The 442,124-nt window shown below is 42.0% G+C and overlaps 2 protein-coding genes and 1 long non-coding RNA gene across 4 annotated transcripts; 1 reads left to right on the forward strand and 2 right to left on the reverse strand.

Moving 5' to 3' along the window:
• Positions 1-16,930: 16,930 nt before the first annotated feature.
• On the reverse strand, positions 16,931-369,485 carry prex2 (phosphatidylinositol-3,4,5-trisphosphate dependent Rac exchange factor 2). 2 transcript variants are annotated; one of them, XM_033019359.1, is made up of 40 exons: positions 368,942-369,485; positions 316,782-316,853; positions 316,119-316,241; positions 305,644-305,748; positions 302,339-302,440; positions 301,238-301,399; positions 288,609-288,742; positions 279,895-280,007; positions 274,194-274,343; positions 268,783-268,927; positions 264,575-264,675; positions 259,315-259,418; positions 258,295-258,344; positions 255,890-255,965; positions 250,107-250,179; positions 248,979-249,121; positions 242,206-242,298; positions 241,313-241,461; positions 221,863-221,948; positions 213,892-214,028; positions 210,737-210,860; positions 207,123-207,307; positions 205,714-205,875; positions 200,251-200,473; positions 197,347-197,554; positions 189,459-189,638; positions 185,967-186,061; positions 172,778-172,860; positions 164,779-164,869; positions 135,947-136,075; positions 119,857-119,898; positions 117,215-117,432; positions 95,400-95,502; positions 91,494-91,637; positions 91,275-91,389; positions 75,391-75,454; positions 74,668-74,858; positions 41,117-41,219; positions 35,691-35,758; positions 16,931-18,883 (listed from the first exon to the last, which is right to left on the reverse strand). In XM_033019359.1, exons 1-40 carry the CDS (start codon positions 369,083-369,085, stop codon positions 18,841-18,843), a joined length of 4,833 nt encoding a protein of 1,610 aa, XP_032875250.1. In that variant the 5' UTR covers positions 369,086-369,485; the 3' UTR covers positions 16,931-18,840. The 2 variants fall into 2 exon arrangements, with proteins under 2 accessions (XP_032875250.1, XP_032875251.1); XM_033019360.1 differs by lacking the exon at positions 316,119-316,241.
• On the reverse strand, positions 331,921-337,224 carry LOC116972061. The gene is made up of 3 exons (XR_004411711.1): positions 337,187-337,224; positions 335,456-335,458; positions 331,921-331,930 (listed from the first exon to the last, which is right to left on the reverse strand). It is a non-coding gene; the product is annotated as an uncharacterized LOC116972061 (long non-coding RNA).
• A 19,885-nt stretch (positions 369,486-389,370) lies between the features above and the next one.
• cpa6 (carboxypeptidase A6) lies at positions 389,371-437,319 on the forward strand. The gene is made up of 11 exons (XM_033020384.1): positions 389,371-389,709; positions 392,013-392,068; positions 392,334-392,343; positions 396,032-396,041; positions 400,430-400,554; positions 405,623-405,766; positions 420,923-421,061; positions 421,393-421,483; positions 424,093-424,295; positions 434,497-434,581; positions 436,549-437,319. Exons 1-11 carry the CDS (start codon positions 389,561-389,563, stop codon positions 436,740-436,742), a joined length of 1,206 nt encoding a protein of 401 aa, XP_032876275.1. The 5' UTR covers positions 389,371-389,560; the 3' UTR covers positions 436,743-437,319.
• Positions 437,320-442,124: the final 4,805 nt, after the last annotated feature.

The following is a 442,124-nucleotide window of genomic DNA, read 5'->3' on the forward strand; positions in this document are numbered from 1 at the left end:
CCTTGAAGTTCTGACCTTACAAAGCTCCCCAGGATTGGGAGCACGGGAATGCCTTTCTGTGCGTAATTTGTTTAAGGCATTGATGTTACCAGAACAGCTGGCCATTATTAAATGTACTGCACACACTGGTGCTGGGGACCCTATAGCAAAGGACAATGAGTTGCTGATAATGTATCCAAACAGGCAGCCTGTACATCCAAATGCGTAGTGACAGCACGTAAACAGATGCTAGCAAATAGAACGGTCCTGCCAAACATGAAGGAGGTATGTACATTACAGAGGGACGCCTCTTATATATAAAAATAACTATGGAAACAAGAGGGCTGTGCCATTGATTCAGCACACCCCGCTTGGACAAGTTGGTGTATACGATACATTTTTACTCGTCTTACCCATGCTGGTAAGGAGGGAATGATAGGATAACAAAGGAAATGTGGTGGCAGGCCTCAGAATGTAAAATTTGCCAACAAAGTAATCCAGGCAAATTTTAAGATACCCTCAGGGGTGACGCCAATGCCATCATGACCGTTTGAATGCATACAGATTGATTTTATTGAAATGCCAAGGGCCCAGTGTAATAAATATTGCTTAGTGATTTTAGATTTATTTAGCAGGTGGAGTGAAGCTCTACCAACCACTAATAATACTGCTGAAACTATGGTAACATTGTTGTTAAGAGAAGTTATTCCCAGGTTTGGCCTACCTACTGTCATAAGTTCAGACAATGGTCCTCATTTTAACCACTATTAATAAGGAAAAATGTGCACATTGTAATATTCGACTGCAATTTCACTGTATACACCACCCACAGGCATCTGGGATGGTGGAAAGAATCAATGGGGATTGCAAAACAAAATTACCCCGGAGGTAAATCCTTTTTCTGACAGGCAACTATGTTATAAAAAATTTGGGGATGAAGGAAAATTTGATGGAGAAATTAGGATATGGTAGGGAGACTGAAAAGTCACGGGGAGTCTGAATAATCATGATCTGGATCAATGTCCAATTAGGGTTAGGTAACCAGGATTTTGGTAAACAGAAATCTTGTCAGAAAAAGGGAAAGTAAATTACAAAGAGACGTCTTTGAAGATGAAATATTATATACTGCTGGTAAAACAATGTTTTTGTATATGTACTGATTGTAAAGCAATGTTTTTTGTATGTGGAATGTGTGAAATTCAAAGCAATGAGCAAAGTTGTGTGTCACTTTAAGAAGTTTGTCCTTTAAAATGCAAATGGGACAGACAGTTTATGTTGTGCTCCGTGAAGAAACAGGCATGAATGGGGGGCGGAGCTATACTCGAATGATAAAATGTGTTGGTTGATTATAAATCTTTTGAACCAAGTTTAAAAAAGACTCATCCCGATTAAAGTGTTAAATGAGATTGGAAATGTCAAAATTACAGAGAAAAAGAAAATGTATTATTGATTACTGATTCTGAGTGAGTTCTTTTAGGAAAGATTGTTTTGATATGATAACAGAGGTTGTCTTTTAAAATGCAAATGCAGCAAGATTACTGTTTTCAAGCAAACAAAAATATGTTGAAGCATGGGCTGTTTGAGGAAAATGAAGGTAGATGAAAAATTGTATTATGACTTACAAAAGGGGGTTTGAGGGAACTCACAATGAGGGATGAAAGGCGAGAAGATAAAGTAGATTGGGGAAGAGAACATATTTGGAGAATTGAATATTTAGGTGGGGAGAGCCTCTTCGGATATAATCGGATTAAAGAATAAATTCACAGGGAAGTGTTAAGAAGGAACTGGAGATTCTGGAGGATCAAATGTAGACAAAAGTGCTGGAGAAACTCAGCTGGGAACAAGATTCACAACTTTTTATTGATACAGGAAAAGCTGCTGTGTCCACCCCCTGGAGAGTGGGGGGAAGCCACCTACAGGCCCTGGGCAATTAACTAATTATGTATGGTCAGCAATTAACCCATGTCTTGCCAGATCTACATTCCCAGGTTGGAGGAGTTTTTGCTGGAAACCAGTGACCAAGGCCATAAAAGCTATACGATGATGGTGCTGGGACAAGAAGAAATTGAGACTGTATTGAAAAGAACAACCAAGTGTTGCTAACAACATGAACTGCTGTAAAGATTGAAGATCATCGTCGCTGGATACATTTGATTGACTGTGAACAGTTTGTGGAAACAAGGACGATGGGCTATTGATGCTCCCTGTATTCTGGGGTGGCCCAGCCCACATGGACTGAACTTTCTTCAGAATGGCAAATTTGCGGACTAACCCACATTCAAAGGATGGTACACACCTCCTTTTAAACAAGATTGAAGTCAAACATGACAAGCGCAGCAAAGATAACCTGACTACAGACAGTAAGAGGTCTGCAAAGGCCAGTTAAATCTACCTGTTTTTGCCACAACCAAGGCACTGGTGTATTTTTAGGAAACAGTATATTTGTGACAGGGCATCGTTATGTTGCAAATGCAGTGCCACACAAGAGAAGCATGAACCAGTTACACCAGCACACGGGGAATTCCAAGCGAAGCCGAATAAAGGCTGAGCAATTTTTATGATCCTTTTCCTGTCCTATGGTAGTATCTTAGTGTCACGTCCGGGGGAGGTTGGTGGCCATTTAAAATGTTTGGAGGGACTTGTGGAACGATTGTCCACTATGAAATGATTGTGTTACTAGTGTACTATTAATTTGTCTGATGAGATGCTTATGGTCTTTCGTATGTACTCAGCAAGGACTGTAGTTGTTATCAAAAATTTGATAAAAGGATGGAATGATGAAGCTGAATTTTAGTTAAAATATAAGAAGATATTAAAATAGGTTCCTGGGCTAGCTTACAGCTTATATTTATTGTCAAATTAGGCTTGCCTTAGGTTGCGGTGTGTGAGATAATAAATACCATAACATTGTCTCCCAAGTTACAAGCAGAGAAGAGCTAGATCTCTTTGAAGTAAGATGCCGTAAACAAAGTGGCCAATGTTATGGGGGAGGAGGCGAGAAAGGAAGATAGAAACAGCTAGTCATATCTGTGAAGTAAGATGCCATAAACCAAATGGCCAATGTTTATGAGGGACCAAGTGACAGCGAGGAAGCAGCAAAAGAGCTAGGGTGATCTCTGTGAAGATAAAATGTCGTAAACCAAATGGCCAATGTTATCTTGTACTATGTAAACAAAAGGCCTTTGATGTGATGCATTCTGTGGAAACCTTTTCCAGTACCTCTGACCATGACTAATGTCTGTGAAATATGCTAAGGGGACAAAAAAACCCTATTTAAGGCAATGTAATTCTGTTGTTCAGTGAGGTGAACGGAGGACGGTCAAGTGTCTGTAATGGTCACTTGACTGGAGTTCTCCCTCCCTTCCATCGGCCGATGTTAAGTAAAGTTTTGAACTGGTCTACCAAACAGTTTGTGTGGTGTCTGTTTATTAAGAAGCGAACCTGGTTTAGTAGTTAAGAAAGTAGCTTTTTCACCATTCTACTGCTTTTTTTTAAAAAGTGCTGTTTTTTTCCCTTTTTCCTTTAGCCCATGATATTTAATATGTAAAATAATATGTGATTCTGTTCCATTCTGTTTGTAGGTACACAAAAATGCTGGAGAAACTCAGCGGGTGCAGCAGCATCTATGGAGCGAAGGAAATAAGCAACGTTTCGGGCCGAAACCCTTCTTCAGACTGATGGGGGGTGGCGGGGAGAAGAAAGGAAAAAGGAGGAGGAGGAGCCCGAGGGCTGAGGGATGGGAGGAGACAGCCCGAGGGCTGAGGAAGGGGAGGAGACAGCAAGGGCTAACAAAATTGGGAGAATTCAATGTTCATGCCCGCAGGATGCAGACTCCCCAAGAGTGAGGTGCTGTTCCTCCAACCTCCGGTGTTGCTCACTCTGGCCATGGAGGAGACCCAGGACAGAGAGGTCAGACGTGGAATGGGAGGGGGAGTTGAAGTGCTGAGCCACCGGGAGTTCAGGTAGGTTCTTGCGGACCGAGCGGAGGTGTTCGGCGAAACGATCGCCCAGCCACCGCTTAGTCTCACCGATGTAGATCAGCTGACATCTAGAGCAGCGGATGCAATAGATGAGGTTGGAGGAGATACAGGTGAACCTCTGTCGCACCTGGAACGACTGCTTGGGTCCTTGAATGGAGTCGAGGGGGGAGGTAAAGGGACAGGTGTTGCATCTCTTGCGGTTGCAAGGGAAAGTGCCAAGGGAGGGGGTGGTACGGGAGGGAAGGGAAGAATTGACAAGGGAGTTACGGAGGGAGTGGTCTTTGCAGAAAGCAGACATGGGGGGAGATGGGAAGATGTGGCGTGTGGTAGGGTCACGTTGGAGGTGGTGAAAATGACGGAGGATTATTTGTTGTATGTGACGGCTGATGGGGTGAAAGGTGAGGACTAGGGGGACTCTGCCCTTGTTGCGAGTGGGGGGATGGGGAGAGAGAGCAGTGTTGCGGGGTATGGAAGAGACCCTGGTGCGAGCCTCGTCTATGGTGGAGGAGGGGAACCCCCGTTCCCTGAAGAATGAGGACATTTCAGATGCCCTGGTGTGGAACGCATCATCCGGGGAGCAGATGCGGCGTAGACGGAGGAATTGGGAGTAGGGGATGGAGTCCTTACAGGAAGCAGGGTGGGAAGAAGTGTAGTCCAGATAGCCATGGGAGTCAGTGGGTTTATAGTGGATAAGTGTATGAAGTCTGAAGAAGAGTTTCGGCCCGAAACGTTGCCTATTTCCTTCGCTCCATAGATGCTGCTGCACCCGCTGAGTTTCTCCACCATTTTTGTGTACCTTCGATTTTCCAGCATCTGCAGTTCCTTCTTAAACACCATTCTGTTTGTAGTTTGTTTGTTTGTTTGTCTTTTTGCACAAAGTCCGCGAGCATTGCCACTTTTCATTTCACTGCACATCTCGTATGTGTATGTGACGAATAAACTTGACTTGACTTGACTTGAGGAGAGGACCAACTCTATTCCTGTTCTGTATGAGGGAGGAAGAGCAAAAGCAGACATGCAGGAAATGTAGGAGACATAAGTGAAGGCTCCATCTGCAACTGCAGGGAGGTGAGGATTGGGGGGGGGAGAGATAACATTTGCAACTTATTGTGACGATTAAGTGCAGGTTGGTTTAGATCAGCAGTAGCTATACCAGGAAAATAGCATTAACAATCTGAAGACAAATATACAGCAGAATGAGAACAAATCACACTACACTTTCATCGATAATTGTCAGAGGAAAAATGGAAGCTGTGATTGCTGAAATCAATATTATAGCCAGATAGCTGTGAAATACCTCAAAGGAAATTGCTTTTGTATAATATCTTTCATGACCCAAGTGCACTTTACAACTAATTAATAACTTTTTAACATGGTGGTCATTGTTATCTTGAAGGAGGCAGTTAATGTATGCACAGCAAGTTCATACAAACTGCAGAATAGTAATGAGGATATTGAGATTTACTAATGTTAGCTGAGAGAGGAATACTGGCCATAATGGTTGGGATAATTTTGTATTTCAAAAGATGAGGTGGAATTTCATCAGCTTGTATTGAGTCTCGTTTAAATTGTGATGAAAATCTTGGAAAGAAATATCAGGGAAGGAAAAAATAAACTGAAGATTGTACTTGTACATAACATGAAGGCAGTTAGGTAATAACTGACCTTGATATTTCATCTGCTTAAGAAGCCAACCACATTATGAGCAGTAAATGCAGTATATCAGAATAAATGAAGTATTGGTCAATCATTTGAAAGTTGTCAGGGTATTATGGTGTGCAAAGTGGTGAATAAACAGATGTTATATTTACTATGATTGAATCAGAAGCTACAAGGGGAAAGACTGTTGGTGGTAGGTGAATGAGATGGGTGCCTTTGAGGAAATGGCCTCCTCAGAATTCTGAAAGGAAAACAGAGGAGATGAAGTAAGAAGAGCTGTGTAGGAAGGACCTGCAGATGCTGGTTTAAACCAAAGATGGACACAATAAGCTGGAGCAACTCAGCGTGACAGGCAGCATCTCTGGAGAGAAGGAATGGGCGATGTTTCGGGTCGAGACCCTTCTTCAGACTAGTCAGGAGAAAGGGAAACGAGAGATATCAACGATTATGTAGAGAGATAAAGAACAATTAATTAAAGATATGCAAAAAAAGTTACTATTACACACAGAAATTTGGCAGGTCTTATTCTGCAAAGGTGTGAGAGAGTTACTATTAAAAAGTAAGATTGATCTTTGAAATGCATATTGGCTTTAACAGGTTATTGGCTTTAACAGGTGTATATCCAGAAGATGTTACGAGTAAATTATCGTGCAAAATTTATTTTTAAAGGGAAGAAAATTAAAGTATGAGTAGTTTCCAACCTTCTACTCCCAGAATCAAGAGCAGTGGTGAGTAAAGACAAAAGACTGGGTCCCAAAGCACCTTAAATAATCCCACATCCCAGTTTAGCAATGAACACTGCATTTGCAATTCAATACATTGCGAGCCCCCACAGTGCACTGTGAACCCTTGAGGGGTCACTAAATTGGAGGAATGCAATTGGTCAGATTACTCTGCAGTGAGTGTGCATGGATTTAATGTGGTTAAAGCCATGTGGCTTCTCCTGTGCCATAATGACTGGACAAATAATATCATTGTATCCATTAAAACGGATCATTACTAACTTCTTCTGCCATGTTTAGTAAGTTCTGCAGCTTTATGACGTTACATTGACTCAAGATTAAAATCAATCCGTGAGTTACTATTGTTGCAAAGTGTGTGGGGGAGCAATATAACTTGGCAACCAGTTGCAATGTTTTAGTTGTATTTTCTATTTACTGCTCAATAATAATTGTGAAACAGTTGTATCACTGCAAAAAACATGCCACAGTTATTGATATCTTAAACTTAAAAGTAACACTTTCTAAATGCTAGAGTACCATAAATTCTGGAATTCTCAACAATAATAGATCATTCAGATCAGGCAGCTATCTGTGGAGATACAAAGGCAAGCTTAATGTTTCTGGTTGATAACCTTGTGTATTAAAATAACCCTATCTAAAGTTACTGTCCACCAGCTGAATCCTTCTAACATATTCTGTTTTTAATTTTGTGAGATTACATACATTATTTATATACAATATAAAAATATTCAAAAACCATTGGATGGAAACTAGTACATATTAAACTAGTAAAAGAGCAAGAAGGTATATAAATACAAAGGAGAAATTGATAAGAAACATCAAATTGAAAGTGAAGGAAAAAATTAAATGGAATGAGTAAGTGGAATGGTAATGAATACATACCATTGTTTATATTTAACTCATTTGTCTCACCGAATTGTACTATTCAACTGCTGTCAACTGTTATTGTGCTAGCTAGGGGCATGTATGTCACTCCGCCAAAACTGACGTAACAGGAGGCTACTTTGACATTATGATTTCATTTAAATTATAAACTTGCGCTGTTGTCTATTAATGATCAACTGTGGCAAGGAGGACAGCCATTCAATCACGTAAAATATATTATCAGTAAAGTGAGACAAGGGTACAAGGAAGGAAGTGTAAGTGACGGAGTCAGCCAGAAGCAGACAGTGTAATAATAACTACGTCATGCATTGTCACACAGTTCAGGAAAGTTTTGTCCAATCATGTCTGTTCTAACAAATTATGAACAGCCAGACATAGCATCAGAGGACACATTGAGCTAAGCTAGTCTGCAAATTTCAATGATTTCCTCCCACATTTTATATGTGCTTGAATCACTTACATTTTGATGCCCTGTAGGTGCTTTGATGCTCTTTTACTGCCCAGTCCTCCAGCTGTATGTGCTATTTTTTAATTCTGCCTGATATCCACAAATATTTTCAAAAATAATGCAATTATAATGACAATATCCAATTTTGGTTGCACATTGCCACCTTGAAATATTTTTATCAATCCATGCTTACAGAGTCAAACATTTGGGAGAGCTGATGGATCCTCAATCACATATTGTGGGGGGAGATGAATGATATGGTGAAGTGTGGGTGGCTACATTAGGGAAGGTAGGCATCTGGATCCTTTTTTTTCTTTTTTAACAATAAAATGCAATATTTGGAAATAAGATCCAGGTAATTTGGATTCCTGCCTCTCAGGGTCATCCAGCAAGTAGGTCCAGTATCTTTTACAAGCCAGTCCCTCATCTCATGAGTAGCCAGTCTGAACCAGGTGGCTGATATGACGTGGTCCTCAAGAGTTCTGCCCAGCAGCCAGATATCCAGTAAGCACGTGGGAGCTTCAGAAATGCAAAAAAGTCAACAGCATTGATAAATTGCCTTACAATGCCAAAACGAGTAGTATCACAGCTCCTACATATATTCATGTAACATTTAGACCTATCTGTAACATTTGGTGCCTGTCAGGTGTTCCTGTGCAGAGTGTCAACTCTGTTGGCTTTTGCAATGTCTACAGCGAGGAATACACAGTATGGTAGCTGGATTATATACAATTTGAGACTCGGTCAATTCAACTGCCTTCAAAACAGCATTAAAGTCCGTGGTGTTTCTTTGGACCACCATTGTAGGGCTCTCAAGTGCCGATTTCTCTGTATTTTATATACCTTGGCAAAAGTATGTTCTTGAGAGCCACCCAATATGTTCACTGGGAGGAAGGAGGAAGGAGAGGACTTGGTCTGGAACTGAAGCAGAGCAGGTAAATAGAGAGTTTGGCCAAAGGGCTAAAGTTACTGGGTGTAATGGAAGCTTTTACCTTATTCAATAGGATTCATTAAAAGTAATCAATAATCAATGTCGCAGAAACAGCCAGGTGATAGGTTGTTATTACAACTTTTTGACTACTGTTTAAGTTATTGATCTGAAGTGCTCCAGTGATGGTGGGTTGGGTTTACTCTGGTAGGGGATGGGACCATTACATAATTTCAGTAAGAGCATCAAAATTGGAATTAGAAGGCTGCAAATTAATGAGTTCAAGGGACAAAAGCTAAAAAATTAACAATATTTGTTTTAAAGTGCTTTATTTGAATTCTAATCAATACGAACAATGAGCTGTGGGTACAGGTCGATAGTAGGAGCAGAAAAGATGTTTGAACATTCAGGGTAATGCACAGTACATATGAGCCAGGCACAGCTAAGGTATTCTATTCAGTTCTGGGCACCGTATTACAGGTGGAATTACACCAGAGAAGGCAAAGTACAAATTACAAAGATGTTGTCTGTGATGCAAACTGTAACTGCAAAGATTGAATTTTAGGGGATTGATTTCTTACTTCTGAGGCAAGGTTTAATAGAGAGGTATAAAATTATGAGAAATCTTGATAAGAGTGGATCATAAAAACATGAGGAATTGTACTACAGTAAACACGAATGAACAGGTTTATAATTCATAAAAACGACATTGATATTATGTTAAGAATTTGTAGTTTATGAGGAGGCCAGTACACATTTGCCCACTGTTGGCCAGCCATTTTGCTATGTCAGCACAACTTCAGAAATGCATATTTTTTACATGTTATTAGTGGATCAGGGACATTGATCAGAAAAAGACCTATGTAAAGGTTGTAACATTTTGATGAATGGCTGGGAATGGCACTGTCCAGATCGTTTCTATAAATCCCCTTCAACATTAATCAAGGCTAGTGGGATTATTACTTGTTTTAGGAAGGAAGTGAAGATGCTGATTTAAACCAAAGATAGACACAAAATGCTGGAGTAACTCAGTGGGACAAGCAGCATCTCTGGAGAGAAGGAATGGGTGATGTTTCGGGTCGAGACCCTTCATCAGATTGATAGTCTCGACCCGAAATGTCACCCATTCCTTCTCACCAGAGATGCTGCCTGTCCTATTGAGTTACTCCAGCATTTTATGTCTATCTTGGAATTAGTTCTTGACAGTAGGCATGGACGTGAATTGGACGTGATCAGCCAAAGGGACTGTTTCCATGCTGGTTACACAGTCTGCAGTTTCCTGCTTTCTCTTTCCTTTTTAGAATTAGTCAGTTGTCTAAACCAGAAATGTCCTTGGGCGAGTTCTTGGGATAAGAGAATTCCTCTTATTATCTGTCGTCTTACAATTATTGAGTGTGCTTTGAGAGTTGTATCCAAGTCAGTATCCAATTGAGGAATCTTCCTTAACTCTACAATCAAGCAGGTGAGAGCAGATTTTAGGAACATGGCTACCAGATTTCTTAAAATGGGAATTAGTGCACCCTTGTCTAAACAGTTTATTAATCCAAGAATTTGACCAAAGAAAAACACTGCTGTTCTCTTCCCAAAAGCTTGCGGCCAGAACTGAACCACATAATATGCTGCTGTTTGCTTCCCTGACCAATTGTGCCAAAATCATAACAACATTATGTTCATTTTGTATGACTTGTGCAAGTAGGTGATCTTCTTTTTCCCCCCCCCCCCCCCCCCCCCCCGACATCAGTCTGAAGAAGGGTCTCGACCCGAAACGTTGCCTATTCCTTTGCTCCATAGATGCTGCCTCACCCGCTGAGTTTCAGCTCACTTTGCATGATCTATATTAAGACAGTCAAAATCTCTGCAAATATGTCAACGACCAGGGGCATTGATTTAAGATTATTTGTAGAAAGACCAGAGCAGCTTTAGGTGATTTTTTTCTTCACCTCAAGGATAACGGATGTCTGAAACTCACTAACTGAAATGGTGGCAGACATAACTCCATGTGGCATTTAAAAACAATGCCTACTGATATGTCTCATCCATAGATTAAAAGTTGGGAAACCGGTTTTAGGCTGGATTGCTCTTTGGCAGCTCGAACAGACATGATGGGTCATATACCTGTCTTCTATTGTGTAGATTGTTGTGCTTCAGTGTGCCGTATGTACAATTAATGGATTTCTCAAATTTCCTTGCCATTGGTAGGACATTGCACCGCAAAATCCTGGCAACTACAGCGAATGGCATTGAGCTGGTGCGGTATTTTCCAAAACAACCTGCATGAAATGTGCAAATGCTGTTCAATATTTTGTTCCATAAAATAGTCATTGAGATATTGAAAAAGAAATCTTATCCATGCCCTTGTCACCGAATAAATGCAAATGGCAGTACCCTGAAGACTCTTGATGTACTGAGTGATCTTTAGGTGCAAGTCCATAGCTCCCTGGTAGTGGCTTGCCTTCGTACATCAGGACCTTAAGTGTAAAAGTAGGCAAGTCATGTTACAGCTATATAAACTCTTTGTTAGGCGACCATGGGTATAGATTGTGTAGAGATTCTGGTTGCTACACCTTTAGGAAGGTTCAGTCAATGTTCACCAGGCTATTGCCCGAATTAGAGTGTTTTAGCTATAAGGAAAGTTTGGATGAACTTTTTATACTTTTTCAATATTTTTCAAAGTACTATATCACGCCAGGTAGATCAGGGATGAATGAAAGCACTTAATTATCCAAATACACTAGATGATCTTCCAATCATATGCATTTCTCATAGAATGAATTTAATAAACTGATTTTGAACAATAATTATGTTTATGACTACATTTAGTGCTTTAATTTATTATTTTAGTAATTATGGAGAAGGGCCTGCAGGTTAGTGTGGACTCTTCAAGTAGAATGTTCTGTGTGCCTCGGGAAGAAATAAACATTATCCTTTAAAATGAGTTGCTTCAAGCATGACTTTCAGAGACAAAGTATAATTTTAGTGCACTCCATCAGAGCAGTTTTTGTATAACAGCTGTCTGAATGTTCATTAGTTGCCTATTGATAATGATCAATAGAAAGATCTAAAGTGATTACTGATCTTTTGCATTATGAAAATGTTAATTTGTGATTTATAAATTCAAATTATATACTTTCCAATTATGCACAGGAAATACTGTGTGCTCCAGTTTCAAGTCTTCATGAAATGAATTGAGAACTGCATATATCAGAATAAGCTTAAGAAAATGGTTTTAGCCAAAAACCTTGCATGTGAAATCTTTAACTCTTAACATTTTCTGTAGGAAGTGAGCTCCTATATGTACAGTTATCTTACTGTGAAAATTCTGACCAGGCAGTTTCACTGTATTTTATATGCACCAAAAATTGGATTGTTCCTAAATAGTTAACATGCACTACTCCAAGGACAATCAGACTAAATGTCCATACATGGTTTGAATTATCAAACTGTCCTTTAGCTGTGAATGACTGAGTCATAATCACCTATGGCTCAATTCCATGCATCATTCTTGGGCTGATCATCACTTATTTTCTCCATAACACTGCTGGAAATTTATTCCAAGTGCTTATATGCAGCAGAGGATCTGGAGCGTTGAAGTTACCAGCTGTTTTGTGGAAAAAATCTCAACTAACAGTTACAACACATTTAATCAAATGCATGGCAAACATCGCTACATTTAGTATACTGCATGGGCTCAATTGTCTAGACATAATCAAAAAATAGCATATGCAACAACCATTTGTGTCTGCACATGTAGAATTAAATGAGGAAATCATGAAGGTTCTGGTAGCGATGACTTAAGGTTCCATAGAGGCAGCTTCACAGATAGAAACAAATAGAAAATGTCCATTTGACAAGAACATAAAAAGACAAATGTTTTTTTATAAATATCATTCAAATCTCATTGTAAATTTCGTTGAATGATCTGCATTAAACCAAAATTAACACTAAGCAGTCTTACTGATATTCAAAAAAAATCTACGGATGTATTTTTGTTCCCTGAATTTCAATTTACAAATATTATGCTTTGATCATAATTAATTCAGTTTGATAAATTATCATGATATTTTGACTTTGCCTTAATCTTATCAGTATTGTTTGTAAAATGTTTATACCTTAGCTCTTCCTGTTCAGGCTGCTTGATGATACCTGGAGTATTGCGGCAGGTCGCAGCCAGACCCATCAGCAGGCCCGGAGAGATGACCCCGCCCGGTAGGTCCAGCTCGCCCACCGTGGACAGAGGAAGATGGTTCCAACCAGAAAGCCCAGAGACCGCCGTGGATAGAGGACCCGTACCGTAGACCAGAGCTCGCCCAGAAGGCCTGGCCTGCCCGCCTAAAGTAGAAGGATTCGGACAGAGTGCCAGTAAACAGACTGTTTGTGGGAGGGAGTGCAGTGCATTGATGGTGGAGTGAGCCACTGGAGGCCATGCAACAGTCTGGGGGTCGGCTGGACCAGGCGCCGTTACAAGAAGCTGAGCATACGGACCAGACGCGGCCTTCAGCGGTGGGATAGCAGTGGAGGACACCACGGCTAAGCTTTGCCAAGCCAACCCTGTAATTCCACCAGGACAACGGGCCTTCATGGTTAGGCCAAGAACCGTGCACTTGCATCAACTGGGACTTGAAAATTGACCCAAACGTGCGACTATATCAGTATACTTCTGCTATACTCTTGTATTGTATCTGAGATGCTTAATAAGTGATACTTTTTCTGAACTGTATACTAAAATGAGTTTCACTGTGCCTCGGTACATGTGACCAATAAAGTACCATACCATCTCTGTAGGAAGTCCCTGTAGCTGCAATGTGAATTAAATTGATGTAAGGAAGATTACATACACACCACATAGATCAAGAACTTTCTGGACCTCTTCCTTCAAGATCAATGATGAGCATTGTTATATTGTTGACATCTGAAACCCAGTGCTATATTTTTGTAAATTCGCATTTGTTTAAACCATAATTGTCTTTATTTATTTAAAATTCATATGATTATTGTATCTTGCACATTTCATTTTCAGTTGAATTTATTTGCATTTCTACAACAATATATTTAAAATGTAAAGAAAATGTAACAGTTTTGCTTTAAATACAATGTTCCAATTTCTGCAACATGTTTAATATATAAGTATGATTAAATAGTCAGTATAATTTAACAATATATCACACTATACTGCAATTATGTATTTACAGGGAAAGGTTTTTTTTTAAAGGTATACAGGCATCAGTTTAAAAGTTTCTCAGAGAAAAGGAAACATGTGATGTACATTGAACTAAAATGCATTGTGGTACATATGCAGTGCCAAGACAGTAAGGAATTCAAAGCCTTAATTTTAACCATCAAGCTCATAACATTCAGAAACAATCATTATTTTCAGAACAAGCTTTCTCCGTGGCTTTATCCAAACAAAACATCATTGCATCAATAGAAGTTAAGCCGCACAAGATACATAAAGCCTAATGGAATTTTTTAACATCTTAATACTCTACTAAACAGCAAGGCATTCAATGGACTTGGAAGGAAATTGTATTTTATGTTTAACCTTCCATTCTCAACAATTTTCTATTTAGCAACAAGAATGCAGATATCAGAAAACAAATAAACTTATAATTTACTTAATAATAATGCAAGAAAAATAATCTGCTCTTTAGTTAATTATTTTTGCATTACTTGTCTGACAGTTGAAGATCACAATATTTCATTATAAATTTGCAGCGAATGCACTCACCCTACATTTTGATTTCCTATTTTCATTGTAATAATCTCTCAGCACCTTCGCCACAGAAAATACAGAGGAAATGTCAGAAAAGGCAACTTGGACATTTCTGGCAAATCTAACTATACTGGTTAACAATAATTGTACTTTGTGATGCATCTCAAAACCACATGGACTTGGACTGACCCAGGTTGAATTAATGGTTAATTGAATTTTAGTGAAAATGTGACCTCATTTGCTTATTTTATCTTTTGCCAGCTTGATTACAATAGACTTCAGAATGTAGGTAAGCAAAGTGATGATTCAGGTGGATTCCACATCAAGAACTAATACAATCAAATGTTACTATATTTCTTCCCTAATGCCATATCCCAGTTCGAATTCTATGAGTTAGTGCAAAATTAAAATACTTGAAATATGAACCACAAATCTCAATACAAGTTAACAGAACATTTAGATAAAATCATGTATTTGTTTATTATAATTTTAACACGTATATTTAAAAAAATGTAAATCTAACATACTATTGGCCAAGAGTAATGTTATTGAAAATATTTAGAAAGAAATATTCCTATGAACTAATGGAAGTAATTATCTTCTAACTCATTCAGTGGGAAACTGACAAGAAACCAACTGCATCCCACCTGCCAGAAGGCAAAAATCAGAGTGTGCTTAAAATGGGTAGTAGATCAATGCCATCTGTTTTCTGACAGATATGTTAAGCTAAAATTAGATTAAATAATTTCACATATTCTAAAAATTAAAAACAATGCTTTATTATACAAATGTTTCAGAGCCATCAAGCAACTCTAAAATGGGAAGCAACATACTGCAGGTTTGCCTGCTTTTGTGAAATTATGCAGTGGTCAGTCCCTAGTCCTATAGGAAACTAGGTCAGGGGGAAAAAAACACAGGATTTTACATGAATGTTTCAGATTTTGACATTTCAGATATCAATCTGAGTCTGATTTTAACATTCATAGGCAATGAATTGACTTGATTTTTAATGTTTAAATAGGTGTGCTACACACCCAATAAAATATACATTTGTCGGTAGCAGCAGTTTCTAGAACCAGCTTATCATATACTTGCCTATAATGATAATTCTTAAAGCAAATTATTTACTTATTAATCAGGAATAGAGCATGCTACAGGGAAAGTAATATAAATACAACACTTTGAAAAGTGAGTTTCATCCTCAGAATCTTTCCAGCAATAGGATTTCACAAATTTTTGATGCACTACATGTTTGTTTTGTTTTGCCCAAGTGAATGTCACAAAAAATTTAAATGTACTATATTATTGCCTTAAAGAAAAACTATTGTAATTTTCCACCTTTCAGAACTATTACAACCTAACACCATTTGATTAAGTGGGTAGCTTAATCAGACCAAGACATAGTCGCCTTGACAGTCACAGGGGATCACAGGAAGACAAAGGATGGGCTAACAATAAAATGATCAACAAGAAGAACACCAATTTTTAGCTTGATTAAAAGCTTAATGAAATATAAAGGTTGGTTTGTTGTTTGCTTAGCAAAAAGGGATATTCTTATTAAATACAAGTCACAGAATTGTATATTTTTTGCAATAGAGAACAAAATCATTTAGGTCACTGCATTCATGCTTGAATGGGACACAACCAATTGGCCCTTATGGAAAGATATCACTGACCCTGACTTAATCAGTTAAGTTACATGATTATCGTCCATAAACCTGCAATGGCCATCAGAATACAAGAGCATTTGACTATGCATCTGTGAAGCATCTGTGACTATGCCGCCAAATATTTGAAGGCAATCGTTTTTCAAGTAGCAAATTATAACCACTTCTTATTCAAAATGACAGCCATCCCTCTCTGTGTACCTTCCACATGATTGTACATTTTAACACAATCTAGAGCTACATAAAATTTTTTTTCCATGTTTGACACCATAATCCCATCTAAACTCTTCTCCAAACTCCTGGGCCTTGTAGGAGTCAGTACCCCCACCTGCCTCTGGAACCTCAACTTTCTGACCACAATCTAAGAGGATAGGTGACAAAACATCCTCTACAATAATTCTCAACACTGCACACATTCTCAATCCCTCACTTTACTTCCTGCACAATCATGACTGTGCAGCCAGTCAGCTCTATCTCCATCTGCAAGTTTGCAGATGACACCATTGTAGTTGGCTGGATCTCAAACACTGACAAGATGGAGTACGGAAAGGAAATGGAGAGTGTAAACAACAACCTCTCGCTCAATGTCAGCATGACAAAGGAGTCAGTTATTGACTTTAGGAAGTGTGGTGGAATACATGTCCCAAATAGCGTCAATGATGCCGAAGTGGAAATGGTCAAGACCTTGAAATATCCTTGGCCTTAATATCATGGGCGGTCATGGTGGCGCAACGGTAGAGTTGCTGCCTTACAGCAAATGCAGCGCCGGTGGCCCGGGTTCGATCCTGACTACGGATGCTGTCTGTATGGAGTTTGTATGTTCTCCCCGTGACCTGCGTGGGTTTTCTCCGAGATCTTCGGTTCCCTCCCACACTCAAAAGACGTACAGGTTTGTTGGTTAATTGGCTTGGTAAATGTAAAAATTGTCCCTAGTGGGTGTAGGATAGTGTTAATGTGTGGGGATCGCTGGTCGGCGTGGGCCCAGTGGGCCGAAAGGTCTGTTTCTGCGCTATATCTCTAAACTAAACAAAAATCACCAACAATCTGCCCTGAACCAACTACAATGACACAACACTACCAAGGCCAATAAAGTGCACTAACACCATTACTTCCTCAGGGGTCTATAGAGGTTTGATATGTCTCCAACAACTCTTCTCAACTTCTACAGATGCACCATTGAAAGCATGCTATCGGGTTGCATCACAACTTGGTTTAGGAACAATGCCAGGATAGCAAGAAATTGCAGAGAAATGTGGATGTTGCCTGGTCCATACACAAAGCAGACTCCCATCATCAACGCTTCACACTGCCTTGGGAAAGCAGCCAACATAATCAAGGATTTTTTTCAATTTGGCCATTCCCTCCTCCCCTCTCCCATTAGGCAGAATCTACAAAAGCTTGTAACACCAGTCTCAGGAATAGCTTCTTCCCCTCTGTTACCAGACTATAGGGTGGTCCTCCCATAAATTAGTTGGTAATCCTTATCTTCCAACCTACCTTCAATATGAACATCGGACCTTTTCTCTGTAACTGTAACACTACAATGCTGTAAAACTATATTTTGTATTCTGGTATATTTCTCCTTCCACAACCTTTGTGCTTGTGAATGGCCTGGTTGTACTTGTATATAATATGATCTGACTTACTTCGATAGTGCACAAACAAAAGTTTTCACTGTATCTCAGTACACTTGACAATAATAAAGAAACACTAATAATTTGTTACATTGAAGTAGGTAGATAAAATAGTGTAAGGCAAAAAGACCCACAAGCGAGGACCATAAAGTTATTTTTGGACCGTAAAGTTATTGTTGCGCCTTAATAAGTAAAAATCTTTGTCCTGAGAGAATGTTACCTGATATTACTGTCCATTATACAAATTAAAGTTTTCTAAATCAGTTCCTATCTAATGAGAAGCACGTCCAGATCTTTATATATGCATTTACATATTGCATGCATTAAAGGAATGAATGCATGTTCAAGTGTTTACAATATATGCAAGATGGTAAGTCTTCTGCAAAAGAAAACTGCATCACATTTCCTTCTTGACAATATGAACAAATACTACTGGTTTATGTCCTCTGCTTTCCAATCTCAAAGTACAAATACTGCCACAGAGGATTCCACACAAAAGAAGAAACTGGGACAGTGATTTCTTTACAACATTAAAAAACAACTACTGCATGTTTTATCACATAGAAACAACATATTGGGTCCTGGGTCTAAGTTTGTAACATAATCTCAGTTTTGATGAGATAAGATGAAACTGTACTTGTGGTATTTAAAACATCTGAATCCCTTGGTAACGTTGCAGTCTTTTCACAAGCTCTCAGCTATCTGCAAAGAGCTTAGGACAAACATCTGACTATAATGCACTTTTGTTAATGTTCATAGGCTGAAAATAGACAGTTACAATATCATTTTAAATAGTGAAATTGTTCAAATATACAAAACTGTATCAACAAATTATTGTTTACTATTTTAAAAGGTAAAGACGAAAGGAATGTATAAGTTCAAGCTCACGATACATTTTGAAATTGATAGTTAATGAAAGAAAATTATGCTTAATAATATGACATTAAGCAATAATTAACTTTAAGATTAAACAACAACCCTAGTTTGAGTCTGTTCAGTGTGGCAAAGAAAGGCATTTATGCCAGTTTGAGAGTCTTAGAAAAGGTTTATCTTAGAAAATGTTATAAAATCAGCACATTTTACCGGAACTTCCCAGCAATATCTTGTTTGCAAGCCAGGATTATACTATCTACAATGAAAATTCTTGAATTGTTGTTGAAGAATGTATGTTCAGATATCTCCAAGTTAAAAGTTGAAGCAAGAATCTTCAAGCATCACCATCAGGAGGAGGCTGACACAGCTTGTATAATCTAGAAGAAACAAATGCCGTTAATTATATATGGAAAGGGTGAAAGTGTCAATAATTGTAGTTTATTAAGCAATCGAAAGAGAGCGCTGGACCCAACTGAATAATCTCATCACACCACATTGAGGCCTGCCATTAATAAGTAATGTGTACTGCAGTTCATTGGATTTTTACTGGATTTGTAACCAAAGCACATTGCTACAGTGGATGGACTAAACATAAAAATGGAAGCACACTACCAGGCCCCTCAACCCTGCCATGCTATTCAATACAACCATGGCTAATATATGCAGGCCTTAACTTTTCCTTTGTTCCATATTCACATAACCCTCCAACAACTCCAACATATTTCAAATACTTATCTCTCTATTTTAAGTATATTTAATGATCTGACCTCCACCTTTTAGGAGGCAGAGAATTCCAGAGATTTCATACTCTGAGTGTAAAAGATGTGTGCACCAGAATCTTAAATTGACATTTGGTTATTTTGTAGTGTGTTACATTGTCCATGACTCTCCCACAAGTTAAAACAGCTCGATATATAACCTGTCAAGTCCCTTTAGGGTCTCATATCTTTGAATAAGGTCACCTTCTTGTTCTTCTAAACCCCAAATACAGACTCAAACTGCCTAGTGTCTCTTGATAGGGTCAAACTGCCCTGCCAAGACTAGTCTGACAAATCCTCATGTGGAGTGCCCCAATGCAATTATGTATTTTTGTTTAAACAAAGGACTAACATTGCACAATGTTCCAGGTGTAACTTCACCAACATCCTTTACAAAACTTGCTATTCTGAAATTTGAACCCCTTTGCAATGAAATGCTAACATGCCCTTCTTAAATATTTGTTGGACCTGCTACCTATTTTCCATCTATGTACTGGAACACTATGTAGATCACCCAGAATTTCTCACCCTTGCAGTTTCTCTCCATTTAGGAATAATCTGCCTTTTGAATCCTCTTACCGAAATGGATGACTCACAATTCTGCACATTCAATTCTATTTTTGCCCATCATTCAATCTACCTTTATCTTGTTTCTGAATCACAATGTTCTCATCATTGTATCTGCAGCCACTTAATAGTCCCAGAGCCTCACAGCACAGAAACAGGTCATTTGCCTCACCTTACCCAGGCAACCAAGTTGACATACTGATGAGTCCTCCCAATCAGAAGTGATTGGTGCTTTTCTTTACATTCAGAAAGCTCTTTGCAAATGTGAGAAAATACAAGGTAAATTAAGATATAAGGGTTGTGTATTTAAAGACAGTAATTATGTATTTGGCCATGAGTTTTCGTTGATAATAAAAGTTCTATTTTAAATTCAATAGGCTGCCAATATGCAAAGTGATATACTCAAACATATTTCCATAAAACTCATTGAGTGGATGCTTTGGACACTATTTTACTAGAACATTCATAACAGTTTTAGTCACCAACTATAAGAGTCCAATTATATTTAAATTAAATGCATCCTAAAGTGCTCTAAGATATTAAATGAATATAATTGAATCCATTGTGGCAGAATTAGGAATAGTGGCTTGAAGGCTGCTCAAAAAGACAGATTTCACAAAACATTTAAGGATGGCAAGGGAAATAAAGGCAAATTGGTTCTTGGAGGAAACTATAAGAGTAGATTCCAAGAGTCTTCATTAGTAATAGGATGAGTGGAAGGATTGGTGGAGGGTCTAGAGATAAGATGGGGAAAAGGACTGAAAGAGAAAAATTAGACATTTGAATTAAAATTTTAAGATGCAGGTATGTGCCTGACACTAGCAGTTGCTGCCCTCATACATATAAAAACAGAAAATGCTGAAAATACTCAGCAGGTCAGGCAGCATCTGTGAAAAGAGAAAAGAGAAACATTTCAGGTCTAGACCCTTTGATACACCTCAAGATGTGCAGTCAATTTCACTGGCCTAAACCCTCCCAGATTCCAATGACAAGTAGTGAAGGATTGTACGACCTCAGAACAGAAGACCAACTACCCCCACACCACCCCACCCTGTGCACCCAAACATCCTCTGAAAGCCTTTGAAACCTCTTAGTGCCCATTTCATTGCTTCGTTGGCTGTGATAACAAGGATTTTTAGATCCTTCTGAGCATCTTTGATAGTCAGAAATGCTTAAAATAATTTAAAATGAAACAAATAGAGTCAGCAAAGAGACTAAAGAAAAGTATAAATAATTTTGCAAGGAGAAATGTGCCTTCTGTTCTAATTTCCTCAATGTATCACAATAAATTCCATTGAAATCCATGGGATCCTGGATCTAATGTGGTGCAGTATCAGACAGCTGTATTCCCAGTATAAATACTGGGCAACCTGACCTCCATGGCATAGCTCCATCAGGAGTCCCCAATAAAGCAAAACATACATCTGCCAGTATTATTCCTTACGTTTGGAACGTCCATGTGTGAAAGTCCCAGAGTAGGCAGATCCAATTACCAACAAAGATCAGGCTAAAATGTATGTGAAGCCAGCTTAGATTAATAATCAGATATGGGTCACATATCTAGTGAGGAGGAGGAGGAGCCATCTTGGTGAACGGCTGCTAGCCAGCAGCCGTCCGTTTTAAATCCGGTTTTTTTATAGTTTTTAGTGAGTCCTGTTTTTGTTTGTAGGGGATATGGTCTTTTTAATGTGGGGGGTAGGTGTAAACTTAATTTCTAGGTCCCTACCGGGTCGGTGAGGCAGCTTCTTCTCCGGGCTGCCCGTCGATCCGTCCTCGTGGCCTACCTGCGGGCTTGGAGCGCCGTTTCCTGGCGGGAACCGCCCAGCACCTCGGCCTCGGCGGCGGCACAGCATTGGAGCGCTGGAGCGGAGCGGAGTGGAGCGGGCGATCCCTTGCCTGGGTCGCCGCGCTGGAGCTCTGGCGAGCTGGACCGCCGAGAGCAACAACTCCGGGCTGCGGGTCTGCGGAGCGTAGAGGCGGCAGTGTGGAGAGGCGGCGCCAACTTTATCAACGGGAGCCTGGGTGCTCCAAACCGGCGCGGCCTTGTCGGCTTCGGCAGCCGCGGGCTCCAACCAAGAAGCGGCCATTCCAAGTGGCCCAGCCGCCGAAAGGACTCTCCCGACGCCGGGGCAAGACCACCCGGTGAGAACGGCCAGGGACATCGGGCCTCCGTAGAGGCAATTGCGGTGGCCTCAATAGGCCTGACTTTGGGGTGAACATGGGGTGGGGACTGGACATTGTGCCTTCCCCCACAGTGCTATCCATTGTGGGGGGATGATTTTTTTTGTCTATTTGTAGTCTTGTAGGTCTGTGTCCAAGATGGCTGCCGTGAAGAGAGAGTGGACGCTGGCACGATTTGGTTGCCGCTGCTCTCTCTTCACACTGTGTTTTTGATTTTCTGTTTTTGGATTGAATCCTGTTTTTAATTTGTGTCTCTGTGATGTCCTTATTGTTATATTCCGATTATATGTTATTCCGATATACTATGTAAGGTGTCCTTGAGATGTTTGAAAGGCGCCCATTAAATAAAATTTATTATTATTATTATTATATGAGTGGGTCTTAGTGAGAACATTGTAGATAACATGATAAGATGCTGACAAGGATATTGAGAGTTTTACACCACAGGAGGAGGCTACCGAATTATAATGATGATTTTTTGCAGTTTTATATTTTTATCTCTAAAACATCTATATTTCTTTTCAAAGTCTTTATAAAGTCTGCTTCTAACATGTGTTCTGGTAGGTCATTCCAAGTCCTAACAATATCTCAGAGTAAACTCATTGTACCAATTCATCTTCGAAGATGGCCGGATTTTAGTCATAAAGTTGTACTGCACTGAAAGCCCCCTTCAGTGCAATGTTGACACCGATGCCTATCGACACTAATCCCATTTACCTCCATTAGGCCCATATGCGGATACTCCTGCGAAAGGAGGAACGGCAAAAACTGTGTGAGATATGCAAATTTGGCGTGTCTTTCAAGAAGCATCCAAAATAGCTGTAAGACAGAGAAGCAACTGCTCTATCTGTTTGCCAGGAGTCCCAAGCAATTTTAATGGCTGAATTATGTTTAAATTCTGCCTAAGATCAGTCAGCAGTGTTAAGTTCACCAGTTCTTTGAACACAAGCAAAATGTCAGCCAAGTGCTAAAATATAGGCAATTTCAGTTCGAAACAGGGTTGAGTGGAAGTTGGAGTGCGTTAAGTGGGGCAATCACAGGCCACCACCATGGCAAAGCATTCATTATACCTGACAATACGTAAAGCCTTGGTAATAGATAAAGCCATAGGTATAGAATAGGATAAAGCCTTGAACTACATACTTGTTAAGATTAATAGCTGCTTTCAGGCACTTAGGTTTGTTGCCCATTTATAAAGTCATAAAAAATTTGCACCACATAGATCTCAAGCTTCTCCAATTATTGTTTAATTGATGGCTTACCAAAATCAATATATTTATTGCTGGCTGTCAGTTTCCAGTAATACCAACCCGTGGGTGTTTTCACCGTGCTCTGTGCGATCTGATGAGAAACACTGGGCTTTGCATGTACAATAGCCGTTGCCTACACAATAAAGGCTAATATTTCATTTGCATACCTAATTATTTGCTACACTTGCATGGTAATTTTGTGTTTCATTTTCAATTACACCCAAATCTGCATGGTCTTCGGGATTCTGTGGTGGTTCTCCAGTCAACCAATAACCTATATTTCCATAGAAACAAAGACTGGCAGATGCTGGTTTACAAAAAAAGACACAAGTGCTGAAGTAAGTACAAAGATGTGCTGAATTAATCCAGCAGTTTGTATCTCTTTTTCTACACCCACATACTTTGTTCTTATGTTCAACCTATCTATGCTGCTTTGCAGATACATTGTATGCTCCTCACAACTCGCTTTCCCACGTATCTTTGTATCATCAGAAAATCTGACTACAATACACTCAACTCCTTCATCTAGCCTCCTCTTGAATATCAAAAAAACTAAGGAGCTGATCGTGGACTTTAGGAGGGCACATCATCCGAGGCCGTACACACCATTGAAGATAAATGGGGATACTGTGGATAGGTGAGCTGTTTTTAAATACCTGGGAGTCCACATCTCTGAGGATATGACATGGACATCACTCGCTGCAGCACAAGTGAGTAAGGCAAGGCAGCGCCTTTACCACCTCAGGCAATTGAGGAAATTCAGAGTGTCTCTGAGGATCCTCCAGTGCTTCTACTCAGCGGCTGTGGAAACCATCTTGTCCGGAAATATCACGATTTGGTTTGGGAACTGTTCTGCCCAGGCCAAGAAGGCTCTGCAGAGAGTAGTGTGTTCGGCCGAACGCACTATGGGAACTTCACTTGCCCCTCTGCAGGAACTATACATCAGAAGGTGCAACTCCAGAGCAAACAAGATCATGGGAGACCCCTTCCACCCCTGCAAAGGACTGTTCCAGCTACTACGGTCAGGGAAACACCTCTGTTGCCATGCTGTGAGAACGGAGAGGATGAGAAGGAGTTTCTTCCCAGAAGCCATTAGGACTGTAAACTCCTATCTCACCAGGGACTAACTTTACTGTACCAATTTACTGTTTTGTTAAATTGCTGTTTTCTTCCTTTTTCTTTCCTCCCACAAATATGTAATATGTGAATATGTGATTCTGTTCCATTCTGTTTGTAGTTTGTTTGTTTGTTTTTTTGCACAATCCGCGAGCATTGCCACTTTTCATTTCACTGCACATCTCGTATGTGTATGTGATGAATAAACTTGACTAGATTGTGAGGACCTAGTTCTGATCTCGTGCAGCTTGCCACCAAGGGAATTACACATTTATCCTTACTCTTTGTTTTTTCTTAGCTAATCCTATATTCAGGGAAAATATACTGCATTCCATGCCATGAGCTCTTCCCTTGTGTGTTAACCTTTTAACTAATCAAACATCTTCTGGAAATCCAAGTGCACTAAATCTTCGCAATATCCACTCGGGTCATTACATTCTCAATAAACTTTAATAAATATGCCAAACATTATTTCCTTTTTCATAAAACCATGTTGACTCTATTTAACTGCACTATCATTTCTGAGTGTCAAACTTCCACCTCCATAAATGCAACATTCAAGCATTATCTCCACAACAGATGTTAGGTTAAGAGAACAATGGTTATCTCCTTAGGTAGACAAAAATGCTGGTGAAACTCAGCGGGTGAGGCAGCATCTATGGAGCGAATGAAATAGGCAACGTTTTGGGCCGGAACCCTTCTTCAAACAAGTCTGAAGAAGGGCTTCGGCCCAAAATGTTGCCTATTTCCTTCGCTCCATAGATGCTGCTTCACCCACTGAGTTTCTCCAGCACTTTTGTCTACCTTCGATTTTCCAGCATCTGCAGTTTGTTCTTAAACAATGGTTATCTCCTTTCTATCTTCTGCCCTACTGCTATGGAGTATGGAAGGCATGGGTTACACTTTTGATTTTCCACCTCATTGGGACTGTAACAGAACCTGGGGAATTTGAAAAATCTCACAGTGCAATTTGTCTTTCTTCAGCCACTTAATTTTACACCAGGATGCAGGTCACTAGGTCCAGGGAAATGTTGTCATTAGTTTGTCCGGCTCCTTTTCCTAGTAATAGTAATAGTTTGAAGTTCGTTCCTTCCTTTTATCCCCAAATCTTCTGCTATTATGGAGTTGATTTTAGCGCCATCTACTATGAAGACAAGTACAAAGCCTCTGCCCATTATTCATTATTGATCTTCCTGTCTTATTCTTTTGATATACAGCTGCACAACCTTTTATCCGAAAGCCTTGGGACCAGACACTTTTCGTAATTCGGAATTTTTCGGCTTTCGGAATGGAAGATTTTTAGCGTAGATTTTAACGGCTGGCTCAGTGGTAGAGTGCTCGGCTCATATCCGCAAGGTCGCGAGTTTGCGCCTCGATCCCGGCAGTTACTCGATCGCGAGTTTGAGTCTTCAATGTAGTTTTTTCTTGCAGAATACGAGAGAATAGGGAGGGTTAGGCTGGGATCATTCTCTGTGAGATGATCTTAGTGCGGGAGACAAGTGTAGGAGAGGTGTACTGACTGCGTGGGCAGAACTTTGGAAGTGATTGCCCGCCATTCTCAAAAGCCGCTGTGTCTCCCTGTCCCTGGGATAGCAGGGGGCGATCAAACAGCACAATACCCCCCCCCTCCAATTCCAGAGGAACCCGCTCCCCGATGGGCCGCTACGGCGACAAGTGACAGTTCGCCCACAGCCCGAGCTGCGCCACCCCAAGAACAAGACGTACCTTGCACACCATCAGCTTCTGCCCCTACGGGGAGCGTGTTCCTCTGGAGTTGGAGCGGGGCTGGGCTGGAGTTGCTGATCTGGGATCTGTGTGCTTGCAGTGGGCCTGGGGGTCGGTGTCCCGATGAGGGGGCGCAGCTCGGGCTGTGGGCGAACTGCCACTTGTCGCCGTAGTGGCTCATCGGGGAGCGGCTTCTGGTGGTCCTGACGTCTCCGGCCAGTTTGCAGTTTTCCTCTGGAGTTGGAACGGGGTTGGGCTGCTGCTGGCTGTGGGTCTCTGGGATCTCCGTGCTTGCAGTGGGCCTGGGGGTCGGTGTCCCGTTGGTCCTGTGGTCTCCGGTGACTGGCACTGACCTGCTGGCATTGCTGACATGAAGACAGTGCAAAGCCCCCACGCCGGTGCAATGGGCGGGGAGCTGGAGAGGGGAGGGAAGGGGTCACACACATGGCCGGGAAGCAGAGGGGTGTAGGTGGGGTGAAACCTGAAGGGAGCGACAATCTGCTGCTGCCTGCCCGCTGAGTTAAAAAGTTCCCACGCAAGACTCACGATACACTGTGTATCGTGAGTCTACCGTGGGAACTTTTTAACTCAGCGGGCAGGCAGCAGCAGATTGGCAATTATTAACCCTCCCGCGCAATATACCCTCACCTTCTCTTTTATGAATGGGGATTTAGTTCCCCTTTCTTCGAGGACCTGACCAGAGGTTCCGCTGTCACCTCTGCGGGCCGCCCTCAGTGAACGTCTTCAAGGACCTTTCTTCAAGGACCGAAAAAATGTCCGCTATTCGGAGCTTTTAGTTATTTGGAATTTCGGATAAAAGGTTGTGCACCTGTACTTACAGAAGCCTCAGCGTTGTTTTTAATATTACTCTCCTATTTTCCCTCTTTTTTGCTGGTTTCTAAAATGCTCCCTCTCTTCTGGATAAGCACTGATATTCCACAGTTACCTAAAGAGGATTCATTCTTCTGTTGCGATCTTCTCAGCACAGTACATCTATTAACTCATGATGTTAAAAGCTATAACTCACATGTTGGCTACTCCTTATCTGAGTGAGTTGATACTACTATTTCATGCCAAAGTTCGAGTTGTCCTACAAATTTAGGCTGTGCACGCCATACGCAAGAAGAAGAAGACGAAGATGCCAAAGTTCATAGCATCCATCCAAGGTGTAGCATAAGTATATCAGCAGTATATCTTGCATGGAGATAGCAATTGGGCAGCATCATTGCGTTATCTTTCAGTGAGGATTGGCGAAACAGGTGTGGCCATTAAGAATGAATGAAATTTAGTTCAAGGTGAAAATGAGTTTTAATACAATCTTTTTCAAACAGGTTATTGGTTAAGAAGGGAAATCAAATTATTGTGAAGGAGGCAGGGCATGCGAAAAGGACAAGAAAGAATACTTTATTCAATCTGAATCAGGATGTGTTTGTTTGTCCATGCCTTTGTATCGGTCTTCTGATATTTTATGTGCATTGGTCAAAATAACAAAGATCACTGTCAGTCAGATATACAGACTAAAGATAGAGTAAATTAAATTGCAAACAATATTGACAATTCTTTTAAAAATTGGTAATGGGGAACCACTACTAAATCCTGCCTGTCCATAAAGTGAGGTACCATAAAATGGCAAAATCAATGGCTTTCAATCTAGCCTCAAAATTAATATCCAAGCATGACTGAGCCATGAGGAAAATAATATGGTGACATGCAGCAGAATTCCAATCCTTGATTAAGAACTTTTTTTATTAATGCTGAGAGTTCCAACAAGATTTCTTACTGTATATAGAATATAGAACAGTACAGCACAGGAACAGTCCCTTTGGCCCACAATGTTCATGCGGACATGATGCCAAATTAAACCAATCTCCTCTGCCTGCACATGATCTATATCCCTCCATCCCCTGCATAAGATTTTTAGTGAGAATCTCTACCTTAAAAAACAAAATGTTTTACAATCAAAACAGTTTTACTATTAATTTGCAATACACTTTTTTAAATTATATAATAGTCTTTTAAGCTTGCAATGAAAGAGCTGCATACTGCCATTAGCAATCAACAGACGCACAACCCCGAGGCAGCCTTCATTGTTGCGGGTGACTTCAATCACTCTAACCTGAAGACTGTACTCCCCAAATTCCACCAACATGTCTCCTTCCCCACTAGAGTAGACAAGACACTGGACAAAGTCTACACCAACATGGCTGAAGCTTACAAAGCCACCCCCCTCCCCCACCTTGGTCAGTCTCATCACGTCTCATTGTTCCTGCTCCCTAAGTACTCCCCACTCATCAGACGGGTTAAACCAACTGTGAGGACAGTTAAAGTCTGGTCAGAGGAAGCGGACTTCACACTTCAGCAGTGTTTTGGAAACACTGACTGGAAGGCGTTTGCAGCCCAGGCCACCCTTGACTCCCACACGGACATTTATTCCTACACATCCTCTGTTCTGGACTTTATAAACTCCACCATCAATAGTGTCACCTCCCTCAAACAGGTGACCATATTCCCGAATCAGAAGCCATGGATGAACAGCGAGGTCAGGCTACTGCTGAAAGCACGGGACACCGCTTTCAGGTCAGGCGATGCTCGAGCCTACAGTTCAGCCAGGGCTAACCTGAAGAGGGGCATCAAGAAGGCCAAGCACTGCCATAAGCTCAGGATTGAGGAGCACTTCAACAACAACTCCGACCCCCGACGCATGTGGCAAGGCATCCAGGCCATCACGGACTACAGACCCTCCAACACCACCCCCACATCCAGCGATGCCTCCTTCCTTGAGGAGCTTAATCATTTCTATGGCCGCTTCGACAGGGACAATCTAGAGACAGCCATCAAGGCTGTGCTACCTGCCGATCACCAACCCCTCACACTCACCCCCTACAACGTATATGTGGCACTGAGTAGGACTAATGCACGTAAAGCTGCTAGCCCTGACGGCATCCCCGGGCGCGTGCTCAGGGCCTGTGCTGCGCAGCTGACAGACGTCTGGACTGACATCTTCAACCTGTCACTTGCCCAAGCAGTTGGCCCCACGTGCCTTAAAACCACCTCCATCGTGCCAGTGCCAAAACACTCCACTGCGGCAAGCCTCAACGACTTCCGCCCAGTTGCACTTACCCCCATCATCACCAAGTGCTTCGAGAGGCTGGTCCTGGCACACCTCAAAAGCTGCCTACCCCCCACACTGGATCCCTATCAGTTTGCCTACCACAAGAACAGGAGTACGGAGGATGCCATCTCAACGGCACTTCACTCCGCCCTCTCCCACCTCGACAACAGAGACACTTACGTAAGAATGCTGTTCATCGATTACAGCTCAGCATTCAACACCATTATACCATCAAAACTGATCACCAAACTCGGTAACCTGGGCATCGACCCCTCCCTCTGCAACTGGATACTGGACTTTCTAACCAACAGACCCCAGTCTGTTAGGTTAGACAAGCACACCTCTTCAACCCTCACCCTGAACACCGGCGTTCCACAGGGCTGTGTGCTGAGCCCCCTCCTCTACTCCCTCTTCACCTATGACTGCACACCTGTACATGGTACTAACACCATCATCAAGTATGCAGAGGATACAACGGTGATTGGCCTCATCAGCAACAACGATGAGTCGGCCTACAGGGAGGAGGTCCATCACTTAGCAGCATGGTGCGCTGACAACAACCTGGCCCTTAACTCCAAGAAGACCAAGGAGCTCATTGTAGACTTCAAGAAGTCCAGGGGCGGCACGCACACTCCCATCCACACTAACGGGACGGAGGTGGAACGTGTTTCTAGCTTCAGGTTCCTGGGAGTCAACACCTCCGATGACCTCTCTTGGACCCACAATACCTCAACTCTGATCAAGAAGGCTCACCAGCGTCTCTTCTTCCTGAGGAGACTGAAGAAGGTCCATCTGTCTCCTCAGATCCTGGTGAACTTCTACCGCTGCACCATCGAGAGCATCCTTACCAACTGCATCACAGTATGGTATGGCAACTGCTCTGTCTCCGACCGGAAGGCATTGCAGAGGGTGGTGAAAATTGCCCAACGCATCACCGGTTCCTCGCTCCCCTCCATTGAGTCTGTCCAAAGCAAGCGTTGTCTGCGGAGGGCGCTCAGCATCGCCAAGGACTGCTCTCACCCCAACCATGGACTGTTTACCCTCCTACCATCCGGGAGGCGCTACAGGTCTCTCCGTTGCCGAACCAGCAGGTCCAGGAACAACTTCTTCCCGGCGGCTGTCACTCTACTCAACAACGTACCACGGTGACTGCCAATCACCCCCCCCCCGGACACTTATTATTATTTATTCAAATCATTTGCTATGTCGCTCTTCCAGGGAGATGCTAAATGCATTTTGTTGTCTCTGTACTGTACACTGACAATGACAATTAAAATTGAATCTGAATCTGAATCTGATTTCAGAACTGATTCAATATCTGCATAATTCAAATACAATAATTTTCTGTTTAATTACAAAAATTATTTTAAAATAACATTGGAAGAAGTTCACTAAATTGGTAAATTTTACACAATTGTGATCATAAGTTATAAGAGCAGAATTTGGCCATTCGGCCCATCAGGTCTACTCTGCCATTTAATCATGGCTGATCTATCTCTCCTTCCTAACCCCATTCTCCTGCCTCCTCCCCATAACAATTGACACCCATCTTGTTTTGGGACTTTTTATACTATGAGCAGCTGGAAATAGAAACTATTCTCATAATTTTTCCTTGATTAATATAAGCAGATGCACTTTAATGGGGAGGTAATCTTTTGTGTTTAGTGTATCATACTGTAAAATTATTTCAGATCTACATTGAATAAGGCTCAATGTTGCACAGGGCTGATAGGCTGATGGCGCGAGAGTATCAGATATCAAGATTCAGAAAGTAAACTCAAAGGCTAAGAAACCAAAGTAAATGCTACAATACCCTTTAAAGACATGCTATACGATGAGCCTACACCTGTTTCGTGCAAGGGACAAGGCTCCAATGTACATGAAGCCCAAAGCATTGTAAATAGCAAAAGGGGCTTTACGCCTTTATACATACATTCTGATACAAAGACCTTCTCTCCTTAATCTCGTCATTCCACCAATTGCCCAGATCAAAATTTGTGAGTACTCAAAGGTCTTGCCTCACTTAGTGAGTATGCCTTTAAAATAATTCAGCAGCATGGTGTATTGGAAAGCTGCACTATCTGATAGAAGTTCTCAACCAGACACGCAAGGCTCATCATATTCAGGGATGCATTAGATCCGAGTTTTATTTAAATTATTTACCCATTCCATAATGCGAGTGGAATATTAAACAATCTCAACTCACTTAGGAACACTCTGATGAGATCTCCATTGACATAGAGTATATAAAAAAATCATACCCATTCTTCCTGGCCTGGCATCAATGATCCATTTTCAGAGATACAGCAGGATACCAATGAATTATTTTGACATCACTGCATCCAGTAAAGATGCAAGGAGCACCTGCAAGCATTGTTATTGATGTGGCAATGTGCCATACTGGTATTGCACAGAGTCATGCAGCAAAGAAACAGGCCTTTCAACCCAATTTGTCCATGCCAACTAAGATGCCCCATTTACAGTAGTCCCAACTGTCCACATTTGCCCTATATCCCTCTTAACATTTCCTATCCATGCACCTGTCAAACTGTTGTTTAAATGTTATCATAGCACCTGCCTCAACCACCATTCTCATTCCATACACCCATCACTCTCTGTGTGAAAAGTTTGCCCCTCAGGCTCCTATTAAATCTTTCCTCTCTCACCTTAAACCTACGTCCTGTGGATCTAGATTCCCCTATTCTGGGTTAATGATTCTGTGCCTCCACTGCACGTATTCCCTTCATGCATTTATACATGTCTATAAGACCATCCCTCAGCCTCCTGCAATCGAAGAAATAAAGTCCCAGACTGTCAAACCTCGCCCTATAGTTCAGACCTTGAGTCCTGGCAGCATTTTCGTAAACCTTCTCTATACTCTTTCCAGCTTAACAACATCCTTCCTATAGCAACACAATACCACAAATGTAACTTCACCAATATCTTGTATAACGGTAAAATAACATCCCAACCGCTACACTCAATATCTTGACTGATGAAGGCCAATGAAGCAAAAGCCTTCTTGACCTACTTGTGATGCCACTTTCAAGGAAATATGTAGCTGCAGTCCTAGATCCTTCTGCTCCACAAGCCTCCCCAGGTCCCTACCATTGACTGTGAAGGTCTTGCCCCAAAGTGCAACACCTCACACTTGCGAGCATTGAACACCATTAGCCATTCCTCAGCCTATTTCCCCAGATGATCAAGATCTTGCTGTTGTTTTTGTTGATAAGCCTTCTATCTCAAAGGGTTTAGACATGGCTTGCATTAATATTTTATTGAAATATTATTGGTGCCAAATCCACAGGAAATCTTTGTGAACAGAAATAGGTCATTGTAGTGACAAAGTGTAAAAAAAAAAAAACTAGAAATACTTGGTAGATCAGGTGGCATCCACAGAGTGTCAATATCTAAGGTCTTCAATCTGAAACAATTTATTTTTTATCTTTCCATGACTTGTGAGTATTTTCTTCAAATTATATTTTTACTTCAGAATTCTAGCATTTATATATTTTTTACTTTTTAAAAGAAATAAAACCATTATTCCAAAATAATAGTTTTAATTTCTTTGCAAATCTCTTCACACATTTTCTGCTTCTTTTTTTTCTATCATATAACAACGATAAAGCAATTCAAGATGGCCAACAATTAGTGCATGCATGAGTGGGTGAGAGTGTGTTTCTGTGCAAAGGGGAGATGATGCTGAAGTCACTTGACAGATTATTTTACCAAGCGTTGGCAAACACCCAAAGGCAGCCAGCAGCATCAGAGACCCACACCACCCTGGCCACAAACTTATTTCACTCCTGCCATCGGGAGGAAGATATAGGAGCCTGAAAACTGTAACGTGTAGGTTCAGGAACAGATTCTTCCCTACAACCATTAGGCTATTAAACACAACAACCTCCAAATTAGCTCTGAAGAGCTATCGAGCTGTGGGAGTCAATAGGTTTGTGTAGATGTCAATCGATAGTCGGTATCCTGTGATGGAGACGGCGATGTTCGATGTACCCTACAAAGAGGCAGGCATAGCTATCCAAACTGCCCACTGGTTCTCAATCTTGATTTTACAAATATCTTTACGCATTATTGCACTAACTTCATCTTTTAAGGACAATGCCACCCATTCTCCTGTTCCATTTTACTTCTCATTTTTAAATATCAAATCCATTTGACTATTTATTTCTCAGCTTTGGCTACACTACAGTGTTGCCCCTATAATGACAATCCTATTGTCTCTGTTTATATCTATTTGTACTGCCATTTTCTCCTCTGTGTTACTAATGCTTCATGGATTAAGAACACAATATATTTAGATTTTTCTTGTTAATTTATTAGGTCTATTAACATTTTGATTTTAAATTGTCCCCATTTTCTCTTGTCTGGATCTATTTGCACAATAGTTTTCCTTGGGCTTTACCTTCACTGATTATAACAGATAAATGACTGAATCAATTGAATGGCTTCCTGCAACATCAATACATTTTCTGCTGAGTAGCATCTTGTTCAAAGAATTCTGCCTTTTCTCAGAGGATTTCAACTATGCAGGAGTAAATAGTGATTGAGAGCTTGAATATTCTGGACTGATCATTTGCGGTTGTTATCTACCATTTTAGTCAATGCGGATAGATTATTTTGGTATGCATTAGGTAGATAGATGCTTCAGGGGTTAAACTAGACTACACATTAACTGATGAGGAAACATTCATGAAACTCCCAAGTAAGGATCATTTTAAGGCACAACATATCATAACATTTTCAGTTATGGGGAAGAATGTATGAAGCTTCATTGTTAAAAGCAACATGCCTCCATAATGACATAATGAAGAGACACTCACAATGTGTATCAATCAATTATTATGGGTGTGATTATTTTGTATTATGAAAGGGTGGTTTCAAGGACAATTCTTAGCAATAAGAATGTGCAGATTGATCCTATCACGCTTTTCAGATGGGGGTCAAGTTATCTTTGTTTAATTTGTGGGATAAATTGATATCGAGAATCAGAGTTGGGGATAATTATACACTGGAATTTACTGTTGCAAGGAATTATATGTGTACAAGATGACTTAAACACAATGGTGCATGGCAAGCATTTATTATAGTTTGCTGTACATCCAATGTGATGTAATTATTTTGTAGTTTCTTGTAATATGTCACATTATTGGTGGTGTTGTACTCTATTTAGGATTAATATTACTTATTTTCAGTAAAGTTTTGAAAAGATTTGTTGAGCTGTGCTTGAATTTTGTCTAACTTTACCCTACCAGGATGGGTTCATTATTCTCAACTTAATAATGTAATAGGATTGCTCAAGTTATTGTGGTCAGAAAGGAAATAGAAAAGGAGGAAGAACGGAAAGATGATGAGAGAGCACTTCAAAGGTTCAACATTTGGCTCCCCAAAGAGTACGAGTATGAGGAATGTTGATAAGAACCTTGAGTCCATGAGTTCGGGCAGACACAAACCCAGTAAACCCAGTTGTCTTGGCATGATGTTCCTGTTCTGGCCTCATCACACAGTTTATAGCTCACAAAACCAGAGTGGAAGCAAGTCATTCTCCATCCCAAGGGACTGCCTCATAAGAAGAATTGAAAAAAAATAAACTGCATCCAATGATAAAAGAGTTGAATAGGAAGGAACTGCAGGTGCTGATTTAAACCGAAGATAAATACAAAATGCTGGAGTAACTCAGTGGGACAGGCAGCTTCTCTGGAGGAAAGGAATGGATGACAAGCCTTCTTCAGACGTCTGAAGAAGGTCGCGATCCGAACCGTCACCCATTCCTGCCCTCCAGAGATGCTGCTGCCTGTCTCACTGAGTTACTCCTGCATTTTGTGTTTATAAAAGAGTAACCAGTTAGCACAGATTTATGCCGGTTACAAATAAATTAGCTGTGACACAAGGAAACATTTTTACATCATGTTATTAGAACTTGAAATGCAACAGAAAAAATATTTTAATACTAGAAATGATTTTAAATGCTGGGAAAAATAATCTTACACAACCTACCTTTGGTTTATTGGTGCATCAGCTGTGGTACAATAACCACTATTTCTCCATAAATAAATGTACGATTGTTTGCATTAAATGTATTATTACCGTTCAGTTGCTTGTTTAGTTTAGTTTAGGGATACAGCGCAGAAACAGGCCCTTCAGCCCACCGGGTCCGTGCCGACCAGCGATCCCCACACATTAACACTATCATACACACTCTAAGGACAATTTTTACATTTACCAAGCCAATTAACCTACATACTTGTACGTCTTTGGTGTGTGAGAGGAAACCGAAGATCTTGGAGAAAACCCACGCAGATCACGGGGAGAATGTACAAACTCTGTACTGACAACACCCGTAGTCGGGATCGAACCGGGCCTCTGGCGCTGCAAGGCAGCATCTCTACCACTATGCCACCACGGTGGAGTATTAGGTTGTTGGGAGCATTTAATTGTTTAAATTGTACAGAGCAGTTACCTTGGAGCAGATTGTGGAGTTCGGTCCCTCACTCCGAGATTCTTAGCAGAGTTCTGCACTCTTGCTCCCTGAAATAAAACAAGCACTTCTTATTTATGCATAGATTGTTAAATGCACGTCTTGGAAGAGACCACAGTGATAAAAATACACAATCAAATTATCTTTACTCATTCATAATGAATAAAAGCTGGAGTGCAGAGTTTCATGGATGGTGGCAGATTAATTGATTCCTTCTGGGAATTGGTAATTTAATTTCTTGGACGATACATCAACAAATAGTGCACTAAAAGTTAGAAAACTTAATTTGTATACCATTTTACCATAAATTACACAAACAATTCAAGTAATTTAATATACAACCATTTAATTTGAAATACAGTGAAAACATGACAGCCACTTTATGCACCACAAGAACAATAAATAAAATGTGTAGGAAAGAACTGCAGATGTTGGTTTAAATCGAGGGTAGACACAAAATACTGAACTAACTCGGGGGACAGGCGGCATCTCTGGCGAAAAGGAATGGGTGACGTTTTGGGTCGAGACCCTTCTTCAGATGGCAGGGGAGCGGGCGGGACAGAGATAGAATGTAGTCGGAGACAGTAAGACTGGTGGGAGAACTGGGGAGGGGGAATAGGCTGGAGAGAGAGGGAAAGCAAGTGCTATTTGATGTTAGAGAAGTTAATGTTCATACCGCTGGGGTGCAAGCTACCCGCAAAAGATGAGGTGCTGTTCCTCCAATTTGCGCTGGGCCTCTGACAATGGAGGAGGCACAGGACAGAAAGGTCAGATTGGGAATGGGAGGGGGAGTTAAAGTGCTGAGCAACCGGGAGATCAGGTAGGTTGAGGCAGACTGAGCGGAGGTGTTCAGCTAAATGATCGCCGAGCCTGCGCTTGGTCTCACCAATGTACAGGAGTTGACACCTGAAACAGCAGATACAGTAAATGAAGTTGGAGGATGTACAACTGAACCTCTGCCTCACCTGGAAAGACTGTTGGGGTCCTTGGATTGAGTCGAGGGGGGAGGTAAAGGGACAGGTGTTGCATCTCCTGCAGTTGCTGGGGAAAGTACCTGGGGAGGGGGTGGTTTGGGTGGGAAGGGATGAGTTGACCAGGGAGTTGCGGAGGGAACGGTCTCTGCGGAAAGGGGTGGAGATGGGAAGATGTTGCCAGTAGTGGGATCCCTTTGGAGGTGGCGAAAATGTTGTAGGATGCTATATGCTGTATGCGATGGCTGATGGTGTGGAAGGAGAGGACAAGGGGGACTCTGTCCTTGTTGTGAATGGGGGGAGGGGGAGCAAGAGTGGAGCTGAGGGATATCAAGGAGACCCTCGTGAGAGCCTCATATATAATGGAAGAGGGGAACCCCCCCCCCCCCCCCCGTTTCCTAAAGAATGAGGACATATCTGATGTCCTGGTATGGAAAACCTCATCCAGGGTGCAGATGCGGCGTAGACGAAGGAATTGGGAGTAGGGGATAGAGTCCTTACAGGAAGCAGGGTGGGAAGAAGTGAAGTCTAGATAGCTATGGGAGTCAGAGCTAAATTAAAATAACATGATTGATCATTTAATTTGTTGCTGTGGCAATTGAGTGAAGGAGAGGACATAGGAGACCTGTTATTGTTTGTCATTAAGCATTGTTAAAAGATCTTTAATTTTCCACAAGATGATTGGGACATAGCCAGCAGAACTTTGGCCTACATCTCATCTGAAAATTGGCCTACATCTCATCTGAAAATTGGCATCTACATCAAAGCAGCATTGTGCGCCAGAGGGCAAACTTAAATTCTCCATTTGGCCTTGTGCCTCGGAAACAACGATGAACAAGTTAACTTTTGGTATCAATTTGGTCACAGAATGTTTACACCGATGCAACTTTGCACAAAGGAAACAGTTCTGACTGGAAAGTGCAATGGTAATAGAAGTGAATGACGGTTAGTTGTGATAAGTTTGCAAAGTTTCAAAATAAAATTTTGAAATATTTGAATTTCCAAAATTGAATTGGACATTAAAACTGATTTTTAAAATATTTTTCCTTTTGGTTCTGCAAATGGGATCTGATTCAGTTCTGTTCTTCACAAGCAGATTGGAAAGTTGCTGATTTATATTAACACGTAGTTCAATAGAATTCAATAGCCTTAGTATAAATATACCTGTCACACTGAAATAACCTGAAATATCACCCTTACAAATTAAATGTACTATTTAAGGAGATATATTCTATGTATGGTCACGAGGGCAATAATTAAATACTCATGACTTCCATTACTTTTTCATGAACACTTCCCATTTCTTTCATTTTCTTGTCATTGAAAAGTAATTTAATTAATAACATTTTTTGAACTATACTTATTTCACAAATTGATTCTATTTTGTACTCCAAAATAAGTTAAAGTATTGCAGCCTGTACTTAATAACATGCTATATTCTGGTATTAATGTCTTAAGTAATGAAGTAGGATTTTTAATTAGCTGCAATGTACTGTGCCTAAATGCATTTTTCAGAGTGTTGGGGAAATGTAATCAATAAATTTAACAACATGATTAACATCTGAAGTAATAGCTCCAAACAGCTCTTCTTCAACAGAATATGGTGACTAAATTGAAATGCTAATAAACTTATTTTTCTGCCTGTACAACATCATTGTTTTCATATCTGTTTTGGAAAAAATATACCAGATTGACAATTCTTGGACTCCTTGGCCCCATTGTGAGTGCCCAATCAGGCAGATTAGAGCACAAAGAAATCTACGAAACAATTTTACAACAAGTGTTGCCTTAGGCAATATTAAACTGATAATTACAATTCACAAAATGTCAAAACTGTCAATAATATGGTTCAAACTGCCACTTGTCTTGAAAAATGAAAGAGATTTGAAATCATATTGTTCAAATTGGAGATACTATAAAGTAGTCTGACTAGCATCACCAACTATACACTTTTTTAATTCTGTGTCTCACCAATATCTTATTCACAGCTGCTTTGTAACATGAGTTTCATTAGACACCGTTCATGAATATGTCAATTCATTGATGATTGCTAAAAAATCTGACTGGTCACCAAGGGCAATTCTAAGCAATACAATCGACATTGCCACATTGTGTTCAGCTCATAGTTTTGGTTCATATCTACACCAAAATGAAAGTAACTATGACCCACTTAATCTGTTAGACATCTGCTATGACAACTATTTCATATATGATGAATTAAATTCCATTCACCATTCCCTTGGTCCACTTTCCCAGGTGATTGAGATCCTGTTGCAATCATACACCTATATCCTGTCATAATCTACCCCTGACATATGCAGAATAACAACAGAAATACATTTCTGTCAAGGACAGAAAAATCATAATGGGGAATAGAGAATGATTGAGAAGCCAAACAATATTTTGTATTGGTCTGCACTGCAACAGACAGATTCTAGAGACATAACTGAAAGCTCTAATGACAAGAAATATAGAGTCATTAATATCACGCAAAAAAAAGTGTTAGGGAAATTAATTAGACCATAACTGGACAAACCCCCTGAGCTTGACAGTCTGCATCCAGATTTCTAAAGGAGATGATCACAGAGACCGCTGATGTCTTTTGCTTACCTTTTAATACACTCTCAATTCTGGAACTACACAAGCGGACAGGATATTAACAAATGTAACTACGCCTTTTAAAAACGGTGAAAGAGAAAACAGAGGGAGCTATAAAGCAGGCAGCATGAGATATAATGTTGCAAAATGGTGGAATTTCATCAGTTAAGGACCCAGTAACAGGATATTAGAAAATCATAATATAATTATGCAGTTGATATGATTTTATAAAGGCAAATATATATATTAGACAAATCTAATGGAGTTTTGGAGAATGTACCTGGCAAGGTAATTAAGGGAGAAAAATCAATGGGTATAAAATATCTGGATATTAAAAAAAGGCATTACAAAAGGTACCAGACCAAATGCTGTTACTCAAGGACTTCCAGCTGCCCCTGTCGGTGTTGTGGTTATTAAATCTTCTACTTCTGTTGCACGAATGACCAGTTTAGTTTAGTTTATTATCACTTGTACTGAGGTACAGTGAAAAGCTTTTGTTTCATGCTAACCAGTAAGTGGAAAGACAATAATTACATCATTATAATCGAGCCATCCACAGAGTAAAGATACATGATAAAGGGAATAACGTGAAACACGTTTAGTGCAAGATAAAGCCAGTAAAGTCCAATCAAAGAGAATCCAAGGGTCTCCAATGAGGTAGATAGTAGTACAGGATTACTCTCTAGTTGTGGTAGGTTGGTTCAGTTGACTGATCACAGCTGGGAAGAAACTGTCCCTGAATATGGAGGTGTGCGTTTTTACACTTCTTTACCTTTTGCCCAATGGGAGAGCGGAGAAGAGGGAGTGGCCGGGATGTGACTCATCCTTGATTATGCTGCTGGCCTTGCCAAGGCAGCATGAGGTATAAATGAAGTTAATGGAAGGGAGGTTGTTTTCTGTGATGGTCTGGGCTGCATTCACATTTATACTCATTATACATTTATACATTTATTTAAGAATAAGGAGTAAGCCATTTAGAACGGAGGCGAGGAAACACTTTTTCTCACAGAGAGTGGTGAGTCTGTGGAATTCTCTGCCTCAGAGGGAGGTGGAGGCAGGTTCTCTGTATGCTTTCAAGAGAGAGCTAGATAGGGCTCTTAAAAATACCGGAGTCAGGCGATATGGGGAGAAGGCAGGAACGGGGTACTGATTGGGGATGATCAGCCATGATCACATTGAATGGCGGTGCTGGCTTGAAGGGCCAAATGGCCTACTCCTGCACCTATTATCTATTGTCTATTGTCTACTCAGTATGAACTGAGGCACAGCAAAAGGATAATGATGGAACAACGCTATTTCCTTAAAACAGATTTCTATTAGTACAGCAATCTAGATGATTATAACATTAGGTTTTTAAAGCCCCATCTCTTTTGATTCTAACATTGAGGATATCTGCAGGATCAACCAATTTATTTAACATATACCTGATATGTTTGTGCCAGGCCATTGAGGCCCTGTGATGGTCACATATATTCAGTTAACGAACCATGGCCGAATAATAATAACCAAAAGATTCACTCCTCCAAGTAGTACCAAAAAAAGCTTTAAAAAATTCAAGCCCTGGATATGTACAATTTAATGAAAGCTGCAAGATTAAATCTTGCATTTGATGCTGGCCGTGCATTATGATAAATGGTTCCTTTGGCCCAAAGAACTGAATCAAATGTCGCGAGTACCGCATTTGATTAGTTCTTCAGCTTAAACTGCAACTGAGTCAATGGGAAGCAAATTGGAATCTTCAGATCTACTATCACAAACCAAGGAGCTTTGACCCATGATCTAAGGATTCAGTTAACATTATGTGCATTTTTTTAAATATGTAGATTTTAGTTTGTGTACCTGTTTCCTCATCATATCAGTAGCCTGCATCAGATAACGTGGAGGTAACCCATGACATCTTGCAAGGATTATTGCCTGTTCCAAAGTGACACTCAATGTACATCTGGAAGAAATGAGAAACATTAATTCACAAATTATCCTGCGGGCTGGACACATTGTCAGACAAGCAGACATTTTCCTTGGTTGCTAGCACTCTATGCAGAGTATGGTCGTGTCCTTCCATTATGGCATGCTTCAGAATTCAGAAGCAGAGCAGAAAACACAACTTTTACCATGTTCAGCATTTAGCACAAGCGATCGAGAAGGAGTTCCTGTTTATGCTCTCAACAAAATGCAAATCTTTACAGAAACTATTTTGAACTTTTAAAAATAAGTAAAACTGTAATTTTGAAAAATACCCATTTTTAAAAACTTCATTTCATTTGTTCCGGTTCTGACCTGAAATAATGTAATTGCAATTTGTGTCTCTGACAACAAAATAATTTTGACAAGGAGGCAAGTGGGATGGTGTCCAGCTGCCAACATTAATTCCCATTGCAGAAAGTTTTAGCATTTGACCAGATATGCCTGGAAGTAAATATGTAAAGCCAAGCAATGGACCTCTCTCCTGCTGATACTTTATCTCTTACATTCATCTCCACCATAACCTGCAACTGTATTATGCCATTTACCATACAGAGGTATCCACCATCTGCAAACAGCGGTCAAGCATTCAACTGAAACAAATTACAAAGTTTACTGATATCCTTTATTCTTTGTATTCTCCATTTAAGCAAAGGTTTACAGGAACACGAATAAGGAAAGTGTCCCACAAATAGGGGGTGATGATACTGAGTGTGATGGGCAGAGGATCCAAGCTTTGACCCACCCACACTTTTCTTTTTCACCTCTAACCCTCTACTCTCAGTCTGAAGAAGGGTCCCCCCCCCCCCCCCCACCAAAATCATTGTATGCACTTTGCTCCATAAATGTTGCCTGACACGCTGCGTTCCTCCAGCACTTTGGGTTTTGCTCAAGTTTCCCAACATCTGCAGTTTTTTCTGTCCCTGGGTCACATGTTCTTGTTATGATTACCTTTGAAAACCTGGCGTGACATAGGAACAATTTTATAGAGAGGATGTTGTGTCTCTGAAGATTCTTTGGGAATAAAGTCATATTTGACAAGCATGTATACACCTCCAGGAATGAGGAACGTATTACACCCTGCATAATCAATCATCGCAGTATTGGTTCTTCCAATAATAGAGATGAAACTGAATCAGGACGCTAACAGTTTTCACACTCCTACACCTTCTTCACGATGGTAAGAGTACAATGAGAGCGTGGCCAGGCTGGTGTGTGTTCTTGATGATGCTTGCTGCCTCTTTGAGACAGTTCCTCTTTGAGACAGTTCCTCTTATGGATCCCTTCAATGGTAGGGAAGTCAGTACCCGTGATGGACCGGACATTGTTCACCACTTTTTGTAAATGAATGCAACTGCTAGGACCCCTGCATGTGTATTTGTGATGTCAAATGCAAGAACGATCACTGAATTTCAGCAGTCTCTGGGTTATGGAAAGTGTTTAAGCTGCCGAAAGTGACCTCTGATGTCCTGTGTTCCAATCAGATGATTTTAAATCAAGCTGCAAGGTAGCGTTTCGAGCTTTGCTTCGACAAACAAAAATAATCACATTTGCTTAAGGTCAAGCCTCTAGTGACTATAATCTACAATATTAAGTTCAGTAACCTAAGACTCCACCAGGATTGCCAGATTGGCTTTTTTAGTGCCAAATTCCAGAAATCTGGCTTTTTAAAATTTGGTTGGCATCAGAAAATTAATTTGGCTTTTGGGCTTTTTCCTGGCTTTTTTACATGCTAAAATTATCTGCATGAAAATGACATACCATCCTTTTTCTAAAACATTTTCCTTTAATAGAAATCTTTTATGGTCAGCTACATTTGGCAATATTTCTGCCACCAACTAAGAGGGTGGGAGCACTAGGACCCACCCAGCAGTCAGGCCACGTGCTGTGCACTGTGCATTCAATATGCAGCATCCAAGCTACCATCAAATATTGGATATTTACTGTCAGAAGTACCCAATTGGTTTTGCCGTAGTGAATTAAGACGAGAAACATATAAAGAATTGTTTAGAGTGATGAACCCAGCTACAGAATTTGAACCAACTCGAACTGCCCCCCCTCCCTTTTGAAAAACCTTCATTTACGTAGAAACATAGAAAATAGGTGCAGGAGGAAGCCATTCGGCCCTTCAAACCAGCGCCGCCATTCATTGTGATCCTGGCTGATCGTCCCCTATCAATAACCCGTGCCTGCCTTCTCCCCATATCCCTTGACTCCACTAGCCCCTAGAGCTCTATCTAACTCTCTCTTAAATCCATCCAGTGACTTGGCCTCTACTGCCCTCTGTGGCAGGGAATTCCATAAATTCACAACTCTCTGGGTGAAAAAGTTTTTTCTCACCTCAGTCTTAAATGACCTCCCCTTTATCCTAAGACTGTGGCCCCTGGTTCTGGACTCACCCAACATTGGGAACATTTTTCCTGCATCTAGCTTGTCCAGTCCTTTTATAATTGTATATGTTTCTAAAAGATTCCCCCTCCTCCTTCTAAACTCCAGTGAATACAAGCCTAGTCTTTTCAATCTTTCCTCATATGTCAGTCCCGCTATCCCAGGGATCAATCTCGTGAACCTATGCTGCACTGCCTCAATCACAAGGATGTCCTTCCTCAAATTAGGAGACGAAAACGGTACACAATACTCCAGATGTGGTCTCACCAGAGCCTTATACAACTGCAGAAGAACCTCTTTACTCCTATACTGAAATCCTCTTGTTATTAAGGCCAACATTCCATTAGCTTTCTTCACTGCCTGCTGTACCTGTAAGCCAACTTTCAGTGACCGGTGTACAAGGACGCCCAGGTCTCGCTGCACCTCCCCCTTACCTAACCTAACCCCATTGAGATAATAATCTGCCCTTGTGTTTTTGCTGCCAAAGTGGATAACCTCACATTTATCTATATTATACTGCATCTGCCACACATCTGCCCACTCACTCAACCTGTCCAGGTCACCCTGCAACCTCCTAACATCCTCTTCACAGTTCACACTGCCACCCAGCTTTGTGTCATTCGCAAACTTGCTAGTGTTGCCCCTAATTCCCTCTTCCAATTCATTAATATATATGGTAAACAGTTGCGGCCCCAACACCGAGCCTTGCGGCACTCCTCTCGCCACTGCCTGCCATTCTGAAAAGGACCCGCTCACTCCTACTCTTTGCTTCCTGTCTGTCAACCAATTTTCTATCCACGGCAACACCCTACCCCCAATACCATGTGCTCTAATTTACGCGGTGGCTTGTGGGTGGAAAGATATTTTGATGAACTGGAAAAACCTAAAGGTTTATTTTGCTTCTGCTGAACTAGCCCAATCAAAGTTAGATACAAAATTCAAAGCAAGACTCCTAAAGGAAATGGTGTCAGACTACAAAAACTAATTGTTCTTTGTGTTTGCAACACCTGTTGTGCAGGAATTTGAAAGACTGAACAGCCTTTTTCAGCAAACCAAAGCTGATCCTCATGAATTGTACCAAAAACTATTCTTACACCAGAAGAGTCTTCAGAACAGACTGTATGATGCCAAAGGACAGAAAAAAAATGATTTTGGTATCAAATTCTTAACAGCATGTAATAAGTTCCGACAGCAGAACAACTGTGCTGAAGCTCATCTGGAAATAAAAAAATGTCAAAGAAAGATGTATGTCTATCCTAGAAGAAGCTCTCTGTCAGGTTACATGTAAACTTACGTTGGCAAGAGATACATTTGAAAGTTTATCAAAATTGAGCCCTGTGATAATTATGAATCAAATTTCGATGCCTAGGTTTCCCGGGTTACCCTTTATACACCATGCAGGTAACAAGGTCAACACAATTGAAGAACAATACAGACAAATGCCTTTTGTTGATTGGCAAGAAGAAGCTCTATTTAAGAAAAATGGCCCCCTTTTGACACTGAACAGTTTTGGATTGGTGTACTTCAGCATCAGGCATTTATAGAGCTCGCCACTTTTGCCCTTACTTACCTAATAACCCCTGCCAGGAATGCTGTGGTTGAGAGGATATTCTCTCTTGTATCCTCCGTTAAAACGAAGGCAAGAAACAGAATGCAGCTGAATCTTCTTGATGCAATTGTGAGAATCAGGGCAGAACTGTTGCTTTCAAGCAAATATTGCAAAGACCACTGCATCTCCAGAAATGCTGAAAAACTTCACATCGGACAAGATTTATGCCATATGTTCCATTCATTCCAGTGGGGAGGATAGTAGTGACCTGGATCTGGAGCTTTTCATGTGATGCGTGTATGAAAAATATATCAAAGATTTTTGGGCTTTTTTCTGGGTTTTTCTAGTATTGTTTTTTTTTTTTAGGCTTTTCCGAGTGTCGTTTGATTATAAATTAAATTTTCAATCTGGCAACCCTGGACTCAACTTGTGTTCAATCTTCAGCCTTCTTTATCACAGACCCTATAATGTATTCCCCAACTCACTAGATGCCACACAAAAAAGACACACAGTGCTGCAGCAGGCCAAGCAGCTTCTCTGGAAGACTGGATAGGTGACTTTTCAGGCCGTGACCCTTCTTTAGACTAATTGTAGTAAGAGAGAGAAAGTAGGACAAAACTTGGCAAGTGATATGTAGATCCATGCGGAGAGGTGGATTGGCAGATGGTTGGATGAAGGCCAGGGGTGAAAAGAAGACAAAAGGCTGTGAGATGCAGAGAGGAATGAAGTGTGCAGTGAGAGAAAGAGGATGGGAGGAAGGGAAAAGGGGGTAAAATGGGTTCACATCTGGGTGGGGCATCGGGGGGGGGTGGGTGGGAGGGAGAGATGGTTCAGCACCTGCTGTTCCAGGTGTCTCCAGAGATGCCACTACCTCTTGACAACTTCAAATGCAGCCTGAAATCTCCCTTTAATGTTGCATTCAGACAATTCCCAAATTCCTTTTCCAGCAATGCTCAAAATGTGTTTCCGCCCCTACCGACAGGAGCATTGGAGCTGCTTGGAGTTGTCTCTCATGTTATACAAATGATACATTTGTGGATGAAAATAAAGCTTATTTGTACTGTATGTTTGAACTAAACCAGTTCTGGCAGCAAGCTTTCAAATGTCTTCTATTAAGTAATAGAGGCTGTGTTTTTCTTCAGTTCTATTTCACTGAATCCGATACCGCGAATCAAATTACTTCTCAATAGCACAGTATCAAGTCCGAGACATTTAATCACAGCCACAGTGCAAAAATCTGATTTTCTATTTGACTCCAAATTATATCATCTTCATAATAATCAAATTAACTTTCTTCTTTTTGGTGTAAATATAGTTCTAATTAACTGGGAATTAACAAGCTATCCCTGAAGGGCTCAGTGCAAGAAAGAGTGGGGGGTGGATGTTTGTTTTCCTTCCAAGCAGTGGAATAATATTGGCAATTCTCAACAAAAAAGTAAGGGTACCACAATATGACTTGATAGTTCTTTAGCAAAAAATACTTGCTGGTGCTGATGAACATAGAAAAGTACAGCACGAGAACATGCCCTTGGGCCCACAATATCTGCCTGCACATATTCCATATCCCTCCGTTCCCTGCATATCAATATGCATATCCGAAAGGCTCTTAAATGCCACTATCATTTCTGCAACGATCACCAACCCTGGCAGTGCGTTCTAGACGCTTACCACCATCTGTGTAAATAAAGCGTGCCCCGCACATCTCAATTAAACTTTACCCCTCTCTCCTTAAAGCCATGCCCTCCAATGTTTGATTTTTTCATCCTGGGGAAAAGGTGACTGACTGTCTCATCTTTGGCTCTCAAACTATTTGGAGTTAAAGCAAGCCATTCAAAGATCTTTTGAATTCTATTTCTTCACAGGGAAAATACAAACGGACAATCAAATGAAACTGTATCCATACTAATTTATTGTCTAAAAGTGGGACCAAAAATGAAGGCCTGGTAAGTTTAAAAGGAACGCATGAAGCAAAGTTCCAATGAATGAGAGGAATACAGTAAACAGTCATGGTGGGTTTAAACAACCACCTGACTTAAACAATGAGCCAGAGCTAGGGAATCAACTAGAAAAAAAACTCAAGATAAGTAAAACAGTAAGTGATCTCTTCTTAATAATATGTACATCCTTTTATTCTGAAGCTACGCCCTCTGCTTCTAGACTCTCCCATTACAGGAACATCCTTTCCATGTCCACTCTATCTATGGCCTTTCATTATCTGGTAGGTTTCAATGAAATTCCCCCTCATTCTTCTAAACTCCAGCGAATACAGGCCCAGAGCACTCAAACGCTCCTCATAAACTAAAGTAAATTATCCCCGAGATCATTCTTGTAAACCTCCTGCGGACCCTCTCCAACACCAGCACATCTAAACATTACTCCCTATGTCAAGGACTAGTGTGCAGAAAAAAAATAGTAAATAGGCATAGATAATTTTATGTTTTGTTTTTGGAAGGCTTTCATAGTGGAGATGTTTCAGCCACATTTCAAGTACTTTCCTACAAGGGAGAAAGATAGGAACATTGAAGACAGATGATCATCAATAGTTTAACTAAAGCAGAAAAAAAACAGGATATAACTGTGACCACAAGAGAGAACCAGGCTGACTACAGAAAATACTGAAGGAAAATATTTACTTATCAAGGTGCAAACTTGGTAGAAAAACTAAGTGAATAATTTATACTGTTCATCAATAGGATTTGATTTAGTTTAGTTTAGAGATGCAGCGCGGAAACAGGCCCTTCAGCCCATCAGGTCCACACCGATTAGCAATCCCCGCACATTAACACAACCCTACACACACACTAGGGGCAATTTACACTTATACCAAGCCAATTAAGCACCAAACCTGCACGTCTTTGGAGTGTGGAAGGAAACCGAAGATCTCAGAGAAAACCCAAGGTTGAAGAAGGGTTTCGGCCCGAAACTTTACCTATCTCCTTCGCTCCATAGATGCTGCTGCACCCGCTGAGTTTCTCCAGTATTTTTGTGTACCTTCGATTTTACAGCATCTGCAGTTCCTTCTTGAACAGAGAAAACCCAAGCAGGTCACGGGAAGAACGTACAAACTCTGTACAGACAGCACCCGTAGTTGGGATCAAACATGGGTCTCTGGCGCTGCAAGCACTGTAAGGCAGCAACCCTACCACTGCACCACTGTGTCGCCCGATTTGCTGATTGTCAGCAAAAGAAGATCAATTTAAGATTCTGGATTGTTTAAAAAGAGTAGTTATCGGGAATGTTTGTTGTACATAAAATGGATCAATAACCAGATCCAGATACGGTGCATCTACTTTGCTGAGAGAAGTAAGAGATGAAACTCCAGAGGCTAATGGCCATAATCTCCAAATATCTCTAAACATAGAACTGTAAAGCTGTAAATGGTAGAAACGTTTTCAAAATGCTGTGTAAGGATAAACTTTGTCATAAATACAGAGAAGTCAGTTTCATCTTGGTGATGAGGTGTTTTCAGAGACAATAGCCAAGGATAAGATTAGCAGTCACTTGGACAAATGTGGATTGATTAAAGAAAGCCACCATTTATTTGTCAAAGGCAAAGCATGGCTTATTAATTTGATAAATGTCTTTGAAGATTAACAGAAAAGGTCAAAGAGAGAAATGCAAGTATGAAATTCCAAAAGCAATTTGATAAAGTGCCAGATAATAGGCTTGTCATCAAGAGACAATGGTGGAGAATAGTAATGAAAATTGTAGTTCAGATTGGAGGGCGGTGTACAGTGAAACATGTCAGTAGAGTACTTGAACTACTACCTTTCTTTATAGTAATAATGGAGACTTGGGTGCACAGGTCATAACTTCCAAATCTGCAGATGACATAAAATTCAGAGATGCAGTGAATTGTGATAAGTAATGGTAACTGACTTCAAGGAGATACAGATGGAATGGTTGACAGGAGCGGAAACTCATTGCTAAAAAATGTGGTGTTATATTTTGGTAGGAGAAAGTAGAAGTTGTTTTGGGTGGCACAGTGGTGCAATGGTCGAGTTGCTGCCTTTTAGCACCAGAGACCCAGGTTCGATCCTGACTATGGGTGCTGTCTGTATATATGTTTATATGTTCTCCCTGTGATTGCATGGGTTTTCTCTGGGTCCTTCGGTTTCCACCCACATTCCAAAGACGTGCAGGTTCGTAGGTTAATTGGCTACTGTAAATTTTTTCTAATGTGGGGCTAGACCTAGTGTACCAATGATTGTTGGCCGGCATGGACACGAAGGACCTGCTTCCAAGCTGTATCTCTAAACTAAACTGATATAAACAAAACACCATAATTCTAAATGATGACAAGGAACAGACAGATCTGGTGCTAACTAATGAAGTGGCAGGGCAGATTGAGAAAATGACTAAAAACAAACAGGAATTTAAGCTTTCTGAATATATAGAGTACAAGAACAAGGAAAACATGATGAACCTTTATAAACACAGGAGGGTACACAAAAATGCTGGAGAAACTCAGCGGGTGCAGCAGCATCTATGGAGCGAAGGAAATAGGCGACGTTTCGGGCCAAAGCCCTTCTTCAGACTTCAGACTTTATAAACACAGGAGTAGTTTATCCAGTTTGGACACTTTGAGAAAGATATGAAAGCCTGAGAAAGTGTACGTAAGATACTTATTAAATGGTTCCAATAACAAAACATAATTTTGTCCCACTAGAGAGGCTGGAATTATTCATATTGGAACAGAGAAATATGAGGAGATCTGACAAAGGTACTTAAAATCAGGAAGGATAGAGTAGGGCAGACAAAGAGAAGATGTCGACACTGGTTATTAGTTATGTAGAATGAAGGTGATCTGCAAAATAATAAAATATGAAGTAAGCCAATGCACTACCAAGTGTAGTAATGGAGTTCACTGCAGCATTGAAAAGGGAGTTGGACAAACAATAGAAAGTGAAGAATTTGTCATTCATCGGGGAGAGGCAAGGTGTTGAATTAGTAAGGACTTAACAGCCATATGGCTTCATCTCACACCATACCACTATGTTATTCTGAATTGCATAGTTTATCATGAAAACTGTCACCAACATAATTTTTAAATTCTCATCTACAGAGAAAAAGCTTCTTGTTTACAAAGTACCAGTCCACCTAATCTCTGCCTGACTAGGTTTTATTTGGCAGCTAATATCTACTTCAAGGATTAGATAGTTAATTCCCATCTAATTTATTTAGGAAAGGAATTTCAATGGAAAAACATTTACAATATGTAATGGAAGTCAAAATACAGAATCAAACCAAACAATTTTCTGATTAGGGTATTATAAGAGAGATTGGCATTTTCATGATGAGCATGCTATTGTACTCTCACTGAATTACTTCCAGCATGTTCACAGTAATAATATTCATTTTGTTTGCATTTTTGTCATTGGAATGTAGGTCTTAATCATGCCTTGGGACTTTAAGATATAGTGCTCCATTCTTTTTGCAATTTCAAGAGTTTAATTCCTTGTACTTGATGCATAATTTTCCCATTCTTATTTCATTCAAGCCTATGTAGGTGAATCTGTTGATGATTTTTGACGTGTTGGTATAAATTGCTTATTTTCCAGCAAAAAAACAAAATCAGCTACTTTTTCAACAAAAGGATCTTAAATATTACACATGCAAGATAATGTTCATCCCTTACTGATATTTTCCTTCTATTTCTTACATTTCAAATTTGAATTTTATAAACATTGGAACTACTTTAGATACCCTGAATTAGTGGAAATGTTAACACCCAAGATTCTTTCCATAATCAGCCATTTGTCCATAAGCCTATTAAAAAGATTACTGCCTTGCAATCCCAACAGAGGAATTTTCTGTGATAATGATAATGCTATTTTACTGATAGAATGGAAGTTACTGAATTATGCCTCTGGCAATCAAACCTTAATACTGCAGTGCTGTAAATCATTGATATTGATTTGGTGCACATTGTGTCTCTCTAATCACCATCCATTGAATTTTTCTGGAGAAATTACCATGCTGTTTCCTGCACTCTTCAGTAAATTGGGTTTGCTTTACAACAAACAGTTTGCAGTGGCCCCAGTTTGCAGCTGCCTCAAACTCCTGATTGCTAATGTTCTCGTTCGATTCTTAAAATGAATTGTAGACACTCTGACCCAACAGGCTTGGATCACATCTGGCATGCATTCTATCAGATCGGCTAAGGTGCTATACTTTCTCATTTTCAAGCCTGATTGCTTTAATACACATGTCCAAAGCTTGCAGCCACTAACTATTTTCAAAAACATGGACCTTGAAACTGGATTACGTAGCACATCCATCTTAAAATCAATTTAACCAACAGAAAATGGGGTTTATTACTAGGAAGCAATGCTGAGGCTTTATTGGGAAAAGGTTAGGCCACATTTGGAGTACTCTGAGCAGTTTTGGGCCCCATACCTGAGGAGGGATGTGTTGAAGTTGGCAAGAGTCCAGAGGTGGTTCACAAGAATGATTCCGGGGAATATTTGAGTTAACGTACGAGAGCGTTTGATGGCTCTGGGCCTGAGCTGAGCTTTGAAATGAAGTGGGAATCTCATTGATACCTACCGTATAATGAAAGGCCAAGATAGAGTGGACATGGAAAGGTTGTTTCAGTAATGGGAGAGCCTAGAATGAGATAGCACAGCCTCAGATTAAAAGAACGTACTTTTAGAATGGAGAAGATGAGGAATTCCTATAGCCAAAGGGTGGTGAATCTGAGGAATTCATTGCCACAGATGGCTGTTGAGCCCAAGGCATTGGGTATTTTTAAAGTGGAGATTGATAGGTTCTTGATTAATAAGCATCAAACGTTATGAGAAGGCGGCAGGAGAATTGGGTCGAGAGGGCAAAATAGATCAACCATTGGTCTAATTCTGCTCCTATGTCTTATGGTCTTACAAATTGGCAACATCCAGGTTGGTTTTGGTGGACAGGTACCTGATGCAATGGGTTCAGCCAGGACGCCAAATCCAGCTCGTTGATCCAGTTTCCCACTTTGTATTAGTGAAAAGAAAGTAAGAGCAACGTGCAATAAACATTGAGTTGTCGAGGACTTTCCATGTAAGGAATTCAGGAACGAATATCAATGTGGCTTACAGAAAATGCTGGAGTAACTCAGCAGGACAGGCAGCAGAATCTCTGGAGAGAAGGAATGGGTGACGTTTCGGGTCGAGACCCTTCTTCAGACTGATGTCAGGGGAGTGGGCGGTACAGAGATAAAATGTAGTCTGAAACAGTAAGACTGGGAGGAGAACTGGGGAGGGGGAGGGAATGGGGAGAGAGGGAAAGCAAGGGCTACTTGAAGTAAACCATTTAAATCAGCATCTGCACTTCTTTCCTACACAGCAATGTGGTTTATCTCTCAGTTCTATTTTAAAGGGCATTGTAATGTCTTGACAATGATTAATTTACATGATGAACTGTTCCAGCCCAAATGTTCCAGATTATCTGTGAAATAGGTACATTGTACAAATCAGCTACACTGCATTACTCACTTGTCTAATGGGATCACTGCATCAACATACACTCAGATAGTGAGATTGGAATGCACTTTCTTAAATGTGCACAACATTTGTGCTACAAATCAGACATAATTATCCAAAGTCCAATTTTCTGACATTTATAATCCTGTTGTTCACAGACTGTGAGAAATATTTGATCATGAAATATATTTTCTGAAATATATCAGTCTATTACCTGCCTGGCTTTGTCCTGCCCCTCCTTTCTTCCAGCTTTCTCCGCCCCCCCCCCCCCCCCCCACTCCATAAATATATATATATATTGTTATACATTTACCACCTAAGCTCCTTTACAAATATCCTCCAGAAATTGCTCACATGACAAACAAACGAATAAAATTTATGATTTATCACAGAGGAATGGTACACCTTAACAAATTTTGTATGCTGTAATAATATGTGACACTATTAATATGTGACATATTAATAGTGAAAGAATGATTTAAAACAAAATACGATTCACAGCATTCAAATTGATGCTGCAAATACTTCACTTCATCTTGCTCACATAAACAATTTAATTATTCATGACATTACTTTTGCAGTCCAACCTCTACAACGTTAGTAGATTACAGCCTCGACTGCTTATAAATCATTGCTGCTAGAATCGTAAGTTGTTTATAGTCCATTGGGATGCTGTGAAACTTTTCATGTTGCGAGTACATCTAATTAATATCCTCTGCAAAAAATGAAATCAGGCCAGAAAACGAGAAATTGCCATCGAGCTGGGAAGGAGGAGTAATTCTCCAGGAACCAGTGGCTATCCCAAATAATTTCAAACTAACTAAGCTACCATTAAGCATAGCAGCAGATTTGGAATTGCAGTTTTGTTAAATAACATAAATTGATGGCATTTTATTCTATATCAGTATAAAAGATACCTAGAACTAAAATTTGCTTGGCATCTGCAAAAATGCATTAAAGAGTCCCCATGCAGTGGGCCAATAAAACGTCTTGTTCAATGGTTTCTTTATTGTCACGTGCACCAGGTACAGTGAAAAACATTTTTTGCATACAGCTCAGCAAGACTATCCCACTACATACGTAAGCACAATTCCCCGGTCAGTGCACAATATGCACAAAACAGCCCACTGAGTCCAGCTGCAAGAAGCAACTGGCCACAAAGCCCGTTGCAGCCGTTGCCTCTATTCCGGTCGTCCCTCTCCATGCCTGGCCCTCTTCAGCCCTTGTTCCCTGCGGGGGGGCGGTGATACCTTCCCCACTCCACAAGCACTGCAGCAGTTCAAGAGGTATTTTCATCACCATCTTCTCAAGGCCAATAAGACATGCAATCAAATATTGGCTCAAGCATGGAACGAAACAACCATCTGCTGGAGGAACTCAGTGGTTCAGGCAGCATCTGTGGAGGGAAATGGACAGTCCAGGGGAAGCAGCCCAATCTTAAATGTTGACTGTCCATTTCTCTTCACACGATCTCCCGTGTACAAAGCCACGCTGACCATCCCAAATCGCCACCTGCCTTTTCAAATGCATGCATATCTTATTCCTCTGAATCCCATCCAGTAACTTAACTACCACAGGTGTACTGGTCTGTAGTTCCTAACATTTTATTTACATATCTTGTTAAATAAATGCACAACAATAACCACAGTTAATGATGATGAATTTATAACAACCAGGGTTCCTGCAATCTCCTCTAGCTTCTCACAGTGTTCTTGAACACACCGGATAAGTATCTGTTGACTTATCCATCTTCAGATGTTTTTAAGACTTCAAGCACTTCCTCATCTGCAGTGCAGACTATACCCAAGACAACCCCATTAACTTCCCTGAGTTCCCTGGCATTCAAATCTTTCTGCACAGTAAAAACAGAAGAGAGTTCCATTGAAGACTTCCATTTAGCTATGCTCCAAACATAGCCATCCACTTTGGTTGTTGATGGCCCTATTCTAGCCCTAACTATTCCTTTTCCCCTTTTATATTTATATACTCTTTGGATACTCCTTAATCTTCTCTGCACATTTCCCATGGTGTTACCCATCGTCCATGACTCCACATAGATGTCCACTTTGATCACCAAGACGGCCCATTTTCTCCCGTGTTAAGCTTTTGCTCTTAACATACTTACAGTACCTCTCAAGATTCCCCTTTACCTTGTCTGACAAAGCTACCTAATGCTCCCTTTGGCCCTCCTGGTTTCCTTCTTAAATACAGACTCCTCGACTTACGAAAGGGTTGCATTCCACAATCCCCTACATAAATCTGATTTTACACAAGACAGATCACCTTGAAACTAGTTAGAAACGAAGAACTGCAGATACGAGTCGAAACACAAAGTGGCACAAAGTGCTGGAGTAACTTACTAGGTCAGGCAGCTTCTCGGGAGAACAGTTGACCTGACATTTCAGGTCGAGTCGATCCTTCTTCAGACTGATTCAATCTGCTGAGTTACTCCAGCTCTTTGTGTTGTTTCACCTTAAAACTAGGCGCTGATGCCACTGGCAGCACCAGCGAGCCTTTCTTCACCAGCTGCCAACCCAATCAGCTGCTACAGCTGTTGTTGTGGCTCACTGTGGACAGCACTTTCTTCAGGTCGCTAGAAATGCTCGCTCACTGTGGGTCTCGCTCCCCTCTCACCAGCTGCCATTTCTTCCTGTGGGCCAGCACTTTGCCTGCTCCGCTGCTCCGCTGCTCCGCTGCTCCGCTGCTCCCACCTCCACCCCCCCCCTCCCCCCCATCCTTCTCCCGTCACTTCGTCCCCTCCACAGCTCCCCCTCCCCCCCCCCCCATCACTACCTCCTCCTCCTTCGCCCCAGATGTCCTAGTTTGAAGATGTCGGAGACTCTGGGGAGGAGGAGGAGGCGGCGGTGGCGGGAGCCTCACGGTGACTGAGCGGGTCCCGTCAGTGGCGGTAGCCTGGAGAAAGCGTGTCGGCCAAGGGCGACGACGTGAGCCGGTACAACAGGCACGTCGACCCGACAGTGCGACAGCTGGGGAAGAAGGGCTCGCTGGTGCACCTTGTGGCAGTGACTCAGTTGTAGCCAAATCGGGAAGAGCACAAGCCACCACAATGTTTTTATATGAAATGGACGGAACGCCCTCACTATCCTCCTGTTGCAATAACACAGGACATTCAGCAAATGGGACCACCTATTGCGAATTGTTTACACAAGTGTACGTCTATGCAACTTGCCCATTAAACAAGAAGGGGACTGCCTGACCACTTTTAAAAGTGGCACTTGTATGTTTGGAGACGTACAAGTCCACAGTTGCTGGAATCCTGAGCAAAAAACAAAATCTGGAGGAACTGAGCCTGTGGAGGGAAATGGACAGCTGGCTGATGAGTCTGCTCTGACCCAAAAAGTCATGCTGAGTTCCTCAAACAGTTTGTTTTTTACTCACTTCTCACTTAATCTGCTTTCCCAGCATCTGTCCAGGAAATAATTTGTCGTTATATTTATACATTTGTAGAGGAATTTTGATAAATATCAAGTGTTTTTATAACATGTAAACAATCACAGCTTGTGAAAATGCACATTCATCATGATCTTATTTGCTTTTCTTTTTAATTCCATCACTCAATGTCAAGAGATTTCTGTAATATTAAAGCAAAAACATCATGATAACTGTGAAGATTTCGACAAGATACTCTCATGATAACTGCAAACTGTCACCAAATGAATTCAGTTAATTCAACAGATTTCCGTGACAAGGTATAAATAAAACAATGCTCTGCTAATCAGCAATTTTCTGTTGCTATGTCTCATAGAAACATAGAAAATAGGTGCAGGAGTAGGCCATTCGGCCCTTCGAGCCTGCACCGCCATTCAATATGATCATGGCTGATCATCCAACTCAGTATCCTGTACCTGCCTTCTCTCCATACCCCCTGATCCCTTTAGCCACAAGGGCCACATCTAACTCCCTCTTAAATATAGTAAATGAACTGGCCTCAACTGCCTTCTGTGGCAGAGAATTCCACAGTCTCGTTAGGAAGGTAGTTAATATGATAAAATATTATCATACAGCTGAAAATTTCCCTCAAAACCTTGTTACAAATATAATTATGTATAATTGGTTGCATTCAGAAATCATTTCTGACGTGCTGTGCTAGTTGATATTACCCATGACACAAGTGGATGTGTTAAAATAGAATTAAACATACAATGATGCAGATGACTTAAAAGTTCTACATTTTTTTGTTTGCCTCGCTGACCGATTTGAGCATTTTTAGCAAAAGAGTGTGGGTCTGTGCAAAGCATGCGCTGCACATTGTACGTCACAGAAACAAAAATGGGTATGCGTGGGAAACCTGGATAGGAGCTCATGAAAGTCCCTTTATGAATGAAAGAAAACATACTAATCTCATCCCTGGACCCATGATTGCAGATCCACCTCCCCCACCTGGGATTTTCAGAAACATTTCAGAAAGAAAACCACTTGTTTTAGGGCGGCCACAGTGTGCAGCGGTAGAGTTGCTGCCTTACAGCGCTTGCAGCACTGGAGACCCGGGTTCGATCCCGACTACGGATGCTGACTGTACGGAGTTTGTACATTCTTCCCATGACCGCGTGGGTTTTGTTTGGTTTCTTCCCACACTCCAAAGACGTTCAGGAATGCAGGTTAATTAGCTTGGTGTAAGTGTAAAATTGTTCCGAGTGTGTGTAGGATAGTGTCAATGTGCGGTGATCACTGGTCGGTGTGGACTCGGTGGGCCGAAGGGCCTGTTTCCGCGTTGTATCTCTAAGCTAAACTGAACCCCATCGCCCCACTTTAAACTGCCCAGCTGTCAACCTTGACAACAAGGATGGCTTTACTCATTGGATGTTAAATGGCACACCATGTTAAGCTTCAAATAAAACAAATCCTTCTAATCAAATGGGAATATATGGGCCACTTTAATATCTGTGGGTCCAACAACACACAAGATGTTGTGCCCATCAAAAACCTCATCACCTGCCCCAATATCACTTGGACACGATTCAGATTTACAAGGATGTTGCCAGAACAGGAAAATTGTAGCCATAAGGAAAGACTGGAAGATTGATATGCTGGACTTGATTAGTTGGATTACAGAAGACCAAGGAGACTTAATTGAGGGATTAAAATTATGAAAGGCCCGGATAAAATAATAAAGAATAATATAAAATAACAATTACAGCATGGAAACAGGCCATCTCGGCCAAATAGGAAGCATCCATTTCCATTAGTAGTGGGGAGGGGGATTTAAAGTAATGGAAATCCTTATGTTTATTTGTGAACTGGTCAGGATCAAGAAGTCATTGGCTGACAGAGTGGGTAGAGACAGAAACCCTTATTGCATTTAAACATGGATATATATTTGAAGAGCCACGGCCAGTACAGCTATAGACCAAATGCTGTAAAATAGGATTAGGTTTTCACATGATGGGCTGAATACAAAGTAGATCCCTTTTTTCATCCCTGCTGCAGTCCGTAACTACGCAGTATGCATCTAGCTTTGTTCAGCCCCTGTTGCTCGTACAGCCACGAGCAACAGGGGCTGCCGACAGTGGGAACCAAGGCCCCAAGGCTGTCTCAGGTCCTTCAACTGTACCTAAATCTCACCAATAATCAGAAACATGAAAACAAAAATAAGTATTGAAAATAATTTTGTAAAAATAAAAATGAATGAATTAAAACCATTAAAAAGTACAATTTAAAAAAAATATTAAACAAACCTTTTAAATGGATGTCATTGACCTATTTTATTGAACATGCCGAATTATATGCCACAGAGCTGTGGGCCAAATATGAAGTGCATTCAGCCACATACTTCCAGACTCAATGGTGTCCAGGAATGGGCTTGGAGATCAAATGCATGCTGGCTATGCATTAGGCAGGTTGGACTATGTTCCAGCTTTATCCCCTTGATGAGATCTCCATGTCAAGCATGTTGCTTTCTTGAGGCTGCACTTTGAATGGAAAACATCAAGTTTAATCGTTGGTCCAAAAGAGCTTTCGTCCTGAGACCGACCCATGGCTTTGATTCACTCTGAAGGTCCTGCATTTATTTTATTCAGAGCCTACATGCAGACAGGAACAAGGAGGTATTTACTCCTTTGTCTATACTATCTGCTGCAGCATGGTCTCCTGTCAAACCTGTTACTGAAGTTATCTATTATTTATTTCTATGTAATCCGTTAACATTGAAATAAATAACAAAATAATTACCTAAATATGTAAACATAAAACTAAAAAATTAATTTTTAGCAAACATTGTTGAACCCATTTCTAAACAAGATTATTCTGCTCAGTCCGCCTAGGCCGATGCGAACTCCCGGTTGCTAAAGACTAACTCCCCCTCCCATTCCCATACTGACCTCTCTGTCTTGGGCCTCCTCCACTGTCAGAGTGGGGTCCAATGTAAATTGGAGGAACAGCACCTCATATTTAGTTTGGGCAGCTTACAGCTCAGCAGATAGACCCAGAAGGCTGGAGTAACTCAGCGGGACAGGCAGCAACTCTGGAGAGAGCGAATGGGTGACGTTTTGGGTCAAGACCCTTCTTCAACCCAGCAGTATGAATATGGATTTCTCTAGCTTCCAGTAACCATTGCATTCCCTCTCTCTCAGTCGCTCCCCCACCATAGTTTTCTGACTAGTTTCATTGCCCTCCAAATTAATTTTACTGATTGTATGCCTCGTTGTCACCTACTCAGTTGACAAGAAACCATTCTACATTTCCTTGTGCATCATCTGCTTTGATCTGTTGTTTTCACACCTTACCCTTTCATTGCTCCAGTCTCCCTCTCCCCTCGATCTCGATCCCGATCCAAAACGTCACCCATCCCTTCTGTCCAGAGATGCTGCCTGTCCCGCTGAGTTACTCCAGCATTTTATGAGTATCTTTGGTGTAAACCAAATCTGCATTTCATTCCTGCACAGATTATTGTGAACATCATTTTCCATCTCTGGTGAAATTGACTCCAATAAAAAATTATTGACTCATGCAAGTTACAAGATCATTCACATTCTTGTAATGTTCCAATAAATATTGCAGAGCCATATATATATATATAGATATAGATATATATATATATATATATATATACTAGACGAAGTGGGAACGGGTCCCATGTTCACATGGTAGGGTTGGTCCCCCAATGCAATATTCCACCTCTCCACCAATTCCAATATTGGTGGCCAGTGGGGGGGCGCTTTCTGGAGCACTAGTATGGGTATTGTGGGCTGAAGGGACTGGTTTCCAGGGGGTAGTATGGACATTGTGGGCCAAATGGATTCTTGGGGTGACAGCTCAGTCACTCAAGCCTGATGTGCTGGCAGCTCACTCACGGCTATTCCTTGAAATTCCATTTCAAGCAGGGTGCAAGGCCACCAAATTCAAATGCAGTTTCCTACCATTTCAAGCAGGATGCAAGGCCACCAAATTCAAGTGCAGTTTCTTCCCACTTCAAGCAGGGTGCAAGGCCACCAAATTCAATTGCAGTTTCATACCACCAAGCAGGGTGCAAGGCCAACAAATTCAGGTGCAGTTTCCTACCATTTCAAGCAGGGTGCAAGGCCACCGAATTCAAGTGCAGTTTCCTACCACTTCAAGCAGGGTACCAAAGTTATAACCTCACATTTATCCGCTTTAAACTTCATCTGCCATGCATCTGCCCACTCCCCCAACCTGTCCAAGTCGCCTACATTCTCATAGCATCCTCCTCACAGTTCAAACTGCCACCCAGCATTGTGTCATTTGCAAATTTGCTAATGTTACTTTGAATCTTCATCCAAATCATTGATGTATATTGTAAATATTGCGGTCCCAGCACCGAGTCACTGCCTGCCATTCTGAAAGGGACCCGTTAATCCCTACTCTATAATTCCTGTCTGCCAACCACTTCTCTATCCATGTCAGCACTCTACCCCCAATTCCATGTGCCCTAATTTTGCCCACTAATCTCCGATGTGGGACCTTATCAAATGCTTTCTGAAAGTCCAGGTACACTACATCCACTGGCTCTCCCGTGTCCATTTTCCAAGTTACACCTTCAAAAAATTCCAGAAGATTAGTCAAGCATGATTTCCCTTTCGTAAATCCATGCTGACGCGGACCGATCCTGTTACTGCTATCCAAATGTTCGGCTATCTCATCTGTTATAATTGACTCCAGCATCTTCCCCACCACCGATGTAAGGCTAACTGGCCTATAATTCCCAGTTTTCTCTCTCCCGCCTTTCTTAACAATCCTACAATCCACAGGAACTGATCCTGAGTCTATAGAACATTGGAAAATTATCACCAATGCATCCACGATTTCTAGAGCCACTTCCTTAAGTACCCTGGAATGCAAATCATCAAGCCCTAGGGATTTATCAGCCTTCAGTCCCATCAGTCTATCCAACACCATTTCCTGCCTAATGTGGATTTCCTTCAGTTCCTCCGTCACCCCAGATCTTCTGGCCACTACTATATCAGGAAGATTGTTTGTGTCCTCCTTACTGAAGACAGATCCAAAGTACCTGTTCAACTCATCTGCCATTTACTTGTACCCATAATAATTTCACCTTTTTCGGTCTTCCAGGGTCCAACTTTGGTCTTAACTAATTTTTTCCTCTTCACATAACTAAAGAAGCTTTTACTATCCTGCTTCATATTCTTGGCTAGCTTACCTTCGCACCTCATCTTTTCTTCCTGTATTGTCTATTTGTTTATTTTCTGTTGTTCTTTAAACATTACCCAATCCTTTTGTTGCCCGCTCATCTTTGCTACGTTTTACTTCTTCGCTTTAATTTTTATACTGTCCCTGATGTCCCTTGTCAGCCACGGTCGTACCTTTCGCCCCTTGGAATCTTTCTTCCTCCTAGGAATGAACTGATCCTGCACCTTCTGTATTATTCCTAGAAATACCTGCCATTTTTGTTCCACTGTCATCCCAGCTAGTGTATCTTTCCAGTCAACTTTGGCCAGCACCTCCCTCATGGCCCCATAGTCCCCTTTATTCAACTGCAACACTGACACCTCCGGTCTACCCTTCGCCCTCTCCAATTGTAGATTAAACCTGACCATGTTATGGTCACTGCCTCCTAATGGCTCATTAACCTCAAGGTCCTTTATCAAATCCAGTTCATTACATAACACTAAATCCAGAATTGCCTTCTCTCTGGTAGGCTCCAATAAAAGCTGTTCTAAGCTTGGTCAAGGTCTTACTCTTAGTAATATAGATTAGTCTTAAAAATGCTGGACTGCATTTCAGGTCATCTTTAAACACACACAAGCAACACAATTCCCAAAATGAGGGGGGGTAGAAGGGGGGGGCGGGAGAAGGGGGGGAGAAGGGGGGGAGAGAAGGGGGGAGCGAAGGGGGGAGAGAAGGGGGGGGAGTAGAGGGGGAGAAGGAGTGTAGACACTTTGAAGAAGTCAGACAACTTTTAATAAAGTTTAGCGGGCATTTTACATTACCGGTCTTGTTTTCCTTGGTCCTGAAAACTCCAATGAGCCAATTAAAATGCCTGGTCAGCAAAGGAGATTAAAATGGCCAGTCAGCGAAGGCCCTCAACTGCCTATAACTACATAGCGACCCCACTCCACTGCACTACAAGTTCAAAAGAACCATGCCGACCAGTTTCTACTTGCGGAAAATTTTTCAACATGCTAAAAAAATTTCCTCAACCAAACTGAGGCCACGAGTTGGCGGGAACTTCCCTCGAGCCTGAAGGAGAGTTCCAGTGACCTCTTGGGACCACATGTTGACCATGCTGCGAGTTTGAGTCGAGGGGAAACTTCTAAACTCGCAGATTAGGTCGCCGCAGTGGGACCGCCCCGTCTCACTGCGGCAACCTAATCCGTGAATTCAGAAGAGTGTCTTCGACCTTCAAGCTGGAGGGCACTTGCCTGAAAAACCTCGAACTGGATCGACCGTCCGCACACACACACACACACACACACACACACACACACACACACACACACACACACACGCACGCACACACACACACACAAACACATCGCAAAGTCGGGGGCCAGGGAAAGTGGGGTAGCGCTGTGATGAAGAGGAAGGTAAAAGACAGCTGCACAGTGTACGCTAAGTCCTTTAGAGAGCGCGGGGGGGGGGCGGCGAAGAGGGAGAGTGGGGGAGAGGTGTGGAGCTACCTTTAAGAAGTCAGACAATCTATATTATTAAATCTCTTATCTTGACCGCTTTTGGCCGACTGTGCTGCGATTTCCAAGAGAACGCCGCCACGCTCAGAGCCCCCCTCCGCCATATGAGTGCGGAGGATTCTTTCCGTTGATGAAAAATGAGAGAGATATTAATGTTTTTACAAAATTCACCATTCTCTCTGCTGCCCCCGCTGGCGGCAGGGGGAGGGACTATAAAACCAGGAAGTGTCGTGCCTCACTCACTCTCTGCCAGACCACGAAGTGAGAGGGTCATGGCTCTCTGAGCTGTGAATAACACTGAACGCACGTCTACTCCACGGTGAGTCCCCTCGAGGTGGCTGTAAAGTGGCTGCAGCCCTTTTTAAAAAGTTTGTGTTCACAAAATGAATTTTGTTTGTCAGGTGTCTGCAGCCCAATTGTTTGCCTCTCCTTTTTTTTAACAAGTTTGTGTTCTGAAAATGAATTTTGGTTGTCGGGTGTCTGCAGCCCAATTGTTTGCCTCTCCTTTTTTAACAAGTTTGTGTTCACAAGATCAATTTTGGTTGCCGGGTGTCTGCAGCCCAATTGTCTGCCTCGCCTTTTTGACAGGTTTGTGTTCACAAGATGTATTTCGATTGCCGGGTGTCTGCAGCCCAATTGTTTGCCTCGCCTTTTTAACATGTTTGTGTTCACAAAATGAATTTTGGTTGCCGGGTGGCTGCAGCCCAATTGTTTGCCCCGCCTTTTTAACATGTTTGTGTTCACAAAATGAATTTTGGTTGTCGGGTGGCTGCAGCCCAATTGTTTGCCTTGGCTTGGCTTTTAAAATCGTTGCAACAGTTGGATGCCTGCCCAAGCATCCATACGTCCCACAATGTCTATACTAGCCCTCTGGAAACCAGTACCTTCGGCCCACAACACCCATACTAGCGCAACAGATAGCCCCAGCCCCCCCCCCCCCCCCTCACTGGCGAGCAGTATTGGAATTGGTGGAGAGTTGGAATATTGCGTTGGTGACCAGCCCTCCCGTGTGATGCTGGGACCCAACGGGTCCCACTTACTCTAGTGTTTAATAAAGTTTAGTGGGCATTTAACCTACCGGTCGGTTTTCCTTGGTCCTGAAAACTCCAGTGAGCCAATTAAAATGCCCGGTCAGCGAAGGAGATTGCATACGGCTGCCCTCGGCTGCCTGTAACTACATAGCGATCCCACTCCACTGCACTATGAGTTAAAAGGAACCATGTCGACCAATTTTTACTCGCGGAAAAATTTTTCAACATGCTGAAAAATTTTCCGCAACCTAGCTGAGGCCGCGAGTATTCAGGAACTTCCCTCGAGCATGAAGGAGAGTTCCAGTGTCCTCATAGGACCTCCTAGGACCACGTGTCAACCATGCTGCGAGTTTGAGTATAGGGCAAACTCTTCTAAACTCGCAGATTAGGTTGCCGCAGTGGGACAGCCCCTTTAATATAAAGACTAACATTTAGAATGGTGTGCATTATATGTTCAAGTTTGCAAACCTGAATTTAAGGTGTCATATTTTTTTAAATAATTGTTGGTATGATAAGTTATTTTAGCTACATTTGTAAAAAAATGTCCATGTGAGCATTCAACACCCTGATATGTTATTAAAATATGGTGGTGGTGTAGCAATGTTGGACACAGGTTTAGAGAAAATTTCCTTTCACCCATCATTTCCTGAGGAAAATGGCAGCAGGCCCTGGTAATGATCCTGCTATGCCTTCATGAAAAGGCAGGAGCTCAAGCAGACCCTTTCTACCACACTTTTATTACTATTTATGCACCAAATGTTTGGGTCTTAGGGGTAATTCTGAACATTCAATGGTACCTCTGGTTTCGCTGCTGCTGCAAGTTTGTTAAGCAAGGACATTACTGCAGAATGAGAGGTGCATCTGGATCACCCACCACTTCCCCAATCCCCTTCCGCACGCGATCACGTACTTATAGTGTGTAAAAGCATTAAGGTCTGATCCCTGCCTGGCTATTTTGCCAAATGAGTCAGTGAATACAATGGAACTGTAAAATGACTGTATCCTCTATTGGTGTGCAAAGCATGAGCTAATGTAACCAGATCCCCAATAGAACTAAAAAAAATCAGAAAGCCAGCAAAGATGATTTGCACACTGAGTTATGCATTAAAACATGACCCATGTGTTCCAAATGGGAACTATTCTGACAAACAATAAAATCTCGTGCTGTCTTTGGAAAATAACCTTTTACAATCAGGAGCATGTTTGTCTCCATTTTTAAAAATTGTTTTCTCTGTTTCCCCTATATTGCCCCATTCCTACAGGGATAATACCAAAGTAATACTCCATTACTAGTTTTTCAACCTTGTGCCGGGATCAAACTACAAAGATAATGAATGTTTACTTGCCAACCAGTTAATAGGGGGGGGAGAGAACGAAAGAGATAGTTTCAAATGTTATTGCATATTAGTAGTTTTCAGTGACTGAGCTTCCCACGCTGTTTAATTACATCTTTACTTCCTTACTTGCTTGAAAATATGCCCTGAGGCTACTACAGTTCATGCATATATGATTGATTTTCCCATCATCTATTGCAAGAATGGTTAAAGACTAACACCCACAGCCTCAAGTAGAATTAACACATTTTGCAGCTTTTGATAGGATCAGTCTAGTTCCAAAGCATTTCACTACTGATAAGTTTATCGCATTATTGATACAGCACATGGCATAAATAGCATTTTATTGAAGTAAAATATTGGCTTATCATAAGTGGATTTCAAGTAGTTTAAAGGAATTCAATATGCCACCAAATACTCCAACAAATTTTGACAGACGCACTTTGGAAATATCTTGAATGGTGGCGTCATGGTCTATAACATCAATTCCAATGCACAGGAATGTAAGATCGATGTGGTGCAGATGTGGTGAACTTGGCCAAGTCCTCTGTGGCCACAGTCCTCTCAACCATCAAAAGCATCAACATGAGGTGCTGCCTCAAGAAGGCAGCATCCATCATCGGTGATCTCCACCATCTGGGTCATGCGTCTTCTTGCTGCAACAGTTGTGCAGGAGGTACAGAAGCCTGGAGTCCCACATCACAAGGTTCAGAAAGGCTACTTTCCTACAACCATGAGGTTCTGAAAACAAACGACGCAAACCTAATTGTACCTCACGACTGACCACCTATTCAATTGTGATGGACGTTATCTAATTGTGTATTAATCTACTAATGTCTGGTTTCTTTTTGCATTATCTTTATCTTTTCACCATTTTGAAACATTTATGTTCCTCACACTTCATATTCTTGGTGTCCAAATTTGATCTCAGCCCTGAATACACTCACATTCTGAGCACAGCACTTATCCATAGTACATTCCCCTGGCTCTAGACTATGCAGCCAAATAAAACATGCTTTCAGCTTCCATCTACCAATTCTTCTAAGAATGTGCAGGATTCATTCTTCTAATTACCAGTGAGCAGAGGACAATCCTGATCAATTTCTGCACACATCCACTCATCAAACTAATCAACCTTCTGAATTAAACTCCACTCCATATAAGACAAGTACATCCTTTCACATATGTGATTTATTTGTAAATGGACAATATCTGGACAGTAACAAATATCTTAACTTGAAAAAAAACCTTTAAAATGTTAGCAAGGTTCTCCTGATCTTTCCAAATCAGATCAATTGTGTTGTTTCTACACAATATCAACATCAGGAGAAGATGAATCTTATTTATAAATTGTTGGGGTAACTAAATAATCCAACCAGGTAAAACCATCTCTTAAAAACTATGTCCTATATCAAATTGAGTTATAAAAATGAGGATGTAATGCAGCAATACTGAATTGTTATGAGTCATCAATGAACAGTATTGGTATAATGCTTGAATCATTCTGGTGTAGGAAATGTTTTAATCCATTTGAAGTTTACATTCAGAGTCCAAGTTTCGTCAAAATGTTAGTCAGATAATAAGTCCAGTTATGGAACTTTCAGGAGAGGATACAAATAGTGCAATATTAATCTGTGGTCAATGCTGCCCCACTTTTGTTGCTAAATATTGAAACATAGAAAATAGGTGCAGGGGTGGGCCATTCGGCCCTTCGAGCCAGCACCGCCATTCAATATGATCACGGCTGATCATCCAAAATCAGTACCCCGTTCCTGCTTTCTCCTCATATTCCTTGATTCAGTTAGCCCGAAAAGCTATATCTAACTCTCTCTTGAAAACATCCAGTGAATTGGTCTCCACTGCCTTCTGTGGCAGAGAATTCCACAGATTCACAACTCTCTGGGTGAAAACGTTTATCCTAATCTCAGTCATAAATGGCCTACCCCTTATTCTTAATCTGTGACTGCTGGTTCTGGCAACTATGCTTAATAGTTTGCTGGTAAATATAGGAGACCAGGTTTAGAGTAGTAGTTTACGGAGATTCCCCAGCAATGACATTGGCAGATTGCACTCGGTTCTTGCATCAGGTTAGAGCTGGTGCAGGCTCTACAAGACTTTTCATTTCATTGAGCATTCTGAGGAAGGAATTGAAGTACTACTTTTTCTTCAATTATTTGTATTTAATGTCTTTTTTATTCATTTAAAAATGTTTTAGGTGCTTTAGTTGGTTTTATTTTCTAAAAAATATATACATTTTATAACAAACCCGTTGAAAAATCTTGATAACTGACAGACAGTAGAGCTGAGGTCACATATTGTCTATCAATATTTTCCAATCGAGTTTCACAGGTAAGCCTGATCTGGCTGCAATTTGTGCCTCATCACTTGGCTTCAGGACTTGGTGAGACAGGTCTGTGATACTGTTATCGGGCAGGTAAATTTGAGATTGTTGGGATTTTAAGCAATGATTCTCCAGTAACTGTAATCCAAGGATAATCAATAATAATCCAAGTAACTGTGCTTTATAGAATAACTATAGGATAGGAAAAATTACAATGAGCAAATATAAGTGAATCACATGAAACCAATAGTCAAACGTCAAGCCTCTTTGTCTAATCATATTCTGACTCTGCTCTCAAAAAGAAAGATAAACCACAAGAACATAAGATATAGAGAAGAATTAGGCCATTCAGCCCATCGAATCTGTTTGACCATTTAATCGTGGCTGATCTATTTTTTCCTTTGCAACCCCATTCTCCTGCCTGGATTGTGCTAATCTATAAGACCAGAGGACGTAGGTTCAGAATTAGGACATTCGGACAATTGGTTGAACTATTTTTCCCTCTAAATCTACTGACACAGAGTCGGTTAATATGTCAAACAGAGAATTTGAGAGATTGAGTGACAGAGAGAGAGGGAGTAATGTAGAGAAGGGGAGGGATAGGGGTAGAGTAGCAGAGAGAAAGAAGGAGAGGGAGGGAGAGGGAGCGGTAGAGAGAGTTGTTGTTGTAAGTGAGAGTAAGTTAGAGGAAGTTGTGGAAAGTCTTGGGAGAGGAGGGAGGGATGGGGAAAAGGAAGAGGGGCAGAGAGAGGGGAAGAGAGAGAACGATTGTGGGAGATGGATTGGGAAAGTGTTGGGAAGTGTTGAGCAAGTTTTGGTAAGTTTTGGAAAGCTTAGAGATTGAGTTGGAAATTTTTGGAAAGGTTGAGAGAGGCAGAGGGAGGGAGATAGTGAGGGAGAGAGAGAGAGAGTGTACTTTGTCTATGTAAACGTCATTTGTAATCAACAAGTTGCCATAAGTTCACTGACTTTTGAGTCGGTTTAATATGTCAACACAATACTATTAGAAAGTTATGTAATAGGTACCATATATCAGTCTAATTATCCAATATTTAACTACTTAATTAGAGTACAATAAGATACTTAACCTCTTGGGAATGCTGATACCTTGACGGATTTATATATTGTTTTTTGTGGTCTGTTCTGTTTAGTGTTTATTAACTCATTAAGCAGGATTACTTATTATTAACATAATCTACGGAAGTTATCATGAACCACACCACCGTTGGGTGGTATTCACCAATAGCATTTCTCTATGCTGCAATTTCCATTGTTTTTCTTTTTCACTTTCTACCTTTTCTACTAAACATCTTAACTATCTTGGGACAGGGCTCACCCACCCAGCAATTAAAGGAATAATTTCAAATATTGTGTAGGACCATTTGAATCAAAGGAAACCATGTAAGCTTTAAAATGCAAGACGACGTTGCTAGGAAAATTGGAGGAATTATATTTTGTAGTTGGAACGTTAGGGGCGTTAACGAGTCAATTAAAAGTTGCAAAGTACTAGCCCATCTAAATTCTGTTAATACTGATATAATATGTCTACAGGAGATGCATCTCAAAAATGGAGCTCATAACAGGCTGAAGGGTGGCTGGATTGGTCAATTATATAATTCTACTTTTTCTTCCAAAGCAAGAGGAACTGCAATCCTAATTTGCAAAGGTATACCATTCAAACACAAATCCACTATAGCCAATAAGGAAGGCAGGTACATTAAAATATCCGGGGAACTACACTCAATCCCATTGACTATGGTGAACATTTATGCACCTAATTTCGATAATCCACAATTCTTTAATAAAATATAATAAGATACTCCTGGTATCTCTGCAATATCATTGTGAGAATCTTTCAAGGCCTTTATCAGAGGCTGCATTATCTCTTACCAAGCTTTTCAAAACAAGAAAAACAGGACGGAACAATTGGAACTAGAAAAACAGATTAAACAGATTGACTTAGAAAATGTGATTGACCCAACCACTGCAAAACATAATAAGATAGCTGCATTAAAATTTAAATTAAATCAGATCTTTTCTGCAAAAATATTAGGATATTTCAATATACTAAGAAAAAAAACCTTGAATTTGGTGACAAACCACACAAACTTCTGGCACGCCAACTCCGCAAATCAGAGAAAGACCATACTATTCAAAAAATTAGATCAGAAAAAGGAGAGTTGCTCACACTGCCTAAAGATATTAATGAAAGATTTTAAAAATTCTATCAAACTCAATACTCATCACAAACAACATCCCTGCAAAGATGAAAAGTTTTCTTGAAAATTGCAACCTCCCATCCCTTAATGAGGAGGAACAGGATGAATTAGGTGCTGAGATAACAACAAAAGACATTGTAGTGACTATTAAATCACTGACAAGTGGAAAAACACCAGGTAGTAATGAATTTTACAAAAAATTCAATCATTCAATTTCCCCACGGTTACGAGCCCTTTATATTCAAGCTTTTAAAGAACAGACTTTACCACAAACCCTTGCTGAATCAACCATTACACTGATCCCCAAAAAAGATAAAAACCTTTAAGAGCCTGGATCATATAGGGCAATAACTTTTTAAAATACAGACCAGAAGATATTAGCCAAGACTTTGGCACGCAGTTTAAGCCTGTTTATTAGTAAATTAATACATCCAGATTAAACTGGGTTTATACCTAATCGACATTCGTTTTATAATTTGAGACGTTTGTTTAATATCATATACTCGCACAGAACGACAAATGAAGATTTAACAATTATCTCTCTAGACGCAGAAAAAGCTTTTGACCAAGTGGAATGGGCTTATCTTTTCACAGTGTTGGAAAAATTCCAATTAGGAGAAAACTTCATTTCATGGGTGAAGCTGTTATATAATAATCCGACAGCCAGAATACTGACAAATCAAATTATTTCACCTAAATTTCACTTATCCAGGGGTAACAGACAAGGATGCGCCCTTTCACCAATGTTATTTGCTTTAGAGAGTATTAGAGTACATAAGGGTATTCATGGATATAACACTAAATATACCAGCAACAAGATTTTGTTATATGCAGACGATGTATTTTTATACATTACTAATTCCCAAGTTAGTATCCCAAATGTATTAAACGTTATAGAACAATTTGGTGCCTTTTCAGGTTATAGAATAAATTGGAATAAAAGTGAGATTATGCCAATAAAAGCTCAAGATCCCTCTCAACTCCAAAAATTTCCCTTCAGGATTGTTACTGAAAAAGTTAGATATCTCGGAGTTTACGTGACTAGAAAATACACCTCTCTATTTAAAACAAATTTCCCACCACTAATTACAAAACTAAATGCCTACATTCAATTCTGGAAAACACTCCCTATTTCCCTTATAGGTAGAGTAAACGCCATAAAGATGATCTTCCTTCCACAACTCCTATATTTATTTCAATCAATATCGATATATATCTCCCTAAAAGTTTTTCAAAAAAATTGACTCTATTATTACAAACTTCATTTGGGACTACAAAACCCACAGAATACACAAAAGACATCTGTGTGAATCCAAAGAAAATGGAAGATTAGCTCTTCCTAACTTTCTTTTCAACTACTGGACGACTAACATCAAAAATATAATTTTCTGGTTGGACGATACATGTCAACAGGTAAATTGGTTGAAAATGGAGAGGGAAGATTGTTTGCCTTTTAACATAGGCTCGATTCTTCTATCTCCAATACATCTGAATAAATCAACGTATGAGCAAAATCCGATAATACACAGTACCCTACGTGTCTAGAAACAGTTGAAATTAAGTCTTAAACTGAGAAATTTGTCTCTCCTTCTGCCTATTGCTAACAATCCCTCGTTTAAACCGTCTACTTTAGATAAGGTGTTTGCTCAATGGAAAAACCTAGGAATTAAAACGTGGGAGACCTCTATAAGAAGGGGACTTTCCTCTCTTTTCAAGAACTACAGGAGAAATATCATTTGAAAGCAAGCAATCTTTTTAGATATCTTCAAATCTGCAATTATGTGAAAACATACACACAAGACTGCCCTTTTATGGGTCCAGATATATTGTTTGAATAGACATGCCAACACAAGTAAGTTGATATCTTACATTTATAACACTCTTTTAAATGTGGATACCCCACCTTCTGAGATATATAGGCGAGCATGGGAAGACGAGTTGGGTTTATAAATTTCAAAAGATATATGGGAGGAAAGCCTACTATACATACATTACTGCTCTCTCAATGTCAGGCATTCACTGATACAATTCAAAATACTGCATAGGCTATACTATTCAAAGACTAAATTGAATAAGATCTTCCCAACTGTCTCCCCTATCTGTGATAAATGTCACCTCCAAGAAGCTACCTTAACCCATTCCTTTGCATCCTGTATAAAGATACAAAACTTCTGGATGGGATTATTCGATATCTTCTCTAAAACACTTAAAATTAAACTGGAATCAGATACAAAACTAATAACTTTAGGAATGTCAGAGGCCTGTTCTAAGTTAACGATATTTCAAAGACGCTTCCTGGACTATGGCCTAATAACTGTGAAAAAACTCATACTAAAATTCTGGAAAAAGATAACAGATCCCACAGTGAAGATGTGGATCACTGACATGTCCGAGACTACATTTAGAAAACATTAGGCTTGTTTTGGCTGATAAACTAGACCAATTCTCCAAAACATGGTCTCCTTTCACTGAATTTCTTCAACAACTGAATGGTTGAACACAAATTTAAACCGATGCTTGGGATGGGTGAGGGGGGGGGGGGGGGGTTGGGGGAGGACAGCGGGGCATATCTCCGGGGTTTTTTCTCTCCTTTCTCTTTTTTCTTATCACACTTCTTTGGTAGTTCAGGGGTCTTTTCTTCTCTCTCTTTTGCATCTTTCTTCTTTTTCTTCATTCTTTCCATTTCTTTCTTTTTTTTTGATTTATGTATCAATTTATAAAAAGTTAAAAATGAAGCTGTACGAAAATTTTATAACTCTCATGCCGATTGCTTTATTCTTGTACAATTTCTTCTAATAAAATTAATTTTAAAAAATAAATAAATAAATAAGCTGGTTTTCCCTCTCAAACCCATTCTCCTGCCTTCTCCCCATGACCTTTAATGCCATTACTAATCAAGAACCAATCAGTCTCTGCTTTAAAAATACCCAATCACTTGGTCTTCACAGCCATCCGTGGTAATGAATTCCACAGATTCACCAACCTTGTGTGAAATAAATTCCTTCTCATCTCTATTCGAAAGGCATGACCTTTTATTCTGAGTGTCCTATATTCTCCCACTACCGGAAACATCCTCTTCACAATTCTCTATCTAAACCTTTCATTGCTGGGTAGGTTTCAATGCAATCACACCTCATCATTCTAAACTCCAGTGAGTACAGACCATGAGCCATCAAACGCTCATCGTATGTTAACCTAATCATCCCTGGGATTGTTCTTGTAAACCTCCTCTGGACCCTCTCCAACGGCAGCACATCCTTCCTCAGATATGGGGTCCAAAGTTGCTCATAATACTCCGTGTGGCCTGACCAGCACCTTTTAAAGCTTCAACATTACATGCATGCTTTTATATTTCAATTCTTACAAAATGAAAGCCGAATTGAATTTGCCTTCCTTATTACCGACTCAAACAGCTTGCAAATTAACCTTTTGGGAATCCTGCACCAGCAATTAACCTTTCAAGAATCCTGCAACTGCAGAAAGCATTGAACATGGAAGTGGAACTTTATTCTCAGCCATGTATGCTAAATGCACTATACAATGGCAGCATTGCATTGCACTCCATGATTGTAATTCAGGAATACAGAATGCAGTCGCAAATATATTGTATATTCTATCCCATGACATAAATTAAGGAAAATTCCTCTTTGCTACTAGGTTCCCTCTTCCCATTATACTGCCATTTTTGAATCAGGTTTTTCACTGGGTTGCTAAGGTAACTTCCAGAATCATGCTAGAGCCTCACTAATCTCTGCAAATTGATGTCAGATGATCTGAATGTGACCTTGGTATAATTTCAACTATTTACTCACTGGATAATTCATCCGCCATTGTAAGCTCAATTAAACCTGGCAGAGCAGCTAAAGAAGTTCAAAAAAGTAGGTGTTGAAGTTACCTTCATGAGGCAAAGATGAAGTGGCTCTCCCATTCTCTATGGGGCTCAATATAATAACCTCAGAAGATCTGATTGATTTGCTGACAATACAGTACATGCAGAAGATCAAAACTGCAGCAGAATAGATATTTGAGGTCCACCCATCTGTAAATATGGGGAGTCACTCAGTAAAGACATAGTTCATTTTGCTCTAGTTGAACTGCTGGGCAGTTTGCCCCATAGTTAAAATCCAAATAAGATCCTATTTCTCATTAGGCTTACTGACCCATCAAGGCTTGTCTTATTTACCAATGTTAATTTCATATTAGTTAATTTTATATTCTCCATGTATAAAACTCTCATATGCATTTTGAATAATAACTCTGTTACATCTTCCAGCTCCATAGGCATCTTATCCATCCACCCACACCCAGCAAACTCTATTCCTGTTACTCTGATTTCTTGTGAATCTATGATATGGGCTGCTGTCCTTTCAATCTCTTAGACGCGATGCTCTAATTTATTTTCAAAAACCTGATGTCACCATGAAAAATTCTCATGTGCATTAACCAAACATACAAACAATAGAGTTTATGTGTGGACATCAATCTAAGAAACAGACATTTTAGATAAAATACCGAGCACAATTGTGACAGAGTAATTGTAATTGTCATATTTGTTTTGTCACTCAATATTTGTTACTTGTGTTTCCAGAGAACCATCTCCCAATGCAATGGTAAAATAAATCTGATTTGGTTGCCTGGATTCCAATAAAAGGTGTTCGAAAGTGGTTTAAGTTAAAGCCAAGGAAGTGCCTGGTAAGATGTTCTCCCACTGAAAATATGTAATTTTATGGACCCTCTGCTTACCCTCAAATATACTGAAGTAAATTATGCAATTGTAACTATTGAGACACTATTTAATCACCTGCATGACTAGCATAAAATTTCAAAGTACCTGGAGTTTAGAGATATTCTCCTGAGACTCTACTGAGAGAATCTTTCACCAGGTCCATTAGCTGTGCGGAATAAAGATTTATACATCTACAACTCTGGACTCCATTCAAAGTCACAACAACATGAAATCAAAACATGTCTCAAACCTGTGGACTCCACTATTGCACATTATGATGTGGCAAGCTCCCAAACGATTGCAGAGTTCAAAAGAAACTGACAACAATCCCACGCCAGAGGCTCTACAAGCAGTATAAGTGCAGGCTGCCGTACGTTTTGACCCAATAAATGATTCCATCAGTCGATGAAGTTCATCCAGTGCATTGAGGGGCCGCATAAGCTGGAGGCAGAGAGCAAATGATACTGAATTTAATACTTGCAAATAGCTCAGAGGGAAAAAATTAACAAGGCTAATTAATAAATATTAAAATTTGAACAGTGCTTCTACTCTCTGCAATTTCCTGCTCGATGAAAATAATTTAAACCCATCAATGTTCTGAGGAAAAATTATCAATATTAAGTTTTACATAAAAAGACTTTGAGAAATTAAAGCAATCCTACCCATAAGTTCTAGGTGCAGAATAAGGCCAATCGGCCTATCAAGTCTACTCCGTAATTCAATCATGGTTGATCTATCTTTCCCTCTCAACCCCAACCTCCTGCCTTCATCCCATAACCTGACACCCTTACTAATCAAGAATCTGTCAATCTACGCCTTAAAAATATCCAATGAATTGGCCTTTACAGCAGTCTGTGGCAATGAATTCCACAGATTCACCACCCTTTAATTTAATTACATTTTAATATAACTAAAGACATGTATGAAATAAACATAGATTTAGTTGTAAAAATGTTCAAGTTATCTACATTACCTTATCAATTGCAGCAGCTTTTGATGAATTCGGAGGCAAATTTGATTTCTCCAGATAAAAAGCCCTGTTGAGGGAATAAAGCTATTAGTTAGCATTACATGAAGAAGTTAAGCACGTACAAATTGATAATGGAGCAGTAATTCCAGGAATCGTGCTTTTCCATTCAAAAATGCGTGTAAGTCCTCGCTGCCCATAAAGGGCACTATTCCCAAAAGTGTTGGAATAAAGCAAAAAGCAATTATCTAAATGAGAACGCCACGCTTTTGAATGAGAATCAGACGCAATGGTCTCAACAAACGTTATGAGGAATGTAGTCACCCACATCCCCTCCATTAGAATCTCCGACAAACCCTTCCCCGTCCAAAGAAAAATAATAAATTTTTCTTCAGGCAAAAGGGAACTATCAATCATTTACATTCTACTACAGGTGCACAACCTTTTATCCGAAAGCCTTGGGACCAGACACTTTTCGTAATTCAGAATTTGTCGGTCTTCGGAATGGAAATTTTTTAGCGTAGATATTAATGGCTGGCTCAGTGGTAGAGTGCTCGGCTCATATCCGCAAGGTCGCGAGTTTGCGCCTTGATCCTGGCAGTTACTCGATCGCGAGTTTGAGTCTTCAATGTCGTTTTTTCTTGCAGAATAAATGTTTGTATGAAATACAGTGTAGGAGAAGTGTACTGACTGTGTGGGCAGAACTTTGGAAGTGATTGCCCACCAGTCTAAAAAGCCACTGTGTCTCCCTGTCCCTGGGATAGCAGGGGGCGATCCAACAGCACAATGCCCCCCTCCCCCTCCAACTCCAGAGGAATCCGCTCCCCGATGGGCCGCTACCAAAGATCATAGAGGAGCTCCTCTATGATCTTTGGCCGCTACAGCGACAAGTGGCAGTTTGCCCACAGCCCGAGCTGCGCCCCCTCATCCGCCACCCCAAGAACAAGACATACCTTGCACACCATCAGCTTCTGCCCCTACGTGTTCCTCTGGAGTTGGAGCGGGGCTGGGCTGGAGTTGCTGCTGGCTGTGGGTCTCTGGGATCTCCGTGCTTGCAGTGGGCCTGGGGGTCGGTGGGTGGCGGTGGGAGCTGTGGACCTACGGACCTACCTCCGTGGAGCTCGCCAGCTTCGGAGCGTGGAGAGCTGCGGTGGCGCGCTGCTGCGACCCGACTCAGGTGGATGGTGACACCGGGAGCTCGCGGGTCTCCGGTGGGAGACTGCTTTGCGGGGCACCGGCAGCGGCGACTTCTCCCGCCCGAATTACGGGGTTGAGAGCAAACATCATAGAGGTTGAGAGTGACCTGGAGGGGGGCCTTACAACGCCCGGCGCGGCTGTAAATTGCCGCGGACTTGCTAGCGCCCGCCGGGGGCTCCAACATCAAGACCCGGGGCAGGGCCCTACATCTCCCGGCGTGGCTTTGAGTGGCCGCTCCCCGATGGGCCCCTACGACGCCCCGAGCTGCGCCCCGTCATCCGCAACCCATGTTCCTCTGTAGTTGGAGTGGGGCTGGGCTGGGCTGCTGTTGGCTGTGGGTCTCTGGGATCTCCGTGCTTGCGGTGGGCCTGGTGGTCGGTGTCCAATTGGTCCTGACACGGTCCTGCTGCAATCGCCGACGTGAAGACAGTGCAAAGCCCCCACGCCGGTGCAATGGGCGGGGAGCTGGAGAGGGGAGGGAAGGGGTCACACACATGGCCGGGAAGCAGAGGGGTGTAGGTGGGGTGATACTGAAGCGAGCGACAATCTGCTGCTGCCTGCCCCGCTGAGTTAAAAAGTTCCCACGCAAGACTCACGAAACACTGTATATCGTGAGTCTACCGTGGGAACTTTTTAATTCAGCGGGCAGGCAGCAGCATATTGTCAATTATTAACCCTCCCGCGCAATATACCCTCATCTTCTCTTTTATGAATGGGGATTTAGTTCCCCTTTCTTCGAGGACCGACCGGAGGTTCCGCTGTCACCTCTGCGGGTCGCCCTCGGTGAACGTTTTCAAGGACCTTTCTTCAAGGACCGAAAAAATGGCCGCTATTCGGAGGTTTTCGTTATTTGGATCTTCGGATAAAAGGTTGTGCACCTGTACTTCTAAATATGTGATTCAATGTTATTTTTGGCAACTACTTGTGTTTTATAAGTGTTCCAGTAAAACTCATATTGATATCATGATATAGGTGATATGTTACTCTTTTGACAAATGTTGGTTATTATCCATGGAAACTAAAAACAAATTCTGGCCAAGTTAGTGATCCTTGGATTGAATTAATAAATATCCAATGAATTGGCCTTTACAGCAGTCTGTGGCAATGAATTCCACAGATTCACCACCCTTTAATTTAATTACATTTTAATTTACATAACCTTGTTCCATCTTAAATTTATGGCCCTGCTATTTAAAGAAACCATCTTCAGACATACGAACGTAAAATGCAGCAGCAGAGAAAAAGCTCAAGTTTCAAGTACCATATTATCATAACATTAATAGACCCAGAAAACTTGCATAATAAATAATCAACAATTTATCAATTTTATTTAATGGTAAATTATATCAGCTTTTTTTTTATTATTACTGGGCACTCCCGTTTTACTCCAGGAATAAAAAATGTGGAGATGGAGTTTCAGTAACCCCTATCATCAAATGGAAGATCAGATCATGAAATGGAAACCATTGTAAAGACCTTGATAACCTCCTGAATTATTGATCACCAGTTACGTATGTGGATGTTCGCAGTAAATGTTTCAATTCTAATTCAATCACATATCTGTATATTGACTGTTAAAATGTCACTTTATGAAATGAGCTTTGGCACGGCTTTTCAGGATGACAGATTAACAACAGTATTGGTATAGATACCGATTTATCATTGTCACACGTATTGATATACAGTGAAAAGGTTTGATTTCATTGCCATCTGGGCAGATCATACCATACACAAGTACAAGCATACCATTCATGAAAATAAAAAGAGCGCAGAATATCAATGTTATAGCTGTGAAATAAGGTACAGAGAGATATACTTGCTTCCAGAGAAGCAGGAAAGAGTGTTTTGTTTTGCAGAGGATGCTTTTAATCAGGGCTGACATATCTTAGCTACACCATCTGTGTTCAGGGCATGTTTAAGTTTGAACCACTTGGTCATGAGGGCACAAAGCCTAGAGCCTTATTGGGGAGAGTGATTGAGATGAGGAAAATGTGAATGGTTATGAACTAATTCTTTTTCCTGTATCAGGCACAAGACCAGAAATGATCAACTTGGAGAGCACACAATACTTTATTATATGTCATGAAGGCTGCACGGAATTGAAGATTTTCATCTAAACTACGACAGATATTAATCTGTATGAAGCTCACAGAAGATTGGAAGTTCCAATTAATAGATCACAATGAAACTGTATTCAGGGCTGCCAACATTGGGCGAGAGTGAGAAATTGCGAGGGAGCGTAGTAACCGAGGGGGGGAGGGTGTGGGAGGGGGTGTTCCCCCTCCCATAGTAGGCTCTGGAGGCGGCACTCACCCGGTCCGCTCCTGGCTCCGGGCCGGGGTTAAAACTCCATGGGGTGTGGATAGAGCGGACGATGGACATCGAGCCGCCGGAGGTGAGGGTGGGAGGCGTGTGCCGTGCCTCAGGGAGGAAGGGGGAGGGGGGTTGGTGCTGGTAGTTTGATAGCCCTGCTTTAAACCAATTCCATCTAGTGCTTGAATCACATATCCTGGGAAAAAGACTATGCATTCACCTGATATTCCCCTCATGGTTTTTCTCACCTCTAAAACAATTTTTGCTTTATTTTGAACTTTCAGCACCCGCAGATATTTGAGCGTGAGAAATTTTGTGATCAGCGTGGGAGCATGAGAATTTTGTGAAATGCGTGAGTCTCACACTCAATGCGTGAGTTTCACACTCAATGCGTGAGTGTTGGCAGTCCTGCAAACATTTTATGCAAGTTCCAATCGTTTGGACAAAAATCACTTATTACTGCTTTATAACAGTTAAGTTACTTTAAGACCATTTCAGAAATGATGGCACTCAACAAACAATCAACTAACAAATTAAAGCAAACTAAAATGAAATAACATGTTCCCTTTCCTGACTCGACCTCATAAGTACTTTAACGCTGTTAACAGAGCAAAGGGATATTAATCTCAAGAATCAAAATGGGGAAAGTGGGGGCAATTTTGCTTAAATGGTAATTCTAAGCCCATTCAGATCTTCATAGAGTCAGAGTTATACAACATGTACGTGGCTGGCCCAATTTGTCCATAATGATCAAGTTGGCATTCTGCGTGCCCAGGGACTGGCTGCCGTTCCCAGATCAGCTCGCGTCCCAGGGACTGGCTGCAGTTCTCAGGTCGGCTCGCCTTCCCCTGACCCTGCGAAAACGAATTGAAAAAAAACGTGGTTTTTCGGGTTACGGGCCGGATTCAGCCCGTGTGCCGTAGGTTGCCGAACCCTGTCCTAGATGTTTGGCCTCATTGTGGTCCTCCCCATGTTTTACAACCGATTCACCTGGTTAGTTCATGTTGTCGGCGGCTGCACATCCAACCAAGAAAGAAAAGAGAAGAGATGCAACGTCACTCACAGCCGCCAAATGACGTGCTTCCCCAGACTGCACAGATCGTTGTGATATGGCGCAAAAAGACAAACTGTGCAGGGACTAAAGACAGCGTGAGAATTCTGTCATCAGCGTGAGAATTGGCTGAAATGTGTGACTCTCACGCTCAAAGCGTGAGAGTTGGCAGCCCTGTCTAAGGCCAGGATGTGACAACAGACGCACAGGGAGACATACACAAAGGAAGACACACACACACACAGGGAGACAGACACACACACACACACACAGGGAGACAGACACACACACACACACACAGGGAGACAGACACACACACACACACACACAGGGAGACAGACACACACACACAGGGAGACAGACACACACACACACACAGGGAGACAGACACACATACACACACACACGGGAGACAGACAGACACACACACGGGGAGACACACACACACAGGGATACATACACACACACACACACACACACAGGGAGACACAGACACACACACACAGGGAGACACAGACACACACACACAGGGAGACACAGACACACACACACACACAGGGAGACACACACACACAGGGAGACACACACACACACACACACAGGGAGACACACAGAGACACGCACACACACACAGCCAGGGAGACACACACAGGGAGGCACACACACACACACACACACAAGGAGACACACACAGGGAAACAGACACACTCACACACCTTTCCTCCCCCCCCCCTCCATCCTCCCCCTCTCTCCCGCTTTCCTCCCCTCCCCTCCCTCTCTTTCCTCACCCTCCCTCTTTTTCCTCACGCTTCCTCTTTCTCCCCTTTCTCCTCCCCTTCCTTCAATCCCTCACTACATTCCCTCCCCTGTCTCTCTTTGCCTCCATCCCTCCCTTTTTTTCTTTCTCTCTCTCTCTTTCTCCCCTCCCTCTCTTTCCCCAGCCGCCCAATGGGGAGTCTGGCAGGCACGGTGTAGCGTGGATTGGCGGCGCTGGCGCTGCCATGTGTTGAAGGGCAGGAGGGAGGGAGGGAGTGAGGTTGCCGCGGCAGCCGGAAGCGCAGCGCTCAAAAGCGCTGACACCCGCTGCCCGGGACCGACGTGCTTCCCCAATCCGTGCAGATCGCTGTCATGCGGCACAAAGAGACAAACTGTGCAGCAACGATCCTTTAGCTCCGCTATAGGATCTTTGCTGTGCAGGGACTGAAGACAGCCTGTCAGCGTGAGAATTCTGTCTTCAGCGTGAGGGCGTGAGAATTGGCTGAAATGCGTGAGTGTCACGCTCAAACGTGAGAGTTGGCAGCCCTGCTGTATTCAGCATGTGAAAGTAAACGACAGGAGGACATTTGCTTCAGATTTATGACTTGAGAACAGATGCATTGCCTCGTGAACCTCAATGAACAATTTATAAAGGTTGCATATTCCACGTCATATCCAGAATATTACAATTGCAATCCTGCCTCAGAGTTTCCCTCTGCTGCTGCTGTTGGCTTATATACAAAAATGCATCTAACAGGTTGAGCAAGGCTAATTTAGCCGTTCTAACTTTCCTACGGGAACTGATGTATTATAATTAACACTACTGACAGAAATGTCAGCCCAGTCAGAAATCACAACAATGAGTAATAGTGAAAGGCAAATCATTGTGGTTTAAAACAAGAGATTATTTTGAGAAAAACGTTAACTGAGATAATGACAGGGACCAAAAGCAGATATGCCAATGGATATTTTTAAGGCAGAGAAAGATAGATTCTTGATTAGTATGTGTGTCATGGGTTATGGGGAGAAGGCAGGAGAATGGGGTTAAGGTGGAAAAATAGATCAGCCATGATTGAAACGCAGAGTAGACGTGATGGAACGAGTGGCCTAATTCTGCTCCTATAACTTATGAAGAGAGTATTAAGGAATAGAGGGCTTGGGGTGAGTGCCTAAAAATATCTTAAGGTGGCAATACAAGCAAATAAGGTGGCCGAGAAGGCATGCAGGATGCCGATCTTCATTGGGGCATAGAATATAAAGGAAGAGCTTATGGTACAACTTCATAAAACATTGATTCAGCTACATTTGGAATATTATGTGCGATAGAATGGATGGGATTAGGCTGGAGAATTATGCGGATAAACGTAGACAATGGACAGGGTGGACGGAAGGACCTGTTTTTGTGCTCAATAACGCTATAACTTTTTGTCAATCATCTTTTATCTGAGCACTCCATTTACCGAACCTTGTGCAACTGAAAACATTGTGGAAAGATGAATCGACCAAACGTTATAATTTTAATGACTTCACAAACTTCTTGTCAAATTTAGTGACAGGGCATATGCAAATACTGCCTTTAAATTCTACAATCTATATTTTGGTTATGTCATACATATATCATTTTGCAATTCAGGTATTGTCAATGTAGTGTATTATCAAGGGATTTCCAATACAGGTGCACAACCTTTTATCCGAAGATCCAAATAACGAAAACCTCTGAATAGTGGACATTTTTTCGGTCCTTGAAGAAAGGTCCTTGAAAACGTTCACCGAGGGCGGCCCGCAGAGGTGACAGCGGAACCTCCGGTCGGTCCTCGAAGAAAGGGGAACTAAATCCCCATTCATAAAAGAGAAGGTGAGGGTATATTGCGCGGGAGGGTTAATAATTGACAATATGCTGCTGCCTGCCCGCTGAGTTAAAAAGTTCCCACGGTAGACTCACGATACACAGTGTATCGTGAGTCTTGCGTGGGAACTTTTTAACTCAGCGGGCAGGCAGCAGCAGATTGTCGCTCCCTTCAGTTTCACCCCACCTACACACCCCTCTGCTTCCCGGCCATGTGTGTGACCCCTTCCCTCCCCTCTCCAGCTCCCCACCCATTGCACCGGCGCGGGGGCTTTGCACTGTCTTCACGTCGGCAATGCCAGCAGGTCAGTGCCAGTCACCGGAGACGTCAGGACCACAGCCCGAGCTGTGCCCCCTCATCGGACACCGACCCCCAGGCCCACTGCAAGCACGGAGATCCCAGATCAGCAACTCCAGCCCAGCCCCGCTCCAGCTCCAGAGGAACACGCTCCCCGTAGGGGCAGAAGCTGACGGTGTGCAAGGTACGTCTTGTTCTTGGGGTCGCGCAGCTCGGGCTGTGGGCGAACTGCCACTTGTTGCCGTAGCGGCCCATCGGGGAGCGGATTCCTCTGGAGTTGGAGGGGGAGGGGGGTATTGTGCTGTTTGATCGCCCCCTACTATCCCAGGGACAGGGAGACAGGACGTTCACCGAGGGCGGCCCGCAGAGGTGACAGCGGAACCTCCGGTCGGTCCTGGAAGAAAGGGGAACTAAATCCCCTTCATAAAAGAGAAGTGGAGGGTATATTGCCCGGGAGGGTATATCGCCTTCCTGGAAGAAACCGGACATTTTTTCCAGGATGTCGTCTGCACACCAAAGCTCACCAAAGCTCACGTTTGGCGCTAAACATGGCACGCCAAAGCTCACGTTTGGCGCTAAACATGGCACGCCAAAGCTCACGTTTGGCGCCAAACGCACGTCGCCTCTACTGCACACGGATATAAGAGTGTGAAAATGTCGCCTTAGGCCGCCTAAGGGCATGTAGCCCCGCTAGGGTGACATGAGTGCGAGAGGTGATTGAATGCTGCGGTCACATTTACAAATTCAGGAATTCATTCAACACACTGCATTTCATACAGACATTTATTCTGCAAGAAAAAACTACATTGAAGACTCAAACTCGCGACCGAGGAACTGCCGGGATCAAGGCGCAAACTCGCGACCTTGCGGATATGAGCCGAGCACTCTACCACTGAGCCAGCCATTAAAATCTACGCTAAAAAATTTCCATTACGAATTACGAAAAGTGTCTGGTCCCAAGGCTTTCGGATAAATGGTTGTGCACCTGTAGCTGGTTTTTATTTTTCCCTTTTGTCTGCATTTCACATGTTATTTTTCACACACACCTGTCATTTACATGGACTGGGTTTGCTTTTTGATTTGATGACTGTCATTTGCTATCCCTCTCTCTTCTTCCCTCCCCTTTCCCAGTCTGTGTCCCCCTGATTACATTTTATCTGTTTGCTTTGTTGTCACCTCCGAGCCAGCAGTGCTCTATTTTACAATTTCCTTGAGCTTCAACTCTTTTGATCTCTTACTCTTCCATATCTATTTAATCCCTCTGCCCCGATGCTCAGTCTGAAGAAGGGTCTCGACCCAAAATGTCACCCAATTCTTCCATCCAGAGATGCTGCCTGGCCCGTTGAGTTACTCTAGCATTTTGTGTCTATCTTCGGTGTCATTTACATGATATATTTCAGCAAATAAAGCAAAGATTAATAAAGCTGAATACATGCATATGATTGGTTGGGGAAGTTATAGGTTCTTACTTAGTTTCTACTTTGTTTCAGTGTCCCCCGTGGGTACCTGTGATTGGCCCAAATAGTGGTCTGCACCTGGCATGTTTCTTCATGACCTAGAGATGTAACTACTTTGTTTCTGTGCATTGAGAATGAGATGTATATCGATCTGTGATTGGGCAAAATAGTTGTCCCCCAAAGTAATTTTGCATCGGTATTGATTATTGGCCTGTAAGGTTTGCCTCACCTAGTAATTTCGTGCCCTTAGTTTATCGGGGCATAAAAGGGTGAGCTTTCAGTTGGGTGTGCCGGTTGTCTCTGTCTTCTGTACTGTTTACACGAGGCTAGAAACATAGAAACATAGAAATAGGTGCAGGAGGAGGCCATTCGGCCCTTCTAGCCAGCACCACCAGTCAAAGGTCAAAGGTCAAAGGTATTTTATTGGTCACATTCACATACACCTAGGTGTAGTGAAGTGAAATACTTCTTGCCATTTTGCAGCACATAAAAAAAGAATACAGACATGAAATTAATAAGAGTTTTAAAACATAAAGAACATCCCCCCACAATGGTTCCCATTATGAGGGAAGGCACAAAGTCCAGTCCCCAACCCCAGTTCACCCATAGTCGGGCCTATTGAGGCCTCCACAGTTGCCTCTATGGAGGCCCGATGTTCCAGGCCGTTCTCGCCGGGTGATATTGCTCCGGCGTCGGGAGAGTCCTCTCAGCGGCTTGGGAACCCTGGAACGGCCGCTTCCGTACTGGAGGCCGCGGCTTCCGAAGCCAACAAGGCCGCGCCGGTTGGAGCTCCACAACTGGCGATCTCATCTAGAGATCCCAGGCTCCCGGTGTAAAGTTCAGTGCCGCCGCCCGCAGCTGGTCGCTCCACAGTCCCGCAGCTCCGCGATGTTTCATTCATTGCGATCATGGCTGATCGTCCCCAATTAATAACCCGTGCCTGCCTTCTCCCCATATCCCTTGACTCCACTAGCCCCTGGAGCTCTATCTAACTCTCTCTTAAATCCATCCACTGATTTGGCCTCCACTGCCCTCTGTGGCAGGGAATTCCATAAATTCACAACTCTCTGGGTGAAAAAGTTTTTTCTCACCTCAGTCTTAAATGGCCTCCCCTTTATTCTAAGACTGTGGCCCCTGGTCCTGGACTCGCCCAACATTGGGAACATTTTTCCTGCCTCTAGCCTGTCCAGTCCTTTTATAAGTTTCTATAAGATCCTCCCTCATCCTTCTAAACTCCAGTGAATACAATCCTAGTCTTTTCAATCTTTCCTCATATGACAGTCCCGCCATCCCAGGGATCAATCTCATGAACCTACGCTGCACTGCCTCAATTACAAGGATGCCCTTCCTCAAATTAGGAGACCAAAACTGTACACAATACTCCAGATGTGGTCTTACCAGAACCCTATACAACTGCAGAAGAACCTCTCTACTCCTATACTGAAATCCTCTTGTTATGAAATCCTCTTGCTAGTGTGGGCTCGAGATCTGCGGTACCGTTTACAAATAAAGAAGAGTTTGGATCACAGTGTTTGAATAAGTGCTTGACTGAACCAGACAAGGGAAGGAGTTTTAGAACCAGAATCTACAGGGACATTATGTTACAGTTGTACATGACATCGATAAGACCACGTTTGGAGTATTATGTTCCGTTTTGGTCATCCCGCTATAGAAAGGCTAGGATGTTAATCCTTGGAATGCAAAAGGCAGAAGGGTGATCTTATTATTTGTACAAAATCATGATGGGAAAAGGGTGAATGCACAGAGCCTTTTACCCAGGAGAGGGAAATCAAGAACCAGAGGACATAGGTTTAAGTTGAGAGGGGAGAGCTTTATTAGGAAACTGAGGGGCAATTTTCTTTTTCACTCAGAAGGTGGTGGGTATATGGATTGAGCTTACAGACAAGGTAATTGAGGCAGGTATTATAAAAGTATTTAAAAGACACTTGGGTTAAGTACATGGATAGGATAGGCTTGGAGGAATACGGGCCAAATGCAGGCAAATGGAACCATCTTAGAGCCACCTTATCTTGGTCGGCATAGATGAGTTGGGCTGAAAAGTCTGTTTCCATAATGTATGACTCTGTCAAAGTAGACGGGTTGGTTAGCAAGTTTGCACATGACACCGAAATTGGTGGAGTTGTGGTCAGTGAATAAGGTTTAGTTTAGTTTAGTTTAGAGATACAGCGCGGAAACAGGCCCTTTGGCCCACCGGGTCCACACTGACCAGCGATCCCTGCACATTAACACCATCCTACACCCACTAGTAGGGGGCGCTGCTCTGGCAGCAGCCGTGTCTGCAGTGCGTCAGTTTTTTCAATTTTTTTTTTTTTTTTAGTGTGTTTTAAAGTATGTGTTTAATGTTCCTTTGTGTGTTTTGTGTGGGGGGTGGTGTGGGGGGAAACCGCTTCGGTCGCCTCCTCCATGGAGAGGCGACTTTTTCCAGGTCGCCTCCCCCGTGGCCTAACAACAAGGATCAGCGCGGCCTTTCCCGGAGACGCGCTCGGGGCTTCAGCGGCGGGCGCAGCGTGGACTCTCGTTGTGGAGCGGGTGAGCCCTCGCTGGGGCTCGCTGGAGGGGAGCGCTCCGTTTCGCTGGCCCAGAGCAGCCGGCAGCCTGAAGTCGCGGTCTGCAGAGCTCCAGCTGGTGCGGCGTCTACAGCCCGGGATCCCTCGTGGGGGACCCGGGGGAAGAAGAAGCCACCACTGCCGGCCCGCAGCCAACTTCTACCGCGGGTCCGGCATGGACTTACCATCACCCCTGGAGGGGAGCTTCGACCGCCGGCCCTGCAGTCTACGGTGCTTCTGGCTGCGGCGGAGACTTTAAATCTCGACCGCCGGCCTGTGGCCTACAACAACTTAAAGCCGCGGTCTCCGGTGAGAAAGAGCCGATCCTGGACTGACTCTGGACTCTCGTCCTGTCCACGGGGGGGAAATGGAGGAGGACTGGCCAAATTTTGTGCCTTCCACCACAGTGATGAATGCTGTGGTGGATGTTTGTGTTACATTTGTATTGTGGTTGTGTGTTCCTTATTATTGTATCGCTGCTGACAACCCAAATTCCACCGACCCTGGTTGTGTGGTAATAAATCCTATCTAATTCTATCTAATTCTATCTAGAGACAATTTTGTTTTTTACATTTACCAAGCCAATTAACCTACAAACCTGTATGTCTTTGGAGTGTGGGAGGAAAACGAAGATCTCAGAGAAAACCCACGCAGGTCACGGGGAGAACGTAAAACTCCGTACAGCCATTGCCTGTAGTCGGGATCGACCCCAGGTCTCCGGTGCTGCATTCGCTGTAAGGCAACAACTCTACCACTGCGCCACCGTGACCACCCAAGGACACAGTGGGATAACGATTAGTTACACATATGGGTGGAAAAATAGCAGATGGAGTTTAATTTGACCAATTGTGACATGTGGGATGGTGTATATCAGGGAAAGGTATACAGTTAATGGGAAGACCCTTGACGGGATTGATGTACAGGGGAGGGGGGGAGGGGGGGATCATGGGGTCCAAGTCCATAGTTTCCTGAACATGGTAGCACAAGTAATATGCTTGCCTTCATCGGTAGGCTCTTGAAGATAAAAGTCAGGAAGGCATTTTGCAGCTTTATAAAACTTTGGTGTGGCCATTTTTGGAGAACTGTGTACAGTTCTGGTCTCCTCATTACAGGATGTGGAAGTGTTGGAGAGAAGAGGTTTACCAGAATGCTGACTGGATTAGAGACTATCCAGTCTAGTAAAAAGAGGTTGGACAAACTTGGGTTGTTTTCTCTGGCGCATTGAAGATTGAGGGGACACCTGAGAGCATCATATATAATTCAGAGAGCCATTGATTGAGTAGACAGTCACAACCTTTTTCCCAGGAAGGATATGGCAAAAAACAGAGAGGGTGGCTTTGAGGACAGAGGAGGTGTGTGGGGCATGTTTTTTTACATAGAAAAAACAGAGGTGGGTGCCTGGATTGCGCTGTCATCGGCAGTCGTGGAACCAAATACACGTTTTTGAGTAGGTGCATGGATATACAGGGAATGGAAGGATATGGAATACATGCAGGCAGAGGAGATTAGTTTAACTTGGCATCATTGCTGACACAGATATTTTATAACAAAGGTCCTGTCCCTGTGCTGTACTATTCTATGTATAGGAAGGAAATGCAGATGCTGGTTTAAATCGAAGATAGACACAAAATGCTGGAGTAACTCAGCAGCACAGGCAGCATCTCTGGAATGGGTGATGTTTTGGGTCGAGACCCTTTTTTGAGATACTCCAGCATTTTGTGGCTTATGAAATGCAAAAAGTCCTAGTTTTTATTCTGATCCCCCCCCCCGTCCCAGAAGGGAGGGGGGGGAGGGAGGGGGGGGAGGGAGGGGGGGCTCCACCCTCTACCCATCCCCCTTTCACTCCATCCTGTGCCTCCCCACCCTGCTGTGCATCCATTGCGCGGTTTAAGATTTTTTTAAAGCCGACTGACTGCCTACCCTGAGTAATTACTCACAGCACGTGCCTGCCACCAATGTACCACAGGTAAATATCGCCTGAATCAAGAACTAGAGGCTTGGATTAAGGTTCAGAATAGGATGATGTTGGGATTAAGGTCAGATGCTGCATTTGGTGATCATTTGTGAGTGGCAGTTTGGGTAGGATAGGTGTCAAGGAGATAGAGGGAGAATCTAAGAACCGGTGATTAAAGTTTTGTTTGAATTACTGACCTCTTGTTGTCAGGATGGGACAGGCAATACCGTTAGTAATAGTCTAGGATATCCACTGGAAACAAGGACATGTTGGAGGACTTGATGGACACCAGGTAAGTAAATAAACTAAAGGGGTTTTACCTAAATCAAATTCCAAAGCCGAGTCGTGACAAAAGGGCTCCTTTAAATTGCCCTCTTGCAGCTTAACAAGGCAAGCTTCAGAACTCCTTCAGATGACCTTCTGAACAAGGTGAAGTTATTTCTCCTGCTAACACTCTGAACAAGGATAGAATGGAGGATGTCATTATAATGTATGAGCTCACTGAGGAAACTGTGCAAATGCAATTTATGCCAAAAAGTGTCTGATCAAATTTGTGAAATGGTGTGAACTGGCCCAGGGAGGCTCTGGCAATCATGAAGTCTTGCGTTTAGAAATAAAAGAGCATAATGCAATCAAAAGGACACAAAGTGCTGGAGTCACTCAGCGGGTTAGGCAGCATCTCTGGAGAACATGAATAGGTGACATTTTGTGTCAGGACTCGTCTTCAGGCTCAGACAATGATGCAATCAGATTTGTAGGCCCACATCATTGTCCAGAAATTGATCAATACTCGGTAATATTTCAGACTAAATTGATGAAATCAAAAGCTCTGGAGGTACCTAAGAGACAAATAATGGACACTGGACAGAAACTTTGTTGGGAAGGTAAGCAGGGAGGGTTAGGTGCTATCATCATCCATATGTTCCATTGGTGAGCGCTTCTTTGGAAACTGGGATGCCACACTGAACAATTAGAAAGATCAAAACAGCAATTAGATTTATGAAAGGTGGTCCAGATTTTATATCAGAATGAGTACAGGTGCTATTTTTTAAATACAACCTCAACTCCCAACTACCAGGGTGACACAGTGGCAGAATTGTTGCCTTACAGCGCCAGAGCCCTGGATTTGATCCTGACCATGGGTGCTATCTGTACAGGGTTAGTTTGGCCTCCCTGTGACATGTGGGTTTTCTCCGGGTGCTCCAGTTTCCTCCCACATTCCAAAGACGTGCAGGTTTGTAGGTTAGTTGGTTTCTGTAAATTGTCCCCAGTGTGTAGGTTCAAACTAGTGTGCAGGTGATCGCTGGTCAATCACTGTTTCCACACTCTATCTCTAAACTACTGGCAGGACAGTGAGACCCCAGAGGCCAGAAGAAGTGCACAAGGACAACATAAGGATCGTCAAAAAGCACCATTACAGCCCCATTAACTGAGAGGACTTGCCACAGGATGGAGTAATATGGAGAATCACTGTTCACAAAGGAGTCACACTCCTTGAAAAAGTCCTCCGACATGCCGTAAAATTCAAGTGCCAGCAATGAAAGGAGAGACTCACCACCAAGAAGGCACAACCATGTCCCACCATTAATACCACTCATCCATGCCCACACTTAAATAATGCCTGTGGCTCCAGGATCAGCCCTTTTAGCCATCTCGAGATATAGAAACAGAAACATAGAAAATGGGTGCAGGAGTAGGCCATTCAGCCATTTGAGCCAACACAACCATTCAATACGATCATGGCTGATCATCCAAAATCAGTACCCCGTCCCTGCTCTCTCCCCATATTCCTTGATTCCATTAGCCCTTAGAGCTATATTTAACTCTCTCTTGAATACATCTATGTATTTGGGTCCACAAGACCCACAGAAACAGACCATCAGGAGGACAAACATACTCGACTTTGAATGATAACTGATAATGAGTTAAATATAATTACAGGAGTGATTTCAGAGGGTCTATTAGAAGACAGCCATGTCGAGATTTTGTATTTCTGATGCCCAAATAAACCACATGCCTAAATGCCAGCGCTGTTGACCTCATCAATTTGACCATAGTTCAGTGGGAAGAGAAGGACAGCAGCATTCTGGAGTTTATATGCTGAAATCAGCCACTGCCATATCAGACAGATATTATGAGGTAGTCCAGGGCGAGAAATGGATTATTAGTTCCACTTGGCAATTTGCCCGATTGAAGATTTTTCTGGCAGATTCACGGAAACTAACACAAAAGCTGCAGCCGAGCTTTGAAAAGCGAGATGCTTTTCGATGAATTATTTCACACTGTCATAATGAAGTTATGTTACCAATTCAAATTACATTGCTATTGTTTGTTTGCTAACTCATGAAGAGCATTGTAAGGCGATTTACAAGAGTCTTTTGTCTGATTTATAACATTCAAAACATTGTTAGTCGGCACAATAATCATGAAATATACAAGCAGAGCACATACCTGAGCTTTTGACAGTATTGCTTGACATTTTCCAGGGAGGATGCATTGATCTGAGCTTGAAATTCTTCCACAGATGTATTTTCTGTGTAGTAATAACCTTCCAAGCTTTCCATTGCTAGAGGAGAAAGACGTTTCATTCATCACTTTGTGAATTTGAAACAAATAGCAGGATCACAAACTCCAGTTACATCATCTAGGAATAAGGATATTATTTCATACCTTGTGTAAACAGCACTGGGTGGACTTTAATACCACCTCCATTCTTTAATCTCTGAGGAAGTTGCTCAAAATTATAATTCTCCAGGTAGAAAAATACTTTTAAGGCCTGTCGATTCCCTTCTACCTTGTACGTGATGGGATTATCTGCGTGAAATGAAAAGTAAGTGAACATTTTACCCAGTCCAAAGATGGGTGTGATTTTAATAAGCCTTCTGAAGTTCAAGAGTGTTGAGGGAGTGTCAAGAGTGTTTACTTGTCATAAGCACTGGGACCGCAGCAATGACATTCTTACTAGCTGCAACCTTACATTAGTGCAACAAGACAACAAATAAATATACAGGAAACAGTAATACAATAAATTATCAACAATGCTTGGTAACCAGCCCATAACAGTGCAAGCCAAATTATATAGTGCAACCATATACAATGCCCATAGTAATTTGATGCTGAAGTAGGGTTGTGGTTACAGTTGCACAAGGTGGTTCAAGAATCTAATTGTTTATGGGAAGAAGCGGCTCAATAATCTTGGGACAATGGCCCTCTTGCTCATGTATCTTCTTCCCTATGGCAGGAGCAAGATGAAAGCAGGGCCAGGGTGGTGACAATAATAATCATGTGATCAGAAGGAAAAAAAAAGTTTGAGGGAGTGTTTCCTGTAGATCCCTTCAATGGTGGGGAGGTCAACACCCATGATGAACCGGTCAATATTCACCAATTTCTCCAACCTCCTTCATTCTTGTGTTCGAGTTACCGAAAGAAGCTGTGATGTAACCAGTCTGTACGCTATCCACTGTACACCCACGGAAGTTTGATAAGAGCATCCAGTGACATGCCGAATTCCTCAAACCTCTGAGGAAATAGAGTCAATTTTGCAGTCAATTTTCATTGTTCAATTTCATTGTAATTTGAGGTTTTTGTTTTTAAGTTGAACACAATGTGACTTGCATCAGGGTAAATTGTTTCATAAAAGTAATATTCCTCCAAGAAGGTTTATTTTTCTGATTTCCTTTTTGGTTGCTTCAATTAAATTAGAATCTATTCAATTATTCAGAGGGTTGCGTAGGCAGACAATTCAGAAATATGTGTGCTTGTCACTGTCCTTTACTAAGACACATCTGTGAAACATCTTCTCAATTTTTAAAATAGACTTGTAAGTTTCTTCGGATGATGTCACCATAAAATATCTTGGGATCTTTCTCTATGCTTAAAATTCCATGTGAATGGGAGTGCACGGTATCTCATATGGGGTTGGGTGAGGAATTCCAAGCAACATATATTTGAAGTAATGACAATATATATCATGCTGAGAATGTCAAATGATTTATAGTGGATATTATTCCCATAACTTCTTTCTCCAAACAAACTGATGGAGGGCTTAGAATTAAAACTATTGGGGTTGTTCTCGTCCTCTGGGCCTAAATTCCTTTCGATATCACTGACAGATAAGGAAGTTTCAGAGATTGATCCATACAATGTCAGGGTGTACTATTGTCATTTATGTGAATTATGCTTGTCCACTATATTAGTAACTGATGAGCATTGGCTGCATCACCACAGGTTAGGAGTCATTTTTGCTTATGTTTCACGTTTCTATTTTTTAGTTTTGTTTAGTTTAGTTTAGAGATACAGTGCGGAAACAAGCCCTTCGGCCCAACGAACCCTCACTGACCAGCGATCCTCGCACATTAACACCATCCTACACACACACGAGGGACAATTTATAGCAATGTTACAAAATTTTGAGATTTTAAAAATCAAGTCTGTAATTTATCCCATCAGATAAAGCATAAAAATAAGTTTAATTTGACACCTAATTCACTTTCATATCTCAAGTATTTAAAAAGTTATGGCCATTTTCATACTGGGAAATTAGCATCTTGTTCCCTATTGATTTTCTATGGACATAACACAAAAGCTGTGATCGTGAACAGTCAAAAGCCCATAACTTTCTTAAAAATTAAGAGAACTGAATGAAATTTTCAGTTATCATAGATTGAAGCATTCTGAAACAAATATAAAATAATCTTACTTGGATGACCTGAAATTAAAGCATATAATTAGTTAGTTACCTAATTGTAGCTAATTTCAGACTTCAATTACTAGATCTAAACATCTATCCATTTCTTAATAAATGATTAACATTTTTAAATAGCCTAAATGTCCAAATAATATTCACAAATAATTCACAATAAAACATGAATTTTAAATCTCATTTACATTAATTTATAGGCCAAATGGAAGGAATTTAGTGTTTAATTGCTGTAAATAAATGTCCATTTAAATCAGCTTTCTAGTGGGTCCCCGTGGAACGCGCTGGTTTAGAACGTTCACATTGCGCTAGATTTGTGCCCTCAAATGCCCAGAAAAATACTGCGGGATATAATGGGCCCAAAATGAGCTACTCGCAATATTAAACTTTGTATAAAGGGATCTTTAGAAGCCCTTTTTAATGTAAAAATATACAGCCTACCTTCTGTGGTTTGCTTTATGAGACCCTGCGGTTGCTGGCGGTCGCGGGTTTAGAGATTGATTTTTAAACTACTATAACTATTATTCAAGGCCTTTAAACCTAATAATAGCTTTTGCGACGGGGTCTTTCAGCGATTTTTCGTTAATAATTAACTAGGCTGAACATTTTCGATTGGAACAGCTTAGAGAAAATCGCGTTTTAAACCCGCCCCCTCTAAACGGCGCCAAAATCGCGCACACCCGCAGCACAGATTTTCAGCGACGCTTCAGGTAGGCTTTGCAACATACCTACAATTTACACTTATACCAAGCCAATTAACCTAAAAAACTGTATGTCTTTGGAGTGTGAGAGGAAATCGAAGATCTTGGAGAAATTCAGGAGTCTGTTTTCATTGTGAGTCAGTAATGCTCTTTGGGATTCAGTACAGGTCATTTCCCTGGCAGATAGTCACACTGGATAAAATTATAGTGTAACTCGAGTACAATGCAATGGAGTCCCTGGGCACTCTGTAACCGTAGCAAAACAATTGCTGGAGGAACAGGTTGAGCAGCATCAGTAGGGGTAAAGGGATTGTCTATGTTTCGAGTTGAACCCGTGTACTTCCCCTGTCGCCCCCCTCGTGTCTCTGTAACATCTCAATGGTTTCCATTTACACAAAAAATGGATGCAGTCACTAGCTTGTTCAAAGCATTAAAAATTAATCACCATTGAGTGGCGCTTTGTGGATACAGCAAAGGATCCACCCCGAGTACTCACTCATAACAAGCTTTAGTGTAAAGCCCAATTATTGATGTATTGTCTGCTATGACAATGACAGTCATAGGTTGCACCATGTAACCCCAAACTTACAAATGCACAAACAACAGAACACTTGCCACCATGTAATTTTTTCCAATGAAAACAGAGTAATGTTTCCCAAAAAATGCATTGAGAGGACGATAGCTATTAAATACCAATGATGTGCATTCTCTGCCAGTCAATCCAAGCTTGACTGGCAGTGAATTATTCATCTACATTCTGGCCAGAGGCAGTGATTACACTACATCCAGAACACAATTATACGCAAACAATATTAGAACCTGATTGTTATTTTGTTAACTGCACATTGCAGGTGAAGCACTGAGTCTTGTACAGTAGGTGCAGTATCATTGAAACTAAAGAGATCGGATACTCTGCTCAGTATAGATATTAATGCAATGCCCTTTGCAAGTTGAGAAAATACAGATAACATCTGATATTATCTGATAATTTCAGTATAGTATGGAACAATATATAAACTCTTATAAACAATTCATAATTTAACCAAAAATCAATGTTTTGTTCTCCACTCCAGCAGAGCAATCTGTTAAAACAGATACTATGTTTATAATCCTCTGCTGACACCGGAGCAGAGCCCTAAGTTATTATTTTGGACATACAATGGGGAAACATCTTACTTGCTACAAGTGGTTCTTCTTCAGACTGTCGAAAATAGAAAGTTACTTTTTCCAAGTCAGACATGGCAACCAAGGTGTCTTCCAACATAGCCTGTTCATCCATCTAGAAAAGCATGCAAACAAAAGAAACTTTAATAAAGTATTAGATGGAATTACCAGTGCCCTCCAATATCTCTTAAAAGTGATATTATTAATAATAATAATAATAATAATAATAATAAACTTTATTTATGGGCGCCTTTCAAGAGTCTCAAGGACATCTTACAAAAATTGAGCAGGTAGAGGAGAAACATGTAAGGGGAATGAAATAAATAGTAGAGACATGACTAGTACACAAAGTAAAGACAGAATTCAATACAAAACACAGTATGAGGCAATTAATGCACAGATGAAAAGGGACGGGGACGTGGGGCTAAGGATAGGCAGAGGTGAAGAGATGTGTCTTGAGGCGGGACTGGAAGATGGTGAGGGACACAGAATTGCGGATCAGTTGGGGGAGGGAGTTCCAGAGCCTGGGAGCTGCCCTGGAGAAGGCTCTGCCCCCAAAACTGCGGAGGTTGGACTTGTGGATGGAGAGGAGACCGGCTGATGTGGATCTGAGGGACCGTGAGGGTTGGTAGGGGGAGAGGAGGTCAATGAGATATGGGGGGGCCAGATGGTGGAGGGCTTTGTAGGTGAGGATCAGGATTTTGTAGGTGATCCGGTGGGAGATGGGAAGCCAGTGAAGTTGTTTGAGGACTGGAGTGATGTGATGCCAGGATTTGGTATGGGTGATGAGTCGGGCGGCTGCGTTCTGGACCAGTTGGAGTCGGTTGATGTAGGTGGAGCTGATGCCAAGGAGAAGTGAGTTGCAATAGTCCAGTCGGGAGGAGATGAAGGCATGGATGAGTCTTTCAGCAGCGGGCGGTGTGAGAGAGGGTCTGAGTTTGGCGATGTTGCGGAGATGAAAGAAGGAGGTTTTAATGACATGGCGGATGTGAGGCTCAAGGGAGAGGGTGGAATCAAAGATCACGCCAAGGTTGCGGGCCTGGGGAGATGGGGAGACAGTGGTGCCGTCGATGGTGAGAGTGGGGTTATTGATTTTGCTGAGTGTGGCTTTGGAGCCTATGAGGAGGAATTCTGTCTTATCGCTGTTGAGTTTGAGGAAATTATGTTGCATCCAGGTTTTTATAGCTGACAAACAGGAGTTGATATGGGAGAGGGGGGGGTTGTGGGGGGATTTGGTGCCAAGGTAGATCTGGGTGTCATCAGCGTAACAGTGGAATTCCAGATTGAAGTGGCGGAGTATCTGACCAAGGGGGAGGATGTAGATGATGAAGAGGAGGGGGCCGAGTACGGAGCCTTGGGGAACGCCTTGAGTGCATTGTGGCTGTAGCAGAGGTGTGGTTGTGGAGAGAGATGAAGTGGGATCTGTTGGAAAGGTAGGGACGGAGCCAGCTGAGTGCAGAGCCTTCAATGCCGAGGTCTTTGAGTCTGGTGAAGCAGGATGTTATGGTTCACTGTATCGAAGGCTGCGCTCAGGTTGAGGAGGATGAGGATGTTGAGGGAACCAGTGTCAGCAGAGGTGAGGAGGTCGTTGAGGACTTTGAGGAGAGCAGTTTCCGTGCTATGGAGGGGGCGAAAAGCAGATCGGAGGGGTTCAAGTAGGTTATACGCAAGGAGGTGGGAATGAAGTTGCGACGCAACGATACACTCCAGGGTTTTTGAAAGAAAGGGGAGGTTTGAGATTGGGCGGTAGTTAATGAGAGAGGAGGGATCAAGACCAGGTTTTTTTAAGATTGGTGTAACGACAGCAGTTTTGAAAGCGGAGGGGACAATTCCTTGGGACAATGAGGAGTTGAAGAGATTAGTGAGGTAGGGGCAGAGAACGGGGAGGCAGGACTTCAACAGGGGAGTGGGGAGAGGGTCGAGGGAGCAGGTAGTGGGTTTGGAAGAGCTGATGAGTTTGGAGATTTCAATAGGGGTGACCAGGTCAAACTGGGAGAGGAAGCAGTGTGGAGGAGGGGTAAGGAGGTCAGTGGAGATGTTGAAAGGAGGGGCCTTGGTAGGTGGTGGAGTAGATGCTGGGGAGTCGGGTACAGGGGATAAAGATTGATAGATGGTGCTGATTTTATCAGCGAAAAAGTGGAGGAAAGAGTTGCAGAGATCCGGAGTAGAGGTAGGGAGAGTGTTGGCTCGAGGCTTGAGGAGGTTGCCCACTGTGGAGAAGAGGGTTCTGTGGTTTAGGCAGGGATCGGTGAATATGGAGGAGAGGTAGGCAGATTTTGCAGCAATGAGAGCATCTTTGTAGTCAGTGAGGTGGAGTTTGTAAGCTTCAAGGTTGACTGTGAGAGATGATTTCTTTGTAAGTCGTTCGAGTTGGCGACCAGTCTGTTTCAGTTTACGAAGTGCAGGTGTGTACCAGGGTGAAGATGTGTTGAAAGTTACGGTTCTTGTTTTGAGGGGGGCCAGAGTGTTGAGGGAGGTAGACAAGGTGGAGTTGAGATGGTTTGTGAGATCATCAGGTTATATTATAAATATATATATAGATATATTACTCCTAATTTATCTATCTTCAAAATGTATTTGCATGTATTAATTTTAATGTGACATCATAGCCTAAAATGATGCTGATGTTTTGATTAAATAAACTGGGATGTTAGTTAAGGTAGTGATATTAAGATACAATACAATACAATACAATTTATTTGTTGTCATTTGAACCCAGAGGTTCAAACGAAATTTGGTTTCTGCAGTCATACAAACAAGAAGAAGAACCAAGACACAACACAATTTACACAAACATCCATCACAGTGAATCTCCTCCTCACTGTGATGGAAGGCAAAGTCTTATCTCTCCCCTGCACTCCTCGTTCTCCTCCTGATGTCAGAGTCAAAGCCCCCGGCGAGCGATGGTAAATAAGTCCCGCGGCAATTATAAAGCCGCGCCGGGTGATGCAAGGCCGCGCTCCGGGTCTTGGTGTTGGAGCCCCCGGCATGCGCTAACAAGTCCCGCGGCCATTTAAAGCCGCGCCGGGCGATGTAAGGCCCCACTCCAGGTCATCCTCAACCCCGCAACTCGGGAGAAGTCGCCGTTGCGGAAGCCCCGAAAAGCGGTCTCCCAGCAGGGACCCGCGGGCTCCCGGTGTCACCGTCCACCGGGCCAGCAGCTGGAGCCCCAGAATCTCCTGGGTCGGGCCGCAGCAACGCGCCACCACCGCTCCTCCCGCTCCGAACTCGGCCAGCTCCACGATGGTGGGTAAGTCCGCAGCTCCGCGACTGGAGCCCCAGGTCGTTCCGGTTGGAGGCCGCTCCACGGTGCTCAGCCCCAACGACAACGGAGACCCGACAGAGAAAAGGTCGGGTTCTCCGTGCAGGGGAAAGATTTAAAACAGTTTCCCCACCCCCCGCCCCCCACACACATACCCAGTTTAAAAAAAAATAAAAACTACATACAAACGAGACAAAAAATAAAAGATGCAGTCCATAAGAGATTCACTAGTCTAATTCCTGGGATGAGTGGATTGTTCTATCATAGCAGCTAAACAGGCTGGATCTATATTCTTTTGAAGTTCAGCAGAATGTGAAATGATCTTATTGAAATATCCCAAGGAGGCAAGGCTTTGGGATGTTTTCATTTGGTGAGTGTCTCGAATGAGGGGGTTATCATTTCAAGTTAAAAAGCTGATCACTTGGAACTGAGAGTTGTGGAGGCTAGATCACTATGTATGAAGTGAAGGTAGATAATATTTTGAAATTGATTTTTGATCAGTCTGAAGAAGGGTCCCAACCTGAAACATCACCTATGCATGTTCTCTAGAGATGCTGCCTGACGCGTTGAGTTACTCCACCATTTTGTGCAATTTTTTTGAAAGATTGGGGAATAGAAGGCTACGGGTATCTGTCACAGAGGAGGATTTGAGGCTTGAGGGTAGATCAGCCATAATCACGCTGATTGCAGGACAGGCTTAAGGGACCAAGATGCCGAGGCAAATATTTTCTTGTGTTCTTGTGTAGTTTTCATTATTTCTGTTAAGCAGTACTTCTGATCCCATGCAATAATGGAAGGTAACTGGTAACTGTTTCTTTTTAATTTATTCTTTCATGGATGTGCGTGCCACTGCCATTGCCAGCATTTATTATTCATTCAAAAATGCCCCTGAATTAAGAAATCATTTAATGGTCAGCTTTGGTGGTTCTGCAATTGGATATAGGCATGAGTGGGTAAGGATGGTAAACCTATTTCCTGGAAGAACGATAGTGAGCAATACGAATTTTACAACAATCCGGAGGTTACTGTTACTGAGGTCATCTTTCCATCAAATTTAAGTTTTATTTAAATTACATGAATTTAAATTCCCCGGCTGCCTTGGTGGTATTCAAACTCATGTCGTGAGATCAATGGTCTGGAACTGTCAGTGGGCCCAATAACTTAGTCATAATGCCACAGCTCCCAGTAATAAATCCCTAATAAAAGGAAAATTACAAAGAGGGACAGAGCCTTACATCTTCCGTGAGTTGAGTCGAGTTTATTATTGTCACGTGTGAAAAGTGAAAAGCTTTTGTGGCATGCTAACCAGTCAGCAGAAAGACAATACATGATTACAATCAATCCATCCCCAGTGTGCAGATACATGAGAAAGGAAATAATGTGAATAATGTTTAGTGCACGATAAAGGCAGTAAATTCGATCAAAGATAGTCCGATGGTCTCCAATGATAGTAGCTCAGGACTGCTCTCTTGCTACTCTATAAATGGTTTAAAAGTGTAAGCTAGACAGGACTGGTACCCTTGCTGACACGCTGATGTAAACAGCATGCTTTGTATTTAATAGATGCTGAAATTGTATAAATAATCCATGTGTAAGAAAGAACTGCAGAAACTGGTTTACACCAAAGATACACAAAATGCAGAATTAACTCAGCGGGACAGGCAGCATCTCTGGAGAGAAGGAATGGGTGATGTTTCAGGTCGAGACCCTTCAATACAATTGCTTTCCTGCCTCCTCAGATATAATGGGCACTTGTTAATCATCTTTCTGGTGTTATCGAATTGACCCCCTCAAAAGACCATGTTTGATCAGTTCAAAAGATCAACGGACTCTGCAACAAAGATCTAATTAAACATTTAAGCTGGGTTTGGAAGATAAATTGTTGACTCCCATTACTCTCATCAAACCTAAGCTTTTCCAGCCTCAGGGACATTAGTTTAGATACTGCTCAGACCGACAGGTCAAATTCTTCTCTGCCTGCTGTGTATCATCTTACAATGAGATACTGAAATAAAAAAATAGTTTCAGTGGGCATTTGGGGGGGGGGGGGCGATAAATTAATACATTCCCATTCACATGCTCACCTTTGTCATCCTCCTCCATTGCCCACCCATTCAGTGTGCATATATTTCTCCTATCACTCTTGTCACCTTTTTCTTTTCCTCTCCTTTCGCTCATAGCCCACCCCTCCCCTCCCCTCTCCATTTCATTCCCTTCTTTCCCCACCCCTCTGTCCCCTTCCACCTTCAACCTCCCCCACACCCCCCCCCCCCCCCGCCTCCTTGCATTTCATTCCTCCACTTTTTTCCTTAACTGACATCCTTTTGTCTCCTTTTCACATCCACCCATCTGCCAATAATCCCTCCTCATCTGCATCCTCCTATCATTTGCCAGATTTTGCCCCATCCCTCCCATATGTTTGCAGCTTCCTCCCCCACAATTTGTCAGTCCGAGGAAGCCAGCCGGATTCATTGTCTGTTCATTCCCCTTCACAGATGCTGCCTGACCCACCGAGTTCGTCCAGCACTTTGTTTTTTGTTAAGGATGCTATGCTGTGATAAGCATTCAATGATAACCAATGTTTGGTCAGAGGAGATGCAGATTTACCCGACCAAAGTAATTTTTCATGAAATGATTGATGCTGTTCATGTGTTACCAAATGAAGAAATATTTTATACCCAAGACCACTAACACCTAACATGATGAGATCAAATTTTAAAAACTTGCTTGATACCATAAAATATATACTTCTTCAGAATAACTTAATTAAGTCTAGAATCAAAGACGGTTGTCATAAATATACTGGATTCACGCAGCAGCACAGGCAGCAACTATGGAAAGAGAAACGGAGTTAACATATCACGTCATGACTCTGTCAGAACTGGAACAGAGAGAATGGAGGAAGGAATTAAAAGGATAAAGTGAATCTTTTTGACAAGGTGAAAATAGAACTGGCAACATGATCCCGTAGTTTAGAAACATAAATCTAAGAGCAGGAGGTGACCATTCAGCCCTGCCTATCCGCTCAATCAGGGACGATCATTCATGTAAGTATAGAGCTGGAGTAACTCAGCGGGACAGGCAGCATCTCTGGAAAGAAAGAATGGGCGATGTTTCGGGTCAAGACCCTTCTTCAGATTCATTTCAGTATCATGTTTCTGCTTTCTCCCCGTAATCTCAGATCCCTTTAGCATTATGAATAAAATCTACTTCTTCCCTGAATATATTTAATGATGTCCTCTGCTACCCTCTGTGATAGAGAATTTGACATGTTTATCACCCTCCAGGTGAAGAAAGTTCTCCAGATCTTTGCTCTCAATGGTGTTCCTCATATCCCAAGGTTGTGACCCTTGGCCTGGACTCGACTACCATCGGGAACATCCTTCCCATTTCTTATCTGTTTCCCTCCCTCAGAATTTCATAGGTTTCGACAAGAACCCCCCTTATCTTCCATACACTCCAGTGAATACACTTTTCCCATAGTTTGCTGCTGTCTTCACAAGAATGGAACTGTCAGTTTTATATTCACAAGAAAAAAGAAAGCAAATGAAGGGATATACTGAAGCTGTAAAATGCAAATCAGAGCTGCTGCTGAGACCCAATACCAAAAGAAGAAAGCTGGAACTGCATAACAGATCAGGCACCGTCTGAGCAAAGAGTAAAACTGAATTAATATAGAGAGGGTTAACCTTACATCAGAACTTACTAGGGCTGATACAGTTTAGTTTAGTTTATTGTCACGTGTACCGAGGTACAGTGAAGATCTTTTGTTGCTTGCGAACCAGTTAGCAGAAAGACAATTACAATCGAGCCATTTACGGTGTACGAACACATGGCAAAGGAATAGCGTTTAGTGCAAGATAAAGCCAGTAAAGTCCAATCCAAGGATAGTCCGAGGATCTCCACTGAGGTAGATAGTAGTTTAGGACTTCTCTCGAGTTGTGTTAGGGTGGTTCAGTTGCCCAGTAACAGCTTGGAAGACACTGTCCCTGAAACTGGAGGTGTGCGTTTTCACCCTTCTATACCTTTTACCCGATGGGAGAAGGGAGGAGGAGTGGCCAGGGTCCGACTCATCCTTGATTATACTGGTGGCCTTGCCGAGGCAGCATGAGGTATAAATAGAGTCAATGAAGGGAAGTTGGTTGTGCGGAGGTCTGGGCTGCGTCCACAATTCTCGACAAACAGGAAAAGCAAGTTATCGGAAATAATTAAATTCCACATTAGTTCAATTGAGTGCAATGTTCCTAGAGGGAAGACGAGGTGTTGATCCTCAAAGTTAGGATTAGGCTTGTTGGAAATGTGCATGAGGTCACAGAGAGGTCAGAGTGGGGGTGGGATAGAGAATTAAAATGGCAGGCAAATGGAAGTTCATGTCCCTTCAGGCAGAACAGAGGTGTTTTGCAAAATGGCCACCAAACCTATGTTTAGTTTTCCAATCTATTGTGATGACTAAATCTAACACATCGCCTTGGCTTCCTTCTTCATTAGTGAGGACGACTGGGTTCCTTGAATAGGATAATTTGAAAGAGCAGGTTTGCATCTCCAATCATTGAATGGTGATGTGTGAGGGGAAAAGAGGAGTGGTTGGTGGAGACGGAAGAGCCAATTAGTGAGTCTCAAAATGATCACTCCCATAAGAATGCTGAAAGTGGAGAAGATGTGGTTGGTGGTAGAATCCCATTGAAGGATGCAGAAATTGTCAAGGATGATTCATTGAAGGAGGAGACCGATGATGGAGAACATAAGACCCAGGAGATTAAAATGCATCTTGATCTTTCTCTGACACACACATATATACAAACACAATTATAAATTCCACACTGCTGCAGAATACACTCTGGGGGGCTTTCTGTTAATTAAAAGTAACCCTAGAGTTTTTTTTTACTGATACATTTCTTTGATTTCCTCATTTGCACTGGCTCTCGATTTAAAAAAATATATCTCAAAGGTTCAAAGGTCAGTTTATTGTCACGTGTACCAATTAAGGTACAGTGAAATTCGATTTACCACACAGCCATACTAAAAGACAGCAACAAGCCACACAACTACATAAAAGTTAACATAAACATCCACCACAGCGGATTCCCCACATTCCTCACTGTGATGGAAGGCAATAAAGTCTAATCTTCTTCCTCAATTATTCTCCCGTGGTCGGGGCAGTCGATCCATCCACAGTCGGAGCCATTGAAGCTTCTGCGACTTGGAGCTCCTGAAGTCGGTCTCTAACCACGATGTTAAAGTCCGCAGGCTCCCGCGGTTGGAGCTCCAAAGTCGATCCCCGACAGGGATTGCAAGCTCCACGATCGTAATTCCACAGGTTCCCACGGTTGTAGCAACCGAAGTCGGTCTCCAGCAAAGGCTGCCAGCTCCCCGATGTTAGGCCACAGTGCAAATGGAGTTATGATACAGAAAAAAAATTGCATCTCCGTCGAGGTAAGATATTAAGAAAAATCCCCCCCCCCCCCCCTCCTCCCACATAAAACAAGCTAAAGAACACTAAAAACATACATTTTATTCTGTTTGTTTTATGTGGGGATCGGGGGGTCGGGTGAAACTTTTTTTTTCAGGTTCTTACCTTTCCGGAGATGTGATCAAGTTTTGGATCACATTCTCCAGGCTCTGCGGCCTACCATCGCTGGAGCTGGAAGCCGCCTCGGACTGTCGTCAGCCCCACCGCGGAGTGGGGACTTAACATCGGAGCGGATCCCTTGCCTGGGATCGCTCCCACCGTGGCCTGCGGACTTACCATCAAGGGTTCGCAGTCTCGGGACAGGCAAGTCGGGAGCTCCAATGCCGCAGAAGGTTCGTCCAACCCCGACACGAGGTTTGATCACCCGGCGCGGGGGAGCTGACATCCCCCCGATGCGGGAGCTGAACGCCTCGAAGCGGAGGGCCCGAACGCCGCCACTTCGGGACTCAAGGCCCCCCCCCCCCGACCAAGGAAGAACAACAAGGGAAGGACTTGAACTTTATTTACGCCTTCCATCACAGTGAGGAATATGTAGGAGTCACTGTGATGGATGTTTATGTTAAAATGTGTTTTTGAGTTGTTCCGTTTTTAAACTGTATGACTAACCTGACCAGTGAATTTCACTACACGAATTGGTGTATGTGACAATAAATGAACTTTTGAACATGAACTTAACACATACTAAAAAACACCAAAGAAGGAATGGACAGACACTGTTGGCGAGGCAGCCATTGCTGGCGCCACCCGGTGGAATGGTGTCATGTATCTTCTTCCATGAAAACACAATTCCTCATCCATTTTCTTATTCCTCACTATACGTTTTGACATCTCTGCCATGTTGCTGAACTATGTTACAAGAAGATATGAATCTTGAACATAGGAGCAGGACTTAACAGGAGATCATCTTCAAGTAGAATTTGTTACCGAAGTGGCCACTGGGACATTCACCAGCGGGCTGTGGAACTTTCATTCTTGGCACCATGTCCTGATGTTTTAAATCAAACCTTTTTCTTTCTTTAGAAGATGAGAGAGGATCTCAAATCTTCCCTCGCTTCTCCCAAGTGTGCAATGCCACTGTTGCAATGTCTGTTTGTCAGTGGTATGGTGGACCTTTCTTATTGCTATTTCACTGCTTCTTCACTTAATCCAATTCAGCATTGATACTTGAAGCACCAATTCTCACAGCACAATTAAGAGATCCCGCCAAGGTAGAGCTTCATGCACGTAGTGAGTACTACTCACACTTCTTTTCAATTTGTACACGGTCATTATACACAAAGCATCGAAGGTCCAGGATCCATGATGCTTATATTCATGCCTTCTTGAACATACAACTCCACTGGTTGGCGCCATACGATGGCAGCTTTGACAACAGTCTGTTTCGCCCTTTTCTTCTTTTGTTGTTTTAAGTCTCTTGTTAAATGTATGTTTTGGTGTATATTTAGTTTTGTATTATGTGGGCGGTGGGGGAAAACGTTTTTAAATCTCTTTCCTCGACAGAGATGCAACTTTTTCCATATCGTATCTCCGTCCGCGCTGCGGCCTAACATCGTGGAGCTGGCAGTCCCTTTGCTAGGGATCGACTTCAGGAGCTCCAACCACGGGAGCCTGTGGACAACATCGTGGAGCTCGCAGTCCCTTGGTTAGGGATCGACTTCGCGAGCTCCAACTGCAGGAGCTTCCACCGACCCAATCGCAGATCCTTCGATCGCCTGGGAATAGGTTATTACTGTCTACCATGTTTATGCCTCTTATTATTTTATAAACTTCCATAAGATCACCCCTCAACCTCTGACACTGTTGAGAAAACAATTGTCCAGTCTCTCCTGAAAGATAATACACTTTACTTCAGGCAGCATCCTGAAAAATCTCTTGAATGAATGAATAAGTTTATTGGCCAAGTATTCACATACAAGGAATTTGCCTTGGTGCTCCGTCCGCAAGTGATAACATGACGTACAGTGACAGTTAGGAATGACACACAGAACATTAAACATTAATAATACAACATTATTGATTAAACATGTGAATTAAATAAAATACCAGAGCAAAAGGAAGCTACCGATTTTTGGTTATTGAGTAGCGTTACTACTCATGGAAAAAAGCTGTTTTTATGTCTGGCTGTGGCAGCTTTGACAGTCCGGAGTCGCCTTCCAGAGTGATTCAAAGAGTTTGTGGCCAAGGTGAGAGGGATCAGAGATGATCTTACCCGCTCGCTTCCTGGCCCTTGCAGTGTACAGTTCGACAATGGAGGGCAGGTTGCAGCCAATAACCTTCTCAGCCGGTCGGACGATTCGCTGCAGCCTCCGGATGTCGTGCTTGGGGGCTGAGCCAAATCAGACCATGATGGAGAAGGTGAGGCCAGACTCTACGGTGGCCATATAGAATTGTACCATCATTGCCTGTGGCAGATTATGCTTCCTCAGCTGCCGCAGGAAGTACATCCTCTGCGGTGCTTTTTTGACTGTGGAGTCGATGGTAGCCCCCTATTTAAGGTCTTTGGAGATGATGGTCCCCAGGAACTTAAAAGACTCCACAGATGTGACTGTGCTGTTGTTGATGGTGAGTGGGGTGAGGGGAGGGGGAGCTCTCCTAAAGTCTACTATCAATTCCACTATCTTAAGAGCATTGAGCTCCAGGTTGTTGTGATGGCACCAGGACGCCAGCTGTGTCACTTCCTGTCTGTAGGCCGATTCTTCCCCATCCTGGATCAGTCCAATCAGGGTTGTGTCATCCGCAAACTTGAGAAGCTTGACAGAGGAGTCAGTGGAGGTGCAGTCATTGGTGTAGAGAGAATAGAGGAGAGGGGAGAGTACGCAGCCTTGCGGTGCTCCTATGCTGAGGGTTTGTCTGGCAGGAAGCTGGTGATCCACCGACAGAGGGGTTCAGGCACAGTCCACTCGGAAAGTTTGGAGTGTAGTAGCTCTGGTACAATGATGTTGAATGCAGAGCTAAAATCAACAAATAAAATCCTCGCATAGGAGTGCAGGTCCAGGTTGACTGCATCATCCACAGATCTATTGGTCAGATATGCAAACTGCAGAGGGTCCAGCAGGGGGTTTGTGATATTTTTCAGCTTCACCAGCACAAGCCTTTCAAGGGTCTTCATGACTACAGAGGTCAATGCGACAGGCCTGTAGTCATTAAGACCAGTAATTCTTGCCTTTTTTGGGTAAAGGGACAATAATGGAGACTTTGAAGCAGGCAGGATCAGTACAGGTTTGCAGGGACTGGTTGAAAATGTCTGTGTAGACCGGTGCCAGTTGTTCGGCTCAGTGCTTGAGAGTAGAGGGGGAAACATTGTCCAGTACTGGAGATTTCTGGCTTTTCCGTCTTCCGTCTTCGAACAGCCTCTCCACCTCCTTTATTTTATTGTTGATGATGGAGAAGTGATGTTGTGCAACACGGAGGAGATGGGTAATTGGGTGTGAAGTGGTGATTGGAGAGGGATGGGTGGGAAAGAGTCCAGTCTTTTCAGACTCTCTTTTCAAAAATCTCTTCTGTACCCTCTTCAAACTTTTCTTGTAATGGGACAACTAGAACTGCACACAATACTCCAAATGTGTAAATCAAAGTTTTATAAAACTGCAACATGGCTTTCTAACCTTTATAATCAATGAAGGTAAGCATACCGGATGCTTCTTTACCACTCTCTCTCTGTGCATTGCTTCATTCAGGGAGTTCTGGGCTTGCATGCCAAGATCCCTCTCATGTCCTGCTATTAACTATATATGTTCCCCTAATATTTGACCTTTCCAAAGTGCAACACCTCATTCCAGCATTTTGTTTCTATCTTCGGTGTAAACAAGCATCTGCAGTTCCTTCTTACCCACCTCACCCCTGCCTGGATTAAACTCAATTCACCAATATCTATATCCTGCTGCATCTTTTGCCAGCCTTCTTCACTGTCTGCAACTCCACCAATTTTCATGTCATCAGTAAACTTAGTAACCAACCCATCTACATTTTTGTCCAAGTCATTTCTATGTATCACAAACAACAGAGGTTCTTGCAGAACATCACTGGTCACAGACCTCCAGACCATCCTTCCTCCACTACCCTCTGTCCTCCATGCATAAGGCAGTTCTGAATCCAAACTAACAATTCACCACAGATCCCAAGCATCTTAACCTGCTGAATAAGGCTACCAAGATTACTTCCTATGTTTTGTTCATGTTGAATGAGAGGTTGCTGTTACGGCATCACTCAACCGGGTGTTCTAACTCACCTGTATACTAACTCAGCATAACCTGTGATTTGGCCAACAAAAGTGATGCCAAATTTCTCGATAGCATTGGAGTTGTGCTTAGCCACTCAGTCATGGGTGTAATGATTGTATAGCCGGGGGCTAAGCACGCAACCTGGAGAAGCGCCTACAGTGCTCACAGGCAGTGAAGAGGAGATGTAATTATGCACTGACTACTGCTTGCTGCTGTCAAAATAGGGGGCTTCCAAAAAATAATAATTTAAATGTGCAGCTGTGAGGTGCAGGAACATTTCTGTCAATTCAACTGCAAACTAATGCTGATATTATCTTTCCAATAGTCTTCACTTCCTTTTTAAACATTCTCCTCGAGTTACTATCTGAAAGTGCCCAAAGATCTATTCATCCTAGTGAGGTAGTCGATTGACCGCAGCATATCTATCCATAGCTTCATAGTGTCACAGAAATAAAGCCGGAGACCAAATATCAGATGCACTTCTGATCTTGCATAATTGATAGTAGAAATAATTTCAAGCTCCCAACTCATGCTAGCAATTGAATTTCAAAGCTAATTTATCAAAATGCAGCAAATGTTCTTTATATTTGAGTCGACAATCCAATACTGGTTCATGATTTTATGTTTCACAGACATAAGTCTAATTCAAACATTGATGGATCCTGCAATGAGTTTGTCTTTGAATTAAAACAATTAAAATTCAACGTTCTTGAAAAATGGGATTAATTAACACATGCTGTGCAATCCTTTGATCTAAAAACCTTTTCTCATTCTTCCATCAAAGAGCAAAACAGAATTTTAAGGGTTAGCTCCGTATATTACAAAAGGAAATGCTTATACGAGAAAAAACCCACTAATGATGGATTCTCTTTTACCATCAATGTTAAAGGTTGCAAGGTACACGTGTCAAATACAAACAGATGTCAACAGTGTAGCTCCACAATCTCACTTGGTTTCTGCATGCGAATATATATGCATCACAATTCTATTTTTTGAACATATATTTGATTATGGCATGGAAGGATAAAACCCATCATACAAAAGAAGATCCATGCTGGTACAAATCTATCTCTTTATAAGTTCTGCCTGATTTTAACTCGGCCCACTATGACCATTTTTGCCCACCGACACTACGTATCCAAAAATAGAACCTTCAATCAGTGTTATTTATAGACCTGACTTTTATAAGCTCCATTGACAAATTATCGCAATTCCATCGACGTGGCTCAGAAATTTCTACTTTGATCAACAAGCCACAATTAGTGTGGGTATGTAGGATTAGTTGAAATAGTTACACCAAAAGGCTCCATTTAGCAAGTTCAGTTTTTCTTCGTCCAGATCCTTCTTCAGGTCTGAATATCATTATGTACATCTGATAGAATCATGCTGTGTTTAGATCTAACCAGTTCTAGTGAAGTGAAGTGATTTAAAAAATATATATATTTTGGGATAAGCTGATTCTTGAGATTTATGATACAAATAATTTTTCAAAGCAGTTACAAATGTTGAAGGCAATTAAATATTACTTAAATATTACTGCATGTTTGTATCCTTTTCTAACATATGCTGCAGCACACTCTCGTTGTCATGTTTATGAAAAGATTCAATGCAGAGTGGTTTCAGTCGTCCCAAATGAACTAGTTTTTCTTCTCATTACTTGCAATACGATATTTTTCAAAGGAATCATGAAAATAACTGAACCCCTCAAGGACATTCGTTGACTTCAGGAGGAAGAGGAGAGAGGAACCTGCTCCTTTATACATCAAAGGAGACATGGTGGAGAGAGTCACTGGCTTTAAGTTCCTGGGAATAAACATCTCCCAGGACCTCAAATGGCAAATGAACACCGTCACTCTCGTGAAGAAGTCACAGCAGCGGCTGTATTTCCTGAGGTCTCTGCGGAGAGCAAACGTATCACAGCCGCTGCTGCTGTCCTTCTACCGATGCGCCGTGGAAAGTATCCTCTCCTATGGCATCCTGGTGTGGTTTGCTAACTGCACTGTGGCTGAGAGGAGGGCGCTGCAGAGAGTTATAAAAACTGCACAGAGCATTACAAACGCTCAACTGCCCTCCTTGGATGATATATATAGGGCCCGATGCTTGCGCCGGGCCACAAACATCAAGCAGGACACATCCCACCCTGCCAACCACCTTTTCACTCTGCTACCCTCTGGGAGGCGATTCAGGTCTCTGAAGGCTAAACTATAGTTTCTACCCATGTGCGATAAAATAACTTAATTCCAACAGAGAACACTGGGGAAGCAAAATGTAATTCCAAGAAATGCAACATTCTGTTAAAATTCTTTTAAAATACTTATTTATTATTTTTACTAATAAGTGTACATATGTGTCAATGGTAGTCGTGTTTGTATTTTTTAACCGGAGGAGATGCAATGGAATTTCGTTGCACAGTATTGTGCAATGACAATAAACGTATTCATTCACATGTTCCACATGTAAAATAATCCAATAATGCCTTGACATTATTTGAACTATAAATATTGCTAATTTTCTATAAAAGGTAAAATCAGAACCATAGTTTAATTCACACAGACTTAGAGTACAGGAAGGAACTGCATATGCTAGTTTATACCAAAGATAGTTACAAAGTACTGGAGTAACTCAGCGGTTCAACTTCACTGAGTTACTCCAGCACTTTGTGCCTATCTTACCACCACTGCCTCCAGCGACACTTCACTCTGCCTTGGGACAGCTGCTAACATAATCAAAGACTTGTCCCTCCTCTATCATTTGTTCTTCTCCCTACTCCCATCCTGCAGAAGGTACAGAAGCTTGAATGGACGCACCACTACTCAGGAACAGCTTCTTCCCCTCTTTTATCAGGCTTCTGAACGGTCCTTCCATAAGCTTGGGTACTGAACGAATCACTTCTACCCAAGACATTGGACTTTGTCAACAAAATTGGTGCACTACAATGCTGAGAATTATATTCTGCATTCTATATCTTCCCCTTTGCTCTACTTATTGCACTTCAGTTTGAGTTGATAGTATTTATATATAGCATGATCTGATCTGAGTGGATGGCATGCAAAACTAAGCTTTTATTGTACCTTGGTACACGTGACTACAGTAAGCCTAAACCTAAAATATCAATTGCAGTCAGAACAAATGTCCTGTTGCGGAGCTCCGGAAAATAAAAGGCTCAACTACAACTTCCAACAACTTACCTGGATCAGAAAAACGGCAGATATCGGTGCCGTTTCGGACAAGCTGCTTGAGATCCTCAAGGCTCTCGCAATTTCGCGAGCTCCCGCAGCTGCGGGAATCCAGGACTTTAAACTTTCCCACACTGGCTGTGGAACTCCCGACCCGACTGCGGATCACAGGTACTGTACCTTGAAACCCCGGGATGACCCCCAGAGCCGACGGGCTGGATCTCCCAGCAACAACGGAGCTGCAGTTGCCGACTTTGAGGGAACCCCTGTTCGTTACGGAGCTGGAGCTGCCGTCTGTGAGGGAATCCCCGTTCCAGCGCAGGTCCGCAGAAACAGCAGGTACAGCAAGCACAGCACCTGGAAACAAAGGGGAAGCCTCCATTGTGTCCGGAAACGTGGCCGTCGGGCAGGACTTCAGGTCAGAATGAAGCGCAGGGGCCTCCGGCCCCCTCTCCCTACTATCCTACTGGCTAATGTACAGTCCCTTGAAAACAAAGTGGAGGACTTAAGGGCAAGACTGCTTTATCAAAGGGAGCTGAGGGAATGCTCTGTGTTCTGTTTCACAGAGACATGGCTCACCCCCAGCTCCCCAGACTCAGCGGTCCAGCCTGAAGGGTTCTCCATCCACCGCATGGACCGTACCCTGGCATCTGGGAAAGGGAGAGGAGGGGGCGTCTGCCTCATGGTCAACTCTGCGTGGTGTTCCGACGTGGCAGTCCTGTCCAACTCATGCTCTCCACACCTCGAACATCTGGCGGTGAAGTGCCGTCCCTTCTACCTCCCGAGAGAATTCACCTCCGTTATCCTGACCGCGGTCTACATCCCACCCCAGGCAGACGTCCGTCTGGCACTGGAGGAGCTGCAGGCCGTGGTCAACAAACACCAGACGTCTTACCCCGAGGCATTTACCACCATTGCTGGGGACTTCAATAAGGCGAACCTCAAGAAATCACTCCCCAACTTCCACCAACATGTCTCCTGCTGCACCAGAGGACCAAACACCCTCGACCACTGCTACACCACCATCAAGAATGCCTATCGTTCTATCCCTCGCCCTCACTTCGGTAAATCCGACCATACCGCGGTGCTGCTTCTTCCTGCCTACAAGCAGCAATTAAAGAGCGCACCCCCAGAAGTGAGGACAGCACAGAGCTGGTCGGGGGGGGCAGAAGAACAACTCCAGGACTGTTTGGAGTCTGTAGACTGGGCAATGTTCAAGGACTCGGCAACGGACTTGAACGAATACGCCACAGTCGTTACAGACTTCATAAAGAAATGTGTGGAGGACTGCATCCCTACAAAAACCTTCCGAGTGTTTCCCAATCAGAAACCTTGGATGAACTTTGAGATCCGCACTCTCCTGAAGTCCAGACACAGGGCATTCACCTCCGATGATACAGTGGCCTACATGAAGACCAGATACGACCTTGGTAAGGCCATCAGAAAGGCCAAAAGGGACTTCTGCTCCAAACTGGAGGACGAGACAGATGTTCGGCAGCTGTGGCAGGGTCTGAATGCAATCACCTCCTACAAGGCAAAACCAGGAGGCAGCTCGAATGCCGGTGTAACATCACTCCCTGACGAGCTCAATGCATTTTACGCACGCTTTGACAGGGAGAATACTGATGTGCCTTCCCGATCCCCCATTCGCTGCGATGGCATTTCAGTCTCAGTCACAGAGGCCGATGTCAGGAAATCCTTCAGAGGGGTGAACCCCCGAAAAGCACCTGGTCCTGATGGTATACCCGGCCGTGTTCTAAAAACCTGTGCGGACCAACTGGCGGGAGTTTTTACGGACATTTTCAATCTCTCACTTCTGAGGTCTGAGGTCCCCACCTGCTTTAAAAGGGCATCAATTATACCGGTGCCCAAGAAGAGTAAGGTGACATGCCTCAATGACTATCGACCAGTGGCACTAACGCCGGTGGTGATGAAGTGCTTTGAGAGGTTGATCATGGAGCAAATCAACTCCTACATCGACAAAAACCTGGACCCACTGCAGTTCGCGTACCGCCACAACAGATCAACGGTGGATGCGATCTCGCTGGCCCTCCACTCCGCACTGGACCACTTGGACAACAAAAACTCATATGTCAGGCTGTTATTCATTGATTACAGCTCGGCATTTAACACAATCATCCCCTCCAAACTGGTTACCAAACTCGCAGAACTGGGTCTCTGCGCATCCCTCTGCAACTGGATCCTCGACTTCCTCGTCCACAGACCACAGTCTGTTCGTATTGGTGGAAATGTGTCAGCCTCAATAACAATCAGCACGGGAGCACCTCAAGGCTGCGTGCTCAGCCCCCTGCTGTACTCACTCTATACCCATGACTGCGTAGCGAACCACAGTGCGAACTCCATCATCAAGTTCGCTGACGACACCACTATTGTGGGGCGTATCACTGATGGGGATGAGTCAGAGTACAGAAGAGAGATCGAGCAACTGTCCATATGGTGCCAGCGCAATAACCTGGCCCTCAACACCAGCAAAACCAAGGAACTGATTGTGGACTTTGGAAGGAGTAGGAGGGGGACCCACAGCCCCATTTATATCAACGGGTCGATGGTTGAAAGGGTCAAGAGCTTCAAATTCCTGGGCGTGCACATCTCTGAAGATCTTTCCTGGTCCGAGAACACTAATGCAATCATCAAAAAAGCACATCAGCGCCTCTACTTCCTGAGAAGATTACGGAGAGTCGGATTGTCAAGGAAGACTCTCTCTAACTTCTACAGGTGCACAGTCGAGAGCCTGCTGACCGGTTGCATCGTGGCTTGGTTCGGCAATTTGAGCGCCCTGGAAAGGAAAAGCCTACAAAAAGTAGTAAACACTGCCCAGTCCATCATCGGCTCTGACCTTCCTTCCATCGAGGGGATCTATCGCAGTCGCTGCCTCAAAAAGGCTGGCAGTATCATGAAAGACCCACACCATCCTGGCCACACACTCATCTCCCTGCTACCTTCAGGTAGAAGGTACAGGAGCCTGAAGACTGCAACAACCAGGTTCAGGAATAGTTACTTCCCCTCAGCCATCAGGCTATTAAACCTGGCTCGGACAAAACTCTGATTATTACCAACCACTTTCTGTTATTTGCACTATCAGTTTATTTACTCATGTGTGTATATATTTATATCATGGTATATGGACACATTTATCTGTTTTGTAGTAAATGCCTACTATTTTCTGTGTGCTTAAGCAAAGCAAGAATTTCATTGTCCTATACAGGGACACATGACAATAAACTAACTTGAACTTGAACTTGAACTTGACTTCGTGAGTGTTTCTTTCCAGCATTTTCTGTCCTATTTCTAATTTTATTTTCATGCCTTTGAATTGAACAATAATCAGAGATCTATAAAATTTAAGAACCTTACTTAAACTTTGAAAATTAAATGGATATAAATATTGCAGCTTAATTTTTCACTTACATGCAAATTAAATGTCTATTTTGTTATTTCCATGAGATTATTGGCTATTCATATCCCAGAGATCTCAATAATTGTTAATTGTAGATGCTTAAGGAGAGCTGCCGGCATCTAAGATGGAGTTTGGAACTTCCTTCAGATACTGTTCTGAATAGTACAATTTCCATATGGTTGATAAATAACAACAACTTCTCATACAGTGCCCTCCATAATGTTTGGGACAAAGACCCATCATTTATTTATTTGCCTCTGTATTGCACAATTTCAGATTTGTAATAGGAAAAAAAATCACATATGGTTAAAACGCACATTGTCAGATTTTAATAAAGGCCATTTTTATACTTTTTGGTTTCACCATGTAGAAATTACAGCAGTGCTTATACCATATAGTCGTCCCATTTCAGGGCACCATAATGTTTGCGACACATGGCTTCACAGGCGTTTTTGTAATTGCTCAGGTGTGTTTAATTGCCACCTTAATGCAGGTATAAGAGAGTGCTCAGCACCCAGTCTTTCCTCCAGTCTTTCCATCACCTTTGGAAACTTTTATTGCTGTTTATCAACATGTGGACCAAAGTTGTGCCAATGAAAGTCAAATAAGCCATTATGAGACAAGAATAAAACTGTTAGAGACATCAGCCAAACCTTAGGCTTGCCAAAATCAACTGTTTGGAACATCATTAAGAAGAAAGAGAGCACTGGTGAGCTTACTAATCGCAAAGGGAATGGCAGGCCAAGGAAGACCTCCACAGCTAATGGCAGAATTCTCTCTATAATAAAGAAAAAAACCCAAACACCTGTCTGACAGATCAGAAACACTCTGCAGGAGTCAGGTGTGGATTTGTAATGACCACAGTCCACAGAAGACGTCACGAACAGAAATACAGAGGCTAAACTGCAAGATGCAAACCACCAGTTAGCCGCAAAAATAGGATGGCCAGGTTACTGTTTGCCAAGAAGTATTTAAAAGAGCAACCACAGTTCTGGAAAAAGGTCTTGTGGACAGATGAGATGAAAATTAACTTATATCAGAGTGCTGGTAAGAGCAAAGTATGCAGAAGAGAAGGAACTGCCCAAGATCCAAAGCATACCACCTCATCTGTGAAACACAGTGGTGGGGGTATTATGGCCTGGGAGAGAGAGATAGGGCTCTTAAAGTTAGCGGAGTCAGGGGATATTGGGAGAAGGCAGGAACGGGGTACTGATTGGGGATGATCAGCCAATGATCACATTGAATGGCGGTGCTGGCTCGAAGGGCCGAATGGCCTATTCCTGTACCCGTTGTCTATTGTCTAATTACTCAGATTATGACCTTTCATAGTTTTACTTTCAACAAAACATACATTTTGTTAGGTATCAGAGGCAACCCATATATTGGTCCTATTTCAATGTATTCATATTTCGTGAAAAAAATGTTCAATTGTTTTGTTAGGTTCAAAGATGCATTGTTTTATCACAAAATGAAAACTGCTAACAGATCTATGAAAGCCAAGGGTAATTCCAGAAGGTACCTTAAACAATTCAATATATGAAAATTTACTGTCTGAATAAAACATTGTAATCAAATTCTGGAAGCAGAGCAATAACTGCAACAAATTTCAAGCTGCCAAGGAGGGATGAATTTCTCAAAGAATTACACACCAGTATTAGAGAATCGTGAATCAACTGCAGTTTCCAAGATGAAAGTAAATAGTAGATAAAGGTACCGAAGAATATGGAACAAAAACAGAAAATTGAGATTGAATATAGTTCTTGTAAGTAGATCAGAGGATTGACCGCCATATTCATTATATTTTTTATATTAGCACCGCATCTGATATAACATGTTCTACAAATCTACTGTCTGTAGTGACGTGTGATACAGTTGTAGAGCTACACAGCACGGAAGCAGACCTTTCATCTCACCTTGGCCAATGCCAACCACCTTGTCCATGCCAACCAACTTGGCATTCAAGGTTGGTCCCTTTTGCCTACTAAGTGCTCTGGGTCTACATTTTTGTTTATTCTGATCACATCATTTTCTGTCCTCTTGCTGGGGCTAAACCATTCAAAACATATCCTCATGGCTTGTGGTGTATCTTTTTCATTATGCATTAAATATTGTTCTCAACAATTATATATTCAGTTACCTTATATTATTCTTTGTCTGTAGTTCATAATGCATTAGTAATTTAGAAAAATGGGTCACATTATTCAATCAACCAGATAATCCTTGACTAAACATTTGACACACCAAAACTTAATAGCGAATTCTACCATTAGTAACTTCTTACCAGATTAGGAGAGAGCAGTGACTGGAAGTTAAAGAGGATTCCTGCATTGGCTATTTGTTCCAACCATTTTCTACTTGGCTCCTGTGTTTCCATTTCATATTCTGTGTTTGTGTCATATATCTGATGCAATGCAGCCAGTAGCTGTTCTGAGAAAGTACAAATGGTGGCAACTAGACTTTGACAAAACACCATGTCCTGTCTGAGTTGGATCTCGGTATCTGAGGATGAAAAAAAAGGGAAGAAAAATAATGAAGTAGTGATTAAATGTTTCACAGATTTTTTCTTCAAATAATAATACAAATTAAATCCTAACAATACTTTATATTATTGTAGTCAACTTGGCCAAAAAATTATTTATATCTTGTATCTTATCACCTGCCACTTTTCAGGATTTGCCCTGTTTGGTCATTAGCATTGCTATTAAGTCCTCATTGAGGTCCATGATTATATGGGATGCCTTTATAGCCTTCTTCCAAGTAGCATTCAACATGGAGTTGTGACTCACTATTAGATGGATGGCAGGAATTGATAATTATCAGCTTTCCTGACCTACATTTGACCTGAAGCATAAAATTGATGAGATCTGGAGTTAATGCTGAAAGCTTTTATTAACCCTAGACAGTATTTGTGGCACCCAAGCATGCTGGATGATAAAGAATGTGCCTTTAGGCCAAATTTATTTATGCAAGTCTCTGATATTTATTGACAAGTCTGCAGGGCATCTCTTTCAATTTGTTAGCACTGAGAAATGGCAGGTGGATCTTCCCAAACTATGACAGATGGACATTTTTTTTTCTTATTACTCTTTGTCATAGAGGTTTCATACAACTGGCAATTGCAGAAGATTGTTAAGGTATCTGGGAGTCTGAAGCCACATTTCATTACAGTGACAGATTTTCTTCCTTCCACGATAACACGTTGTTACAACAATCTGTAGTTTCATGGTCACCTTCATTGGCAATACTTATTTCCAGATTTATTTAATTAACTGAATTTACATTTCCAAATGTCACAGTGAGCACTAGATTACTAGCTTTGCAATAAGCCCTATGTTCATAAACCCCAATTGGGAGTAAATGCAGTAAAATATGCACCTTTCCTCACACAGAAATTTGCTGCTGAATTCACTGAATAATGTTAAAACGTAACCTAATCCCATCCTTTGAACAATATATATTTTTACTGAATGAATTGACGTGGTTCACCCACCCTTCATCCCTCCAGTTACATTCCCTTTCATTTTGACAAGAGTGACAAAACAACGTGTGCAAATCAAGTGAAGATTGAACTACTAACTATTTAAGGGGGTGATGTTCGTGAAATGTTTGTGGCATCCTGTGACTTAATAAATCTGAACATAGATCTTTGTAATTATTTAATACATTGTAACATTCACAGACATTTTGTTAAATGTAATAAAGGTATTTTAGCATTTCTATAAACAGCAAATGAATGCAGCATTGAGGAATTAATAGCCTTTCTGTATCACACACAGCAGTTTATTATAGCAGCGAATTATACTGCTGGCTCATAATTCTATGTCCTCTCGAAGAGAGTCTTTTCCTGAAACACCATGAGTTCTGATCTGCATTCTCCTGAAGTGGAACTATGCCCGTACCTGCTCAGAACAAGGTTGCTCCCTTGAAGTAATTAAAAATGGATTGTCTCTTAACTTCATACATATATTTTAAACTTAGAACTTGTGATCCAATGAAATATGAAAAATTGATTTAGAATCATATTTTTAATTAGGTACAATGATCATTTTAATTAAGTACATTTACATGAAATATCAGCCTGTTGGCTAAGAAATGTGGAATTACCACCCAAATCACCAGAAACCAGTTAGGTCAAAGCATGAATTAATTTCACAATTATCTCTCAATTTTTGAATTACAGTACCAAGTACGTCAATGCAGTAGCGACATTAAATTTAGACAAAAAGACCATTATTATTGTTCCTTCTATATAAAACAAATAATTCATACAATTCCTGTTTGTGCCTGTAAATGCACTGGGCAATAGAACTATTAATGATACATCCTAGACATTTCATGATTATTAGAATTGAATATTCCATAAGATTAAACATTTTTTAATAAAACTTTGGGAACTTTTACTGAATATTTTTTTTTTAAACTGTTTGGGAACTTTTACACCAAGGGTGCTAGGGGTTATGGGGTGAAGGCAGGAGAATGGGATTGAGGGGAAAGATAGAACAGTCATGATTGAATGGCGGAGTATACTTGATGGGACGAATGGCCTGATTCTGCTCCTAGAACTTATGATCATATAAACCAGCAGAACCATATTTAGAAATAGATCAGAGTTGTGCCTTGACCAGGCACTCCTGAACTGTAATCACTAGCTGGAGTGAAAGTTCATTGGATGATCCTGACACTAATAGAATATTCCTAAACTCTTACAAGAGGGTCTGAACTGTTTATAGCTCTGCAAAAGCCGAGGAAAGTACATGCCACCAGGGTCTCAACTCGAAACTTCACCCATTCCTTCTCTCCAGAGATGCTGCCTGTCCCTCTGAGTTACTCCAGCAGTTTGTGTCTATCTTTGTTTTAAACAAGCATCTGCAGTTCTTTCCACCACTAACTAATTTGTTTCAATTTAATGAGTTCTGACATTACCTGTATTTTCAAGCAGAGCCAGGAGTACTCGCCTCTGTACCTCTGAAAGAAAACAACTTCATTAGAAAATGCAATGTGGCAAACTGATCAATAGGCAAGGGTGCGTCTTCTGGCATATCTTCTGGCAACTGAACAATACAATTCTTAATTTCTGCAGCTTAACAGGTTTGTAAACACAATAACACACAGGTAAATATATAATAACTAGACTAAGTGGGACCCGTTGGGTCCCATGTTCATACGGGAGGGCTGGACCCCCAATGCAATATTCCACCTCTCCACCAATTCCAATATTGGTGGCCAGTGGGGGGAGGGGTGGATTTCTGGAGTGCTAGTATGGGTATTGTGGGCTGAAGGGACTGATTTCCAGAGGGCTAATATGGACATTGTGGGTCAAATGGATTCTTGGGTTGACAGCTCAGTCACTCAAGCCTGATGTGCTGGCAGCTCATTCATGGTTGGTGGGCGAGCAGTTGGCTCACAGCTATTCCTTGAAATTCCATTTCAAGCAGGGTGCAAGGCCACCGAATTCAAGTGCATTTTGCGACCACTTCAAGTAGGGTGCAAGGCCACCGAATTCAAGTGCAGTTTCATACCACTTCAAGCAGGGTGCAGGACCACCAAACTCAAGTGCAATTTCCTGCCAATTCAAGCAGGGTGCAAGGCCACCACATTCAAATGCAGTTTCATACCATTTCAAGCAGGGTGAAACCACCATAAAACCACACAAAACACCACATAAACACCACACTCACAGTTTAGTAGACATCAGCATGTTCAGTTGATTCACAGCTCAGACAGAGTCGTGACCTCTCCCTCCCCCATCTTGCAGAGACCGAGCCACACCCACACTTCTGGGTTTTATAATCCCTCCCCCATCCCACCGGTAGGGGCGTGGCTTTTATGGCATGATTGACAGGTGATAGATTCTCAAATTGTTTTTTAACACTAATAACACTTTTATTTTTCATTGATGGGAAGAATCCTCTGCACCTGATGAGCGGAGGGGGACTGAGTAAGATGGCCAAAAATCACAGCCTTAAGTGGTAGCGTTTTATCTAAAATCAATATACAGTGCAAACAGGACGTTGTCAAGTTACCACCACCACCAACCATTTGCAGTGCAGCATTTCAAAGCAGTCACCACCACCAACAACCATTTGCAGTGCAACATTTCAAAGCAGTTACCACCACCAACAGCCATTTGCAGTGCAGCACTTCAAAGCAGTTACTACCACCAACAATCATTTGCAGTGCAGCATTTCAAAGTAACCACATTTTCATTTTCAAACCACATTAAGGGCACTCACAGGTGAGTAGACATGTGTTCAGTGTTATTCACAGCTCAGTGAGACCTGATCCTCTCGCTTCCTCCATCTTGCAGATACTGAGTGAGGCACAACACTTCTGGGTTTTATAGTCCCTCCCCCTCCCACCAGCAGGGGCAGCAGAGAGAATGTCAACATTTTTAAAACATTAATAACTCTTTTATCTTTCAACGATGGGAAAAATCCTCGTCCTGCGCAGCGGAGGAAGACTCTGAGTAAGATGGCCAAAAATCACAGCTGTAAGTGGCAGCGTTTTTTCAAAAATCATGAAACAAAAAAAACAGGAAGTGGTCAAGATCTTACTTTTAGATTGCAATATAATAAATAAATAACCATAATACTTCATGCTACCCCATTAAAGCAGATAACATAATCAAATATAACATAATCAAAGACTTGTCCCACACCAGTCATTCCTTCTACTCTCTGCTCCCATCCGGCAGAAGATACAGAAGCTTGAAAATATCCACATTCTTCCCCTCCATTATCAGGCTTCTGAACAGTCCTTCCATAAGCAAGGATGCTGTCTAGTTCTCCTCTATCCCAAAGAGGACATTGGGCTTTTTCCATGGAACTGATGTGCTACAATGCTGAGAACTATATTTTGCACTCTATATCTTCTCCTTTGGTCTATCTATTTTACTTGAGTTTGATTTGATTGTATTTATGTACAGTATTGCCGATCTGTTTGGATAGCATGCAAAAAAGATTTTCACTGTACTTCAGTACATATGACAATAATACCTATATCTAACCATAATAGTGCAGACACCTAAAGTGCAACCAAACACACACTGTATAGAAGATCATTGTTGCCAACGTTAGTGTTGTGTAGTGTTAAACATTATATTATTGGATTAGTTGCTATACTAATATTAGGATGTCATGGGCAAGTAATCTATCTGTATCTATCTATCTATCTTTACATAACTAAAACTCTGATCTTGGTATCTTCTGGTTTAGCGGTCATTCTATTTGCGCATAAATGGTACGCGATAGCACTACGATTTCTCGCCAGCTTCCTCACCATTCTCCTGTACTGCAATTGCACCAAGTTTCGTTCTGATCGGTGGAAGCTGGTAAGAGTTATCGAGGTTTAAAAATCTTTTTTTAAAAGAGCGTGCGCAGATCGATTGCCTCTCCTGCCATCCAGCGGCGCGTGGATTGGTCCCTTCTACTGTTACTCTGCGGAATTGTCCGCCCCTTCCTGTGCCATCGTGTCTTTACTGCAGCTGCGGGAGGCACTGGATGGTCGGCGGAGGTCTCCAACACAATTTTTGGACGGCGGGACCGGAAATGGCCCGACCCAGCCCAAACCAAGCCCAGCCCAGCCCAGCTCAGCCCAGCCCGGCGCGGACTCAGAGATGTCGCCGATGTCGCCAAACGGAAAGCGCAGACTCTGATCCCGGCTGAGAACGACCAATGGCCAGCGAAGTGGCCAGCGATCCGCGCCTGCTGTGAATCACAATCGCACTGCCAATCCCTTCCCCTCTGGTCCCCCTCGCTGGCTCTTTCCCCCCCTCCCCTGTGATACTGCACTCTCCCCCATGGCTCTTCCCCGTCTTTTCTCCAAGCTCCCTGCCCCCACACCCCTCCGCCTCTCCCACACACCACTTCCCCCACACCCCCCCCACACAACCACCCCTCGCCTCCACGTGCCAGAGACCCGGGTTAGATCCTGACTATGGGTGCTGCCTGTACGGAACTTGTACGTTCTCCCCGTTACGTTTTCCAGTTTCGTCCCATACTCCAAAGAGGTAGTTTGTAGGTTAATTGGCTTCGGGAAAAATGGTAAATTGTCCCGAGTAGGATAGTGTTAGTGTGTGGGGATCATAGGTTAGCACGGACTTGGTAGGCCGAAGGGCCTGTTTATGCCCTGTATGTTTGAACTGAACTGAACAGAAAAAAAATATGTTAATTTATTGAAAAAAAGTTATATTTAATATACTACTTTACAATAATGGAATTTTAAAGTAGCAGATATATTATAAAGTAATCAAAAGAATGATCATTTTCAAATCTGTTGAGATAATTAAACAGAGCTTCATATATCCATGTGATCTGTAAATGTTATTAAAGGATTTATGTAATTTTATTATCCATTATTTATATGGCATTAAAATTATAATATGAATATAAGAATTAGGAGTACGAATAGACCATCTAACTCTTCAAGATTACTCTGCTCTTTGCTAGCATCAGTGTTGATCATTTACTTCAGTTTCATTTTCCTGCAGAATCCCCAAAACTTCAATTCCTTTCGTATCTAAATATCCATTGCTCTATTTTCAATGAGTTCATGCTGATTCTCCACAACTCACTAATGTAAAGAATTCCACAAATTCACCACCCTCTGACTGAAGAAATTTCTCTTCATTTCTGTCCTAAATGGCTTGTTGCGACAATGAACTAAGTCACTGGAAACACTGTTATACTAGGCTCTACTCATTACAGGCAGGCATTCTGAAATATCTATTTCTCCTCTCCTCACACTCAACAGTAGAGTGTTGTTTTACACTTTTGCAACACAAAAGACAACAATAAACAATCAACAAAGTGGAATTCAGCAGGTCAGGCAACATCTGTGGAGGAAATGGACACATGATTTTTTGGGGTCGATGCGTTTAACACACGTAAGGGTGAGGTATTGCATTTGGTGAGGTCAAATGTAAGGAGAAAGTATACAGCAGTTGAGTGTGAGGAGAGAAATTTTTAATTGCAAGACCCTTAACAGCATTGATGGGGTGGGAGATTGCAACCTTCACGTGGACCACCCTGAATCGATGAATCAACCTGGCGTGCACAAACAGAAGGTCAAAAATAACAAGTTGTCATAACTTAAGGCTGCGCACGCCATACGCAAGAAGCACAGCATCAATGTGCAGGGGGATCTTGAGGTCCAAGTCCATAACTTCCTGAAAGTGGTAAAACGTATGCTTGCCTTCATCAGTCAGGGCATTGTACAAAATAGTCAGGATGTCATGATAAAGGACTTGGGCTACAAATGGATTATGGTGTGCAATTCCAATTGCATGAAGAATGTGAAGGCTTTGGCAAGAGCGTAGAAGAGGATAACCAGACTTATGCCAGGATTAGAGGTGGGGGTGGGGGATCAGCTACATGGAGAGGTTGGACAAACTTGGATTATTTTCTCTGGAACATTGGAGGTGGAGGGGAGACCTGATAGAATAAAATTATGAAAGACAGACAGTCAGAACCTTGTTCCCAGAGTGGAAGTGTCAAAGACTACAGTAGTAGTCATGGGTTTATGGTGAGAGGCACAGAGTATAAAGGAGATTTCGGGCAAGGGATTTTTTTTTTTACTCAGAGAGTGGCCTGGAACACTCAAGCTGGGGTGGTGGTGGAGGCAGATGTGCTACGGCATTTAAGAGGCTGTTAGATAAATATATGGATTGCTGGGAATGGAGGGTTATGGATCGTGTGCAGGGAGTAGAAATTAGTTTAAGTTGGCAACATATTTGGCACAGACAATGTGGGACAAAGGGCCTGTTCCTGTGTTGTACTGTCCTATGTTCCATCAAGATTTTGAATCTGCAGTTTCGGGTGACTCCAATAAACAATTAACTGGTTTCAGTGGCTGCAATTACCTATGTGACTAATGGCAATGGACAACCGACTACGAGTATCAAATGCAGATGTGGAAAGGTTTGTAAGAACAGCCGAGGCCTGAAGATTCACCAGACCCGGATGAAGTGTTTGGAGGGACAGGGAGTGTCGCAACGCACAGGTATTTTACCTGGTGAGACGCAGGAGGAGCCGGGCCCGGAATCACCCCATAGAGCCCGAAGCCTCCAAGTGGCGCATCTAGTCCCTCGGAACAGTTCTCCGGAGAAGGTTCGAGTCAAATGGCCTCAGGCCTGCAAGACGGCAGTCTGGCATCAGTTCGACGATGACGTCGACAAGGTGCTAGAAGCAACTGCGAAGGGAGACGTGGACCGAAGGCTGCGGACGATGACGACAATCATCATCAGCCTAGCAGTGGAAAGGTTTGGAGAAGTGGAGAAGAAGCCGGACAGAACACCTTTCACCATGAACCAACGAGCAACGAAGGTCCACAAGATCCAGCAGGAGCTGAAGTCCCTCAAGAAGCAATATAAAGAGGTCAGGGAAGGGCAACGTCCCCCCTTGGCTGAGCTGCGAACCATCCTGAGGAAGAAGCTGATGACCCTCCGTAGAGCTGAGTGGCACCGAAGACGCCGGAAGGAAAGAACCAGGAAGCGAGCATCCTTCATAGCAACCCCTTCGGCTTCACCAAACAACTACTCGGGCAGAAGCGCAGTGGGAGTTTGGGTTGCTCTAAGGAGGAGATCGACCGGCACATCCAGACGACCTACAGTGACCCCGTCAGGCAGCAGGAGCTGGGCCAGTGCAACATCCTGATAAAACAACCTCCACCCATCAAGGAGTTTGATAGTAGAGAGCCACTCCTGAAAGAGGTCCAGGACGTTGTGAAGAGAGCAAGAGCTGGCTCAGCCCCTGGCCCGAGCGGAGTCCCCTACAGGGTCTACAAGAACTGCCCCTTGTTACTGAAACGGCTGTGGAAGATCCTGAAAGTCATCTGGAGGAGAGGAAAAGTGGCGCAGCAGTGGCGATTCGCTGAAGGAGTCTGGATCCCAAAGGAGGAAGATTCCAAGAAGATCAATGAGTTCAGAATCATCTCCTTGCTAAGCGTTGAAGGCAAGATTTTCTTCAGCATAGTGGCGAGGCGGCTGACCAACCTCCTCTCCAGCAATGGCTACATCGACAGCTCAGTGCAAAAGGGAGGCTTATCTGGAGTGCCGGGGTGTCTAGAACACACAGGAGTGGTGACCCAGCTCATCAGAGAAGCCAGGGAGGAACAAGGGAGACCTGACAGTGCTCTGGCTTGACCTGGCCAATGCCTACGGCTCCATCCCGCACAAGCTGATCCAGACAGTCATGGCCAAGCATCATGTGCTGGGCCAAGTGGCAGATCTCATCCTGGACTATTACAACCAGTTCAGCATGAGAGTCTCATTAGGGTCAGTAACATCAGAGTGGCATAGACTGGAGGTTGGGATCATCACAGGCTGTACCATCTCTGTGATCCTTTTTGCCTTGGCAATGAACATGATCGTCAAGTCTGCTGAGCCAGAGTGCTGGGGCCCTCGGACCAAGTCAGGAATGCGCCAACCACCAATCAGAGCCTTCATGGATGACCTGACTGTCACCACTGAGTCAGTGCCAGGAGGCAGGTGGATCCTGCAGGGGTTGGAGAAGCTGATTGGATGGGCAAGGATGAGGTTTAAGCCAGGAAAATCAAGGTCACTGGTGCTGAAGAAGGGCATAGACATGGACAGGTTCCGCTTCAACATCAAAGGGACACCAATCCCAACTGTCTCCGAAAGGCCAGTGAAGAGTCTTGGCAAGGTGTTTAACAGCAGCCTGAAGGATACAGCATCAGTCCAGGCAACCTGTCAGGAGCTGGAGAGTTGGTTGAGAGCAGTGGACCGGTCAGGGCTTCCCGGCAAGTTCAAGGCATGGATTTACCAGCATGGTATCCTGCCAAGGATACTCTGGCCACTGTTTGTCTACGAAGTCCCAATATCCATCATAGAGAGATTGGAGAGGAAAGTCAGCAGCTTTCTCAGAATGTGGCTGGGACTGCCCAGGAGCCTTAGCAGCATCGCCCTTTACGGAAATAACACCAAGCTCCAGCTGCCCCTGAAGTCCCTGGAGGAGGAGTTTAAGGTGACTCGGGCCAGAGAGGTGATGCTTTACAGGGACTCCAGCGACCCCAAGGTGGCTCAAGCAGGGGTGGAGGTGAAAACTGGGGGGAAGTGGAGAGCCGGCGAAGCCGTGCTGCAAGCAGAGTCTCGGATACGCCGCAGAGTCCTGGTGGGAGCAGTGACTCGGGGAAGAGCTGGCCTGGGAATCTTCCCATCTCCCCAGTTTGACAAGGCCAAGGGGAAGGAGAGGCGCAGGCTGGTCCAGGAGGAAGTGAGGGCAGTGGTGGAGGAGGAGAGTTCTACCAGAGCGGTTGGATTGAGACAGCAGGGAGCCTGGACAAGGTGGGAGCAGGCCATGGACCGAAAAGTCACATGGACTGGGCTCTGGCAGGCTGAACCACAGCACATCATGTTCCTGGTCCAGGCAGTGTATGATGTCCTGCCCAGCCCATCGAACCTCTTCATCTGGGGCAAAGCGGAATCTCCAGGTTGCCCGCGATGCTCAGGCAAGGGGACGTTGGAACACATCCTGAGCTGTTGCCCAAAGGCTCTTGGGCAGAGCCGGTACACATGGCGTCACGACCAGGTTCTTAAACCCATTGCAGAAGCCATCAGTATGGGAATCAGCAGCTATAGACGAGAACGCCCCACCACCCAGGCAAGGTGTATGCCCATCGAGGTTGGCTGCAGAGGTTTTGCAGGGCAATCGCTCTACAAAGCTTTGAGTGCACTGGGCATAAACGGAGTGGCGAGGAGAAAGGCCATCAGGAACACCACAGAGGCAGCGGAGAAGGCCTCGAGATGGCTCTGGATCAGGAGAGGAGGTCCATGGGGAGGAGCGAATGGCACCTGAACACAAGTCGTGGTCTGATCAACCACGGCTGGGTCGCCTGGGTGAGGGTGTCTGATGTTGAAAGACCCGAAACACCCAATGACCCCAGGTTACATCACTGATAATGTGTTCAGGAGCATCTATCGATGTATTTGTATCAATTAACTTATAAATGGAGAAGGTAACTTTTGCAGAATTATATAACTGCAACAGGAGCACATTCCACTGGCAGAATCCATATGAATATGTAAATACCACTGGCTGGTCTGAAGGCTTCCGAGCACAAAACATCTGAAACCTAAAATATACTTGAACAAAAAAAAGTGCTGGAGAGATTCAGCGGGTCTGGTAACATCCATGGAGGAAATTGACAAATGACATTTCAGGCTGGGATCCTTCTTCAGACTGATGGAGCAAGGGAAGAGAAGGCTGGAAAAGAGAGGTGAGCATGAGGCAAAGTCTGGCAAGTGATATGTGGATACAAGTTAGTGGGGAAGAGGGTGATTGGGAGATGGGTGGAATGTGTCAGGTTGGTCTTTTTTCTCTTTTTTTGAAGACTTTAAAAAAAATCAATGCCTGATATATGTGTAAACACAATTACATAATTCCTGAATAATTCCAATTGGTTTAACCATTATTCTGAGTGTGCCACTCAGTGAACGTGTATACATCTCATTGAACCTCTCTTACATCCTCCTGCATATGCCCAACTGATTTTACATCACAAGCAAATTTGAAAATTTGAACACTTAAATTTCTCAGCCAAATTGCTGATCGAATTTGTGAATGACTGTTATCCTCAAAGAAGACCAACAGATCAATCAAATAGGTTCGCTTTGCTCAATCCTAATATTATCTAGTGTTCTGTTATATCATCTTTCATTATATATTCCAGATATATGCAGTTTTTATGGGAATGGATTATTAGCTCATCTTATTTACTTCCCATATTTTCTTCAGTATTGGGGTCATTTTAGATAATCTGCAAGAACTATTCTAAATTCTATTGAATTTTGAAGGATGATTATTAACACTTTTGTCAGCTCGTTCAAAATTCTGCAGTGTAAATCATCAGGTCCTTGGATTTTATCATCTGCGGTCTCACCAACTAACCTCAATTTTTTCTAATCAATTCTAATTTCCTTCACTTCCTCATTCTTGCCAAACCCTGGGCCTTTAATATTTACTTGACTTAGTGGGACCCGTTGGGTGGTGGTGGGTGGGATGTATGGGTGGAGATGAGGTGGTTATGTGGGTAGGAAGGGTTTGCGAGGGGGGGGTGGGGAGGGATGTGGGGGGGTGGGGGAGGGGAGCGTGTGGGGGAGAGTGATGCTTGGGAGATGGGGTGCGTGTGGGCAGGGGAGGGTTGTGAGGGGTGTGTGGGTGGGAGGGTTGTGTGGGAGAGGGGTCTGTGGGAGGGGAGTGGGGGCAGGTTGCGCGTTGTAGTGTGTGGGTGGGGGGGAGGGGTGTGGGGGCATGGGGGGGGAAGAGAGCTCTGAGAAAAAACGGGGAAGAGCCATGGTGGAGAGTGCAGTATCACGGGGGAGGGGGCCAGGAGCCAGCGAGGGGGACCAGATCAGGTCGGGCCGTTTCCAGTCCCTTCCCCTGATAATTGTGTTGGGTTGGAGACCTCCACCAGCCATCCAGAGCCTCCCTCAGCTGCAGTAAAGATGCGATGGCGCAGGAAGGGACAGACCGTCCCACGGAGTGACAGTAGAAGGGACCAATCGGCACTGAAGGGCAGGAGAGGCAATCGATCTTTTTAAAGATTTTTAAACCTCGATAACTCCTACCAGCTTCCACCGATCGGAACTAAATTTGGTGCAATCGCAGCACAGGAGAACGGCGAGTAAGCTGGCGAAAAATCATAGCGCTATCGTGTACCATTTTTGCACAAATAGAATGCCCGCCAAAACGGAAGATAACAAGATCAGAGCTTTAGTTATGTATAGATTTTGCATTCATCTATGGAGACAGTTCACAATCAATTAGTTCCCACTTCTGTAAGGGAACCACATTTGCCCTTGCTAGTCACCTTGTACATAATAATAGTTTTTATATGTGATTCTCAGTTTTTATTGTCATGTTTAATATTTCCTTTCTTTATCAATTTACTCTTTGCTATATTCTTTAAAGCTTCCAATCTTAGACCTAATATTATTTCTGCCAAATTTATAAGCCTCTTCCATTCATTGAATTCTAACTTTTGCATTATCCTGTCAGCCATAAATAGACCACTTTCCTTTTGGATTTATGCCCTAAAGGCATTTTCTTTTTAATAAACCATATATTTTTTCGACAAATGCTAATCATTGCCGAGGAATTAATTCAAAATAATTTCCAAATCAATCACAGCCAATTTTCCCCTAATGCCATTGTCTCCTATGCTTAGAGTTAAGACCTTTGTCACACATTGAACTGCATCTCTTTCAAACCCTATATAAAACTATTTGACATCGTGGTCACATGGATATCAACAACAAGAGTGCAATACTTGAGGGGCTGTCCCACTTGGGCGACTTAATCCGCGAGTTCTGGCGAGTTTGCCCTCGATTCATACTCGCAGCATGGTCGACATGAGGTTGTAGGAGGTCTTTGTAACTCTCCTTCATGCTCGAGAGTAGTCCCCGTGTACTTGAGGCCTCAGCTAGGTTGCGGCGCATTTTTCAACATGTTGAAAAATGCCTGCGAGTAAAATAAGGTCGCCATGGAAAAAAATCAATACTTTTTTTACTCATAGGTTTAGTCGTAGTAGGTCATAGTAGGTCGGCATGTTAGTCCTAGGTAATCAAAGGTAGTCGAAGGTAGTCATAGATAGTCTTCATCATAGTCGAAGGGAGGTCGAAGGAGGTCGTCTTCACTCTCCATTATTCGGTGTCCAATTTTCTTGAAGTTAGTCGTAGCTAGTCGAAGCTAGTCTTCAACATAGTCGAAGGAGGTCGAAGGAGTTCTTCTACATAGTCGAAGGAGGTCTTCAACATGAAATATTTCAAACTCTCCTAAACACTTCTAAACTCGCCAATTAGGTCGTCCAAGTGGAACGGCCCCTTTAGAGCTTTCCCTAACAAGCTACTTGGTAATTATTTTATTTTTAAGGTCTAATCGCTATTTCCTCTTCCCCTGAAGACAATCTTACCCAAGTACAACTTAAAATGTATTATATTCCTTAAACCATAGCCTTGCCCCTTGTACACAAGAGAATGTTATTATTTTACCGTTGGCTTCTGTGAAGTACCAGTTTAATAAATTTTATGGCCTGGGAGCAATTAAGTATTTAAGTTTTCAGAATTGCAAATCAGTTTGTTCATAGTTTTGATCTCTGCCTCAGACTACAATATGATCCAACGAGGCGGACCAATAATGTGACAGTAATCTGCAAAGCAACAGTCGACAGAAGTATCTACTCTGTCATCATTTCCTGTTGATTTGCAAATGGAAGTTCTGCATATTCATGAGGTCAGCTCCAGTTCCATGTTAAATTATCTTGATCACAAGTTTAGTTTATTGTCACGTGTACCGAGGTACAGTAAAAAGCTTTTGTTGCGTGCTATCCAGTCAGCGGAAAGACAATACATGATTACAATCACACCATTCACAGTGTACAGATGCATGATCAAGAGAATAAAGTGAATAACGTTTAGTGCAAGATAAAGCCAGTAAAATACGATAAAAAATATGTTCGAGGGCCTCCAATAAGGTATATGGCAGTTCAGGTCTGCACTCTAGTTGCGGTAGGAAAGTTCAGTTGCCTGATAATAGCTGGGAAGAAACTGCCCTTGAATCTGGAGGTGTGCACTTTCACATTCCTATACTGTCTATACCTAAACCTACACTTCTATACCTGTACAAATATCTAGATACAGGTGCTTGTTGAGAAACCAGTCATTGTCTCGGTAAATATATTCAGTTTCCAGACCACTTGCTCTCCTTAATGTGCAGCGTTCAAATTGATTGCAGCCTTTATTTACACCGCTGCACCTCGTGATTTTAAAACCCAATATCTACTTACAAATATCGATACAGTCATAGAAGTAGTTTGTTTGGTAATATCATCTCCTTTTAGCTAATTAAATATTTAAATGTGCCCATCAATGTATGTCAATGCATTTAGAACATTATTATGCATATTTTTAATAATTCAGATTATAAATACACCAGATTACTCCATTTGCTCTGATGTGAAGATTGGATTAATATTTTCCACCTTTTGGGCACACTGAGCTGAAGAACATTAGCCAAAATACAGCATTCCCCATCAAAGGCAATAATCTTATCAAATTGGTGTTACTTTATACTTTTTATTTTAGAGAACTGGTTTGCATTTTAATATTTTCTCCATTTATTAGTTATTCTTTCTTTTAAAATATTTGTATTTCTTTTTTTCTCCAAAAAACAGAAACAAAACAAAAAAAAACAGATCCAAAAGAATAATGATAAACATAACAATGATATTGATAGATAGGGATCAGGATTACATTAATAACAGGTATAACCTAAATATGAGTCCAGTGTCAAAATACACATTGAATATAGACTTCCCGGTCTCTATATAAATATAGTTAAATGTTTAAAAGAAAACATATATATAGAAAAAAAAAAACAAAGCTAAAAAGAAAAGAAAAGAAAAAGAGAAAAAGGAGGAAACAAAACCCCCTAAACTAAAGAAAAAAAAAAAAAGCAAAACAGAATCTGAGCTGAGAATTTCAACAATTTAAGTCTGTTTGTCGTCAAGTCCGTTCCACCATATAAAGGTAAAATAGTTTTTATAACGGTTAGAGAGGGAGCAATTTATGTTGTGTGAAAGTGTTTAATAAATTTTCCCCAAGTCTTATCAAATTTAACCAAGGGTTCAACAATGTCACCCCTGATTTTTTCTAAATTTAAACATGATATCGTTTCAGAATACCACTGGAGTGTGGTCGGAGGGTTGGAGTCTTTCCATTTAAATAAAATAGATCTTCTGCCAATTAATGTGGTAAAAGCAATCAACCGATGGGCGGAGCGAGACAAATGAATAGAATCTAACATTGGTAACCCAAAAATTGCTATAATAGGATGAGGTTGTAAATCAATATCTACGACTACAGAAATAGTATCAAAAATTTATTTCCAATATTTTTCCAAAAGTGGGTAGGACCAAAACATATGGGTCAGTGAGGCCACTTCAGAGTTACATCTGTCACAGGTAGGATTTATATGACCATAAAAATGAGCTAACTTATCTTTTGACATATGAATTCTGTGAACCACCTTGAATTGTATCAGAGCGTGACTTGCTCACATTGAAGAGGTATTGACTAATTGAAGAATCCTCTCTTTCCCAGTCATTCTTAATTTTATCAAATATATCTATTTGTAATTTCAAGTTCAACTCATAAATAGTCGTTATTAATCCTTTCTGATAAGGGTTCAAATGTAAATTTTTTTCCAAAATTTTGGTTTGATGTGGTAGCGGAAGAAAGGGTAGAGCAGCCTTCAAAAAATGTCTAATTTGTAAATATCTAAAAAAGTGTGAATTATATAAACCATATAACCATATAACAATTACAGCACGGAAACAGGCCATCTCGACCCCTCTAGTCTGTGCCGAACACATAATCTCCCCTAGTCCCATATACCTGCGCTCAGACCATAACCCTCCATTCCTTTCCCATCCATATAACTATCCAATTTATTTTTAAATGATAAAAACGAACCTGCCTCCACCACCTTCACTGGAAGCTCATTCCACACAGCTACCACTCTCTGAGTAAAGAAGTTCCCCCTCATGTTACCCCTAAACTTCAGTCCCTTAATTCTCAAGTCATGTCCCCTTGTTTGAATCTTCCCTACTCTCAGTGGGAAAAGCTTTTCCACGTCAACTCTGTCTATCCCTCTCATCATTTTAAAAACCTCTATCAAGTCCCCCCTTAACCTTCTGCGCTCCAAAGAATAAAGCCCTAACTTGTTCAACCTTTCTCTGTAACTTAGTTGCTGAAACCCAGGCAACATTCTAGTAAATCTCCTCTGTACTCTCTCTATTTTGTTGACATCCTTCCTATAATTAGGCGACCAAAATTGTACACCATACTCCAGAATTGGCCTCACCAATGCCTTGTACAATTTTAACATTACATCCCAACTTAGGTAAATTATATTTATTGGCGAATTGTTCAAAAGACATAAAACAACCATCCAAAAACAAATCACGAAAAGCTATTAATCCCTTCCTCTTCCATAACAAAAAAGCTTGATCAGTACTAGAAGGTTGGAAGAGAAAATTAGACAAGATAGGACTCGATAAGATAAAATCATTTAGTCCAAAAAACTTACGAAATTGAAACCATATTCGAAACGTATGCCTTATTATTGGGTTAGTCATATATTTATTCAATCTCGTAATTGTAAAAGGTAACGAGGCCCCTAGAATAGAAGCCAATGATAGCCCTTGTAAGGAATCACGTTCAAGATTTATCCATCCTGGGCATTGGGTATCTTCTAAATCTTTTGTCCAAAATGTTAGATAAGGAACATTGACTGCCCAATAGTAGAATCTAAGGGTCGGCAATGCCAAACCACCATCTTTTTTTGATTTCTGTAAGTATTTTTTACTTAGTCTGGAATTTTTATTCTGCCATATATATGAAGAAATTTTGGAATCAATGATATCAAAGAAAGATTTGGCAATAAAAATCGGTATTGTCTGATATAAATACAGAAATTTAGGTAAAATGAACATTTTAATAGCATTGATTCGGCCGCTTAAAGATAAGGACATTAGTGACCATTTAGTAAACTGTTTAGTAAATATATGGTCATCACGGAAGAAGAAATACAGAAAGCGATCCTTTCAATTAATTTTGGTAAAGCTCCCGGTTTAGATGGGTTTACAGTAGAATTTTTAAAGTATTTTTTTAATTTATTGTCTCCCTCGCTATGCAAGGTTTTTAAAGAAGCCTTTTTAAGGAATAGATTACCACAATCTTTTTATGAAGCATTCTTTAATTCTAAAAAAAGATAAAGACCCTACTGAAGTGACATCATATAGTGACATTGTGACAAGTGACATCGATATCACTGTTAAATGTAGATTCCAAAATTCTTTCCAAAATATTAGCTATAAGATTGGAAAATATTTTACCGCATATTATCTCTGAAGATCAGACAGGTTTTATTAAAAATTGTTACTCATACTTTAACGTTAGGAGATTAATGAATATTGTATATACAGCGTCATTTCACTTGAATGTGTCATTTCACTTGATGCCGAGAAGGCGTTTGATAGAGTAGAAAGGAGATACTTATTCAATACACTTGAAAATTTTAAGATTGGTCCAAAATTTATTTCTTGGATCAAGCTGATATATCATATACCTCGGGCTTCTGTACTTACTAATAATCAGAGATCCCCTTTTTTCAGGCCCTTTTTGAGGTACTAGACCGGGCTGTCCTTTAAATCCTTTACTATTTGATATTGCTTTGGAACCTTTGGCCATCACTATTAGGGAATCCCCTAATATTTTTGGTATTGTCCGCGGGAATAAGACACATAAGCTATCTCTTTATGCAGATGATCTGTTATTATTCATTTCTAACCCTGAGAAATTTATTCCGGCAATAGTAGCATTACTTAATCAATTTAGTAGTTTCTCAGGTTATAAACTAAATCTTAGTAAGAGTGAGCTTTATCCATTAAATAATCTAGTTTCGAATTATGAACAGTTTCCACTTAGATTGAATACCACAAGTTTTACTTATCTAGGTATTAAGATCACCAAGACACACAAGGATTTATTTAAAGCTAATTTTATGCCTTTAATTGACCAATTATTAGTTATTAAAGCCATATTATTGGGTATGGGAAATGAAACAGAGGACACAGATTGTTTTCATATACATTATGACAATAATGAAGAGACATATAAAACCAATGTTTTAAATAGCAATGTCATAATCAATGCAATTCAAAAATAGCGTCAAAATATTCCTAAAGAAATGCTTAAATGCTGTCTACTATGTGCATATTTCACCTGTAATGTATTTAACTATTTAATTATAGCAGAAGTTGGATGAAGCCAGAAAACATTGACACGTTTTACCAGATAAATCAATTTTGTTTTTAAAGATAGAAATGACATTTTTTTCTTCCAACAATACTTGCCTCAGGATTGCACGTTTCCCATAATGTGTTATCTTATCTAATACTTGCATAATTACAGAACTGGTCATCACTTGATACAGACCTTCTACAAATCTTGTAATGGCTTCTATAAGGTTGTGAACGCCACTCGGTAGATTCCAGGGATCTCTCTGAACGTGAATTCTGAGCTGCGTTGTGCAATTGATCTTTGACTCCATTTCTTTCTTGAATTCTGTGCAAAAAGAGATTTAGGAACAAAAAGCAGAAATTAAATGTATCTTTGTGTTTTTATACTTTAAAAAAAACTATTGTAACCATGCCAAGTTGTGGGTATTATCTATAGGACAGTGATAAAAAGGCATAAGATCATGTTCCAGAGACGTCAACGTCATATCCTGGCTATAACTTTACACACATTTGTGACCATGAATGGGGGGGTGGAGGTTAATAAATAAAGGTGGAACAATATTTTGTACTAATCCATTAATAGACAGAATATTAAGATAACCCGAACTAAAGGTAATTCAGAGAACGGCTACTTTCAGACTGTTAGGGGACCTAGGGAACAAGACTGCCCTCTGGTGCAATGTTTGTAACAATACTGATGTCCCACAATATCAATTTAATCATTACAAATCCATCTGAGAGGTATGTAAATTTATTACAACAACATTTGACAAAATTCATAATATTGAATAAAAAGAGTGCATCGGTAATGACGGACATGAAAGTGCTGAACTGTTATGAAAACCAAGAAACATATAATAGCAAATGCTGGTTGACACAAAAGGACACAAAGTGCTGGAGTAACTCAGTGATCTGATGAGTTACTCCAGCACTTTGTGATAAACAAAAGTCTATCTGGTTCAATGATCCCTTTATCCCACCTCCAAACATGTTACAACCTCATGGAATTGGGTCTCGTGTTCCGAAACCTCTTTAGTACAGTGGAGAGTGTATTGACTGGTTGCATCATGGCCTGGTTCGATAACTGGAACGCCCAGGAATGAAGGAGTCACAAATGGCTCAGCACATCCCTTTGCAACCTCAACTTCCTCATCAATAGAACACAATATTTACAAATTGGCAACAACACTTCCTCTTCGATAACCATCAGCACTGGGGCATCTCAAGGCTGTGCTCTATCCCCTGCTCTACTCGCTCTATTTCCACGACTGTGTAATTCAGTGGTTCTTAACCTGGGGGTCGTGACCCCCATTTGGGGTTTTGCCGGGGGTCATGAAGGGGACACAAATAACATATCAATTTGTTGAGCCCATGTTTAGGAACCTAACAAAGGTACATACCGCATACAGTATTTTATTCACGTATGCGCGTACTGGTGTCAAAAAGGTTAAAAAAAAGCTGGTGTAATTGCACTGAGTTATAGCGCCATCTTTAAATTTGCCAACTACACCACTGTTGTTGGACACCTCCAGGTGAACAAATGCCACACTGCAATTTGGAGAGGAACCGTTCAGCCACTGGGTGGAGATGGATGTTATGGATGCTAACAAAGATTTTTTCTCTGGCAGTCAGCAGGGAGCTCCCTCCATTGTTATCACAGTTGGATTGGTATCCCTTCTTGAAAAGGATAATGATGATGTATTCACTGGTCAGCCCTTCTCTTCCCAAAGGATTAAATTGAATCCTCATATTAATTAGCCTTAAATTGTGTCATTCATTGAGAACCTCCTGGTTCTCAATCCATTGTTTTTATCCTGCCCCATGTCCCCCTGTTTTCTTCATCCGCGGGTGCATTGGCCTCTTCATGAATGTATTCTAATTCAAGGTTTTGAAAACAAAAACTCATCTCCGTCGTGGTTCATTCTCCTTACTGAAACATGCCCTATCGTTTTGCTGGACAACTTATTTATGTTGAATGAATTCATGTTATAATTGCAAGAGTTATTGATCATATTATTAAAGGGATCCCTGCACAGGGAGATTTCTCTAATTATTACTTACCATCAGCTATAGTTTAAAAATAAAATCATAGAATGGGATTTTGTTCAATCCAGTTACTTGTATTTCTTGGATGTGATAGTTTATTGACATGTTTTGATTGCTCTAAGTATTCTTTTCTCATTGATCTTTGTAAATGAGACATTGCACACGTGTAACTTTCTAATAGTCTTTAATGAGGATCCAGAGTTAAACGATGCACGAGTAGTCACTGACTCCAGTCTGCTACTGTACTGCGCAGAAGGAGAAGCAGGCGTTATTATAAATGATACCTAAGGTGGGGTTAGTAGTGCTGAGGTAGCTATATGATTGGTTGCATGCATAAACCATCTACATCCTTCCCCTTAGAAGATTAAACATGGTGGATAACCATGGCAACAAAATTAAACAAAATCACCATACCGAACAGGCGGCTTGCTGACACGGCCCGAGCGTGTATGGACCAACCCTTCCCCCCCCCCCTCACCAGAAAGACCAGAGGACATCGGCAAACCCGGAGGTGACGAAGCCGCAGGGGAAACAGAGAAAGGCAGGGGGGGACAAACGTGCAGGAGGGGTGGAAGAATGGTTAGCAATAGGCGTCCCACGCGGAGGTGAACAAAACACGCGAGGGGTCTGGGGGCATTCAAGGGGCCGGTAACGGGAACAGCAGCGGACGGCTGGAACTGCAGCGGCGGAGCGTAGGGCCCCGCTGCCTGCAGGAGCGGCTCCTGTACTGCAAGCAGGTGCTGAGGACTCCTGCGGTAAACAGTCCCTTCAAAGTCCACAAGGTACGAACGAGGCGCGTCGGCAACGCCAACCACGGTGGCCAGACGGGAATATCCACTAGCACTCTGTAGACGAACGGCCTGTCCAGGCAGCAGAGGCTTGAGTGGTTTGCACGATCTATCATGTGACCGTCATTGGATGTCGTGCTTTTCCTGAATGCGCATCTGGACGGATGCAGGCTTCAGCACTCGAGGTAGCAGCTGGTGTTGAGCAATCGGAATCGGTGGTCTCGTCGTTCTGGACATCAGCCGCTGGGCAGGTGATCCCAGGGTTGCGTCCCTGGAAATGTTCCTCAGGTTCAGGAGGTCGAGGTAAAAGTCGGAATTCGCCAGGCGCGCTTGCTCCATTAGCAGTTTGGCACTCCGGACAGCCCGCTCAGCAAGCCCGTTACTCTGCGGGTACTCAGGGCTGCTGGTGAAGTGGAGGAAGTTCCATTTGTTGGCAAAGAGCTTGAACTCCTGGCTGATAAACTGCCTGCCGCTGTCGGTCTGCAGACGGACAGGCGAGCCGAAAGTGGAAAAGTGTTTCCTCAGCTTGCGGATGACCATCTCGGACGTGAGGGAGGTCAGAAGGTCAACCTCGAACCAATTCGAGTGCGAATCAGCCAGGACAAGGTAGTGTTTACCGCGCCACTCGAAAATGTCAGCGGCCACCGAGGTCCAGGCCAGGGCTGGCGCGGGTTGTTGCAAAAGGGGCTGCCTTTGCTGGTGGGGCGCAAGGCTGTTGCAGGTAGAGCAAGACAAGACACGGTCCCGAATGTACTTAGCCATTCCAGGCCAGTAGAATTGGCACTGTGCGTGGGCGATCGTGGCATCAACACCCGGGTGCCCGCTGTGGGCCACGCTGTAGTACTTGTCATACAGGGAGGAGGGGATCACGACCTTGTGGCCATTAACAATAACGCCGTCTTGGATGACCAGTTCATCGCGAACCAAGAAAAAAGGCTGTGTTTCTGCAGGTGCGCTGGCGCGCTTGCTCGGCCAACCCCCTTTTATCACTGAAGAAAGCCGCTGCAGAGCGGGGTCGGCGGCAGTATGCTCGGCTAGGCACTGAAGCTGCTTAGTGGGGACAAAGTCAACGCCGAGCACCAGAAGGTCTTCCCGTTTGTAGGGGTGGCGATCACAGGAAGCGCGGGGGGCACGAGAGAGAGTGTCAGCAACGTGCATTTCAGTACCCTTTTTATAAACAATGGTGAAGTCGAAATGCTGGAGCTGCATCATCATACGCTGCAGCCTGGCAGGTGCGACATGGATCGGTTTGTTCAGGATAGTCACCAATGGCTGGTGGTCAGTCTCAACCATGAAAGAGTTCCAGAAAAGAAAGTCTTTGAACTTAGAACAGGTGAAAACTACGGCAAGCAGCTCCTTTTCAATCAGTGCATAGCGTTGTTCGGTGTCGGTCATAGTACGGGAGGCATAGGAGACAGAGAGCAGGGAGTCATCGGCGGAGGACTGTAGGCAGGTTGCACCGAGCCCGAATCGCGAGGCGTCACAGGTGACAGTGATGGGGCGCTTCAGGTCGAAAAACGTCGAGTAGGAGTGCTGATCAGCTTAGACTTTAAAGTATCGAAAGCCTGCTGGTGCTGCGGGAACCAGGACCAGGCGGTGTCTTTTCTAGTCAGTTGTCGCAGGGACGAGCTCAGTTCATTGAGGTTGGGTATAAATTTACCAAGATAGTTCACCATACCCAGGAAACGCTGCAGGCCGAGCACGTCGGTGGGGGCGGGCATCTCAGTGATGGCGGCAGCTTTCAAAGGATCGGGCTTGAGTCCGGCAGGAGTGAATACATGGCCAACGTAAGTGACCTCGGAGACCAGGAACCTGCACTTCTTGGGGTTAAGCTTGAGGTTGATCTGTCGTGCCCACTCCAGGACACAGCGTAGGTTCTGGTCGTGCTCCGCCACGTTTTTACCGTAGACCAGGATGTCATCAACAATGATAGCGCACGGCAGACCAGCGAACAGCTGTTCCATGGTCCTCTGGAACACCTCGCTGGCAGAATTGATGCTGAATGGCATTCGCAAGAACTTGAATCTGTCGAACGGTGTCGAAAACGTGGTCAGATTTGATGACCCCTTGTCCAGCGGTATCTGCCAAAACGAACTCTTAGCGTTGAGGATAAAGAAGACGGTGGCCTGTCCGACCTGGGCTGCAACATCCTCAACTGTCCTCATGGGGTAGTGGGGGCGCCTGATGGCAAGGTTCAAGTCTTTAGGGTTGATGCACACACGGATTTCATTCTAGTCCTTTTTTAACGTGGCAACCATGGTGGACACCCACTCGGTGGGCTCGCTGACCGCTTCTAGCACCCCCATGGTGACCATGTCGTTTAGCATGGATTCGACTTTGTCCTTCATGGCGTGAGACACTCTGTGCGGTGCACGAATTACAGGTGCCACCTTTGGATCATTAGCAATTTTGTAGGTAATAGGCAGCTTGCCCAGTTCGTCAGTAAACAGGTCGGGGTATTCCTTTATCGGGTCCACCGATATCATCACCTTGTGGACCGTTCTGTCGAATGACACCTGTCCCAGATCCTGGCATGCCTGGTTGCCCAACAGAGTCACACAGTCAGAGTTCAAAACATAAAAGGTCAAGGCACACGTTGTTTTTTTCAGCACACAAGTGAAAGTAGCTTTACCCAGCGGTCTCAGCACCTCTCCCCCGTAAGCATGCAGAGTTGAGCGGTCTGCAATCAGGAGCTCATTATTCCTTAGCTTCTTGAAAAGGCTTATTGACATTACATTCACCTTTGCCCCCATGTCGAGCTTAGTGTGAAAATTGGAATTGTTGACAGTTATCAGAACAGTTGGATCGGGTAGCCGGCCAGGTGCATGGAGGAGTGAGTACACACTTGCCTCCCGTTGCAAATTAATTGGATCGGCAACGTGGGCAGCGTCGAGCAGGGACGGAGAATCATACTTGTTATCAACTTGCATCAGCATGTTTAGGTTAGGTCTGGAAGCTTGTGGAACTTTCCCACGAGAACGGCAGGCAGCAGAGAAATGGTTTAACTTCTTGCAATAGTTGCAGGCTTTACCATAGGCAGGGCATGGCGACTGCCTGTGGTGCATATAGTTGCAGTTCGGGCATTTAGGGGGCTCACCGCCAGATACGGAGCCGGCCCGTGGCACAAAATTCGTATTATCCGTTCGAGGTCGCGGTCTATTGAACCCAGTCAGATTGATAGATTTAGTGTCTGAATCACGCTGACTGTCTGGCGGGTCATTCTGCAGGCATGCATGGCTTCATTTAAGGTTAGATCGGGTTTGCGGAGGAGCTCTGATCTCAGTTTCTGATCGAGCATCCCTGTCACCAAAATGTCTCTAGTTAGCTGGTCTGTCATCGCTTCGAACCGGCACCTCTGAGCTAGGTAACGTAAATCAGCGATGAAGTACTCAACAGGCTCATCAGGCAACTGCTTGCGAGTAAAAAATCGCGCTGTTTCTAAAATACGATTAGAGGGCAGGTCACAAATCTCCCTGAATTTGCGCATCAGGACACTTGGGATGTCAGCTGTTTCTATGGGTATCAGTACCTGATCGTCAGCACCCAGGACCGCTGGGGCGTAATTGAAAGTTCTTGCTCTTCTCATGGCTTTGGGGCCGACAAGGTTGAGAAGAAGAGAGGCTTTAACTTCATCGGGCTCGTTCCGATGTGCGATATTCATGTAGTGGCGGTAGTCCAGTTCGAAAGTAGCCCAGCGCTCCGCGATGTCCGAATCGAAGATGAGCTGAGCAGGCTTTCGGCAAGAGGAAGCCATCGTCAAAATGAAAATAAAAACTTAGCAAAAGAAATAAAAACCGGTAGACAGGAGACGCGAGTTGTCTCTAGCTGACACCATGTAAATGAGACATTACACACGTGTGACTTTCTAATAGTCTTTAATGAGGATACAGAGTTAAACGATACATGAGTAGTCACTGACTCCAGTCTGCTACTGTACTGCGCAGAAGGAGAAGCCGCCGTTATTATAAATGAAACCTAAGGCGGGGTTAGTAGTGCTGAGGTAGTTATATGATTGGTTGCATGCATAAACTATCTACAATCTTCTTTACAGTACATCTCAGAATTGGCGTATTACGTGCAGCTCTGCTCACTCCATTACCGGATATTGAGGCTTTGGAGAGGGTGCAGATATTCACAAGAATTCTATCTGGATTAGGTGCTATTAGCTACAGGGAGAGGTTGGGCAAACTTGGGTTGTTTTCTCTGGAAAACAGTAGGTTGAGGGAAGACCTGATAGAAGTAAACAAATTAATGAGAGGCATAGCTGGGGCACAGTCAGAATCTTTTTCCTAGGATGGAAATGTCAAACACTTGAGAGCACAGCTTTCAAGTAAGAGGGGCAAAGGTTAAAGGAGATGTGAGAGGCAATACATACATAAGAGATTAGTATGCAAACTTAAAGCACATTGGGGGATCAGTATTGATGTGGATAGAGAACTGGCTGGCAGACAGGAAGCAAAGAATAGGAATAAACGGGTCCTTTTCAGAATGGCAGGCTGTGACTAGTGGGGTACCGCAAGGCTCAGTGCTGGGACCCCAGCTATTTACAATATATATTAATGATCTGGATGAGGGAATTGAATGCAACATCTCCAAGTTTGCGCATGACACAAAGCTGGGGGGCAGTGTTAGCTGTGAGGAGGATGCTAGGAGGCTGCAAGGTGACTTGGATAGGTTGGGTGAGTGGGCAAATGCATGGCAGATGCAGTATAATGTGGATAAATGTGAGGTTATCCACTTTGGTGGCAAAAACAGGAAAGTAGACTGTTATCTGAATGGTGGCCGATAAGGAAAAGGGGAGATGCAACGAGACCTGGGTGTCATGGTACACCAGTCTTTGAAAGTAGGAATGTAGGTGCAGCAGGCAGTGAAGAAAGCAAATGGTATGTTAGCATTCATAGCAAAAGGATTTGAGTATAAGAGCAGGGAGGTTCTACTGCAGTTGCACAGGGTCTTGGTGAGACCACACCTGGAGTATTGCGTACAGTTTTGGTCTCCTAATCTGAGGAAAGACATTCTTGCCATAGAGGGAGTACAGAGAAGGTTCACCAGAATGATTCCTGGGATGGCAGGACTTTCATATGAAGAAAGACTGGATAGACTTGGCTTGTACACGCTAGAATTTAGAAGATTGAGGGGGGATCTTATAGAAACTTACAACATTCTTAAGGGGTTGGACAGGCTAGATGCAGGAATATTATTCCCGATGTTGGGGAAGTCCAGAACTAGGGGTCACAGTTTAAGGATAAGAGGTAAGTCTTTTAGGACCAAGATGAGAAAATCATTTTTTACACAGAGAGTGGTGAAACTGTGGAACTCTCTGCCACAGAAGGTAGTTGAGACCAGTTCATTGGCTATATTTAAGAGGGAGTTAGATGTGGCCCTTGTGGCTAAAGGGATCAGGGGTTATGGAGAGAAGGCAGGGATGGGATACCAAGTTGGATGATCAGCCATGATCATATCGAATGGCGGTGCAGGCTCCAAGGACCGAATGGCCAACTCCTGCACCTATTTTCTATGTTTCTATGTTTCTATGTGTAAACAAATTAGATTAGGTTATCATGGCATCATGATCGGAGGAGACCATGTGGGCCAAAGGCCTGTTATTGCGCTGTATTTTTCTATGTTCCATCTAAATCTGAATTTCATGTCAAGTAGATGCCAAAGACAAAGACACATTTTCTCCATTAAAAAAAAAGATTTATTCTATCAACCATTCCTTTGATGCTCATACTCCTTCCTGCCAAAAAGACCCCTGCACTTTATCTGTCAAGCATATATCTGTCTGTCAAGCAATATCTGCTACAAATGTGAGGTTATGCACTTTGATGGCAAAAACGGGAAGGCAGATTATTATCTTAATGGTATCAGGTTAGGAAAAGGGGAAGTACAACGAAACCTGGGTGTCCTTGTACATCACTGAAAGTAAGCATGCTGGTGCAGGCAGTGAAGAAAGCTAATGACATGTTGGCCTTCATAACGAGAGGAGTTGAGTATTGGAGCAAAGGGGTCCTTCTGCAGTTGTACAGAGCCCTGGTGAGACCACACCTGGAGTATTGTGTACAGTTTTGGTCTCCTAATTTGAGGAAGGATATTCTTGCTATTGAGCGAGTGCAGTAGGTTCACCAGGTTAATTCCCGGGATGGCAGGACTGTCATATCATAATCATAATTATAAACATAATCATACTTTATTAGCCAAGTATGTTTAGAAACAAATGAAGAATTTGATTTACAATACATAAAATGCATAAAAAGCACCAGAACACACAAAATACATTTTAAAGAATGGAGCGACTGGGCTTGTATTCACTGAAATTTAGGATGAGAGGATATCTTGTAGAAACATATAAAATTATTAAGGGATTGGACACGCTAGATGCAGGAAACATGTTCCCGATGTTGGGGGAGTCCAGAACCAGGTGCCACAGTTTAAGAATAAGGGGTAGACCATATAGAACTGAGATGAGGAAAAACTTTTTCACACAGAGAATATTAAGATTAAACGAGAACTTACCAGTTCGAAGTTTGATCATTATTTTATGAGGAGTAACGTTGAGGGATTACGTGAAGAACCCGCCAGGGCGCATGCGTGTCATTCTTCAAAGCAGTGGTGTGAAATCACAGATAACAGTAAATGACTGAACATAGTAAGATTAAAGAAGAGGATACCAGTTGAACTTTATGATCAAGGGTGGGAGCGGAGGGCACGTAATCCCTCAACGTTACTCCTCATAAAATAATGATCAAACTTCAAACTGGTAAGTTCTCGTTTAATCTTACTATTTTACTTCGGAGTCACGTGAGTGACTACGTGAAGATTTCAAAGCTCTGTGATTTCATGCCGTGGAAACGAGTCCATGCATCACATCTGCCTTAATTGACTAAGGGATGAATTGTGTTAACATGTTTAAACATGAATTTTATATTGAAAATCCATGATAAATTTATTAACAACAAATTATAGCCAATATTTTTTGGGGTGAAATCATATTACAGAACTTAAAATTGATTCTGCAAAAGTTCCAGCTTTAACCACTGGTTTATGGTAGAATTGTTGGAGCGTTTTTTCCCTTGACCATCCTGCTGTCTCCAGGATTTGGTCCATCGGTACGTCCAACTCCATAGCTGCCGATGTAGCTGCAGCCCTGGTGGAATGAGATTTGAATATGTTAATATCCACCCCAGCTGTTGTTAAAACTTGTTTCAGCCATCTGGAAATAGTTCGAACCGACACTTTCTTGTGGGGTTGCTTGTGGCTGATTAGTAGTGCGATCTCATTGCCTCTGATGTTTTTGGTGTTCTCCATATGTAACAATAAATGTCTTATTATACAGAGACGATCATCTATAGGGTAGGCCCTAAATTCTATTTTGAGGCCTGATGATCCCGGTCTGTTCTGTTTGACTAATTCGTGAATACGAAAAGTTATATTTTTTGTTGAAGAAGTCATATTGTCCAGCCTTAACTTATGTAAAGACTGTACCCTTTGTGCGGTGACCAAAGCCATCAGCATGACTGTTTTATGCGTCAGATTTTGCAGGGATAAAGCTGTTGCTGGAGACCAGTTCCTTAGCAACGTTAGGACAATACTCACATCCCATATTTGTGAGTACCTGGTTCTTGGGGGATTGATATTAAAAATTCCCCTCATAAGGGTGAGTCCCAACAGAATGACGCTCTGATCCTCGCCATAGATATGCTGAAAGGGCACTTCTGGCGCAGTTAATGGCACTGTAATTGAGCCCCTCATCATAATGGAGGCCTGCCAGGAATTCCAGAACAGACGTTATGTTCATCGAGCTGTAAGTGATGTTGTTTCTGTGACAATATATCTCCCATTTCCTGATGTATACCAGATATTGTTTTTTGGTGGACTGCCTGTGAGCCGCTGAGATAATGTTCAATGTTCGGTCCGTCAGTCCCAGTTCCAGTAGAGGTTTCTTTAGACTCTACAAATTAATAAGTTTGTCGTTTTATGACATGGATGGCTATCCCCAGTTACGGGATGAACCAACAAATCTGGTCGTTTCAGGATGGTGATACATGGTTCTAAAAGTGATAAAAGCTCAGAGAATTGCTAAGGACAAACTGCACCCCCTCCACATACACCTGGATCTCCTGCCATCAGGCAAGAGATATCGAAGCATCAAAGCCCGGACCACAAGACTGCTAAACAGTTTCCTACCACAGGCTGTGAGGCTGCTAAACAGTCACTCTGTACTCACAGTCACTTGATTCTGCGGCTGGCACGGACACTTTAATAACTGGCACTGGCCACTCAAATCAGCTGCCCCGGACATTTTTATGATTGGGTTATTGTATTTTAACATTGTGTTTTACCTGCTTTTAACTATTTATACTGTTCCATCAGGGACTGGATTGTTTTTAGTGTTATTATGTGTGAAATGTTTTAAATTTCATGTGCGATGCTCCGCTATTCCCTGGGAAACGTCTTTTCATTTTGCACTGTACAACTGTTGCTTGCAAGATGACAATAAAGGTTGATTGATTGATTGATTGATTGATTGATTGATTGATTGATTGATTGATTGATTGATTGATTGATTGATTGAGTATCACAGGGAACCATGGTTGAGTAGGCCAATCGGGCACTACCAAAATACCAGACGCCGAGTCTTGTTGTATTTTGCGTAATACCCGACTGATGAGGCAGAAAGGAGGGAATGCGTAGAAAAACAATTTCCCCCATTGCTGCGAAAAAGCATCTATCGCTGATGCCCCAGGGTCTGGTTCCCAAGAAACATAGTTTGGTAACTGGTGATTGAGTCTAGATGCAAATAGATCGATATCTGGTGTTCCATACCGTGCTACAATTTCAGCAAATACTTTTATATCCAACATCCATTCGATGTTTTCATTGAATTTGCGTGACCTGGTGTCTGCCACTGAATTTCGGTTACCTGGTAGGTAAGTAGCTGATATCCAAATATTTCTCTGGATACACCATTGCCAAATTGTATTAGCCAGATTGTCACATGATGTCGATTTCATTCCACCCATTGGTTAATATATGCCACCACGATGGTATTGTCAATCTGTAGTCTAACATGCTGGTGATATATTCCAGAACAGTATGATTTTAGGCCATAGAACGCCAGGTAGTTTATGCCAAGTGTATGTAGTAATGATGCCTCCTGTGCATTCCATCTACCTCCACAACTGGAGATGGAATCGGTTGCACCTCAACCAAGCGCACTGGCATCAGTTTGTAGCACCACTGAGGGGTTGCTGATAATAATAGGGCTGGAACAATGCCGAATGTTATCCCTCCACCATTTTAATTCCATAATTGCATTGATTGGTAGCTTCATTGGTCTGTCGAAATGACCAGCATTAATTTTGAGTGCTTGTATTTTTGCCCTTTGTAAATTTTGATAATACAAAGATCCAAATTGTGTGGCTGGAAAAGCAGCCACTATTTTGCCAATCACCCTTGCTACCAATCTGATAGATGGTTCACTGATGTCAATGAGGTTGTTGCAGGCCTCAGTTAAGACTGTAGCCTTGTCCTTTGGTAAAGTCACCGACATGTGAACTGAGTCAATAGTGAATCCCAAATAATCCATTATGGTGGAAGGCGTTAGTTTAGATTTAACTGGATGGATGATAAACCCCAGTTTCTCAAACAATTGTTTGGTGGCTGATACAGCTAGTTTGGCTAATTCCAAAGTTTTGCCCACAATCAATATGTCATCTAGATAGGCCATGATCATATGTTTTTGTTTCCGAAGAAACGCTAGGGCTGGTTTCAAAATGTTTGTAAACAGCCTGGGGGCTGATGTTAATCCATTTGGTAGAGCTCTATACTGCTAGCGCAGCCCCATCCAGTTGAATTTTAAATAACGTCTGTGGTCAGTCCATATAGGCACTGAATAGTAAGCATCTTTTAAGTCGATGCTAGCCATGAAGTAGCCCTCGGAAATCAATTGTTTGGCAGTAACAAAGGTTTCCATTTTGAAATGAATATATTGCACATATGTATTCAAGTTGGTCAAATCTATGATGATGCGACAACCACCATCTTTTTTGTTTTTGGTAAAGGTATTGGACACAAATTCCAGAGAATCGTGTTGGGTTTTTTCAATTACCCCCTTTGCGTGAAGTCTCACCAGTTCAGCATGTGCTTCTAATTTTTCTTTTCGTGAAAGTACGAACGTTCGTTTCGGTATGTGCTGAACTGGGGGACTATTTTTGCGCACAAATTCAATGGTATATCCCTGGATACTGTTTAGGATATAAGTGTCTGTTGTCAATGCACTCCATGCCTCCCAAAAGAAGTGTAATCTCCCACCGTGTATTATCCACACTTCCTATAATTTGTAAGGGACCAGACCCACCTACCTCCATGGTTACCAGTGGAAGGTTTACTTCTTCCTGTGTGGTCTTCGAGGAGGTTGAGGCGCCGGTGTCCGGGTTTGGGTTTTGGTTTGAGTTTGGGGTTTGCGCATTTTCCACTAAGGCCGGTCTGGGCCATGGCCTAAAAAAGACCGCTGTCCTGTACGCCCGGCCTTTGAGCTTTCACCAGCTTCTCCTGTTCTGCTGGTGGGTGCGTAAGGGTGCTGTCTGTGGCTGTGGGAGGTCCTTGCTGTTGTCGCCTTTATGAGCCCCAGGGTTTTTGCCTCCTCATCGAGCTCCTTAACCTGCTTGGACAGGTTTCCACCAAATAATAATATTGGTGGCTTTGTGTCTCCAGGTTTGCACAAGCCTGCAAATTTTGGATTTAAGGCAGGTCGGATGGCACACTTTCTGACACTATTGATTTCATACTGCGTATTGCAGAATAGTGCCAGTGCATCCTATGCACTTGCGACATTTCCTTCCCATCCACTGTGCGAGCGAATGCTGTGATCCCTGCTGTTAGTAGTTTTAGTATTCTCTGGAGCTTGACATCCATGCTTCTAACTGCTGCTCCGACGTGTTTCCAAATACAATTATTCACGACTGGAACATTCAGGGATACGCAATTTCCTGGTGCCAGATATTTGGCTGTGGTGTCCATCACAGCCTGTTCCTGTAGTTGCTTGAATGACAGGACATCAATGCTGGCAGCTAGTTTCTGTTCTAGGTTCCGTCCAGTCTGATCCGGCTGTAAGTAGTTGGACACCATGTCCAGTAGATTTTCGCCTTCCTGCACCCCCTGCACACTTGTAGTTTGTTCAGCAAACCCCTTTTCGGGGTCAGCCCAGAATCGACCCCCAGTACTCCCCTCTGACGAGGGAGATGCACTGTGCAGCCCTACGTAAGGTGCTGCTGTGGGTGTTATATATGACCCACGGTGACTAGACTCCATCTCCCAGAGTCTGTCACATTGGAGCATTTGCTCCATGAGCCGCTCCATCCGGCTCCAGCGCACACGGTCGCTGGCCGCTCGCGGCTCCTCAAAGTCGGACTCATCAGAGTCAACGGCTCTGTTTGATTTTCTTTTTGCCTTCCCGCCCGGCCGCGGTGTTGATCTGGCCGGTGCGGGGGCTAAGTCGGGCACAGCTGATTCCATTACGGGCGATTCCTGTGCCGCCAGCCGCTGCTGGCTCTCCGCAACTCCGCGGTCCTCCCCCGCCAGCTTTGTTGCAGCTCTGGTTGCTTTTTTGGATTTGTCCATCGTTTCCCCACCTGTGAAACAGTGTGGGGAAAAATAAAGACCGCAGAATTACTAGTTACCTGTCGGTCCCGGCTTTTAAACTTGCCGCTGCGGGGGAACGTCGTTCCACCCCGCCTGTCGTTTCGCAATGCGTGTAGCGATATGACACGGATGCACCCTGGCGGGTTCTTCACATAGTCACTTACGTGACTCCGAAGTAAAATTGTGAATTTGTGGAATTCTCTGCCTCAGAAGGCCGATTCACTGGATGCATTCTTAGGAGAGTTAGACAGAGCTCTTAGGGCTTGCAGAATCAAGGAGTATGGGGAGATGGCAGGAACGGGGTACTGATTGGGGATGATCAGCCATGATCACATAGAATGGCGGTGTTGGCTCGAAGGGCCAAATGGCCTATTCCTGCACCTATTGTCTATGTATCTATGTAAATTAAACCACGGACTTCCGGTGGTGCCATGCTGGACTAGCAGTCGCAACTTTTAGCTCCGCTGCTGTAAAATCGCGATTTTTCGCGTTAAGATCGGGTCTGGAGGTCGGGACCAATTCAAAAAACTTACCGGAGCCCCGGGACGTTGCGCTGATGACGTCATCAGTAAGCGCTGTGATTTAAACGGAGGATAAATGCTTTTAAATGAAAAAAACGTCTCCAGCTCAGAGCCCTCATAGAACAATCTCAAAACAACTGCTGAAAACCCAGAAAACTGAAGAACAGACCTCTGAAGTGGATTCTGAAATGGCTACAAGATCCAAGACTGAGATGGCTACTAAGGAGAAAAATGAAATGGAGGAGATAAAGAACTCGGTAAGAGAACTGAGAAAGGATATTGAGGCTGGAAACTCAAAAATGATGGAAAATATTAATGTTAAATTGATGGAAAATATGTCGAACATCAATGCTGATAATCAAAAAGTTATTGACTGAATTGGCATTATACAAAAACGAATTGAGGATGTGCATGAAGAGCTAACGGGGAGAATTAATAAAGGGGAAGAAGCATCTACGAAGAAGTTTGAGGCTGTGCATGTAATTGTTTCTTCACATGTAACTGCAATGAAAGACATGGAAACAGTTGTTGAACAAATGGCTGAAGATATGCAGGGAATGAAGCTAGAACTAGACAGCCTCAAGAGTCAACTGGCGAAAGTCTCAGATAAATGTCTTGATCTCGAAGCTCGCTCAAGACGCCAAAATTTACGAATACTGGGAGTAACAGAAGGGGCAGAGGAAAACAACGCCCGTGAGTTCACTGTCAACTTAATCAAACATGTACTCAATTTACCTGTGGAACCGGAAATTGAAGTGGCACATCGAATACCCAGATTTAAGCCAAGATCACAAGCAGATCTAGCCCACCCACGACAGATCATAGTCAAACTTCGGGACATTTCAGCACTGAAAATCAAATACGGAGTGAAGATGACGTTTGGAAACGACTCTATCAAACTCCTCCGGGATTATCCCTATGAGATTGTGCAAAAGAGAAGAAAGTTCTCACAGACAAGACAGATTCTCCATGGAGTTAAAGATGTCAGATGTGGTGTTTTTTATCCGGCCAGGATGCGCATTACTTTCAAGGGAAAAGAGAAAACCTTCACTAATTCGGACGCATCTTATAAATATGCCCAAGAGATTGTGGCAGAAACAGAAGATTAATCAAGGCAGCGGGACGATATGGACAAATTCTTTCCTTTTATTACTTCACAGAGAACACCCGAAGATAAGGGAAGAAACACCATTTTCTAAAAGTTTAAAATGGAAGATCATTTCCACATGCGCTGGTCTAGACACCTTATCTCCTTTGGACGCTTTGGAATTCAACTCAAGGACATTCTTTGTTCAAAATGAAGGAAAGACTGATAAACAACGCAGAGACGAACAGAAGAGCCGAATGTGGAAAACATCACAAATGGCGGTTTAAGATCTTAAAATAGCTTTACAAAATATAGAGAATTAACAATAATTAACAATACTAATATAGAAATATAAATGGAAACTAACCTGAACTATATAATGGGCAAAATGTAATAATGTGTTAAAAAGACTGACTAGCTCGTAGATAGAGCGAGACAATTAAGCAGGGATAAAGAAATAATAAATAACAAATTTTAGAATTAACGTAGATAATACTGAAAGTTTAAGTGCTATGTAGTTCATGTGGGGAAGGGAGGAGACTCAGGCACCTGGCATAATTCCAGGAGCCTGATTCTGGTTAACCCTTTCAGCCAACAGCTTACTATTATCAAAGGTATAACTAATTATAAATAATTAGTAGATGAAAGTGTTAGATATATAAATTTCACAGTAGCTGAACACAAGATCTGATAAGTCTGAATGATATATATATATATATATATATATATATATATATAGTGTAATTGGGTGAAATATAACTGATTTTGAAATGGTACCGCCCTCCTAGGTTTAGAGTAATAAAGGGAGCGGAGCTAATTGCACAACATCAACTTCGGAAGTCGAATAGATGTCGAATCCCACAGTCGGGTGGCACACTCACTACAGTGTCGAATACTCCAGACACTGTAATTTTACTTTTTCAATTTTTTTTTTATCACAATATGTCACAACTATGTGTTTTTTTTTCCAAGGACAATCGCAAAAGGGATCTACCAAGGAAGTTAGTAATATAAACGCCCCCCAAATATCCAGAGTCCTGAGGTATGGATGCACCGTAATAAATAATGGTATTAAAATCAGAGAAAATGCAAGATGATAAACAAAAGAAAATGGGAGGAATCACACTGTGTAGCTGGAATATAAGGGGTATTAATGAACCAATTAAAAGGGGCAAAATACTAGCTCAGTTGAAATCATATAACACGGACATTACTTTTCTACAAGAAACACATCTTAAACATCAAGATCAGATGAGATTGAGGGCGAATTGGATAGGCCAAACATTTCACTCCTCACATACTTCGAAATCCAGAGGCACCGCAATTATTATTCACAAAGGAATACCATTCAAATCAAAGAACATTATATCAGATAAGGAAGGGAGATATCTTATAGTTACAGGAGAGATCCATGCTACGCCAATCACTTTGGTAAATATATATGCGCCCAATTTTGATAATCCTCAATTTTTCAATAAAATCCTGAATACAATCGCAGAATTTAACTACCAAAATGTTATAATTGGAGGAGACTTCAACTGTGTTTTAGATCCGTACTTAGATAAATCGATGCAAAAACAAAGACGTAATATGAAATCTAAAACTAGTGAACTCTTAAATACATATATAAAAAATACAAATACAGCATATGTTTGGAGGATCGCAAATCCGACTGGAAGGGAATACTCGTTTTATTCAATGGTACACAAAACATACTCACGTATAGACTTTTTCCTAGTGGATACAAAACTAATCCCTTATACTATGAACCCTAAATATCACACCAATACGATTTCAGATCACTCCCCGCTAACTTTCGTTTTAAAATTAGAAGGAATGTCTACGAACAAATCGTTCTGGAGGTTTAACTCGCAAATTCTGAAAGACCCACAAGGGAGTATATATCTAATAAAACAGATGGACCTACTTTTTGAGACAAACGATACACCAGATATATCGCCCACTTTACTATGGGAATCCTTCAAAGCATTTATTAGAGGAGTCATTATCTCGTATCAAGCTTTTCAAAACAAAAAGAATAAGAATGAACAAAGACAATTAGAAGAACAAATCAGACAACTAGATATAGATAATGCTAAAGATCCAACTATGGATAAACATACTAAAATTTTAATACTGAAATTTAAGCTAAATAAATTATTGTCAGAGAAAGTTATAAGACTATTCCAAATTACAAAACAAGAACATTTCGAATTTGGGGATAAACCCCCATTAACTTTTGGCACGCCAACTGAAAAAATGGGAAAAAGATCAAGCAATTTTAAAGACTAAATCAGATAGAGAGGAATTATTAACACTACCTAATGATATCAATAAAAGATTTGCTCAATTTTACAAGAATTTATACACATCGAAAACGCTAATAGACAATAATAAGCAAAATCAAAATTGCAATCATAATCTACCTTAAAATTATCCTATGGTACTCTTTTATTGCTACTTTTTTACTTTTTTACCTTGTTTGGGATGTGTTTACCTTGTGTTGGGACTAAAGATGGAAATTAACTACTGGCTACAATCTTGCATAGTCCCTAATAAAATCAATTCAAATTCAATTCAATAAAGTTTCAGAATTTCTGGACAATTGTAACCTTCCAAAACTAGAACTGAAGGAACAAGAGGAACTGGGAGCACAAATTACATCTAAGGAAATAGAAGACACAATAAACACACTTAAGAATGGAAAAACACCAGGACCAGACGGATTCAGTAATGAATTTTATAAATGTTTTTACGACATAGTTACACCACGTCTACAGAAAATGTATATATACGCTTTTAAAGAACAAATCTTACCTGAAACACTAGCAGAATCAACGATCACATTAATACTTAAAAAAGATAAAGATATAGAAGAACCAGGCTCATATAGAGCTATTGCTTTGTTAAATACGGATCAAAAAATATTAGCAAAAACACTAGCTAGAAGACTAAGTCAATATGTTAGTAAATTAATAAATGAGGATCAAACGGGATTTGTACCTAAGAGACATTAATTTAATAACCTGAGACGTCTGCTTAACATAATGCACTCTCACAAACCTCAAGAACAAGAGTTATCTATCATTTCATTGGACGCAGAAAAAGCGTTTGATCAAGTAGGATGGGAATATATGATTAAAGTATTGCAAAAATTTCAAATGGGAGAGAACTTCATCGCATGGATAAAATTATTATATAACAAACCCACGGCTAGAATATTAACTAATAATATACTATCTACGAAATTCCAATTATCAAGGGTCAATAAACAAGGATGTTCATTATAACCGCTGTTATTTGCTCTGGTAATTGAACCTTTAGCTGAAAAAATCAGAACACACCCGGATATTTACGGTTATAATACAAAATATTCAAATAACATAATATCTTTATATGCAGACGATGTACTACTGTATATCACAAAACCCCAAATCAGTATACCAAACATATTAAATCTAATTGAGGACTTTGGATCTTTCTCAGGATACAGAATAAACTGGAACAAAAGTGAAATTATGTCGATAAAACCGAAAGACTCAACACATCTCTTGAAATTCCCCTTTAAAATAGCCACAGAAAAATTCAAATATTTGGGAATTGAAATTACTAGAAACTATCACGCTATGTTTAATGCCAATTATAGTCCCTTACTTAAGAAACTAAATAATCTAATCAAATTCTGGAAAACGCTCCCGATGTCTTTAATAGGTCGAATAAATGCTATAAAAATTATCTTTTTACCACAAATCCTATATTTATTTCAATCAATACCTATATATCTTCCAAAAAAGTTTTTCAAAAAACTAGACTCAGACATTACAAATTTTATATGGGATTATAAATCCCGCAGAATACAAAGAGCACACCTTAGTAAACCAAAAGAGATGGGTGGTCTAGCGCTCCCTAACTTTATGTACTTTAATTGGGCAGTAAATATTAAAAATATGATTCACCTGCTGGACAACTCTGCCCAGCAGGTGGACTGGATTGTAATGGAGAGAGAGGACAGCTCTCCGTGTAATACAGGAGCGACTCTCCTCTCACCAATGAATCTGAATAACAAAAATTACAATAAAAATCCAATGATACATAGCACAATTAGAACTTGGAAACAAATAAAACAGAATCTAAAATTAAGAAATCTATCTCTTTTAATGCCAATAGTCAATAATCCGTCGTTTAAACCTTCAATTATAGATAAATCATTTACACAATGGGAAAGAATGGGAATCAAAACGCTCGGAGACTTGTATGAATTAGGAAAATTATTATCATTTCAACAATTACAACTGAAATATAATTTGAAAAATAATCAATATTTTAAATATCTTCAAATCCGTGACTATCTGAAAAAATACACAAAAGACTATCATAACATGCCCCCAGACTTATTGGATGAAGCCATGAAGACAAAGGCTGAATCAGCAAATCTAATATCATACTTATACAACATTATTTTAAATATAGAAATACCTACAACCGATGGTATTAGAAAAGACTGGGAAAAAGAACTAGCTATAAAAATTTCAAAAGAGAGCTGGGATAAACATTTACTATATGTGCATAAATGCTCGATCAATGTACGACATACTCTAATTCAATTCAAAACATTACATAGACTATATTATTCAAAAACTGAAATAAATAAACTTTTCCCCAATGTCTCACCCACTTGTGATAAATGTCAGTCACAAGAAGCTACCATAGTGCACTCTTTTGTTTTTTGTATAAAAATCCAAAAATTCTGGAACGAAATATTTGAAATCTTCACAAAATTAATTAAAATAAAACTTGTACCAAAAGCAGAATGGATCATTTTTGGAATATCGGAAGGTAACCCCGAACTAAACGTGTTTCAAAAGAACTTACTTAATTACGGGTTAATAATGGGAAAAAAGCTTATACTTAAATTCTGGAAAAATGCTCCAATACCAACAATAAAAATGTGGATTTCAAACATGTTCGAAACTTTACACCTGGAAGAGATGAGACTCCTCCTAGCACGCAAAGCAGACCACTTCCAAAAGACGTGGTCTGCATTTATGGAACTATTACAAGCATATGGTGCAATAGTAATTAAAAAAATAAATGGTACCAGGATCTGGTAACGGGGGGTAAAAAAAAAAACACGGTTGGTATATCCTTTTTTGCAGAGTTTTGTGTTATAATAGAGCGATTGTTTCTCCTTTTTTTTCTTTTCTTTCTAGGGTCTATTTCCTTTCTTTACTTCCTTCTCTAACTTCTTCCCTAAGGGGCTTTCTTTTCCCAACACTTTCCTGCACCTTCACGACTCTTGCTCACTTTCCTTACTTCCTTTATTTCTACCTTTTTTAAAGCTCGAAAAACGAAGTGGTACAACAAATGTAATAAGATATATGTGATGTGTATTACTGTAATTTACTGTACTTCTAATAAAAATAAATTTAAAAATAAATAAATAAATAAATAAAAATTAAACCACATTTATTTAAGATAAACCAAATTATGTTTTACTAGAAATGCCATTGAGTTAAAAATGCAATCATCAGCATTCGTACAGCTGATGCCAGGTCCTCATATTACAAGATGCTAACACATTGCATTGCTTCTCATTCAGTTCCAGGTCAGTCTGACCCAAGTTCACCCACTGCAGATCAGATGAAGTATAAAACAGTCTATATCGACAGTCGATTTCAAATTGCCCAGAATTCAATTTTTATATAGTATATTTATCAGGTTAAGACATCCTTTGCAGTTTGTGAACATCTGTGGCACCACATTTGTGCAGGAACTACATTTGTGCACTATTGCATGTTTGCTTGAGTTTAGTTTCGTTTGGAGATACAGCACGGAAACAAGCCCTTCGGCCCACTGAGTCTGAGCCGACCAGAGATTGCCCCACATTAACACTATCCTGCACACACTAGGCACAATTTATATTTAAACCAACCCAATTAACATAGAAACCTGTATGTTTTTGGAATGTGGAAGGAAACCAAAGACGTCAGAAAAACACACGCAGGTCATGGGGAGAACGTAAAAACTCCGTATATCCAACACCCGTCAGGATCAAACTTGGGTCTCTGGTGCTGTAAGGCAGCAACTCTACCACTGCGCCACTGTGACTGAGTTGTTGGTGATAATGGAGAATGCTGCCTCTCTAGTGCTCCCTGCAGCAGATCCACTTACCAAAGCCCATATTCTATCCTTAGCCATGGGTTCTTTAGCCAATGCTGCAACTGAGACAACCAACTATGTTGGACTTCAACCTATAGAATCCTTCTCTTCAATATTTATTTTACAACCATTTAATTTCAAGAGGTAATGCAGATAAATATTTAATCAAATTGCTCAGGTCATGCCTGTGTGCTGGCATTGGGACTGGCAATCATGGCTTCTATAGTTGACAACCATTTACTCAGAGTCAAACTCTGATTTGCAAAACCACTCACTTTATTTTCTCATTCCACTGACGGGCTACTTAAAAGAAATACTCAATAATAATGGCACCTTAATTTCTGCAACAAACATCAATATGAGAAAGAAAAGTACAGGCTCCCAAAATATTTTTTTTTAATGAAATGGTGATGCAAGAAAGATGAATTAAAATGGGAATACCTGACCCAGGAACTTTGAACATGATATGAGACGGGCAATGGTTAAGGTATTTGAGGAGGAGTTCCAGAATGCCAACATGACCATAAATTATCTCTCGCAAAATTATGAAGATGGCCCAATGTCTCAAAATTCTGACACAAATTTGACAAAATTCCGAGGGCAGCACAGTGGTGCATCTGGTAGAGCTACTGCCTCACAGTGCCAGAGACCCAGCGTTGATCCTAATCTTGGGTCCTGTCTGCATGAAGTTTTCACATTCTCCCTGTAGCCACGTGGATTTCCTCCGGGTGCTCCGTTTCCTCCAACATGTACATGCAGGTTTGCACGTTTATTGGCTTCTGTAAATTGCCCTTTGAGTGTTGGAGTGGATGTAAAAGTGGGATAACATAGGCCTAATGTGAATGGGTATCCATGGCCGGCATAGATTCTTTCTTCCAAGAGGTTCACGACAGCAAAGCATGGTCAAGTACCACTGACATCCCGGCAATTCACCGAGAGGAATATTCGCCAGCTGCAACATTTGCAGTGAAACCGCATCATAATATTAAAGTCCCACATTGCAAAGGGTTTGAGGATGTTTGAGTGTCAGCTTTCAAAGAGAAACAGAGCTTTTCTTAACAAGCTCTGCTGTCGTTTTCATCTTCAAAGAAAGATGGGAGATTAAAGATGCCAACAATTCCACAAATCGAGAAATTTATGACAATCTATCTGCAGTGAATGTACATGTCTGCTTTCAACTCAGACATGTTTTGGAACAGGCAATTTGTTCAATGCTCACATAAGGTAGCCACCTTCAGACGCTGGCCAACTGCCAGGCAGGAAACTGAGATGAGAGATTTAAATGGAACCTGCCCTTTAAATTCAGCAGGAACAACTGTAGTTTACAGCCATTACAACATCTTCCTGCATCTATTCATCTAACATAAAGGAGACACAGCAGGTTTCTAGCCAAAAGGTTGATTATTCCTTTCCATCCACATATGCTGCTTGACACATTGATTCTGTTGCTCCAGAAGATTTATAGAAAGGAACTGCAGATGCTGGTATATACCCAAGATAGACACAAAATGCAGGAGTAACTCAGCGGGTCAGGCAGCATCTCCAGAGAAAAAGGATGGTCCCGACTCGAAAGGTCACCCATCCTTTTTCTTCAGAGATGCTGCCTGACCCGCTGAGTTACTCCAGCACTTTGTGTCCATGCTCCTAAAGATTGTTTCAGACGTGAGATGAGGGAGCAATTGCCACTGCAACCTTGTGCCCATGTTATTTCCTCTTTCTCCTGCTCTGGCTCATCCTGTTTCCAATATCAAGGAATGAGCGGAGATCTCCAGAGAGCTTTAAGTTATGGCATCACTGAGAAAAGAGTGGATTGCAAAGCAAATATTTCAAGGTGAACTCAGCCACTTCTTTTGATTAATAAAACTTTTGAATAAGGATGTGTTTTGAAAGAGATTGAGATGTGTCATTCACATTCTAGTGTTCGATTTCTGGGGCATTGTAAGAAATAACATTGTGCACTTTAAAGTAAAGACTTTCTTTACAGATTTTACACCCTGTTGCTGTATATTTCTAGCATTTTCTGTTTTTATTGCCAGCTTTTGTTTGTCATTTCATATTTCTGCACGAGTGAAAGCAGTGCCTATTTCCATTGCCTCTTATCAGAGCACAGCTGACCACACCATGAACGGTGGGAGGGATGCGGACCATCACACAATATAAAGGGCTCATCGACTACTCTCAGATTAGTTGGTGTGATTCTTTATGCCATTTCCATTAGTATGCATATAGATAATACAGAGCACGATGGCCTTCGAGCATCTATTGATAGCTTGGTGAGTTATTATCATGTTGCACTCTCAATTAGCAGAAAGCACAAAGTTGTCACTGGGTATAAGATACAGGATTATCCCAATCCATTTTCTATGGTTATCTAATTTACCCCATCCCACCCCCCAAAACTGTAATGTATATCAACAGAAGTTCAATGTTCTTAGTTTAGTTTAGAGACAACATGGAAACAGGCCCTTCAGCCCACTGAGTCCTCGCTGACCACCCATTCACACTTGTTCTACATTGCCCCACTTTCTCATCGACTCCATACGCACTCGGGGCAATTTAAAGAGGTCAGTTAATCAACAAACCCAATCACCTTTGTGATGTGGGAGAAAATCAAAGCACCCGGAGAGCTACCATGTTGTCACAGGGGGAATGTGCAAACTTCACACTGAAACTACTCGAGGTCAGTATCGAACCCGGGTTTCTGGGACTGTGAGGAAGCACCACTACAAGCTGTGTCACTGTCATTCAGGTGACTCATCTTCTGACCTAAAAAAAATGTCAAGATTACTGGAATTTCCCAGTGGGCACTAGGATCCTCCACTCAAAGGTTGGTGGGTATATGGAACAAGCTGTCAGAGGAGGTAGTTGACACAGGCACAACAGCATCATTTAAAAGACTCTTGGACAAGTCCGGATTCAGATTCAGATTCAGGTTCAACTTTAATTGTCATTGTCTGTGTACAGTACAGAGACAACGAAATGCATTTAGCATCTCCCTGGAAGAGCGACATAGCATATGATTTGAATAAATATTTACATTAGCATATATACAGACATAGTGTTTTTCCTGTGGGAGGAGTGTCCCGGGGGGGGGGGTGATTGGCAGTCACCGAGGTACGTTGTTGAGTAGAGTGACAGCCGCCGGGAAGAAGCTGTTCCTGGACCTGCTGGTCCGGCAACGGAGAGACCTGTAGCGCCTCCCGGATGGTAGGAGGGTAAACAGTCCATGGTTGGGGTGAGAGCAGTCCTTGGCGATGCTGAGCGCCCTCCGCAGACAACGCTTGCTTTGGACAGACTCAATGGAGGGGAGCGAGGAACCGGTGATGCGTTGGGCAATTTTCACCACCCTCTGCAATGCCTTCCGGTCGGAGACAGAGCAGTTGCCATACCATACTGTGATACAGTTGGTAAGGATGCTCTCGATGGTGCAGTGGTAGAAGTTCACCAGGATCTGAGGAGACAGATGGACCTTCTTCAGTCTCCTCAGGAAGAAGAGACGCTGGTGAGCCTTCTTGATCAGAGTTGAGGTATTGTGGGTCCAAGAGAGGTCATCGGAGATGTTAACACCCAGGAACCTGAAGCTAGAAACACGTTCCACCTCCGTCCCGTTAATGTGGATGGGGGTGTGCGTGCCGCCCCTGGACCTCCTGAAGTCTACAATGAGCTCCTTGGTCTTCTTGGAGTTAAGGGCCAGGTTGTTGTCAGCGCACCATGCTGCTAAGTGCTGGACCTCCTCCCTGTAGGCCGACTCATCGTTGTTGCTTATGAGGCCAATCACCGTTGTATCATCTGCATACTTGATGATGGTGTTAGTACCATGTACAGGTGTGCAGTCATAGGTGAAGAGGGAGTAGAGGAGGGGGCTCAGCACACAGCCCTGTGGAACGCCGGTGTTCAGGGTGAGGGTTGAAGAGGTGTGCTTGTCTAACCTAACAGACTGTGGTCTGTTGGTTAGAAATTCCAGTATCCAGTTGCAGAGGGAGGGATCGATGCCCAGGTTACCGAGTTTGGTGATCAGTTTAGATGGTATAATGGTGTTGAATGCTGAGCTGTAATCGATGAACAGCATTCTTACGTAAGTGTCTCTGTTGTCGAGGTGGGAGAGGGCGGAGTGAAGTGCCGTTGAGATGGCATCCTCAGTACTCCTGTTCTTGCGGTAGGCAAACTGATAGGGATCCAGTGTGGGGGGTAGGCAGCTTTTGAGGTGTGCCAGGACCAGCCTCTCGAAGCACTTGGTGATGATGGGGGTAAGTGCAACTGGGCGGAAGTCGTTGAGGCTTGCCGCAGTGGAGTGTTTTGGCACTGGCACGATGGAGGTGGTTTTAAGGCACGTGGGGACAACTGCTTGGGCAAGTGACAGGTTGAAGATGTCAGTCCAGACGTCTGTCAGCTGCGCAGCACAGGCCCTGAGCATGCTCCCGGGGATGCCGTCAGGGCCAGCAGCCTTACGTGCATTAGTCCTACTCAGTGCCACGTATACGTCGTAGGGGGTGAGTGTGAGGGGTTGGTGATCGGCAGGGAGCACAGCTTTGATGGCCGTCTCTAGATTGTCCCTGTCGAAGCGGCCATAGAAGTGATTAAGCTCCTCAAGGAAGGCGGCGTCTCTGGATGTGGGGGTGGTGTTGGAGGGTCTATAGTCCGTGATGGCCTGGATGCCTTGCTACATGCGTCGGGGGTCATAGTTGTTGTTGAAGTGCTCCTCAATCCTGAGCTTATGGCAGTGCTTGGCCTTCTTGATGCCCCTCTTCAGGTTAGCCCTGGATGAGCTGTAGACCCGAGCATCGCCTGACCTGAAAGCGGTGTCCCGTGCTTTCAGCAGTAGCCTGACCTCGCTGTTCATCCATGGCTTCTGATTCGGGAATATGGTCACCTGTTTGAGGGAGGTGACATTATTGATGGTGGAGTTTATAAAGTCCAGAACAGAGGATGTGTAGGAATCAATGTCCGTGTGGGAGTCAAGGGTGGCCTGGGCTGCAAACGCCTTCCAGTCAGTGTTTCCAAAACACTGCTGAAGTGTGAAGTCCGCTTCCTCTGACCAGACTTTAACTGTCCTCACAGTGGGTTTAACCCGTCTGATGAGTGGGGAGTACTTAGGGACCAGGAACAATGAGATGTGATCAGACTGACCAAGGTGGGGGAGGGGGATGGCTTTGTAAGCTTCAGCCAGAGTGGAGGTGAACTCTCTGGGCAGATAGAACGGTCTGCATCTAACCAAGAGGAACTCAAGGTTAGCTGAGCAATGACTCTCGATGATGGTGGAGTCCGTGCACCATGCTTTATTTACATAAATGCACAGACCCCCACCTCTGGTCTTACCGGAGTCTGATGTCCTGTCCGCTCGGAGTAAATGACGCCCCGTTAGCTGGATGGCGCTATCAGGAACGTCGTGTTGAGCCAAGTTTCCGTGAAGATCAGGATGTTGCAGTCTTTGATCCAGTTGTGGGAGGTGATCCTTAGCCGGAGTTCATCCATTTTGTTTGCCAGTGAGCGCACGTTGGCGAGGAAAAGGCTAGGAATCGCCACCCTGTGTGGGGCTAGCTCTAACCTGGCCTTTAACCCACCTCTGCGTCCACGGCGGTGCTTTCGTACGCGTCGCCGTCTGTTGGTGCTTCTGGTCGGCCGAGCTGGCTTGGTGCGCGCTGGTGTTCTGCCGCTCCGGTGCTCCGCGTCTGCGTCTCCGTGGCTCCGCAGGCGTTCTACAGCCCCGCAGCTCTGCTGATGGTCTCGAGCCCCGGGGCTCACCTGGCGTTCTCGAGCCCAACGGATCGGGTGGCGGTCTCCAGCTCCGCGGGTCAGGTGAGCTCCACGGGTCGGGTGGTGTTTTCCAGCTCCGCGGGTCGGTTGGCGTTCTCCAGCTTCGCGGGTCAGGTGAGCTCCACATTGATAGGAACGTTTTGAGGGATGTGGGCCAAATGCGGGCAAATGAGACTAGCTTGCATGGGGCATGTTGAAGTGCTTGGACAAGTTGGGCTAAAGGGCCTGTTTCTGTGCTCAATGAATCTTTGACTTTATGATCACTATGCAAATTTTCAAAACACTGGTATTTACTGCACTAATGCTAATGGAGCTAGAATATTAAACTCAGTTTTTTTTTTTTTAAATCGCTTCAATGTATGAGCAATTTCAAAACAGGCACATTAAAAATTCAATAAAATCCTATTGTACACATCTGCCTGCTGCCTCACAGCTCCGGGTACTCAAATTCAATCTGGACATCAGATGTGGTCTATATACACTCCATGCATGCGTAGGTTTCTGTCAGATACTCCAGGTTATTCCCATATCCTAAATGATTTGCTGGCACATTAATTGGCTTCTGTAAATAATCTCTTGCCATAGCTAAATGGTATAAAGAACAAAAAGCGAGTTGATGGGCAATATGACACAGAAAGGGAATTGGAGGAGCCCAGGGAAATAAAGAGAGAAGAAATTAGATAGATGGACATCCTCTACCGAGAACTGGCAAAGACCTATCGGGAATGAGTATTTCTGTCTCGATGGCTTTCCTCACGCCAAGTTTTAAATGCCTTCTGTAATTATAGCAAGCAAAAATATAATTTTAAGTTAAAACCTATTCAAATGCAGTTATATAGATTCATATTGTTAATATGTGCTGCTGTTCTTTTCCACACTGAACACATTGGTGTGAGGAAAGCCATTGAGACAAAGAAATACAAATGACTCATATTCCCAATAATAAGCATAATAATAATACTGAATTTATCAAATTCTCTTTAAACATTAAGGGATTTGGCAGCTTTCCTAGGCTAATGTTTAATGTTACCTTGCAGGTTTCTTTTTGGGATTAAATTCTTTGTTTGTTCAAATGCCTTTACCACAGCTGGGCCTTTCAGAAGGTTGGTGATTGCATCCACCTGTTGAAATCAATGAAATATCACTTGCAAAGCATTCTTTGTACAATTTGATCAAACTGCTGTGTTACAATTGGATTAGTCTGTAATATAAAGGATTTCAATTAGCAGATCATAATTAGGGTACTATATTCTGCTTTAGCAATGTATTTTCATCGACTTCAATAGCACTAAATTTTAGAAGCTGAGACTAAGATCGAGCTCCGACTGTATTGCATCTTTAGCATGTCTAAATGAGGATAGATTTCCATTTTTACTCAGCCAATAATGCACTCAGAGAATGTGAAGGAGCACTTACATGGCTTGAGGTTTCAGAGAAACTTTATTAATAAACTTAAATACAAATAAAACAATCTGAATCGAATATAGACACACACCTCATATTTCAATAGGGCAGCTTACAAACCAGCAGTATAAAACTTGATTTCTCAAATTGTAAGTAAGCGTTGCATTCCCTCCCTCTCTGACCTTCCCCCATCCTAGTTGTCTTGCTAGTTGCACAGTTCGTATCCCTTCATTATCTCTTCACTGTGATAGTCAATTGTAAACCAGTTGAAGTTCAATATTTGTCCACATACCAAATCTCCTCAATTATTTTGAGGAAGTAGAGGCGCTGATGGGCTTCCTTTATGATTGCATCAATGTGCTGGCTTCAGGACATATCGTCAGAGATATGCTCACCCAGGAACCTGAAGTCACCCAGGAACCGTGACTCTCTCCACCACTGGCCTGTCGATGAAGACAGGTTTTCCTCGACCTTCCTCTTCTAAAGTCAACAATCAGCTCCTTGGTTTTACTGACACAGAGAAAAGGGGTATTGTTCTGGCATAATTCTGACTCATCATTACCCATAATCCGACCATCAACAGTGGTTTTGTCAGCAAATTTAAAGCTGGAGCTGGAACTATTTGCAGCTCCACAGTCATGGATATAGAGTGAGTAGAGCGGGGGAGTGAGCACACAGCCTTGAGATGCCCCTGTGCCTCTGAGGTTATCAATGATAAAGTGTTGTTGCCAATTCATGCCGATTGTGTTCTGCTGATGAGGAAGTCAATTATCCAGTTGCAAAGAGGTGCTCAGAGACCCAGTTCCCTGAGCTTGGTAACAGGTTTAAAGGTGCTGATGGTGTTGAACGGCAAGCTGTAGTCGATGAACAACAAACTGACTTATGTTTAGTTTAAAGATACGGAATAGAAACACAGTTGCAGTTGCACCACTTTGACGCTATTGTTTTGATTGTCCAAGTGGTCCAGTGCAGAGTGGAGAACCAGCGAGAGCGCATAAAATTCTAGAGATCACATCCATTGATCTATTGCAACGGTAGGCAAATTTTAGTGGGTCCAGATTCTTGCTAATGTCAGTTAATATGCGCCATAACCAACATCTCAAGGCACATCATCACCATGGATGTTAGTGCCATCGGCCGGTGGTCATTGAGGCACGTCACCTTATTCCACTTGGGACCGGTATTATTTATGCCTTTTTCAAGCAGGTGGAAACTTCAGACCTCAGGAATGAGAGGTTGAAGATGTCCATGAAACACCAGCCAGTTGGTCCGTAGTGGTTTTGAGAATGTGACCAGATTACTTCCCAGGATACCTTCCCTGAATTGCTTCCAATGGAATAATATCTTTTCCTCAAATAAAGGGATCAGATATGTTCACAATTCTATAGATCTGGTAATATTTGCAGTTAGACATCTCTACTTTTATACTCTAACCTCCTGACAAAAGCCAACATTCCTTGGCCTTTCCTGTCAAATGTAAGAGTTGGCTTTGATTTTCCTGCATAAAGAAACCTAAATCCCATTGTGCAATAGCTTTCTGCAATTTATTTCCATTTAAATAGCATTGTTCTTATGTTTAGTTTAGTTTGGAGATACAGCGCAGAAACAGGCCGAGTCCGCACCAACCAGCGATCCCTGCACACTAACATTATCCTACACACACGAGGGACAATTTACATTTATACCAGGCCAATTAACCTACAAACCTGTACGTCGTTGGAGTGTGGGGGGAAACCGAAGATCTCGGAGAAAACCCATGCAGGTCACGGGGAGAACGTACAAACTCCGTACAAACAGCACCTGTAGTCGTGATCGAACCTGCATCTCTGGCGCTGACAGTGCTGTAAGGCAGCAACTCTACCACTGCGCCACCATGTCACCCTCATCTGTTCTTCCTTCCAAATTGTACAACTTCATATGTTGTACATTATGTTCCAGTTGGCAACATTCCACTCACAAAAATCAATATCTATCTGTAAACTGTTTGTATCCTCCTCAGAACTTGCCTTCCCATCTTTTTGTTTCACCTGTAAATTTGACTACCATACATTTGCTTTCTTCTTCCTAATCTTCAGATAGTGAAGTACTGGTGCTGATGTCACTGGCCAGAGGTTGCTAATCTGAAAGTGACTGCCTTTTCATACTTGCTGCTTCCTGCCTGTTAATCATCCCTTTGACCAGGGCAATGTATCACCTCCAATACCATGGTCTTTTAACTTGTGACTTAACTTTTCATGAGGCACCTTCGTGAACCCCTTCACGTAATTCCAGCACAATAGATCTATTGGTTCCTCTCCATCTGCTTTGGTCAAGCCTTCCTCAAAAATGCTTGACTAAATTTGTCATTAAGTTATGCTGACTGTGTTTGATTAGGTTATGATTTTTTAAATGTATTGATATCACTTCCTTGATGATTGATTCTAACATTTTTAAGACAATATACATTGGTTAATCGGTCTTGGTGCCTCCTTTTTGTCTCCCTCCTTTTTTCAATTGGGATATCACATTTAAGGTTTTGCAATCCCATGACACTTCTCCAGAGCCTTTGGAAGATGATAAATAATGAATACACCATCTCAGTAGCTGTCTCTTTTAGCATATTAAGACAACAGCCCCCAACAGACCTATAAGCTTTTAGTCCACTTAGTTTGTCTACTATCAGAACGTTGAGGTAAGCTGAACTCCTGCACATCCTACTTGAGGTATTGACGATAGGCATAGTCTGGGATAATACTTTCATAGAGCATCTACACAGCCTCTTCTCACTAAATAGCATGATGTGCCTTCTCATCACTAAGGAAATGTACGGCACTGTCAGCTGCACAACTCGCATCTGCAACATCAAACTACTGGTCTACTTTAACTCCCCTTCCCATTCCCCTACTGACCTTTCTGTCCTTGGCCTCCTCCATTGTCAGAGTGAGGACAAACGCAAATTGGAGGAGCAGCACCTCATATTTTGCTTGGGCAGCTTACAACCCAGCAGTATGAAAATTGATTTCTCTAACTTCAAGTAACCCTTGCATTCCCTCTCTCTCCGTCCCTCCCCCACCCTAGTCGTTGTATTAGTTTCACTGTCATCCTGGTGAGTTTCATTGTCTGTATAACTCATTTTCACCTCGCCCACAGCTAACAATGGATCCTTTCATTGATCGTTACTTTTTTTCATATCTTTCATTTATTTGTTCTATATCGCTCGATATCACCGACTATATCTCTCGTTTCCCTTTCCCCGACTCTCAGTTGGAAGAAGGATCTCAACCCGAAACATCACCTATTCCTTTTCTCCAGAGATGCTGCCTGTCCCGTTGAGTTAGTCCAGCTTTTTGTGTCCATCGTCGGTTTAAACCAGCATCTGCAGGTCCTTCCCACACATTATACTACTGCGTGTCATTACTAAAAGTTAAATGCAATGGTGACCTTAAAGATCACTTAGTAATCACCTATTAGACATTGCCTACACTAATAAAAACAAATATTCGTTAAAGTTAAAAGTAATCGGTATGAAATCCTGAAGGCAAGGTAAACTTCAAAGTAAGTACCGGCAACTTAACATGTTTTCAGGTACTATGTTATTTGCTATTCTCAAATTTTGCATTCTGCTTTCTGCAGTCAGAAAGCATCACCACCATTGCTAACAATGAACAGAGAACCAACTGTGTCCTGTTCAGTAATTTATGCACATGGCATCAAGAAATGTCTGTTCATCTTCTTTTCTTCACCTCGATCTTTCCCTTCCACCTTCCTCTATTTTCTTACACAGTAGGATAAACTTCCTGTGTCACACACTGAAATTGTCAATAATGTAGAAAATAATTTATTTATGGAAGATCTGCTTTTGGGATCTCATTTTTAATGCTGAATATATATCACGCTTGTATGTGTGCTTGGGGCCAAAGGACAAAAGAAAACAAGAAGCCACAGTGTTCTGATTTATGGTGGTGAATATTGTTGTCCTCGAAGGGAAGAGAGTTGTTAAAATGTGTATCTGCCAAAGTTAACAGTATTCAGGGGATTACGTAATAAATGGCCCTGGTAAGTACTCATATAACCATATAACCATATAACAATTACAGCACGGAAACAGGCCATCTCGGCCCTACAAGTCCGTGCCGAACAATTATTTTCCCTTAGTCCCACCTGCCTGCACTCATACCATAACCCTCCATTCCCTTCTCATCCATATGCCTATCCAATTTATTTTTAAATGATACCAACGAACCTGCCTCCACCAATTCCACTGGAAGCTCATTCCACACCGCTACCACTCTCTGAGTAAAGAAGTTCCCCCTCATGTTACCCCTAAATTTCTGTCCCTTAATTCTGAAGTCATGTCCTCTTGTTTGAATCTTCCCTATTCTCAAAGGGAAAAGCTTGTCCACATCAACTCTGTCTATCGCTCTCATCATTTTAAAGACCTCTATCAAGTCCCCCCTTAACCTTCTGCGCTCCAGAGAATAAAGACCTAACTTATTCAACCTTTCTCTGTAACTTAGTTGTTGAAACCCAGGCAACATTCTAGTAAATCTCCTCTGTACTCTCTCTATTTTGTCGACATCCTTCCTATAATTGGGCGACCAAAATTGTACACCATACTCCAGATTTGGTCTCACCAATGCCTTGTACAATTTTAACATTACATCCCAGCTTCTATACTCAATGCTCTGATTTATAAAGGCTAGCATACCAAAAGCTTTCTTTACCACCCTGTCTATATGAGATTCCACCTTCAATGAACTATGCACGGTTATTCCCAGATCCCTCTGTTCAACTGCATTCTTCAATTCCCTACCATTTACCATGTACGTCCTATTTTGATTTGTCCTGTCAAGGTGTAGCGCCTCTAGCCTTCCATTTTCTAAGAACATCCACATCACAATGACAGGTCTATGCTCCCACATTATATTGGTATTGGGGGTAGAGCACTCACATGGATAGAGAAGTGGTTGGCAGACAGGAAACAAAGAGTAGGGATTAACGGGTCCCTTTCAGAATGGCAGGCAGTGACTAGTGGGGTACCGCAAGGCTCGGTGCTGGGACCGCAGCTATTTACAATATACATCAATGATTTGGATGAAGGGATTCAAAGTAACATTAGCAAATTTGCAGATGACACAAAGCTGGGTGGCAGTGTGAACTGTGAGGAGGATGCTATAAGAATGCAGGTTGACTTGGACAGGTTGGGGGAGTGGGCAGATGCATGGCAGATTAAGTTTAATGTGGATAAATGTGAGGTTATCCACTTTGTTAGCAAAAACAGGACGGCAGATTACTATCTAAATGGCGTCCAGTTGGGAAAAGGGGAAGTACAACGGGATCTGTGGGTCCTTGTACATCAGTCTATGAAAGTAAGCATGCAGGTACAGCAGGCAGTGAAGAAAGCAAATGGCATTTTGGCCTTTATAACAAGAGGAATCGAATATAGGAGCAAAGAGGTCCTTCTGCAGTTGTACAGAGCACTAGTGAGACCACACCTGGAGTATTGTGTGCAGTTTTGATCCCCTAATTTGAGGAAGGACATTCTTGCTATTGAACGAGTGCAGCGTAGGTTTACAAGGTTAATTCCCGGGATGGCGGGACTGTCATATGCTGAGAGAATGGAGCAGCTGGGCTTGTACATTCTAGAGTTTAGAAGGATGAGAGGATATCTCATTGAAACATATTATTAAGGGCTTGGACACATTAGAGGCAGGAAACATGTTCCCGATGTTGGGGGAATCCAGAACCAGGGGCCACAGATTAAGAATAAGGAGTAAGCCATTTAGAACGGAGACAAGGAAACACTTTTTCTCACAGAGAGTGGTGAGTCTGTGGAATTCGCTGCCTCAGAGGGCGGTGGGGGCAGGTTCTCTGTATGCTTTCAAGAGAGAGCTAGATAGGGCTCTTAAAAATAGCGGAGTCAGGAGAAATGGGGAGAAGGCAGGAACGGGGTACTGATTTGGGATGATCAGCCATGATCACATTGAATGGCAGTGCTGGCTCGAAGGGCCAAATGGCCTACTCCTGCACCTATTGTCTATTGTCTATATGTGAATCACGAATGCCAAATTACACTGAAACATTATTAAAGTAAATTAATACATTCAACCCGCAATACATAGTGGGAACAAAGGCAACATCATAATTGGAAGCAAAGTGCTGGAGCAACTCAGCAAGTTAGGCAGCAACCCTGGAGAACATGGATAGGTGATATTTTGGTTCGGGGACCCTTCTTCAAACTGATCCACACAATCAAACTGAAGAAGGTTCCCGACTGGAAACATTACCTATCCATGTTTCGCAGGAATGCTGCCTGATCCGTCGAGTTACTCCAGCACTTTGAGTCTTTTTGTGTAGACCTGCATCTGCTGTTCCTTGTTTCAAATTCATTGCTGCACGGATATCCAGCAATGACCTCCATGAATGTTTGATCACCAGCAAGACACTGAACACTGGTAGTTCTAGAAACTTCAAATATAACACCATGGTTTACAAAAGGAAGAGAGATCTCAGGGGACTATTCTCTTGAGAGGCTGTCATTCGTGGTGGGGGAAATATTGGAATCTATTGCAAAGGGAGAGGCACCTGGAAAATAATAGGATTGGCCAGTGTCAACATGGATTCATGAAAGTGAGGTCATGTTAAGCAAACCTATTCAAAGTTTTGTTAGGAAGTGGGCGGCGCGACCGACGTCGCAGTGGCCTCTGCAGTCTGTCTGTGTATTTTTTTTTTTTTTGTCCTGTTGAGGGTTTAGTTTGTAGTGGGTTTTTAAATGTGTATGTGTGGGGGGTGGGGGGTGGGTGGGGGAAACTTTTAAATCTCTTCCCTGCATGGAGACCCGACCTTTTCCCTGTCGGGTCTCCGTTGCCGTTGGGGCCTAGCGCCGTGGAGCGGCCTCCAACCGGAGCGACCTGGGGGCTGAAGTCACGGAGCCTGTGGAGCTGTGGAGCTGTGGAGCTGTGGAGCTGTGGAGCTGTGGAGCTGTGGAGCTGTGGAGCTGTGGAGCTGTGGAGCTGTGGAGCTGTGGAGCTGTGGAGCTGTGGACCTACGGACCTACCTCCGTGGAGCTAGCCAGCTTCGGAGCGTGGAGAGCTGCGGCAGCGAGCTGCTGCAACCCGACTCAGGTGGATGGTGACACCGGGAGCTCGCGGGTCCCCGGTGGGAGACTGCTTTGCGGGGCACCGGCAATGGCGACTTCTCCCGCCCGAATTGCGGGGTTGAGAGTGACCTGGAGCGGGGCCTTACAACGCCCGGCGCGGCTGTAAATTGCTGCGGACTTGCTAGCGCCCGCCGGGGGCTCCAACATCAAGACCCGGGGCAGGGCCCTACATCGCCCGGCATGGCTTTGAGTGGCCGCGGACTTGCTAACGCCTGCCGGGGGCTTTGACCTCGACTTCGGGAGAGGAATGGAGAGCAGGGGAGAGACAAGTTTTGCCTTCCATCACAGTGAGGAGGACTCACTGTGATGGATGTTTATGTGAATTGAATTGTGTTGGTGTGTGTCTTGGTTCTTTTTTTGTATGGCTGCAGAAACCAAATTTCGTTTGAACCTCATGTGAGGTTCAAATGACAAATAAAAGGTATTGTATTGTATTGTATTGTATTGTATTGTACTAGCAAAATAGTTAGGATTAATTTTGGCTCACCTGACTAAAGAGATGCTCCAGGCAGCCGTGTAATTTATCTTGCTTATCATGGGAAATGCGTACACTGCAAGGCAGCTCATCGCCTGCAAAATACAAAAAAAATGAAACTTATTAATTAATCACAGCACACTTTATGAACTTTTAATGATCCTTTATTCACCTATTCAAACTGCATTCAGCATATGTCTAATTAAAGGAGTACAATCTATAATGTATTACTTTGCTAAACACCAAATGCCTATCTATCCCTATTAATAAGTTTATTAAATACAATTATCAAATACAATTACCAGTGATGGGGTGAGAAAGACTGCGATAATTTAGATCCAAAGCAATAGCAAATGTGACCCCTAACGTGCCCTCTTTCAATTTCACTAAAGGCTTCCAGGGAGACAGACATGCAATCCAATCTCTGAAGACAGGTACCTTATTCAAACATTTGTTTCTCTGATTTTATCTCAATTTTTGATTTTACTGCCAACTGCATTTCTAAGATTATTATTATTATTATTAAAGCTTTATTTCAGACACAGGTCCATATAACACATCAAACAGTACAAAGAATTACAAAGATACATTAAAAAATGGTATATTAGTCTAAAATATATATAAGCTATTGCACCAATGCCGTCTTAGCCTAGAAGTGAATCTATAGCAGCTTTTCAGAGGGCTGACTAGGGCTTCAATTATGTGGTTCTCTGATTTGTCCAGGCGACACATAAAACTAAACATCAGCTGTCTTAAGAGTGCCTCACAGGTTGGCACTCTAGTGGACACAAACAATTGACTGGCACTATGCCACCTAGGGACATGAAGTAGCAACCTCATTGCATCATTGTATGCAACCTTAAGCCTCTGCATACTCTTTTTCTTATAATTAGACCACAATTGAGCAGTATATAACGGTGTGATGTAGGTTCTGAACAGGGAACACTTCACAGAATCAGAGCACATATAAAACTTCCTTATAAGCATGTTGGCTTGAAGATAAATTTTACAGCGCTGTCGGTAGAGGTCTTTGTCATCCTTCCAGTCATCAGATATGACATGACCTAAGTATTTAATTTCCTCACACACAGCAAGAGGACTGTCTGACAAATAAAACGTCGGAAAAGTTGATTCCCTGTCCTCAGCGCTTCTAATTACCATTATGCGGCTTTTCTTAGCGTTATACTTAATGTCATAATCAAGGCCACACTGAGAGCACACCTTCAGCATCTGCTGCAGCCCAGTACTAAATGGACAGAGCAGGACCAGGTCATCTGCATACATCAGATGATTAACAATAGTGTTGCCCACAAGACAGCCAGTTTTTAGCCTATTTAACTGATTTGACAATTCGTCCATATAAACATTAAATAAAATAGGAGACAAAATTCCTCCTTGCCACACTCCGTTACTAACACCAATACCTAGTTCTGAAGGAAATAAGAATGAATGGATTAATCAGAGATGAGCTTTTCCAGTACTGTTTGTACGTCGGGTTGTGCAAGAACCTGGTTGACACCCCCTCCTCCCAAAGACTTCCTCATCCACAACCCCTCTCACCTATTCCTTCTAAGTCCCATGGCTGACCCTCAATTTCTCCCTCCCTTTAATCTCTCACGTATCCCTTTCTGTATTTATGTTTGCCGCACAACCTTATTTCCATCTTGAAAGACGAATGTGGACTGAATGCGTGGATTGTGAAGTCCAAAATCTGCCTTCTTAGGGTACGATGAATATCCACAGTGATGCATTGTGGATTTACATAGAGCATGCAGCACATACCTTTACACAAGCTTTAGCACCAGACCTAATGAAATTAAAAATCCAGTCATTTATTTGGGCATAATGGGCTGGTCCCATTTGCCTGCATTTGGGGCATATCCCCCCCGAATACACTTCCTATCTATACATCTGTCCAAATGTCTTTTAAAAGTTCTAACTGTATTCGCTTCTATGGGTTCGTCTGGCAGCCCATTCCAGATACAACGACCCTCTCAGTGAAAAAGTTACCATTGAGATCCATTTTACAGTAAATCTCTTTTCTCTCATCTTAAGCCTCTGCTCCATAGTTTTTGAATCTTTTACGCCAGGAAAAAAAACTAAGAGTAATTGCCTTATCCGCTCCTCTCATGATCATGTACACCTCAATAAGGTCACCCCTCAGCCTTCAACGCTTCTAAGGAAAAAGTCGCAGCCTATCCAACCTCTCTTTACAACTCAAGCCCGCAGGTCCAGGTAACATCCTGGCAAGCTCTTTTACACCCTTTCCAAATTAATGATTTAAAATTAATTCAGACTGCTCAGAGCAGGTCTTGTTGGTGCAGACAAGTAACAACTGGGAAAGACAGTTTAAAACTGTGGTGAGGATACTAGCCTGATACTTGCTCAGATCAAATGGAATGACACAGTATAAGTTATTATGCTTTTGCAGTCATTGATTGAGAATGATGGAGTTGTAAAGCAGTCATTAGAATCTCTTGAATGATCTATTTCATAAAAAGTTTAATGATCTCATCAAATCAATTAACATAAAGGAACCAACATTCCGGAGTCTCCCTGAGAAAGTACGAAAACTTCCCATCGGCATCATTTTGCTATGGTTTTTCTTTATCTCACCATCACAATCGTAGTGAAGGTTTGTTTCATATTAAAGATTCAACTTTTACCTCTTATCAGCTGTATTAAATTGGTAAATGACAGAAGAATAGAGATGTCATTCTTGGAGTCATAGAGTCTTACAGCGAGGAAATAGGCCCTTCGGCCCAACTTGCCCACACCGGCCAACATGTCCGATCTACAGCATTCCCACACCTGCATTTGACCCATATCCCTCCAAACCATGCACCTGTCTAAATGTTTCTTAAACGCTGCGATAGTATCGGCCTCAACTACCTCCTCAGGCAGCTCGTTCCATACACCTACCATCCTTTGTATGAAAAGGTTACCCCTCAGGTTCCTATTAAATCTTTCCCCCCTCACCTTAAACCTATGTCCTTTGGTTCTCGATTTCCCTACTCTGGGCAAGAGACTTTGTGCGTCTCCCGATCTATTCCTCTCGTGATTTCGTACACCTCGACAAGATCACCCCTCATCCTCTTGCGCTCCAAGGAATAGTGTCCCAGCCTGTTCAACCTCTCCCAATAGCTCAGGCCGTCAAGTCCTGGCAACATCCTCGTAAATCTTCTCTGTACCCTTTTATGGTTTAAGAGGAGGTTTAAGACAGCAAAACCAGAACCACTTTTAACAGGAAGGCAGATTATTGGAAGTGTCAAGACAGTAGATGATCTAGCTGCTACATAGTAAAGTTGTATCAGTGATTTAACCACATTAACTATGTTCCTCTCTACCTAAATACTGCATTATCTGCTGAATATCTCCAGTGTTGCAATTTAATTGACTTTTTTAATAGAAGTAAAAATTGTCAGGGTAAACACTGTTAAGTTATTTTGAAAATGTAGACACAAAAAGCTGGAGCAACTCAGCAGATCAGCCAACATCTCTGGAGAAAAGGAATAGGTGACGTTTGGGGTCGAGACCCTTCTTCAGAGAGAGACAGGGGAAAGAGAAACGTTTTCCTTCCTTCACATTTTGAAAATGTCTTTGATATTTTTTCTTTTGAAGGATTTAACCTTCTTTCAATTTATAAATGTGCTTGAGAAGTTAAACAAGATCTTAACAATAAAAACACAGGCCTCAAGATCTCTTCTCCCTTTAATCATTATTTGGTTCACCTGTTTTATTGCTGTTTTCCTGTTCATAAGCAACAGCCCATTGCAATTACTCAGAATTGCATCATATTGCATAGGTAATGAAGAGCAAGTTATGATTGTTAATAAAGGACTTGACCATTATTGGGACATCAAGAACACATATTGACTTGAGCAACCAAAGAACCTGTAGCTGAGAAGCTCAACAACTAAAGAAAGAACATGTTGAGGCAATCAGCAAGTTGCCCACAAATATGGGGCAATTGATGTACGTTTGATGACAGTATGACATTAGTGCAGGAAAATAACAAAGATGGAAAAAAAAACATGATCTTTTGAACGATAGTTTTAGTTTAGTTTATTGTCACGTGTACCAAGGTACAGTGAAAAGCTTTTGTTGCATGCTATCCAATCAGCAGAAAGACAATGCAAGATTACAATCAAGCCATTGTATAAGATACATGATAAGGCAATAACGTTTAGTGCAAGGTATAAATCAAGAATAGTCCGAGTGACATCTAAGAGATAGATAGAAATTCAGCATTGCCCTCTGGTTGATGGAGCAAACATGGGGGAGGGGGTGGTCAGTCCGGAATATACTGCCTATTCCAACTTCTGTTTCTTTGATCTGATGTTTTTAGTGATTTAAGATGGCAAGCCTGGAAAATCCAGCACAAACTGTCAAAGAAACTCAGAGCATTGGACAGCCGGTTCACCTAAGATGCAGACCCATTGGATACCAGTTACAAGAGACTGGAAATAAATGAAACTAAACATTTTCAGCAATTGATTCAATCTGCCTTTCTGGTAAATCATGGCCAAAAGTATTCCATGCCTTGTGGCCCAGCCGACTTTCAGAACAGTTCAGTAAATAAACTTTCCTACAAAACCTTCAAATCCTCTGACTCATGGAGGAACGAGAAAGGGCAAGGATAATGCATCTCAAGTTCAGGATGTCCAATCTTCCACATACCCCTCAGGGGACTCGGGTTCACTGAAGTGGGAAAACCTCAGACTACAAATAATTATTTTTAAAAAACACTGACCACGCAATCCTTTCAGAACCATTCACATTTCATAAGTGACAAGAGTTGAATTGGGGCATTTGGCTCATCAAGTCTACTCTGCCATTCAATCATGGCTGATCTATCTCTCACTCTCAACCCCTTTCTGCTGCATTCTCCCCATAACTTCTGACACCTGTACTAATCAACAATCTATCTAATTCTGCCTTTAAAATATCCATTGACTTGGCCTCCACAGCCTTATGTGGCAATGAATTTCACAGAATTATCACCCTCTCACCAAAGAAATTTCTAGGCTGTGGCCTCAGGTCCTAGACTCTCCCTCTTGTGGAAACATCCTCTCCACATCTACTCTACCCAAGCCTTTCTCTATTTAACAGCAAGAAAAGGAGCTTCATAATTACCTGGATAAGAAAAATATAAATTATACTCGTCCATTCTAAACAAAATTCACCACAGTAAGCAATATGACTGGATTTTATCACAAATTGAGATAGGATCATGATTTTACATCCAATATGTTTAGTCCCATCATTTTATATTTTAGGAAACTTAACATAGCCCAAAAGCAATGCACTTGAAACATTGGGAATGAATAAATGACTCACAAAACAATAGAAACATTGAAGTTCAGATAAAATAGCCTTTAGTCCATCCAGCTCGTTACATCAAATATCTGACCATTCTGTCCCATTCTAGGTTGTTACAATCGCCCTAAATTCTTTATTTTCATCATTTACACATCTATCTATCTTATATATTACTAAAAGTCTGTTCTTGATCGGTTTTGGCCATCTGTGCTGCGATTTCCGAGAGAACGCCGCCACCTACGGCCGTCATTTTTCGCCACCTTGCTCAGAGCCCCCCTCCACCACATGTGTGCCGAGGATTTTTCCCGTCGATTACAAATGAGAGATATTAATGTTTTACGAAATTCCCCATTCTCTCTGCTGCCCCCACTGGCGGCAGAGGGGAGGGACTATAAAACCAGGAAGTGGTGTGCCACACAGTCTCTTCAAGATGAAGGAAGGCAGAGGGTCACGTTTCTCTGAGCTGTGAATAACACTGAAGACATGTCCACTCAAATGTAAGTGCCCTTAGTGGTTCTAAAATGCTTGCAGAATGTGCCTATTGATTCTAAAGCTTGGAAAAACGTCTATTGGTTCTAAAGCTTTCAAAAAATGTCTATTGGTTCTAAAGCTTGCAAAAAAAGTGTCTATTGGTTCTAAAGCTTGCAAAAAAAGGTCTATTGGTTCTAAAGCTTGCAAAAATATTTCTATTGGTTCTAAAGCTTGCAAAAAATGTCTATTGGTTCTAAAATGCTTGGCTTGGGTGTGTCTTGAAATTGAAAGGCACCACTTACTGCAAATGGTGGCATGAATTGAAAGGCACTACTTACTGCAAATGGTGGCTTGGGTGTGGCTTGAAGTTGAAAGACACCACTTACTGCAAATGGTGGCATGAAGTTGAAAGGCACAACTTACTGCAAATGGTGGATTGGTTGCTTTGGCTTGAAGTTGAAAGGCACTACTTATTGCAAATGGTGGCTTGGGAGCTTTGACTTGGAGTTGAAAGGCACTACTTCCTGCAAATGATGGCTTGGGTGTGGCTTGAAGTTGAAAGGCATTACTTACTGCAAATGGGGGGCGTGGGTGCATTGGCTTGAAGTTGAAAGCACTACTTACTGCAAATGGTGGCATGAAGTTGAAAGGCACTACTTACTGCAAATGGTGGCTTGGGTGCTTTGGCTTGAAGTTGAAAGCACTACTTACTGCAAATGCTGGCTTGGGAGCTTTGGCTTGAAGTTGAAAGGCACTATTACTGCAAATGGTGGCTTGGGAGCTTTGAAGTTGAAAGGCACTACTTCCTGCAAATGATGGCTTGGGTGTGGCTTGAAGTTTAAAGACACCACTTACTGCAAATGGTGGCATGAAGTTGAAAGGCACTACTTACTGCAAATGGTGGCTTGGGAGCTTTGACTTGAAGTCGAAAAGCACTACTTACTGCAGATGGTGGCTTAGGTGCAATGGCTTGAAGTTAAAAGGCACTACTTACTACAAATTGTGGCTTGAAGTTGAAAGGCACTACTTACTGCAAATGGTGGCTTGGGTGCTTTGGCTTTAAGTTGAAAGGCACTGCAAATGGTGGCATGAAGTTGCACTACTAACTGCAAGTGGTGGCTTGGGAGCTTTGGTTTGAAGTTGAAAGGCACTACTTACTGCAAATGGTGGCTTGGAAGCATTGGCTTGAAGTTGAAAGGCACTACTTACTGCAAATGGTGGCTTGGGAGCATTGGCTTGAAGTTGAAAGGCACTACTTACTGCAAATGGTGGCTTGGTTGCTTTGGCTTGAAGTTGAAAGGCACTACTTACTGCAAATGGTGGCTTGGGAGCTTTGGCTTGAAGTAGAAAAGGCACTACTTACTGCAGATGGTGGCTTGGGTGCAATGGCTTGAAGTTAAAAGGCACTACTTACTACAAATTATGGCTTGAAGTTGAAAAGCACTACTTACTGCAAATGGTGGCTTGGGTGCTTTGGCTTTAAGTTGAAAGGCACTGCAAATGGTGGCATGAAGTTGCACTACTAACTGCAAGTGGTGGCTTGGGAGCTTTGGTTTGAAGTTGAAAGGCACTACTTACTGCAAATGGTGGCTTGGAAGCATTGGCTTGAAGTTGAAAGGCACTATTTACTGCAAATGGTGGCTTGGGAGCATTGGCTTGAAGTTGAAAGGCACTACTTACTGCAAATGGTGGCATGAGGTTGACAGGCACTACTTACTGCAAATGGTGGCTTGGGTGCATTGGCTTGAAGTTGAAAGGCACTATTTACTGCTAATGGTAGCATGAAGTTGAAAGGCACTATTACTGCAAATTGTGGCTTGGTTGCTTTGGCTTGAAGTTGAGAGTCACTACTTACTGCAAATGGTGGCTTGGGAGCTTTGACGAAGTTGAAAGGCATCTCTTACTGCTAATGGTGGCTTGGGTGCATTGGCTTGAAGTTGAAAGGCACCACTTACTGCAAATGGTGGCATGAAGTTGAAATGCACTACTTACTGCAAATGGTGGCTTGGGTGCTTTGGCTTGAAGTAGAAAAGGCACTACTTACTGCAGATGGTGGCTTGGGTGCAATGGCTTGAAGTTAAAAGGCACTACTTACTACAAATTATGGCTTGAAGTTGAAAAGCACTACTTACTGCAAATGGTGGCTTGGGTGCTTTGGCTTTAAGTTGAAAGGCACTGCAAATGGTGGCATGAAGTTGCACTACTAACTGCAAGTGGTGGCTTGGGAGCTTTGGTTTGAAGTTGAAAGGCACTACTTACTGCAAATGGTGGCTTGGAAGCATTGGCTTGAAGTTGAAAGGCACTATTTACTGCAAATGGTGGCTTGGGAGCATTGGCTTGAAGTTGAAAGGCACTACTTACTGCAAATGGTGGCATGAGGTTGACAGGCACTACTTACTGCAAATGGTGGCTTGGGTGCATTGGCTTGAAGTTGAAAGGCACTATTTACTGCTAATGGTAGCATGAAGTTGAAAGGCACTATTACTGCAAATTGTGGCTTGGTTGCTTTGGCTTGAAGTTGAGAGTCACTACTTACTGCAAATGGTGGCTTGGGAGCTTTGACGAAGTTGAAAGGCATCTCTTACTGCTAATGGTGGCTTGGGTGCATTGGCTTGAAGTTGAAAGGCACCACTTACTGCAAATGGTGGCATGAAGTTGAAATGCACTACTTACTGCAAATGGTGGCTTGGGTGCTTTGGCTTGAAGTTAAAAGGCACTACTGTAAATGCACTCACTTCCTGTTTGCACTGTATATTGATTTTAGATAAAACGCTACCACTTACGGCTGTGATTTTTGGCCATCTTACTCAGTCCCCCTCCGCTGAGCAGGTGCAGAGAATTCTTCCCATCAATGAAAAATAAAAGTGTTATTACTTTTTTTTTTTAAATGTTGAGAATCTCTCTCCTGTCAATCACTCGATGAAAGCCACCCCTTTTCCGGTGGGGGGGGGGGGGGGTTATAATACCCGGAAATGTGGGTGTGGCTCAGTCTCTGCAAGATGGAGGAGGGAGAGGTCACGACTCGCTGTCTTTAGTGGCTTTGCACCCTACTTCAAATGGTATGAAACTGCACTTGAATTTGGTGGCCTTGCACCCTGCTAGAAGTGGTAAGAAACTGCACTTGAATTTGGTGGCCTTATACCCTGCTTGAAATAGAATTTCAAGGATTAGCCGTGAGTCAACTACCAGCCCACCAGCCGTGAGTGAGTGAGTTGCCAGCACAACAGGCTTGATTGACTGAGATGCCAGCCCAAGAATCCATTTGGCGCACAATTTGCATACTAGCCCTCTGGAAACCAGTCCCTTCAGCCCACAACACCCATACTAGCGCTCCAGAAAGCCCCCCCTCTCCCAACTGGCCACCAATATTAGAATTGGTGGAGAGGTGGAATATTGCATTGGATGACCAGCCCTCCTGTGTGATGCTGGGACCCAACGGTTCCCACTTAGTCTAGTATCTATATTACTAAAACTCTGTTATTGACCGGTTTTGGCCTTCTGTGCTGCGGTTTCCGAGAGTACGCCGCCACCTACGGCCGTCATTTTTGGCCACCTCGCTCAGAGCCCCCCTCCGCCGCATGTGTGCCAAGGATTTTTCCCGCTGATGAAAATTGACAGAGATATTAATGTTTTTACAAGATTCCCCATTCTCTCTGCTGCCCCCGCTGGAGGGAGGGGGAGGGACTATAAAACCAGGAAGTGGTGTGCCTCAATCAGTCTCAGCAAGTGGTGTGCATCAATCGGTCTCTGCAAGTGGTGTGCCTCAATCAGAGCTTTGAATGACACTGACAAATGTCCACAGCACTGTGAGTACCCTTAATTTGGTTTGAAAATGAAAATATGGTTAGAGGTAAAAAAAAGCACTGCCTGCAAATGGTTGTTTGGGTTTGGGTTGAAGTAAAAAGGCACTCTCTCCCCCCCCCCCCCCCCCCCCACCTCTCTCCTCTTCCCCCCCCCTCTCTTCTTCCCCCCCTCTCCTCTTCCCCCTCTCCTCTTCCCCCCCCTCCTCTTCCCCCCCCCCTCCTCTTCCCCCCCTCTCCTCTTCCCCCCCTCTCCTCTTCCCCCCCCCCTCTCCTCTTCCCCCCCTCTCCTCTCCTCTTCCCCCCCTCCCCTCCCCCCTCCCTCCCCTCCACCCCCTCTCCCCCCTCTCCACCCCCCCCTCTCCTCTCCCCCCCCCTCCTCTCCCCCCCCCTCCTCTCCTCCCCCTCTCCTCTCCTCCCCCCCCTCTCCTCCTCCCCCCCCTCTCCTCCTCCCCCCCCTCTCCTCCTCCCCCCCTCTCCTCCTCCCCCCCCCCACTCCTCCAATCCCCCCCCCCTCTCTCCCCCCCCTCCTCCCCTCCATTAGCGTGAGTGCGGGAGGGGGGTTAGTTAGTGTGTGATGCTGCATGCCGCCTCCCCCCCCCCCCCCACACAACCACACGTTGGGGGAACATTTCCGAGAGAACGTTGCCACCTACGGCTGTCAATTTTGGCCACCTTGCTCAGAGCCCCCCTCCGCCATATGTGTGCTGAGGATTTTTCCCGTTGAATAAAAATGACAGAGATATTAATGATTTTACAAAATTCCCCATTCTCTCTGCTGCCCCTGCTAGCGGCAGGGGGGAGGGACTATAAAACCAGGAAGTGGTGTGCCTCAATCAGTGTCTTCAAGCTGGAGGAAGGCAGAGGGTCACGTTTCTCTGAGCTGTGAATAATACTGAACACATGTCTACTCAAATGTAAGTGTCCTTAGTGGATCTAAAATGCTTGCAGAATGTGTCTATTGGTTCTAAAATGTTTGCAAAAAGTGTTTATTGGTTCTAAAATGTTTGCAAAAAGTGTTTATTGGTTCTAAAATGTTTGCAAAAAGTGTCTCTTTTGGTTCTACAATGCTTGCAGAATGTGTCTTTTTTGGTTCTAAAATGATTTTTTAGGTTCTCCCCCCCTCTCCTCTCCCCCCCCCTCTCTCCCCCCCCCTCCCTTTCCCCCCCCCCCCCCCTCTCCCTCCCTCCCTCTCTCTCCCCCCCTCCTCCCCCCCCCCCTCCCCTCCCCTCTCCCCCCCCCTCTCCCCCCCCCCTCCCCCCCCCTCCTCTCCCCCCTCCTCTCCTCTCCCCCCCTACCTCTCCCCCCCTCCTCTCCCCCCCCCCTCTCCCCCCCTCCTCTCCCCCCCTCCTCTCCCCCCCTCTCCTCTTCCCCCCCCTCCCCCCTCCCCCCCCCTCTCCTCTTCTCCCCCCTCTCCTCTTCCCCCCCCCTCTCCTCTTCCCCCCCCTCTCCTCTTCCCCCCCCCTCTCCTCTTCCCCCCCCTCTCCTCTTCCCCCCCCCTCATCCTCTTCCCCCCCCTCTCCTCTTCCCCCCCCCTCTTCCTCTTCCCCCCCCCTCTCCTCTTCCCCCCCCTCTCCTCTTCCCCCCCCTCTCCTCTTCCCCCCCTTCTCCTCTTCCCCCCCCCCCCCTCCCCCCCCCCCCCCCCCTCCTCTTTCCCCCCCCCTCCTCTTCCCCCCCCCTCTCCTCTTCCCCCCCCCTCTCCTCTTCCCCCCCCTCTCCTCTTTCCCCCCCCTTCCTCTTGCCCCCCCCCTCCTTTCTCCCCCCCCTCTCCTCTTCCCCCCCTCCTCGCCCCCCCTCTCCTCCTCCCCCCCTCTCCTCTTCCCCCCCCTCTCCTCTTCCCCCCCCCCTCCTCTTCCCCCCCTCCCCCTCCTCTCCCCCCCCCCTCTCCTCTTCCCCCCCCCTCTCCTCTTCCCCCCCTCCTCTCCCCCCCCCTCTCTCCCCCCCCTCTCCCCTCGCTCTCTCTCCCCCTCCCCCCACCCCCCTCCCTCCCCCTCCCCCTCCCCTCCCCCCCCCCCCCCTCTCCCTCTCCCCCCCTCCCTCCCCTCTCTCCCCTCCTCTCTCCCCCCTCCCCCTCTCCCTCCCACCTTTCCCACCTCACCCACCCTCCCTCTTATCCTTCTCTCTCTGTGTCTCTGTCTCTGCCCCTGGGGGGGAGAGAGAGTTAGTGTGTGTGACGCTGCATGCCGCCTCCCCCCCCCACAACCGCACATTGGGGGAACAGACCCAACGGGTCTGCACTTGGTCTAGTTTATTCTTAAAAATTAACTCAACCATCTTCTTGGAAGTCAAACCCAAGATAATACATTTGGGGAATATAAATAAGGCAAACAAACCCACAGTAATCTAAGAATTTTTCAGAAACAGAGGTAACGGAGTGCCAGAAATGCACTATGGATAAGATGGTTAAGGGCATATGGGAAATGTGCCTTTATTGGCTGAGTCACCTAATACATGAAGATAGTGATCATCTGGAAAATATATAAAATGCCAGTTATGTCTCGACCAGAGCACTGTGTACAATTCTAATCATCGCTCTACAGTAAGGATGGGATAGCACTAGAAAGGGTGTAGATTTAAAGCAGGTTTGGAGATTCAAGAAGAGAGACAGTCTTGCCAAGAATTATTTTCACTAAAAAAGATGAGGTTGAAGGCAGATTTAACTGAGGTGCATAAAATTATGAAAAATCAAGTGAAGGCAAATATGGAGAACTAAGAGGCTGAGTTATCCATTATTATTTTATAAATATCAATTATGTTGTAATTACACAATTATTAAATATTTAAATTATTTAGTGAAAGGATGAGAAGAGATTTGAGATTGAAATACTTTTATGGGAATTTGGAACTAGCCATGATGGGGGGGATATGCTTTCAATTGAAAAGGACACCAAGAGCCATAATCTCCAGATTTAACCCAAAACCGAGGAAGTGGGATTGACCCATTGTTCATTTTTGATCAGCAAATTCCTCTGCTACCTACTCCAACTTTTCTCGACATTTTGTCCATGGATTTTCTCTCCCAATATCCTTTCGAAGTTCCATCTCAGACTGAATTTTCTAAAATTTCCCTCTTTATTCTTTCCCCATGATTTGTTCTGTAACCTTGTTACAATAATTTAGTCAAAATGCTTTCCGTCATGAGATGCATATAGTCGCATAGATAATTTCCAAAATCACCATGTAAAATTAAAAGACATGCAGAAGACATGCAGGTAGGCAAGTAAAATCGTGGATAGACAGAAAGCTGGAGTCACTCAGCGGGTCTGACAGCATCTCTGGAGAAAAGGAATAGGTGACGTTTCGGGTCGAGACCATTCTTCAGTCTGAAGAAGCTCTCGACCGGAAACGTCACCTATTCCTTTTCTCCAGAGATGCCGTCTGACATGATGGGTTACTCCAACTTTTTCTGTCTATCCTCGGTTTAAACCAGCTTTTGCAGTTCCTCCCTACACGAGTAGAATCTTGAAATGAGAGATCAAATATTTGTTAATTTTTCAACTTTTCCATGTACCTCTGTGGCCAGCAAACCTCCCACCTACACCCAATATGATTTTTTCTACCGACAGCAATTATTGTTAAATGAATACATTTTACCACATGCAGCTTACCCGAATCCATGTCGTCACTGTGTACATAAGAATCACAGTGGCTGCTGCAAATACTTGTAAAAGAAGCAATGGAATTCCTATTACTGTTGCAGTCACTGGGGAAGGAAGAAAACACATTAAGTCTTCTTTCTCTCAGAACAGATGCAGTTCATGTTGAATATTGTTTTAGTGTGAGAAATCGGCTTGTAATCCTTCTTTAGTATGTGTAGAGATGAGATTTATCCTCCTCAGTATTTTCTTGAATTTTAAAAACATATATCTGAACAGAAGTTTTAATCCAAAATTATTATTCCATATAGATTATTAAAAGTGGCCACTTAGGAAATGTGTATATCTTCCATATTAGACTAGTTCTATCACCAGACATATGTTCTCCTCCCCTTTCAGCATTCTGAAGGGACATTTCTCTTCATAAATCTTATCTCTTTTTTCAATCTCCACCTTTCTTTCCTCTTCTCGCAGCATTTCCCATGCAACTGCAAGAGATTAATGCCTGCTTTTTCATCTCATTCCTCCCCACCATCCAATGACATGAACATGCCTTTCATATGAGGCAGCAATTCATTTGTACTTTTTCCCAATCTAGTGTCTCGCACTTGACGTTGACAATGTGATCTCCTCTACATCGTTTGCAGAGTACATTTGATCATTTGTAGTGCTGACCATCATCTTCCAGATGCCTGAAATTTTCATTTGGAGACTCACTGCCATTCTGACCCATCCATCTGAGGTTGAATGCAATTTTCCAATGAATCCCAATGCAAATTTGAGAAATAGTGCCTCATGTTTTATCTGATCGCAATGAACCCTGTAGGACTCAATATTGATTTCACCATCATCAGATAATTTGCTTTCCTAGTTTATCCTAGAACTGGCAGTTCAGCTGTGGCTTCTCCTTCTGTTATATGAATTCAATTTTCTTTCTCCTTTTATGGCCTGATCTACTGGACATGTTCAACAGCCTTGATCTGCATTTCATAATTTTTCCACCTTCCGATAAAAATGTGACTATCTCACTTTCTACTTCATAATCTGTTAACCGCATGACTTCATCAACAGTTGATCTCTCCACACTTCATGAAATTCCTTTCCCCCTTACCTTTCTCTGCAATTTAAAACTAACATTTTCTCTATTTTTCAGTTATGACAAAAGATCTTTAAACTAAAAACATAACTTTCTTCAGGTGCTGTCTGGCCTGCTGACTATGTAGCATTTTTCGTTTCAATTTCAGATTTCCTGCATCTGCACGTCGTATAACATCAGGGCCTTTCTCTTGTAGTTAAATTGATTACACACAATGCTAAGCCTCACAATGCATTAGGTATGCCCAGTGGTATGAATATTGATTTCTCTAACTTCCCTTTCTCTCTATCCCTCCCCCACCCAAGTCACACCAGCTTCTCGTTTTCACCCAACTAGCAGCTAACAATGTTTGTTTTATCATCGTTAGTGTTTTGCACATCTTTCATCCATTGTTCTTTATCTCTCTACATCATCATCTATTTCTCGTTTCCCTTTTCCCTGACTAGTCTCAAGGTGGGTCTCGGCCCAAAATGTCACCCATTCCTTCTCTCCAGAGATGCTGCCTGTCCCGCTGACTTACTCCAGCTTTTTGTGACTATCTGCGGTTTAAACGAGCATCTGCAGTTCCTTCCCACACAATGCATTTGGAATGCTCGGATAGAAAAATCAAAACTTGTTAATCCAATACTGGCCTGAGCCCGAGGACATTTTATTTTTGATATCCAGCTCAGAATTAATGCATATAGTTGGATCCCATTGGGTTTGGTGAATGTTTATATTGACAAATATAATCCGTTCCATGTGCTACATGCACTTTTCCAGCTATATCAGGCCACTTGGACCCATCATCTCCAATAGTATTGAGCCTTAGTGCATTGTTTACTAATAGCCACACTCGCCAATGTAATCTCAGACAGAGTACTTCTAATTATAATGATACCTGACCTGAAACATAGTAAGGTTTTAACAGACTCCGTTTGCGTAGCCAGGCTCTGGTTAGAGATTTCACTGTTGATTATTCTTTGCAACAATGGTATATTGTTTAGTCAACTAAACTTATCTTGGAAACAACTAATAGTATTAAGAAGTTTAAGAAGGAACTGCAGATGCTGGAAAATCGAAGGTAGACAAAAATGTTGGAGAAACGTAGCATCTATGGAACGAAGGAAATAGGCAACGTTTCGGGTCGAGACCCTTCTTCAGACAGTATTAAGAATATTAGTTTGGAGCACATAATGAAATCAAGATCAACTAAACCAAATGCTGTATTAACTGCAATCAACTTGCAATGTCCTTGGGCTATATTTTAATTACTGCTAATAATTCAGTACATTGACATGAGGCAAGAGATTCTACTCCAAGTTATTTCGCCAATGGCAACATTAATACTCAGCTTTTAAATGTTAATTTATTGCCAACATTCAGATGTAAATGATTAATATATGTGAGTTACATTTTGCTGTGAGCTTCCTTGGGCAGAAGTTAACAAATTTAGAAATATTTCAGTTTCCAAAGCTTGGAACAATAGATATACAAAAAGTACATGAAACATTTGTAATTGAGTTTCACCAACTGAAGATTTATAGCCCAGTGTGTGCTGATGACAGTTGAAACCAGTGACCTGTTGGTGTAGTTTTGAAGCATTAACTAATGCTATTTTTGGCAATCTGACATTAATAAATGCCTGAATGAGCATCTGTACTCACTCCCTTTATTGAATTGTATTTCAATTTTCAAGCCAATATGCAGCCACAGAAGACATAAAATACATGATTTCTAAATTGCATTGTGAACCACCCACTAAGTTGGAGAATAATGTTCTTGGAGATTAACTGCCAAATCCAATTACAAGCCATTTTTCAATTTAAAAATACAAAAAAAAAAAACAGGATATTAGTGTTAGCTAAAAACCTAGGATCCACACAGGGGAATGATGCGGAAGTAAAAGATGACTGATTAGGATAGCTCCAAAATAATCTTCAGCCTTTAGAACAAAATGGATGGAAAGGTACAGATTACAGAAACAATCCCAGAGCAAAACTGGATATTTTGTAGAAGACATCTTTTTAAAATTTTCGACACAAGTATCAAGCTAGTTGCAAGTGATTAAACTGAGAGTCAAAGCAAGTACAAATCAATTACTGTCATGCAGTGGCACACTCAAATATCATTTTTGCCATACAGGCTCACATCCAGTTTCATGCAAAGTGGCAATGATATTTGAGGTACTTAAGACTGCATTTTATTTCTATTTTCTTCTGATGGAAAGATTTGGCTCATGATGCTTGTGTATTTCAATTCACTAACACAATCCCACCAAACTCAAACACACATCTATATGCCTGGTTAAGACGAAGTAAAGGGTTAGGTGACTCATGATTTACAGTTCCTGCTTCTTAAAATGAATTAATTCCAAACAAAACTATTTAGTTTAACTCCATTGCAGAACAACCCAAAACATATTTTACCTGTAAGAATCCCTGTTGCTTATTGTATCATGACCCGAATCTTCTTGGTCATCTCCAGTCACCACAAAGCAAACCTTCTTACTATTGCGTTCTACCTTGTCGGCGTCATTCTCTCCTGATATTAGCGATTCAGTGGTTTCCGTCTCTAGTGTAGTTGGATTGGTTATTGATGAGAGAAGGCTATAAAATGGGAAACAAAGCAAGTCAATTAAGATGGGAAGGAATATAATGTAGCAGATTATTCACTGGAAAACTGACAAAATGGTGGGCTGAATTTTAATCTGCAGGAGTGCATGGATTTGGGAGTCAATGAGACAATTGATTGGGAGTCAATACACAGACAAAACTGAAAGCATGCTGCAGGCTTTTGCATTCGTAGGATTAGTGTAAATGGATGGTCAACAATTTGCACAGACCTGGTGGGATAAAGGGCCCGTTTCTGTGCTATCTCTCTCTATGACTCAATTAGAACCCTTTATTGTCATGTCAATTGGCTAGGGAGTAATTTGGAATAGTGATTTATTCATCTTTGAATGCAAGCCTAAACGTAACTATAATGGAGCAACAAAGATAATTGGATATTAAACTAAACGCTGGCATAAAGGTGGTGCTGGCTTTCATGTTCATGAAAACAGATCTTATATTTTTAATAACAGCCCCTGTTATTTCATTTAACTGTGCCCCGAGTAATTGTTCGAGCCTTTGGGAACCACAATTCTCCAACAGTACAGCCAGTTTCTCAAATCCTAACATGCAGAACCTAAGAACCATTTAGACCAAAGTCATCCTTGTCGGTATATTTTTGCTCTATACTTTTTATAATTTTCTATTAATTTTTAATTAAAAAAATTTTAATCTGTTTTTTAGAGAAATTTAAGGGACAATTTTAGGCAAACATGTCAGATGTGCATTGGGAGGGGAGGGGTGCGTTCTGTTACGTGGAGAAAATAGGGCAGCAAATGAATTTTCACTGTTGGCCCACTGCTCTTACACACTTATCGCCAAGGTTTGGTAGCGTGGACTCTTTCTCAAGAGAAGGTGTCTAATTTCAATGGCAAAGTGAAACCTCAATGACATTGTGTCAATTTCAACCATGGGAAAGTCATTGCAATCCGAGACTTGAAATCAACAGGATCCAGGCCACAGGGACTCAAGGTAAATAATGGTGACACAAGTGACCGCAGATGCTGGAATCTGGAGCAGCAAACAATCTGCATCTGAGAGAGGAAAGGAATAGTGCTGTTTCAGGTCGAATCACGGCATCAAGTATCAAGGTAAATTATATTTTTCTTGCAGGAATTTTCGTACTGGCACATTGCTCATTTTGTCCGATTAGAACATATTCGTTCCCCAAATTCAGATGTTTCACAATCCCATACCCACTAACTACCCCAACACACACCATTCCCGATTTTCTGTTTGAGTTCGTCTGCTTCCAGACTGATCACCATTCACTGACGTTGCCTTCAATCTGAGTTCCATATCAAGACCAAGAAATTGGGGTTTGAAATTTCATGAGCCATTCATACAAGGAACTGCAAATGCTGGTTTACAAAAAAGACACAAAGTGCTGGAGTACTTAGCAGGTCAGGCAGCACCTCTGGAGAATACGGATAAGTAATATTTTGATTCAGGACTTCCTTCTGGCTCCAGTCTGTAGAAGGGTCCTGACCCGAAACATAATCTATCCATATTCTCCAGAGTTGCTGCTGGACCCGTTAAGTTGCTCCAGCACCGTGTCTTTTTTTTCCACCCCAAGAAAGACCAGTGGGTTGCTATCCACTTCAGTTTTCACATTCCAAACTAATGCCTAGGGTAAAATCATGGGCTATGCAATTTTTTCTGAATAGGCAATAGCAAGTTGATTGATTTTGGTGTTTCTTTTTATGTACCTTTAACCTTAATTGGTTATTGATACATACTTTTTGAAATAAAGGCACTTGTCTTTTTTTTAATTAAAATGCTAGCATTGTTATAACATAGGAGGAGAGCATTTGGCACATCCAGTCCATGTCAGCTCCAATACGGTGGCACAGCGGTAGAGTTGCTGCCTTACAGCGCTTGCAGCACCGGAGACCTTCGTTCCTTCCCAACTACGGGTGCTGTCTGTACAGAGTTTGTATGTTCTCCCCATGAACTGCATGGGTTTTCTCTGAAATCTTCGATTTCCTCCCACACTCCAAAGACGTACAGGTTTGTAGGTTAATTGGCTTGGTAAATGTAAAAATTGTCCCTAGTGTGTGTAGGATAGTGTTAATATGCGGGCATTGCTGGTCAGCGCGGACCAAGTGGGCCGAGGGGCCTGTTTCCGCGCTGTATCTTTAAACTAAACTTCAGTGATCCATCATCCTGCCTTAAAAACTGTTTATCCCAACCTATTCCATCAAAGAGTTCTATACTCGAGTTTCTCTACATGTTACTTAGTCTAACGCTGGGCAGGAGTCAAGTATAAATACAAAGTCTCACTGATCTAATTCTGCTGGGGAATATGATCCATTCATGGATGTGTAAATATGCAAAGACCTAATTTTGGATTCATGCAAGCACTTGAACTCACCATGCATAAAATTTCATTTCTAAATCCAGCACTGAAAAATAGTGTTTCTGTCTAATTTGCAACGTTACCCTGACACCAGACATTTTAGCCCAAAACTAAATTTCAGCATTTTGCCAAATATGTTGACAAAATAAATGCTCCATCTGCTTATGTTGTTAGATTCCCATGCAGAGCACAGTTTATCTCCATCTTCTCAGTTTTCTTTATTTTTTTTCTGTGGGTTTAGAAATGCTATTTGAAATACAGGGCCAATGAAATTGTTATGGGATTTTGTTCTGCCATGAGAAAATGAATAGAGGACAAATGATGCATGCAAGTTTCAAAAGTGTAATAAATCTGACCAGTCTGGTCAACCTATTAACATTCCTGAGGTAGATAATTTTACTCTGTTCTGCTTTATCCATCTAGTACAGCCCTTTCACAAAAAGCAAAGTCAGATTACTGGCAATCTTGCTCCCAGAAGTGAGTCACCTACAGTCATTACTAATTCATGAGGTTAGTATCCGCAAGACCAACAGCATAATCAAGGACAAGTCACACCCTGGCCACTTTCACTTCTCCCCTTTCTCATCGGGCAAATGGTATAGAAGTATGATACCGCACACCTCCAGATTCAGGGACAGTTCCTTCCTACCTGTTATCAGGCAAATGAAAAATCCCACCACAACTAGAGAGCAGTCCTGAACTACTATCTACCTCATTGGTTACCCTCAAACTATCTTTGATCGGACGTTACCGGCTTTATCTTGCACTAAACGTTATTCCTTTATCATGAATCTGTACACAATGAATGGCTCGATTATAATCATATATTGTCTTTGCACTGATTGATTAATACACAACAAAAGCTTTTCACTGTACCTCGGTACACATGACAATAAACTAAACTGAAACTGATCTGAATATGGACTTGCCTCATCCTGATATAATGAAGTCATTTTTATCTAAGTCGTTCTGGTACGAAATGGAAAAGCCATGATTAGTGACAAGGCATTGCCATTCCAATGCCATCAAGTGGGCACATCAGAGTGTGCACATTTTCCTGCACCCCACCCCCGACCAATAAAGTGATGGGAGGAAGCCACTGGCAGACTAAGCCATGACCTGGGTTTGGCCAACTAGCAAAACCATCAAGGATTCAGAAACTTTCCAAATACTATTGAGAATCATTGAAAGCATTAAAATAGTTAATAATTCATCAATTATAATCTAAAAATGTATTTTAAATTATGTAGGAAGCTCAATTCATTAAACTAAATTTAAATTACTTAGCTTGGTCCTTCACACCTGTTCTCTCAATTCAAATAATTCAGCACAATATTCCTATGCCAATTCTACTCTGGCACGTGTCCAGTGGACTGATTGCCCACCACAACTGTGGGGAACTGCAATAAGTTCACATTCCACTGCTGTAGTCCTATGATCCATGCCAAAACCAATATTGAAATTCAATTGGGGCCTCATCAGTAAAACCTATCCATTTGGTTTGTGATTTTGGCATACAGCGTATATCACAATTCTGGCATTAACACTGAGAAATAACAACAGTTCACCAAGAACCACCAATATTTCTCAGTATATTTTGGCACAAAAACCCTATTTCTCCAATATCAACACAACAATATGTAATAAATACATTAAGGGAGGGGAGGAGAATGATCTGCAATATAGCACACAATTCCATGTTAAAACTGAATTTTGCAATTGGTTTTGATACAGACTTACAAAGTATCTGCTTGTAAACTCCATAAATAAAATGTTGTCATAAAAAATCCAACATTTCGCAAATGTCTAATAATAAGATTGTTCAGAGTGTTCTATCATATTGTACCAGCTAACAGAAATACTGGACCAAGTGCTACAAATCATTAACAAATTTTAACTATGCAGATACAAGAGCATGGAGTAGTTGAAGCACAGACATTAACCATACAAATTTCCATGAAAATTAATTGAAAACATTTTTCTATTATGTAATCTGTGCACATGCACAGAATTAAACTGGAGATACAGGGGACTGGTTGCTTCTCTTTGTGTGGAATAGTTAGAAGCACTGTAACTTCTTGACTATATCAGTTTATTAAAATTCTGACCCTGAAATCTCCAATGTATTTTCCTATTTGATTGTTGCTATCGTATCCTGCTCCTGTTAATTCTCTTCTGCCAATTGTATGATCAGGGAAGCACTACATTCAGTTCAGAATTCAGTAGATTCGAATTACTGCAGGCTATGATTCACTTCTGTAAAAGGCCATTTGACAGCCTTGCATAGACTGATGCATTATCCGTGCAAAGTTAGAGCTTTGCATTATGGTGTACTGGACAGTATTCGGCACCCTCACACTGCTTGTGTCCCATACACAATTAAAGTAGGCAGAGAAAGTAACATTAACAATCGCCACTCATCATTATAATGAAAGGACGCTGACTGCCCCTACTGATCTGGTGCAATTATAAGAGGAGAGCCATTGGTTTTTGACAGGAAGATCCTGCTCCTCCACAGTGCATTGCTGCAGATTTTGCTGAAATATTGAATTAGTGAATCTACAGGTATTTCAATACTTCACACAGTAAAAGCATCCTGAAAATAGCTGTAGGTCTAGATGTAATTGAGATTTTTTTAAAGATGCAATAACCAATCATAATGCTTTACATCTTTGACGCTGAACAACTAATTACGAGTTGATTCTGATTCGTTCAATAAAAGAAGCAGAGGTTATTTTCGGACATTCTGAGTACACATAGTGGGTATTTTGAGTTTAATTTCATCTGCCGTAAATGCAATGCATGTGTAGTACTTAAGAGCTCATGACAAATCATAGTGGATTCTTTGACCATAGCTGCCATTGTAACAATATATTTCAAATATTCTGCATCTTTAATGTAGCAAAATGCAATTGGGTTCTGCACAGAAGCACCTTCAAACAAAAAAGACAGCAAGCCACAAATTCAATAATACCACATATATGATATTAAAATCAATTAGGTACATTTTAAGTAGCTTCGAAAAGCAGGATTGACGGATTGAGAAGTTTTTGGGTAAATTCCATAATCTTGGGACTTTCAACAGAAGGCATGCCCCGAATCATTCAACATTTCATTTCATGGATATCTAAAAGGTCAGAATTTGTATTTTAAAGGATTACAGGATGGAGAAGTTTACAGATATAGGAAGTTACAAAGCGATGGATGGATTGGAAAACAAGGTATTTTCAAGATCAAGGGGTTAATTTACCAGGTGCCAGAGAAAGTCAGAATATGTATTGGGGCAATGAGTGAATTGGGGCAATTGGAACCAACTGGAATACCTTTGATTGGTCTTGAATTAACAGAGAATAAAGCAAGGCTGTCGCAGAATCCACTGGACTACTTGGATTAGAGGTTACCCAAAACATCAACATCAGCTTCAGCAACAGATGTGCTACTGAAGGCTATAATTTCAGAAAAGTTATGCAAGTAAAAATATGCAAGTTTTATGAAGGCACCAATATGACAACTAGAATTGAACAGAGTCAAATATGACATTGAATCACAAACAATCTGGTCCAATTTCAGACAATTGCTGGAGAGCGGGATGGATTGATAGCTAGGAGGAATTTTTATTACTTGGACCACTAAACTCTTTAAATTTCTCTTCAGCATTACTTTGTCTTTATGTGCTTCAGTTACTTTGACCTGCATATAATAGAGGAAAACAGACGTCAAAGTCAATGGCTCCTTCCTCTTTTTTAGTTATTTACTAAGTAACTTAAAATTATAATTTCAACTTCAATATTATGAAAGTCATTAACCAATCGCAGCTGTGCAAATATTTTTATTGTTTTATGGTCTTTGCAAAGCCCTTTCAGAAAATCAATAAATGGAGACCATATTCTAGCAAATAGTTCTGATTTGTCAATTAAGACAAGTCTATTTTTTTCCAAATGTAAGGTCTCAGACATTTCCATAATCCACATTTTCCAAACCTTTTCTATTCATGTACCTGTCCAAATGTCTTTTAAATATTGTTATAGTACCTGCAACATCATTTCAAAGTCATTTAATAAAATATTTGAGATGGGTATTCAATCTAACTAGACACATATTACACATATAATGATCCAAAATTAAGGTTTTTGTTTTTAATTAGCTGTTCAAAGATTAACACATCACTATAGCGTTTATTCCTCAAGACAGTCTCCCCAATGTAATTCAGAATTAAATGCTGAATTAGCAGCTGCTGAGAATCAACCACCAACCTATTCCCCACCCACCAGTTCTCACATCACATCACACAACCACAAGCCCACCATTAATCACGAAACACACTGGACTTCTATGTCAACTCATGCAGTAAGCAATGTAGTGTTGCAATAATATGGGTCCCGTTATGGAGCACAATAAAGCTAAGGAATATGTACTGACAATATTGAATTGAACCAAAAAACTGGAAAGCAGGAAGCTGATATTGTAACGAATATTTGGGCAATTAGCAAACTGAATGTTAGCAAACTGAATTAGCAAACTGAACATTAGCAAAATAAATGTTCATTGGCTATTTATTAGGGGTCTAGTATCAATCTTCTTATGCCCTTAACATTATTATTGTCTTCATTGCCACTGGGAACTTCAGTTCCCAATTTCACAATAAGGACAGGATTCAACTTTCTCAACAGAACCATGGAGAGTACATGACATTATTAAATAACAATGTTTCAAACAAACCACCTACACAAGCTTGTGAATTGAGGTACGATAGTGGAACATTTGGTTGCATTTATACTTCCTACACCTGCATTCATGATTTTCAAAGCAATACAGCATGTGGATTTTAAATTAATCCAACCTGTGAAACATACAGTTACTGTTAAATTACTTCCAAATGGCTCATTTTGATAGCTTCAGGTTTTGATTATTGTTTGGCTTTCATCCCTGGAGAATATGCATTTAATAACACCAGTGTATTTGAAGGCACTGACGTATTTTTATGTATATAGACTGCTGAGTATTCTTGAGAAATATCAAGATTGCCACTAGATCGATTTTACATTTATTTGGTTGCAAATATTTGTTGAAAAAGATGCTGAGATTTTTAATAAATACAGATCTGGCATCCCAATCGGATTAGATTTTAGCAAAGCCTGTGAGTATTTGTTATCAAGTAAGAATCTTCAATGGAAAATGAGAAAACACTGGTTACAGGCTCAGAATATCATCTAGTAAGCTCACTGTAGGTAGGGTTGGATTTTATAAAATTTCATAACAACACGAGGAAGAATTTATAACCACAATTTCCAGCTGTGAATTTTACATCTTTTTCATTGTTAAATAAGAAATTGCTGGCAAACTCACTCATCTATCTGACCAATATAGGTTTCCAATTCTTTCACAACTGTCTGCAACTTATTCAGAAGCTTCTGGTAGACATCTTGAGTTTCAATATCCTTTTCCTTCAGAGTGAAGTACAGACCAGGCCCATTTTGCTGACCTAAGCTGTGTCCAGAGGGAGCAGCCATGGTGGTGATGCAATGATGAACGTATTCCACTGGATCCAATTTATCTACGAATTAAAAACAAAGGGAAAAACTGAGTGCTGAATGTTGAACTATCTTTATATCAATGGCACTGGCAATAATTTCTGGCAATATTTGAGTGCAAATAAGCATTGGCCACCCATCATAATAATGCACGCTTCCAGTCATGTCCCATTCGGTTTTATTTGCCTGAGAAAATAAGTGCATGCATGTTGCTGCCTGGCGATATTACCAATGAATGTTTACAACTACCCAGGTGTAATTTCTCATTCAAACATATTATGACATTCCCCACTGAGATGATTATGTTTAGTTTTGCATGTAATTATTATTTCTGCGCTCAGAGCTCTAGAAAAAATGCTAATGATATGCAAAGGTCATATTAGAGTCACAGTGTGATGCAATGTGGAAACAGGCCCTTCGGCCCAACTTGCCCACACCAGCCAACATGTCCCAGCTACATTAGTCCTACCAGCCTGCGTTTTGATCCATATCCCTCCAAACCTCTCCAATCCATGTACCCGTCTAACTGTTTTTTAAACATTGGGATAGTCCCCAGCCTCAACCACCTCCTCTGGCAGCTTGTGTTGCCAGCTCGTTCCATTAGAAAGTTAGTTAGTACATGGTGTTTTCCATATAAAAGCAGTCCCGCCATCAGGTTTATCCAGAGAGGCCCAGAGAATGTTAAGGATCTTCAAACATTACAAACAAACAGCAAATGATTTATTCCAGTTGCTACCAGATGCAGGAGACAAAAATAGGCTCCTGTGTGATCCATTGCAAATTGACCTTTAAACAGACTCTAAGAGATGAAAATCAAAACCAGACATGTTACAGGATGTTATATTACATGTAGCAAAGGATTTTCATTGTGCTCATATATGCTTGCATATTGGAGGTACTCACCATGTTACATATAGAAATTGCTCCCTTTGAACAATGATTACTATGGTGCACTCTGCTCTGCTCTCAAATTATACCTATGCGCTATCAGGTTGCCACCTGAGACTGTGGCAAAAATGGCAGTGCTTTTATTAAATTTCTGGAACTAAAATGGTAGTCAACTCAAGGCTTGTTCTGGAAGCAGCATGCAGCAAGCTGAAAATATTATGAGATGACTTCTAGATATTGTGAGAGTGCCTAGAAATTATAAATGGGACAAGTCAACTCTGTGATGTCTGGAGATTTGGAAAGGGGGTGGAGAAAATGTAGGTTTAATATCTGGAGACCATGTCTGGGCCACTGCCATATTATGTGGGGAGGGACTGATCCTAAATCAATACAATCTATGATCATCAGAAGAAAGATTCGGGAGGGAAAAACTCTAGCCATGTTGAATTATTTGACAGGTATGAAATCTTCTGGATGCAAGTTCCTGCTGATCATCAAAAAGAAAGATCTGATTTAGACTTTAGAGATCCAGCGCAGAAGCAAGCACTTTGGCCCCCTGAATCTGCACCAACCAGCGATTACCCAATACAATAACACTATCCTACACACACACACCAGAGCCAATTTACAATTCTACCAAAGCCAATTATACTACAAACCTGTATGTCTTTGGAGTGTGGGTGGAAACCGAGGAACCCAGTCACAGGGAGAACGTACAAACTCCCGTTGTCAGGATTGAACCCAGATCTCTGGCGTTGTAAGGCAACAGTTCTACCGCTGCGGCACTGTGCCAGTTGCCAGATCAGCAGTTAGATCCTGATCCCCAAAGTTTAATCGTGCTTCCCATCATCTTCTCAAAACAACCTTCCCTGGATATATAATGAACACTTGGAATGTCAAAGATGGATGTGAAGGCAGCTTTGTAGATATATGTAAAATATCATGATACTATTATCTAGCACAGGTAGTGCATTGTGTTCCGTCCGTTTCACATATTAGCAACAAGGATGACATTGATGAATTTTTCCTGAGACCTCTACAATCTATCATTATCGTTCAAAATGATCCTCAGGAAATCTACATGAGACTAATGGTCATTGTTTTATGAGGAGTGAATTTGGTCACATAGGCTCAGACATCAGGAGATGACTTTTGAAAGGTGTTCAGCTCTCACCTCTCACTCGTCTGCTATAACGCATTCAATGAATAAGTGCATATCATATAGAGCAACTGTAAGGAAAGATTACAGAAAGCAGCAGGTTTACTTTGGTTGCCCTGCTATTAGACCTGTTTTACACAACCATATAGTCTTCAAGTTCACTTTGGTGAGGCTCATTGCTGCAGTCACAGTCATAAACGATGCAGATTATATTTGTACTCATTCGTTGATCATGTGGTGAAGGTTTTCGAAAGTTTTGTTGGGTAAAATAATCCCTCCGGCTCAATTAAATTTCTTTGTTGATGTGGCTATAAATGTATCCACTTCTTATGATGTTGCAGTCTGTTTTTCTCAGCACCAATGAGACTTTCCTGTTGCTACCCATTCCATCGTGTATTTTCTCATTCAATCAGATATTATATTCTCGTCAAGTCCATACTCATGAAACTATGTTAAATAACATTGGACACTTAATTTTCTTGACAATTTTTGAGGCTTTGATACTAGCAATTGAAAGATTCCAACCAGGCCCGCAAAAATGCAAAAAACTTAAGGCTTTTCCAGATTGAGAGATAAACAATTAATCAATGTAAAACTGGGAGGTTTGGATTTTCCAGCGTGACGTTACACTGCAAGAACCATAAAATGGAATCATAAAGAGTGGAGTCTTACCTTGATCTGAGATTTTTTGGTCAATTTCACTGCAGGATTGTTTCCGACTGTCCAGTTGAACACCAAAGGCACTTCCCAGTGATGCAACATTTTTGGGATACGATACTTCCATGACATTTAGGTGGCAATTGGTGGGACAGAAATCACTGCTGTGTAGTGGAGAAATCTTGGACTTGGCTTGTTTAAAAGTCGGCCAGGCTCGATTTTTCAGAACTCGTGAAAACTAGAGAGATAAAAATTGTTAAGACACTAATAACTGATATAACAGTTATAGTTATCATTCCTATGATAGAATGACTAATAAATATTGAAAACAATTGTCTCTGTGACCAATTTCACACTTTTCCATGATACTGAAGCAAACAGACAAGAAAAAAATCCATCAACTGAAACAAGAGTGATATAGGGAGTTCTGCATCTTGAGAAGGGAGGGGAGAAAAATTGCTCTCCCACATCCACTTGTTGAGAACACACACATAGGATGAACACAAATCAGCCTCTCTATTAGCAACATTGCTCACCAAGAGTCATTCAATTTATAGATGAAGTAAGACTGTTTTCACAAAACATTAAAAGGCTGCTAAAATTATACAGCATGAACTGTGGTGGTCAGTAGAGGAGTTGTAATTGATAATTGGATGAGAAGTTAAATTATAGGTAATTTTAATATACAAATATGCAATATCTACCTTTAATCAGAAATACAGAAACAACTGTAGATTTGTGCTGAGCAAATAATGGTGCAGTGTTTGCTGGAAAGAAACATCTTACAACATGCTAGTTTGGTTAGCTTCTGGGAAACACAATTTTCATTCTATATTCACAAAAAAGCTGGAGAATACTAACATGGTCTGGGAAGGGGATGTTTTTTTGGGTTTTTTTTTAATAAAAGAGTCCACTTTGAAGTCTTGCACACTGCACCTGCCAGCTTGGAGTCAGAGTTATACAGCACAAAAACAGCCCAACTTGTCCATGCCGAAAAAGATCCCTGCTGAAGCCACATCCATTTCCCTGCTTGTGGCCCATATCCCTCTAAATGTTCATGGCCTCGTCCAAATATCATTGAAACATTGTGATTATACCTGCCTCTACCATTTCCTCTCGCAGCTCCTTCCATATTCCCACCATCCTCTGTCAAAAACGTACATAGTTCCCCTTTAAATCTTCCCCCCCTCTCAATTTAAAACATGCCCCGTCTTTAAATTATCCTACCATGGCAAAAAAATTCTCTTTGAAAGATTCCAACCATAACCGCAAAAAAATGCAAATAACTTAAGGCTTTTCCATATTGAGAGATAAACAATTAATCAATGTAACTTTCCAACCACTTTGCAAGTCTATGTGTAACTTTCTAACTTTGCAAATAGCCCTTGGGGAAATTGGACCTGTCCACCAGTTTGGGGAGAAGGCTGCTAAGTCACGCAAGAGACCATAAAGTACCCCTCCATCTCCTCACTGCCTGGCCCCCTTGGTCCAAGTTCCCTCATGTCCATTCAGCCTTTAATGCTGCCGTCACATAGAGTGTACTTGAAGAGCTAACTCACTTCGCAATGGTCAGTAAAGTGCACAGGCATCGTTTTTGTGCTTGATTCAGGGGGGAAACCTCCCAGGTGATATTTTCATCAGATTTTCCCCAAATGTTAAGTTTTTTTTTTGTTGATCAGCTTATTGGGCACATGGCACCTATTGAACACGTGACTAAACTGAAAACTCTAATCTTTAGTTCCAGGTAGTAGCGTAAATTCTAAAAAGCTATTATGTACACCTTTCCTACAATCTCTCTCATGGTTTTAATTTAACAGTTAGAAACATAGAAGGTCTATAAAAATGATAGCTCTACCACAAATAGTATATTTATTCCAATCTATACCAATATATATATACCAAAACACTTTTTTTTTAAATTAGACTTGAATATTTCTAATTTTATTTGGGATTATAAAGCACATAGAATTAAAAGAAATCACTTGTGCGAACCCAAAGAGGTGGGGGGATTTGCACTACCTAATTTTTTATATTATTATTGGGTAGTGCATATTAAGAATATAATTTATTGGTTGGATAGTTCTGCTCAACAGTTGGAATGGATAAGAATGGAGAAAGAGGATTGCTCCCCTTACGATTTAGGAGCGATCATCTTCTCCCCAATAAAACTGAATAATATGTTATATAAAATAATCCAATTATACATAATACAATACGAATCTGGAAACAAATAAAATTAACTTTAAAATTAAGAAACTTATCAGTGCTAACACCAATAGTGAATAACCCAGTATTTAAACCATCTGGTATGGATAAAACATATAGACAATGGGAAAGAGTGGGAATTAAAAAGGTAGGTGACGTATGAATTGGGAAATTTATTATCATTCCAACAACTAAAATCAAAATTTAAATTGAATAACAACCAATATTTTAAATATCTACAGGTATGTGATTTTATGAAGAAATATATACCAAGATTTCAAAGTATAATTTTAGATCCACTGGAAGAAGTAATGAATATCAAGGCGGAGTCAAAAAAAATAATATCATACTTATATAACAGTATTTTAAACATAGAATTACCATCAACAGAGGCAACTAGAGAAGACTGGGAAAAAGAATTAATGACAAAAATCTCAAAAGAAACATGGGAAAAGTATTTGATATATATACATAAATGTACGATCAACGCTAGACATAATTTAATTCAATTTAAAATATTACATAGATTATATTATTCCAAAACTAGGTTGAATAAATGTTATCCAAATATTTCTCCCATCTGTGATAAATGTCTTTCTCAAAATGCCAATATTACTTTTGGTGTGACATATTAGATATATTCTCAAAGCTATTTAAGATAAAAAATGGAACCTAATACAGAAATGATTATATTTGGAGTAAGTGGAGATGGGAACAAATTAAATACACACCATAACTCATTTTTCAATTATGGGTTGATAATAGCAAAAAAACTCGTACTTAAATTTTGGAAAAATGCTAATATATCAACATTTAAAATGTGGATCAGTAATATGTTGGACACAGCACATTTGGAAGAAATGAGACTCCTCCCAATAGACAAACAAGACCAATTCTTAATGAGTTGGTCCCCATTTATTGATCTCTTGGATTCATGTGGTGCCATAGTATCGTGAAAATTACAAGTTTCAGGTATGGGTGAAAGACGATCTAGAATATAAAAAATTCATCTCCTTGTGGCGATTGAATAAACTCCCTCCTGCTCTCCCTCTTCACTTATTTATTTTCTTCACTATTTTCTTTATGTGTCTTTCACTCACGCTCACTAGTCTATCCTTCACTTTCTACAACCTCTTTTTCCTTTTTCTCTTCTTACTTTTCTCTTTAAAAAAAAAAAAAAAGGAAGTTGTACAGAGACTGTAATATGTTAACATAATTTTTGTACCACTGTATTGTACTTCTAATAAATAAATTTATTAAAAAAAAGAAACATAGAAGGTAGGTGCAGGAGTAGGCCATTCGGCCCTTCGAGTCGGCAACGCCATTCAATGTGATTATGGCTGATCCTCCAAAATCAGTACCCCGTTCCTGCTTTTTTTCCCATATCCCTTGATTCCCTTAGCCCCAAGAGCTAAATCTAACTCTCTCTTGAAAACATCCAGTGAATTAGCCTCCACTGCCTTCTGCGGCAGAGAATTCTACAGATTCACAAACTCTCTGGGTGAAAAAGTTTTACCGCATCTCAGTCCTAAATAGCCTACCCCTTATTCTTAAACTGTGACCCCTGGTTCTGGACTCCCCCCAACATCAGGATCGTTTTTCCTGCATCTACCCTGTCCAATCCTCTAAGAATTTTATATGTTTCGATAAGATCCCCTCTTAACCTTTCTAAATTCCAGCAAATACAATCCCAGTCAACCCATTCTTTCATGTCATACGTCAGTCCTGCCATCCTGGAAATTAACCTGGTGAACCTAAGCTGCACTCCCTCAATAGCAATAATGTCCTTCCTCAAATTAGGAGACCAAAATTGCACATAATACTCCAGATGCGGTCTCACCAGGCCCATATACAACGACATTAGGACCTCTTTGCACCTAAACTCATATCCTCTCGCAATGAAGGCCAACATGCCATTGGCTTTCATCACTGCTCTGCTGTACCTGCATGCTTACATTCAGTGACTGATGTACAAGCACACCCAGGTCTCGTTGCACCTCCCCTTCTCCTAATCTGATACCATTCAGATAATAATCTGCTTTCATGTTCTTGCCACCAAAATGGATAACCTCACATTTATCCACATTTTACTGCCAGTCAAGTCAAGGTTTATTCGTCACATACACATACGAGATGTGCAGTGAAATGAAAAGTGGCAATGCTCGCGGACTTTGTGCAAAAAACAAACAAACAAACAAACAACAAACTACAAACAGAATGGAACAGAATCACATATTCTTTTACATATTACCTATTGTGGGAGGAAGGAAAAAGGAAAAATAAACACCACCAAAAAACAGCAATTTAAAAAAAACAGTAGAATGGTACAGTAAAGTTAGTCCCTGGTGAGGAAGGAGTTACAGTCCTAATGGCCTCAGGGAGGAAACTCCTTCTCAACCTCTCCGTTCTCACAGCATGGCAACGGAGGCGTTTGTCTGACCGTAGCAGCTGGAATAGTCCATTGCGGGGGTGGAAGGGGTCTCCCATGATCTTATTGGCTCTGGAGTTACACCTTCTGATGTATAGTTCCTGCAGAGGGGCGAGTGAAGTTCCCATAGTGCGTTCGGTCGAACGCACTACTCTCTGCAGAGCCTTCTTGTCCTGGGCAGAGCAGTTCCCAAACCAAATCGTGATATTTCCGGACAAGATGCTTTCCACAGCCGCTGAGTAGAAGCACTGGAGGATCCTCAGAGACACTCTGAATTTCCTCAATTGCCTGAGGTGGTAAAGGCGCTGCCTTGCCTTACTCACGAGTGCTGCAGCGTGTGATGTCCATGTCATATCCTCAGAGATGTGGACTCCCAGGCATTTAAAACAGCTCACCCTATCCACAGTATCCCCATTTATCCTCAATGGTGTGTACATCCTCGGATGATGTGCCCTCCTAAAGTCCACGATCAGCTCCTTAGTTTTTTTAATGCTCAAGAGGAGGCTGTTGTCCTGACACCAGAGTGCCAGCATCTGCCATGCTTCTGCCCACTCACCTAACCTATCCAAGTCATTCTGAAGCCTCATAGCATCCTACTCGTAGCTCACACCCACACCTTTTTGACTCCTTTAATCCATGCATTATAGAAATTCCTCCATATTTATCTTATTCACTCCAACAGAAATACACGGGAGGTAATGGAATAATACAAGATTAGCAGATTTAAACAGTGGCATCGTTATCATTTAACCATGTTTTAATTCACTTCTCCCGTGAATGAAGGCTGTGATTAAGTGGATGAAACATTGGCCTCCTTAAATCTCCGCACCTCAAAGGCATCCTACCTTTTTGTAGATCATGATTCTTCGGTTAATATGTTCAAGCTTTTCACCACGCATAATGCTGAATTTCGAATGGAGTTCACGAGGCATGGCTTCACTTAAGCAGTTTAGCCTGACACAGCTCTCTACAAACAGTTCATCATTCTTAGCCATGCATTCAAGGATCTGTTAAAGAAATACCATTTAATTTTTTGTAATTCATAACCTAATCCAACATGATGTTACCATGCAAGATAAAAATACGTCTAATGTACATATTCGAAAGATTCTCAGGAAGGGAGTTGCCAAATATTTGTTATGTGATAATATAAACCAATGCTTACATATTCTATTATTTTGAGTTCTGCATTCTTACAAAACCATTCATGTTAATTACTTCCTGAGGTATTTTGTGAGAATTATGTTTGAAAGTTCCAGAAAATTATTCTCCCATGTTTTTCTCTTGCTTAACATTTCCATAGCATTGCTACTCTTCTCCCAAAAATGTTTGATTTCTGTCAGTTTTTCCCAATGATTTAACATTTCTGTCATTTTCATCACAATGTCATAGATTGCGTGAGCAGGAAGTAACATCACTTGAGGTCTGTTAATTAATTTTAAAAACGTACTGTTAAATATATTGCCCCCAAACCATTACCTTAACAATTACTGATTAATAGGACTTCCTTGAGTCAGCAATGTTGGACTGAATCGCATAACTGCATGTGATTCGGCCAAGTTGGAATGTCCAGTGGGTGAGGAAGAAGAGGTGAGGTGATTTGAAGCCATAAGATTCAAGAGAGTTTATTGTCATGTGTCCCTGATAGGACAATTAAATTCTTGCTTTGCTTCAGCACAACAGAACATAGTAGGCATTGACTACAAAACAGATCAGTGTGTCCATATACCATTATATAAATATATACACACATGAATAAATAAACTGATAAAGTGCAAATAACAGATAATGGGCTATTAATGTTCAGAGTTTTGTCTGAGCCAAGTTTAATAGCCTGATGGCTGTGGGGAAGTAGCTATTCCTGAACCTGGTCGTTGCAGTCTTCAGGCTCCTGTACCTTCTACCTGAAGGTAGCAGGGCGATGAGTGTGTGGCAAGGATGGTGTGGGTCCTTGATGATACTGTTAGCCTTTTTGAGGCAACGACTGCCTCAGCGAGGGAGCCGATGATGGACTGGGCAGTGTTTACTATTTTTTGTAGTCTTTTCCTCTCCAGGGCGCTCAAGTTGCCGAACCAAGCCAAGATGCAACCGGACAGCATACTCTCTACTGTGCACCTGTAGAAGTTAGAGAGAGCTACATTGCCAGGCTGGCCTCTTTTAATGAGGCCTTCAAGTTATTTGATGAGGAAAGAAAATGTTAAACTTAAAAAACAGAAGTTTATACACTGATTCTTCATTTGTTTTTGAATCATACCTTTGCAGTCAAATTGAAAAATCCCTTGGGTTCACTCATTTTCTCCAAAACATGGCACTTTGTACCAGCAGTGCTATCATATTCATACACCACACCATAGTCCAAGTGAACATTATCTACTGTCAGGCTCACATGATCCTTCTTCCCATCAATTAAAGCCATTGTATTAAATTTATCAAAGACATCTGGGGAGAAGGAAATAGTGTTATCCTGACATCCATTTACTTCAAGATACAACCATTATAAACATATAATCTACAGTATGAAAGTAATTAATATGGTGAACATCACATAGAAATGTGTTTCTGTCAGTAAGAACAGCAGACAGATCGATTATTAGTTTCAAGAGTCAGGCATGTTAGTAACACTGGCATAAAATAAAAGAGGTAATAATGGGGCATTTGGATAGCAGTAAAAGGCTTAGTGCAAGTCAACATGGATTTATGAAAGGGAAATCATGCTTGACTAATCTTCTGGAATTTTTTGAGGGTGTGACAAGTAAAATGGACGAAGGGGTGCCAGTGGATGTAGTGTATCTAGACTTTCAGAAAGCCTTTGATAAGGTCCCACACGGGAGACTGGTGACTAAAATTAGAGCACATGGTATTGGGGGTAGGGTGTTGAGATGGATAGAAAATTGGTTGGCAGACTGGAAGCAAAGAGTAGGAGTGAATGGGTCCTTTTCAGAATGGCAGGCAGTGGCGAGTGGAGTGCCGCAAGGCTCGGTGTTGGGGCCGCAACTGTTTACCATATATATTAATGATTTGGAAGAGGGAATTAGGAGCAACACTAGCAAGTTTGCGGATGACACAAAGTTGGGTGGCAGTGTGAACTGTGAAGAGGATGTTAGGAGGTTGCAGGGTGACCTGGACAGGTTGAGTGAGTGGGCAGTTGCATGGCAGATGCAGTATAATATAGATAAATGTGAGGCTATCCACTTTGACGGCAAAAACAAGGGGGGAAGATTATTATCTTAATGGGGTTAGGTTAGGTAAGGGGGAGGCGCAGCGTGATCTGGGCATCCTTGTCACTGAAAATTGGCTTACAGGTACAGCAGGCAGTGAAGAAAGCTAATGGAATGTTGGCCTTCATAATAAGAGGATTTCAGTATAGGAGTAAAGAGGTTCTTCTGCAGTTGTATAGGGCTCTGGTAAGACCACATCCGGAGTATTGTGTACAGTTTTGGTCTCCTAATGTGAGGAAAGACATCCTTGTGATTGAGGCAGTGCAGCGTAGGTTCACGATATTGATCCCTGGGATGGCGGGACAGTCATACGAGGAAAGATTGAAAAGACTAGGCTTGTATTCACTGGAGTTTAGAAGGATGAGGGGGATCTTATAGAAACATATAAAATTATAAAAGGACTGGACAAGCTAGATGCAGGAAAAATATTCCCAATGTGGGGCGAGTCCAGAACCAGGGGCCACAGTCTTAGAAAAAAAATGGGTGGACATTTAAGACTGAGTTGAGAAAAACGTTTTCACCCAGAGAGTTGTGAATGTATGGAATTCCCTGCCACAGAGGGCAGTGGAGGCCAAGTCACTGGGTGGATTTAAGAGAGAGTAAGATAGAGCTCTAGGGTCTAGTGGTGTCAAGGGATATGGGGAAAAGGCAGGCACGGGTTATTGATAGGGGACGATTAGCCATGATCACAATGAATGGCGGTGCTGGCTCGAAGGGCCGAATGGCCTCCTCCGGCACCTATTTTCTATGTTTCTATGTTTCTAAAACTAACAAGAAAGGCCAAAAGCAAACTCCTAAGTAATTCTCTGATCTCTTCATTAAATACAACTGAAAATAGTTATTAGAAAATGGAAAATGAAAACAATTAAATCAGATGTATAATTTAGGTGTAATCCCAATATCATACGTATGACAGCATTGGAAGCATTCAAACAATGTTTCACATCCATTTATATTATATGGAAATCTAGATTGTATTATTTCCGCATTAAATGTGGATCTTAAGATAGGTTACAGGTAAGCTACATACGGGCACTAACCAGTTTCAACCCTTCAATTTACAACCAAAAGGCACTTCATATATTTTAGTTACGTAATGGTTATGCCAATGTAGTTTCTGTTGCAAATACAATGGCCTTAACATTAATTGTGGGATGAAATGGGCAAACAGCCTAGCAGCTCGAGAAAGGCAAGATTGCAATATATTTGCAGAACTTTACAACAGGAACTTGTTTGAATTGTTTAACTCTGTCTCTTGCCTGGCAATGATACTTTGCTACGGAGAACCCTGTGCTACAGAGAATTAATCAAAATCAGGAACAAGGGAATGTATTGAGAATGTTGATGGAGAACGATTCCACATGAGTAGAGAGATTTCATTCCAGTTGAAATTGAAGTAGAGGAGAGGTAACAGGAAGAGATGGAGAATGCAGTGGAGAAAACACGGAGGCGTTTGAAAATTGTAGTCCGGATTTTCGGAGAAGATATCATGGGAAAAGTAGGCGGTAAATGTTTCCAGGGAGAGAAAAAGTAAATGAAAAGATTATGAGATGGCTTCTAGATATTTTGGGAGTGGCTAGGAATTATAAATGGGACAAGTCAAATGTGCGATGTCTGGAGATTTGCAAAGGAGGTGGAGAGAATGTAGGTTTTATTTCCGGAGATAAAGTTTGGGGAGGACCGATTCGGGCGCTCCAAGCCGTGGAGAGTTTCAACCATCCCGACGAGGGAGTTCCGATCACCCTGACACGTGGGCTTCAGATCGCCGCCTGCGAGAGCTTTGATGGCCCCGACTGTGGATGGTTCCACAGCCCCGACCGCAGAAGAATAAAGTGGGAGAAGAATGGACATTATTACCTTCCATCACAGCGAGGAATGTGGGGAGCTGCTAGTGTGGATGTTTATGTTAAATTTTATTTAGTGTGGCTGTGTGTCTTGTTGCTTTTCACTTAGTATGGCTGTATGGTAATTCAAATTTCACTGTACCTTAATTGGTACATGTGACAATAAACTGACCTTGAAACCTTGAAGGTATTCCAATACATTTGCTGCAGTTATTGCCCCATGGACTAAAAGACTGATCTAGACCACTGGCTCAAAATATCCTATATTGTTGACATGCATCCTGATGTAGATTTAAACCCATTTGAACAAGTGAAAATCCTCAAATCCTGCAGTCTTCAGGCAAGACATTCTTGCATTACTCAATTATTTTGCAATCATTTAATTACAAAATCAATACATTGGGAAAGAATGTCATTAGATTGATGCAATAGAAACTTTAAATGGAGGAGGAGCAGAGTAATAAGGGTGGGGGTAGCAATGTGGAAAAAAGTAATCAAGTTGCAAGGTTGCGATGAAATAATTTGAAAGGACGATAAAAGGCAGTACTCTAAAATCATGTGTGTGTGAATACAGTGTTAACCTTTGATAACGTCTCATCTACAAAGTTACAGGTGTTTGAAATCTGATACAAGAACAGAATGCTGGAAATATTCAGCATGTCATGCAGCTTCTGAGATAGTAAGAGTATTAACATTCTAATGAAAAGTCAATTTTCTGAAACTCTGACTTCATAAATACTGCCTAACCTGCTGTGCATCTCTGGTATTCTCTGTTTCATTTTCATTAACATGTAACTGCAGCTTACCTTCATTAAAACCATCTTGCACATCAGCATCACTTCCTCCTGAAGCTGGCCCCTTTGAACAGAATTTCTGAAGATCCTCCTGACCACTCTCAGCATTATTGTATACCCATTGAATAGAGTCTTGCTGCATGACCAAAACAAAAGATATTATATGGGTAAAATTAATTTCACCACTGAATAATAGGCGCTGAATAATTTCAAGATGGATCTCTTAGTACATCTTAATCCCTAAACATATTACGATGGTAATGTGTCATTCATAAAAGCTGTTGCATTTTTTTGAAAAGGGAGGAAAGTGGAGAAATTTTAACCACAGTTTTTAAATGAATGGTATGGAAGTGTATGGAAGGCGAGTGATAAGTGGAGTGCTTTCTACACCATCATGGTACACTGGCAGCACAGTAAACCAAATTCTGTTCTGACTTTGTTGTCTGTGTGCAGTTTGCACAACTCTGAATCTGTGCTAGATTGCCACGTTAGATTGACGTATTTTATGTTGCTATGCTCTAACAAAAGCTCAATGTCATGCAAGTCAAAGACATTTGTTCCATTAGCTCCTCAACCAAATTAGAATTTCTTGTCTTAATGGTTACTATCTAATGGATGCATCACATCTAACAAGTCTGTCACCACAATCACATCAAAGGTCAATGCCTCAAGCACTCAGAACAGCATCAACTGCAAGTTTCCATCAATTATCATAAGATCATTAGAGATTGGAGCAGAATTAGGCCATTTGGCCCATCAAGTTAAGGATAAGGATAAGGGGGAAATCTTTTAGGACCGAGATGCGAAAAACATTTTTCACACAGAGAGTGGTGAATCTCTGGAATTCTCTGCCACAGAAGATAGTTGAGGCCAGTTCATTGGCTATATTTAAGAGGGTTAGATGTGGCCCTTATGGGATCAGGGGGTATGGAGAGAAGGCAGGTACAGGATACTGAGTTGGATGATCAGCCATGATCATATTGAATGGCGGTGCAGGCTCGAAGGGCCGAATGGCCTACTCCTGCACCTATTTTCTATGTTTCTAAGTCTACTCTGCCATTCAATCATTCAATCTGTTCTGAATTTGTTGTCTGTGTGCAGTTTGCACAACTCTGAATCTGTGCTAGATTGCCACGTTAGATTGACGTATCTTATGTTGCTATGCTCTAACAAAAGCTCAATGTCATGCAGGTCAAAGACAATCTAACACAGATTCAGAGTTGTGCAAACTGCATACAGACAACAAAGTCAGAACAGATTGAATGATTGAATGGCAGAGTAGACTTGATGGGCCAAATGGCCTAATTCTGCTCCAATCTCTAATGATCTTATGATAATTGATGGAAACTTGCAGTTGATGCTGTTCTGAGTGCTTGTTGCATTGACCTTTGATGTGATTGTGGTGACAGGCTTGTTAGATGCAATGCATCCATTAGATAGTAACCATTAATGATCTATCTCTCCCTCCGAGCCCCATTCTTCTGCCTTCTCCCCATAACCTCTGGCACCCGTACTTTCAAGAATCTATCTATCTATCTATGCCTTAAATATATCCACTGATTTTGCCTCCACAGTCTTCTGTATCAGGTGGGGACCTTTCTTCAGACTTCAACCAAGTTTGTCAAATATGCTTTACCTTCCATAAATGCAATAAAACGTCCCCATTATTTAACACCAATAGTAGCCAACATGCTGTATGACTTCTTAATCTCTTGTTAGACATGCCTGCACATGAGCACCCAAATCCCTCTGAACTTCATTCAATTGTAATTTCTCTTTGTTTAAATAATAATCAGCCTTTTAATCATTTCACCCTGTTGCATGGCCTCACAATTTACCCACATTAGACTCCATTTGCCAAGTTTTTGCATAGTCACACAATCTTCCATTCACTCATTGCAGAACCATAATTTGCAAATCACAGAATGTCCTTTCACCTATTCTTGCATCATCAACAAACATGCAAACCAAGTTTTATTCTCTCCTCCAGGTATTAATATAAATCATGAACAGATGAGGGCCAAGAACTGATCCCTGGGTTACTCCATCAGTTATATCCTTCCAGTCTGAAAATAACCCATTAGTCCAGCTCTGAGATTTCCATGCAACAACGAGTTTTCAATCTATGCAAATACACTTCCTCCATTAACCTAGATTCTTAATTTACGCCCAAGCATAAATAATGGATTCATGCAAGACCTTCACTAATACATTTTGGAAATCTAAATACGCTACATTCATAGTTTTACACTCAATCAACTGCCTGTCACATTGTCAAAAGGACGAAAGTGTTGAGATAACTTATCAGGTTAGGCAGCTTCTCTGGAGAACATGGACAGGTGACGTTTCGTGTCAGGTCCCTTCTTCAGAATTCAAATTGTACCTCCCATAAAATCATGTTGACTGGGTTTGATTATGTCCATGTTTCTAAACAATTAGTTATTTCCTCTTTCTTTATGGTGATAAAGTCATAAGGAATAGGAGTGGAATTAGGCCATTTGGCCCATTACGTCTACTCCGCCATTCAATCATGGCTGATTTATCCCTCCCTCCTAACCCCATTCTCCTGCCTTCTCCCCATAACCTCTGACACCTGTACAAATCAAGAATGATTATGGTCTCTAACATCTTGCCAGTTGTAGACATTAAATTAACTAGCATTTATACAAATGGCATTTAGTTACCCAATCATCTGCATTCTTCCCTTTTTGTACAAGTGAATCTGGTAAGGTGTTTTCAATTTGCTAGTGCCTTCCCGGAATTTATTTGAAATTAGCCCAGCTGTTATCTCAGGGATATTTGCAGCATCATCCATGGTGAAAACTGATGCAATTAAATTGATTTATTATATCTGCTGTTTTTTGTCTCCTCTTTTTAATTCACCAGTCTTGGTCTCTAGCGGTCCCGCAACTACCTACCCACCTTCTTCCTATTTAGGTAACCACAGAAACAAAATGTTTTTTCTCAAATTCAATTTTCTCACTTCTTGTGAACTTTAGTCTTTTTTTTGTGTTAGACTCTAAAACCTCAGAGTCCTCTGGCCAACCACCAGCCCTTGCCACTTTGTGAACCCTCCTTTTTCTTGATAAAGAAATCCTATGTTAAATGCACAAAACCTTAATTTTCAGTAACTTCAAACCTAACTGTCCAAAAAGTCACGTGTTTACCTGTGAAGGGCGCTTGTATTTCCGACATGCTGTGACATGTGCTATCACACTTGCATGACTTTCTTTGTTTACGTTGATCCCATTTACTTTGATGATACATTGGCCAGGGTGCAGACCAGCTCCCGCTGCCACAGTTCCTACGTCACATAAAAAGACCATCAGAAAACTTAAAGTACAATATCAATTTTGTTATTTTGTGCATTAGTGGTGGATAATGCAATATTATGCAAGTTTAAGCCTCATTATTTCATCAATAATAAAATGGCAATAATGCCCAAGTTAAATACAGTCCAATACAATGGACTGGTTAATTAAAAATGTATGCACCATTTATATCAATGGTAGAACAAATAGCTTATTACATCTTGGATATATTACCATATTCCACTCTAGCATTTTCATTAGCAAGTGTAAGCAATAAGGCTACTGGCATCGAATTCACAAGGAAGCACTGAAACACCAGGTTGCATTAAACGGATAAAGTAGAAATTCTGGAGAAATATACACAAGATTACAAAAATCCTACGTAGATTGAGATAATAGAAAGGAACATTAATAATGATCGCAATGATGGTCGAGATTTATTAAGAAGTTGATGATGTTATTTTTCATGCAAGACATAATGATCAGCAAATCCCCAGGTTAATCTGATAATCAGGTTTATAACCTGATTATATCGAACACGGGTTGCTATGGGAAGCAAGGAAGTAGATTGTTGGGGCCCCGGAGATCTTTGCATCTTTGTTAACACAGAGCACAGTTGAGGTACGAGAAGAATGCTGGATGCCTGTCCCGCTGAGTTACTCCAGCATTTTGTGTCTACCGGTGGATAACTAATGTTGGTTTTATATTTAAGACCGGCAGTAATGATGAGTTGGGTAACTACAGGCCAATGAGTGGTAGGAAATGTCAGGAAAAAATCCCATAGAATATGATACATGTCCATTTGGAAAGGCAGGGATAATCAGGGATGGCCAACATGACTTTGTCAAGTCTATTTAAATTTATGGTCATATGCACGTACGTATGTACAGGTACAATAAAAATCTACTTACAGCAGCATCACAGGCATATTGACTGAGCCAATACACAAAAACATAAAAGATATACAAATTACATATAAGTTACACATATATTCTACATGACAGTGAAAAGAAAAATACTGCAAAAACAAGACAATACATGCAAAATTCAATTAGGAAACATGATAGTGCAAGAGGTGATAAAGGTAGGATTAGGGGTTGAGCAGGTGGCAAGAACTCGATGGTTGTAGGTAGGCAGCTTTCCCAGGCATCTGTACCTCCCGCTCGAAGCCAGCTCAGGTGGTAGGGATCCTTGATAATAGATGCCGCCTTCTTGAGGCAGCTCCTCATGTAGATTATTCAATGGTGGAATGGGCTGTGCTTGAGATGGATTGAGCAGTCACTACTCCCTGAAGACTCTTGCATACCTGTGTGTTTAAAATGCCAGTACTTTTTACTGTGCTGCTGAGAAAGTTTGTGTTTCCGAGGAAGGTTGGTGACTTGACAAATCTGTTTAAACTTCTGAGAAAGTAGACATGCTGGCAAACCTTCTTTATGATTCTATCTATGTACTAGGCTCAGGAAAGGTCATCCAATATCTTTATGTCCAGGAATTTGAAGCTGCTAACTCTTTCCATCGCCAACCCACCAATGAAATCTGACAATAGACACAAAAAGCTGGAGCAACTCAGCGGGTCAGGCAGCATCTCCAGAGAAAAGGAATAGGTGATGTTTCAGATTGAAACCCTTCTTCAGAAAGAGAGTCGTCAGGAGAAATGGAAATCAGACATATAGATGGTAATATAGAGAGCTATAGAAAAAAAACAATGAAAGTTTTGCAAAAAGCACCAATGATCGAGGAGCGGTGGAGCCCACAATGGTCCGTGGTTGGCTGTGGAGTAGGTGTCAACAAGTTATACAGTGATATTTAACAGGACAACTGTGAAACTAGTAAGATGACGAGCGTAACGGGAGGGTCGGAGATAGAGGAGATTCAAGGGTTACTTTAAGTTAGAGAAATCAATATTCATAACGCTGGGTTGTAAGCTGCCCAAACATACAGTGGCTTGCAAAAGTTTTCATACCCCTTGAACTTTTCCACATTTTGTCACGTTACAACCACAAACGTAAATGTATTTTATTGGGATTTTATGTGATAGACCAACACAAAGTGGTGCATATTGTGAAGTGGAAGGAAAATGATACATGGTTTTCAAATTTTTTTACAAATAAAAAACTGAAAAGTGTGGCGTGCAAAAGTATTCAGCCCCCCTGAGTCAATACTTTGTAGAACCACCTTTCGCTGTAATTACAGCTGCAAGTCTTTTGGGGTATGTCTCTACCAGCTTTGCACATCTAGAGACTGAAATCTTTGCCCATTCTTCTTTGCAAAATAGCTCAAGCTCAGTCAGATTGGATGGAGAGCGTCTGTGAACAGCAATTTTCAAGTCTTGCCAGAGATTCTCAATTGGATTTAGGTCTGGACTTTGACTGGGCCATTCTAACACATGAATATGCTTTGATCTAAACCATTCCATTGTAGCTCTGGCTGTATGTTTAGGGTCGTTGTCCTGCTGGAAGGTGAACCTCCGCCCCAGTCTCAAGTCTTTTGCAGACTCTAACAGGTTTTCTTCCAAGATTGCCCTGTATTTGGCTCCATCCATCTTCCCATCAACTCTTACCAGCTTCCCTGTCCCTGCTGAAGAAAAGCATCCCCACAGCATGATGCTGCCACCACCATGTTTCACAGTGGGGATGGTATGTTCAGGGTGATGTGCAGTGTTAGTTTTCCGCCACACATAGCATTTTGCATTTAGGCCAAAAACTTCAATTTTGGTCTCATCTGACCAGAGCACCTTCCTCCACATGTTTGCTGTGTCCCCCACATGGCTTGTGGAAAACTGCAAACGGGACTTCTTATGGCTTTTTTTCAACAATGGCTTTCTTCTTGCCACTCTTCCATAAAGGCCTGATTTGTGGAGTGCACGACTAATAGTTGTCCTGTGGACAGATTCTCCCACCTGAGCTGTGGATCTCTGCAGCTCCTCCAGAGTTACCATGGCCCTCTTGGCTGCTTCTCTGATCAATGCTCTCCTTGCCCGGCCTGTCAGTTTAGGTGGACGGCCATGTCTTGGTAGGTTTGCAGTTGTGCCATACTCTTTCCATTTTCGGATGATGGATTGAACAGTGCTCCGTGAGATGTTCAAAGCTTGGGATATTTTTTATAACCTAACCCTGCTTTAAACTTCTCCACAACTTTATCCCTGACCTGTCTGGTGTGTTCCTTGGGCTTCATGATGCTGTTTGTTCACTAATGTTCTCTAACAAACCTCTGAGGCCTTCACAGAACAGCTGTATTTATACTGAGATTAGATTATACACAAGTGCTCTATTTACTAATTAGGTGACTTCTGAAGGCAATTGGTTGCACTGGATTTTATTTAGGGGTATCAGAGTAAAGGGGGCTGAATACTTTTGCACGCCACACTTTTCAGTTTTTTATTTGTAAAAAAATTTGAAAACCATGTGTAATTTTCCTTCCACTTCACAATTATGCGCCACTTTGTGTTGGTCTATCACATAAAATCCCAATAAAATACATTTATGTTTGTGGTTGTAACGTGACAAAATGTGGAAAAGTTCACGGGGTATGAATACTTTTGCAAGCCACTGTAATATAAGGTGCTATTCCTCCAATTTGTGTGCAGCCTCACCCTCACAATGGAGGCGGCTCAGGACAGAAAAGTCAGTATGGGAATGGGAAGCCGACTTAAAGTGTTTGGTAACCTGGAGATCGTTCCGGCCAAGGTGGACTGAGTGAAGGTATTCAGCGAAACGATCGTCCAGTCTGCATTTGGTAAAAGCTGAAATTGTCTTCTGACAGGTACACAAAAATGCTGGAGAAACTCAGCGGGTGCAGCAGCATCTATGGAGCGAAGGAAATAGGTAATGCTTCGGGCCGAAACCCTTCTTCAGACTGACTTGTCTTCTGACTTCCCCTTTCTGAAGTCAACGATTAGTTTATTTGATTTTGTTGGCATTGTAAGAGTAGGGTTGTTGTTGTTGTTGTTCTCGTTGTGGCACCACTCAACCAGCTGTTCAATCGCTCTCCTGCATGCCGACTCACCACTACCCATGATCAGGCCAACAAGAATGATGTTGCCCACAAATCTGTAGGCGGCACTGGAGCTCTGCTTAGCCATTGGTTATTATTAGGCATAAAGAGAGTAGACCAGGGGGCTAAGTACACACTGTATTCATAATCAGTGAGGAGATGTTGTGACTGATCTGCACTGATTGAGGTCTGCTGTTGAGGAAGTAAAGCACCAGTTGCAAAGGGAGATACAGAGGTCCAGGACTTGGAGCTTGGTAATGTGGTTGGAAGAGATATTTGTGTTGAATACTGAAAAATAGTCGATCCAACAGCAGTATGTATTTTGATTATCCAGATGGCCCAGGGCTGAGTGGAGAGCCAATGATATACACAAAAAGCTGGAATAACTCAGCGGGTCAGGCAGCATCGATGGAGAAAAAGAATAGGTGACGTTTCGGGTTGAGACCCTTCTTCAGACTGAGAGTCAGGGGGGAAAGGGAAACGTGAGATAGAATCTGATGTGAATCTGTTTTTGAAGAAAAGCAAATTGAAGTGGATCCAAGTCATTTCTGACGCAGGAATTGATTCGCACATATCAACTCATCCACACATTTCTGCATGAGTTTGGTAATGGCTGTAACATACTCATCGGGTCCACTAACAAAATTCTTGAATGTGGCCCAGTCCACCAAATGGAAGCAGTCCCATTAATGCTCTTCAGCAACTCCTGTCCCTCCAGCAGCATTTCATAGTTCTCTTCACTGGTGCTCCCAGTTATGTTCCGGCCAAATAGAACTTTTGGAGTTTTGTGTACAGATCTGATCAGCCATTGCAGGAAGGATGTGGAGGCTTTTGAGAGGGTGCAAAGAAGATTGACCAGTATTCTTCCAGGGTTATCAGGTATTCATTCAAACTGTTAGAGAAAATAATATAGGCCAGAATAATACTGGAGATTTCAAAAGGACAGGTTTCAAATAGTCTGTCAAGAAACTTTGGGGAGAGAACATCCTCTTCCTTAATCATCTCAGTCATGACTTAGTTGGGAACAATCTTCCCTCAAGTCAAAATATTCCAGGATGAGAAATTTGAATTCAACCTAAATTTTTTATCTCTCCTCCACAAAGTTTTTTTTTCAGTTTCTCATAAAGAATAACACATAAATGCCTCGAAATGCAATTGCCTAACACTGTTAGTTTTCTTTCTGCATTCTGTAATTAAAAATTGTTTCTTTAATGAGAGTGAATTGAAAATACTCCTACTTCCAGTTCATTTAGCTTCAAGTCATAAATTTATGAGGCTCATAACCAGGGTCTCATCCATACCCCGTAACAGTGCTCTCTCTCCCCATCCCCGCACACGCAACAAGGGCAGAGTCCCTCTGGTCCTCACCTTTCACCCCACCAGCCGGCAAATACAACACATAATCCTCCGCCATTTCCGCCACCTCCAACGTGACCCCACCACTCGCCACACCTTCCCATCTCCCCCCATGTCTGCCTTCCGCAAAGACCGCTCCCTCCGCAACTCCCTCGTCAATTCTTCCCTTCCCTCCCGCACCACCCCCTCCCCGGGCACTTTCCGTTGCAACCGCAAGAAATGCAACACCTGTCCCTTCACCTCCCCCCTCGACTCCATTCAAGGTCCCAAGCAGTCGTTACAGGTGCGACAAAGGTTCACCTGTATCTCCTCCAACCTCATTTACTGCATCCGCTGCTCTAGATGTCAGCTGATTTACATCGGTGAGACCAAGCGCAGGTTGGGCGATCGTTTCGCCGAACACCTCCGCTCAGTCCGCAATAACCTACCTGACCTCCCGGTGGCTCAGCACTTCAACTCCCCCTCCCATTCCCAATCCGACCTCTCTGTCCTGGGTCTCCTCCATTGCCAGAGTGAGCAACAGCGGAAATTGGAGGAACAGCACCTCATATTCCGTCTGGGGACCTTGCGTCCTTATGGCATTAACATTGAATTCTCCCAATTTGGCTAGCCCGTGCTGTCTCCTCCCCTTCCTTAACCCTCTAGCTGTCTCCTCCCACCCTCCCATCCATCCGCCCTCGGGCTCCTCCTCCTCCTCCCCTTTTCCTTCTTTCTTTCCCCACCCCCCATCAGTCTGAAGAAGGGTTTCGGCCCGAAACGTCGCTTATTTCCTTCGCTCCATAGATGCTGCTGCACCCGCTGAGTTTCCCCAGCAATTTTGTGTACCTTCGATATTCCAGCATCTGCAGTTCCCTTTTGAACACAATTTCCACATCAGTAGCTTACACAATAACATTAATTTGTATTCAATATCTGTTTGGACCATGGCAAAGGAACTCGGACCAGATTGTGTTTGAAGTAATCATTGTGGGGAATTCCCACCATACTGGAGTTTGGGTCCATTCCTATGCCGGAAAACTGATCTTCCTAACACTGGGTTGGACCCACAACCCAGTCAGTTAAGACCTTTATTCACCTAATCCCAATATCCAAATATCCCCTCCACATAATGTCACAATCATTCAAGAATCATGTCATAACATTTCATCTGCCAATACCACAATCTTGCCAGCAGACCCAGACCACGATCTTCCACTCTTCCCAAATCCTGCCAACTGCCTCAACAATCCAGTATGATTTTCAATTATGAATTTGAACAACAACCTACATTCCTCATGTATGCCATTTGGTCCCAATCCTCAACGCCAGCTCTCGACACCCACACCCACCACTGACCACCACAACAAAGATCCAAGATGTCTCTCAATATTCCTATGTTACTCCACACCACCCCGCCCCCCCCGAATGCAATTAGCATTAAATGCTTTACTTTCACCCAACCCCCAACTATAATTCTAGCACAAATGTGCCATGGCCAATGGATATCTTGCCCTCAAACCCAGCCTTGGAACAGATTGCTGGGAGGCGTGTCTTCAGTGAACCCTGAGACAATTGAAATTTGCAGAAAAATGGTCATGAGGTACTCTGCTTGCAAAGCCCACCCAGTACCTGTCCAGTCGACCAAATTGTCTCCTGCACAACTAACATCAGCCAAATAATGCTTAAATCGGACTTACCAGCAATGGCCATATGCTACCAGGAGCTTCCTAAAAGCAACTTCTGTTTTTCTTGTTAAGAAACATTAATTATGTGAAAATATGTAACATGGTAAAAGTGACACATCTTTTGAAAGAAATAAGCTTACATATGTGGAGTGTTCAGTGTTTTTGAAATTATAATTTGTCTTTGAAGATCATGTGATAGGTATAGAATTAGGCCATTCGACCCATCAAGTCGGCTCTGCCATTCAGTCATGGCTGATCTATCTCTCCCTCCTAACCCCATTCTCCTGCCTTCTCCCCATAATCTCTGACACCCGTACTAATCAAGAATCTATCTATCTCTGCCTTAAATATATCCACTGACTTTGCCTCCACAGCCTTCTGTTGCAAAGAATTCCACAGTTTCACCACATTCTGAGAAAATAAATTGCTCCTCATCTCGTTCCTAAAAGAACGTCCTTTAATTCTGAGGCTCTGACCTCTAGTCCGAGACTATCCCACTAGTGGAAACATCCTCTCCACATCAATTCTATCCAAGCCTTTCACTATTCATGATGTTCACTATTCACCATTGAAAATTTAATGACCAATAAATATGTGGGTTGAGACAGTACATCCAAGGAACATAAATTACAAGTTACATTAGTACAACATTTGAAGTGAAACATTCAGTGCGATCCATTGCAAAAAGTACACACCAGTGCACAATGAGGCCGGTTTAAAACAGTAACTGAGATAATCCACCCCAGGATCCAGCTGTCAGCCAGGTGCATGTAAGTAGCTGGTGTTAAACATGTCTGGCAAAAAATCTTGTTACCTCTGCCAATAGCATGGACAACTGATGGACCAAATCCTCGAATCTGAAATCCAAGACCGTCCACGGAGTCAGGGATCTTGATTGTCCTGTCCAAAGAAAATCCACTCGGTGATTAATGCTATTTTGTGACATACTAAATGACACAGGTATTTATAATTAGAAAAAAATTATTTAAATAGAAAATCCAGATACTTAATCATGAAAAAGCTATTGAGGACAATTATCTGAATAGCAATTGCCAATTTTCAATAAATCGGGTCATTGTACAATGAGATTCAAATTTATTTTCCTGTATATTATAAGATTTCTTGTGTCTCAAGGCAGAACATACATAGGTAATCCAGAGAAAAGAAAATGGTGAGAGTTCAGAGCATTTCTGGGTTGAAGGACGATTTTTTACTTTTATAGAGACCATTTTACAGGCCTGAAAAATGTTGATATTCGTTGGTTTATTATTGTCACAGAGACTGAGATTTAGTCAAAACTTTGCATGCTATCCAGTCAAATCACAATATATACAAGTATAATTAAGCAATTCACAAGTGCAACAGGTAGTGCAAAGAGAAAAATACCAGTGCAGGATACAATGTTACAGGGTTATAACATTACAGCTAGAGGAAATGCAGATTTTTAAAAGTGTAGGTTGGGAGATCAGAACTACATCCCAGCTTATCTTCTTCTTGCGTATGGTGTGCACAGCCTAAAGTTGTAAGACAACTTGTTCTGTTTGATCTTCTGTTTGTGCACGCCAGATTGATTGCATACGTCGAAACAGGGTGGACCACTTGAAGGTTGCAATCTCCCACCCCTCCCAGCTTATGAGAGGACTGTTCGATGGTATAATAGCAGTGAGGAAAAAATATTCCTGAATTTGGTCGTGCATGCTTTCAAGTTTTAGCATTTTCTGTCCAACAGAAGAGGAGAGAAGAGAGAATGTTTGAGGTGAAAATGGTCCTTGATTCTGATACTTACTTTCCTGAGGCAGCGCGAGTTCTAGGTGGAGTCAGCCCTTCAGCCCTTCGAGCCAGCATCGCCATTCAATATGATCATGGCTGATCATCCCCAATCAGTACCCCATTCCTGCCTTCTCCCCATATCCCCTGAAGCCGCTATTTTTAAGAGCCCTATCTAGCTCTCTCTTGAAAACATCCAGAGAACCGGCCTCCACCACCCTCTGAGGCAGAGAATTCCACACTCACCACTTTCTGTGAGAAAAAGTGTTTCCTCGTCTCCGTTCTAAATGGCTTACTCCTTATTCTTAAACTGTGGCCCCTGGTTCTGGTCTCCCCCAACATCGGGAACATGTTTCCGGCCTCTAGCGTGTCCAAACCCTTAACAATCTTATACGTTTCAATGAGATACCCTCTCATCCTTCTAAACTCCAGAGTGTACAAGCCCAGCTGCTCCATTCTCTCAGCATATGACAGACCAGCCATCTCGGAATTAACCTTGTAAACCTATGCTGCACTGCCTCAATAGCAAGAATGTCCTTCCTCAAATTAGGGGACCAAAACTGCACACAATACTCCAGGTGTGGTCTCACTAGGGCTCTGTACAACTGCAGAAGGACCTCTTTAAGCCTAAATTCAATTCCGCTTGTTATAAAGGCCAACCTGCCATTCGCTTTCTTCACTGCCTGCTGTACCTGCATGCTTACTTTGCAAGAGATGTTGCAAGAGATGCAACACTTGTCCCTTTACCTCCCCCCTCGACTCCATTCAAGGACCCAAGCAGTCGTTCCAAGTGCGACAGAGATTCACCTGCATCTCCTCCAACCTCATCTATTGCATCCGCTGCTCTAGATGTCAGCTGATCTACATCAGTGAGACCAAGCGGAGGCTGGGCGATCGCTTCGCCGAACACCTCCACTCGGTCCACAATAACCAAGCTGACCACCCGGTGGCTCAGCACTTCAACTCCCCCTCCCATTCCTCATCCGACCTCTCTGTCCTGGGTCTCCTCCATGGCCAGAGCGAGCAACACCGGAAATTGGAGGAACAGTACCTCATATTCCGCTTGGGGAGTCTCCATCCTGCGGGCATGAACATTGAATTCTCCCAATTTTGTTAGCCCTTGCTGTCTCCTCCCCTGCCCCAGCCCTTGGGCTGTCTCCTCCCATCCCTCAGCCCTCGGGATCCTCCTCCTCCTTTTTCCTTTCTTCTCCCCACCACCCCCCATCAGTCTTCTTCAGAAGGGTTTCAGCCCAAAACGTTGCCTATTTCTTTCGCTCCATAGATGCTGCTGCACCCGCTGATTTTCTCCAGCATTTTTTTGTGTACCTGCTTACTTTCATAGACTGATGAACAAGGACCCCCAGATCCCGTTGTACTTCCCCTTTTCCCAACTTGACGCCATTTCAGGTCGAGACCCTTCTTCAGATTGATGTCAGGAGAGTGGGCGGGTTAAAGATAGAATGTAGTCGGAGACAGTAAGACTGGTGGGAGAACTGGGAAGGGGGGGAAATAGAGGGAAAGCAAGGTCTATTTGAAGTTAGAGAAGTCAATGTTCATACCGCTGGGGTGCAAACTTTCGAAGCGAAATATCAGGTGCTGTTCCTCCAATTTGCACTGGGCCTCACTCTGACAAAGGAGGAGGCCCAGGACAGAAAGGTCAGATCGGGAATGGGAGGAGGAGTTGAAGTGCTGAGCAACTGGGAAAGTTAAGACGGACTGAGCGGAGGTGTTCAGCGAAACGATCGCCGAGCCTGTGCATGGTCTTGCCGATGTAGAGAGGTTGACACCTGGAACAGCGGATATAGTAGATGAGGTTGGAGAAGGTGCAAGTGAACCTCTGCCTCACCTGGTAAGACTGTTTGTCTTCGGATGTAGTCGAGGGGGGAGGTAAAGGGACAGGTTTTGCATCTCCTGCGGTTGCAGGGGAAAGTACCTGGGGAGGGGGTGGTTTGGTTTGGACTAGTTGACCAGAGTTTCGGAAGGAACGGTCTCTGCAGAAAGCAGAAAGGGGTAGAGATGGGAAGAAGTGGCCAGTAGTGATTATATTCTGTACTAGACTAAGTGGGACCCGTTGGGTCCCAGCATCACACAGGATGGCTGGTCATCCAACGCAATATTCCACCTCTCCACCAATTCTAATATTGGTGGCCAGTTGGGGGGGGGGGGGGTGCTTTCTGGAGCGCTAGTATGGGTGTTGTGGGCTGAAGTGACTGGTTTCCAGAGGGCTAGTATGTAAATTGTGCGCCAAATGGATTCTTGGGCTGGCGTCTCAGTCAATCAAGCCTGTTGTGCTGGCAACTCACTCACTCACGGCTGGTGGGCTGGAAGTTGACTCACGGCTAATCCTTGAAATTCTATTTCAAGCAGGGTATAAGGCCACCAAATTCAAGTGCAGTTTCTTACCACTTATAGCAGGGTGCAAGGCCACCAAATTCAAGTGCAGTTTCATACCATTTGAAGTAGGGTACAAAGCCACTAAAGACAGCGAGTCGTGACCTCTCCCTCCTCCATCTTGCAGAGACTGAGCCATACCCACATTTCTGGGTTTTATAACCCCTCCCCCCCCCCACCGGAAAAGGGGTAGCTTTCATGGAGTGATTGACAGGAGAGAGATTCTCAACATTTAAAAAAAAACTAATAACACTTTTATTTTTCATTGATGGGAAGAATTCTCTGCACCTGCTCAGCGGAGGGGGACTAAGATGGCCAAAAATCACAGCCGTAAGTGGTAGCGTTTTATCTAAAATCAATATACAGTACAAACAGGAAGTAAGTGCATTTACAGTAGTGCCTTTTAACTTCAAGCCAAAGCACCCAAGCCACCATTTGCAGTAAGTAATGCCTTTTAACTTCAAGCCATTGCATCCAAGCCACAATTTGCAGTAATAGTGCCTTTCAACTTCATGCTACCATTAGCAGTAAATAGTGCCTTTCAACTTCAAGCCAATGCACCCAAGCCACCATTTGCAGTAAGTAGTGCCTGTCAACCTCATGCCACCATTTGCAGTAAGTAGTGCCTTTCAACTTCAAGCCAAAGCACCCAAGCCACAATTTGCAGTAAGTAGTGCCTTTTCTACTTCAAGCCAAAGCTCCCAAGCCACCATTTGCAGTAAGTAAATAATAATAATAAATTTTATATTTAATGGGCGCCTTTCATACAAAATCTCAAGGACACCTTACATAGTAATCGGAATAAAAACATATAATCGGAGTAAAACAAGTAATTAAAGACATCACAATGACACAAATTAAAAACAGAATTCAATCCAAAAACAGAAAATCAAAAACACAGTGTGAAGTAGTGCCTTTCAACTTCAAGCCAAAGCAACCAAGCCACCATTTGCAGTAAGTAGTGCCTTTCCATACAACCATATAACCATATAACAATTACAGCACGGAAACAGGCCATCTCGGCCCTACAAGTCCGTGCCGAACAACTTTTTTCCCTTAGTCCCACCTGCCTGCACTCATACCATAACACTCCATTCCCTTCTCATCCATATGCCTATCCAATTTATTTTTAAATGATACCAACTGAACTCCTCCACTTCCACTGGAAGCTCATTCCACACTGCTACCACTCTCTGAGTAAAGAAGTTCCCCCTCATGTTACTCCTAAACTTCTGTCCCTTAATTCTGAAGTCATGTCCTCTCGTTTGAATCTTCCCTATTCTCAAAGGGAAAAGCTTGTCCACATCAACTCTGTCTATCTCTCTCATCATTTTAAAGACCTCTATCAATTCCCCCCTTAACCTTCTGCGCTCCAGAGAATAAAGACCTAACTTATTCAACCTATCTCTGTAACTTAGTTGTTGAAACCCAGGGAACATTCTAGTAAATCTCCTCTGTACTCTCTCTTTTTTGTTGACATCCTTCCTATAATTGGGCGACCAAAATTGTACACCATACTCCAGATTTGGTCTCACCAATGCCTTGTACAATTTTAACATTACATCCCAGCTTCTATACTCAATGCTCTGATTTATAAAGGCTAGCATACCAAAAGCTTTCTTTACCACCCTATTTATATGAGATTCCACCTTCAAGGAACTATGCACGGTTATTCCCAGATCCCTCTGTTCAACTGTATTCTTCAAGTCCCTACCATTTATCATGTACGTCCTATTTTGATTTGTCCTGCCAAGATGTAGCACCTCACATTTATCAGCATTAAACTCCATCTGCCATCTTTCAGCCCATTTTTCCAAATGGCCTAAATCACTCTGTAGACTTTGGAAATCCTCTTCATTATCCACAACACCCCCTATCTTGGTATCATCTGCATACTTACTAATCCAATTTACCACACCTTCATCCAGATCATTGATGTACATGACAAACAACAAAGGACCCAACACAGATCCCTGAGGCACCCCACTAGTCACCTGCCTCCAACCCGACAAACAGCCATCCACCATTACCCTCTGGCTTCTCCCATTCAACCACTGTTGAATCCATCTTGCTACTCCTGCATATATACCCAACAGTTGAACCTTCTTAACCAACCTTCCATGAGGAACCTTGTCAAAGGCCTTACTAAAGTCCATATAGACAACATCCACTGCTTTACCCTCATCAATTTCCCTAGTAACCTCTTCAAAAAATTCAAGAAGATTAGCCAAACATGACCTTCCAGGCACAAATCCATGTTGACTGTTCCTAACCAGACCCTGTTTATCCAGATGCTTTCAACTTCAAGCCAATGCTCCCAAGCCACCATTTGCAGTAAGTAGTGCCTTTCAACTTCAAGCCACAATTTGTAGTAAGTAGTGCCTTTTAACTTCGCCATTGCACCCAAGCCACCATCTGCAGTAAGTAGTGCCTTTCGACTTCAAGCCACATCCAAGCCATCATTTGCAGTAAGTAGTGCCTTTCAACTTCGTCAAAGCTCCCAAGCCACCATTTGCAGTAAGTAGTGCCTTTCAACTTCAAGCCAAAGCAACCAAGCCACAATTTGCAGTTAGTGCCTTTCAACTTCATGCCACCATTTGCAGTAAGTGGTGTCTTTCAACTTCAATCCACACGCAAGCTACCATTTGCAGTAAGTAGTGCCTTTCAACTTCAAGCCAAAGCAACCAAGCCACCATTTGCTGTAATAGTGCCTTTCAACTTCAAGCCAAAGCTCCCAAGCCTCCATTTGCAGTAACTAGTGCTTTTCAACTTCAAGCCAATGCACCCACGCCCCCATTTGCAGTAAGTAATGCATTTTAACTTCAAGCCATTGCACCCAAGCCACCATCTGCAGTAAGTAGTGCCTTTCAACTTCAAGCCACACCCAAGCCATCATTTGCAGTAAGTAGTGCCTTTCAACTTCAAGTCAAAGCTCCCAAGCCACCATTTGCAGTAAGTAGTGCCTTTCAACTTCATGCCACCATTTGCAGTAAGTAGTGTCTTTCAACTTCAAGCCACAATTTGCAGTAAGTAGTGCCTTTCAACTTCAAGCCAATGCACCGATGCCCCCCCATTTGCAGTAAGTAGTGCCTTTTAACTTCAAGTCAAAGCTCCCAAGCCACCATTTGCAGTAAGTAGTGCCTTTCAACTTCAAGCCAAAGCAACCAATCCACCATTTGCAGTAAGTTGTGCCTTTCAACTTCATGCCACCATTTGCAGTAAGTGGTGTCTTTCAACTTCAAGCCACACCCAAGCCACACCCAAGCCACCATTTGCAGTAAGTAGTGCCTTTCAACTTCAAGCCAAAGCTCCCAAGCCACCATTTGCAGTAAGTAGTGCCTTTCAACTCATGCCGCCATTTGCAGTAAGTAGTGCCTTTCAATTTCAAGACACACCCAAGCCAAGCCAAGCCAAGCCAAGCATTTTAGAACCAATAGACATTTTTTTTGCAAGCTGTAGAAACAATAGACATTTTTTTTGCAAGCTTTAGAACCAATAGAGACATTTTTTGCAAGCTTTAGAACCAATAGGCATTTTTTTGCAAGCTTTAGAACCAATAGACATTTTTTTGCAAGCTTTAGAACCAATAGACATTTTTTTACAAGCTTTAGAACCAATACAGGCACTTTTTGCAAGCTTTAGAACCAATAGACATTTCTTTTGCAAGTTTTAGAACCAATACACAATTGTTTTGCAAGCTTTAGAATCAATAACTTTTTTTGCAAGCTTTAGAACCAATAGACTTTTTTTTTGCAAGTTTTAGAACCAATAGACACTTTTTTGCAAGCTTTAGAACCAATAGACACATTCTGCAAGCATTTTAGAACCACTAAGGGCACTTACATTTGAGTAGACATGTGTTCAGTGTTATTCACAGCTCAGAGAAACGTGACCCTCTGCCTTCCTCCATCTTGAAGAGACTGTGTGGCACACCACTTCCTGGTTTTATAGTCCCTCCCCTCTGCCGCCAGCGGGGGCAGCAGAGAGAATGGTGAATTTCGTAAAAACATTAATATCTCTAATTTTTAGTCGACGGGAAAAATCCTCAGCACACATGTGGCGGAGGGGGGCTCTGAGCAAGGTGGCCAAAAATGACGGCCGTAGGTGGCGGCGTTCTCTCGGAAATCGCAGCACAGATGGCCAAAACCAGTCAAGAACAGACTTTTAGTAATATATAGATGTGACGGCTCATGGGGTGGAAGGTGAGGACAAGGGGCTCTGTCCTTGTTACAAATGGGGGGGAGGGGGAGCAAGAGCAGAGCTGCGGGATATTGAGGAGACCCTAGTGAGAGCCTCATCTGTAATGGAAGACGGGAACCCCCGTTACCTAAAGAATGAGGACATCTCCGACGCCCTGATATGGAAAACTTAATCCTGGGCACAGATGCAGCGTAGACGGAGGAATTGGGAGTAGGGGATAGAGTCTTTACAGGAAGCAGGGTGGGATGAAGTGTAGCCCAGATAGATATGGGTCAGATGGTTTGTAGTAGGTGTCGGTCAATAATCTGTTTCCTGTGATGGAGACGGTGAGGGTGGGATGAAGTGTAGCCCAGATAGATATGGGTCAGATGGTTTGTAGTAGGTGTCGGTCAATAGTCTGTTTCCTGTGATGGAGACGGTGAGATTTAGAAACGGTAGGGAGATGTCAGAGATTGTTCAAGTGAATTTGAGTGCCGGATGGAAATTGGTGGTGAAGTTGATGAAGTCAGTGAATTCTGCATAGGTGCAGGAGGTAGCACCAATGCAGTCGTCAATGTAGCAGAGGTAAAGTTCGGGGATTGGGCCAGTGTATCCCTGGAACAGTGATTGTTCGACGTACCCAACTAAGAGGCAGGCATAGCTGGGGCCCATGCGTGTGCCCATAGCTGCGCCTTAGATTTGGAGGAAGTGGGAGGAGACAAAGGAGAGTATTGGTAGACAGAATTTGGTTGGTTCTTCGGTCAAGGAAGAAACGGAGGGCTTTAAGACCATCCTACTGGGGGATGGAGGTGCAGAGTGACTGGACATCCATAGTAAAGATGAGGGAGTGGGGGCCTGGGAAACGGAAGTCATTGAGGAGACGAAGAGCGTGTGAGGTGTCTTGGACATAGGTAGGGAGGGATTGGACCAAGGGGGATAGAATGGAGTGAGGTATGTGGAAATTAATACGGTGGGACATGAACAAGCAGAAACAATGGGTCTGACATTGTTTGTGGATTTTGGGGAGAAGATAAAATCGGGCCTTGCAGGGCTGGGGAACGAAAAGGTTGGAGGCTTTAGAGGGTAGAGAGCCGGAAGTAATGAAATCAGTAATCGTGTTTGAGATTAAGGTCTGGTGCTCATCTGCGGGGGTCATGGTCCAAGGATAAGTAGGAGGATGTGTCTGAGAGTTGTCGCATTACCTCAGTCCAGTAGGGGTCAGCATGCCAGACTACCACAGCACCTCCCTTGTCAGTGGGTTTGATTATCTGCAGAGGGCTGTACATTCAGGAGGGGGGGAGAGGTTAGAGTAAGCAAGGAGTAGTGGAAAAGTTGAGGCGTTTGATGTCCCGCCAGCAGTTGGAAATGAAAAGGTCTAAAGAAGGTTTAAAGGTCTAAAGGCCATCCAGGGGAGTTGCTATGCATCCTGATAGGATTCTTTCTACTGTGCACAAGATGTTGGTAAGTCGTTGGAGACACGCCAAACTTCTTTAGTCTTCTGAGGAAGAAGAGGTATAAATGTACTTTTTGGGCCATAGTAGTTGGTTTGGACAAATTGTTGATGATATTTACACCAAGGAACTTGTAGCTTTTGACCATCTCGACTTGTCAATATTGATGCTGCCTGGGACACGGAGAGAGAGATTACTATTGATACAATGCTCCCTAACTCTCTCCAGTAGTCATTGTCAAGGTCCGTCCCTCTACAACAGTCTGTCCTGAAAACTTGTAAATGGAGTTAAAGAGTAAATTTGGCCACACAGCCGGGAGTGTAGGAATCATACAAAGATGCCAAGAACACATTCTAGCAAGTCTCTGACTGTGGTCTATGAGTCAGGAAGACAAGGATCCAATTGCAGAGGGGGGTGCTTACACCTAGGTCCAGGAGTGCAGACATGAATTTGGTTAGGATTATAGTGCTGAAGGTGGAGCCATAGTCAATAAATAGGATGTTATTAAGTGGGTGTCCTTGTTATCAAGTGTTCCAATGATGAATGTAAGACCAGGTTGATGGCATCTGCCATGTACCTGTTGCAACGATTGCCGAACAGTTGTGGATCAAAACTGTTTGGGAGGCTGGAGTTAATGTGGATCTTGACTAGCTTTTTACAGCACTTTCTGATGGTGGACATTACACTGCATTGTATTCATTAAGATAGTGATCTTCGTAAGGCAGGTGAGAAAGACGAATGGAGTAGGGAGAGATTTAAATGTCCGTTAATCCTGCCAGCTAGTCCACACAGATCTAAATTACGAGGCTGTCCAGGCCTATTCCTTTCTGCAGGTTCACTCACATTCCGGAAGTAGCGGTGCAGCGCAAGCAGCTGCGGCTCACCTGCAGTCCGTCTGTCTTTTCTTTTTTTGTCGTATCCCCCGTCTGGGTCTGCGCTGAGGCCTAATCGTGGAGCTGGTGGCCTCCAACTGGGACCGACCTCGAGGCTCCGGAAGCAGAGCCAGGACTTTACAACGCGAGGCTGGCCAACTTCGGGGCTGTGGTGGCGCTGTGACCCGACTTCGGAGGCTCGGCCGCAGGCTCAGTGGACTCGGCTGCGGGCCCAGTGGATGACAACGTCGGGAGCTTGCAGGTCCCAGGTTGGTGATCGGTTCTTCGGAGCTCCCGCTGGACTGGAGGGCGGCAGCTTCGACCGCCCCAAGCCGCGGAGGTCGAACCAGCCCGTTCGCGGAGCTCGGATGCGGCCGTTGGACTTACCATCACCCAGCAGGGTCCCAACATCGGAATCCTGGATCGCCTCAACGCAGAGGGAGAACGAGGAGGGAGGAGACAAGGACTTTAAGACTTTTGCATTCCAAGGAGATGCCTGGTAGACTCACTGTTGTGGATGTTAAACTGTGTTAACTGTGTGTTTTGTTATTTTATTCTATGTTATGACTGCAAGGTATATAATTTCATTCAGACTGAAATGTCTGAATGACAATAAAGGATACTTTACTTTACTTTAGGAAGGCCGATCTCACATCTGCTCCAGTGACCATAGGCATGAGTGCACCAGATCCTTTGACAATGCACAAAATACATTGAGCTCATGGGGGAAGGACACATTGGTCCCAGCAGTACAAGTAGCATAAAATTGTTTGTTCAGAAATCCCAACAGTTCAGCATTTGGCTCACAATGCTGTTTCCCACACTCACCCAAATTCACCCGAACCTCATTTTCCACAGTCCTACCAAATTTACTGGAGCCTCACTTCCTACATTCCCTACAAAATCACCAGAAATCTGTTTCTTCTGTTCTCTGTAAACTCACTGGAGCCCTGTTTTCTGCACTTCCTTAAAATTCACTCTGGCAGCATCTCATTCATTCCCTCCAAAAGTAGTTAGTACCTATTTCCCCAGTTCCATTTAAACTATGTGGAACACTGTTTCCCACACTCCTTTGAAACTCTCCAGAGCCTCCAGTTCCCGCAGTCTTTTATTACTTATTGAGTTAACGAAAACAATGTAATACTACCATGTAATTAATTAAAATTGAATTAAATTGAGTCAAGGTATTAACATAAAATATCTGTAAATTTGGCACCATTGGTTCTTAGGGTGTAAGATTATCAGTTTTATTATATTTTGATGTATATCCAATGATATTGGACCGGACTTTAAATTTTCCCACGCTGGCTGGAAATCACCCGACCCGACTGAGGAACCCAGGTACGGTACCTGGAGACCCCGGGATGATCCCCAGAGCCAACGGGCTGGATCTTCCAGGAACAACGGAGCTGCAGCTGCCGACTTTGAGGGAACCCCCGTTCGTTACGGAGCTGGAGTTGCCGTCTGTGAGGGAATCCCCGTTCCAGCGCAGGTCCGCAGAAACAGCAGGTACAGCAAGCACAGTACCTGGAAACAAAGGGGAGGCCTCCATTGTGTCCGGAAACGTGGCCGACGGGCAGGACTTCAGGTCAGAATGAAGCGCAGGGGACTTCGGCCCCCTCTCCCTACTATCCTACTGGCCAACGTACAGTCCCTTGAAAACAAAGTGGAGGACTTAAGGGCAAGGCTGCTTTATCAAAGGCTGAGGGAATGCTCTGTGTTCTGTTTCACAGAGACATGGCTCACCCCCAGCTCCTCAGACTCAGCGGTCCAGCCTGAAGGTTTCTCCATCCACCGTATGGACCGTACCCTGGCATCTGGGAAAGGGAGAGGAGGGGGCGTCTGCCTCATGGTCAACTCTGCGTGGTGCTCAGATGTGGCAGTCCTGTCCAACTCCTGCTCGCCACACCTCGAACATCTGGTGGTGAAGTGCCGTCCCTTGTACCTCCCAAGGGAATTCACCTCCATTATCCTGACCGCGGTCTACATCCCACCCAGGCAGACGTCCGTCTGGCGCTGGAGGAGCTGCACGCCATGGTCAACAAACACCAGAAGTCTTACCCCGAGGCATTTACCACCATTGCTGGGGACTTCAATTAGGCAAACCTAAAGAAATCACTCCCTAACTTCCACCAACATGTCTCCTGCTGCACCAGAGGACCTAACACCCTCGACCACTGCTACACCACCATTAAGAATGCCTATCGTTCTATCCCTCGCCCTCACTTCGGTAAATCCGACCATACTGCGGTGTTGCTTCTTCCTGCCTACAGGCAGCAGTTGAAGAGCGCACCCCCAGAAGTGAGGACAGTACTGAGCTGGTCGGGGGGGGGGGGGGCAGAGGAACAACTCCAGTACTGTTTGGAGTCTGTAGACTGGGCAATGTTCAAGGACTCGGCAACGGACTTGAACGAATACGCCACAGTCGTTACGGACTTCGTAAAGAAATGTGTGGAGGACTGCATCCCTACAAAAACCTTCCGAGTGTTTCCCAATCAGAAACCTTTAATGAACTTTGAGATCCGCACTCTTCTGAAGTCCAGACACAGGGCATTCACTTCCAATGATACAGTGGCCTACATGAAGTCCAGATACGACCTTGGTAAGGCCATCAAAAAGGCCAAAAGGGACTTCTGCTCCAAACTGGAGGATGAGACAGATGTTCAGCAGCTGTGGCGGGGCCTGAATGCAATCACCTCCTACAAGGCGAAACCAGGAGGCAGCTCGAATGTCGGCGAAACATCACTCCCTGACGAGCTCAATGCGTTTTACGCACGCTTTGATAGGGAGAATACTGATGTGCCTTCCCGATCCCCCATTCGCTGTGATGGCATTTCAGTCTCAGTCACAGAGGCCGACGTCAGGAAATCCTTCAGAGGGGTGATCCCCCGAAAAGCACCTGGACCTGATAGTATACCCGGTCGTGTTCTAAAAACCTGTGCGGACCAACTGGCTGGAGTTTTTACGGACATTTTCAACCTCTCACTTCTGAGGTCTGAGGTCCCCACCTGCTTTAAAAGGGCATCAATTATACCAGTGCCCAAGAAGAGTAAGGTGACGTGCCTCAATGACTATCGACCAGTGGCACTAACGCCGGTGGTGATGAAGTGCTTTGAGAGGTTGATCATGGAGCAAATCAACTCCTACCTCGACAAAAACCTGGACCCACTGCAGTTCGCTTACCGCCACAACAGATCAATGGTGGATGCGATCTTCCTGGCCCTCCACTCCGCTCTGGACCACTTGGACAACAAAAACTCATATGTCAGGCTGTTATTCATCGATTACAGCTCGGCATTTAACACAATCATCCCCTCCAAGCTGGTTACCAAACTCGCAGAACTGGGTCTCTGCGCATCCCTCTGCAATTGGATCCTCGACTTCGGCATTCACAGACCACAGTCTGTTCGTATTGGTGGAAATGTGTCAGCCTCGATAACAATCAGCACGGGAGCACCTCAAGGCTGCGTGCTCAGCCCCCTGCTGTACTCACTCTATACTCATGACTGCGTAGCCAGTCGCAGTGCGAACTCCATCATCAAGTTCGCTGACGACACCACTGTTGTGGGGCGTATCACTGATGGGGATGAGTCAGAGTATAGAAGAGAAATCGAGCAACTGTCCATATGGTGCCAGCGCAATAACCTGGCCCTCAACACCAGCAAAACCAAGGAACTGATTGTGGACTTTGGAAGGAGTAGGAGTAGAGAGCATGCTGACCGGTTGCATCGTGGCTTGGTTCGGCAATTTGAGCGCCCTGGAGAGGAAAAGACTACAAAAAGTAGTAAACACTGCCCAGTCCATCATCGGCTCTGACCTTCCTTCCATTGAGGGGATTTATCGCAGTCGCTGCCTCAAAAAGGCTGGCAGTATCATCAAAGACCCACACCATCCTGGCCACACACTCATCTCCCTGCTACCTCAGGTAGAAGGTACAGGAGCCTGAAGACTGCAACAACCAGGTTCAGGAATAGCTACTTCCCCACAGCAAACCTGGCCCGGACAAAACTCTGATTATTAATAACCCATTTTCTGTTATTTGCACTTTATCAGTTTATTTATTCATGTGTGTATATATTTATATTATGGTATATGGTCACACTTATCTGTTTTGTAGTAAATGCCTACTATGTTCTGTGTGCTGAACCAAAGCAAGAATTTCATTGTCCTATACAGGGACACATGATAATAAACTCACTTGAACTTGAACTTGATAAAGAAAGATTGAGAGGAAGCTTTGGTAGAAAAGTATTGCAAGTAACCTATGTCAAGTAATTAACAACTGCAATATATTATTAAAAAAATGGAAGTTGAAATAAAACATGCTAAAATATAAAAATATAACACAACTATAAGCTACTAAAGTGAATTCAAATCGAAGGATTATTCAGTACTATGGAGAAAAAAAAACCTCTGCAGTTTGTGATGAACTTCATTGAAAGACTCCGTGAATAACCAAGAGATGAGTGAGGAAACTTCTAACAATTTTAATTTTAATTTTAACAAATTAAATTTCTGGCTCTGGTTGCATCCCGCATCCCGCATCTTGAAGATGTGAGGATTCATCAGTTAAGTAATTATAATGAATTGCCCCCAGCATGTTGGTGTGGTCCAGAATGTGTCAGTGTACAACATTGTACAGTTGCTCAGAATGAGAGGGGAGTTAAAATGAGATTGGTGTTGGATTAAATTCCAACCCAAAACAAGTCTGTGGATTTGTTTTAAATATGAATGGAGAAGCCAATGTAAGAAATCAAGAATGTTCTTAACAGCAGCAAGAATACCATAAAATCACCAGTTTGGATGCATTTATTTTCAAACAATATTTTCTCGTCCAGCTTCTCACTCTTCAAAATCATACATTCTAAAACTGAACATTTTTGTTTTGTTTTCCTTCACAACTCCAGAATAACCTTTTTTCATACCTTTGCACCGCTTTGGCCAAGTAGCCCTAATTGTGCCTTGGTTCTTATTATTATCTAATGCTTGAGGCAGATCATTTTCTCCAGAAGGCATCCACAGCATGTTTTGTCTCAAAATACAACAAAGAGTAAATATAGGCACCAAAGCATCATGATCACTGTGCAACTTCAACATTTTCTTTTTGAATTCTGGTCATTCCCAAAATAGGCAGAACAACAGTTATATGACACATTGCATGCATTTGAATAATTGTATTGTATTGTATTGTATTCAAATTTATTGTCATTGTCTCAGTTAGAGACAACAAAATGAATTTCCCTTACAGGCAGTATCATAAAAATAAAAATAAATAAATAATAATAAATAATAAAACATATTAAAAATAAAATAGAAATTAAAAAAAAGCACAAACACTGAAAGTCCACGACACAACATAACACAGTGGCACCAAGGTGAGGAAGGCACCATAGTCCAGCCAGCCTCCCCTCCGTTCTTCCCAGATGTTCACTTGTGGTCGAGGCCTTCCTAGCACCCGCAGTCGCCGCCCCGGGCGGCCCGATGCCCAGGCCCTCACGCCGGGCCGGTGGAACGCCGACGCCGAACCCCGACGGTGAAAATCCTCCTCCTCAGCGGCCTGGACCTCCAGATCAGCCGCCTCCCACAGCTCCCGAGTCCGCAGCTCCCGAGTCCGCAGCTCCCGAGTCCGCAGCGGCCGAGCCGGGCAGAGTCACAGGACCCCGCGCTGTCCATCAGCGCCGCCCGCGTTGGGAGCCCGCAAACCCGCAAACCGCAGCTCCATGATGTCGGTGCCGCAGGTCCAGCATTCCGGGCTCCAGACGGCGATCCCCGGTAAGGCATCGCCAGCCCCGCGATGTTACAGCGCTGTCCCGCCGCTGCTGGAGCTCTGGTCGATCCCAGCAGGAAAGGCCACGCCAATCCAGTAGGTAGGCCGCTGGGGGGGGGGGGGCGAGGACGCGACTCGAATAATAGTCGCGTCTTCACCAGGAAGCGGCTGAAGGACGGTATCCCCCGCACCGTACCCTCTTCCCCCACATCAAAACACAAAAAAAACACAAAAAAACACACTTTTACATAACTAAATAAACAAAAAAACAAAAAGATACCGGGCTGTAGGTGGAGGCTGCTGGCACCAGCGCCACCGGAAGTACAACTATATAAATTAGAAAGGATTGATCACAACTATCTTACTGCACTTTTTATTTAATTTTTTCGTTTAGTTTAGAGGTACAGCGCGGAAAGCCCTTTGGTCCACCGATTCCGCAGCAACCAGCAATTCCCGCAAACTAACACCATCTTGCACACACAAGGGACAATTTACAATTTTACCAAGCCAATTAACCTACAAACCTGGATGTCTTTTGGAGTGTGGGAGGAAACCGGAGCTCCCGGGGAAAACCCACGCAGGTTATGGGGAGAACGTACAAACTTCGTACAGACAGCACCCGTAGTCACGTTGCAGAATGCATGCTAAATATCTATCATTCCACTGGGAGTTTTATGGTCAGAACTCCTGATACAAGTTTCTCCAGATTCCAATTTTCCTCACCAACTCAATCGAAGGGAAGTAATAGGAATGGTCGAAGTAGACAATGTCTCATTCACAATACCTGAGCACTTCAGGATCCCTGCACCAATTGATGCATATTGAAAAGCCAAAGAATGAAAGGAGGCATACATATGTTTCAATTGGAGCAGCGGCTGCCTCACTACTTGGTCTGAAATATTTATTTTTCTATTATTTTATTTGATTCACCTCCTGATATTGAAGTTTTAAAGAATAACTTAATATATCAATTATAATTTGATTCTATGAAAATAATTAAGTATGTTTCAGTTGATTGTTATAATTATTCAAAACTAGAAAACCTTGGTAAAATTATTTTATTTTATCATTCAGCATTTAGTTTGATTAAAATATTTTAGAGAAGGAATATGCCAAAAATAATGAAATAACAAATTGTGATTATTGGGGAAAATATACATTACTCAATGTAATATAACTGCTAATATAATAGCTGTTATGTTTCCTTGGGTATCCTAACACTTTATGATGTTTAATGATAGGATAACAGCAAAAAAGGGGTTGGTATGTATTGATAGGAAATGTATTGTAATGTACCACTTGTTTTTTTTTGCATAGACATTTAAGGGGCTGTCCCACTGTACGAGCTAGTTCTCCCGAGTTTCCCCTGATTCGAACTTGGAGAATTACGGTAATAGCCGCTCCAGTGGACCTTTTTCAACATGTTGAAAAATCTTCACGACTCTTCACGAGCTTACCACGTTTCCCGAGTACCTGCCGTTAGCGTTACAAGCCGTTAAGAGACGTCCCGAGCTCCGACGTACCCGCGACGTACATTCTATGTACTAACCACGAGTTTGATTTTTTTTTTAACTAGGGAGAGCTCTTGAATTACCTCGTACAGTGGGACAGGCCCTTAACTGAAAACATCATGTAACTGGAGATCACAGTCCAGACTCGCAATGGTATATTGCACAAGTGATCATTAAAACTCACATTTTCTCACATTCAATTTCAAACAAATTCATACCCCAGGGTAAGATTATTTGTTTTCATCAGTGGTAAAATGATAAATAATTTGGCTTTCTATTGCATGTATAATGGCCATCTAGTTGTATCCCAAGCACTAATGAAGGTCAGTCCGAACCCATTGTAAATTGGATATTGAGATCCATCAAGGGATCAATCTCTTCTTTTTCAGTTGCTCAGTCTCCTCTCCTGACAACACGGTTGAGGTCATGAACATTGTGAGTGCAAGCCAAAATGCATATAAACTGAAAATCATCACATCAAAAGTGGTTGCCTAATCAGAGTCAGAACTTTCTTTGTCCAATGACTGTGCTTGGCAACTTGATGATCTTTCCTACTATCACCACATGAATTGTTTCACTAGTATTTACTGTTATTTGGGAAATGTTGCTGCAGGAAGTTTTAAAGATCCTCAGCAATAAAAGCTTGGTGATCTATTGGCCTGCTCCCTGTTTGGTAGGTCAGCAACCTGGAACATTCTCGGTTTTGCTCCCTCCAAAGATGTTGCCTGACCATTTCATAGAAACATAGAAAATAGGTGCAGGAGTAGGCCATTTGGCCATTCGAACCAGCACCGCCATTTAATATGATCATGGCTAATCATCCAAAATCAGTACCCAGTTCCTGCTTTTCCCCATATCCCTTGATTCCGTTAGCGCCAAGAACTAATTCCAACTCTCTCTTGAAAACATCCGAAGAATTGGCCTCCATTGCCTACTGTGGCAGAGATTTTCACAGATTCACAACTCTCTGGGTAAAAAGGTTTTTCCACATCTCAATCCTCAATGACCTACCCCTTATTCTTAAACTGTGTTCCCTGGTCCTTGACTCGCCCAACATCCGAACATTGTTCTTGCATCTAGCCTGTCCAATCCTTTAAGAATTTTATATGTTTCTATAAGATCCACTCTCATCCTTCTAAATTCCAGTCAATACAAGCCCAGTCGACCCATTCTTTCATATTATGTCAGTCCCGCCATCCCGGTAATTAACCCAGTGAACCTACGCTGCACTCCCTCAATAGCAAGACTGTCCTTCCTCAAATTAGGAGACCAAAACTACACACAATACTCCAAGTGTGATCTCACCAGGACTCTGTGCAACTGCAGTAGGACCTCCTTGCTCCTAAACTCGAATCCTCTCGCAATGAAGGCCATGATGCCATTACGTTTCTTCACTGCCTGCTGTACCTGCATGCTGACTTTCAGTGACTTTCCAGCACTTTGTGTTCATTTCAGATTTCCAGAATTTGCTTGCTAGGCATTGGCTTTCATAAATGCTGCACACTCGAAGGAAAATAAGAAATTCCCATGATTCTGAACAACCACAGGATTGTCCTCCAAGCTGATCAGGCCCGAGTAAAACACAAAGTGCTGCAGGAACTCAGTTGGTCAGGCAGCATGTGGGGAGGGAATGAACAGACAACTCTTACGGCTGTGTCCCTTCTTCAGACAGAATGAGGGTCCCAACCTGAGGGGTTGTCTGTCTATTTGCTCCCCAGATACTGCCTGCCATGCTGGGTTCCTCCAGGAGTTTGTGTTTTGCTGAAGATTCCAGCATATGCTGTTTCTTGTGCCTCCATCCTCCAATACCTGACTTCCATGTGCAAACTTGATTAAAACATCCTCCAGGGAAAATTCTCACAGAATAATACAGAAGGAATCTTACCTTCACTCTGCATTTTTACATGAAATTAAATGATTCTTTAAGTTTCAGAAGAAAATTTACCGGGAAGAGATCATTATGCTCTAAAGAAAGCAAGCTTTAATCACCACAGCTAAGTTGTCTCCAGTACTGTCGAGTTAGGAAGTAGTGGATCAAATGTCAGTGTCTCTTCAAACATTTTTGCAATTTAAACATCTGGAACGGAGGTGTGAGGAGGTACTGAATTTTGAAAAATAATTCTATGAGCAGCACAGATCAGGTAATCGTAAACCTCAGGTAAACCAAATCATTTACATCAGTTGAATTATTTTTCTATTGTGTCCTTGAAGACTGAAGGTTGTTGGGTGAAATCTAGAATTGTTTGTTGGTGAATGAAAACAAGAAGGTTATTTTTGAGGTATGTGTTCCATTATTGAATGCATGAGCTAAATTAAAAGCACTTACTCTCGTGGCTTTGTGCTCAGAAGTACCCTGAGAGGCCTCTTGCTATTGATGCATTGCTGCAGGAAGCATTCAACTTCCTGAAAGGGTCTTTGGATAACCACATCTCCATTGATAGCAAAAAACTTTTTCCCAACCTCCAGGCCTGCCATCTGGGTGGAATCACATAAAAATGGAATGCACATAAGTTCTGCACACAACATAAGTTACAGAAACAGCAGAAAAGTTGAGTCATGGAAGATTATTGTGAATCATTTAAAGCCTGTATTTACAGATAGTTCCAATGGTGTAGACATAGTTTAGTCAAATATTATAATCAAATAATTAACTGTGCAGCTGTAATAATGTTTACTGTGCCCAATAAGTTTGGGTTTTTTTAAAGATTGTCACCATAGCTGCATTACTTATTTCTCATTAAACACGTAATTTTCTTTAGACTTTCACACTGTAAATATTGATATTTAATTAAAAATTCAACAAGACATTTATTATTTTTTGCCTTTGCTTCAAATTCCATGGTTAGCCTTGGTGAGCTTTGTAATCTATCGCCAGGTTTTGCCCAGGAAAAGTTGGTGATCATCATGATTCTGTTCCAAATTTCCTGAACTTTGTGCATGGCATCCTCTCAAACACATCAACCCTCAACTTACCATTTGGTAAATGGCAGAAGAAAACCGTAACTGAGTCCAATGCAGTAAACAGCATTAAAGTCCAATATGCAACAGCAACTGAACATTTCCAGATCAGTCATCATACATCTGAGGATTTTAAGACTTAGTGGTACAAATGTACTACACAAACATTAAATGTTGTGCAATAATTTTAAAAATTTATGATAATTCAAAATGCAACAATCATTCCCCAAAAGATTTACTTTTAAATCTGCTGAACTTCACCTCAGCATAAGATCCTTTTTCCACAGATTTCACAATAGGAACCTTGTTTCTCTCCTCCAGAGTGAAACCATAACTTTCATCCTGAGCTTTAATCTAAGGACAGTGAAAGAATATACAAAAGAGTTAGACTATAGTTTGAGTAATTTATAACAGAAACTTAAACGTCTGCATGGCCCAACATCAATTGGTCACATATGCTGTTTTCTTTAAAATGCTGCATTGCACCAATTATTTTATTATTAATTGCATGTGCACAGCATGTCCATGATATTACTGTTATTTAGATCTACTTTAAGATCTTGTAAATGAGAAAAACCTTTCTGTTTAGAGAAACATGCCATGTGGTACTTGGATTTCCTACCACATGAAACAGTTTCAAAGCATTCTGACGCAATGGTCTAGACTTTAGATTAATGGAGAAGATAGAACTTAGAAACATACAGCACAGGAATGGGCTCTTCACCCCACTATGTCTGTGCCAAACATGACGCTGTTAAATTAATTTCCTCTGCGTACATATGGCACATATCCCTCCATTCCCTGCATATGCATGCACCTATCTAAAAGCCTCTTAAACACCACTATTGTATCTGCTTCCACCACCAACCCGGGCAGTGCGTTTGAGGTGCCCACCCCTCTCTGGCGTAAAACATTTGCCCCATTCATCTCCTTTCAACTTTGCTCCTCTCACCTTAAAGCCATGCCATCTAGTCTTTGACATTTTCACCCGAGCAAAAATGTACAATAAACGACACATTATATTTCTTGGCATCTATTGCAGCAATCTCAGCATTGCTAATCTGCCCATGTTTTGTTACTTTTCAAAGCCATTGAAAGCAGAACAGTAACGTAGGACATCGTCAGCAGTGATAACATCGTGGCCATTTGGTGTCACCTGTTCACTGAAGTGAATGAAATAAATAACCTTCGATTTGCAATTAAGAATTGCACTAAACGGTGATATCTTGCTTAGATGTACTTTATCCATGGTTAAGTCAATACATGAAATAAATGAACAAATTATCGAGTTAAAACTGCTCGATCGCATTGTGATTTAAAGCAACTAAAATATTATCATCAAAGTATGAAAAAAATATTTTGAAAGCTTGCATCTTTGGGAGGTCTGTTGGTCATTGTGGAAAGAGAAATAGAGTTAATATTTCAGGTTGAAGACCATTCAGTAAAACCTGGAAAGAAAGAAACTAGTCAGTTGTAAGTTGCAACGAGAGGGGGTGGATTAGATCGACACACGGAATATCTCTGAAGAAGGTGATGTTCAGATGCACTGTGATAAGGTCATCTGGGAGATAGGCTAATAAGAGTGGTTCAAGCGAGAGAATACAAGAAAGGCTCAAAGATTTAGATCTGGGAACTACATGTGCTCGTGCTCATTCAATAATCTGTAATTCACTACCATCTGGGTTCCTTCATCAACTTTTTCCAGTACATTGACAACTATATTGGCACTGCTTCCTGTGACCTATACGGAACTCAAAAATGGAATTAGTTTCTCTGCCAATATTCATCCTGTTCTTACTTTCACATGGTCCAAGTCTGTCTCTTCTCTTCCCTTTCTGGATTTCTCTGTCACCATCTTGAGGGAGATATTTGCACAAACATCAATTACAAGCCTACAGAATCCCACAACTATCTGAAGTATACTTCCTCTCATCCTTCTTCCTCCATGGACTCCATTCCATCCTGCCATCAAATTCACACACCTCTGCTCATCCACTTGCTCATCCACCAGAGTGAGCAAGAATAGTGTTCCCTTCCACCTTAATTTCCATCCAACCAGTCTGAAGAAGAGTCTCGACCCGAAACATCACCCATTCCTTCTCTCCAGAGATGCTGCCTGTCCCGCTGAGTTACTCCAGCATTTTGTGTCTATCTTCGGTTTAAACCAGCATCTGCAGTTCCTTCCTACACAGTCTCCACATTCAACGGATCAATGGATTCATCTCTCTCTCTCTCTCTTTACCTCTCTCGTAGCCCTCATCAGCAAGATGACTTAATCAATAGCTTTTCCCCACAGCAACACTTACTTTTGTCAAGTGATGACAACAATATTTAACCGTGAAGACAATGAAAGAGCTGCACAAAAATATCCAGGAAAACATGAGAAAGCACAATCCATAAAGTAAGTAACTTGCTCCAGATTGTTCCCTTTTACAGAGTTCAAAGGCCTAGATCCTGTTTCTTGGCATAGTGGTCAGAGTGGGGATGGAATACAGAATAACAGTTACAGATAACTGGACGCTCACTGACACTCTTGGGGCATGACAAAATGCTGGAGTAACTCAGCGGGACGGGCAGCATCTATGGGGTGACATTTCAGGTCATGACCCTTCTTAAGTCACCCATTCCTTCTCTCCAGAAATGCTGCCTGTCCCGCTGAGTTACTCCAGCATTTTCTGTCTATCTTCGGTGTAAACCAGCATCGGCAGTTCCTTCCTACACTCTTGTGATGTGAACAGAAATGTGTTTGACCTTAGCCTGACAAGCTGTAATATTTTTTTCCTTTTGTTTCCAATTTCCAACAACTGCATTTTTTCCTGATTTTCAATGATGGATGATACCTCAGTTTCAGCTCTTATTGTTTTGGATAAAGCTAACGCCCACGCACGATTCTAAGAGAAAGTTCTATTGTCAAAATATCGTCCAGGCTACACTACTTTTCAGGAAGGCAGGAATTCCTCAGTAAATATACAGTCAAAGTTGTGTGCCTAGTTCACATTTAAGCGCAATTGTTTTTATTGGCTTGGAGAGTCAAAAGTGGTGGTTTGTGTAATCACAATGTACTGTTCAGTTCAATTTATTGCCCCGTGTACCGAGATACAGTGAAAAGCTGAGTCAGCGGAAAGACAATGCCCAATTACAATCGACCCATTCACAGTGTACAAAGATATCATGAGGGAATAAAGTTTAGTGCAAGGTAAAGCCAGTAAAGTCCAATCAAAGGTACACAAAATTGCTGGAGGAACTCAGCGGGTGCAGCAGCATCTATGGAGCGAAGGAAATAGGCGACGTTTCGGGCCGAAACCCTTCTTCAGACTGATGGGGGGTGGGGAAAGAAAGAAGGAAAAAGGGGAAGAGGAGGAGCCCGAGGGCGGGCGGATGGGAGGGTGGGAGGAGACAGCTAGAGGGTGAAGGAAGGGGAGGGGACAGCACAGGCTAGCCAAATTGGGGGAATTCAATGTTGATGCCATAGGGGCGCAAGGACCCCAGACGGAATATGAGGTGCTGTTCCTCCAATTTCCGCTGTTGCTCACTCTGGCAATGGAGGAGACCCAGGACAGAGAGGTCGGATTGGGAATGGGAGGGGGAGTTGAAGTGCTGAGCCACCGGGAGGTCATGTAGGTTAAGGCGGACCGAGCGGAGGTGTTCGGCGAAACGGTCGCCCAACCTACGCTTGGTCTCACCGATGTAAATTAGCTGACATCTAGAGCAGCGGATGCAGTAGATGAGGTTGGAGGAGATACAGGTGAACCTTTGTCGCACCTGGAACGACTGCTTGGGACCTTGAATGGAGTCGAGGGGGGAGGTGAAGGGACAGGTGTTGCATTTCTTGCGGTTGCAACGGAAAGTGCCCGGGGAGGGGGTGGTGCGGGAGGGAAGGGAAGAATTGACGAGGGAGTTGCGGAGGGAGCGGTCTTTGCGGAAGGCAGACATGGGGGGAGATGGGAAGATGTGGCGAGTGGTGGGGTCACGTTGGAGGTGGCGGAAATGGCGGAGGATTATGTGTTGTATTTGCTGGCTGGTGGGGTGAAAGGTGAGGACCAGAGGGACTGACTCCATTCAAGGTCCCAAGCAGTCGTTCCAGGTGCGACAAAGGTTCACCTGTATCTCCTCCAACCTCATCTACTGCATCCGCTGCTCTAGATGTCAGCTAATTTACATCGGTGAGACCAAGCGTAGGTTGGGCGACCGTTTCGCCGAACACCTCCGCTCGGTCCGCCTTAACCTACATGACCTCCCGGTGGCTCAGCACTTCAACTCCCCCTCCCATTCCCAATCCGACCTCTCTGTCCTGGGTCTCCTCCATTGCCAGAGTGAGCAACAGCGGAAATTGGAGGAACAGCACCTCATATTCCGTCTGGGGTCCTTGCGCCCCTATGGCATCAACATTGAATTCCCCCAATTTGGCTAGCCTGTGCTGTCCCCTCCCCTTCCTTCACCCTCTAGCTGTCTCCTCCCACCCTCCCATCCGCCCGCCCTCGGGCTCCTCCTCTTCCCCTTTTTCCTTCTTTCTTTCCCCACCCCCCATCAGTCTGAAGAAGGGTTTCGGCCCGAAACGTCGCCTATTTCCTTCGCTCCATAGATGCTGCTGCACCCGCTGAGTTCCTCCAGCAATTTTGTGTACCTTCGATATTCCAGCATCTGCAGTTCCCTTTTGAACACAAAGTCCAATCAAATATGGTCCGAGGGTCACCAATGAGGTAGTTAGAAGTTCAGGACTGCTCTCTAGTGGTGGTAGGATGATTCAGTTGCCTGATAACAACAGTTCAGTGAACATTGTCTATTATTTCTCTATGGGGATTACGGAAACAACTTGCAATATAATAATGAAGAGAAAAAATGATTTATGATTTTGCCTTGTAGTATCCAAACTGTACATATTCACCAAATGTTGAAAGGATTGTGTGCCTAATCCATCAGAAACATGCTTGGATAATATTGCTGTCTGAAACATACCAGTGACTTAAATCAACCATCAAGATGTGCCTTTTAACAGCCACAGGAAATAATACTAAGCAGGTATTCTTGTGTTATCAGGTAGAACTTAACTACAGTTTATTTTGCAATCCTCAATATTGTCAAACAATACTTCTTACTAAGATCTTGAGTGGGTTTAATATCCAGTGGGCTGCATCTGCCTCAGATCCCATTTCATCTGTTTCCCTTCTTTCTGTTTACTCTGCTAATTTTGGCAAGAAAAGAACCCCCATAGAGTCATTTCTGCTCATATGTAAGAAATGATCATTCTACAAAAAATTATTGCAGGTCTGAGACTTTTAGATTAACAGCTGCAAATCCACCTCTGCAAATCACCAAAGCAAACAAGAGTTTACAATTTTTTTCCTTCAGTTCAAATGCTTCTCCAGTATAATTTTCTCTGCAGTGGATTGCACGGGAACTTAGTTTCACCAATACAATTCTAACTGCAGAATTTGATTAACATTAGTTGCAAAAATAAATAACACTGAAAACATCCAGCAGGTCGGGAACATCTGTGGAAAAACAAAACAAGTTAACATTCCTGGTTGAAGAACCTCTGGAAGAACTGAGAAAAAGAGAAAACAAGGAGATACAAGTGACTAGAGAAAACAAGGAGATAAGGTTGTCAGGGGTTATGGGGAGGCAGGAGAATGCGGTAAAGGGCCTGTCCCACTTTCCCGAGTTATTCACGAATTCTCCCAAATTCGCAGAATGTTTGTAACAAGTCCGTAGGAGGCCGTAGGAGTCCGTGGATATATCGTAGCAGCTCGTTATGCCCGCCGTAGGTACTCGGGGCTTTTTTTTTTAACTCTTGAAGATTTTTCATCAAACGTCCCGACTTACCTGATGCCCTGAGTACCTACGCCTGGCATAACGAGCCGCTACGATATATCCACAGACTCGTTTCGAACATTCGGCAAGTTTGAAAACTCGGCAGAATTCGTGAATAACTCAGGAGAATTTGTGAATAACTCGGGAACAGACCCTTTAGGAGGAAGAGATAGATCAGCCATGATTGAATGACGCAGTCGACTTGATGGGCCAAATGGAATAATTCTGCTCCTATCACTTATGACATTATGACTGCAGATGCTGGAATCTATAGCAACAGAGTCCCTTGCCCAGAGTAGGTGAATCAAGGAACAGAGGACAAAGACTCCTATTAAATCTTTTCCCCTTCACCTTAAACCTGAGGGGTAACTTTTTCATACAAAGGGTGGTGGATGTATGGAACAAGCTGCCAGAAGAGGTAGTTGAGGCAGGGACTATCCCAACATTTAAGAAACAGTTAGATAGCTACATGGATAGGACAGGAGGGATATGGACCAAATGCAGGTAGGTGGGACTTGTGTAGCTGGGAGATGTTGGTCGGTGTGGGCAAGTTGGGCCAAAGGGCCTGTTTCCATGCTGTATCACTCTATGACTTGCACCATTCTGATATTTTTCAGTTATTACCCTATTTAATGTTGTATTTATCATTTCTCTATTTATACTCTTTACTCTGAGCTTTATGTGAACAAGAAATTTCACTGCACCCGAGTGTATGGCAATGTATTAAACTGAATCTGAATTGAAATGTTAGAGCAATATTTGAACTTACAACATACTGAATGAGAGGAATGAAGCAATACCTTGAACAAAGCAGCCTGGAATTAATACACAGAATTCAACATATTTAAGTGCACTTTCTTAAAATTATTTATTTTATTGAAATCTACTCATCCATGTCAACTTATGTGAATGAAATATCCATGTTAATTTACTAAGAACAGTAAATAAGAGAACAGATATTAGACTAATACTAATTTCCATTATGATCATCTGTTAGTTTTAAATTAAAAAATACTTGCAGAAATTTACATACAATTAATTTACAAAGATCGAGTTACGGAAGCAAGAATTTTACATATAATTGTAAACTGTACTTAAGGGATGAAACATAATTCCTATTGTTAACATTGTCAAATTAATTATTGTTTCTGCTTTGAATGCATTTGTCATCCAAGCACTCCCGTTTCATACAGTTTCTTACTGCATGAGTCAGAGCTACCTACCAACAGTGTCTTGGCGATGACATTTTCAACTATTTTCAAGTCATGACGCATGTGCTTCTGCCTTAAGTTTGAGCCTTCTATTTCCTCATCAGCAAAAAAGCGGAATAAGAGGGGTTCATCTTTAAATTCACTCTTTTCCAGTACTGCAACAAAAAAGAAACAAAATATAAACAAATACATAATTTCAATTTAACGTCTAACAGCAAGGATATGTCAGGTTAAGGAAGTCACGAATTTAGACTAACTGGAGAGGACCTCTAGGACCAGAGGCCATAGACTCAGAATTAAAGGGCTGTAGGGCGTGGGTCTCAAAAGGAAGCACAAAGTCCAGTGTTTTGAGAGGCACCTTTAATTATGTTCCTCCCGGTTGTAGGGAAGACCAAATGAGAGAATGATGGCACCCAAACCCCTGCCTTTAAACCCTCTGGCTAAGGGCCACCTCCGGACTGAACCACTCCCGTGCCGAGGGGTTCGACAGCTATGATGGCACGACCCTTGGGAGCCGCCACAGGGCGCTCTTTTAGAAAGGTGGTGAGGAGGAACTTCTTTGGTCAGAGGGTAGTTAATCTGTGGAACTCATTGACACAGTGGGCTGCGGAAGTCAAGTCAGTGGATATTTTTTAGCCAGGATAGACAAATTCTTGATTAGAAGGGTTATGGGGAGAAGGCAGGAAAATGGGATGAGGAGGCAAAGATCAACCATGATTGAATGGCAGAGTGGATTCGATGGGCCGAATGGCCTATAACTTGTGAACTGGAGAGTTCATCGAGAGACTCAATAGGCTCTACAATGTAATTATTGTTATTTATGGTAAATAAATAAATGTTAAACCTCAGAGATGTTCTGAGATCACACAGTACTTGTCATTTACTTTAGTACCTGAAATCAGATAGTATATACTCATTCTGGAAACATTTGAATTTATTTACTAAATTAAAGATGAGGACAGATGTTTTAATATTGGCATGGGGAAAGCTATGCATGTAAAATTGCAGTTAACAAAGGTCAGAAAAGGTAAACTTGAAATGTTTTTTTTGTTTCTATGGCAGTTGAAATTCAGCATAAATGTGCCATTACGCTATTCTAAAAGAGCTGATGTTTAAATGATGCATTGAATGTAACCTTACCATGGTGCATAAAACCATTGTCACACAGCTCTACTCCCAGGATTATTGCTTCCTCTCTGGTCCTACAGTCTCCCTGATGAAGTAATAGACATTCTCCATGGATAATGCAAATATAAAGTAATAGCCATCAAATACTGTTACATTTTCTTAAGTACCTTGTTCACGGAGAAAAATATATTTAAAAGCATTTTCAGCATAATCCAAGAACTAATTTCATAATCTTGATTGCCAATGGATATGGCCATATTCAATAAGTATCACCAATATCACTTCGCATTTTTACAGTGCCGTTAACCTGGTAAAATATCCAATAAGCATTTTCCAGCATTTATTCAAACAAAGTTTGACGCCGAGACACAGAGATTAAAAGGTTTGATCAAAAAAAGTATGTTCTATTCAGTTCCTTAATGAGGTGGGAAGATCACAGAGAGATTTTAAAATAAATATTTTTTAAATTAATGCATTGCTCAACTACAAGATTACTTGAATGATGGATGAACAGGATTTGCTGAGAATAATGAAAAAGGCAGTAGTTTTCAATTATCATAAGTTAAAGGATGTTGAAAGATAGAAGTCTGGTCAGGACTGTGTTGAAATAGTACAGTTATGTGGCAATAAAGGAAAATATAAGGATCTTACAGCAGATGAGATGAACAAGTCAGGCAATATTACAGATGTGGGAGTGGACTGTTCGAGTACTAACATACAGTAGATACATCATCTGAAGCTCTTCACAATGTCAAAGGAACTGGTAACCAGCAAATACATTTTGTGGTCTAGAACAAAGCCGATGGCTTTAGTCTTTTTAATATTTGTTTGCAGGAAATTCTTGCTAATTATGAAGTAGTTGGACAAGTTCAAGACCAAGGGAGCTAATGCTGGTGTCCACAGTATAGATGTGGGGAAACAAATGCAGATTTTTTTTTTAAAGCCGAAGTGCTGGAGTAACTCAACTTGCTCCCTGACACTTTGTGCAGCACTTTGCAGCTTACTCCAGCACTTGTGCGGATGTGGGACGTGAAGTGCTTATGAGCAATGTCAACAAGGCCAGCATGTATATGAATTATAGGAGGCAATGATGGATCGTTGAAAATGTTATTTTATAACTATAACTGGATAGATAAGAAGGAACAGCAAGTTCAATCTAACCAGCTGGATAACAGAGAAGAGCAATTGATGGTACACAAAAATGCTGGAGAAACTCAGCGAGTGCAGCAGCATCTATGGAGCGAAGGAAATAGGCAACGTTTCAGGCCGAAACGTTGCCTATTTCCTTCGCTCCATAGATGCTGCTGCACCCGCTGAGTTTCTCCAGCATTTTTGTGTACCTTCGATTTTCCAGCATCTGCAGTTCCTTCTTAAACACGAAGAGCCATTGATATTGTGGTCAACCATTTCTGAGTTTCAGATCAAGTCAAGAAGAGATACTTTACAACAGTTGTTCCTGGAATTGCAGCTGATTGCTTGATGTGCAGTGCCAAGAAATTACCCTCATCAGATTCAACATATTTATTTTTTTATCCTTTAAAAATAATAATTTTGGCATAAATTGTAAAGCATTTAGTCACCAACAAAATAAAGCATTTTTGTTGAAGATTTTGATTAACCTAATTTCTTAAAGATTGATAATAATTTCATAAAGTCATAGAGGGATATTCAGAAACAAACCATCTGACCTTTCAGATTGGCATCAACCATAAACCATCTAAAGATGGCATCTCCAGTAGTCATAAGAAAATGGGGGAAACTATGTAATATAGTCAACCTTACTGCAATAGGACAATGGAAAATTAGGCTAACTTAGTAAAGGTGACTTATGGAACCACATTGGAAAAGACCAATGCAATATTTAGAGTGGAAAGTGCTTTGACAGCAGAGCAGAGTTAATTACAACAAAGATAGCTATGGAAGGGAGTTAGAATGTAGGGCTATTCACATGATAAGGTATGATAAGGGCAGGGAAGCAGGCTCACAAAGGTTCATCTTTACAAGTAATGCAGGACGCGCTGACAGGCAAGTCCATTTTAAATCAATTAAGTAATCATCATAAACCCCAATTGAGAAGAACGGGATCTCGATGGTTTAACTGCAGAATCTATTTGGGAATATTGTAACATTGAATAGTGTAAAGTTATTTAAGATTTTTAGGGCAGCAGATCATTTACTCACCGGAATGCTCTCCAGCATGTATTGTAATAAGGCCTGAATAAACTCACTTGTTTGAGAAACTCACCACAGCTGTATGAGATTTTCTTGGTGTGCAGTCCCACTCTGAGCTGTAACCAAGTGGGTGACTAGGCTCCAGGTGAAAGGCAAATTCAAGGAGCAGCTCAATAGACAATAGGTGCAGGAGCAGGCCATTTGGCCCTTCAAGCCAGCACCGACATTCAATGTGATCATAGCTGATCATCCCCAATCAGTACCCCGTTCCTGCCTTCTCCCCATATCCCCTGACTCCGCTATCTTTAAGAGCCCTATCTAGCTCTCTCTTGAAATTATCCAGAGAACCGCCTCCACCGCCCTCTGAGGCAGAGAATTCCACAAACTCACACCTTTCTGTGTGAAAAAGTGTTTTCTCATCCCCGTTCTAAATGGCTTACCCCTGATTCTTAAACTGTGGACCTGGTTCTGAACTCCCCCAACACCGGGAACATGTTTCTGGTCTCTAGCGTGTCCAAACCCTTAATAATCTTATATGTTTCAATAAGATCCCCAGCTCAAGCACATAAATCCCTCAAACACTATTAGTACATGAATCCTATTTTATTATCTTCAGATTCCCATCTACTCCAGATTGCACTACTTACCTAGGCACTTTTATCTCCAGCAACAATTTGATAGTAGCCAGTCAATCACTCTGCACATCTTTGGAATGTGGGAAGAAACCGGAGCACCCAATGGAAACTCTCACAGCCACAGGAAGTACATGCAAGCTCCACACAGACAGGGCAAGAGATCAGGATTGAACCTGGATCATTGGAGCTGTGGGTTCTAGCTGCACTACTGTGATTAGTTGGTAAGGAGGTTTATTTTTATTATCCTTTTCCATGCTTGTCTGAATTAAGATCAGATAGAAAAAAAATGTAAGTCGTTTCTCACTGTCAGTTTCGACATCCCAGATGAATTTGAATTTTGGGCACCATGTAATAGGAAAGTTGTTATCAAGCTGGAAGGAGTGCACAGAAGATTCAGGAGGATGTTGCCAGGACTCGAGGGCCTAACCTACAGAGCAAGGTTGAGCAGGCAAGGACTGTATTCTTTGGAGTGCAGGTTGAGGGGTGATCTTTCTGAGGTGTACAAAATCATGAGAGGAATAGATTGGGTAAACACACAAAGTCTTTTGCCCAGAGTAAGGAAATAGAGAACCAAAGGACATAGGTTTAACGTGAGAGGGGAAGATTTAATAGGAACTTGAGGGGTAACTTTTTTTTACACAAATAGCAGTAGATGTATGGAATGAGCTGCCGGAGGAGGTAGTTAAGGCAGGTACAATCACAACGTTTAAGAAACATTTAGACAAGTAAAAGGATGGGTTTAGAGGGATATGGGCCAAACGCAGGCAGGTAGGACTAGTGTAGATGGGACATGTTGGTCAGTGATGGAAAATTGGGCCAAAGGGCCTGCGTCCATGCTGTTTGACTCTATTTTGGTGATCTTTTATTCAGTCTCTAGGTGGGCATAGCACAAAATTGCTCAGAATGTAGCATGCAGCTGCAACTTTCCCTATTCCATTACTTTTGTAATGTTTCAAGGGGAAATGGTACATCTGATGCAATATTCAGCCAACAGATCATCAAGATTAAAGTTAATCTGTTTCGAGTTAATAAAAGCTAAACAAATAGATAACTAGTGCACAAGCAGCAAAGGCCTGTAGGAGTCAGGCATAAGGTCCTAACCCATGGACCTTCCAGATGGCTGTCTAACATCTCACGCTGTCATCAGCTTTCACTACTTTTTCCAAACGTTTCCCATAAGGGGCATTGAGAATTAGTAGAATATCAATAATTTAAAATTAAAAAAATCATAACAAATCATTAAAATATAAATTAATTTATATTTGTTGTTGAGTCCTGTTGAGTGTATAGTTTGTGGTGGGTTTTTGACTGTGTATGTGTGTGGGGCGGGGTGGTGGGTGGGGGAAACTTTTGGATCTCTTCCCTGTACGGGGACCCGACCTTTTCCCTGTCGGGTCTCCGTTGCCGTTGGGGCCTGGCACCGTGGGGCGGCCTCCAACCGGAACGACAGCTCAAGTCACGGAGCCTGCGGAGCTGTGGAGCTGCGGACCTACCATCGTAGAGCTGGCCGGCTTCGGAGCGTGGAGAGTTCGGAGCGTGGAGAGCTGCGGTGGCGCGCTGCTGCGACCCGACTCCGGTGGATGGTGACACCAGGAGCTCGCGGGTCCCCGGTGGGAGACTGCTTTGCGGGGCACCAGCAATGGCGACTTCTCCCGCTCGAATTGCGGGGTTGAGAGTGACCTGGAGCGGGCCTTAAATCTCCCGGCGTGGCTTTAAATGGCCGCGGACTTGATAGCGCCCGCCGGGGGCTCCGACATCGGGACCCGGAGCAGGGCCTTACATCGCCCGGCGCAGCTTTAAGTGGCCGTGGGACTTGCTAGCGCCCACCGGAGGCTTTGACTTTGACTTCGGGAGAGGAATGGAGAGCAGGGGAGAGACAAGACTTTGCCTTCCATCACAGTGAGGAGGAGATTCACTGTGATGGATGTTTGTGTAAATTGTGTTGGTGTGTGTCTTGGTTCTTTTCTTGTATGACTGCAGAAACCAAATTTCGTTTGAACTTCATGTGAGGTTCAAATGACAAATAAACGGTATTGTATTGTATTGTATTGTATAATTTAAAACTAGCTTGATAGTGTGAATTAATGATAATTACTAATAATAATTAAAATATTAAAATAATGCAAATGCCCTGGAATCCAAGATCAGTTCTGAGGCAGAGGATGAATTCCCATTTGAATTGCAGCATCTTCCAGCTGCTCTGCTGCTGTGTGCATGCAGTCAAGAAGTATTGGAATTAACCAATGGTTCTCTATCAGTGTGATTAGCTCAATAACCCAACTATGGTGCAACATTATTTAAAGCAGAATTAAATTGTTGTCCAAAGGGAAAGCCATAAGGGTGGCCCATAGATAAGACCTTATGTCTGCCATCTACCAGCCCGTTGCTGCTTGTGCAACACTTTGTGAAGAAGCAGTGAGAATTATGGTAGGTGATGGCTTTAATGTGGAGACATTTCATTTCCCAAACACATTAATTCATTCTTCCAAATTCATTGTTATTGTGCATTCCTCAGCAACATGTCTTATTCTGGACACAACCCACTTGACTACAGCTTCATTTTCCTAAACCTCCACACTCATACTCCAGGCATACAAACATTCTTTATTTCACCAATGCATCATTGTTAATCCTTATTCTACTGACTCTAATTTGTGATGTTTGACACCCAAGCATTCAAGTCAATTACTATCTATATCCGCTCTAAATACTGATTTATAAATTAAATCACTTAATCAAGGATGAATTGCAGAAACGAGATATGTGATTGCATCTTTCGGAATGATACCACGCCATTCATAAAATTTTGATTTGTGTTACAAAACATACTGCCTGATATTTCAGCATCACCTCATGGAACCTGCCATACAACCAAGATATTGCCAAGTAGTGAATGACTTCAGTGACTGACTTCTTTATCATGATGCTTCAAACCAGTCATTCAGATTTTGGACTTTATAACAGTGGCATTTGAAATATTTTCTTTACCTGTGCAATTAACCAGTCTGTAAGCTTGTTTGCCATTACCACTGACTTGTAAGTTCTGAGATGGTAGTCTTTATCCCTATATAAAAACACAAGTTAACAGTATGCTGTGCAAATAATTCAACATTGCTATTGTTACACATGTTATGCTTCAACCTGGCAAATGTTTGTTGGCTTATTAAACGCTGTTCTTGGATGACTTGAATCTGCATGGCATGTCCTGGTGTCATTTCAGCTGAAACTGCAGCTGAGTAAATCTTCTCATCCAGAACGAAATTAGAGGTTGACCCAGATTCCTCATTAGCTGATTTTTTTAATAAATTCATGTCAAAATATGTTCTGAAGACTGTTTCCCAGTTTAAGCAAATATTTTAATGTGATGATTATTTTATTTATTTATTGATTGATATACGAGTAATTTGAGTTTAATTACGAGTAATTTGAGTTTATAAAACGTTTCAGGATTTCAGTGAGAATTTCACTGTTTAAATACGTTGGGGATCTTGGATTTATTCAAAGAGTCTTCGATTCTATAGTTGCAATTTCACATTGTGATATCCTCTCGGAGGAAATATAAATTTCCTAAATGTTTCAAATCCAAACAAGGACACAGAATTGGTGAACATTTTTCAGTACACAAATATGTCCATTAAATAACTTCAGATGTGCCTCACTGCAGCTACAAATGAGAAATTAATTAAACCACCTCTACTACTTCCTCCCTTCCCTTTACGCACCAAGTCAACTCTGCTCTCAGTTTCTCCCCTGCCTTTGCTCTTAAACCATCTCTTTACCAAGTTTTTCCTTGAATTTCTCATCACCTACTGTTAATCTTGTCCTTTACTCTCCTCTTGACATATTAGCTTCATACTTAGTAACTTCCATTCCTAGCCACCTCACCAGGTACCAAACTTCGCAGTGTTGCCATTTCTCACTTTGAAAACTTCACCCAACTATTGACAATTACCTCAGATATCTCAAGAAATAAAGTCAGAACCTTCTGCTCTGAATTCTTCTGTTGCACAATGCCCATGCAACTGAACCAGTTCAGTGAGCCAAGCTTTAAAGTGGACATGGTCTACTAATAAAAAATGATGCACAAAACCATTCCATACAATTTGTCCACAAAGAGTAGAAAATACAGGATAAAAAGAGAATGTGGCACTAACATATTCACTGGTGTAAACTTTGTACAGCTGAGTCATGGTCTATGCTTGCTGGCTACTTGCCCAGTAACTCTGGTCTGACCTGCAACAGGTTCTACCTGATCATAAATCCAAAATAATATGCCCAGCCACAGGAGTTTGCAGCTGTCAAATTTCTCAGAGATCATTAAAAAGCTATTGAAAGATAAACTTGCAATCAGTTTGAAATGTTTTAAACATTACAACAAAATCTTCCAAAAATACATTTAAAAAGTAAATATTTAAATTACCTCTGTTAAATTCAGAAATATTTAAGTATATTTGTGAATCATTCTACTTTCTAAAAATTCTTCTCCCATAAGACGGAAGGGTATGTTGTACCTTTGCCAATAAAACCAGATTCAGTGAACAGATTTTCCAACATAAGCACTGGAAAACTATGTTGTTAGTTGTGTTCACCACATGAACGGATACAGCAGAGTGCAGTGTTCACATTACTGGTCTTCAGCTACATTGATGTTCCGAACGTTCGCATTCATTGCAAAGGAGTCCTGAACCTATTTACAATTGCATGGATGCACACGCCTCTCCACCAAGCCACCCTTCTCCCAACTTAACCACAAATCTTTCTTTCTTCTTTCAATCAGCCAAGAAATTCCACCTAGTGTGGATTGTTTGAAGGTGCAAAGTTGCCCTGTTTCACCGTCACAAGCATCAGATCAAATATTAACATTTTGCAGGATTTTGGCCAAGCTAAGAGAACCAGGGATATGTGTAGGAGGGAACTGCAGATGCTGGTTTACATCGAAGATAGACACAAAATGCTGGAGTAGCTCAGCGGGACAGGCAGCATTTCTGGAGAGAAGGAATGGGTGACGTTTCGGATCGGGTCTGAAGAAGGGGCTCGACCTGAAACCAGGGATATAATGGGCATGTGAGCCAAATTCTATACCCATATTGATTTACTGCAGAAAGTAGCCACAAGGTTCATGGGACATATGGACACAGTGATGTGCTTGTACAAATGTTTACTATCTTGGATTAAATAACTAACCCGGAATTTCTTTTTCATGCTACTCATTAGATTAAAATGATTTTTTTTTAATGCAAATATTCAAAAGACCCACTCTAAAGATGAATGTAAACCAGCGCAATGTCTGCTAAAATCTAGTTATCTGCATACAACAGGTGTGCTCAGAAGTCTACTCAAATTCTACATAATTCTACAGAGGTCTACATAGTGCAATACATTTATTTACTTACTTGATCACAGGAGTGAAGAGACTATGAAGTCGGTAGTAAAGTCTCACACCCTGTCAACAAAAAATAACATGAATCTTTCCATCCAATAAAATAACATAATATAGAAATATATTAGACACAAAATTCCAGAGTAACTCAGCGGGACCGACAGCATCTCTGGAGAGAAGGAATGGGTGACGTTTCGGTTTAAACCAGCATCTGCAGTTCCTTCCCACAACATAGAAACATATTAGCAGGATGACAATTACTCCTTCACCTTTCGTTAGATTTGATTTCAGATGCTGTGTAATGTGCCTTTCTGACCTGATACTTGGAATTCTGAATATTAACTGATGCATTTTGGGAGCACTCATGAGGCCAGATCTTACACAATGAATGGTTGAGTCTTAGGGGGTATTGAAGGCCAGTATTCACCTGGCCAACCTTGTCCTTCAACCTATCACAGAGATTCCCTTTCTTCTCTTCACTAACCTTTCCCCCCCACCCCCCCCCCCCCTTTCTGACACGTAAAACACACATGTTTTCTCACATTCCTAATTCAGAGACTCCATGACATTGACCTCATATGTTGACTGTTTCTCTCTCTCACTATATTGCTGCTCTCTGACCCACTAAGTAACGCATTTAAAGCATTTAGTAAAAGCATTTTCTGCCTTATTAGAGATCAATAGAGTTTTTGTTTATACATCTTAATAGAATGAAGAGTTATGGGCCTAATGGAATTAGGTCAAGCTGAGGTGCAATATCAACCATTTTATTTTTGAAAATATGTGGACACTTGGCCTAAATGGCCTTCTCCTGCTTCTAAACCTTATTCCCTTATATCTTCTAATTCTATGAAAGATTATGCAGTAAGGATGCAGTGCCTATATTGAAAACACCACTTTTAAAAAAATCAATAAAAAAATGTGCGTGATTCTATACAGTTTTTCATTCGGTGCATGGGTCAATTCTATACAGTTTTTCATTCCTTTTTAACATTTTTAGCAGCATCAGCAGATCCTTTTATGAAATCTGTACCTTAGAAACAACATCCTGAATTTCACATCTTGGATGATATGTTCCATCATCATATCGAAATCTGTACAGCATATGATCAGGTTTAAACTGGTGCTTATCTGTTACTGAATATTAAAGTGTATTAGTCAAAAACAAGCATCCACAATTTTAACAAGAATAACGTTTCAAAGCAATAATAATTAATTCAATATGAATTAATTTGATATTAATTTAACATAAATGTAATTTAATAACAATTAAAAGTGCACAAGCTGCTAAGATTTTTTCACAATTATTTCTAATACAAACCTATTACAGTCCAACTTTTGCACTATCATGGACTTGTTTTAATTTCTAATTGCGTCTTTCATTATTGCCTATTTTTACAGTATTAAAGCCCTGTCCCACGTACATGTCCTTGGCACGCAAATTACACAACCTCGTCGTCGCGTTGAGGCACACAGGCATCGTGTGACCGGTCCCACTGAGAAGCGAGGAGGGGTATGCAGTTGTGTGCGGTATCGCTGTCAGTTACGTGCCACCGGCCTGTCGCGTAACTGACAGCCATAGTAGGACAGGCCCAAGACCCTGGCGCGATGCAACGTCACCTCCAACAGCAGCAGAAGCAGGCAAACGATCGTCGAACTCGGCCTGGGGCTTACGGCCGTTGAGGATCCGGTCCGCCCCCACTTCTACTCCCAGAGATGGGCCAAGATAATTGAAGATAGACACAAAATGCAGGAGTAACTCAGCGGGACCGGCAGCATCTCTGGAGAGACGGAATGGATGATGTTTCAGGTCAAGACCTTTCTTTCAGACTGAAGAAGAGTCTCGACCCAAAACGTCATCCATTCCTTCCCTGCAGAGATGTTGCCGGTCCTGCTGAGTTACTCCTGCATTTTGTGTCCATCTTCAAATGATGTCACGCGCTCCAGCCGGCTGTGCGGGCGCATGAAGGCACGCGTGACCTTCGCGGGACCGTCACGTCTCCATGTGACGACGAGGTCGCGTAATTAGCGTGCCAAGGACTCGTAAGCGGGACAGGGGCTTTAGAAACATTAAAAAACAGGTGCAGGAGGAGGCCATTTGGCCCTTCCAGCCAGCACCGCCATTCATTGTGATCATGGCTGATCATCCACAATCAGTAACCTGTGCCTGCGTTCTCCCCATATCCCTTCATTCCGCTAGCCCCTAGAGCTCTCTCTAACTCTCTTTTAAATTCATCCAGTGAATTGGCCACTACTGCCTTCTGTGGCAGAGAATTCCACAAATTCACAACTCTCTGGGTGAAAAAGTTTTTCTCATCTCAGTTTTAAATGGCCTCCCCTTTTTTCTTAGACTGTGGCTCCTGGTTCTGGACTCCCCCAACATTGGGAACATTTTTCCTGCATCTAGCTTATCCAGTCCTTTTATAAGTTACTATAGGATACCCTCTCATCCTTCTAAATTCCAGTGAATACAAACCCAGTCTTTCCCATCTTTCCACATACGACAGTCCCGCCATCCCAGGGATTAACCTCGTGAACCTACGCTGCACTGCCTCAACAGCAAGGATGTCTTTCCTCAAATTAGACCAAAACTGCACACAATACTCCAGATGTGGTCTCACCAGGGCCCTGTACAAGAAGGATCTCTTTACTCCTATAATCAAATCCTCTCGTTAAGAAGGCCAAAATGCCATTAGCTTTCTTCACTGCCTGCTGCACCTGCATGTTTACTTTCAGTGACTGGTGTACAAGGACACCCAGGTCTCGTTGCACTTCCCTTTTTCCCAATCTTCTTTCTTTGAGAAACTTAATGTCTGATTTATGTGTCATATATGCATTATTTGTTTTTGCGTTTATGTCTATCTGCCTGTGATGCATCTAGCAAGATATTTATTGTGCCTCTCTACTTCTGCCTGTACTTGTGCACATGGCAATAAACATGACCTACCAATTAATTCTATGTTTATAACTTGTAAATACAAAGCACATTTAGACAGTGATCATATTTGAATTCTGTAGTAATTTCTTGTATTAAAATGAACCCATTAAGTGTTCAAAAAGCTCCGATAATTAATAACTTGAAAGTTGCCTGCTGTGCCATTTATGTATATGTGTAAAACTTTCAATTGCCGTGCATAGAATTGATTTATTTGCACAAAATTCAGAAAACCAAAGTTAATAGAAAATGTATTTACAAATACACCTGCAACCAAATGGTGATTTTCAACCTACCAAGGGAGTACTTGCATATCCTAAATATCTTGAAGCAAAGCAGCCTTTATACCTTATATTACACCCACAGTCAAGTGCAAAAGTGATACATTTTTTAAGTTAAAGAACAGCTTGCAAGGGATTGCAGACAGTTCATTCTTTGTACAAGATTGGAAATGATTCTTTCAAATAACTTTTGGAGTGGGTTGTGTTTTAATCAGAGGGAGCTGTATATGAATGGATGGATGTTCCAGATACTTTAAAGGTAAAAGCTGTGTATGGTACGGAAGACAGATATTGTTTAGTGCACAATGGCATGTAATTTGCATAAAATAATCTTCAGCCATTACATAGAGTCATGAAGTCAAACAGCTCTACAGCACAGAAACAGGCCCAACTCACCCATGCCAACAAGATGCCCAATTAGTCTAACATTGCCTGCATTTGGCTCATATCTCTCCAAACCTGTCCTATTCATGTACCTGTACGAGTACCTTTTAAGTATAATAGTGCACTCCTCTATCACTTCCTCTGGAACGTGTTCCATGTACACTCTGTATGAAAGCACTGCTCCTTAAATTCTTTTATATGGAACAAAGTGGATGTGCTTATAGCGCAGTTAGAAATTGGCAGGTACGACGTTGTAGGCATTACGGAGGCATGGCTGTGAGAGGATCAGAGCTGGCAGCTGAATATCCAAGGTTACACGTCCTGTCGATAAGACAGACATTGGTGAGCAGTGGGGGTGGGATAGCTCTTCTGATAAGGAATGAAATTCAGTCCTTAGCAAGGGGTGACATATGATCAGAAGATGTAGAATCCTTGTGGGCAGAGCTGAGAAACACCGAGGGTAAAACAACCTTGATGGGAGCCATTTACAGGCCTTCAAACAATAGCCAGGACGTAGGGTGCAAGTTATGTCAGGAGATAGAATTGACATGTAAGAAAGGCAATGTTACGATGGTCAAGGGGGAATTCAATATGCAGGTAGACTGGGGAAATCAGATTGGTATTGGGTTCCAGGTGAGGGAATTTGTGGAGTGCCTCAGAGATGGTTTCTTAGAACAGTTGAGCCTACCGGGAAAAGATAATTCTGGATTTGGTATTGTTTAATGAACTGGATTTGTTTAGGGAGCTTCAGGTAAAGGAACCACTAGGCAGCAGTGACCATAACATGCTAAAATTCAACCTTCAATTTGAGTGGAAGAAGATTAAATTGGATATGCCCGTATATCTGTTGAGCAAAGGCAACTACAAAGGCATGAGGGAGGAGCTGGCTAAAGTTGATTGGAAAGGGACCCAAGCAGGAATGACAGTGGACCAGCAATGGCAGGAATTTCGGGCATCACTTTGGAAGATGCAGGATGTTTTCATTCCAAAGATTCTAATGGGAGAAAGAGGTGACTGTGGCTGACAAGGGAAGTCAAAGACAACAAAACAAAAAGCGAAGGCTATAACATTGCAAAGATTAGTGGGAAGCTAGAGGATTAGTAAGCATTTAAGAAAAAAAACAGAAGGTAACTAAAAAGGCAAAATGAGGAGAAAGAAGTTAGCCAATTATATAGAAGAGGATAACAAAAATGTCTTCAGGCATATAAGAGTTAGAAAGAGGCAAGAGTGAACTGCTGGAAAATTATGCTGGAGAGAAGTGATAATGGAGAATAAAGAAATGTCAGAGGAATTGAATACGTTTTTTGCATTCGTCTTCACAGTGGAAGACACCAGCAATGTCCCGGGAATTCAAGATGGTCAAGGGTGGAAGTTAGTGGAGTGACCATCACTAAAGAGAAGGTGCTTGCGAAGTTGAAAGATCTGAATGTGGATAAGTCACCTGGACCGGATGGACTACACCCCAGGGTTCGAAAAGAAGCGACTTTAGAGATTGTGGAGGCATTAGTTATGATCTTTCAAGAATTATTGGAATCAGGGATGGTTCCAGATGATTGGAAAATTGCAAATATTACCCTGCTGTTCAAGAAGGAAGTGAGGCAGAAGAATGAAAACTGGGCTGGTTAACCTGACTTCAGTGGTTGGTAAGAATTTGGAGTCCATTATAAAAGTTGAGATTTCTGAGTACTTAGAAGCACATGCTAAAATAGACGAAAGTCAACATGGTTCTGTGAATGGGAGATTTTGCCTGACGAACCTGTTGGAATTCTTCGAGGGAGTAAATAGCAAGATAGACAAAGAAGAGTCAATGGTTGCAGTTTACCTGGATTTTCAGAAAGCCTTTGATAAAATGTTGCTTGTGAGGCTGCTAAAGAAAATGAGAGCCCATGGTATCAGAGGGAAGAAAATAGCATGGATAGCAGGTTGGCTGGATGGCAGAAGGCAAAGAGTGGCAATAAAGGGAACTTATTCTGGTTGCCTGCCAGTGACTAGCAGTGTTCCACAGGGGTCGCTACTCTTCATGCCCTTTTTTTTAACCATGGGGGGAAATAAAACTTGCTATTCACCTTATCTGTGTCCCTCATCAGTCCCCCTCAAACCTCCACAATGTCACCCCTCAGCCTTCTATGCTACAGAGAAAAATACCCAGCCTATCCAGCCACTCCTTACAACTCAAACACACCAGACTTGGTGACATCCTTATAAATTTAATGTAATTGCATACTTTCTTCAGTGGGGCATCTGGAATTGTAAACAGAAGTCCAAATATGGCCCCACCAACATCTTGTGCAGCAGTAACATAACGTCCTAACTCCTGTACGCAACACCCTGACCACTGGAAACAAGAGAGCCAAATGCCTTTTTCATTACCCTGTCTACCAGTGATGCAAACTTCATGGAACTATGTACCTACATTCTTAGGTCTTTCTGTTCCATAGCACTCCTTTCTGTTTACTTGTGGTGTGGCATTTGCTCAGGCTTCTTACAAAAAATAATTTTTCATTGGCTTGTGCGTTTTGACTACTTTTTACCCCATTCAGCCAGGATAAGGTCAAACTAATCTGATGTCAAACATCTGAATTTCCCTGAGGGGATCAATAAAGTATTTAAATAAATAAATAAAAATAATGATGGGTTATTGCTACACCCATCAAATGTTCAATCATCCAAGTGTTAACTGCATAGTCACTCACCATGATGGATGATTCCATTCTCCAACAGTGCTTGACCCAGATGAACTCCTTCTTCGGGTTTACTGATCTCTTTAATTTCCATCAGCCATGCAACAAACTCACTAAAGTGTCAAAGCAACAAGAAATATAAAGCAGGTCTTAAATATTTTGTCCCTATTAAAATATTATTGATCTCAAAAAGTCATTCACCCACCCTTCATAATTCTGCAGTTCATTTTGTCAAGATTTCATAGAATTCAAATCACTATAATAGGGCTTGATTGGCCGGTTCCACTGCAAACTTTAAACATCATTGACAACATCATGTATATTCAGGTAGTTCAGGACAGTAAAACATTGTTATGGTTGGTTTAATAAATGTCCAAATGTTTCTCTTCTGTTCTGCCCTAAAGCACTCTGATCTACCCAGCTCCGGCCTCCATTCATTGATCCTGCATGGATGTTTCTGTGGAGGAAGAAGCCTGTTTCTCATTACTGATTTTTCCAGCTCCAAGAGAGTTGGGACAAATGTAATGGTTTCTCAGATTACAACACACTGCTGTGACATCATTAAGCCTCATGCCTCTAGATTCCCTCAAACTCTGGTACAAAAAGTGTTGGATATCCAAGGAGCTGGCCAATTTCCACCACTTACATGGATTCTTGATGTGTAAGAAGGGACTGCAGATGCTGGTTTAAACTGAAGATAGACACAAAAACCTGGAGTAACTCAGCAGGTCAGACAGCATCTCTAGAGAAAAAGAATAGGTGACTTTTCAAGACCCTTCTTCAGACTGAGTCGTATCTTACATTCACTTGTAATATATCTCTCTGCTTCACCGTCTCTTGTTTCCCTTTATCCCAACTCAGTCTGAAGAAGGGTCTGTACCAGAAACATCACCTATTCCTTTTCTCCAGAGATGCTGTCTGGCCCGCTGTGTTACTCCATCTTATTGTGTCTGTCATTTCTCCTACTAGACCATATCCTTTCTTGGAAAAGGTCACTATTACAAGCCCTACTCCTCTTCTCAATCTTCCTTAGTGCAATAGGCATGGACTTCACTTCTATAAAGCTCCCTGCTGGAGTAAAATTACACTACAGAACAAATAGGAATCCTTTCTCACTTCCCCTGCAGAACTCAGGTCATCCCAATCATAGTCAGCAATTTACACTTTTCAGACAGCTCATCCATGTGTAAATTCTAGAAGTACAAGCTTCTTATGTTCAATAGAATAGCCCCCACACATTAACACTAAACATCCAGAAGACAAAGATGTTATGTCAAAACTGGCACTGCCACACACCATCCTCCAAAATCAAGATCCATACCAAGACCCCAGAAAACGTGGATCACTTCCATACTTCAAGAACTATTTCTCAATAAAGGTGGACATCAGTAACAAAATCCACTGTGCCAACTAACTTCCCATTATTGAGAGTAAGTGCTTTTCATGCTCGGCATGTTCATAATCCGACAGGCAACAGTCATGCCTGGCCTCTTATGTGCCTGAGATAAGCTGCATTAGGCATCTGAAAGCTCTGACCCAACAATGCTACCTCTGCAAAATGCACTCATAGGATAGACAAATGTTCCTTTCCAGATCATCATCCCCAACATCAAGCTTCCCCTGCAGAACTCAGGTCATCCCAACACAGTAGGCTGCCCACACAATTTTTTTTACACTGACCTTAGACATTGAAACAAGCATCACTTCATCACCAGAAAGGAAAAAGAGAAAGTGTTACAGATGATTTTAAAAGTCGCTTTGAGAAACTGAAACATTCTCTTTAACAAAATGAAATCAAAGGCAAGTATTTTTTGTGACCCATTCTGGATAAACCAACAGTCGTGACTGGTATACCATAAACAGCCCAAAACATTTCTTCCCTCCTTCCTTCCCTGGAGCACAGTGTCTGTCGTGTGTACCATTTACAAAGCAGTGTATTTATTGACCATGTTACACCTCCCATACGTGCCACTTCTCTCACCTAAAGTGAAGAGCACCACCTGCAGAACCCACTCCAGAACATACATTCCACTGATTTGAAAATAAATTGCCCGCCATTCTTCATTGTTGGATCTAAATCTTGGAAATCCCGTCAAAAAGGCACTGTAGGCACATCTTCAGCAGTCTAAGATGGCACCACACCACCAGGAACAATGAGGAATGAATTATAGATGCTGGTCTTGCCAATGATATATGATTTCAACAAATTGAATAAATAATGACAAAATGTTGCTTACATAATATTTGTATAATCAGCTCATATGGGTGCAGATTCAATAAGGGCAGGAGCAGGAGTGCCAGAAACACTCGGGGTAAATAGCATTTTATCGAGTATAGAAGTACAGCCAATAATCTTTCAACATTAATCTTCCCTCTACTTTTTAAACTGATCTCAGCTCTGGTACAAATTAGATTCTGGAGTAGTTCCTGAGGATTGGAGGGTAGCTAATGTAACCCCACTTTTTAAAAAGGGAGGGAGAGAGAAAACGGGGAATTACAGACCAGTTAGTCTAACATCGGTAGTGAGGAAACTGCTTGAGTCAGTTATTAAAGATGGGATAGCAGCACATTTGGAAAGTGGTGAAATCATTGGACAAATTCAGCATGGATTTATGAAAGGTAAATCATGTCTGACAAATCTTATAGAATTTTTCGAGGATGTAACTAGTAGAGTGGATATGGGAGAACCAGTGGATGTGTTATATCTGGACTTTCAGAAGGCTTTCGACAAGGTCCCACATAAGAGATTAGTATACAAACTTAAAGCACACGGTATTGGGGATTCAGTATTGATGTGGATAGAGAACTAGCTGGCAGACAGGAAGCAAAGAGTAGGAGTAAACGGGTCCTTTTCACAATGGCAGGCAGTGACTAGTGGGGTACCGCAAGGCTCAGTGCTGGGACCCCAGCTATTTACAATATATATATTAATGATTTGGACGAGGGAATTGAATGCAACATCTCCAAGTTTGCTGATGACACGAAGCTGGGGGGCAGTGTTAGCTGTGAGGAGGATGCTAGGAGGCTGCAAGGTGACTTGGATAGGCTGGGTGAGTGGGCAAATGCATGGCCGATGCAGTATAATGTGCATAAATGTGAGGTTATCCACTTTGGTGGCAAAAACAGGAAAGTAGATTATTATCTGAATGGTGGCCGATTAGGAAAAGGGGAGATGCAACGAGACCTGGGTGTCATGGTACACCAGTCATTGAAAGTAAGCATGCAGGTGCAGCAGGCAGTGAAGAAAGTGAATGGTATGTTAGCATTCATAGCAAAAGGATTTGAGTATAGGAGCAGGGAGGTTCCACTGCAGTTGGACAGGGTCTTGGTGAGACCACACCTGGAGTATTGCGTACAGTTTTGGTCTCCTAATCTGAGTAAAGACATTCTTTCCATTGAGGGAGTACAGAGAAGGTTCACCAGACTGATTCCTGGGGTGTCAGGACTTTCATATGAAGAAAGACTGGATAGACTCGGCTTGTACTCACTAGAATTTAGGAGATTGAGGGGGGATCTTATAGAAACTTACAAAATTCTTAAGGGGTTGGACAGGCTAGATGCAGGAAGATTTTTCCCGATGTTGGGGAAGTCCAGAACAAGGGGTCACAGTTTAAGGATAAGGGGGAAATCTTTTAGGACCGAGATGAGAAAAACATTTTTCACACAGAGAGTGGTGAATCTCTGGAATTCTCTGCCACAGAAGGTAGTTGAGGCCAGTTCATTGGCTATAATTTAAGAGGGTGTTAAATGTGGCCCTTGTGGCAAAAGGGATCAGGGGGTATAGAGAGAAGGCAGGTACAGGATACTGAGTTGGATGATCAGCCATGATCATATTGAATGGCGGTGCAGGCTCGAAGGGCCGAATGGCCTACTACTGCACCTATTTTCTATGTTTCTATGTAAGTGTCGGTGCCATCAGTTACCAAAACATATTGATTGTTTTCCTTTTCCGTATCACTGGTGTCAGACATTATGGATGTGCAAGAGAATTGGATGAGAGAAGTTCAATTACCATGGCACCTTCTCTGAAGTAGCCTTTAAGCACCCAACAGTCGCATAACAATCAGAGTTTTCAATCACAGTGAATGCCATGCTGAATTTATCATATGCCTGTCCAAACATTTTCAAAAGAGAAGCAAAGGAGAGAAAACTGCCAGAATGGAAAAAAAAGTGATTTATGATATTGCCCCAATAGATGACAATAAAATTCCATATCCTACCTGCCCAAGAAGCATTTTGGAAATGTACTGAGTTTCCTTTTTCGGTCTTTGATCAAATTTTCCTGTTTACACAGCATATGGTAAAGCTTTTCCCCTTTTTCAGAGATCATCATCCAGGTATCTTGTTCCACGCCAAGTTTCAGACCTAGGAAGAACAATCCAACATACTTTACTTTTCAAAACGTTTCATTATTTCACGTTCCTAGAAAAAAATAATGGGTTGTTACATCAGAGATTAAAATGGATGCTTCGCCTTTATAAACACGTTAAACTTGTAGAGTGGAGGAGAGCAGTATGGCAATCATTTCTCGGCTACCGTGCATGGAAAAACATGGTTCCGGCATGTAACTTCAAAAATAATTTCAATGCCCATTGTTCAGCTCCAGCATGAGTTTAAACTATACTAGTCAGAAACTATTATGGGTGTTCTATGTACATTTGTTTTTACTACTGCCAGTACTTTCATGGTCTACTTTACTTAAAATAACTGATAATTTGTTGTATATTTATTTTTGTCATACAGTCATAAGGAATAGAAGTAGAATTAGGCTTTCGGCCTATCAAGTCTAATATGCCATTAAATCATTGCAGATCTATCTCTCCCTCCTAACACCATTCTCCTGCCTTCTCCCCATAACCTCTGACACCTGTATCAATCACCTTGTGCCGAATGTGCATGTAAAGAATGTCATTGATTCGGTTTATATATCTATCTGGTGCATATAATAAATAAACACTCTCAATCTATTGATAAATCTCAATGATGTGTTCGTAGATTATCCTTTTGGGACCAATGTTCGATTAGGTTCAAGATAGTTATGGATAGGGGCAGAGAGGGCCCACGAGCTTAAATGCTAAATTGGCCAACTTTGAGGGTATGAAATCAAGACTAACTTTAGTTGGAGTAGGTTGATTGAAGGAAAATGAACATCGGGAAAGTAGGATGTTTTTAAAATTGGGCTGACAAGAACTCAGGACATGCATGTCCTTGCGTAACATGGGCAGGACATACGCAGTGAATGATAGGGCTCTGGGGAGTGTTGCAGAGCGGAGGGATCTAGGAGTTCCATGAATGTAGCATTACAAATAGATAGATAGGTCAAAAAGACTTTTGGCACATTGGCCTTCGTCTGTCAGAGTATTCAGTATAGTTGGGAGGTCATGTTGCAGTTATATTAGACGTTGGTGAAGCCTCATTTAGAGTTTTGTGTTCAGTTCTGGGCACCATGTTATAGGAACGATGTTATCAAGCTGGAAAGGATACACAGAAAAATTACGAGGATGTTGCCAGGACTCGAGGGTCTGAGCTATAGGGAGAGGTTGAACAGGCAGGGACTCTATTCCATGTAGCGCAGGATAATGAGGGCTGATTTTATAGAGGTGTATAAAATCACGAGAGGAATAAATCTGGTAGATGCACAGAGTCTCTTGCCCAGAGTAGGGGAATCGAGAACAAAGGACATAAGTTTAAGGTGAAGGGGAAAGGATTCAATAGTAATCTGAAGGGTAACTTTTTCATTGAAAGAATGGTGGGTGTAAGGAACGAGCTGCTGGAGGAGGTAGTTGAGGCAGGGACTATCGCAATGTTTAAGAAACAATTAGGTAGGTACATGGATAGGACAGGTTTAGAGGAATATGGGCAAAACGCAGGAAGATAAATGGGATATGTTGGTCAGCGTGGGCAAGTTGGGCCGAAGGGCCTGTTTCCACACTGACTCTGACTCAGTCAGAATAGTTGTACCAATGGAGCAATGTTAGAAATCTGAATATATTCTTCTGGCAAACTGTGAATGCTATGAGAACATTTTCCCTTTGTAATTTAATGATACAAAATGTTTTTTAAATTGTCAGCCATGCCAGAAAAGTGACATTTGCAAACCAGGATAGTTAAACAAAACAACTTCTCCTTTGAATGATGAAAACAATCTATTGCAGTCCACTCGGAACTGTCCAATTTTAGATTGGAAGAGTCAATTTTGAAAAAGCTACATTTTCAATTGCCCAAAGGTTAAGGCATCAAAATGCCTTACATGATATCAGTGTTAAAAAATCCTTACATATCCCTCTCTGGTGTGCACCATAATAGCTGACCACACTACAAATTCCACTATTGAATTATTTAATCATGCATGGACAGAGTTGAACTACAAAATGGAATTCCAGAGTTTCAGGATATGAATGTGTTCCCTTGCACTTTATTTTAATCCATTTGCTCTCTTAAGGGCCTGTCCCACTTGCATGCGATTGCGTGCATTTGGCGCGACCAAACGGAAGCGGAGGTCAGCGAAGTTCGCGCTAAGTACGCGATAAGTATGCGCTAAGTTGGCGCGTGACGTCATTTGCGTCATGCTCACCAATCAGCTGGGCAGGAGACGTGCCGACTGAATTTGGGCGTCGCACGGCGTCGGGCGGTGACGTCATCACACAATGCCATGCCGGGCGGTGAGGTGTGTACGACATCAAGACGCTGCGTATGACCGCAATGCGCCTGTGTGCCGACAGGACGTTGGCGCGCAAAGATTTCGGCCACTGCAAGAATTTCGGAGCCCGATGTCAGGACCAGCTCTGCACAACTCCGCGCTTCGAAGTGGGACCGGCCCCGCCAGGCCATAAGGTTCCCATAAGCCTCAAGCGACCACGAGGTCGTGTAATTTGCGAGCCAAGGTCGCGTAAGTGGGACAGGTCCTTAACTCAATGACTAACATTCAGGAAATACACCATTAGCAAAAATGTGGTATTCTCATAAAATTGTTTGATTTGGCTGAACATAATAGAGCAGGATCAGAAAATTAAGCAAAATTGGAGAAAGAGGCAACATTTTATGTGGAAGGGATAAAAACAAAATAAATGTTTATTTTGCAGCTGGAATAATGTGTTAGGGATATTTCCTTAGATTATTTGTTTCTTTCTATCTGACTGACCCCAATGAAAACAGAGGGTATAAGTTTGTTATTTGGGCCACAATTAATAGCCAAATACCACTAACAGCATAAAATGTTAAAGGCCAGAATATCAGATCCATAGTAAAAGCAGAAATATATTTTCTTTATTTCAGTACCTCATTTCATTTTAAACCAATTATAGAAAAAAACAGGATGTGCAGAAAGGAACTGCAGATGCTGGTTTACACCAAAGATAGACATAAAATGCTGGAGTATCTCAGTGAGACAGGCAGCATCTCTGGATAGAAGGAATGGGTTATGTCTCGGGTAGAGACTCTTCTTCAGACGTTTCGGGTCAAGGCCCTTCTTCTGAAGAAGGGTCTTGACCCGAAAGGTAACCCATTCCTTCTATCCAGAGATGCTACCTGTCCCGCTGAGTTATTCCAGCATTTTGTGACATCTTCCACAGAAAAAACCATGAGCTTTTCTAAAAATCTAAATCTAAATACCTCATGGCCTAAATCTTAACACACAAAAATGTACTGAGTTCAAATCAGAGGAAAAAATACAAAAAGGCTGAGATACAAACAACAATGAATTCACTATAAATTAATTTCCCTTCTTAGGCAGCCCTGAAAACTTGCTTCCACTCCGGGACCTGTGACAGATGAGGCCAGTGTGGGACACACATCTTCTGCACAAAGGTTTTTTTTAAATAAATGGATGAGCAGTTTGTAAGTTGTGTGTTTCTTTCACCATTTAAGTCGGGCTTCCGGCACATGTGCTCAAGGTCATCAGTGTTGAATGGTGTTTGAATCCTGAATGGTGTTTCTCCACTTTGAGTCATCATGGGATTCCCCAGAGTCAGTGAGTATATTACAACCTTTCCTCTGGCAATGTCTGTTTCGGGACTCGTGTTGGGCATGTGAATGGCACGGCCTTTTCATCGTACACGTGCGTGAAATTAGAAGCTCGGTATTGGGAATGTCAGCCTGAGCAAAGGCATTGATTAGGGTTCAGTTATCCGCCAATGGATGGGAGTGTTATTGCTGTTCAATCATCACACTTTCAAGACATCACTACATGACTTATTTAGGACAGTGATCTCGCCCCATCTATCTTCTTTTGATCATAAATTTCACAATTGGGATGTTAGTTGATGTTTGCATCATGTTAAATTACATTTGTAGTGCCTTAGTAAATGAAGCAGCCCATGACAAGAGGCAGTAAAATCTAGACAACATTCAGCCATGGGCTGATAACTGGCAAGATATGTTTGCACCACATAAGTTATCAACAATGACCATACTCCATAAGAGAGAGCACAATCACCTACCCTCAACATTCAATGGTATTACTAGCAATGAATATCCCGGGGCTCACTATTGACCAGAAACTCAACTACACAGGCCACATATATACTATGGCTACAGAAGCAGAGCAGAGGCTAGGTAACCTGCCCAGTCTGAACAAGGGTCTCGACCCGAAACATCACCGATTTCTTCTCTCCATAGATGTTGCCTGTCCCGCTGAGTTACTCTAGCATTTTGTGTCTATCTTCGGTGTAAACCAGCATCTGCAGTTCCTTCCTACACAGTTGACGCCACAGTCTTTTAGATCATTTACAGAGCACAAGTCAGGAGACTGAAGGAATGCCATGCACTTATTTAGATAAGAGCAGCACCAGCTTTCAGGGAAGCTCAATAAAATCCAGCACAATGTAGCTAATTGCTTGGCCTTGCGTTAACCATCCTAAACATTCACTGCTGCACACAATGACTGCGGTATGTACCATATATAAAATGCATGGCAGTCAATCACCCAGGCTAGTCAGACAGCAATCACCAAACCATAACCAAAGAGGATCAAGACCTGCTGGATCCCTCTCAAGTTGTACACCATCTTGACTTGGAAATATATCACTGGTTCTTTGTCGTTGGATCTAAATCCGAGAATTTGCCTCTCAACAGGACTGTGGGGATTCCTTTATTTTAATGACTGCATCAGTTCAAAAAGGCAGATCATTGCCACCTTCTCCAAGACAATCAAGGATGGGCAATAAAAGTTGGTCTTGCATGCAACAACCAGATCCTAAATAAAAAACAATTGCTCTATACAAGTAGTCCCAGAAGCATACGGGACAACATATATCATTACATTTCCAGCAGACCATGAGTTTACTGACTAAGGGATGACTGTCGTTTGCAGCGACACTCACCTGCTTCTGTCTCAACAATGGCTGGGCAGAACACCCTGAAATCACTGGCAGAGGGAAAATGGGCAAAAGCAAGGGCAGGTTGTGTGGTCGGTAGCAAAAGATGCCAGAATATGGCCAGGTGCATAGTCAAGTTCATGACTGCACTTGAAAGCCTCAGGCCAGAACACAGCTAGGAGTGTATCCAGAGAGAAGCAGGTGTGAGGATTGAAGTGTCGTGGGTTGAAAGAGGATAGGAGGTCAGAGGGCAGCAGTACCAAGAAACTCAAAGAGATTCATTAATGCTTAAGGAAGTGTAAAATTATACAGCTTACTCTTTCTTCTTTCTCGCTCCTTTAGAAAGGCCTCCAGCCATTTCTGCTTGTCTTCTGATGACTTGGCCATGCAGACAAACCATTTATTTTTGGCAGTGTTATGTATTTTCCAACCATTGATCACAGTGTGGCCACTGCTATGATAATCCGCTGGAGAAAACAACAACTAATTATACACAACATTGTTTTATATTCCAAATCTCAAAAGAAAACATTTTTAAATATCACACGTTCTGGAAAGCCATTTCTACTTCTTTGATTATCCACAATATAGGGCCATGGTGTAAAGTAACAAGAGATGTTGAATTACTCCGTATCATCCACTTATTGTCCATCATAAATTCAAGAACATTACACTGTTCAACATTAATATGGAAAATAGACAAATTACATCAGTAATGTCACCATTTTCTCATCAGTCAAGTTTCACTTTTTCATATTCCAGGAAATCTGACTCAAGGATCAGATCAAATGATATGGCACAACATAATATTTCTTAAATAACACAATGCAATATTGTTCTTATTTCAGTCTAGGGCAGGTTTCTCAACCTTTTCGTCCCCTTTACCCCCTGGCAACTTTAATAGCACGTAACAATGTTACTTCACTTATTTAAGAACAACTAATGATGAATAGATACCGATATACCAGAACCAAACACAGTCAGTCAATGAGAAAAAATATGGACAAATCCAGAATCAACAAATTTACCCCCTGGCGGGTAAATTTACCTCAGGTTGGGAACCCTTGGTCTAGGGCATGACTTTGCAGACATAACTGAAAAATCCCAACCACTTAATTTCAAACAGTGATAAATTACAAGATAATATTTTCTGGGATGCACGAGGGATGCTTTATTCAGGGAAAACTGGTGGCTTTGACTTGGCAGAAAAGTAAAAAAATACTAAACCTCAAATCCATTTCCAAATATCCCACTTCAGAGAAAAGCAGGGCAATGTACAGGCGACAAACCTACTCCCACGGAATGGTTTGGGCTGTTCAAATATTACATTAAAGCTGGAAGAATCACAGATGACTTCCCTTGCAATTTGTTTGGTTCCCAAGGAGGACATCGAGGATAGCTTCAAGGAAATGTTGAGAAGCCTTTCAGTTCTGCCTTTGGCCCACAAATAAGTTATCCATTCCATTCTTCCAGGTTGGCCTGCTTTGCTGCCATCAGGTTGGGAATACACCCATCATCCCCTGGAACTAACCACCCACAAATAGGGAATCAGAGTAGCTGTGGATTGATCACTCACCCCAGGATCAGGGTCTACCTTGCAATAGGATCAACTCCCTCAGAATCAAACTGAGAATCAAGGATCAAATCACACACCACCCAATAGAGCTAGGGATTGGATCCCTTCCTTTCCTTGCTTGCCACCAGATGTTGGTCAGACTTTATGCAAGGCTATAAACAATTTCAGAAAGCCTTCTATCAGACCACAAGCCATTCTAGTTGGATAGAAGGCTTCGTTGGAAGGCAGTCATAGGTTGAATTCCAACCAGGTCTCCATTTAATTAAAACTCTCAAACGTATTTCACAACAGGAAATTTACCACAATCAGCAAGTTTGTGCATATTCAGATCTCTGACTTTACCCAAGACTGTATACTTTCCTGAAAATAAACATTTTCAATAGACCAACCATCTGTATTTTATTGGTGTTAGCAATCTATTCTACTCTGTACATGATTTAAAAAAATCATACATTCCAGCCACAATGCACCCGAGATGGTAGGAATGAATGTTCAAGGTGGTAAATTGAATATTATCAAAATATCATGCGTTGTCTCATGTGGTGTTAAACGTGGAATTGTCCCAAACCAGAAGAATGTATTCCACTGCATACCAATTGTGTTATTTAAATGGTAGAAAGAGTCAGAGGATTCCAAAAATCAATACCCCTGATTCTGTAAAGCAAACCAGAAAGCGAGGTCCCATTTAACTATTGCTGAAATCGGTCTTATTTTAGGTTATCAGGTTAATCTTAGATTATCTTAGATTATCAGGTTAATCTTAGCTTTGATGTTTGTATTCAGTGCCATTCACTGCCCATAAGTATACAAATGAATTTTGTGTAATTAAAGTCAAGGCATGTGTTGATGTCACTGCACGTGTCCAACTGCCTCAATGTGACGGCAAGTAACACATGAAGAACTAAGAAGAAATGTTTTTGATTCATTGAGTCAGAGTGATACAGTGTCGAAACAGGCCCTTCGGCCCAACTTGCCCACACCGGCCAACATGTCCTAGCTACACTAGTCCCATCTTCATGCATTTGGTCCATATACCTCCAAACCTGTCCTATGTACCTTGTCTAACTATTTCTCAAATGTTGGGATAGTCCCTGCCTCAACTACCTCCTCAGGCAGCTTGTTCCAGAACAAGGGGTCACAGTTTAAGGATAAGGGGGAAATCTTTTAGGACCGAGATGAGGAAAACTTTTTTCACACAGAGAGTGGTGAATCTCTGGAATTCTCTCCCGCAGAAGGTAGTTGAGGCCAGTTCATTGGCTATATTTAAGAGGGAGTTAGATGTGGCCCTTGTGGCTAAAGGGATCAGGGGGTATGGAGAGAAGGCAGGTACAGGATACTGAGTTGGATGATCAGCCATGATCATATTGAATGCCGGTGCAGGCTCGAAGGGCCGAATGGCCTACTCCTGCACCTATTTTCTATGTTTCTATGTTCCATACACCCACTACCCTTTGTGTAAATGGTGAAGGATTCGATCGCAATCGGCACACAAAACCATAATATTACAATGAACAATGACTCTCTCTCTCTCTCTATTTATCTGTCCCACATAAGAGATTAGTATACAAACCTAAAGTGCACGGTATTGGGGGTTCAGTATTGATGTGGATGGAGAACTGGTTGGCAGACAGGAAGCAAAGAGTAGGAGTAAACGGGTCCTTTTCACAATGGCAGGCAGTGACGTGGGGTACCGCAAGGCTCAGTGCTGGGACCCCAGCTATTTACAATATATATTAATGATTTGGACGAGGGAATTGAATGCAACATCTCCAAGTTTGCGGATGACACAAAGCTGGGGGGCAGTGTTAGCTGTGAGGAGGATGCTAGGAGGCTGCAAGGTGACTTGGATAGGCTGGGTGAGTGGGCAAATGCATGGCAGATGCAGTATAATGTGGATAAATGTGAGGTTATCCACTTTGGTGGCAAAAACAGGAACGTAGACTATCTGAATGGTGGCCGACTAGGAAAAGGGGAGATGCAACGAGACCTGGGTGTCATGGTACACCAGTCATTGAAAGTAGGCATGCAGGTGCAGCAGGCAGTGAAGAAAGCGAATGGTATGTTAGCATTCATAGCAAAAGGATTTGAGTATAGGGGCAGGGAGGTTCTACTGCAGTTGCACAGGGTCTTGGTGAGACCACACCTGGAGTATTGCGTACAGTTTTGGTCTCCTAATCTGAGGAAAGACATTCTTGCCATAGAAGGAGTACAGAGAAGGTTCACCAGACTGATTCCAGGGATGTCAGGACTTTCATATGAAGAAAGACTGGATAGACTCGGCTTGTGCTCACTAGAATTTAGAAGATTGAGGGGGGATCTTATAGAAACGTACAAAATTCTTAAGGGGTTGGACAGACTAGATGCAGGAAGATTGTTCCCGATGTTGGGGAAGTCCAGAACAAGGGGGTCACAGTTTAAGGATAAGGGGGAAATCTTTTAGGACCGAGATGAGAAAAACGTTTTTCACACAGAGAGTGGTGAATCTCTGGAATTCTCTGCCACAGAAGGTAGTTGAGGCCAGTTCATTGGCTATATTTAAGAGGGAGTTAGATGTGGCCCTTGTGGCTAAAGGGATCAGGGGGTATGGAGAGAAGGCAGGTGCAGGATACCGAGTTGGATGATCAGCCATGATCATATTGAACGGCGGTGCAGGCTCGAAGGGCCGAATGGCCTACTCCTGCACCTATTTTCTATGTTTCTATGTGTTTTCTTTGTTTTTTAATTTATTTACCTGAACAGCCTCAGCTGTTAGAGAATTGTTGCCTTGGTTATTCTGTGTAATAAGGTTGTAACATTTTTAAATTGTGCTGAATATTATAGTGAACAAAACAATTCATGTACACAGAGCAATTCTTTCCACCATTTCCCTAACATCTACAAATTGTGACTTTTATTCATAGCATTTTGTCTGTACGAAGTTTGCACGTTCTCCCTGTGACCTGCGTGGGTTTTCTCTGAGATCTTCGGTTTCCTCCTACACCCCAAAGACGTACAGGTTTGTAGGTTAATTGACTTGGTATATGTAAAAATTGTCCCCAGTGGCTGTAGGATAGTGTTAATATGCAGGGATCGCTGGTCGGCACGGACCCGGTGGGCCAAGGACCTGTTTTCTGCGCTGTATCTACAAACTAAACTAATCTAAATGACTAATCAAGAATCCTCAAGAACAAAGTGGAAAATATCAAGGTGAACAATTCTCTTAGAAATATTTTCCTTCTAAATGTCTGAACAGCTGCAAATTTTGTCTTGCACATAAAGTGTTAGGCAAATCTTATTAAAATGGTATCAGAGGCCAAACGTTTCCCAGTATTAATCCGTGGATGAAACATTTGTAAAAAACATTTATAATCACAACACCATTACTTTCATAATGCACAAAATGATTTAGATTATCACAATATCAGGTGCTCAAATGCTATGTAAAAATACCTCAATGATAAACTGTTTTTCTTTAACTTATGCCCAATTCTCTCTATATTTTTATGACAATTCTGTTTTCTGCACTTAGAAGGAATTAATGCACATATTGTGTTTAAAAAGTTTTCTAGGATGCTTTATCGTCAATGCAGAATTTATCAGATTGTAACTATAATCTCTAAAATGACCAGAGTTTTCCTGCCTAGCTATGTTTACAGGTTAATTCTAAAATCTGCCAAACCAGCCAAACATTTTTGGGTTTCCCTCTCCCTCCCCCACATCCTTGAGGAGAATGCAAATCAAAGAAAAAACGTCCTGTGGGTAAAAGCTCAGAATTTCCCTGAAAATAACAACGCTGTTTTCTAAATCCCACCCAATTACGGATATTTTCCATGTTTCAATGTTGACATTGCATTCGTCATAATGTTCCAACCACCAAATTGGTGAAGGTCATGATTCTAGTCAGTTATATCTCTGAAAAAATGAAAGTTCTGAATGAAAATAAGTGAGTTCAGTGGTTAATTGATGTAGATTAATTGAAATACATAATAATATGTAAATGAATGTGCATGAACACTATTTATTCCCATGATAAAGTATTTTTTTATCCCAACCAAAATATTTCTAAACAATTGTATTATGCTAGTGCTTGAACAGTGATTGTAAACTTACATTAGTTCTTCCATTAATAAAGAAAGAGAGAGAACTCGGGGAACTGTCGGCCAGTTTAGAATAAAAACAGGAATAACTGCAAATACGCGGAAGGACAAGCAGCATTTACTGAGAGAGAAACAAAGTTAATGTTTAAGGCTAGAGATGTAGAAATTACAGATGCTGGAATTTTGAGCCAAAAAAACAATTTATGAATATTTGAAATTAATATTTCATTTTCTGCAAAAATAAATGTTATTTATTTGCATTGATGTTCCCTCCAAGGTAATATTTGTAGTTGGCGACATTTTGAATCCATTACAGAAATAAATAAAATCCTTAAACATAGTTTAAGCAAAGTAAAAAATAATTACCTGTTCCATCATCAACATTTTCCACTTCCATGATCTCTGTATTTATTCTGCCACGAAAAAGATACCGATGTCCATCAGCTACTTTCTTTGTGTGTGTGGTATTCTTTAAACGCCTGCAAGTTTAAGTATTGCATCCTTTATTTAACAGGTCACAAACCAACATTTTACCTCCTTTCTAGAGTAAATTCTAATTGTGTTTATGTTTAGTTTTATGGAGTGTTAATGTATTCCTGTATTATCAAGGGCATAATCACATTATGTATTCAATATAAGAATTCATTGAGCACAAGAATAGTATTTAAATGAACTGATGATTTTAGATTATGAAGTTGTAAATGTAAAATTAATATTACCTGTAAAGCCACAATTTTCACAAAACCAAACACATGCAAATGTTAGAAATCTGATTTAAAAAATAGAAAAAGCCAGAATATTCATCAGATGTGGCAGAGAAACAAAGCTAATGGTTTAGGTTGCAAACTTTCAATGACGCCTTGTTCCTCGTTTCTCCATCCACATATGCTGCTTGATGCAATCACAGGGAGAAGGTATAAACGCCATGGAGACAGCACCCACAGTCTGGATTGAACCCAGGTCTCTGCCGCTGTAAGGCAACAACTCTATTGCTGTGACACTGCACCTCCCATTTAAATTAAGACAGGATTTGGAATAGCACTTTATACCCACCACCTGATGCTTTCCTGCATGCGTTTGACACAATATGTAGGAAAGCAGTAAATTATTTATTCTAGAATTTTCCTATGCAATTAAACAATGGTAGATTCCTATGCAACTTCAGAGGAGGATCAACAGTTTAATAGAATTTTTACAAAATTACTTTTCATGCTTGCAATGTAACTGATGTCTTGCTGCAGTAATAATGAAGTACAGAACCTCTTCTCCAGATTTGACTATTGGAGGAAAGTAAGTGAACAACATGTTAAAGAAATAGGGAAGGAAGTGAAGGGAGAATGGAGACGTCACTCACATTGGTCATCTTTAAATAAATTTGAGTTTTAAAAACCTGATTTGACACACGTTTCTTCTTCTTCAATGTGATAAAATGGGTACAAAGTGGAGTACAATGCGCGCTCACTAAATAAAACTATACATTTCAGTTCGCAAGCCATTAACTTATGAACAATGAAAAAAAAATTCTAAATAAAGATAGCCAAAAATGTATCTAAGAAAACAAGAGGCTGCAGATATTAAAATCTGGCGTAAAAAGCAGAATGTGTAGGAAGGAACTGCAGACACTGGTTTAAACCGAAGATAGACACAAAAAGCTGGAGTAACTCACAGAGAATGTTTCAGGTAACCTCACCCTGAGTATTTTTCTCTCATACATACGCACCTGTATACCTAGTTTTCTTCTCCCTTTGTTCCCGTTGCTTTCCCCTCCAATCCTCCCCACATGCTTCTCCCTCATCCTGGTTGCATCTACTCATCTGGTTCCAACTATCACCTACCTGCCTCTGTCCCATCCGCCCTTGCACTGCAATATGCTGACAATCTTTCCTCTTCCCTCTCAGTACCGATGCAAGGTCTGGCTCCAAAAAGTTCTTATATCCGGGTTAACTTATACACTGATGCTTGGCCCACTGAATTCACCCGGCATTCTGTTTTTTAAGTTTAAAATAAATCATACTTGTACCTGCTTCACAAAAATTAAAAATGTGTAAACAAAACAGCGTCTTGCACACAAATGCAGTCAAGACCCCAAAAAAATATTACATTTACATCACAAAAATATGTGATGTGATCAACCGTTAAACATCCTGCAAGCAGGACAAATTAAAATCTAAACATCAGTGTCAGGTGATCAATAATGCGCCTCCCCATGTGAAACTTCGAAGCATGTCAATGTTTCAGGAGTCTCATGAATCACGTGGAGCATTTTGCCACTCGCATCTTTGCAGAGAAGGGAGAAGACATGCAGGCAAATAGGATCTGGACATGATCTGAATGCATAACAGACCAATATTATCATCGTGAACTCAACTCGGTACCTGCTCAGTTCAGAACAATTAGGAATGATCAATATCTGTCAGCATTGCCAATGATGTCCACACTCCACGAACAAATGCTAAAAAAAATACCCTTTTCACTAAGACTCCTACTATTTTAATACTAATGAGTTGGTTTTTTAAATGAAAGTGATCAGAGAACAGGAAGTATAAACTTTGAACTTCAAACAAATGCATAGCATATGCAATGCATTACCAGCTGCTCTTATGAAATTACCAGCTGTTCTTCTGAAATTACCAGCCCAGGTTTATATACTTGATGCAATTTAAAGTTGCTGCAAGGAGCAGGTGGAAGAAATAATGAAAAAGTAATAAAATTAAAAAGGCTTCATTTTTCTGTCCTCAAACGTACAAGTTTGTACATGAATGGAAATGTTGGGCTAATATTTAACTTAACTGCAGACTGGACACCAGGGGCAAGTAGCACGAGGCAAGCATGGAAATTAATGCAAAGCATCTGTCAGTATTTTTTAAACCAGCCACTTCATTAAAATATTATATTTTGGTTTTGAGCAATAGGTTCCCATCCCACGCATACATAAGTCAATTTCAATGTCATTGTTTAAAAAAGTCCATTCTATTGTTCACAAGTTATAGGAGTTGAATTATGCCATTCGGCCCATCGTGGTAGATCTTTGCCTCTTAATCCCATTTTCCCGTCTTCACCCCATAACCCTTGACACCATTCTGATCAAGAAATTGTCTATCTCTGCCTTAAATATATCCACTGATTTGGCCTCCAGAACCCTCTGTGGCAATGAGTTCCACAGATTAATTCTGAGGCTATGACCTCTGGTGTTGGACTCTCCCACCAGTGGAAATATCCTTTCCACATCCACTCTAAGCCTTTTATTATTCTGTAACATACACTGTGACATACTATTATGATATTATGCTTTTTTTCTGTTGAATATTGTATGTGACAGCTGGTAATTATGGCTAAACTGCCATATCTAATAAACACTTTAAAAACTATATTTATAAACGGGGTTTATACCTAAAAGATACTCATTTAATAATCTGAGACGTCTGTTTAATATAATGTACTCGCATAAAGTAGAGGAAGAAGATATATCAATTATTTCTTTGGATGCAGAGAAAGCATTTGATCAGGTAGAGTGGCAATACTTATATAAAGTACTACAAAAATTTAATATGGGAGAGAATTTTATAAGATGGGTAAAATTATTATATGATAAACCGATGGCAAGAATTTTAACTAATAACATGTTATCTCAAAAATTTCAACTATCAAGGGGTAATAGGCAGGGATGTGCACTATCACCCCTGCTATTTGCCCTTATGATAGAACCCCTGGCTGAAAGTATAAGAATTCATCCGAATATTCAGGGCTATAATACCAGAGACTCAAAGAATAAAATCTCATTATATGCAGACGATATACTTTTATATATTACAAAGTCACAAACGAGCATACCAAATTTATTAAACTTAATAGAGGAATTTGGGTCTTTTTCTGGATATAGAATAAACTGGAATAAAAGTGAAATCATGACATTAAAACCTCAAGAACCTACACACTTACTGAAGTTCCCCTTTAAAATCGCAACAGAAAAATTTAAATATTTGGGTATTCAGATTACTAGAAAATATAAAGCATTATTCAATGCTAATTTCATGCCTTTATTAAATAAACTTAATACGTTGATTAAATTTTGGAAAACACTTCCCTTATCATTATTAGGTAGAATAAATGCAATAAAAATGATCTTCCTACCACAATTACTATACCTATTTCAATCTATACCGGTATATATACCAAAATACTTTTTTTTTAAATTAGACTCTAATATTACTAATTATATTTGGGACTATAGATCACATAGAATCACAAAAAAACACTTATGTAAACCAAAAGAGGTCGGGGGACTTTCACTTCCGAATTTTATGTATTATTACTGGGCAGTGCATATTAAGAATATGATTTATTGGTTGGATAGTTCTACCCAACAGACAGAATGGATAAAAATGGAGAAGGAGGATTGCCATCCTAGTAATATAGGAACGATCCTCTTCTCCCCAAAAAAACTGAATAACACAATATATAAGAAAAACCCAATTATATATGGTACAATAAGAATTTGGAAACAAATAAAATTATCTTTAAAATTAAGAAATCTATCACTGTTAATGCCAATAGCGAATAACCCTTTATTTAAACCATCTCTTATTGATAAGACATATAACCAATGGGAAAGTCTCGGAATTAGAAGGATCGGGGATATGTATGAAATGGGAAACTTACTATCATTCCAACAATTACAATTAAAATTTAAATTGAAAAACAACCAATATTTTAAATATCTTCAGATTTGCGATTTCGTGAAAAAATATATACAAGGATATCAAAAAGTAACTCCTGACTTATTGGAAGAGGCAATGAATATTGAAGCTGACTCACAAAAATTAATATCATATTTATATAATAGTATTCTAAATATAGACCTACCATCGACAGAGGTACTTAGAGAAGAGTGGGAACGGGAACTAATGATAAAAATTACGAAGGTTAAATGGGAAAAATACCTGATATATATTCACAAATGTTCAATTAATGTAGGACATAATTTAATTCAATTTAAAATTGTACATAGATTATATTACTCAAAAACAAGATTGAACAAATTTTATCCAAATATATCCGCCACTTGTGATAAATGTCTAGCCCAAAAGGCAACTATAACACACTCCTTAGTCTCCTGCATAAAACTTTATAGATTTTGGAATGATATTTTTGAAATATTTACAAAATTATTCAAGACAAGAATGGAACCTAATACTGAAATGATTATATTTGGCGTAATGGAACATGGGAATAAATTGAACACATCTCAAAATCTATTCCTTAACTATGGTTTAATAATAGCAAAAAAATTAATTCTTAAATTTTGGAAGGGTACATCAATACCAACGCTTAAAATGTGGATTACAAGTATGTTGGACACCGCTCATCTTGAGGAAATGCGATTCCTCCTAATGGATAAATCAGACCAATTCATAACGAGTTGGTCTCCATTCGTCGTTTTTTTGGAATCATATGGTGCAACACAATTGTAAAAAATAACTGTTTCAGGACTGGACGAGGGTTGGTCAAGACTATAAATAATGATCTCCTCTTTTTTTCTTTTCTTCTCTCTATTCTCTCTCTCAACTTTCTTCATTTACTCGTTTTCTTTTTTCACACACTATATATTTCACATCTTTCTATCCTTTACTATCTAACTTCTTTTTCTTATTCTAATCTTTTTTTCAGTGTAACAAAAAAAAAAAAAAGAAGTTGTACATAAAATGTATTATGAAAATATATATTAGGCACTTTGGTGCCATATGACTGTACTTACTTCTAATAAAATAAAATATTTAAAAAAAAAAAAAAAAAAAACTATATTTATGAAGCACCTTTCATGACCTCGAAACATTAGAAACGCCTCACATTGAATTAAAAAATGTTTGAATTTACTCCTTCATAAAGCTGCATGACAGTCAAGAATGAAGTGAGATTAGTTGTCATATGTACCGACAACAGAATAATGAAATTCTTTCTTTAGCAACTTATCAGTTCCCTAAATGCAATACACCCAGATAATATATTCTTTTAAATTCAATAAACAATTTAATAACCAACTTATGCCAGCTCGGTCCCACCCCATAAATCCAATATCTGGATAATGTGTTTTTAAGCTATTGTTAAGGAATAAATATTTGCCAAGACTCAAGGGAAAATTCCTCACGGTTCTTCAATCATGAGAGGAAACCACCCGAGAGGAGAGACAAACCGTTGATTTAAAATCTTATGCAATTGTTGGTTATTCTGGCTGCATTGTTCTCTGTCAATAGTGCAACATTCTGTGGTCTGGTGTTAGAAACAGGACATAAGTCACAACTTTATAACGGAGGCAACCTGCCCACCATGAATGATGAAAAAGAACAAATACTAAGAAAAGTTGGGGTTTTTTAAAACACAAAATGGGAAATAGACAAGTAATTTCCTTAGAATGAAATTTATTTACTAGTTTTGTTAATATTGGCCAAATTAAAGACACCATAAAATGGAGGATCCCTGCATTTGTCAGAATTGCTTAACCTTTGTCAGTGGAAATTTACAGGCTGTGGTTGGCGCCGACCAGTCTGGGCATCAGATTGATATGTAAGGATGAAAGATCCAGGTGTTGATCCTCATTTCCCCTTAATTGATAAAATGTATAAAAACTCTGCAAACAAATTTTAATGCATTGATGTGATTGGATTACTGCAAACTAATTGTAGATATTGTAAATAATGTTGCGAGACAGTTACCCTGGTGTTTGTTGATTGGCTAAAGTGTTAAGCCCTGGCAGGTTTGTTTGGATTTCAGGGTAAATGTTGCATTATTCAAGTTAAATTAGCTTCTTCCAGAAGCTTCTCATGAAACAATGTATGAGAGACCCTGTTATTGGTTTGGGGAACTGTCTATAATGTACTGTTGTAATTAATATGATTGATTGGATTGTAAAGATACCACCCTTATGTAGTTCAGCCCCTCAAGGTTTGGGGACCTATAAAAGGCAGCCCCCGCGAGGTCCTTTGTCGATCTTCTGGAAGAGCGCTTGGGACTGCGTGACCTTTTGCAGGGCTGCCAACTCTCAGGCTTTGAGCATGAGAATCACGCCCTCAAGCAAATTCTCACGCCCCCCCCCCCCTATGCTCCCTCAGGCTTGGTCTCTCGCAATTTCTCACTCCCAACTCTCACCCAATGTTGGCAGCCCTGCCATTTGGAGTGTTTCGGCTGGTACGAGGCTGAAGGGCTTGGCCAGGCAGATACAAGGATCGAACCCGCGGAGGTTTAGGTATCGTATAGGGCAGTGGTTCTTAACCTTTTTGGCACCAGTACGTGCATAAGCGAACAAAATACTGTATGTGGTATGTACCTTTGTTGGGTTCCTAAACATGGGCTCAACAAATTGATATGTTATTTGTGTCCCCTTCATGATCCCCGGGAAAGCCCCAAACAACCCCCATAGGGGGTCATGATCCCCAGGTTAAGAACCACTGGTATTGGGGAAATTGGAGTGCAATCCAAAAATAAAGATTAGTTGTTCCAGTGCTTGACTCAGTGGTTTTTGAATGAACTAGACTTGGGGGTAAGAGTGAGAAGAGTGGATTTACAGTTTGAGTTATATTATTTGAAATCAAAATTAAAATGAGTGGAGCCACTTTACAAGAATAAATTCACAAATCTAATTGCCTGGCTATAAAGCCTATAAAGTTAATTTTCATTGGTAGCCCATATTTCCGCAGGTTGGTATAGTTAAGTTCTTATGTTAGACTATGAGAACAGGATATTATTATCCTATTTCATTAGATGTGATACTATATAGTTTCAACTTGTTAAAGATGAATAATGTGGTACACCAAATATATACTCGACACATCTGTACATATTCAGCAAATACACTGCTCCAACCCTTCCCACCATCACCTTCACATATTTCTTTCTCTTCAAACTTAACTTCAGACAACTTTTGACGAGGTGCTCGGCAATTTAGAAATGTGGGGTACCGCAAGGCTTGGTGCTGGGACCACAGCTATTTACAATATAGATCAATGATTTAGATGAAGGGATTCAAAATAACATTAGCAAATTTGCAGATGACACAAAGCTGGGTGGCAGTGTGAACTGTGAGGAGGATGCTATGAGAATGCAGGGTGACTTGGACAGGTTGGGTGAGTGGGCAGATGCATGGCAGATGCAGTTTAATGTGGATAAATGTGAGGTTATCCACTTTGGTAGCAAAAACATGAAGGCAGATTATTATCTAAATTATGTTAAATTGGGGAAAGGGGAAGTACAATGGGATCTGGGAGCTTATTCATCAGTCAATGAAAGTAAGCATGCAGGTACAGCAGGCAATGAAGAAAGCGAATGGCATGTTGGCCTTTATAACAAGAGGAGTCGAGTATTGGAGCAAGGAGCAAAGGTACAGTTGTACATGGCCCTAGTGAGACCACACCTGGAGTATTGTGAGCAGTTTTGTTCCCCTAATTTGAGGAAGGACATTCTTGCTATTGAGGGAGTGCAGCATAGGTTTACAAGGTTAATTCCCAGGATGTCTGGACTATCATACGCTGAGAGAATGGGGCGGCTGGGCTTGTATTCGCTGGAATTTAGAAGAATGAGAGAGGATCTTATTGAAACGCATAAGATTATTAAGGGTTTGGACACGCTAGAGGCAGGAAACATGTTCCCGATGTTGCTGGAAGTCCAGACACAGCTTTAGAATAAGGGGTAAGCCATTTAGAACGAAGACGAGGAAACACTTTTTCTCACAGAATGTTGTGAGTCTGTGGAATTCTCTGCCTCAGAGGGCGGTGGAGGCCGGTTCTCAGGATACTTTCAAGAGAGAGCTAGATAGGGCTCTTAAAGATAGCGGGGTCAGGGGATATGGGTAGAAGGCAGGAACGGGATATTGATTGGGGATGATCAGCCATGATCACATTGAATGACGGTGCTGGCTTGAAGGGCCGAATGGCCTACACCTATTGTCTATTATTGGTTCCTCTGGTAATTCATATTAGGATTCGCAAATCTTGTGAAGGACAGCCACGCGTAAATTATGTACTGCAAATGGAGCATGATATACTTTAAAGCATTTCCATATCATAAACAGTGAAAATGAAAACACTCACCTATGCTTCTTTTTACAATATACCAGCAAGTTATCAAAGAGGAAGAAAATTCGTTCCTGAATATTCCCAGCTGAAATTTTCAGTAGAGTGCCTTGCATCAGTATTTCAGTGCATGCATCTGTTATGTTGGATCCCTGAAAAAAATATAAAGCAAAATAAAATTAATTATTGACAGCTCAAAGCAAGAAATAATCAATGTACTTCTTTTCTTTTAAAATTCGATTAGCAAATTATTTGTACAGAACTTCACTTGTCTCTCTGCCATGATGGCCACGGTAATCCGAGGACAATTTTTGTATTATTTCGCTAAAGTAGCCAATGAACAATCAGAGAACTCTCACTTCCAAAATCTCCAATTGAAAACTAAGTGCCAGTTAAGTCATATTTAAAACGCATAAAATTAAATTTAATGTGCATGCAGTTTATTCATAATTCCATTTTTCTTTATCTCAGTCTGAAACCAACTCAGACCTTTTGATCTATTTTAACTCTCAAAACTCATATCCTTTAATTGACAAATGTTAGAGAGATTGAAAATAAAATATTTTCCTTCCCCTCATCCAGTTTCTTCCAAATATTATGAATACTGAATTATAATTATTTAATTTATCGTTGTTAGAACATAATAGACTACATTACATTCTAGGCGTCTTCATGACTAAATGTTAATGTCTTGTGGTGTTGTTGAATAGCTGGCAGTATGTGGAAGCTGTGAGAAGTGGGTGTGAAGCTTCCAAATGGGTTAAATGTAAGATTGGTTGAACATACGAAACCAGACGGATTGCCATTTATGGTGGGAGAGTGAAGTGGCGTCCTCTATATTGGGAAAGTCAAACATAAACTGGGAATCATTCTGCAACATAATGTAGGTAAATGGGATTATATAGATAGATACAATAAAAGGCATAGACACAGTGGGTCATACGGCCTATTTTGATTTGATGTCCTAAAACTCTATATTCAAATAAACAGCTCAATTTATTCCTATCCAATGACTCCTGAGCTTACAATTGCCCATCACTTGAATTCTCTGTGCACCTCCCACATTAACCTTCCATCTTTGGCCTCTTATGTAGCTCCAATGAAACCCTGTGTAAGCATGAGAAAGCAGATCACTGCTTCAGACTTTCAACCCTGGAGCAAAACAAAAAATGCTGGAGAAACTCAGCAGGTGAGGCAGCATCTATGGAGAAAAGGGAAGCGAAAGTAGACCAAAAATTGCTGGAGGAACTCAGCGGGTGAGCCAGCATCTATGGAGAAAAGGAAACGAAAGTAGACAAAAAATACTTGTTTCTCCATAGATGCTGCCTCACCCGCTGAGTTTCTCCAGCATTTTTTGTCTTCTTTTGATTTTTCCAGCATCTGCAGTTCCTTCTTAAACATTACATTCTAGGTGTCTCTTTTACTAAATGTTAATGTCTTGTGGTGTCTTTAAATGGCATAAGCTCATCCAGTCACCTGCTCTAAATTGGCATGCAATGGAGCATCTGAGAAAAGGTCTGACAAACTGAGATAATTCATTTTTAACATACCAGTTTTACTGGCTAGATTTAAAAAGAATCCATGCAGCAAATATTAAAATAAAATTGAGTACTGGGAAAAAGCAAGCTTCTAAAGCACTCTTGTCCCCAAGCTAACTTCTAAATTACAACCCGAGTACATGTCATCAGCAAGGCCAACACCTATTATCTATACATATTGGCTTCTGATGACATTGAATGCCTGTTCCTGTCATTGAGAAGCATTCTTGTCAGAAGCAGATCACTGCTTCGGACTTTCAATTCATGGAGCAAAACAATGAATTGAATAATTTCAGATAATAATTGGTTAGTTCAGATGAAACGTCAGTGAACTGAATAATTAATTCTGTTTCTCTAGCTACATATACTGCCTGACCTGATGAGCATTTCCAGCATTATGTTTTATTTTCAGGTTTCCAACATCTGACTTTTGATGATGCTGATCTTAGTAACTAACTTACCCTTTTATTTTACCTCACACAGAAACTACAACTAAGCTTTGATCTTGTTAAAATCCAAAAATAGCCCTCCATTTCCTCAAAGCCAAGCAGCAAGCTAAGCATTTCCTTCTGGAAGAAAATTCTCAAGCTTTTCCCTTTTGTATTTCAGCTTATTCACCCAGAACCAGATGTCGATGTTTTAAAACAAATATTATCCATTCCATGACAAAAAGCTTGGGACTTGATCTGAGACTTTGGCACCCACTCTGAATAATCAAAACTGTTTATTCACAATTCAAAAATGCGGTCTACTTCCTGTTTAAAGATCTTCAGTCAAATATTGATTTTCTGAAATTTAAATGCAGTCATAACAACACTTTGGAATAGATCACTTTGGCAAATTTATAGCAGCCACTTCAAGTTTGCTAGTTCCATTAGCATTCCTTACTTCCCACCCCCCCCTCCCTCCCCCTATCTCACCCCCGACCACACCCCCATCAAGCATGCGCCTAATGGTGTTGCTGCTTGCAGTACCACACGTTAACACTTGTACTGCGATGGATCAAATCTCAGTCTTGGTAGAAATAAGAGCAGATCGCACAAAAATCCTGCTCTCCTTGCTATTTATAAGGACACTCTGTTGACATTGAGTGGTGTGACTGGGCAGTTACAGAGGTGACTGCAGACTGCTGAATCGTTTACCAAGTTCCACAGAAGGTGCCGAGTTACAGGGCTGCCAACTCTCACGCTTTGAGCGTGCGAATCACGCATTTGGACAAATTCACACGCTCTCACGCTGATCACAAATTTCTCACGCTCTGTCGTGAGAAATTCTGTGATCAACAAAAATGTCAAAACTCATATAAACTGCATGGGCCGCGGGTGTTGGAGAGCCGGGGCTGAAGCAGCGGCGGGGAGCCGGGGAGCCGGGGCTGGCGACTGTTTGCAGGGCTGGTGATTCATAAAAAGGATAAAACATCCTGCTTGCCTGCTAGATTTTCACTTACTGTAACTGCAGGAAAAATGTTCCCGATGTTGGGGGAGTTCAGAACCAGGGGTCACAGTTTAAGAATAAAGGGGGGGCCAGTTAGGACTGAGATGAGGACAAACTTTCTTCACGCAGAGAGTTGTGAATCTGTGGAATTCTCTTCCACAGAAGGCAGTGCAGGCCAATTCACTGGATGTTTTCAAGAGAGAGTTACATTTAGTTCTTGGGGCTAATTAAATCAAGGGATATGGGGGGAAAAAATAGGAAAGAAGTACTGGTTTTAGATGAACAGCCATGATCATATTGAAGGCAGTGCTGGTTACAGGGGCCGAATGGCCTATTCCTGCACCTATATTTTATGTTTCTATGCTTGAGTATATGGCAATAAAACTCGATCACTTGATTTTGAAGCATTCATGCATGGAGGTATAATGTAGTCATAGAGTGATACAGAGTGAAAACAGGCCCCACGGCGTTACTTGCCCACACCCGCCAACATGTCCCAGCTACACTATCTGCTTTTGGTCCATACCTCCAAAAGTCTAACTGTTTCTTAAATGTTGGGATGGTCCCTGCCTCAACTATCTCCTTTGGCAGCTTGTTCCATACACCCACCCCCTTTTTTGTGGAAAAAAATACCCCTTAAAAAGTTACCTCTTAAAAATACTTAATACAAAAAACATTGAAATTATACTTCTACAATGCACTAAAACATGATTTTAATACATCAAATTTCAAAAAGTTCCTACCCTGGGAGGGGGGACACCCCACTTCCACACCCTCTCCCCACTCGGTTGCTCCACTCCCTCACCGGGTACCCCAAAGGCCCATGATCGCGCGCACCCCCCCCCCCCCACTTTCAAAAATGCTCAGCAGCCCCTGGTTCAGATGTAGAACACTGCCAAATGTGAGCGGGGAACTGAGGCCAGTTGTCCTTGATGTCTGGATCCCAATGCTTGGCGCTTCTTTCTGCTTCTTAAAAGTAGAAATAGGAGCAAAAGACCCTTAAAAGATAAATTTTCAAATCTTTATTCGGAGATGTAGATCTATCCGCGACCTGACCTGAAATCAGCAATCTTTACGGTACCGCTGCATCACATGATTCCAAAAAGTCGATAAAGGGGGACCAACTCCTTAAGAATTGGTCATATTTATCTATGTCGGAGTCTCATTTCTTCAAGGCGTGCTATGTCCGTCATATTCCTAATCCACATTTTAACAGTTGGAATAGCTGTATTTTTCCAAAATTTAAGTATCAATTTCTTTCTAATTATTAACCCATAATTTAAAAAAAAATGTTGGTCCTTATTTAAATTGATATCTTTTACTATTATTCCAAATATAATCCATTCTGTATTAGGTTCTATTCTTGACTTGAAAAGTCAGGAGATCCTTCACCCCTGCAGCCATTAGATTTTATAATTCGGACCGCTAGGCTGTACGGGGATGCATTTTTGCAATTTTTTAATTTTTAACTGTTAATTATTGGTCTTTTTAAGTATTTATTGCTCTCAGGTAGTGTCCACATTGTATTCTATGTATTTTCTGTCTGCGTTAGTTTTGAATCTGTGGGTTTGTTGGTTGGGGGCTTCTGGACATCTGAATTTCCCTGAGGGGATGAATAAAGTATTTATTATTATTATTATTATTATTATTATTATTATTATTATTATTATTATTATTATTATTATTATTATTATTATTATTATTATTATTATTATTATTATTATTATTATTATTATTATTATTAAATATATCGCTCCAAATTTATTCAACTTTATACATCCTACAAATGAATGTGCTATATTAGCATTTTGAAACAAACATTTATCGCATCTGGGAGAGACGTTTGGGTAAAATTTATTCATCCTCGTTTTTGAATAATATAGTCTGTAATCATTTAAATTGAATTAAATTATGTCTTTCATTAATGGAACAATTATGTGTGTTCATCAGATACTTTTCCCATCTATCCTTCGGGATCTTTCTCATTAGTTCATGTTCCCAATCTTCTCTTAGTGCCTCTGTTGAGTGTAATTCTCTATTTAATATATTATTATAAAAGTATGATATTAGTTTTTGTGAATCAGCCTTAATATTCATTGCTTCTTCTAAAGGGTCTAAAAATATAATTTGAAATCTCCATTTCTATTGCTCTTCACATCTATTTAGGCTCTGACCACAACAGCTGAGCATCAATCCAACTGAATTAGAGTCATTTGAGGAGAACAAGATTCTGGTAATTTATTTTTCTCTCAGATGATGGTTTGTTACATACATCACTCTGGGGACATCGAGCAATAAATCTCAACCAGATGTGAAGACTTTATCAAAATGCTCCACAACCTTGCATTCTACAGACAGCAGCGGCTTGCGGGCTGCTTCTGCAGCAACCAGCACGACCAGCTGGGAGTTGCTGAGTTGAACCGGAGGCCTCTGAGTGAAGTCGGAGTGGGACTGGGATCTGCGGGGTGAGCAGAGTGTAAGCCTTTTATATAAGCTAGGTAATTTGCAAAAGAAAACCTTAAGGTTTTCAGAAACACGTGTATCCTAAAGAAATAAAGTACAAGGAAACACACACACAGGGAACGGATGAATCAAAACATAGAAACGCTAATCTGAACCTGCATAGCTCAGCTTATTGCTTTGAGGCAATTATACGTTGGAGGAAATTGTATTTGATATGATTTTGTGTTGAAGAATGGATTACTGAATAGAGCCTCTTCTTAGGCCAGAGGTCATCTGCTCTTTCTCTATGGCACATTCTTGAGCTGTGAAGTTAATGCTGAGTTTGACAGAATTCAAGGCTGAGATGTAATAGACTCTGTAATTTAGCTTTGGCTAAGTTAAATTATAATTAGGTTGAGATGTAATTAGGATCGGATGTAGAACAGTTGCTTGGAGAGGAAGAGAATCAGATTGAAGGATATGTGACCTTCCTATGTTTATAGAAAGTCGAAGAAGCAGATGTAATTCTGATATAATGGTCTGAGTTGTGAAATTACGCTTTGTTCTGTAATATTTGTAAAAGGCCTTGCAAAGAGATTGGAAATCCAGCTTCCAGATAGCAGGAAAGGGGCTGCAAATTAGAATGAAGCTGTATCCTGACACAAAACATTTATTAATTAAGTTAACAGATTTACAACCCATGTATGCTTGGTTGGGAGATGTGTGTGGGTTTTGAACTTAGAAACCGTAATTCGGCGAACTCATATAATTAATGTTTTAATACATAGGTAATAGTATTTTAAGCTGTGTACAACTGTAGTGAAACAATTTATGAAATGTATTGTGTCTTAGTAGGACTGTAAACATTAGACTTTGTTTAGATTTATAGAAATATCTTTCTTCTTGGTATGGAAAGTATGTATGACTTGTGTGATCATTGTATTACACATGTATCGTATATTTTTAGGGGTGGTCTTTTATAATTGAGCCTACTGGGGTTTTACTGTGTTGAAATAAAAGAATTCTAAACAAAGTTATACCACAGGCAAACAAAGGTTGTAAAATGAGGCCAGGGAAGGGGGGATCATGTGACTGATGTTGTAAATCACCAGAAGGACTCAAATGATTGGTTACTAGCTTGTCATACCCTCTGAATCTGAAATGTCTAATACCTATATAAATGCCATGAGTTCTATCAAAGTTACTCTTTTCTGGACCCGCCCCAGAGCATCACTCTGTGTTGGAAGGTTCAGAGACTAGTCTCAGCTGAATAAAGAATCGATTTCAACAGCTACAAGCGTTTGAGTCAAGTTTAGATTGACAAAATAACTCAATTTAACACTAACTCTCTACCCTTGCTCCTCTGCAACACCAGCAAGTTAAATTTCTCGACCTTCAATATAGTGTGGGTCTTCTAACATGATTTCTGAAGCTATTACCATTCACCAATTGGTGTCAATGCAAAATCATCACCCCCTTCCAAGAAAAGTGTCCAATGAACACGTTTCTCAGTTCTGCTCAAAAATCTTGATTAGGACTTAAAATGGGTTCATTTAATGAAGGAAATTGCTTTTTATGACAGGGAATACAGGTTTAAGGTAGATTCATAAATTGGATTAGAATGAAACACACACTTTTAAAAATACATACTTTACAACTGCCCCATTTTCAGTACATACCTCTTAGTGAATAAAACCAAAAATATTCTCTGAAACCACCATTAAAGTATTGAATTATTTTGTCAAACAAGGACATGTGAAGATATTTTTGCAGTGTAATTACTTTAGTTCCATCCAAATGCTGACATTGGTTAAAAGGCCAAATATTTGGTTCTGTTGAGAAATAACTTAAACTAAACAAACAATTATACTTCTTTCTAAATATTTAAATCATGTCCATAAGCAGTTTACCTTCATTAGTCACCTGGGTTTTAAATACACATCCCTTGATGCACTTTAGTCAATTGCTCTGATCAGGGGACAAATTTGATCTGGGTCATGGGATCTGCTGCAGACTCGGGCAAGTTTGGGATTTGGTTGGCAAATGGGAAACTCTGGAAATGGCTGCAAGCCAAGCTGAAGGCCAACAACATGGAGAGCTATCAAGATCGAGGCCAGAAATCCCGAGAGTGGCTGAAACAGAGGCCAGAGATTTCAGATGCAGAAGCAGGTCATACATTCCAGCCTAATGCAGTGGATACCCAATATGAACAGTGATTTGTGCAATACTACAATTTAGCTAGCAGCTTATCAATGAGATAATGAAGGAATGTATATGTATATATACACCTTGCACATTTTACACAGCTAGTGGCTGCCTCGCCAGCAGCTCGTTAGTCCTTTCACACTTTTTGTTATTTTTAGTGTGTCTAAATGTATGTTTTAATGTATGTCTTATGTGGGGGATGGTTGGGGGGGGGGGGAATAAGGGGAAACTGTTTTTTTCAGTCACTTACCTGGACAGAAATGCGTCTTTTTTCTGTGTTGCATCTTCTTTCCCCCCCCCCCCCCCCCCCCCCATGGCCTACCAACTGGATTGGCGCGGCCTTTCCTACAAGAGATCGGCCCAGAGGTTCAGCAGCAGATGCAGTGCAGAATTACCATCGCGGAGCCAGTGTTGGAGCTCCAGAGTGTTGGGCCTGCTGACTTTAACACCGTGGAGCTGTGGTCTGTGGAGCCTCTAGCCGCAGGTGCGGCGCTGACTTTAAAATCGCGAAGCGGGGCGATCCCGTGCCGAGGATCGGCAGTGTTGGAGCTCCGTCCAGCAAGGCCAGTAGTCTCGGCAGCCGCGGTGTCCGATAAGAAGTGGCCGAATTGGAAACTCCAAGCCGCAGAGTATGTTCCGATCCGTTCCAACGGCAGGGTTTCGATCATTCCTGTGCATTGGGCGGTCCGTAGCGGCGACGGCGGAGGGTTCAAAGGTCCCGACCACGTGTGAACAAAGAGGAAGATGACAACTTTATTGCCTTCCATCACAGTGAGAAATGTTGATTCCACTGTGGTAGATGTTCACGTTAAATGCTATTGTTTATTATGTTCTTTTTATTCGTACGTCTGTATGGTAACTCAAATTTCACTGTACCAATTGGTGCATGTGACAACAAACGTGAACTTGAACTTGAATTTCATGGACATTTTGCTCCCTGATATAATTATTTATTGTCTTTTCACAATCACCTTTATATCCTTTCATAAACTGTAAATTATAGCTGCTTTTAATAATCATTTATAGGAAGGGTTGTGGAAAATGATTTCATTTGACATCAACTTTGCCACACAAAAGTGTTTCTTGATTCTATTCCTTTCCTACTTTGGCTCCAGACCAAGCTCTGGGTCTAATTTGAAATTATACGATAAAGTAAACCACAAGTGTTATTTTCTTAGCAGGTCTGATGTTTTGATAAGTGTACTTCTTATGCTAGACGTTATTTTCATCCACAACTGACCTTCAAACAATGCTGGCTATAAAGTCACTTAATTCATCATAGTGCTGGTTTTATCTGAACATTTACCTGCCATTCATAGTCATTGTTGATAACATTAATTGTTTAATGTTATCTGAAGAAGGGTTTCGGCCCGAAACATTGCCTATTTCTTTCGCTCCAAAGATGCTTCTGCACCCGCTGAGTTTCTCCAGCATTTTTGTGTACCATTGATCACATTAAGTTGCTTTGTGTTCCATTTCAATATCCATTGATATTTTTCTTGCGAGTTGATTTTTGTGACAATGCAAATTAAATATAAGCAAGATGTTATTTGGATTGTCACAAATAATTTTTCCACTTCTGATTGTGACATTTGCACAACCTTGGATTGAAAATTCAATACAATTGTAAGTTGTGAAGACACCTTTCACAAATTACTAGTTTTGGTTATGCGTTATTTCCCTTATGATTTTAACCACATCGAGAAGATCGCCGCCTCAGCCTCCTGCCCTTCAAGGATTAAAGTCCAAGCCTACCCAACCTCTCATTATATTGGGGAATCAGCATCCTGGGGGCATGAACATTGAATTCTCCCAATTTTGTTAGCCCTTGCTGTCTCCTCCCCTTCCTCAGCCTTCGGGCTCCTCCTCCTCCTCCTTTCTTCATCCTTCTATATCTTCTCCGCATTTTTTCCAGCTTTATGCCATCTTTCCTATAGCAGGGCGACCAAAACCGAACACTATACGCATGTGCAGCATCACATCACCAACATATTGTGCAGCTACATTATCACAAGTTTTCTTATTTGCAGCTTCCCCAGTTTATTTCACTGCAACATGAATGAAATAAAGATCTTGGCTGAAAAGTGAGAGATTGTTTTTGACCATGCAGATGCAAGGCACAAAGATATTCACTGTGTTTTGTTTCCCCCTTAACTAAATAATTACCTTCTAAACTATAACTTTAACATAGGTGGTGCAGATATACATCACTTGTTATCTCAGTTTGTCTGTAGTAACATTTGTTCATAGGAATCAACAGCAAAGAAAGAATAACTGTAAATCATCTGTCCAACCTACCATTGAAATGCCATGCATATTCCATAAATCTTAACCCACTTGAAAAAATACTATTAATCTCTACACTATATTATCTGGCACTGTGTGCTTTCATAATCTCCCCGAAAGACCAGTTAACACATAGTAAGAGAAATACTTAATAACACAATTATCAAAGTTTTATTTCCTTGTGCCTAACAGAATACTGAAAAGTTTGATACTATATTTCCTGTTCCATGTCTAGAATGAACATCTCCAGTTTTTTTGCCATTCTGTAGTAAAATAGGTTATGGGTGCCAAATTGGATATTAATTGTTTAATCCTTTTCCAAAGCCAGAAAGCAAACAAAACAACTATCCCAGCGTACGGTTAGAAACATAGAAAACATAGAAAATAGGTGCAGGAGTAGGCTATTCAGCCCTACGAGCCTGCTCCGCCATTCAATATGATCATGGCTGATCATCGTACCTGCCTTTTCTCCTTACCCCCTGATCCCTCTAGCCACAAGGGCCACATCTAACTCCCTCTTAAATATAGCCAATGAACTGGCCTCAACTACCTTCTGTGGCAAAGAGTTGCAGAGATTCACCACTCTCTGCGTGAAAAATGTTTTTCTCATCTCGGTTCTAAAGGATTTCCCCTCTGACCCCTTAAGCTGTGACCCCTTGGCCTGGACTTCCCCAACATCGGGAACAATCTTCCTGCATCTAGCCTGTCCAATCCTTTAAGAATTTTGTACGTTTCTATAAGATCCCCCCTCAATCTCCTAAATTCTAGCGAGTACAATCCGAGTCTATCCAGTCTTTATTCATAAGAAAGTCTTGACATCCCAGGAATCCGTCTGGTGAACCTTCTCTGCACTCCCTCTATGGCAATAATGTCATTCCTCAGATTTGGAGACCAAAACGGTACGCAATACTCCAGGTGTGGTCTCCCCAAGACCCTGTACAACTGCAGCAGAACTTCCCTGCTTCTATACTCAAATCCTTTTGCTATGAATGCCAACATACCATTCGCTTTCTTTACTGCCTGCTGCACCTGCATGCCTACTTTCAATGACTGGTGTACCAATGCACCCAGGTCTCGTTGCATCTCCCCTTTTCCTAATCGGCCACCATTTAGATAATAGTCAGCTTTCCTGTTTTTGCCACCAAAGTGGATAAAGTACGGTTGAATGAATTTGTTCAAGAACGAGTACAACTCTGCCAATCAGTTCCAATGCCGCATCAATAATGCCAGCATTCAGATACAGCAAGACATTTGTAAGGCAACTGAAATGTTGCCCTTTATGGCAAAGAGTAGAGCACAAAAATTGAGAAGTCACGTTACTTCTGCACATCACTGAGCCCCATTTGAACGCTGTGTTCATTTTGAGTCTCATTGGCATTTAGAAAAAGCTGAGAAGTGATTATATAAAAGAGACATCAGATTCTAAGAAGGATGGCTGGACAAGGTAAAAGTTGGAAGGTCAGGAGTTGATGGGCATGTGAGAGAAGGGACAGGACTAATGGGATTGTTCTGCTGGTGATTGACATGGATCACATGTGCAAAATGGCTTCCTCCTGTACTGTAATACATATATAGTAGATGGTATCAGGACTTTTTTTTCCCCCGGGGAAATCTAAAACAAAGAGCATACTTTCAGAATAATAAGTTGGCCATTTGAGATGAAGAAGCGGTCTTTTAAGAATGAGACATGTCATGAGTTTTTGGAATTCTCTACCTCACAATGCTGTGGACCCAGGCATTCAAATACATGGTAGTTAAACTTCCAATTACCATAGACACAAAGTGCTGGAGTAAGTCAGCGGGTCAGGCAGCATGTCTGGAGAAAAAAAGGATAGGTGAAGTTTCGGAATGGGACCAATTACCATGTTTCTTCCATTCATCAGCACATTGCTACCAACCTTGACCTTCAGACAACTTTCGATTAAGTATGACCCAATTACTCAAAACTTTCCTTTACCATGGCTGAGTATATTTATTGAAGCTCCCTGTGCAACAAAACTGTAGCAACAACTTTACCTCAACATTTACCCCAAGGGTCTTCATGGGTTCAAGATGATATTTGAAATTAAAGATGAAAAATGAATGGTTCCTTATCATAGCAGTAGCTACATTGTATATCAATTTTAAAAAATACACAAAATACACATGCTACAATCCACTAAAGTTTATATTATTACACTTAAATCGGCAAATACCATCACCCAAAACTCTGAAATTTTGGAACATCAATACTTCCAAGTGTTCCACCACCTCAATAGACAATGGACAATAGAGTGTGGGCGGGTAGCCATGAGGGGGAAAACAAAGGGGGTCTGGAGCAGATACTGTGTATACCTATATGGCGACAAGCAAAGCATTTCACAGTGACTTGTCTCATGTGACAATAAAGTATTCATTCATTCATTCATACACCATGCAGACTTAAAATATTTTGCAATGTTTTAATGTCATTGGGTTAAAATTCCAAAACATGTTCTGTAACAAGGGGGAGAGAAGTAGGGAAGGATGAAATGAAAAGTTCTTACAAAGACCCAGCGCAAATGTAACAGGCCAAATACACAATCAATGTGCTATATATTTCTATTATGTGAAGCAATACTATGACAAGAAAGAATTTCATACTTTTTCATACACCATGCAGCAATTGCTCAGGGCTAGCATTAAACAGAACATCATGTTTGGGAACATGCTGAACTTTAACTTCACGGTTACAAAAGTTTAAAATAGAAAGAGCAGAAATACCTCCCATCCTTCAATGTGTGACTGCCATTCTTCGAGAATTTCCAGCTTTTCCATTTGTCGCTTGGCTTCATTAATGGTGGAGCAAACCGTTTTCATGGCCTGAAGAGCTTCGAGTACTGCTGAATAGTCATTGTGCCTCTTTGGTGTCCTCTTCATCAATTCCTGAATAAATGCAAGTGCACATTTCCTCACGAAAATAATTCCTAAAAATGTTAACTTCTGTTTATTTCCATTAGCAAAAGAAAATTATGCTTCACCTCTTGGTAATTATTCTCTTCAAAGTATTCAATAAGACTCTTTTATTAGTGAGTCTGAGAATGGAAAATCAGTTATATTAATAATAATAAAACGTGTGTTTAGAAATAATCTTATTTGTTTTATGTTATAACATTTATGAATACTTTGGAATTGCTTGTGTTATAAAACAAATGACAAAGATTTGTCAACGGAAGTTTCATGAACTGGGAATAAATCTAACAACTGATTCATATTAGTTCTCAAAAAATGTTAATTCGTTACTATGAACATTACAATTTAGAAAAATAAAAGACAGTCTACCATTAACTGTTGTTCTCATCTTACAAGATAAAAAAAACAACTTAATACAGTAACAAACTTCTCAAATCTCTCAATATAAACACAAATAACTAAGATAAAGATACAAAAACATACACTTGCCTAAACAATTAAAGTTTCAAGCGATTCCAAAGTATTCATAAATTTGTTCTTTTTTAAGAAAGACACAAGTTTTTCCGTATTTGTGAAAACTTAACTTAGTTAGTCTTACTTAGCTAAATCACAGTTTCAACTGACGCATCCATATTTCTTTCCTACCATCCACTGTTTGGGTTGAGTTGCGCACGTACTGAATATCAACCCAAGCACCAAAAATTCTACACAAACACTGCTGCCCATTAAAAGTGAAATTATTTAATGACAATGGCTCAAAGTGAAAGAAAATGACTGATTTTTTTAAATCTCAGTACCAATTTTGGTCTTAATATTACTTCAATATTTAAATGTCACAGAGGAAGCAATCTATGGTTCTGGTCACAAGAAAATCCATATCTATCATGGTACCACTTTATCAACATTGAGTACCTTTAGCAGAAGTGGATACTTGCAAATCCTTTGTATTGGAGCCACGAGATAGCCTTCAAGTGGAACATCAGGGTTCTTCCGCCCTGCCAGCAGCATACAACCCTCGTATAGCCAAATGAAAACGTGAATTAGATTGTATATGCATTGATATTAATATAACTTATTATAGTTAAAAAACAATTCCTGTAGCCATAAATCACAAGAAATGTAATCCAGCAGAGGTATTGTCAAGGGTGATACAAGTTACACAAAAAAAGATCCTTGCTCTCTAGACATCCATTTGTAAAGCCATATTTCTAATGATGCAACTGATTCCTAATATTCCTTTTTCACATGTATTGATAATTCATAGTCCAACAACTAAGAATTTTAAATTGCACTCCCAGAACTGATTTTCTTTAAAATGGGCAAGGACTAAATTGCAAGTCATCTCCAAGCATGAAAGAATGTTGAAGCAAACCACAAAGTACTGATTAGATGACACTAAGCTTGCTTTCATATGTTGCAAGACTACATTCAAATGTCAAAGCAGGAATCTAATCTTATAAATAATTCCATGAGAAAGTATCTATATCTGCATTAAGATACCGATCATGGTTCATGAAAAGCAATATTATTAACTCAAATAGTTTAATCCACCAATAGTCGATGGATTATTGGTGGACGACTTAAAAATCTCGGATGGTAAGATGGTCTATTAGTACCTAAAATCATGGTGCAGTGATGAATGAAAGAGAGAATTACAAGAATTAATCCTGTGCTGATTTTCAACACGAAGAATCAAAGAATAGGAATTACAAGAAGGAGAAAGTGCCAAACCCAAAGATAATTATTAAATTACTAACTTGCAGCGATTTAGATCGCAGCTCCATCACAAGACTTGAAGCGAAAGTTCAAATGTTTCTGTCGCTCATGGAATCATGAAAAACAACCTTTGGTGTTTACTTACATCTTTCTATTAAAAGGCACTGAAAAACTATGATAGTTCCAGATGGGGACTATGATACACCTGGGATTGTTCGGGCAGGAGTGCAATAATGAGTTGGAAATTAGTTCAAGATGTGGAAGCCTCATGTATTGACTTTTAGGGAATTCTACTTGGCTTTGTTTGGATGAGGTTTTTCCACAGTGCTCCAGCATAACATGTTGCTGATTTGGATCCTTTGGGTCATAAGTTGCATCCTCAAATTAAACATGGAGAAATAAGTTTCTATATATTATCCACCTACTTGCATTAACATGCAAGGCTATGCATCCTACAGAGTTAAATTCCAAATCTTTTTGGGCTGTGTGTGAAAAAAATCCCTGCACCTGCATTTCACTGGCCTAATGTTATCAATTACTACTTAAACCATCAATTTATGTGTTCTTTTGTTTGATATTTGCAAAGCAAAAATAACCTCTTCTTGAAATATAATGTTGAATATTGGACCTGAAATAAAATAGAAATCCTTACTTGTTCTTCCCAATCAACTGAAGCGCAGGTGAAGCACTGAATGTCATACACACAGTTTTTGCAGTTTCAAAATTAAATGATCAGAGATATAAAAGTGATTAAATGTGGATGATTTTGCATTCCCAAAAGTGTAAGTGCATTCTTCATTTTGATTTGATTCAACTTTATTGTCATTGCACAAATATGAGTACAGATACAACGAAATGCAGTTTAGCATCTGGTCAGAGTACAAGATAGTAAAAATAAAAATGCTGGTTAAACAATATGTGCAATGTGGATGAATTAAACTGGTACATAGGCAAATAAATATATACAGATAGGAGAGTATAAAAGATAGCTAGCGTCGGGACTGAGTTCAGCAGGGTAATGGTGTTTTGGAAAAAGCTGTTCCTCAGCCTGCTTGTGCGAGACCTGAGGCTCCTGTACCGCCTCCCTGATGGGAGGAGGGAAAATAGTCCATGGTTAGGGTCCTTGATGATTTTCCCGGCCCGTCTCAGACACCGTTTGTGGTGGAGGGCATCCATGGCAGGGTGCGGGGCACCGATGATGTGCTGAGCGGTTTTCACCACCCGTTGCAGTGCCTTCCTGTCAGCTGTTGTGCAGCTGCTGTGCCATACCGTGAAGCAGGTGGTCAGGATGCTTTCGATGGTACAGCGGTAGAAGTTGGACAGGATCTGGGGGGACAGGTGAACTTTCTTAAGCCTCCTCAGAAAGTAGAGGCGCTGCTGCGTCTTTTTGATCAGTTTGGTGGTATTGAGGGACCAGGACAGATCCTCTGAGATATGTACCCCGAGGAATTTGTAGTTGGAGACGCGCTCCACCTCAGTCCCGTTTATGTGGATGGGAGTATGTCTGCCACCTCTGGTCTTCCTGAAGTCAACGATGATTTCCTTCGTCTTCTTTGAGTTGAGGACGAGGTTATTATTGGCACACCAGGCTGCCAGGTGCTGGACCTCCTCCCTATAGGCTGATTCGTTATTGTCCCTGATCAGTCCTACCACCGTGGTGTCATCGGCAAATTTTATGATGGCGTTGGAGCCATACATAGGGACGCAGTCATGGGTGAAGAGGGAGTAGAGGAGAGGGCTGAGCACACAGCCCTGTGGCACGCCGGTGTTCAGTGTCAGAGTGGAGGAGGTGAGGTTGTTGACCCTAACAGACTGGGGTCTGTTGGTGAGGAAATCCAGTGTCCAATTGCAGAGGGAGGTGGTGATGCCAAGCCCGCTGAGTTTGGTGATCAAGCTGGCGGGGATGACGGTATTAAACGCGGAGCTGAAGTCGATGAACTACAACCTGATGTAGGAGTTGTTGTTGTCCAGGTGGGTCAGGGCAGAGTGTAGGGCCGCAGATATGGCGTCCTCTGTAGAGCTGTTGGGCCGGTAGGCAAACTGATGGGGGTCCAGTGTGGGAGGGAGCTGGCATTGAGGTGAGCCAAGATCAGTCGCTCAAAGAACTTCGCGATGACGGGGGTGAGTGCCACTGGGCGAAAGTCATTGAGACTCCCTGAAGCTGACTGTTTGGGCACTGGCACAATGGTTGAGGTCTTGAGGCAAGTAGGGATGACACCCTGGGCCAGTGACAGATTGAAAATGTACAGGTGCAAGTTATCATGCAAATATTAACTTACAAAAAAAAAACATTTTAACGCTGCCTCCGAAGACAGTTAATCAACCAAGAGATTTCCCCTAGATCCATTCTACCAATAACCATTCATCAACAGAGGTTTCCTGAAAATCTTATTTCTCATTAAAATATTATTTCTGGTGCACAATATCACTTTGTGCATCACTTTGCCTTCAATGCAATTCAACTAAACACATTTTACAATGGTATAAAATGGTGTCCTTACCAGCAAAAACGTCCTCACAGTCCGCATTTTATTCAGTTCCAATAGCAGCCTTTGTGCTTTTTCGTGATTACTGCAGAACTCATCATAGATGGAAAATCGGTGTTTCTGCATTTTCAAACAAAAAAGAAACACAAGGAAAAACACAGAAATTATGGAGAAGGGTTCCTAGCAGAAGGCTACACAAAGGGTCACATCTCCAAACTACATGTCTCGGTGGGGGGTGGGGGGGGGGGTAGTTACCGTTCGCTACTCTGATAAAAGTGGGGAAGAATCTGTCCTTGAATCTGGTGGTGCGTGATTTCTGGCTTCTGCATCTTCTGCCAGATGGGGTGGGGGGGGGGGGGGTAAATGGTCTTTGAATTTGTTAAATGCTTTGATGAGGCAGTATGAAGAGTAGACGGAATCAATGCGGGCTAGGCAGATGTGTCATAGACTGTGCAGTGCCCACAACTCTCTGATTTCTTGCGGATTTGGGCAGAGTTGTTGGCAAACTAAGTTGTATGTACCCCGATTGGATGCTTTCTACGATGCGTCTGTAGGAACAGACACATTGTGGTGCAATCATTTCCATCCAGTGATGTAATGGCATGACCTGTTCCAATGAACACTCCACTTCTGTTGACCTCATCCAGTCAGTATGTCCATTTGCTTCTTTCTTTCTCTACTAAATGCATCCTTCTTGATTTTTGAGATAGTCAGTTCCCTTTTCTGTAGCAGATAACTCCTCCACAGCTACCCGTGAGATTTATCAATGTCTTACCCCAACAATAATGGATTACCATTTGCGTACTGCCAAGGACAAATAGGTTGGTTGATGAGTTGCAGTAAAACAGAGAACTATTGTGCAACGCAGTGCTCGGGAGTGTTGCATTGTGGAGGGTTGTGCGCTAGAGGCCTGCCCCTTTAAATCCTCCAAACATAATTATGGTCAAACTGTGTTAATCTGGCACGCTCACAAATTTGGTGCTGGTGGATTAGCAAATTTTCCAGAATTCCAGATGTTATTTTATTAATGCTCTGTGCTTAGAATTCAGTTTTAAGAAGATGTTACACAGTAATTTATCAATGAAATATAGAACATAGAACTGAAACAGACGATTTGGACCACTTAGTCGGTGCCAACCATGGTACCAATCTAAACTAATCCCACCTGCCTGCACGTGGTCATTTTCCTCCATATCCCTCCTGTTCATGTGTCTGTCTAAATGCATCTTAAATATTATCATATATGTGTAATAAGAATTTTGCCCGAACAGTCTGTGACCCATAGCGCTGTGGCCGGTAGTGCTATATTTAAAGCCCATAGAGCTGTAGCCGACAGTGCTTTGATTAAAGCTCCACACGCTAAGTCGGCAGTGCTGTGTGTATTGCTTTAGGCACCAAGTCTGCGGCTGATAGCACTTTGTTTCAAAAGGGTGGGGCCTCGCTCGGATGCAGGCCCCTGCCATTGGTTGTAGCCATTTGAATTTGGGAGCAATGCTATTGTCCAGGACTGACCGACGATTATTTCGATAGCTGATTTCCGCCAGAATAAAGGCAGGCGCCGGTAAGCCATAAGGTAGTTCATGTACAAGAGGGATTCACCGATGGGCTGAGGCATATCAGAAATGCAGACGGAGGCAGAGAGAGAGGAAGGTGTGCTGCTGTAAAACGGACTCCGCGCATAGAGACAAATATTGCTTTTGTTCTCTCTCTTACCAATACATCTGATTTGTAACTAAACAGATGAGTGAGCCTTTTTCTGTTTTACTAGTCAGTTCATTGAACCTGTTCCCTTGTAACAATTGGCATAGTCGGCAGGATCTGATGAATAGAATAGAAAATGTTCGGTAAAAAGAAATAGCAAACAAGATGGTGCTGGTGCAGGCCAAGCGCCGCCGCTATGAGCTGCTGCCCTCGGTGCAGGGGAGCCCACACCAGACCGTGCTGCAGGTGGGATCAAGAACCTCGAGTCTTCAAGCTCCTCTAATGCTTGTAAATGGGTCATGAGGGAGAGGTTTATTGCTGTAAATCTCACCCGAATGGTTCAAAACTGGCATCTGCAGGATTTGATCGATTCGTATTGTTTTGAAATGTATATGGCGATAATTATGCTACATTGAAAAGTCACAATGGAGCAGTGATGGAATTTCATTATAACACAGACAAAACTGTAGTAGTGTGGGACAGTGAAACAAGTGAAAGAATCAAGAGACTTAGAAGGTAACACATCCTTTGTGAATTCATGTTATCCAGCCCGAGGGGGACCACAGTTGGTCTGTTCAGGAAGGACGATGAAATAGTGAAGCTATGGGACATTCGGAGAAGGCTGCAATCCATACATTTCCAAACACACGTACCAAGTACTGGCAGCAACGTTTAATGACAGAAGCGATTAGATTATCTCTGGTGGTGCATATAATAACATTAAGGTTTGGGAACTCCGACAAAACAAGTTAATTTACACCATGTGTGGTCATACAGACTTGATGGCCAGTTTGGCTCCTAGTGGGGTAAAAGAGGCCATCACAGAACTATCAGCGGAAATTGTGTCCATTTGTACCGTAGCCCTACAGAACCACATGGCCCTGGATATCATCCTGGCTGAGAAAGGGGCACTTGTGCTTTGATCGGGCGGGTGCGCTGCACTTATATTACAGATGATTCAGAGAACATCACCAACCTCGCTGACCAAATCCAGGAAGCCATGGAGAAGATGAGAAGCGTCGGAGAACAGTATCACAACTACAACCCCCCGGAAGGATGGTGGCCTTTCAGGATGTTTGGAGGCTTGTGGACAACAATGGTCACATTGGGACAATCTTGTTGGCAATAATATTACTGATTGTGCGGATTGGCATCACAAACATGGCACCTCCCTAGCTGATGACCTGAACTCCTTTTACGCTCGTTTCGAGTTGGGCAACACCACCCCAGGTCTGCCGACTATCGACAATACCACCAGCGGGCTGGCTAACGAAGCTGAAGGGAGGAATGTGCACACATTCTCGCTGTCCGAGCACGTTGTGAGGAGGGCTCTGACACGGGTGAACACGAGGAAAGCTGCAGGCCCCGATGGCATCTCGGGGCGAGTACTCAAGTCCTGTGCTACGCAGCTAGCTCCGGTGCTCACTACAATATTCAACCTCTCCATGGACAAGTCCGTGGTCCCTGCCTGCTTCAAAAAATCCATAATTGTACCGGTACCAAAAAATGCCTCCCCAGCCTGTCTGAATGACTACCGTCCGGTGGCCCTTACCTCGGTAGTCATGAAATGCTTTGAGAGGCTGGTGAAGAAACACATCTGCGCCTTCCTCCCTCGCAACATGGACCCGTTACAGTTCACATAGCGTCCGAACAGATCCACGGAAGATGCGGTCTCCCAGGTTTTGCATACTGCTCTCTCTCATCTTGACAGCCAGAAGGGGGGCTACGTGAGGATGCTGTTCATAGACTTCAGTTCAGCCTTCAACACGATAGTTCCCACCAGACTGGCCGAGAAGCTACTGGAATTAGGGCTCAACACCCCCCCCCTGTGTGCCTGGTCCTGGACTTTCTCACCGCTAGGCCCCAGGTAGTCAAGATGGGAGGGAATACATCGAAGTCCCTCACCCTGAGCACAGGATCGCCCCAGGGTTACGTCCTCAGCCCCCTATTGTACTCCCTGTACACACATGACTGTGTGGCTAGGTTCAGCTCCAACTCAATAATCAAGTTTGCTGATGACACTGTGGTGGTGGGCCTGATCTCAGATAACAATGAGAAGGCCTACCAGGAGGAGGTGGCTGATCTGGCACTCTGGTGTCAGGCCAACAGCCTCCTCTTGAACATCAAAAAAACGAAGGAGCTGATCGTGGACTTTAGGAGGGCACATCATCCGAGGACGCACACATCATTGAGGATAAATGGGGATACTGTGGATAGGGTGAGCTGTTTTAAATATCTGGGAGTCCACATCTCTGAGGATATGACATGGACATCACACGCCGCAGCACTCGAGAGCAAGGCAAGGCAGCGCCTTTACAACCTCAGGCAATTGTGGAAATTCAGAGTGTCTCCGAGGATCCTCCAGTGCTTCTACTTAGCGGCTGTGGAAAGCATCTTGTCCGGAAATATTACCATCTGGTTTGGGAATTGCTCTGCCCAGGACAAGAAGGCTCTGCAGAGAGTAGTGCGTTCGGCCGAACGCACTATGGGAACTTCACTCGCCCCCCTGCAGGAACTATACATCAGGAAGTGCAACTCCAGAGCCAATAAAATCATACAATACAATACAATACAATTTATTGTCATTTGAGCCTCAGTGAGGCTCAAACGAAATTCTGTTTCCACAGCCATACAAACAAAGACAATTTCCTAGACATACACACAATTTAATTCACACAAACATCCATCACAGTGGACCCACTGTGATGGAAGGCAAAGTCTTTTCTCTCCCCTGTTCGCCACTTCTCTCCCGATGTCCAAGCCACAGGCGGGCGATGATAAGTCCCACGGCCATTTTAGGCCATGCCGGGCGATTTACGACCCCGCTCCCGGTCCAAAAGTCACAGAGTTGGAGCCCCCGGAGGGCGCTGGAATGTCCCACGGTCACGGTCCCACGGAATGTCCCACGGTCACGGTCACTCCAACCCCGCGACACGGGCTGGAGAAGTCGCGTTGCGGGAGCTCCGGGAAGCGGTCTCTCTCTCCCCCCGGACCCGCGAGCTCCCGATGTCCCAGTCCACCGGACCTGTGGCTGCGTTGCTGGAGCCTCCGAACCCCAGGAGTCGAGTCGCAGCAGCGAGTCACCACCGCTCCCCACGCTCCGATGCCGGCCAGCCCCACGATGTAAGTAGTCCGCAGCTCCGCAACTCCGCAGTATCCTGAGCCCCCGGGTCGTTCAGGTTGGAGGCCGCTCCACGGTGCTAGGCCCCAACGACAACGGAGACCCGATAGTAAAATCATGGGAGACCCCTTCCACCCCTGCAACGGACTGTTCCAGCTGCTACGGTCAGGCAAACGCCTCATTTGCCATGCTGTGAGAACGGAGAGGTTGAGAAGGAGTTTCTTCCCAGAGGCCATTAGGACTGTAAACTCCTATCTCACCAGGGACTAACTTTTACTGTACCACTCTACTGCTTTTTTTTAAAAGTGCTGTTTTTTTCCCTTTTTCCTTCCGCCCACAATATTTAATATGTAAAATAATATGTGATTCTGTTCCATTCCGTTTGTAGTTTGTTTGGTTGTTTGTCTTTTTGCACAAAGTCCGCGAGCATTGTCACTTTTCATTTCACTGCACATCTCGTATATGTGTCTGTGGCGAATAAACTTGACTTGATTTTACTAAAGCCGGTGGACCGGATGTGATGTGGTAACGCCTGTGGGCCGGATGTGACGGTAACCAGACTGTTTTGAGGGGTGGAATATAATATGAATTTTGCCCGAACAGACTGTAACCCATAGCTCTGTGGCCGGTTGCGCTATATTTAAAGCCCATAGCACTGTAGCCAACAGCGCTTTGTTTAAAGCTCCACATGTATTACCTTTGCGCACTAAGTCTGCGACCGGTAGTGCTGTGTGTATTGCTTTACGCACCAAGTATGTGGCTGATAGCGCTGTGTTTCCAAGGAGGGAGGGGGGGGGGCCTCGCTCGGATCCATGCTTCTGCCATTGGCTGCAGTTTTGATTTTAGGAGCAGCGTTATTGGCCAGGACTTACCGGTGGTTATTTTAATGGCTGATTTCTGCCGGTATAAGGTAGATCAGCGCCGCGGATGGAGGCAAAGAGAGAGGGAGGTGTGCTGTTGTAAAACGGACCCCGCGCAAGTTTTTGTTCTCTCTCTTGTTTTGTTTTTGTTCTCTCTCTTGCTATTACCCTGATTTGTAACTAAACAGATGAGTGAGCCTTTTTCTGTTCTGCTAGTCCTTGAACCTGTTCCCTTGTCACAATATGCTTCTCCCACCTTCCATGCATCCATTCCTCTCTGTGTGAAAACATTGCCTCACATACCTCCCTTCAACTTTCCATTCTCAGGACACAGAGCAATATGTTGCTCAATGCTTCTTTTTTACGACAATTCATCAACCAATCCATTTATTATTGGCATTAAGCAACTGGTAATCCAGTATTTTTTTTTTTTTTTTTTTTTTTTAATTTATTTTATTAGGGACTGCATATTAATAAACATTTGCATGTAATATGCAAGATTGTAGGCAGTAGCTAATTTCCATCTTTTGTCCCAACACAAGGTAAACACATTCCAAACAAGGTAAAAACAAAAACAAAACAAACAATAAAGTAAAAAAATAGCAATTAAAGAGTACCATAAGTTATTTTTAATGTAGATTATGATTGCAATTTTGATATTGCAGTAACCATATTTTTAGATGTTTGGTAAATGAGGTAAGGGTTGGCAGATCCCGTATGACGCTTGGTATCGTGTTCCAGGTCTGCGACGCTCGATATGAAAATACTGACTGCCCAAAGACACTTTTCCTAAACGGGACTATACAATCACCCCTGGAGGCTGCTCTTGTCGACCTATTTGTGTTTTTCTTTATGAAGTCCTTTAACGGAGGTGGGGCTAGTCCACGGAAGATTTTGTAAACCAAAATCGAGTCCGAATATTTTATTACGTTTTCCCAGCTCAGCAGATCAAATTTCTTCAGGATGTTACAGTGATGGTACATTCTGGGCTTTTTGTCAAGAGTTTTTAGGGCTTGTTTATAAGCAATTTCAACAGGCTTTAGTGTGGACTTACATGCCCGTGACCAAGTTGTTATACAGTAGGTCATGTATGGCACAATCATTGCATTAAAGTATAGTTTGGCTGAATCAATAGTTAAATTATTTATAATATATCTAAAGTTGGACAAATTAAATTTTATTAAATTTACTGTTCTTTTCACCTGTTGTTTGAAGCAGAGCTGTGAATCGATCACGATTCCTAAATATTTAAACTCATGTACAATTTTAAGTTTTGTTCCATGTACAAACACATCAGGTTCTCCATCAGTGCTTGCCTTTTTGGAGAAAAACATACAGACAGTCTTTGACACATTAAGATGTAGATCAGAAAACTGCAACCAGTTTGACACATTAATCATAGCAGCTGATAGGTCTTGTGCAGCTTGATGTTTGTTTTTGGCATGTACATACACAACTGCATCATCAGCATACATCTGGCAAGTTACATTTGAGGTACACCAAGAGGGTTTTTAGAAGTTGCAGATTTACTGTTGTGCACTCTAACACGTTGTTTTCTCTGTACCATATATGACTCAATCCATTTCATCGTGCTCAAAGAGAGGTTAAAATAGGACAATTTGGTCATCAAGATCTGGTGGTTCACAGTATCAAAGGCTTTTCGTAAATCAAGAAAAACAGCTCCTATAACACCACCTGCATCAATTTTGGACTTCATATTTTCCAAAAGGAAGCAAAGTGCCGTCTCGGTGGAGTGATATTTTCTGAAGCCAAACTGCATTGGGTTTAGGGTATATGGACTATTGTTTAAATGTTTAATTATCTGTCATGCAACCTATTTTTCAGCTATCTTGGAAATTGCCGGAAGAATGCTTATTGGTCTATAATTACTAATTATAGTGGGGTCTCCTGATTTTAAAATTGGAGTTATTACTGCAGATTTCCAAGAATTTAGGAATACACATTCGTTTATGGACTTGTTGATGATGCTGGTAATTGGAGCAATGAGTGACTGCTTATGAGCTTTAAGAAACATTGTATTTGACATTCCAACCTGGAAAAGAGACTCTGCTTATCAAAACCCAGTAAGTTTAAAGAGAGCATGTGTAACAGGACCAGGTACATTTCAAGAGCTGAGACCAATAGAAGACGGTAGGTTTGAAGAGAACACAGGAACCAGCGTAGTGGATGGGGAGAGCAGAAACTAAGAAGCCAGTAAGTGGACAGTTCAAACATTTATCGATCATCACTGATCCTCAAAATACGGGTCATCCATAGCAATGCCTAAGCTGCTATGGGGCTGAATAACAGAAGGAAAACCAGATGCTGGAAATAATTAGTGCATATATTGCAAATATATATTACTTCGAGTCATGAATCTTTATCAGAACCACCAGAGAAAGATTAGATGACATGGGAACCAGGGGGGGCTAGCTGACAGGGTACAAAATTGGCTACTTGGTAGGAAGCAGAGGGTGGTGGAGGAACGTTGTTTTTCAGACTGGAGGCCTGTAACTAGTGGTGTGCCTCAAGGATCGGTACTTCACCGATTGTTATTTGTCTTTCATATCGACAATTTGGATGAGCATGTCCGAGGCATGATTAGTAAGTTTGCAAATGACACAGAAATAGGTGGTATAGTGTAGACAATGAAGATTGTTATCAAGAATTACCTTAGAATCTTGACAAGTGGGTATGTGGGCTAATAAATGGCTAATGGAGTTTAATTCAGACAAGTGTGAGATGTTGCATTTTGCAAAGTCGAACCAGGTCAGGAACTTCACAGAGAATGGCAGGGTCCTGGGGAGTGCCATAGAGGAGAGGGATGTTGGAGTACATACATAGTTCCCCGAAAGTAGCAATGCAGGTCAATAGCATGGTGAAGAAGACATTTGGCATACTGACCTTCATCAGGGAATTCAGTATTAAAGATGGGGCATTGTGTTACAGGTGTACAAGATGTTGGTGGGGCTGCACTTGGAGTATTGTGGTCAGTTGTGGGCACCTTGCTCCAGGAAAAATGTAATTAAGCTGGAAAGGGTGCAGAGAAGATTTACGAGGATGTTGCAAGGATTCAAGGGCCTGAGCTATTCCACAGGGAGAGATTGGGCAAAATAGGACTTGATCCCTTGGAACGTGGGAGGCGAACTCAACAGACGAGGACAATGGGGTTAATTAAGAGGGGGAAAGAAAACTTGCAGGGAATCTAAAAACTGACTGTAAAAGTTTCTATAGGTATGTAAAAAGGAAAAGTTTAGTGAAGACAAATGTAGGTCCCTTTCAGTCAGGTGAATTCATAATGGGAAACAAGGAAATGGCAGAACAGTTAAACAAGTACGATGGGTCTGTCTTCACTTAGGAAGATGCAAACAATCTCCCAGAAATACTAGGGGACCGAGGATCTAGTGGGAGGGAGGAACTGAAGGGAATCCACATTAGTCAGAAAATGGTGTTAGGTAAACTGTTGGGACTGAAAGCAGATAAATCCCCAGGGCCCGATGGTCTGCATCCCAGAGTACTCAAGGTGGCGGCCCTAGAAATCATTGGGTGATCATTTTCCAATGGTCTCTCAACCTTGGACCAGTTCCTGTGGACTGGAGGGTGGCCAATGTAATTCTACTTTTTAAGAAAGGAGGGAGAGAGAAAATGGGGAATTATAGACCAGTTAGCCTTGCATCGGTAGTGGGGAAGATGCTGGAGTCGATTATTAAAGATGTTATAGCAGCGCATTTGGGAAGCAGTGACGGGATCGGTCAAAGTCAGCATGGATTTATGAAAAGGAAATCATGCTTGATTAATCTTTTGGAATTTTTTGAGGGTGTAACAAGTAGAATGGATAAGGGAGAGCCACTGGATGTGGTGTATCTGGAATTTCACAAAGCCTTTGACAAGGTCCCACACAAGAGACTAGTGTGCAAAATTAGAGCACATGGAATTGGGCAAAGGGTATTGACATGGTAGAGAACTCGTTGGCAGACAGGAAGCAAAGAGTAGGAATTAACAAGTCCTTTTCAAAATGGCAGGCAGTGACTAGTGGGGTGCCGCAAGGCTCCGTGTTGGGACCCCAGTTGCTTACAATATATATTAAAGATTTAGACGAGGGAATTAAATGAGAGGGGATCTTATAGAAACATATAAAATGTTCCCGATGTTGGAGTAGTCCATAACCAGGGGTTACAGTTTAAGAATAAGGGATAGGCCATTTAGGACTGAGATGAGGAAAAACGTTTTCACCCAGAGAGTTGTAAATCTGTAGAATTCTCTGCTACAGAAGACAGTGGAGGCCAGTTCACTGGATGTTTCACAAGAGACACAGTAGATCTAATCCTGTTATATTTAGCTCTTAGGGAATCAAGGGATATGTGGAAAAAGCCAGAGCGGGGTACTGATTTTGGATGATCAGCCATGATCATATTGAATGGCGGTGCTGGCTCGAAGGGCCAAATGGCATACTCCTACACCTATTTTCTATGTTTCTATGTTTCCCCTTTTGTTCTTTCTTTCCTTCTCCACTTACTAAAATTTGTTTATCCACAACTTCTTCCAGATCTGTTAAAATGTCATCACCCCAAGATTCAAACAAATTCTGGAGTTATGATATTATTTTGTTACACAAACAGTTTTACATAGAAACACAACTACAGGCTGAAAACAGTGATTGCAAAGTTATGGAAAAGATTATATTGAAAACAAGTGATTTTGATAAATAAAAACATATTTTCTTTTGTTCGAATATTGGACATGAAATCAGTTTGCAGGACATGTGGAAGTATTTTAATCACAGTCTGGGCAGAGACAGTAACACTTACAAATTGGAGAAAGCAGCTTCCCAATTCATGTTGGGCACTGGGTTCAGGCTGCAGACACTGCTCTATCATACTCAGGAATTCTTTGTGGACTCCAAGAATGTCCTCAATATTAGAAAACAATGTCTGAAAGTAAATATCAAAAATCACAAAATCAGAGTTGGTAACAATTGTCAAATTGTATTGTCAAATGTCACTTAAGAGTTATTTTCAACAGTCTTCTTTCTCCCTTTGCCACTTCCATACCCGAAGTATATTTTCTCCCTACTTCACCAAAACCCATGATTGATGCTGAGATATGCCTCCATATGCCCAGTTAACTTTCCCATTGATCACCCATATCATTCTTATGCAAATGTCAGGCCAACTTCTTGACACAAATACCATCACAGTAGATCTAATCCTGTTCATGCCAACATCACATCAATGCAAAATCTAGGAATGATAAATAAAGAAAACAAGACAATGGATAATAATTTTTTTCAGCTACAATATTAAGGACATTTTTCCTTTTGCCTAAGCTGACACCATTTATACTGTAGTCTCACTGATTGCACATGGACTGGGAAACCAGCAGTGGTTTCTAAATATATGCTGCTCAAATTACATATTTATCATGAAATAGGCTAAATGGAACAAATTTGTTCTTATTTATATGATTCTTACCTTAACAGTTTCTTCAGTTACATTTTTGTCAACTCTTGAAGCTGCATGCTGGATCATTCGCTGAAGAAAGGCCTGATATAAAGAAAGATAATTACATTAATTTATCTTGAGAAAGTAAACATTAAAAATACTTTACCGGCATTGAAATGCTTCATGTTCTATCAGACAATCCTAATTGGTGTTGAGTAATAGCAAAGAAGGGAAATGTATAGACCATGTAATTAGATAGATTATTCATTATTTATTAATTCAGTAAAAACAGTCAGCATTATCTAATGAGTTTCAGATTATTTATTATATATGAACAATTACAGAAAAGGACAGCACTAAATTTTATTTTTTCATTATTTTTTTTTGCTGAGTGAGCATTTGGAGTCATATTTTATCTGCGTTGCTTGTCATTTGTGTTTGTTAATAAAGTATGCTGGAGTTGCTTACTCCAGGTTTCAATTGTATGGATTCAATTAATGGAAACTTATGGCTTTATGTATTTTTTTAAATCAATGACAGTTGTACATTAATAACTCAATGCCTATTCTAGACATTAACTACTATGATGCATTTGGATGTCTTTGTTTTTGCCAATGTTCCCTATTGCATATAGACATTTCATGAAAAGGTAATAATGTTTGAATCTTTCCATTCAGCCATGGCACAGAAATGGGTTTGTAATCAAGGTTGCAAATGACATACAAATCATCTTTCTCCACCCATCTGCGGCCCTCGCTCTGGTTTGGATCACACTTACTTCCTCCAATGCCTCTCCACCATCATTCAGCCTGAAGATTGGCACAGAAATAGAAATCTGTCTACGGTGGAGCATGTTAAACATATTTTGCACACAAGTATACTCATGTTCTTCCTACTGCCCTTAAAGATGATTAGAGATGGGCTTGTGTCCCAGCAGCCCTCCCTTGCTCATGTCCATGGTCCAACCGAATCGGACAACAATGGCAGGTTTCATTCTTGTCTATGCATTAAAAAACAGAATTGCTTGTGATAGATACCCTGCTTAATCGTGTGCTGTTATCTCTGGAAACCTCCACAACTTTATCTTTCATCGTCTCTTGTTTCCTTTCTACAAGTTGTCATGAACAACAACATCTGAAATTACACTGCCAAGCTCCACACTCCAGTAAAATGCCGATAATCCACTATTTGATAATTCAGAGATTCTAGCAGTCCAACATCTATGACACGAGGTAATGTTTGCCGCACTCTCTTCCCGCTCACCTGGGCCCCGGTTCCCGTGCTTCCTTTGCACTCACTGAGGTCCCGATTCCCACGCTCCCTTCTCAAACACAGGTTCCACAGGTTCCGCTCCCCCTTCCCACTCTTAAGAGCGCTGGTTCCTGCTGCCCCTTCTCACACTCGTAACTTACCCGGTTCACTGGAAAACCAATCCATCTATAGTATACTAAAACTGTTCCCTTTACGTTCTCAACATTCCAAATTTCCATGTGTATGCAGGGTTGTGTCGGCTTTCTTTTAATTCCCTTAATTTGTATCTTCTTTCAAAACGCTTGGCCACAGCCTTCCCATTTTCACACATGCTAATCATATTTTTTCCCTCGACGGGATAAACATCTTCCCGTCGCATTCCAACCTATATTTCCAAAGTTTAAAAAGTTTTAATCGCTTATTTCAAAAAATTAACTGCTTTTCAGCGGGAGACCCTTGCAGCACTTTCCATTGATGATGTCACAGTGCCATCTCACAGACGTCCAATCACAATGGATCTCATTTACATATTGTAGATTAACCCTTATTTACCATGCCATTTATAACCATCACTACACAAAGGTGCATGCCATCCTTTTAAGAGCACTACGGTAATCACACACTCTCTCTCTCTCTCTTTCTCTGGACCAGTTGGTAAGCGAGACGCATGCAACACTGACTGTTGATAACGCTCAAGTATACTGGATGTAATAAAGTTGGACTCTATCATGATCGTGTTCTATTCATTGAGCCACTAATAAACATGGTGTCAGAAGTGGGAAACGAACCCACGCCTCCAACTATTTTGTCTGGATTTATTTTAGGTTTTTTTTAACATCGAAAAGGGTGGCATGCACATTTGTGTAGTGAAGGTTATAAATGGCATGGATTAATAAAGGTTAATAAGGGTTAATCTACACATATGACATCACAATGGGACAGGGGTGGGAGATTGCAACCTTCACGTGTTTTCACGAATGTAATCAACCTGGCGTGCGATCAACCTGGCGTAAGATCAAATATAACAAGTTTCCCCCCCCCCGTCCCCCTCTGCTCCCCCCTCCCCCTCTGCTCCCCCTCCGCTCCCCCTTCCCCTCTGCTCCCCCTCCGCTCCCCCTTCCCCTCTGCTCTGCTGCCCCCTCCCTCTCTAGGGAGTGGTGAGTATTAGAACCTATGGGTGAGTGGTGGAGTATTGCGTTCGGGGACCAGCCCTCCCGTGATGCCGCGCGCTCCCCCTACCTCTCAATCTCTATCCCCTCCCCCTCGCCCTCCCTCTACCCCCCTCACCCTCTCCCTCCCTCTCCCACCATGCCTGCACAGTTGGGGGCTATGTGTGAGTGGGTAGGGCGAGGATGGAGGAAAAGGAGCAAATTAATAATATTAATATAATATCAAGGGTGGGGTTAGTGAGTGTGGGGGGGGGGTGGTTAGTGTGTGTGTGTGTGTGCGGGGGGGGGGGTTTAGTGTGTGTGTGTGTGTGTGTGTGTGTGTGTGTGTGTGTGTGTGCGCGCGCGTGTGTGTGTGTGTGTGTGTGTGTGTGTGTGTGTGTGGGGGGGGGGGGGGTTAGTGCGTGTGCGTGACTGCAGGCCACCGGGCGTTGAGGGGACAGGACCCACTTGGTCTATAATCTATTAAAAGTCATGAAGAGTATATCCTGGTATTAACAGACATACAATAGTCCAGAGAATCGGTTAGTCCAGCACTCCAAAGACCCACGGTGCCAAATTTATGGACTTTTACTGCATATACAGATGTCACCAAACTTTACCCAAATGCCATTTCCTGGAGATTGTCACTGGTACTGGGTAATCCAAACGACTGCCTTTGGTGCCAACACTGACCTCTATTCCACAGCCATCAATACATCCCTCCTCTTGGAAACATTCTGCAACCTCAGCATCCAATGTGACCCAAAGATTCTGACATGATAGCTCTCCACCACTTATTTCCTACTTCATAACATAGCACATCCACTCAACCAACCCAACAGGCTGTTACCACCTCTGGACTAGAGTATTCAAAAACTGTCCTAATTAAATTTCAAAGCTTCATCTTCCATGAAATGGACCTCATTCAAACTTCTGCTCGCTCTATCCTAATTTCCATCATCCTATTCACCCATCTTCTCTCCACATGCTGGCTTATAGTAGTAACACCTCAAATTCAAACATAGTTTAAAATTCCCCAGTCTTGAAAAAGTCTATATGTTCCTCCAATATCTAATGATTTGAGCATCCTCGGTGTAATCACTCCACTAGTAGCAGCTGTAACTTTTGCTCTCCAGACCCCAAGTCTAGAATTCCCTGCCATTTCCTCAGGTCTCTCTCATCATTGACAATGTTACCCCAACATTTTCTTGTACGGCTCAGTCTCACGTTGAACCTATTAGTTCTCAGGTAATTTCATTTATTCTGTCAACTACTTATATTAAATACTTCCATTAGATGATTCTTAGATGATAAAGAATAAATATATAGTTTAATGTCTTTAAATTTTTTTCTCATCATGGATATGAGATCCCACTTGCCAGACAATGTGTTTAAAGTGGATATGCCAATTTTGACAATGTGGATATGCCACATTGGCAAAATGCAATTTTGCTATTTAATATATGATATAATGATAAAACCAAAGACTTTTGAAACAATAGTTTCACCCTGCATCACACACGTAACGTGTTTAAAATACAGGATACAACAGGCTTTCTCTTCAGTTTCTCAGATTCTTTACATGATTCGGAATCAGGGTAATATAACATATATAATAGAATTAAACATGAAACAAATCTCTTGACAAGACTAAATGCAAAAGCTAAATATTATTCTGCAAAATCATCCCCAAAGAAGATACTACACCTCCTTAACATTTATGCAAAAGCCATTGAAAAGTACAAATAGTCGTGTGTTCTTTTCCTTCAGCGTCTATCATGAGCCAATACATTTGATGCAACTGGTGCAAATTACCTTCACTCTCTCTCTCAACAGTTGGCTTTCATCTATCTCAGGCTTTTTCTCATTGTTTTTTTCCAGTGCAAGGTCTGTCTAGCTTTTTGCTTTTGTATCTTCAATGGCAAAATAAATAGAAACTTTGAATAAAGGAGAGTTAAGCTACACATTTTACATTTGCGTATACCCTTCTTAACATGGTTTGTAATTCTGCTGCAAATGCACCCAAACTGAAGTCTGTTATGTAAGGGACCAATCATATCAAATTTTCCTGACACAAATAAGGAATTCATTATGATCAGGAAATGGAGAAGTAAACTTGAAGCCTGCTCCACCATTCATCAAAACCATGGCTGACCTTCAACCTCGGTGCCATTTACCGGCACTATCCCTGTCTCACTTCAATTCCGTAATGCCTAGAAAGCATTTTGAGTATGTGTAATGATTGAGCTTCCACAACAGTCCAATGTAGAGAATTCCAAACATTTACAACCCTCGAGTGCAGTTTCTTTTCATCTCAGTCCTACTCATTCATCAAACTGATAATCGGTTTCTTGGATAGATGCATGATTGGATCAATTATACCTACATTCGCCAGAAATTAGAAGGACAGGTTTCATTGAAATCTGTGAAATTACAACAAGCCTGTGAGATTAGATGCAGGAAGGATGTTCCTAATTACAGTCACCTTCCTACATTACAACAGTAACTACGTTTTAAATGCCTGCCATTGGTTGCAATGTGCATTGGTTCAAGCCGAGGTCATGAGAGGCAAGGCTTTGTCTTGGGAACGATAATGATACAAGAGCGGCTATAATTACCGGATACCTTTTGACAACATTCCTTAGCAACGCAGGAAACTGTTCCTGAACCCTTATTGTACATTGTGTATTTTAGGACAATACAATAATAATTCACCACAGAGAACCTAGACACAAATTAAATGGTTGCACAAGCACAAAATGTGTTTTTCTTTTACAAATATTTTTTAAATAATGGTCATCTAGGTTAACGGCTATAGAGAAGCTAAATGGAGACACAAACATCCATTGGAGCGACACAGTGGTGCAGCTGGTAGTGCTGCTGCCTCACAGCAGCTGGAGACCTGGGTTCGATCCTGTCCTTGGGTGCTGTCGGCGTGGACAATAGACAATAGATGCAGGAGTAGGCCATTCGGCCCTTCGAGCCAGCACCGCCTTTCAATGTGATCATGGCTGATCATCCCCAATCAGTACCCCGTTCCTGCCTTCTCCCCATATCCCCTGACTCTGCTATTTTTCAGCCCTATCTAGCTCTCTCTTGAAAGCATCCAGAGAACCCGCCTCCACCGCCCTCTGAGGCAGAGAATTCCACTGACTCGCCATTCTCTGTGAGAAAAAGTGTTTCCTCGTCTCTATTCTAGATGGCCGTCTCCTTATTCTTAAACTGTGGCCCCTGGTTCTGGACTCCCCCAACATCGGGAACATGTTTCCTGCCTCTAGCGTGACCAAGCCCTTAACAATCTTATATGTTTAAATGAGATTGCCTCCCATCCTTCTAAATTCCAGAGTGTACAAGCCCAGCTGCTCCATTCTACCAGACTGATTCCTGGGATGTCAGGACTTTCATATGAAGAAAGACTGGATAGACTCCCAGACGGCCCAAGAGCCGTTGGTGAGGGAGGAGCGACGCCTGAGCGGTGAGTGTAAAAACCCAGCGCTGGGTTTGTTTCAACAGAGGCCCAGGAGCCGTTGGTGAGGGAGGAGCGACGTCCGAGCGGTGAGTGTAAAAACCCAGCGCGGGGCTTGTTTCAACAGAGGTCCAGAGAGCCGTTGGTGAGGGAGGAGTAACCAAAATCTGCAACGTTCCATTCGCAGATCACACTTCAAATTAAGTGGGCTTGAGGAAGCCGCTGATTGGTCGAACGGACTAGAGGAAGCAGCTGATTGGCTTGTATCCCGGGTAAGGCTTTGTATTGTATCCAGGATAAGGGGGGGAGAATGAGGGCCAGGGCAGTTTACTGTTCTGGATGTCAGATGTGGGAGGTCATGGAGTCTGAGTGCCCTCCAGACGTCCACATCTGCGCCAGGTGCATCGAGATGGGGCTCCTAAGGGACCGTGTTAGGAACCTGGAGCAGCAGCTCGATGACCTCTGTCTGGTCAGGGAGAGCGAGGAGGTCATAGAAAGGAGTAACAGGGAGGTGGTCACTCCAAGACCACGGGAGGCAGACAACTGGGTCACAGTTAGGAAGGGCAATGGGCAGTGGCAGGGACTTGTGAGTACCCCGGTGGCTGTACACCTTGAAAATAAGTACTCATGTTTGAGTACGGTTGGGGGAGACAGCCTACCTGGGGGTAGCGACAGCGGCCGGGCCTCCGGCACAAAGACCAGTCCTGTTGCTCAGAAGGGTAAGGAAAAGAAGAGGAGGACAATAGTAATAGGGGGCTCTATAGTCAGGGGGTCGGATAGGTGATTCTGTGGACGCAGACAGGAGACCCGGACGGTAGTTTGCCTCCCTGGTGCCAGGGTCAGGGATGTGTCTGAACGTGTCCAAGATATCCTGAAATGGGAGGGAGAGGAGCCTGAGGTCGTGGTACATATAGGTACCAACGACATAGGTAGAAAAAGAGAAGAGGTCCTGAAAGGAGAATTTAGGGAGTTAGGACAAGAGTTAAGGAGAAGGACCGCATAGGTAACAATCTCAGGATTACTGCCTGTGCCACGCGACAGTGAGAGTAGGAATGGAGCGAGGTGGAGGATAAATGCGTGGATGAGGGACTGGTGCAGTGGGTATGGATTCAAGCTTCTGGATCATTGGGACCTCTTTTGGGGAAGGTGCGACCTGTACAGAAAGGACGGGTTGCACTTGTACTCGAGGGGGACCAATATCCTGGCGGGGAGATTTGCAAAGGCTACTGGGGAGACTTTAAACTAGAATGGTTGGGGGGAGGGACTCAAATAGGGAAAGCTAGCAGTCAGTGTGTGAGGCAGGAGGCAGAGAAGGGTAGCACTCTGACCCAAAATGTAGGGGAGAAAGAAGAAAAAGACAATAAACAGAGAATAAGAGGGGGTGGGTTTCTTAAATGTGTATATTTTAATGCTAGGAGCATTGTAAGAAAGGTGGATGAACTTAGAGCCTGGATTGACACCTGGAAGTATGATGTTGTGGCGATCAGTGAAACATGGTTGCAGGAGGGCTGTGATTGGAAACTAAATATTCCAGGATTTCGTTGCTTCAGGTGTGATAGAATTGGAGGGGCAAGAGGTGGAGGTGTTGCATTGCTTGTCAGGGAAGATATTACAGCAGTGCTTTGGCAGGATAGATTAGAGGGCTCGTCTAGGGAGGCTATTTGGGTGGAACTGAGAAATGGGAAAGGGGTAGCAACACTTATAGGGGTGTATTATAGACCGCCAAATGGGGAGCGAGAATTGGAAGAGCAAATATGTAAGGAGATCGCAGATATTAGTAGTAAGCACAAGGTAGTGATTGTGGAAGATCTCAATTTTCCACACATAGACTGGGAAACACATTCTGTAAATGGGCTGGATGGTTTGGAGTTTGTAAAATGTGTGCAGGATAGTATTTTGCAGCAATACATAGAGGTACCTACTAGAGAAGGGGCGGTGCTGGACCTCCTGTTAGGAAATGAGACAGGTCAGGTGGCAGAGGTATGCGTTGGGGAACAGTTCGGGTCCAGTGATCACAATACCATTAGTTTCAATATAATTTTGGAGAGGGTCTGAACTGGACCTAGGGTTGAGATTTTTGATTGGAGAAAGGCTAACTTTGAGGAGATGCGAAAGGATTTAAAAGGAGTGAATTGGGACATTTTGTTTTATGGGAAAGATGTGGAAGAGTAATGGAGGACATTTAAAGGTGAAATTTTAATAGTACAGAATCTTTATGTCCCTGTTCGGTTGAAAGGAAATAGTAAAAGAGCCATGGTTTTCTAGGGAAATTTGACACGGTTCGGAAAAAGAGAGAGATCTACAATAATTATAGGCAGCATGGAGTAAATGAGGTGCTTGAGGAGTATAAAGAATGTAAAAAGAATCTTAAGAAAGAAATTAGAAAAGCTAAAAGAAGATATGAGGTTGCTTAAGGTGAAAGTAAATCCAAAGGGTTTCTACAGCTATATTAATAGCAAAAGGATAACGAGGGATAAAATTGGTCCATTAGAGAGAGTGGACAGCAATCTGCAGAGCCAAAAGAGATGGGGGAGATATTGAACAATTTATTTTCTTCGGTATTCACCAAGGAGAAGGATATTGAATTATGTGAGGCAAGGGAAACAAGTAGAGTAGCTATGGAAATTATGAGATTCAAAGAAGAGGAAGTACTGACACTTTTGAAAAATATAAAAGTGTACAAGTCTCCAGGTCCGGACAGGATATTCCCTAGGACATTGAGGGAAGTTAGTGTAGAAATAGCAGGGGCTATGAGAAATATTTCAAATCTCATTAGAAACGGGAATAGTGCCGGAGGATTGGCGTACTGCGCATGTTGTTCCATTGTTTAAAAAGGGTTCTAAGAGTAAACCTAGCAATTATAGACCTGTTAGTTTGACGTCAGTGGTGGGCAAATTAATGGAAAAGATACTTAGAGATAATATACATAAGCATCTGGATAAACAGCGTCTGATTAGGAACAATCAACATGGATTTGTGCCTGGAAGGTCATGTTTGACTAATCTTCTTTAATTTTTTGAAGAGGTTACTCGGGAAATTGATGAGAATAAAGCAGTGGATGTTGTATATATGGACTTCAGCAAGGCCTTTGACAAGGTTCCTCATGGAAGGTTGGTTAAGAAGGTTCAATTGTCGTGTATTAATGGTGGAGTAGCAAGATGGATTCAACAGTGGCTGAATGGGAGATGCCAGAGAGTAATGGTGGATGGCTGTTTGTCAGGTTGGAGGCCAGTGACTAGTGAGGTGCCACAGGGATCTGTGTTGGGTCCACTGTTGTGTGTCATGTACATCAATGATCTGAATGATGGTGTGGTAAATTGGATTAGTAAGTATGCAGATGATACTAAGATAGGTGGTGTTGTGGATAATGAAGTAGAATTTCAAAGTCTACAGAGAGATTTATGCCAGTTGGAAGAGTGGGCTGAAAGATGGCAGATGGAGTTTAATGCTGATAAGTGTGAGGTGCTACATCTTGGCAGGACAAATCAAAATAGGACATACATGGTAAATGGTAGGGAATTGAGGAATGCAGTTGATCAGAGGGATCTAGGAATAACTGTGCACAGTTCCCTGAAGGTGGAATCTCATGTAGATAGGGTGGTAAAGAAAGCTTTTAGTGTGCTGGCCTTTATAAATCAGAGCATTGAGTATAGAAGTTGGGATGTAATGTTAAAATTGTACAAGGCATTGGTGAGGCCAATTCTGGAGTATGGTGTACAATTTTGGTCGCTTAAATATAGGAAGGATGTCAATAAAATAGAGAGAGTACAGAGGAGATTTACTAGAATGTTGCCTGGGTTTCAGCAACTAAGTTACAAAGAAAGGTTGAACAAGTTAGGTCTTTATTCTTTGGAGCGCAGAAGGTTAAAGGGGGACTTAATAGAGGTCTTTAAAATGATGAGAGGGATAGACAGAGTTGACTTGGATAAGCTTTTCCCACTGAGAGTAGGGAAGATTCAAACAAGAGGACATGACTTGAGAATTAAGGGACAGAAGTTTAGGGGCAACATGAGGGGGAACTTCTTTACTCAGAGAGTGGTAGCTGTGTGGAATGAGCTTCCAGTGAAGGTGGTGGAGGCAGGTTCGATTTTATCATTTAAAAATAAATTGGATAGTTATATGGACGGGAAAGGAATGGAGGGTTATGGACTGAGTGCAGGTAGATGGGACTAGGGGAAAATACGTGTTCGGCACAGACTAGAAGTGCCGAGATGGCCTGTTTCCGTGCTGTAATTGTTATATGGTTATATGGTTATGGACTCGGCATGTACACGCTAGAATTTAGATCTTATAGAAACACAAAATTCTTAAGGGGTTGGACAGGCTAGATGCAGGAAGATTGGTCCCGACGTTGGGGAAGTCCAGAACAAGGGGTCACAGATTAAGGATAAGGGAGAAATCTTTTAGGACCGAGATGAGAAAAAAAAAATTCACACCGAGAGAGTAGTGAATCTCTGGAATTCTCTGCCACAGAAGATAGTTGAGGCCAGTTCATTGGCTATATTTAAGAGGGAGTTAGAGGTGGCCCTTGTGGCTAAAGGGATCAGGGGGTATGGAGAGAAGGCAGGTACAGGTTACTGAGTTGGATGATCAGCCATGATCATATTGAATGGCGATGCAGGCTCGAAGGGCCGAATGGCCTACTCCTGCACCTATTTTCTATGTTTCTATTCTCTCACCATACGACAGTCCCGCCATCCCAGGAATTAACCTTGTAAACCTACGCTGCAAACCAATAGCAAGAATGTCCTTCCTCTAATTAGGGGACCAAAACTGCACACAATACTCCAGGTGGGGTCTCACTAAGGCTCTGTACAACTGCAGAAGGACCGCTTTGCTCCTATATTCGATTTCTCTTGTTATAAATGGCAACATGCCATTCGCTTTCTTCACTGCCTGCTGTACATTCATGCTTACATTTATAGACTGATGTACAAGGACCCCCAGATCACGTTGTACTTCCGCTTTTCCCAACGATGCTATTTAGATAGTAATCTGCTTTCCTGTTTTTGCTACCAAAGTGGATAACCTCACATTTATCCGCATTAAACTTCATCTGCCATGCATCTGACCACTGCCCAACCTGTCCAAGTCACCCTGCATTCTCATAGAATCCTCCGCACAGTTCACACTGCCACCCAACTTTGTGTCATTTGCAAATTTGCTAATGTTACTTTGAATCCCTTCATCAAAATCATTGATGTATATTGTAAATAGTTGCGGACCCAGCACCAAGCCTTGCGGTACCCCACTAGTCACTGCCTGCCATTCTGAAAGAGACCCGTTAATTCCTACTCTTTGTTTCCTGCTGCCAACCACATCTCTATTCATGTCAGCGCTCCACCCCCAATACAATGTGCCCTAATTTTGCCCACTAATCTCCTATGTGGGACCTGATCAAATGCTTTCTGAAAGTCCAGGTACACTACATCCACTGGCTCTCCCTTGTCAATTATCCTAGTTACATCTTCAAAAAATTCCAGAAGATTAGTCAAGCATGATTTCCCCTTCGTAAATCCATCCTGACTCGCATCCATGCAGTTTCATGCCATTTCAAGCAGGGTGCAAGGCCAACAAATTCAAGTGCAGTTTCATACCACTTCAAGCAGGGTGCAAGGCCACCAAATTCAAGTGCAGTTAAATACCACTTCAAGCAGGGTGCAAGGGCACCAAATTCAAGTGCAGTTTCATACCACTTCAAGCAGGATGCAAGGCCACCAAATTCAAATGCAGTTTCATACCATTTCAAGCAGGGTGCAAGGCGACCACATTCAAATGCAGTTTCATACCATTTCAAGCAGGGTGAAACCACCATAAAACACCACTCACAGTTCAATAGAAATTCAATGTGTTCAGTTGATTCACAGCTCAGACAGTCGTGATCTCTCCTTCCCCAATCTTGCAGAGACTGAGCCACACCCACACATCTGGGTTTTATAATCCCTCCCCCTCCCCCTCCCACCAGAAGGGGCGTGGCCTTCATGGCGTGTTTGACAGGAGAGAGATTCTCAACATTTTTTAAACACTAATAACACTTTTATTTTTCATTGATGGGAAGAATCCTTTGCACCTGATGAGTGCAGGGGGACTGAGTAAGATGGCCAAAAATCACAGCCGTAAGTGGTAGCATTTTATCAAAAATCAATATACAGTACAAGTCAAGTCAAGTCACATTTATTTATATAGCACATTTAAAAAACAACTCTCGTTGGCCAAAGTGCTTTACATTTGTTATAAGAATAGCACAACAAAACAAGCTACATACATATATACATGTAGCCCTCACTCAGAGGACATCAGGAAAGGCTTGGGAATATAGATAAGTCTTTAGTCTTGACTTAAAAGAGTCGATGGAGGGGGCAGTTCTGATGGGAAAGGGGATGCTGTTCCACAGTCTAGGGGCTGCAACCGCAAAGGCGCGGTCGCACCTGAGATTATGCCTAGACCGTGGGATATTCAGCAGCCCCAAGTCGGCCGATCTGAGTGGCCTGGAGGTGGAGTGGTGGGTGAGAAGACTTTTTATGTAGGTGGGGGCAAGCCCATTGAGGGCTTTGTAGACATGGAGGAGAATCTTGTAGTTTATACGGAACCGCACAGGGAGCCAGTGAAGAGAGGCCAGGATCGGGGTGATGTGGTCCCTTTTTCGGGTGCCCATCAGGAGTCTCGCTGCGGCGTTTTGGACCAGTTGCAGGTGGGACAGGGAAGATTGGCTGATACCAGTGTAAAGGGATCTAGGCGGGAGGAGATGAAAGTGTGGATGATCTTTTCCAGGTCATCAAACTGGAGGAATTTTTTTATTTTAGCTATCGTCCGAAGCTGAAAGAAGCTAGCTTTTACCACGGCATTGACTTGTTTGTCAAATTTCAGTGCTGAGTCAAATATCACGCCAAGGTTTTTGACATGAGGTTAGAGAAGTGGGGTAAGGCTTCCAAGGCTGCCTGCTATAATTTTGATTAAGTCCGAGGGGCCGTGAAGGTTGACCTCAGACTTACTCTCGTTTAATTGGAGGAAGTTCTGGGCCATCCAACACTTTATATCCTCGAGGCAGTGGGTAAGGTTAAACAAATTTGATTGGTTTTTGGGCTTCAAGGGGAGATAGAGTTGGGGATCGTCTGCGTAGCAATGGAAGGAAATGCCGTGCCTTTCAATGACTCAGCCTAAGGGGAGCATGGGAAGAGAATGGGGCCAAGGATGGAACCTTGTGGAACCCCACAGCAGAGATTAGCTGGGGAGGAGAATGAGTTTCCTATGTTAGTCGAGAAACTCCTACCTTTGAGGTAGGAGATGAACCAGCTCAGGGCAGTGCCATCAATACCAACCCCATACCGGAGATGGTCAATTAGGATGGTGTGGTCGACAGTATCAAATGCTGCGCTGAGGTCAAGAAGGAGCAGAATTTCACAGTCGCCGGAATCAACGGTGAGCAGTAGGTCATTGTGTACCTTCAACAAGGCAGACTGTGCTGTGGTGAGCCCTGAAACCTGATTGGAAAGTTTCCAGGATAGTGTTTTGGTGAAGGTAAGGTATAAGTTGACTTAAAATTACCTTTTCAAGGGCTTTTGAGAGGAAAGGCAGTTTAGAAATGGGTCTGTAGTTGCTTGGCAAGGTGGGATCGGGGTTAGGTTTTTTCAGGAGTGGTTGGGCCACCGCATGCTTGAAGCAGGTAGGTACAGAGCCAGTGGCCAGAGAGCTGTTGAAGATGGCGAGGATGCTGGGACCAGCTGTTGTAATGACGTCCTTTAGTAGGGCAGAGGGGACAGTGTCGAGGGGGCAGGTAGTAGGTTTCAAGGTGGTGATCAGTTTTACAAGGGAGGGTAAAGTAACGGGTTGGAAACTGTCTAATTTTGAAGAGCAGACCAATGAGACAGCCAGGTCACGGGTGGGAGGGGAAATATTCGTTCTTATATTCTTTACCTTGCTGGTGAAAAATGTGGTAAATTCCTCGCACTTAGCAGGGGACCCAGTTAGGCTGGTGCTGGTGGCAGGACAGATGATGGAGGTGATGGTGCTAAAAAGGACCTTGGAGTTTTGCGCATTTTTGGAGATAAGGGTGGAAAAATGTTTAGTTCTTGCAGATTTTACTGCTTCCTGGTATTTGTCAAGATTATTTTTCAGGGGTTCAAAGGAAATTTGAAGCTTATCAGATTTGTACTTCCGTTCTGATTTTCTGCATTCCCTTCTTAGGGCCCTGGTGGTATCATTAAGCCACAGCTAGCCTTTAGGCTTAGGCTTTTTCATTTTAAGAGGAGCAACAGAATCCAGGACGGAAGAGCAGGTATTATTGAATAAAGAAATTAGGTCTTCGGTACTGAGATGAGGGGTGGACTCCTCAATAGTGCAGATGTCGGGGGCGGCTATGAGAGCCTCAGAGAACTTACAGGCCACTGTGGAGTTAACGTAGCGGGAGTAGCGAGCAGGGAGATGGGATTTTGAGGGAGAGAAAGGCAGAGATATATCAAATATAATAGCACTATGATCAGACAGGCAGGCATCAATAATAACAAACAGGAAGTTGTCAAGTTTCGACTTTTAATCATTTTTTATTTCAAACCAGCCACCACCAACAACCATTTGCTGGGCTTTATTTCAAACCAACAACATTTTCATTTTCAAACCACATTAAGGGCACTCAAGGCCAGTAAAACCACACTCACAGTTTAGAAGAAATGTGTTCAGTGTTATTCACAGCTCAGACTGAGAGACGTGACCCTCTCCCCCATCTTGCAGAGACAGACTGCGGCACTCAACATTTCCGGGTTTTATAGTCCCTCCGGAAGGGGCGTGGCCTTCAGGAGAGAGAATCTCTACATTTTTCAAACACTAATAACTCTTTTATTTTTCATCTGTGAAAAATCCTCGTCCTGCACAGCGGAGGGGGACTCTGAGTAAGATGGCCAAAAATCAGCCGTAAGTGGCAGCGTTTTTTCTAAAATCAATATACAGAACAACAGGAAGTGGACAAGATCAGACTTTTAGTAATATAGATTTGTAAACCAGCATCTGCAGTTCATTAAATTAGTGTCGATTGGTTAGTTTTACATGTTGTGGCAATGAAAAGCACCAGATGGTAGTAAAGCCATTCAGATTCACAAAAGCCTTTTTGTAGGGGAGGTGGGGGAAAGTAATTGAATTTTCTGTCCCTACTGAACTGGCCTATAAGTAATTCCAAACTGACCAACGTGGTTGATTCTGAAATGGTCTATCAATCCACTCAGTTCTAAGCCAATTAGGGATGGGCAATAAATATTCATTTTGACAAGATCCACATCCTATGAGAGTGCTTCGAGGTGACAATATTTGGACTACTTTGTGTTCTCCATTAAGTAATGTACAATTTTAGCTCACATAAATAGAGTATTCATGTTTAAACTGTACATATTGTCAGCAGTATGTCATTTTGTACTTTTAATAGGTAATTGGAGACATGGGTATTGAGAGCCTTGCAGCTTGCAACATATATGAATGACTTGGATGTGGGAGGAATGATCACTAAGTCTGTGGATAATATGAAGACTGATGGAGAAATTGATTATACAGAAGGTAGTTTTAAGCCATAGAGAGATATTGATGTTTTGGTGAAATGGGCTGAACAATGGTAGATGGAGTTTAGTGCAGAGATGATGCACTTTGGGATATTAATGAGGCTAGGGTACACACTATGAATCATGAAGTCTCAGGGAATATTGAAGAACAGAGGGACGGAGTAAAGAGACTTGATCGTGGCAACACAGTGGATAACTTGGTTAGGAATGCATATATGATACTGGCCTTCATTAGTCATAGCACTGAATACGGAAGTGGGGTGACTATGCACCAACTTTAGAAAACATTGGTTGGACCTTTTCTTCAGTACTGCTGGTCACCTGCTCGAGGAAAGATGCAATAGCGCTTGAGATGGTACAATGGGATAAGTATTTAGAATAGAAGACAGAGTGCTAGAATAACAATACATCAGGCAACTTCACAGGAGAACATGGAAAGGTGATGGTTTAGGTTGGGACCTTTCTTCAGACAAAGTATTTAGGATGTACTGCTTGCGAGAGTGGTTGAAGATCACATATCAAAGTCAAAGTCAAAGTAGCCTTTATTGTCATTCAGACCTTGCGGTCTGAACAAAATTTCGTTGCCTTGCAGTCCTACATATAGTAAAAAATGGCAAAAACACACAAAAAACACAAATTAACATCCACCACAGTGAGTTGAATACTCCTCACTGTGATGGAAGGCAAAAGTCTTAAGTCTTTGTCTCTTCCCTTCTTATTCTCCCTCTGCGCCGAGGTGATCCAGGTTTCGGATGTTGTGACCCCGCCGGGTGATGGTAAGTAATGTCAGTCCCGCGGCTGAATCCAAGCTCCGCGAACGGGCCGGTTCAACTCCGCGGCCCGGGATGGTCAAAGCTGCCGAAGCTGCGGCCCTCCAGTCCAGAGGACGCAGCTGTTGTCGCGGGAGCTCCGGAGAACAGGTCACCAACCTGGGACCTGCGAGCTCCCGACGATGTCGTCCATCGGGCCCGCGGCCAATCCTCCGAGGTCGGATCGCTGCTGCCACTGCCTCTGCCCGCTCTGAGGTCGGGTCGCCGCTGCCGCAGCCGCTGTCCGCTCCAAGTTCGGGTCGCTGCAGCCGCTGCCCGCTCCACGGTCTGGTCGCTGCTGCCGCTGCCCGCTCCGAGGTCGGGTCGCCGCTGCCCCAGCTCCGAGGCTGCCAGCTCCGCTATTAGGCCTCGGCGCAGGCGGAGACGGAGACGGGGGATACGACAAGAGAAGTCGCATCCCCCCCGAAATAAGAGACCAAAAACATGTTTTCTCCCACCCACCCACACACATACACAATAAACCAAAAATGAACTAAAACAGGACAAAAGAACAACATAAAAAAGAAAAAAAACAGACGGACTGCAGGCGAGCCGCAGCTGCTAAGGCAGCGCCGCCATCTTGAACTCTGGAGAACATCGATTGGCTACACTTTGGGTCGGGACCCTTTTTCAGACCTGGTGCGAAATGATGCCTATCCATGTTCTCCAGAGATGCTGCCAGATCCATTGAGTTACTCTAACACTTTATACATGTTGGAACTTATAAAGCGTAGCCAGACATTGTTAATTTTTGTTCTGATTAACTATCATTCAAGGGTTAATCACTGTCCTGTGTATTGATAAACTGTTGAGTGATCAGTGATCAATAATACTTTTCAGTTGGCCAACATTATGAATATTCCCCTTAACCATCTGCAATAGTCATATTTAACCATTACTTTACAGTTATTGTACTTATCTACAATCAGGAATGTTTTTTTCTTCTTGGTCTTAGCAACCATCAATTTCATGATTTAAACTAAACAAGGTGCAAATCTTCAGAATGTTGTCAGAAGCAGCTGCACTCAACAGAAAAGCGCCATTTAACTGAGCATTGCACCAGGCTGTCCTTAGAATATATGTCAATTGATAAAAAGGGAATTCCTTCCATTTATTTGAGTAGAGTAATATTTAACACAATGGGAAACAATTGCAATTATTAGAGTGCAGTCATAGCTACATCAAGGCACTGTTCGAGGTCCCACTGATGCCTATAGCTCAGCTGTCCTTCACTGATTATTGACTTTCTCTCTTAAGGTAGGGAATGGTGAAATATGATCGTTCTCAAGGTTGAATCCACGATAAAGCAATAATATCTTGAACATGAATCTGTCTTTCACATCCTACACAGCCATATTATTGAGAAGATGCAGTCTACAGTAAAACTGAGCAAACCTCCTAGCTTATTTCATTAGAACATCCCACTCTGCTGGCAGGATTAACCAGCAGAATGCAAACACATAATATTTATCCTGACAGTGACATGCATCAAAGTTTATATTTCACTGACATTGGAATTGTGAAGAAGAGAAAGATACAGAACAAAGAGAGAGTGCAGCAAAAACTTGTTGCTTTCTTTCCTATATCGATATTCCCTAGCAATTTTCTAATCATATGCAAAGACTTACTTGCATATTTGAAGACATTTCAGAGAAAATAAGTTTTGTTTCATACTCCAAATATCCTTGATGCATGGCAAAGTATTGCTTTATCCAGAACCTTAAAACTCGCACCAGCAGTTTGATATTCCAAGACAACTTTCAATAGATGTGTTCAAATTTCATGTCATTGTTTAAGCATCATAGTGCATTTAATAATAATTCCTAATCACATATTTTAGTTGGTCCATTTTAAAGCAGTACATTTTTCTGATATAGATAGTCACACGAAGGGCTGAATGGTCTACTCCTGACCCTGTTTTCTATTAAATGAATAATTTCTCCAGTGAGATACTGAAAATTGCTTTGAATATTTCAACCGAAATAGAGAGTCAGTTTAATTTTATTTTGTAGTTCAGCAATTTCAGAGCTGATGTAATGAACCAGGACGCTTACTTAGACAAAAACAAGTAGCAATCCCATCACATATTGATTTATCTGCTTCAAGGAGGATGTGGTTACATTTGAGACAACAGATCAATAAATAACCAGTTTTTGAAAAATGGCCAGCAAATTAAAAAAATTCCTTCCGAATGGAGAAGATAGCATATGTTTAAAATAGTAAATTAGATCAATTGAATTTGTGGATACCAAATGCAAAGGAAACATGGATATATATCTGACTCTAGAGAGGAGCAGGGCAGGGGCATGGGTAGGTTTTGTAAGTGATAGGAGTAGAATTAGGCCATTTGGCCCACCAAGTCTAATCCTCCATTCAATCATGGCTGATCTATCTCTCCCTCCTTACCCCATTCTCCTGCCTTCTCCCCATAACCTCTGACACCCATACTAATCACGAATTTATCCATCTCTGCCTTAAATATATCCACTGACTTTGCTTCCACAGCCTTCTGTGGCAAAGAATTCCACAGATTCACCACCCTTTGACGTAAGAAATTCCTCCCCATGTCCTTCCTAAAATAACGTCTTTTAATTCTGAAGCTATGATCTCTAGTCCTAGACTCTCCCACAAGTGGAAACATCCTCTCCACATCCATTCTATTCAAGCCTTTCACTATTCTGTACACTTCAATGAGGTTCCCCTCATTCTTCTAAACTCCAGCGAATATAGGCCCAGTGTCGTCAAATGCTCATCATATGTTGACCTATTCATTCCTGGGATCATTCTTGTAAACATCGTCTGGATCCTCTCCAGAGCCAGCACATTCTTTCTCAGATATGGTGCCCATAATTGCTCAAAATATTCCAAATGCGGCCTGACCAGCACCTTATAGAGCCTCAACATTACATCCCTGTTTTTGTATACAAGCCCTCTTGAAATAAATGCACGCATTGAGGTTGCTTTGAAAGGATAGTGGAAGGAGAATGAGAATGTAAAGGACCCTCGGGTGTTCGGTTGCTTCCTTAGCTCAACATCAATATTATTTAAACATATTATTGTGGGAACTGCTTTGAGTGAAGAGGAGAGTGAAACCTGCCTGCTATATCCTTTGATTAGTACCATCCAATTCAGCTTTCAAGCACTCGTTAATATAGTCAAATGAATAAGCGCCGATTTTAGCACCTGATAAACCGACCAATTCAAGTTTACTGACAACAACATAAAAGTAACATTTAATGAACCCTCTATTGCATCAGATTCAGAAGGTTGCACCTTAGAATCCCATTCCAGGAGTTCGAGCACTTCAATACAGTACATATACATGTTGACACTTCAATACAGTACATATACATTATACATATATATTATACATATTCTATTGTGCTGCTCCAAGTAAGAATTTCATTGTTCTATCTCGGCCACGTGACTCTCTTGACAGAGCTTAGGTAGAGATTTTCAGAAGACAAATTAAACTATTTACTTTTTCAGATAAATCAAAGACCACGGTCCAGGCTGATAATTACCCTTCAATCAACAATTTAAAAATGGATAATGGGACATTATCACACTAACATTTGTAGAAGCTTGAAGCACACAAATTGGTAGCTGCATTTTCTACGGCACAACTACTACATGGCTATAGCTCACTTCAGGATCAATTAAACTCATGAAATGTTGCATATGCATTCAACTCCTGTTCTTTCCGGCTGCTAATAATTAATTGCAACAGGAACGAATGACTAATCGTTCAGCACAGACTCTTTCTTGATTGGCACGCACAAGATATAGGAAGCATATTTGTGCTCACTCCACCGCCAACAAAATATTACCCTCGGTGATAGCTGAGGGATAGAAAGAATATTGAAAGGGACAAATTTAGGGCCACTTTCAGGCCAATCTGAGCCAGAAAAACAGATTCAAGGTAGACGCAAAATGCTGGAGTAATTCAGCGGGAGAGGCAGCATGTCTGAAGAAGGGTCTCAACCTGAAAGATTACCCATTCCGTCCATCCAGAAATGCTGCCTGTCCCTCTGAGTTACTCCAGCATTTTGTATCCCCCTTGAATCTGTTTGTCTGGCTCCAATGCTACTGACCTTAGTGGCCCTAAATTTCTCCCTTTCAATATTCTTTCTACACCTCATTACCCCACCCCTCCCATCAATACCCCTTCATAAAACATGTGTTTCAACCTCCAACCCGTGGTAAATTTTGTGTACACTGTGTTGCTGGAAGTACTGTACTTTGGGTGTATTCCAATGGGAAAATAGCAAAGGTTAACTGGTTTTAATTTTGCAGATCTGAGTGAAATAGTCTAAATTCCCGAAAGGTTAAAAAAATGAGAGGCTATCTCATCGAAACATAAAATTCTCAATGGACTTGACATGGTGCATGTAGGTTAATGTTTTGCTGGCTGAAGAAACTAGGTCACAGGCATAGAATAACGTTTCAGTCTTTAGGGCTGAGATGAGGAACAACTTATTTAATCAAAGGTTTTGCAATTTTAGAAATCTCTGCCTTCTTATCAATAAGAACTATGATTGACAAATATTATTGTCAGTCCGAGCGTTTTGAGATTAGCAGATAGTTTGAATTCATAAGGGAATCAAAGAGTTTGGGGAGTGGGAGTGTACCAGTCATCATTTCATTGAATAATGGAACAGCTCAAAGGACTGATTGGTCTTCTCCAGCTCTTATGTCTTGCAATTTGTTCTCTCATTTTCTTCTCTCACTTGTTGTCTATTCCTAGATATCTCCAACCACTCAATTTTTTCCATTAACCCCCAATAGGGATACATATTTACAATACCAAAATCTTCTAATCAGAGTGGCATTGTCTGGTATTCTGACCATAGTAAATTGTGTCTTTATGTACTCTCTGCAGTCTTGCCACACAGGAGAAGACTTTTCCAGGCATATTTCTGCACTTATCATCTAGCCAAGCTTCACCAGTTCCTTCACATTCAGGACAATACTCTTCCACCAGGACCCCACAGGGCCTGTTGCGATGTCTGCTCCGTAGCATCTTGAGTTTTTTGCGGTCAATGCAATCCTCATTTTAGGTGGAGGAAATTTGCACACACAACTCCAAGAAAACTACCTAGCATCACAAAGTGGCTCTTTAATGACTCCCTGCTGTATTTAAATTTTGTTTATCAATCAGCTTCAAGGTTTGACCAGACCTTTAAACTGGCAATTTTAACCTAATCAGTGCCTCTCATTATTTTATATTGTCCTATTAGGTTGCACGCACCATCCCACCTCACATCGTCCCCCCCCCCCACATTCCCCCCCCCCCCCCCCCCACATCCCCCTCATCCATCCCCCCACCCCCCACGTCTCCCCCCCCCCACACATCTCCCCCCATCCCATCCCCCCACATCTCCCCCCCCCCCCTAATGTTCAAAACAGCTGGACCACAATATTGGCAAAATGCAAGATCAATCAGTTTCACTTAAACAGTGATTTTCATGTTTCTAAATTTATTAACACCAAATTCAGTTTTCACTAGATACACAGGATAATAAAAATACCTTTACCTTTATAAAACAGACATATATGCACATACATAGAACAGAAAAATATATGTTATAATTGAGAAAAGTTCTTGATTAGCTGAGAAACCAGCTCCGATTTTCTTGTTGTTTTCCCAAAGCATGTTTTTGGCTCACAAGAGGGAACTGGCTCCAGTGAAAGAAAAAGCCTTAAAATCTGATCTGCACTATGAGTTGAAATGAAAAGCAGCAGTGACAGCACTCACAGATAGAAACTGGGCCCCATGCCATCCCAGTGTCTGTGAATGAAACTGCAGCTCAACCTTTGCCCTTAACACTGATGCAGCCAGGGAATCCAGCAGCATCCTGTTGCAAGTGCCATAGAACAGAATGTTTGTTTGCGAGATGAATCTGACCCAGATCAACCAGCTAGACCTCATCAGACCCTGTGAAAGGGGCCTTGACAGTATTTCCCAACTTACTTTGAACCACTCTGGCTCACTCATCAGATTATGAACACACAACAATCTGTTTCTAAATTATTTATGAAATATTCAGTAGCTGCTTTGCTTAATCAATCCTCTTTTCCCAGTGGTCAACATTGGATCTGCTAATTTTGGAGGATTTTGCATTTGGCTCAATGCCTTTGGACCAGAGTTATATAAACCCATATCCTTTGAACAGCTTCTTACTGAAATATTCAAGAGTCTGTGCAATGGATGAACTAAGAAGGCAGCCTCTTCGTTTACTTAGGGCTTTTAACTGGGAATTTTCTGTATGTGGTATATTTGGTCTCAAATAATTCTCTTCTTTGGTTACTATCATAAGGAGTGGTTAATTATCATACAATTTCAACTTGAAATACACAATATTTCAGTTAATTAGTTTTGAATACTGATTCACCCAATGGAAATAAACAAGGTCTGTTAATTCACCCATTCATCATTTTCAGATGAAAAGTTTACTTCCATTCTGATCTAACTGCAGTTTTTCTCTGAACTAAACTCTTCTACCTGCATTTTTACTGAACCATCCCCATCTTTAATACATATAACTTCAAAGATTTATCAGTAATATTCCCTTCCATTCTATCTGAAAAAGCTGCCGTCAGGACTGCCTTGTAATTGACATCCATGACAAACAGGCAAAGTCTGTGTAGGATGGAACTGCAGATGCTGGTCTACACCCAAGATAGACAAAAAATGCCGGAGTAACTTAGCATGACAGGCAGCATCTCTGGAGCGAAGGAATGGGTGACATTTCGGATTGTGACCTTTTTCAGACTCAAGGGTCTCAACCCAAAATGACAGCCATTCTTTCTCTCCGGAGATGCTGCCTGTCCCGCTGAGTTACTCCAAATCTGTGTATCGGTTGAACATGCAGAGAAATAGAATTCAATCTATGAACCATTGGATATTTTGACATTTTTGAGAGTTTGCCTCATTACGTAAGGGACAGCTTTGTCTCTGCTGATCAATGGCCTCCTCTATTCCTCTTCGACAATCTCCAATCATAATCCTGTCTACCCCAATATCCCACCACTTACAGAAACCATGCCCCTAGGGTTGAAGGCTTTCACCTCAAATCCGGTTCATTACATAACACTAAATCCAGAATAGCCTTCTCCCTGGTAGGCTCCAATACAAGCTGTTCAAAGAATCCATCACAAAGGCATTCTACAAAGTCCCTTTCTTGGGGTCCAGTACCAACCTGATTTTCCCAGTCTACCTGTAGGTTGAAATCTCCCATAACAACCACAGCATTACTTTTACTACATGCCAATTTTAACTCCTGGTTCAACTTGCGCCCTATATCCAGGCTACTGTTTGGGGGCCTGTAGATTAGTCCCATTAGGGTCTTTTTACCCTTACAATTCCTTAGTTCTATCCATACTGACTCCACATCTCCTGTTTCAATGTCACCCCTTGCAAGGGACTGAATTTCATTCCTCACCAACAGGGCAACCCCACCTCCTCTGCCCACCTGTCTGGCTTTACGATAGGAGGTATACCCTTGAATATTCAGTTCCCAGCCCTGGCCCTCTTGCAGCCATCTCAGTAATTCCCACAACATCATACTTGCCAGTTTCTAACTGAGCCTCAAGCGCGTCCACTTTATTCCTTATACTTCGCGCATTCATATACAGTACTTTGACCTCCGTATTCACTTCCTCCCTTGCAATTGGCCCTGACCTTACACTGTTGTCCATTCTCAAGCTTTCCTTCTCATTAATTTGAGAATCTTTTGTAATTTTTGCTGTAGCCACTTCCCCTTTAACTCCATCTTTATACTCCCAATTTGTCAATCCCGCCCCCCCCCCCCCACTATTTAGTTTAAACCCACACGTGTAGCCCTAGCAAACCTGCCTGCCAGAATGTCAATCCCCCTCCAGTTAAGGTGTAACCCGTCCCTTTTGTACAGGTCATCCCTACCCCAGAAGAGATCCCAGTGGTCTATGAATCTAAATCCTTGCTCCCTGAACCAGCCCCTCAGCCACACATTCAGATCCCCTATCTCCCTGTTCCTGTCCTCACTAGCACGAGGTACTGGAAGCAATCCAGAGATAACCACCCTGGAAGTTTTAGTCTTCTTCCCTACTCTCTGAACTCATGTTGGAGAACCTCCTTCCTCTTTTTCACAATGTCGTTTGTGCCCTCGTGCACAACTACTGCCGGCTGTTAGAAACATAGAAACATAGAAAATAGGCGCAGGAGTAGGCCATTTGGCCCTTCAAGCCTGCATATGATCATGGCTGATCATCCAACTCAGTATCCTGTACCTGCCTTCTCTCCATACCCCCTGATCCCTTTAGCCACAAGGGCCACATCTAACTCCCTCTTAAATATAGCCTCAACTACCTTCTGTGGCAGAGAATTCCAGAGATTCACCACTCTCTGTGTGAAAAATGTTTTCCTCATCTCGGTCCTAAAAGATTTCCCCCTTATCCTTAAACTGTGACCCCTTGTTCTGGACTTCCCCAACATCGGGAACAATCTTCCTGCATCTAGCCTGTCCAACCCCTTAAGAATTTTGTAAGTTTCTATAAGATCCCCCTTCAATCTTCTAAATTCTAGCGAGTACAAGCCGAGTCTATCCAGTCTTTCTTCATATGAAAGTCCTGACATCCCAGGAATCAGTCTGGTGAACCTTCTCTGTACTCCCTCTATGGCAAGAATGTCTTTACTCAGATTAGGAGACCAAAACTGTACGCAATACTCCAGGTGTGGTCTCACCAAGACCCTGTCCAACTGCAGTAGAACCTCCCTGCTCCTATACTCAAATCCTTTTGCTATGTTCACCTTCTCTCTCGAGGACGTTCAGAATTCGGCTTGTGACATCCTGATCCCTGGCACCAGGGAGGTAACAGACCATCCTCGCATCTCGTCTGCCGCCATAGAATCTCCTGTCCGCTCCTCGGACAATGGAGTTACCCACCACTAGGGCTCTGCCCGACGTCGGTCTCGCCGCTCGAGTCCCATCTCCAGGATTGGAGCCACCGAAATGTCCGCCGCTCGGACTGGAAACATTGTCTCCCCGGACAGTTCCCAAGAGGGCATACCTGTTTTCATTAGGCACAGCCACCCGAGTCTTCTGCACGCCAAGATTTCCACCATTTCTCTCCGTCACACACCTTGGTTCTTCCAGTAACCTCGGCGTGACTACCTCACTGTAGGTCCTGTCCAGGAAACTCTCGTTTTCCCGGATGGCCCTGAGATCATCCAGCTGCTTCTCCAGTGCCCCAACACGGTTCTTTAGGAGCTGAAGCTGGATGCACTTGCCACAGTTGTAGCAGCCAGAGGCTCCATCTGTGTCCCTGGGCTCCCACATTCTGCAAGCCTCACATTGTCTCATCTGCCCCAACATGTGTTCACTGTGTTCCGTCTTCTCGCACTTTATGTGTAGCCTCCTCTCCTCAGCCTCCTCGCCGAAGACTCTCGAGCCAAAGACTCTCGAGCCAAAGACTCTCGAGCCAAAGACTCACACTTTACTCACAAGGCCGCGCCGTCACTGCCGCTCCCTAAGAGCCGTCTTGCTTATATTGACTGATAAATTGCCTAATTTGGTGAGTGTGGCAGCGCCTAACGGCAGCGGCTCGACTACAGTCGTCTGGGTCTTTTTTTAATTTTTGTCTTGTTAAATGTATGTCTTGAGCCTAGTTTTTATTATTTTTTTAGCTGTGTATATGTGGGGGGTGGAGGGTGGGGTGTGGGAGAAACTGTTAATCTCTTCCCTGCACGAGGACCCGACTTTTTCCCGGTCAGGTCTCCGGTGTCGTTCGGCCTAACATCATGGAGCCGGCGGCGGCCTCCGGCCGGGACCACACTGAGGGCTCCAGTCGCGGACCTGCCATCGCAGAGCTGGCCGTCTTAGGAGCGGGAAGAGCTGTAGTGGCGTGCGGCTGCGACCCGACTTCGGAGCTTCGGAGGCTCCGGCCGCAGGCCCTGTGGACAGGAACATCGGGAGCTCCAGGTCCCTGGTGGGAGACCGCTTTTCGGAACCCCCGTAACGGCAACTTCTCCCGTTGGAATCGCGGGGTTTAAAGGACACGGATCCGGGGCCTAACATCGCCCGGCGCGGCTTAATGGCCACAGGACTTACCATCGTCCGCCGGGGGCTTTAACATCGGAGCCCCAGTCACCTAGACGCTGCAGTTGGACTGCTGGACCGCTGGACCGCTGGTGAAGAACTAAGGGAAGAGATAAGACTTTTGCCTTCCATCGCAGTGACGAGGTGTTGGAGACTCGCTGTGATGGATGTTTATGTAAACTGTGTTAAGTGTGGGCCTTGGTTTTTTTTGCCACAGATGGTTCGTGACACAGATGGTTTTCTTTGTAGCGCATGGGTAACCTGTATGATTCCATAACCCAAGACTTCACTCTTCCTCATCCACACCACCATTAGTTTTGTTTCATCTGCAAACTTACTAATCATATCTCCTACATTCATATCAAATTTGTTAATGTGCACAACAAACTGTAAGCATTCAGCACCAATCCCTGTGGCAGACCATGTGTCACAAGCTCCTTTCACCAAAGCAACCATCCATCATCATCCTCTGCCTCCTATCATCAAGCCAAATTTGGATCCAATTTGCCAACTTGCTTGGAACTGCATGGGCTATAAACCTTTGAACAAGTCTATCATAGACCCTGTCAAAGACCAAACTGAAGACTGTGACTACATCAACTGCACCAACCACATCAATTAATCTTTGTTTCCAGAGCAGGATGGTTTTAGAATATTTTGTTGCGAAAATCTATCTAGAACACACTTCAGAAATTTACCAAAAGCAATTTCCATGTGTTTCGTGTCACTGGTTACATTATAACAAAATGTTTCAAACATCTCCAAGTTCAAATAGAAAAAAGAAAAGAAATGCATCCAACTTGTAACAAGCCACATGTACTAACATTCCAGGAAATGGACTTGGACTGAAACAAGCTTTAAAATACCCTGAGTTCAATTATCCATACATATTTTGGAAGCTTTACCAGCCACAAGTATAAAACCACATCATGTTTACGCACCCAAAATAGCAACACAAAATAACTATGGTTAGGGTCAGTGGAAATGTGCCAAATGCTCATGTTATATACATTAGCAAAATGACGCTAAGTAATAGGACTGCTTATTTACCCAGTTACTTCAAGCACATATTCCACATTAAGAAATGGACTTACAAATATCTGCAAATAGATCCATGATGATCACTGAGAATACATTTGGTCTCTTACCAGCATAACGTTTCCATTACTACACATTATTGAAAATATTTTGTTGCCATACTAACAGCATTTTCTTTTAACATTAACTGCAGTTGTGTCTCTTTTCAATTCTTTCACCAGAAAAGCATCTGATCCACATTTTAAAATACAATAAACATCTGCAACACTTAATTTGAACTTATTTTAACAAATGTAGCAAAGGCCAGATATATAAATGAATTCCATCCTAATGTTGCGGTCAACTAGATCAAAGAATGTTACCCTTTTTTTCCAAAAGAAGGAATGTAGGAATTAATATTGGCTGCAAATATGAGCAGATTCTGCTTGGATGCTTCTCATGGTGAAATATCCTGCTTTAGCAAAGGTCATAAGGGTGAGATGGTTTATTTTTCTCAAGCGGACTCTTGAGATTGAAGATGGTATGCTTCCACTCTAGTTCTGAGAGTTCTGAGGTGATTGACAAAGCCAAAGAAGGACAAGTAGACTTTCCCACAAGTGGAACAAGAGTCACTTTTTCCTCAAGACTCATTTCCCATTATATGGGCATCACTGGAAACTCCAGCATTTATTTCTCTTGAGGAGGTCCTTCTGATGAAGATAATCACACAGTGCTCTTGTTTCTAATGTTCCCAAAGGTGTGGTGTTCCTCACACTATTGACACTGGGCTCGTATAATTCAGACATTCTTTTGAAATTTTCCCTTGTATAGGTTTCATATCGGCGCTGGTGTTTTCACATACACAATGTATGTATATGTGGGAGCCCCATTTTAAAAACTTGGCTGAAATTGAGTGAAAACCTCAAGCTATGCCCTTAATAAACAACCCACAATAAAATGAGAGGCTTGTTAGATTGAAGCTAAAGAGCTATGTGCAAGTTAAAGTAACCCCTGGTCATTATTTTCAATTGATTTTTTAAAAAGCAATCCTGTAATTTATAATTTTTAAAACACGTGTCAGCAGGCATGTGAAGATCAAGGATTTGATGAATTGTTAACTGCATCTCACAGGTCCATGGATTTGTCAACCCTGTGCCAGGATCATGCATGGCAACAGGGCGTGATCAGTGCTACAGTCATGGAGACCACACACTGTTATCCTCCACCCTTCCCAGCATTTGCTGTGAACACCCACAACCCTCACTCCTGGGAATGCCTTGGAGAAATGTCCTTCAAACCAGTGACCCACTTCACAAATATCATCAGGCCAATGAGGCTGTAGCTGCCATTTGAGATGCAACTGGCATCTGTGAAACGATAAAGTACATGATTTAACCTCCTTAAAGGGAAGAAAATCACTAATTATTTCTTAAAGCCAGGATATCCTGATTTCACAATTTTCTTTTGTGTGTCTTTGGGTTGGGCATTGGGGCTTTGTGCAAGATCTGCTTAGCACACCATCTATATAATTAAGTCTCATCTTGACCAGTTCCTGTCTGCGCTGTATATTGATTTTAGAAAAAACATTACCCTGTATCGTTGTGATTTTTGGCCATCTTACTCACAGTTCTCCTCCGCTGAGCCAGCCCTGAGGATTTGTCCCATCGATGAAAAATAACAAAGTTATGAGTGTTTAAAAAACCTTGAGATTCGCTGATTGGTCCTCTCGCCTGTCAATCACTGCTATGATGTTAACGCCCCTTCCGGGGGGGGGGGGGCAGGACAATAAAACCATGGATGCCTGGAAGCAAGTCAATCATTCTGCAAGATCGCGAGGGAGAGGCCACGACTGTCATTCTAAGCTGTGAATCAACTGAACAGCGAGTCTGCAATGTACTTGCAATAAATGATTTGTTAGTTCTTAATAACAATGCCATGAGTTGTTTGGTCAGCTGCCCTACCTGTGCTTGAAAGTGCAATGCTTAATTGGAAATTAAATGAAATGAAATGACAATGCTATGAGTTGTTTGGCCTGCTGCCCTGCCTGTGCTTGAAACTGCAAAGCTTTATTAGGACCGTCTGTGTTTGGAAGGAATACATGCTTTATTAGGTTTGACTGTGTTTGGAAGGAATAAATGCTTTTTTAGGTCCGACCGCATTCAGTCCAAAGGGGGGAAGAGAGGGGGGGGAGAAGAGAGGGGGGGGGAGAGAGGGGGGGGGGGGGAGAGAGGGGGGGGGCCAAGCGAGGGGGGGGGAAGCGAGGGGGGAAGGAAGATAGGGGGGGGAAGAGAGGGGGGGGGGAAGAGAGGGGGGGGGGGAAGAGAGGGGGGGGCAGAGAGGGGGGGGGAAGCAGAGGGGGGGGGAAGAGGGGGGGGGGGGGAAAGAGGAGGGGGGGTGAAGAGAGGGGGGGAAGAGAGGGGGGGAAAGAGAGGTGGGGAAAGGGAGGGGGGGAAGAGGGGGGGGGAAGAGAGGGGGGGGTGGGAAGAGAGGGGGGGGAAGAGAGGGGGGGGGGAAGAGCGGGGGGGGCATGACGGGTGGGGAGAGGGTGGGGAAGAGAGGGGAGGGGGAAGAGAGGGGAGGGGGATAGGAGAGGGGGGGGGGAATAGAGGGGGGGTGGTAGTAGATGGGGGGGGGAGGAGAGGGGGGGGAAGGAGGGGGGGAAGAGCGGGGGGGGAAGAGAGGGGGGGGAAGAGAGGGGGGGAAGAGGAGGGGGGGAAAGAGAGGGGGGGAAGAGAGGGGGGGGGAAGAGAGGGGGGGGAAGAGAGGGGGGGAGAGAGGGGGGGGGGAAGAGAGGGGGGGGAAAGAGAGGGGGGGGAAGAGAGGGGGGGAAGGAAGAGAGGGGGGGGGAAGAGGAGAGGGGGGGAAGAGAGAGGGGGGGGAGGAGGGGAGGGGAGAGGGGGAGGAGAGGGGGAGGAGAGGGGGAGAGGGGAGAGTGAGGGGGGGATAGGGGGGAGAGGGGGAGAGGGGGAGAGGGGGAGAGGGGGAGAGGGGGAGGGGGGAGGAGAGGGGGAGGGGGAGGAGAGGGGGAGGGGGAGGAGAGGGGAGGGGGGAGGAGAGGGGGAGGAGAGGGGAGGGGGGAGGAGAGGGGGAGGAGAGGGGGAGGGGGAGGGGAGGGGGGGGGGGGGGGGAGGGGGGGGGGGGGGGGGGGGGGAGGGGGAGGAGGGGGGGAGGGGGGGGAGGGGGGGGGGAGAGGGGGAGGGGGAGGAGAGGGGGAGGAGCGGGGGAGGAGAGGGGAGGAGAGGGGGAGGAGAGGGGGAGGGGGAGGAGAGGGGGAGGGGGAGGAGAGGGGGAGGGGGGAGGAGAGGGGGAGGGGGGAGGAGAGGGGGAGGGGGGAGAGGGGGGGGGGAGGGGGAGGAGAGGGGGAGGGGGGAGGAGAGGGGGAGGGGGGAGGAGAGGGGGAGGGGGGAGGAGAGGGGGAGGGGGGAGGAGAGGGCTGGACCTGGGCCTCCTCCACTGAGAGTAAAGCCAAATGCAAATTGGAGGAACAGCACCTCATATTTTGCTTGGGCAGCTTACAACCCAGCAGTATGAATATTGATTTCTCTAATTTGAAGTAACACTTGCTTTCTCCCTCTCTCCATCCACCTCCTTAGGTCTCCGATTAGTTTCACTGTCCTGATTAATTTTACTGATTGTGTGCCTCCATATCACCTTCCCCTCAGATAACAATGTACCATTCTACATTTACTTGAACACCATCTGCTTTAATCTGTCATTTTCACACCTTGGACTTCCATATCTCTAGTCTCCCTCTCCCCTGAATCAGTATGAAGGGTGTCGACCCGAACCATCACCCATTCCTTCTCTCCGGAGAAGATGCCTGTCCTGCTGAATTACTCCAGCATTTTGTGTCTATCTTCGGTGTATTACCAGCATCTGCAGTTCCTTCCTACACAATATTTCACTGATTAATTCCCAGCCTGCTGTGATGAGAACAAAGACACTTAACCAGTCATGGCAAAAACAGACAGTAGCTTTTTTTTGTCTATTTATTTTCTCAATGTGATGACTCTGACAAGCCCCATTTATTGCCTATTTCTTTTGCTCCAAAAATATCCGGTGCACCTTAATTCTGAACCATTATATTCCTTCCAATTATGTTTCTCCTGCAATGGTATTAGATAGGGAATTGTAGAATTTTGGGTCGGTGATGATGAGGAACAGGAATAAACATGACGATGGAAGTAAAGTGAGAAATTTATAGATGAGTGTTTTCATCCCACTCTTCTGTTTGTTAATGGTAAGATTAGGAAGTACTGCCAATGCAAGGTTTGTCATCATGAATCTTTCAGGGAGAGTACATTAGTAGAAAAGGTACACGTCATCCAGTAACAGAAATATTGATCAAGTAATCTATTTTGTCCTTGATGGACAAAATAGATTACTTCAGAATGAAAAATAGAGACTTCAGAAAGGGGAAGCCAGGAGACCACGTGTCAGCTTTCATGGAGATTCGATGATGGAGTGAGTTCGCAGTTTCAAATTTCTGGGTGTTAACATGTCAGATGGCATGTCCCAAGCCCAGCACAAAGGCATAATCACAAAGTAGGTCTGCCGGTGCGTCTATATTCATCAAAGTTTAAAGTGATTCACCATATCACTGAACACAAAAACAAACGTTTACAGAAGCACTGTAGAAAGCAGGCTGCCTGGTGGCATCACGGCCAGTTATGGTAAGCTCAACAAACATGAATGCAAAGGTGGAGAGAATGGTGGACTCAACCTTAGTTTACCTGGGCATAGCCCATCCCATCACCGAAAGCATCTACATGAGGCTTTGTCTCAAGAAGGTGGCATTCATCATTAAAGTTCCCCATCATCCTAGTCATGCCCTCTCCTTGCTGTTACCATCAAGCAGAAGGTACAGAAACCTGAAGTCTCACAGCACCAGGTTCAGGAAAACTACTTTCCTACAAAAATCAAGTTCTTGAACCGATCTGCAAGAGTTATCTAACCTTTGCAATGGAACACTGTGGTCCAACTCTAGGAATAACATGGACCTGTTAACCAATTATGTATTTTTACACAATTTGTTTTGGCATAGTCTTTTGTTCTCATTGTCTTGTAGAATACATGTGGAATGCTGGCTCAATCAAGATTTCCATTTTCCCCGTATTTCATCATACTTGTGCATATGATAATAAACTCGACTTCGATGTTACAGGTAACCCATTCCACCTCCTCTGTTTTTCTGTTTTTTTTAATTTGTAACTTTCTACCCTCTCTTTCTCTCTCTTTCTATAAACATAAAAACACTAGAAGCAGAAGTAATTGATAATTGAAAATTTTAATAATGTATGACTGATGTATATGAAAAGTCTTTTTACTATAATATGTAACTATACTTTATAATATGTCTACTTCTAATCAAAATATGTTAAAAAAAATAAAAAAAATAAAAATAAAAAGTTTAAATTATAAGGGGAAAAAAAACAGGTTTAATATGAATAGCAAGACTAGTGTAATAAGGATTGATTTAACTAATCAAAACTTTGAGCCTTATTTTAAATGGTAGGCCTAAACAGTAAATAGTGAAATGACCCAACATGGAGCAAATACTCTCCAAGACGAGCATATAGATCACATCTACTTTACAGTGAAATGTTATCAATTTTTTGAAAATTAATTTTCAAAAGTGTATAATTGTTTCAATGGTTTTCAGAGGGTAATGAACTTACACGTGTGTAAGATTGGTTTCTTAGGGAAAAGGAGTTATGGCCAACAAACCCACATAATATTGGTGCATTTTTAACCTGTGAATGATTTACACATACCTGAAATTAGATCACAGACCTCTGGTGAGCATGTGAATTGCAACGTCTCAGAATATTGCCCTCCAACTTGCACCTTTGTGTAACAAGCTCAACATCTGTCCCTCGAACAGAAACAGTTTTTTAACAAGCACTTAGTTCAACCACTTTTAATTCAAACCCTACAGAGAAACAGATGATGAGTTAGTGCGAGCGTATCACTCCACATGTGAATTTGTAATATCAACTAGAGGTTCTTGGGGAATATTCACTCCATGTCCTCTTTGGGCACCAGCTATGATTCATTTGAACCACTGCTAGGGGACAGATAGAGATCTAAACTATATAAATAATTAAATACATGCATACCTCATTTTACACATATTCGGTTTATTGATTTTTTGGGATGGGGATCTTGAATTTACAAATCTATTTCAGTTATAATAAATAGTGTGCAAGACTCCACCCACTAGTATGAACTTTAATGAAATACTTATAATGCATTTCACTCTGCATTTTAAAATTACAAAACTTCACGGAATTACTCATTTGCCAGGAACCTTTTACCTTTTGTAAACCGAGGTCGGACTGTTAGATCAAAATGAACACAAGCACAATTTTGAAATGAAGTATCCAGTTTTCACGAGAAAGTCACAGGTAACATGTTGGCTCCAAACAACCAAACAGAGGCTGTCTAAATAAAAATAATGCTTTTAATATAAATGAAATGGAAATCCTAGACAGACTAACAAGGTTTATAGGAAACATATCGCCATGGCTGGATGATATCCATTGCAGTTGACAACCATTATTAGAGGTGAATGGACCTTGGGGAAATTCAAGTAGATTAAGCACGATATTCGTAGAGGAGGATAATACAGCCAAAGGCAACAAAAGGCCTATTAACCTCAACTCTATTCCATGTAAAATAATAGCATTATCAGAATCAAGCTCATGGAAAATAATATCTAATAAACACCATATTATAGAAGTGCCGTGGGGTTGTTCATCTGAACAAGCAGATAGAATCTTCGATCAAAATCTAATTTACAAAGTAACACATTTGACGATACAATCTTTAATCAGAACTCAACCAAGCTGTCAATTTAGATTAAGTGCTGAAGTCTTAGGATGGAGCTTAGACTCTGATGGTAAAAATGTTACAACCATACAGTCTCTTTCACATTACGTTTGACAGGCACACTAACACTGATCCTTTTAGAAGAGAAGCCACGGGTGAGGAAGAAGGAAGACATCAAGGTATTTATCTGGAATATGTTATCATCAGAGTAAATGCAATGGAGATAGAAGAATTGGGAGAATTGAAACCTTTCAGGAGGTCGTGTGGTAGGAAATGTTTTCAGAGTATCTCTGGAAGCATGAATGTTTCTGTCTAACCCATCACTTGATACAGAGATGAAGACATCCAAAAAGAGGAAAAGAAGGAAGAAATAAACCATGTGTAAGTGAGAACAATGTGAAAAATGGCTTTAAAAAAAAATCGGTGACATCTTCAAGTTTGGTATAATGCCAAGAAGCAGCTTATTCCATTTATTGTTTCAAAGAAATAGTGAGGAAGCAAACTAGATTATTACTGAACTAAATAAACAAAGGTAAGGCTCGATTCTGTGGGAACAGCTATGTCAGAGTACTGCTTGAACTAGTCTGTATACTGGTCTACCTTTTTAGACACCAGTTCCCGGACGTCCGTGAGAAACACTTTGCAAGGTCGACTTGGCCGAGCCTGTCCAGATCAAGCATGTGCTGTGAGTAATTACTCAGGGTAGGCAGTCAGTCGGCTTTTAAAAAATCTTAAACCACGCATGCGCAGATTGTTCTCCGTAAGCTGTCAGTCAACTTTTATAAAGCCTTCAAAAGCCATATCTCTTAAAAAAGTACCGTATTCCCGGCAATGAAGACGCACCTGTGTCAAAGATGCACCCCCATCTTGAGTTGCTAAATTTTGAAAGAAGGCTGGCGGGACATAGAATTTCTCACGCTCAAAAAAATAAAAAGAAAGAAAGTGAAAATTCAATTTGCCCAAGATTTCCAAATCTCCTTCATTCTGAATTACTGAATGGATTGGGGGTGGAGGGTGATGGCAGGTGGAGAGATGGTGGGAAAAACGGGAGCACACCAGGACAAGTTGAATCAGTTGTGATCTTATTGAATGACAATACTAGTTCAAGGGACCAATTGGGGCGAGAGTTCCTTTCACAGCGCGTGGGGAGTCTGGCTTGGGGTAAAGTTGCGGGGAGGGCAGGAGCGTCGAGAAGGAGGGGGTCGGGGATCAATCCAGTAGTTCACCACTCACCTCTGCCAAGGCACTCCGGGCGCAGAGCAACCGAATTATGGCTGGGGAGGGAAGTAGCTCGGGTGACTCCGAGCAGCCACCGGGACCTCAGCGCCTTCTGCCGGCCCGCTCACCTCTGGCAGTGCTCTCCATCTGAACATCTCTCACCTGCCGCTGGCCGGCCTCGCTCATGTCAGCCGCTTCCCACAAATCCTTAAATTTCAACTGCCGCCGGGACCAGGACATGGCCTCACTTGCTGCGCTGGGTGACACTGCATGGCGTTCACGGCCCGGTCCGTGTCTTTCAATGTTGGGGACCGGAGTGTTGCGGCACGGGTGCGCGAGTGAGTTTCTGGTATGATCCCTGACCCCTCCTTCTCAACACTCCTGCCCTCCCCGGAACTATACCCCAGGCCAGACTCCCTACACGCTGTGAAAGGAACTGTCCCCGCCGCCCCCCCCCCCCCCCCCCCCCCCCCCCCCCCCCCCCCCCCCCCCCCAGCGGCGCTGTCCTTTTACAGCCGCTTCCCATCAGCTGCCAGCAATGAGTGATAGCCTTGGCTATCCCTCAGTACAACAACATCATTCTTAATGTTATTGTACTGGGGGATAGCTAAGTCTATCTTTCTTGGCTAACAACCTATCCTTCGGCTTCCAAGATGCAGGTAAATTTTTGCGCATTATTTTCAGGTAAAAAATAGCGTCTTCATTGCCGAGAAATACGGTATTTAAAAACATATAGCTCAAAGAAATTTACTTACCACATTATTTGTACACAAACTCCATTCTTCTCTCTTTGTTTCTTAAGATACTGTTAAGATAATGGCAATCCATGTTTGAAAAACCCGCCAAGAAACATGCGCTGCTCATGCGCAGTAGGCTGCTGCGCATGCGCAGTATGCAGTCCACGGTGCAAAGGCAGAATTTCGGCTGCCTTCAGCTCCCCCTGTCATTGAAGGTTTGAAGCAGCGTCGACGGCACGTGGGCTGCACATACTTTCGCATATTACATTTACTGCGGATAAAAGGCACGGAGAGTTATGCCTACCTAAGAGATCTATACCAAGATGCAGGTAAAACAATTTACCTGCATCTTGGAAGCCGAAGGATAGGTTGTTAGCCAAGATCAATCTCTTAGGTAGGCATAATTCTCCCATGCCTTTACTATTTATATTTAATAATTACCATTTTATAATTTTAATCAGGGTAGGCAGTGCCTACCTTGCCTACCCTGATGGCAGTGCCTGGTCCAGATTCAGTGCTTTGGTTGACGTTGAATGGTCCGCCCAGTTTTATTCCCTTCTTTACTTAAAAGTATCAATATTGGTATGACTGAGTGGCTTACTGGGCCATGCAGAGGGTTTTTTAGAGTCAATCATTTGGAAAAGGTCTGGAGTCACATGTACACTAGACTGGGTAAGAATGGCAAAATCCCATCCCTGAAGGACAAGGGTAAACCAAAAGAATTTTTACGACAATCAATAGTTCTCATTACCAAGAATAGTTGGCATTTCTTTCACCTGAAATTGCAGATAATTAAATATAAACACCAGAGTTGCAGCAGTGCGATTTGAACGAGAGTCTTAATTGTCACTCAAGCTTTCAGAATAATTAGTTTGGTAACCTCACCACTGCACCATCACCATGGAATTGGATTAAGATGAATAAGAATTCGACCATCAATGATACACTTTATACTTTATCTATGCAATGTAGACGGCTTGATTATAATCATGTATAGTCTTTTCTTTGGATATCAAGCAATATAAAGCTTTTCATTAGTACAGTACACGTGACAATAATAAACTTAACTAAACTAGAATATGTTAGGAAAGAACATCACATCAAAGGCCAGAGGTTAAGAATTGATCATTCAGGAGTATATTGTGTATATGGGATGAGCTTCCAGAGGGGGAAGGTGAGGCAGCATCTAAAAGACACTTGGACAGGTAAACAGATAGGCAAGGTTTAGAGGAATAAAGGCCAAATGCAGGTAAAGGGGATTGGTTTAAATGGACCTTCTTGGTTGTAATGGATAAATTGGCCCAAAGGGCCTGTTTATTTCCATGTTATGTGGCTATAAGAGGATATAGAGATTAAGGAAATATGGATCTCTTGTGGCAAAACCAAAAAAGACACTCCACATAACGACAAAGATTTTGAATTTGCATTGAGCAAAACAAGCCCATGTGGATCAGCAACCTTGAGAAACAATGGAATATATTAAGTAAGTACATACATGGACACACTTGGGTTTACAAAGGTGGAACAAAGGGTATAATCCCAACTGTGTTGACAAAGTGGATTAAATGGTGAAAGGCTGAGATAGAAGGGGAGGCAAACAATGCTGTGTAGGTGAACATGCAGACTTTGTCAATGATTAGAATGTGGAGATCAAAACGCAGGTCAAGGTTGAACTGCAGGTTATCATGTTTAGCTTGATTCAGTGGCAAATGAAGGGGACAAGGTGGTACCTGGTGGGAACCATTTTATAAATCACAATTTAAAGAAACATAAAAGAAACTTAGCAAGTAATTAAAGTGTGCAACATAAAAGTCAAGACCTTTTAAGAAAATGTAATTAAAGTGAGAAATAGATCAAGTCTGCTGCAAATATTATCATAATGAGTTAAAATTTCCAAATGGATCAAGAATCGGGTGTGCAGAGACCAGGAAATGTCACATTCCACAATCACACTCGGTCTCCACTTAAAACTCTCTCCCACACAAATTTCCAGCTAAACTTTCACACTGCTGTCACACAGAATACTCAGGGGTTTCATAAAAGATGTACTCAGCATGCAAATAAGGCCCTTTTTATAATAGTAAGGATTCTCAATCTTCAGCTGAAATTCTAGCCCATTGTTAATTCATTCCATTCACATTCAGCTTTATGTAGAAGAGAACTCTTAAGCGGCTCTGAAGCATTCCTGGCAAGTCAATTTAAAATTAGTGATGGAGTTTGCTTGTAAATTGCTTCAATTACTGTATTTAACCGCTGAGCTCAAGCAAAATGAAAGGAGGCATGAGAGAAAAATCAGCAACAGTACTGCAAAACGTCAGTGCAATCACTGGTACCATCAACTGGGGCCTTACCTCCACAAGCTCCATGTCAATGTGGAGCCAATTGGTGAGCTATTCTATTAACCACATATATCATTTCCAAGTCTATGTTATGAAAATATTTCAACTCCTACAGAGTACTGTGTGCAACTACCTCCTCTGGTAGCTCGCTCCATATACCCAGTGCCCTCCTTATGAAACGTTTCCCCTCAGGTTCCTATTAAATCTTTCTCCTCTCACCTTAAACCCAAGTCATCTGGTTATCGATTCCCTTACTCTGGGGGAAAGACTCAGACTCAATTTATTACATACCTGTTGGTAATTTTAGTATTCACTGACAGAAATGCAATTTTACGCCAGTTCTGAAAGCAGGATTTTAATATTAACTGAACTAGTTTCATTTTTAGACTCTGGCTACGCCTCAGTCCCTGTCCAACTAATACCATGAGCAGCACAAAGCATTCTACCTTCTAAGCTCCAATAACTTGCAAACACTAATGCTCAAATCATACTCAGCAACGCAATTCATCCCTGTTCAGTGACCAACCCTTGAAGCTAGATTCCCAATACGTCATATTAAAAAAGTCTGGAAAAAGAAAGTTACAAAAATGACCTTGAGCATTATATCACATGCCAATAATTTGCATTGCTTATGAGACAAGTCTGGGTTTCTCTGCCTGCTTATCCTTTTCATTGCCATGGAAATTCTTAAATATTTATATGCAAGTGCAGCTCTCACCGTCCACATTATTAAAGTTCAATTTGAGCCAGACCCGGTTAGTTCCCCGTCATATTAAACGGTCTGACTTTCAGACACCAATTACCTAGTCAGAAGTTGGACACCAACAAAGAATCATAAAGCACAATAATGTAGTGAAGACTAAGATCATTTATATTTTAAATATTGACGTAATCGATCTATGAACCTATTATTTTAACTCAAATTCAGTATCTATTCTGCCCTGATCCACTGCTCTCAAACAAATCATACTCCATCCAGTTCCTCGGGGAAACTATTAAGGTGAAAAAAATGATTTTGTATCACCATGCCTTTTGCATAACTGTAATGATGTTATATCCTTTTTGCAGGAAGTAATATACTTGGTAGTAGCACAAATCAAGCACTTGCTGTCAGACCTATCATATATTATCATATAATAACATTCAGACTTGATACACAGTTTCAACATTTGTTCTCACTTTAATCCCTGAACCATCATGATGTACATTGCAGTGTGCAGAATTTCATTGGATACCTTAAATATACACATGTTGTGCAACCTACATTTCCCAGTTCTTCACTTCTTTGCTTCAAAATTTAAGGTTGTTCTCACGAGTACCATGATCCTACATTAAGCAAAACAGCCCACAAATGGCAGTCCCGCTATTCTCCAGCAGACTTCATAACATTTCAAAAATGTCAGATTTCATTTTATTCTTGTTTGAATTTAATAAATGAAAAAGGTTCCTCGACAAAATAATAACATTGAATAATTACCATGAGAGTGTGATTAATGTGAGGGAAAATATTTTGCCATTTTTATTTCAGTCTATTGATATCAAATTCTAACAAGAAAGATAAACCAGAAATACAGGAGACCTCGAAGTGTTGGTGGAAAATAACAACTATTCACCTGCACCTCCTCCAACCTCATCTACTGCTGTTCTAGGTGCCAACTTCTCTACATCGGCAAGACCAAGCGCAGGCTCGGCGATCACTTCGCTCAACATCTCCGCACAGTTTGCATTAACCAACCTGATCTCCCCGTGGCTCAGCACTTCTACTCCCCCTCCCATTCCAAATCTGACCTTTGTTAGAGTGAGGCCCAGCGCAAATTGGAGGAGCAGCACCTCATATTTCGCTTAGGTAGTTTACACCCCAGAGGTATGAACGTTAACTTTTCTAATTTCAGATAGTCCTTCCTTTCTCCCACCTTCCCCAGCCCAGCTCTCCCACAAGCCTTCTTTTTCCCGCCCCTCCCCCCGACATCAGTCTGAAGAAGGGTCTCGACCTGAAACGTCGCCTATTCCTTCTCTCCATGGATGCTGCCTCACCCGCTGAGTTTCTCCAGCATTTTTTGTCTACCCTACTATGGTGGTGCAGTGAGTTTTCTAATTTTAATTAGTTCCAGCAATAGCATTTCAACAAACAGGTCATTAACAATCAACAATAAGATATCTTAAAGAAATAGTTAGGGATAAAGACTCCTGCTCGTGTGTGTTAACTCGAGTTGTAATTTAACATCATTTCTGGTTCCCTTATAATTTGGAACGTGTACTTAGAGCAGAATACACTTATGCATATGACGTGAAAATTGATGGCAGTGTTTAGGTTAATTTATTATTAGTTTACTATCGTCACGGTAAAAAGCTTTTTATCGCGTGCTATCCAGTCAAAGAAGACTCCATGATTACAATCAAGCCATCCACACAGTAAACAAGGATAAAGGGTACAATCTTCTGTGCAAGATAAAGTCTGATAAAGTCCGATTAAAGATAATTCAAAGGTTTCCAATGAGGTAGATGGGAGGTCAGGATTTCACTCTAGCTCTAGATTTCACTGAGCTTCCAGTGAAGGTGGTGGAGGCAGGTTCGTTTTTATCATTTAAAAATAAATTGGATAGTTATATGGACGGGAAAGGAATGGAGGGTTATGGTCTGAGCGCAGGTATATGGGACTAGGGGAGAATACGTGTTCGGCACGGACTAGAAGGGTCGAGATGGCCTGTTTCCGTGCTGTAATTGTTATATGGTTATATGGTTATATGGTTCTACTGCAGTTGTACAGGGTCTTGGTGAGACCACACCTGGAGTATTGCGTACAGTTTTAGGCTCTTAATCTGAGGAAGGACATTCTTGCCATAGAGGGAATACAGAGAAGGTTCACCAGACTGATTTCTGGGATGTCAGGACTTTCATATGAAGAAAACCTGGATAGACTCGGCTTGTACTCGCTAGAATTTAGAAGATTGAGGGGGGATCTTATAGTTTGCTAGATATGAACTGTTTTGGGAGAGAAAAATGCTCACGGCAGACCAAACGTGTTAAACAGAAATTGGTCAGATATTGAGCTTTACACAGTGAGAAATCATGTGAAATTATCACTGAATTTAATTTTAAATGAATGTACCTGCATGTTATACTGTTTAGTTCGGAGATACAACCAGATAGTCCACTGAGTTCGCACCGACCAGCGATTTTTGTTTTCCTATTTGATCATTTTATTTGGCGGCCAATCAAACGATGTCTCTATGGGGGTTGCATCCAATCACCAACCAGCTTGCCTTAAAATTCCCGTCCATTCAACAAATAGGTCTCCTCCCGTCCAATCAGCCGCTGTCTCCAAGGGCATTGGGTTCAATCACAAATTGCAGTTTAATGGAAATTAGCTGCTACGGTAAAGGTTGGAAGCCAGTCAGTCAAACGGGAGGGAGCAGGAGATATTCACACAGTGTATAATCCATAGCACCTAGTGTACAATTTCATAATATAAACTAAATAACTGGGCTGACAGACCTTGGCTGGGAATCTGGAGTTCACCAAAATTGTTCCCAATTGGGCTCCGCACCCCCTAAGGCCGGCCCTGGGTCCAGCTGGTGATGTTTATTCCCAAGACTTTGACATTTTTGACTACCTCAACTACGGCGCCATTAATGTTACCAGAATGTGTATTTAGTTTAGATTTAGTTTAGAGATACAGCGCGGAAACAGGCCCTTTCGGCCCACCAGGTCTGCTCTGACCAGCGATCCTCGCACATTAACACTATCCTACACCCACTAGGAACTATTATTTTTTTACATTTACCAAGCCAATTAACCTACATACCTGTACGTTTTTGGAGTGTGGGAGGAAACAAGATCTTGGAGAAAACCCACGCAGGGTGAATGTACAAACAACACCCATAGTCAGGATCGAACCTGGGTCTCCGGTGCTGCATTCTCTACAGCTGCTCCACCATGCTGCCCTTGCAGTGTGCACAGTATTGCTTCCTCAAATCAATCATAATCGCCTTTGTCCTGCTGACATTGAGGGAGAGATTGTTGTCATGGCACCAGGTTACGAGGTTCTCAATCGCCTTCCTGTACTCCGCCTCCACATTATTTAATATCTGGCCCAGTATGCTGGTATCGACTGCAAACTTTTAAATTCAGTCGAATTGGTATTTGACTGCACAATCATGAGTGTATAAAGAGTAAAGAAGGGGGTTGAGAATGCATCTCTGCGGAGCACCAATGTTGAGGATTATCGTAGAGGATCATCTGTCAACTGTCCTCACCAATTGTGGTCTGTTTGTTCGGAAGTCGAGAATCTAGTTGCTGAGCAGAATACTGACTCCAAGTTCCACAAGAGTAAAGTACCAGGGAATTGGTACCATGTACCAATTGGTAAAGTACCAAGGAGTTCCAAAGAATAAAGTATTATCTTACCCAATCTCCCTCAAAACCTCAGGCCCTCAAGACCTGATAACATCTTCATCAATCGTCTCTGCACTCTTTAAGCTCAATAGCCTATTTCCTTTGGCAGCAAAACTGAACAATACTCCAAGTGCAGCCACTACCAATGTCTTGCTTGAGTTCTTTTAGAATGTTACAAGCCGAGTAGATGTAGGGGAACATGTAGTGGTGATGTGTTTGGATTTCCAAAAAGCATTCACCAAGGTGCCACATAAAAGGTTGGTGTACTGGAGGAAGTGTGTTAACATGGATTGAAAATTGTTTATCCTAGAGAATGCTGAGAGTTGGAATGAATGTCAGCAGTTTGGAAGAACATAACCGGTAGAGTATCCAGGAAACTATTTATATCAATACCCTCAGATGAGAGCAGAATGCAAGCTATCCAAGTTAGTTAATCTCACAAAAATTGTTTGAAGAGCAAGTTGTGATGAGGACTTTGTCATTCTGCAACGGGTTAAAAGTAGATTGTGTGAGTGGACACAAACGCTCAAGTTGAGTTTAATGTGGAAAAGTGTGAGGTTGTGCACACGAGTCAGAGGATTCAAAGTGCAAGTTATTAAGTTATTATCTAAATGGAAAAAGTGGTTGAAAATTGGCGTTCTTGTGATAACTCACAAAATGTCAGTAGGCAGGTGCTGCAAGTAGATAGGTGAACAAATGGTATACATTGCAAAAAGGTTACAAATTGGTACGTTTGTCAAAGTTGGTGAGGCTGCACAGGATTGCGGCTCCTCACCCAAGAAAAGATATAGTAGCATTGCAGAAAGTCCTTTATTCTTCACGGTGCCTCGGAGAAGTGGGCAACATAATCAAAGACTTGTCATACACCGATCATTCCACCTCCTCTCTGCTCCAGCCTGGCAGAAGGTACAGAAGCTTGAAAGCATGCATCACCAAACACAGGAACAGTTTATTCCCCTCCAATATCAGATTTCTGAACGGTCCTTCCATTAACAAAGACTGGATGTGCCAAAATTTTCTCCAACTAAATAAGGACAAAACAGAGATAATTGTTTTTGGTGCTAAAAAAGAAAGGCTTAAAGTAACACAACACCTACACTCTCTGTCTCTGAAAACTTCAAACAAAGCCAGAAATCTTGGGGTCATTATGGATTCAGATTTAAATTTCGACAGTCACATCAAATCAGTAACAAAATCGGCCTACTATCACCTCAAAAACGTAGCAAGATTAAGTGGACTCATGTCAGCTCAAGACTTAGAAAAACTTGTACATGCCTTTATTACTAGCAGGCTAGATTATTGTAACGGTCTCCTTGCAGGTCTTCCGGAAAAAACTCTCGGGCAGCTACAGCTTGTTCAGAACGCTGTTGCTAGAGTTCTAACAAAGACCAAAAAATTTGAACACATTACACCAATTCTTAAATCCTTACATTGGCTCCCTGTATGTCAGAGAATTGATTTTAAAATCCTGCTGCTCACCTATAAATCACTACATGGTTTAGGACCAAAGTATATCACTGACATGCTTCCACTATATAAGCCTTCTAGACCGCTAAGATCTTCTGAAACCAATCTGCTAGTGATTCCCAGAGTAAATACAAAACATGGGAAAGCAGGATTTAGTTATTATGCAACAAATAGCTGGAATAAACTTCCTGAAGATTTAAGACTTGCCTCAACTTTGACCACTTTTAAAACAAGACTGAAAACTTTTATGTTTACTTTAGCATTCAGCTAAATCTTAACTACATTGCACTTTTAACTTTTGCACATTTTATAATGCATTTTTAATTTTGCTTTTCTTTTCTTTTAGTTCTATTTTATTTCATTTTATTATTTCATTTTATTGTATGACATGTTTTTATGTGAAACACTTTGAGTCTGCATCGTGTATGAAATGTGCTATGTAAATAAAGTTGCCTTGCCTTGCCTTGCCTTGCCTTGCCTTGCCTATATATGTGTAGAATTTGGAACATACAGCCTGCAAATGTGCTGGGGGCAGGTTCGATTGAGGCGTTGAGGAGAAAATTAGATAAATGTTCATTGGAGAAATGTATGCAACTATTTTGGGGGGGGGGGGGGGGGGAAAGGTTGATGAATGGAATTTGAGAATTGTTCTGGTGGAAAGCAAGCAAAGACATAATTGGCCAAATGGAATATTTCTGGGTTGCCACTATTATATGATTCTAGAACATTTCCAGCGTCAATGATGAGGAATTGTCACCAAGACTATATTGATGTCGACAAACTCGGACATCTAATACTTGTTGGTACTTACACAGAAATACCTGTACAATCTGCCCCAATAACAGTTAGTTCTTCATTGTCATTACCATGAGAAGATCTTTAAATGAAGCATTGTAGACATGAGTGACAGCAGATGAAGGTTTGTGCGGGTGATCAATGGTCAGAGTGGACTCGGTGGGCCGAAGGGCCTGTATCCATGCTGTATCTTTAAATTAAACTAAAAACACTAAAACCAGAGGAAATCTAAAGAAGGGTCTCTACCCGAAACGTCATCCAATTTCTTCTATCCAGAGATGCTGGCTGTTCCATGGAGTTCCCCCGCACAATTAAAGCATGGAATAGTCTTCACCCTACTATAGATACCCAACCAGACCAAATTTAAGGTAGCTCTTTTTACCCCCAAGAACCCTTTTTTGCTTAAGTCCAAGTCAAGAGTCAAGAGAGTTTTATTGTTATGTGTCCCAGATAGGACAATGAAATTCTTGCTTGCTGCAGCACAACAGAATATGTAAACATAATACAGAACAGGAGATAAAAGTTCAGTGTGTCTATATACCATATATATACCCAATAAATAAACAGATAAAGTGCAATAGGCTGTTATTTTTCAGAGTTTGGTGGTGATGGGTCCATTACAGTTTAAATTCCATTTGGAATATTTTTGGAGGACCAGGAAACCAAGAAGCAAGAGTTACTCCAGGGAGTTACTCATGCTCCAGGGAGCGATTCTGCGTTGGTTTTCAGCGGTGACCGGACAGCAATGGCGGCCAGATCTCCCAAAATGCAAAGATAGGGAGAAAGTGCCCGATGCCGACTAGTTGCCTTGGCAGTGCGCATGTGCAGGGCTGCACATCCGCACAACTACGGCCGGTGATGTGCTGACCACGGTTGTGTGCAGGGGGAGGATGTGCAGGCCGTCGCAGTGCGAAAGTGTAAGGCAGCCGGCCGTGCCGCGGATGAGGAGCGAGCGGAGAGCAGAGAGCGGAGAGCAGAGAGCAGAGACCTAGCGGCCCGGACACGGATGGCGGGCAGAGACGGAGAGTTACAGAGAGAGAGAAAGATAGAGAGGGGGCCCGCTCGGAATTAAACGATAGGTGTCCCGGGTGCTTGCCAAGCCAGGCAAAATGGCAGGGCTTTTAGGTTGCCCGGCGGCAATTTAGGTCGCCAATGGCACCCGGGCAACCGTTAATTTCGAGCCCTGCTATCAATAGGTGATAATTGCTTCTTGAAGACCGGTGTAAATAAAATGTTCAAAAGCAATTTAAATGAGAAAGGGAGTACAGAGTTTTGAAAAAATTAAAGTAATAAAGTTATGCAATTTGTTTGTTCAGATTGTGGTACAAAAAACTATAAATGAGCTCAAAATCCTGTAGATTAATTGACTTGTCATGGAAAACTTGAGTAAACTGGACAGAGACGATGTTTCACAAGCTTGTCGTGCATCCAAAACAGAAAAAAGGAAACATGATGTGGCCAGATGTTTACATAAATATGCAAACACCATTAGGAAAGACATCTCATTTTTAAATATTTAAGCTGAAAATAAACAATAGAGCAAATACCAAACATATTGCATAGACATAGATAAAAATTAGTCTGAATGTGAATCTAAATTCCAACTATTAGTGCATTATAAACAGTTACTTGTAACAGTTTATTCAAAACATATAAATATGTGATTACCCTTGGCAATGCACAGCTATTCAGGATGAAGCCTGATCTTCAGGTTAAGTAGGAATAGAGGGCAGTGGTTTTATTAAACCATGGAAATCAGAATTATAAAGGGCAAGATATTGGTGAAACATTTGCATTTATTTAAGTTGTTTTTCTGAAGTCACAAAGTACATCACAGGCATTGATGCACTTTTCTTTTTTTTTTTTAAATAGAGTTACTGATGTAATGTAGAAAATGCAGCTGCTAAATTCCACCATTAGTAACATTATAATGATTAGCTAATCTCTTTAAGTAATATTCACCTATGTACCTGGCACAATTTATTTCCCAATAATAATCCCAAGCAATCTTCTATGCCCACCTGATAGAACAGATGAACCTTTGTTTAAGGTGTAGGAAGGAACTGCAGATGTTGGGTTACACCAAAGATGGACACAAAATGCTGGATTAACTCAGCGGGACAGGCAGCATCTCTGGAGAGAAGTATGCTGGAAGCCGCCCCCTCCCCAGGTACTTTCCCCTGCAACCGCAGGAGATGCACCTGACCCTATAATAGCAGGGCTCTCACTTAAATTTTTTTCCCTGTTGCCAGCCGGGCAACCTAGGCAGCTATTCAGGTTGCCAAATGACAGTTTAAGATGGTTTGCACGATGCATGCGATAATGTGCTCGGATGAAGCGCGTAGTTACCAGACGGAATTATGCTCAATGACGCATTCACATATTATTTCTGCTTCAAATAAAGTCACAAACATATTTACCAATCAAGACATGATATATACCACAATGAGATGCAACAAAATTATAATACAGTATCTCAACTCTTTTTACACATTGCAATTAATGCAATTTCTATTAGTTCTTTCCACTCCCAAACAAAAATGTGGTTGGATTATTCAGCGTATGATCAACCCGTGTCAATAAATCCTGGGCCATGGTAACATATATGCTTAACCATGCACACTACAGATTGATGCAAGCATAAATACTGAAAGGATGTTCAACTCTGTGGCATAGTTTCAGAATAGAGTAGGGGAGAGGATTTGCTATTTAAGAAATCAAAAGGAATTTTATTTTTCTTATCGGGTCACAAATCCTTCAAATTTCCTACACAGGGGATCTGTGGAAACTAATTCATTGAATATACTCAAGACTGAGATGGATACTTTTAGACAAAAGGGTAATCAGGAGTTATGAAAAAACTGGCAGGAAAGTTGAACCAAGGTGAACATTTTTGCCCAATGTTTATATCAAGCCTTATCAAATGCCTTCTGGAGTCTCCCAACCATCATGTTCCTACCCACTATGTTAGTGACCTCCTCAAAAGTTAAACTCTCAATTAACCAGGCATCGTCTATTTTTGTCACGTACATGCTGTCTCTCTGATCAATTCACATTGGTCCAAGTGCTCAACTAATCCATTACCAATTACATCTTAGATACGTTTCTCATAACCAAATTTAAACTTGGTTCTGCAGCTACCTGGTTGCTGTAACCTGACTTTGTTCCTCGGAATTATTTCCTTCATTCACAAAATCTCTCCTGTACTGATGTGACATTACTTTCCCATGTTGCCACATCTTTATACTGTACTAAGTTTACGTGCAAACAAGGTTATATGCACAATCAAGTGCTGACTCAATAGTATAATCTAAATATAACAATAGTAAGGCTTAACTGAAAGTGAACACTGACATAACATTTTTAATGTATCACTCAATGCCCTTTGATGGCATTGCACACAAACAGTCAAGACCAATGTAGACACAAGGAACTATAGATGGTGGCATAGGAACGAACTACAGATGCTGGTTTAAACCGAAGCTCGACACAAAAAGCTAGAGTAACTCAGTGGGACAGGCAGCATCTCTGGAGAACATCAACAGGTGACATTTCAGGTCAGGACCATTCTTCAGTAGCCTTTGTTCAAGTGAAGAACCAGGGTGGAAAAGAGAGGGGGATTATTGTTTAAAATTGGAGAATTCAACGTTTACACCATAGGTTTGTGGGCTACCCAAGCAATTCCACCAGTTTGCAAGGTCTCATTCTGGCAATGGTGGTGGCCAATGACAGAAAGGTTAGTATGGGAATGGCAAGGAGAGTTGAAATGGTTAGCAACCGGGACCAGCAGGATTTGGCAGATAGAGCAAAATAGTCTGCTTGGTCTTATTGAAGCCACGTCGGGAGCGCCAAATGCAACAGGCAAGGGTGAAAGAGGTGCATGCAAAGGGCTGCTTGAGTCCCTTGATGGAAGCGAGAAAGGAAGTGCAAGGACAGATGTTACATCTCTTGCTGTGCCAGTGCCAGTGCCTAGAGAGAGGCAGGTCAGGTGGAAATAGATGAGCAAACAAATGGAATTGCAGAGAGAAAGCAGAGGGGACCAGAAGATTTGACTAGTGGTGGGTTCACATTGAAGATGGAGGAAAAGTCCGAAAATAATGTGTTGAATGCAGAGGCTGGTGGGATGAAAGGTAAGGACCAGAGGAACGCTGTCCATTTTTCTACCTGCGGGTTTGAGACACATAAAATAGAAATGTGCGAGGGCTCCATCCACAATAGCAGGGGGAGACCATGTTTATTGAAAGTTAAGAGGATATCTCAGATGTCCTAGAATAGAAAGCCTCATCTTGGGAGCAGTTGTGGTGGATACAGAAAAATTGAGTGTCCTTGAAAAAGGCAGGGTGAGAAGAGATGTAGTCAATGGAATTCTGGGAGTCAGTGGGTTTTGCAGTAGATGTTAGCAGATAGTCCATTCCCTGTGATGGAGACAGAGAGGTCAAGAAAGGGGAGAGAGGTGCCAGAGATAGTCCAAGTGAATTTGAGGGCAGAGTAGAATTTGTAGTAAAGTTGATGCAGTCAACAAGTTCTGCAGGGTGCAGGGAGCAGTCCTGATGCAATGGTCCACGAGGAAGAAATAGTTGGGGAATGATGCCAGAGTACTCCAACTGTGGAGGAGGCCCAGGACAGAAAGATCAGTATGGGACCCATGACAGAAAGCCCAACGCAGATTGGAGGAGCACCACCTCCAATTTCGCTTGGGCAGCTTTCAACACAGCATTATGAGATGTTAACTTCTCTAACTTCAAGTAACACTTGCGTTTCCCTCTCTCACCATCCCTCCCCCATCCTTATTTTCTGACCAGTTGGACTGTCCTCCTGATTAAACTTTATCTTCGTATGCTTTGTTGTCATTTTCTTCTGACTGACAATGATCTATTCTTGAACTTTGTTGATTTTCCTTGAACTTTGTCCCTTTGAAGTCTAGTTTTCGCACCCTACCCTTCCATATATATCTCTCTCTCTCCTCCCCGAATATCACTGAAGAATGGCCTCAATCCGAAACATCACCCATTCCTCTCCAGAGATGCTGCCTGTCCGGCCGAGTTACTCCAGCATTTTGTGTCTATCTTCGGTGTAAACTAGCATCTGCAGTTCCTTCCACAAAAAAAACAGACATGATTGGAGCCCATGCAGGTGACCCTGGTTACACCTGTGACTTGAAGGAAATGAGAAGTGGCAAAGAAGAAATTGTTTAGGGTGAAAACAAGTTCTGTCACATAATTTATTGTCTACTTTAAATTCCACGGAACCTTTATTTCATACCATATTTGGATTTTAATTATAGGCAAATAAAAAGACGTTCTCAAATGTAGGGAAGCAGAGATTGTATAGGTTCCTCCCTGCTCTGCGGAAAGCGAGACACAAATCCATGCGCCTCATCGCCACCTCTGGTGAGTGAATGTATAGTGCCCTCCATAATGTTTATCATTTATTTATTTGCCTCTGTACTCCACAATTTGAGATTTCTAATAGAAAAGAAACATATATGTGGTTAAAGTGCTCATTGTCAGATTTTATTAAAGGGTATTTTTATACATTTTGGTTTCACCATGTAGAAATTACAGAAGTGTTTACACATAGTTTCCCCCATTTCAGGGCACCATAATGTTTGGGACACATGGCTTCACAGGTGTTAGTAATTGTTCAGGTGTGTTTAAATGCCTCCTTAATGCAGCACAAGGGAGCTCTCAGCACCTAGTCTTTCCATCACCTTTGGAAACGTTTATTGCTGTTTATCAACATGAGGACCAAAGTTATGCCAATGAAAGTCAAAGAAGCCATTATGAGACTGAGAAACAAGAATAAAACTGTTAGAGGCATCCATCAACCAAACCTTATGCTTACCAAAATCAACTGCTTGGAACATCATTAATTCAAGTCCATTCCTGGGTTCGAAATGAATCAAAATTCATCTGCAGCTAGGTTTATTTGCAGCCGGGCTTAGAAGAGTCTCGCTTTGCAGAATCACTACCAACTTGCAGGTATGAATGACAAATTTGTGAATTGTCAAGTTTAATATTTCAATTTACTGAACGGTCAGATAATCGGTTGCTGTACGTTCTTATTGAAACTCCTAAAGTATATGTCTTTCTACACTGCACTGTCAGTCACAAGAAGTAATTTAATGTATCTCTGAAACGTACAAAGGCTTCCAACATAATATCGTTTATATGTTGTGCTTTTCCTTCAGTCAGGATACCGACCAGTTTACAGCCTATTGTCTGGACTCGCTCCGAGTCCTTTGGGGGGGCTCGCAAATCAGGAAATAAAGTGTATATAAATAGACTACAAATACCCGGGATTCGCGTCATTTCCTCCCTAATCACAGAAAAGCCAAATCGCCTTTTCCAAACATTTCCCGCAGGGTTCCTCTCTGCAAAGTTTCCCACCATCTGCACAATCCCGACAAACAAATCGTGGTGGAGACTGTAGCTGTTTCACTGAAGCCACCTGAGCGTTTATTTTAGAGCCGGCGTTGTCCACGCCATAACGTGGAACAGTAGAACCAAAGATCATAGAGGAGCGATCTTTGGTAGAACTGTTCCGTTCAATTGAAACGATGATCAGGAGGGACAATTAGCCACATGGGAAAAGTTGTGCATCATGTCGGCACATTGTCGAATCCCTCGAGAGCGTAAACTATGGCAGCAAGAAGTACCCGGACCATTCGATAGGCACTCAAAACATACAAGCCATTGTCTGACTGAGCAGCGAGTGAAGTTTACAGGTATAACTAAAACTCGGGAAACCTCCTGAAACTTGAACCTAAATCAATAACCTAAACAGTTAATGGGGTTGGGGGCGGATGAACAATAATCAAAAGGTGCTCTCGCTCAGTTTCATTTTACTCCTATATGCTGCACGAGAAAAATATTTAATCATCAAATGTTTAGCAAATAAATATTAAACCATTAAAGAAGCGATTATAACGGTCATACTTTCACCTCAACAAACAGTGTTCTCTCAGATCCTGCCATTCAGTGCGAAAGTTCACCGGGCTTTCTCGGTTCCCGATTAAATTGACAAAACCTACACGAATGCAGCTGTAACTTAAATAGGACAATGAAACAGTTGGAGAGAGGTTAGAAAAACTTACGGAGACGAGGAACTCCAGAGTCCCCACGTAATCTCTCTCAGTCTTTAGGATTTCAGTCAAGACACAGACTCGAAGACGAAGCTGTTTTTCCAAATCTTTGCCGCTAATTTCTCCTTTGCTCTCCGACTTTCCCTCCTCGGTCATCTTACTTCAGAGATGCGTTTGTATTTAATCTAACGTGCTGGATGTGCCACTTGTTCCTTTACGTTAGAGGGATCATTCCGTCAACACGAGGGGAAAGGGAGCATTGTTTTCTTGGGATTTCGGCGAGTTTCAGCTGAATGAGGGGGAGGGGGCTGGCTTCCCGTCAGCTGGACGACTCTAATAAATCAAGGCGGCAGTGGAGAAGGGAGGGCAGCAGAGGCCAAGGAGAGCAGGAGGTCTGTGTTGACTGAATGCTATAATCCAATGGGATAAACTGTGGGAACGACTTATCTTTGCCCATTCAAGTGGTTCCATCCCCAAATAGAATCAGGAAAGTGGAAAGCATCTTAAAGCATCATTAAACAGGCTTAGACGCTGTTGCGAGCGACACGGCCCCACGAGTATCACTTTGACAATACCGTGACATCTCAATCACACACGATATCCAGAGTGTTTCCATGAAACCTGCTCAGGGCCCGAGTCGCATTAACTAGAAAACGCTGTCAGGATTTTTATGCGAATATTTAAATGTCTTAACTTGGAAAGAGGGCTCTTCGAGGTTTCATTTCACCTCTCCCTAAGTGAGGTTCATATTACCGAAGGGACTAATAGGTAGTAAAATCCGAAATGTGGAAGGAGAGGATATGCTTACAACGCACGATGTGATTAAGATGAACTACTTTTGCTGAATTGCAAAACTGCATTTCAAACATGTTTTAATCGTGTTTTAAATGAGAACAAATTATGTTCAGCTGCAAAACAAAATAACGTAATTGGCAAAAGCTCTAAAGGGCGCAGGAGGAAACATAATTTCTGCAGCGAGTTTATGCCTGAAGGATGAAATATTACCGCGAGGTGGAGAGTGAGAGCACTTTCAAAGAACTGGCGAGAGGACGATGGATAGGAGTCCTCCGATTCTAATGTGTTTCATTTACGCATGTCTAAAATTGAGAAACATTCATGAGATAAAATGCAACAAATAAAATTGTTCCATTTCAAAATACGGCCCCTTGAGTTGGGATACTGCAAATGGAAACAAGCTAACACAAAGCTTTAAAGGCATTAGTGATGTCAGATCTCGCAAACCTGTTACTTTAATCAATTTCTAAATCAGACAACAGTAAGAACCAGCTTGTTTACTGAACGTCAAACCGTAAAATCCATCACACTTGTGGAATTAATATATATTAGTGAATACCAGCACTGAATTGAGCGCTGAATTGCATATGGAAGATTACTTCTCTGCATATCGTTTAAGATGAATAGACACATAGAAAATGACACATGCTGTTCAAAGGCTATCAACACCAGCAATGTTGACAAAACAGACTCTTTAAATATCTTTCCATTTTATTTCCAGTACAGTATTTCGTTTTCATAAAAAATATTTCCGTGGTGCGCTAGATGGCGCAATTTAGTAATTTAACAGTAATTTATTTTCTGTATTCTTGATAACCAGTTGCATTCAAATTCTAAATGGCCTTAAAATGTCACAACCTAACGAAGGAGAGAACTGTTAAATAATACATTTCAATGTGAGGCGCCCCCTACTGTTGATCTTTTTGTGTGTGCGTGCTGCGGTTATAGTCATTGGAAACCAAGATATTTGTTGGAAACTAGCAAAAGATGTTTCAGTTTAATTTAACAGTAACGAAAGCACCTTGATTTCAAACTCTGACAATCTCAGTGCATAATCTTAAAGTATCCGCTGGGACCTGAGGCCACCATACAAGTTCCTGACTTCAATTGCCCTTTTTTCTCCATCCTGTCTGCCTTCATCCATCATTGACCTGTCTTTGCCGACCAATTCCATCCTTTCCCCACCCTTCTCGTTAACCCGTCATCTTTAACCCCCATCTCTGTCCCGCCCACTCCCCTGACATGTCTGAAGAAGGATCTTGACCCGAAACGGCACCCATTCCTTCTCTCCAGAGATGCTGCCTATCCCGCTGAGTTACTCCAGCATTTTGTGTCTACCTTTAACCCCCATCCGGACCCATCAATAAGCGAGTTCGGTATTCCGACTGTGCGTGCCCAGGTCATTCTCGGCAGCTGTGGTGCTGCGTTGTGTGTAGGCTTGTGTTTCGTCTGGGGTCGGGGTCACGGACCCAGATCCGGATGACCGGGCATTGTTGAGTTGCTGCTGGGCCGTCCTCGTCACCTCCCAGGTGTCCCGTACCTGTCCGGGGGTGTCCAAGGTGACCCTGGGCTTGCAGCCGGCGCGGGGGGGAAGCGCTGGCTCCAGTTCGGCTCTGCCTGTCCAGCCGCGTTGACCGGCAGCTGGTGCGCAGGCCTTGAGTGGTGGCAGCCCTGGACTTGCAGCCGGCGATGGGGGGGGGGGGGTTGGCCGGCGGCCACTGGGAGGGGGGGGGGGTGCGGCTGGTGGCCAGCCGGTCGGGGATCGAGTTCCTCAGGGGATGGAGCAAGATTGGCTGGAGTTGGCGCTTTTTCTCCACATTGACTGTGGGCTGCTGCTCCAGGCCGGTGTCCCGTCAGTCCGGATGTCTCCGGCCGCCCCCTGGGCGGGGATGGGACACTCGGGGGGGACGGGGACGGTCCAGTGGCGGTTTGGCAGCGCTTGAAGCGCTGGGGACCCAGATTCGATCCTGGCTGTGGATGAGGCGCGGATCTGTGTGCGTGCAGCAGCGAAGATGCCGAGAATATCTCTCCGCCGGTCCAGTCTCTCCTCTTGTCTCCCACTCGCATCTGCCCCCACTATCTCGCTGTTACACCCCGCTCTCCCGGTACCTGGCACCCCAGTTCCTCAGATTAAATATATTTTTACACATAAATCATGACTAAAGATAAGAATTTATACAGTTTATCCAGTCAGCGCTTCGTTCGCTTTTTCTTTCTTGTGAATGACCTTTTCGGAATACCGAACTCGCTTATTATCTTACACTTCTGTCTTACAATCCCCACCCTATCCCGCTCTTTGAACCAGCGATTCCCCTTCTCCACGCTCAGCCCCTATGTAGACTTTCCACCTGAATGGTTGACCATTCATTTCCGCCCACAGATGCTGCAATACCCACTGATTTCCTCCAGCAGATTGCTTGTTGCTTCAGATTCAGGTGTGCACCATCTCTTGTATCACCAATTGCAAAAAAGGGTTTAGCGTGTTGGGAGCTTTCAGGTGATTAGAATGTGATACTACTGCAATACACCCACCGATACGCCCCATTAGTAGCCACCTGTAGCAGAATCTGCAGATCTTACATCAGCCTCCAACCACCAAAGAACTGGAAGGGGAAGCAAGTCCTAAATTCGGCAGGAAAAAAAAGATAAGTATCGGTGCTTCAAAGATGTGCGCTCTAACCTTGGATTTATATCAGTTCATAAGTGATAGGAGAAGAATTAGGCCATTCGGCCCATCAAGTCTACTCTACCATTCAAGCATGGGTGATCAATCTCTCCCTCCTAACCCCATTCTCCTGCCTTCACCCGTACCAATCAAGAATCTATCTCTGCCTTAAAAATATCCATTGATGGCCTGCACAGCTGTCTGTGGCAATGAATTCCACAGATTTGCCACTCTCTGACGAAATAAATTCCTCCTCATCTCCTTCCTAAAAGAACGTCCTTTAATTCTGAGGCTATGACCTCTGGTCCGAGACTCTCCCACAAGTGGAAACATCCTCTCCACATCCACTCTACCCAGGCCCACAGTGTTGTTTCCTTTACATTAAGGTGACCAAATAAAAAAATATGGAAGATACTTTTGCTACATTTCATCAGGTACAGCACTTAATTTACAAACAATTTGAATCAGTAGTTGAAGAAAGTGAAAAAAACAGATTTGTGAACATCTCAGAACATTAATAATGTAAAGAATATACAAATAATCTGGAAACATAACGTGAATATGTGATCATAGCTCTGAGCTCCAAATTCCTCATGGTTCCTCATGGAAGGTTGGTTAAGAAGGTTCAATGGTTGGGTATTAATGGTGGAGTAGCAAGATGGATTCAACAGTGGCTGAATGGGAGATGCCAGAGAGTAATGGTGGATGGTTGTTTGTCAGGTTGGAGGCCAGTGACGAGTGGGGTGCCACAGGGATCTGTGTTGGGTCCACTGTTGTTTGTCATGTACATCAATGATCTGGACGATGGTGTGGTAAATTGGATTAGTAAGTATGCAGATGATACTAAGATAGGTGGGGTTGCAGGTAATGAAGAAGAGTTTCAAAGTCTACAGAGAGATTTATGCCAGTTGGAAGAGTGGGCTGAAAGATGGCAGATGGAGTTTAATGCTGATAAGTGTGAGGTGCTACATCTTGGCAGGACAAATCAAAATAGGACGTACATGGTAAATGGTAGGGAATTGAAGAATGTAGGTGAACAGAGGGATCTGGGAATAACTGTGCACAGTTCCATGAAAGTGGAATCTCATGTAGATAGGGTGGTAAAGAAAGCTTTTGGTGTGCTGGCCTTTATAAATCAGAGCATTGAGTATAGAAGTTGGGATGTAATGTTAAAATTGTACAAGGCATTGGTGAGGCCAATTCTGGAGTATGGTGTACAATTTTGGTCGCCTAATTATAGGAAGGATGTCAACAAAATAGAGAGAGTACAGAGGAGATTTACTAGAATGTTGCCTGGGTTTCAGCAACTAAGTTACAGAGAAAGGTTGAACAAGTTAGGGCTTTATTCTTTGGAGCGCAGAAGGTTAAGGGGGGACTTGATAGAGGTTTTTAAAATGATGAGAGGGATAGACAGAGTTGACGTGGAAAAGCTTTTCCCACTGAGAGTAGGGAAGATTCAAACAAGGGGACATGACTTGAGAATTAAGGGACTGAAGTTTAGGGGTAACATGAGGGGGAACTTCTTTACTCAGAGAGTGGTAGCTGTGTGGAATGAGCTTCCAGTGAAGGTGGTGGAGGCAGGTTCGTTTTTATCATTTAAAAATAAATTGGATAGTTATATGGATGGGAAAGGAATGGAGGGTTATGGTCTGAGCGCAGGTATATGGGACTAGGGGAGATTATGTGTTCGGCACGGACTAGAGGGGTCGAGATGGCCTGTTTCCGTGCTGTAATTGTTATTACTTGTTATTTTAATTTTCCTTCCTTTCCATTTTAACCCCTTTATACTTGGTTCCTTACACTAATACACATACCAACTCAGGAAAAGCGGCCAAAATATTCAGAATAAATGGGTAAGTGTGCACAACTGTATAGGCAATAAAATTGTTTATTCACTTCTGCAGCTAGTGCTTTGTCCCTTAACAATCGCTCCCATTTTCTCTCAAGATCGAATCAGTTAACACCTCTATTATAAACAAATAGAACAAAAAATGACATGCTTACGATCATTTCTGGTTTAAGTGATTGGGAAAGTAGTCTGGATATTTCCAAAAACTGTTCACCTTTGCACCCTTGATGTCTTTTGGATGTCAAACAGGCACTTAATGAAATCATTATTCACACAGAACAAGGTTCTGCCATTAACTACATAAACTGGAGCTCAAAGGTGCAGTGTAGAACCATTATAGAACAGTCTTGATACACTCAGGAATAATTCTGCTTTTTAGTTGCTTTTACCTTTAATTACATTAACTGATCTGACTGGGCATTTTCAGAACTCACTGCAGAGTATTCACATTTCTAAGATTCACAGAATTTACTACAACCACCAAGCAGTAATTTATCCAGCATTTTGTTGCTGATAGTGACATCAGCAAAGGCAATATTCCATCGGCAATCTTTCACGATGAAGAATAGCAAGATTTATAACAAGGTCAGCAGCTGTCACTCCAGCATCACTTATCTCTGCACAATGAAAGGTGTGATTTGCTCCATACAAGGATGTGTTTGAAAAGTTCTACTATATATTTGGAATAATTTTTGATACTAAAAAATAAAATTAAAACAAAAATTATGACTTTGAGGTCTGAACTTGCACCCCAGTGTGTGTTGATACAAGGAACTGTAGATTCTCGTTTACAAACAAACACACAAAGTGCTGGAGTAACTCAGCGGGTCTGGAGAATATGGATAAGCAATTTTTCCAGTCAGGACCCTTCTTCAGATTGATTGTAATTGGGAGGGAGAAAGCTGGAAAAGAGGTGGGGGCAGGACAAAGTCTGGCAAGTGACTTTGCCCTTCCCCGACCTGTCTTCTAACTTTCTTTCCCCTACTACAAGCAGTCTGAGGAAGGGGCCCGACCGGAACCATTGCCTATCCATGTTCTCAAGAGATGCTGCCTGACCCTCTGTTTCTCCAGCACTTTGTGTCTTTGTACCCTAGTGTTTGCTTGTCTCATATGTGGACTTGTTTCATACATGTTTGTTTGCTTATATGTTGACTAAAGGTCAAGGTCCCGATACTATATTCCATGTGTGGGCGCAATCTGGCTGCTCTGTCTGCAATAGTATATTTGATGCCCAACAGGGAACCCAATGAGGCATCTAAAGCCAGTTGAAAAAAAGTTTGGAATAGCTTACTCTGGAGTAGAGGTGAGCATATTGCCTCAGAGGTGTAAGGCAATGGTGTCAACATGACCTCTGAAGGGTCAATGATCAAAATGTTTGCTGGCTTACAGATTCTTAATCATTACTGCAATCTCTGGACATGGAGATGACTCAGTTGGCACAGCTGGTACATCCTGAACCGTATGAGCCTGCTCTTTGCCTGCTCTTTGCCATCTTCACACCCTCTTTGAGGTCTCTCTAAGTCTTTCCTATCCATGCATCTTTCTAAGTGTATCTTTTACGATGAGGAATAGCAAGATTAATAACAAGGTCAGCATTACTTATCTCTGCACAATGAAATATGTGATTTGCCATGTTCACAGTGAATGGTGGTGCTGGCTCGAAGGCTGAATGGCCTACTCCTGTTGGCTAACCTATTGGCTATTTCTATTGTCTATTTTGAATATTGTTATAGTACCTGCTTCAACCTGTTGCTATGCAGCTCGTTCCATACATTTACCACCTCCATGCGAAAAAGTTGCCCATCAGATCCCTTTTAAATCTTTCCTCTGTCACATTCCAATTTCTATTCTCAATGGCATTAAGGCGATGGCCAGCATGTCTAAAGTCTTCGTCACCCCCTGTCCAGCAAAGGTGTGTCACCACTTTCAGGGAACTGAAAGATGTATTTTTGGACAATTTCAGTATCTGAATTTGTCCAAAAATCAGGTAGGTTGAATGGCTTCCTTCTGTGGAATTATAATTATGCATTGGGCATCCTGCAACATTTCAGTTCATATTTATAAGAGTGACATATGTAGGATATTATTTCTCCAGATCATATCTTTTTTTTTTTTGTGTCCCTTGCAGGTCTAATTCATAAAGATATTCGTTGTGCAGATTATTAAGTTAATGCAACAACTCCATTGTCACTTGGTTTTAACTGCATGTTATGGAAATATATGTTATGGAATCCGCCTTTGATTTTCCATTCACTATCAAAGGGCCCATTGGTCACCTTTAGAAATTGCCCATAGCAAGATATTCTTATTCAAGATAATTTGCTGTAGGAAACCTGTCACTAAAATCAAACTAATCTGATCTGCTGCTCAGGGTCTGAAGAAGGGTCTCGACCAAAAACGTCCCCCATTTAGAGTCTGAAGAAGGGTCTCGACCCGAAACATCACTCATTCCTTCTTTCCAGAGATGTTGCCTGTCCCGCTGTTACTCCAGCTTTTTGTGTATCTGCTGCTCGGATAAAGTAGGTCAAGAACAATATTTTAAAAAACATTTTTTATAAATTTGTAAATATTTTAAATATATTTTGCTGTGGGTTATGAATTGAAATTGAATTTGAAAGATCATGAACAAACTATAACATTTTACTCTTTAAAATACATGAAAATATGAAATTATTCTCAGGAATTGGAACCCACAGAAGTTTATTTCACCTCATTCCACAAGACAATGTTTACAGCATTTCTCTGCAAACAGTACATTAAATCTTGAATTTACATCTATTGACTGACTGCCTCAGTCAAAACTGCGAGTGTTCCCCATAAAGGAGGTACATGTCACTGAAACCAGATTTCTTAATTTTATTGCACATATGTGTATTTCAGAAGCTCATACAAGTTACCTTCTTTGTAATAGTAAGCGCTGATAGCCTCATTGTTACTTAGTGCAAATCCCAGACCAATATGTTGTTGAAAATCAGTTCTGTAATATGTGTTCATTGTTTGATACAAAAATATGATTTATAGTCTGTGTTCTTAGTTTTTAGTATATTCTTTTAAATAACCAAATATAACAACTTCTATAATGTAGGTTACGCGTTTAGATAAGAAAACCCAATTGAAAGAATCTGTGAAATTTCCATAGTAGATCCTGGATCTTAACCTCACTAATTGAAATTCCAATTTCATTTAAATACCTTACTCATTACTAGCCCAACATCCCAAAGTCAAAGCTATGGTCATTTTTGGTTACGTAATCTAACAATTTACTTTTCCCCCAAGTTATCAACTTAATATGATACAAAACAAATTACAAATACATTAGACAGAAGTGCAGTGAAGGTAAATCTGAAGCTGGACATGTTACAAATAATGGATAGCTGCACTGCAATACTTATATTAAAGGGCATTGGCAATATCATACACTACATGTATTGAGTTGAAGTGCTTTATAACTGGCATCTGGGTCCTACAATTCGTTTACTGCACAATCATCTTAATATCTGTTTTTTGTCATCTGTACGGTGAAGCATGCAAGTGACTATGTTTCGCATCTGCTGATAGAAGATGCAATTGATTCTGACAGGAGGCCAATGGGAACAACACAATTCAAATAATTACAATGTGATTTTAAAATATTAGGCGCAGTTAAATTATATTTTGTTGGCTGAAATGATCATAGGAGGAACTGGCCGTATGGTGATCATAAATCTCCATCACCTGAATATTCTGAGTATTATTTATTTATTTAGCGAATGCAAAGTCCTTTAGCCAAGCAGTTGCCTCTTGATCTGCTGTATGAAGGGTGACAAGTCCTCCTTTGAGTCTTTGTTGAGGGCATGCTTCAATGATGTGTTGCATTGTTTGCTGCTCTCCACAAGCACACCGTGGGGTTGGGCTGCTGCCCCATTTGTGAAGGCTGGCCAAGCAGGGGCCATGTCCAGTCCTGAATAGCAAAGAAGATCAAAGCCATTGATGGTGTAACGGCCCGCTTCCTCTGTGCCCAACGTGAGTCTCTTGGAGACAGATGACGTCGATGGAGTGTTGGTGGGCGAGGACTTCGATGAGGCGTCGCTTGGCTGCAGAGAGGCCTTCAACATTCAGTTGTAGTATTCGGAGAGCAGGTCCAACTGCTAGGTGCTCTTGAGGCTGGTCGTTGTTGCTGCTTTCGGCTTTGGGATAACGACTAGGATTCTTTGACTTGGCTCTCAGGCGTCGTCTTGTAGAATTTAGTCTGCTGGGAGGATCATTGGCTTCCCCAGGCGAGCCTGGGTACTGACAGGGGGCGCGACGAGAACGCTGATCCATTGCCCCCCAATATTCTGAGTTATGAGGAGAAATAGTTGGTCAGAGAGATTAGTCATAAATGAAGTGCAAATATGGGCTCAAACATTTCCAGTAAACAACTGGGTAGATTTTAATTTCATGCTTGGTTTCTGCATCCATTGGATGGGGTCAGAGGTTAGAGGCACGTTCCAATGTTTTGGCATTAATGAGCAACATCATCAGCCTTTCTTCCAGGTCACAGTATAGCGCCATGAACTTTACAGACAAGAGAAAAGTTACTTTGTTTTGATGCCTACCCTTTGCACTCACCGTTCACTTATCTGCACAATTCTGATCGTTGAGGATGATTGCTACCCTCCTGCTATCATGCTAAACAGAAACTGCTGCTTACAGCATGCCACGCACCTGTAGCTCATTTATTTATTCACAAACTAAATCCTGCCCTTCTGGATAAGATGGATAACAGTAAATGAGAGGAGGACTGCCATCCATCAACAGGTTCGCAGTTTCACGCAACAGAATACCCTGGAGGTCCTGGTAAACAAGGATATTATTGTTCCCTTGGAAGGAAAGAACTGTTTTTCTAAACATGCCATTATCCAATGGCTACAAAGGACTGACTATATTACTTGGGCCACATTACCTTAACATATGTCAAGATGCATTAGTCTGCAGCAGGTCCCTTGGACAAGCATTTCCAGTGTCATCAACTTCACATCAGTGCTATTGGATGGGGTAGCCTTCAGTGTTTGCAGTTGAAGTTTGGCTCATCCCTGTTTAGGAAATGTTTATTTCTTATTAGTAAAAACTTATGGATGATGAGGTTTTGCAGCATGCCTGCACTACCTGCATGTGAGAAATTCAGAGTGGCTCTTTTTAGAGAGCTCCCCTAAATGGAAATGTGAATGTTGTTTCAGAACACCTGCCCTCATCACAGCATGGATATTGCTTTGGCTGTAGCGATAACACTGCTCTGCCAAACAGTGGGAATAATGCAAAAGATCTTTTAACTGGACGTTTGGAGCCTCTGCCTTACTGTCAGTCATCAATCTTGTGCCTGCATTTGCTGCTGAAAGAGTAATGATATTTAAGCTTTTCCTTTTTAGGAAATTTGTCAGCATAGCAAAGGTGTTAACATAGCAACACAAATACAATTAATTAATCCTCGGACAGTTGAACCATCTTATTCTTGAAAAGTTCATTGTTCTTTCATCTTTTTTCCTAGAGGAAATGTAATACATGTGCTGGTCCTTTTAGCACTTTGTTGCAAGAATAGACATTAATATGGGTCATTCTAACTGATGCAACCTGGAATGATGCCGGGGCAGAGTTGCTTTGATACAGGCAATGCAAGCTGATATATTTTTGCAAGCTTGATATTAAACCAAAACTGCTGATTCATAGCACTATGATTGAACTGCAGCCCAAACTATTTTTCCTTATCAAAGAGTGGCCCCTTGAAGACTGAAAAAGGTGAATTTATTATGGAGAACAAGGAAATGGCAGATGAGTACTTTGGATCCATCTTCAATAAGGAGGTACTTTGGATCAATTTTCAATAAGGAGGACACAAACAATCTTCCTGATGTACCAGTGGCCAGAGGATCTGGGGTGACGGAGGAACTGAAGGAAATCCACATCAGGCAGATAATGGTGTCGGGTAGACTGATGGGACTGAAAGCTGATAAATCCCCAGGGCCTGATGGTCTGCATCCCAGGGTACTTACGGAAATGGCTCTAGAAATTGTGGACACATTGGTCTATAGATGTTCCAATGTTCTATAGATTCAGGATCAGTTCCTGTGGATTGGAGGGTGGCTAATGTTATCCCACTTTTTTTTTAAAACAGGGAATTATAGACCAGTTAGCCTGATATCGGTGGTGGGGAAGATGCTGGAGTCAATCATAAAAGATGAAATAGCAGCACATTTGGATAGCAGTAACAGGATCGGTCTAAGTCGGCATGGATTTACAAAGGGGAAATCATGCTTGACTAATCTTCTGGAACTTTTTGAGGATGTAACAAGGAAAATGGACATGGGGGAGCCAGTGGATGTAGTGTACCTGGACTTTCAGAAAGCATTTGATAAGGTCCCACATAGGAGATTAGTGGGCAAAATTAGGGCACATGGTATTGGGGGTAGAGCGCTGACATGGATAGAAAATTGGTTGGCAGACAGGAAACAAAGAGTAGGGATTAGCGGGTTCCTTTCAGAATGGCAGGCAGTGATTAGTGGGATACCGCAAGGCTCGGTGCTGGGACCACAGCTATTTACAATATACATCAATGATTTAGATGAAGGGATTCAAAGTAACATTAACAAATTTGCAGATGACATAAAGCTGGGTGGCAATGTGAACTGTGAGGAGGATCTATGAGAATGCAGAAGAACTTGGACAGGTTGGGTAAATGAGCAGATGCATGGCAGATGCAGTTTAATGTGGATAAATGTGAGATTATCCACTTTGGTAGCAAAAACAGGAAGGCAGATTATTATCTAAATGGTGTCAAGTTGGGAAAAGGAGAAGTACAACAAGATCTGGGGGTCCTTGTTCATCAGTCATTGAAAGTAAGCATGTAGGTATAGCAGGCAGTGAAGAAAGCGAATGGCATGTTGGCCTTCATAACAAGATTTGAGTATAGGAGCAAAGAGGTCCTTCTGCAGTTGTATAGGACCACACCTGGAGTGTTGTGTGCAGTTTTGGTCCCCTAATTTGAGGAAGGACATTCTTGCTATTGAGGGAGTGCAGCATAGGTTCACAAGGTTAATTACCGGGATGGCGCGACTGTCATATGCTGAGAGAATGGAGTGGTTGGACTTGTATACTCTGGAATTTAGAAGGATGAGAGGATATCTTATTGAAACATATAAGATTATTAAGGGTTTGGGCAGGCTAGAGGCAGGGAACATGTTCCGATGTTGGGTGAGTCCAGAACCAGGGGCCACAGTTTAAGAATAAGGGGTAAGGCATTTAGAACGGAGATGATGAAACACTTTTTCACGCACAGAGTTGTGAGTCTGTGGAATTCTCCTCCTCAGAGGGCGGTGGAGGCCGGTTCTCTGGATACTTTCAAGAGAGAGCTTGATAGGGCTCTTAAAGATAACAGAGTCAGGGGATATGGGATGAAGACAGGAACGGGGTACTGATTGTGGATGATCAGCCATGATCACATTGAATGGCGGTGCTGGCTCGAATGGTCGAATAGCCTACTCCTGCACCTATTGTCTATTGGTGCCTTTATTCTAACCTCAGGAAAATTGCCACTAAGTTAAATAATGCACCAATATTTTAACTTCAAATTAGTATATTGACAGGGATTAAAACTCCCATAATGTTTTGGAAGATCAAGTGATCTGCTTTAATAGAAAATACAAACTTCTGGAAACAATCAGCAGGTTAGACTGCATCTATGGAAAGCAAAACAGAGCTATTGTTTCAGATCAAAAGTGAAATAATGTTTCTTATTTGCTTCTTCAGTTTATTTTTTTTTGCAGGTCCTAACAAAGACAATACAATTAAAACAGAACATGTAATTATAATTAATTCAGTTAAGAAAAATCTCAACAGTCCAATCTTTCATGTGAAAGAAATGGTTTATTCTCCACTTTACTCATAATTTCAATGGTTCTTTATTGTCACATGTGCGAAGTGCAAATGCACAATAAATTAGCAGTTGTACTGAAATAGTCTACCGAGTCCATATGCTTGATGCCTCTCTCCGCGACTCCTTGGTTCGCTCATTCCTCCCCACCCATCAGTTACACACTGCAGGCACTTCCCCTACCACCAGTATCGCAACACCTCCTCTCACCTCCATTCATAGATCCCAACAGCCCTTCCAAGTGACACAAGGGTTTACTTGCTCCTCGTCCAACCTGATCTATTGCATGCAATGCTCCCCAGTGTGGCTTCCTTTACATCAGTGAGGAGAGCGCTTTTCAATGAGACAAGAGGAATCCTTAAGAAGATCCTAAATTTGAGATATGGACTGCAAAACTGAGAGTCACCTACAAGCAGAAGGAAAATTTCTTCACCGATTACAAGAAAGCACTGGAGTTCGCCCAGGATATTGAGAATCCAACTGATGATTGAACATTATCTCCATGATGTCATCACCTTGCAGAGAACAAATGAAACTTTAAATAGTCATACTTAAGGGCTAATGATAGTTGATGATGATAGTTGATCAAGTTATCTTGGTATTGATTTACAACCTTTATTATTTAGTACTAATCACTACTAATTATTACTAACTATTATTAACAAGATATTTTTAGAATTAGTTATAAATAAAAACTGTAAATAAGGTTTGATTTAGGTATTTTATTAATAATTTTTTTTTTTATATTTGACTAATATTTTTTAGGAGAATAAAAATTCTCTACTACTGGATTACAAATTCTTTGGACCTAAAAATGTTTTTCCCCCTCTCCCTTTTACAAATTGTTTTTATTGAAATGTTTTTTTTAATTAAAGCACAGAGCTAGTATTATTATTTTTAAGGCTACGGAAGTCTTTAGTGGGTTAGCCACGCTAGTGTGGCTATCACTAACTACACTGATTGTAGATTTAGTTTTTTTCCTTTCTTTGCACTCTTCTAACCATCTATTTTTCTACTTTTTTACTCTTCTTTTAATTACAACTTTAATATTAAATTCAATTATAAGTTTTTTTTAAGGAGATATGTTCGGGATGAAAACTTATTAAATCTAAAATTCATCTATCCTGTGTTCGGGTGGAATGTCGGGTTTAGTGTGTTGAACCATCTGCTCTTTTATAGACGACCCTACCAATAAGATGCAAGATGTTAATACAAAAATTGGGGGTGAAGGAATTACATTTTGTAGTTGGAACATCAAGGATATTAATGAACCAATCAAGTATTAGCACACTTAAAATCATTCAAAGCTGATATAATGTTTCTTCAAGAAACTCATCTTAAAACTGAAGTGCAACATAGATTGAAAGCAAAATGGATTGCCAAAACATATCACTCCTCATTCTCTCATAAGTCTGGAGGGGTTGCAATTTTAATCCGTAAGGGTATACCTTTTAAACATATATCAACCATTGCGTATATCGATGGTAGATATATTATACTGGTGGGTAAATTATATTTTATAAGAAGTGATCCTTCTTAACGTTTATGGGCCAAATTATTACAGCCCATTGTTCTTCAAGAAAACACTTAATACTATTCCGGAACTTACACAACATAATTTGATAATTGGTGGAGACTTAAATTGTACATTAGATTCTTATCTAGATAGATCATCAAGACAAAGGAAAATAAAATCCAAGGCAAGTGAATTATTAAATTCATAATTAACACTACCAATATCAAAGATGTATAGAAATTGAAATGGGTATTGGAAAACACTTCCCATCTCAATGCTCGGTAGAATTAATGCCATAAAAATGATTTTCCTTCCACAATTACTGTACATTCAATCAATTCCGATATCTCCCCAATTTTTTTTTAAAAACTTGATTCTATAGTTACAAGTTTTATTTGGGATTATAAGAACCATAGAATAAGTTAAAAAAAATTATGTGAATCCAAGATGAATGGAGGATTAGTTTAACTAATTTTTTTCATTTTATTTTTGGGCAGTTAATAATAAAATTATGAACATCTGGTTGTAGGATATGGATCAACAACCAGATTGGTTAAAGATGGAAAAGGATGATTGTTTACCTTTTGAAATCGGCTCGATCTTGTTAACCCCCACAAAATTGAATTAAAAAACTTATAGTGAAAATCCGATAATATATAGTGATATGCGAACTTGGAAACAATTAAAAATGACTTTAAAATTGGATAATTTATCACTCCTTCTCCCCATTGTAAATAATCCTTCATTTAAACCTTCTGTGTTGGATAAAAGTTTTGTACAATGGAAATATTATGGAATTAAAAAGGTGGGGCACCTCTACAGAAAATGTTTTTTTCTTTCATTTCAGGAGTTACAACAGAATTACTACATTCAAATAATTTTTTTATATATTTACAACTCAGAGATTATGTTAAATCGCATACACATGAATATAGAACTAGGGATCCTTGACGAATGTTTGAATAAACATCCTAACACAGATAAATTAATATCTCACATTTATAATATTCTATTAGATAGTGAGGTCCCGTCGACGGAATTACACAGACAAGCATGGGGAAAATGAATTGGCTCAACCCATAATTAAAGATATATGCGATCAAAGTTTACAACATATACATCAATGTCCGTTAAATGCCAGACACTCTTTAATACAATTTAAAGTACTACATAGACTGCACTATTCTGAAACAAAATTAAACAGAATTTTTCCAAATATTTCTCCTAACTGACAAATGTCAATATTTAGAAGCTAATTTAACTCATACTTTTGTAAACTGTACAAAAATTAAAAATTTCTGGGCGGATATTTTAAAACATTTTCTGAAGTTGTTAATATCCAATTGGATCCTGATCCAAAACTAATAATATCAGAACAAAGCTTAAAACTTACAATATACCAAAGAAATTTCCTTGATTATAGTATAATAATTGGGGGGAAAAAATAATATTAAAATTTTTGAAAAACCCAACAACCCCCACAATTAAAATGTGGATTACGGAGATGTCTGAGACCTTACACTTGGAAAAAATTAGACTTGTCTTAATTGACAAATCAGAATTCTTTGCTAGAATATGGTCTCCATTTATTGATTTTCTGAAAGGGTAAATTGGTTCAGCAGGGAAGCTTGACTGAAACTTGAGTCCAGGATTACATGAATAATTACACTTTATAATCTACGGACCTATCTCCAAAATTGTGTCATTGGTAATTTATTTATTTATTTTTCTCCCTCCCTTCTTTCTATAGCTCTATTTTTCAAAAAAATCTATAAAAAAATTAATAGAAGCTGTGTTAATATGTAACTGATACACGAATCATGTTTTGGTTATGATATGTATATGCTTCTAATAAAAATATTCTAAAAAAAAAGAAACAGTTAGAGTGGTACATGGATAGGACAGGTTTGGAGGGATATGGACCAAGCGCAGGCAAGTGGGATGTGTAACTGGGACATTGTTGGCTGGTGTGGGCGAGTTGGGCCGAAGGGCCCGTTTCCACACTATCAGTCTATGACTCTCTGACTCAAAGAGCTGGCAATAGTTAGGTGAATTTAGTTGAGTTTGGCAGATGGAGACGAGAAGGGTGAAGATAGTGACAGAGGCTGGGAGGGAGGTTGGAGACAACAATGATTATGGCATTTGATAAGAGAGATAATGGAACCAAAATAAGGCAGGGCTGTTGGGCCAATGGGACAGTAGGGGTGGGGGGAGGTAAGAGACCCAGAAGGAGGGGTATGTGGGTGATGGGTAGGTGGGATGAGTAGAAGAGGAGAGAGAATAGTTGATGATGCGTTACTTGAAAAATAATTGAACCGGCAAGCTTTAGTGTGTTTTAATTGACAAGAGAGAGAAAAAGAGACCAAGAGTTTTAAGCAGGGAATTCTGGAGTCTGGAGCTTGGTAGATGTGGGCACAGATGCAATTGGTGTGCAATTAGGTCAGAATGGTGAAGAGGTCAGAAATGAACAAAATGGTATACCTCCACTGATGTTGCTTTATCTGTTGAATATTACAAGCATGTTCTATGTTTATTTTGCTTATTGTGTATGGAGGCTCTTATTTCTTCAACCCACTTGTGTGTTTTCAGACAGGTTTTGGTGCCAATTGCAGATGGTTGGATCAGCCTGATCTAAATGAAAAACTGGCGGCAGAGTTAGTTAGATAGATTAGATTAGATTAGATAGCCTTTATTGTCATTCAGACCGAAGTCTGAACGAAATTGAAACAGTCATACATACAACACTGTTCTGGACACTGCTGCAGTCAGAAAAGTCAGCTTGGTCAGTAATGCAAAAGACCACAGCTTTGGTGCTGTAGACATTCCTGTGGATTTTGTGTGTCAACAAATAATTCACGGGTATTCTGAGAGCTCCTCTGTAAATTTTATAAGGAAGAAATACCACACAATACCATATATATTTATTGATTCGACTGATTGCAAATATTCTAAGTAATCAAAATGCATCATAGATAAAGCACAACCTTCACCACTGTGTTTGAATATCTGATTAAACTGACAGTAAAATAATAACATTTTACACCTCTGCATCGAATGCATATATTAATTGAAAAGTTGCACAACTGTTATTTTTCCTGTCACAGCAGAGTGCCAAGTGGTAAGTTACTGCATAATCTTGCCAATTCTCTGTCCTGGAAGCGTTCATCTGCATCATAGACAGAAGCCAGGTGATATACACAGATAATATTTATAATGAGTAGGGCAATCATATTTCCATATGTAAATAGCTATTACACAACATTAAAAAAAAAATATTCTACCAGTGATGCCACAAAACTAGAATTTAAGATTAATTCTAACTCATGACTAAGTATTGGTTTACACCAAATGAAATTGTTGAAACAGTACTCAGAATTATTTCATGTAGAATATAAACATTTTCCCGTACTAAGCACACCAATGGATCAGCGGTATACAATCAAGTCAGGATAGTACTCAACTTGGAGAAAAACCTGGAGGCGTTAGTGTTCCTGTGAATTTATTACAATCGTCCCAAATGAAAGTGGTTATGGATTTGGACGGTGCTGTTGAAAATGTCCTGTAAGTTGCTGCATCTTGCTGCTGCTGCTACACACTGCAGCCAGTGTGTCAATGCTGGGAGGAGATTTTAGCTCTAAATGTGTTCGCAATCAAGGTGCCTCATATGACTTTGATGGAATCAAATACCAAGAATTGTTGCAACTGCACTTTCCCAGTCAAGTATTCCATCCTGACTGATAACTTGTCGGTGGTGAAAAGTCTTTGGATCTACTTGGGAGAAGAAAGACTCACTGGAGAATGTTATAATATGGCATCTTTAAAATTGGTGTTTAGCGTGCTAATCTAAAAAGGGGATTAAAAAGCAAAATAAGATGTAACACTTTTTATTGCAATATTTTAATTTTTATATGCAATATATCATTTGTTATTGCAATATTTTAACTTTTTACATGCTATATATTATTTACTGGAATAAGTATCTAATTTAATTTAAAATAAACACCAAATGCTGGAGTAACTCATCGGATCAGACAGTATCCCTGGAGAAAATGGACTACATTGCATTACATTTTTATTATAAATCACATCTAATTTAACTTACCTGTACAGTAATAAACAAGCTTTCAAGCCAATGGTTAAATAACACTGAAGCTGCGGGTGTTCCATTTTCAGAATCACTTTTTGGGTTCTTCCCCTGCCACTATCCAGGAGCCAAACAGTTTTACTAGATGAAGCTATAATTCACTTGCACTTATTGCAATCTAGTGTATTACATTCAGTGGTCAACGTGGTTGCCTCTACATCGGAGAAACCAAATGCGGATTGGGTAATGGCTTTGCGGCACATCTATATTCGGACCGCATGAGTTTCTCTGAGCTTCCAGTTGCCTGCCACTTTAATTCTCCATCCCACTCCAATCCGGCATATCTGTCGATGGCCTCCTGCACTGTTGAAATTTGGCCCCATGTAAATATCTCATCTTCCTTCTGGGCACATTGTTCCCTTTCGGGCTCAATCTATAATTCTCCACCATAGGTGCCCCCTCCTGCCCTATTTCTGTCTGTTTCAAAAATTACCATTTCTGCCTATTAGCCATCATTTGGCTCAGTTATTCCTCTCCATTAGTATAAAGAGGACTGTGGCTTGTCCAACAACCCGAATGTTAACAGTACGTAACATACAAAGAAGTTTTATTTAATTCTAACTCCCACTTTAACTCGTAGGAGAGAGAAGGGTCTCGACCCGAAACGTCACCCATTCCTTCTCTCCAGAGATGCTGCCTGTCCCGCTGAGTTACTCCAGCTTTTTGTGTCTATCTTCGGTGCCACTTTAACTCATTTGGTTTCACACAATCAGAGATATTCTTTGTAGGAAAGAACTGCAGATGCTGGTTTAAATCGAAGGAAGACACAAAAAGCTGAAGTAACTCAGCGGGACAGGCAGCATCTCTGGAGAGAAGGATTGGGTGACGATTCGGGTCGAGACCCTTCTTCAGACTGATGTCAGGGGAGTGGGCGGGACAGACATAGAATGTAGTCGGAGACACTAAGACTGGTGGGAGAACTGGGAAGTGGGAGACAGAGGGGAAGCAAGGGCCATTTGAAGTTAGAGAAGTCAATATTCATACCGCTGGGGTGTAAGCTACCCAAGTGAAATATGAGGTGCTGTTCCTCCAATTTGCGCCTGGCCTCACTCTGACAATGGAGGAGGCCCAGGACAGAAAGGTCAAATTGGGAATGGGAGAGGGAGCTCAAGTGCTGAGCAACCGGGAGTTTTGGTAGGTTGAGGCGACTGAGCGATCGTGTCGCTGAACACCTCAGCTCAGTTCGCCTCAACCTACCTGAGTTCCCGGTTGCCCAACACTTTAACTCCCCCTCCCATTATTCCCAATCTGACCTTTCCGTCCTGGGCCTCCTCCATTGTCTTGAAACCAAAATGTTAACCCTGCTTCTCTTTCCACAGGTACAGCCTGACCTGTTCAGTGCTTCCAGCATGTTCTGGGGTTTTTTCAGATTTCAAGCATCTTCAGCTATTTTGACTCTCATAGAACGTGCAATGCTTTTGATTTTCTTGAGTTCAACGGTGACAAAAGTGAAGTCACGTTCTCTCTCTCCCTAGATAAGGTGTTTTTCGGAATGATTGCTCCCCCTCAGCCCGCAGGGTGCAGCGCCTCCCCTCCCTCGGTCGCCCTGCGCTGGGTCAGCGCCTCCTCCCGGTCATGTGCGTCGCCCTGAGCCGCAGGATTGCAAACACACAACCCCGACTTCACACTTCGCTGCCAGATGGAAGTCCACGAGTAGCACCGCTGAATAAATCCCCAGTCTTGTTTTGCCTTTTTACCATTTCAGATTTTCTTCGCTGCCAACATTTTTAAAATCCGAGTGGAGAAACATCGCAGTTACAAACTAAATCTTAAATCGATGAATATTTATCTTTCTAAAAACACTTTTCGCTCGTCTTTATTCCACATGGAGAGAAATGTACGCATAAAAGCAGTTTATTTAATATTTGCATCTCTCAATTTACGAGGTGTCGTCCAAACCTTCCTTTATAATAATCGATATGGAGGGTAAGTTTTATTCTTTGATTGTGCAGTTGGTCTCGGTTTTATTAGATTACCTACAGGTGGTAACTTTTCAGATGCGCGACCAGTGGATGGAAATGAAAATTAGCCTTAGCAATTTAAACATCATGATGAATGGCCGTAAAATGATGGTAATTTGAACCAGCGGTTTGAATATTGTCTTGAGTTGAGGGAAATAATTCATAAATGTGTTTTATTGTCTTCCGCGACTTGATTATTTTGTTAGCTCAGAATCTGGAATGTAGTCATGTTGTTTTATGGAGTCTCTTTACTGTACGTGGTCAGGGGGGTTTCTCTGCCAGTAATAAATGCATCAAAATCTACATCGGTGGTAGTTAGAGGGAAACTGGAGTTTTTAGTCAGTCAGCATTTTTGTGCAATTCGTTAATTCAATAAATGGAACGACGATACTAGAGACTGACGGTCATATCATTTACATTGTCACAAAATGAAAGTGGAAATATATTTCAAGTCATTTAAACTAAAAGACCTTTTAAAGGGTTTACACATTAATGTGGGAAATGCAAACAAGCAATAACATTTCAGTTTGCTCCTTAATAAAAGTTGATAATATGAATTTTAAATTGCTAGGAACCCATGTCTAACTCACTGCGGAGTATTGACTATAGTTGAGATCAGAATAAGTAAACAGTAATAACCAAATACAAACAGAAGTATTAATGTAATAGTCCTTTATGCTCAATCAGTCCTTAACCTTAGCAAAGTCTATTACAGGATAGTCATAGAACACATGAGGTATGCAGAGCTCAAACAAAGTGTGTGTGTGATTTATTCAAGGGCTCCTCACAGGTATTTTTTGAAAAGCAGCATAAACAATTCACAATCTGGAGAGCAGGCAATTGCATGACACAATCCACAAAATAATATCAGCCTGATGATATTCCAATTTACCCTCAAAACTCAACTGCGTGTTAAATCTTTGATTTATCAACATTCCACTAGGAGTAGCACCTCCTGTACTTATGTGAAATACCGAAGAGCACAAATTTTGTTTTCTATCTTTGTTAGGGATTCTTGAAAGGGTAACCTTGACAAGACAACTGCTTTATTTGGATGCTCTGTGTTCAGTAACACTGTTGCAGCAAAGTCCATCTGTGCATTTTTGATATTGGTGTTGTAGAAATTGAACATTTTAGTCCCAAAATGACCTGTAGTGGACCTTTGATCAGTTACTTGTGTGAAGGGTTTTCCCAACAAGAACTGGTGAAATTTTGCAACTCCTAATCTAATTACCAACACAACCTTCTTTATTTTAGCGTAATTCTTTTTCACTTGCAGTCAATGTGCATGACATGAAAACAAAGATTTTTTACAAGCACTTTCCATAATTACAGACCAGCTCCATATTAGGAAACATCACGAGCGGGTTTTACTGCCAGTTGGCATTGCAGTGTACAAAAAAGCAATTTGCTACTGACACTTTTCTTGCACAAATTATATACATTTGTTGCTCTGTACGTTACTGCCATGGATCATTTTTCTTTAATAGCTGTGAGTGCCTGACAAAGCCGAGTGTAAATCTAGGATAGTAGTGGATCAAATCTAGAAATTACCATTCTGTTTCTGGGTTTCCCGAGTCTGATGATGGCTTCATATTTATCCACAACCACAGCCTATGTTATGACTTTTTATTTGAGATCTATTTAATGAATATAAATATTTTCCATTTGCTGTGATGGGAATTCAACCGTGTCTCTGGTTCAGTAGCTCAGGCAAGTTGTCCTCCATCACAAAACATTCTGACAAGGAAATATATCACCACTGTCACTGGGTCAAAATGCTTGAACTCTGCAAAACCACAGTTTGAGAATTCTACACGCTGCTCGCATTCCCTGAGATTTAAAAAAAAATATGACTTTGAAACACACATATCTTCTAAACAAATCAAATGTGTTGTCAGTTTTCTCAGAATTGGAGATTTTTTCATCCATCCTCAAATAGTTAATGGCAGCTGTGAGATTACTGCCCCAATATTCCCTAGATTGCAATTGTATTTAAGGTACTAAGTTTCTCGATTGCTAGCGACACTCAGGCAAATCTCGGTAACAGATATGTGTTGAATGCTTGATGAATATTCTTTGCTCTCAGCAACTTAAATATTCTTTTTGAAATCCTGAGTGGTATAATGGATTTTTTAAATACTGTTTTACCATTTACTGTAGATATAATGATCATAAAAATTGTAATTCTGAATATTGTTCATACAATAAAATATTTATTAAGTTTGGTTATATACTGCATAGATTAACTAGTCTTTTTTGATGTAGAGATCAAGTAATTCGATTAATTCCAAAAGTTGAACAGCATGTGGAAGCACTGAGGGTAATAGTTCATTGTATTTGTCATTACAGAAAAAACTGAACTTTCACCATTGATATTTTATTGACTAATATTGAATCATGAGTCAATCTGATAAATAATTGTTCATCTTAAATACATTAAAATATGGTTCTAAAATGTTCATAACCTTAGAAATAACTGCAGAAATGTTTGCCCATTGTTCAGATGATTCTGGAACCTGGTCCAAGCAGTCCAGTAAACTGCCTTACAGCCTGCACTTGTATACTCCATAAACCCCTGATCTTCAAACATCAGTCAACTATGTTTTTTGAAACCAGTTATCCTCCTTAGTAATGGGAACAGCAGTTATTTATTATACCAGTTGGGCTAATCTCAGGTGTCTCTGGGAAGAAAGGTTTGCCTTACTACACTATGTGCTTGCAGCTGCATGATCTGAGACGGCATGATTTACCAGTTCTACCAAGTTAGCCCTATTTTCTTAAGCGTCTCATTGTTTTTCCAAGCAACCTTGTTATCTCAATATTGAGATCTTTTTAGCTGAAAGCCTATCTGAAGAAGGGTCTCAACCCGAAATGTCACCTATTTCTATTCTCCGGAGATGCTGTCTGACCCACTGAGTGATTCCATCTTTTTGTGTCTATCTTTAGCCCATTATAACCCTTGCATTACAGCTCCAAAAATTTCTACACAAATGACGTGGCAACACAATGAACAGTGAAGCACTCAACACAGTGCTTACAGACACAGAAAGTTTAAAGTGAGAAACGATCGTGACCATTACACTGGGCAATGAATCAGGGATAAGTTATCTGTGGCATAGAAAATAGATGCAGGAGGAGGCCATTTGGCCCTTCGAGCCTGCACCGCCATTCATTGTGATCATTGCTGATCATCGACAATCAGTAATCCATGCCTGCCCTCTCCCCATATCCCTTTATTCTGATAGCCCCTGGAGCTCTATCTAACTCTCTTTTAAATTAATCCAGTGAATTGGCCTCTACTGCCTTCTGTGGCAGAGAATTGCACAAATTCACAACTCTCTGGGTTAAAACTTTTTTTCTCATCTCAGTTTTAAATGGCCACCCCTTTATTCTTAGACTGTGGCCCCTGGTTCTGGACTCTCCCATCATTGGGAATATGTTTTACTGTATCTAGCTTGTTCAGTCCTTTTATAATTGTATACTTTTCTATAAGATCCTTCTAAATTCCAGTGAATACAAGCCCAGTCTTTCCAATCTTTCCTCATATGACAGTCCCGCCATCCCGGGGATTAACCTCGTGAACCTACGCTGCACTGCCTCAATAGCAAGGATATCCTTCCTCAAATTAGGAGACCAAAACTGCACACAATACTCCAGATGTACAATTCTCTAGGCATACAGTGAACGAGATAAAATTAGGAGAAATTAGATTAAGGTAGAAGCAAAAATTATTTTACAAATATTAAAGTCCAAGGTAATTTAAAAATGTGGGTTATGAGTAATTTGGGTTATTGTCTAAAAAATACAATTTTTTATGTATCATGTACGTTTTTTGGGATGGTTTGCATCAGTATGGCAATCCAGCAGCTCAAAAAAAAAAAAAAATTTGATTAAGCACACTCCACTCTTCATCCTCATCTTCTTTCATGCATATTAAAAGCTCTTCCAACTGTTCTTCATTTTAATGAAAAGACATTGACCTGAAATATTTTCTCAGTTTCTCTGTCTGCATATTTCTGGCAAATAGTTCCAGCATTTTCTATTAATTTTCTTTATCATGGTTTTGTATTCATGTTTGTTATATTGTATGAAGAAGTCGTACAGAATAACAAATTACACATTCTGATCAAATATGGATAGTTAAATCATAAGGGCCTCATTCTCTCGCTGGTTGGCTTCAACGATCTTCAGATCTGTTGAGAATGCTTTTCAATGTTCATTATGCTAGTATCCCAAACATCTTGCACATATTTGGTGAGAATATATATATTTTTTCCTCAATACAGGTTCAAGTTTTTGATACAACCGTGTTTCAAAAACCACACTGTATGATCTCTAATAAATGTTTAATTTAGTCACACCTTTGGATTTCCATCCGTAAAAATTCTATTTACACTCAACAAAGAAAGCAAGTAAACTTCACACTCTGACAATGTTTTAATAAGTTAGCATTAAATTGGTTTAAATATTTTCAAGATCCTAATTAAAACACTGTGTTGCAACAAATGAGCCTTTATATAACTGCAGTGAATGTAAATCATTATTGGTATATAATAAGTAATGACTGAACAGGAAAAGAAAGATCACATTTCAAAATGCAGCAACCAACTGTTGTTTGCCTTTGATCAGGTATGATTCTTAGTGAATTAAGTTTTATTATCTGCAGAATAAAATCCTCCTTACAGCACATCTGACAGCGACATCCGGAGATAAAATGAACATAGCATATGTAAAGTGTATTTGGTTACAGATCGCCACATGAGCTGCCTAGAGTGATGACATGGAGTATCTTGCAGTAGTTTTCAACAGAATTATATTGGTGCTCCAGGTTTAACCCAATTTTATGTAACAGTTTGATATTCTCAGTGGGGAATTGCTGGTCTTCTCTTGGTTATTGAAATAGATTGATCATGGATAGCTCATTTGGAGGACCAGCAGGTCAACAGATCAGTTACACTGTGAAACCAGGCAAGATTTTTCCATATTGAGTTAATTAATATCTGACCCAAGGTAGACACAAAAAGCTGGAGTAATTCAGCAGGACAGGCAGCATTGCTGGAGAGAAGGAATTGGTGACGTTTCGGGTCGAGACCCTTCTTCAGACTGACCCAATTTTAACTCGATATGTGAGGCTATACATAGAGAAATTGGAAGCTGTTCCTATATAACCTAGATTTTGCCATTAATATCTGGCTAATCATCTTTCTTAATCCCAGGGTACTGAGGTTCAGTTCATATATTCGTAAAGAATGGAAGATAGACACAAAAAACTGGAGTAACACAGCCGGTTAGACAGCATCTCTGGAGAAAAGGAGTATGTGACGTTTCTGGTTGAGACCCTTCTTCATCAGACTGGTCGTCTGAGCTGACTGACTCCAGAAATGCTTTTTGTGTCTATCTTCAGTTTAAACCAGCATCTGCAGTTACTTCCTACACATTGGCAAGAATGGGCCTAGCCTAATTTGTCTTGAGGCTGAGGAACAGCAAAGAACTTAGAAAAGTACAGCACAGGAACAGGCCCTCTGGCCCACAATTTCTTTGCTGAACACGATGATAAACTAAACAAATCAAATCTGCCTGCACATTATCCATGTCCCTGCCCTCCCTGAATATCCATGTGCCTATTTAAAAGCCTCTTGAATGCCACTATCATATCTGCCTCCACCATCACTACCCCTGACGGTGTGTTCCAGGCTTACACCACTCTCTGTATAAAACAGAAATGCCCCAAACATCTTTAAATTTTGTCAGTTTCATTTTAAAGCTATGCCATCCAGTCTTAGACACTTCCACCCGGGGAAAAAGGTTCTGACTGTCTACCTTTTCTCTGCCTCTCATAATTTTCTATACTTCTATCAACCTCCGACGTACCAGAGAAAATAATCCAAGTCTTCCCAACCTCTCCTTATATCTAATACCCTTTAATCCAGGCAGCATTCTGGAAAACCTCTTCTGCACCCTCTCAGAAGCCTCCACATTCTTCCTGCAGTGGAGCAACCAGAATTGCACACTATATTTCAGATGCGGCCTAACCAAAATACTATAAAGCAGCACCATGACTTCCTATGGTAGAGACAAAATGCTGGAGTAACACAGCGGGACTCTGAACTCATAGGCAGGATCTCTGGATGATAAATCGAATATCACTGTACCTTAATTGGTACACGTGACAATAAAAGACCTTTGGAGCGAAGGAATGGGTGGCGTTTTGGGTCGAGACCCTTCTGGCTGGGAGTCAGAGGAGAGGGGAAACTGGAGCGATGGAAGGGTAAGGTGTGAAAACGACAGATCAAAGCAAAAGATGATCAATGAAATGTAGAATGGTTTATTGTTGGCTGAGGGGAATGTGACCACGAGGCATACAAACAGTAAAATTAATAAGGAGGACAGTGATGCTAGTTGGAGAAATTGGGAAGGAGAGAGAGGAAAAACAAGTGTTACTTGAAGTTAGAGAAATCAATATTCATACCATTGGATTGTAAACTGCACAAGCAAAATATGAGTTGATGTTCCTCCAATTTGTGTTTGGCCTCACTCTGACAGAGGGGGAGACCCAGGATAGAAAGGTTAGTATGGGAATAGGAGGGGGAGATGTTAGTAACTGAGGGATTGTGTAAGTGTTTAGTAACTGAGGGATTGTGTAGGCCGAAGTGGACTGAGTGACTTCCAAACTCTTATACTCTATGCCTGACCAATGAAGACAACCATACTATTTGGCAGGAATTGAAACTCTTTCTTGACACCTGACACACACAGTCAGATATGACAGGGCTGCCAACATTGGGTGAGAGTTGGGAGTGAGAAATTTGCGAGAGACCAAGCCCGAGGGAGCATCGTGACCGGGGGGGGGTTGGGGGTTGGGAGGAGGGTGCCCCCTCCCATTGGTACGGAACATTTGCATTTTTCAGCTTGAAATTGTGCAATATGGTGCATACTGTAGCGAGTCTTATAACCTACACTTGAATGCAATATATATGCTTTAAATTGGATTGGAGCGTTTTTGAAAGGGGGGAGGCTGTGCGATCACTGATCACTGGCCTTGGGGGTACCCGGTGAGGGAGTAGAGCAACCGAGTGGGGAGAGGGTGTGGAAGAAGGGTAGGAACTTTTTGAAATTTGATGTATTAAAATCATGTTTTAGTGCACTGTAGAAGTATGATTTCAAAGTTTTTTGTATGAAGTATTTTTAAGAGGTAACTTTTTAAGGGGTAACTTTATCCACACAAAGGGTGATGGGTGTATGGGACAAGCTGCCAGAGGAGGTAGTTGAGGCAGGGACCATCCCAACATTTAAGAAAAAGTTAGACTGATACATGGATAGGACAGGTTTGGAGGTATGGACCAAAAGCAGGCAGCGTAGCTGGGACATGTTGGCGGGTGTGGGCAAGTTGCACCGAAGGGCCTGTTTTCACACTGTATCACTCTATGACTACATTATACCTCCACCATGCATGAATGCTTCAAAATCAAGTGATCGAGTGTTATTGCCATATACTCAAGCATAGAAACATAGAAAATAGCTGCAGGAATAGGCCATTCGGCCCTTCGAGCCAGCACTGCCATTCAATATGATCATGGCTATTCATCTAAAATCAGTACCTCTTTCCTGTTTTTTCCCCATATCCCTTGATGTCGTTAGCCCCAAGAACTAAATGTAACTCTCTCTTGAAAAAATCCTGAGAATTGGCCTGCACTGCCTTCTGTGGCAGAGAATTCCACAGATTCACAACTCTCTACGTGAAGAAAGTTAGTCCTCATCTCAGTCCTAACTGCCCCCCCCCCCCCCCTTTATTCTTAAACTGTGACCCATGGTTCTGAACGCCCCCAACATCGGGAACATTTTTCCTGCAGTTATAGTAAGTGAAAATCTAGCAGGCAAGCAGGATGCTTTCTCCAACCACCCCCATTTGAAGTCCACTACCTTCCACCGTTTCTACCCAGTGCTTGGTACTTACTTCCAGCAGCCACTGGTTGTCCTCCAGGATGCACCGAGCCGCAGCCAGATCCATGCCGGTCACCTGGGCAAATTCAACACAGAGACTCTCTCTCTCTCCCCCCCTCTCTCCCCCCTCTCTCTCCGCCCCCTCTCACTCCCCCCTCCATCTCCCCCCTCCCTCTCCCCTCTCTCCCCTCCTCTCTCTCCCCCCACTCTCTCCCCCCTCTCTCTCCCCCCACTCTCTCCCCCCACTCTCTCTCCTCTCTCTCTCCCCCTCTCTCTCTCCCTCTCTCTCCCTCCTACCTTACTCTTTCCCCTCTCTCTTGTCCCCTCTCTCCTCTCTCTTTCTCCCCTCTCCCTCTCTCTCCCCTCTCTTTCCCCTCACTCTCTCTCCCCTCTCTTTCCCCTAACTCTCTCTCCCCCTCTCTCTCTCCCCCTCTCTTTCTTCTCTCTCCCCATCTTCTCCCTCCCCCTCTCTCTCCTCTCTCTCCACCTCGCTTCCCCCCAACCTCTTTCTCCCTCCCTCTATATCTCCCCCTCTCTCTCCCTCTCCACACACTCTCCCCTCTCTCTTCCCATCTCTCTCTTTCGTCTCCTCTCACCTTCTCATCGTTTTCCCCCTCTCCTCCTCTTTTCCCCACTTTCTTCCCTCCTACCAATCACTCTTTCCCCTTGCCCTCTCTCCCCCTCTCTTTCTCCATCTGTCCTCTATCTACTTTTTCTTTGCCCCCATCCTCCTCTTTCCCCCGTTCTCCCTCTTTCCCCATCTTACCCCTCTCTCTTTTAAAGCCAACACCCCTCTCTCTCCCATTCTCTCCTACCCTCTCTCCCTCTCCACTCCCCCTCCTCTTCTTCCCTCTTTCTTCCCTCTCACCCCTCTCCTCACTTCCACCACCCCTCTCCCACCTCACTCTCTCCCCCCTCTCTCCCCCCCCCCCCCCCCTCCTTCTCTCTCTCCATTCACCCACCCCCCCCCCCCCTCTCCCCACTGTCTCCCTGTCTCCTTCCCCTCTCTCTCTCTCCACCTCCCTTTGAGAGTCTGTCCCTTTGGCACAGAGACTCTCGCGGCAGCGGCGCTTCCGACGCCTCCGACGCCTCCGACGCCCGGGACTTGCACTGTCCGGAGTGCTCCATGGCCAGAGCTGCAGCGAGCGACACGCCGGCCCCGGCAAACACTCGTCCGTCCCTGCTCCCCGCATCTGTTCCGGCTGCTGGTTCTGCTCCCATCCCTCCCGCAGCCCCTGCTCTCCAACACTCGCGGACCAGGCAGTTTATCCGAGTTTTGAAATTTTCGTTGATCACAAAATTTCTCACCACTGAGCGTGGGAAATTCCTGATGAGCGTGAGGGTGTGAGAGTTTGCTTGAGGGCGTGATTCTCACGCTCAAAGCGTGAGAGTTGGCAGCCCTGGATATGATCAGCCACGCACCAACACAGATTTGTAATGGCCTATGGACAGCTTACATAATCTTCAATAAATGTGAGCTCAGCCAATGACAGGAGCTAACCAAAGACAGGAGGAGGAAGTAGATGAGAAGGAGGAAGATGAACAGGTCTCTTGCTGGGAACTTAGTTGTGAGACCTTAAAGGGATATGGAGTACCTTCTTGCTGCCTCAAGAATAGACCCGACTGTGATTAGGGAGGGGTGGAAGAATGTTCAAAGTGGCAGCTGGAAAGGCAAAAAGTAAACATTACTCAGAGGTTCTTTGCATAAGGTGCCATCAGAAAACTATCAAGGTTTCACTTCGGTGTTACTGACCAGAGCTTGCCAGGAGGTCTCTATTACATGATATGATAGGAATTGAGTCTACAAACCTGGAGGGGGGAGGGGAGGGGGGAGGACTAGTAATGCAGGCACATCCCTGTGTCCACTCTTTCTAGTTGAATGAAGGAAAAGTAAGTAAAGTCCTTAAATATGGAGATTGAGTCACTTCCCTAACACGCCAGTGACACAAATAGTGTCAACAATAGCGCGGAAACAGGCCCTTCCCTCCAACTCATCCATGTCAACCAAGATGCGTAGGAAGGAACTGCAGATGCTGGATTATACCGAAGATAGGCATAAAGTGCTGGAGCAACTCAGTGGGTCAAGCAGCATCTCTGGAGAAAAAGGATGGGTGATGTTTCAGGTCGAGCCCCTTCTTCAGATTGAGAGAAGGGTTCCGATGTTACCCATCCTTTTTCTCCAGAGATGTTGTCTGACCCGTTGAGTTACTCCAGCACCTGGTGCCTATCTCCAACCAAGATGCCCATCTCAGCTAGTTCTATTTTCCTGTGCCTGACCGGTGCGGGTCCGTCTGCCGCGCATGCGCAGTTTGGTGGAATATTGCGTTGGAGGAACAGAACCCAACTGGTCCGCGCTTGTATCTTTTAAATGTTGTTATTACACCTGCCTCAACGACTTAATCTGGCAGCCTGTTCCTTGTTCCTACAATTTATGTGAACAAGTTGCCCATCAGATTCCTATTTAAATAGTTCTTGATTCCCCTACTCTGTGAAAAAGACTCTGTTTGCCTTGTTGTATGAATTGAAAGTAAAAGGATGGCAGTGAACTTCTGTATTGCCAATTATTATTCCAATGGAAGTAATTTTGTTAAATGATTGTTTTGCAAGAGGCACACTTCATTTCATTAAAACATGATTACATGTTACAAAATTATAATCTAAAAATGCAAAACCTTTATACAAGAGTATTATCTTGAATAAATCAATGCAAACAAATTCACGGGTTTTATCTGTCTTTACAGGTGGATTTATGGCAACCTAGCAGTATTGCTTCTATTAAACTTGGTAGTGTTGTGGATATACATGTACCCAGTAACAGTTCACAGCTGTTCTTTCAATCGCTTCTGCAAACTGGCATGACGTTTAAGTAAGTATATCATTTACACTATGTTTGATAATAAAATGGTATATGGTTAACATGTATTAGACAAATTAATAAACATATTGCTATCAAAGTATAGACATGCTCGATGATGCATACTTGAGATGCTCTACGTCACTGATAAATAAAATAAATGTTTGGAAAAGTGAATGGAGCACTTTGCCTGGGATTGTGTTAAGTTTCTTGAGATTTTTGGCGTTGCACTCCATTGAAAGCTGACGTGCCAAGAAATTAATCACAAATAACCAGCCTCTAATCTGCTTTAATGGCCACAATATTTATATGGCTGGTTCAGATGAGTTTCTGGTTAATAGTTGATGATGGAGGACTTACCAATAGCATTAAAAGTCAAACGTTTATCGCTGTTTTGTCCAAATTGTCCAAAGTTTGTTTTAATTTAGCAGAGTAGAATTGAGTAGCCTACTAAACTATTTCAGAGAGCATTTAAGGGTTACAGATGGAGCAGATAAATAAGAACCTCAGATTTCCTCCCTAGGGTAAACCAGGTGGGTTGTAAAAATCATCTAGTATTTTTTGTGAAGTTATTATCAGATTTGAACCCATTTAAAATTTATAGCTACCAATATGAGTTTTGAACTGCCTTTGCATTACTGAAGCCTTTTTGAAAAATATATGAATCATATACAGAGAAAAGGACTCTATGAAAAGAGACAGATGTAGTAAAGGGAGGACGACAAATACAGAGAATAATACGTCTGTCTGATGAGTACTATATTTGCAGACTTAATAAATATTGGATTAATTCTACATATAAAACAAAATTATGCTTTGTTCACTGCGAAAGTGTTCTCAATTAATTTTTATGAAGGTAATATCCATTATACACGGTGGATATTCCCAGTCTATTGTTTAGGAAAGAACTCCAGGTAAAATCCAGGTTAGCCGGGAAGTGGTGTTGGGTAAATTAAATGGATTAAAGGCCGATAAATCCCCAGGGCCAGATAGGCTGCATCCCAGAGTACTTAAGGAAGTAGCTCCAGAAATAGTGGATGCATTAGTAATAATCTTTCAAAACTCTTTAGATTCTGGAGTAGTTCCTGAGGATTGGCGGGTAGCAAACGTAACCCCACTTTTTAAGAAGGGAGGGAGAGAGAAAACGGGGAATTACAGACCAGTTAGTCTAACATCGGTAGTGGGGAAACTGCTAGAGTCAGTTATTAAAGATGGGATAGCAGCACATTTGGAAAGTGGTGAAATCATTGGACAAAGTCAGCATGGATTTACAAAAGGTAAATCATGTCTGACGAATCTTATAGAATTTTTCGAGGATGTAACTAGTAGCGTGGATAGGGGAGAACCAGTGGATGTGGTGTATCTGGACTTCCAGAAGGCTTTCGACAAGGTCCCACATAAGAGATTAGTTTACAAACTTAAAGCACACGGCATTGGGGGTTCAGTATTGATGTGGATAGAGAACTGGCTGGCAAACAGGAAGCAAAGAGTAGGAGTAAACGGGTCCTTTTCACAATGGCAGGCAGTGACTAGTGGGGTACCGCAAGGCTCAGTGCTGGGACCCCAGCTATTTACAATATATATTAATGATCTGGATGAGGGAATTGAAGGCAATATCTCCAAGTTTGCGGATGACACTAAGCTGGGGGGCAGTGTTAGCTGTGAGGAGGATGCTAGGAGACTGCAAGGTGACCTGGATAGGCTGGGTGAGTGGGCAAATGTTTGGCTGATGCAGTATAATGTGGATAAATGTGAGGTTATCCATTTTGGTGGCAAAAACAGGAAAGCAGACTATTATCTAAATGGTGGCCGACTAGGAAAAGGGGAGATGCAGCGAGACCTGGGTGTCATGGTACACCAGTCATTGAAAGTGGGCATGCAGGTGCAGCAGGCAGTGAAGAAAGCGAATGGTATGTTAGCATTCATAGCAAAAGGATTTGAGTATAGGAGCAGGGAGGTTCTACTGCAGTTGTACAGGGTCTTGGTGAGACCACACCTGGAGTATTGCGTACAGTTTTGGTCTCCAAATCTGAGGAAGGACATTATTGCCATAGAGGGAGTGCAGAGAAGGTTCACCAGACTGATTCCTGGGATGTCAGGACTGTCTTATGAAGAAACACTGGATAGACTTGGTTTATACTCTCTAGAATTTAGGAGATTGAGAGGGGATCTTATAGAAACTTACAAAATTCTTAAGGGGTTGGACAGGCTAGATGCAGGAAGATTGCTCCCGATGTTGGGGAAGTCCAGGACAAGGGGTCACAGCTTAAGGATAAGGGGGAAATCCTTTAAAACCGAGATGAGAAGAACTTTTTTCACACAGAGAGTGGTGAATCTCTGGAACTCCCTGCCACAGAGGGTAGTCGAGGCCAGTTCATTGGCTATATTTAAGAGGGAGTTAGATGTGGCCCTTGTGGCTAAGGGGATCAGAGGGTATGGAGAGAAGGCAGGTACGGGATACTGAGTTGGATGATCAGCCATGATCATATTGAATGGCGGTGCAGGCTCGAAGGGCCGAATGGCCTACTCCTGCACCTAATTTCTATGTTTCTATGTTTCTAACTGGTTTAAATCGAAGGTAGACACAAAATGCTGGAGTAACTTCGTCTGAAGAAGGGCCTCGACCCGAAAGGTCACCCATTCCTTCTCTCCAGAGATGCTGCCTGACCCGCTGAGTTACTCCAGCATTTTGTGTCTACCCAGTCTATTGTTGTCAGTGTCTGCATTTCTCATCAATCAGAAAACTCATCATTGCTACATATACCTGTAGGTCATCCAAACCAGCTACTTTGCAGCACATTTCACGTGCAAATTCTGAGACTGGTGATTTAGCTTTTCTGTTGCTGTTATGTTTTTATGGATTATTGTCTCTAACTTGCCTTGAAACTTATTCAATCTATTTTTAATGCCAACAGATTTTACTGTCACACAGGAATGCATACAATAGGCAGTACTGTCGCTACTCATTGTGAATCAATTCATTCTTTCACACACAATACAAAAGATTATTTTATGCTTTAAAAACAATTCAGTTCAGTGACACTTGTCTCCGTTAATTCGGGTAGCAGTTGAAGGAACAGTATTAATATATTCAGCATGAGATGCAAAAATATTACAGAGTGTATCTGAAAGGAATGTGATATATATGAACTCACATTTTAAAATATTACGCACATGAAACCTATTATGTTTCGAAAGAGGCTTAAACTTAATTTGTAATGGCATTTTCTAACTTAACCTGCACAATATTAAAAGAAAGGGCTTGTATTGGACCCTCTACAGTTGCTTATCAACCAAATTTGTCTGATCCACAGAGTTAAGACATAAAATGAAGTGAATCGAAGGATGGCACGTAGGTCCAATGATATTCATGCCTCCAAGTTAGAAATCACCAATTTTAAGCCCCACTGCAGCCTGTCAGAAAATAGAAAGGCTGCTTAGTTCTAAAGAAACTCCTCTTCACAGATTTTCTTAGTCTTCCAGCTTTACTTTTCAAAAATATATCTCAATCTCTTTGGAATGTTACCATTGAATTTGCTTGCAGAACATTCCAAGCCACCCTATAGGTGGGCTATAGGACAGAGAATTCAAAAACACAGGGTATTTTTAATCCCTATATTTTTCCTCTGATTCTTCAAATTCTATCTATTTTGTTTATCGTTATTGATGGCCAGAAGAAATTAGAGAGAAAATAAGCAACTTCATATTCTTTGTTGCTTTGGACAATGTTGCTTCTAAAGAGAAATGTTTTATTGAACAAATTCTTTATTGATTGATTTGATTTAAATAGCCAATATCATATTTTGTGGAGATCTGTATTACATTGATTACTTGGGAGAAGCACTGTAGGCCAGGGTAATTCCGCTTTGCACTTACTACAATTTTACAAAAAATAAGAGCTGTTTGAATTAGAATTGAGTAAAAGTCAACTAAAAAATGCAGCTAATTATGTGATATTTCTCAATAAAAAATATATTTGGTTGAAAAATTTCACATAAACATCTGACTGAGAAAAACTATATGAGCTATTGTGTACATTTTACATTAGTTTTTGCCTTTTATTTTCATTTTACCTACATTTTCTTCATATCAACAGTATAACTTTGTTACTTCACTTAATGTATATTGTATCTTTATACGATTTTCTATCATTCACCTGCTCTCTGAATTATTTTTGATATTTTCTTCACAATCCTGTGATGTCGCCTTGCTCTGATGTCAAATCTGAACATTCTTCGTGTGTCTCAGTAAACTGAGCGATATGCATGAGAGGGAAACATCGATCAGCCATGATTGAAGGGGGAAGCAGACTCAACGGGCTGAATGGTCTAATTCTGCTTCAATGGCATATGAAAGTAATTGCAAGTGATAACGACAATAATGGAGCTTTACTAGATCATCTTTTCTCAAACGTGTGTATTTAGCCACTGAGTACCAACTTAACAGTGTCACGATTGAAAACTTGCACTTGTGGTTTTATATTAGTCTAGAACTTAATTGAGATATTACAACCACAAAAATATCTAAAAAACAGACTGCTGGTGCTATTGGAAGCCTAGTCTGAAAGATTGTTTTTTGACAGGATGAGGGTGGAGGTTTTAGGTGAGTGGAGGATATTGCAGGAATCACGCTGCTAAAAGAACCTTCTCTCCATCAGAGAGCATAGACATCACCAGCACTTTACTGAACCGGCTTTTGAATTATTCATGAATAAACAAGGAACTGCAGATGCTGGTTTACAAAAAAAAAGACACAATATTCTCCAGAGATGCTGCCTGACCAACTGAGTTACTCCAATACTTTGTGTCTTTGTTTTCTTGAACTCTCCAGGTTGCGACATGGAGGAGAATTTGGCAATATTCTTGATCAATGTAAATTCTGGAAAATGCCATTGACTGGGTCGAAAGGAGTGCTGGAATCTAAGCAATCGTCCCCCATCAGTGAACAGATGCCGGGTTTCCTGGTTACGTGGCCAAAGGACAATGTTGTGTTCATAGTGATGTGTGTGCCACACACTACTTGATAAAACTTTGAGCAGAGTTTCTTAACTGCAAGAATTTTCCATCTTTTTCAATGTTAGGATCCTTGTTTCTGATCTTCAAGAATTAATGGAGGAGCAAAGTGGCTCCTGTGCTCGCTGCCGCCGGTCTAATCCTCTCTACAACTATGAAGTCTATCACACTTTAGAAGAGGTACGCAAATTAAGCCACAACATTTTTAAGATGTGGCACTTTTATTTACGTGAAAGAAATACAGCATGATTTATAATGCAGCTTTAGTCATAATTGGAATGGAGACACAAGAGACTACAGTTACTGGAATCTTGAGTGACAAACAAAGTGCTGGAGAAACTCAGCGGGTCAGATAACATCTGTGGAGGGAAATGTACAGATGACGTTTCAGGTCGGGACCCTTCTTCGAAACGATGGAGTAAAGGAGAGAAATGTGGAAAACAGAGGTAAACTGGAAAAGCCTAGAAAGTGATAGGTGGATTCAGATTCAGATTCAGATTCAATTTTAATTGTCATTGTCAGTGTACAGTACAGAGACAACGAAATGCATTTAGCATCTCCCTGGAAGAGCGACATAGCAAATGATTTGAATAAATAATAATAAGTGTCCGGGGGGGGTGATTGGCAGTCACCGAGGTACGTTGTTGAGTAGAGTGACAGCCGCCGGGAAGAAGCTGTTCCTGGACCTGCTGGTTCGGCAACGGAGAGACCTGTAGCGCCTCTCGGATGGTAGGAGGGTAAACAGTCCATGGTTGGGGTGAGAGCAGTCCTTGGCGATGCTGAGCGCCCTCCGCAGACAACGCTTGCTTTGGACAGACTCAATGGAGGGGAGCGAGGAACCGGTGATGCGTTGGGCAATTTTCACCACCCTCTGCAATGCCTTCCGGTCGGAGACAGAGCAGTAGCCATACCATACTGTGATGCAGTTGGTAAGGATGCTCTCGATGGTGCAGCGGTAGAAGTTCACCAGGATCTGAGGAGACAGATGGACCTTCTTCAGTCTCCTCAGGAAGAAGAGACGCTGATGAGCCTTCTTGATCAGAGTTGAGGTATTGTGGGTCCAAGAGAGGTCATCGGAGATGTTGACTCCCAGGAACCTGAAGCTAGAAACACGTTCCACCTCCGTCCCGTTAATGTGGATGGGGGTGTGCGTGCTGCCCCTGGACTTCCTGAAGTCTACAATGAGCTCCTTGGTCTTCTTGGAGTTAAGGGCCAGGGTGTTGTCAGCGCACCATGCTGCTAAGTGCTGGACCTCCTCCCTGTAGGCCGACTCATCGTTGTTGCTGATGAGGCCAATCACCGTTGTATCATCTGCATACTTGATGATGGTGTTAGTACCATGTACAGGTGTGCAGTCATAAGAGGGAATAGAGGAGGGGGCTCAGCACACAGCCCTGTGGAACGCCGGTGTTCAAGGTGAGGGTTGAAGAGGTGTGCTTGTCTAACCTAACAGACTGGGGTCTGTTGGTTAGAAAGTCCAGTATCCAGTTGCAGAGGGAGGGGTCGATGCCCAGGTTACCGAGTTTGGTGATCAGTTTTGATGGTATAATGGTGTTGAATGCTGAGCTGTAATCGATGAACAGCATTCTTACGTAAGTGTCTCTGTTGTCGAGGTGGGAGAGGGCAGAGTGAAGTGCCGTTGAGATGGCATCCACCGTACTCCTGTTCTTGCGGTAGGCAAACTGATAGGGATCCAGTGTGGGGGGTAGGCAGCTTTTGAGGTGTGCCAGGACCAGCCTCTCGAAGCACTTGGTGATGATGGGGGTAAGTGCAACTGGGCGGAAGTCGTTAAGGCTTGCCGCAGTGGAGTGTTTTGGCACTGGCACGATGGAGGTGGTTTTAAGGCACGTGGGGACAACTGCTTGGACAAGTGACAGGTTGAAGATGTCAGTCCAGACGCCTGTCAGCTGCGCAGCACAGGCCCTGAGCACGCGCCCGGGGATGCCGTCAGGGCCAGCAGCTTTACGTGCATTAGTCCTACTCAGTGCCACGTATACGTTGTAGGGGGTGAGTGTGAGGGGTTGGTGATCGGCAAGTAGCACAGCCTTGATGGCTGTCTCTAGATTGTCCCTGTCGAAGCGGCCATAGAAGTGATTAAGCTCCTCAAGGAAGGAGGCGTCGCTGGATGTGGGGGTGGTGTTGGAGGGTCTGTAGTCCGTGATGGCCTGGATGCCTTGCCACATGCGTCGGGGGTCGGAGTTGTTGTTGAAGTGCTCCTCAATCCTGAGCTTATGGCAGTGCTTGGCCTACTTGATGCCCCTCTTCAGGTTAGCCCTGGCTGAACAGTAGGCTCGAGCATTGCCTGAAAGCGATGTCCCGTGCTTTCAGCAGTAGCCTGACATAGAAACATAGAAACATAGAAAGTAGGTGCGAGAGTAGACCACCAGGTCCGTCGAGCCCGCACCGCCATTCGCTCATGGCTGAACACTAAACAGACACACTTACCCACAAACAGTAGACACAAGACACAGAACACAAGACACTACCCTCCCCTTTATACCGCTATCACCCCTCTCCACCCCAAGAACCGCGTGATCTCCTGGGGGAGGCAAAAAACCGGATAAAAACCCAGGTCCAATTCGTGAAAAAAAATCCGGGAAATTCCTCTCCGACCCCAATCCAGGCGATCGACACTTGTCCAGGAGATCACTCAGGTCTTACTATACTAACCATACCTAGGTCCATATCCCTGCCCTCTCCCCGTAGCCCCTTATCCCCTTGGCAGCTAAAAAACCATCTATTTTAGTCTTAAATATATTTAACGTTTCTGCTTCCACTGCTCCCTGGGGCAGTGAATTCCATAAATTAACCACCCTCTGGGTGAAGAAGTTCTTCCTCATCTCAGTTTTAAAAGAGCCCCCCCTTATTCTGCAACTATGTCCCCTAGTTCTAGTTTCCCCGATCATTGGGAACATCCTCGGTGCATCCACCCGATCAAGGCCCCTCACGATCTTATATGTTTCAATGAGATCGCCTCTCATTCTTCTAAACTCCAAAGAGTAGAGTTCCAGCCTACTTAACCTTTCCTCATATGTCAATCCCCTCATTGCAGGAATTAATCTTGTAAACCTTCGCTGCACTGCCTCCAGGGCTAGTACATCCTTCTTAAGTATGGACCCCAGAACTGTACACAGTATTCCAAATGTGGTCTCACTAATACTGTGTACAGCTGCAGCAAGACCTCCGTGTTTTTATACTCAATCCCCCTAGCAATAAAGGCCAAAACTCCATTGGCCTTCCTGATTGCTTGCTGCACCTGCATACTAACTTTTAGTGATTCATGTACTAATACCCCTAGATCCCTTTGCGTTGCATTACAACGCAGCTCCTCCTCATTTAGAAAATAACTTGCCCTATCATTTTTTTTCCCAAAGTGAATGACTTCACATTTATTAGTATTAAATTTCATCTGCCAAGTTGTTGCCCACTCACCTAGCTTATCTATATCCTTTTGCAGACTCTTCCTATCCTCCTCATCCCCTACTTTTCCTCCCATTTTTGTATCGTCCGCAAATTTTGATATATTACACTTGGTTCCCTCCTCCAAATCATTTATATAAATTGTGAACAACTGGGGTCCCAGCACCGACCCTTGCGGAACCCCGCTAGTTACCGGTTGCCATCCCGAGTATGAACCATTTATCCCCACTCTCTGCTTCCTATTTGTTAGCCAATCCTCTACCCATGCTAATATATTACCCCCAATCCCATAATTTTTTATTTTTAGCAATAGTCTCTTATGTGGCACCTTGTCAAAAGCCTTTTGGAAGTCCAAGTATACCACATCCACCGGTTCCCCTTTATCCACCCGGGTTGTTACTTCCTCAAAGAATTCGAGCAGATTCGTTAAACAGGACTTCCCCTTCACAAAACCATGCTGGTTCTGTCCGATGAAGTCATGTTTATCCAAGTGCCCCGTTAGTGTTTCTTTAATAATTGTCTCTAACATTTTACCCACCACTGATGTTAGACTAACCGGTCTATAGTTACCCGCCTTCTGTTTACTTCCTTTTTTAAATATAGGTGTTACATTGGCCATTTTCCAATCCACTGGGACCGTTCCTGCCTCCAGGGAGTTTTGGAAAATTATCACCAATGCATCCACAATCCCCACCGCTATCTCCCTCAAGACCCTTGGATGTAATCCATCAGGCCCAGGGGATTTATCCTCCTTCAGTCTCATTAATTTCCCTAATACCACCTCCTTGGTGATCTTAATAGTATTTAGCTCCTCCATTCCTACCGCCCCCTGTTTATCCAGCGTTGGAATATTTTTTGTGTCTTCTATGGTGAAGACTGATACAAAATACTCGTTTAATGCCTTTGCCATTTCCATGTTCCCCACCAACAACTCTCCAGTCTCACCCTCCAATGGACCAACGTTCACCTTAGCCACCCTTTTTCTTTTTATATAGCTATAAAAACTCTTACTATTAGTTTTTATGTTGTTCGCTAAATTCCTTTCATAGTCTATTTTCCCCGTCTTAATTAATCTCTTAGTTATTTTTTGCTGACCTTTAAATGCTTCCCAATCCTCTACCCTCCCACTATCTCTGGCTACCTTATATGCCCTTGCCTTCAGCCGAATACTATCCTTTATAGTTTTACTGAGCCATGGCTGACTGTTCTTACCCTTACCCCTTTTTTTCTTCATAGGAATAAATTTTTCTTGAAGGTTATACAGTAGACCCTTAAACGTACACCACTGCTCATGTACCGTCTTATTCTTGAGTCTGCTATCCCAGTCAACTTTGATCAGCTCAGTCCTCATACCTTCATAATCCCCCTTATTTAGACTAAGCACCCTAGCCTGAGTTTCAACCTGCTCCCCTTCTATTTGAATATGGAATTCGACCATATTGTGGTCACTTGTTCCCAACGAGTCCCTAACTATGACATTTTTAATTAATCCTGCTTCATTACACAGGACCAGATCCAAGATTGCCTCCCCCCTTGTTGGTTCTGTGACATACTGTTCTAGGAACCCGTCTCTAATACATTCTATAAACTCTTCCTCTAGTCTACCCTGCCCAGTTTGGTTTGCCCAATTAATATGAAAATTGAAATCCCCCATGATTACAGCAGTTCCCTTTTTACATGCGTCAACTATTTGCAGATTTATGTTCTGACTAACAGCGTCACAGCTATTTGGAGGTCTATAAATTACACCCACTAGTGTTTTTTTCCCCTTGTTATTCTCTATCTGTACCCAAGCTGTTTCACTATCCTGATCCTTCAACGCAATATCCTTCCTCTCTATTGCCGTTATTCCCTCCCTTATTAAAAGGGCCACCCCTCCTCCCTTTCTTTCCTGTCTATCTTTCCTAATTGTCGAGTACCCCTCTATATTTAACTCCCAGTCCTGATCCCCTTGCAGCCATGTCTCCGTAATGGCCACGATATCATAACTATATATACTTAATTGCACCGTTAATTCATTTATCTTATTTCGAATACTCCGTGCATTTAGATAAAGCATTTTCAGATGATTTTTACTACCCTTCCTTTCCGTTTTTGCCCCTTTTACATCTAGAGCTTTATCTTCACACATTCTGTCTCCTGTCACATTTTGACTTTCCGTTTCCCCACTGATACCCTGCTCTATTTCCTCTACCCCTGCCGTTATTACCCCCCTTGATACCTCCCCCCCGCTACTTAGTTTAAAGACCTCTCTACTGCCCTAGTTATATGATTTGCCAGGACCCCAGTCCCAGCACCGTTCAGGTGAAGTCCGTCCTTACAGAACAGATCCCCCCTGTCCCAGTACTGGTGCCAGTGGCCCAAGAAACCAAACCCATTTTTCCCACACCAGTCTTTGAGCCACGCATTCAGCTTTTTAATTTTACGTACCCTCGCCGATTTGGCCCGTGGCTCAGGTAGCAATCCGGAGATCAGTACCCTCGAGGTTCTGCTTTTTAATTTATTCCCTAACTGCTCAAACTCCTTCAGCAGATCCTCCTTCCTCGTCCTTCCTATGTCATTGGTCCCCACATGGACCACGACCACTGGATCCTCCCCCTCCCTCTGCAAATTTCTCTCCAGCATCGCAGAGATATCCTTAACCCTAGCACCGGGTAGGCAACACAGCCTTCGGGACATGTTCTGCTGGCCGCAGAGAACCTTATCTACCCCATGAATAATACTATCCCCTATCACTACGGCATTTCTTCTAACTCCCCCCTCTTGAATGGCCCCCTGATCCACGGTGCTGCAGCCAGGTTGCTCATCCCTCCCACAGCCCCTGATCCCGTCCTTACATTGAGTAAGAGCCTCGGTCATGCTCGTCAGGGACAAGGGCTGTGGCTCCTGCCGCATCTCCTCCTGGTTCCCCCTACCTGCCTCGCTTATGGCCACACCTTCCTTTCCTTGCTCACTGCCTACTGAATTAGTTAAACTGGTCGGTGTGACCATCCCCTGGCACAAAACATCCAGGTAATACTCCCCCTCCCTGATGTACCGCAGCGTATGAAGTTGGGTCTCCAGCTCATCAATGCGGAGCTGGAGTTCCTCTAGCCTCAAACACTTACTGCAGCTGTAGGGATCTTCTACATCAATGGTGTCGACAAATTCCCACATCTCACAGTATTGGCACATCTCCTGGCCGCCCATCTTATATAAGTAATTAACTGGTCCTATTTAAGAATCCCCTACCCGGATTACTGTATTGATACACCCCTTATTTATATAATCCTACCTCCTATAAATGGGAAAGTACTCACCCCAGCCGTAAATTACCTACTGGTTTGGCTGTCTAGTGGTAATTCCGTCCGCTCTTCCTGTCTGGTCCACTGCTCCCTTGCAGTGCGTGGCAAACCTCTTTGCCTCTGTTAGCCTCTCGAGCCGCGGCTCCGTCCGTCCTCCCTCGGCGACAGCACCTGTGGCACCGCGGTCGTGACGTCCCTTCCGTTCCTGCAGAGCCTTCCTGTCCTGGGTGGAGTCTGCAGCTAACTGTGTGCTCACGTCCGGTAGGTCAGCCCTGCTCACGTCCCCACCTCTGACCTCGCTGTTCATCCATGGCTTCTGATTCGGGAATATGGTCACATGTTTGAGGGAGGTGACACTATTGATGGTGGAGTTTATAAAGTCCAGAACAGAGGATGTGTAGGAATCAATGTCCGTGTGGGAGTCAAGGGTGGCCTGGGCTGCAAACACCTTCCAGTCAGTGATTCCAAAACACTGCTGAAGTGTGAAGTCCGCTTCCTCTGACCAGACTTTAACTGTCCTCACAGTTGGTTTAACCCGTCTGATGAACGGGGAGTACTTAGGGAGCAGGAACAATGAGACGTGATCAGACTGACCAAGGTGGGGGAGGGGGATGGCTTTGTAAGCTTCAGCCATGTTGGTGTAGACTTTGTCCAGTGTCTTGTCTACTCTAGTGGGGAAGGAGACATGTTGGTGGAATTTGGGGAGTACAGTCTTCAGGTTAGAGTGATTGAAGTCACCCGCAACAATGAAGGCTGCCTCGGGGTTGTGCGTCTGTTGATTGCTAATGGCAGTATGCAGCTCTTTCATTGCAAGCTTGGCATTAGCATCAGGAGTGATATAGGCTGCAGTCACAACAGTGGAGGTGAACTCTCTGGGCAGATAGAACGGTCTGCATCTAACCAAGAGGAACTCAAGGTTAGCTGAGCAGTGACTCTCGATGATGGTGGAGTCCGTGCACCATGCTTTATTTACATAAATGCACAGACCCCCACCTCTGGTCTTACCGGAGTCTGATGTCCTGTCCGCTCGGAGTAAATGACGCCCCGATAGCTGGATGGCGCTGTCAGGAACGTCAGTGTTGAGCCAAGTTTCCGTGAAGATCAGGATGTTACAGTCCTTGATCCAGTTGTGGGAGGTGATCCTTAGCCGGAGTTCGTCCATTTTGTTTGCCAGTGAGCGCACGTTGGCGAGGAAAAGGCTGGGAATCGCTACCCTGTGTGGGGCTAGCTCTAACCTGGCCTTTAACCCACCTCTGCGTCCCCGGCGGTGTTTTCGTACGCGTTGTCGTCTGTTGGTGCTTCTGGTCGGCCGTGCTGGCTTGGTGCGCGCTGGTGTTCTGCCGCTCCGTTGCTCCGCGTCTGCGTCTCCGTGGCTCCGCAGGCGGTCTTCAGCCCCATGGCTCTGCTGATGGTCTCCAGCCCCGGGGCTTACCTGGCGTTCTCCAGCCCAGCAGGTCGGGTGGCGGTCTCCAGCTCCGCGGTGTTCTCCAGCTCCACGGGTCGGGTGGTGTTCTCCAGCTGCGAGGGTCAGGTGAGCTCCACGGCTAGGGTAGCGTTCTCCAGCTCCACGGGTCGGGTGGTGTTCTCCAGCTGCGAGGGTCAGGTGAGCTCCACGGGTCGGGTGGCGTTCTCCAGCTCCGGGGCTCACCTGGCGTTCTCCAGCTCCGCGGGACGGTTGGGCTCCGCGGGTCGGGTGAGGGCCGCGGGTCGGTTGGGCTCCGCGGGTCGGGTGGGCTCCGCGGGTCGGGTGAGGACCGAGGGTCGGGTGAGGGCCGATGATACAGGCGAAGGGAGGGTGATTGGACCTCGGATGGTGATAGTGACAAAGGCTGTCGGTAAAATCGAGACAAAAGGGTGTCTGAGGAGGAAAGAAGTGGAAGAGTGAAAAAGATTTGAGGGGAGACGAGGATAATGTTTCTCACCGTAAGAATAATCAAGATTCTAAAGCTAACTGGGTTAAAGGATGGTTAGGTAAATTAGTAATGGGTTAAAGTAAAATAACAGAATTTTAAAATTTTAATGCATATTTCTGAAGATATTTTACTGCAGCAATATACGTTTTCAGTTGTGTAAGCCTTGATTATGTAGTGTCAAGCATATACCCATATAAATGCAGAAAATAGAACAACGTAGACACAAAGTGCAAGAGTAACTCCACGGGTCAGGGAGCATCTCTGGAGAAAAAGGATGGGTGGCTTTTCAGGTCAGAACCCTTCTTCAGACTAAAAGTATAGGGGAGGGAACTGGAACAAATCCGAGCCGGCAACCTTTTGGCACCCATCTTTTTTTCTCCAGAGATGCTGCCTGACCAATGACCAATAATTTGGATCCTTATTTCCTTTTTTCTCAACCATTTTCTATGGCAGTGCATGCTTCATTGTCCACTGGCCACTGTAGTATTTCTTAATTTTATTTTCCTCTTTCATCTTCTGTCCTTTCCTTGAACTGGTCCATTATGTACATTTCAGATTGCCATGGCATAGGAAGGATATGATGAAGTCAGAAAGGGTGCAGAAAGGATTTTCACAGCTATAAGGAGCAATCGGATAGGTTGGGACAGATTCCCTGAAGTGAACAAGGCTGAGTGGTGACCTTATATAGATTTCCAAAATTATGAGAGGCATACATAGGTAGATGGTCATAGTATTTTACCCATGGTAAGGGAGTCTACAAATTGAGGGCTTAGTTTTACAGTAAAAGGGGAAGGGTTTAAAGAGGACCTGAGGAGCAGGTTTCTCACACAGGAAGTGTGGGTATAAAGACCAATCTGCCAGAGGAGGCAGTGGCGGCCAGTACAATTGCACGTTTTAAACAACATTCGGACAGGTTTATGGATGAAAAAGATTTTGAATAATATGGGTCAAATGCAGACAATTGAGATGAGCAGATAAACTTGGTTGGCATAGGTGAGTTTAGTTTAGTTTATTATTATCACCTGTACCGAGATACAATGAAAAGCTATTGTTTGTGTACTATCCAGTCAAGGAAAATACTAAGCGTGATTAAAATAAAGCTGTCCACATTGTAGGATAAATGGCACAACATTTAGTGCAAGATTAAGTCTGATACGGTCCAATTAAAGATAGTTCAAATGTAATCTTGCGGGTTTAGATCAGAAAGAGAGAGAATCACTAGGTGCTGAAATTACGATAAAAGACATCGAAGAGTCAATTAAATCTTTAAAAAACGGAAAGGTTGCAGGTCCTGATGGTCTAAGTTCTGAATTTTATTAAAAAAATGTTATGATCTGGTTTCACCACGCCTACAGACACTGTACAAATACGCTTACACTCAACAGAAACTCCCAGAAACTCTAAATGAATCTACAATCATACCAAAAACGGATAAGGATCTTGAAGACCCAGGTTCATATAGAGCAATAGCTCTCTTAAATACTGATCAGAAAATATTAACTAAAATTCTATCTCATAGATTGAGTTTAGTGATTAACAAATTAATACACCCCGACCAAACAGGTTTTATTCCAAAACGTTACTCATTTTATAATCTGAGAAGACTATTCAATATTATATACTCCAATAGAATTCCTAATGCAGATCTAGCAATTATTTTGTTAGATGCTGAAAAAGCATTTGACCAGGTAGAATGGCCATATTTATTTTCTGTGATAGAAAAATTTCAATTGGGAGAGAAGTACTGTACATGGGTTAAATTGTTATACTCTAATCCAACAGCTAGAATATTAACAAACCAAATGTTAACAACTAAATTTAATCTCTCTAGAGGTTGTAGACAAGGATGTTCACTATCCCCACTATTATTTGCTCTTGCAATTGAACCATTAGCAGAAAGCGTTAGAACCCATCCAGGAATATACGGATACAACACTAGAGACACAAGGAATAAAATTTCTTTATATGCAGATGATGTACTAATATATATTACAAAGTTAGAAACTAGTATTCCAAATCTATTAAATTTAATAACTCAATTTGGTCAGTTTTCAGGATATAGAATTGGAATAAAAGTGAAATCATGCCAATAACAAAACTCAATTTACATACATTACAACAATTCCCTTTTAAAATAGTTAAAGATAAACTTAAATACTTAGGAATCTATGTAACTAAGACATGTACCTCTTTATTTAAACTAAATTTTCCACCCTTACTGAATAAACTACACAAGAATATTCAATACTGGAAAACACTTCCCATTTCAATGCTTGGTAGAATTAATGCTCTAAAAATGATCTTCTTACCGCAACTACTGTACCTATTTCAATTAATCCCGATATATATCCCAAAAACTTTTTTCAAAAAAGTCGATTCCATTGTTACAAGTTTTATTTGGGATTATAAGAATCATAGAATAAGTAAAAAACATTTATGTAAGTCAAAGATAAATGGAGGTTTGGCTTTGCCAAATTTCTTGTTTTATTTCTGGGCAGTCCATATTAAAAACATGAATTTCTGGCTGGAAGAAATGGATCAACAACCAGATTGGTTAAGGATGGAAAAGGAAGACTGTTTACCTTTTGAAATTGGTCCGATTATATTTGCTCCCACAAAACTGCACAAAAAAACCTATAAGGAAAACCCCATAATACATAGTGGAATACGAATTTGGAAACAATTAAAAAAAGCTTTAAAACTGAATAATAGACCACTATGCCTTCCCATTGTAAATAATCCTTTATTCAAGCCATCCTTATTGGATAAAGGTTTAACACAATGGAAAAATTATGGAATTAAAAAAATTGGACATCTTTATGGGAAAGGCACTTTTCTTTCATTTCAAGAGTTACAACAGAATCATGGACTGCACTCAAATAATCTCTTCAGATATCTACAAATTAGAGATTATGTTAAATCTAATACACAAGTCTACAGGACTAGGGAACCAGAAATCCTTGATGAATGTTTGAACAAGCATCCTAAAACTGAAAAATTAATAGCTTATATTTATAACACCCTCCTAAACAACGCGGTACCATCGATGGAACCAAATAGATACACATGGGAAAATGAATTAGGTCATCCTATAACGAAAGATATGTGGGACGAAAGTTTACAACATATACATCAATGCTCGTTAAATGCCAGACATGCTTTAATACAATTTAAAGTCTTACATAGATTACACTACTCCAAAATAAAACTAAATAGAATCTTCCCACATATCTCTCCTATTTGTGATAAATGTCTACATCTAGAGGCTAATTTAACACATAAGTTTGCAAATTGTACAAAAATTAAACATTTCTGGACTGATATTTTTGAAATAATTTCAGAAGTTATTAATACTAAACTGGATCCAGACTCAAAATTAATAATACTTGGAATATCAGAACAAAGTTTAACACTCACAACAAGCCAAAGAAATTTCCTCGACTACAGTATAATAACCGAGAAAAAATTAATATTAAAATTTTGAAAAGGCCCTATAACACCCACAATTAAAATGTGGATTGTGGAAATGTCAGAGAATAAAATTAAATTAAAAAAAGATAGTTCAAAGGTCACCAATGAGGTCGGAAGAAACTCCCTGAATCCGGAGGTATTCATTTTCAAACTTCTGTACCTTCTGCCTGATGGGAGACGGCAAAAAAAGGGAATGAGACTGTGCCTTTAGTTTAGTGATTCAGCGCGGAAACAGGCCCTTCAACCCACCAGGTCCGGGCTGACCAGCAATCCCCGCACATTAACACTATCCTACACCCACTAGGGACAATTTTTGCATTTACCGATCCAATTCACCTACAAACCTGTACGTCTTTGGAGTGTGGGAGGAAACCGAAGATCTCGGAGAAAACCCACGCAGATCACGGGGAGATCGTACAAACTCCGTACAGACCCATAGTCGGGATCGAACCCGGGTCTCCGCAAGGCTGTAAGGCAGCAACTCTAATGCTGCGCCTCCGTGACTGCCTTGATTATGCTGGTGGCCTTGCCGAGGCAGTGTGATGTGTAGATGAAGTCAGCGGAAGAGAGGTTGTTTGCATGATGGTCTGCGTGACATCCACAACTCTCTGCAATTTCTTGTGGTCTTGAATGGAACTGTTCCAAACTGTGATGCACCATGATAACATGCTTTCTACAGCACATATGTAGAAGTTAGTGAGGGTATTTGGGGACATGCTGAACTTGCTAAGCCTTTTAAGGAAGTAGAGGCGGTGTGTTTTCATAGCTTTGATGTGGATGGTCCAGGACAAATTGCTGGCAATATTTATTCCTAATAACTTGAAGCTTTCGATCAACCACTTTGGCGCCATCAATGTATCAATGTTTTTGTTTGTAGGCAGGGTATATGTACTGCTTCACTTCTTGAAGTCAATCACAATCTCTTTTGTCTTGCCGACATTGAGGGAGAGGTTATTGTCAAAGCACCAGTTTGCAACGTTCTCAATGTCCTTTTTGTACTCCATCTCATCATCATTTGCTGTCGTCTGTGAACCTAAATTAAATTGGATTGTATTTGACTCTACAGTCATGGGTGTATAAGGATTATAGTAGGGGGCTAAGAACGCATTCTCACAGGACGCCAGTGTTGAGGATTATTGTAGAGGATGGTTTGTCACCTATCCTCATTGATTGTGGATTAGATGTGTAAGGAGATTGCACTTCACTATAAAAATAATAGGGTAGCATTAGTGACAAATTTTAACTTCCATGAAATTAACTATGCCACCCTTCGTGCAAAGGGCTGTCTGTATGGAGTTTATATATTCTCTCTGTGACCACATGGGTTTTCTCTGGCTGCTCTGGTTTCCTCCCATGTTCCAAAGAAGTGAAGGTTTGTCGGTTAATTGGGTTCTGTAAATTGCCCCTAGCATTAAGGATGCGAGCCTGAGATAACATAGAGCTAGTGCATGGCAGGCTCGGCCAGAAGGTTAGATCGCATGGAATCTGAGGTGAGCTAGCCAATTGAATTCAAATTGGAGTCAAAGGGCAGTAGTGAAGAATTATCTTTCTGATTGGAGGCTTAGGACCACTGGAGTGCCACAGAGGTTGGTGCTGTGTCCGCTGCTGTTTGATATCCATTAATGATTTGGTTGACAATGTACCTAATATTATCAGTAATTTTGCAGATGTCACTAAAATAGGGGGTATCTATTGGTATCTAGGGGGTAGATAGTGAAGAAGGTTATCTAAGTTGGGAAGCTGGGCCAAGAGATGGCAAATGGAATTTTACTCTGACAAATATGAGATGTTACGCTTTGGCATGTCGAACCAGGGCAGGACTTGGTTAGTAAATGATAGAGGCCTGGGGAGATTACTGAACAGATAGATCTGAGAGCACATGTGCATGGTTCCCGAAAGGTGGTGAGTCAGGTGAACAGTGTGGTGAGAATATATTTGGCATGCTTGCCTTCATTGGGAAGGTTATTGAGTATAAAAGTTGGCACATTATGATGCAGCTGCACAAATTGTTGGTGTGACCACACTGGGAATACTGTGTGCAGTTCTGTTTGCCTAGCTACAGAAAGGATGTCATTTAGTTAGAAAGATGTTACCTGAATTTGCAAGCTTGAGTTGTTGGGAGAGGTTGGATAGGCTTGGACTTTTTAGAATGATTGAGGCTGAGGGGGTGACCTTATTGAGGTGTGCAAAATCATGAGGGGCACAGATAACGTGAACGCTCACAGTGTTTTTCCTGGGGTGGAGGATTCTAAAACTGGATGGCATAGGTTTGTCGTGAGAGGGGAGAGATTTAAGAACGACCGCAGCGGCATCTTAACAGCGTCGGGGGAATCCGGCGTGGGGGGGCTGCCGTGAGGGAGGAGTGGGGGTGGGGAGAACAATGGACGACCCAGAGAGGGGGGAGGGGGAGGGGGGAGAACATATGAACACAGTTAGATTGTAACTTTGTCGGCACTGTATTTTGCGACTATTTGCATACCTTGGGCATGCAAGCAAAGAATTTCACGCCGTATTGTCACGTGTGACAATAAATTATTCCATTCCGTTCCATCCATTCCAACTTTTTCACTCAGGGCAGTCGTTTCTGAAATGAGCTACCAGAATAAGCTCTAGAAGCAGAGACAATTGTGATTATTAAAAGACATTTGGACAAGTATAGGAAGAATTTGGGATGACAGATGGCACAATGGGCTAAGTGTTCGGCTGGCAACCTGAAGGTGGCCGGTTCGAATCCTGCTTGGAGTGTGTACTGTCGTTGTGTCCTTGGGCAAGACACTTCACCCACCTTTGCCTGTGTGTGAATGTGTGTGTGTGTGTGTGAGTGATTGGTGGTGGTCGGAGGGGCCGTAGGCGCAGAATGGCAGCCACGCTTCCGTCAGTCTGCCCCAGGGCAGCTGTGGCTACAGAAGTAGCTTACCACCACCGAGTGTGACTGAGGAGTGAATGAATAATGCGATGTAAAGCGCCTTGAGTATTAGAAAGGCGCTATATAAATCCCATCCATTATTATTATTATTAATTTAGAAGGATATGGGTTAAATGCAAGTTAAATGGGACTAGCCCAACATGACAAACTTGGTCAGCATGGACAAGGTGGGCCTAAGGGCCTGTTTCCATACTGTAGCATGTACAGCTCTATGATTCTATGAATGTAAATCACATTGTTTTCATAATGTAAATAACAATGTGTAGATTAAGACTTTCTATCAGAAAAGTATTTTAACCCTGCATATGCAGTGAGTGCTATGGGTTTTCAATTATAATATATTTTGGATTGAAGCAAAAACACTTTTTTTCTTCTACTTAAGGCTGTACAAAAATATCGCAGTGATCCTGTAATCCGAAGGCTTCTAAATCAACTGTATTTTTACGTCATGCCTGTTTTTAATGTAGACGGATACCATTACAGCTGGACAACTGTAAGTGAATTATTTGATTTAATTCTCTTAATCATGTCATCTAAAGATCAGTTTCAATTAGTCCATCTTGATGTCTTCTTTAAAAGAAGCAGTTTGATCTCTTGCATTCTATAACATAATGAATGAATTCATAAAGTTAAAGGGCAATTAAAATTATTTTTCTTTCTTTGATCTCCTAAAGAAAATTTGTCTCCAGTTCTTAGAAATAATCTCATGGCTCTGCATTTTCAGATGGTCTTTTGCTTCATGCTGCAAGCAATTAGAGAAGATATTATTTAAAAGGTTGCGCTGATCATAATTTTTAGATATACTATTTTTGCATCATATTTAGGATAGATTCCGGAGAAAAACACGTTCCAACAGTACTAATTTCAGTTGCCGCGGTGTTGATGCCAATCGGAATTGGAAGATCAAGTGGTGCAGTAAGTTCAGACGTGAAATATTTTTCATTTCTCTTGATAATAAAGGTAATAAGATAAATTCAGTGAACCCCATCCCATGTCAATCTAATTTATAGTCATTTGAACGATTAAGTCATTTATCCACCTCTTAGTTGTAGTCTATTACAAATATTTATCACACTTTGAATAAAAATATATCCTGAGCTTCCATCTTTTAAAATTGTTTATACATGAGTATATACTCCCCTCTATCCATTTATGCTCCCCTCTCACATATACTCGCACACTATGGGGAAGATGGGGGGGCCTGCGGTTGTAGGGTTCAAGGCAGCAGTGGAGCATGATGCACTGCACAGCCTCTGAAGCTAAGATGTGGTTTGTAGAATATTGCATTTGATGATAGAACTTCTAAATCATAGAACTTTAGGCAGCACTGCAATTAGAGCACCTAGGGTTCGATGCTGGCACTGACTACTGCAATCATCTTCTTCCACTGCCATTTGAGTGAATGACTGAAGAGCCTTCTTGCCTCTCTGGATACAGGATATCTCTCCTCCTGTACCTACACATCTGATGCAGCAGAGGCAGACTAGTTTTGAGTTGTTGTTTGCTCATGAATTAGTTTTTTGCAGTAACCTGCAAACAAAGTTATTTGTTTTCACTGTAAATAGCATTTGCTGCTTTGGGCAAACAGCAAAAAATTAGTGTGCATTCTAATGGGGTGAAGCAGGATTAGCACACAGCATGCTCTTTGCTATCCAACTTAGTCTCACAGAGTTTACAGAAGAAACTCAATTTGGCTCATCAAATTTATGCAGTTACTTTTACACGACCATCCAAAATTATTCGTAGATTTAGAGGGATATGGGTCAAAGGTGGGCAAATGGGCTAGCCTAGATGAGACATCTTAGTTGGCATGGACAGGTTGGGCTGATGGGTCTGTTTCCTTGCTGTTTCACTTTTTTTTAAATAATTTCTGTCCTCCTTTCCTTCTACATAAATATGTTTTCTTTATTGTGTTTTTATGTGATAATTGATTGATGATTCCCCCTCTGACAAAAAAAGAATGGATTAGATTCAAACATTGAAGCAGCCCTTGCATGTGTGCAATAACACTTGAACAATATTATCCTGCATGTTCAGATAATCATAGTAATTCTCATGTAGTAGGATATGTGCAATGTTCATCATCAACAATGGAAAATCCACTCACCTCTTGATGATAATAATAATAATAATAATATTAATAATAATAAATTTTATTTATGGGCGCCTTTCAAGAGTCTCAAGGACGCCTTACAAAAATTTAGCAGGTAGAGGAAAAACATGTAATGGGAATGAAATAAATAGTAGAGACATGACTAGTACACAAAGTAAAGACAGAATGACAATCAACAGCAGTGCATCACTGTAACCTTTGCACAAGAATCTTTCTAAGTAGTTTCTTCTTTGTTGCTGGCCTAAAACATTAAAATGTCCTACCTAGGCAACAATGCCGTGGGAGTTCCTTCACCACAGGGACTGCATCTATTCTCCACTGCATGAATTTTAAACATGGCTTATTTTAAAAATTTCCTCTAACTCAAAAGAGAGAAAACCAAAAGGTGATTCTAAGAAGTAAAAGTATAAGAAGATATTTAGTGTAATTACAAAGTTTACAAATTAAATCTCTCATTACTAATGGAAAATATGTTTTATTTGATATTTTTGTATAACTTTAATAAAAGTTGTGCATTAACCTGATTTTATGTTCCCATAGTATAATTGGCATGATTACATCAGTTATATATTTTCAAGAGATTTCAAATTTATTTTGTCACATACACCTTTCGGTGTAGTGAAATTATATGCAGTTATATATTTTTAGTATATATATTGTCAGATAATGACAATATGGAGTATTTTGGCTATCTTTATCTACCATGACACCTGACATCATAAAACAAACTGGGCAGAAGAAGGTCTCTGTCAAACCTGGCTTATATTTATAAAATGAAAATATAGAAACTCCTATGGTCAACAATTAAATAGAAACGTGACTTTTTATTTCAGGTGCTATGCATTTTGACATTTTCTGCTTTTTAGATTCCATGTGATGATTATGTTTTCATGTTTCAGACATATAGAGGTGATTTCAAACATTATTCTAATCTACAAAAGCAAATCATTATCAACTATTTAAGTGATTGTAATCCTGGCATCATTATATTTCCTCTATAATATTAATGTTTTTTAAATATTACCAGTTTTCTGATTTAAAGCACTGTCCCACGGTACGAGTTCATTCCAAAAGCTCTCCCGAGTTTGCCCTGATTCGAACTCGAAGATTTACGGTAAAGGCCACTCGTTGGTACTCGGGGCTCTCGTGGACATTTTTCAACGTTGAAAAATCTTCACGAGTCTTCCCGTGCTTACCTGCGTTAGCGAGTCTTCCCGAGTACCTGCCGTTAGCGTTACGAGCCGCTAAGAGATGTCCCCGAGCTCCGACGTACCCGCTACGTTCATTCCCCGTGCTTACCATGAGTTTGATTTTTTTTTTAACTCGGGAGAGCTCTTGGAATGAACTCGTACCGCGGGACAGGGCTTTTACTCTCTAGCTTCTACGTATAACAATGTTTTGTAATTCTTAGGTGAAGGGGCATCATTGCATCCTTGTGCTGATACATACTGTGGACCCATGCCAGAATCTGAACCAGAAGTAAAGGCTGTTGCAAACTTCTTGCGTAAAAACAAGAAACAAGTTAAAGCATACATTTCATTCCATTCATATTCACAGATGCTCCTATATCCTTATTCCTATAGTGAAGCAATCATTCCTAACTTCAATTGTGTGGTAAGTAGAATTAACCTAAATTGATGTTTTAATCATATTACAAGATGGTGTCAGTGCCTGTTTAACAAATCAAAGTGCAAAAAAAAAAATCTCGGTTTCTTGATGTTGTAGGCAGGATGTTAACAATTATTTGCCAATTGTGAATCAAACAATAATAATAGATATTATTTAAAATGTATTTGATTGTACATTGTGTCCATTTCATAGCTGAAGCTGCTTTAAAAGCAGGAGGGGATCAAGTAGAGATCAAAGGTTGAGCAGGGCTGGGACTAGAATAATATGTAGGGGGCGCTCCTCTGTGTGCAGCCATGTCAGCAGCGCGTCAGTTTTTCCAGCTTTTTTTTATTTTTTAGTATGTTTTAAAGTGTGTATTTTGTGTTCCTTCGTGTGTTTTGTGTGGGGGGTGGTGTGGGGGGGTAAGGGGGAAACCGCTTCGGTCGCCTCCTCCATGGAGAGGCGACTTTTTCCAGGTCGTCTCCCCCGTGGCCTAACATCAAGGATCGACGCGGCCTTTCCCGGAGACGCGCCCGGGGCTTCAGCGGCGGGCGCAGCGCGGACTCTCGGCATGGAGCGGGTGAACCCTCGCTGGAGGGGAGCGCTCCGTTTTGCTGGCCCGGGGCAGCCGGCAGCCTGAAGTCGCAGCCTGAAGCCGCGGTCTGCAGAGCTCCAGCTGGTGCGGCGTCTACAGCCCGGGATCCCTCGTCGGGGACCCGGGGGAAGAAGAAGCCATCACTGCCGGCCCTGCGGCCAACTTCTACCGCGGGTGCGGCATGGACTTACCATCACCCCTGGAGGGGAGCTTCAACCGCCGGCCCTGCAGTCTGCGGTGCTTCTGGCTGCGGCGGGGACTTTAAATCTCGACCGCCGGCCTGCGGCCTACAACAATCTAAAGCTGCGGTCTCCGGTGAGGAAGAGCCGATCCTGGACTGACTGGACTCTGGTCCTGTACACGGGGGGGAAATGGAGGAGGACTGGCCAAATTTTTGTGCCTTCCACCACAGTGATGAATGCTGTGGTGGATGTTTGTGTTACAGTTTTATTGTGTGTTCTTTATTATTGTACTGCTGCTGACAACCCAAATTTCCACCAACCCTGGTTGTGTGGCAAATAAATTATATCTATCTATCTATCTATCTATCAGAGATAGGATATGCTGGTTAATGAGAAATTTGTGTGAAAGTAACAGAATAGGTTTGGGTCTTTCATTTCACAGCTAAATAGTTTGAAAAAGTAAGAAGAGAAGGCTACCTCAAATAATAAAATTCAAGTTTGTAAGTAAAGTTTTGAATACAGCATAGGTTTTCCTTTACTGCACCTCAGTGTCGAATAATATTTAAGGAGTTGCTTTCCAAATGTAACAAGATTCCATACCTGGAGCCAAGTAATAGTACAGGTTTAATTATTTTTATTGAAAGGAAACAATTAACATGTTAATATTCTACATTACTGGAAGACCTCTATACGCCATTAGTCTATATGATAAATTATGGGATTGTGCGCTGTAGTGGAGATGAGGGTATTGTTTTACGATGATTTACCTTAACAAATTAATGAAGGAGCATGAAAAAATTGCCGTTCTCCAGCCATTATGGATAAGTGCTGAGTGTCAAGTTTATTGTCAAATGTGAGGTACACTAATAATAAGAATCTTGCTTACAGCAATGTCACAAACACATAGACTTAGAAAACACGCAAACATAAATTATCCATTCATTACACGCAAATTCTACAAGACAAGACATAAGTGCAAAAGTATACAATCAGAAAACAAGTCCATCATAGTGCAAAAGGGATATTGGTATTTGATTTTTCTAAGCCATACATGTGCAACAGGTAGTATAAAGCGAAAAATACCAGAGTGCAGAATAAGGTGTCACAGCATTCTAGTGTTACGGCGACAGAGGTGCCAATAAAAGAAGAAAGTACAAGGGGCACAATGAGATGGGCTGGGAGATGCGGAATACACACCTAGCTAATGAGAGGAGTGTTTAGTAGTCTGATCAGACCAGGGAAGTAGCCATTCCTAATCCGCTGAAATATGCTTTCCAACCTGTGTGTGTTCTGCCCAACAGGAGGGTGGTTTGCAATATTCTATTTCCAATGTAGGGTTAGCGTTGTACAAGTCAATTGAAGAGCCTAATTGTTGTTAGAAAGTAGATGTTACTGAACCGGGCGGTGTTTGACTTCTGGATTTTGTACCCCCTGCCTGATGGGAGCAGCGAGAATGGAGCATGGCCCAGATGGTAAGGTACCTTGATGAAGGATGCTACCTTCTTAAGGAAGTGCCTCATGTTGGATGCTTTCCTTGATGGCGAGGGCGGTGCTTGTGACAGATTGGGCTGAGTCCATCACTCCCAGCAGCCTCTTGCCTTCTTATGTGTTGGAATTGCCATGCCAGGCCATGATGTAACCAGTCAGGATACTTTGTGCAGTGCTTCAATAGATGTTGTTTGAGTATTCAATGACATCGATGTTTCCATTACTGGGAGATTCCAGAACTAGAGGTCATAGCCTCAGAATTAAAGGACGTTCTTTTAGGAAGGAGATGAGGAGAAATGTCTTTAGTCAGAGGGTGGTGAATCTGTGGAATTCATTGCCACAGAAGGCTGTGGAGGCCCTCAGTGGATATTTTTAAGGCAGAGATTGATAGATAGATTCTTGATTAGTACAGGTGTCAGAGGTTATGGGGAGAAGGCAGGATAATGGGGTTAGGGGGGAGAGATAGATCAGCCATGATTGAATGGTGGAGTAGACTTGATGGGCTGAATGGCCTAATTCTACTCCTACTCCTTGTGACATACTGGATCTCATTAAACTTCTAAGAAAATATAAGGGCTAGAACACCTTCTTCGTCAATACTGTGCTGGGCCCAGGACAGGCCATCCAATATGCTAAGGCCCAGAAATTTGAAGCTGAAAACTCTCTCCACTGCTGACCCACCAATGAAAACTGGTACATAATCTTTCAATCTCTCATTTCTGAAGACAACGATTCTTAGTTTTATTGACATCTAGCAAAAAGGTTGTTGTTTCGGTGCACTCAAACAGGTGTACCACCTGTGTTTCAAGAAAAACAAGTATTAATAATGACAAGGAGGGTTGAACAAAGAAATACCGTAAAAGACAAATATAGTGAACCTGCAATCTAGTTAGTCCAAAAACATAACGTCACATGGAGAAATATTCAGTGAATCTGTTTGTGGGATACCTTGAAACATATAAACCTCAATTGGTTGACAAATGCATTTTAGGAATGGGCATGCTCATTCCAGGGCCGGCCTTAGGGGGTGCGGGGCCCAATTGGGAACAATTTTGGTGAACCCCAGATTCCCAGCCAAGGTCTGTCAGCCCAGTTATTTAGTTTATATTATGGAATTGTACACTAGGTGCTATGGATTATACACTGTGTGAATATCTCCTGCTCCCTCCCGTTTGACTGTCAGTAGCTCCGCTGGCTTCCAACCTTTACCGTAGCAGCTAATTTCCATTAAACTGCAATTTGTGATTGGACACAATGCCCTTGGAGACAGCGGCTGATTGGACGGGAGGAGACCTATTTGTTGAATGGACGGGAATTTTAAGGCAAGCTGGTTGGTGATTGGATGCAACCCCCATAGAGACATCGTTTGATTGGCCGCCAAATAAAATTATCAAATAGGAAAACAAAAATCGCTGGTCGGTGCGAACTCAGTAAACTATCTGGTTGTATCTCCAAACTAAACAGTATAACATGCAGGTACATTCATTTAAAATTAAATTCAGTGATAATTTCACATGATTTCTCACTGTGTAAAGCTCAATATCTGACCAATTTCTGTTTAACACGTTTGGTCTGCCGTGAGCATTTTTCTCTCCCAAAACAGTTCATATCTAGCAAACTATAAGATCCCCCCTCAATCTTCTAAATTCTAGCGAGTACAAGCCGAGTCTATCCAGGTTTTCTTCATATGAAAGTCCTGACATCCCAGGAATCAGTCTGGTGAACCTTCTCTGTACTCCCTCTATGGCAAGAATGTCCTTCCTCAGATTAAGAGCCCAAAACTGTACGCAATACTCCAGGTGTGGTCTCACCAAGACCCTGTACAACTGCAGTAGAACCTCCCTGCTCCTATACTCAAATACTTTTGCTATGAATGCTTTCTTCATGGCCTGCTGCACCTGCGTGCCTACTTTCAATGACTGGTGTACCATGACACCCAGGTCTCGTTGCATCTCCCCTTTTCCTAATCGGCCACCATTCAGATAATAGTCTACTTTCCTGTTTTTGCCACTAAAGTGGGTAACCTCACATTTATCCACATTATACTGCATCTGCCATGCATTTGCCCACTCACCCAGCCTATCCAAGTCACCTTGTAGCCTCCTAGCTTAGAGGGGTTTAAACGGGTTAGAGATGTTTAGAGGGCTTCAGATGGGTTTAGAAGTGTTCAGAAGTGTTATAGAGGGAAATAGGGTGGAATTGAGGGGGTTTAGAGGTATTCAGAGAGTCCCAGAGGGGTTTAGAGACGTTATAAGCCACCCGTGAGAAATTGTATTCCTCTGAAATTGAAGATAGACATAACGCTGGAGTAACTCAGCAGGCCAGGCAGCGCAGCAACTCTGGAGAGAAGACCCTTCTTCAGACTGAATTGAACTCTCGTCAGTGAGAGTACTTGTGTTTGTCTGAAGAAGGGTCTCGACCAGAAACGCAACCCTCTCCCCAGAGCCCATGCCCGTCCCGCTGAGCCACCTTCAACATCAGAGCCAAACAAAAAACACAGAGTGCTGGAGGAACTCAGCGGGCAAGGCGGCTGCCTCACCCACTGGGTTTCTCCAGCATTTTTGTCTACCGCTAAACGTCAATGATTCCGGGAATGCTGAGGCGACAGTGTGAGAGAGAGGGAGTGGGAGAGCTAGAGGGAAACGAGATGGGGAGCGGGAGAGAGAGCGCGCGAGAGAGAGGGAGAGAGAGAGAGCAAAAGACAGAGAGACACAACGTGGGTCGGTAGGTGAATGACTAACCTGCACACCAAGAAGAAGCCCCTTCTCGCGGTCCGGGGCCCTCACTCATGATTGTTTAATGAGTCTGAAGAAGGGTTTCGGCCCGAAACGTCACCTATTTCCTTCGCTGCATAGATGCTGCTGCACCCGCTGAGTTTCTCCAGCATTTTGTGTACCTTCGATCTTCCAGCATCTGCAGTTCCTTCTTGAACACTCTCACTCATGATGGTGAGTTTAAAGAAGTTCTCAATGTGTCACCGATCTACATTCCTCAGTAAATGTAATTGTGTTTTAAACAATTATTATTGACGCCGCGTGAATTTTATTCATAGGAACATGGCGTCATTAATACTCATTCAAAACACAATAACATTTCCTGAGGAATGTGGATGGATGCAGATTGATGACATTGTATAACAACTTCAAGATTCAAGATTCAAGAAGTTTATTGCCATGTCAACAAAATAAGTTGATAGGAATGTGTCTTGGTTCGCTCTCAGACAAATACAATACAGTACAATACAACCACCACATACACCACAATAAATAATACAGACAATACCGTACGAAGGACAATATATACAGGAAGGACAGTACCCAGCAGCGTCATGTTAAGCATAAGTGCAAGTGCAAAAGAAAGTGCAAAGTGATTAGTGCAAATTCAAATGTCTGATGGCTTGGAGGTAGGTGCTGTCTCTGAAGCGAGATGTTTTACTTTTAATGCTTCTATATCTCCTTCCTGATGGGAGGAGATTAAAGAGGTAATGTGCCGGGTGAAAGTGGTCTGCTATGATTTTTTTGGCCTTTCTGGTGAGTCTTGTTGAGTAAAGTGATGTCACTGAGGGAAGTCTGCTGCAACCGATGATCTTAGAAGCTCGGCGCACTATTCTCTCCAGCCGAATCTTATCCTGCGAGGTTGTGTGACCATACCAGACAAGCATGGAGAATGTGAGTATGCTTTCTATGGTAGACCTATAGAAGTGGGTCATGGCTGGTCGACTGACCCTGAATTTTTTGAGCTGCCGCAGGAAGTGGAGTCGCTGGTGGCACTTACTGATTATGAGACTGGTGTTGAGCTCCCATGATAGGGATTGATGTATGGTGGTCCCAAGGAACTTGTTAACTACTTCATGTTAAGAAGTGCTAACAGTACGAGTTAACAAATCGTTTATGTCTGATGGCCGTGCAGCGGTTGTTACACATGTTCGTTTAAAAAAAATCCGGATGGCGAATTTAAAAAAAAAATCTTTATTTAACAAAGAGAATTCGTATTTCCGTATGAAATACGGAACATTAGTGCCGGGCCCCCATTAGGCGCGGGGCCCAATTGGGAGCAATCGGTCAAATCGGCTTAAGGCCGGCCCTGGCTCATTCTATCTGTTTTAACCAAAAGTTCAGTCAAGGGAGAAATTAGTCTTTGGTTGTGAATTCTAAGCACATGGTAAAGTTGATTGTAAGCATTCATCCCTCCACATTCATTTGCATTAAGTTCAGTTAATCAATGGGGCCAAGGAAAGAGCGTTCACGTCGCGGCCCTGTTTCAACCAATCTTTCCACCACCACGCACAAGAAGCACAAGAAGCGCAAGACAGACACCATTGTGCAGATGCCGAGAAGTGTGTTCAGCTCTGGCTGAACAACTTCTAATCTTGTGTGTGGACTCGATAAGAAGAAGAAGTTAATCAATGCAATGTTTACAGGGTAGTATCCCAGTTAACCCTCCAGACTTCTTATTCCTAACATCTTGAAATTAGTAGGAGAGTTGTCTAGAACCATTCAATCAATAGCATGATACATGCAAAAATGTTGAATTAAATCCATCAACGTTAACCAAAATGGCTATCATCACAGTTGGGTTTGATTTATTTGGCATGATAGATCATCTTTCAAGTCGAAAGTCTCAGAGGGGCAAATGCCAAGGTGATCTTCAGTATTATCGATAAAATTCATGGCATTACAAATTTAGATTCCCCCTATAAAGGAAACATCCCAGTATGCCTTTTTTAATGTGTTGTAATTCAAATCGCCTTTAAAAACTAGTAAGAAAAAAAACCAGATGAAAATACACTTTGGGAGGGGTAACAGATAAGCCAGAAGCTATGTAGATTTAATTGTCTTACAATTTTAATGACATCAGGACCTTTGGCAGCACATGGAGGAAGTCCCGGACCCAAATCTGCTTGGTGGCAGACATTTTAATTGACGTTCAGAGATGATAAAATTATCAAAAATAAAATAAATTAACATTTTTTTTAAATTAAAAATATGCTAACTGGGAGTCTCGGGAAAGTCTAGCTTGCTCCTGAACTTAACGTGAAGTTCGATGGCAGAGTGACTCCAGATCCGTCTGTGAAGTCCATTTTTTACTTCATGCACATCTCAGTTTTACAAAGTTTTAAAAAGGTATTACAGACTGTCCTACGCTGGCAATAGCTAACAAGATCAGGCTCAACTTGGTTTATGCCATTAAGCGTAATGATGATGTATCATGGTAACAAAATGTTAATTGGAAAATTCAAAGTTGATGTGATCCTTTGTTTAGTATAGACTTTATAGAACAATTTTAGCTCACCTGAAAAAACGAATAGGCAGTATTTTAAGGTAATTTGGACCAGTCTTTTTAGATTTACCATGAAAGGTTTATCTTTGGATATAGACAAGTTAGATGAAATGTTAAAACAAGGAATTACAGATGCTGGTTTACAAAAAAAGACAAAATGTTGGAGTACCTCAGCGAGTCAGGCAGAATCTCTGGAGAACATGAATAGGTGACGTTTCGGGTCGGGGCCCTTTAAACTGAAATGTTGGTAGAAGAAATGTCATTGTGCAGCTGTAAACAGCTTAACCCAGAGTAGCGTTTCATGTGCACATTTCTGTGTGTTTTTGAACCTGTTTGGGAATCCATCGCCTCTTGTTCAGCAGGATTTTTGTCCTCCCTGGATTTTTTTTCCTGCCACATTGAGCAACAACAGTTCCCCTTGCAGCTGAAACAATGTTATTATTGTGATGTGTCCCTTACAGCATCTGATTGCAAATACCACTCCTACTGCATTCTATGCTGACGCAAGAATTCTAATACCGGTAATACCAGTTTCATTGCACTAATACAAAGAGATACTGAAAAGTACTGTGTAGGAAAGAACTGCAGATTCTGGTTTAAATCGACAGTAGACACAAAATGCTGGAGCAATTCAGCATCTCTGGAGAGAAGGAATGGGTGGCGTTTCGGGTCGAGACCCTTCTTTAGACTGATATCAGGGGAGGGGGCGGGACATAGAATGTAGTCAGAGACAGAAAGACTAGTGGGAGAACTGGGAAGGGGAGCGGATGGAGAGAGAAAGCAAGGGCTATCTGAAGTTAGAGAAGTCAATGTTCATACCGCTGGGGTGTAAACGACCCAAGCAAAATATGACATCCTGTTCCTCCAATTTGCGCTGTGCCTCACTCTGACAATGGAGGAGGCCCAGGACAGAAAGGTCAGATCGGGAATGGGAGGGGGAGTTGATGTGCTGTGCCACTGGGATATCAGGTAGGTTAATACAGACTGAGCGGAGGTGTCCCTTTACCTCCCCCCTCGACTCCATCCAAGGACGCAAATGTCCCTTTACCTCCTCCCTCGACTCCATCCAAGGACCCAAACAGTCTCTCCAGGTGAGGCAGAGGTTCACTTGCATATCCTCCAACCTCATCTACTGTATCCGCTGTTGCAGGTGTCAACTTCTCTACATCGGCAAGACCAAGCGCAGGCTCGGCAATCGTTTCGCTGAACACCTCCGCTCAGTCCGTCTTAACCTAACTGATCTCCCGGTGGCTCAGCACTTAAACTCCCCCTCCCATTCCCAATCAGACCTTTCTATTCTGGGCCTCCTCCATTGTTCCACCAGGTGTCGCTGTCAGCAATGGCAGCCTCACCGACAGTTCGTCTGTCTTTTCGTCTTTTTTGTTATTTTTAGTGTGTTTTAAAATGTTTGTGTTCATGTTCTCTGGTTGGTTGATGTTGGGGGGGGGGGGGTTCAGGGGAAACTTTTATTCAATCCCTTACCTTGCCGGAGATGCGATTGTTTTCCGGATCGTATCTCCGGTCGCTCTGCGGCCTAATATCATGGAGCTGGAGACCTTGGTCGAGACTGACTTTGGGGCCATGGACTTACCATCGGAGTCTGCGATCCCTTGCCTGGGATCGAAGTTCCAACTGCGGCCTGCGGATTTCAATATCGAGGAGCTCGCAGTCTCGGGTAGAGACTGATGTCGGGAAGCTCAAAAGTCGCAAGATGTTCGACTAGCCCCAACCTGGGGTCCGATCGCCCGGCGCGGGGATCTGAGATCCCCCCCCGATGCGGAAGCTTGATCGCCCCGATGCGGAGGCCCCGACTGCCGGCTGTGGGAGCCAAGATCGCCCCGACAACAGAAGGCTCAAGGCCCCCAACCGCGGGAGAACAACGAAGGGAAGAAATTTAACTTTTTTTTCGCCTTCCATCACAGTGAGGCATGTGGAGGAGTCACTGTGGTGGATGTTTATGTTAAAATGTATTTTGTGTGTTTTGTTGCTTTTTATTGGTATATAAAATGGCAAATCAAATTCCTCGTATGTTGCAAAACATACTTGACTAATAAAGTATGATTATGATTGACAGAGTGAGGCCCAGTGCAAATTGGAGGAACAGCACCTCATATTTTGCTTGGGTAGTTTACACCCCAGCTGTATGAACATTGACTTCTCTAACTTCAGATAGCCCTTGCTTTCTCTCTCCATCCCCTCCCGCTTCCCAGTTCTCCCACTAGTCTTACTGTCTCTGACTACATTCTATCTTTGTCCCGCCCCCTCTCCTGACATCAGTCTGTAGAAGAGTCTCGACCCGAAACGTCACCCATTCCTTCTCTCCAGAGATGCTGCCTGTCCCACTGAGTTCTTCCAGCATTTTGTATCTACCGAACAGTGCTGTCATGTTAACCTCACTACTATAGTTCTCGACCTTTTTGTGACTATCACAGACAACACTAGTGTGATCCTCAAAGTTTCAACACCAAATGGTGGTAGAAAGCAATTTCTAGACCATGATATGTGGATAACACCATGAAATAACAGTAATTTAATGAATTAATTGTGATCACCAATATACAGTGTGATCATTTTGATGTCAACAACTTAAATAAACATAATCGTTACTTTTAACTTCAACTATTATTGTTTAAGAAATGACATTTTTAATTTTGTTTTTTAGGAATCAGCAGCATACAAAGCAGTCAGTGCTATTTACTCTGTGTATAGTATCAAGTACAAACATGGGCCAGCATCTAGCACCTTATGTAAGTCTTAACATTTATGATATTTACCTAGGCCCACAGTAAAGGTTATGTAAGCATATTTGAAATTATGTTTCATTTTTTAATTGTAAAGAAAATATATCACAAATATTTTACAATATTGTTATAAAATTCTAACTGAATACAAAATAAAACAATGGCAAATGAAACTTGCCAGATAAATAGAAAGCTATCATTAATAATAATGAGATCAATCAGATTTCACATTATCCGAGACACAGACAGGCTGCCAATTAACAAATCTGGTGCCATGTCCTTATTAGGAGGGTTAGCTGGAAGTGCAGAAGACAATTTAAGCCCTGATGCTCCCTCAATGTCCAAAGTGATTAAGGTTAAGGTGAGACAAAGCTTTACATAGGCCTGTTGGTGTGCTAAATGAAATCTATCTTCATCTGGGAAATGGTGCTACCAATGTAACAGTAATAGAATGCATCAGGATTGTTGAAAAAACAACAAGAATGGAAAGGGGATTATTTAGAGATCGACAGTTCTTGAGCATAAATACCATTGCTCTGGAGGGGATGCATTCTGGTTACGGACGGAAGCAAAAGTGGAATTTGATGTGGGCTTGATTGCAATCTTCCAATTCTCTTTGGACATTAGGATGTTTTCAGAGTGTCTAATGATTGTAAAATGAAATACATTGCTTTTTAAAAATGGAAGAGATAAATCTGGTAATTAGAGTAGTATACCAAATGTCGATGGTGGGGAAATATATGTGGGGCAGTTATTTATAAGGGATAATAAAATTGTAGTGCGAGGCAAATTACACTTGTTAAAGACAAACTGAGATGACTAAGCTCATGTTCACAAGTGTTAGGAGCAGAATTAGGCCAATCGGCCCATCGTCTACTCCGCCATTCAATCATGGCTGATCTATCTCCCTCTTAACCCCATTCTCCTGCCTTCTCCCCATAACCCCAGACACACGTACTAATCAAGAATCTATCTCTGCCATAAAAATATCCATTGACTTGGCCTCCACGACCTTCTGTGGCAAAGAAATCCAGAGATTCACCACCCTCTAACTAAAGAAATTCCACATCTCCTTCTTAAAGGAACATCCTTTCATTTTGTGGCTATGACCTCTACCCTAAGCTCTCACACTGATCAATTATTGTCATGTTGTGTAAATGTTGGATGATTAAAGTTTTGCTGTGCATTTCTACACGGACTTTCAAAGATTCTGGATAAAATACCAAATTTAAAAAAATCCATGTAATAGATAGATAGGGAAAGCACAGAATCTAAATACATTCTTTATCAGAAGAAGAATTGTGAACATGTTTCATATGACAAGAAAAAGTGTCACAATGCCATTCTCAGTGATCGAAAAGAAAACCATTGTTCCTTTAGCTATATATTAATGGCCTGAAATTAGATGATAGGACATAATTCTCAAATAATAAAAAAGGCCAATATCACAATTTTTCCTTTAATTGTATTGGCTTTTATCTCCTCAGCAAGCCACTTGTATGCCATTTAATCGTAGCTTCTAAAAATCCATACATACATAATTTGCATTATCTTGAGCAACTTTCCCTGTTTTCGATTCAAAGAATAAAGTCAATCACACATTTTTCTTTAATGTTGCCTTTAAGAAAATTTCTAAGCATAATTTGACACAGGGAGTAGCCCAAGGGGAGAAAACAGAATCAAGAGAATTACATTTTAAGAACACGACTTGAGTCAGTATAGCATTAATTACCACACTGTTCTCACCTGTGGTAAATTTTGATCTGGTTCTAAAGTTTATACACATAGATTGAGGAGAAAATGTAGACTTCTGAACAGCGCTGTAGTTGCAAAATCCTTTTAAAAAATATTTTAGATTTAAGAGTAATTTTTGAGAGACAAACCAAGCTGGGGCAAATTATTATCATACGAAAATATATTATGTTATGATCTACTAAACGCATGTTCTAATACATTTGTTTCTTGCCTTTTAGATGTCACTTCCGGTAGTTCTATCGATTGGGCCTATAAACATGGGATTTCTTATTCATTTGCATTTGAATTGCGAGATACAGGATATTATGGATTTTTGCTGCCAGAATCTCTAATTAAACCCACATGTACAGAGACAACATTAGCCATCAAAAATATCACTAATAATCTCCTAAAAGAATGTCCATTGAAGTGAGGAACTATTCATAACCACTCAACTTGGTATTTTAATTTTACAGTGTAATTCATTTTGCTTAAATAAGTTAAAACAAAGATTTACTTCTATTCCTACATTTAATCTTTTTGTGCAATCCGATAGGGTACAAATGTGTCACCATACTACTCAGATATACATTTCCTTCCTACACATTTGATTTGCTCCACTGCAAAATCTCCTCAAGGTATGTTTACTTTGAAGTTCTCCACCTCTCTCTGACAGTTCAGAAACACCCTCTCTTGCTGCTCCCCCTCTGTGATTACCTCTAGTTTTCCTCTCTCCTGATTCTCACTGAAGAAGGGTTTGACCTGAGATGTCACCTATTTCTTTTCTCCAGAGATGCTGCCTGACCCGTTGAGTTACTCCAGCATTTTGTGTCTATCTTTGGTGTAAACCAGCATCTGCAGTTCCTTCCTACACATACTCAAATACACTGTTGAAGCAAAGCAAATGACTATGACATTCCATGTAAATGAATAATCAGGAAATTCTAACAACTCTGGAACTGACGCTTTTAAGATCATATCTGAATCAATAAAGGCTTGCTACCACAGAATCTCGAGGCAATAGTTTTGAATAAAGGTTCAAAGGTATTTTATTGTCACGTATACCAATTCAGGTACAGTGAAACTCGATTTACCACAATCATACTAAAAAAAGCAACAAGACACACAACTACATAAAAGTTAACATAAACATCCACCACAATGGATTTCCCACATTCCTCACTGTGATGGAAGGCAATAAAGTCTAATCTTCTTCACTCTTTATTCTCTCGCTGTCGGGGCAGTCGAATCATCCGCAGTCGGGGCGATCGAAGCTCCCGAGATTGGGTGGTTGAAGCTCCTGTGGCCTGGAGCTCCCAAAGTCGATCCCTAACCAAAGGACCACAAGCTCCACAATGCATGCTCCCGCGGTTGGAGCTCTGAGGTTGATCCCCGACATGACCGCCGGCTCCACGATGTTAAGCCCTGTAGACTCCCGCGGTTAGAGCTCCCAAAGTCGATCCCCAGCAAGAGGCCACCAGCTCCTCGATGTTAGGCTACAGTGTGGGTGGAGATATGATACGGAAAAAAATTGCATCTCCGTTGAGGTAAGTTTCCCCCCACCCCCCACATAAAACAAAGCTAAAGAATACTAAAACATACATTTATCACATGCTAAAAACAACAAAGAGAGAAAAGGACGAGACAGACTGTTGGCGAGGCAGCCATTGCAATGTCACCCGGAGGTTGATACTTCCTATCAACTATCACTAGGAAGGACACAAACAGCCTTGCCTACAAATTGGAATGCACCAATTTTTGGAGTGCCAATTGGGGGCTGCATCCTGTGATCTGCAGAAATACACAGTAACAAAATTATTAGATTGGTTGTGGCCCATTAAAACTTTGTGTTGTGTAACAGTAGCTGCATGAAGCGATGACGGTTGTCCTGCGTTTGCCGTGCTTAATTATGGGAAGCCCAACAGACCTTAAAGAATCTCTTCCATGGCAGCTGAAGATCAACTAGAAAATCAAGGCTGCCATAGGAAGAGGTTAGAAATATAGAAAAATACATGCAGGTGTAGGCCATTCGGCCGTTCGAGCCAGCACCGCCATTCAATATGACCATGGCTGATCTAAAATCAGTACCCCGCTCTTGCTTTTTTCCCCCATATCACTTGATTCCTTTAGCCCTAAGAGCTAAATCTAACTCTCGCTTGAAAACATTCAGTGAATTGGCCTCCATTGCCTTCTATGGCAGAGAATTCCACAGATTCACAGAAGATATTTTTCTTCACCTCAGTCCTAAATGGCCTACCCCTTATTCTTAAACTGACCCCTGGTTCTGGGCTCCCCCAACATCGGGAAAATTTTTCCTGTATCTAGCCTGTCCAATCCTTTAAGAATTTTATATGTTTCTATAAGATCCCCTCATTGTTCTAAATTCCAGCGAATACAAGCTCAGTCGACCATTCCTTCATCATACGTCAGCCCTGCCATCCCGGGAATTAACCTGGTGAACCTATGCTGCACTCCCCCAATAGCAATAATGTCCTTCCTCAAATTAGGAGACCAAAATTGCACACAATACTCCAGGTGTGGTCTCACCAGGGCCCTGTACAACTGCAGTAGGACCTCCTTGCTCCTAAACTCAAATCATCTCTCAATGAAGGCCAACATGCCATTAGCTTTCTTCACTGCCTGCTGTACCTGCATGCTTACTTTCAGTGACTGATGTACAAGCACATCCAGGCCTCGTTGCACCTCCCCTTTTCCTAATCTGACACCATTCAGATAATAATCTACCTTCCTGTTCTTGCCGCCAAAGTGGATAACCTCACATCTATCCTTCAACATCTGATGGCCTTCTAATGGTTAAACATGACATGACAGGACAACTGTCATCTCTTCAAGGAGATGAGGTCAATCATGGGAGAGGGAACAGCCTTGCATCCTCAACTATGCCCCACATGATCATCTGCCTGATTGAGCCCATGTCACTGTGGTAAAGATTAATCAATCTGGGAAAGATTGTACCAGCATACACCAAAGTGCTCTGATCATTAGGGAAATGCACAGTAATGCTTGTGCATTTGTCTTGAATGCTGAAAATAAGTCAGACCGAGGCTATGAAGGGAACATTGATTTCACAATGGGGACTCTTTAATTTGCATCTCTTCGCCAAACTGCCACAAATTCGCACCTTGGTTTTTCAAAAGTGACAGCTGCAATGTAGTAATTCGAAAAGTGGGCATTGCAAAGATGATGGCATCAGTCGATGAATATCTCATACTGGGAAAATGTCAGATGTGATATCTAGTGTCCTTGCCAGATAAATGCAATTCAAAATATGTCCAAATCCAGTAACTGGAGGCCTTTCCCCTAATATCTCCATTGCCCATTCATGATTGTGCTTGATATTACATAAGAAAAATACCAGAAAGATACAGCAGGTGGAGTAGATATGGTGAATCTAAGTTCATTGGTGCTTTCATTGGAACTACTACAGTGACAATTATGTTATCGGAAAAATTCTGATTTTGTTTTTTATTGAAGAAATTGTGAATAGCTACTCAAATAGTCCAGAGGCCCAAAGAGAAAATATCTAAAAATCTATTGTTTTCAGCTTTTATTTCAAAGTTACTGATATTTTTGTGCAATATTTTTTTTAATTGCCCTTGCTCAGAATTTATTTATCCCAGAAGGAAGCACAGAAAGGCTGAGACATCTTGAGATATCTACTGTAAGCCTCGTCATTGAGCACACAACTATTGTGCCACCTGGGACTTGGTTACACTTCAATCCTGTTGTTGCACGTGGATCAGAAGAAAATGAAGTGCATCTTAATATTAAACTTTACTTGCAATATTCATATTTCTCATGGGATTTTACACATGGCTGATGAACAGTAAAATAGCTAGCTAAATATAATTTGGTATTTCAATGTTCAAATTATTTTGGATGATGAGAATGAGATAAAAACACCCTTTGGCGTATTTAATAATGTTGAGCAGTCACGCATTTCTATGGGAATTTCATCTACAGTTCCTTGATAGCTTTAATTAAGTCTTTAATATGTATTCAAACCTTATTGAAAAGAAGTTAATACATTTCACTGATGAGAGGTTAAATCTTAGAAAACAACTGTATTAAAAATGTAAATATTGACATATCATTCGAGAACCCCACAAGGAGACAAAATATTTTACTAGTGCTTTGATGCAGAAGTAAAAGATTCCAAGGACAGAATTATAAATTGTATTTTCAGAAGATTGGTAAAGTATCCATCATTGAAATTAAAGACTGCTATTATCTCTATTCCACATCAGTGCCAAATAAACACTTAGTTCTTCTGCAAAGCAATGAATTCCTCTCTTCAGCTGCTTTATGCTCAGAAAATTGGTTAAATCCTGGAACAGAATGAAAATGTGCCACATGTCCTCAATTAAACAGAATTTTTTTTCCCAGCACCCAAATTGGTTGCCAATCAGAATTTCACGTAAAAATAGTGCAGGTAACAGACCAGGCAACATTTGTAGAGTTGACTTTTCAGATGGTTAATTATTCATCAGAGTTCAATTAGTCAGACGAAATGTGTAGGAAGGAACTGCAGATGCTGGTTTACATCGAAGATAGACACAACATGCTGGAGTAGCTCAGTGGGACAGGCAGCATCTCTGGAGAGAAGCAATGGGTGACGTTTCGGGTTGAGACCCTTCTTCAGACGGGTCAATCTGAAGGAGGGTCTCAACCGGAAACATCACCCATTACTTCTCTCCAGAGATGTTGCCTGTCCCGTCGAGTTACTCCAGCGTTTTGTGTCTTTCTTCAATTAGTCAGATATGTTTTGGGTGCCAAATCTTCAAAATTATACATTCACTAATCTAGCTGTACTATTTTAATGGTTAACATTTGGCTTGGTTGTGCATCTCCACCTCTGCTGTACAAGATGCACTGAGAAAGGTGAATGAGCACAAAGCTGCCGGCCCCGATGGCATCCCTGGCCGGGTGCTTAGGGCATGTGCTGGACAACTATCCCCAGTCTTCACCGACATTTTCAATCTCTCACTGGCCCAGGGTGTTGTCCCCACTTGCCTCAAGACATCAACCATCGTGCCACTGCCCAAACAGTCAGCCACAGGGAGTCTCAACGATTTCCGCCCAGTGGCACTCACCCCTGTCATTGCTAAGTGCTTTGAGCGGCTGATCTTGGCTCACCTCAAAGCCAGCCTCCCCCCCACACTGGACCCCCATCAGTTTGCCTACCGGGCCAACAGGTCTACAGAGGACGCCATATCGGTGGCTCTACACTCTGCCCTGACCCACCTGGACAACAACAACTCCTACATCAGGTTGCTGTTCATTGATTTCAGCTCTGCCTTTAACACTGTCATCCCCGCCAGCTTGATCACCAAACTCAGCGGACTTGGCATCTCCACCTCCCTCTGCAACTGGACACTGGATTTCCTCACCAACAGACCACAGTCTGTTAGGGTCAACGACCTCACCTCCTCCACTATAACACTGAACACCGGCGTGCCACAGGGCTGTGTGCTCAGCCCTCTCCTCTACTCCCTCTTCACCCACGACTGCATCCCTAAGTACGGATCCAACGCCATCATTAAGTTTGCTGACGACACCACGGTGGTAGGACTGATCAGTGACAACGATGAGTCAGCCTACAGAGAGGAGGTCCAGCACCTGACAACCTGGTGTGCCAACAATAACCTCGTCCTCAACTCCAAGAAGACGAAGGAAATTATTGTCGACTTCAGGAAGGTCAGAGGAGGCAGTCATACCCCCATCCATATAAACGGGACTGAGGTGGAGCGCGTCTCCAGCTACAAATTCCTCGGGGTACATATCTCGGAGGATT

The sequence above is a fragment of the Amblyraja radiata genome, chromosome 4, assembly GCF_010909765.2.
Source record: "Amblyraja radiata isolate CabotCenter1 chromosome 4, sAmbRad1.1.pri, whole genome shotgun sequence".
NCBI classification, from domain to species: Eukaryota; Metazoa; Chordata; class Chondrichthyes; order Rajiformes; family Rajidae; genus Amblyraja; species Amblyraja radiata.

Excerpts from the sequence above, each read along its gene's own strand:
- prex2 (XM_033019359.1), bottom strand. The coding sequence starts at position 369,085 with ATGACCGAGGAGGGAAAGTCGGAGAGCAAAGGAGAAATTAGCGGCAAA. Across the intron at positions 280,008-288,608 it reads TATTGTAAAAAGAAGCATAG|GCGTTTAAAGAATACCACAC; the intron begins GTGAGTGTTTTC and ends TTAAACTTGCAG. Across the intron at positions 249,122-250,106 it reads CAATGGTTTTATGCACCATG|TACTGGAAAAGAGTGAATTT; the intron begins GTAAGGTTACAT and ends TTTTTGTTGCAG.
- cpa6 (XM_033020384.1), top strand. The coding sequence starts at position 389,561 with ATGAATATTTATCTTTCTAAAAACACTTTTCGCTCGTCTTTATTCCAC. Across the intron at positions 400,555-405,622 it reads CAAACTGGCATGACGTTTAA|GATCCTTGTTTCTGATCTTC; the intron begins GTAAGTATATCA and ends TTTCAATGTTAG. Across the intron at positions 421,484-424,092 it reads TTGGAAGATCAAGTGGTGCA|GTGAAGGGGCATCATTGCAT; the intron begins GTAAGTTCAGAC and ends TGTAATTCTTAG.